Source organism: Pelodiscus sinensis, chromosome 16 (assembly GCF_049634645.1).
Source record: "Pelodiscus sinensis isolate JC-2024 chromosome 16, ASM4963464v1, whole genome shotgun sequence".
NCBI lineage: Eukaryota > Metazoa > Chordata > Testudines > Trionychidae > Pelodiscus > Pelodiscus sinensis.
Window position 1 is genome coordinate 38888319 of NC_134726.1, and position 565290 is coordinate 39453608.

Sequence of the window (565290 nt, forward strand, 5' to 3'; positions counted from 1 at the left end):
AGTTTTTAAAACTGGCTCCCCTTGTGGATCAACTCCCATGCTGCGCAGTGGCAGGGGGCTTCTTGGGAGTGGGGCATGGGGACTATCGAACAGTTGAATTCTTATTGATTAGTCATGAGATTAATCGACTATTCAATTAACCGATATTTAACATCCCAGGCCACAGCACACTGATCAGTTGCAGGCTATCAAGGGGACGCCTGGAATAAGCAGCAATGGCAGCTACAGCTCAGTGCTTCAGCTTGACATGTTTCCCTTTGGGAGGGCTGAGAGGAAAAAGGCAGTCTTAGGAATACCCTTCAAAAATCCACACTCCTGCCCAGCTACCCAGGACAAATCAAAGGTCTGCACTATGAAACCTTAGTATAGATAGATCATCAGGCAGCAACAATACTGACAGTATCAGCCCTTTAAATAAGTAAGTTTAGCCATTCAAATGGCACCTTGGTCTATTTTTATCCAAGCATTTTTGGATTTTACTTTCTATTTTTATTTACTAAAGCAAGTCAAGATGCCCCTAACTAGGATTTGTGCTTGGTTATTTTAGCAGGACATGGTAGAAATACCTACAGATTTAGTTATAAAACTCATTACTTCTCAAAGACATTCCTGCCCAAACTCCACAGTAGCGAGATGCAACAGTTCTTGACTGTTTTGTTACTCAGCTTGAAAGTAAAGAAAGGCAGAACAAAGCCCAGTGAAGAATCGCCAGTATGGGGTTGGGACACCTGAGGGATAGGTTATGAGGAAATTGGGAGCATAATCTTCAGGTTATTGTCTTAAAATCCATCCTCCTACTTGGCACCTAACGGCTTTTGTGGTGTAGAGTCTGTAAACACAGACAGACATCTCAGTGCAGACCGAATGGTGAGATGTTCACAGTTATTTCCCTTGTTTGTAGACCAGAGAGACCATATTCACTTTATTGAGAAACCAGTGCAAGGTTTGGGGCAACCTTTTTACTTTTGGGATTGACAACAGTACTTGACCTTTTGGAGAGCAGTAAGATATCCCAGAATCAGGAACAAACAGCTAAAGGAGAATGGTCAATCCAGCCAGTCTTTGTATTGCTGATTAGCCTAGGTAATTCCTTATTAATGGCACATTGTTTTAGAGTGCTTAACAGCCCACTGAAGTTTGACACGGTGGTAGTAATTACAACTGGTGCCACAAAGGTGTACAAAGTCATCCACAGATGTGCCCTTAGTGGCAGATCTAGCCAAGGAGAGGATTCACAGAGCCAGCCTTACCTTGCATTGTTCTACTTTATTTCCAGCCTCATCCATCTCTTCCTTAAGGGAATCTATTTTGGATGGATGCATTTGAAAGTTAGTCCCCGAGGTCTTGCAAGCTTGGCTGTATCTGTATAAGAGACACACAGTCAGCGCTTAATGCCTTACTTACAAAAACCAAAGTCTTTCAGGTCCCCTCTTCTTAACTGCTTACCTGTGGTAAGCAGACAATCTATTTACTGCTACAAGAAGTAGTTTCAAATCTAGGTCCCAATAAAATCCCCTCCTGTGTCATTTGTGTAAAACATGCTAGTGTCTTGTAGAAGACACACAGGGTGGCAAAGTCAATCTAACGCGTCACTCAATGATAGCATGGGTCCTGCAGCCACTCATCTCCAACATGGATGTGGCCTCTGCAAAGACCAACAGTCCTACCAAACACCCCAGGCAGTTCAGAGAAAGGAGTGTGATTTAATATCTGCAGGCCACATTTCCTTAATCAAGATGGCATTTATCCATAACAGGGTCAGTAAGCCAGGATGTACAGAGCTCTGACGTTTAAGTTGGGCAGTGTCCTGAGAAAAATCACTCGATAACATTACGAAAGCACTCCAACAGGGCAACAATTAAAATCCTATGGCCAACACGATAACGATGCCTAGTCCTCAATCTGGTATTCACAAGCAGATGGTGCCAAGTATACAACACTGAAAGGATTTTGTAAAAGTTCTAGTCACCTCCTGATCGAATTCATCTAACAAGCAGTATAAGCTTTGCTGCCCCAAGGAATGCTTCTCAATATCATGCAGCATAAGATTTTGACATTTGTTGGTCTCATTAAATTATTGAATTAAGTGAAGTAGACAAAAGGTGCACTCTTGTATTCACAGCTTCTCTACCTAAACCTGTGGCTCACAATACGAGAGATCTAAATTTGGCCCATATTAATATCAGAAAGCCCATGTATTCTCTTGTACCATTTAAACTTAATTGATTTTTTTCTGTAAATGTTAACATGCACACTACATCCCGTTAGAAGCAAATATCAGAGCGAGGTCAGGCACGGAGAAGAATTGAACATGTACTAAACAAACTGAATGGTGTTTGAAATACCTTCTTACCTAGCTCTTGCAGAATCCCAGTCCAAAACCAACTTTGCAAGCTGTTTCCTCTGCTTCTGAACATTGGGGATTTCTGTCTGAAACCACAGACATCTAATGTTTATATTTACTTTAGAACTGCGTCATGCAGTTATGTGTAACTGAAGTTTGTAACCCTTAAAATAACACAATCCTGCATTAAATACAAATAAAAGATTACCTTTTTAAAATAGAAGTGAAGACTGCGGCGTGCAGTTATGATTTTGCTCAGAAAATATCATGCAGTACGTGTTCTTAGAGCATGCTGAAGTGACTTACCTCTGTTAGCTGGTTTAGTGGCTCTAAAACGTCTTTTTCAATCTGTACCTCATGGTGAGAAAGCTCTACTGCCAGTTTATTCTCTGCATCACCACAAGTGTCCAGCATCTTCCTTTAAAAAATAAAAAATGACAGGAAAGCGTTGTGTTTAGTTTAGTCAAGTTCTTATGCACCTACAAAACAAACCCTTTGTCCAACTTCTAGCTATGTTGTGCTTCTGAAAATGCCAGGGATTCCTTTGCTGACCAAACTAGGGTAGCTGGCTCTATGCTATCTGCTCCTAGCTCTGACAGGGGCACATCGGGGTGAGCCCAGGCAGGCAGCAGGAATGGCTAGCACACTTTGTTCAGCCCCTCGGGAATCTCTATTACTATTGCAACTGAAATGTCTTCCGGATGCTTTAAGTTATTCTAGGGGATGAAGCAGCCCCAGGCTTGGGGGTGCAGAAAGGCTTCAGGGTCAATTCTCCATCCTACCACTTTCAGACCCTTCAGTGAATAGTTTGATTAGACTTCAGGTCCTGGTTCTGAATGTAGGTGTTTGATTTTCCCCTTTCCAATGTACATCCCTTTAATATCAAAAACTTAATACTGTAATATCAAGCAACAACATAGTTGACAGATTCAAAACCCAGACCATGATTTGGCCTTTGTTCTGAAAGATCAACCAGGATTACTTCAATATTATGACCTTTTCCTTAAGTTCCAGTCTCAGCCCTAAAATAAATTCCCAGGCTTTTAGGGAAGCCTCCATCCTCCTCATTAGAATACATTTCAAGTTTGAAGAAAATGTTGGTTCCTGGGAATCTGGAATTCATTGTTAGCTTACTGAGGTTAGCTTGTTTCAGAACTCTACAATCAGTGATTCATTGACAGACAGGGAGGGTGTATCTAATGGGATGCTACAGGGGTCAGTCTTGGGGCTGATACTATTTGATATTTTCCTTTAGGGGTTGGATAACAGTGGTGAATCTTATAAAGTCTGCAGAGGACACCAAGCTTGAAAAGGTTGCGTGCACTTTGGAGGACAGCATTAGAATTCAAAATGACCTTGATAAATTGGAGAACTGGTCTGAATTCAACAAGATGAAATGTGACAAGGACAAGTGAAAAGTATTTTCCTTCCTAAGCAAAGAAATCAAATGCAGATCTACAAAATGGGGAATGACTGGCTAGATAGTTGTATAGCTGTAAAGGATCTGGGTGTTAGAGAGGATCAGAAATTGAATACAAGTCACGTAAAGACAGCTGCAAAATAGACTATTATCTTGGCGTATATTAACAAGACTGTTGTAAGATATGGGAGGTAAACGTCTCACTATTTGGCACTGGTGCAGCCTCAGCTGGAAAACTGTATCCAATTCTGGGCACCAAACTTAGGAAAGATGTGGACCAATTGGAAAAAGTTCAGAGAACAACAAGGATGCTAGAAAGTTTAGAGCTCTTGACCCATGAGGAAAGGTTAAAAATAGGACATGCTTAGGCCTGAGAAAAGACAGCCAGGATAACAGACTTAATGTAGGTTATAGGCCGTTTTAAAGAGGATGGTGATCAATTGTCTTCTACATCCACTGAATGACAGGTTGTAATTGGCTTAATTTGCAGAAAGGGAGGCTTAGGTTGGATATTAAGGAAAGTGTTCTAACCAGGAAGGTAGTTAAGCTCTCAAACAGGCTTCAAAGAGGCATGTGATTAAGGAGACTGATGAAAGGTCTAGAAAACATGAGCTATCAGGGAAGACTGAAAGAATTGGGCTTGTTTAGTTTGGAAAGGAGAAGACTGAGAGGGGATGTGACAGCAGCTTTCAAATATCGAAAAGGGTGTTAACAAGGAGGAGGGAGAAAAATTGTTCTCCTTGGCCTCGGAGGACAGGACATGAAGCAATGGGCTGAAATTGCAGCAAGGGAGGTTTAGATTGGACATTAGGAAAAACTTCCTACCTGTCAGGGTGGTGAAACACTGGAATAAGTTGCCTGGGGAGGTTGTGGAGTCTCCATCCCTGGAGATATTCAAGAGTAGGTTGGACAGACACCTCTCAGGGATATCTGGTGCTTGGTCCTTCCGTGAGGACAAGGGACTGGACTCAATGACCTCTTGAGGCCCCTTCTAGTTCTAGGATTCCATGATGTGGACTCTCCAATAAACTTGTTTTTAAAAAAACCTCTAACGAACACCTGTCAGGGATGGTCTAAGTTTGTCTAGACTTGCCACTGTGCAAGGGGCTGTGCTAGCTGGCCTCTTGAGGTTCCTTTCAGACCCACATTTCTATGATTTTATGAAAAAAGCTGCCAATGTGTCTAGATCAATAAATTAACATCAACTTAAGGGCTGAAGACTATCAGCACAGTCCTGCAGATTGTCTAAACTGACGCAGCACTTAAACTGGATTAGCTCCTAACCATTACTTTAATGTAACTAAAGGTACAAGCATGTTAGCAGACACATTTTACAGAAGTTACTGCATGCAGAGCTAATCGTTGAGGGGTCACAGCTCCACAAAACGCCAGGCACTTACCCCAACAGAGTATCATCAGTGAGCTGGACAGATCCTTCTTGCATATTTTGGGCAAAAGCTGTTAGAGGAAGCTTTTTCTGTAGAAGAGAAGAGACTCAGCATTTAGTTTCCCTCCCTTAAGATACTCTTTGCAGTCTTTTTCCAAGGCATCTGTTTTAAAGTTTGCCCTTCCCTTTCCTACACTCTCCACGGAAGTATTTTTTGGCTATTTCATTTAGAGTTCCAGATCAGCTTAATGGCCTTTGAAATGAATTTAAAATTATATTTGCTACTCTTGTGGGTATGATAGGATAGTCGAGAGATTAACTCTCAAGCTAAACGGCCAATTTAAAAGCTGCACAGGAGAAAGTTGAATATAGTCGAGGTGCTAATGATCATGCATCATAATTTAGGAAGCAGTTAGAGTAGACATCTAGTTAGTGCAAGCTGTTTAGCCAGAGTAAGCTTGACTTTCAGAAGGCCAACCAACCAAGGCTGCTTTTCAACCCAGTTATAGTTTTTGACCATGAAACACTTGGTGTAGTGTGTCTCACAAGACTCACTTTTAGATTTTTCTATTGGAACTACATCTTCTCACCTGGTCTCTATTAACTATGATTACCTCAATGAAAACTGGCCATAGATTCTATTGTGTGTATAGAGATTACAACTTTGCTTGAGGTCTATACAGAGGTTTGAAAATCTGTTGGGAGGGTGTTCTCAAAGTCTGTGTATAAGAACCAGAGTTATTTGATTGGGGACCTTGTGCAAGGCCATCTCCAGATGTTTATAGGATAAATATTTAGCTTATTTTGTGGGAAGGTCTGACAGATTTTACTCAACAGAATTCTGTACGTGCTTTTAAGAGTTAGCGACTGAACTAGACTGAGCACCTGAAACTCCTAACAAAGCCAGCAGCAGCTGCCGAGGCTCAGCATACCTAAAAACCCTAAGTCAACCACATTCCCCAGCGCCAGGGAACAGAGGAGGTGCTCTGACAGTGCACAGTGGGGCTACTGAGGCTGGCTTGTGAAGGATATCAAAGCATTCCAATCAGTAGGAAATGTCAACAAATGGGATGACTCTGGACATGACAGCTGTTCAGTACATGGAAGGCTTTGCAGACCAGACTCAGTGCAGTCTGAAGTGCTTTGTACTTACATGTCTTTTATCAGCATCGGTGCCATACTGGCCCTGGAAACATGCTGTGAGCCTCTTCTGTGCAATATGGCACACAGATCTGACTGTGTCCAAACGTCTCTCAATCTAGCCATGGAAAAAGGAAAAAAACAGAAGTTATTTTCTTGGCCTCAGCACATCATCTTCCTCCTGTGCCACATTTAGTTCATGTTTGCGCATTTCTCAAGTGCGACAGCTTAAAGAAAACTCAGTTTAGCAGAAAGGCTGACAGGAAATTTAGTGTGAAGGGGACTTCAATGATTTCCATTGATGGTGGCACAAACTTTCCCTGATGTTGTTGTGACCTGCAGAACTCAAGAGGCTTGAGAACAGATGGGAAGGAGGTGGCAATGTTGTTTTCCCTCATACAGCAGCCAGAAGGGGTTCCCACTTTGACACCCATGATTTGGAGTTTGACATGAAAGACATGACCGCATGCATTATTTAGGGACAGTATCCCAGTGAGAATTCAATAGCCCTGCTCCTTCCCTACAGCTGTAGGCAAGTGGACTGGAGGACAACCAAGTGGGTGCAGTGCCACCTAAGTGTTGCCCTTGACCAGTGCTGCCCCCGCCTCCCCCCCCCCCCACCTTCATCATTGGTCTTTAGCTAGCAGGTTTGCCCTCTGGTTATCAAGCACGAAGGAAAATTCCAAGTCCATGCACTAGCACAGTGTTTCTCAACCTTTTTTTGCTCATGGCCCCCTTCTGAGCCTCATTTACCTCTGTAGCCCCCCACATAGCGGCTGTTAGTTGGAAAAGAAGGTCCATAATTTACCTACTGTTCTGTTTTTTCCATGTGGCCCCCTAGAGGTAGGGTGTGGCCTTTGGGGAGCCATATGGCCCACGGTTGAGAACCACTGCACTAGCAGATGGAGGCCAAGGTGATATGTGCATGGATGGGTGGAAAAGATAGATGAGGTCAAGAAGTGCTCAAGGGTTTTTGTGAGGGAAGAAAAAAAAATCAGAATGTTTTTAACATCTGCATGTAAGTTCTGCTTAGTGCATATGAACCCTTGTCTTCGCTACCTCAAATGTTAAATTGTCTTTGGCTATTTTAAGATTATTTCACTTCAAGAACCACTACAAACCAATAATGGAAATAGTTAAAGGATTCTTATCAAGAATACTCCCCCAAAAGTGAATGTGTTGGGGGTTGGGCTGCTTATGGTACTGTAAACTTGACGTACAGTGTCAAAGGAATGCAGTTTATCTGCATTTCAATGACTCACCAAGATTCAATGGAGGCCAGAATGGTTTCTATTTAAGAAACAATAGAAAACATAAGTTTCATCTGCAGAAGTAATCTCAACAGATTCACGTCTTCAGTTAAGCACCTAAAATGCTGCTAGTGCTGAAAAATTAACATTCAGGAAAATACAGTAAAACCTGTGCTATCTGGAACTTAAGCATCTGGAAAACTGTAGAAACCAGCAAATTTCTGACACAGGGAAAAGAAAGGGGGGGAGGAAACTGACCCCCCCACACACACGAGCGTGCAGCACATACATGAGGGAGGGGTGAAAGGCAGCCAGAAGCAAGCAGCAAGCATCTCAGCTCCCCCCATGGCTCCTGGCACCCCTGGCAGGCCAACCTCCCCCCAACCCCACCAGGCTGCCCCCAGCTTCCACCTCCCTTACCAGGCCACATCCTCCCTCCCCCCCACAGCTAATGGCCCCCCCAGTAAGCCACATTCCAGCCTCCACACAGCTCCTGTGGCCCCTGCCCCCATTTAACCAGAATTTTTAGGTTACCGGCATGCCCTAATCCTCGGGTGTGCTGGGATAACAGGTTTTACTGCAATACATTTTCTGACTATGTCTAAATATAGATATAGATTAACCTCTGTATAGGAAAGATTAAAGTTTGTTCTGCTTATATATTATGCCCTTAGGCAGACAGGAACTAGCTGTAAAGTTACACTGTATACCAATAATGGGCTTCCCCACAAATGGCAAATTGAGTGTCAAGCATTTCTGAACTTGCTGCCATTTCTCTTTTCTTCAATGTTGAGAACTGTCTATACCCAAAGTGCTGACAAAGCGCTCTCAGTAACGGATTTCCTTTCATGTTACCCCCCCCCCCCTTAAGGGAGTACATGAAAGCTTTCAACTGTTTGCTTGGCATCTATGGCCATTTAAACACAAAACTAAACCAGGTTGCTAACTAGAAAGATTCAGGTTTAGCTATGTAAATCTTGATAAAAGGAGACTTTTTACTTTTATCAACCAAGATGTAAACTGCCAGTGTAAAATTCCACACTGAAATTATGTACAGCTTTGCTTTTTATTTGCTGAACACTGACATTAAAAAACGGATTCTCCCCAAAAATGATTCCACCGCTCTTGAGACAGAGTATTCTGTACCCAAGGAGGACACTAGATGGCCTGGAATTCAATGTTTCCATAGCTTGTTTTCAAACTTCTGCTACATACTGTGTGCTAGAGTACTTTATTTTTACTGTGTTTCCTAAGATGAAGAAGCTTACTATACCAGATACATGCAACCCCAGTGGTGGAAGTGCTTGCTTTCTTGAAGTTCTAGGATGGTTCAGAGACTTCAATGTTATAAGAAGTCAAGGGTGGCTACTGAAGAATATTGCCACTTTTTTATTAATGGTCACTAAATCTTCAAAATAAATTGGCTACCTAAAAATCTGAGTTAATCATATCTTTGTTTAAAAAAAAAATCTAGCATGATTAGAAGCCATTAGCACAAAAAGAACAGGAAACAAAAGAATGAAGCTTTACTTGGTTCCGCAGAAGAATACAGAACTGAAGATGACTGTAGCAAGCACTCTGAATAACTCCTGCTCAGTTGCTAACAAGTGGCTCTGAGAGGCAAGGTAAAAATATTGTAAGTAAATAAATATAAAGGGGGAACAGATTTGGTAGGTCTTCCTAGTCTTTCTCCAGGTCAATAAAGCTACTGGAAGACTCAACTTTGCTGGTAACACGGACTATTACATGGCTTATATCTCTTCTAGATTACACAGATTAGAAAAGTAGCATTTTTTCATTTGAGGTTCAAACACGGATACATTTAACTTCATCTCGAGAGTAGAAGATATACAATAGGCTGGATATCACAGAGCTAAGTGTAGGACACATGCCCCTACAGACACATTAATCTTTCTAACGCCTTTCTAATATTTCTGCCATGGTAAACTGACCTAAGTCACATTATTCACATAGCTGGAGCAGTGTAACTGAAGCCAACACATCTTAGGTTAATTTACGGCAGCGTTTACATTGTGCTGCATCGACTTACCTTACTCTTCTCATTCTGGTGGTGAACTGGAGTTGAAAAGAGAGTGCTCTGCCATCAAATTAGCAGGTCTTCACCAGACCTGCTACAACAATCCACCCCTGCTGCATCCAGACAGCAGTGTCAATCTCCAGTAAGTATAAACAGGGCCTACTACTTTTGAAGGGCAGTCCTGACTTGACTTGGAAAGGCACTCAATTGAATCCAGGCATATTTGAACATGAATATGGCACTCAGCAAATCAGAGCAACTATTTCAAAATGGGCCAAAGCCAAACCATAACAAAGGTTAAAAGCCTGTTAATAAAATATTCACTACACTGCTTGCGCCTTTGGTCATCAGACAAGAGTTTTCCCCAAGAACAAGCAAACAAACGAGTAAAATCTTCCATCAGGGTGTAACCAGTCTGTACTGAGCCTGGGAAAACTGCGTGCAAAAAAATGTTGGCAACAAGTGAGATGGAGTTAGTCTTTATTTCACATTCATATTCTGCTTTCTAACTACGACAACAGATGAGTTCTGCAAGCTCTCATGGCATATTTTAGAGTCCTTAATATAGCTCCCCCCCCCCCCTTTTTTTTTTTTTTTAAGATTTACTTCAAATATTTTCTCAGTAATGTTGCCAAAAACTATTTGGTATTTCTGATGCAAAAAAAGTAAACCCCGTAGTCCAGGAGAAAGATGGACTATTGAAATAAGATAAATTGATAGATTACCTGAGGTAGCTGTACATACACCTCTAACATCAGCATTTCAATGTTTTAAATTGAAATTATTTTTCCCACTCTTGTAACTTCAACAGTTGAAGTGATTCTCAAATTTTGAAAAAGGAGCTTCTTTGCAGAGACCAAACATGGAAAATTTCAGCCTCAACTGCTAGTCTTTAGGAAAAGTAATCATATTACAAAGATGCTGACAACATGCAACCTAGTTATGCAAATAAGTTCAGATTGGTTTGGGGCTATTACTGTACCCAAATTCCCAAGCCATAGTGTGGGATTTAGCAATCGCATTGTTTGTTACAAACGTTTCTCACCCTACTTGCTGTGCGAAAGACCCACCCATATAGGAGAAACTGATTAAGGGCCATCAAATGAATGAATAAAAGTGAAAAGAAAACTTCCATTAATCAGTCAATTATAACAGTTATTGGTAATCTTTGTAAAAATAGCATCTAAAAATTCAAACCCTAGTACTATGTTTAAAGTAACTTAAAAAAAAAGATATGAAACTTTCAAAAACATTTCCATTACAACACAAAGCACACCAATGGATATCAGCAAGACAGTTAGGATAACACTGTGTAAAATGCAAAATATAAACCGAATGTGGGCTTATTCAGAATAAGCCTTAAAAGACCTTGCTAGAGACCTTCATCAGAATTGAAGGTATCTTTTGGATTTCTGTAAGCAGAAAGAGCATTTACTGTAGCTTTTCTGAAAGCCATATAAATTAACTCTTTCAGAAAGAAAATCAGAAGAACAAGGGGTCAGAAGAACAATGGTAATGATGACCCATTACCATTGGGTCATCGGCCTTGCCCAATGGTAATGCTCTCATAGCTAGAAAGTGCCTGAGAGAATCAACAAGAAAAACAATTACATTCTTAAAGATTTTTTTATACAGTAAACCAGTTAACGTAAAAGCTACAAATTCTTTGCTTCTAATCTAGATTTGCTTTTTTAGTGTACTTCAACTTTCAAATCCCCTTTTGTCTCATGAAGCTTGACAGTTTCTCTTCTCCTTCAGCTGTATCAGTTTGCCCAGTCTGAATCAACCTACCTAACTTCTGTCCCTATTATCTTGTTTCCACAAGCAGCGTTCTATAAAGTCAAAAGGCTTGCACATGAACTGAGTTACAATACCTGTAATAGATCGTCACTAAGGACTTCAGTTTTCTCAGCTCTGAAAGAAAAAAAATGTAAAATGTAAGTCTCGAGATTAGAATAATTTGCATGTAAAAAGATTTGAAGTCGGGGTAAAAAGTCTTGCAGTACGTTAACAGGAAAAATATTCAGAGCGAAGAATTCATCTCTTGAAAAAGCTCTCCCATTGTAAAAAATAATATCCTGTTACATGTTTATGGACACTGTTATGATACACAGCACACATGGTCAATGTGGCATCTATCATAATACGTGCAAGTTGCAGATCACATCTGAGGAACAATCTTTCACCACTTGTCTAACACCACAAATTAGTGAGGTTAACAAGGAAACCCTGACATTCCTAACATTGAGTGTCTAACCCATTAATTCACTGATTCATACTTGTTGTCCCTTAACTCAGAAGACAAATATAATTGCAAGTTTCTAAAAAAATGTTTATGCTCTTAATATTTAAGAAGCATCAATAGTAGCTATCATTTCTGTATTTTAGCTGCCTAAAACCAAGAGTAATTCCAATGCGAGAAACATGCAACAAACTGGAATCCATCAGTATGTAGTTAGAAGAGAAGAAAGAGCAAAACTAAGTTCCAAGGATAATTTTAAAGAGCACTTCTGCTCCAAAAAATGATTACAGAAAAGGCATCTTGGAGCTTCACTATTTAGCACTGGAGACTTCCAATCATAGCATGCTCTGTACCGTTTCTTCTTCCTTCCAAATTTAAGTCAAACTGCCATATAGATCAGTGGTCCACTTAGTCAAGAACCTTGTCTAACCAGCCAACCCATTAAAATACTTGTCTACATTAGGGTGTCAACATATGTTATGCTAATACCTTCCAAATTTCTAGTCTAGTCAAGACCACAGTGGCCACCACCAGGTGTTCAGATGAAGGTGTAAAAAATAGAGATGTAAAAATGTGTTTAAAAAGATAACCATAGAATGCTAAAAATCCTAGCAGTGACTTGGTTACATGCTGAAGGCTCTGCACTATAAAGCTTAAATAAACTTTACACTGCAAAGTCCACAGAGAAGTCTCCCCAGAGCAGGGGCTGGCGGCTGTGCTCACGGGGAGGAGGCTTTGCTGCGACTGCGAAGCCGTGCCAGCAAGCCGAGCCAGCCCCGCTCCCAGGAAGCCAGCATGGAACGTTTCTCATTACACTCCCAACTTCCTATGTCTGTTCTGGAGCACATCTGGCAACTAGTTGAACGTGCATTTTTCAGAAGAATTAGCTAGATGGCTAATTGCCAAGAACTTCCACTGGAGTGGGTTAGGGATGTGAAAAGTTATCTGGCAAGTATCACCCTTAACTGGGGATGCTTACTGGTTCCAGTTCACCGGCGTGGATTGGAACAGTTCCAGACCCCCACGGCCCACCGGTTGTCTGGAGAAGCCCAATTGTGGCAGGGGCAGGGAGCCCTCCTGCTCACCCTTCTTGAATCACGTAGCCAGTTACACATCACCATTTAACTGGTTAACAAATTAAATGGGATTTTACATCCCTAGAGTGGGTAGGATTCACAAATCTCTCTCAATCAGCTTTCTTCTCTCACTTTTTGTTCACTAAATTAGAGAATATATTTAGAATCCAAAACAATTTAATTGATCAGAGGCCATTTGGTAAGAGAATTCTCTTACTATAATTAGTAGGCCTTTTACATGGCTGCTGCATGGACCTTTATACAGCCATTCAAAGTATTGGGCTAAAATAATCTTCAAATGCACATTCATCCAAGTCCCTGTATGCACAGCAGAAGTCTGTTAAAGACAAAAAAGTGAACAACATAAGGCTCCGAACCTACTTCCACTGACGTCAGTTTAGACCTCTGACATTTTACTGGGAGCAGGAGTGAGTCCTTAAGCCAAGGCTGACTTTAAAAAAGCCAAATCAATGGATTTCAGAGACCTAGAATGATGCTTCCTACGTGAGCCATAAACAATTTATCCAACATCAGCTAAAACAGAAGCTGATATTGAGCAAATCAGATGTAGCAATCAAGAGAAAGAATGTACATGTAACAGACTGAGTTGCTGACTGTGGTAGCTTGGGCATTGCAATATTTATGCATAGTAGAATACTGGAAAATAAAACTGTAGAGTTATTAACTTAAATGAAGGGGAATATGCTAAATACAGCGGCTGTTCTTCCCTATAGTTAAACCATGAAGCAACTGTATGATCTTTATGATGAGGCTAAGCCTTCCTGTTACTTCCTAATACTGAGTAGTCACAAGTAAAGGGAACAGATGGCTGATCAGTCATTTGCAACCATGCTTCCTCTTATGGATAGTCTATCCCAATTCAGATTTTACATCTACCCAACATCATGGGATGTTCAGTACTTTTCTGGGGGGCAGAGGTTATCTGCTTAAGGAATTAGTGAAGATTTAATTTAAATATTCAAGTTCATTTCTTAACAGCAGCGAATCATGTAAGAGGAATGCTGCTGTAGAGTTGTATAAGCTTGTTAGAGATTTTATAGAAATTTATTCAGATGTATACATTTTTATAGATGAGCACATTTAATCTTTCAGCAATAAGTACCACTAAAGCCACAATGTTGGACACACAATGAGGAAAAGACACCTTCTCACCCAACATTTTGCGCCGAACTATTCTACACAACTTGTTAGCTACCAGCTTAGAAGCACCGCAAAAAAGGGTACATGGTTGAAAACAGGGTTGAATAAGAGGCATATCTGTGGATGACTTTGTACACTTTTTTGTGGCACCAGTTGTAATTACTACCACCATGTCAAACTTCAGTGGGCTGTTAAGCACTCCAAAACAATGTGCCATTAATAAGGAATACCTAGGCTAATCAGCAATACAAAGACTGGCTGGATTGACCATTCTCCTTTAGCTGTTTGTTCCTGATTCTGGGATATCTTACTGCTCTCCAAAAGGTCAAGTACTGTTGTCAATCCCAAAAGTAAAAAGGTTGCCCCAAACCTTGCACTGGTTTCTCAATAAAGTGAATATGGTCTTTCTGGTCTACAAACAAGGGAAATAACTGTGAACATCTCACCATTCGGTCTGCACTGAGATGTCTGATGTGTTTACAGACTCTACACCACAAAAGCCATTAGGTGCCAAGTAGGAGGATGGATTTTAAGACAATAACCTGAAGATTATGCTCCCAATTTCCTCATAACCTATCCCTCAGGTATCCCAACCCCATACTGGCGATTCTTCACTGGGCTTTGTTCTGCCTTTCTTTACTTTCAAGCTGAGTAACAAAACAGTCAAGAACTGTTGCATCTCGCTACTGTGGAGTTTGGGCAGGAATGTCTTTGAGAAGTAATGAGTTTTATAACTAAATCTGTAGGTATTTCTACCATGTCCTGCTAAAATAACCAAGCACAAATCCTAGTTAGGGGCATCTTGACATGGTTTAGTAAATAAAAATAGATGCCACAGTTTAGAAAGGTGTATGGACAATGAGCGAATTAGATGCAATGTATTTTTATTATCTGAATAATCTAATGCCACAGGGACAGATGTGTAGCAATATCAACAAAAACTCCCGAATGACTAAAACAAAGGACATGCAGTTGCTGTCTAGACAAGCATCTGTCGCTTTTCAGTTTCAAGCGCTTCCTCTAAAACGGATGGGACTACACGCATCTACAACATACAGTGCTATTTTAAGCACATGCAGAAGACCGACTTTAATTAGCGACATTTTAACAAAGAACTCTTCCAGCTAATATAACAACTCCCTCAACCCCATCTTTAGCCACTAAATTTTCCTTCTTCCACTATGAAACTAGCCAGGGAGGATCCTTTGCAGCCATGTACTTCCAGATAGTCCAGGACTTGTCTAGACAAGAATCTAAGATCTGACAGCACATTAGCTACCACATGAAAGCAATGTATTTTAGATGTCAGTGTTAGCCAAGCACTCAGTGGCTTTAAACATATGGTGAAATAGCTGAGGTTGAACAGCGGATGGCTTAAGGCTTTAAATCAAACACCCTCCCTAGAATATAGAAAACGCTTAGTGTAAATATTATGCAAATACAAAAGGCTGATTTTATTAAACAAGCAGGTCTGCAAAGTGTTAAAGGCAAGCCTCATTAAATTACAAGATGGATCCAAGCTAACCTGGCACTGCGCTTTGCTATAAAGCTTGGTGTTGTTCAAAGCACAACTAACTAGTGGTGTCAATTTGGACCTCAAATCCAAGTGTGTGTCAAGTATTCACCATCCTACACTGAATGGCTTTGCTAGTCAGAGCAAGTTCAATATAACATCTATTAACAGTTAAGATCCAGGTTTACAAGGACTGATACAATATTGATGGACTGCAATTATACACAAGATCATACTTTCTAAACCATTGTTTAGCAGCTCAAGGGAAGGTTTGAAGTATTATTGTGTGCTGCATTTTGAAAAGACCTAAAGTTTAAGACGTTAGTTACAAAAGCCACTTCATTTGATGTACCCTATGTGATGAGGTGGGTGTCCCGAAGTCTTTTGCTCCAGCACAGCTCTAAAACTATGGGAATAGGAGATGCATAGTAACACTTTGCAGAGATGTTTTCATAGGAAGGAATCAAGACATACCATACTAGATTATGGTTGTAGAAGCCCATTTAATCAGTCACCTGGTTAATTGCTTAAACAGGGGCAGGCAGGGGCCAGAGTGCATCCCCCACCCCCACCTCCACCTGCACCACGCTGGGATGCTCCAGCCAGGCAGGAGGGCCCACCACACTAGGCCGAGGGCCCACCCCTCCTCCCATCCCTGACCATGTCAGGTGGGCTGCTACTCCAGCCCAACCACCTGTTAACCATAACCAGGAAGGGTGATACTTGCTGATTAACCAGTTAACCATTCACATCCCTATTCTAGAGTGATTAGTGGTCTGTTGCTGTATGGCCAACACTTGGGTTTCTGAGAAAGATTTCAATTATATTCTACTTGGAAGACCTTCGTGGGAGTATTGAAGAACATTGTTTCCTCAGCGAGGCACTGTTACAAGCGAAAGGAAATGCCTTTTAAAAAACAAAACTTTATTACACACAAGTCTTCTTCTGCCCTACGTAACATTTTTGTTCCAAACACCTTTCCTGCACCATTAAAATTGAATAGGTGCAGTTACATGTATGTAATTAAATGCCCAACTCCATTTACAAATACAGTGTTTGTACACAAATCTAAAAATGGCCCCAGTGCTTCATATTAAAATTAAAGGCCTTGTAGTTTAGACATTTGTTCTTTTGGAAGAAAAGACTGCTTTGGAAAGCCAGGAACTGTTTTTATTTTGTGTCTGTAACAGTGCCCTAGGCCATAACTGAGTCTCTTATGTACTACCTCAGAAATAAGATAAAATTCCTTAAGGGTGCAAGCTAGTATTGCTCCAGAATACAGCAGATACCAGCAGTAGATGAAACCACCCTGCATTAATAAATGCATAGCCTACAATAACCCCACTGCATAGGGGTGTGGTACACGGAAACTGGCCTTTTCTGCCAGGAACTCTGCCACTAGTGAAGAAATAAATTAGATTCCACTACCAAAAGTAAGGCAGGCATGCTGACTAACTCTTAGATCGCTTAAGAAACAACAAATAGTCTACCAAGTGCTACCAGACTAACAAAACATGTGGTCCTCTGAAGAAGTGGGCTGTGCCCACAAAAGCTCTTGATCCCATCTCCATGTTTTGTTGGCCTATGAAGTGCTACCAGACCATTGGTTGTTTTTTAAGTTCATCCTGTACAGACTAACCCAGCTATACCATGGAGCTTCTTAGATCCCTGAAATGACAAAGTATCAATAGGACAATTAAGCAGGCTTCTACTAGAGTAGATGAACAATTGCAACTAAATCTTTCAAAGAGCATTCCCAGATGCTTGAAAAAAACATGCACAGACCAGGTAAAAACAGAGGAATGTAACCAAGGCCAAATGCTGCAGCTTCAAATACCAATTCCTCCAAAGTACCTGCTTGTTGTGACAAAGCTCTTCCTCAACCTTGCTGGGTCTCCTGCTCTCAGACTGCTTGCCTCAGAGGGTCATAGTAGCCCTCAGTTTAGACACTTTCTCTAGGATGCTAGCTTGCTGTTTGCTGAGCCGCTCTTACTGTTCTCCAGCATTGGGGAAAGACAGAGTGACCAAACTCTATACCGTGGTGGGCAATCATTTTTAATGGGGGGGCTACACCAAGATTTTGGTAAGTGGTCAAGGGCTGCACTTCTGTGAAGGGGCTGTAGGGTCTGGGACAGCAGGTGGGGTGTAGAAGGGAGTTTGGGTGAAGGAGAGGGTTATGATCCGGGTCAGGGACATGGGGTGCTGGGTCCAGGAGTGCTTATGGTGCAGAAGAGGATTCTGGCCTGGGGAGAGGTATAGGAGGGGGTGCAGGGTCTGGGAGGGAGTTGTGACTTGGGTGAAGGAGGGAAAAGGGGTGCAGAGGGTTTGGGTGAGGACATGGGGCAGGGGAATGAAGTGTGGGAAAGAATTCTGGCCTGGGGGAGGAGTGTCAGAGGGAGTGCAGGGTCTGGGAGGAAGTGGTGGCCTGGAGGAAGTGGAGAGAGAGGATACAGAGGATTTAGGTGCTGGCCTGGGGCACGAAGTTGGGATCGGGGGGGGGGGGGGGGCAGAGGCAGGCTCTGGCTGGGAGGCACTTACCCAGGCAGTAGCTGTGCAGGAACCTTGGCTGTGTGCACAGGGAGTGGGCAGGAGGATGGCGGCTTCATTCGCTGCCTCCGCCTTCAGCAAAACGTCTCCTCTCCTATTGACCGGAAACTGACCAATGGGAGCTTGGGGATTTTGCTCTGGGGCGAGGACATGGCACAAAACTCTCTCCTCCCTGCCCAATTTGCAGAGCAATTAGCATCCTGCTGTTTAAAGAAGGTGCAGCTGCTCAATAATACGGGTGCCATCGAGGCAGCTGCGGGCCAGATCCTGTGGCTTGGCAGGCCAGATCCAGTGTGCAAGCCACCTCTTGCCCACCCCTGCTCTGTAATCTCTGTTGCCCCCACAAGTGGTATGGGCAGGGCAGTCCCCTTTACCAGAACTAGTCCTCCTCTGGTGCTGAAATGGGGAGTTGGTGGGAGGACCTTGGGCCTACCCCCTACAGCAGGGATGGCCAACCCGCGGCTCACAAACCACATGCGGCTCTTCCTCCACGAAAGGGCAGCTCGCAAAGCCGCCCCTGTGTATTCCCCAAACAGCCCCTGGCTCCCCTGTGCTCACCGGCGCTGCCCCTAAGATAAACGCTGTGCTGATGCTACCTCCAGGGACAACAGAGGTAGTGCGGGCTTCCTGCGGGGGAGTTCTGCAGCTGCACACCAGGTCTCGGAAGTACACAGGCTGCTCCCTCTTCTCCCCTCCCGCCCCCCAACAGCCAGCACGGTACCTAAAACTCCAGTCCGTCACACGCTGTGGACTTTGTTCCCCTGCTGCCTTTTTGCACGCGGGGCAGGAGTAAGGGGAGGGTCCGGGACCATGCAGGCTCCAGTGTGTGCTACCCAAGCGTTTGTTGCTGGCGTGGTCTAGGACTCCCTCCCCACCCCCATGCAGGAAGGTATCAGGCGCGCGACAGACCAGCGTTTCAGGTACCGTGCTGCTGTTTGGGGGACGGGGGAGCAGCCCGTGCACTTCCTGGGCCTTGGTGCACAGCTACAGGATCCCCAGGTACTGGTCCCTGTCCCCTCCCCCTCACAAGTACCCTGCCCCGGCACCCACCGGCACCCTGTCCCCTGCCCCCACCAGCACAGTTGGGGCCACATTTGTGAGGTTTTGGGGGTTTTGGAGGGGTTTTTTTTTTTTTTTTGCATCTCACTTGTGGCACCAACGGACTTTTCTGTGGGTCACTGACCCCGACTCAAAACAGGTTCCCTGCCCCTCTCATAAATAAAGACAACGCTGAAACATTTTGTGTTTGAGATATTTTATTTTAAAATGAAGCCTGGCCAATTGGGGCCAAGCCCGCATCTGGCCACAGCATCATAACACTCCTGCACACCCCCCACCCCAGACATGAGCCTATCATACACTGGAACCCCCTGTCCTAAGCCTCTCATCCTCAAACTCCCGCACCAGTCTTCTGCCACAACACTTGTTCCATCCATACACTGCAAATCTGTGTCCTGAGCCCATCATGCACCCCAGCCCAAACTCCTGCACCCTCACAGCCACAAGCCTGCGGCTTGCTCAGCACCCCAACCCTCCCCCTGACCCCAACGCTCTCCAGCCTGGAGCGCCCTCTCTGAGTCAGCATCCTCTTCTCTACTTCCTCCTGCACCCAAATTCCCTCCCAGAGCTTACACCTCTCATCCCTTCCCAATACTTTTTTGGTGATGGTATGCCCCGGGATGGTGTACTGGCATGGCTTCCCCCCGACCCCTTACATGGCTCTTTGCACTCTATCCACCGCTATTTTGGCTCTTCATTTCTAACGGGTTGGCCACCCCTGCTCTACACTGGTTTCCAGTCTAGGGACCCTGCAATATCAGCTGCCTGTAATGTGTCCAGTATCAGCTATGTGGCAGCTGTGATCCCCTGAGCTGCTTCTCCTCCTGGTAACTGCGTGCATTTGCTTCTCCCAAACCTTCCAGAGCACCTTCTCTCCCCAGCACCTTATGTGCAGTGAGCTAAAGAAGGGGAGCCCTTTTTATCCAGATTGAACTAGTTCTTGATTGGCTTCAGGTGACCCGATTAGTCTGGCACCCTTGATTCTGGAAGTCACCTAATTGGCTCCAGGTGTTTTAATTAGCCTGATTGCCCTGACTGATGATAGGAAGTCCCCCCTAGTTCTAGATTAGCCCTTGTTAGTTTACAGAGTAAACTGGGACCTATTTTATCTAGGGCTAATCTATTTCCCTTCCACCACTCTCCCATAGCCATCTGGCCTGCCCCTGTTACTTTATATACATGTGGCCTTTCCTCTAGTCTCCTCACATTAAGATTAAAATGCCTAACCTGTAACCTTAGTTTAAGAGTTAAACTGAACGTAGACAAAACAGTTAAATACTGGGAGCGTAAAATGAAGTTTCTCTCCAAACTATGAGTAACTGAAAAAGCATGCCCTTTCTCCAGCCCCTCCTGTGTACTAGGAGGCCCAAAACATTCCAGAGCTATGACTGGCTCTGTTGTGTGAACTTCCGGTATACAGAACCTATTGGCATGTATCTCGGAAACACAATGGCTGCTGAAACCGAGGATATGCTCTGACACATTCTGTAACAAAGATAATGCTGACGTAAGAATAAAATTATTAGAATACTGTAACTGGAGAAAGTGGAAGCCCTGCATGCACCGAGATCCTTTTGGAATGTTACACTGCTTTCCACAACAGAAATGGTAGTTTCCTTGTTCATCTGTTCACATGGTTACGATATTAAATAGCTGATTAATTGACAACACTCCACTGAAGGAGTAGATTTGGACCTGTAGGAAAAGGAGGCTTCTGGAAACTGAAGGCAAAGTTGCAGGATACAGAACAAAGGGCACAATTTGTAGATAGGTGCTCTGAAGGAGTGCAAGAGTTCTCATTTTCTGAATCACCACTAAGGGTTCCACAATTACCTATATTTTCAATTATCTCAAGTAAATGAAGGTTTACATTAAATTTTAAAAAGCTGTTTTAGAAAGCCAAGAAAATCTGAACGTAATTATTTATCAAGTATTTTTGAACATCCATAATCTACCACTTTCAGCCGATATATCACAAACAAATGCAGAATTCCTAATGCTGGCACACAACATCTTGAAAGGCAATAAGGATTAACTACCACTGCTCTAATGTTAAATCTGGGAAATCGCCCAGTTTCTTCAAAACCAGCCAAAAGTATTATGATAAAATTAACCCCTGCATACGACAGAATTTTAATATTTCAAGTCACATAGTATGACATGCAGTCTCAATTGTCATGTTAATGTCTGAATAGTCATTTCTAAAGACAGCAATTAAATTGGATGTGTTTAAAGTGGAATATATAATTTCAGATTGTGAAGAGACATTACATATTTTGGTCCACAGTCAGGCCAATTACCCACATCTGTGCCAAGTCCACTAACCATATAAGAACGCAAGAATTTCTTATTGTAATAACGTAGTCAGCCCACTGAGGGGTGTGTGTGTGTTTCACCCTGAATGTTCGATGCTACTCTCCTCTGGTTGCGTGGGTTATGTAGTCATACCCATTGAGTTCCTCTTTCTGGAAAGACCTTTCAGCCCAATAAAGCTTGGACCAGACTAGGCAGCCATTCTACACTGGCGCTGGCCTGCTCTTCTCTTGTCTGGTTAGGCCAGTGGTCCCCATCGCGGTGCCCAGGGGTGCCATGGCACCCGCCAGGGTATTTATGTACACCCACCGAGTGACCAGGGCTGGCCCAAGCCATTCTTGCACCCTGGGCGCATGGTGCATGTGCGGCGCCACCCCCAGACGCACACAGGGCCGGATTAAGGTGGCGGGGGGGGCCTAGCTGGGCAGCTGCCCAGGGTGCCAACCCAAGGGGGGGGCGCCTGATGGCAGCTGTAAGGGGCACTGCGCGCCCGGCCGCGTGGCACCCCTTAGAGCTGCCATCAGGCGCCATGTGCCTAGGGCTGCGCGGCACCCCTTAGAGCTGCCATCAGGCGCCATGTGCCTAGGGCTGCGCAGCACCCCTTAGAGCTGCCATCAGGCGCCAGGGCCGGGGGCCGCCCCTTAGAGCTGCCATCAGGCGCCAGGGCCGGGGGCCGCCCCTTAGAGCTGCCATCAGGCGCCAGGGCCGGGGGCCGCCCCTTAGAGCTGCCATCAGGCGCCAGGGCCGGGGGCCGCCCCTTAGAGCTGCCATCAGGCGCCAGGGCCGGGGGCCGCCCCTTAGAGCTGCCATCAGGCGCCAGGGCCGGGGGCCGCCCCTTAGAGCTGCCATCAGGCGCCAGGGCCGGGGGCCGCCCCTTAGAGCTGCCATCAGGCGCCAGGGCCGGGGGCCGCCCCTTAGAGCTGCCATCAGGCGCCAGGGCCGGGGGCCGCCCCTTAGAGCTGCCATCAGGCGCCAGGGCCGGGGGCCGCCCCTTAGAGCTGCCATCAGGCGCCAGGGCCGGGGGCCGCCCCTTAGAGCTGCCATCAGGCGCCAGGGCCGGGGGCCGCCCCTTAGAGCTGCCATCAGGCGCCAGGGCCGGGGGCCGCCCCTTAGAGCTGCCATCAGGCGCCAGGGCCGGGGGCCGCCCCTTAGAGCTGCCATCAGGCGCCAGGGCCGGGGGCCGCCCCTTAGAGCTGCCATCAGGCGCCAGGGCCGGGGGCCGCCCCTTAGAGCTGCCATCAGGCGCCAGGGCCGGGGGCCGCCCCTTAGAGCTGCCATCAGGCGCCAGGGCCGGGGGCCGCCCCTTAGAGCTGCCATCAGGCGCCAGGGCTGGGGGCCGCCCCTTAGAGCTGCCATCAGGCGCCAGGGCCGGGGGCCGGCCCTTAGAGCTGCCATCAGGCGCCAGGGCTGGGGGCTGCCCCTTAGAGCTGCCATCAGGCGCCAGGGCTGGGGGCTGCCCCTTAGAGCTGCCATCAGGCGCCCGGCCGCGTGGCACCCCTTAGAGCTGCCATCAGGCGCCAGGGCCGGGGGCCGCCCCTTAGAGCTGCCATCAGGCGCCAGGGCTGGGGGCTGCCCCTTAGAGCTGCCATCAGGCGCCAGGGCCGGGGGCCGGCCCTTAGAGCTGCCATCAGGCGCCAGGGCCGGGGGCCGCCCCTTAGAGCTGCCATCAGGCGCCAGGGCTGGGGGCTGCCCCTTAGAGCTGCCATCAGGCGCCAGGGCCGGGGGCCGGCCCTTAGAGCTGCCATCAGGCGCCAGGGCTGGGGGCCGCCCCTTAGAGCTGCCATCAGGCGCCAGGGCTGGGGGCCGCCCCTTAGAGCTGCCATCAGGCGCCAGGGCCGGGGGCCGCCCCTTAGAGCTGCCATCAGGCGCCAGAGCTGGGGGCCGCCCCTTAGAGCTGCCATCAGGCGCCAGGGCCGGGGGCCGCCCCTTAGAGCTGCCATCAGGCGCCAGGGCCGGGGGCCGCCCCTTAGAGCTGCCATCAGGCGCCAGGGCCGGGGGCCGCCCCTTAGAGCTGCCATCAGGCGCCAGGGCCGGGGGCCGCCCCTTAGAGCTGCCATCAGGCGCCAGGGCCGGGGGCCGCCCCTTAGAGCTGCCATCAGGCGCCAGGGCCGGGGGCTGCCCCTTAGAGCTGCCATCAGGCGCCAGGGCTGGGGGCCGCCCCTTAGAGCTGCCATCAGGCGCCAGGGCTGGGGGCCGCCCCTTAGAGCTACCATCAGGCGCCGCACACCCAATTGCAGCTGTAAGGTGCGCAGTGCACTGGGGTGGGGCTGTGCATGCATCGCGCGCCCGCTACCCAGGGCGCAGGAAAGGCTCGAGCTGGCCTTGGCCGCGTGGCGTATGTGCAGCCCTGCCCCCAGGCACCCGGCAGCCCCAAAAGGTTGGGGACCACTGGATTAGGCGGTGGGGAAAGTGGCAGCTCATAGCTACACTTTCACTTTAAAACCACTCTGTCTTCTAATTTCAGAGAGCAGATCTGCTTCCTGTACAATAGCCTGGGGTCACTGATACTTTCTGAACAGTAGCTCTGCAGGAAGAACTCAAGAACCAGGAATTTTCATCTTTAATGTAGAAGAATTAATTAGCCACATCTGGAGAGCTGAAGGGCCTAGCTACATACCTTAGAAAACCAATGGAAAGGAGCCTCAGAGCTCAGGGTCAAGTGACTCAGGCTGACGCTTCAGGACTAAAAATAGCCGTGTAAAAGTTCCTGCTCTGACTGGAACACAGCTCTGACACTCGGGAAAGGGGCGTATCTCAGAGCCCAGGTAGGAATATCTACACTGCTATTTTTAGCCCTGTAGCGTGACCTCTCTTCAGTTGGGCAGAGCTCTGAGACTTGCTGCTGCAGGTTCTCCCTCTCTTCCTTCTTCAGCAATGTAGACATACCCTTAGCCTCAGTTTGGCAACATTCTGGAAGAGGCCATCGGTTTCAGAGAAATTCACAAGCCCCGTCCAGCGAGCAGCAATAACGATTCTGTGATCATGAATGGGCTAAAAAGTAGAGCTAAAAACAAGAAGCTTAACACCTTTTAAAAGCCAGTATGGAAGCAACAAGAGCAGTTCTAAAACAAAAAAAATGCTGTAAAAGAACTTGGACACACACTAGAGAACAAAACACTTAGCTCAAGTGTAAAACAAGTAACAAATCTTTACTCATACTGTATATGGAACCTTTGTTGTTGATGTAATAGAGGATGCCTACAGGAGTACAGGTTGGACCTCCCAGGTCCGGCACCCTCAGGACCTGAGAGGTCTTGGAGGAGGGATTTTGGACCAGGGAGGTCATTTCTGACCCCCTATGCCCAGCTCTCCTAGCCCGGCTCCACTCCTGGGCTGGCCTCCAACAGTGCTCCCAACCCCACCAGCCCTGCCAGCCTGCAGTCCCACCGCTCCCCTGAGCCAGCGTTCCCAACCCTGTCACCTGCCCCACCATTAGGGCTCATGGCCCCACTGCAGCAGACCGCTGCCCTGCCCTTTGGTGTTCTGGCCGCCCTACCCCCGGCTTAGCCGGACTCCTGTGGCAGAGTTCTCCATCCACTAACCTCCCTGCAACCAGCATGGCTGGGTTCCTGGCTCCCACAGGGCTCCTGCCTCTATCCCTCCACCAGGTCTCTTTGGTTCCAGCAACATCCGTGGTCCTGTCGGACCATGTATGTTGCCAGACCAGGGAGTCTTGGTTGAGAGAGGTTCAACCTGTAATTAACTTCATGATGAAGTGACAAGTCTGAGCTCTTCAACTGACAAGATTATACAAGAGGCAAAGTTCTCCACCTGAAACATTATTAATTTTTCCTGCCATTGCATTCCTTAACTAAAGGAAACCTATTGGTTTGCCACTCAAGAGTCCAGATGGGTAGCTTTTGGCAAGCTGACAGTTTAGAACACCTTCACATAGCTGTGTTACTAGTACATCCTGCTCACTTTCTGTAGTACAATAGGCAGGATTTGCTGCCAGGAAAAAATGGAAAATTAGCAGCTGTATTCAAAAACAAAGACAAAGCATTCAGAGTTAGAGTTTAGTTTCCCTTAAGAGTCTTGTTTTTCTAAAGCTAGCTAGAAATTCTCCACAAAACATAACTTGAGAAATTTCACATTTATTGATTTGTTTTCACCCATTTTACAATAAGATCCAAAGCATATTGGTGACTAGACTTTAGCTCTTTCACGCAAATGAAACTACATGTGGTAGTCTGAAGTGCCAAGTCTTGATGTGTCTGATAAGAGGAAGAAGGCACAAAGGGGAAAGAATGTTGTGCACCATCAATTCTCAGTTTCATACTTCTGACTGATCTTAGTGGAAATAGCGATAATGGGATATTTTCTAAAACTCGAATAAGCTGGCTACTTTAGATACTGTTAACTGTGCAGTTTATTATAGAAATAGCTATGACTTCGATCTGTAGAAAAACCTTTCATGTAAACTTTTAATATAAATTCACCATAAAGAAAATTGAACTTCCATTAGCCTTTAAGTGGCAGTGATAATAGGAGAGAGCAGATAAACACCAGGATTACCAGGAATAGGACGCATACAATTTGGTTTCTCCCTCTTCCCTTTCATCCATTCAGCTCTCAATTGTTTTTTAAATTGGTAGGTTATCCTAGATACTCCCAACAAAACAGAAAAGTTTTATTGTTGGAGTGATAACCCACCACTTCCCTTGCTGCTTTATGTCCTGCTAGTGTGAGCTGGAATAATATATGGTTAGCGTTCACAAGTTCTGAACGTATCTACTTCTACAGATAAACAGTTCAGGGCTTTGGAATTTGAGGTTTGCCTGTGGGCCTGATAATACAAAAAACATATGCTCTCCAAGAAGCAAGCAAACTTAGCTTTTCCTTAAGGGCCTACTCCTGATTCCACTGATTTTATGAGACTCTGCCTATTGATGTTAATGGGAGTGAGTACACAAGTGCTATAAAGTTTTATGAAGTGCATTTGTTGCTTTTAGTTCATCCTTTTAAGGAACAGGACTCTTCTATTTAAAGAGTCTTAAAACATCTTTAGGGGTAGCATAAAAGTATTTTTTACAATTTGTCCCTGCCTTTGGAATTATATATCAATCATTTTTTCAGAGCCATTTTAATGTAGAGGAATTATTTTAACCTTTTGGCATTCTGGATGTAGCAAGATCTGCTGCAGGACTTGCACTTTACTGGCACAGCATTTTCAACACAAGCCCAACCACCACAACACCATTCCGCTCACCACAGAAACCAAATTCACCTTCTTATTCAACTACTCTGCTCTCTGTAGTTTCAGATCTACTTTGATCTCAAAAGTAGCAGTGACTCTGTTTTACTCCTGTTGCACTGGAGTCCGTGCAGCTCAGAGACTCAACTGAGTCATGCAATTCTGTTCTGAGGGCAGAATCACTACATATGCAAGAGTCAGAAAGATACCAGCTTCACTTTCAGGACCCTTCGCTGAATCGGCAGGACTAACAGAGAAAGCCTTGCTCTCTTTTTACTCACTGAGTATTTTTGATCTGAAAGTGACTGACAGATGAACATGCCCTCCTCGCTGCTCTCCCCCGCCCATCTACAGATAATTTCTGGAGCAGAAACACAAAGTTGAGAAATCTGGAAGAGTATGTACTAGAGATGCAGATGGGTAACTGGTTAGCCTCATCCTTAATGAGTGAGGTCCTGGTTAATGGGTAGGAGCTGGAGCAACTCCCTGCCCTGCTCCAGCCCCACAGCGCCCATCTCAAGCAGGGGCTGGCTGGAGCCACCCCAGTCCGTGGTCGGCTCACCCAGTACCCTCCCCTCTGCTGCAGGTAACACACGGGCTCCCGCAGAGCAACAGCTGGCAACCCTTGCCATCCCTGCTCCCCAGCAGGCGGCTTTATTGCAGTAGGCCCGGCTAGTGGCCTGGCTCCTGGGGATGCTTTGCTGCAGACTCTGCAGTATAACTCTTATTTAAGTGTTATGCTGCAGAGCCTACAGCGTGTGTAACCACTCGGATTTTTAGTGGTAACATGGTTACACTGTTAAACAATTTTTACATCCCTAACGCACGCAGGGACAGTCCGTGTTGACAAAATAAGTAGAAATAGTTTCTTATGGCAAGTAATGTTGCTCATATGATCTTCCCAACTTCTCATTTGTGTCACTCTGCCATATTAACAAGTATACGTAACGAGAAACTGCTGAGAATCCCCTTTCTTCACTTGAGCTTATTTCATTTGTGAAAACAGCTTTACTTGCTCTTCTGCTCCGAAGGGAAAAAGCAGTATGCTTGGGGACTGACAGGGCAATGGGTGCTCAGCAACTCAAAGAACTAATTTTTGAACACCACTGGCTGCTTTACATAGAGTTGATTCCAACCTTCCTTCCCCCAGAGAGAGGACAGGCTGCAGATGACTTTTGGAGATGGCTGGGAGGAATGGCAAAGGGGGAAGATCTCCAAACAACAACTCTTCCTATCCTTCGTACTAAAAATCAGTGTAGACTGTTCTGCATTGTAGATTCTGTACAAGATACATTATGAACAAGACAATAGTATTTAATCCTGATCTGAGGAGACGTGTCTAATTACCCATTACATTTAGACAGCTAAAAACAAACATACAGGCTGTCCTCGCTACAAGTCCAAGATACATTCCAAAAAACTTGGACTTACAGCGAAACAACTTACAGCAGGGAATTCTCTTCCTCGGGCTGACTTCTATTTGCGCAAATTTGAGGGTTTGGGAGTTTTTTGCATGCGACTTAAGAGCAGGAAATGGGAGGACTTATAATGCATCAGTTCCTACAAGCGTCAACAACTTTAGCACATACTGGCGCTGGAGCACACAAAATCTGGTAGACTGGGCCCACCCTCCCCCCAGGCTCTGGTGTGTGAAGGGAATGTGGAGTGTCTCTCCTCAGTTGGGGGGGGCTACATCAGGGAGGGGTATTTTTTTTTGTTTGTTTTTGCTTCCCACATGTGCACGCCCCTCCCCCCCCCCATTTTTATGTGCATCAGCAGCCCCTGGCCCAAAAAAGGTTCCCCACCCTTGAGCTATAGTATATGCTCAGACTAGACTTAGGGGCAAACAAACACTACCTTATTTCCAAAATATGCTGCTTCAAATTAATGTTGCCTTTTTCCAGGAACACAATTCTAGCATGGGATTTCCTATACATGCATTCACCCCTATCCATGCCCACCTCTTGGTAAGACAGCACATGAACTTTTCAGGAATAGGATGAAATGTTTTCTTTCATGCTTATGAATGGAAAAAACTAAGGTAGCATCCTCATTAAGATTATATTTAATTCAGGGTCAGATCTTGGCTGAATTCTAATAATTCACTTTTGGAAGGTTTAACTTTCAATAAATAGGAAGCAGTGCTTCTCCTTCCATTTCTGAGGACAGCCCAATGAGGGGTGTTAAGAGACTAACCTTTCTGAGCAAATCATATTCTCCAACTCAGGAAAGAACTTGGGGGACAGATTACACTAGACTGTAAATTCCCCAAGGAACAGACGTTGTCCTCCTGTGAGACAAACTGAAAAATGAAACTGTAATTCTGAGGGGATACTACCACAATACAAACTACCAACTACAGAGTGTGTACAATAGAAGCTAACACTTCCAGAGAGTCCATTTCTCTTCCTCTTTTCCTTTGTAAAAAGTTTACACTGATTCAGAATAGATGAAGTACTATTTCCCAAATAATTTCAGCAATGATTAAAGCTTGGCGTATTCTGAAGTCCCAATGCAGCTATTTATTTTCAGTGTGTTCCTAGTCAGATCGATAGAAAGTTAACATCCACACATGCTGGTCCCGTGCCCAGGCAATGTAAGCCATACCACAAATACCAAACCATCCATGATTATATGCACCCAAATCACCACCATATATTTAGCAACCAAATACAAGGATGTGGCGTTGCACAAAGCAAAGGCGGCAAGTGACAATTGTGTGCTCAGTACCTACCACAAAAACCCTTCTCGTACAAAGCAAGGCAAACCAGTAGCTGGCAGATGCCAGTGATACAGCCCAAGAAGTGTAGCTAATCTTTAGGTCCCGAAAAGTCAGCATCACCTTGAGCAGTCTGCACTTACAGTGAATGAAAATTTATTGCACAAACTTTAAATTATTTCCATCTCTCTATTGGGAGCTTTGCATTCATCACCAAATGAAAGCCTCAAGTCAAACTTTAGAGGTTAGTAACAATAAATACTCTAATTCTGGAACAATATGGCATGAACTGACCCGAACAACTGTTCCTGCGGTAAGAACCAGTTTGGCTGACTGAACTTACAGTTCACAGCATCCAGTCATGGAGTCTGTTCTGGTACAGAGGTTTTTCCTCTTCCAGAAGGGATTTAATACCCAGTCCTTCAGGAAATTTGATGATCTGCTGGGTGCCATTTTTAAAAACACAAGAACTACAGCTGTAGAAGCTTATGAACAAGTTTGCTGATACAGGCCAGGTCTACACTAGGGGGCAAAGTCTAACTAAGGTACACAATTCCAGCTACGTGAAAAGCATAACTGAAGTGAACATACCTTAGTTCTACTTGCCACAGCATCCCCACTGCAGGTGGTGGTGGGGGGAGGGAGGGGGAGCGTGATGGGAAACTTTCCCATTGACTTCTCTTACTCCTTGTAACCTGGTGCAGTCCCAGAGCGGACGGGAGTGCAATCAGCAGTTGATTTGGCACATCCTTACTAGGCCACTAAAGCGACCCCCAGGAGATCAATCTCCAGGTAAGTTAAGATAAGGTCGCAGTCACAAACAAGTAGTTAAACTTCCATCATCTTCTTTCTCTTGCTCTACTGAGCTCTTCCAGTAAACTCTGCCCAAAGGTCTGGTCAGTTTTCTGATTTTAAGCTAAATGTTTATTTAGTTTTAACAAACATTGCATACTATGCCACTCAATTTTGACAAAATGAAGCTATTCTAATCAAAGGCATCCCAACAAATTCCACAAATAATCATCCTGGAAGAAAAGTGGATTGTTTCCTAACAGCCAGAGGGAAACCCAAGGCAGACTGTCCATATTAGCTGATCTGGAATGCCATAAACTAAACAAAGCCCTCTCCCAAGCAAGTCAAGAGACTTCGTTACTTACGAACAACTGCAGTACAGGCCCAATTCTACTCCAGCAACTTTGTAAGACACAATTTACTGCAATAAGGTCTTATAACATCACAACCCTCTTCACAAAATACATGTTGGTAGACATTTAAATACCGAACTATGGACATTCAGCTTAGTTTAAAATGATCTTTAAGCTACCACTGTGTGTTCAGGTACCACTGGAGCAGGGTAAGTGTGAAGACAGTGGCAGATTGTACATGTCAAATGTACTGCAAAACCTGTAGAATAAAGTGAGCATATAAAGACTGAACACTAACACTGAATTTTGGTGCTTGAACAACAACTTAAAAGCAAACCTCTTATGCATCACACAACTGGAGGTTTGTGGTTTAAATGTAGAATAAGTTCCTTGTTAGAGGAAATTACCACACAGACATTTCAGAGAGAAATTGTGTTTCTTGCCTCAAGTCTGAATCTGATTTCAATTTTAGATGTGAATAAATCAGAAGCAATTAGTAACTCTAAGCTTTTGCTGCATTTTCTGTTTTTATAACAACTGAGAAACTTGTCCATTGTCGAGCTGTACACTCATTGCAGCTATACTGTGCCTCATTGCAGCTATACTGTGCCTTGTTATGCAATTAAATAACTTGCTGGAATGTTTTAGCTAGAGGGTCTCTAGTGACCCACTTTCCTGTATTTTTCATCTCTCTTCCAACAAACAAAGTTAGAACTTTACAGTAAATGAGTGTGTATGATCCCCACTGACAGGAATGAAAATAGAAAGTTCTGTTCACTGGAGATACTAAGTGCTGAAAGGAGTAGGAATGCAAACAAGTAGTTGAGTATACCTAGGCTTATTAGTTAATCTTTTTGACTACTCAAATTTCTCCCCACCTTGTTGTCTCTGTATCAGACACCACTTCGCAGCAGCAGCCATTGTCCAGGGGGGGTCCTAGCTCCCCGCTGACAGAGGCTGCTGCCACCCCATGCTGCTGCCTCAGTATCAGAGGCAGCAGGCAGCCATTCTGGGAGGGGAGCTGTTTTTTAAACCCGTTCCCCTCGCAGACTGGCTCCCACTTGGCACCCTGTACTCTGAGGCAGCAGTGTGGGGGATGGCAGGGGACTGAGTGGGAGTGGATTGCACTGGCTGCCAGCCCTGCCCCCGGGGACTACAGAATAGTCGAGTAACTAATAGGAATGAATGCACCCTAGTAAGGAAGAATAAAAATGTCAAACATTTAACTCAAGATGGAGTCCAGCATTTTTTTTTAAAGCAGCACAATGGAACAGAACTGTGACATTACCTAAGTACATTAATTACTGACTTAACAGAATGAGACCGAAGTTCCCTCCACATGAGGCTGGAAGCTTTTAATTGTGGATAAGGGCCAGTTCCGTTGTTATATCATCTGGTGACCTGGGAGTTCCCTGACATTGCCACAAAAGAAAAGAGATTCCCTCAGACTTCTAAGTTTATTTTTTCCTGCCTTGGTTGCCAAGAAGTAGGTGGGCAGTGTACACTTGAACATGGTTTAAAGCTCCATGACAAGGGTTGATGCAGTTGCTAGACAACTATGTAGTGGAACAACATCTTAAATCTTGTTACACAATGAGATGTTGAAAACAGTAAGATATTTAGCACATGCAGCCATTAAAAGGTATGTTTAAAATACTGCTGTGCCATTGCTTAGTTTTAGATGCAGGCACACAATATTAATACCATATGCTTACAATAAAAAGGACAACCATATAAGTAGAATTCATAAGGCATGTTGAGTTAATTAAAAGCATTTAAGACTTTCTGGTGCATTGGCAAGATTGAAGTCTTGTATTTCAGTCACATGATCTTCCCAGAACTGAGAAACAAATATTTGAAGCAGAAAATGCACATCTGGCCACAGAGATGGACAGTTTACATAACTTTAAAAGGACCTTCTCCCCTCCCCCAATACATGAAATTTACAGATTCAAGCATTCAAGGTGACGTAACAGTTTTCCAAATAAGCCGATTTATAACATTAGATAGTAGAGGTAGACCTTCTGAAATGTCATCCAAATAGCACTGCAGTAGTATTTGATAGCTGAATCTAGAGCAGTGTTCCTTGAGGTGAGCTGCCAGCTCAGGAAAAGCTGCTAACGAGATGCTCTGCTTTGTTTATCTAAAGGCTCCATAGCGGAGCCTCACAACTCCTCTTGGCTGGAAATGGTGAACCAGAGACAATGGGAGCCATATGAGGCTCCATAGCTACAGAGCCTTTCAATAAAAAAGCAGAGCAGCTCTCCCAAAGCAGGCCTGCAGCGTCCTTTGAGGAACACTGATCTAGATGCTTAGTGTTCTAGAACAAAATCAGTGTTAAAAACAGCCTGCATAGAACTTGCAACAAGGCCAAGGGAAAAGAAGGCAGTTTGTAAAGAGAACCAGAACTGGGGATAGCAAAAACAGAGCAAAGCAAATCAAACAAGGAAAAATAGACAGAACGACAGGATTGAGAAAAATGGGCTAAAACCAGAAGTGATGCAGCAAACCGTCAAGGCTCAGGTGTTACAGGATCGTGTGTAACAGACAGATACTGTAGAGCAGTGTTCCCTCTAAGCCCTGCAGCAGCCCAGCTTCACAGGGGAATAATCAGCCCCGCCCAGTCAGTCAGCTCCCAGCAGGGAGCCCTGAGCCTCTGACTGGGTGGGGCTGATTATTCACCTGTGAAGCTATGTTAACTGCAGAGCTTAGCTGGGACATTGCTATAGAGACCGTACTTCTAGAATGGGGCGAGAGAGAGAGAGAAGATTTGGGGATCATAGTGGATAAGCAGCTGAACATGAGCTCCCCGTGTGATTCTGTGACCGAAGCGGCTAATGCAACCCTGGAATACATAAACAGCAACCTTGATTAGGCACAGAGGTTATTTTACCTGCACTTGGTACAGGGGCATCTGCTACCAGAATACTCTGTCCAGTTCTGGTGTCCATAATTCAAAGAAAACACTGATAACTGGAGATGGTTCAGAGAAAAGCCATGAGAATGATTAGAAAATATACCTTACAGCAGGGGTGGGCAATAATTTTTGACTGGGGCCATTTCAGAAATTTTTGAAGCAGCCCTGGGCCACCCCGGAACAGGCAGGGGCCAGGACACTTCCGTGCTTCCCCACCCAGACCCTGACTGGTCTGGGGGTAGGAGAGCATGTTAAGTCTTTGCACAACCTCTCCTCTCCCCCCCCCAAGAGAACTGTCAGCTGTTCTCAACAGCTGGCAGTTCCCTCTAGGCACCTGTGCCCCTGGTGGTGGGAGAGATTCCATGCACTCCCCCACCCTCAGACCAGTCAGGGCTTGGGGGCAAGAGAAGTGCAAAGTCTCCTCCTGCCCTCCAGCACATGGCACATATCACCTCAGGACAGGATGCAGAGATAAAATTTCTTGATACCTTAAAATGACTGCTTCTTTGGAGCAGCTGGTTCTGGAACCCACAAGGGGAGAGGCTATTCTTGATTTAGTCCTAAGTGGAGCACAAGATCTGGTTCAAGAGGTACTGGACCATTTGGAAATAGTTACCATAATATAATGCAATTTAACATCCCTGTGGTGGCAAAAACACCTCAGCAGCCCAGCACTGTGGTATTTAATTTCAGAAAGGGGAACTACACAGAAATGAGGAAGTTAAACAGAAATTAAAAGGTACTGTGACAAAAGTAAAATCTCTGCAAGCTGTATGGAAACTTTTCAAAGACACCACAATAGAGGCCCAACTTAAATATACAGTAATTTCTCATTTAACACGGTAGATGTGGTTCAGAAAATGATTGTAAGTGAAAACGTGTTACGCAGGGTCAATTTTCCCAATAAAAATAATGGAAAAGGTGGGGGTTGCGTTTCAAGCGGTGGGGAATGGGGAAACCCAGCCGCCGGCCTGCAAGCTGGGTCAGAGGAGAGGGAGCAAGGTGCCTGGCGAGAGGGAGTCTGAGGAATGGCGCGGCGAGCAGCGAACCCTCCACCACTTTGCAGAGAGATGGGGGAAGCCCCGCACAGCCGCCAGCGACCGGCCGGCTGGGGAAACGGTGTTGTTTCAGGGACAGTCGTGTTGTTCAAAAGACATTCCCCAAAAAATCGTGCTATCGCGAAAACGTGTTAAGCGGGCATATGCTCAGCGAATAATTACTGTATACCCCAAATTTCAAAACACGGTAAGAGAACCAAAAAAGAGCCACCGTGGCTTAATCACATAAAAGAAGCCATGAAAGATCAAAAGACATCTTTTAAAAAGTGAAAGTCAGATCCTAGTGAGGAAGATAGAAAGGACCATAAACTTTGTCAAATTAAGTGTAAAAATATTAATAAGAAAAGCTAAAAAGGAGTTTGAAGAATAGCTGGCCAAAAACTCAAAAAGTAAACTTTTTTTTAAAGTAAATCAGAAGCAGGAAGCTGGCTAAACAATCAGTGGGGCCCTTGGACGATCGAGATGCTAAAGGAGCACTCAAAGATGATAAAGTCATAGCGGGAAAGCTGAATGAATTCTTTGCTTCAGTCTTCACGGATGAGGATATTGAGGAGATTCCCAAACCTGAGCCATTGTTTTTAGGTGACAAATCTGAGGAATTGTCCCAGATTGAGGTGTCATTAGAGGAAGTTTTGGAACAAATTGATCAACTTAACAGTAAGAAGTTACCAGGACTAGACGCATTCACCCAAGAGTTCTGAAAGAACTCAAATGGGAAATGGCGGAACTATTAACTGTGGTTTGTAACCAGTCCTTTAAATCGGCTTTCATATCTAATGATTGGAAGATAGCTAACATGCTGCCAATATTTAAAAAAGGTTATAGAGGTGATCCTGGCAATTACAGACCGGTAAGTCTAACGTCAGTACGGGGCAAATTAGTTGAAACTATAGTAAATAATAAAATTGTCAGATATATGGATGAATATAATTTGTTGGGGAAAAGTCAACATTGTTGCTGTAAAGGAAAATCATGCCTTACTAATCTACTAGAGTTCTTGGAGGTGGTCAATAAACACGTGGACAAGGGGATCCAGTGGATATAGTATACTTAGATTTCTAGAAAGCCTTTGACAAGGTCCCTCACCAAAGGCTCTTAAGTACAGTAAATTGTCATGGGATAAGAGGGAAGATCCTTTTGTGGATTGATAACTGGTTAAAAGACAGGAAACAGAGTAGGAATAAATGCTAAATTTTCACAGTGGAGAGGGGTAACTAGAGGGGTACTCCAAGGATCTGTCCTGGGACCCATCATATTCAATTTATTTATAAATAATCTAGAAAAAGGGGTAAATAGTGAGAAGGCAAAATTTGAAGATGATACCAAACTGCTCAAGATAGTTAAGACCAAAGCAGACTGAAGAGCCTCAAAAAGATCTCACCAAACTAAGTGATTAGGCAACTAAATGGCAAATGAAATTTAATGTTGATAAATGTAAAGCAATACACATTGGAAAAAATAATCCCAACTAGATATACACAATATGATGGGGATTAATTTGGCTACAACTACTTAAGAGAAAGATCTTGGAGTCACTGTGGAGAGTTCTCTGAAAACATCTACTCCGAGTAAGTCTACACGTCATTCCTCTCAAGAGAGGAAGAGGAATGCAAATGCAGACACCTGAAATTGCAAATGAAGCAGGGATTTAAATATCCTGTGCTTCATTTGCATAATCATGTTATGGCACTATTTCGAAATAGCACTTTTGAGAGAAAAAATTGGGTTCTTTCGAGATAAAACCCTTCCCTCAAAATAACCCTTACTCCTCAAAAAATGAGTAAGGGTTATTGAGGGAAGGGTTTTATCTCCAAAGAACCCCATTTTTTCCTCTCGAAACAGAAATAGCGCCATAACGCGATTATGCAAATGAAGCGCAGGATATTTAAATCCCCACTTCATTTGCAATTTCGGATGTCTGCATGTGCATTCCTCTTTCTCTCTTGAAAGGAATGACGTGTAGACAGTCTCTGTGCAGTGGCAGTCAAAAAAGCAAATAGACTGTTAGGAGTCATTAAAAAAGGGATAGAGAATAAGACAGAGAATATCTTATTGCCTCTATATAAAACCATGGCAGGCCATTAGATTTACATACTCATTAAGAATACAAGTATTTCTGCCACTCAACCTAGCACTGAGAAGCTTCGACTGGAATTCCATGGCCAGTTCTGGGCATCACAATTTTGGAAAGATGTGGACCAAGTCTAGTCGCAACAAAAATGACTAAAGATCTAAAAACATGATCTATGAGGGAAATTTAACTAGATGTACAGATGTGGTCGCCACATCTCAAAAAAATATATATTGGCATTGGAAAAGGTTCAGGAAAGGGCAACAAAAATGATGAGGGGTTTGGAATAGGTCCTATATGAAGATAGATTAAAAAGACTTGGACTTTTTAGCTTAGAAAAGAGGAGACTAAGGGGGGAGGCTCAGGGGGTCTATAGAATCATGACTGGCATGGAAAAAGTGAATAAGGAAAAGTTATTTACTTATTCCCACAATATAAGAACTAGGAGTCACCAAATGAAATGAATAGGCAGAAGGTTTAAAACACATAAAAGGAAGTTTTTCTTCACTCAGTGCACAGTCAACCTGTGGAACTCCTTGCCAGAGGATGTGGACAAGGCTAGAACTTTACCAGGGTTCAAAAAAGAGCTAGATAGCTTCATGGAGGTTAGGTCCATCAATGGCTATTAGCTAGGATGGGTAGAAATGGTTTCCCTAGCCTCTGTTTCTCTGGAGTTAGGTGACAGGGGAGGGATCACATAAGGATTTCCTGTTGTGTTCCCTCCCTCTGGGGCACCTGGTATTGGCCACTGTTGGCAGACGGGACAGTGGGCTAGATGAATCTTTGGTCTGACCCATTATGGCCATTCTTATGTTCTTATGATCTAAAGCAGGGTTGGACAGCTTGAAGCTAGACAAATTGAGACTGGAAATAAAGTGTATATTTTCAGCTGTGAAACTATTCCAATAGCTAATTAATCCAGGATTGTGGTGGATTCTCCATCACTAACCATTTTTAAATCAAGTTTGGATGATTTTCTAAAAGATCTGCTCTAGAAATTATTTCGGGGTAGTTCTCTAGTTAGTGAGACACAGGAGGTCAAACTACAACAGTCCCTTCTGGCCTGGAAATCGCTGATGCCAAGGAAAGCCATTAGGAACTGAGCATTTAGTTAAAAGCTCAGTCTTTTCACTTTCAGTTGTCACACTGTGTAATGATTAAAAATTGGGCACAGCTTTCCGAAGAACTCTTAAACAGGTTCCCACCTAGGCTGTACTTTCCTGTGAAATAACTAACCTTCCATTTGGGACTGCTCATCTGAGAGCTGTGTTTTGCGTCACTGGACGCTCAAGTCTGTTTTTACGTTGCTTAGCTACAGTGTATACAGACACCACGTTAATGTGTCTAACATGCGGAGTTATGCTATTACCATTCTGGAGTGTGTCATGCACAATATGATGTTTTTGCTGGTCAAGCACGAATCTGGAAATTAACTCGATTACTAAGCATCTGAGAATGAATTATGGAGCTCTGAGTAAAAGTCTAACTTACAGTTAGTGGCCTCCTGCTACAGCTTGTGTTTTAACATTTTAGCATGCTTAGAAGTCAGCTGTCACATTGCAGAGCATTAGATTTAACTACATCAGACTTCTGTACTACAGTGTTCTTTTCACATGAGGAAACTGCATTAAAACCACTAGTTCTGTATGCCAGATCAGCTTATGGCTAGCTTTAAACCAGTTTATTAGAAATGTGATCGCAGTAGCACAGTGACTCATGTCTATTTCTGTTCAAGGCAAAAATTATAGAAGCTTCTTCCATGGTTTCAGTGTTACATAGTGTATTTTCTTCATCTGGAGCAACAGGATTACTTCAAAACAATTCAAATAGGGGAAAAAATTAAATGAATGTTATTAAGTAACTGTGTAACCGCTGAAACGGTCAGCAGTCCCATGGTTACACGTGGAGTGGCAGTCGGCTCCGATGCGCATGGGCTCAATGCTCCCTGTGTGTACAGGTTGAACCTCTCTCCTTTGGGACACTCTGGTCCAGCAACATCCATGGTCTGGGAGGACCACAGATGTTGCTAGACCAGAGAGCCCCAGCTGAAGAGGTTTAGAGTGGCTGGGGAACCCCAGGAACAGCTGAAGCTACCGTCCTGCATGCGGGACCAGGAAGCCCCAGGGGTGGGCTGACGGCAGCAAAGCCAGGCAGGTGGTGGTCAGCCCTCTGGCTTCTCTGGGGCAGCAGCCAGGAGGGGAGCCATGGGAGAGCCCAGATGCTTGACCTCCCCTAGTCCAGCAAATTCTCTTGTTCAGCGCCATTCCCATCCCGATGGTGCCAGACCCGGGATGTCCAACCTGTCCCAGCCCCTGCTTAAGTTTCTGGATGCAAACATTCAAATTGTTGGTATTGCTTCCTGTTTATACACTACCTTGGATTTTAAACGGATACAGTTAACCACATGCATTGCAACATAACAGTAGTATGTAAATGCAGCAAACAACTGATTATAGCGGTTTGTCCATTACAAACCTATTAACATAGCCAGGATTCAGGTTTCACCAATGATCTACCCCAATGGTCCCCAACCTTTTGGGGCTGCCGCACGCCCGGGGCCACCCATGCGCCACGCGCCCAGGGGCGAGGCCGGCCCCGATCACTCAGCAGGTGCACATAAATGCCCCAGCAGGCGCCATGGTGCCCGCGGGCACCGCATTGGGGACCAATGATCTACCCCTTCTTTGCTTTTGGACACTCAGTAATTAACTTTAAGTCTTACTTTCTATTTAAAAGTTTCTATAAAAAATGTCATGGGTTCCCTCGTAAGTGTTAAATACATTTGAACACCATATTTACACAAAAGTCTGAGCCAAGTCATTTTTGATGGATGAAACAGCTTACAACTTATGAGCAACATTTTCTGTCCTTCTGCAAAGGTCACTGACTTATTTCAAAATGGAATTGGTAACAGTGCATTACTTTATTTTTGTGGTTCTACTGGCCTTTGGATTCACTGTATTGCAGTCAATACAAACTGTTCTTGTCATTTTGCAATGTCAGTCACAAGAAAACAATTTACGCAAAGGAAAAAAGCCTCCACCTCACTTAAGTGGAGAATTTGTTACCTCACGCTACTAGGTTATTTAAGAAAGGCTACATTTCCTGTGGGATCAAAAAAGTATAAGATCCTTTGTGATATGTTTTTAAGAGAAATGAGCATTTCGTAAATTTAAGTAATTGAAGCCTTAGAAACAAATATTTAATGGCTATTTTACCCGAGTTGTTTGTTAAAATAATTCACTCTATAGAACAGGGTCAGACATTCGAAAATCTCTAGTCTTACTTGTACATGCTCTAAGACGTGGTGGCTTAGATCCGGGAATATTAGTACATGTGAAGTGTGTCCTTGCTTCCAAAGGTTTTGATCACTATAACAATGAAACAACCAGTTGGTAAGCACACTTTAAGACAATGAACTAGATACAGAGAGGAATGATTTACTGAAACCATTCAGTAAGCCATCACCACAAGATGTGGATAGCTTCATACTACAGTATAGATCAACTGTGGCTCACTATTTATTTGTATTAGATCCAAGTAACTCCTAGAGGCCCAATAGGTCAAAACTCCGCTATGTCATGTGCCAAATAGCTAGAGTTACATAGTACTTAAGAGAATGTGGTCCCAATCCCCAAATGGGATATCTAGAATCTACTGTGATATTCCTTGGCCACGGAGGGCTCAGTAACAGTGCTCTGCATTGCCATGTAGAAGAAATTCTATTACTTCCCTTTGATACTAGCAGAAGAGCAATTTAAAGGCCATGAAAACTAAATGTCACTTAATAACCGCTTGTCAATTGAGTGACTCATGTTTGCCTTCAACAGAATTTGCATAGCTCAGAGTTTGGCAGTCATGAATGGATTTAAGAGCATCTGTTCAAGAAAATGAAGTTTTTCAGGATATCAAAACGCCCCCTCCATCCGAACCCCCACCCTCACCACCTTCTACACAGAGGTCTAATTTCATGTCCATTCACTGAACAGCATCTGAGCCCCATTTGGCGACAGAACAGAATATACACAAAGTAAAGTTTACACACACATGCACACACACAAACTTACTGTAAACCCAGTATGTGATATACTGGTATCTAGAATAGAGTCAAGACCTCCCTGGTCTGGTACCCTCAAGACCTGAGCTGCCCTGAACCACCAAGTTGGTCAGCCAGCCAGGGCTATCTGATCAAGTAATACGGATCAGACTGATGCCAGCACCAGCCCTGGGGAAAATTAGTTGCGGCGGTGTAGTTGCTCCCAGGGCAGGTGAGGGACTTGAACCCACAGCCCCAGACTCCTGAGGCTGATACCTTAACCAATATGGCACCAGAGGATCCACCCCATCTCCCCACCTTCAGTGGCTGCCTTATCCTGCGTAACTTCAAAAGGGAGAGGGTAAGCAAAGGGGCAGCCACATCAAACATCGTATGAGCAGGGCCTGCATCATTAGCTGCGGGAGGGGTGTGGCAAAGGGTGGCAGCAGGAGTTGCCCACCCCCACTCACCATGGCAGCAGGAGCAGAAGTGACCAAGCAGCCTGCTCTGCCTCACCACCTAGCTCCTAGCTCCCTGCACTCAGCTTCACCCGGCAACAAACTGAACAACCAAGGCCTGGCTGCAATGAAGCAGAGTGCAGCAGCCTGGAAGAAGGTGGAACAGAGGGGACTTACCCCTACTGCTGCCCTGTGCCAGAGGGGGGTTGCCCTGCCCCTCCCGAAGGACAGCCCTGATTATGAATTTTCAAAATACAGTGGAAAATCCAATGGCTGACTAATTCAGTTATTTGCCTCCCTTGGCCAAATTACACTGAATCCTGAATCAATCAGTATTAGGGTGAATACTAAGTGTTCATGGGAGTTTTGAGGCTGTACATCAAGGAAGGAAATGCACTCCTAAATGCATTCAGGCTACTAGTGAATAGTCTAGCAGCCCGACTATCCAGTTTCTGCACAATATTTAAGTACAGAAATTAACTGCTTAACAAGTTTTATATCATTATTGTCAGATTTACCTGGTGTTGCTCAGGTCCTTAACTCAATTTTTTTTAAATAAAAAGGAAAAGTATACATGCTTTATTGAAATGACTGTATTTTCCAAAAAGTGTTATTATTGTTAAGTTAATTTTAGTATATTTTTAAAAACAGGAATTCCATCAAGTGTATGTGTTTGCCTCGTCCCTATAAATTTTTATCACTTGCTATATTTTAACAAAGAAAGGGCTAGAGTCAATTTGGTTTTCAATAACACTGTCTTTTAGTTTTCAGACCTTGGGCATTGATTTAGCTATGCCAAAACAGAACACTACTCCAACTTTCTCCATTTAATCTCTATACTGAGAAGCATTCCTATTCAAGGTTCATTCTGTTTTTCCTCACTCATCTTGGTTGAGTCTCTTTCAACATCCACTCGGTTTTTAGGACCGTAGGTGATTTGGTGATTGTCTTTTATTTTTGGTTTTATGAGAAGCAGACCCATTCTAAGCACATCCTCTTTTCCTGGCACAACCAAACCCTTACACTTCTTTAAGAAGATTTATATTGAATTTGATAGTCCTAGCTCTTACTATTTAGAAGGAGTTCTTGATCAAACAGACAAATTCTCTAAAATACATAGATGGATGAAAGATACTTTGTAACAAGCAATATTTAAGAGCAACACTAAATGCCAATTACAGCAGTAAAATGACAATGTATTCTTCACTGCGCCTTTTATTTTGACTGTCAAATAGCTTGGAGAACTGCTAGATATCACTTAGCATAATCATTTTTATCCAGGGTGTGGACTATTAAAAGACACATTAGAACACATTTGTTGAGTCAGACTGACGTCATGCATGCAGGATATTGAAAAAACACTCCACTTCTCTAGGAGAGCTTATACTAAGAGAACTCAGTGGGATGCAACTGCTGTTATCCCATCTCCCATAAGGAAGGTCTGTAGGTGGCTTGTGGCAAAATCTGGAAGGCCAAGTGATTCAGATTTGCAGTTTGTATTCTAAGAGCCCAGGACCATTATTTAATAGACAACATCTCTGCCAATGCTAAGATGCACATGCACCTGTCAATATGAAGTTTTAAGATTTACATCTGATAAGATCATTTTCCAGGTTAACTGGTCTGATTCTGACACCTCCCTATTTGAATCACTTCTGGATAAATTTATCCTAAGAGCACCAAGAGAATTCAGTGGCAATACAAATAAGTTTCTAGAATCAGGAAAGAAACCATAATGATGAGTAACATGCTACACATGAACTCTAGTAGACTTATTAACTGCAAACCTGTTTCTTAAACTAACCACATCCTTGTAATAAACTCCTTTGAAAATTGGTGTTAGTCAAGTGCACATTTCTATTTCTACTGCTTGAAAAAAACCTCACCGGCATTACTTTCTGAATATTATTTGTTGAGATAATTACAACTATAAAAACCAAATACTTATTTCAGACCCTGGTTAGAGAATCTATTGGTCTTAGACACAAGAACAATTAGTATTTCAATACTGAAGCAATAGAACACTTACAGTTATAGTTCTAACTTCCCTTCAGTTTCTACCTGGCAGAATCTATGTATGATCATGAGCAGTCAAGGATAAAGACACAAAGAATAGTCTTAGTCACTATTTTACCATCTCTTGACACTGAGGAAAGAGAATATAGCAGAGTATTGGGAATGAAGAATTTTAAGCGCTTTACATACAATTAAATTATGCTGGTCTATTCAGCTCTATAAAAGTGAAACTAACAGCATACATTTGTCATTGTGGGACATGCAGAATATATCAATTACTTATCTCAAAGGGTGGAGCCAATCAGCTATCCAAAACAAAGTATGTCAGGATGACAAAAATGGACAATAATTTTATATGCAAATTCCATAGCAGAAAAACTCATTGCCACATATAATGCCACCAACTAAAAGCTACACACTATCCTACAAGATTATGTATAACAAAATCAATCAAGCCATCACTTGTATCTTAAAAACCTTGCAAATAACTGAATAGGCAAAAATGAGATAGAGATAAGGAATTCTGTAAATTATTAATTCTAAAAGTTGAAAAATTCTATTATCTAATGACATACTGTCAGCTGTGACGGGCAGATACAGTATGCAGCTCCCCACATGAAAAACAAACAGATCCAATTCCCAACTGAGCTATGGCCAAAATGCAAACCTAAGCAAAAAGTCTTTTGGAAACAGCTTCATGCTCCTGGCATTGAGGCTTCAGATGAAAGAAGCATTACCTTAGTTACCTGCACATCAGCTGATTACTGCAAATTAAGTCTTCAACTGTACTATTTCTTGCACATTTTGTATTGCCATTTCACCCTTCCCTGTAGCAACACTGACAAAAATGCCAAATGATAATGTCCTGGGTAAACAAGGCAATTAAATCAATAAGATATAAAGCAGTCTAGAGGACATGGTATTTAAGTTTAATTCAGTTTCTTCAGAAGACTGTATGCAAATACAGTAACAAGCAAAATTGGTGGGTATATGTAGAATAAAAAGGTATTAAGGCATTAGCCAGGAATATTCCCAGCTACAATACTTGACTTAAATCCTCAGAGCAAAGCACACAAATTCCTCAGGTTTCAGCACGCCAGATCTCAGTGCATTCCAGATCAGACACTAGACCACATTCTCATCTTCCTATTAGAAAGATTAGCACAGGGAGGCAAATCATAACCAGCTGGCTCAGACTGATGTTCAATTTTTATACTGACATGGAATCCAAGTCAGAGACTGAAAGTTAAAGTTATTACACATTCAACATTCTAGTACAGCCAAGTTTTAAAAATAAGGGAAATGTTTAATGATGCACAGTTAAGTGATCGATCACAACCAAAGGGTGACTTATCGCATCTGCTTAGACACAATAAATTGACCTCAGGGCTCTTCCATGGACTTTCCAGGACAAGAAAAGTAGCCAGAGTCAACTGGAAAGCACCCCAACAACCTTACTGCCTGGTAGACGCCACAGTAAGTACATCGACTTCAGCAATACTATCTACATAACTGTGTAAGTTAGATCGACGGAGAGAGGGCAGAGGGTGTAACAGACTAGGCCTTAGCCAGTGAAACCCATTGCCACTCTAGGAAGGCCAAGAACTTAGGATTCAAAAACAGGATGGGCATTGATATAGTAACAAGAACATCCAGAGTAATGCTAATAAAGGTTAAAAATCATGGAAGGGATGCAATACTATTGCTTGAAATCATAAAACCTCTTCTGCTGAAGGGTGCTAAGATGATGCTTCCTGTACTTGCAAGTTATAATGGTCTAGTAAGGAGTTCAGGAGGAAGTTGCAAGTAAGTAACTGGCACTGTCTATCATCAGATAGTGAAACTAGGGAGTAGAATGGATAAAAATCAATTTACGTGGAAAAAATAAGTTTATTTAAATCAGTATTTTTAAATATTACATTTCTCATTTAAAAACAGTTGCAATTAAATCTCATAACAAACATGAGAAATGTTAGTCTTATAAAAATGAATTAATAGCTCTAGTCTGTCCAGTCTAACTACCAGCTTTTGCTTCTTGCAAGTTCTGGCCTTTGTTTCTCACACTAAACTCACACGTACAGAGACAGACAGACCAGACAGGACTGTTTGTTCTGTGGTGGAGCTGGCCAAGCAAGACAGAGGAGTTCATTAAGACACTATCTTAAAGACAGAGACAATATATAGGAAGGGACAGAAGCAGAGTAGAAAGAACAGTAGACTGAAAAGAAAGAGTGAAGACATTCAGTATACACACAGCTTCCTATATTTCCCCACATTTTTGCCACAGAAAATGCGGGACCCTTTCTGGAAATATTTTGAAGAAATGCCTTTCCTGGGTAAAAACGGAAAACATGTCAAGTGTAAGAAGTGCAAAAAGAAGATGTAGGGGCTAGTTGCAAGAAACAAAACATGATAAGGAAAACTACTTACTGAGAGAAAACGATGTGGATGAAGATGTAGATGTCTGAATAACCACGTGGACCAACTAGTTAGTAACTTATATAATTCACTTTATGTATAAGCAGGGCTCGACAGTTACTGTAATCTACTCGCCCATGGCGAGAAGATTACAAGCCAGCACAGCCGCACAGCGCGGTTTGTGCATGCGCAGCATACCGAACCACGCAGCTGGCAAGCGGAACTCGCTGCTGCTTGGCGAGCCCTGTATATAGGTATGATTTAGTAAGTAAATTCCCAAGCTGTCTGCTATGTTGAATGTTGCTAGAAAAAAAAGTTTAGCTTAGCTAATCTTTACAACTTGTTTAATTAGTTAACTAAGTTTAGAATCCATCACAGAAGAACACTGTATAAAAGCTACAGTAAGAGGAACCTAGAGTTGACAGTGGCCACTGAGAGACATTTTCTTATTTTATATTATACTGGGGGTTGTGCCCGCTGCTCGCTATGCTCCCCATCCCCTCGCCCCCAGGAGGCTTCCACTGCCAGACAGTCTGATGACATCATTATATTGCGCGTCAGGAAAAACTTTTTTAGATATAGAGATAATACGTGCCCCTTATTTTAGAACATCACAGCCACCGAACCTATCATGATGCATAGGGATGTGAAAGGTTAGGTAGTTACCCAGTGTCACCTTAAACAAGGAATGCTTACCGGTTCCAGTTAACCGATAACCCATGGTGGGGCTGGAGCAGTTCCCTGCTTGCCGCGGGTAAGAGGCTGCTCCAGCCCTGCATGGAGCCTGCCACAGATAAGGGATGCTCCCGCATCCAGACCAGCTTCTGTCGGTACAGAGTCCAGGTGCCCTGCAAGTGGGGGCAGCTCCGGCAGGGGGTGGGAACTGGGAGCCAGTGGGAGGCCCGGGCCCAGCACAGGGCTGGTACACCCGGGCTGGACAGGTCTCGAGCCCAGATCCCGCTTTAGTCAGTTAACTGGTTAAATGCTAGGTATTGATATTTTGTTTTACAAACTAATCCTGGCTCTTCAAATTCTGTCCATCTAATGCAGAGTTGTGTGTTTCCCGGACTGCATTACATGCAGTAAGTCGCCAGGTAAAAGAAAGCTCTACACCAGAGATAAATGGTTGTTAGAGTATCAAAAGGAAGTGGGGAACCTAACACCATCCCCCAGTGAAATCCAAAGGATAAATACTGCACAACATCTAAATAAGGGAAGCGAATGGTTTTGAAATCCTTTTTTTAATCCAACTCTCACCCTTAATTATTTTCTTTGAGCTCCACACAGGCAGGGCAAGGAGAAGAAGCTGCCCCCCCAGTTTGCAGCTGCTGGCTTCACCAAGTGGGAGAGCTGGCAGCGCAGCCCGCTTAATCAGTTAACCAGTTAACCTATGGTTTAACTGGTTAACTGATCAACTGGGATTTTACATCCCTAGTATAGATGTGCCAAAAGTTGTAGATAAAAACACGAGTTTCCAACACAAAGAAGGATGGTAGTTTTAGGCAAGGAATACATACCACCATGTTGACTGAAGTGAAGGCCTGTATCTTTCATACCCATGAAAAGGTCAATTGTCATAGCTATCTTTGAAGAAAAGACCATTAACCCTAACCAGGTAAAAGTAGACATTTTTCTTACAAGAACAGAGGATTCCACTGAAAAACAGAAGATTCTCAGATGCTCTGCAAGGTAAGGGGAAGTTGTACATACAAACCACCAAATGTTATTTTTAAGAGTGTAAGAACACCTGCAGAAGAGGAAGTTATTGCTATCCATCCTTTCTCATCTTTTCATCAGATGGCCTTTTTGTTGGGGTGTCAGCTGTCACCATTAAATGATGGCTTGAGGGAAAAAATTAACATTTTTAATATGTTTTTAAAGTTGTTTCCTATAGCATAGTGAGAAGGTGCAGTGTCAAGCCTCAATTTTTCTCATCTCAAATGCTGTAATTGTGAAGAAACATTCAAGTCATGTTTTTTTCCACACCAATTGATGCAATAATGTCTGACAGAGTGCACAAAGAGCCTGAAAAATAGCTTTATGGTGTGAATTGAATTGCTTGATTAATTTCAAAAGGCATCAACTCAAATCTAGTTTAAATATCAGCAGTGTAACTTAATTCACAGCTGTCCAAAAAAAGCAAGTTTTATATTATGAAGAATTTGAATATCTACTTCTATCTACTCTACTGGATAACCATTCATTTTGGATTCAGAAGTGGATGGATTTGGGAGGAACCAACACATTTTACCCCTCCCCCAATCCAGAATTAACCCAGAGGGATACTCAAGATTCAAAGAAAAACCAAGCCAGGGGAGCTGATAGGCATTCCAACATGATGGGTGGGGGGTGGAAGTGTTTCCACTTCACCATATTCTGTATCGTTATTACAAACTTGAGTATGCAAACATTTAACATCGGTGCTGAATGTCATTCCTTTAAGTAAATGTAATTTAAATCAAGAACTGTGATACAAGGCTATTATTATCACTGCACGTTGGAGTTAATGGAGTGTGATTGGTTTCATTTCCCTAGAAGGGAGCTGAAGTGGGCAACATGCTTCAGAAGTCTTGAATGCATACTGCAAGCCACACAAATGACTTTCCCTATTACTGGAAGGTAGGGATGTTAAAATGCATTTCTTTGTACAAATGTGTAGCCACTGAAATGTTCAGTGGACACACACTTGCACGCTGTGGGGAGGCAGAGGCAGGAGCCAGTGCTTGCAGGGAGCTGGCTTTAAAGCCAGCTCCTGATGAGCATGGACTCCGGTCTTCCTCCCCACCTCCGCTGCCTCTGAATCAGAGGCAGGTAGGGAGGAGGGCAATCAGCTGGGCAATCAAAGCCAGCTCTCCCTTCCCCCACCCCTGCCTGATCCCCTCACTCTCTGCACTGCTGCCTATCCAGATGGGGGAGGGGGAAGCAGATGGCAGGCTCCCTCTGAGCACTGGCTCCCTCCTGCCCCCCTGTGCTGCTGCCTCTGTGGGAGGGGGCGGGGGAGAGAGAGAGGAGGCCTCGCAGAGCCAGACCCCCTCACCCTCCACACTGCTGCCTCTCTAGAAGCAGCTGCTGTAGGTGGGGAGGTAAGCTCCACAGAACACCGACAGACACCACCTCCTGTCTCCCCCTTGCTGCCTCTGATACAGAGGCAGCAAGAGAGGAGATACATGTAGTCCTTATGATTAAAGGATAAACCCAGGCTTATCAGTTAATCGTGTCTATGACTACACTCTAACATCCCTACTGGACAGGGCAACTACATAACAGCACACTGATCTCACATGCTATGCTAAACGTGGTATAAAGGCAATGTCTATTATTGAAGTATGTTCAGACATAGCAAAAAAGTGAGTTCTTGCTTCCACCTAATGACTGATAATATCATTGGGGTATGAATGGGTAACTGGTTACCTGGTAATCATCACCATTACTGCGTGATGCTTACTGGCTAACAGTCAACCGGCGTTTAGGAGCAACCACCCACCTATAGCCTGCCACAGTTGGAGGCCTGCTCCAGCCCCATCGTGCCGCAGGCCGTGAGTCAGCAGCCCCATGGTTGGGAGTAGGGATGTTAGTGAGTAGTTGACTGGCATATCATCAACTACTCACTTCCCCCACCCCTTGCTGCCTCTATGAGAGGTAGCACGGGGGAGGGAGAAAAACAGGAGCCGGTGTTGGAGGGAGCTGGCTTAAAAAGCCAGTTCCTCCAGCAATGGCCCCATGGTGCCGCCTGCCCTCCCCCCACTGCCTGTATCAGAGGCAGCGGTGGGTGTGGGGCATGAGGTATAGGCAAGGCTGGGCCTCCCTGCGGACAAAGGCTGCTGCCATCAAGCAGTCCCTGTTTGCAGTGGCCTGGGCTGGCTGCACGCAAGGGCTGCTCCGGCAGCTGCCACTGTCTGTGGCCCTCTGTGGCTGCCCCGAAGGGGCTATTGCCGGAGCAGCCTCTCTTTGTAGCATACAGGGGCTGCTGCAGAGAGAGCCGGGACTGAGCAGTCCTGGCTCACACTGGTCCAGGATGCTGCACCTCTGCATTTTAGATGTTTAATTTTAAACAGCCCGGCTGCTCTTACTACATTTCAAGTACAGAGCTGCAGCAGAGGTGACTCCTGGAGCCAGCACGAGCCAGGACTGTTCAGTCCCAGCTAGAGCGAGCTCCTGGAGCTACTCCTGCTGCAGCTCTGCAGAGCCGTCCTATTGACTAACTGTGTAGTCAACACAATTTGTATCGATTGCACGATTAGTTAGATAACCCAGTTTAACATCCCTAATTGGGGGCTGCTCCAGCATCCCGCTTAATGGATTAACCAGTTAAACCTAACAACCGTTTAAACAGGACTGTACATCCTTAACTGGCATACAGATTCTGCAGAAATAAGCAGCTGTTCTCTTGGTTATTTTCAGTCATTCCTTTTAAATATGGACTTAAAGAGCAATAACCATGAGTTTTAAGTAAACAAAAGTTTTCCCTGGACATTACCTTGCAACTCCCTAAATTGCTAAATCAGCAAAACATGCATGTTTATATTTGGCCAGCATACCAGTGCTAAACACACCACTTAGTCAACTCCAAGACTATGGCTCAGATATAATCTAAACCTGAACTGTAGTTTATTCAGTCTGGTCTCAAGATCTCTGGTTAAAAGGTATATAACCACAATGGACAACCACCAAGGTGCACTCTCCAAAGTCTGAAGTAAGTTTTCCTTCTCAATGTCCACTCTTCCATTTAATTCTTTATACCATTTGCAAAGTAAGTGGCTTAATGCTCTTTGGAAAGAGTCCATGCTTGCAATCCTGCACTCACAAGAAACTTACAATAGGACAAGCCAGTATGAATGAGCAAAAAACTGATAATGAAATGTTTCCATTTAAAGAGTATAAAGAATTATGATAAAGAGAATTAAAAGTTAAGAAATATCTTGATCACCTCTGGGTTTCATGACATGTTAATTTTCATAACTTTCATTTAGTTTCTCATAGGAAAAGTTGAAAGTTATTCTGTACATTTGTTTACATTTTAATGAAGCCAGTGACTCCACTATTCCAGGCCCAGAGTATTAGCACAGCAACCGGCTGCCTGGCAGAGGAATGTGCTTGATAATCATGCTTATATGGTTACCACTCCCTGAGAATACCAGCAATGAAACAACTTTGATAGCTACAGTGTCCGCCGGACTCTAGCAATAAAGGCATATTTCTTCTGCACTAGTCAAAGATCACCTTCAAGGTGAAACTTCTATTGTACACATTGCTACATATAGTTAGGATTTCATGCACTCTTGCTATTCATTTTTTTCAGCTGCATATGGCATTTCTTAGCTGTAAATACTTCCATACATGTTCCAAGAAGCTCCACTTAAGATCAAACTCATAGTTCTAGGGCAGCGGTTCTCAAAGTGCGGTCCTCAGCTCAAGCTCAATCTCTCCCCCCACTTTCCCCACACAGTGGGGAGCCCACGCTGCCGCTGAAGCCTCACGGTTGCCATGGTGGTGGGGAAGTGAAGAAAGCAAGCTCACTACCCCAACCCTTTGTGCGGGCTGTGGAGCTACAAGTAGAGGAACGTCACCACACCTTCCTCCATGGGAAAGTCCCACCCACTGCTGGGCGTCCGCCTCACCTAGGCCCTGCCCATCTCGCGGTCACCACGGTAATAGTGGCACACCCCTCGGTTGCTCCCGCGGGGCTGGCAGTAGGCTGGACTGCACAGGGCACAGCTATGCCATGCCCAGTGGCGGTGGGAGGAGGCGGTGCTGGGGCTGAGAAGCCCACACTTGGGGGACGCAGGTGGGGACTTGGGGCCCTTTAGGGCTTTGCACTTGCAAGGACTTGGTCTGGGGGGAGGGGCTGAGCCGCCTTAATGCCTGCCCCCCAAAGGCATCACTGACCAAAACCCCCCTGGGACCTCACCCCCAGCAGGGCTTGAAACCCTGGTGTCACCCACCTTCCCACCCCCGCCACACTGCACCATGCACAGCCTCCCCGCCCCCCATTTCCCTGACATCCCCTTGACCCCGGCCCTTTTCCAAGGGGCACCCTGCCCCCCCATCTCGCTGAACCGCCTCAGCCACTCTACCCCCACCCAGGTTTATCCTCAGACACTCCCTGTCCCCATTTCCCTGCCCTGGCCAAACACCCTACCCCAAACCACCTATTGCACTCACCCTCCTGGCCAGACACCCTACCCCCAGCCTGCTCCTGCACCCTACCTCCCACCCAGACCTCGCAACCTGTCCCCCTTCTCATACTCTTCCTGCATTCCCAGCCTTATCCCACTCACTATCAGTCCTGACCCTCACACTGTACTCCTCATTTCTATCACCACCCCTGAGCCTAAGGGGATCCATAAAATCCACTAACTCTGGAACCCCAGAAAAGTAAATCTGGCCTACAGAAAGCCCTGAACCTCAGTCCTCCCTGTCCCTTCCCTTCGCCCTAGGGGGCTGGAGCATTAGAGGAGTGAAGTGTCTCAGTTGGGGACCACATCAGTGACAGTTGGAGGTTTTTGGAGCAGTTATTTTGCTTCTCACTTGTGTGGTCCCCAACTGATTTTTCTGTGGGTCAGCGGCCCGACAAAAAACATTCCCTATACCCGCCATAAAAAGGAAACATTGAAACCTTGTGTGTTGAACATTATCAAACTTCATTTTAAATAAAGTTAAAATATTAAACTAACATGAGGAAGTTAAAATGCTTCATTTGTTGAATAATTGAAATTAAACCATTCTCCCCAGCTGCAGCACTAGTGAAATGGCTCAGGCATAATTATGAAACTGACGGTGAGTTTCCATTAGCAATGGATGGTCTGCGGAAAGGCTTACGTTGAGCGAGGCGGTCCATGGGCCAAAAGCTTTGAGAACCACTGTTCTAGGGATGTGGCTGGTTCACTGGCCACCTGCAACACTGTGGGCGAGGGCACTCCTGTCCAGCCAGCCTCTTGTGGGAGAGGAGGCAGCTCCAGCCTGGCCAGAGCAACTTCCCTCCCACCCAAGCGGTTAACTGGTTAAAGATAACATGTAACTGATTTTACATGCCTACATTTTTCTATTAACTGTACAAACACTAGATATGATGTCTACCCCCAAAGAGCAAATACCTTAAGATGAGATGTAAGATGAAGATTGGGGCAGGAAAGCAAGAGCATGGAAGGGGTTTGAAATAATTTATTAAAACAAAATCTTGAGATAAGTACCAGCTATCACTGTCTCCCCCTCAAGCCATCATTAGTTGACATTTCTTATTTGTTTCATGTAGAAGTGGATTGCCAAGAGAGCACACATCTCTTACAGGTTACTGAGAGTGCAAACAAAAGTTGAACCTTATTCCAGACCAAACTTTTAGCTCCAAACCCCCCCCACAATTCAAACAAGACATAATTTACTCTAAACACTACAAATATATTTTAGAAGAACCCTAAATCACATTTCAGTATGTACAGATGACACCAAATTATGCTTAAGTACATGAATATTGCTTTACAATAAGCAGCAACTAGGCCCAAGACCTTCCAAAAGATCTGAGACAACAAAACAAAACTCTAAAGCTATGTCTACACTGACGGGTTGTTACGCCAAAAGTATGCAAATGAGGCTAAGTATGGAATATCGCTGAGCCTCATTTGTATACCCAATGAACCGCCATTTTGCGGAAGAGGCTCTTACGCTAGAAGGAGCTGTCTACACTGCCCCTTCTTGCGCAAGAAAAACCCTCTTGCACAATGCCCCTATGCTGATTATTTTCAGGAATAATGGCATTGCACAAGAGGGTTTTTCTTGTGCAAGAAGGGGCAGCGTAGACAGCTCCTTCTAGAGCAAGAGCCTCTTCCGCAAAATGGCGGCTCATTAGGTATGCAAATGAGGCTTGGTGATATTCCACGCTTAGCCTCATGTGCATACTTTAGGTGCAACAACCCGCCAGTGTAGACATAGCCTAAGTTAGTGGCACTTTGGTTGCTACAAAGGCCTGACTTCTCTGCCAAAGACTACCCCTTATTTATGCAATCTGAGTTTTGCTGAAAAATATCAATCTTAGAATTACTACAGAGAGATTATAAATAAAATTTAGCAAAATTATAGGAAATGGAAGTGAGAAAGTTAAAATATGAACAGGAAGTGTACAATGCAAATCATTTTGTAGGAACTTTGTGTAGCCCAACTTACAAATCAAAGAACTGTACTGCCACAGTTACAGCCAATCCAAGTGGTAAAACAGTCCTTGCCTTTTTGCATCAGTATAACATACCTTCAACAGATTAAAAGTTTTTGCTTTCTTGTTCAAATTATATTACTGAAAAGCAATATATTGATAGGCCAAACACATATGAGAAGCAACATTTTACACAAGTTTTAAACTCACAACACACTAGAGATGTCAACATTTAATTACATGAAGGAAATATTTGATCTTCTGCACATTTTTCTGCTTTGGCTAACAAATATAAACAATCGCACAAATCCCTGAAGTGACACTCTATATGTGAAAGTCCTCGATAACATGATACAGAGTAACATAAATATCAGGATTTTTACATGCCTAATTTCATGAAGTAGCATTTCCAAAGCCACTTTCTGTATTGACATAGGAGGATAATGGTAGACAGATTGACTCTCTCTAGTCCAGCAACATCCATGGTCCAGCATGATTTTAGTTAGCTGGGTGGCCATTTATCACAGCTTTGGCCAAGTTTCCTAAAGTAAGTCTCAAAGTTTTTTACAGCCCCCAAACTTGGCGTTCGGTACTGTTCTTTAGCTCTAATTTACCCCTAAACGTCTTCTAAGACCCTATCAAGCAGTGGAAGGGTCGGTAATGCTGCCGGACTATACTGGCCTCCCATGGTTCAGCAAATCCTCTGGCTCAGCACTGGTCAGATCCCGAGGATCTCCAGACTAGAGAGAGTCAATCTTTATTGATTTGGAAAGCAGCAGATAAAAGTCTTAAGTGGTGGCCAGAAGAAACGAAGTTCCTGAAGTTACTAGAGTAGTGCAACCTCACAAAACACTGTCCTTACAAGGAAACAGACACAGCCTGTCCATGAAGTGGAGGGGAGCTGTCTGGTGTAGTTGCTTTGTGGATCTGTCCTCTTCCATACATTTCACCAGGCCAAGTTCTAACAGCCGCCCCCCCCCCTCACCTCGCGGGGCAGGGGGCGGACCCCGCCAGCCCCCCCCTCACCTCGCGGGGCGGGGGGCGGACCCCGCCAGCCCCCCCCCTCACCTCGCGGGGCGGGGGGCGGACCCCGCCAGCCCCCCCCCTCACCTCGCGGGGCGGGGGGCGGACCCCGCCAGCCCCCCCCCTCACCTCGCGGGGCGGGGGGCGGACCCCGCCAGCCCCCCCCCCCTCACCTCGCGGGGCAGGGGGCGGACCCCGCCAGCCCCCCCCCCCCTCACCTCGCGGGGCAGGGGGCGGACCCCGCCAGCCCCCCCCCCCTCACCTCGCGGGGCAGGGGGCGGACCCCGCCAGCCCCCCCCCCCTCACCTCGCGGGGCAGGGGGCGGACCCCGCCAGCCCCCCCCCCCCTCACCTCGCGGGGCAGGGGGCGGACCCCGCCAGCCCCCCCCCTCACCTCACGGGGCAGGGGGCGGACCCCGCCAGCCCCCCCCCTCACCTCACGGGGCAGGGGGCGGACCCCGCCAGCCCCCCCCCTCACCTCGCGGGGCAGGGGGCGGACCCCCCCGCGGCTCGTACCTGCCCACGGTCTGGTTGGCCAGCAGCCGCATGCGGTTGAACTGCTTCTTCATGGCGGCGGCTCCGGTCTCCGCCTCCGGGGGACCCGCTGCGGCCGCGCCCGGCGCCTCCCTGCTCCAGCGGCAGCGCGAGCCCGGAGCGCCGCGCTCAGCTCGCACCCCAGCCGGCCTCCCCCCCCGCCGGAAGTCACCGCCACTTCCGGCTCCGCCTTCCCCGGCTGGCGCGGGTCACGTGGGTGCTCGCGTCACGGGAGAGGCTCGCTTGCGGCGAGTGGGGGGGGGGGGACAACAACATCCGGGCTCTGAGACGCGGAACTGGCGGGAGGTCACGTGGTGGGGTCTGCGGGCTGGGCAGTGATGGGGGAGGGGCGCAGCTAACGCCACGTGCCCCAGAGGGAATCCTCACGTGACCCCTCCCCTGTGGCCTAGTCCCAGCCCCTGACAGACGGGGGGGGGGGGGGGCCACTCCCCCCCCCGCCATGGGGCCTGCCCCCAGGAATGGCTCCAGCTCCCCTTCCTGGGAGGGGTCAGTGGGGCGCTCTGTGGTCCCCAGGCTGGGCCCCGGGGCGCTGGGGCGGGAGCGTCCCGCGGATGCAGCCGCCTCGTGTCGCCGAGCGTCCGTCTGCGGCGCCTGGTGCGGGGCGGTTGCCGCGTCGTTCGTCCGGTGCTCCGGGGCCGGAGGTCGCCCACGGGAATGTTTGGATTGGCCTGGTGGTCCGTGGACTGAAACGAGTCGAGAACCACGGGATTAGCCGCTGTGGGAAGGCAGGGCCCTGGGACAGCAATGTTCCCTCCCGACTCCCTCCTTTCATGTGCGGAATACATTTTATGTGCACTGAGGCACGTGTGCATGTGCACAACCCATGAAGCCGGCGTGGGTGCTCTGCTAATCAGCTGGACAGCATTTGAATCCTCGGTGGCCTCCCAACCGCTCAGCTTACAGGGAACACTGGGCAAGATGGACCTTTATTCTGATCCAGAATAGCCATTCTTATGTTCTTCATAACAAGGGCATTGTTTGCTGCTTTTTGCAGCAATCACAAAAAAATAATGGACATTCCATGTACTAAGGGACTGTTGGCAAGGTTAAGTAGTAGCTTTTAGCAGGGTGCAGTAATGCTTATGGCAGAAAGTGATTGTGTCCTATGCCTAGGTAGAATTCAGTGAGGCCAAACGTGATTACTCATCTCTGTTGGAGTTTGCCCAGGACACTAGGGCTCAAGATCTGCCAGAAGTACAATCTTTATTATACTTTAAACAAGTATTTACCAGCTTATTTTACCCCCTAATTTTGCACCACTCTCTTCAGTATTTGCTTTAACAAACCAAATGCATTCGCTTTAGTACTGACTCAGAGGGAAGCCTGCGAGCTACTATGAAACATCAATATCACAACTTACTGCATAGTGGGTTCCTTTCCTGTGTCATCTTTTGGTAAGAATCTGTATTAAAAAATAGAAAAGTAAATAGAAATCTGTTGTAATAACCTGCTTTTACAGCAGTATTCCTCTATGGCTCTCAAAAACATTTCAGGTGTTCAACAGACATTGATGAAATCCTATGAAGCAAGTGAATATCTCCACTTTACAGATCAGGGCAGACAGCAAGACCCACAACCAGAAATATACCCATAAATACTGCTTGTTCTCCAAGCCATCCTGTCGTTTAGCCACAAAACCAGTGTTCTCTTAGGTGACATTAGTATTATTATTAGTGTTATAGTAGTGTTTAGAGGCACCACCTGAGACCAGGGCACCATTCTACTGGTTATTTTAGTAAGAGAGTCCCTGAAGGGTTTAGAAAATCTAACAAAGAAACACAAAAGCGAGTGCCCTGTCCACTAGGCCACTCCAGATCTCATCCCACCTCCCTACCTTCAGGACATCCCTTATCCTGCCTTCCTAATATCACTGTCTGCTCCATCCCTGGGAAAACTGGTGTCAGGGTGGGGGGGGACCTCAAAGAGAAAGAGTGGGAAGTGGGTTGCTCAAGGTTACCCTGCAGGTCAGGAGCAATACTGGAGTGAACCTAGTCTCCTGATTCCCATCCTAGTGTCTTATTTACTTTTGCTTCCCAAATATAAAGTGAATTGTGAACAGGTAGGTAGTTTTTTTTAAATTTAGGGTGTGTCTAGACTACATGGCTCCCTTGACGGAGCCGTGTAGATGAGCTTGCTAGACATAGCAAAATGAAGCGAGGCATAAAGGATCTGACGAGGCATAAAGGATCTGACGACAAAGGGTTCTGGGGTCGGCTGATACCCGTCTAGACTACCGTGCTGTGCCGACAATCAGCTGATCGGCACAGCATGGCAGCCATTTTGATGTAAATGAAGCAGCGATTATTTAAATTGCTGCTTCATTTTGCTATGTCTAGTAAACTCATCTACATGGTTCCATCGACGGAGCCATGTAGTCTAGACACACCCTTAGAGACTGCATTATCCCCCTGCAGGAAACAAAGAAATCCCAGTGATGTGCAATGCAGATAGATTCCCAGCACAGTCACTCGTAATCAGTGGAAACTACTTGTGTACTGTGTGAGAACCATGCCGTAAAAAGGATTCTGGAACATAAAAGCTTTAGTGGGATCAGCTCTGGAATGTATCCGGCCATGCTGATGACTAAAAGTTTGCAAAATTGAAAACAATTTGAGAAAACTGATTTTTCCTCTCTTGTGAGCTGGCTTCTGGAGGATGAAGCTGGTCAGTCCTATTTATTAAACATTATTATTTAATTTGTATATTGTGGTAGTGTCTGTAGGCCTTCCAGGTCACACTCCCCTGTGCGAGATATGCTACAGACATATTGAAAAGGATAGATATTGCTCCAAAGAGTATTCAGTCTGAAAGACCCACAAGTTACTGTGTCTATGCTGCAGCATGCTGGTAACCTCAGCCTGCAGGGACAGGACTTTCCTGCTGGTGGTTTCCCTGAAGCAGGGGTCGGCAATCTTTTCATGCCAAAGTGCCAAACTACATCAACATTCAGAACAAGTGGTCAAAGAGCCGTATAAAAATGCCAATTTGCATGACTGAAAATATACAACTTAATAATACTAATTATTTACATGATGATTAATAATAGCATAAAAGAAACATTGTACTCAAGGACTTTATTTAATGGGACTTCTGCTGCTGCATCTTTTCACGCATTTCTTTGAAGTTTATGTCATAACAGGTCAAATTCAGCTTCTTGCACACATTCAGACTGTCTTCTGTCAATATTGAACAGAAATTACTTTTGATGTGATTCAAACTAGAGAAAGTATGCTCACACATATAAGTGGAGCCAAGCATTGAAAGTAAGGCCAAGCTGACATTCTGCATGGTGTAGTATGTGACAGGAAGTTATTTCCAAGTATGTAGAATCAGATCATCATTGTGCTCCAATTTCTTTGTGTCAGCTCATTTTTGTCAATTCTGCACGTTGTTGAGCAAGGCATTCTAAATCACAATTCAGCTTGGTGATTTTTTTCCACCCAGATATCCAATTCCTCAGAATCTGCTATTTTCATTTCCAAATCTCTGATTGAGATGCCTGAAATGACTATCAAATCTAGTTCTTCAACAGACACTTTATATGGACAACTCATAAACTTAAACAGAGCACTGTGTTTGCAAAAGTCAACAAAACAAGTCTTGAATGCCATCAGGAGCTCAGAACAAAGCTGGCAAGCTGCTGCAAATCAAGGCTGTGATTTGGATTCTTTCTCTCATACGAATCACAAAACATTCATAATCTTTCAAAATGTGCCAATCTGCCCGTCTCGATATCTTTGATGAAGACAGTCAATTTTGACTCATATCCAAACACTAGCTATTGCAGAGTCATGATTGTATTTCCTTGCCCTTCTAGTTTAAAGTTCAACTCATTCAAATTACTGGTAACGTTGACGAGATAATAAAACCTGAGCAACCAGTCACTGTCTGAAAGCTCAGTGTGTTTGACACCCTTCATATCCAAAAATGACTTAATCTCCTTAATGCAGGTGGCAAAATGAGACAAAACTTTGCATTAATGATTAACCAGTGAGCATTGTGCATTAATAGATTGGGGTATTTGGAATCTATTTCCTTGAGCAGTGACTGAATTTGACAGTCATTCAGGGCTTGGGCAAGAATCCAATTGACAATGCAAATGACCAGTCCCATTACATTTCCGAGTTCAATTCCACAAGATTGCACACAAAGTGCCTCTTGCTGCACAATACAATGAAAGTTCTAAAGTGGGCGATTCAGATGTTCTGACAAAAGAGTAAGGAATCTCCTGTATTTGCTGACCATGCGAAGTGCACCGGCTGTACACGCAGACACAAGCTTATCCAATTGTATTTCTTTCTCGTTTATAATGTTCATCACTGGTAATATTGGTAATATCTCAATAATTTCTTTGTACACAGAATTTCCATTAATATATCATCCCAAAATACACAACCAATTAACATCACATCTATTGATGGTCTTGTCCAAAGCAAATGAAAAATAAGTTGCTGTATTGAAATTTTGCATTTGTTCCTTGTTGATTTGATGGGCCAATTTCACAGCTCTGTCATTAACTGGTTTTATTGATAATGGCACATCTTGAATTCTCTGTAAGATTTTGTCCTTGTTGTGAAACTCATGAAATAATTCATGACCAATTTTTAGCATGCATCTCTTCACATGATCCCCGTCAGTGAAAAGCTTTCTCTCTTGAATAATGTTGTATGAGCCGGCAAAACTTGTGGAGTTTAAGCTCTCATCTTTTTTTGATCCTGCCAGCAGGCTATTTTATCCAATGTTCATTTTTCGCTGCAATTCCCTGCAGGCTTTTTTTCCTGCATCACTGTCATCTTAGTTGTATTTTGTAGCTAATGTTGCATATTTTGTCATGAGATTTTTTTGGGGGTGGGGGGGTTGACACAGTGTGGAGACCCAGACCTATCCACAAACACATAGGCTGTGTCTAGACTGGCAAGTTTTTCCAAAAAATCATCTGCTTTTGCGGAAAAACTTGCCAGCTGTCTACACTGGCCGCTTGAATTTCCGCAAGAACACTGACGATCTCATGTAAGATTGTCTGTGTTCTTGCGGAAATACTATGCTGCTCCTGTTCGGGCAAAAGCCCTCTTTGCGCAAGAGGGCCAGTGTAGACAATGTGGTATTGTTTTGTGCAAAAAAGCCCCGATCACGAAAATGGCAATCGGGGCTTTCTTGCGCAAAACCGTGTCTAGATTGGCACGGACGCTTTTCCGCAAAAAGTGCTTTTGCGGAAAAGCGTCCATGCCAATCTAGACGCTCTTTTCCACAAATGCTTTTAACGGAAAAACTTTTCCATTAAAAGCATTTACAGAAAATCATGCCAGTCTAGATGTAGCCATAGATATCGTCAGGGGTGGCCCGTGAGCCTAGGCAAACTAGGCAGTTGCCTAGGATGCCGCCGGCCGAGGCGCCCGATGATGATGTCACGGGGTGCCGCATGATTACGTCACGGCCATTGACGGCCTTGCAGGTGGGGGCGCCAATCGCGCCTTCCACCTGGGGTGCCAGCTGCCGCAGCCGGCCTCAGGCCACTCCTGGATATCGTCCTCTCCTTTTGAAAATGTCGGTAATTGTCATCTTTCTTTCTCTTCGCCATTTTTGCTGATAATGGAAAGAGTTCTTGACCAATCAAAGAAAAAGGGAAGATGCACGACCCTCCCAATGAGAGGAGAGGATGGATGGTTGTTAATATGAACAGTTACAGGTGAAACAGACCAAAAACCATCTTGACATGAGTAATGATGCATTTTTTAACATTTTGAATTACATTTTCATTCTGATTTTAAAAGTTGTGTGTATTTAGGGAATGACAACAGAGCCACATTTGGTTCCCTACTGATCCATATTGGGCTCTAGAGCCATAGGCTGCAGCCCCCTGCCCTAAGGAGCCCTTCCCCATCCTGGGTCCAAGGAGAGGAGGGAGCAGCAGCAGGCATGGGAGGGGCTGAGTGGGGGGACTACAACTCCCAAAACCCCCTGCGGGCGCGCTGACCTTTAATGGGCGGGTTTAGTTAGAATCCCCATATTCCTGTTGGACCCCATTTGAGTTGGCAGAGCAGCGGGCCAATCGCAGCTCTCTTCGTCACGGGGCTGCGAGCCCCTGGCCAATGAGAGGCGAGACGGCCCAACGGGCAGGCGGGACTCGTCGGTGGAGGCGGAAGTGTGCGAGCCCCTAAGCAGCTCCCAGCTCCATGCCCCGCGCTGGGCCGCCCCGCCATGGCGAGCGCCGCCCGCGACTCCCTCCCCTTCGCCGGCTCCGAGCAGGCGGACGACGCGGTGAGGGGCACCTGCGAGGACGCGTCCATCTGTAAACGGTACCGGGGGGGGCGGGGGAGGGGGAACTGAGGGACTGGGGGGGGCTGTGCCCTCGGGGGGGCGGGGGAGGGGGAACTGAGGGACGGGGGGGGGGGGCTGCGCCCTCGGGGGGGCGGGGGAGGGGGAACTGAGGGACTGGGGGGGGGGGCTGCGCCCTCGGGGGGGCGGGGGAGGGGGAACTGAGGGACTGGGGGGGGGCTGCGCCCTCGGGGGGGCGGGGGAGGGGGAACTGAGGGACTGGGGGGGGGCTGCGCCCTCGGGGGGGCGGGGGAGGGGGAACTGGGGGGGCTGCGCCCTCGGGGGGGCGGGGGAGGGGGAACTGAGGGACTGGGGGGGGCTGCGCCCTCGGTGGGGCGGGGGAGGGGGAACTGAGGGACTGGGGGGGGCTGCGCCCTCGGGGGGGCGGGGGAGGGGGAACTGAGGGACTGGGGGGGGCTGCGCCCTCGGGGGGGCGGGGGAGGGGGAACTGAGGGACTGGGGGGCTGCGCCCTCGGGGGGGCGGGGGAGGGGGAACTGAGGGGCTGTGCCCTCGGAGGAGGTGGGGGAGGGGGAACTGAGGGACTGGGGGGCGGCGCCCTGGGGGGGGCGGGGGAGGGGGAACCGAGGGACTGGGGGGCGGCGCCCTGGGGGGTGGCGGGGGAGGGGGAACTGAGGGACTGGGGGGCTGCGCCCTCGGGGGGGCGGGGGAGGGGGAACTGAGGGGCTGTGCCCTCGGAGGAGGTGGGGGAGGGGGAACTGAGGGACTGGGGGGCGGCGCCCTGGGGGGGGCGGGGGAGGGGGAACTGAGGGACTGGGGGGGCTGCGCCCTCGGGGGGGCGGGGGAGGGGGAACTGAGGGACTGGGGGGGGCTGTGCCCTCGGGGGGGCGGGGGAGGGGGAACTGAGGGACTGGGGGGGGCTGCGCCCTCGGTGGGGCGGGGGAGGGGGAACTGAGGGACTGGGGGGGGCTGCGCCCTCGGGGGGGCGGGGGAGGGGGAACTGAGGGACTGGGGGGCTGTGCGCTCAGCAGGGGGTGATGAGTGACTAGGGGGGCTGCGCTATCGGGAGGGGCGGGGGTGCTGAGGTACGGGGGTGGGGCGAGGCGTGGGGGTAGGTAGCTAGGCGGGGAAGGCAGCGCAGCGGAGGGCCCTTGGAAGATGGGAGAGGTGCATCTGCAATCTACATGCGAGGAGCGAGCAGATCTAGTATTGTGCGAAAGTAGGGCTGTGGGTGATTGAGGGTTGGAGGGGTGGGTTCAGGCTGTGTATATGTTTATTTATGTATAGGTATAACGTATAAAAGTGTATTGGGGTGTATAGTGCTGCCACAACACATCTGCTGGTTGTCAAGGTCGCTAACTGCTGGTTGTATAGAGGTGTAGACAGTTCTGGGTTTTTTAATATCGGGAAAGTGCTTAAAAAAGTTGTTGAATATTGCTTTAAGGAGTATTTTTATCACTAAACTTTTCCACTCTTAATTATGTGGTTTAAAGGTTCAGTGTTTCATATAGAGAGAGTGTTGTTAAATAGTGAACTAGATTTTTTTAGCACTTGTCCCACAGTTAAAAAATATAACCCTGTACAATCATCAGGTAATGTAAAACCATGAGTCCTTGTAGCAGTACTTGAAAAAATGTAGCTCACATACATAAGGAGGAAACTTTTCTTCCCAGGTAAATGCCATCAATGTTGACAGCAGCCTTCCCCCCCCTCATTCTGTCTTTTTAAATGTGAACTGAACATAAACACATGCAGAATTGTTTTCCTGATTCTGCAGACTGCACACTTCTGCTGCTGCTACTCATGCTGTGCCTAAAGTCTGAATGCTTTTCATTGTTGCTGTTGGGAGCCTAGTTGTCAGCAATGAAAGTGATTTGTACTGGCTTAGTTTCACTTCATTTAAGGAAAATATAAACAATAGAAATAGCAGCAACTGTAACTATTAACTGGGAGGAAGATTTAAAAAATGGGGAAGAGTAGAATAGTGAGTGAGGATGAGGGATGTGAATGGATAACGGGTGATGCTTACCCGTGGGCAGAGAGCTGCTCCAGCCCCAGAATGACTGGGAGCAGAAGCTGGCCTCTCCTGCATTTGGGGCTGCCGGCCTCCCTACATGGGATCCCATTTAATCCATTAACTAGTTGAACCTAAGGTTTAACCGGTCAATTGATTAACTGGGATTTTACATTCCTAGAGAGGTAACTGAGTGTAGAGAATGTAAGGTGAGGAAAGAGAGGGTAGGTGGTGAAACAAGAGAAGGAAAAGAAATTAACCAAGATCTATTTAGGAAAGAAGAGGAATAGAAGGAGTGAGTCCAGAAATGTTGTTTTTTAAAGTAAAATGGGTGTTACAGGGAACTGAACTTGAATACCTCTTGAGGTTCCTTCTGGTTCTAGTATTCTATTATTATGAACGGGGTTAAACATCCCTTCATTTGTGGATTAGGGATGTCAACCTGTAGTCAACCACACAATTAACCAATAACCCTGGGCTTATCTGTTAATGCTATTGACTAAAAGCGCTGCCCTCTGTTACAGAGGCAGCAAGCGGGGAGGAGGGAGCTGAAATGTGTGGGGAGCTGGCTTCCACAGAGGCCCCCTCTGGTGCCTCCCACAGAGGCAGCAGTGTGGGGTGGGGGACTGGTGGGAGCCAGGTTAAGTTGCCAGCTCTGCTTAGCTGCCTACTCTTCCCCTCCCCCTTTGTTTCACTCAAAGTTAGTAGTGGGGAGGGGCAGGAGGTACCAGCTCTGGAGCTGCCTGCTCCCCTTCCCTCTGCTGCTGCCTCTGATTGAGAGGCAGGTGGGAGCTGATACATGTGGAAAGAGGCTTTTAAGCCTGCTTCCTGCGCATATAGACTCCTGTGGAGCTGCCTGCCCCCTGCACGGCTGCGCCTCTGTTGGGGGAGGGGGAGCAGGCGGGAGCCAGTGCTGTTGGAGAGCTGGCATTTAAGCCAGTTCCCCTTAAGCCCTGGCTCTCACCTGCCCCCCACCCCGTAACTGTGTAACCGCAAAAATTTCCAGTATTTACACATACACCCAAATACCTAATAGTTAACATCCCTGTTGTGGACCCCTAAAAAACTTATTCCAATTAAGATGCAGACCCCTTTGGAAATCTTAGACCCATGGTGTCCAATCCGTTCTGAAGCAGTAGCCAGTATAGTGAACTAGCCACACTTAACAGCCAAATAGCCACATTGTTCAAGCCAACAACCGGCCAAATAGCCACATGTTGCTAGTGTGTTGGACACCGCTGTCCTTGACACACTCTGCAGACTAGAGATGTAAACCAGTAACCGTGTAACCATTAAAAATCCAGTCGGTCACATGGTTACCGTTTTACCTGGGGATGTACGGGTAGGCGCTAGGGAGGGAAGGATGGTGGAGGGGTGCCCCCGCAGCCACTCCTGGGATGTCCCTTGTTGGCCCAACTCCCAAGGTGCCAGCTGCCCTGTGGGCTCTCTGCAGCTGGCAGACTCCTGAAGCGTGCCAGTTGCCAGCCCCACACGCCAGGATCTTGCCAGCTACAGAGCCTGTAGCACAGGGCATCTGACATCCTGGGGGCGGGGCTAGCACCTCAGAAGTGGGGCTAGCAGAGCCCGCAGCATGGGACAGCAGCTAGCTTGCCAGGAGCTGGGGCGCGCCGGGAGCTTGCTGGCTGTGAAGCATACAGCGCAGAGCAGCTGGTGCCACAGGAGGGGTATAGTGCAGCTGGTAACAGAAATGGATAAGCATCATCAGTTAACTGATTACACTCTGGTATCCCTACTACAGATACCTCACAAATTGAAAACCACTATTCTAAACAATTAAGTAGAAAGTTCATTGATAGGACTTATGTAGTGCCCTGCATGGAAGTGCCAGGCAGAGTTGCACACTTTTCATTTTACTTAGTACACTTATTTCTTTGTTAGGTTTTGGACAGACTTTTAAAGATCTGCTCTTAAGCAACATTCTGATTCTGTAGAGATTATAGATAATTGTGAAGAGGTGGGAACGAGGGTATTACTTTTACTAGGGCTCAGGTAGCTCTTCGAGGCTCCAGTTTGGTGTAAGTGCATATAAGCCACATACCTATTAGAGCTTCGGTTGATGTGTGGCATTAAAAGCCATGTGATGTTCAGTCCTTGGAATCGAACACAGACAATGTAGCTGCTCTGTCTGTGAGGCTTCAAGTAAGAAAACTTTGCACTGAAATTCTTCAAATTATTTTGCAGGTGGTACCTGAACTTTGCTAAATCTCTCTGTGAAATTCTTCAAACGCATGGGGAGAAATACATTTAAAATATTACAAAAGTAACAGCTATTTCTTTCTAGTTAGAATTACTTTATGTAATCGGTGTTAATTTGAACAGTCTCAGGTGGTCAGTGGCATTTTAAGACTCCTTCCTCCCAGCATACCTCTTTGGAAGACCATCCTAAGACAGCTTTTTAGCTTGTTTGTCTAGGTAGTCTTCAGCAGTAAATCCTGATGGCTCTATTTGCTAATTCTCTTTTTCTCCTCCTCCCCCACCCCCAATGCCTTTGTCAGATTTGCTGTAACTATTGGCTACTGGAAGGACCCTTACATCCAATATTTTGTGAGACAGGCAAAAGAGAGGAAAGCACCTGAAATTAACAGAGGCAAGTTAACATGTGAATTTAAACAAAGACAATACAAACGCACTCGGAACATATGATGTTCTTGAAGAATAGTGGCTAAAGCTTCCATATCATGGATATTATCGAATGTACGTGGGAAGCATGTAGTAGGTTGATATGAGCTCTCCCCAGCGTAGTGGTTGGATTGCACACTGGACCCTCACCCTTGGAATGTCGTTCTTCCCTTAGTATTGTAAACTGATTTCCTATGTGTTCTGCTTACCTTGTAATGTACTGCACAAAGCAACCAAAGAGCAGGGCTGTGATGCATGACCTTAAGGCACAGGGAAGTACTACTCGCCAGGTGAGACTAATAAAAGCAGATGTATAGTTTGTATAGAATTAATCTGCCAAGATGACTCCGTTTGAACTTTTTGAACTGAAATTTCCAGTTCCTCAGGTGACGAGCTCTAAAACCCCATAAAATATACATATCCCATATGGGAGCAGCTAAAGAATATTAGTTGTCTGGGGTTTTTAAGCACTTTTTTTTCCCTGCAGGATACTACGCTCGTGTGCACGGAGTGGGTCAGCTACTTAAAACTTTTTTAAAGAAGACAGAATGCAACTGTCAAATCATAAATCTTGGTGCTGGTATGGATACCATGTTCTGGAGATTAAAGGTGATATCTCAGAATAATGATACTAGCAAAAAGAAGGGATTACACATGTCTGAAACTCTCCTGTTTTCTTGTTTTTAAAAAAAAGGAAATTATTGACCATCAGTCTGTGTTGTAGGAATGCATGGCACAAAGGTGACCTCTAGTGGCCATTTGGAAATGTCTTTAGTTCTTAGCTCATATTTAAACTATAAGGAACAATTTCCTTGCCTATATATAAGGATATAAATCCAGAATCAAGTGCAACCTTTGTACTTGGCTGACACCCTCTCTGTGTCCTAAATACTACTTTGAATTATTTTTTAAAAGCTTCTAAATGCCAACAGTTATGGTGTTACACTCTGTATAAAAGCATATTCTAGGCCTTCCTCGTTTTTCTGAGAGTTAACTGTGTATAGTAATTTGCAGGATCAGGTTCTATCAATGTACAGGCAGTCCCCGGGTTACGTACAAGATAGGGACTGTAGGTTTGTTCTTAAGTTGAATCTGTATGTAAGTCGGAACTGGCGTCCAGATTCATCCGCTGCTGAAACTGATCAGAGGCTGATTGCAGGAAACCGGGGGCAGAGCAACTGTGCCTCGGGCTTACTGTAGTCAGCCGCTGGTCAGTTTCAGCAGCGGCTGACTTGGGGATGCCTGGGGCAGAGCAGCTGGGGTGCTGCCGGGTTGGTCCAGTAGCGCCGAGGAGCGGCGCTGTGGGACCAACCCAGCAGCGCCCCAGCTGCTCTACCCCAGGCGTCGTGGGCAGAAAAGCCTGGTCTGCTTGGGGGGAGGGGGCACTAGCTGCGCCCTCCCGCCCCCCCCCCCCCCCCAGCAGACCAGGGAGACGCGGAGCAAAGCCTCCAAGGACGCCCGCAGCGCGACAGCCCAGGCGCGCCACGGCTGTCCCGCTGCGGGCGACCTCCGAGGCTTTGCTCCCCGTCTCCCTGGTCTGACCAGCAGACCGAGGAGACGGGGAGCAGCTTTTCTCGCCCCGGAGAACGCGGGCGGCGGGACCGCGGCTCATCTGGGCGTCCCGCCGCTCCCGTCCTCCAGGGCGAGAAAAGCCCCGTTCGTAACTGCGGATCCGACATAAGTCGCATTGACGCAGGGACAGTGCACGTTTGCCCATATTCTTGTTTTGTGCCTAAACTTGGGTCTGGGGGGACTCTCCACTTCATGCAGATAGGGGACTATGGAGCCCTAACCCTCTCTGAGATTGCCATTGTGAGTGCAAGTTGTGGGTTGCACACGTAAAAGTCCACTAACACGTGACTAAAACTAACCCTTTGAGTGGATTTTTAACAGCTGCAGCAGGTTGGCTACGTGGTAGGCACATATTTGTGAGCAGTTGACTAATACAAGCACTTTGTGGCATCTCTCTTCAGTGTTCCCGTTTGCTTCCTTTTGGGGTATAAACTGAGTGATGCGTGAAAGCCATGGGTGACGTTTTCTGTTGTGTACTGTGCGTGGCAATTCGATTTCCAAGATGTTGGTTGCCAGACCTTACTGTTTGTTCAGATGACTTGAATATCCTACGAGTTTGTTTCTTTGCTATTGAGCATGTGTATTGTTTGTTAATTTGTAGTTCATTTAATTAAAAACAATAACACACAAACCCAGAGCATTAAGGGATGAAGAACTGAAAATGTGAAACACAACTTTTCAGGGGAAAACTAGATTGAGTCCCCCACTCTCTCTGCGGGAAGCGTGACCATCCCCTAAGGTTGGGATCTCATTCTGATTTTTTTCAGGATGAAAATCTTCTCCCTAAAAAATATTTTGAAGTGGATTTTCCGATGATAGTTGCAAGAAAAATATATACCATCAAGTAAGTGTGTGCGCGTTGCTTCATGTTTAGCTGTACCAAGCTGATCACAAACCGCATGTACTAAATCCCATTGTGGTGGCGTGTCGGGGTTCCCCCGCCTCCTGCACCCCCATAGTGGCATGAGCAGATCCCACCAGCCAGTAGAATAGAGGGAGTTCATTGCTTCTCCAGAATATAGCACAGCATAGATGTAATCTGGTTACAGGGCAAGCCTAAGATGCCTCAGCTCCCCCCTTGAGATGGGGGAGACTGGGCCCTTAAATCCCAGTCCCTTCCCTAGGCTGTCTCCTCCATGATTCCAGACAGAAATTACAACCCTCTTCCAGCCCTGCCCCCCAGCCAGGGGCTGGACCTCGCCCTCCTTCCTTTGTCTCCCTCCCTGGGAGCCAACTGGTCGGACAGGTTGGGAGCCCCTTGCATAATGACTCATCCCCTGCCCTGCTGGGCCGTGTTACAAATAGCCACCAGTAGGTGTCACCCACAGCCCACTGCCCAGCATAGCCACCAACAAGGTACCAATACTACATCACACCCATATCTCTTGGCTCTCCAGCAAAGCTGTATAGTTCAGAACAGCAAAAGTTTTATTTTTTCTTGCGACCTAGTTGAAAAAAATGGTTTGCCTGGTGACCCAACATAATTATATCTTTTGATTAGTGTGTGGGCTCCAGGATCAGGCCAGGAATGAGAGGTTTGGGGTGCAGGAGGTGGCTCCAGGCTCCTTACGACTAACACCTGGAAGAGTTTAGAGAGGGTTTTTTCAGTTCATTTTTTGTATTTAGTCAGTGTTTCACATGTAGCATATAGTTGCTTTGCTTCCTTGTTGAAGATTCCTATGAACAACAGAAGGGACAGGAAAATGTGATTACAAGGCGCTTTTCTGCTTTTAAAACCTATAGAAATGAATAGGAAAATTCATGGCCCATGTGGTGTCTGAAACACGTTGAAATTCTTTGTTAAACCGATTAAATTTACAGTTGTGTTCTTTTTGGGGGAAAAGGGGGGGCCTAAAATAGAACTGAAAAAAGAAAATCTACTCCCTCCACTTTCTTTGTCTTCACATAATCTATTTAAACTAAGTGCTCGAAGATAAGGTTCTCTTTTATTATAAAGAGTGGTTTTCAAAATGGGGTATACATACACCTGAGGTTATGCAAAGAAAATCCTGTGATGGTGAATAATGTGTTTTCTTTAGTAAGACTTGGATATCTAATCATAGTCAAAACATACCTATTTTGGATGGGGTTATGTGGTATGCAGCCTAAAAAAACCTTGAAAACGTATAAAGGATAACAGTTTTGGTGCCGTAAAAATAAGAGCTACTGTCGTGTGATCTGTTACTACCAAAACTTAGTTATATATGCAAATTATACTTTAGGTTACCTAGTGACTATTACAAACTAGTGAGGGTTCTACAGTATACAGAAACTCCCAGAGCAAATCAGGCCTTACATCCGACTGAAGAAAGTTATCTCTAATGATGCTAAGCTCTGTGTTCTTTCCCCAAAAACTCGTAGGCCATATCTATACTTATGACCTGGAGATCAATCTTCTGGCGTTTGATTTAGCAGATGTAGTTAAGACCCACCAAATTAAATACAGAGGGCACCTTTGGTCAGTGCCAGTACTCCTTGCAGTTGTGAGGAGTAAGGGAAGCTGATGGGTGAATCTACCTCCCACTGTGAAATGACACCAAGCTTGGCTTAAGGTACATCGACTTCAGCTACGTTATTTACGTAGCTGGAGTTGCATACCTTAAACTGACCTTCTGGGTTGAGTGTAGACCTGGCCTTAGAAGGAGATAGAAAATCCTCAGACTTCCATGCTGAGGCTGGCTACCATGGGAGAATGATTTTGATGTAGAAAGAGCAACTATGATTAGTAAATTGAAGCTCGTTGGGAATTTAGAGAGGGTACATGGATTTGTCAAGAAATGACAAGACTTGTTCCAAAGCTCAAGAGTGCCTAGAGCTCAGTATGTTCTTTTTCTTCGTGAAGCTTGCAGTTTCTTGTATACCCGTTAATTATAGAACTAATCTTTAGTAAATACATTGAGCAGTAAGTCGAACTGCATGCGTGTGTTTCCAGAAGAGGGCAGAGATGCTTTTTGACAGCATGTAAACCAGTTAACTGCTTGCTGACACTTTTTTTCCCCTCTCCCATAGATCAAAACCTCCCTTGTCAAAACCAATTATGGAGTCCCATTCTGGGGAGTCTTTTCTAATAGGTGAGTCATCTTAAAAAGTAAACCAGTAATGCACTGTCTTTTTTTAATCTCTAATCTGTTCACTTCAGCATGTGGGCAGGGTTTTAATGTTTTAAACATTGTGTGAAGGGAGGGAGGAGAGAAGGAAGGCTAGTTGTGTTTAAAAATGTCGTCTTTACGAGAGGTCTTGGCATTCTCAGTATTTTTTCTTTACATTGTAATTATTGATTATGCTTTCTTCTGATTCTTGAAAAGGGAAGAATATAGGGGATCACACACAAAGTAGCGAGTATCAGAAATCTACTGGGTGTTCTCTAGTGTTCCCTTTGATCTTTTCCGTTCATGTGCGGATTGTTCTCATCTATGTGCAGAATAAATGTTATGCACATCATGGCATAGACGAATGTGCACCACCAGTAGAAACTAAAAACATAGCTGTGGGAGTTCTGCTAATTGACTGAGCAGCATTTGGATTTGTCCTGAGCAGCCGCACAGCGTAAAGGAAGCAGTGGTGTTATTCCTATCTCTCTTGTTAATTCCACAAGTCTTTTATCTATATCTACCATCTGAACTGCAAACTGTTTGCATAGTCCGTTCTCAGATGATAGAGCCCATCAGTACTTTCTGCAGCTTATGGGTAAAGCCTGACTTCTGATGTCCCATTCCCAAGAGACTACTTCCCACCTTCATCAAAAGACTGTAGCTAGTAAGCCCATGTGCCAAAATTGGTTGTACAGTGGTTTAGGTAACTTTGAAGTGGTGGACTGTATTACCTGTCTGTCAGAAAGCATACTCTGGCTTGGCTGTGTCTCTAGTGGTTCTTGCATCGTAGTAGATTGCACAGTTCAAAACTCTACTTTGCTTTTGAGTCGTCAGGGCTCTGAATGAGCACTACTCATGGCAGTGACAGCTGGGGACTTGGCCCAAAGCTAACTAGGTCAAAATAGGTCCATGGAAGTCTCACTGCAGGGGGCTCTCCTGCATATAGCACCATCAGATGATGAAAATAATCCTATTGACTTTGTTAGTAACAACCATGTTCATTAAGTGTTTGTGGGCCTGTATCCTGGAAAATATACTATGGTTAGCAATGTCTGCTGCCAGCTCCAAAAGCAGGTGAGCGGCCTCCCAGAGATCCCTTTAACTTGAATTCAAGAGGATGTTGATAAAGAGGGTTCAGAGAGGAACCAGGAGAATACAGGCAGTCCCCGAGTTACGTGGATCCGACTTATGTCGGATCCCTACATACGAACGGGGCTTTTCTCGCCCCGGAGGACGCGGGCGGCGGGACTGCCCAGATGCGCCGCGGTCCTGCCGCCCACGTCCTCCACGGCGAGAAAAGCCGCTCCGTGTCTCTCTGGTCTGCTGGGGGGGGGGGGGGGCGGCGCAGCTAGTGCGCATCCCCCCCCCTCCAGGAGACCAGGCTTTTCTCGCCGACGCCTGGGGTAGAGCAGCTGGGGCGCTGCCGGGTTGGTCCCGCAGCGCTGCTCCTCGGCGCTACTGGACCAACCAGGCAGCACCCCAGCTGCTCTGCCCCAGGCGTCCAGATTCAGCTGCTGTTGAAACTGATCAGCGGCTGATTGCAGGAAGCCCAGGGCAGAGCAGCTCTGCCTCGAGCTTCCTGTAGTCAGCCGCTGGTCAGTTTCAACAGTGGCTGAATCTGGACGCCCGTTCCAACTTACATACAAATTCAACTTAAGAACAAACCTACAGTCCCTATCTTGTACGTAACCCGGGGACTGCCTGTAATTAACAGACTTGGAAAACAAACTGTGCATCAATGGGCTCCTTAAGTCAAGCGGGTTTATTTTAACAAAGAGAAGGTTAAGAGTGAACTTAGTCTGTTAGCATCAAACTTCCGGTCATTGTGTAGGTAAAGGGCTGTTCATTCTAGCAAGTTAACTATAACAAGATCCAATAGTGGGAAGGTGAAGCTAGACTAATTCACATCGGATATAAAATGTGTATTTTTGCCAGTAAGGATAATTAACCATTGGAACAATTTCTCAAGGGTTGCGAGGGAGTCTCAGGTTCCAAGGGTTAGGAATTTTTAAATCAAGACCAGGTGTCTTTCTGAAATATTTGCTCTAGTTCAGGTAGGATTTTCATGAATTCTTCCCCATGGCCTATGTGAGACTGGATGATGAGAGTGGTCCTGTCTGGTTTTCTGATCTGTTAATCTGAATTTGAGCACATAATTTTGAAAGAAGTGATAGGAATGGGGAATGTTTGATGTGCTGAAATGGTCTTATTCTTAATTATCCAACATTTTGTACATTGTTTGAGTGGCAGGTTGTTTAGTTGTGAATTCTGCTCTTGAGAGGTGAAAACCTAGTGCCTCCTATCATGAAGGTGACAAGCTGTTTCTTGTTCTTCTTGCTAGGAGATGACTGTGGCAAAAGGAAAACATCCAAATTATTGGTTCTTTTTAACCCAGGGCCCAGAATGACTCCTTGTGAGAGGGACAGTTTTTTGTTGGTACGGAAACCCATCCCAATTAGAGTGTAACAAGGAGAAATTTTGCATGATAAGCCATTCCAAAAAGACAATCAATACTTGTTATCATGGTATCAAAGTGCTTTAGATATGCACTCGTAAAAGTTAATTGCATGCATGAGGTAACAAAGAGCGTATTGTAAGCAAGATCTGTTATGACACTACTGAATGACACTAAAATCATTTCTCTATGATCACCAGATAACAGCAGATAGCCTGTACGGTACATGCTGAATCTCCATTTATTTTTCCAAAGCAATTTTAAGTTCAAACTCTTTTAAATGTTGTATTGTCAATGCTTTAGAGTGGAGATTGGTTTTCTTCTGTGTTGGGACAGCTCTAGCAAACTGATATCCTGATTCAAAAGTCAAACTGACAGAGCAGCCCCTTCTGGGGGATTGGGATTCTTACTGTGATCTTCACGTTAACTTTTGTGGTATTAACTTCTCCTGGATAACTGTCTTCCTCATAGGTCAACTCAGTGCTGTTGCCCCTTGTACGTAAATCACTCCTGAGAGATGTGCTTTGGCGTTTGCTACTTCAGTCAATGAACTGTCCTCTGGCCTGACTCTTGTCCTGGCTTCTCTTTCCATTTCACAAGCATTAAATGTCTCTAGTTTGTTCTTAGGACAAGTGCCAGAAGATGAATTTTTTTTGGTTCCAAGCCAGTATACTTTTGCCATGTCTTTCATGGAAAGCAATGACATCAGGGGTGCAATTTGAGAATAGATGTCTGAGGGAAGAGCTCGGCAGCTTGTTCAATTGCACAGCTATTTGGAGCCACGGTGTCGATGCTTTGTTCAGTTGAATGCATTTAGTTGGAGATATCTAAGTCCTGGATCAACATGGCAGCTTTGTTAAAGTAATGTTAGGAGGATTGTTCTCCACCTTCCACTACTTGGCCAATGTCAACTAGAACTTTCTTGAAGCACTGTCTTACCATGCTGCTTGTGTTGACCATGCTCTTTAACTAGCTGGTTCCCCATCTAGACTTGTTCCAAATGTGTTCATTATCAAATGCAGAGGTCTTCAGATGTTGAATCCCTGCTCTCCAATCTGCTATATCTTTCCTGTGACTGTATCAAGAGAACTGGGTTACTTTTCATTCTTAAAGTGGATAATACAAAGTGAACACAAGGTTTTGGACAAAATTCTTCCAGTCTTAGTCTTGTTACACTTTTTTCCCCCGGGGGTGGGGCTCTTTCTTGATCCCCTGAGATGTTTGCGCTTTAGGTGCATGGATTCACAAAACATTGTGATGTAGTAAGTACTGCTCTCCATGCTTAATTCTCTATCCCCGCGCCCACTTTTGTGGTTTTAGACTGTTTTCCCCCCTCCATCTGACAGGAGTAAGCACCTGTCTGTCTATCCACTGTGGCTGTCAAGGAGAGCGCTGCATTTGTTCATCTTTCAGTAAACTGAGAGGCTAAAGTGTTTGTTTTGTTTGCATAAGTGATTATGCAGAATTCAAGCCTCAGTACATCATCCCATATGTAAATATAGTGAGGGAAACTGAGTAGAAGAAATCTACTTTCAGGGTAAGGATACATATTGCAAAGGCCTGCATTATTTAATATGCTTGGACCTCTGTAATCTGAGTGTCCCTAATTCAGGGTCACCCGTGGTTCGGACCCAGGCAAGGGGAGGAGGAAGTGGCTCTGTGTGCTGCTGCTCCCCCCTTCCCCCGAGCTGGGGGGGACGGTAGTGCTACACAGTGCTTCTCTGGAGGCTTTTCTCTGGCCGCTCCCATAGTGGCGGGAGTGCAGAGCCACGTGTGCCCTGGGAGCAGGGCAACAGATAAGTGCTCCATGCCCAGATCCTCACCCATTCTCCCAGACCCAGCACTCTCTCACCCCCAGCCCGCTCCTGCTTGCTCCCTCCCGGACCCCCCCCCCCCAGTATGTATTGCTGTCTGTTACCTGTGAAATAGCAATTCAGTGCTTTGAAAAACTATTTTATTTTCACTGGAAAAGCATAAACACCCATGGCCCGGAAAATTCCATAATTGGCATAAGCTGTTTCCCATGGTTGCCGGTTTAAAGCGATTCAGGTGTACAGACACCTCTGAAGCTTTCCTATGGTCGGATATGTGCATCTTCCCCAGACTGCAGAACTGAAAGACAACTGTTTCAGTTGTTTGAAAATCAATACATGTCCTTTCTTAAAAAAGGTGTGTGGGGAGGAGATAATGAAGACAAATAGCAAGTGCTCTGTTGTGGACCAGGATGGGTGAGGGCCCAAAGCTGGTTGCATATGTCTACCAGTGAAAAAACCTAAACTTGAAATAAACCCTTTATTCTTGTGGTTGGTGACATCTTCACTTTAAACCCAGCTGCTTCATCTCTTAGTTGCCTACTACTGCCTCTTTCTGCAGTTTTGGTTGCTAGCCTAAGATATTAAGAGCCATGTGCTTAGCTGTCTGTCCCAGTCTTTCTATTGTGGAGTATAGCAGGATAAAATTTATGCATCTGTTTCATGCTCTCCCTTTTTGAAAATCACCAGTGATATATAACTTGCTTCAGACAAGAAACACACAGAGGTAACCTTCAGGCCCTGCTGCTTGCTGTGAGCCAAAGCCCTGCTTCACCGAGAGCTGCTTTGGTAAAGGGAACTGTGGCAAAAGGCATTGAAACCTGAGGCCATACGAGTGAACTGCCGAGCTTTGAATGGATGACTTTCGTATTGCTAGGACCAGGTATAACTGTAGGGCAAGACCCATCTTTTCCTATGTCTTGGTGCAACGCTTAGCACTCGGGCCCTGTTATGTTGGGCATTGCACAAGGGCATTGGAACAGATGTCTCTTGCCTTGGAGAGTTAAAACCTTTTAAAGAAATATTCATCTTTTAAAATGCCAAAAGCCAATTTTGCCAGTGCTTTTAATGAACACCTATAAACCCAACCAATTAATAGTACCACAAAAGTAGTCCGGTATATGATGGATAGGAGAGCAAGAAACAGCAGCACCGACATTTCTAAGGGTACGTCTAGACTACCGCGTTTTGTCGACAGAAGTTTTGTCGACAGTATCTGTCGACAAAACTTCTGTCGACAAAGAGCGTCCAGACACATTGAGTTCTGTCGACAAAGCAAGCTGCTTTGTCGACAGAACCCTGTAGTCTAGACGCAACCCTACAGGCAATAACACCTTCTGTCGACAGAGTTCTGTCGACAGAAGGTGTTATGCCTCGTAAAATGAGGTTTACCAGCGTCGACAAAACTGCTGAGTTCTGTCGACGTTATGTCGACAGAACTCAGCGGTAGTGTAGACGCTGGTATAGTTTTGTCGACAAAAGTCCACTTTTGTCGACAAAACTCAGTAGTCTAGACACACCCTAGGTCTATTAAATGCTTTGGAAGAATCTTTCCTCTGTAGAGCTGGTGAAACCCAGCATCTATTAGAGTGAAAATCGTAATGAAAATATCTTGAGTAACATTGTATCCACGCTGCTCCCTCTTGGAAAGCCTCCAAAGAAAGTGTTAGGCTAATCCAGCAGGGAAGGAATGCCTGACTGTTGCGAAACCCTTCTGGGAAAGGTAACCAACTCATGTGTGAGATGTTGGAATGCTGCTCCCATAGTCAAGCTGCCATTGTGATTAAAAGAAATCCTGAAGGCCATGATAGAACAGTGTTTTCGTTTGCAGATGAGACAAGTAGCATGTTCCCATAAAAAGAGGAAGATCCTTTTTGCAGCAGTGGCAAGAGGCAAACAAAAAAGCAGCTCTTCACTGGTGTTGAATGAAGCAGAACACGGAAGCTAAAACACCTGTCTTCAAAGTTCCTTGCTCCGAACTGTAGAGGAAATATTGTGGCATGTCTACAGATATAGTCCTGTGACATGCTGTGTCTATTTAAAGGGCACATACTCTCTGCATGAGAAACGCCCGAGACGCAGCCTTGAGAGAGATCAGACCCAAAAAGAGGGGGCAACTGTTTCCTCTTAGCCAAGTGAGGAGTTAAAAGGGATACCACAAAGTAAAACATTAAGCACCTTGACGCTCTGAAGGAGAATGTCATGGTCAATCCATGGGGCCAAGAGTCACAGTCAATTGCTGCATCACTGAAAGGGGTCACTTGAGGTGGATGGTTGGGTCGGCACTGGGACTGTGCAGCCAGCCTGACTGATCAAAGCTGGGGCTGGAACAGGGAGTATTTCACTTTCTCAAGCACCTGTTGGGCAAGGCCATCTTGCTGGACTGCCATGTAGGAGATCAGCCCGCGGTCACGGCTCCCTGGCCCAGCGTAGCCGGAGAAAGCGCTCAAGCAGCACTCCCATGCTGGTGGAAGGTGCCTTCTTTGCCAGACTTTAGGGGAACTGTGAGCTCTTCTTCCCAAGGGGAAGGCGGTTGTGTTGAGACCCTCAGAGGAGCGCTGCACTTGGTAAGAGCACAAGCAGTGGAAATTGCTTGCACTAAAGAAAACTGGAACCAACTTCACTTGCCTAAACTTTCTGTTCACCAGGATGCTGTTAGCTTTTTCCTTTTGTGCTGCCCTGGAGTGTTATGCTGAAGTGTCAGAGAGGTAGCTGTGTTGGTCTGTTTCAGCATAAGAAATGAGGAGTCCTGTTGCACTGGAAAGACTCCTAACACATTGATTTGGACATACGCTTTTGTGGGCTGGAGCCCATTTTGTCAGATTCATAGATGTGGAAAATATCTCAAACCGGCTGTCCAGTAGCTGTGGAATCAGGGGGCATATGGCCCATTCACAACCTTCTTATCAACTTCTGAGAGTGGGCCACATGCCCCCTGATTGAATTAGCCATGTTCTCACTGGTCCTTCCCGTACTACTGTAACACTCCTGGCTCTTCGCACGTGTGTGTATCTCTGCCAAACTGTCGTTTTCACTTTGTGCAACAGGCAAAATGGTCATCAGCCCATGAGAACTTAGGCCCAAATCAAGGTTCGTCTTTCAGGTGTTTATACTGAAGTGTGTTCATAGCTGTGTTGTTTTCCTGGTATGAATTGTACGTGTGGAGCTCTCTAAATGCAGTGTTAAGTAATATAACAACATTGCTGTGTGGTGGCAAAGTGCGGTTCTCGTGTGTGGTACTTCCCACATCTATCCATAGCCTAGCTTTGACTTGTACACAAGATAGCCCTTTTGCCTTGCCTTGGTTAAGTTTCCAGTATATAATTATAGAAGGATGCCAACCCATCCATTTAAAAGGGTTTAAGCTTGGGATTTTTTTTGTGTATACCTTCACTATTAGTTTTTAGTAAAACCTAGCTAATTCTTCCTAAATTTTACATGCACATTGACATTTCTACCAAAGGTAGAATTTTTGAAGGAAAATCCTACAGGGAATTTTAGAGAAATGGTGGTTTTTAAGCTTTTTGCTTGCTTTTCAGAGCCTTTTCCTAATGCTCTTTTGTCTACTCACACTTTTCAGAACACATTCACTTTAAAACCTTGTTTCTCCAAGATTCCTTAACAAGTAGAAGTGCCATTTACAAACTTTGTGGGCGTGCATGTAAGAATTATGGTGATATTTAAAGGTGCGATTGCTTGAGAATGTGTGATATGAGAAGTGCATTGGTTGGCATGCTGTATGTACATGCTGTATGTACATGCACTGTGGCCTTCGTTGGCATGCTTGGCTTATGTGCTGAGAGTCAAGGGGTGAAAGAGCAAGAGGAGGTGGAAGGAAACCACACGAGGGAGCAGGTGCATCTTGTTTTAGATGGAGCAGAAGGAAAACAAATGGCATTGAGTTTTGGAAATGGAATGGAATCAATTTCATGTGGTGCCAGGAGTCTTTCTCAGGGAGGAATAGAGCCCATTTGAACACAGCTTGTTAAGGCTGTAGAGGTTCCTGTTGCTGAAGAATTCTTAAACATATGTGCAAACAAATGTAAGGAAATTCATAGGCAAAAATCCCTTTTTGAACCTAGAATTAAAGATGGAAAAACATTTATCTTCTGCCAAATTATCCCTACAAAAGCTTTTTGTGTTTTTTTATAAAAAGCTACAAAAGTGAGCCCGGAAACAGCCAGTTTAGGGTTCTGTCATCTTTCCCTCAATTCCCTCCCAGAAAGTTTCTTCAAACTTATTTTAGAGTATTTGTGTGAAGTTTGGGGGGGAGGGGAAGAGGGGTCACCCAAACAGCATCACTCTGAGAACGAGCAGATACTAAGATCTCTTATTCATCACATAGGTTTATTCAGAGCAGGGTGTTAATATTTTTGTGAGATGAGAGAGAATGCCACCTCAGCATTATCTAAGGGCAGAATTCATGTTTGTGATGTTAACTGAGCACTTGAATACTTTCTTGTATTCAGCCTGGGAGTTCATAACATGGAATTGTAACACAAAATTCCCAAGCTATCAAAAGTGAGGATTTTTTTCAGAATTGTAACATATATTTTTTTAAAGGGGTGTTTGTGATGGGAGTGGGGGTCATTTTCTGTAATAAGTGAAGGTTGAATTTTCATCGCTGAAGCATTCCCACTCCTATTTTGTGGAGGGGAGTAAGGAAGTGCAGTTGTCTCTGCTTCTAGATTAGACACCTAGATACGGTGCCCATCACTACATCCTCTCAAATTTTGTTTTTTGTATTACAGCTAAGCACAAACTTAATATATTAATATATTCAAGTTGATGAAGTGTGAAACAGAAGTTGCATTTAACCTAGTTGCTAATTAAATCATGTATTTTGGTATCTCCTCTAAATAAACAACGAGAAGTCTTGTGGCACTTTATAGACTAACAGATTTATTGGAACATAAGCTTTCGTGGGCAAAGACCTACTTCGTCAGATGCATGTAGTGGAAATTCCAGAAGCAGGTATAAATATACAGGCATATGAAAAGAGTACCAATCAAGAGTAAGGCTAGAGATAACGAGGTCAATTCAATCAGGGAGGATGAGGCCCACTTCTAGCACCTGATGTGGAGGTATGAACACCAAGGCTATGTCTAGACTGCAAGCCTCTTTCGAAAGAGGCTCTTTCGAAAGCATCTTTCGAAAGAGAGCGTCTAGACTGCACGGAGAAATTTCGAAAAAGCGGCTTGCTTTTTCGAAAGAAAGCATCCAGTGAGTCTGGATGCTCTCTTTCGAAGAAGCCCTATTTACGTTGAAAAACGCCTTCTTTCGAAAGAGGAACTTTCGAAAGAAGGCGTTCTTCCTTGTAAATTGAGGTTTACCGCCATAGAAAGAAAAGCCGCATTCTTTCGAATTAATTTCGAAAGAACGCGGCTTGAGTCTGGACGCAGGGGAAGTTTTTTCGGGAAAAGGCTACTTTTCCCGAAAAAACCCCTGAGTCTGGACACAGCCCAAGAGAGGAGAAACTGCTTTTGTAGTTGGCTAGCTATTCAGTCTTTGTTTAATCCTAAAATAATAGTATCAAACTGTGAACAGAACAGTTTAACTTAGTATGCCTTCCCTGCTTTTTGCTAGACCATCTGGAATTCTGCTTGGATCACTTGGCCTGTGAACACCACTTTTGTAGGCCTGGTGAAATAACTAAAATAAATGGGTAAAGGAAAGAGCTGCTATTACAGAATATATGTGCATTAAAAATTGACTCAAAATAGTGAATTGTTTACTCTGCCCACCTTGAACCATTCGGTGTTGGTTCAAACTCTGTTGGAAATAGAGCTGTTTTATGTTGCTGGTGACTGGTTGGAGTGTTGGTCTCTTGAAAGTTAGTCAGGTTTTATGCCAGTTGCAGTCTCTGAAGTACTTATTGAACTTAATACATTGCTTTTCAATTACTACTTATTCTGAAATGGCAAATCCCATTCTTTCTGTCTCTTCTTTGCTTGACTACACTATCTCTTTACCTTGTTTTTGACACCTGGCTTCCTATTGGCATTCATGAATTATTTTTGTCTGCAGCGGTTTTACTGCCTTCCATATGGAACCAAGCCAAAGCTAGTGATAGCTGTTGCAGAGGTATATAGACCGAATGCTGCAAGGCCATCTGAATCTCACTTGGGGTTTTTCCATTATTTACTTACTTTACTGCTTGTGCTCAGAGGGAAATGAACGTGCCATTCTGGCCTAGCAGTTTTACAGAATAATCACAGTTCTTGAGTTAAAAGTAGGGCATAAGCCAGGTGCTTATCTCTGAAGCCCTTCAAAACACAACTCCCCCGCCCTCAGCAGTTTTCAAGTGTCTTGTCCCATTCAGACAGAACACATGGTTTGAAGTCCTTCATATGGTGACTAGACCGTGTGTCTGGCTCGTTGTGGGATTTCTTTTTGCTACTGGTTGCGAACGATAATGCTAATACTTGTTTCCTTATACTGTTAGCCTAATGCCAGAATAAAGGGACATCAGTGTGTCTTTGGACTATGGACTACGAGGGCTTTATCTTTGTTTTGCTCAAAAGCAATTTACGGAGAGCTCAGCAGTCCTTGTATCTTTATGAAGCATCTCTGCCCTTGCAGATACCACCTCCTTTCATTCACTTAATGATTATGTTAGTGTTCAAAGATTAACATAATTCCTAGATAAAATGGTTGAAGCTGGGGATGGATCTCTTGGTACTTGCCTGTTCTGGTCACTGCCTCTGGTACAGCTGCCATTGGCCACTGTTGAAAGATGGACTTTTGGTTTGACCCAATGTGCTCTTGTGGCCTGTGATGAATGGTCGTGGGGAGGGTACTTCCCTTTATGGACATCCCCCCCGCTATTCACTTAACTGAATTACCTGTCAGGGTTAAGAGAGCCAGGGAACAAGGCATGGAATATCCAGCAGCGTTTCATCCCTAGAGAAGGATTAAATGTTGGAGCAACAGAGATATGAGTAGAACAGGGAACGTTTAGCTGGACACGATCAGGTTATTTTCTTTGTTTTTGGGTTGTTGGACTTCCCCGTAACTACCTTGTCTTGTGCTGTAACTCGAAACTGAATCCCAGGGAAGCAGTTCTCTGTGTGTGAATCTTTTTTCAGTTTCTCTGTAACACCTAGTCAGCCGAGTATGTTCCAACAAGTACGTTTTCTTTGTTAATAAAAATTTACCTTTTTAAGACCATGATCTGATTCCTGTGTTCTAGAGGGCAGGAGGTTCTCTCTTCGTGTGCCTAAAACTGCAAGATCAACTATTAAGAAAAAATAGTTTGTTCAAGGTCTCTCCAGAGGGTGGGTCAAAAAGCTTGAGGGTACCCCATAGGGAGGAACTTCCAAATGTGCCTTCCTGGGTTCTCAAAAGGGTTTTTGGATTGAGGTGGTGGCCACAGTATCACTCCAATGCTAGGAAATCTGTGTCTTTGGGGAGTTTTTAAACAGAAGCCTTTAATGCAGGGGTGGGGAACCTACGCCCTGGGGGCTGGATGTTGCTCCCAGCTTGCCTGAATCTGGCCCCTGTGGTTCAGGGCTCCCTCCCCCTACATCGGAGAGCCTGTGTCAATGCTCCAACCCCCATGCTGTCCCCCAGTGGGGCTGGAGCACACAGAAACTACTAGCCTGGGCCCTTCCCAGGCTCTGGTGTACAAGGGGAATGGGGGAGTGTCCTTCTCAGTCAAGGGCCATGTCAGTGAGTAGGGTTGCCAGATGGTCTCCCGAAAAACACCGGACACCTGGCAACCCTATCAGTGAGGGTTTGTTTGGTCTTTGCTTTTCACTTGTGTGCATCCCCTGACTGTGTGTTTTTGTGGGTCAGCAGCCCCCAACCCAAGAGGTTCCCCATCCCTGCTTTAATGGGAAGGTATTTAAAAGTCTCTTGCAGGGCCCCTGCCTTTTGCACTTGAAATGCCAGAGTGGGGAACAGCCTTGATATGGCCTAAAACCAGAAGCATGCAGAACTCCTGGCCTCTGCCCACCATCCACTAATGTGCTAATCCTTATTACTTCATTGTGGCTGTTCTCTTCCTAGCTCAGTGGAATTTTAATTATTTATGAGTAAATAAATTGTACCGGGAAATATTAGGTTTTTGCAAAATAAATCAAACTGTCGACCACAGATTTATTTTTCTTTGGAGCAGCCTGCTATCCTTATTGCTGCGTGTGGCTTTTCCTTCTCTTCTCCCCACCCAGAACACATGGCAACCATCCCAGTCATCTACCTGCATTATGGTTAGAGCCCTAACAAATTCATACTCCATTTTGGTCAATTTCACGGTCACAAAACTAATGGCTTTTTAAAATAAGTTTTCTGATTCCAGATATTTAAATCTGAAATTTCAGTGTTGTAACTTTCAGTCCTGACCCAAAGGAGGGCAAGGTAATTGTAGGGAGTTGCGGTATTGCCGCCTTGACTTCTGTGCTGCTGCTGGTGGGATGCTGCGTTCAAAGCTGGGCTCCTGGCCAGCGGCCGCCACTCTCTGGTCACCCAGCTCGGAAGGCAGCACAAAAGTAAGGGTGGCATTACGGAAGTCTCCCCACAATAACCTTGTGACCCCCCTCTTTCTCATGACCCACTTTTGAATTTGAACCCCCAGTTTGAGAAACACAAGCCTCCCCCCTCTCTTCCCCCCTCCCCCCGAAATCTTATATATAATAGAGTAGAACCCACAAACCCAAATTTTACAGGGGAGGCCAGATTTCATGGTGTGATACTTTTTCATGGCTGTGAATTTGGTAGGGCCCTGATTATAGTGTTGGAAAAAGCAAGAGGCTCCATTTGATGAACAGTCTGGTAGTAATGCAGTGCAGTCTGTAGATATCACTAATCCTGCATATACAGTATTCAGATGCCACACAGAGCTTTTAATATTCCACTGTTTTATTTCTCTTTAATATACAGCAGGTCAAACTTTGGAGCCCAAGTTGATCACGTCGTCCTTTGTTAAAAATACTCCCCTAATTACTGCATCCCTTTCTCTTATCAAGAACTGAACAGTTGATCTTAAATTTCCAGATGCTCACAGCCTCGATTCCAACCGATATTCTATACTTGCAGCAGATCTTCGAGACACAGCAGAGCTGGAGAAAAAACTGAAGACATTTAACATGGACACACAGTAAGATAATCTGTTTCAAAGGTTTGTGGTAATGTAGTGGTGAGAATCAAATCTGTTTTGGGAGTACAGGAACTGCCTCCAGTTTTTATTATGCCATTTCCATGGTAACCTTGTTCTGAATCCTTTGAGCAGAAGGAATTCGGGCAGATACTGTCTAGCTTCACTGAGCAGGCTGCTGTTGCAGTCACTGCCTGCATAGTTCCAAATCCTAAGACGGGTAATTCCTCATCTGTAAGAGTCACACTTTTCCTACATGAGAGCATCAATCCTCTTAAAAGAAAATCCACTACCCTCTTTATGCCTGCTCTGTAAGTATGTGTGTAGTGTGTTTATAATACCCGGGATTATAAATAGCACTTGATTAAAGTAAGAATATTGACACCTTGTCCAAATGTTGCCATTCTGAATTGGCGTTTTTTAGCAGCTGGGTCACGGCATTTCAACTTACGTTTTGTGAATGATGAGTGACTAGATCAGGGGTTCCCAACCTTTTTCGGTCCCCGTACCCCCTTGGCTTTTAGTAAACCTTCCCATTCCCCCTATTCAATATGAAAGGAAATACATTCTAGACTCTAGGATCCACAACTTTTTTCACTAACATGACTACTTTTGGAATATTTCAATTAGGATAATTTAGTTATTTACCAAATATTCCCCAGACCCCCTTGACAAGCTTCTCGTACCCCCTGGAGGTACGCGTACCCCAGGTTGGGAACCCCTGGACTAGATCATTGTATCTAATGAGAGTGTTTGTCTGTTCAAGATCTCCTAAACAGTAAGAGCTAGGACCACCAAATTTGGTAGGCAGCTTCCTCTTATAAAAACTTGAAGCAAGGTCAGGGCTTGATTGTGCCTGGAAAGGGATTGCGCTCATAAAACCATAGAAAAAGGACAATCACTAAGCAGGTGAAAGGGCCTGCCCCCTGCTTTCCCCCCAATTCATATGAGAACTTTGCTGGCTGTTCCCCTACATAAGGGAGCCAGAAGAAAGTGCACATTTTTCTGTATTTCTCATGCTGGATGGGGAGGCACAGGGGCATCAAACCTGGACCTGCCCCAGCTGAGGGAGATGCATCTCTCCCCTGGCTCTGTCTGCTGGACCTGTGGAGAGGCACTTCTCACCTGGTCCCAACCTACTGTGGTGAGAGGGGGCTGGGGTAGTTCCTTCTTCCTGGGGCAGCCTGCATCCCGAACCCCTCATCCCCAGCCTCACCCCAGAGCAATGATTCCAATGAAGCATGGACATTTTCATTTTATTTTTTTTTTAAAACCAAAACTTGAGTTAAGGATCCGAGCAACGCCGGGTAAAATCAGTGCTAAGGGGGGTGATCCTAGGAGCCAACTGCTTTGTAGAATAAAAACTCTAACATCCCCACAACTACGCTTCCAGGGTTTTACTCTTGTGGCTTGTTTGCTGTGCCTCTTTTTGGAAACAGATTGACCTCACAGACTTTATTTTTTCCTGAGGTGGGTAATGGCAGAATCTGTCAAGAACTCTTGTTCTGGATATAGAATTTGGATTTTGTTGCTCATAAACTGTGCACTTAGATTTCCATACGTGAGCCCAGAGAGTTTTGATGGATGCCGTTTCCAAAGTGGTAAATGTTCTTCTCAAATCTGAGAGCGAAACGTGGCATAGCTAGCAGGGAAAAGCGTATGCGGTAGTCAGGGTGTATTCAGCTGTCATTTAAATTTTTGTGCTTTCATCTTAAAAGCACTGTCCCTGCCTATCCTTATGGAATTCATTTTATTTCTAGTGATAATTAGATCTACATCAAACTTCTTGCTTGTAGGTATAATTACTCATGTGAATAGATATTTGCATTTTTCAGGGTGGATGGGGGGGGGGGAAGAGAAGCAATAGCTACATCATAGCTAGCAAAAAGTGGTCTGGTTCTAGCAAGGCCGTTCTGCTGGTTCTTGTCTCTACTTGGCTGTCCTTAAAATGTTCCCCTCTTAACTAGTAAGTGGAGAGAGATGCGTTCAGTGTGTGAAAGGAGTAGAGCCAGAAGCATATGCTCCTCAGAAACAGAAAAGTTTCCAACTCCTGTACAAGTAACCTTGCATTGCTAGAATCATCTGGAGAGGATGGAGACCCACTACTGGTCTTTGTGTGGTAAAATGTTTCCATTTTCTCCGTCAATGCTTGGTTCAGTGACATAGCACTTGTCTGTTACTGGCCATTCTTGATTAGTGCACAGTAGAAACAGTTTAATGGTTTCTTTTTCCTTTAAAATCAATTTTTTTTTAAAGATTGCCTACGCTCCTGATCGCAGAGTGTGTGCTGGTTTATATGACCCCTCCGCAGTCTGCAAGTCTTCTGAAGTGGGCAGCAAACACTTTCCAGGCTGCGATGTTTATTAACTATGAGCAGGTAAAAGGAAAACGTAGCTTTTCACTGGTGCATTATTTGCGTAGCACTCACTGACAGCTGGGAGAATGTTGCCTGTGCGATGACAACAGATCACAACTTTGTAAACTTTCCAACGAGAACTCTGCAAGTTCTAGATTTACCTGCTTTCTGGATTAGCATCCTAGAAACGTAGGTAGGGCTGGAAGGGATCTCGTGGTCTGTCTCCTCCATCCCCCTGCATGAAGCATGAATATGTGTACTAAACCATTCCTGACAGGCGTTGGTCTAGCTTGATCTTCAATACATCTCATCAGGGCTGTTGGTGGGCGGGGAAGTAGGGGAAGAGGCAGGACAACCCCCAGGAGAACCCACCTTACCTTCCCCGTGTCCCTTATCCCACCTTCCACTTGCGGGATCCCGCTCCATCCTGGGGGCAGCCTGGGTGTTGGCTGTCCCGCCACTTCCGGGGGGGAAGGGGGGGTGGGTCTTGAGGCCACTGCCCTTCCCTCCCCAGGCGAATGCCCTATTCCCTAGTCCACAAGACCCCCCCCCCCCCCCCTTACCTTCAAGGCATCCCTTATCCTGCCTACCTCTGGGGTAGCCTGAGTGTTGGCTGTCCTGCCGCTCCCTGCGGGGTTGGGATTTGAACCCACCATAGTCTCTGAAATGAAACAACTGAGACTTTTAAAATCTGGATTAACCACGTTTTCCTAAGATGCTGGGTTACAGATGCCATGATTCAATGCAATAGCACCGGGCGGTATTACTTATGTTTTTATTACATTTTATAGTCCTCGTTCCTTTGGCACCTTTGATAACCGAGCAAACGTTGCTTCAGCCCTCTGGGAGCCTTTTTGTGCCAGGTGAAAAGCTGCCTTTGGGGATCTGGGCAGCTGAGGGGATTGGTAATGAACCTTCCACCTCGCAGGTTATTGATCTGAGTTGGAATGAAGCTGGGAGCAAGCCGCAGCTGTGGCGCTGTTAGTTTTCATTGGTCTGAACAGTACTGGCAGGCCTCCCGTCCCGCTGTTAATGCTCCGTTACTCACAGAAGAGAAAACACCATCCCCGCACACATGAAACTGGTCCCCTTGTTGGCAGTCGTGGGGAAAGATTTGAGGGAGAGCACACGTGAAAAGCTGGCCCGGCACGTGCTGTGACTCTTCTGGGGCTCATAGAAGGGTTTTGGCTCATCTGAGGGATTAGTTTCCACTGTCGCTAATTCCCCTTTCAAAGAGGAAAAATGCCGCCCGGTGTGTTCTCTCCTTTCCGAGGTGAACATGGCTGATCGATTCGGGCAGATCATGATTGAGAACTTGCAGAGAAGGCAGTGCAGCCTGGCTGGAGTGGAAGCTTGCAAATCCTTAGACTCTCAGGTGAGTCCATCCCACTCAGAGCAGCGAGCCCGGCTGGTAGGAAGCCACCGATCTCATGGCAAGCGTCAGCTTCTCCAGACACGGCAGTTCTAAGACTCAGACCAGTGAAGAGCAGCTCTGTCTCTCGTAGAATCATACACTCCCAGGGCCGGCAGAGACCTCAGGTGGTCGAGTCCAACCCCCTGCCCAAAGCAGGACCAACCCAACTCAATCAGCCCAGCCAGGGCTTGGTCAAGCCTGAACTTAAACACCTCTAGGAATGGAGATTCCACCCCCTCCCTCGGGAACCATCCCAGTGCTTCCCCACCCGGCTAGGGAAATCATTTTTCCTAATATCCAACCTAGGCCTCCCCCACTGTATAACCTGCCTCTGCCCATGGAAACCCTTTATCCCGTGGCATCGTCATAATTAAGAATTACTCCCTCTATTTCATGGGCACCATTCGTCCCCTCTTGTATCCAGCTCGTGAAAAGGTGACTTTTTTGAGAAAAGCAAATATCTTTCCTAATAAGCCTAGAATTGGGGAAATCTTAACTTCTATTATCAGAGAGGATTTTTTCATCCTGTCCTCAAGCCGATAGCAGGCCTAGCGAATGCTGCGAGGGAGACTAGGAACTTGCCTTGCCTTCATTTCCCTTTGAGTTCTCAGCGCGCTCTGCTTCCCCTTCGTTTTACAGCGGGAGCGGTTGCTGTTAAATGGCTGGGAAACTGCCAATGCCTTCGATATGATGAAAGTCTACAGCTGCTTGCCCCAGGCTGATGTCAGAAGGTACTGCTGGCTGCTTGCTCGTAAGCAGAACTTGTCCTGGAAAACGTTTCCACACTAGCTCCTCTCAGTCGCTTGTCTGGTGTGTCTAGTACATAGGCCACCTGCCGAAGTCTGTCTTGCAAGTGGGAGCTGCCCAGAGCAGCGTGGGGGATCTGCGGTCGCTCTGGGCATGACCACTGAGGGTTCTGCTGCTCCAGTGGGTGCCAGCTTTGGAGGAGCTGAGAGAGTTCTGGGCATGGAGAGCTGTGGGAATGCGAAGTGCCGGTCTGGGCGTTCCTCACGAGTGCCCAAGACCTGCAGCGAGAGGGGAGCTGTAAGTGTGGCGGGCGAGAGACTCCCACAAGGGAGTAAGAACCCTCCTGACCCAGGCCTGTGACCCAGGCCTGTTGTGCAAGCAGGGGTATGTGGTCTGCTGCTTCCCTCTCTGGAGCATGTATGGGGGGGGGGGGGGGGGGCTGACAGACTTGCCAGGCGCTGGGCAAGGTGGGGGGACAGCTCCATGCTGCTTGAAGGGGCAGGGCTTGGGGTGGAAGGGGCGGGGCTGAGAGAAGCCCGTCCTTGGAGCTTCCCTGACTGCGTTGTGCTGCCCCCGCCCCTCCCAGGCCTCCCCACCTCCCCAGCCAGCCCTGGAGCACCCAGCGCTCTGGTGGCGATTTAAAAGGCCCTGCGATAGCATTAGCAGAGGTGGCCAGGAGCCCCAGGCCCTTTGGGGCAACTGCCCCTTTTCCGCACGCAGCTCCTGCCCTCCCCCTGTCGGCGGGCCTGGGGAACGGTCAGCCTCTCTTCTGCTCCCCTCCTGCTGCGCAAGGAGAGGGCGGGTACTGCGGGTGTGAGCCGACAGCACCGTGCTGCCCCTCGTGAGCAGACCTTGCAGTGTGGAGGGGAGTGTCTGGGTCACAGGGGGTTGATGCAGCTTCCGCACTTTGCCTTGCTTGGGGCCAGGTCTAAGGGCAGAGTCTAGCCCACAGCGTGGAAACCGAGGGTGTCTTATGTCCTGGATTAGCTCCCAACTGTAGGTAAAAGGTAGCTGCCCTCTGGAACAGATGGATCTGTTCTTCAGTTGACGCAAACGGGTATATGGTGTTGCTGCTGGCTGGTAAACATCTGCCATTGCTCCCTCCCCCCCCCAATGCTTTTGCATTAGTGAGTGGCAACATCATGAATTTTATAGATGTGGTTTTCTAAAGTACATTTTCGTCGGCGCTTGCCTGCCCGAAGTGGGCCATTGCCACTTGCTAGTGTTGGATTATTCATGAAATAAGCTTTCCGGGCACGTGGCCATCTCCACAATCGTAGGTATCCATTTAAGTCCTTAATATGAAAAATAAGAATGAGACCGATAAGTTTTTAAATCGGTAACTTGCTAAATGTCTAATCGGAATTGTAGACCATTTAGAAGTCTGTCATCAGCTGCAGTTTCAGCTGGCCAACCAGATTATGAAAATAAACATTCACAGATGGAAGCTTCCCAAACCCTGAGATGGTAAATTGTATGCAGCCCAAGTCAGGGTGACCAGGTTGGGTTTTCTCAGTCTGTTACTGAAATGTCAAATATTTCTTCCTTGTTTCTAACCTGGTAAAAAGCATTGATGACTGTCCAGTTCCTTTTGTCTGTCTCCAGAGCCAGTTCTCTGACCTTCAGGGATGAGTCTAATGCCTTTTATTTCTAGAGCATCTTTTATCCGGCATGGCTTGTCAATGTTTACTGACATGGTGTGTATTTAGGAATCACTTACCCATCATTGACATGCACCCACCCCTGGCCTTGTCCACAGCAGCAGCACTCAAACGCTTTTTAAGAGTAGAAAATAAAGACCAAAATATCAACAGAAGCCATGAGGATAGTCATTTAGAGAGGAAGAAAGTCATTGGCTGGGAAGCTGTTTGGAGCATGGAACATCTTTGTTCTGTGTGTACAGTGACAAGTAGGGATGTAGAAGTGTGACCATTTACACAGTTAACTCCGCGTTTCTCAAACTGTGGGTCCCGACCTCCCGGGGGGTCGCGAGCAACTTAGAGGGGGCATAACGTAGCTCAAAGTTTGCGAACCCCTGGGTTGACTGATAAACGTCAGATTATCGGGTTTGTTACGGTTACACATCGGCTCCCCGGAATCTGGCTGTTGCCCCATGCTGTGCGGTCTGCAGTGTAAAGGTTATACTACAGAGCCCGCAGCACAACCAGCTCCCCGGGAGCTTATAAGCTGGCTCCCAGCTGCACTGCGGGCTCTGCGGTGCATGTCACCGCTAGGATGTTTAGTGGTTACACGGTTACGTCTTTACACCCCTTGTGACTAGCACAGCAAGTTCTTGGCACCGTGGTAACATCAGTAGTTCGCTTTGTCTCATCCATAGGATCAGGAGTATGGCCGCTCACTTGCTCACACAGGAAGGTGGTTATTGGGGGTCAGGATGGCGTTGGGAAAACTTCCACTGCGAAGCCCCCCTTTTCTGGAAAGGGGTAGTGAGCGAGTACTGTGGCTTTGATGGAGGACAGTCTGAAGTGATACCTGATGAATGATTCTAGGGTATAGGCTCCTTTCATCAGCCTGTGGTGTTGCATCCCCACAAACCTGATGAGATTGTGTGTAATTGAGCAAAAGAGATGAATCAAGAATATTTACTGTTCTGTAAAGATGCATGGGTTAGCAGGGATACCCTGAATCCCAGCATTGAGAAGTGAGGGGGCAGGAAAAGAGAAGTAAATAGCAGATCCCACATCTGCATACAGATCGGTAGTTATTGCACAACTTTGGACCTCCAGAAACCTTTCCTTTAAAGAATGAAATCCGGCATCCCGGCCTGTTTGGTGCACTGGCATCTCCATTTATGTGCACGTTCATATACTGGAAAGAACACGTGTGCTGCAGGAGACTGCTCCCTTCTGTGGAACAAAGAGGCGTGTTACAAAATGCGCAAGGGGGATGCAGTTTTAAATCATGATTTCTGTTTTCCCTGCAGAATAGAGGGACTCGAATTCCTCGACGAAAAGGAACTCCTTGAGCAACTCATGCAACATTACTGCATCTGCTGGGCTACGAAAGATCGCTGTAACCTGGGTAATGTGCCCGTAAGACTGAGGGTGTCTGTTGAGAGCTTAGGAGGCAAGGCAGATGTCCCTGCCTACAGTAGATGCATCACATTAGTCTCCAGTAGCAGGACCTGGGGCAGCTTCTCTACCCTTGTACGGCAGCAGGCACTACCTGGCGGTGACTAGACAAGTGCCTCTAGCTCTACAGCCTCCAAGGATTTGCACTAGGACTGTCCATGTGTAGTCGATTACATGATTAACCGAAAAGCGGGACTTGCTAGTTATTCCTGTCGACTATACGCGCGTATCACCCCACCTCCCTTGTATCAGAGGCAGCAAGAGCGGGGAGGGAGGCAGGAACAGGCTTTTAAGCAGAAGCAACAGGAGGAGTGAGGGGAGGCGGGACAGGCGGGAGCTGGTACATGTGGAAAGCGGCTTTCAACCTGGCTCTCCAGGAGCACCAGCTCCCGCCTCCCCCCCCGGCCCTCCTCATGTAAAAGTGCAACCACTAAAATTTCTTGCACTTACACGTTTATCCAAATACCCGCTAGTTAACATCCCTAGTTTGTACAGGCGCTCAGCCTGCTCCACCAGGAAGTTTTATCCAAGAATATTGGGATCAGGATTTTTAAAATCAGAAACATTAAATAATTTTTATGGCAGTGGCCGGGTTGTGATGGTGTCGGGACTAATAAACTGAGTTCCAAAGTCCTGCGCACTTCGAGTGCTGCCTAGATTAATAAACAGTCTGGTTTTATAGCAACTTCACAGCTCTGAAATGTTATCTCTCCCCATTAGCTTGGTCTTTGCTCCTTCCGTGCTGCCTCCCTTCCATCTCTGTCCTGAGGGTCTAGTTTTGGTGCCTTTAAAGGGAAGAGGGCAGGGGGAAATCTTTAAAAGTTCCATCCTTAATCTAACTCTTCAAATCTGTCTCCTGGTCTTACACCTCAAGCAGTTTTCCAGTCTGTCTCTTCTGCCCTGGAATCTGCCATGATTTCTCTCTTCTGTAGCATCATGGATTGTTGGTGCATATTTAAAAAACCAAGCCACCTAATTACCAGGTCTGGGTGGCTGGGTGTGTCTCTTCAGCCGGCGCACTTTTTGGAGGGGTTAGGAGTAAAGCGGAGAACTCTTGATGTGGAAAATTGCTCCTGTGTTGAAGCCAACACTTTTTGATGGAACGTATCAAAGAGAGAGGAAGGCCAATAGCCCCATGGCTAGGGCACTTGCCTGAAAAGTAGGAAATCTTGTTCTACGTCCTTGCTCTGTCAGGTGACTAGCCTAGCCACTGGGTTCTTGGCTAGTCTGGGCTGGGCATGTGTCTCCCCAACTTTGTACAAAAACTTTCCAAAGGTCTCTGGGTTGTCTTGGTGCAGAGTGGGACATTTTTAAAAACTTGGGGTGTGTGTGTGTGTTTTTAAACAAAATGGGGTAAATGGATTTCTACTTGGAACTTCTCTACTGCAGAATTTCATAGGCTGCTTGATAGTTTGACTCCCCAAAAGCTTCTCTAGCTGCCTGCCCCAAGGAAAAAATGGCAGGGAATCCGTTACTCCTAAGAATCTTAGATGCAACAAAGATTCTAAAGTGATCTTCATGTGCACTCTTCATTATCAGCTGTTAGGGGGAGAAACCTCCTCCAGAGAGTTTCCCTCCTGTCCCAGCCAAAGGGGGGTGTGGAGTAGATTATCTGGCGGCTGAAGCTGCAGCGTAGTAGCTGCTGGCTTACACTGTCTGCTAAGCAGGCCCTGGTGTGTACGGTGCAGGGATGGCTGGTCCCCCACCGATCACAGGGCTCTGGGAAGTGATGACCATGTAGAATTGTATCTCAGCACAGAAAGTTCCCTGCAGCACTGGCTAGTGTTTATCTCTCTGCTCTGCAGCACTCTGATAACTTAAAGCGATAGGCTGCCTTGAGTTCACCGAGTCTGTTGCTATCCGCAGGAGCTGTAGGTGCAGGGACTGAATGGTACAAAGTATCTGAGAGGCTGCAAAGGGACATGGGGTATTTCTAAGCCTAATCTAAATGTGCCAGATCTTTGTTCTACCTGATTGTAAGGCCTTGAGCATTGCGACATCCGCGCATTCCTGTGGCAGTGCCACAGGGCGATAGCTCCATCAGTGGCTCTTAGCCAGGGTGGGCAGGGATGGGTCCGAAGCCTTGTCAGAGGCTGGGAGTGGGTGACAGGGAGGGTTCGCTTGATTCCCTGTTCTGCTAACTCCCTTGGGGCACCTGGCACAGGCCAGTATCCACAGACGGGACACCAAGCTAGATGGCTTTAAACCCTTCCAACATTTGCAGACTTACCCTGTGGCTCTTTCTTAGCCAGGCTACTGGTTTCTTTTAATCTTTCCTCCCCAATCAATCCCTCTCATCCTATAAATGTGGCTTTTCCTGGGCTGCTTCTCTGTTTTGTTAATGAGCGGGGCTGTGCTAGGAACTATCTGGAGGGACAGCAGAAACTTTCCGCTTTGTTCCATTGCTGCCCACTGTCTCCCTTGCTACGTCTCTCGCTTTTCATATTGCGTGGCCCTTGCAGTGCCAGACTGGAGGGAGTACCTTGTTATGGTGTCTGGGGAGTAACCTTGCTGCCCCGACAGCTTATTCAGGACGCTAGTTCCAAACCTGCCTTTCCTGTTCTAATAGCAGCAGAGGGTTTGACTCCAGTCTCCTTTCATTTTTCTTTTCACATAGGTCTTTCAAGCATCACGTTTTAAAGTGTTCGATTCAAAGATGCCGTGGGGACAGCCACCAAAATTGCCACCTCCCGCTGGAGGGGGAGCTCACCCAACGGATGGGACTCTGCATGCGAGGGCTTCTCGTGGCGATGCCGGTGAAAAGCGAGTGACCAGTGCAGTGTTGCTGATGCTGTCCCTTTCCTGTTGGCTTGTGATTCGTTTCCTAAACCTCTGCTGCCTCTGAGCAATCGTTCCGCCGTGAGGCTCCTTTCCCTTTTCAGGGACTTGGTGTGTGACTGTTCTGGATGTCAAGAACTCCTGTTTGAAACACCCACTCCCTTTGTTTAAAGGGGAGAACGCTGTGTCCTTGATCGTTTTACTCATCCCCTGTGTCTCGCCGGGTGTCCGTGAAGTGCGTTTGTGACGGAAAGATGTGTAAGCTGTGCAGTGGGCTGCGTCAGTGGATCTTGCATTGCATTCACAGCTGATCATGGGGGAGGTTTTTTTTTTTTTTCTTCTCGGAAGGTTTATTTATTTTTGTGGACAGGCACCCTCCGGGCCTTCTGCAGGTTCAGACGGCAGCTAAGTGGCTGCCATTTCACTTGGTTTCTCACTGACTTTTGCTCAGCTGAGTCCAGGAAAACTGGCTGTGTTCAGCGGGATGTTGAAAGGAGAAAGGCCTTGCTTTGTAGTCCTGCAGCGATGGCAAAAGAGAGATGGATTCGAAGCCCTAGAATTCCAGCTGCATCTTCACAGCAACCGTGACCTTCTACCCCCTCAACCCTTCCCCCTCCCCCAAATGCCACCTGAAATTGAGTCTTGCAACTTGCCTTCAAGGTGAATAAATGTCTAGTAATTATAACCTGTCTAATGTCGTTTCCTAACGGGGCTGTGTAATATTTAGAGACGTTGACTTTCTTCGCACCAGACACTTCGGAGTTACCGCTAATAATGGGTCCAAATGTATGCGCCTGTCCGAATACCATTCGCTACTTTTTCCTAGTGTGTAATACTTGGCTACAGAATAGTTGCCCCGCCCCTTTAGAATCTTGCACTTAATTACGTGACGTGAGGGATCAAATTGCAGTTCAGGGAAATAGTCGCCCCACGCTTCCCCTCACTTGTATTTCTCGCCCTGCCAGCAGAATTGTGCTACAGGCATTCATGACTGCAGTGGTGTCTGCATCAAGTTGTTTCCCTTAATCGCAAGGTACAGATTGAACCTCTCTGATCCGGCTCCCTCGGGACCTGTCCGGTGGTCAGGAATGTATCAGCATTGCCAACACCTCCCCGGCTTGCTGGCCTCTTAGGAGACATTTTGGGGTCAGTTAGAGCCAAAAAACAGCCCAGAACCCCGAGAGCCAGGAGTGGGGGCTGGAAACAAACTTTATGGGACTGTGGGAAACTTGGCCATGCCCCTGCGAAGTGGCCATCTAGCTAACTCTCATCGTGCCGGACCATGGATGTTGCTGGCTCCGAGCGCCAGACTACAGAGGTTCAGCTTGTATAAATGTCGTGCTGTGTTGAGGGTTGTTCACTGACTGTCTGTAAAGAGTGTTAACGTGACAGTCGCTTCCCCGAAAGGAAAAAGCGGAGACTGAGGGTCCCCTGCATGCCCAAGCGGCGCTTGCATCTGTTTGCTACCTAGATCCTTATCCTCATGGCATGCTTACCCCTGCACCTTTCACGTGCCAGGGCTCAGGTGTGCCTGTCTTCCCTTAACAAGTGCGAGCAAGCTGCGTCTGGATTGCCGTGCCTTCCTCTGTGTGCAGGGGGCTGGAAAGGAGGCTTTTGCCTTGGTTCTGCCATCTTGTGCAGCAGGACTACAGCCGACGAGCGGCCTCCCTTCTCGACAGCTTGCCTGCTGGCTTGCGAGCCCCTTCGGCTCCCTGCCTCCGGTAAGCAGTTCAGTCACCAAGTGCAACAGGCTGCAGCCTCTGTGCGTCTATCACTCCCCATTGCATTCTTCCTCCCGTCCCATTCCCCCACCTCCATTATGCAGCTGCTGGCTTGCACCCTCACTTGAGCACAGGGCTGGATTTGGCACAGATGAATCATGTAGAAGTTGCACCCACTCGACACATAGGCCTCTAGAAGAGCTCTGGGTGGCTCGAAAGCTCGTCTGCCTCCCCAGCACAAGCTAGTCCAATGGGAGAGATTCCCCCCGCCCCTCCTCTCACTTCTGATTGCGGCAGATGGCACTGTCTGCGGATGAGGAGTTGGCCAGTCTGTCTGTCGTCTTGATTGTGTAGCACCCAGGGCAAGCGCTGCGTCAACACCCCAGAGCCCCATGTCTACAGAGCAGGGGTGCCCCGGGCACCAGCAGGGCAAGCTTTCATGATGCTCCTCCCTTCAATATACTTGAGCCCTGGTGTGGTGGGATTCTCGCATAGAAATAAGACAGTTCAGTCACTGATCTGCTCACTTCCTCGTGTGTCAGGCTGCCAGCAGGGGGGCTAGTTACAATAAAATAGGGTGAAGCCTTAAGGGTCAACTTCCAAGAGGCCCTGTCCAGCTCCTTTTAGAGGCCACCAAACAGCTGCCCGTCACTGCTGGCTCTATTTAAGGTCTTGTTGTTTCTGCCCTGTTCTGTAGATCAGCCAGTACCATTTTCTCTCTGATTTGGGCCGCAGCTTGCTGAAGCGTGAGAGTAATAACCCTAAAGCACCTACACAAACAGCACTGTCCAAAATCCCGCTAATTAGCTCCGAGCCGGCAGCATTCCTAACTCCTCTTGTCCTGGATCCTGGCTCAGCTCCCAGTGCTCTTACTAGCACTGCAATGGAGCTTAGAGGCCTCGCACTGGATCGGAGCCTGGTGCACTAGGTGCTGTACAAACAGATTTACAATCTGCAACAAGTTAAAATGCGACAGGTCCCTGCAGCCAACGCCTGGGAGGAGGGGAAAGCGTGCCGAGAGCATGTGGCTGCGCAGACTCGCTCTGAGCCTCGCTTGATGATTACAAGCCTGCCGGTGCACAGCCTAGAAGAGGTTTATGGCATCGGCAATCCTCCAGTCTCATCGTGCCCCGTGCTGGAAAAGATGGCCGCCAGTGCCAAATTCTGCACCAGCCCGAGGGTGGGGAAAGGTGGGGGAGGTGGTTGCTTGAAACGTGCAACTGTCCAGCAGCCTGTGAAGCCCCATCTTACAGAGTCTTGGGGAAGCCTCCGGTATCCAGCCCAGTTTGGCAAAGAGCCCCAAGCTCTCACCATACTTCTGGGGCCTTGAATCTAGTTTACCAAAGCTGAATGGCTAGAGGTTGCACCGAGTGTGCCTGTCCCTCTCCACTCCTACACACACGCACACACGCTCTCCTTGGTTACTTCCTCATGGTCTGGCTCTTCCTATGTCTCACAAGATCTTCCCTTTTGGCAGTGATCTCCGCTTGATGGGGGAGGCAGGTAATTTAGGGGGTGTTTCTCCCTGTCAGCTCTTCCTATTCCTTTATCTCTCGAGTAATCCGCTCGCTTGGATTGAAGAATGCCACAGAAGCAGCAAACCTGCTCTAGCCAGAAGGATGAGAGCTGAAAAAATGCCTTACTAGTTGGTTTATTAGATGGTCTAATGCAGTGGTTCTTAACCTGAGGTGCACACCCCCTGGGGAGGCGAGATGCCCTTTCTGGGGGTGTGAGACGTGCCAGATTTTTATGATCTATCTTAGGTTTAAAGAACTGACCTACTTCAACGTTTTTTAATAAGGGGTGCGAGAACATATGTGGAGAACCAAAGGGGTGCAGGCTGCAGTAAGGTTAAGAACCACTGGTCTAAAGGAATCCATGAAAGTTCCCCCTTTTGCACATCGTCCAGCTTGCAAACATTTGTGTGGCGCAAGGTGAAAAACAGCTGAAATAGAGAGCCGCGGGGCGGGGGGGGACGGAGTTTGCTGTTGGCAGTGCAAGCGTTCCTCTAGCTTGCAGTTCGAGGCCCTCGTGGTAATGAAGCTTGAAAATAGGTCAAATTTGCTGTAGGGTTACACTGGCGATCCAAGGAGCATGTCTGGCATAGGCACCTTTAAGGGTGTTTATAGGCAGGAAAATGTGATGAAGGGGGCAGTCTGGCTGTCCTGGTGACACTGGTCCGTTTGACTAATGCAGTCTGGTCTCGGCCGGCTCTCCCTTTTGTCCCCTTTTCTTAGGGAGACGTGGGCTTAGCACGGGGCGTGGTCTCTCTCCTGCATGACCCCCAAACTCCTGAGCCTGCTTGTGGGGCAAACATCTCAAATCTCTACCCAAAGCCCACTCCTTGCTCAGGACTCGAGAATCCAGTTCGGGCCCACGGCTGACACGTGAAGGGTTGGGGGAGTAATTAACATGGCATCTGAGTTGGAAGAGGTTACATCCTTCACCTGTGGCACCAGCATAACCCTCCACGCCTGCCCCTTCATAGCCCTCCACGCCTGTCAGGTCGTGTCTCAGGCGCCTGTCACTCCGGGCGGGATGCTGGTGGCTGTTTTCATGTGTACGGCGCACACCCCTGGCGCTACAGGAAGGATCATGTGAGCAACAGAGAGTGGGCGCAAGGCCAAATTGATGGTGCCTGTAACTCAGCCCAGCTCCCCTGACTTCGTGAAGCTGCACTTGTTTATGCCGGCTCTTGGAGTCCCTCCTGCAAGCTGCAAATTGCTTTTCCTAGTAATGGGGGCAGGGGAGAGGAGTCGCTATTGGTTTATAGGACGGTTTATTTAAATGTCTGACAAGAAGTAACTAGTGGAATGGCTGGATGAGAGGAGGGGGAGAGTAGCCATCGGCCTCCACTGCCCTCCAGGACCTTCCATTCAAGGGGACGCTAGTGCTAGGAAATCATCCGTTAATTCCTCCGGGGACTGTCCGCCAGTGTTTTATCAGGGAGCTGCAGCAGCTTAGCGCCGCTCTCGCTGTTGCGCTGGTAACTTGCACTTTTAATCCCTTTCATGTACAGCCACTCAGTCCCTAGGCTGCTGGGAGACGAGACCCATATTTACCAGGCTCTGAAAATACACTTTGCTGTGTTTCTTTATCAAAATACAGGACTATGTAGCACTTTAAAGACTAACAAGATGGTTTATTAGATGATGAGCTTTCGTGGGCCAGACCCACTTCCTCAGATCTGATCTGAGGCAGTGGGTCTGGCCCACGAAAGCTCATCATCTAATAAACCATCTTGTTAGTCTTTAAAGTGCTACATAGTCCTGTATTTTGTTTCAGCTGCACCAGACTAACATGGCTACATTTCTATCACTTTTCTTTATCAAGACATCCAAAGTCGTATCCTTCCTGGCTGGCTGTGCATGAGAGGAGTGGTCTGGTACCTTCCCTCTGCTCGGAAAGCTGTGGCCGATAGCTGTGCATCGCAGAGCTGAGATGGAAGTGGCGTTCTTTCCCCTGGTTTCCTGTGAGTTCCCCAACAACCAAATTAATCTGCAATTTCTCTGGTGGCAGCAACCCACTTGTAGCCACATGTTTTGTCGGTGACATGGCCTGTGTCCACAGAAACTCTTCTGAAAACTTCCATCTTGCTTTGAGCAGTGTGGTATTGCCTTAAAGCAAGACAGATAAGATCTTTAAGTGTTCGTAGGCTAATCAAACCTATGTAGGCCCATCTGTTTCTGCGAGTTCTCATTACATATCTGTAACCTTTGGATTACAAGCTGGTAAAACCAAATAATTTTGACAACTGAACAAGAAGATAGTTGCATCAAATGAGTTACCTTTGCAGTGTCTGTGGTTATTGCTTGTTAAATCATTAACTGTTGTGCTAGCAACATGTGCTGGCTGAATTGAGAAGCGGGTTGGTGTTTTTTGTTGGATGTGTGAGAAGCAGTTGTGTGTGGTGTCTGGACTGTCTTTATAGGGAAGGTTTTACTTTCCAAACCCCCCAACAAAGTAAGATTAAGCACAAAAACCCTTCCACGGAATAGCATTAACCTGCCTGATTAAAACGCTTTTGTCCATTTGGCTCCAAGCAAGGCACTTCTGAAAATGCCCCTAGGTTCCATTGCATCTTCAGATGCCTTTAGAAAAATCCAACGTTTGGGGGTACATGTAGTTTAACATTCACGGTGCTGATTTAGTGCTGTTGGTATCTCTTCGGGGCAGTGGTCTCTTGTTGGTTTGCAGAACAATCTCTGGAGGCCGGAGGCTTTGTCTACATTGTGCAGCTTACAGCCACACTGTGAAAAGTTTCTCAGCATAGCCACTGTTTCTTGGGTGTTCTGCTGACAAAAAACTTCCACCCCCAACGAATCCCTGGCCCTAACAGTGGAGTTGCAACTGCTGTGTCTAATTCCACAAATAGTATTAAAGGTTGAATGGAATTGTACACAGATTTGGCCTACCCGGTCGCCCCCAAGGTGTGATTACAAATCTAGAACAAATGTATTGGGGCTATTGATTATTACGTGGATTGATCATCTCCAAGGAATGCCAAGGGTACAGAAAGTGTGTGAGGAGTATCTGGGACTCAATCTCCTAGCCACGAGAGTTGGGGTGCTGCTAGAGGTGCCAAGGTATTGATTTCTTCTGGGTCTGTCAGATCCCCTGCCATCTCTCATTAGAGTGGCGCTGATAACCAGTGCTCTGGCTGCATTCCAGCCTCGCTAATTGCATTCTGCCTCCCCGTATTCATTCCCCTGCCATTTCTTCTCCATTTTCTATCCTGGATTTATGCTCCTGAGAGTCAATTGCATTTCGCGGTGGGTGAAGTAATCCGAATGCTTGTTTGTTGGGGGGGAGAGCAGCAGGGTTAATTTGTCAAAGTGTGGGCAGCCCTTTGAGATCCTCCGCTGAGAGATGCTAAAATAGGCGAAATAGAATTGTAGCAATGTGGGGACCTCAATAGGTCATCTCGTGGACCCCTGCACTGAGGCAGGGCTAAGTTATCTAGATCGTCCCTGACAGGTGTTTGTTTAACCTGTTTTTTAAAACCTCCAGTGATGGAGATTCCACAACTTCCCCAAGGCACTTTGTTCTATTGCTTTGCCTAATGTTTAACCTAAATCTCCCTTGTTGCAATATGAGCCATTACATCTTGTCCTGTCCTCGGTGAACAGGGAGAACAGTTTATCTTCCTCTGCTTTAGATCATCCTTTTATCTCCTTGAAGACTTGAATCACGTCCCCCCTCAGGCTTGTCTCCACTTACCGGGAGATCTGTGCTGTGGAGATCAATTTCCCGGGGCTCGATTTAGCAGGTCTAGCAGGCACCCACTAAATGGACCGCTGATAGCATCCTCATCAACTCGGTACTCCACTGGGTCGTGAGGAGTAAGGAAAGTCGACAGGAGCGTTTCTCCCGTTGACCTCCCACGGGGGAGATACCACGGAAACTCAACCTAAGGTACATCGACTGGCTACACTATTCACGTGGCTGGAATTGTGCATCTTAGGTCGACTTTCTCCCTTAGTGTAGACCTGGCCTCAGTCTTCTCTACTCCAGTCTTAACAGTCCAGTTTTTTCAATCTTTCTTACAGCTCCTCTCAGCTTTGTATCGTCTGCAAGCCTTATAAGTGTACGTTCTGTACCAGCTTCAGTACGGACCTTTGCTATCCACTCTGAGTATGGTCGCTGCTGTTTATTATATGCTTGGTTATGTCTCTTCTTTTTAGATGACCACTTGTCCCATGGGGAGAGCTTTGCTTCCTTCTGCCATCAAGGAGGGTTTTTTGCATGTTTTACTTTTGGAAAATAAAATGTGTGTTTCTAGCTGGAATGGACCATGCGCAGCCTGCCTGCTCCGCATCTGAACAGAAGAGCAGGTAACTCGCCAGTCAGGAAAACCGTGCACTCGCTGGCTGCAGAGTCACTCAAAAGGCTGCTCAAGCTGTTGCCTTGGGAAATAAATGTGCCATTTCGGTGTATTAGACTAGCAGCAGGTGCATTTACACTTCCTTAGACTGGAATTATAAGGGCTCCCAATCTGCCTGCTTCAGGGCCTACAGAAATCAGCGGAAAAAGCTTTGTAATGGTGCTGAAGTGGTGGCTGAAGTACAGATATCAAGCCATGTAATCTGTGCGCCTGCTGCTGCGATGGTATTATCTACCTATTGCCCCTGTGAATGGCTGCTTCCTCTGCAATGTTAGGCACTGGCTCCCAATGAATCTGGCCCCGCTGTGCAGTGGTCCGTGGAGAATCTCACCACGTGGATCCCTTGTGCTTTCGTGGTAGCCGAGGACGGGAGGTTGGCGTAAACGGCCCCATGGTCTCCCCCTCTTATGGCAATTGCCGAATTCTTACGTTTCTAGGCCGGTAGAATGGAGGCCTCCCAGCCCCATCAGTGAAACTGACCAGGCTCCACCTCCAGCGTGGATCGGAGCAAACTCCAGGGCAGCTGCCAGGATGAATATCCCATTGAATTAAGAAAAAAAGTAAACGAAACAAAACTGTCACCCACGCCCATGGCCGGTGGGGAAAGCAAAGGCGCCTCCGCCCTCGTGCAGAACCACCTGCTGTCGAACCTGGGCGGAGAGACTTCACCAGAGGAACAAGCCAAGAGATGGCTGAACCTGGTCATGGATCCAATTCCCTGATGTTCCTTACTCTGTCCATGATCCCGGGTAGTGATGGGCTAAACTGTGCCCGGCTCTCCAGCGTCTCCGCTCGTTTGAACCCGAGGCCTGTTCCTTCACTTTCTGTCTTCTTGAAGTAAGATTTTCGTGGGCTGGGAAGTGCTCCTGGAAGATCATCGCTGGCATCTTCAACGCCCGTGTCACCGAGCGAGATCGTTCCTACCAAGAGTGTTTGATGTCTGCGCAACTGCTGAGCGAGTAACGTGCAATGAATCGGGACGCCCACGTCAGAGCTTCCCGATCCACTGCGTGGTACTCCCTCAGTGGCAGAAGTTCTGTGTGACCCAAATCAGCTCTGGAATAAGCCGGTGCCACTCCCAGAAGCATTACTGGGTGGGAGGTACACAGAGATGGGCCCAGCGGACAGGGAGCATTTGAAGGGGAGCCAGAGGGTTTTGCTGTGGCTGCTGAGCATTGGACGAAGTCTGCCGCCAGGCGCTTGCTCCTGGAATCTTGCACGTCGGGCTGGTGCCCGGGAGCTGCTGTCCTATAGGGATCCTCTGTCTAGAAGAGCATGTCTTTTAAATGAGCCGTGGCAGGTGTGGGGCTGCCGACCGCCTGTGTCCCTGATCAGGGGACTTTTGTATCTTCTCCTCGCTGGGGCTCAGTGGCCCATTTCACGGCGTGACCGTGATGACCTGCTTTTGTAAAGCCCTGAGAGAGGCATGGGCCTGGAAATGGCTGTTCAGCCTGGCTCGGCCCCTAAACTCTTCTCATGCGGCTTGAGTCCTGCTCTGTGCCTCAGTTTCCCTTTCCCTCTCTTTATCTGTCTAGGGCCACGTTTGTAAAGGTCTTGGGAGCAGGGCGCCTCATGGGGATTTTAGCTGTTGGGAATTTGTGTAAACATGTAACTGCTTGAAAGGGTAGTGGTTACAAGTTTGCACAGACGGGGGGCGGGGGAGAGGGGGCCGGGGGGGAGCTGGTTTTAAATCGGCTCCCCCTGTAGTAGCTGGAGAGGCCACAGGAAGCTCAGTGGAGCTGGCCTACTTTTAAAACAGCTCCCCGTGTGTGCCTGCTCCCAGCTACCCTCTCCCCTCTCCCGGCTCTGGGGAAGGCAGGCAGCAAGGGGGGCGGTGGTGCTGTGGAGAGCTGGCTGAAAACACCTTTACAAATCTGCCCCCTTGGCTTCTCTTTGGGGCGTAAGGTCTTCAGCACAAGCACTGGCTGCCGGCCGCGCACAGAGCCTAGCGCCGGGCGGCAACGTGCAGCCGCGGAGCCCCATGCGGCTGCTTCACTGCCCCCCCCCCCCCCCCCCCCCCCGCCACGCGAGAGCCCTGGTGCCAAAGTGGGGTTGCCGCTACGTAGCCAGCCAGGCCCTGGGGGGAGGAGTGGCGGGGGGTCTCTGCCAAGCACTGTCCCAGCATCCCCCATTGGCCGGGAACTGGGAGCTGTGGGGGTGGTGCCACCGGAGCAGGCGCCGTGCAAACACAGGTGCCCTAAGGGGTCTTGGATATCCGGGAGCGGTGTGGGGTGCGCCAGGGCAGGTACAGAGGCTGCCTTAGCCCTGCTATCCTGCCAACCGAGAGCTACGCAGGTAGGAGGCTGCACGCCAATCCCCAGCCTCTCCTGAATCCAGCACCCCATATCCCAGCCCCCTCCCAGAGCCAGCGCCCCAGCCCTGAACCCCCTCTGAGAGCCTGCACCCCAAGCCCCAGTCCTGAACCCCCTCTGAGAGCCTGCACCCCAAGCCCCAGTCCTGAACCCCCTCCCAGAGCCTGCACCCCAAGCCCCAGTCCTGAACCCCCTCCGAGAGCCTGCACCCCAAGCCCGTCCTGAACCCCCTCCCAGAGCCTGCACCCCAAGCCCCAGTCCTGAACCCCCTCCGAGAGCCTGCACCCCAAGCCCCAGTCCTGAACCCCCTCTGAGAGCCTGCACCCCAAGCCCCAGTCCTGAACCCCCTCCAAGAGCCTGCACCCCAAGCCCGTCCTGAACCCCCTCCCAGAGCCTGCACCCCAAGCCCCAGTCCTGAACCCCCTCCGAGAGCCTGCACCCCAAGCCCCAGTCCTGAACCCCCTCTGAGAGCCTGCACCCCAAGCCCGTCCTGAACCCCCTCCCAGAGCCTGCACCCCAAGCCCCAGTCCTGAACCCCCTCTGAGAGCCTGCACCCCAAGCCCCAGTCCTGAACCCCCTCCCAGAGCCTGCACCCCAAGCCCCAGTCCTGAACCCCCTCTGAGAGCCTGCACCCCAAGCCCCAGTCCTGAACCCCCTCCCAGAGCCTGCACCCCAAGCCCCAGTCCTGAACCCCCTCCGAGAGCCTGCACCCCAAGCCCCAGCCCTGACCCCCCTCCCAGAGCCAGCGCCCCATGCCCCCTCCTGCACCCCCAGCCTGTCCCGCCCCCCTGGACCCTGCTGTGTCTGTGCACAGGCGCAGGTCCTGTGATCTGGCTCTCGAAATATTTGGGTCACAGACCAAACCAGCGAGCTGGCCCTTTGAAAGGTCACAGACTCCTGCTCTAGCCAGGTGCAGCGCTGCTCTGAGCTCAGCCGGGGCTGTTGGCCATTCCCCGAATGCCACCACTGCCGCCTCTCCACCCCACAGCTGGCCTGCCCAGACGGGGCCGAGCGGCGGCCGGGAGCACGTCCATTCCTTGCTGCTTTCCTGTTTTTCTGGGGCAGCCAGGCCCTGGGCCTCGGGGGTGGACGGGACCCTACGCTACTGAGCCACTTTGGTGGGTGGCTGCTAACTCGGCGCTTCCCCACGGCTACAAGAGACTCCTCTCCAGCACCGGCTTGTGGGCTGGCGCTTTGCTCCCGCTCCGGCGCTTAGCCGTGGGAGTGTCTGTCTGGGACAGGCAACCAGAAAGAGGGGTAGGCCGCAGCAGCCGGCATCCCCCTGGGGTTCCACCTGCGGCCCCATCTGCCTCCCCCCCCCCATGCCTCTTGTGCACTGGGGCAAAGCCCCGCACCACCACCTCCTCCCCCTCCCTCCCAGCACTTTGGGAGCAATTCGATTCAACAGCTCCATGTCTGACTGGCGGTCAGTCCCAAGCAGAGAGCCCTAAGGGGGGTGTTAGGGCCGGTTTTGTTCAACGTCTTTATTCATGACCTGGCTGAGGGGATGGGTTGCTCCCTCAGCGTGTTGGCGGATGACTCTAAGCGAGGGGGAGAGGTCGATACGCTGGGGGGCAGGGAGAGGGGCCAGAGTGACCTGGACAGATTAGAGGATGGGGCCAAAAGAAACCAGATGAGGTTCAACAAGGACAAGTGCAGAGTCCTGCCCTTGGGAGGGAAGAATCCCAAGTGTTGGTACAGGCTGGGGACCGACTGGGTAAGTAGCAGTTCAGCAGAAAAGGCCCCGGGGGTTACAGTGGATGAGAAGCTGGATCTGAGTCAATAGGGCGCCTGGTAGCCAAGATGGCTAATGGCAGATTAGGGGGCATTGGCAGAGGCTGGTCTCAGTGGGGGCAGGTGGCAGCACAAGCAGCAATGGGCTCACATTGCAGCGGGGGAGGTCTAGGTGGGATATTAGGAAAATCGATTTCCCGAGGCGGGTGGGGAAGCGCTGGGCTGGGTTCCCGGGGGGGGGGGGGGTGGAATCTCCATCCCTAGGGGTGTTTAAGTCCCGGTTTAACAACATCCTGGCTGGGCTGATTGAGTTGGGTTGGTCCTGCCTTGGGCAGGGGGCCGGACCTGATGCCTCTTGACATCTCTGCCGGCCCTGGGATTCTAGGATCCACACGCTCTGAAAGGGCCGGGTGGGGAGGCGTAGGAGACGCAGGCTGCGGTGCCCCAGCGGGGGAGCTACGTGTGGGAGCGGGCTGCCCGAGGGTCTCTAGCGCATTCACTCTTCCCCACACGAGGAGGGTAAGTCTCTAGAAAGCCAAGGATGCTGGGGGCTGTTGCTGCCTTTGCAGCGTGGCTGGTTGGTGGCCGGAAGCCACGGCTGCCGTGGGACAGATTCTGGGAGTCTGTCTTCTCGCGCACCGGCCGTGCACGTTGTAGCTCACGTGCTCTGCCACCCTGCTGCGCTGGCTGGTCTTTACGGTGCCACCCGCCTCATTGTTCTCCCGTGGAGCCCGGCAGGCCAGAGCCGACGGGGGGCTGAGCTGTTTTCTCTCTCCCCTTCCCTGCTCCGTTTCCAGTAGTCACCCTGAAAACGAAATCGTGTTCGGATTCCAGTAAGCGGCCAAGCGAGGCCCCTGGGAAGGTCTCGGCCCCAGGACGGCTGCTGCATTGGGGCGGTTTATAAGATGAGGACGGTGGGGGGGGGGTTTCTGGTGGAAACGGTTTGACTTGGCCGGTGCAGGGCCCTGCTGCAGGGCGGGGCCCTGGGGATGAGCTGGCTGAGGTGGGTCAGAAAGCTCCTTTCCGAGCACGGGGGCTGGGTTCTTTCGGGGGCCACCGTGCTGGCCCTGGCGGGGCTGCAGCCTGAGGCCGCCCGCTCGGACACGGGCAAATGGAAATTTCCTTCCCGTCCCCAAAGCCTTAGGAAAACATCGTAAATCCCCTGGGATGTTCTGCCGGCAGTTCAGAGATACGACGCCCATAAACCAGGCGCTTGCATGACCCGCTGCCAGCGGAGCCCCTTACGAGGAGGGGCAGTGCCAAGGCGCTCCCGTTTCGGGGGGAGGGGTCCAGGCCCTGGCTCCAGGCAGAGGCCGCCCCCTCTCAGCGCAAGGGCTGGTGTGAGCCGCAGCCCCCCAGTAGCACCCAGAGCCTCTGCCAGGGGGGCAGGCCCCGATGTTCCTGCTTCCCGCGGGGGCTGTCTCTGTCCCCCCGCCTTGCCTGGGGACCCGAGCAGCAAGAAGCAGGAGCCGGCCCTCTGCGTCGCCCCTGGGCGGGAGGGCAGTGCGGCTGCGGCTAGAGGAGGGAGGGCGAACAGGGCCCTGGCTGGGCCTGTGGAGACCCGGCTCAGATGAGCCCTGTGTAGGCAGGTCACTTGGTCTACCGTGCGCACCAGCTCCCTGGCTGCAGGAGCAGGAGCAGGGTCCCCGCCCTCCCGGGGGGCTGGAGGCTAAAATCTGTGGAGGGTGGGGCGGTGCGGTGGGGACGTACAAGGAGCCTGTTTCTCGGGCAGGATTCGGCCTCGGCCCCCCCAGGGGGAGGTGGAGCGGCCCCCCAGCTGAAGAGGGCTTTCCGCGATTCCCGGCTGGCGTGGTGGCCGGCTCCTAGTGAAGACCTGCCTGCCTGCCGCCTCGTCCCCCTGCCACCAGGGCACTGCCAGGCCAATTGCCGTGGTCCCCTCCGCCAGCCAGGGAGCTACCCCAACCTCCGCCTCACCACTAGCTCCCTTCAGGCGCTTCGGCGGGACCCTCGCTGACACCCCCTATATTCTGGCTTCCTTCCTCTCGCCACACGATGCAGCTGCCTCTGGGGCGGCAAGAGCCGTCCGAGCGGCCGCCGCGCGTTTCTGGGCCGAACCCTTTTCCTCTTGGAAAAACGTCTCCGGAGGCAGGAGGGCGGGCGGCTTCGGCTTTTGTGGCCGGGCGGTTCCGCTCCCTGCGCGCGGGCGGTAATAAGTAACTCGCGAGGCTCCTCGCTTTGTGTGGGACTCGCTGGGGGGCTCGGTGAACCGGGGAGCCTGCCGAACACGCCAGCTGGTTTTCACTTTGATCTGGCGCGCCGGGCGGTTCTGTGGCCCCACCTGGTGATTTATCTATCGCTTTGCTAGCAGCTGCTTCAGCTGGGGGCCCCGCTGCGGGCGCGGCGCTGCCCTAGCCCTGGGAGAGCGGGACCGAGCGCTGTCTGCTTCGTGCCAACAGCTCTTCCCGTGGGCACAACGCAAGGCCTGGCAGAGGGCATGGAAAGCAGCGTGGGTGTGAGCAGCGTTCCCTGTAGGCCGTGCGCGATGCGGATGCCACCTGGCTGCTGAGCAAAACGCCCGCAGCGAAGTTTTGTTTCTCCCGGGGGTGGCACATTCACACCTGCCTCGGGCCACGGGAAAAATTTATTCTGCAGGTGGATGGAAAAAAGTCTTCACGTGGATGAAGAGGAGAAGGGGCAACATTGGCGCGAGGCCCGGCCGGGCTGTGATCCTCTGTTCCCAGGGTTTCCACGGAGCTGCGAGCGCAAGCCCTCGTTGCATGGGAAAATCCTTGCGTCCAGCCCCCAGCGGTGTGCACTTCCCATTGCGCCCGCTGGACTGGGGCTGAGCAAAGCACGAAGAAAGGGGAAAGGGAGGACGACTGGCCCGGGGCTCAGAGCGGGAGCTGTTTCTGGCTCTGCCACTGACTGCCTATGTAGTCCTGGTCATGTCACTTACTCTCTTTGCCTCGCTGACCCTGTCTGCGGCATACCCTCTTACTAACTCCCTCTGTCTTGTCTAATTGGGTTATAAGCCCTGCAAGACAGAGCACCTAGCACAGCAGGGCCCTGCCTGTATCTCCCCGTACCCTGGGTAGCTGCTGGGGGGACCTGTGGCGCTCCTGCCATCTAACAGCCGGGGGGAGGACAGACGCTCAGCTGGCATGGGGACCAAGAGGGAGAGGAGAGAGCGGGAGGTGCCATTCATTCCCTCCTCAACCCACTGCCTCCTCTGGTGAGAGGGAGAGGCCCCCAGCCAACGCCCCCCCCAATCCAGCCAAAGGAAGGAGAGATCCACAGAGATCCTGGTGTGGGACAATGTGGGTTTTGGGGGGTAATAGGGCATGGAAGGGCACCCAGAGCCCATGGGATGGGGGGAGAATGGGGGACTCTGGTGGGGGGAGGAGGGAGAAAGGGGGACGCAAACAGCTGCTGGGGTGTGGCAGAAAGTGCCTGGAGCAGAGGAAGGAAGCCCCTTGGGGGGGTGTTCAGATCGCCCGTGGGGCTTGCGGCCCCTCCGAACGGAGAACAGCGCCTCCAACAGGCGCCGGGCCGTGCAGGGGGCTTCTCTCTCCCTCCCCGTGGAGCAGCCCCCGCGCCAAGGTCGAGGGCGCTTTGCTTGAGGTGACCCGAGTACCCCCTGGGCTCCCTGCCGCGCGTTTCGGGGGCGAGAGGCTCTTTCCCTTCTCCCCGGCCGGCCGTGCTGTGCCCCCCGCGGGCGCACGGGCCCTGGGAGCGGGAGCCAGCGCAGGTGTGCGAAAGGCACGTTCCGCCCCGCGCGTCAGCCCCATTGTCCCGCCAAGCGGCGCTGACGCGGGTTGTACTCTGCACTTCACACGGAGGGACGCGGCTCCTCCAGCTTGGCAGAAAAACGCAGCAAATCCTTGAACCATAGAACGGGTGAGATAAGTGGCTTTCCTACTCCCGGGAGCCGCAGGGCCCGCCCCGCGGATTTTATGGCATTTTTTTTAACAATGTAAATCCATTCCAACTTTTTTTTTTTTTTTTTTTGCAAAGCCTCCCAGATGCCGTGTCTCCGTGCAGGTCAAGCAGGGAAGCGTTCCAATATTTCCATGCGCTAGATAAGCTATTCCTCAAGGTGCGGTGTGATCACTGCGGCCCGGGTCCTGCAGGCGTCAGGTCGCTGCGGCTCCCAGAACAGAGCACTCGCAGTAAGTACCTCAGTGCAGCGAAGGCATTTGAACCCCCTCCCCGAATTTCTGCCTTCCAGCCCCTTTTCGCTGGCATGGAGCAGAGGTCCCTGCTGGCACCTCGCCCGTGTCTCTTCCCTCTGGGAGGCACTAATGGGTAATGGGAAGAGCACGCGCCTGGCTTTGGGAGCGGGCTGTCCCTGGAGGAGGGAAGCGCAGCGTTAGTGGCGGGATGGCTCTGAATTGCGCGCGCTGCCGGGTGGTGTCAGTTGCGTGGTGCATCCAGCCAAGCTCTGCCTGTTCCCCTCGCAGCCCCCTCATGTCAGACCTGGAGTTCGGCCGCATGTCCATCAAGGAGGTGGAAATGGAGGGGAAGTACAAGCCGCCGCAGCCCCACTGGTACGAGCTGTATGTCCAGCCCTGCGTGGCCGAGCTCCTCGGCTCGGCGCTGTTCATCTTCATCGGGTGCGCCTCGGTGATCGAGAACGTGGACGGCACCGGGAGGCTGCAGCCCGCCCTGGCGCACGGCTTGGCACTCGGGCTCATCATCGCCATTCTGGGGAACATCAGGTGAGAGAGCGGGGGGACTCGGCAGCGGGGGACTCCGGCAGCCGCCGAGCAGGTTGCAGGGATCTGCAACGGGTGGGTGTCCGAAAGCCACAGGTGCCTGGCCCCGGTGGGAACGCACGCCACGGCCGCTCTGCTGCTATGGGGGAGCTGGAGCGAGGCTGCTCTCTGGGTTCCTCCTGCCGCGTTTGCATTTGGGGCCGGTCGACAGATTTGCGGCGTGCTTGCGCTGAAGTCTTTGCAATCCAGAGAGGTAATGGGACAGATTTTGAAAGGCATGGAAGTGCCCAGCTGGGGCCAAATATTTAAAGCGCAGGGAAGGGAAACTGAGGCACAGCATGGGGACCAATTTGCCTGAGTGGCATAGTCAGGTCTCCTGATTCCCAGCCCAGGGCCTCTCTTGGAGTGTTGCAAAGAGAGGTGATTGTTGTCATCCCTGTTTAAAATCGGGAGTGGAGCCCCAACGAGATGGGGAGACAAATCTCTGGACGGCGACTCTAAAGCAGACCGTGGGGAGTTCCACAGCTGTTCTCTCTCAGCCAGCCCAGATCAGACACGCTCAGCAGACCAGCCAGAAGGATCTGCCCCCTTCATGGCCTGTCTTGCACACTCAGCCTGTGCTCGGAGGCTCACACATGGTCGGCAGGAGTCCTAGACAGGGGAGGGGCAGGTGGAAATAAAGTCTGCACGTCCCGGTGGACTTGGCTGTTCTGCTGATGATGCGTGAGCTGGAACAGAATCCAGCTCCCACTCTCTCGGCTGCTGGGGCTCAGCAAGGCTAACGGGAGAGAGATGGGGCTTGTTTGGGGCAGAGGCAGGGGGTGCTCGGAGTCCACAAGGGACAGGTCTATTGAGCAAGGAGGTCCCGTTTTTTTACCATCACTGTCGGAGCCACTTTAAGTCTTCCTAGCTGGGCCACGGACTTTCTGTGGGAAGCAACAGAATCTGCATCCTCTGACTCCTGGTTCCTTGCTCTCACCTCTCGGGGTGCCACCTCCCAGCCTCCAAACACGACTTTCTGTGGCTCAGTTTCATGTGCTCGCCCTGCCCCTGCCTCACTTAAAGGCCCCGGGCCAGCTCAGAGTCTCTCCCTGGATTGTAACAGAGCAAAGCCCAGTGGTGCCAGGGGCTTTCCCAGTGCGCTGGCGAGGACGGAGACGTCACACAGATGAGCGATCAGCTCTGGGGAGGAACGAGCAGCTGGAGGGGAGGGAGCCCAGATCTGCTTTTGGGTCACTCTTCTCCAGGGGTCCCAAGCAACGGCAGGGAGACACGGACCAGCGCCGCCGTCTCGGAAGAGGATGCTCTGCAAACGCTCCCCCGGGAGCTCGTTAGGGGCTGACGAAGCCGGGAGTTTGTGGGCGAAGCAGTGGACATCTGCAGTCTCCCAGCGCTGGAATGAGGCGCGGGTCGTTCCGTGAATGGTGCCGCGAGAGCAGCGTTCTGAACTCGCTTGGGGTTAGACGTGCAGTCCCCGGAGGGGCCAAAGAAGCTTCAAAACCAAGTTTTTGACTTTTGACGGACTGCCTGTTGCTCAGAGTTCTCCGTGCGTCGGTTGCTGTGCGCACAGCGTGTATGTAGACACGTGGCGAGACTCCCGGCCCCATTCGCCTTTGCTGACAATGCACCTACTATAAAGAGGAAACACAGCAACGATGCTCACGTTTCGTGCCTCGCGCTAGATGGGACGCGGCACTTGGGTGGCGAAATGAACGCTCCTTTGATCCACTGAGACGCACACGAGGTGGGTCCCCGATGAACCACAGGGCTGGCTGGGATGCTAAATGGCAGGAGTAGACTGGCTGCGGGTCTCCGTTTGCGACCTAAGCGGAAAGCCTCTCGCCCCTCTTGCAGAGACAGGGCGTAAGTCGCTCCCTGGATCATTGTAAGTAAAGACGGGCAAGTCCTGTTAAGTCACCACCTCCCTCCTTGGCCGGGCAAGGTTGGGCCTTCCAGGGTATCCTCTGGTGCGTCGTTCTGCCGTAGGGCCCCCCACCCTGCAGCCTAATGGACCTCACTGGTTGGCATGGCTGAATTTCATCCACCTCTCTTAACTGGCCCCTCTTACAGTTGCTGGTGAATTCACCACGTACTGTGTGAGTCAGTCATAGGCTACAAATACAAACCTCGCCCCTCGCCTCGTGGACAGGGCGCTGGACAAGCCCTTTGAGTTCTAGTCCCGCCTCAGCCAATGGTCTGCTGGGAGAACTTGGGTAAGGCCAGTACCCACTCCTTGCCTCAGTTTCCCCATCTGTAAAATAGGGCAAATGATCCTGATTCCCGTGGTAAAGTGCTTTGAGCTCCACTGATGGGACGCATTAGAGAAGAACTAGATGCTACGGTTGTGATTAGGTCCAGGATTGGGCCCCATCATTTGCATAGGTCAGCCCCACACTGAGACTACCGCTGGAATTGGCACATTGCCACGGTGCAAAGCGTTGGAATTTCCCCGTGAACTGAATGCGTTCTATGCTGGTTCGGTCAATTAAACCCTAGCAACTCCGTCACGTCTTTCATTAAAGCCGAATAATCAGAAATAATCACAATTCCTAAACCCTCTTGCTCATTAGCTTTGAGTTCAAGTTCTTATCGGGATTTATTGGTTATGAAGCTAGTTGACGAAGGAGCGTTCCTCCCCACCCCCCTCCCGTAATCTGTTCTCATTAAAAAGTATTTGCATTTGCCTTTCACTGGTGCTTCTAGAGACCAGAGACTTTAGGTCCTAATCCTGCATGTGGGATCCATGCGTGTGGGCCTGCTAGTTCATTCCAGGATGCGCAGTCTTGAGCATGGGGCCGTATCCGCGCCGAGCCCATTGCAGGATGTGGGCCAGAGAGCCGGGGGCTTTGCCTGGGAGCATCTCTCGGGCGTCGCCTCCGTGGGACAGGCACGGAGCGTTTCGCTGGGCGCCACGCCCGACCGGCCAGGGCGTCTGCCCTCTTCCTGCTTCGCACCAGAGAGAAACGCTTCCAAAGGGGGGGGGAGAGCAAACGAGGCCCCATCTTAGCAGCAGCCGCCGACATAGGAAGCCTTGTGAGCCCCGGTGGGGCTGGGCTTCTGCTTGGGGCACCACGGAGGAGAGTGAGGTTTGGATCTCGGCCGGAGCGAGTGCCAGCGAGGACTCAGGGCTGCGGGGCCTGTGCAGAATCCTTGCTCCTGCTGGGCCGTTCTTCCGGCTGGTGCTGCCAGGAGAGAGCAGCAAAGTAGCAGGCAGGGGGATCCGTCTGTAGGCCACGGTCTTGCACAGCCTGGGGCCAGGGGTTGGAGTTCCAGGGGGGTCTTTCCCGGCTCTGATTCTCTGGGGCGGGGCGTCGAGGGGATCGCCACTTCTGGCTCCGTATGGAATCCCACCCCCTTGCTGCGACGCCTGAGAGCCCCCAGGCCAGCGCGGCTGGGGGGCAATCGGGGTCTGTCTGAGACACAAATCGACTCTCGTCCCCCCGCCCCCCTCGTGCCAGTAACACTTTGTGCTACCAGCGCATGACCCACCCCTAACCTGGCTGCCCCCTTTCCCTCTACCCTTCACTGGTGGGAGTCTTGGGGCTCTCTCTCTGTTAGGGTTACCAGATGGTTTAACAAAAAATACCAAACACCTCCCTCCCACCACAAAAAAAGGGGGGGGGAATTATGTTGGGGGGGGGAAAGAGGGAGACCAAAGTTTTTTTTAAAAAAAGGGGGGTGCTGCACCTTTAAATGACCCTGCACTCCTCTCTCCCCCACCCCTACCAGATGCGGCAGGGGGAAATTGTCCCCACCAGGCTTCCGTCCGAGGGAAACAGGAGATACCAGACGTTTCACATGTCGATATTTTCTGGGTTTTTTTTACCGAACAGGGGACCCGAATACCGAACTGTCCGGGCGAAAACCAGACACCTGGCAACCCTGCTCTTAGGGAGCTCGGGGGCGCAGGGATGGGCCTTTTCGGTTGGGAAAGGGCCCTGCACGTGCGGGGCAGGCTCAGCAAAGCCCCAGCACTAATGACAATTACCAGCCGTTGCCTTGTTCAGTTCTCTGGTTGTGGGATTTGTGCCCGGGCATCCAATACCCCCCCTCCCCCAGGTGGAGGGAAGCTGCTTTGGGCCCAGCTCCCCGAGTTCCTTGAGCACCTCCCTGAACATCAGTTGCTCTCCGGACGGGTCCTCGCACGGCGGCTTACAGCTAGCTGAGCCTCCATTGCTTCCTGGTGCCTGCAGTGTGTTTCTCTCCGGGCTGCTGGCTGCTGAGCACTTGGGCGACCGCCCAGGAGAGATTCACGTGCCGCCCAGCTGGTTAGCAAAGTGCCCACAGCCGGCAGCGTGTGTTTCTACTGGTGGTGCACATCCACACATGCCTCGGTGCACAGAACAAAAATTATTCTGCACGTGGATGGACAAAAATGAGAGGGAACACTGCTGCTGGCCTAGGCGCCCCGAGGGGGTGGGGTTATCTCTGCGAAACCCCCACGAAGAGAGAGGGGATCATGGTCCCCTTCAAGTGCTTGGCCCACAACGGAGATTACTGAGTCTGCTCGCACCACCAGTCGTTGGCTCGGGCTCAGGGAGTGGAAGCTCCCAGACCCAGGCCCTGCCGTGGGCTCAGTCCTACGGGGCGGCTTGCGCTGAGCAAGTCCCTCGGTCAGAAGGGCGAATACGGGGAAAGACAGCCTGCTGCCAGGCTCGGCCTGGGGGTAGCACGCGGCCGCTTCGGGCCGCCCGGCTGGAAGGGGTGTCCTGGCCTGGGGCCTTCGGGATGCCACTGGCTCCACGCCTGCATCCTCAGCCCCTCCCCGCAGGAACCCGCGGGCTGCGTCCTGGGGTGGTTGCTCCCCTGGGGGGAGGCAGCGGCCCCTCCGCGCAGAGAGGCCGGGAGGCGCGAGGCCGGGCGCTCCTGGCAAACGCTCCCCGTTCCTGGCGCTGCAAAGGGAACCGGGCTGCTGTGATACCAGAGCCTGGGGCAGGCACGTGGGGGGCCGCGCCGGCCGTTTCCTTGGTGCTGAGACCGTTCTGGCCGTCCAGCGCGGCGGCGGGGAGGGCCCTGCTGGTCGGAGTTGCGGGGGCCCTGTGCCGTGCTGCCCGCCGGCTCTCCGCAGCTCCAGGGCCAGGGCGGTTGGGGGCGCTACCCTGGGGTGGGGAGGGGGGAAGGGCCAGCTGCCACGTTGCAGGGAGGAATGGGACTCGTGGCAGCGGCTGCCCCAGCCGAGCCGCCTAACGCCTCTCTCCTCTTGATTCCAGCGGCGGCCATTTTAACCCAGCCGTCTCCTTGGCGGCCTGCCTGGTCGGTGGGCTGCACATGGTGATGCTCATCCCGTACTGGCTCTCCCAGCTGTGCGGCGGGCTGATCGGGGCCGGCCTGGCCAAGGTATGGGCATCAGGTCTCTCTCTCTTGCTAAAGGGTTGATTTCCTGGGGTGCTGGGCTCCCCTCCGGGCAGAGCTGAGGTCCGGGAGGGGGCAGGTCATAGTGCGGGGTGCGCTGTGTCACAGTCCATCCTGCGCCGGGAGCCAGAACCCGGCAGCCGAGGGAGCAGGTGGGAAAGGCGGGGGAGAGGGTGGTCTCCGAGCCTCGTTACTTCCGGAAGTGCCATTGTGCCGCGAGGCTGAATGGGCACGGCGAGGTGCAGCCGCTCCCGGACGGATGCAGAGTCCGGCTGGCATGTGCAGCTGTGGCTCCCGATCCTCCGCGCCCGGCTCAGCGTACGGCACTCGGCATGCCGCTGCCCCACCCCTCGCTGCGGAGGTTTGCCTGGGACACGCCCGTTACCCAGGGCGCTGGGAATCTGCATGAACCAACATTCGGGGCAGCCGTTCTGCAAGGGCTGGATTGTTATTTGGTTCAATGCAGACGAAGGCAAATTGCTCCATCTCCACCTCCGCCCTTTGCAACGACCTTTCCCGGTCTATATCGCCCCGCCGCAGCACTTGACAGCAATAGCACGGTGCCGGGGGCAGGCTGCAAGCAAGTAAGCTGATACCGGAGGTTAATTTCTTTACCGCTTTGCGAGGGGAGCTGGTGGTGGCTAATCCACTTGTAATTATCCGCTGGCGAAAAGCCTTCACTAATGAGTGAACATTCGCGGGAGACTCAGGTTGACTTTCAGAAAGAAAGTGATGAGATTAGCGCCTCCTGGCCCAGAGCTTCTGTCTGCTTACCCCAGCCTGGCTGGGACCCCAGAGCCACGGTATGGCCGTTGGGAGCCGTATCAATTCCTTGGCGCTCTCTTGCAGGTGATGACAGACAATGAGAGATACATAAATGCCACTGGAGCGGCTTTCACGAGCATCACTGATGACGAGCAAATCCCCTCCGCCCTGACGGGGGAGATTGTCATGACCATGTTCCTGGTCCTGGCCGTCTGCATGGGAGCCATCAACGAAAAGACCAGCAGCCCTCTGGCACCTTTCTGCATTGGTTTCACTGTCACCGCCGACATCCTGGCCGGGTGAGTCGGCAACAGCCTCTCCGTGTTCCCCGTCGCCGCCACCCCCCTTGGGGAAAGACAGCTGCCCGGCATGCCTGTTGTATGGCTGGGGCAATGAGCCTTGGGGCTGGATTTCGTTGTGGGGCTGGATGAGGTGGTGGGGCTGGATTTCGTTTCTAAAGCAGTGTCGACACGGGGCAGGTTTGGCGGCATAAGTTCTGTCGACAGGCAAACGTCGCCAAAAGGGAAAACTGATTTTTCTGCCGCCCATTGGCGACATTTCGTGGCCATATTGCGAGCACCCTATTGACAGAGCAAAGCATTGTGGGGAAGCATCCCACAGGGCAGTGCGGCGGGAAGGCAGAGCTGATCCCTGCGCTTCTTGGGATTCCCTCGTAGCTCTGTGAGATCTCCGTGCTAGGGAGTGTCAAAGCAGCACGGTCGTCTCTCCAGACCTCTCCCGGCAGCACCAGCCGCCCGCCTGCCGCTGGGTTCCTAGCCGGGCAGAACAGGAGCATCCCAATGATTTGCTCTTTGTTTGTTCCCCAAAGGGAGCAGCTCCCTCAGCTGTCAGATACTTCCCAGAGCTTTGAAAGGGGAGGGGCGCAGACCTGCTGGGCAGCAGAGATCACAGAACATTGAGCAGAGCCAGCAGGACAGGCACTGAGGGATACTGACGGAAGCCACTTCTCTCGACAGAGCAAACAGCAGGGTCCACACTGGCTCTTTGTCACCAATAAAGGGAGGGGAAAGGACAAAAGTCTCCCACAGGACTAGAAGTTTTTTCCCACCAAAACTGGGTGTTTTTCCCGACAAAAGTTGCATTGCTGTGTAAACGCGCGTGCTGTTTTGAAATGCGCCAGTGTAGACGTGCTCTGGCAGGCAGCGAGCAGTAATTGGAGTCGTCCCAACAGAAAGTCCAAGGACAAGTGGGCTGGGGAAACTAAACTTCCCTGTTAGAAGGGAGTAGGAGCAGGATGGGGGCACACTGGGATGGAAGCTTGCTCGGTTCTACCCCGTGCTGTGGAGGCTCCCTAGAAATGCAGAGGACTTTCGTTTCCAGTGTCTGATGTTCTACGGGGGAGACTCTCTGGGCTGTGTCATGCAGGAGGCCAGAGGGGAAGGCTCGTTGCGGCCCTTTCTGGCCTTTGTCTGAGTCACTCGGGCTGGTTTCACTCCGGTGTGATTTGTGGTGGGAGGAATGTTGGCCGCCCTGGGTCAGAGCCCAAAGACGGCGTCAGCAAAGGCCTGTCAGTGGGCGTCAGACCCGTCAGATGCTTGAAACCAGACCAAGTTTTTCAATCAAAGCTGTTGTGGGCGGATAAACAAGAAAGGCCCCTGGACAAGGGCTGTAATAAGAAGCGTTAAGGCCGGAGAACCAGGCTCACTTGAGTCATTTTTCACAGCACGTTCTGGCTGTTAGAAGAAACTGCCCGGCTTGGCCTCGGCGTGCACCGAGCTTTCAAGTGAGCGGCTGTTGACTTGCCGGTGTCGCTGGCATCAGATAACAAGAGCCGGGCTTACGAAGAGGCTGTTTATTTAAGGGAGGGCCCCCTCTAGTGGGGTTTCAAACTCTTATTTAAACACTGCCCACGCGTCCAGTGCCAATGTTTATCTGCAGCACGCTGGGACCGACACCCAGTAACGAGCCTTGAGCTGAAAGCCCCAGCTGCCAGCCAGCCCCCCGCTGAAACGGAAAGCCAGCGCTGTGATTTCCGTCCCGGGACGCATCTGGCTTCCCTAGACTGCCTGTGCGTGTTACCCACCCGATAAGGGGCTCCCGCGCTGGCAGCGAAGACGGGCGTCCGCGCGGGTAGGGTCGCCGCGAGATGAGTTTTGCAGGGGTCCCCAGAGTGGTGCGGATGACTCCAGGCCGCCATCCGCAGGGCATCGCTGGAGAGATGGTTCCTTTCTCGTAACCCTGTGGCCTAGGCGTTCTGCAGGGTGCGTTGTGCGACGGCTCCTTTGCTTTCTCTTCCAGAGGCGCTATATCTGGGGCGTGCATGAACCCTGCCAGAGCGTTTGGGCCCGCGTTGGTCGCCAACTACTGGGACTACCACTGGGTGTACTGGGTGGGGCCCATGGTAGCCAGCCTGCTAGCTGGTGTCTTGATACGGTAGGTGACGGGACACTGGCTAGGGTGGGAAGGGGCTGTGTAAGCAGAGGGAAAGCTCTGTGTGAAGAGGGCCTGGGGATTAGTGTGGATGAGAAGCTGGATCTGTAGCCAAGAAGGCTAATGGCACATTGAGGGGCATTAGGAGGAGCATTTCAGGTGGATCTAGGGAAGTGATTATTCCCTTTTATTTGGCACTGGTGAGGCCACCTCTGGATTACTGTGTCCAATTCTGGTGCCCCCATTACAGAAAGGACGTGGGCGCATTGGAGAGGGTCCAGCGGAGGGCGACCAAAATGCTGCGGGGGCTGGAGCATATGACCTATGAGGAGAGGCTGAGGGATTTGGGTTTGTTCAGTCTGCAGAAGAGAGGAGTGAGGGGGGATTTGAGAGCAGCCTTCAACTTCTGCAGGGGGGTTCCAAAGAGGCTGTTCTCAGTGGGGGCAAAACGAGGAGCAATGGGCTCAAGTTGCAGTGGGGGAGGTCTAGGTTGGAGAGTAGGAAAAACAATTTCCCTAGGCGGGTGGGGAAGCGCTGGGATGGTTCCCTAGGGAGGGGTGGAGTCTCCATTCCTAGGGGTGTTCACGTTCTGGCTTGACCAAGCCCTGGCTGGGCTGATTGAGTTGGGTTGGTCCTGCTCTGGGCAGGGGGCTGGACTCGGTGCCTCCTGAGGTCTCTGCCGGCCCTGGGAGTCTCTGATTCAACGTGTCCTGTGGAGGTCTGGGGCCTCTCCTGGCCAGTTGGTTGATCCCCAACCCAGGTGTGGGGGAACGACCAGTGACCCACGGTAGCGGCTCCAGAGGCCCTTCCTAATCCCCTCTGCCTCCCAGCCCCCGCCCCTCGGGCCTGCACTAGAAACAGGGACTCCTGAGTCTCCGGCGAGCCTGGCTTGCCGGGGGCATCGACTGGTTGACGTCCCTCCCCGGGTGACGCCGGGTTTACTCCTGTGCCTCTGACCTTCTGATTCGTGGGAGCAGATTCCCTCCGGCAAAGTTCCCTCATCAAAACGAATCAGCCAGAAAAGCTTCAGCCGCATCCTAGCCAGCCGCGGGGGCGCTGCGCCCTCTGCCAATCCCCACGTGCTGTGTGGGGCGCCCCCCGGCAACGGCAGCCCCTTCGCTGGTTAGCGCCCACGCCCCAGTGAGACAGGGGGTCTAAAATCCTCTGCATGCACCTGGAGTCCCCGTGGCAAGACGGATTCTAGAGGTTTAGACAGGTGGGGAACCGAAGGCCCAGGGGCCGGAGGCGGCCCTCGGCTTGCCTGGATCCAGCCCCTGAGGCTCAGGGATCCCCCCCATGCTGGCCCCCACCGTTATTCTCCCGTGGGGCTGGTTGGGGGTGGGTTTTTTTTCCCCACCCTCTGGCCCATTGGTCTGTCTTCCCCTCCTGCAAGGCGGTAGCCGACGTGGTTTGGGACGGGCGGGTCGTGGTTTCTTTGCCCCATGCAGCCCTGCACTGGTCCCCCTGCTGCAGACACTCATCTCGCTCTGTGTTGCCCCTGCAGACTCTTGATTGGCGACCGGAAAATCCGCCTGCTCCTGAAGTGAGGCGTGGGAGGGGACTGCCTGCTGGACACGCTTGCGGATCGGAGACTGGCTCTGCTTGGCCCTGGGGGAGAAACTCTGCTTCACCGCACGCCCACGCCTCCTGCTCGCTCTGGCCGCGGGGCGCTGCTCCGGGCTCCGAGCCTGCCCGTTGGTTTCCCCCGCGAGCTGGTCTTGGCCGGATGAGCCCACCTGAAGCTGTAGCTCCTGTGAAACTAACACCTGCTGCGCTGAGATGAAAGGACAGGCAGGGGCGGGCTGCTGTGAGCACGGGCCTTGTGTGTCTGCCCTGGGGCTGCGCCTCTTGTCACGGTCCTGATGGGAGCCAGATGCCAGAGCCGCTGTCCCGGGGGTTCCCATCCCGCCCGGAGAGGCGCTGAAACGGGCAGGAAGGGCTGGCGAGCAGTGAAGCAGCCGGGCTGGTTCTCACCTCGGGGTGCCAATGCGCTTGCTGTGCCAGCCACCAGGGGAAATTCGCTTCTGTTACTTTACTGCTCTGGAGAGAGGAGCACCCGTCCCTGTGTGCTTCCGGCCCCAGCGCGTTCCCGGCCCAGTGCACCCGGTGCTGCTGGGGGAAGCGCACTCCTGCTGGGTCCCAGGGCCCCATCCCGTGCGCTGGATCTCTCGCCGTCTCCCCTGCTCCCCGGGGCTGGCTGACGTCTCCGCCGGTTGCCAGACGCCGTGGTGCGGAGCCTGCCCTAAGCCTAATAAGGTGAATAAAAGCCGCGTTGCACAGAAATGCCTGTGGAATGTGCGTCATAAGTCACCAGCGCCGACGCTGATTGATTTCTGAATTCTTGAGAAAAAAACAAAACAGAAAAAAACGTCCAAACAGCTGGGCCAGAATGTAAATTCACACAAGCGTGGCCAGGCACTTCCCAGCACCGGCCCTGCCCCCTGCCCCACCGGGCGGCTGAGTGAGGTCACGGCCCCACAGGATGCCCCGGCCCTGCGCCCTGCCCCACCGGGCGGCTGCCCGCGTTCTCCACCTCACTTCACAAGCACTTTGTCTCCTGTTTCCGACTCTCTCTCTTTTTTTTCCAGCCTCCCCAGGCCATCTCCTCCTCCTCGGCCCTCTGCAAAGCCCCGCGGCGCTAAAGCCTGCGGCTCTTTCCCCAGAACGGTCAGTTCCTTTCCCAGCACGTTGCTCTCCCTGCGCCTGCAGCCAGCTCTGGCCTGATCTCCCCTCTGCCCCGTGGTCCTGGCGGGATTGTGCAGGACTCGCCCCTCGCCCTAGCTCCCCGGTGGGCGCAGCGACGGGCCAGCAGAGGACAAAAGCAGAACCCACTGCAGGAGGAGCACGTGTCTGTGCACTCAGGGCCCTTGGCTGGCCTTGGCTGACGTCTCCTCACGAAGAGCGTTTGCTTCGGTTTACAGACCGTTCTGGTGGTTGTCACTGTAAATACACAGAACAGTTTGCAGGAGCTGGGTAGCAGGTCACAAGCTGCCTCTGCCAGAGGCCTCTTCACTGAATGAAGCCAGGGACGAGGAGACGGCAAAGAAGAAGGTGCGAAGGCTTAGCCAGGGCGGCAGGGAAAAGGCGCTTTCATGCAGGAAAGCCTGAATTCTCCCCCTCCCCCCCAGCCACGCTTGCGTCCTGCTGGGTTTGCGTGGTTTGCAGAGCCGTGCACAGAGATTTAAATCAGAACTGTGCACTAAGTGGGGACTTTCCGCGTGAGGCAAGAGAGTGTCGTCTGCAGCTCCAAGAACACCCGGTTCTCACTTATCTAGGCCTTGTGTCTGCAAACAGCCCTCCTGTCGATTCTGGGTACTCAGGAAGTCTCGTCACTTCTCTGTGCGGGCCACCCTCCGGCACGGAGATTGGTTAGAGTTAAACAGCCCCGCTAGCGACGTGCCCTGTGTGATCGCACATAGTGGGAGGTGGAGCTGGCAGGGCCACCTAGACTTAAAGCTGCTTGATGCATCCCGTTACCAGACCCCGTTGTCAGTTGCTTATAACTTTGCCAGACCTGAATGGTGTGAAAATTCCCACGTTGGGCGCCTGTCGCGGGCTGCCAAACTCGGGAACTGTCATGGCTCCTTCCCCACTCTAGCACGATAAATGCAGAAGTGGGGGCCAGAAAAAGTACCCCAAAACCTTATCTACTAGGCTTTGGTATAAAACTCCCCCCCAAAGTCTTAACAACCTAGATTTTGGGAATAAAACACCACTGCTGCCACCCAAACATTAATAAAGCAACCGGGGAGAGACTACTTGGGAAATCTCACCCTAAAATACAAACCAGGACACACAAATTAACCAATACCAGGTTGTTAAAAAGAAAAGAGAAAGAACTTTTATTATCACCACAGTATTCCTGTTGCAAGCATAATGACTAGATGGAACAGTAGCAAAATAATATACTTGTGGAGGAGAAATTTACCATGGGCCAGGAATTTAGTTACAAAGGAGAGCAAAAGCCATTTTTAAATGCACAGACCAGATCCTATTTCCCAAACCATAAAACAATAAAACCTAACAGATTTGTCTAAACTGTATCCTACTTACAGACTGTGAAGCGTATTTCCTTAGAGGGAGACAACCTGTCCCTTCAATAGCTGGAGAGAGAAAAACTACTCCCAGAAACAAAGGAGGGAAAAACCCCAAAATTCCTTTGTCCCAGTTTGAAATTCCTACCTACATTTCTATTGGCTGCCTGCCACCTGGTCTAGGTAAAGGACATAGTTAACCCCTTAGTCTTCAGGAAGCCTCATGATCATGACAGGAACGTTTGAGCAGAAAGGGGCCTGCTGTTTCGGAGAAGAAGGGGTGTGTGTGGGGGGTGTGTGTGGGGGGTTTTCCAATGTTCACTGCTTGCTGCCGTTGAACCCAGCAGTTCTAGCACCCGTGGGCTTCGGAGCAAGGGCTTCAGCTTGGCCAAGTCACAAGTCTTTGATAATTTTCAGTTTCCACGTGACTGATGAGAGTCTGGAGGCCTCCCGCGGCACTGAGCGCGCTCCCTCCTCTCCCGGCTTCTGGGAGAACTGACCAGCACCCATCCCCTCCCCGCAGCGCCTGCTCCGGCTGCGTGCCCGTGAGCACAGGAGTTAAGAGCAGAGCTGGGCTGCCTCTCCCCTGTGCCTAGGCAGCCTGGAACAGGAACACGCCTGACTCGGGTGCACCGTGGGAGCCAGCCGTGTGGCCGAGGGAGAGGGGATGAGGAGTCCAGGGTGGGGAGGTTCCTGGGGTAAGGAACAGGGCTGTTCCTATCCATGCTGGTGCCCTGTGCAGACCCATACTGGCCCCTCTCCCCCAGGGGAGGCTGAAACTGTGGGGGAAAGAGGCTGCAACTCTCCTGGACCGGACACCGTTCACTGCAGTGCCGTCCGGCCCGGGAGAGTTGGGAAAGTGGGCAGGGCCAGGAGGGAGGTGCAGGCCGGAGGGATCGGGAGGAGCAGCGGGCGGCTGGCAGCTGGCTGGAGAGAAGCAGCATTTTTAAGGGGAAAGCCCCACTTCTCTCCAGCCACCCCTGCTCTGCCCGAGCCCTGTGGCCCATGGGGGCCGCTTGCTGCCTGCCGCGTGTGGGCTAGGGGCAGGCGACTGGGGATGGCTGGAGCCCCTATGCAACATGCGGTTGCCTAGGGCACCGTGATATGGGGGGCAATGGGGTACCCATCTCTGCTGCGTGTTTTGCCTATGGGCAGGGATGGCCCAGGTAAGGAATGTTGGGGGGGGGGGGGCAGAATGTGCATGTGTGGGGGGGGGCGGCAGAGACTCAGATGGGGACACTGCAAGGGGACTGGCTCGGCGAGGTGACTGGGCCTGGGGTGAGGAGCCTGGAGGAGACCAGGCTGGCTTGGTGAAAGGACTGGGATCAGTACAAAGCCCTGAGGAAGAAGGGACAAGGTGTGTGGGGGGGGAGGGGAGGGACAGGACGAGGAGAGGGACAGACTTACTGGAATGGGGAAGGCGGCATCAGATTTGGCGGGAACAGGAGTGGAAAGGGTGTGACCACTAGGACACACTTCCCTCCAGAACCCGGAATGGAACCTACCGACGAATTGTCTTTGTGACTCACATCCCGCTTGGTGGCTGGTCACAGATAGAATCCTAGACCACTACAACCAGCCCGGCCCTCGAGAGGTCGAGTCCAGGCCCCGGCCCTCACGGCAGGACCCAGCACCGTCTAGCCCATCCCTGCCAGGTGTGTGTCCAACCTGCTCTTCAGTATCTCCAGGGATGGAGATTCCACAACCCCCCAGGCAATTTATCCCAGTGTTTCACCCCCTGACAGGCAGGAAGTTTGTCCTAATGTCCAACCTCAACGTCCCTGGCTGCAGTGTAAGCCCCTTGCTTCGGGTCCTGTCCTCAGCAGTCCCAGAGCAGGGCAGGCGGCCGGCAGTGACACACTGTAAGTGGCAGGGGCTGTGCGTGGTGCAGCCCCGGCTCCAGCCCCGCTCCGGACCCCAGTGAGCAGCGCTGTGATCACACGGTGGAGTTTGTGGGTCAGTATTTCTACTGGAACGTGCGCAGCACCCGGAGTTAAAGGGCCATTATCGAGTTTGCCAAGACAGGCCCTGGGAGGCTAGTAAAGCCCAGACATGAGGCTGCCTGCGCAGGTGCCTTCAGCTCCCTTGTGCCTACGCAAGGCAGGACAGGCTAATCACACGATCCCATGCGAGGGGCCTGCCTCTTTCCGTACCCAGACAGGCCCTGCTGCGGGGGACTCCCCACGTCGTACCCGCGCGGGGCTCTGTGTCGCTCCTGCAATGAACATCTCCGGCACGGCCCTGGAACGGGCGGGTCCTCTGGGCCTGGAGAGACGAGCTGAAATGGCGTCTTGCTTGAGCTCGCCAGCCGGGAACGCCGTGTCCAGCCTCAGGCGGACGCCCGGAGGAAAGGGGGCTGCAGGCTGCCTTCCGGGCCCTGCTGCGGTGCTTCTGAGGGGGCTCCGGGCAGGCAGGCAAATCCCGCTAAAAGGGCAGGAACCCTGCCTAGCCCGTGGGCGCGGTTCCAAGCGGCGGCAGCCCCCTTCGCCAGGCGCGATGACAGCTGCTCCCTTCGGCGGGGAGAGGAAGAGCCGCCGGCCAATGAACACACACGGCGCTAGGAGATGGCGAGGACTGTTGCCATAGCAACACTTAAAAAGGACTAAACTCAATCGCAGAGCAAAGCAGCCCGTTGCTACCTGGGAGAGGCCTTGGGCGGCGCGGGAAGGCGAACCGGGACCCCGCGGCATTAGAGGAACAGTGAAACGTGGGCGGAAAATCGGTGGGGCTCCCGCATCTCATGCTCCACTCCTGCAAGCACTTGCAGCCGCCCTGACAGCGCCCTCCTCCGCAGGCCAAGCCCCCGCCTCCAGCTGCGTCGGCCGCCAGCGCCCCCACCAGCCCGGGCCCCGTGTCCTCTTTCCGTGGAAGGGCACCGTTTTCATGGCGGGAGGCACAGTGCCACCCGCCAGCGGCTGCCTGCCTAGAGACCCCGTGGGGGGGAGGCGAAAGGGCGGGGGGAGAGGTGCTGCATTTCACGTCTGCTGCCACGGCACATTCAGGAAGCTGCTACCTCAGGCAAAAGCGAAGGAGGCAGGAATTTGGAGGCCCCCCCACTCCCCCGTGCCTGCGCTCTTGCCGGGCGGCCTCCCTGCTTTGTTACTGCTGCTGCCCCTCGATTTTCTTCGAATGTGTCGGGTTGACTTTCTAGCATGTTGATTGTCCAGCTGCATTAACATGCGTTAATGAGCCATGCGCATTAAATCTCAGTGAACGTCCCAACACCCGAGGGGCCGGAAAGACCGAAGATCCATAAACCTCCTCCCCCCAGGCCATGCCCTCGGGCGTGGACAGAGGCTCTCGCTGCGTGTGTCTCCGTGCATGGAGTGGGGAGAAGGGCTCCAAGCAACGGCCTGGCAGAGGGGATGGACGTGAACTAAGGGAGTTCAGGAGGCAGACAGGAAGCGGGTGGCGGGACGGGGATGGAATCTCTCCAGCTGGGCCGTGGCCGAGGGGCAGGCCGAGGGCGCTGCTGGCCTGCCAGGTTTTGACCAGTGTAAACGCCCACTAGGGGGAGTTTGGCCGTGTCGATACGAGTACTCGCTGTGGGGCCAGCTGGGCTGTGACTCTGCGCTGCCCCCTAGTGGCTCGTGTGGACCCTGCAGCGGGGCACTGAATGAAAGGTGGCACGTTGTAGGGCTCCGGGGGCCCAGCTCCATCCGTGTCGGGGCCCTGGGAGCCCGGCTTCACCGGCTCCGTTCCCTGGCCCCGCCTGCCGGCTCCCATACATCTCCCGGAAACATTCATGAGAGACCTGCCCTGCGCCCTGCCTCCTGCCCCACGCGGCTCTGCTGGGAGGGGTTCCCCCTTTCTGGGCTATAGGGTGCAGGCACATGATGCTCCACCCTCCTCCCTGCCCCCCAGGTAACTCCCAGTGCAGTTCTTCCTGCCTGGGCTGGAGTGAGAATGGGGGGACAGGAGAGTTGGGGGCACTAATTCCAGCCCCTCGCCCCCTACACTCCTCATCCACACCCTAGAGCCTGCACCCAGCTCTCTGCCCCAGCCTTGAGCTCCTCCCACACCCCAAAGCCCTCACCCAGCCCCACCCCAGAGCCAGAGCCCTCCCGCAACTGCCTTACAAGGCAAGTGTGTGTATGGGGGGGAATTAGGGCCTATTTAATCTGCAGCAGAGAAGAGTGGGGGGGGGGGGATTTGAGATCAGTCTTCAACTATCTGAAGGGGGGTTCCCAAGAGGCTGGCGAGAGTCTGGTCTCAGTGGAGGCAGAACGAGGAGCAATGGGCTCATGTTGCAGTGGGGGATTGTCTAGGTTGGAGATTAGGAAAATCGATTTCCGTAGGCGGGTGGGGAAGCGCTGGGCTGGGTTCCCTAGGGAGGGGGTGGAATCTCCATCCCTAGAGGTGTTCACGTCCTGGCTTGACAGAGCCCTGGCTGGGCTGATGGAGTCGGCATCGGTCCTGCTCTGGGCAGGGGGTTGCTCCTGAGGTCTCTGCCGGCCCTGAGATTCTGAGACTGGGACCCACTTAGGGCACCTCTAAAAATGACTCAACCCTGCCACCTCTGCACTAGAGATCTGCTGGCAACCGGGCCCTCCCCAGCCCTCCAGGTGGGCTTCTGCAGTGGCTCCCTGAGACACTCACCATTCATGTTTTTCACACTGTGTCCTGATACAAGCACAGGGCTTGTCTGGCCAGCCCCAGCCGCCTGCATTCTGAGGAGGAAATAGAAGGTCGGGTCTGATGGCTCTTAGAGGCAGGAGTGAGTTTCTCTCGCTCCCTGCACTTACTGGCGGCTGAGACATTTTTCTCCCAGCAAATCAATTTACATAATGGCGTCTTCATGCACAGGGAGACTCGTTTGCATTTCGTCCCTCGCCTTTTGCTCCAGAGACGTTCCTTTCTGTCCTTCCCCTTTCCCCAGGCCCACGGTCGGCCATGCCTACGCCGGCGGCACGTCCGCAGGCCGGAAAGACTGGCTCGACTTTAGCTCTGCCACGCTACTGGTTCTCCTCGAGCCGGCTCTTGGGTGGATATTGACGCAGATCCTGATGCGGAGGGGAACGTGGAAGGGACCAGGCAACCCTTGAATCAGCGCCACGGGCCAAGCTGATAATAACCAACTTGTCTGTTCCCGATGTCTCTGTTTATACGCCGAAGCGGCATGTTCATGCAGGGTTTCTTCTGGCTTTGGCTGGATTAGATGAGGCAGGCCCCTGGTCCCAGACCCGGCCTGGCCTTGGAGCCCAGACGCTAGCAGCCCTAGGGAACAGCATCCTCTGCCGAGGTGTTCCAGGGCACCCCTTCCTGGCACGCCAGCAGTGCACAGCCGAAGCGTCCGGCTTCGCTCGGGTCCCCTGTTCTGCCGTGATGGGGTTTGCACAGTCCCGTTGCCGCTTGACAGCACTGGGATTTCACCCCAGGAAGGGGGACGCCCCAGGGTTCAGTGCAGAAGGCCTCCGGTGTGAAAGCCACCAGCTGAGGAATTCAGTAGCTGGGAAAGGGGGCTTGGGAAGTTTTTTTTATAATACTCACCCCAACCTGGCCCAGTTTTAGAGTGCCTTCTCTAGCTCCATTCTCTGGTCAGCAAACAGGGCAGAGATCCTCAGTGGTGTTAATGGGTCTGTAATGGGGATAGGCCCTAGGGCCGTGGTCACCAACCAGGAGATCGCAATCTATCGGTAGATCTTAGGGGTCCAAGAGTAGCTCTTGAGCCATCTCTGAACTGTGCGCCTGTGCAGTACATTTACATTAGATTTCCTCATGTAATGTAGGCGGGGCTTCAAGGAAGGGGCGGGGCAGTAGATCTTCGCCTGTTCTGAGACTTAAAAAGTGATCTTGGGTGTAAAAAGCTTGGAGACCACTAAGGACACAAGGCCATAGAGAAGTCCTCCAGGTGGCTAGAATGGCTAGGAGGAAACCAGCCAATCAGGGGCCAGGAGGGACTATATAAGAAGCTGCAGGTGAGGCGGCAGCTCAGTGGCGGCCCAGACCTGGAAAGGAGAAGGTCTGGGTTGGCTGGCAGAACCAGGGAAGCGTCCAGCGGAGAGTTGTTGGGAGACTGATGAATTTGAAGGTAAAGCCCTGAGCTAAGGGCAAAGCAGTTGCCTCCAGGAGGGGAAGCCCTGGGGGTCCGGAGTGAGGCAACAGACTGAGGGAACCGCACTGCACTGAGATGCTCTGCGGAGGGCACCGGGATGGGCCGCTGTTAGGGGTGTGCCCCGGAAGGGGTCTGCGATTGCACAGAGTGTGACTCGGCTGCGGGCGGAGTAGCGGGAGCAGTACGGGGCTCCCGGCTGAGGGGCCGGCACGCTGAGTTGCTGGGTAGGAGCCAGAGGAACGGTGACTACGGTTTCGGCTTTGTAGCGATGCCTGAGCCGGGCGTGTAGCTGGTGCTCGCCCGGGGCGATGCTGAATCTCCTCGCTGGCAGGCGGCGGGCCCGGGGAGAGGATACACAGGAAGGGACGTAAGCGCTTGGTGACATGGCGGTGCCGGCTGTGGTCCTGCCGCCTCAGTCGTCCTTTTATTGATGTGGCACTTGCCAAGCAAATTTGCCGCAGCCAAGTGCGGGGCCCTCAGGGCACTGTCTGCTGGAGCCGAAGGGCAGGCGTCGGTGATGAGCAACCGTGTCTGGCGTTGGCTGCGGCCGCATGTGGGATCCTCTCGTGGGCCCAGGGGCCGTGGCCCCCTCGACGTCAGTTCAGAAGGGCCCGTTAGCAGCACGGCCGAGCAGAGCTAGACACAGGCCGGTGGGGGCCCCGAGGAGAGTCCTGACCCCAGTTGCAGACTGTTCTTCATGCCAATCTGGGCTGGTCCCTGTACGTTCAGTGCACGCTCCCTGGGAGGTGCTTGGGGTGGGAGCCACGGAAGCACAGAGGGTCCCTGGAGGAGGTGCGGGAGCTCCCTGTGGATTCCGGGCAGGGTTTTGCGGATGAAAGAGGTGAGCCCGTTTCGGTGTCTGTTCAGGTAACGACGCTGCTTCTGGGGCAGGGCCGAGCGCGCTGGACCACGTCGTTCCACAGTCCCCTCCTGGTGGCTCCCCCCTTGCAGCCCTTGGAGGACTGGCCGGGAAAGCTCCCAGATGGCCGCCGGGCTGGATGGCAAAGAACTGAAACGAAGGATCCAGCAGCTTACCCGCTTGCCACCAGCCAGTCCATACAGCGGTCAGTGGCTCTGTCGGGTACCACCTGCAATGCTGGGAACAAGCCACGTCGGCTCCTCGTCCCGGCAGGGACCGTGGCTGGAAGGAGCAATGCCTCCTGTCGGCTGGGCTCCGTCTGCCCGTCCCTGCGGCGTCCACCTCCAGCCTTCTCTCCTGCCCTCAGCCCCTAGCGGTGAGGTCGGAACCCGGCGGGACGCACCACGGGGCTCTGTGCCGCATCAGCAGCTCTTGGGCGGTTCGTTCCTAGCCAGGGATGCTCCTCGGAGCTGCAGGGCAGAGGGGGACTGCGCGGGCTCCCAAAGCGACCAGGCTCTGCGAGGGACCGGCGCAGCCGCGACATTCGGTCTGGACGAGGCCCTCGCAGCCCTGCTAGCCTTGCGCCGTCCCTGCGGCTCTGCCCAGGGGAATTCTGGCGGGGCAGGGCAGTCCGGCTAATGCTGCCCTGAATGCCTAGCTCAGCCTGGTCCTGCCAGGCCTCGTCGCATGTCTAGTCCCTCCACTGGCCGCTGCAGGGACGGATTGGAAAGAGCCAGGGCAGGGGAAGGGGGATGCTGTGAAAATGGGCAAAGGAGGCGGAGAGTAACCCTCTTACTTGAGGGGCAGGGCGGGTCCCAAAGAGGCGGAGCCAAAAAATGAGGCCAGATGGACAGAATCCTAGAACATTAGAATGGGGAGGGATCTCGAGAGGTCATTGGGTCCAGTCCCCGGCTCTCACGGCGGGACCAAGCCCCAGCTAGACCATCCCTGGCAGGTGTCTGTCTAACCTGCTCTTCCATATCTCCAGGGATGGAGACTCCACAACCCCCCTGGGCAATTTATTCCAGTGTTTCACCCCCTGACAGGTGGGAAGTTTTTCCTAATGTCCAACCTCAACCTCCCTGGCTGCAGTTTAAGCCCATTGCTTCTCGTCCTGGTCTCAGAGGCCAAGGAGAACAATTTTTCTCCCTCCTTCTTGTAACACCCTTTTAGATACCTGAAAACCGCTCTCATGTCCTCTGTCTTCTCCTTTCCAAACTAAATAAGACCAATTATTTCAGTCTGCCCTCAGCTCATGTTCTCTAGAACTTTAATCATTTTTGCTGCTTTTCTCTGGACTTTCTCCAGTTTCTCCATCTTTCCTGAAATGCGGTGCCCAGAACTGGACACAAGCCTCCAACCGAGGGCTAATCAGCGCAGAGGTGAGCGGAAAAATGACATCTCGTGTCTTGCTCACACACTCCTGTAATACAGGGGCATGCGTAGTCAGGTTGTATCTGAAACTCCTCCCACACCTCCCTGGGGATGAAAGACACTGTTGGCTCCCTGTGCCTGCCCCTCTCTCCCTTCCCTGCCCTCCTGGAACTCCTGCCTCCGAATCCACAGTCTCACCCGTCTTGGTAAGGATGCTGTGCTCCACCCGCTTATAAAATGTCCGGTAGAGTGTCCAGTAGAGCCCCACGAGCTGTCTCCATGCTCATCAAAAACTGCAATGAGCAGGGGGCGAGTGCCTATGTGCACACATCACTGCCACTTAGTGGCTAGTAGTTGGTGTTACCCAACTGTGTGTCACAAGACCTGTACTGGTTTTGAGTAAAGGGGAGTCCATCCTTTTAGTCCTGCTGTTACGGTGAAGCTTCCGGTGGCCAGAGCTGGCAGCCCTGGGAGGCCTGGGAAGAGCTAGATGGCTGTGGACTTGCCGTTAAAGTCAAAGCTCCATCTCTAGCACCCAGCATCAGAAGGGTGCCGCAAGGCACCTTCGCTGCTGTGCTCAGGCAGGAGTGTGGCTATTCTTGTGCACTGCAAGGGCAGGCTCGCGGGCTCTGTGCTCGCCCCCCCTGCGCACTGGCCCAATGGCACCCACCGGCGGAGCACAGCGGCGGGCGTGGGAAATGCGAACTCACTGCAGGTGGTGAGCAGGTGGCAGGGGGAATCTACCGGATCCATCCCAAAGTGTAACTTGCAGCGGCTACAGAGGAGGGACTGTAGCAACTCGGGCGTGTTGTCCCTGGGTGGGGTTCCTGGGGACAGTGGAGGAGGGGGCAGAGCTCAAGTCTCCGAATACATGGTATGCTTCCAGAGGGGTGTCTGCCATGGTTTCTATGTATTTCCAACACACCAGCCCCTAGAGTAGCAACACTTCCTCCTTACACAGCCCGAATTATGCCTGAACTGTTATCCCTGTTGTAGATGTGGGGAAACTGAGGCCAGGCGAGGCTAAGCGACATGCCCAAGTCCACGCAGGAAACCTGTTGCGGAGTCTGATTTCACACCTTGTGTCAAGAATCCTGACTCCCGGTCAATGTTCCCTCTAATCTTCTCCATCCATGTGCAGAATAAATTGTATATGCGCCAAGGTATGCGCGAATGTGCACCACCGGCTGAAATGAACATCCTGGCTGTGGGCGCTCTGATAATCAGCGGGGCGGCATTACAATCTCTCCTGAGTGGCCGCCCAAGCACCTGGCTTACAGGGAACGCTGGCCCCAGTCCGATACCTGCACCACAAGCCCCTCTCCTCCCCTCCCAGTCTCCTGGGGCATCCTACTGCACGGCTAACGGCTGGCAGACAGAGGGTGGCTCTTACCACGATGCGAATCGCTGCTGTAGAGGAAGCAAACAGCACAGATGTGCGGGGCTTAATGAGTCGGTTAATTTGCCTGCCCGTCTTCCTCCTGGGCTGCAGCAACCTGCCTGGAAACCAGATTTCACAGCTGGCTGGTCTGTGTTCTGCCGTTGCTACAGGAGAGCCGCACAGCCCTGCTCCCCGCCGGCACTGGGCCGTGTCCCCCAGAGGAGGGAATCGAGGCGCTAGGGAGGTGCGGCACTTTGCAGGGGGCCGGAGGGGCAGGCGTTGCACGGAGCGGCCTGCGGCGGCTGGAAGCACTGGCGGGAGGCAGGCTCCGCCCTCCTGGGCGGCGGGTGATCGTAGGGCTGGGGGAACAACCTCCCAGCCCCGCCTCTTCCAGCTCAGGCCCCGCCCCCTGCAAGAGCCACGCTCCCCTGACAGTAGGGGCAAGTTTCCTATTCCACTCGTGGGCCTCCCTGGCCCCGGAGCCCGCTGAAGCCCAGAGCAGTCTGGGAGCCAGGCTGAAGCAGGGGTCAGCGTGGGGGCGGGACCACACCTGTCAGTCTGGGAAGGCGATGCCTTCCCCTGCCTCCGATACCCGCCGCCCCGACCTCCCTCTCGGAGTCTGGCTGCCCGATTCCAGCCTGGCAGGGCAGCGAGCTGGCTTCGCGGCCTCAAGCGCGGTGCACGAATTCTGTCAACGCTGAAAGACTGGACGAGTCCAGCTCCTGAGCGGGGTGGGCCAGGGGCATAGACCCCCCCACCCAGCGCTGCCGACCTGCTGCCAATTGACAGCACTTTCCTGCGTCTCCCGGCTCTCTGCGGGCCAGGACTCAGCCGCAGCAGAGATGGCGTCTGGCCCCGCGAGCCGGGCAGCCAGCGGCGCTCCTCCAGGCAGCCCGCCGGGGTGACTCGGGGTGCCCTGCCGGGGCATTTTCAGTTGCAGGGGACACAGCGCTGGGGGCCTGGCCGGCCTCCGGCACCCTTCCCGTCCCACCATGCCCGTCTGGCCTCTCTGGTCAGCGTTTGAACTCTCCTGCCCTGCTGTCCGGTGCCAAACCCGCCCTGGGTTCTTTTTGAAATGGGAAAGCCCCTGCTTGCTCAGCGTGTTCCGGGGGCCTCTCCCCAGCCGGCCACGCCTGCTCCACGCCCCACGAGATCCCGGCTGGGAGCTGTGCCCCGGGGCTGGACCTCACCCACGCTTGGGAGAGGAGGCCACGCAGGCCCGGCCGCTCTCCAGCCGTGGGGATTCCGGTCTCTACGGGCACGTCTGGAGGCGCAGGAGCGACAGGGACCGTGCAGGGTGACAGGAAGAAGCTGCAACACGCCCAGCACAAGGCGCGGGAAGCAAACTGCTGCGCCCATGACCCGCAGGTACGCCAAAGAGCTGGGAGAGATCCTGGGAGGTGACCTAGCTCCCCTCCGAGTCGCCCCGGGGTACCTCGGGCTCCATCCGACTGGACCGACACCGGAGGAGGAAGTCCTGGACAAATGGATGTCTCTGGGAAAAAATCGAGGGGACCCCGGTCAGAAGCCGAGGGCTGGATCCCCAGAGCCTGTGGCAGGACGTGGGCTGGCTGCACCGTACGTCCCCCGTAGGAGAGGTAGAAGGAAAGTGCCGTTTCCAGCAGCGGGGCTGCGAGGCCGGATTTGTTGCGGTGCTCGTCCAGGGCTTCGAGATCCTCCGGGGGATGCCCCAGGCAAGGCGGCTGCCACGCAAGCGCGAGGTGGGGCAAGAAGCAGCGGCTCCCCCTGAGTCTTGCCCTGCGGCAGGGGTCCCTTCTGGGTTAGCCGGGCCTGGCTGTCGAAGGGGCCCAGGGTCGTGGGGCTCCGTCCAGGTCTTTAGTTCTTATTTCAACCCCCCAAACCAGGAAGGTCGCCAGCCCTGCTGGCCCCAGTGCGGCCTGAGTCTGCAGGCAGCCGGCCACGGTCGCACCGAGAGGGGTGTCCCAGGTATGGGGCAGGGGCTGCTAGGACCCCTGGGTGGGGCTGTGCTCGGTGCCCCAGGTGGCCTTGAACCAGCCCGGCCCCTCCGCCGCCTTGGCCTGGTTCATCCGTCTTTCAGAGGAGCCTCTTGTAAGAGCATCGCAGCCCGGCAGGAGACGGCGTCGTCACCACCCCGTGGGAGCAGACTTCTGGCCTTTGTAGCCGTGGGGCTGCTTTTTGATCCCTGCCCTCTCCGGGCCTGGCTTTTTGCAAGGTTCACCGCCTATTCGCCAAGCAAGCGGGAGAGAGAAGCCGCCCTCCAGAGGCCTGGCTTTGCCGAGGTGCTGCCAGACAGGCCCTTCCCCCGAAGAGTTTACAGCTCATATAGAGGAGACTGAAAAGGTTGGGAGAAAGGGATAATATTTCCTATCTCGCCGAGTGGGAAAGGAACGAGTGGGCTTGCTGAAGATCTGTGAGTAAAGCCTGGATATTATAGCCCCAGGTTCTGGCATCATCGTTACTGAGTCTGATCAAAATAGGAGTCGTGGCTTTCATTTAAAAAAAAAAAAAAGTGAAACAATCCAGAGCTGAAGCTAGAGCCTCCATTAGAAAACAGTTGAGAAGGCAACCAGAATGATTAAGGGCTTAGAAAAACTCTTGTGAAAGGACTGGGATTGTTTCCTTAGAAGGCAGATGAATACGATGGGACCTGATCCACGTCTATAGAATTGTCTAAAGAAGATAGATGGGGAGCGTCTGTCTTCCCTGCCTCGTAATACAAGCACAAGGAAACCCGCAACTCAATTTAAAACGAACATTGAGAAGAAGAAAAATCCACATGCTGCATAATTAGACAGTGGAACTCATTGCCACAGTAAACTGCTGTGGCCAAAACTCAGCAAGATTTGAAATGCTGCCTGGACCATGCACTGAGTCTCAGCACGATGTCAGTTTTACCCTCTGTGATATTTACCAGCTTTGCCCTGGCTTCAGTGTTCTGTGTAGCTATCTTAACACAGGCTTTTCCTTCCTCCGAAGCACACTTGCCACCTGCTTCTTTAGCCCTTCCACTTTCCCTACTGCAAGCGCTGACAAGGAAGGGACCCACAACCTCTGTTTCAGGCTCACCACCCAGAGAGGTTCTGTATTTTTGAACAGCATCCCTCCCCAAAGACTCACATTAAAATACCATCCTTGTGCACAGGCAGACCAAGAAGATGCCAAGTGTCCGGGGAAATGATGGATGACAGCTTTGTGAAACAAGCCAAGCCTTGCCCCCCTCCCTCTCAGAAGCATCTGGGAATCCTCACTTTGCTACTTTGTTAAGATTTCCCTTCCCAATCTGGGGCTGGAAAAAAATCCCAGCCTTAAAAAGAAAGGGCGGTTTACCAGGGGTTTGTTTAGTTCATTTTGTCCTCCAAGCCTCAGGGCTGAAGTCCACCAAGTCCGTGTGGCTGATTCTGCTAGCACCAGAGCCAGGAGAGAAATCCTGCTCTCTTTGCTTCTCCCCATCCTTCGAGAAGGCCGCTCTCAGCCTGCAGGATCTGCCTCCTAACGACCCTGGTGCCCAGCCTGTGGGTCAAATTATAACCCATGGGCACAGCTCCTACCCTGTCCCCATCCCTCATTCATTTCTACAGCCCCAAGGGGAGCTGCACGGGGAATGCTCGTGAAACAGGAGCGGCTGCCGGCTGCCTGCTGTCTTTGTCTGGAATTTCCTCCCCCAATGTTCGCAAGGTCTCCGTGCTGTTCTCTTTCTCTTGTGCACGCCCGCGTGTGAACATCACTTGCAAAGCAGCCTCCCCACCCCCAGTCACGAGCCACCGAAACAAAGGCAGCCGACGTGGCTGCGGCCTGCGCAAGCGGATGCCCAAGTCCATTTGCTAGTCTAGGAGCCCCAGGGCGCGGCGCCGTTTTGATCGGACAGCCTGGTTTCTGCTTGCGTCCATGTTGAATTTTGCATGCAGGGAATGAGCCGCTCCCACTCATAGGCACCGGGTCTGCGAGGCAGGGGGAGGCTTTGCCTTCCCAGATCTGGCTCCGCCCCCAGAACACCTGCTGTAGGCGCACTGGGGGCGGAGCTTTGCTGCCCCTGAGCGCTTGCCCTCCCCCTGCTCTGGGCCGGAGAGGCAGGAAGCAGTGTGGTGGCGTGTGGGGCGCGGCTCAGTGCACCCTGAGCTGACCGTGTTTGAAAGCTGCCTTCCTGGGATGTGATCTGCACAGCAGAGCCCAGGCGCTGGGTGGGGCGGTGGCGTCTGGGTAATCATGGGTTAGGGTTGCCAGATGGTTTCAACAAAAATCCCGGACACGCTTGACCTTCCCTCACAATCTGCAGTGCATCTGAGTTAGAGAATACCCCACATGGATACTTTCTCAATGGGTTTCCCGAACAGAAAGCTCCAAGACTAGACGGCCGGTTCAAAACCGGACACCTGGCAGCCCTACCGCCGGTGACCGTATTTCCCAAGGGACAATGGGACAGAGGGCCGGGCTAGCCTGGGCTCTGCTCCCTGCCTCCTCTGCATGTGCCGCAACCCAGCATCATGTGACTGCAGTGCGGGGCTGAGGGTGGAGCTCTGGGGTGGAGGAGGGGGCTCCGGCTTCAGGGGGCCAGGCTGGGGCAGGAGGGGCTCCCAGTCAGTGGTGCAGTGGGGGCAGAGGGGTGGGGGCTAAGGCAGTTTCCTGCCTCTCCTGGCACCACAGGCCATGCTGGGCCCAGCAGCCGGTAGCAGGTTCCCAGCTGACCGGAGGGCGGAGCTAGTGCTCGGGGCGGTGCATAGAGCCCTGTGTACTCCCCTCCCCCACATCCTGCTGCCGGCTGCTTCTGGGGGGCAGCGCAGCCTGCAGGGCCAGGACAGGCAGGGAGCTGCCTTACCTCCCCCCCTGCTCACCTGATCCCCCTGCACCGAGCCCCAAGCTGGGACGTTCCACCGCCCCGTGCTGGGGTGCGACCCCTCATTTGAACCCCGCTGGCTTAGACGCCTGCCAGTTCAGCCTCCAGCGGGAGCAGGCTGGGGCCGGTGGAGGTCTCTGGCAGCGTGCGGCTCGCGGGGGGTTGTCAGCCTTTTCCTGCTGCTGCTGTTTCGAAATGCAAAACCATCTTTAAAACAATGGTCAACGCCGCTTCCCTGCGAGCCAACACGGCTGGGTTCGGAAGACGACCTCCTGGCTAGCCCGGGCTCCCCCTCCTCCTCCCCCTCCCCCTGCGTTTTGTTTCCTTCTGATAAGAGGGAGGCTAATGCCAGGGCCACTTTCTGCGGGGGCTTCCTGGGCGTGGCGAGGGGGCCGCCGCCGTCTGCGGAGACTGGGCAGGCGGGTTCACAGTGTCCTGAAGAGGTGGCGCTGTGCTGCTAGCAGCCGCCCCCTCACCAAGTGAGCCGCTTGGGTTCCTGTGGAGGTCTCTGGGCCTGGCTGGTTTGGAGAGCAAACCCCCTTCTCGGCCCATTTTTGTAGGGGCTCAAACAGCCAGACGCCCTGCCAGGAAAATGACGCAGGTCTACACGAGGGAGGTTAAGCAGCGGTTACTTAGGGAACCGTGTAACGGTTAAAAATCTTCGTGGTTACATGGTGACACGCTGCAGGCTCTGCAGTACAAAGCTTATACTATAGGGCCCGCAGTGCAGCCGGCTCCCTGGCAATGGTGCCAACCCCTGTGCATGCTGGGAACTGGCTGCTGGCTCCACTCCCCAGGAGCCCACAACACAGGGTGGCAGCTGGCTCCCTGGGAGCCGGTGTGTGCTGGGAGCCGGCTTTTAAACCAGCTCCCAGACCTGCTCCCAAGAGCCAGCGGTGCAGGGTGGCAGCTGGCTCCCTGGGAACCGGTGCGTGCTGGGAGCCGGCTTTTAAACCAGCTCCCAGACCTGCTCCCAAGAGCCAGCGGTGCAGGGTGGCAGCTGGCTCCCTGGGAACCGGTGCGTGCTGGGAGCCGGCTTTTAAACCAGCTCCCAGACCTGCTCCCAAGAGCCAGCGGTGCAGGGTGGCAGCTGGCTCCCTGGGAACCGGTGCGTGCTGGGAGCCGGCTTTTAAACCAGCTCCCAGACCTGCTCCCAAGAGCCAGCGGTGCAGGGTGGCAGCCAACTCCCCAGGAGCCGGGCCAGGAGCCAGCGGGTAACCGTTACGGCAACCGATAAGCTCATGCTTACGGGTGAACCGTTTAAGTAATTACACTCTTACATCCCTAGTCTACGCTACTCGGCTGTACAAGCTGAAAGTTTGTTGTTTGTACCATCCATCACTACCCCCTGCGACGCGCCAGCCCCGGCCGTTCAGGAAGGCTCTTGTGAACCACACAAACCCAGTAGAAAATAGGGGCAGGCGGACTGGATCAGACCCAGTTTCCAGCTGAATCAGGGTCTGGTCTCTGACAGGCACCAGCACTGAAGCTGCTCCCGGCTAGTGCTGACATTGGTCATCGCACCTGGGGTGTGTCTAGACTACAGGCTTTTGTCGACAAAACGATACCTGCGTCTACACTACCGTCGCCTTCTGTTGACAGTAAGTCGACAGAACGCGGCAGTTTTGTCGACAGCGGTAAATCTCATTTTACGAGGACTAGCGCCTTCTCTCGCAGAAAGGCGCTATTGCATGCAAACTGTGCTTTTTGGACAGAGCGTCTAGACTGTCTTTCGAAAAAGCGTTTTGCTTGGTCGACAATACCGGTCGTGGTCCAGACGCTCCTTTTCGACAGAGGCTTTGTCGACAGTAAAGCGTCTGTCGAGAAAGGCGTGCAGCCTAGACGTAGCCCTAGCATCCAGCCCAGCTCACCGTGAGTCCGGCTGGTCGGGGGAGATCTCCTGCCGGGGTCCGGCAGCGTCTCCCCGCCCTCGACTGGGGAAGTGGGGGTGTCGCTTAAGCATAACATTGGCCACAGGGGGCTGCTCTGCGTTTGCCCCTTTTCACAGGGGCTGTGCTCCGGCCTGGGGGTGGGGAGGGGCAAAGATGGTCTGGTGATTCAAAAGGACCCAGGACTCCCAGTCGCTGCAGCCCCCCAGATCCTTTAAATTGCCCCCAGAACGCTGCGTGGCATGCTCCAGGGGGTGTTGAGGGTGGGCTGCCCCAGCCCCTCCCCCCTGAGGCCCCGCCCCTTCTGGAAGCATGGCGCCACCTTGCCCCCCCCGCCCTGCCGTGCCTGCTGGTTCGCAGGTAGAGCCCTGCAAACCCGTGGGTATCCTCATTGGCGGAGGGGGCTGTGGGGCGCTCGCCTTGGCGGCTACGGATGCGGGTGCCCTTCTTATCTCTAGACCCCTGCCCGTGTGGGGCTCGCCGCTCGCTCTCCGCAGGTATCCACACCCGCCGCTCCTTCTGGCGGCTGCTAATTTTGGAGCTGCCCGGGGCTCTATTTGCAGGGACCTGCGGCGCTGAGTCCTTTGACAGCCGGGAGCCTGAGCGCTGACCAGCTGCTCTGACACGAAAATAGAAGAGCAAATTGCAAAGCGGAGACCAGAGGCTCCAGGCCGAGCTGGGTCCGTTTGTTTGCAGGGAGAAGCCTAATGACTAGCGGGAGCAAAATGCTCCCTCCTCTCCAAGGTGAAATTCACCTTGTGCAGAAGGTCTAGAGACAGCACTTTAATCCCGTCCGGGTGCTGGCCGGCTCCAGAGGGAGGAATTCTCCTCCCCCCCCCCTTGCTGAGAGCTGTGGAAAATGATCCAATCTTCTCTGCTTTCTCTGCGTCTCTGGTTACTCTCTGGCCCTCTGGAACCCAGGGCTAGGGGAGCTGGGGGTGGAGGGAGCAAACCTTCCCTGGGCGGGAAACTGCCTTGCATGCAGCTTGAGGAAAAACTGGCCTTGGCTGATAGAGCGAGGACTTTCCGGTGCAGAGCAGCCTCTGTTTTGCTTTCTGTGAAATGGGCGGGACTCTCCTTCCCGACGCGTCAGGGCTTCGAGGAGGCTTCCGTTGTTCTCAGCGTGGGGCCTGCAGGGCCCTGGATTCCAGCAGAGTTATCAGCACAGTGCAGCTGGCGCGGGTGGAAGCTGGAATCCTTCCTCCCCTCCAGCAGCAGCCAGCCCTGCCGCAGGGTGGGAAAACCGGCGGCTGCTCGAGCCGCTCTGCGCCCTGGAGGCAGGAAAACAAGGGAAGGGCCTTCCCGGCTCCAGGCGCAGATGCCTGGGATGGAGCGTGGCAGATCCTCCTGCATCTTGGGGCACGGCGGCCGGAGAACCCTTCCAGTGCCCCGCCATGAATCTCTGGTCCCCGGCCAAGAGCCGCCTGCAGACTGGCCGGCCCAAGGGCCTGATTCTTCAGCAGCCGGCTCCCTTCTGGTTAAGAAGATGGCAGCCGTGGCTGAAACCAGAACGGATCTGACCTAAATCCGGAGGGGAACGAGCCCGCCCCCAATTCGCTTTCCAGAGTTTCCAGCCCTTCCGAGGCTCATTTGCCTTGTGTACCCCAAGACAAACAGGACTTCTCCCCCGCCCCCAGCCCTGACTCCTGCGCCCCCCACACCTCTGTCCTGAGCCCCCCACACACCACCCCCTGCCCTGCGTCTCTGGCGTCTCCCACACCCAACCCCCTGCCCTGAGTCCCCTACACCCAGCCCCCTGCCCTGTGTCTTTGGCGTCTCCCACACCCAACCCCCTGCCCTGAGTCCCCTACACCCAGCCCCCTGCCCTGCGTCTCTGGTGTCTCCCACACACCCGCCGCCCTGATGCCAGTGCCCACACCCAACCCCCCCGCCCTGAGCTTTCCAAACTCCCACCCCCTGCCCTGACACCCCCCACACACACCTTCAGCCCCCTGCCCTGAGCCCCCCACACCCAACCCCCTGCCCTGCGTCTCTGGTGTCTCCCACACACCCGCCGCCCTGATGCCAGTGCCCACACCCAACCCCCCCGCCCTGAGCTTTCCAAACTCCCACCCCCTGCCCTGACACCCCCCACACACACCTTCAGCCCCCTGCCCTGAGCCCCCCACACCCCACCCCCTGCCCTGCGTCTCTGGTGTCTCCCACACCCAACCCCCTGCCCTGATCCCCTTACATCCAGCCCCCTGCCCTGTGTCTTTGGCGTCTCCCACACCCAACCCCCTGCCCTGAGTCCCCTACACCCAGCCCCCTGCCCTGTGTCTTTGGCGTCTCCCACACCCAACCCCCTGCCCTGAGTCCCCTACACCCAGCCCCCTGCCCTGCGTCTCTGGTGTCTCCCACACACCCGCCGCCCTGATGCCAGTGCCCACACCCAACCCCCCCGCCCTGAGCTTTCCAAACTCCCACCCCCTGCCCTGACACCTCCCCCACACACCCTCAGCCCCCTGCCCTGAGCCCCCCACACCCAACCCCCTGCCCTGCGTCTCTGGTGTCTCCCACACACCTGCCGCCCTGATGCCAGTGCCCACACCCAACCCCCCCGCCCTGAGCTTTCCAAACTCCCACCCCCTGCCCTGACACCCCCCACACAGACCTTCAGCCCCCTGCCCTGAGCCCCCCACACCCCACCCCCTGCCCTGCGTCTCTGGTGTCTCCCACACCCAACCCCCTGCCCTGATCCCCTTACATCCAGCCCCCTGCCCTGTGTCTTTGGCGTCTCCCACACCCAACCCCCTGCCCTGAGTCCCCTACACCCAGCCCCCTGCCCTGCGTCTCTGGTGTCTCCCACACACCCGCCGCCCTGATGCCAGTGCCCACACCCAACCCCCCCGCCCTGAGCTTTCCAAACTCCCACCCCCTGCCCTGACACCTCCCCCACACACCCTCAGCCCCCTGCCCTGAGCCCCCCACACCCAACCCCCTGCCCTGCATCTCTGGCGTCTCCCACACACCCGCCACCCTGACGCCAGTGCCCACACCCAACCCCCCCGCCCTGAGCTTTCCAAACTCCCACCCCCTGCCCTGACACCCCCCACACACACCTTCAGCCCCCTGCCCTGAGCCCCCCACACCCAACCCCCTGCCCTGCATCTCTGGCGTCTCCCACACACCCGCCACCCTGACGCCAGTGCCCACACCCAACCCCCCACCCTGAGATTCCCAAACTCCCACTCTCTGCCCTGACACCCCCCCCACACACACACCCTCAGCCCTCTATCCTATGTCTCCCCACACCCGCTCCACTGGGAACAAAGCTGCATTCATAACAAAATCAGGGTTCTTGCTTTAACGACAAATATTTTCCATCCGCCGTATGTGACAGGAGAGCTCCTCTTCCGTTTTCAGCTTTTACGTCTCGTCTGGCGGAATCCGTCCATGGATGCTCTGAGGTGATGTAACAGGATTGTCACCGCCCGCCCCTCCCTGTGACTACTTGCCCTCCCCGGTGTGTGTGTGTGTGGAGGGGGGGGGGGGAGTTTGTGAGAGGCCAGCACCTGTAAGTTCCTTTCACCTCTGCCTAACTCGCCAAGCTCTTGGGCTCAGCCCCGGTGCGCGTGCACGTTTAAAAAAAATTCCCTCCGCCCTTTGCATGTGAAGGTTCACCTGGGACCAGGAGCAGAAATTCCTACCGCAAAGCCCCTCTGAGCTGGCCACATCTGGGGTAGAGCTGAAACAGCTGGGATGCTGCTTCCTCTCTGGTTTTGTTTCGGGGACGTGTCCGCCTGCTCTCCTGAAAAGCCAGAGGCTCTGAGCCTTGGGGAGCTTTTTAGGTGCTTTTATTAAATTGACCTTTCAGAAGTTCTTCCAACATTTCTACTCGGGGTCAGCGCCTCCGCCCTTGGAAAGCGTTTCAGGGGCCTAAGGCTCCTACGTAATTGTCCTTCCCTGGCCCCGAAGGCAGGACCAGAGGCAGCTGAGTAAATATGGGGTGAGAGGATGGGGCGGGAGGAAAGGCAGGCATGGAACGCAAGTCGATAAATACCATTCCTTCGTCTTTCTCCAGCAGAGCATCAACCCAGCAGGGTACGACTGCAAATTACCAGCCGTGGACAGTGCATGGCAGCAGCAGAGTGAGACGTGTAGATGGACAAGAAGCGATGGGCTTAAACTGCAGCAAGGGAGGTTGAGGTTGGACATTAGGAAAAAGTTCCTGCCTGTCAGGGGGTGAAACACTGGAATAAATTGCCTGGGGAGGTTGTGGAATCTCCATTCTTGGAGATATTGAAGAGCAGGTTGGACACACACTTGTTGGGGATGATCTAGATGGTGCTTGGATCTGCTGTGGGGGCGGGGGGCTGGACTCAATGACCCCTTGAGGTCCCTTCCAGTTCTCGTGATCTAGGATTCGGTGCAGAACTCTGGTTAAGAACGCTGGAAGAAGTAACGGTGGAAAACTTCTCATTCATTGGCAAAGGTGGTTTGAACTCTGCCTCGCTTACAACGGGGTCTCTCCCCCGCGGGGGTTCGGTCCCAGAGCCTGCTTTGCCCCGGGGGTCGCTTTGTAACAGGGCCAGGCGTGGGAAATACCAACTCGGCAGCGAAAAGCAACGGCGGGCAAGCTGGCTTTCCACCCGCGGAACCCGAGGGCTGCTCTCCCCTGGGAAGCGGCCGCGTTCCAGCGAGGGCTGGCAAAGTGGTGAAAAGCAACCAGAAGATACGCTGAAGCTGAAGGTCAGTCTTACCTCGGTTCCGGGAAAAATCATGGAAGGGATCCTTAAGGAATCCATATTGAGGCACTTGGATGAGAGGAAAGTGATTAGGAACAGTCAGCATGGATTCACAAAGGGCAAGTCGTGCCTGACCAATCTGATTAGCTTCTATGATGAGGTAACTGGCTCAGTGGACATGGGAAAGTCAGTGGATGTTATATACCTTGACTTTAGCAAGGCTTTTGATACGGTCTCCCACAATATTCTTGCCAGCAAGTTAAGGGATTGTGGATTGGATAAATGGACGGTAAGATGGATAGAAAGATGGCTAGAAGGCCGGGCCCAGCGGGTAGTGATCAATGGCTCGATGTCAGGATGGCGGTCGATTTCTAGCGGAGTGCCCCAAGGTTCGGTTCTAGGACCGGTTTTGTTCAATATCTTTATTAATGATCTGGATGAGGGGATGGATTGCACCCTCAGCAAGTTTGCGGATGACACTAAGCTGGGGGGAGAGGTAGATACGCTTAAGGGCAGAGATAGGGTCCAGAGTGACTTAGACAAATTGGAGGATTGGGCCACAAGAAATCTGATGAGGTTCAACAAGGACAAGTGTAGAGTCCTGCACTTGGGACGGAAGAATCCCAAACATTGTTACAGGCTGGGGACCGACCGGTTAAGTAGTAGTTCTGCAGAAAAGGACCTGGGGGTTACAGTGGATGAGAAGCTGGAGATGAGTCAACAGGGCACCTTGTAGCCAAGAAGGCTAATGGCATATTAGGGTGCATTAAGAGGAGTATTGCCAGCAGATCCAGAGAATTGATTATTCCCCTTTATTCGGCTTTGGTGAGGCTGCATCTGGAGTATTGTGTCCAGTTCTGGGCCCCCCACTACAGAAAGGATGTGGGCGCATTGGAGAGGGTCCAGCGGAGGGCGACCAATATGATTAGGGGGCTGGAGCACATGACCTATGAGGAGAGGCTGAGGGACTTGGGTCTGTTTAGTCTGCAGGAGCGAAGAGTGAGGGGGGATTTGAGAGCAGCCTTCAACTTCCTGAAGGGAGGTTCCAAAGAGGCTGGAGAGAGGCTGTTCTCAGTGGTGACAGATGGCAGAACAAGGAGCAATGGGCTCAAGTTGTGGTGGGAGAGGTCCAGGTTGGATATTAGGAAAAACTATTTCACTAGTGGGTGGTGAAGCGCTGGGATGATTCCCTAGGGAAGTAGTGGAGTCTCCATCCCTAGAGGTGTTTAAGTCTCGGCTTGAAAAAGCCCTGGCCAGGTTGATTTAGTGGGATTGGTCCTGCCTAGAGCAGGGGGCTGGACTTGATGACCTTCTGGGGTCTCTTCCAGTTCTATGATTCTATGAAGCTGTGGAGGGCAGGGTGACCGCCTGCCCACAGGGAGCTGGGCCCCCCCGTTCTGGTTTGACTCCACTGCTATAAACAGCAATGCTTTCCTGGATGTGAGCCCCATGCTACTGCGAGGCGCGTTTACCAGCGAGGGCAAGCCAGGCTTGGCAGAGACTGGCAGAGCATCGCTCGTCCCCGAGGCCTCACCTGGCCCCTCCAAGGAGCACTGCACGGGCTGTGCGTACGCCAGTGTCCCCCGCGCATCGTCTCGGGGTGCACGATCCAAAACCAGGGAGCTTCCAGGAGGCACCCGCCACGCCCGGCCTCGTGCCCCGGTACATACCCTCTTCCACACGCTCTCACTCCGGCTCCCTGGAAGCCATCGTGGAAGAGCGCTGGAACCAAGATTTGTTCCACTGTGGCGGGGGGGCTGCCTCACTCTGGCTCGATTAAACCCAGCCCTGGGGAGGGCTGAGCTGTGGGGCCTGCAGCTGGGGCAGAGGCAGTCCGTGCGGGCCCGGCTGGGGCTGTAGAAATAAGGGCTCCTGGAGGGGAGAACAGACGCTCTTGCTCAAGCTGGGGAGCAGGAGGGACCTGGCTGCCTGAGAAGCTGCCTGAGACAGAGCCGGGCTGGGGAAAGGCAGGTGGAGCTGGGGGGCTCTGGCTGCAGGGCTTGAGGCAAGGCCGGAGGGCAGCGGGGCAGGAGAAGGCAGCGGGACCACCCCCCTTGCCAGTGATGGGTGGCCGTGTCTGGCTGCAGTGTGCCCTGAGGGCAGGGGCTGGATGGCGGCTGGCACGCGTGGGTGAGGTAGGGGGTTGGGGGTTCCTTGGGCGAGGAGGCCCCCAGAGGGCAGGGGCGGGACTAGGAGCAAAGGGCACCGCGGCCAGAGAGGGACCCGGGGCTGACCCAACAGAAGGCCTGCACCAGAGACTGCACCAGCCGCCAGCAGAGGGCGCTCTGAGGCAGGCACTCCGCTTCCCCGAGTGACCAGCAGGAGGCGCTGTGGTGAGGACTTCGATTCAGGACACCCCCGCAATGTCCCTGTTTGGCTGCACTTTGAGTCCCTGAGCGGCTCTAGCACCCGGGAGGCAAAGCTCCCTCCAAACCCGAGCAGCATGTGGCCCCCACCTTCTTCCAGCCAGGTTCTTGGCCTCGCCCCCGGTCTTCTCTGTGACCCGGGGCGGGGAAGGTGCCACTGAACGAATGCCCCCGGGGGCTCTCTGCAGAGGGGCGTTCCCTCCCGTGGTCCCCTCCCCATTGCTCGGGGGCTCCAGCGGGTCCCCGGGGCTCCGTGTGGCCCTGAGGTACCTCGAAGGGCTTGCGGCTGCTTCTCCAGGGAGGTTCCTTTCACGGGCCCAGGGCTGTGCCCTGCAGCCGCCTCGCCCTCTGGGTTGGTGTGGCGCGGCTCCAGTCGCTCTGCTTGGAGACTTCGACGGCCTCCTGGCTCCCCACGGCAAGATGGTTCCCGACTTGCCCCTCGCCGTTTCTTCTCGTAAATTCCAGCCCCCGCCCACCCGGATCGCTTGCCATCACGTGGGTGTGAGGCTGCGTCCTGGTCAGCTCGTGCGCCTTGTGAGGGAGGCGCCAGGGCTGCTTGGTGGACCACTCCCTGCACAGCTGGGACGCGCTAATCATCCTGCACAGCCCCACAGAGCCGCTGCTGGCACCCCGCCCTGCTCCTCCCGGTGCCCCATACACCAGTGCAAGCAGGGCGTGCCATTGTAACCGTCTCCAGGCGGGTTTGAACCTGGGCTCTCCGAAGCGGAGTATAGGAGCCTCTACCCTCTGAGCTAAAAGCCAGCTGCCTCCCAGACCATGCTGTAGAGGTCTCTTGGTCTTAACTGTTGCTGTGGTCTAGGTACCACTTGCATTGCTCAATAACTGCACTAGGGCTATGTCTACACTGGTGGCTTCTTGTGCAAGAACATCTTGCACAAGGGTTCTTGTGCAAGAAGTCTTGTGCAAGAAAACGTCCACACTGCCACGTGCAAGATGTGCCCATGGCAGTGTGGACACTCTCTTGCACAAGAAAGCTCTGATGGCCATTTTAGCCATAGGGCTTTCTTGCACAAGAAATCCCTGCTGAGCATCCACACTGCCCTCTTGTGCAAGAGCTCCTGCACAAGAGGGCTTACACCTGTCAAAAAAGAGCGTCGCTCTTGCGCAAGGAGCCCCTCTTACCACGCCGGACTGTAAATGTCCTTGCGCAAGTGCGGGCGGGCACTGTGGACGCTCTGCGGATTCTTGTGCAAGAACGGCTGTACTTGTGCAAGAAGCTGCGAGTGTAGACAGCCTAGGTGTGTGGGTTACACCATGACAGAGGCTGATGCCGTGTTGAAGGGCCAGGGCACTAGGGGCAGCGCAGGGGAGACCCAGCCCTCTGATGTCCATGTTTCATTTTGTGGCTAGTTCCAGGGCTTGTTTCCCTCAGATCGGGAGACTTCCCAGGGGTTTGTGTCTGCCCAGAGGCCAAAGTTCTGGTTAAACGCAAAGGGCACCGGTCGGGGAGGGTGTCGCAGAAGCCAGGACCCACTTAGTGATGGGCAAGGACCAGCAGGGAAAGTAACTTGCATTTCTTACTGGTCCTGCCCTCTTGCAACCCAGGTCCCTGCCGGCTCTTTACATAGCTCCCTGCTGGCTTTTGCCACAGCTCCGAGCTTTCACCTCTGGTAAGGACAAAAGGGCAAGCGAGGGCCTTGAACAACTCCCGCTTCCTAACCGGCTGGGAAGGCTGAAGGCACCCCTGGGTAACAGGCGCAGGCTAACGAACAACCAACCCCGTCCGATGGCTTTTCTCCCCCCACGTGGAGCAAGGAGCAGAGCTGGCCCCAAGGGCCTGAAACTCAAGCAGCCTGTGGGCCCGCCGGGTTTTTTTTTTTTTTTTTTTGTATTTGACTTTTCTCCAGAGAGAAGCCAGGAGAAAGGGCGGCTGCTGGCTGCGAGGTGGGGGATGGGGCTTTTCGAGAGGGCCAGGGGCTCGCGCCAGGCTGGTGGTTAACGGGTATTGGCGCAGTGCCTGGGACGGGTAGGTCTGAGAGGGGGAGAAGAAGGCTTGTCTGTGTGAAACGGAGAGAGCAGCAGCCATCTTGCTGCGAGTGGAACGTCTCCGTTGTCTGACTCGATTCATGAGGCGGTGCACCAGGCGCGCGTGTCTGTTGGCAGACGGCCCCCCCTCGCCCCCCCGACACTCCGTTTCAGCCAGCGTGGTGGCTCCAGCGAAGCCCTTCCCCCGGCGCCGCGGTGAACCCGCCACGTTCACGACAGCCGTGCTCCCCGGGGCCTCCTGCAGGAAGTGGTTACAGTTGCCTGAGCGTGGTTGGTGAGGTGGCGCCTCTCCTGGAAGCCAAGCCGTCCCGGCTCCTTCACAGCCCAAAGCAAACAAGCCCATCGCTGTTGGGTCACAGCGTGGCGGGCGGCGGAGCCGTCCCGGCAGCCCCGCAGGGGCCTGTGCGCATGGCCCGCCGCCAGGGGACGGCTCCAAACCGGCCACACGAGGGACACGCGGAGAGTCCAACTGAAGCCCTGCAGCGATTGTACTGCCGCCACGGGGGTTATGGCCAGGCCGGATTTGGCCCTGTCTGCGTCTCACGCCCATTGCCGACGGTTCTGTTCCGATGACCCCACGCCTGCCCCAGACCGTCGGCTTGACGAAGACGGGTCCTTAATCCTCCCTGGGAATCGGGTGCCACTTTCCATGTGAACCCGGGGACGGGCAAGGCCTCTGCTTCCTGCACAAAGCCTCCTGCGGCAGCTAGACGTTTGCCCGGCATTACGCGCCCTCGCCCCCCTGCAGGTATCTTGGACGTCTGTGCGTGAAGCCTCAGCGCTGCTCTAACCCGCCGGGGCTCTGCTCCCTGATCGCGCTGTGGGCAGCCCAGGCCGAGTGGTCCTTGCTTAATCCGGGCCTCTGATCCCCTCCTTCCGCTGCGCTCGCCTTTGCTTTCCCGGGGCCCGGCCTGCGTCGGCACTGCAGAACCGAGGCTGGCGTAGGCGGCCATGTTCCGCCTCCTCTGGTTGGCTGGATTTCACAGACTAGAACCCTCAACCTGAGACTTCATTCAGTCAACAGAAGATTGGGCCAAAGCCTCAGGTACAACCGGAGCTCTACCTGGGGCAGCTGAGCCCAGGGGGAAGAGACCTGGGGGGGTACGGTCCGTCCCACTCCTGAGCCCCAGACCCCATTTAATCCACAGTCTGGTATTGCAGCACGGCTCCCTTTGCCCTTGAGGGGACTTGGACTTTTGTCCCTCGGCAACAAAGGGGGTTGGGGGAGATGGGGAAGCAGACCTCCCCAGCCTGGCTCCCAGGCTACTTGGGGGAGGGAGCCCAAACATCCCGTCAGAGCCCCTCACTTTCCCCGCTGGCTCTGGCAACGGCAACGCCGACAGTTCTCCGGTTGTCGGATCCTCTCCTCATCTGGTCTAGTCACCATCTCACTCCAACCTCCTTCCTCCCCCTTCCCTCCGCAGGGGAGGTTCTTGGAAAGACCCAGTGGCTGCCTGAAGTGACATCAACTGGCCCTTAATTAATTTAGAGCAGCCCTGTCTTGGCTGTTCTCACTCCGCCCATGCTACATCCGGGTCAGCTGCTTCTGGCTGCCCTGAAATAGGTCCCGGCTAATTAGGAGAGGGGTTTCTGCTTTTTACAGCTGCCTTTCTCCCCTTCTAAGCTAGCCCTCTAGCCTGACCCTGTCACACCTGGGTAGCTGTAAACCACCTTTGAGTTCCCTGATCCTCCAAGGCTGTTGGGGATTGATTTATCCCCCCCACCTCCATGTAATTTAGAGCAGTTTCAGGGCTGCAGTAAACCCTGCTGCTAACATAGCATGCTCTCACCATATCCTTTCCTGGAAGAGCCAGGGAAAGGTGAAGGAAAAATCGCCACATTGATTCTATGAAAAGCAGGGATTTCACCTCCTTTTCATCTGTCCCACTGGAACCTGCAGCACCCTTTTAAATCTAGAGTGACTGAGTTGAAACCCACAGTCTAGGCCTAAATTCTCCCTTAATCTGAGCATAGGCTTAGTCTCATGTGTCTCAAACACAGGTGTTATGAACTCAGATAGATCACAGCTGTTTATTTCCAGAGATTTTTTCCCCCTAGTTTTTGCCAACTTAAATGTTTGCCTGAGAAGAAAAATAATAAAACCCAAATCCTCAGATACTAATTATTAGTTATGCAAAATGTAGTGACTCTAGAAGTCCAGATTCAGAAATGTAAAGCTCAACCCGGCAATTAAACTTTGCGTGTAACTCTGCTTTAAAAATATTTCCAATGTGCTCTCCTCTCTCTGTGTTGTTCATGGGGGAAACGCCTTTTCCATTTGTTTCTGAGTGAGGTGGGGGGAAAGAAATTGACAAATGATTGGCATTTTCCCATTATAGTCCTGTCCTTCCAAGGCAAAGTATAATCTACTGGATACAGGGGAAAGTCTCCTCTCACATCCACACGCCGCCTCTTAAAGTCTGCCTCTTCAAATGCCAGAACTCCCAGCGATAGGAGAGGTGAAAATTAGCAGGGAGTCACCGTCAAGACAGTAAGCAAAGATTTTGCACCACTAACACACTAGAAAACAAAAGCAAATTCAACCATATTCTTTGTCTAAATTGTTCCAGTTCTGTTGTAACTACAGACGTGACCGTCACCACAACACTTTTAATCAGCTTATGAGGAGGCAGATATTAAGATAGTACCATAGTTTTCCTGACCCTGTACAGCTGACACAGAATCATGTGTGTGCCTGCACACACGCACATACCCTCTCTCTTTCTCTCGGCGATCACAGCTGTGTTAAGCGTCGAGGCCATTAATATTCTGAGCAGCCAGTGGGCGGCTCTGAGTTTTATCAGTAGGAGCAGGAACACTTATACTCCAGATTCGATCCCCAGCTCTGCTGTTAACCGGGGCTGACTCTGGAGAAAATCGCTTCATCTCTCTGTGACTCAGTTTCAATCTGTAAAATGGGGGTAAATCTTTTCTTGCTATATATTTTTCTGCTATATCGACCCCCTTTTTTCCTCCCCGCCAGCTCATCTGAGGAAGTGGGTTTTGCCCACGACAGCTCCTGGTGCCACTGGCCCCTTGCTGTTTTTAAAGTTAGATTAACACAGCTCCCTTCTGAGGCACTAGGAGGTGGGACACTCAATGAAAGTTTCATAAAATGCTTCCCTCCCCTTTTCTTTTGACCCCCTCCCTCGGCCTTTTCAAGTCCAACATACAATATTGGCTGTTCCAGAGATTTGCACTGTGTCACCTCCTCTTGGTCGGCTGGCCTGGTGCCATCCTGGTGCACACTGTGTCCTGCACACGCTTGTAGCACGAGGCAGCCTGGTGACACAGCGATGACATGGATAACCGTTAGGGGCGATTAGCCTGGCTCCACCTTTCTCCCTCCATGCCCCCCCCCAACAGATGTGGGGGCAGGAGAAAACCACACGACCTCAGGGGTGGAATGAAATGCTGGGCAAGAAGCAGCCCGGGGTCTGGATCCGACCCGCATCGCACCGACAGCTCTCTGCGGGTGGCACCTGGCCACTGTCTATTAATAGCCTGCTGCTCGTGCCACTGAATTTCCAGCTGGTGGCTCGGGCAGCAGGATTCTATTGAAATGGCTCCTGGTCCTGGCGCTACCCTGAGCTGTGAGTCCTTTCAATTGCTTCAGCCACCCAGGGCGGCTGCCAGGTAACGTGGTGGTGGGGCCAGGAGCCACGAGTCCTCTGCTGTGTTTTTAATTCAAAGCCTCTGGCCCCAGACAGCTCTGAGGGAAAGCTAGTTCCCAGGCTCCGCCCCTTCTGCCCAAGCCCCGCCCTTCCACCCAGGCCCCGCCCCTTCCGGGGAGAGGGTGTGTGGAACCGGCCTGTGACTATGTACCAGAATTCATTAAATGGCCCCTGTGTGAAAATTATTGCCCACCCCTGGCCTAAATTGATTACTACTCATAAGCCAGGGGATCCATCTTCAGCCGGGGGCTGTGACCTCCTGCCGCTGCAAGAGAGTCTTTGCTGGGGCTTCTCTTCCACGGTTGGAGGCCCTCTCGTGGCCCTTGCATGTAGCCGTGCAGTGTGCGCCGCAATTTAATTACCGCTCCCAATTTACGGGTTTGCTGCCTCACTGGGAAAATTAAAACAAATACGTCAGCCAAACGATCGACATTGTGCAGAGACGTGCAGGGCTGATAAGGAAACGTGTTTGCTCATAATGACAGAATAAGTGGCAGCCGATCACTGACAGCTCTTTGCGTTCTCGGCTGCTATTCTTGGGGCCTGGATCGCAAAGCACCCCTTAAATCTCCAGGGGGTCTAATTGTCCTGGGCACAGTCCTCGTTGACCGTGGGCACAGACACCCAGATGACGAGGGGAGCGTCTAGTGCCCAGGGGCAGCAGGCTCCGGGAGAACTCACCGGACTCCGTTCTTAGGAGCACAGTGCTGTACAAAAGGAGGTTTGGGAATTGAGGCGGAGCTCCGACAGTCCTGGGGCATCACAACCTACATATCTCTGTGTGTGTGTGTGTGTGTGTGTGTGTGTGCGTGTGTGTGTGCGCGCGCGCGCTGTATTATCTGTCTGTCTGTCTGCCTGTATGGCACCTGTCATTGCGGGAACGGAATACTTCAGGGGTTTCAAACTTTTTTTCTCATGACCCAGTGGAAGACAATTGCTGGTGCCGTGATCCAGCAGAATGTGACTGGCATGTGGGCTCCGGGGTTGGGCTGAAGATGAGTTTTGGGGTGCCCCCGGGGGCTCCAGACTGGGGGGGGGGCAGGGCTGGGGCAGGAGGGACTTCCCTTGAGCAGTGCCCAGGCAGCGGTGCAGCAGGGCGGCTAAGGCAGCTTCCTGCCTCTCCAGGCCCCGTGGACCATGCTGGCCCCAGAAGCAGCCGGCAGCCGGTTCCCAGCCAATGGGAGTGCGGCGCTAGTGCTGGTGGCAGGGGCAGTGCCCAGAGCCCTGTGTATTCCCCTCACCCAGGATCCAGGCCTGCTGCCGGCTGCTTCTGGAGGGCAGCGCAGCCTGTGGTGCCAGGACAGGCAGGGAGTTGCCTTAGCCCCCCCACTGCTCACCTGATCCCCTGGCACCAAGCCCCAGCGCCCGACATCCCACCTCCCAGTGCTGGGCCGCGCCCATTGTGTGAATCCCGCTGGAGCGCATAGCATGGTCACAAATCCTGGCAACGCTGGGATCAGGTGATCAAACCACGGCGCTCCTTTGGCAAGGAACGCCCCTAGGCCTCAAGCGATTGAAAACGGGGCCGCTTACGTCTGCAGCATCAGGCCGCACATGGTGGGGGGGGGGGTTGGTACTCGCGGGTCTGTGCAAGTGGGAGTTAGCACAGCCTTGAGGGCTGAGAAGTGAGACGTTTCTCTCCATCATCTGAAGAGTCTCCTCCACGTCCAGCCTAGTTGTTGTATGAGGCCCCAGCCCAGTGACAGTAACTGAAATGTAAAGGCCTGGATGGAAAATCATAGCCCCTCCGGTCCGTGGATTTCTCCCCTGAAATCAGCATGCTGTCTGGGCGAAAGGCAGGGTGATGCCGAATATTACAGCGGCACAATAGGTAGCTCACAGGATGGACTTTTCTGCTGGTCTGCAGTCCCTAATATATGGACTGCCTGTGATCCATCCCCATGGGGAGAAGGGTTATGTAGAGTTTAAGGGGCACCTAGGTCAGACCTCTCCCCTGGGGTTGAATTACAGCGTTGTCGGGGCTGTAACAGGGTGGTCTGGCCTAGTGCTCAGAGCCAGGCGCAGAGTTAGGGTCGAGGCCTGAAGTCATGCCGAGGGGCAAAGCCCGAGTAAGAATCCAAAGAAGGCAGGTGGCGTCAGAAGCCAAACCCGGGCGAAAGGCAGGGTTGGGGTGAGGAAGCAGCCACAGGGATGGAGTCGGGGGTAACACGGCAGTGACTTGGACTCAGGGAGTCGGGGCATCACCAGGCCTAGCCATTAGTTGCTCAGAGAAAGGATGGGACGGGGAGGAAGCTTTATACCCAGGAGTGTCCAATCAGCAGTCTGCTGCTAGTCAGCTGACACTGCTGAGTCAGGGGTGTGGCCTCCAGCACGGGAGGGTCTTAGCTGGCGGTCCCGTCTCTGGGCAGTGCTCTGGTGGGGGAAGTTCATTAGTTGGCCTGTACTGAGGCCTGACAGCGGAGTGGTAGCGACGGGGCTGACGAGTCCCCACGGGTGTGTGTCCAAGCACCTCCAGGGCGTGGCAAACGGCACGTTTCCTCCCCCCGCGAGGCGCGTGACTTTGACGCGCTGTAAGTGGTCTTGGAAGGGGAGCCCGAAGGGGGCACAACGGGGAGTTCCCGGGGGAACCCAGCTCCATTCCTCATTCCTAACACGGGGCTGCGTCTGGCTTGCTTCCGGGCGTCGCCGCAAGCCTTGTATACGGCCAGACCGCGCCACTGTAAGTTACACCGGCTGCCCCCCGAGTGGCAGTCAGCCCTCGCAGCACCCCACGCCCTGCGGCCTCGGGTTTCTGCAGGCCAATTAGGGGTTTGTGTTTAGCCCGTTTCTTCCCCTTCCCTCTCTGTTCTTCGTTTTGAAGTACGTCTGTTGCTATGGAAATGGTGATGTCACGTGGAGGGGCGGAGCTTAATGAGATTCATGAGTACGGTTGAAAGGGGGTTTCTGTCCTGGACTGAAATGTGTGGCCCAGTTTGGGGAGTAAACCCAGCAGGATCTACGAAGGGTCATGTTCCAACCTCAGTGGGGCTCCTTACAGAGTGCGGTGCTACTCAGGCTACATCTCCACTGCAGGCTTTTTGCGCAAGAAGCTTTTGTTGGAAGAGATCTTCCGCAAACACTCCAGCTACGTCTACACTGGCATGATTTTCCGGAAATGCTTTTACCGGAAACGTTTCCATTAAAAGCATTTTCGGAAAAGAGCATCTAGATTGGCACGGACTCGTTTCTGCAAAAGCACTTTTTGCAGAAAAGCGTCCGTGCCAATCTAGACGCACTTTTGCGCAAAACAGTACAGTGCTGTCTACACTGGCCCGCTTGCACAAATGGTTTGCACCAGAGGGCTTTTGCCCGAACGGGAGCAGCACAGTATTTCCGCAAATCACTGACAATCTTACGTGAGATCGTCAGTGTTCTTGCGGAAATTCAAGCAGCCAGAGTAGACAGCTGGCAAGTTTTTCCACAAAAGCAGATGATTTTGCGGAAAAACTTGCCAGTCTAGACACAGCCTCCTTGCGCAAGAGCGCATCCACACCTCAAAGCGCATCGGGAAAAGCGATGTGCTTTTGCGCAAGATAGCGTCCAGACTGCATGGACTCTCTCTCGAAAGTAAGCACTGATTAGTATGCACAGAATGGTCACCAGGGCACCTGTGCTTTTCCCTCTTTCCTCTTTTTAAGCAAAAGCACCTTCTTCCCCATCCACACCCACCTTTTTGTGAAAGAACTCTTGCACAAAAGGGTGTTCCTCCTCATAGAAAGAAGAATACCAATTGTGCAAACCCCCCTCTGTTCTTTCGATTCTCTTGCACAAAAACATGCTTGAGGTGTGGACATGCTGCGAGTTTTTGTGGAAAATTGGCTGTTTTTCTGCAAAAACTCTGTAGTGTAGGCACAGCCTCAGTGTAAAGGTATCGGAAGTAGGGCCTTATAGAATGGAGGGTAAGTCCACACTGCAAGATTGCAGCTTGCCTGGTTAGACCCACACCAGCTAGGTTAAAGCTAGTCTGGACATGGATGAAAATAACCATGCAGGTAGGATGGTTCAGACCAGCGTTCCCTGTAAGCTGAGTGCTTGGCCGGTCACCCAGGAGAGATTCAAATGCCACCCAGCTGATTAGCAGAGTGCCCACAGCACTCAGGGCCAGTGGCATGTTTTGATGGGTGGTGCACATCTGCATGTGCTGTGGTGCACATAACAAAATTTATTCTGCACGTGGATGGAAAAAAATTAGAGGGAACATTGGCTCAGACCCTAGCATGGGGTAAGAATGTGAGTCTGATAGATAGCTATGTCGATAGATTAGATTAGATAGAGATATATTCAAATGCGTCTTTCTTCGACTTTAAAAATGTCCTGGCACAACTGCATTTCTGCTTTGCACACACAATTGCGCCACCATTGCATGTGCAAATCACGTATTTCATAGGCAAATGGCCATTTTGAGTCACAACTGCCAAGTCTGCATATGTAACGTCTCAGTTTTTGGTATGTACACACAGTAATTGCGCCTGCAAATTAATACATGGTTGCATTTTTGACAGGCAAGCTCTGAGTCAATATGCTTTCATGTTAGACTTTAATACTGGTCTTTTTCATTTCCCAAATGTGATATTAATTACAGCATGTGTCAATAACCTTTATTATTTGATCACTGACCTGGAGCGTTTGTACTATAGTGGAAAATAAAATAGGCTGATTTGCTAATTTACAGGCTGGATTATTTGAATGATCAGTGCATAAATAATACAGCTTGCTTTCACTCTATTAGCTGATGTGCGTCAGCAATGGGTTGTGTGGTAGATTTCCAGCAGCAGTTGATGAAGCATCCGGATTTAGTTAGGTACAGACACCTGCGGCTCATCCACCAGGTTCGAAGATTCCACGTTGCCTCGAAAAGAGCAGGAAAACACACGCCGGTGGCATAGTACTGTTGTAATTATGTGTTTTAAATGGGCGCCTCCGTGGCGCTTGTATGAACGGAGCTGGAAGCACCAAGACATGTACTTCTGACTAATGAAAGCTGTGTTCATTCCGGGGCTGGCTCCGTGGCATGGCAAAGGACAGCGGCTGTTAGACGGGTCCTCTGGAGGTACATGAAGTTGCCCTGTGGCCTTCCAAAGGGTGTGGGGTTGAAGTGAGAGGGGAAGACCACGGAAGGGTCGGGCAGACCAATGGTTTTGGGGGAACCACTGAAGGAGAGGGCGGCTCAGAGAACTGGTAGTGGAGTGTGGACCTTTTTCTGTCTAGGGCAGGGGTGGGCAATCATTTTTACAAAGGGGCCACTTTGTACATTTCAGAAGTGGCCCTGGGCTGCCCGGGCAGGGCGGGGCCTCAGGCAGAAGGGGCGGGGCCAGCAGACTTCTCCTGTTTCCCTGCCCACAGACCCTGATTGATCTGGGGGGTGGGGGAGCAGGTGAAGTGTTTGTCTCCCCCTTCTCTCCCCTCCTCTCCCCCGCCCACTGCCTAGAGAGACTTGCCAGCTGTTTTAAAACAGCTGGGGGTTCCCTCCAGGTGCTGCCATGGGAGGAGACCAATCAGGGCCCGGGGGAGAGGGGAGTGCACCAAGTCCCTCGGCCCCTGCCGCTGCCCTGCCAGGGGTGTGTGGAGGCTAGAGAGACCCGCCAGCTGTTTTAAAATCGTTCCTCCTGATGCGACGCTCCCGAGAGGAGACTGGCCCGGGGGCAGGGGAGTGGCAGGGCGGCCAGCTTGGCAGACTGGATCCAGCCCCTGGAGGCCCCTTTTCCCACCCCTGGTCTAGAGGCAACTGGTGTGACTATGGAACGTTATTGACCCCTGGGGTCTATCCCACAGCCTCTGAGCCTGGACGAAATGAGCTGATCAGGCACAGCCGAGTTCCCAGAGGCAGGGTGTCCACAAAGTTAGAGACTCCCTGGCTGGAGTTTGGAGCTGGCAGCAGCTGCTTTGCAGCCGGTCTCCCCTCTGGCAGGCGAATCTCTGACACACCCTCTCCTGCTGGGCTTCGTGGTTGCCTTTCAGCTGTCCTTGGTTGGGGCATGCCGGTGCTGCAGTGCAGGAAGGCTGGTCCATGCTCGGGCACGTGGCTGCTCCTCCGAGAGGCCTGCCAGGAGCTGGGGGGCCAGAGAGAACGGCCTGTCCCCTCGTCATGGCGGCGGGTGCAACCTGCCGAAGTCTGGTAGCCACTGACCTCCAGGTGACTGCGGATCCCAGGCTGAGAGCGGCGGGAGGCCGGGCCCACACACGACTCGTGCGCGTCGGGCCGTGTGCCCCGTTACGGAGCGGGGAGGCGTCCTTAGAACGACGGGTTTGACGGCCAGGCCAGCGCCGTTTGACGGACGGGCTGATGGCTCTCCGCGAGCAGAGGCCGCCGACCCGCGGGTGCGCTCAGCCGTTCGGATGATTAAATAGCCCGGCTCGTTAAACATTAAAGAGAAAGGGACATTTGCAGCGCACACAGCAGGAATTGCAGAGGCTCTGCCGCTCTCACAATCAGAGTCTTGGTTTCCCACCCCCCTCTCTCCACAACGCTAGCTGCCTCCAGGCCAAGACACAGGCTTCCTGGGAGGTTGATTGGGTTGGATTTTACCTGTGTCCCAGGGAGCGTCAATTTCTTGACCTGTTATTTACTCTTGCAAAGGTGATTGTAACCGGCAAGAGCAGCTCCTCGGTGCAGGCAGGGGTGGCTGGTGCATCTTGTGCTCTCGCTAGCACCTGCACCGAGAGGAGAGGGGGAGCGTTCAGTGTTGCTAGCTCAGAATCGGATGCTCCTTTCCCTTATCCCAATGGCACTGTGGTCCTCCCTCCTCTATCCGCTCTTCCCAGGGGCTCAGGCAGCACAGAATCAGGCCGGCTTTCCCACCGCCCCGCTGACTGCTCCAGGCACCGATTGGCTCCTGGTCTGCAGCGCCCATGCGGCGTGATCTCTCTCGCTGGGAGAGGATTTTGCTGGCCCGGTGCCACCCTCAGGATGAAAGGGAGTGAGCTGCGGAGTCCCTCTGCAATGATGCCCCTTTGTCGCTGAGTAACAGCTCGTTAGGGTCGCCAAGCCTTTCCCAGGCATGAATTAACTCAGTTTCATAACAGGCCTCTGGGACCAATGCGTCTCATTAGATCCATCTGGGAAGGGGGAGGGGTGGGTCTATCAGGCCTTTTCTGCCCCCTACTGGAGGTATCAGCACCTTGAGGCCAAAGCCGCCCAGCTGATTTGCAGTGCACCCACAGTGCCTGCAGCTGGCAGCTTGTGTTTTTACTGGCGGTGCACGTATCTCGGTGCACAGAACAAAATTTATTCCACGATGAAAAATTAGTGGGAGCATTGTCTGACACCTGCCCCGAGTAGGATGGGTTACTGACAAGACTTAGCCCTCTGCAGGCCCAGAGAGGTAGGAGGAGACACTGAGCAATCAGGAACTCTTAGGCTTGTGTGATTGCTTCTTCCCATGGCCAGGTTGGGTGAGACCAGAGGAGACGAGGAACACGGACTCCAAGCTAGCCAAGAGTCCCCGGGCCCTCCAGCACTGCAGCTATTCACGTGCCTTTGAGGGGTTGTTTGCTTATTTAAAGGCGCAGCCAACTGAATTCTGAGTTTCTTTTCTTTGCCTCTTTGGAGACTGACACTGAGTGCGTGGGACAGGCTGCCCAGCTCAAAGGAAGAGACCAAAACTTTTGGACTCAGACAGGGAGCACCTACAACACCAGGGTTGGCCTGCTTTTGGGAGAGGCGGAGCTACAGAGGAGGTGTTTCTGCCCTGTTGCGACAGCTGTCCGTCCCACGACGCTGACGTTGATGAGGAAATTCAGCAGCACCTGGAGTGCACCGGGGCACCTTTGGGATCCTTGAGAAAACACGTCTGTGGCGATCGTGCCGCTGCAACTAGAACCAAGCTGAAACAGTGGTCTCAGCCTCCACAGGAAGGTAGCCCAGGTATAGCGTGGTAGTGACCGAGGAGAGGTATTAATAGGCTCCACGCGTAGCCACGTCCTGGGCCTGGAGGAAGGTTGGGCGTGAGGTGAGAGTGTTTTGACTCTGGGCTGTGGGAGTCAAGTGAGACGAAGCTAAATCCACGTGCCTACCAGTGAGTTAAGCGCTTGTCTTGTGTTCAGTACATGCCGCCCCACCTCCCCCAGCTCCCAAAGCTTACATGTCCATTTCCTCTTGGCATGGGAGTGGGCAGCTCTGCAGACGTCTCCCCGAGAGATGACAATAGGGCCATTTGGGTAGGTTGAGCGATGGCTGTTGGCTGCCCTGTAGATGGAAAATAACACAAGATAGAAACAGGAAAATGCAGGCAGCACCTCACCAGGGGATGTCCACACCTTGTCCCAAAATTGTCCTTCCCTCGGGGCACGGGCAGAGACACTGGGAAGACCAGATGTCCTTGGAATTGAGCCATAGGGCAGGAGAAGGCGCAAAGCAGGACGACGCCGCCTTCAAGGACACAAACCAAGCTGGGGCATGTTTCCCTCTGCAAAAGGCCCCCTGCTTTGCCACGGAGTGTCGGTGTGTTGTGGTTGCACGCTCACCGCTTGTCTTTGCCCATCGTTGGTAACTGAGCCAGGATCCCCCAGGTCTGGGCATGTGAGACATTGCTCGGCTATTTTGCTGTGCGATGCAATGTGCTCTGAAGATGAAACGTCGCGGGAGGCGAGGGAAATTTGCCGAGGGGCTGCCGTGTGTGAAAACCCACCCCTTCCCGCACAAGGGGGGATTGGAAAGAGAAATGAAATTCTCTGGGACGTGGCAATCGCAGACAGTCCATGCCAAGCTGTTTGCAATCATGGGCGTGGCAGGTACCGCAGACTGGATGAAAGATGGAGGAACTTGAGATCTGGGCAGGAGGAAGGAGAATTTGCATCAGTGCACGAACACCATCTTCACTCCAGAAAGGAGATTGGTCTACACTTGTCTGACGTGTGAATGGGGCTGTCTCTAGACACCAGCTTGGACTGGCCCCATTGGGGTGGGTGATGTACAGGTGCACAGGGAGAGGCGAATGAGGAAACAAAGCCCCTCTGGTTCGTCGGTGTTCGTTTTTGTTGTGTGTACTCTTTAAAACGAGCGTTGTCATGGGGGCCACGGAAGGCAGCATTTGGAGGCATTTCTCCAGAGGGCTAAAGAGAGGGTGATCAACTGGCATGATGCAAATGGCACTGGTGTAGCCAGAACTACGGTGCTACCCGACTAGGGTAGAAAGAGACTCCGGGCCCACCCAGACGTAGCCCCGATTTTAAAATATTGCACAGTGTACGGGGCAAGAGGGAGCAAAAGTTCCAAGGTGTACTAGAGAAATAGCTGAGTTCAGTATGCACGCCAGGATGGAAATTTGTGTCTTGTTGAAGCTGAGGGCAAAACTCCCATTGGCCGTCCTGTACCCACTGAAAGTAATCTGCTAGTTATGTCCCTGTAACGGAGCTAGGCCTGAAGGCCAAAAGGGCCATAGAGAGGTCCTCCAGGTGGCTAGAGTGGCTAGGAAGAAACCAGCCAATTAGAGGCCAGGATGGACTACATAAGATGCTGCAGGGCTACAGGCAGCTCAGTTGTGGCATAGGTGTGGAAGGGAGAAGGTCAGGGCTGGCAGGTAGACCCAAAGACAACTCAGTGTGGGGGGCTGTGTAGGACGTTGTCTCCAGGAAGAGAAGCCCTGGAGGCACCTCTCTCTCTCTCTCTCTCTCTCTCTCTCTCACACCAAGTGGGGAACTAGCCTGAGAGGATGGACTGAACTGGGAGACTACAGGGGCACTGGGACGGCCCCAGTAAAGTATCTGCCCTGGAAGGGGTTTGTGACTGCGCTCGAGGCTGTGGCACTCGGCCAGAGGGCTGAGCAGCTGCCAGGTTTTTGACAGACCAAGAGAGACCTGCTCGGCCAGTCGGGGGCGCTCATGTGAGGTGAGTGATACCCCACGGCAGCCTCGCTTCAGCCCCCCCTTAAATGAACCGCGCTGGGGTGAATCCCCTCTGAACTCCGCCTCCCCAGCCCTGGCCCGAGGGTGGCAGACACAGATGCTTGTGAAAGGAGAGACGTCGGTGCTTGGTGAAAATGGTGCCCTGGGCGAACTCCCCCTTCATCCCAACCCCTGCACTTTCCTCCCACCTGCGCCCCCACCCCCAGCATGTCCTGCCCCCTGCCCAGCAACACCCAGGCCCAGTTGCCCCTCACCCTCTGGCATGCGCCCAGTTTGCCCGGCCCTGGCTCAGTGAAGGCAGGGCACAGCCTGTGCCTACGCGAGCAGAAGGGCGAGGAAAGCAGTAGCCACGCCTCTGTCTCCTCCATCTGACAGTCTTGGGCATTTACTACAGCCTTCCAATAGGGTCAATGGCATGCACTGACATCAGGGGACATGACAAGGGCCTTCCTCTCTCAGTGGCATGACCCTCCCTTCAGAGCTTTGTATCCGATTGAAGCCTTCCAGACTCAGCAGTGGCTTTCTGGGCTCTTTCCAGAGCTTACGTGCCTTAGCTGTCTGTAACCCAGTGGGATTTTCAAAGGCCATGCGCCGGCTGGATTTGCCGTGCGGGGCCATCACTTCTGCTTGAGCAGAGTGGGTGTGTGATGCCGCCAGCCTGACTTAAGGCAGGTCCCTGTGCTGTAGGAAAAGGAGCGTGGATCTTAACTTGGGGAGCTGCTAACTGAGGCTAGCTAGCCGTGAAGACGCGGCCACTTGGCTTTTAACCTGGTTCGCAGCTTCAGCTTAACCTCCAGGCTCCTCCGCAGGCCGGAACCACCTGCCTTTCCAACCTGAGCTAAAAGCCTTCGCTGCAATCTCACCCACGTTAAGAGCACATCTTCCCCTGTGGCATCCCTCGACACCCACCCTGAGCTGACACCACGAGGGGCCGGGCAGTGGGGAACCAGTCCCTGGTTGGGTGGCTGCGAAGATGCACCATTGTGTATCGTTAAGTGATACAAGGTGACAGCAATTCATTGACCACAGTGTTGGTGAAACAAGCAGCAGAAACTTGGGGGTTTGATCATGAACTTGGTTTAATCCTCAACACCAGGAGCTGGTTTGATGTTACGGGCCATTTTGGGTACGTGAACCAGAATGAACGGGTTCCTCCTGAAACCCCAGCAGGTTTATAAACTACTGACATGGCCTCACTGTCGCTGTGCCGTACCGAACCTTGTCAGTGCTTTGTACGCCCCTGCTTTTGTCTTTCATTTCAGTCCTGATTGGCGTTGATCATACGGATTTCTTAGCTGGTTTGAGCCTGTGGCCTCTTTGCTGGAAGGTGGGGAGCATGGACATGTCGGATACTTCCTAGTCTGATATATTCACCTGTCCCATGTTAGCCCTGAGGAGAGATGGCAGGAACAGCAGTGGGCCTGCCGACACCTGATTCTTCGCTCAGAAATCCCAGCCAAAGCAGCCCTGAGTCCAGACTTTTAGCCAGAAAGCTGCTGCCTTCTTTGACCCTGATCCACTCTGTCTCCAACTCTCCTCTCCTCCTGTGTCCTGCCAGTGCTCAGCTGTATGCCTCAGTTTTCCTATCTGTAAAATGGAGAGAATGCTGCTTTGTAAAGTGCTCAGAGAGCTAAGAAGAAGCAATGTGCTAGAAGAACCATCCCACGTCGCCAGCTACCAGGCCTCAGGGAGCGATGACTACTTTGTATCTTCAAGTAACACAAGGGGAAAGCAACGTAACGATCAAACTCCCAACATTGTGATCAATAAGTTGCTTTCCCCTTGTGTTACTTGAAGATACAAAATAGTCATCGCTCCCTGAGGCCTGGTCAGAGGTGTAACGGGGGTTTATGTGCCCAAAGGCAAAATTTGCACTCCCCTCCCCCCCCACCACCACCACTGTGCAGCAGGGGCCCCAAACCTAGCACATGGCTGAGCCCGGCCCTGGGAGGAGTGGGGAGGAGCTTGTACTGGGTCTTCCTCTGCCCCCTACAGTTTGGGGCTGGGCCCCTACATGCACTAACCCACCGGCAGAGATGGAGGAGGGTTGAGCTGGGGGCGGAGAGGGGGCTCCAGCTGCCGGTGGTGGGCGGAGGAGGAGCAGGCGAGCCGAGGGATGACGGGGAATAGAGAGAGACTAAATTGGTGCCCCCTTAGCATGATGCCCCGGGGGTAACTGCCCCCCCTCGCTACGCCACTGGGCCTGGTGGCTGGCAATATTGGGTGTGATGGCTCTTCTAGAATAGTTTTCTTCTTAGTTCTCTGAACACTTTACAATTGTAGCCTTCTCTCCATTTTACAGATAGGAAAACTGAGGCATAGAGAGGAGAACTGACAGTCCAATGGCAGATCTGGGACTAGGCCAGAACTCTGAGTTTTAGTCTCATGCCCTAGCCACTAGGCCACAGTGTCCCTAAGGAGCACATCACACAAGCTAAGAGCGATGTACCTTGGAGCTGGCTTCTCCATGAATTTCCACTTGGTCAAAACAAGAGTGTTTAAACCACCTCATATTCTTTGGAAACATACATGTGCTGCTAGAGCCAGGCATGGTGAGATCCTTTGGCCAGGCCCTCAGTTTCTATAGAGAGCTTCAGATCTGTTGCCTCCAGAGGAAGAAGCCATAATGTGGGCTTATGGCAGCCATGGGCAACCTAGGTTAGTGAGTGGGCCGCATGAGCGGCCTCCTGCATCTTTGTGGGCCGTAAGATTGGCGTAACTAAGACAGGCTCCCAGGACAAGGTCTTGTGCAGCTAGAGTTTGCGGGGGTACCAGCTGAACTGGAGCAGCACTGTGGCTGGATGCAGAGGGAGCGGCCAGCTCTCACAATGCAGTGTGCACTCAGCACGCACCTCACTTCACGCACCCTGGCTTTGTGCCTGTGACTTTTGGAATACAAGTAGGAAGAAAAAGGACGTGGCCAAAACCCAGCAGCCCTGGGCGTGGGCAACAATGCCCAAAATGTCTCGTGGGCCGCAAGGAGAGCCCCCCTGGCCTGCAGGTCGCCACACTGGCTTACGGCCTGCGACTAGGTAACGCTCAGGAGAAAACCCGCCCTCCCAATAGGTGTGCATTAAACCCGGGGATTGTGACTGGAAATCAGCATTTTCTACTGCCGCGGGGGGAATGAATCCCCCTCCCCCTTTGGCATATGAATTGTGGGGCTCAGCTGGAACCTTCTGGGCCCCCATTTTAAACTAGAACAGTTCCCCTTTGGCCACCCCCCATCCTGCCTCGCTGCACCCGCCCACAGCAGAGCTGGGGGAGAGACCAGCACCGGGGGCGTGGGGGTCAGCGCAGAGCCATTGTATCACATCAGCGAGGGCGGCCCTCTGCCCTGCCTGTGTTCTCCTGGGCGCGTCTCTGCGAGGTAATGGAGACCTGGGGGCCCTGTTTCTTCAGCGGCTGAAACCGCTTCAAGCCACCGTTACCCCTGGATTGCTCCATTGCTATTGCCTGGGGCGTTTCCCCTCCCTGCTGGGCTGCCCTCTGCTCACACCTCTGAATAACCTGGTTTTACAGGGTCACCGCTACGGTGGAGCTGCGGCCCGGGATACAGATGGGAGCAATATTTGATCAGCCTTCCAAGTCGCCCCCCCCCCCCCCCCCCCGTCTCCACCCCGGCGGAGCCTGTGATTCCAGTGTCTGAACTGCGGAGTCAAAACAAGGGGGTTTAAAACGGGAGTTAAAAGGGAATGGGAAACGACTGCGTTTCTCCTCTAAAATGGGGCTGGAGCTGCTCCATCCTCGGGGCATGGCCTCGGTTTGCCTCTGACTTTCTTCCATTGCAGCTTGGCCCCCATGCCCACCTTGCACTGGACTACACCCCTGCAGGTGCATGGCCTTCTGGGTATCCATCCCACAGTCCTCTGGGCCCGGAAGCAGTTGCTTTTGGGAGCCGAGGAGAACGGCGGGGGAGAGTCATTCTGCTCCCCAAATTCCCGGCCACGCACACCCCTTCCTAAGTCTCATCTCCAAAGGGAGGCCAGAGGGTCTAATCATAACTTGCTCCCGGCACTGCAAGGGGCATTTCAGTGGGGACGTTTTCAGCGGCGCTGGGGGGACAGGTGGATCTGTAATCGTGGCAGTGGGGTGGCGGAGGGGTCCAATCGGCAGCTAGCGATGAGATCTGGAGACCGAGACTAGCAGCTCCTTGAGCGGGTGCTGCGGTGGCGGGGCCGGAGGCCGGCAGCGTGTCAGGAGGAGGTTTGCTAGTTTGCTGCTGACTCCATAATCACAATCTTGTGCGATGCACTAATCGTGAGCTTTGGACTCCGCAGCAGTTGCTGCATAACTGGGCCAGTGGCCACTGAGATGCGGGCCACGGGGGTGGAGAAGGCCTGTGTGTTGGCTGGCCTCCGAGCTCAACGCAGGTCTGAGTGTACTGGCGTTGGGCTTACCCATGCTCCTGGGGGACCACTTGTGTGCGTGGACCAAAGCAGGGTGTTCGGTGCATAGGAACATAAGACTGGCCATACCGGGTCAGACCAAAGGTCCATCTAGCCCAGTAGCCTGTCTGCTGACAGTGGCCAGCACCAGGTGCCCTGGAGGGGGTGGACCGAAGACAATGATCAAGCAATTTGTCTCGTGCCATCCATCTCCAGCATCTGACAAACAGAGGTGAGGGACACCATTCCTACCCCCTGGCTAATAGCCTTTTATGAACCTAACCTCCATGAATGTATCTAGCTTCTTTTTAAACTCTGTTATAGTTCTAGCCTTCACAGCCTCCTCTGGCAAGGAGTTCCACAGGTTGACTATGCTCTGTGTGAAGAAGAACTTTCGCTTATTAGTTTTAAATCTGCTACCCATTAATTTCATTTGGTGTCCTCTAGTCCTTCTATTCACCCTCTCCACACCACTCATGATTTTATAGACCTCTATCATATCCCCCCTCAGTCTCCTCTTTTCCAAACTGAAAAGTCCCAGTCGCTTTAGCCTCTCCTCATATGGGACCCTTTCTAAACCCCTAATCATTTTAGTTGCCCTTTTCCAAACCCTTTCCAAGGCCAAAATATCTTTTCTGAGGTGAGGAGACCACACCTGTACACAGTACTCAAGCTGTGGGTGTACCAGAGTTTTATACAGGGGCAGTAAGATATTTGGTGTCTTATTTTCTATCCCTTTCTTAATTCCTAATTTCTTAATAATTCCTAGGAAATGGTGGCTAGTGTGCCAAGTATAGCTGCAGCCACCGAGTGCAAGGAGAAGAGGACTTGTGCCGCTGTTGGTCTCTGTATATTTGACGGGTGCCAGCAATGCCGCTCTGCCATGGGCATTGGGCAAAGCAGACTGTCTCTATGCAAAAGCATAAGTGGACACATCAGGCACGGCAAGTGGGGAAAAACCCCTTCCTTTTGTTTGTTTTAAACCTGCTGCTTATTCATTTCATTTGGTGACCCCTAGTTCTGATATTGTGGGAACAAGTAAATAACTTTTCCTTATTCACTTTTTCCACACCAGTCATGATTTTATAGACCTCTAGCCTATCCCCTCTCAGTCTCCTCTTTTCTATGCTGAGAAGTCTCCGTCTTTTTAATCTCTTCATATGGGACCCGTTCCGAACCCCTCATCATTTTTGTTGCCCCTTTTCTGAACCTTTTCCAATGCCAACATATCTTTTTTGAGATGAGGTGACCACATGTGTCCACAGTATTCAAGATGGGGACGTACCATTTCGAAATAACAGGGTTGGTAGTGTGGACGCTCTGCTTATTGTTTTGAAATAAGGGGGGCTATTTTGAAATAACTCCCTAGCGTACACCAGGTCTTAGTCTTTAAAGTGCCACCGGAATCCTTGTTGTTTTTTGCTGCAACAGAATAACACGGCAGCCCCTCTGACACCTGTCTATTGGTTGTTGCTCTGATCCTATTCTACCCAAGGCTTGCTTGGGAAGGTTTAAGTTACTCAAAACAACATCCTCAAATGAAAAAGCGTGTGTATTCTCAAGCCTCTTCCAGTCAGAAGCAGTCTGGGCACACCATGTGCATGAACAAATAAAAGGCAAGTGACTATGGTCCCCGTGCCATGACCCAGGGTGGCGACGTGCAAGACGCATAATGCACGACCGTTACCTGCCGGAACACTTCTTTTCCCAGGAAGGCTAGCAAATTGCAAGAAGCATTCTCCTGTCCCTTCAGGTGCTCTCAGCTAACACAATGCCTGCAATTCCAATCTCTTGTCAGGCTATGTCCACACTGCGGGGGTTTTCCGGGATACCTCTGGTCTCCTGGAAAACCCCCGCCGTGTCCAGGAATGCGTTTGCTCTTCCGTAAAAAAAAGCGGAAGTGCAAATGTGCTCTTTCGGAAGCCCTGTCTTCCTTATTCCACGAGGAAGAAGGGCTCTTCCGAAAGAGGGGGATTTTCCAACATTTGGCCCGGTGTAGACAGGCCAATTTTCGGAAAAGCATCTTCCAAAAAAAATTGGAAAAAGCTGCAGAAAATGCGGAGCGTGTTTTGCGGAGCTTTTTCCGAGAGAAGACTGTAGTGTAGCCCTTGCTTCAGAAACAAACCTTTCCTGGCACCTCTGTAATTTCTTAAACCCACTGTACTTTCTTAAAGCCACATTCAAAAATCTACCCACGTAGGAAAGGAAACAAATAACCCACGCACTGCCCAGCAGCGATAGACAATTGCCGTTTGCATGTACAATTCGCCCCTTTCTCTTGGCCTCCTTGCTGCAGGGTGATACCTTCCCCTCTCAAGACAGACATTGTGTCTCAGCTTTGAAACAATATTTCACATACTACAACTTAACCACTGTTGGGCGGCCGAGTGGCTTTCTACAGTGCATGCTTTTTGGGGCCTTCATGATGTGCATGTGTAACACTGGAACCGAACCTGGGACTTCTAGAGCTTTGTGCATGAGCCTCTGCTGCATGAGCGAGAAGCCAACTGGCTCTCAGCACAGGCTGTAGCACAACTTCATTGTCTTTCTCAGTAAGTGGTCTCAGGGTACGTCTATACTACATGCCTCTGTTGGCAGAGGCATGTAGATTTGTTTATTCAGCAAAGGTAAATGAAGCCGCGATTTAAATGATCGCGGCTTCATTTACATTTACATGGCTGCCGCGCTGAGCCGACAAACAGCTGATCAGCTGTTTGTCGGCTCGCCGCTAGTCTGGACGCTCCCCTGTCGACATCAAAGCCCTTTGTCGGCAGCCCCGTTATTCCTCGTGGAATGAGGTTTACCGGGGCTGCCGACAAAGGGCTTTGATGTCGACAGGGGAGCGTCCAGACTAGCGGCGAGCCGACAAACAGCTGATCAGCTGTTTGTCGGCTCAGCGCGGCAGCCATGTAAATGTAAATGAAGCCGCGATCATTTAAAGCGCGGCTTCATTTACCTTTGCCTACAACCCTAATCTACATGCCTCTGCCAACAGAGGCATGTAGTGTAGACACAGCCTCAGTGTCGCTAGCTGGGAGATGGCCCCGCCCCCCAGCAGGCATGTGGGTGACAGCTCACACTCATTTCCTACTCCCCGTCATTCCAGGTTGTGACTTTAGGCCTGGTTCTGCTCTCATGCATCTGGGTGTAAGTAGGCCCCAAACCCCATGAAGTCGGCGCAGTCACACCAGTGTGGGACTGGCTAAAGGGAGAGGAAACCCGACCCGTTATGTCGTGCAAGCAGAATGAAATGCCTTTCTGGAGACAGGGCTATAGAGCCGATACAAGGCGTTGGGTGCAGCAGAGCATCAGTTCCGGGGTGCTGATCCTCATGATCCCTTTTGTCGTTCCAGCCCAGGAATCTATTAATTCTTTTTCTGGCAGCTCACCTCCCATCTTTCGCCTGGTCCCTCCTTTGTGACTCAGGCCCCTTCATAATCAGAGCTGGGCCTAACACCAGTTTCTTCACCTGGCTTCTGAACAAGATCCAGTTCTTTCATTTCCGCCGCGCTGGCCCCTCACCATGTGCTGTGGGAAGAAGAACTCCCTTCCTAAGGATGTGAATCATATCTCCGACTGAGCCTTCTCCTAATCCCTGCTGTCTCACAGGTCTGCACACTGCTGCTTGGAGTTGTTTTCCCACTAATAAAAGAAAGTTCTTCACACAGCGTGTAGTCAACCTGTGGAACTCCTTGCCAGAGGAGGCTGTGAAGGCTAGGACTATAACAGAGTTTAAAGAGAAGCTAGATAATTTCATGGAGGTTAGGTCCATAAAAGGCTATTAGCCAGGGGATAGGAATGGTGTCCCTCACTTCTGTTTGTCAAAAGCTGGAGATGGATGGCACCAGACAAATTGCTTGATCATTGTCTTTGGTCCACCCTCTCTGGGGCACCTGGTGCTGGCTGCTGTCGGCAGACAGGCTACTGGGCTAGATGGACCTTTGGTCTGACCCAGTACGGCCGTTTGTATGTTCTTATATTCACCCTCCAGCAATTGCAGGGGGGCAGCAGGGCCCAGGAGTGAGTTTGATGCTCGGTCCGCGAAGCAAGGGCAGTAAATCCCACGTGCCTCAGTTTCCCCATCTGTACAATGGGGATAGCACTTGCTTCCAAGGAGCGTTGTGAGCATGAAGTGCATATTCGTTGTGGAATCCTTGGAGAAGAGAGGCGCTATAATGCAGCAAGAGCAAAATGTCTGAAACATTATTTTGTGTTGCCTATTTGCTTGTGCGGTATCTTGCTGTTCTTTGCCTGCCAGAAATAGCGGTGTTGCTCAGAGGAATTTTCGGTTCAGAATTTTGTCTGCAATTCTCCGGGAATGGGAAAGACCTGGGCTGATTCCCTGGGTTACAAGGAGCAAAGGTAGTGCTGCTTCACAGCTTGCTTTCAGAACTCCGGTGGGAACCATTCTTGTATTCATAAATATACGGAGAAGTTTTGGCTGACATTTTCACAGCTGCCTTAAGCAATGCGGATACCCAATTCTCATTAAAATGAATGTACCCTTCAAAATCCAGGTAATGCTATTGGATTATATGTGTGTGTGTTCTTTTTTTCCCTTTTTTCTCTTTTTTTCCCAAATCAATCTCCTAAGTAAAAGAACTGGACCTGGTATTGGCACCTCTCTATATGCCATAATTTTGAATGCTGGAGTCTGAATGCTAACATGATTATTAACACTTAAATTGGGAAATTAAAAAAAGCCAGTCTCTGTGGTTCCGCTGCAGTGTGAGCTGACATGCAATTACTATGTAGCTATTATTCTGCAAATGGGTAAATCAATTACAAAGGACAACAAAAAAGAAGCAGGTAAAGTATACAGCCTGTGCAAACACCACGGAGCAGAATTCAATCTAGTTGTGCTAAATGTAGCATACGCTCAGGGTAATTCGCCATTTTCTTTAGCAGAAGTACATAAGCTGGGACTCAAAATGACCCATTATGCTTAGGGGTGTTGTTATTATTCCTCCTTGCTGTGAGTGCTTAAAGAGTTATTTCTAAATATTTTGTGAAAAGTGCCAAGTAAAGTTTCTTTAATCACCACAGTGAACTCAGAGCCTCACACTGAGAATTCAGGGCACCCTGCAGCATATGCTAGGAGTTCTGGTTAGCAAGAACATCACTTGCTGAACCACTGCGGCTGTTTTCTGCAGCACCTTCTGCTTTCTCTTTGGTTCATCTTAATTTATGACCAAAGACTAAGTGCAAGGTGGTATGGCTGCAACCGATGTTTCCTCATATTTTTCCAGCTTTTGTGCAGAATACATTTTATTATGTGCACTGAGGCATATGTGGATGTGCACCACCCAACTAAGAAAAACATGCTGCTGGCTATAGGTGCTTTGCTAATCAGCTGGACAGCATCTGAATCACTTTTGGGTGGCTGCCCAAGTGCACAGCTGACAGAACATTGGCAACAGCCATTTAATAGTCCTTCTTCAAAGTAAGATCCCTTGCCAAATTGTTTTAAAATCAGGAGACATCAGGTGTCAGCAAAGTCTGTGTGTTCCCAGACAGAACTTGTCAGCAGAGTTGTCTCTACATAGGGTATATCTGATGAAGTGTGGCTTTCTGCAAAATTATTTATTATAGTTTATAAGTATTAATGTTCCTGAAAATGGGTGCAGTTCTACCCAGCGCCCAGTACATAGGAAGGGACGCATCTGTGGATGTGGGAGCTATTGAGGGTCAGTGCTTTTGTTGCATGGAAGGAAGATATTGCAGCATTTCCAGGATGTTAGGTTTATCTTGTTCTCACATGATGGATTTCTTAAACAACAAAATTACCCTTTAATGTTAATAGAAATGCTCCCATATTCAAATTCCCACAAATTCAAATAAAGCAATTTTGTGTGTGGATTTAGACCTTGCCCTGCATTATTTTCAATCCCAACATTGCACTAGTGTACTGGTGCATGAGAATCTGAAAGTAACACTGACTGGACACTAAAGTGAAATTGATAAATCTGTCCAGGCTCAGGGACGTGCAACAGCTAATAAAAAATATGCCCAGCAAATGAGATTTTAACAATTCTTTCACTTTACATATTTGGTTTTTTTTGTAAATTAGGCAGAAGAATTGTTTAAATTCTGTGATTTCCTCTGAACTAATTGGCTCTAGATTCCTTCCCCTTCCCTACTAATAAACGGGACATGCGAGAACAACTTAAGCATCTCTTCCTGAGCATTATGGCATCAGACTTCATTCCTTCCCTCCGAGCGGACTCCTGCAGAACTCTGGGTAATGCAAAGAGGCAGCAATGTGCCCACAGATCCAGCTGTAGGTTTGGGGCTTAAATTTCCCCCTCTCTGGTCCCCTCCCGACCTCAGGCTGGGACACCCCCATGGTGCAGTTCAGTTGCCGGAGATCAAACTAGACCATGATGGTCTCCTCTGTCCTTGAACACTATGAAATCTCAGGGAACGTCCAATGGGGGGGAAAAATCACTTCTAATGAAGTAAAATGTACTTTGGATATTTTCTGTACAAGTCCCTTAATGGTTTGAAGAAGGGCTTCTCTATCACATGATTTATTTGATTATGCAGTCAGTCCTAGTTTGTTTCCATGCCTGATTATTACTGTGGTGGTTGTGGAGATGAGGTAGGTTGTGTTTTCTTGCCCTCCTGGAGTATTTATATCTATGGAGTGCACAATTGTTTGCTGTGTGTCATTTCAGGAAAGGTAAATAAAAAGGACACTTAATTCTAGATCTGTCATGCTTAGTAGATACTGGAAAGAGATGCCTTAGGGATGTGGGGCTTTTTGCAAGGAAGGGAAGGAGGAAATGAGAATTGTTAATAACTCTGGTAATTGTTTTCCTTTTTTTTTAAGATTCCCCCTCCCTATCTTGATGAGGGATCTAGTTCTAATGCTCTCATTTTTTCTTTCATCCTTGTGTCCCTAGGCAGCCGTATTCTTCTACCAGCCTGTGACTCGAAGCAGCGTTCTCTCCTGGCGCCGGGGGCTTCTGAGGGGATGTTTTGTCTCTGCACTAGGACCCTCCTTCCCAAATTATGTCACCCCCTGGAATGTGGCCCTCCAGGCTGGCTCATCCTACCAGCCTGTGTCAGCCATGAGCTTGGCCACTGGTGTCAGGATTGGGATCCTGTTACACAAATAGTGGAGTTGGTGGGCAGAGGTAAGGGCCACACAGAGGATCTGAGGACATGGTATGCAAATGAAGGGTGGAGATTTTTGGTGGGGGCTACCGATATAAATGGAGAGAGGAGTGGGTGGGACTTGCAGCCTTGGAGGGGGTGTTGTGATAGCAGGACTGGATGGTGGTGGTGGGGAGGAGGGCTGTGAAATAGGCAAAGAAGAGGTCCCGTTTGGGTGCCAGAGCTCAGGAAAAAAGGGGAGGATAGGCGGGGTGTGTGGCAGGTATATGCCAGTAAGTTTGGGGTTTTTTTTTTTATGGAAATCAGAACCTTGTGGATCAGTTTGCCGATCAAATCAAGGTGGAAGAGATGCCCGTCAGGAGGTGGGCAGGATTATGCAAATCAGGGCTCCGGTGGGCGGGGCTGGGAGCACTGCAGCTTTGTCGCCGAGGACCAAACTATGCAAATAAACGGGAGGGGGGCGGGTTTGGGGTTTGTCTATTGGAATGAGTGGAGTGGGAGGGGCTGGCAGCCTTGCAGACGGGGCTGGGGCACGTCGTGGAAGTGAGGGGGGAGTCGGTGGGCGGAGCTAGGAGCTGCTGGTGCAGGGGGAGCGGCCATATAATTAAAGATCCGGGGCGGGGCTCACCCTGGGGAGGAGGGGGCGGGCTCTATGCAGATGAGTGGGCGGGGCGGGCAGAGTCTCTCGCGCTCCGTTCCCAGCTGCAGCCAGAGGTGCCTGGCGGCTGCATCCGGCTCGCGCGCAGCATCTGCACCAGCTGCGGCTCGGGCTCCGCTAGCGGGCGCAGGATGGCGGAGCCGCCGGCCGCCCCCAGCGAGGAGGGCGAGGAGGGCCCGGTTCGCTTCGCCCGAAAGGGGGCCCTGAGGCAGAAGAACGTGCACGAGGTGAAGAACCACAAGTTCACGGCCCGGTTCTTCAAGCAGCCCACCTTCTGCAGCCACTGCACCGACTTCATCTGGTGAGTCCCCCCCCCCCGGGATCCCCCAGCCCCCCTCCTGCAGCCACTGCACCGACTTCATCTGGTGAGTCCCCCCCCAGCCCCCCTCCTGCAGCCACTGCACCGACTTCATCTGGTGAGTCCCCCCCCCCCCGGGATCCCCCAGCCCCCCTCCTGCAGCCACTGCACCGACTTCATCTGGTGAGTCCCCCCCCCCCCGGGATCCCCCAGCCCCCCTCCTGCAGCCACTGCACCGACTTCATCTGGTGAGTCCCCCCCCCGGGATCCCCCAGCCCCCCTCCTGCAGCCACTGCACCGACTTCATCTGGTGAGTCCCCCCCCGGATCCCCCAGCCCCCCCCTGCAGCCACTGCACCGACTTCATCTGGTGAGTCCCCCCCCGGATCCCCCAGCCCCCCCCTGCAGCCACTGCACCGACTTCATCTGGTGAGTCCCCCCCCCCCCCGGGATCCCCCAGCCCCCCTCCTGCAGCCACTGCACCGACTTCATCTGGTGAGTCCCCCCCCGGATCCCCCAGCCCCCCTCCTGCAGCCACTGCACCGACTTCATCTGGTGAGTCCCCCCCAGCCCCCCTCCTGCAGCCACTGCACCGACTTCATCTGGTGAGTCCCCCCCCAGCCCCCCTCCTGCAGCCACTGCACCGACTTCATCTGGTGAGTCCCCCCCCAGCCCACCTTCTGCAGCCACTGCACCGACTTCATCTGGTGAGTCCCCCCCCGGATCCCCCAGCCCCCCTCCTGCAGCCACTGCACCGACTTCATCTGGTGAGTCCCCCCCCGGATCCCCCAGCCCCCCTCCTGCAGCCACTGCACCGACTTCATCTGGTGAGTCCCCCCCCCCCGGGATCCCCCAGCCCCCCTCCTGCAGCCACTGCACCGACTTCATCTGGTGAGTCCCCCCCAGCCTCCCTCCTGCAGCCACTGCACCGACTTCATCTGGTGAGTCCCCCCCCAGCCCCCCCCGCAGCCACTGCACCGACTTCATCTGGTGAGTCCCCCCCCCCCCCCCGGGATCCCCCAGCCCCCCTCCTGCAGCCACTGCACCGACTTCATCTGGTGAGTCCCCCCCCCGGATCCCCCAGCCCCCCTCCTGCAGCCACTGCACCGACTTCATCTGGTGAGTCCCCCCCCCGGATCCCCCAGCCCCCCCCTGCAGCCACTGCACCGACTTCATCTGGTGAGTCCCCCCCCCGGATCCCCCAGCCCCCCCCTGCAGCCACTGCACCGACTTCATCTGGTGAGTCCCCCCCCGGATCCCCCAGCCCCCCTCCTGCAGTCACTGCACCGACTTCATCTGGTGAGTCCCCCCCCGGATCCCCCAGCCCCCCTCCTGCAGTCACTGCACCGACTTCAGCTGATGAGTCCCCCCAGCCCCCCTCCAGCCCCCCTCCTGCAGCCACTGCACCGACTTCATCTGGTGAGTCCCCCAGCCCCCCTCCAGCCCCCCTCCTACAGCCACTGCACCGACTTCATCTGGTGAGTCCCCCCCCGGATCCCCCAGCCCCCCCCTGCAGCCACTGCACCGACTTCATCTGGTGAGTCCCCCCCCCCCCCGGATCCCCCAGCCCCCCCCTGCAGCCACTGCACCGACTTCATCTGGTGAGTCCCCCCCCCCCCCGGATCCCCCAGCCCCCCTCCTGCAGCCACTGCACCGACTTCATCTGGTGAGTCCCCCCCCTAGCCCCACAGAACCCCCCCCCCGCCCACCTTTTGAAGCCATTGCACCAACTTCATCGGGTGAGTGCCCCCTGGGTCCCCCCAAACCCTCCTCAGCCCATCTTCTGCAGCCACTGCACCGACTTCATCTGGTGAGTGCCCCCTAGCACCCCCCAGACTCCCCTCTGACCACCCTCTGCACCGACCTCATCTGGTGAATGCCTCCTAGCACCCCCCGGCCCGTGCACCACATCGGGGAGCTCTCCAGCATATACCCCCTGGCCTGTGTACCCCCTGGTCCCATGCATGCTGCACAGGGGACCCTCTGCATGCATTTCTAGGAACCCTATCAGCCGTGTCTCCCATGGAGTGCTCCCTGTATCTCTTGGCATACACTGCCATCCCCTCTCTGCCTTGCTTCCTGGGGGGGGACCCCGGCCGCCCCCCCTCTAGCTAGGTATCCCATGGGAGAACACTTTTACGCCCTGCAGGCATTGCCAGGCGCCCTGTGGCTTATCTGCTCTCCTAGGGATCTGTCTGTGTGACTCGGTGCCCCTTTTGCAGCCGTATGAACGCTGCGTATTCCCCCGCTACCCCTGCCTCCCAGGGGCAACCTCCTGTGTGCACCCCAGGCATGCCCGGCTCCCTGGCACATTCACTCTGCACCTCCCTGGACCCTCTCAGGGCAGGTGGGAGCCAGATTTCACCTGGCTCTCACTTGGGAGCCCCCCATGCCTCTGCTACCGACTGGTAAATCCACCCCTGCCGCTGGGGAGCAAATGGTTAAGCAAGAGCCTCCCTCTGCTCCCAGGCCACCCGCCTTCATTCCTGGTGCACCCAGCCTCCCCTCTGGCAGGGCACAGACCCCACAGAAGGTTGCTTGTGCAGCATTGAGCCAGCTGCTGGGCACTTTCTTGCCTGCATCCCCACGGGTGCCTTTGAATGTCCCCGTGGGCAGCTGCTGGCGGGGACAGGTTGCCAGCTGCTGTCATGCTGTTTCACCTCCCTAGATGTGAGCAGCTCTCCCCGGGGAGAAGGGCGGGGGCGAGAGCGTGGGCTGGTGCACCGGGAGGCTCATTGTGTGTCTCTTTCCCTTTGCAGGGGGTTTGGGAAGCAAGGATTCCAGTGTCAAGGTAGGGTGCTTCCCTTGCACTGCATTTCAGCCTGTGTGTGGGGGGGGTGGGGGTGGGCGTGGGCGGAGTCCCCTCCCATGCATGCCTAAGTGGCGGGGGTGGGTCCCTGCCATGCTCAGTAGCGGGTGCTGCCAATCTCCGGCCCTCCGTATAGATGATCATTGAGGTTCTCATATATGGCTGGGAAAAGGCAGCTCAGGTTTTTATTGGGCTGATGGGAAGCCCGAGTGGCTCCCAGCTCACCCAGGGCTTCCCTTCCTGGGGCGGGGGCAGGAGCGTCTTGGCCCAGGCCTGGAGAAACAAAACCAAGAGCCCCCTTGGGTGAAGAGGCTTGAAAGTACTGGCAGATACTGACGAAAGCCAGGAAGTGTGGGCGGATGGTGTGACTGGAGGGGAAGTGCAGTGACAGTGTCAGCTCAAACCCGCTGCTTCCCTGCTCGGTTATTCCTGTCTCTTGGGGGCGGAGTGGGGGGCACAGTTGTTCCTTTTTGTGAACAACGTTCATTGATGACTTAATGAGCGGTGACTTTCCCCAGCATGCCACGGTGACTCTCGTGCAGCTGTGTCTGTATTCAGAGAGGGAGGAGGCCACGCTGCCGCAGCGAGGGGCGGGTGCGACCTGCGCCTCCATCCAGTGCAACCGTATTGACTGAAGGCTGAGCCCTCCCTAGGAATGTGCACGTGGGGGCAGCGTGGCACTAGGTGGCTAATGGTAGCCCTGGCAGTGGACTGACAGCTGCTGTGTGTCATCAGTAGCTTATTACAGCTTGAACCTCTCTAGTCCAGCACCCTCGGACCTGACCGGTGCCGAACCAGAGAATTTGCCTCTGGGAGGTCAATATGGTCTAGCAGCATTGCCAACCCTTCCACTGCTTGCTGGGCTCTCAGAAGACATTTTGGGGTCAATTAGAGCTAAAGAACAGCCCAGAACCCTGAGAGCCAGGACTGGGGACTGGAAACAAACTTTATGGGAAGGCAGGAAACTTGGCCACACCCATGATAAGGGGACCCCCGGCTCACTGACATCATGCCGGACCACGGAGGTTGCCGGCCCAGAGTTCCGGACTAGAGAGGTTCAACCTGTATTGTGTTATGCCTAGTGCAGGATGCAGAGAGCTTAGCCTGAGTATATGATATCCTGGTGGATGCCTTTCTCCTCCTTCCCCCAACCCTCTCAACAGGTGTGTCTCTCTGCAGACAGGTGGCTGGTCATGCTGAATATGTATTGGGTAAAGGAACAGCTTTGTTCTTGCCTCACATGTAAATAGCCACTTGAGGAATATTACTATTGAAAGGGGTGTGGGTTGCGGATTGATGGCGGAGTCAGGCATCCAGTCGAAGCGTATGCAGAAGCTTCAGCGTTGCCGTTGCAATGAACTAACCTAGTCATTTCCCGCCCCCCCAATATCGAAGGGATTGGTCAGCGCTTTTAAACTGAGCGCTAGTCGTGTGTCATTTTGTGAAAATCAAATGAGGTTCAAGGAAAACATTGGCGATAGGTAAACGCGCTTTTTATGTACCTAACCTACTATGCAAACGTGTCTCTCGTAGGCTGTCTGGTTCAGGGATTATTGTTTTAATTGTACTGCCCTGAAAAACTTGAAGGGCGGAGTTAAACTACATAGAAAATAAGGCTTTATAACCAAAAACAAAACAAAAAACCCCTTAACTGCATAATCAGAACTCTTCGTGTATTGATAATGCTGGTGACTCTGTTTTCAGGGATGTATGACGTGTTCTTATTGCATGAAATCCATTTAACTGCTGATCACTAAATATAAAATCAGGGTGTCACTTTGTTTTTCATCCTTTGGCAGGGAATACTTCAGTGTATTTAAGTAACATACGTACCCACGCCCACTGTAAGTAGGCATTGGCTGAGGCGGCTTGATTCAGGTCTGCATCAAGCTGGAGTTATTTTTGAGTTTGTCAGGGCTGAGGGTTTTTTTTTTAAATTTGTAATGGCACTGAAATCTTGCTGTCATGAAATCGTATCCCCCAAAGAGCTATTGTCACTGGTGGCTTTCTCCCAAGATCAGCCATTTTGCATGAGACGGATGGCTCTGTGGAGTGAAATCTCACAAGAACAGCTAGTCTTGGCAGACTTCACCCACCGAGCTCCAGCCGACTTTGGAAGTGGCACAGATGCAAAACTTGAGGCGTGAGCTCGCTATCTCGAGATCTGAATCTAATCTGACACCTGCCTTTCCACCACCTCTAGAAGCCAGGGGATGACAGAGGAGAGGTTTTATTATGGCCTGTTTCTGGAATGTAACAAAGGTTCCAAAACACCGTGGTGAGGCCAGTTCTATTGCCCAGATATACTCGATGGGATTCCCAGATGTGAGGGGCCGGGAGTGATCACAGAAGTCCCCTGGGCACTGTTCCATAATGTGGTGATCATGCCACTGATGCCTGCTTTCTTGCTCTCTGGGCTCCCCACCTCCCTGTCCTGTTGGATCAGAGCCTCTGGTCTCCCCCGGCCAAAGCCCAGAGTCTGGGTTTTACACCGAGAAAGCTCATAGGTTTGCTCCCTTTATCAATGAAAGAGAGAGATGCATAGGGGTTGCTCTTCCTCTTTCCCCCAGGTAACAATTATTTACACTGGGCCTGATAATGAACAGAAGTGTTTTTATGAAGTATAATAAGCCGGATTTAAGTGGCTGCCAGTGAAAACAGACAGATCAAAGTAAGTTACTAAATTAAAATGACGAGAACACACCTAGCTAATTTTAATCCGCTAAGAAATGTGTTGCCTGCACAGTCTTACTTTGAACAGCTGTTCTTGTTTCAGGTAAAAGCTTCAGATCAGAATAAAACATCTTTTACTCTGACTTGGGTCTCCAGCTCTTCAGAGTTCTTTTGTGCCCTCCTAGGGTGTGCCAGGCAGTTTCAAAAAGCCAGATGAAGATACAGGGCTAATTGCTTCCCCGTGCTTAAATAGACTTTCCTTCAGAGTGGGAACCTGTTGTTTGGCCTCCACCCCTTCCCATGGAAGAACACTAGGCTCGAAATGGATCCCAGTATCAGGTGACATGGTTACATGTCTTTCTAGGATCAGCCACCTTCTGGGCTTACAGGACAAACAAGGCTGTTTCCAGATGCTTGAGTCGATCACCAAGCCGTTAGGGCAGTAGGAATGGCTCTCGTTAGCATATTTCAAACGATCAGCAGGTCCCCACTTTATATGTCTGACTTCACTTCCAAGAATGATACATGCACAAACATAGGAGCCACATATCCAGCAGCTTGTAACGGTAACATCCATAGGTCACGGGGCCTGTTTTGCAGAGAGCATCGTTGAGTTATGCATATTCATGTCCCTAAGCCAATTTTCATAGGGCATGGTGGGGGGAGGGCCACTCACAGCAAAGTTCTGGAGATCCCTGAGTCCGACAGGCTTCCCCCCGCTGCAGAACACTTGCCACGTGCATGGAGGGTCTGTCTGGCTTAAACTAGGAAAAGCAGAGACACAGAGCGCTCCTGCTACAGGCTGGGCCGCATCTCGTGCCGGTTTTTCTCTGCTTGCCAGCATGGCCTAGCCCAGGCCAACCAGTGATCTGTAGCTTTTGCTCTGAGGCTTTGTACGTGGGGTATCTGCCCCTCCGCACCCCTGGCATGTGTGATACCGGGCAGTGAAATCAAATGTACCCCTTTTCCTCTGGGGAGCATGGGGTTTAGGTTCCTCTACCGACTTTGTTTTGCCGCACTACACCCCTGCCCATGCCCCGGTGGCGTGCCAGTGTCAAACGCTAATAGAAAAGAAATCGCTGGACCCATCGGATGCCAGTGCAGGACGTCTCGTGCTTTGCTGCGTCCTGCCTGTGCAGCTCTGCCGCTGCCGAACGCACGCCTCTCTTGGCGCCATGGGGAGCTGTTGAGCAAACCTGTCGCGGAGCACTTGCCCCATGGTGTGAGCTGTGTGGTGGTCACCGGGGTTCAGTTGGTCTGCAGCGTGGGGGCAGCAAACAGGCCATGTAAAGACTGCCTCAGGCTTGGGAGCGTGCCGCGGCTGACCTGCCGGTGTGGCAAACGACCCCTCTCCCCGGAGTTTCTGCGGCGCACTTGCAGCTGGGAGTCTGGGGCAATTGATTCGGGCTGAGGCTGCAGGGCTAAAGGCAGCGTGACGCTTCTGTTCAGGCTGCAGCCAGGGGGGCAAGGGGGAGCCTGGCATTTCGGAGTGGCCCAGGAGCTGCGTGGGAATTGCCATGGCAGTCATGGGGCTCTGAGGGTTGGTAGGGAGAGGACAACCCAGCATCGTGCTCTGGGCAGTGTTAAGGGCTGACTGCCCTTGGCTCCGCCCCTTCCATACTTGGCCCCGCCCCTTCCATGGGCGTGGAGCCATCCCCCCCACACCTAGCTCCTGTGGCCCTGGTGGCTGTCAGCCTCGCTGCCCTGTCCTCTAACATCTGGCAAAGGGCTCATGCGCCAACCCAAGTGGGAACATTTGCACTGCTCTTTCTAGCTCCACGAGCCCCGGGTGGTTGACGTGAGCTCTGAGATTTGGTGCCAGGGGTTTTTCTTCCCTGTGTCGATGTGCGACTGCATCACTTAGGGAACAAGTGCCATCGACTCAGAAGGGTTTAGCCTCCTGCGTCACCCCAGTCATTCCTGACAATCCCACCCCCTCTGTAAAGGTACGCGCGGGAAGACCTTGTTTGGCATTCCCGTAGCCCCGAGCAGCTCCCGACCGGTCCCAGGCTTCCCTTGGCAGGGTGCAGCATAGACACAAGAGGCGCTGCTGTCCCCAGATAGCTTCCCAACCATCACAAGCTAAAATCCCAGAGAACTTTGTGTCCCTTGGCCAAGTGCTTTGAGATCTGTGGATGCAAAATAGTCTCAGAGCTTGCAGAGTTAAACGTAATGATTTCCCTGCTGTAATTTAATAAAAGTGATACTAATCTTTATAAGAGCCAAACCCCCTCATGCTATGCAGGCAGGAAGTTTAAAGAGAGGCAATCAATATGGAGTATTTTGAGGTTAGAGACTGAAGGCCTAGAATTAACTGCTGCTTTTAGACCACGGAGAGTCCATGAAAACTCCAGAAAGAGTTCTCATTTCTTCCATGGCTGTAAGAAACAACTGTGACTCCTAGGTCTAGAATCATAGGGGCCAGTCCCTCCCCGCCCCCCTCTGGCCAGTATTAGATATTTATCATTCCTACCTTGTTACCTGTCAATGAAGTGCTACATTTTCTATCCTCTTGTTTCTGGAGGCTAGGATGTTGCCTGACAGGTGTTTTTTTGGGCAGGTTCTTGCATTTACTAAGTGCTTTATGTCTAAGTGGCAGGACCTATCTGTAACTCAGGTCTTGTGAGAGGCCTTTCCTACTCTAAAATTATTCCATGATGTCTCATTTTAGCATCAAACCAACTTGGACTCTCTAAAGAGCTTTAACTTCATGAAGCACCCCCTGCAATAGCTGAAGGGCGGTGTATGTCTCTCGTAGCCTGTCGGGGTACTGAAATCTCTCGTATCTCATTAGTGGCTGTCCATGGGGGTTCACTGTGCTAGGGGCCTGGAGCAGATGACCTGGTCCCCAAGAGTTGGCTTTCTTAGACAAGACACACCCAGGGCTGGAGGGTTTATACCCGTCTTACCAATGGTGAGCTGAGACCTGGAGGGAGTCTACGACTTGTCCACCGTGAAAGAATCGAGGCAGATTCAGTAGTTGAACCTAGATCTCTTGGGTCTTAGTCCAGGGTCTAACCACAAGCCCATTCTGTCCATCAGCCTCACTGCTTAAAAGCTAAAATGAGGAGCACTTGGTACTTTATTCTGCCTTGGCCATACGAAGTTGCACGTTCTATTGCTGTGTCTAGGCACTTTGCTTTGGAAATCGATCTTGTCTTCAATAAAATGAAATGCTTGTTTCTATGGAAGTGTCATACAGCTGATGGAATCCGTCCTTTGTCACTTACGACTTCATTATTGCATAGGCCTGCCGGTCGGGATCTTGGTCCTCTGGGCCCTTAGGAACAGCTTGCCTTATGTCAAATGTCTATGCTATAATGAGTTTCCACTTAGTTCTGTTTCCTTTCTCATAGGTCTAGGTGCCTTACAGTAAACTGCTATTGAGGTTTTGAGACTCTCCATTTACTTGATACAAATTCAGTTCCAGGTTAATATTTCCCAACTATTTTTATTCCATTGTTTAGGAAACTTGGCTGAAGTAGATGCCTTTCACATTTCTAAACTGCCTCCTCCTGCCTGTACCTGCTTAAATAGGCTTTCATTGTGCCTTGCTTTCTTCTAGGACATCTACAAGCATTAGCTTATTAATTGCTGTGACTCGTCCTGTATTAAGTTTGGGGAGACTGACTAGTAGTAATTTGAATGTCTAAGAGATCATTAATTCCACACTAATTGCGGATCTTTTTCTTGGGTGTCTTAAACTTACTGGGTAACTTCCCCTTTTAGATGACAGAAGAATATATATTCCTTTAGCCAGCAGGAGTCTTGCATTCATGCTGCATCCAAGAAAAGAACATGGCCCATCGATACAGAGGAGCTAAGAATAAAGTTGAGAAATGGAAATATTGGAAAAATGTAGCCCTCTCTTGGGGACTCTGGATGTGTTTGGAGCTGCCAGAACGTGGCCAAAGTTCAGCGTGCGCTGGTTGTGTATGAGCAAAGAGACGATACAGATGGATATTTTGAGGCTGTCTTAATCTGTCGTTACTGAAATGTAGGAAAGCTTTAATCTGGCCTAGATTGTGACTTTTTTAGCACTTTGTGTTCCCGTTGCTTCCGACAGAGCTGTAATGTGCCTTTCTTTCCATGCCATGGCGATGGTGTAGGACGGGCTTGGAGGGGGGTGGAAAGGATCTTGTCACTGGTTTATTGATCCAGTGAGACCATCGGGAAGGGCCTTTCATTTGTGTTGAGTGGTTCGCGGCGTTGCCTTCAGGGATTCCTAACGGAATGGTCTGAAAGAGGTCACGTTAAGTGCATGGGGGTAGGCGCTCCCATATGCAAGTGGCTGAACCAAAAATTAAAAACAGGCGCCCGAAGTCAGGTGTATTTAGGCATCAGAGTTTAGGTTCCTATTTTTGGAAAGTTTTGGCCAGTGGTTTTTCTGGTAGGGCGGAGTTCTGCTAGTGAAACCGAGCTCCTCTTCTGACGGGGGCCGGCTCACATCACTCAGGGCAATGGTATCTGTGCCATGCAGAGTACGAGGCCCCGCCCCTTTGTTGGAGTTGCTAGGCCGTACCATAACATGCACGGAAACCCCGGTACAGTGAAAGCTTTGTTATCCGGCACTCGTGGGGAATTGGGGGTGGCCGGTGAATGGCATGTGCTGGATAACAAAGCTTATTTCTCTGTCTCCACCTCCTACTGGCAGCTCCGGCTCCCGGCTGCTCGCGGCAGGCTGAGGGGGAAGGAGGCACCGGCTGTTGAAGCCCCGGGACAGCTGGCTGGACAGGCGGGAGTCAGGTGCGCGCATTTAATGATGTGGTGGTATTGTGGCCAGGAGCAATGAGTGGCGGGTCACCAAGCTTTCACTGTGCTTCTATAGAGCTCGCTTGTAACACGGCTTCCCAGAAATTGCTGTCTTGCTACGGACGTTTCTCTTTCTGCCGAGAGTCAGATCTTCATCCCTTTTCAATTAAAAGAAACCTGGGGCTGGTTTGAAAGCCCTGGAGGACCAAACCTCTGTTTGTTCCCAGAACGCCAGTGGCCTGGGCAGTGGCGTCTGGTTTGCTCTGCATCTGTTTAGCTCACAAGTCTCAGATCTGGCGTGGAGAAATTGGAGAGGGTCCAGAGAAGAGCAACACAAACGATTAAAGGTCTAGAGGACATGACCTCTGAGGGGAGACTGAACATAACATCAGAACGGCCAGACTGGGTCAGACCAAGGGTCCATCCAGCCCCGTGTCCTGTCTGCTGACAGTGGCCAATGCCAGGTGCCCCAGGGGAGGGAACGCAACAGGGAATCCTCACGTGATCCCTCCCTTGTCGCCCATTTCCAGACAGACAGAGGCTAGGGACAGCATTCCTACCCATCCTGGCTCACAGCCGCAGATGGACCTAACCTCCATGAATCTATCGAGCTGTTTTTGAACCCTGTTAAAGGCCTGGCCTTCACCACGTTCTCTGGCAAGGGGTTCCAGAAAGAAAGAAAGAATTGAGCTTGCTTAGTTTGGAAAAAAGCAGACTGAGGGGGGCCATGAGAGCTGCTTTCAAGTACCTAAAAGGGGGTTACAAGGAGGAGGGAGAAACATTATTCTCCTTGATCTTTGATGGAAGGACAAGAAGCAGTGGGCTTAAATTGTAGCCATGGAGATTGAGGTTGGACATTAGGAAAAACTTCCTCACTGTCAAGGTGGTGAAACACTGGAATAAATCGCCGGGGGAGGTTGTGGAATCTCCATCACTGGGGATATTTCAGAGCAGGCTAGACCGACACCTGGCAGGGATGGGCTAGACGGTGCTGGGTCCTGCCGTGGGGGCAGGGGACTGGACTCGATGACCTCTCAAGGTCCTTTCCAGGTCTATTATTCTGTGAGTCTGACTCGGTTGGTGCCCATGGCCCATTCAATCCTTGGTACCTCTGCTGAGACTGCTCACAGAAGTTGCCAGTTGTGCTGGTAGCCTCTAGGAACTGGACTTGCCTAGCAGCTGGCTTGTTGCCAGCCAATATGGAGCCATGTTTCTGTTGCTGCTGACCCCGGCAAGAATCAAACCACTGACCTAGAGCTGAAGAGCCAGGCAGGGGGGCTCTTGTTCACTTGTGGAGGTTAAATAACTTGCTCCATTTATTGCTTGCAGCCTTTGACTGTACAGAGCAGTTTAGGAAAGAAGAATCTCGATTCTTCTAAAACCAACAAAGCGCCTTAGTTACTCATAGAAGTTTAGCTCTGAGGCGGCAATTTTATTTTTCGGTGATTTTCTGTGACTGTGTAATTAGGCTGTCTGAGGTGTGCTCACTGAGTGTTTCACCTAGGCCAAGTTTGGAAGCAAAATATTCACTCTTCTTACCATTCAGCTTTCTCCTTTTGGCTTCGTTTTCAAACTGAGCACTTGGTTCAAAACCGAAGAAGCCAGATCGGACACGGAAGAGCTTACCTTCTCAGCGAGTGTTTCTCTCTCGTTATCTGCCTTTTAAAACCCACCCTTTCCTTCCCCCCTCTCCTCCGCTGCCCTCCAAACGGAAGTGAAACCCATAGTGTGTTCTAAATTTGCAGATCATACCGGCGCTATAGTCTGCCTTGTTTCTGTCTCTCTTAACTCCACGTCGCTACTCAAAATGTGTCTTTATTGACTGCGAGCGAGAAATAAAGCAAAACAAACTCCAATCATACAGAGCTGTCTTGAAACCAGCAATTTAGTTGTAGGCTGGAGAAATGTTAGTGATCATAAAGACTAATTAAAAATGGTACGACAATTACTTTTGCCACACAAACGATGGTAATTATGTAATGCTGCAGACACTGAAAACATCATTTTGAAGACTGTTGGGATGCCTCTGTAGTGGAACAATTCTTAATAGGCTGGGATCTTGCAACAAGGAAGTCGGCTTGTGCAGAAAGGGGGCCAACTTTTTTTGCTGCTAGGGTGCAGTTGAGCAGGTAGAAATAGAAAGGGGAAGCTGGTCTAGTCCGCTGCCTGCTTCTCCAGATGGCGCTTAGTTTTTTTTTGCAGCATTTTGAATAAAAATATGGTTGACAGACCCAAAAGCAGAAGATAACCTTCTGAATTTAGGTCACAGAGCGAGGCCTTCTCCAAAGTCAGCTTTAGAACAGGCGACAAATGGGGGTTCTTTCTAATTCTCCCCTATTTTTGCCGTGGTTCTTGTGCTCCCTAATTGCCTTCGTGGTTCATTAGCATGTTTTGGGATGGGGAGGGAATTCTGGACCTTCAAGCGTCTGCAGATGCCTTGTCGAAATGCTCCTTTTGTTGCGGTATATATCACTTGGGTACATTAAGAGGCTGTGACTTAATTAGCACCTTTCATCTTACAAAGGCACAAAAATCCATTAAGTTCATCAAGGAAATCTATTTTTCCCCCCCTGTTGCAATTTAATGGTGATGGATTTTGCTTTCTACTCTCCTGAGAACAGATAGCTGTCACTTTAAAAAAATGATTTCAGCTGCAGTAATCGGGTATTCCTGCTGGAGCAGGGGGCGGTAATAGGACTGAGATAAGGTCCATTGAAAGCAACAGGAAAAACTCGCCTTGCTGTCCATGGGTAGTGGGTCGGGCATATCCTCTGTTTCTTTGTTTCTTGCTGCTCTGTCCCAGTAGGGATAATTTCCCATTCCCTGAACCGTCCCCGATTGCTGAGTATGACCACTAGTTTGGTGATTAAATTCTTCTACAGTTACGAATGCTGGCGGACGGATAATCGAATGTTTCATGTAGGCTCAAACCTTACGTCTCAACGTTTGGGATGTTGATGCCCTGGTTCTGTTTTCTCTGAGCTGTTCCGAAATGTACTTACTAAACAAGAAAAATACAAATGCCTTGAAATCAAAACTCTTCCTGGCCACAGGTCAGCTTTGATGACACGCTTCCTGCAATTGGGGTACTTCCTCAGGTGGAATGTCAAGAGGGACGTCTCTGGAGTCTGGTGTTCTGTGGACACACCTCCGAGACCATCCTTGCTCCAAATCGGTTGGAGTAGGGACTTGAGGTTGAGTGTCCCACATCCTAGTGCCGCCCCAAACCACCAGGCTGTTCTGTGGTGGGTCTGTTGCTTTCTCGGTGCTTTTTCAACCAGAAGGGGAAAATGTTGGAAACCTCAAATGTTAGTGGAACAATAAAAACGTGATCCTAGGAACAACTTTCGTGTGTCAGGCCTGGTATACACTAGGACCTTCATCTGAAATAACCCCCCAAGGTCGAATTGTCCACACTACCAAGCCCGTTATTCTGGAATAAAGGGTTGTGGAATTCGAACTCTGCAGTCCTGCTTTTCACAAGGAGTAACCCTATTCCCCAAATTGTCTGTTCAAAATAATGTTAGTGTGGATGCTCTGGTGTTGCTAATTTGAACTAGTTGGTCTCTAGGAGGCCTCCTGCAGCTCCCCAGTGTGCTTCCTGGGGCTCTGAGTCTGAGGTAGCACGTCTGCATGAACAGAGCCTGCCTCGGACTGCATTTGATTCATCCCCGTAGGGGGGACACAGAAGTTTGAATTTGTAAAATCGAGTGCCCAGAAGTCGAATGTAGTAAATTCGAAATAATCTCCTACTGTAAACATGGCGTCAGGGAACTGGTGCAGGGACATAGAGTAACATCTTGCTCACTTCCGGGGTCAGTTTGTCTCCAGCTTCTAGCTCGTCTGAAGGAAATGAGTTTTGCCCACAAAAGCTCCCAATACTAAATATCTATATTTGTTAGTCTCTACGGTGCCACAGGACTCCTCTTTTTTTTTTTTCACCCTTCCTGTTGAATAGGGAAAGCCAGAACCCTAGTCACCAGGTGTGTTGAAGTTAATACTTCTGAAAACAAGCATTTACACACACACAAAACGCTTGATTTTTAGACCAGTAGAGTGTTGTGTATCTTTGCAGAAACACAGTTTTGTATTAGCATTTAGTCTTCCAACTTACTGTGCCTGCCAGCAAATCGAGTAGCTATTATCTCAGGCCCGGATCTTGCAATCTGATCTGGGTGGGTGGATGTTTGCGCCTACCCTGGCTCTTGTCAAGGTCTGTGGGGCTCCACAGGGTACAAGGCAGGGGTGGGGAAACTTTGTTTGGGTCGAGGGCCACTGACCCATGGAAAAATCAGTCAGGGGCTGCACAAAGGTGAAAAGCAAAAAATACCCCCCCCAACTTCACTGATGTGGCCCCCAACTGAGAAACAAAGACACTTCCCTCGCACACCAGTGCCTAAGGGGGGCTTGAGCTGGTGGATTTTATGGACCTCCTTAGCAGGGGCGGACTGGCCCGGCGGGATACCGGGAATTTCCCGCTGGGCTGTCGTCTCCGCACGCCGTTGCCCTTCACGCCGAGCGGCTCCGCATCCACGGTGTATGTGGCACGCAGAGCCCGACCTGCCGCCTGTGCTGGAGATGATACAGGGGTGGGGCTTGAGGGGCACGCAGGGGTGATGTCATGGGGAGGGCCATTCTCAGCCCATTTCCCGGGCCTATTTTGAGTGCCAGTACGTTCCTGCGCCTTAGGCTCTGGGATGGGGCCAACATTGAGGGGCTCGGCGTGTGGGATGGGGCTGTTGGGAAGCGAGCTTGGGATGTGGGGCCTGGGCAGGAGGGAGGATGCAGAAGTGGGTTGGTGGGTCTTGTAGGGTACAGGAGCAGTGTGTGTGGGGGGGGGGGTCTGGGCAGGAGGGAGGATGCAGAAGTGGGTTGGTGGGTCTGGTAGGGTACAGGAGCAGTGTGTGTGTGTGTGTGTGGGGGGGGTCTGGGCAGGAGGGAGGATGCAGAAGTGGGTTGGTGGGTCTGGTAGGGTACAGGAGCAGTGTGTGTGTGGGGGGGTCTGGGCAGGAGGGAGGATGCAGAAGTGGGTTGGTGGGTCTGGTAGGGTACAGGAGCAGTGTGTATGTGTGTGTGGGGGGGGTCTGGGCAGGAGGGAGGGTGCAGAAGTGGGTTGGTGGGTCTTGTAGGGTACAGGAGCAGTGTGTGTGTGTGGGGGGGGGTCTGGGCAGGAGGGAGGGTGCAGAAGTGGGTTGGTGGGTCTTGTAGGGTACAGGAGCAGTGTGTGTGTGTGTGGGGGGGGTCTGGGCAGGAGGGAGGGTGCAGAAGTGGGTTGGTGGGTCTTGTAGGGTACAGGAGCAGTGTGTGTGTGTGGGGGGGGGGGTCTGGGCAGGAGGGAGGGTGCAGAAGTGGGTTGGTGGGTCTTGTAGGGTACAGGAGCAGTGTGTGTGTGTGGGGGGGGGTCTGGGCAGGAGGGAGGGTGCAGAAGTGGGTTGGTGGGTCTTGTAGGGTACAGGAGCAGTGTGTGTGTGTGTGTGTGGGGGGGGGTCTGGGCAGGAGGGAGGGTGCAGAAGTGGGTTGGTGGGTCTGGTAGGGTACAGGAGCAGTGTGTGTGTGTGTGGGGGGGGTCTGGGCAGGAGGGAGGGTGCAGAAGTGGGTTGGTGGGTCTTGTAGGGTACAGGAGCAGTGTGTGTGTGTGTGTGGGGGGGGTCTGGGCAGGAGGGAGGGTGCAGAAGTGGGTTGGTGGGTCTGGTAGGGTACAGGAGCAGTGTGTGTGTGTGGGGGGGGGTCTGGGCAGGAGGGAGGATGCACGAATGGACTGCGGGTGAGGGGTCTGCTCTGGGGGTAGGGTGCAGGAGCAAAGTGGGGGTGTGAGCAGGATGAAGGGGCGCAGGATTGGCGCGCCAACACCGATTCCCTGACGCTGGAGTGGGGAAGCCCCAAGCCTCGGGCTGGATCCAGGCAAGCCGGGGGCCACATCCGGTCCCCGGGCCTTTGGCTCCCTACCCCTGGTGTAAGGCTTGAGCTGTGTGGATCGGATGCCAGGAGTGGAGGCTGGGCCATATCCCTTCTTAAAGCCCGAACCAAGTTCTGTGGGGAGCCTTCATGGAAATGAGCGTTGGATGACGGGTGACTTGGAACCAGTCTTGCCTTCGCCCAGCCCGTCAGGGCAGCGTTGTTTTTTCTAACGTTTGGCCCAGATCAACTTTCACTGCCCCCTGCTTGTGAAATGCTCAGAACCTGCCTTCTCTGCAGCTTCACCCTTGACCCGGGGCCCTCCTCCGGTCCGTGCTCCCGGCGAGTGCCCTTACCTTTTAATTCTGCCCCTCCCTCTTGCCCCACAAGAGCTGGAGTGACATGCGGAGCATTTATTTAAGAAGTGCACAGTCGAAATTAAAATGTTACTAGGCCACCTCCTGTTCCTGCCTGCGGAGATGTGCCGTAGCGAGAAGGGACATTTTGCTAGTGGTGGGTGGGATGGGATTGTGCCAAAGATAAATGTTTGGGTGTATTTCTCTGCAAAAGCCAGCTGCGAGAAGAATGAAAATGTTGCACGGGAACATAAACACAGCTCGCGACCTGCCAAGGTCCCGACGTGGGCTCGGAGACGTGGGCCAGGGCTCCGGCGGGAGGGACAACACAATCGCAGCGGAGGCTGAGGGAAGCGCTGCGCAGCTAAAGCCTGCCACGCTGGAAGTCGGTGAAGTCGAGACGGTTTGAAAAAGGGGAATAACGAGCCTGAGGGGAGAGGGGGAACGTTAGGTCTTGTGTGCAGCGCGTTCCTCGTTGGTTCACAAAATGCAATGCCAGGCGGAGCTGGGATGGCTCATAGCACTGGCAGCAGTAAAATGTCAAGGCAAAAGTCTGAGGGAAGTCGTGTGAGTCCGTGGCTAAAAAAACGAGTGGTCCTGTGGCACCTAAGAGACTAACACAAATACCCGTGTCGTATCATGAGCTTTCGTGGGCACCACCCACTTCTTCTGGCCAAAATAGAACTTCTGAAGGCCACAAAGACTTTCTGTGGTGCCACCATCCCAGCAGACCTGGCCCCTGGCGTGTCTGGAGAGCTCAAGAGTGACTTTTCTATTGTGCCTGTAATAACCAAAGGGGAGGAAAGTCATTCTTCACGGATCCTCTTCCGTTCAGCATTGGCATCACGACCGACAAAGCTAGTGAGGTCGCTGATGGGCACATCTTGAGCCTGGAGGTTGCGCTCCCCCTGGGTGTGGCAGAAATCTCTCTTTGAGCGCCAAACCACTGGGCTCGCAAGAGCAGGAGCTAAGAGGGAGGAGCAGACTTGAGGTGTTGCTCTCTGGGATGGGAGCATCGCCTCTCTGGCTCTGGCATATCTGAGGGGGCTTGTGAGGAGAGCGCTCCTCTCGCTTCACCACAGTCGCAGCGGAGGAGGAGGAGGGGAATCTTGTGGGGGATGTTGTTGACCCAGGCCAGGGACATGCAGGTGAGCACCCCTCTGCTGTTAGAAGGGGACAGGGTGTCGTCTTCGCTGTAGCCTCTTGAGCCTTGTGCGGGGCCATGGAGACTGCTTGCTTAGCCCAGTGGAAGGAAGAGCAGGTCCTACCTCACCACCGATTCTCCACAAGGCACGCTGCCCTTAGCCGACATGGAGTCGGTCTCGGTGGCTTTCCAAGTCAGCAGTGGCTCTCTTCCCCAGGCAGACTGGCCAGGGGACAGAGCAGATGGGGGTCAAGCGGAGAAGGGTTAGGAGGCAGCGAAGTCAAACAAACTGAGGTAAATTAAACGTTCTCCAAAGAGTGACCCTGTGAGTGAATTTCCCTGCTCGCACCTCGCACGGTGCACCTCACGGTCCCTGGGATGTGCCTGTGCTGGCTTCCCGGTCTTGGGGAGGGCTTAGGGGTGAATGATCCCGGGGTGTGGAGACGCTCGGAGACAGAACACCCGGGTCTCCCCGGCCTTGGCACTGTGCTGGTTCCCCACAGATGCCCAAGGGCCTGAGTGAGACGACTCGCGGCGCTAGCGCCACACGTGTGCATGGCACTCTACAGTAGGCCAAACTGGGCCCTACAAATACTCCTTGCCCTGGAGATAAGGGCCTAAAGCAGGGGGGAGGGGAGGGGGAATAATTTTTGGTGGGAGCCACTCCCAAGATTTTGGGCTGCACTTTTCTGTGGCGGGGGCGGGGAGGGGTGCGGGGTCTGGGCACACGGGGTAAGGGACTGGGGTGCAGGAGACGGCGTGAGGTCTGAGGGAGTTTGGGTGAAGGAGGGGTTGTGACCTGACTGGGGGGCAGGCTCTGGGAGGGTGTTTGGGTGCAGGAGAGGATTCTGGCCTGGGGGAGGGGTGCAAGAGGGGGTAACAGGGAGGTATGATCTGGGGCAGGGGGGTGCAGAGGGTTTGGATGGACCTGGGGGAGGGAGTTGGGATGCAGGAGGGGGCGGGGTGTCAGAGGCAGGCTCTGGCTGGGAGGTACTTACCTAAGTGTCTCCTGGCCAGCAGGCTGCAGCCCTCCTCCCCCCTCCCCCCAAGGCAGGCTGGGCTCCCTGCCTGCTACAGCCCCAGCCCGCTTGAAACTGCAGGCTGCTCCCTCCACGTGGCTCTCCGCTTCGGGAGGGGGAAGAGTCTTGCACTGCCCCCACCTGCCCAGCCAATCTCTCAGCTCCTATTGGATGGTAGTTTCCAGCCAATAGGAACTGAGAAATTAGCTGGGATCAGTTCCTATTGGCTGGTTCTTTCCAGCCAACAGGAGCTGAGGATTGGGGTGGGGAGATCACATGAAGCCTCTGACTCCCTGCAAAGTGCATGGACTGAACTTTAAACTGCAACAGCTGCATGGCTGAGGGTCCCGGCAGGGTGGGCCTGATCTGGTGGCTTGGAGGGCCGGATCCAGCCCCTCGGCTGGTTTTTGCCCAGCCCTGCCCACGTTCAGCCAGTGGTTGCACAAATTCAACGCTCACCCCAGCCTGGGTCCCCAGAGAGCTTCACAAACTCTCTGTGGCTTTCTGTACCGTGCTCCTAGGAGCCAAACAGCCAAACATCCACGGGGCCCAGGTCTCTCACAATACAGGCAGCCTCCGCTCAGGGCGCTAAACTCAAACAAGAAGTGACTGGCAGGAATTGAGTAGAAGCAGCTGCCGTCCGCGTGCTGTGAAATATTTGTACCTACGCTTTTTGGGCCACATCCTCAAATTGTGTCGTTCTCCACCTTCGGCAAAGTCAGCTGTCATGGGATAAGAGGGAAGGTTCTCCCATGGATTGACAACTGGTTACAAGATAGGGAATAAATGGTCAGTTTTCAGACTGGAGAGAGGCAACTAGTGGTGTCCTGCAGCGGTCCATACTGGGGCCAGTCCTATTCAACATATTCATGATCTGGAGAAAGGGGTAAGCCAGCGGGTGGCAAAATTTGCAGATGATACTAAACTGCTCGAGATCGTTAAATCCAAAGCAGACTGTGAAGAGCTTCAAAAGAATCGCCCCAAACTAGGTGATTAAGGCAACAAAATGGCAGAAGAATTTTAATGTGAATAAAATACAAAGTAATGCACATTGGGAAACATCATCGCAACTATATGTATGAAATGATGGACTAAATTAGCGGTTGCCACTCGAGAGATGTCGGAGGCATTGTGGCCCGTTCTCTGAAAACATCCACTCAATGTGCAGTGACAGTCAAAAAAGCAAATAGAATGTTAGGATTCATTAAGAAAGGATAGTCTTGGTTTTATTCTCTAGCTCATTGCCCCTCTCTCTATCCATGGCATGCCCACATCTTGAATACTGCCTACAGATGTGGTCACCTCATCTCAGAAAAGATATGGTGGCATTGGAAAAAGTTCAAAAAAGGACAACAGAAATGATTAGGGATATGGAACAGCTTCCGTATGAGGACAGATTAATAAAATCAGGACTTTTCAGCTTGGAAAAGAGATGACTGATGCAGGATATGATAGAGAGCTATAAAATCATGACTGGTGTGGAATAAATGAATAAAGAAGAGCTATTTACTCCTTCCCATAAACCAAGAACGAGGGATCAGCAAATTAAATTAATCAGTAGCAGGTTTAAAACAAACAAAAGGAAGTACTTCTTCCCACAACACACAATGAACCTGCGGAACTCCTTGCCAGAGGATGTTGTGAAGACCAAGTCATTAACAGGGTTAAAAAAAGAGCTAGATAAATTCATGGAGGACAGGTGGATCAATGGCTATTAGCCAGGATGGGCGGGTTGTGTGTCCCTAGCCTCTGTTTGTGACATGATGGTTCCCTGTTCTGTTCCCCTCCTCTGGGACATCTGGCATTGGCCACTGTGGGAAGACAAGACACTAGGATGGATGGAGCATTGTTCTGACCCAGCGTGGCCGTTCTTATGTTCATCACTGACTTAAAATCCACAGAGCTACAACCAAGTCCGTGAGCTTCTGACCCTTCCTCTTTAATCCTTCTGGAGGCCATCTCCTTGGATTGTCTTTCTGTCCTCTGCTCTCCTCACTCATTGCCTGCTCTTCATGCTCAGCACCTGCCCTGGGCAGGATGGAACCCTGAAAGGCCCTTCCTTCCCCACACAACTTCTAATGCCCTAAGAGGCATATGTGGAATATCTTGAGGAGGAGACTATTTCCGCATGCACGTGTCCTATTAAAAGGCAGGCGTAGGGTGGGGTCACTCGGGCTGTGTCCTCACTGGAGAAGTTGGGCAACACAAGTGTTGTTGACAGGCAAAAGTTGCCAAAAGTGAAAACCGGTCAAACTGGTATTTCTGCCTCTCATGGCCACATTGCTAGCCCCCCTGGTGACAGAGCAAAGTATTGTGGGGGAGCATCCCACAGGGCAGTGCAGTGGGAAGGCAGAGCTGATCCCTGCATCTCTTGGGATCCCCTCCTAGCTCTGGGAGCTCTCTGTGCTAGGGAATGTCACAGCAGCCTCACCAGCCCTCCCCCGGCAGCAGCAGCTGGCCTGCTGGGTTCCTAGCTGGGCAGAACAGGAGCGCTCCAATTATTTGCTCTTTGTTTGTTCCCCAAATGGAGCAGCTCACTCAGCTGTCAGATATTTCCCAGAGCTTTGAAAGGGGCGGGGTGCATGCCTGCAGGGAAGCAGAGATCACCGAACACTGAGCAGAGCCATCAGAACAGGCATTGTGGGAAACTGGCGGAAGCCAGTTCTCTCAATAGAACCAATAGCAGAGTCCACGCTGGCTTTTTGCCGACAATAAAGGGAGGGGCAAAGACAAAAGTCTCTTGCAGGGGTGGAAGTGTTTTGTTGCCAAAACTGGGTGTTTTTCTCGACAAAAGTCAAATTGTGCTGTGAACGCTCTCACTGCTTTGCCGCCAAAAGGCAGGTGAAGGTCTTTGTTTTCCTTGGAGGTCCGTAGGAAACGACGGGGTGTCTGCCAGTGTAAAATGAGTAGCTGTTCAGGACTTGGCAGCTTTGGCTATTGGAACTTCCGAGGTGGTGGGATAGGCCCTTGTGAAGGGGAAGCAGGTGCACCCTTCTACGTGACTGTTCAACGCTAATTGTTCTTTTTCAACATCTTCATTGGTGAACCTGAGTGCAGGTGGCAACTGATTTCTTGGCTGGGGAAAGTGAGTTTACACTTTACACTTCTCTCTTGTTCAAACGCAGCCCTTGCAAACACTTGCTTTTAGGATGTGGAAGTTCTGATGTTCTGGGCATTCATGTGCTTGGGTCCTGTGCGGTACAAGCAATGCCTACTGCTTATAAGTGATCCACATTTTATAAAGCTAGGATTCCTTGTTGACTATTTGCTGGGATGGTAGGAAGTTACTTCCACCTGTCCTGCTGGGTTAAGTCAGCGGAGGTGTCCTGCAATGCCTTAGCTCTTTCGATTGCGTACCGGGGTGACCAGCTCGCTGCTTACATGGAAAATTTGTTCCATGAAACAATGGCTCGCGTCTGTGTTCGGTTTCGCTGTGCAAATTCAGCTGTCAGTGACCTTCTGCCTTGTGTCTGCTTGCTGCCTGTGACGGGCATTGTCTATTGGCTGCACGCTGAACTGCAGTCTATAAATCACTCCAGGACCATTCTTCCTGCAGCTCCTTCATCTGCAGTTTTTTAACTCTCTCCCTGCAAAAGACAATTGGACTTCGCCGTTAAGGATGCAGCTCTTCCGTGTATTGTAAGCCCGTTAGCGTCTGTCCAGCTCTCCCATGCTCCGTGCAGTACAGTCCCCTTTGCAGGTCTTTCTAAATCTATTGAAGGCTTCTCCCCTTCTTTTAAAAGGCGCCTCTGTTTCCAAATGTACAAGGTTGCAGTCAGCAAATCTCATATGAAAAGATGCTTCCTCCAGATTCTGCCTGATGCAGAGACTCTCCCGGAAGATGATTTGGAGTCAGTGTACTGAGTTACTATTACTACCGCAGGGCAAGTCTGCACCACCGGGAGGAACGACACTGCTGTGGTTGATTTTTCCAGGGTTTGATTTAGCAGGTCTAGTGAAGTCCTGCTAAATTGAACCCAGAGGACGCCCCCCCTCCCCGTTGATGTCAGTATTCCTGCTCCTCATGAGGAGTAAGAGAAGTCAACAGGCGCAAATGCTCTTGTCGACCTCCCACTGCGTGGACGGCATTTTAAGATACGTCGACTTCAGCTCTGCAATTAACGTAGCTGAGGTCAATCTTCTGCTCCAGTGTAGACCAGGCCTCAGAGTATTGAGTTACGGGAATCAAAGAGCGTAGGAGAATGGGAACTGGCCATAGTGCATGTTTACATATAGTCAGACACCTTGTGCATTGCAGCTGGTTGGCTCCATGTGATCATAGCTGAGTGTAGGCTATATTCATGTCTGCACGTGGAATTCTTGGCTTTGGAGGGATTCCGATGGACTTATTAGGCTGCCGTTATGGCCACAGCTGTCCCCATGGTGCTGAAAACTGATCTGGGAGAGTAAGGTAAGAGTTCCGCTCTCCACGGTGTGACCGCTGACAGGGCATGAACTCTGTTTCGAGAGTGTATTTCCTTGGCATCGAGAGGCGTGGATGAATTCCTCACACAGAAGCTAAATGGTATCGATTTGAGTGTTCTAGTGGGTTTGGCCTGTATTTTTCTCTGTTTAAATGCCCTGCTTTCATGTCTGGCTTCTCAGCCAAGTTTGTTTCTTGTCTGTTCGGCTGGCGGCATTTAGATGCAGGCTTCCTGTTTAGACTCCTGTTGCAGGCTATGCGAGCTGAAAGGCTGGAGGGATGTGGCAGCTAGTGGACTTCCTAGCCTACTGTGCATGAAAATACATCTTGCCAATTCAATCGGCTGTGTGCATTCAGATGCTGTCCCGAATACCCTGACCACCTTGAACTTCTAGACCATAGGTTCCCAAACTGGGGGGCGTGACCCCCTGAGTGGGGGCATGTAGAAATTCCAGGGGCGGGGGGGCGTGAAGCATCCTGGGCAGATTTCAAAATGGCCGTCTTAAAAGGGCAATGCCTGCTCTGCTCTTAAAAGGGCAACTTTTTTTTCTCAAGTTTTGCTGCTATTTTTTTTGGGGGGGGGAGGAGTGGGGCATGAGGGTTTCTCAAAAATCAAAAAGGTGTGATGCCAAAAAGTTTGGAAACCACTGTCCTAGACTAACGTGTGGGCCGGCCACACCTGGCCTTTCGGGCAGGTAGGTCTTGCTAGCAGAAAGCAGGATCTGAGAGGATTGAGGCTGCCTGGGTTCGTGGCTCAGACAGCGCATGCTCTTTTGCAACACTTGCTGCGAGGGGAATGACAAGATGTTGGAGTTACTGGTAAAGCCAAACCCGAGGAAGGGCAGGACAAGCTTGTGCTTCTGTACAGCTGGGGCATGTTCTGTCTGGGGCTGAGTGGGGTTGTGGTCAGCCTCTCGTTGGCGGGCAGGGTCTGGTGACAATTCCCATGCTGTTTTCACAGCCCGCGTGCCTGCCTTCTGAACTGGGCTGCTTGGGTTTAGTCAGTCCCCGGGTCGCCAAAAAGGCTCACGTGCTCAGAGTCCTGGCTCGAAAGTGAGTGAGGTGCAAACCCCTCCCCCCCCGGCCGAGCTGCAGGCCTCCTTTGGCCAAGGGTGCCGGTGGCGCGCTTGTCGGTCGGCGTTGTGTTTCAGCAGAGCCCGCCAGCGATAGCGGCCTCGCCACAGAGAACGACTCCCTGCCTCCGCGGGGGAGGTCTGAACAGTCTGCGATGCTGAGGTGGCTGATGCTCTGCCGCACGCGCCTTCGTGAATTCCGGGCCTAGCGGCGGAGGGCAGGCGTCTTCAAGCGGAGCAGAGCCCCCGTCCGGGCGTGCTCGAGTGGCTCACTAATGTTCTCCAGGGGCACACGCCCCTGCCGTCCAGAGCCAGCCTGGGCCTTGTTCCTGTCTGGAGTCAGAGCTCCCGGTTCGGCGCGCGTGGACTTTCATCCTGCTCTGGTGCTCGGTGCGAGTCGAGCTGGAGCCCCACGCCCTGCTGGGGAGCTCCCGGAGCTGTTGGGCTGCCGTGAGAGCTACAGCAGCTGTCCCAGGGTGGGGGAAATGCCGACCCATCCCTCCATCCCCGCTGCGTGTGGACCTTGAAGTCGCAGGATCCCCCACGGTGGCTGCCTTTGAGAAGCGCTGTCCCAGGGCATCGAACGCTCCTCCTTTGCTCCTGGGGCCCTTTTATCAATGCATTGCTGGGCAGACGTGATTCCGAGATCATCCCCTTTTCATTTGCTTGGCTTCATGATACTCCCACCTCAGCAAACCGGTCGTCCTGCTGCGGTCGTGAGACTCGTATGCCTGACGTGCGCCGCCTCTGGAGAAGGTGGCGGATTCATTTTAGCTTTCCCAGCCAGTGCGCTTTGGTTGATTTGCATTTGCCCAAGGAGAAGCATTCGCTCTTGCCACCTGAAAATCCCGCATGACTCAGTATTCACGCATGTCGTATAGGAGAGAAACATAGGAGTCTTGTCCAAACAATCAAAATAATAGCGCACACGTGCTCCCCTCAGTACCCGCTGAAAGAGCGAAATTGAGCGTTGCCTCCCTACATTAGAAACTGTCATCGCTTGGCAGTCAGGGTGATGGGCTCCCTGTAAAAGACGAACCATCTCCCGGATGCTTGCTGCTTTGCATCTAAGGCTGCGTCTATATTTCCTTGTGGATCGACAGTCGCGTGGCTGATTTTTCCGGTGTTCAATTTAGTGGGTCTAGTGAGGATGCACTAAATCGAATTCAGTGGGCACCCCATTGATGCTTGTACTCCTACTCCTCGTGAGGGGTCAGGAAGTCAATGGGAACATTTCTCCCACCAACCTCCCACTGTGGGGATGGTGTCAAAGTTCGAATTAAGCTGTCTTGACTCCAGCTATGAAATTAAGGTAGCTGGTGTTGAATATCTTAATTTGAACGTATTTTAAATTAGACCCTTCCTCTCTCAGCTGCCAGGAGTTACCATTGAACAGCACCTGACGAATGTTAGAACAAAAGACAGAACCATGTAGCACTTTAAAGACTAACAAGATGGTTTATTAGGTAGAGCGCCTTTATGTTTAATACGTCTAGGTCAATGTATTATGATTTCTTCCCATGTTCCTGCTTAGCCTAGAACAATCCTCTAGATTCCGTTGTAATTCCTGGTTGGCGCAATGAGCTGGAATGGCGTGGAGAGGCAGGGAGAAACCAGTCACGTTGTGGATCTGTAGCCGCTATGTTGTTATCCAGTTGAATAGCTTACGCTTAATTTGACACACCTGTTCCAACTTGTGCATGAGCTGCTCCTTCAGGAAAACCATTCTGAAGGGGGAGAATCTGGCATTTATTGAACAAAGAGCTTGAGATCAGGACAGCTGGCTAAAATTTTCCCGACAGGGGTTTTTAAAGAGAAAATAGCTTCTTTTTTTTTAATCAGAATTATTATTTAATTGAAATGCTCAGGGTTTTTTGGGGCGTATGTAAGAAATGGAGATTGGGTGGGAGAAATGGGGAATAAACGGATTTAAAACCCCCAAAATGTCTTTGGGGTTTTTCATCAAAATTTGGACTTCGATAGGAAATATTGACATTAGAATTGTTCAGATTCTCCATGGAAAACAGCAGAGTAAGTTTTGAACTGCTTTACAGCTCTGCATGCCCACTTTACATTCCCGAGTACCTGCATTCGTAGATGTGGGTGTGGATAGCTGCGGCTCATTTTCGCAGGTGCGGATGTGGATACAAACGTTGCATCTGTGCAGGGCTCCAGAGCTCCGTTTGAAATGGCCCGGCGACCCACTGTCGCTTTTAAATGCCAGCCTAAACAGCGCATTCTGGTCACGTCCCTCGTCTGCTCGTGTGTCTCTGGGATGGGAAGGCTCCTCAGGATGACAATCTCCGGGAAGTCCGGTTAGTTCTTAACCTGCATCTTGTCGCAGAAAAGTCCAACCCAACTCCACCTGCCACAGGGCTGGAGAGAGACGCTGCCTCGGGGCTTCCCCGGCAGTCAAACCTGTTTGGGCCTGTCGGAGTTTCTCTCCCAATGAGCTGCCTCGTTGGAAGTGCCGGAGACAATCCGCTGGGATTGGTAACCCTGCGTGTCCCCAGCAGCCCGGGGAGTGCTTGCCTTCCTGTAGGTGCTGGCTGTTGAAGTCTGGAACAAAATGGCTTTAGTTCCTCTGGCCAAACTTCAGTATGTCTGTCCTGCCCCCTTTCCCTGCCAGATGCGGGTTTCAGACACACACACTCACTCTCGCTCTCTCTCTGTAGCGGAAGCAGAACTCCGGTCAGACTCCGGTTCTACTGGAGCGGGTGAAACCCTGGCCCCGTTGGTGTGAATGGGCCATTGACTCAGTGAGGCCAGGATTAGCCCCATGCATCCTGGGACATGGGTCTGCCCGATTCCCTGTCCGCTCCGAGAACAGAGGCTGCCATGGAGAAAGAGTTGGTTCTGTTCGTGCTTCGCGTACCAGCGCTTCCCGTTCGGTGCCGAGGCCTGTACGCTGGCAGTGGGTACAGGGCAGGCGGGGGTGCGATGCTCCCTCTTGCATGCACCCCGGAGCTGGCATGGGTCTGGCAAGTTCACTAACAATCGCCCTGACATGGCGACAGCCGCCTAAGGGTGTACGGAGGGTTGTACTTGAGTGGCCAATGTGTGCCGCCTGCTCCCCACGCCGCAGTGGTTCCCCTGCTGTCTCGAGCCATGCTAGTTCCCAGATGTGTGGGTTGTAATTGCGCCTCCTCGCTGCCGTGTGGACACGGTTGCTATAGCCTGTCCCCAGGAGACTGGCGCCTCTGAGTGGTATTGCGGGAGGGGGCCAGGTTTATTTTGGAGGGATTTGCTTTCTGAATCTGTCGTGCATCCCTGCTTCCTGGCCTCACCCCCACTCCAGAAGGGCCCTGGCTGGAATGAGGAAGTTCAGAGTCACACAGAGAGCTACTGGAGCTGGTGGGGAACCTCTGATCCTCTGCAGTTTTTAAGCTTTGCCGGTTTTCTAGCCTCATTAACCGCACCCGCGGAGGCCATCAGCTCGGCAGGAGCAGGGCGAGAAATGCAAAGTTTATGCCATAACTCCCGCAGCGCTGATGAGCACCATCGCGGCGACTTTGCATTCAAGTAGCGAGTTTCTTATTTCAGGCTGACGAGAAGCAGCCAGAAACTGTATCTACACAGGGAAACACAATCATCAGTGCTGCCGGGTAGCATTTAATCTTGTCCTATAACCTGCCCTCTTGCAGCACTTGTGTGATGGGCAGGACTCATTTCATTCCACCTCAGTTTTTTGGCTGCAAAGAGCCTTTAATTAGCCTCCACTCAGTCGGGAGGCTGCTCAGTGTTGAGATGAGATGTTACTGGATTTTAAAAAAACCGTCAGGAAAGGTTGTCTTGCTGGGTGGAACTGTTCCGGCGATTAGCATTTGTGGGGTTATGAAACCCTTTCAGATATTTAAATATGTTTTATAAAAAGCACGTTTCTCAGCCGGGGGATTCAGAGACTTTCCCCTTCCCGAAAGCCCGTCTGTTCAGCTCTCTCTCTCACAACGCTGCAGAGCGTCAGGTTTTTTATTGGAGGTTCAGAGACTCCTAGAAGCATAGAGCTGGCAGAGGCCTCCGAAGGTCATCAAGTCCAGCCCCCTGCTCTAGGCAGGACCAATCCCAACTAAATCAACCCGGCCAGGGCTTTGTCAAGCCGAGACTTAAACACCTCTAGGGATGGAGACTCCACTACTTCCCTAGGGAACCCATTCCAGTGCTTCACCACCCGCTAGTGAAATAGTTTTTCCTAATACCCAACCTGGACCTCTCCCACCACAACTTGAGGCCATTGCTCCTTGTTCTGCCATCTGTCACTACTGAGAACAGCCTCTCTCCATCCTCTTTGGAACCTCCCTTCAGGAAGTTGAAGGCTGCTATCAAATCCCCCCTCACTCTTCGCTTCTGCAGACTAAACAGACCCAACTCCCTCAGCCTCTCCTCATAGGTCATGTGCTCCAGCCCCCTAATCATTTTGGTTGCCCTCCACTGGACCCTCTCCAATGCATCCGCATCCTTTTTGTAGTGGGGGGCCCAGAACTGGACACAGTACTCCAGATGTGTCCTCACCAGAGCCGAATAAAGAGGAATAATGACATCTCTGGATCTGCTGGCAATGCTCCTCTTAATGCAACCTAATATGCCATTAGCCTTCTTGGCTACAAGGGCGACTGTTGACTCATCTCCAGCTTCTCATCCACTGTAACCCCCAGGGCCTTTTCTGCAGAACTACTAGGTTTTGCTGCTCCAGTTCGGTTCTGGGGAAGAGAACACGCACTCCAGCCATGGACACGGTCCATCATCAAATGCTGCATGAGAAATAACTTCTCTTCCCAAGCTGGGAGTGGAACCAGGCCCTCAAATGGCAGGACGTTAAAAGTCGTTCTGTTAAACAACAGCTGCTCTAAGAAGTTGAATGTTTAATAAACACACTTCTCGCTATGGAGGGCTTCTGGCCGGTTGCAAGCCAGAAGATTCCTGTCTTCTCTGCAGTCTAGTTTTGCCGTTGCTCTGATCCTTGCAGATTTCAAACCTATTCTTTCAAACTCTCTCTTGTCCCCCGAAAACAAGAAGATCCCCGTTGGCTTTGCTGTACAAGCCAGCTGATGCGTTTGCCACCCCTCTGAAATCTCGTGCGGGGGGCGGGGTCAGGGGTTGCAGGCCTTGAATGAGTACGCTGATTTGTGCCAGGCCTATGAAAAAGTTAACTGACTCGCAGCAGTTGCCGGGTAACAACCGGAAGGCAATCCCGGAGGCTAGCCGTGGCTGTGCATTGTGACTTTTGCCCTGTGTGTCATTGCTGGGGCGGGTTGTCACTTCGTGCTCTGGGCGAGCAGCGTTGCTGTAGCAAAATGAGTGTGCGGTGTTTTCCCATGTTATTGAACCCATGTGTGAATGTTTGCCTAGAATCGTCCCTCTCCAAATCCAGTTGTTCTCCGTGTGCTCGTGGAGCTGAATTTGGTGTTTCATATAAGGAAAAATTTCTCTGTCTAACCTGCAAAAATGGGCTGATTTGCTTCAGGGACCTGCTCCAGATCAGCCCCATGTTGTTGGGATCAATGCAGGGATGGACGTCTCGGGCCTGTGTCCTGCGGCACGTCCGACGAGCTGATCCTAGTGGTCCTGTCCAACTTCCAAAAGCTGCTCCTGGAGAAGCCACGAAAACACTCTTCCTGAGGGGCAGTGGGTTGGCTCCGATCAGTCCCTGGCCTGCTGTGTGAGGGAGGCCTGCCCCTGTCGGCGAACGGGGCTAGCGAGAGTCTGGGCTCCGTTACCTTCCAGGGCAGCACAGTGGGTTATCAGGGTGGATTTGTTTTGGGAGTAGCTGGGCCTTCCAAAAGAAGGAAATGAGATTTGCCAGGGGGAACTCAAGGTAGAGAAACCAGGACCGAGGCGCTAGGGAATTCCCATTCTCCGGGAGGGGTCTGGGGGAGGCAGAGGAAAGGGATGGAATTAATCCCGGTGACGGGCCTTGGAAGCAGGTGGAGGCACAGAGGTGGCCGAGAGAGGTTGCTGTTCCCGTGGAGAATGGAGGAGCTAGCAGGCCCTCAGCAGAGGACAGAGAACCCCAGGAGAGGCTGTGTTAAGCACAGGCTGCAAAGGGCTTTGAGGCTAGGAAGAGGCCTGGGAAATAGCCGCGTGTCTGAAGGAGAAGGCCTAGCCTATGAACGTAAGGCCGCTGGGCAAAATCCAGAGCACAGGGCAGATCTGAGTTGTCTTGGATCCCTGAGGAATGGGCGTCCGCGCCCACCGTTCAGATGGTGGAGTCCAGGGTGGGCAGAAGCATCATTTGTGGGGGAACGTTTTGGGGCGTCGAGCTGTCTTGTGACCCTGGAAGGGGGTGGAGCTAAATTGTGACCCTAAAGAAGGGCTGAATCACGAGAGAGGTGGCCCACCGTGGGCCGCTTGGAGCAGCAGTCTGTGAGGGCACTAGAGAGAAGAGAGCATGCTCCCCCAAACCCAGCCCTGAGGGGGCACTTCACTGGTGAGTCTGCTCTTCACGCTCTGTTTTCCCCCTTCTCCCAGGCTTTTTCTGGTGTGAGCCTCTCTTAGTGTGAGAGCAAGTGGAGGCAAAGGGATGAACTGCCTTTACAGCTGAAAGGGTTAACTTTATAACCAGATTCCCCTTTCGCAAGTGAAAAAACAGACTTGGGGAGTGATCTTTATTTTTTACCTTTCCCCTTGGAGTAGGGTTGCCAGATACCTTCACAAAAAATCCTGACTAGGCAGGGGAAAAATTGGTCGCTGTGCCTTTAAATTACCACACTCCTCGCTCCCCCACCCTCGCAGACACCGCCGACCTTCAGTCCAAGAAAAACAGAAAATACTGGATTCTTTTTTTATTTACTGGACGGAAGGCCAAAATACTGAATTCTCCAGGCAAAAACCAGACACCTGGCAACCCTACCTTGGAGTTAAGTTGCTTTAACGTGGCTTGATTTAGCGGCTAGTAAAGTTACGCTAACTTCACCATCCTTGTTCGCGGCCCTCCGCTGCAGGCTGAGTTAGTGGCGCTTTATCTCTTCTGACTTGTGGGCAAACGACTTTCCCCCTTTCTGGAGAGTCCCATTCTGGAGGAGTTAGTCAGGGAAAATTGATTTCTCTAGCTTCAGTATTAGCTGAATTAGACCCAAAAGGCTCCATTCGACTGTTGAAAGACTAAGACTACCCATTGCAAAGAACAGACTGACTTTCATTCTAGCCATTCTGTAGCTTTTTCTATGCAAGTTTTAATTCCTGCTCTGGTAGCAGGGGACATGGCTAGTAATAAAAAGAGATTATGCGGAGGCTGACACAGATCTCTGCCTCTCTAATGTGTAGGTCTACAGCTTTAATTCTCGTGAAGGGACAGGCCATAAAAATCTCTCCTTTCCTTTTGGATGATCTATTTCAAAACATCCCTAAAAACTTGTTGGCTTTCAGATCAGTTTGAGGTGTTACCCAGGGCTTAACTGTATTACATAACTCTCTTTAATCTTCCATGTGCATGTACCAATAAAGATCTGTAACCAGGGCAACACTGAGATGGTGGGTGTCTGATAGATTGAACGGGCTCTGCTACCCAAAGTTGGAGCTAGGGAGAAAGGTGAAGAATTAAATAATTAAACCCCAAGAGTGCGTTGGCCTGCAGGAGATTTGCATCCCCAAGTATGTAACGACCAGCGATGGAGATAAAAGATCAGTGCAGAAACAAGGGCAGTTATTTCGAAGTAAGAAACCCTGAAAGAACTATTTTGAAATGAGCTTATTCCCTGAAGAAAGCAGGAGGACAGATTTTGAAAGAACCAGCCAACTATTTGGAAAGAATGGGCTTGGTTGTGTGGGTGCTTCATTTAGTATTTTGAAATAAGGGGGGTTATTTCACGGTACGGGGTGTTGCACGAGAGCCTACATGGCTAGGCAAGATGTGGCCCGGGGGCCAGATCCGGTCCATCTAATGCTTGGATCCAGCCCGCAGACGGCATCTGGCTGCTTTCTGTTTGTATCCTGCTGCCCGAGCCCCTGGATTTCCAGGCAGTGGTTCGGACAGCAGGATCCTATTGAAATGGTTCCTGGCTTCCGGTCATGGGGCTGGAGCCATGAGCCCTTTAAATGCCTGGCAGCCGCCCGGGTGTGCTGCAGCTAACGCAGTAGCAGTGGGGCTGGGAACTGCGAGTCCTTTGCTGTGTTTTTAATTCAAAATTTCTGGCCCCAGACAACTCTGGGGGAAAGCTAGTCCCCAGGCCCCGCCCCTTCCAGGGAGGGGGAGTGTGGAGCCAGCCGGTGATGACCCACCAAAATTCATCATGGCCCCTCTGTGAAAATGATTGCCCACCCCGGGCTATATGATCATTTCTGCTCTGGGACTGCATTGGGAGTCTCCAGGTTTCCATAGTAGCTGAACAGTTGAAGGTGGCTCCTAGAAAGGTAACTTTTTTTTTTCTGGATACAACCAAGCTGCTTTGTCACAGGATCCTCAAGTCCTGGCCAATCAAGCTGATCCCAGCAAAGGGGGCTGGATCCATGGGAGCCAGTGGCCTCCAATCCACGTGGGGTAGCCCGGATGGCTCTGCACCCGAAAGTGGGCGGGGCGTTTTGGTTTTGAACACCCCTGATGGTTCCAGGTGATGCACGAACAGGCCTGCCTGTAGGACGGAGCACCCTGGAGGCGAGCCTTTGAGAGGCACGCGGGGTACGTCCTGCGACGCTGCCAGACTAGGTGCCCAGCGCCTCATGCCTCAGTTTCTTAGTGTTGTTAAGAGGTATTGGAAGGGTCAACATGTGCTCAGACTCCATGAAGGCCTGGTGAATTGCACCATGCCCTGATCTCTCAAGCCGTAGTTTGGCTTGCCAGCTGTCTAATCCACCAGCCCAAGGGCCCTTGCTCTGCCCCATCCCACCCCTTCCGCAAGGCCCTGTGTCTTTTCTCCACATGCAGTCAGGGGCGCAGCAGGGCTTGGGAGGGAGTTTGCTGGCTGCTTTGGGGAGGGTGCACGGCCAGAATGGGGGTGAGCCTGCCTTAGCCCCACTGCACCGCCACCCAGGGGCCACCGGAGGTAAGCAGGGCCCAGCTGGAGCCCACATCCCAAACTCCTACCCCAGTGGTGAACCCGCTCCTGCGCCCCAAGCCCCTACCCTACCCAGAGCGTCCCTGCATCCAAACGCCCCCCCCAAGCCCTCCACCTAGAACCCCCCTCCTGCGCCCCAAGCCCCTACCCTACCCAGAGCATCCCTGCATCCAAACGCCCCCCCCCAGGCCCTCCACCTAGAACCCCCCTCCTGCGCCCCAAGCCCCTACCCTACCCAGAGCGTCCCTGCATCCAAACGCCCCCCCCAAGCCCTCCACCTAGAACCCCCCTCCTGCGCCCCAAGCCCCTACCCTACCCAGAGCGTCCCTGCGTCCAAACGCCCCCCCAAGCCCTCCACCTAGAACCCCCTCCTGCACCCCAACTGCCTGGCCCAGGCTCAGCTCAGTGCCCCTCACCTCTCTAAATCCCTTAACCCAAGACCAGAACCTGCCCCCAACCCTCTGCCCCAGCCTGGTGACAGTGAGTGAGGATGGGCAAGAGAAGGGGGATGGAGTGAGCAGGGGCGGGGCCTCGGGGAAGAGGAGGGAAGGAGGCGGGGCCAGGGGATTTATATTTGAGGTAGATCTTGAATTGCACTTAAAATCAAAAAGTGATCTCGTGCTTAAAAAGGTTGGAGAGCCCTGCTGTAAAGTAACCTCTCAGCCGGTGTGTCGGCCTCTGTGGCTGTGTAAATCGCTAGACAGGAGAGAGCTGCTGACTAGTGTAATGTGCTGCCCGCCAGCAAGGGGCCTTATGTGCTGGCCACCAGCAGAGGCCCATGGGCAGCAGACGGTCTAGAGGGGAATAGTGGAGGACGAAAGACTTAGTTACTCACTGCCGTTTCTTCCTCCCCCCGACCCCACTCCCGATGAGTCTCAGTGAATTCCGCCCACCTGCTGAGTTTGCAGCTCAAAGCAGAAGGGGGAAACCGAGGAAAAAACCTAGTAAGGAGGAACTGCATTTGTATGCTGCTTGGAATCTAGAGGACATGGTGTTCCTGGCATAAGCAAGAGATCCCCAGTGCTTAGCCTGGGTTAGCCCTAAAGAACACATCCATCTTGCTTATAGAAGCTTCTGGTTTTTGAAACACAAGACGGAATTATCACTGTAATTCCTTGTGTAAGGGCCATTTCGCACACAGGCCAGCCCAGCTGAGTGGCAAGACACACCGGAGTACCCCGGGGACTGTCTGTGATTTTATCACTCTCACAGCCTAACCACAAAGTCATTTTGTGTGGATTACACTTTTAGGAAAGTTCAAGAAATTAAATATATGCAATAGAATTTTTTATTCATGTGCTTGCAAAAAGCAAGTAAAAAAAAGGGTTTAAATCTGTAGGATTTCAACTTCAAATATGATTCATTGTATTGAATAATTACCATACAGAGGACATTTGAATCAGAAACTCAGTAAAGCTTCCATTACTCTTTCCGTAACTAATTTGAATGAGTTTGTGATTTGTAACTGTAAAGATGTTCTTTGCCCTAAAATGACAGTTGTATAGGCGAGTCGATTTTAATTTGGTTAGCAAATATTTTTTTATGAACTCTAATCATCATCGTCATGGCTTTTTTTTCCCTGATGAAAAATAAAAATGATTTAAACCTTTCACCTGGCATAGTCCGGTGCAAAAAGTAGTTCACTCAGCTGCATTAAGTGGCAGCATGGTTTATGCAATATTTGGTATCTGTAGGTAATCGGGAAGTAGGACTTCGTTTTGTACAAACAAATCCACATACAAACAAACTCTTCAAAATAGATACACGCGAAGGCCAGTCACACCACTTGTGTACAGAGCCAGGAAAAGGTTCCTAAACAGATGTCCAGGATCTCTGCTTAGACTTGATTTATGGAAATGGATCTAGTTGCCTGTGCAAAAGCAAAGAAATACTAATAGTAAGGCCTTGTTCCCATCTGCCCCTCTATTTTCCCTCACAGGGGCCTAGTTAACTGATCTATCTACTTGTGGTTCCTCTTTAATCCTTGAGTGCTCGGCTTGGCCTCTCGGGCGGGAGGAGACGGGCTGGGGGGGTTCCAGACCAGCCAAAGGCAAAGGCCCTTTCAAACAGGTCATTGCCGCGGTGTTCCGAGTTAGCGGCGTAGGCGAACGTTTTAAGCTCTTGGGCATGTTTTGTTTCCACCCCCGAGGATGGGACTCCTTTGATGGGTTCCAGCACATCTGGAAGCGAGTGGTACTTACGGGCCCCCCGGGCTTACATGATTTCAGTGCGACAGGCCTCATTACATTCAAGAGCAACGGGAAGATTAAAAATTAAACTGGGTAATAAAGGCCCTTTCTGCAGAGCGGTTAGACAGCTTTCCCAGAACACGCTGCCTAAGAACTCGCCCTTGTGTCTAACAGGGACTCCAGGTTAAGTGATGTTACAGCTTCTCTCCGAGGAGATGGATGTATAGAGGGAAGGCAACTTGGCAACATTTGGTTAAAATGTTGACTGATAATATTGATTATTTTAAAGCATTTTTCTGATCTTGATTGACTTCAAAAGTTCACCATTGTGGGAACTGGGGGCGGGGGTCTGACAGTCATTACGACTGACAGGACACACTGAGATTCGAAAGGTTAGATTTATAACTGGTAATGTACACATGGAATATTTTGACCTCTGTTGCTGACAGAATAAATATCCTCACATCGAAACCCAATAAGCTCTCAAGCCGCAGTTTTCTTATTTTGCCTAGCTGTAAATAAATGTTGATGATCACTGGAAATATTTTTTGTTGGCTTGGGGGTGTACAGTGAAATCCGTGTTTATTGACACTTACCGATAAAAATCTAATCTTTCTCTGTGTGTGAATGGGGGGGAAAAAGGGTGTTTTTGTTTGGAAAATGAACAATGGTTAAAAAAATCATAGGATCACACCTAATTACACCCCACTTTCTGCATAACAGTCTAGTTGGAGAGCGCTGCTTTTAGTGTTTGTATTGAAGTAACAGCTAGAGGCTTCTCATACTCAGTGCGCTACTAAGATCTTGTCTACACTGGCACATTTTGTGACCACAAACTGCCTTTTGCTCCTACCCCCCCCCCCGTGCTTGCAGATAGATGAGAGATTCTTCCCTTCAGATGAGATTTGTGAAGGCCGTGGAGAAAAGCCCTCAGTGAGCTGGCAGGAAAGTCACTCCTGTCTCTAGAGGAAAAGTGTCTACCGCCAAACGCACCATCTTGCCTGTGGCTTCTGACTGTCTGTCTAGCCCAAGGAGCAGTGAGCTGTAGCTGGCTGTTGTATAGTGCACCCCCGGGGGAACTCTTAGTGGCCTAGTGTTTGATTCTGGCTCCCCGGGGAAGGGTCCTAGTTCAGAGATGAGAGTGCTGCGCCTATGGAAAACCTGAGCGCTCGGCAGGGAGGGCTTTGCTTGCGGCATGCACCAGACCGGGTGCCTGTCAGGATGCTGGGGTGCTCCTCTTGGGCAGGCTGGGGACCCTTGGCAGGGAGAGGAGGGCCCAGTCTGAGAGCGACAGGACATGACCCCAGCGATTCAGCAGGCGCCATTTCAAATCGGCACACTTGTGGCACGGTACCATGACCTGTGGGGGGAGGGGTAGCTCAGTGGTTTGAGCATTGGCCTGCTAAACCCAGGGTTGTGAGTTTGATCCTTGAGGGGGCCGTGTAGGGATTTGGGGCAAATCTGTCAGGGATGGTGCTTGGTCCTGCTGTGAGGGCAGAGGACTGGACTCAATGATCTTGCAAGGTCCCTTCCAGTTTTATGAGATGGTATAATCACCCCTAATCTTTGCCACTTGCGTGGTGTATGCAGGGAAGGGAGCGGCATCTCGTTGTGGTATGGGGTAGACAAACCACCCCCCAGAGGTGTCAGGTCAGCACTCAATGGCAGTGTTGTGTGGGTTTTTTTTTCTTTTAATTCTTTTTTTCCTCTGCAAAGAAACAAACCCCCTTGAATCTATGGAATCGTCTGTCTCATTAAGAGGTGCGTTGTTTGGAGTGCGATGTTTTGTGTTTTGCACACTCTCAATGAAGCACTGGGGGGTGGTAAAAGGGAAATCCAGACGTTAGAGCTTTTGCAACAGTAAACTGCTGAATACCCTGCTGCGCAAGGCTCTGTTGTTTATCGAGCATGGAGGAAGAGAAATTCCCCTTCTCCTCAGCCCAGCCGGGTTGAGGAGCTGAGCCCAAGCTATCAGCCAAGATGTCCTCTGCCCTACCCCCCTGTGGTGATTTACCCCGTTAACGGATGCTCTGGGAGTCCGAAATGACACATCGGCTGTGGTGGGGAGGGTTGCATGACTGCTCTCGTGGCTTATCTTTGTGTCACTGTCCACGTAATTTTGCTGCGGGGAAGCCAAGGAATCTGCAGGAGCCATGAATTCTGTGCACGCCCAGTGGTACAGAATTCCCCCAGGAGTACGTGACTGAGCACTGTTGGTGTTTGGACCCGATTCAGGAAAGCACATATGTGCACGCTTAACTTGAAACATTTGCTTTTGGCCCAGTGATGTCAACGTGCCTCATAAAGCTAAGCACGTGCTTTCCTGAATCGGGGCCTAATCTCTGGGTGTTTTGGGCCACATACAGATGTATGCACAGAATCCTTGTCTCCCCCCCCCCCCCCCGGAGAACCTGGGACTCGAGTTACTCTGCAGCCACCTTTTGGAGGTTTGCTGCAGGAGGCCACAGTTCCAATTAAATTGCTACAGTGAGTTTCGGTCCTGTCCCAATTAGGTTTTATTTGCTTCCTTGGGCTCTATTGTATTCCACCTGCCTGGCCATTCTATGGAAAGTGGGCAGCTTAATTGAGAAGGCGGGTGGCCCAGCATTTCAAGTAACCCCTGTGGTGCTTCTATCAATAGAATCCACAGCTACAATCAGCTGTTTTTGTCCTTTAATAGAACAGGCTGGGCTTGTGCCTGGTGCAAACATCTGTGTTGCCCTCGTAGTCAGACCAGGATCCGTTCTTCGCTGCGCTCGTTCGATACCCTAACAATACCGTCACACCTACAGCCATGGGGCACGGCAGAGACTGAACGGCTTCCAACGACCCTCGTCTCTTCGGATGAAATGATTTAACCTCTTGGTTTTTGCATTTGGGGGACGTGGCTGCCCGTTCCCTGCCCAGCTGGAGAGAGTCCGCTCCGGGTTGGGAGACGTTGCAGAACGTACGTTTGGCGAATTCTTCGCGTGGGGGCTCTGTGCGAAGCCCGCCCGGCGGCCTCGCGGCCCGTTTGGATGAGCTGTGATGGGGAGGCTCGACAGCGGCCGTACGGGGTTGCTGAAACGTTGTAGCGAGGCTCAGCCATTTTGTAAAAGCCACGAGGAGCCCCGTGGCGCCTTGGAGACTTACAGATTAGGGCTCTCGGTTGTTTTCTGCAGATGCAGACTCGCACGGCAACCTCTCGGAGACGTCGCCCCTGCTCTGGGTGTTGGCGTTTTAAGGCAAACTCAACTCTGGCCGGGAGTCGCGGAGTTCTGGGCATGCAGGCCTCGCTTCCCAGCGCCTTTCCGTTAACCCGGCTCCTCCTCTTTGGCCCACTTGCTGCAACAGGCCCTGACCTAGCTTGTAGACTCCTGGGGTCTGTCTAGACTGCATCCCTCTGTCGGCAGAGGGATACAGATTGGGCAGGTCGACATCGCAAATGAAGCGGGGATTTAAATATCCCATGCCTAATTTGCATAAAAATGGCCGCCGTGTTTGCCGACTCAGCACTTTGTCCGCAAAAAGAGGTAGTGTAGAGGGGGATCTGTCGAGAAAATGGCGGCCACTTTGATGCAAATTAAACACGGGATATTTAAATCCCCGCTTCATTTGCCATGTCGACCTGCCTAATCTGCATCCCTCTCCCGACAGAGCGATGCAGTCTAGACAGACCCCGTGGGACGGGAGCTCTCACTCCGTTTGCACCTACTCCAGACCGTGATGGAGAGACTCCAGGTGCCAGCGGAGCATTGATGATGGGTACTGCTTTATCCCCATCAGACTGGCTTCCTGGGCAGCTTCGTGGACACTGAAAGGACATGACTGTCACTTTTCCCTGTAAGCAGAGTGCTTGTGTGCACCCAGCTAATTGGCAGAGCACCCACAGCTGGCAGCATGGGTTTCTCCTGGTGGTGCACATCGGCACATGCCTTGGTGCACACAACACAATTTATTCTGCACCAGGGTGAAAAAAAACCAGAGGGGACATTGGTGTGCGGGGGCAGAGCTCAAGACCTGCTGTCCATTATGTAATTACTTTGAGGTAACTAATCTGTCCCTGCTACGGAGCTGAGTCTAGCACTTTTTCCCCAAGGAGAACCTCTGGCGGGGAAGGTAGATCTGTCGGTTATCCAGGTAGGCGAAGAGAGCTACGGGAACCCCTCTCACTCCGAAGGGGCTGGGTCCCTTACATCGGAGTTCAAGGTGCTGCCGGGGGTTTGCCTGGAAACACTCTCCTCCCGGGACGGAGGGCACTTTACCTGCTGCCTAGAAACTGACAGTCTGGCCCCCTGCGTGTGGATAATGCATGAGCGGGTGGTTGACAGTCGCTCTATGGAGCTTGTTCAGAGCAGTGGCCTACGTGGTCCTCCTGTCTGTGGGTTGTCGTGGTCCCTTCTCCTTTTCTCCCTGCGCGTCCCCAGATCCCCCTCCCCCGGATACCAGCAACAGTTCCTTCCTAAGGACATGAATTGCATTCCAAAGATTGCTGCTTTTGCTGCTATCCCACTTCATGGCGCTGGGTCGACTGGCCGACCTGTTCAGCACAGTATTGCTGGCCTGGGGCACACATCTGAGAAACGTGCACGAGCGGTGACTCCAAACGGACGTCACCAGCAAACGCATCCACCGCCTCATGCTGCAGCCCTCTCCCTGCGGTCTGATGGTGTCTCTGCCGTAGCCTGTGAAGTTCCTCTGTTGCTTTCACTTCTCAATACCAGCTTCCCCTGCTCTCCGGCTGTGTCTCTGCCCGGGGCGGTGCATTAGGGAACATCCGTGTTCTGTTTCAAAGCTGTCCCCTCGTGCCTCCGGGCTGGGCTCTTCCTTCCTGGCGATGGGGTGAAGGGAGGTTTGAAAGAAAGCCCCAAACTTTTGAGGTTTGCCCCTCACTTCCTCATTGAAAAGGAAGTGAAAGTGGCTTCACTCTTCTTTCTGACCAGGTTTTGCATAGAGGGCCGTCTTCGGGATGGGGGGACGGAGCTTGGCCTTATGAAAAGAAAATAGTCTCGTTTTTCTCTCTCTCCTGGTTCCAGGCAATACTTTAAAGCGGCCTCTTTACAGAAAGCACGGTGTTTAGCGGCTCAGGCATGCTGCTAGCTTCTGATGAGCGTCCAGATGGAACTAGTGAGGCTTAAAAAAGCGAGTGGTCCTATAGCACCTTAGAGACTAACAAAAATGTGTAGCTGGTATCATGAGTTTGGGTGGGCACAGCCCACTTCGTCAGATGGGTGGAGCAAGAGGCACAGAGAGGTACAGAAATCCCAAACTTTAAAGCAGGAAGAGAGGGGAGAAAGGGAGGAGAAGCGGGGAGGGGGGGGGGGGGGGGTGTCGGACCCCTGTCAGTTACAGTGCCTGTGCTAAATGAGGCTAATTGAGTGGGTTGTAAGCATCTGATACTTTGATGTCATTTGGATGCTGACTAGAACGGCCCATCCAGTTCATGTCTTTGTTCAGGCCCTGTGGGAAGGTGTCAGATTTGCATCTGAAGGCCAGTTCCGGGTTTCTCTCTCTAGTTGGTTCCTGAAATGACTTTGCCAAAGACTGGCCACTTTGAAATCCATTGCTGAGGGCCCAGGCAGGTTAAAATGCTGCCCAACCGGTTCCCATGTCTGGTGTCTGATCGGTGCCCATGTGTCCGTTGGCGCAGAGACTGTCCGGTGTGGCCGATATCCCTGGCAGAGGGGTGTTGCTGGCACTTGCTGGCATAGATCCTATTGGAGGCCATGCAGTGGTACGCGCCCATGATGTGGTTCTGTCTTGCGCTGGTGTCGCTTTTGTAGCTGTGTGGACAGGGTTGACACCAGAGTGTATTGCAGGGGGGCTCTTGGGGGAGTGTGTTTGAGGTGTGGGGCGCGGTTGCTAGTGAGATACGTAGTTTGTGGACGTGCTCTTCCATGTGCTGCTGCTTTTGCAGGCTCCAGCCCGGCAGCCGCACTTGGCCTGAGGGTCTCTGCCCTTGACAACAGGCTGCCAACGATTGGCAGAATTCGGTTTGTGTTTGGACCTTGCGACTCTTCTCTCAAGCTTAGGAATGCAGATTCGAGAGCCCCCTCTCTGGTCCCAGCTCCTGTTTTCTGGTGCTGCAGTAGGTTGGGTCTCCACACTCCTCCTCGGTGGCAGGAGAGGGGGCCCGCTCCTCTCTAAGGAACTGTGGTCTAGTGGTTAAATGACTGGACCCAGACTCAGGACGTTTCGCTTGGCTCTGTCGGACTCCATGCCTCCTCGTGGGCAAGTCGCTTCCTCGGCAAAAGGGGGATGATCAGTTGGGTCTGCTTAGACTAACTTCATTAGGGCAGGGAGTGTCGTTTACATCTGGCCTGGACAGATTCGGGTGCCAGGGGGCCGCTATCCTGGGTTGAGCCCCTTAAGGGCTACTGTAATGCAAACCACGGAATGACGGCACTCCGCTTGGATTTTAAGCTCTCGTGGTTGTGGGAAAACACCAGAGTTGTTGACTCGAGTCCCACAACTTGAACTCGAGTCTGACTTAAGTCGCCGAGGTGACTCGACTTGAGACTCGACTCGGGTTCGTTGTTTGTGACTTGAGACTCGCTAATTTTGTTAAATCGTCTCGGTAAAAAAATTGTCCGAAAATGCCGATATTGATGGCTTGTACAAAAGTGACTTGACATTTTTGAAATTAAGACTTGAGACTCGACTTGGGGCTTGACTCGAAAGGGACTTAGGGACTCGAGACTCGACTTGAGACTTGAACTGTAGTGACTTGAGACTCGACAATGATGACTTGAAGACAACACTGGGAAACACGTTCCAAATATGATCCCTAAAGTCTCAAGCCGGAAGGGGGGAATTCCCGCCTGCTCCGTTTGTGTTGTTGGAGCCTGACTCAGGCTTTTGCATGTTTGCAATTGGCAACACGGGTTGAACCTCTCTACACGGGTTGACCCTCCTATGGGAGGTCAATGTTGTCTAGCAGCATCACCGACACTTCCCCTGATGCTGGACTCTTAGACGACATTTTGGGGTCAATCAGAGCCAAAGAACAGCCCAGAACTCTGAGCGCCAGGATTGGGGGCTGGAAACACTTTATGGGACTGTGGGAAACTTGGCCACACCCATGATAAGTGGACATCTGGCTAACTCAAATGTCGCTGGACCACGGATGTTGCCAGGCCAGAGTGTGCCAGACTAGAGAGGTTCCACCTGCACTCATTTTCAAAAGTAAGTTCTCCCCTGTTTTGTGCTGTGAATACTACAGAGATTTAGTACTCTTGATACCTGGGTAACTTACTGGCTGTGTCTTGACTGGCCGCTTGAATTTCCGCAAGAACACTGACGATCTCATGTAAGAAATCAGTGCTTCTTGCGGAAATACTACTCTGCTCCCGTTCGGGCAAAAGTCCTTTTGCGCAAAAGGGCCAGCTGAGATTTGTTTTCCGCAAAAAAGCCCCGATCGCGAAAATGGCTATCGGGGCTTTTTTGCGCAAAAGCGCGTCTAGATTGGCCATGGACGCTTTTCCGCAAAAAGTGCTTTTGTGGAAAAGCGTCCGTGCCAATCTAGACGCTCTTTTCCGCAAATGCTTTTAACGGAAAACTTTTCCGTTAAAAGCATTTGCCAAAAATCATGCCAGTCTAGACGTACCACTATGTTTTCTAGAACCGGTCTCTTTGGCCATGGCGCGTTTGCCAGTTTGCGCCGTGCTCTTTGAGTTCAGTGTAATGATGCGTTTGGTTCCCGACAGACCCTCGGAACTGGAAGGGCTTTTTGCAAAGGGCAGGGTGAAGGTGAGCTTTATAAAAGCAAGGCGGTGAGGAGCGGAGACGCAGCCTACAGCACGTACGTTCTGTGAAACCTTGGAAGCGATTGTCCCTTTCAAGGGCAACTTGCTTCTGAACTGCATGGCTCTTGTCGGCTTGTTCCAAGCCTGGGGAGAGAAAGCAGGGTTTGATGTGTAGGTTATCGGCATGGCTTTTTGGGGGTGCTCTGTATGGCAGTCGGGTATCAAGTGCCTGTTCGCTGCCAGGCTGGTGTGGATACAGCTGCTACGTTTCATTCTGCTGTAACGTGGTACTGTGCGGGCGCCACAGTGTGTCCTAAGGAACCTGGTCCCGTGCAGTGTGTTGTGATGTGTAACTCTGTCCTTTGTACGCTGCCCAGCAATGTGAGCCATAGGACGCGCAGTGTAAAGTACCCCCCTTTCTGCAAGGCACTTGTGCCTTCCTGTCTTGTGCATGGAGGTCACAGTCCAGGTAGCTAGTTATGGGAGCGCGCAGGTCTTGAAGGGCCACTGCCGTTATTCTTTCTTAGCTCAGTCAACCTGTGGAACTCCTTGCCAGAGGATGTGGTGCAGGCCAGGACTTGAACAAGGTTCAAAAAAGAACTAGGTACATTCATAGAGGTTAGGTCCATCAATGGTTATTAGCCAGGATGGGCAGGAATGGTGTCCCTAGTCTGTTTGTCAGGGGCTGGGAATGGGTGACGGGAGGGATCACGTGAGGATTCCCTGTTCTGTTCCCTCCCTCTGGAGCACCTGGCCTTGGCCACTGTGGGCCGACAGGACACTGGGGGCATGGCCCTTTGGTCTGACCCCATCTTGCCATTCTGATGTCCTGAAGCCCCTAGTCTTTCCCTAACCCATCACTGCCTGGCCTGCAACGGAGCCACTTTCATGCCCCAGACTGCTTGGATTAGGGCACTTGCTCCAACTCCAGTGGCTCCGATCCAGAGGCGTCCAGGCCGAGCTGTGAGCCAGCGGCCGTGCCCTGTCTCCATGCCGGTCGGGGGGTGTAAGATTGTGGAGCCCTGTTGAGGATCTCGTGACGTTAGCGAAGCTCCAGTTCTAAGTGGTGCGTTTTTGGGGGGACTCCGGTGCCTGGGTGCTCCCATTCGCTAGACCCGTGGGGGACTGTGGAGTCCCAGCGTCAGCCTCGTTCACTTGCGCGCAGGGCAACGCGTTCGGAAGCCGCCCGCCGGGGGGTGTTTTGAAGAAGACCAAAGAAACGCTGCTGAATCCGTCCGTGTTGCAGGGATTCCCCTCCCCCCCTTGTGTCTTCAGACCTTTTGCCCAGCAGCGTTTTTGGTCCTGTGGGACTCGTTGGATGGAACCGTGGAAAAGCCATTTCCTGGCAATATCTGCCACTCTCCCTGTCCTGTCCCATCTCGCTCGCGCCAGCTGCGAGTGCTTCCGCTCATCCATGCTTCGTCCCCGGCGGGCAGCAGGGCATCGAATGAGCCGGAACGTCCCAGAGCAGAAACACGACCCTTCAACTAGATGCTGTGTTCCCCCCGGCACTGGCGCTCCCTGAAAGACTCCCTGGGCAAGCCCCCTCATTTCCTGCCGTTTGGTGCAATTGCTCTGTTCCCGAAGCCCGTCGCTGTTCCATTCCAGGTGGCATCGATCCCGTCGGCCGCGCGTGAAAGGAGGCGATTGCTGTGGATGTTCGTGTTCTCGCTGCTTCGCCCAGGTCTTTGACGTCATGTAGGGGGTGATGGAGCTTGCCTTCCACAAGGCAGTCTCTCCCCCGGGGGTGACCCTTGGGAGGAGCTCCCAGCCTTCATTAGGAAAGCGTTTCGTTCTTATTCTCTGCACCAGTTCTAAGCGCGGAACTCCTCTTTTATCTAGGCCAGTGTTTCTTAAACTTTTTAAGATCGAGGAACACCAAAGAAAAATATTTTTAATGAGGAACACCAAGGATTTTTTGTTGAGGGGAAAAAGGTGGGGGAGGGCCGGGAAAAGTTATTGAGGGGAAAAAAAAAAAGAAAAGAAAAAAGTCGCCTGCCCCTTTAAGGGTGGCCATTTTGAACTCGGTGGTTCTCCGCAGCGCACCTCCGACTGCCTCAGAGGGGGAAGCATCTTTCTCCTTTTCACTGAGGCGCTTCACTTGTGTGTGGGCCCCCAACTAATTTTTCTGTGGGGCAGCGGTCCCCGACCCAAAACAGATTCCCTACACCTGGTCTAGCAGCTAGGACACTGGGCCACTCATGTTCAATTCCTTGCAATGCTACAGACTCCCTGTGTGATCTTGGGGGGGGGGGTACACCGGGCCTCAGTTTCCCATCTATGCTGCGGGATAGCGGTGCTTTCTTGCCTCTGGCGTGCTGAGCGTAGAACTGCCATGCCACCCATGAGGGGGCAGATACTCAAGCCATGTAATGGCTAGAGGGGGCCCTACATTTGATGCTTGCTTGCTTTATGTGCTGCGTGTGAACAAGTCACTGATGTATTCAGTACAGGACAGGCTAGTCCTTCCCCCTTCCCAAATCCTGCTTCCTCGACCATTTCTGCCCAGCAGGCTTTGTTTCTGCAGCGATTCTCAACTCGGCAAGACTGCAGCCAAATTGCCCTGCGGCTCTATTTCAGCCCCGCTTAGGAGATACTCGGGGGATGTGGTTCCTCACTGTCCGAACCCTGCTTTTATTAGTGAGGTCTGGCCCCCCCAGTGTGCACAACACCCGCAGTGCTGTAGCCGTGCATGGCCGTCGTGTTTCTGGATTAGCGGCTGCCTCCCGCCTATGCCAACGGATTGCTTTGAGACCCGCAGCCGGGAATATTTTGGCGCACGCCGCAGGTCGGAGCGCATGTCTTGCACTCGGAAACGCAGCCCTCGTTGCACGCCTGGCCTGCGGTTAACTTCTCTGCTGACTCACTTCCAGGGCCAATTGCTTGAGCACGTGACTCCTATCAAAGGGCCGAGCTGGAGAAGCCAGAGGCGTGAGATTACTAAGTTGGCTCGGTAACGCTGACTTCTGGGGAGCAGCTGTTTTCAAGTGTAGAGTCATGTGTGGCCTGGGCTTCCCCCCAGCCTGCGGTGAGGAATGGAGGCAGGTTTGAAGTCGGGCGGCGTGGAGCACTTGTGTAGGGGCGATGCACTTCAGACAAGCCCCGACCCGAGAGCCCCCGGCATGAGCGGCTGCAATCCAAGATAGCAGAGGCTGCCTAAACCTGCCCCCAGCTCTAGCTCGGGGGCAACTAGAGTGGGTCTCTTCCCCCACCCCATGCTCCTAGAAGCTTCTTAAATTTGTTAGCTGCCTGCAAGGCAAACCCATGTTGGAGGCTTGGTGCTGTAAGTCCCCGGGGAACTGAATTTTTGAGCTTCTGGACTGTCCTACGTAGGAGCTGCCCAATGGAGCAACCCTCCAATCCAAGCTTGTGTCTTGGACAGGGGTGTAATTGTGTAGTCGATTAACCGATAAGCAAAAGCTCATAGGTTAGTGCTATAGACTGCATGCAACCTCCCACCAGGACATTTTTAGCAGACGGGCCAGCAGCCCGGCTCAGTCCTGGCTTGTGCCGGGTCCGGGTCCGGGTCCGGGACCTACCCCTGCTGCGGCTCTGCATTTAAAGTGTATGATGACCCCGGCTGTTTCGTGGGGCACAAGAGCGGCTTGGGAAGAGGTGGAGAAGGCTCTCCGCGGAGTCTCCAAAGAGGAGGCTGGATATGAACCTCATGTCCAGCAAAATGGGAAGCCAGAGGAGGAGCTGGGAAGGGGGAGGGCAGGAGACCAGCTTGTAGGAGTCAGGCCCCCACTCCCGGGGCCAATCTCTGCAGTTCCCATTGTCCGGAGCGGGGCCTGGAAGGAGTCTCCAGCTGTTTTCAGCAGCCTGGGGCTGCGGCAGGAGGGCCGGGAGCCTGCCTCGGGGTCCTGCAGGGCTGCTGGTTGGGAGCCGCCTAAGATAAGAGCCTCCCAGCCGGAGCCTGCCTCTGGCACCTGCCTCCTGCTCCCCCCAACTCCCTGCCCCGTGTCACCACCCAAACCCTCTGCACTCCTCCTCCCCTGCCCCACCTCATAACTCCCTCCGAGAACCTGCACCCCCCTCCTACACTCCTCCCCAAAATCCACTGCTGCACCCCAAGCTCCCGGCGCAGGTCACAACCCCTCCTTCACCCAAGCTCCCTCTCAGACCGTCCCTTGCACCTCAGTCCCCTACCCTGAGCTCCCTTCTGCACCCAGCCCTGTCCCCGACCCCGCACCCCCTCCATAGAAACGTGTGGCCCTTCACCACTTTCCAAAATCTCGGGGTGGCCCCCCCCATAAAAATGATTGCCCCCTCCTGCCCTAGAACACGGGGTAGGGAGCCGTCCTGCCCTCGGCCCGGGGAGGGTGGCACTGGGCTTGCTGTGGCTACCTTGGCCCGCGGAAGGAACGCTGAGGAAATGCCACACGTGTCGCCGAGAGCGCTCATGACACACCCGTGCGGCTGGGAGCGTGGCTCCAACCGGCCTTTTCGCTTTCTGGGCGGCGTGTACCTCGGGCTGCTCGGCCGGAGCCGGCGGCTCGGATTCTCGGGGTGCCAGTGGCTGTAGCTCCGCCGCCGCTCCCTGTTGGCCTCAGTGGAGCTTTGCCAGGCGAGGGCGTGGTGCTCTGTCTGAGACTGGCTCGTGGGGCACAGAGATGGCGTGGTAACTCCTTCCCTCCCCCCCACGGACCATCAGCAGGGCTTGTGCCTGGCGCCCTTAGCCGCACGGCGTGGCACGCCGGTCCCTGGGCCTCCACGGCGGTGCCAAAGGGCTGATCTCTAGTGCCCTGTAAATCTGCAGGTGTCGGCTTAATACCCTCGGTGCTCACAGCTCGTTGGTGTGGGCATCAATTTTGTAGCCGTGCGGGACGCTACTAGTATCTAGTAAGGCCAGCCGCCGGCCTGGGCCAAAGCACACAGGCGCCGTTAGGCGGATGGGGCCGCAGAGGGGGATTTGGAGTTGGGACCACGCCCTTCGCCTCCCATCCCCCCCCGCCAGGATTCTGTGACCCCAGAAATGACTTTTGTGACCCCCATGCTGGTCTGTGTAGAAGTCACACGGGGACAGCAAATCTTTGTGTTGGTCTTCAGCACTGCCCAGGCCGGCGTCATGAACTTCTCCAACCTGCTGGAACCACCTGTTTTAAGCTCGTTCGGAGTTTGTCTCCCTCTTGCTTTCGTTGCCCAACATTCTCGTGGGCAAAGGTGTAGGGTAAAAGTTAGGCCTGGTCTACGTGGGCAGAGAAAATCGATGTAAGATATGCGATTCCAGCTATGACGTTTGCGTCGCTGGAGTCAGTGTACCTTACATCGATTTTTTTTTTTCAGGGGTGGCCCCGTAGTGGGAGGTCAGTGGGAGAAACTCTCCCATCGACTTCCCTTACTCCTTGTGAGGAGTACTGTGGTCAATGGGGGCGCCCTCTGCATTCGATTTAGCGGGTCTTTACTAGACCTGCTAAATGGAACCCGGAGGATCAAGTGCCAGAGCCGAGCCTCAATCCTCAGGAAAATGGAGACGTAGCCTTAGTGAATGTACTGTTCTTTCCTCTCAGTGTGAATGCTTCAGCTGATGGGATTCAGAGCCTCATTTTTCAAATGTTAATGCTCCAGTTGGTTTCAGGGTGTTTTTTTCAGAGGATTCCAAGCAATCACACCATAATGTACGTTAATGGCCTGTCAGTGTGTTCTAATTTTTAAATCTCAAATGTCTAGTTAAACTCGTGTCACGAATTCCTCTGTGGCTTCCCAGCCTCTTGAGTGAATAAATGGATTTAAAAAAAACCTTGCAAGCTAGGAGTGGAGGCGGAGAAGAACACTTTCTCCTGGTCAGAAACACGCAGTGCCAGTGTCTGTTCTCGGTCCCTACCTGGGTGAAATGGGGAGGCTAAAGGTGTTATAAGAGGAGTGCGAGGCCTTTTTCTACCTGCTGGGACAGGTTCCCGTGCTCTGTATGCTGAAATTGCATGTCTGTATTTAGGAACGATGGAATCAGCCCCAATATCCAGCTAGTTCAGTATCCTGTCTGATCCTGGCCAGCACCAGCTGCATCAGAGGAAGGTGTAACTACTCTGTGGTAAGCAGAGCTGGGGTAATCTGTGAGAACAACCCTGAAAGCTGAGGCTGAGTAGCCCTACCAACAGCCTTATCGCTAATTGATAACTGTCCAAGCCCTTACTGAATCTTCCTGATCGGTTTTCCCTCTTGTTGTCCAGTGGCAATGAGTTCCACTGTCCCAGTTCCCTGGCAATCAAGGCCATTTCATGGAACTTGCCTTGCTTGCCCATGGGAGGTGAGGATGGGTGCTTAGGTGATACATTTGAGGACCTAACTGTTGAAAAACAAGGCGGAGAGACCCCATCACAAGAGCAGAGCCCATGGTTGGCATAGATGTGGAGGAGGAAGGTGGAAAATATATAGGATCCTCCTGTCCAATTTAACCTAGCTGTCAGTTAGGGGTACCTTTTCCTCGGGCAGAAACAACATTACAGCCACCCGAAGGCAAGCAAAGTGAGCCCAAAAGAAAGAGGCACTAATCTTTGGGGAGGGGGGGGCCATCTGACAGCGGGCTGGTACCCCCGTAGTGCTGGGGAGAGAGAACCTCTGTGAAGACGTGGTAATGGAGTCCGAGAGAACCCAGGGGAGGAGGAGCCTCGTTCAGTGGTCCGTGTAGTAATAGGACGACTTGAGCCAAGGGAAGACTTGGAGAGACAGGATGGTTCTGTGGTGAAAGCGCTGGACTGGGATATGGGAGAGTCGTTCGGTTTGCAGTGCCACCACGCTCCCATATGTGGCTTTTAGCTCTGGCCACATCTTCACTCTGCGGAAGATTGCCGTTGCTGCGATCGATCTTCCGGAGTTTGATTTAGTGAGTCTAGTTGAGACTCGCTAAATCAGACTCAGAGGGCTCTCCTAGCCGTATCTGGAGTAAGGGAAGCTGACAGGAGTGTTTTCTCCTGTGGGCCTTCCACTGTCGGACACCGCCAAGCTCAGCTGAAGAGAAGCCGCCTCCAGATACGTATTCTATGTAGCTGGAGTTGCGTACCTTAAGCCGAGCTGCCGGGGCCTCGTGTAGCCGTGGCCCTTGTGTGCTTCAGTTCTCCCCATCTCTAAAACGTCAATCCTATTGCTTTGTCTGCTTGGAGTTGGGTTTGTTTAGTCTGCAGAAGGGAAGAGTGAGGGGGGATTTGAGAGCAGCCTGCAACTCCCTGCAGGGGGGTTCCGAAGAGGCTGGCGAGAGGCTGGTCTCAGGGATGGCAGGTGGCAGAACGAGGCGCAATGGGCTCAAGTTGCAGTGGTGGGGTTTCTAGGTTGGAGATTAGGAAAATCGATTTCCCTAGGCGGGTGGGGAAGCGCTGGGCTGGGTTCCCTAGGGAGGGGGTGGAATCTCCATCCCTAGAGGTTTTGAAGTCTCAGCTTGACAAAGCCCTGGCTGGGCTGATTGACTTGGGGTTGGTCCTGCCTTGGGCAGGGGGCCGGACTTGATGACCCCTGAGGTCTCTTCCAGCTCTAGGATCTGGGACGTGGCATGCCCAGTTTTTAGCCCCGTGGGGCGCCTGGTTGCTGCTTGTTGGTACCATACCCCTGTGGGAGCCAAGGTGATCAGGAAACGCTTCCCTGCCCAAAGGCCGACTGGACTGTGTCACAGGCTGGCAAAGGAAGTCATGGAGATGCCGTCGCTTGGAGCTGTAACACAACGAGCAGGGACAGAGCTCTGTGATCAGTTTCTTTTCATTGCTAACTCGTGTGCTTCTATCCAGGGTAACTCTCCGAACACAGCGGGGAGTCCTAAGAACATCAGAGAAGTTCACCTAGCCCAGTGCCCTGTCTGCCAGCTGTGGCCAAGGCCAGGTGCCCCAGAGGGAGGGAACAGAGCAGGGAATCCTCAAGTCACCCATTCCCAGCATCTGGCAAACAGAGGTTAGGGACACCATTCCTACCCATCCTGCTAATAAATATTGATGTCCCTAACCTCCATGAATTTATCTAGCTCTTTTTTGAACCCTGTTAAAGTCCTGGCCTTCATCCTCCAGCAAGGAGTTCCACAGGTTAACTGCATGCCGTGTGAAGAAAAACTTCCTTTTGTTTGTTTTAAACCTGCTATCTATTCATTTCACTTGGGGTGTGTCTAGACTACATGCCTCCGTCGACGGAGGCATGTAGATTAGCCAGATCGGCAGAGGGAAATGAAGCCGCGATTAAAATAATCGCGGCTTCATTTAAATTTAAATGGCTGCCCCGCTCTGCCGATCAGCTGTTTGTCGGCAGATCGGGGCAGTCTGGACGCGAGCGCCGACAAAGAAGCCTTTCTTGATCAGCACAGGTATGCCTCGTGAAACCAGGTTTACCTGTGCCGATCAAGAAAGGCTTCTTTGTCGGCGCGGCGCGTCCAGACTGCCCCGATCTGCCGACAAACAGCTGATCGGCAGAGCGGGGCAGCCATTTAAATTTAAATGAAGCCGCGATTATTTTAATCGCGGCTTCATTTCCCTCTGCCGATCTGGCTAATCTACATGCCTCCATCGACGGAGGCATGTAGTTTAGACGTACCCTTGGTGACCCCCGGTTCTTATGTTATGGGAACACGTAAATAACTTTTCCTTGTTCACTTTTTCCACGCCAGTCATGATTGTATAAACCGCTATCCTATCCCCCCTTAGTCGCCTCTTTTCTAAGCTGAAAAGTCCCCGTCTTTTTTCATCTCTCTTCACATGGGACCCGTTCCAAACCCCTCTTCTGAGCCTGACTAGAGCGAATAGGGGCTGGGAATGCAAGTGTCACTTTTGACTTCTGGAAGAAATGCACTGACTGTTGGCTTGTTTTCGGGGCCTATCCCACTTGGGCGGTACAGTTGCTGTCAGGTAGAGGCTATAAACCCCCCTCCCCCTGCACCCCAGGAAGTGAAGAAGTGAAGTGAATTTGTATTTCTCTTTTGACACTAATGGACCAATTTAAGGCAATTTCCAAGAGAAATGAAGCCTCTGGTTTAAATCGGGAAGCTTCCGAGCACAGCCCATCCCACCGTGAGTGGGAGCTGGGAACGCAGAGAGCCGGGTGGGCTCCGGGCGGGGGGGAGGAGTGGGAGAGAGCCAAAGTTGCCGCTCGGAGCAATTGCTCAGCGTTTGAAGTGGTGGAAGGCGGCTGCGAGGGAGCGGGCTTTGGGAAACAGGCTCAAACGGCGCCTCCTAATTAATCTCTCTCTTCAGTGTGCTGATTGGCAAAGCACTCCCTGGAGCTGCCATCCCTGGGGGAGCTTTCTCCATCCCTCCAGCTGTTACGACTTTATCAACCGCTCCCTTCCTGAGGCCTCGTTCACGCCAGGTCTTTGCTCCTCGGATGGCCAGTTTCCATCCGGCGGATTGGGGCAGCCCCGCTCTCCAGCCAGCTCGGAGCCTGTCTCCGGCCCTGGCCAGCACCAGCTGCGTCCGAGGCAGCTGTAACTACAGGGGTTGAACCTCCTTAGTCCGGCCTGACCGGTGCCAAACCAGAGAATCTTCCAGACTATGGGAGGTCAGTTTTGTCTGGCAGCATCACCAACCTTTCCCTTGCCTGCTGGGCACCTAGGAATAAATGAGAGGGAAAGAGCAGCACAGAACACGGCGCGCCAGAACTGGTGGCTGGAAACACACTTGCCAGGACTGCAGGAAACGTGGCCACGCGCCTGCTAAGTGGACATCCGGCGAACTCCAGTCGTGCCGGACCATGGATGTTTCTGGACCAGAGAGTTCTGGACTAGAGACTGAACCTGTACTCCATAGCAAGCAGATCTGGGGCAGTTCTGGGGCCTGGCACGTCTCAACAGCCTTCGGGGGGGGTCTGGAGAGGTCTCCTCTGACCAGCTCCAAGAGGAAAGCTGGGTGGGTTTGGCGATAGGAGCGATTCCCCAGACGCCCTTCGCTTGCTGCGTGACTCTAGTCGCTAGACACTGAGGCCAGAGCCTTGGGAACTGACCGCTGAGCTTCTTTCACGAGCCCTGAGGCCTTGTAACGCACCCCCGGACTGCAGAGGGCCTTAACGAGGGGCTGTCCAGGGATGCGAATGCTCTTGCTCCAGGCAGGAGACTCTGCAAGAAGCCACAACTTCTGTGGGGTTGGACACGCCTTGCAGTAGTACTACAGGGGTGCGACTGGAGGCTGAGGTAATTGCCCCCCCTTTTTTTGAAGATGAAGCAGCAGTTAAAATGTGGCTCCCCCCCTCCCGCCACACCACCCCTTGCGAGCACTGAGTTAGCTGAGACTCACAGGGTTTCTTTGTGGTTTCTTCTTACGTGAGCTTGGGAGTCAGAAGCTGACTCGTGAAACAAAACTTCCGTGGCTGAGCGAGGCTGCGTGTCTGACGGTTGCTTTGTCTTCGAATCAGCCAGAACCAGACCCTGTCGTCCCATTTCTCAGTTGCTGTGGCTTCTTCCTCCAGCCGCAGGTCCGTCTGGCCTAGTCGGCCGGGAGTATCTCAAAGGCTTCATTGGGGGCTCGGTGTCCAGCGCCGGAGGGGCTGCGGGACTTGACCTCTTCTGAATGAGATGCAAATGGATGGTCTCCACCGCATCGCGATCCTGTGACGTGATGCAAGAGTGAGGTGTCCGCTCTGTGTCCCGGATACAATTCCAGGTGGATAAGTCCCCCCTCCGCAGCGCAGGGAAATCTGTCCCTCGCCCCCACGTTGTGTTCACCGGGACTTTGAGTTTTGAGGTAAACAAACCAAAATGCATGTCCTTGTCTGCCTTCGCCCGTCCAAAATGCATTTCGTCAAGGAGCTGCTGCTGTTGAAAACCAACGTCCTCCGTGGGTCTGGGTGAGCTTGAAACGATGACGCGTTAGAACCTAAAGAGAGGCTTTCAAACAAGCAGGGATTCGTTCGCAACCCGCGCGTTACTGTACCCTTGGGAACGACTCTTACCCCTCTCGAGTTTTCTGCCGTCCACCGGAAAAAAAAAGTCTCCTGGACTGAAGGCTGGTTTAAAACTCCCCCCTCGGTGTCCTTCTCCCGCCTTCTCGCTATGGTGGTCTCTGTGACTGTCAATTTGCAACACTTCAAATGCTCACTGAGTCTGTAGGAGGCCAGGGTGGCGGTCCCTGCAGGTTTTGTGGCATGGGCAGACTCTGGGTTAATTTCTCTCTTCCTGTCTCTTGCTGTACCATGCCCAGCTTGCCATCTCTGTTAGGTGACTCTTCCCAGGGCATTAGCAAAAACCTCTGTGCAGAACACCACGGCCATCTCCACGGTGCGAGGAACGGTGGGGTGGGAGACCGCTGTCATTGGTGGGGTTCCAAAATAGCCATTCTTCTACCAAGGAATTTTACTAACTAATTCCAGAGAGAGGCTGCAGAACTGGAATTCACCCCCCGATTTGACACCCTTACCCTGGGCTTGAACAGAGACATGAACTGGTTGGCGCATTACAAAGCCAATTTCTCCTGCCTTCAATACCTGCATTTCCACATGAAGAGCTATGTATGGGACCCATCCGGCCCCTTAATTAGCCCCGGTTCCACGGGTCCTACAATTGGCAGGTACTTCGCTGTTCTATGGATCTTAGTTTCTGTTATTTCCACTCCAACTCATCTGAGGAAGTTCGTTTTGCCCACAACAACTGGTGTTTCTATACATTTTGGTTAGTTTCTAAGGTGCCACAGGACCACTGGTTCTTTTTAAAGTTACAAACTAACACGGCTCGTCTTCCGAGACGGGTGGGTCGGATGCCACCGTGCATCCAGAGGGCAATGGATTTCTTTTCCACACAGGTAACTCCCGATGCATTGATGTTATGAATATGGTGGTGTCCTTCAAACTGTGTATGGAACTGGGACACACCTTCCGTTTAGATCAGCCCAGGAGGCCTCTAAATCCCATAGATGGCATGAGATTTTTTCAAAGCTTAGTGTCTTCAGACCAGGTTGAACTGCTCCGTATTTTAGTCTCCTTGTGGTGGGGGGGCCCACAGCTACCTGGGGCCAAGGGCAATTCTGCCTTTTACCCCATCAGCTATGAAGGCACTGTCAGGTTGGAGGTATGACTTTAGGAGTTATTTTACTGCACCTTCCCGTGCCGGTTGACTTTATATTTGGAAGGTTTTCTTCATCACCACTACAGCTGGAAGCTTCGTCTTTATAATGTATGGATGTACAGGTTGAACCTCTCTAGTCCAGAACTCTCTGGTCTGGAAACCTCCATTATCCGGAATGCTTTTAGTTCGCTGGAGGTCCACTTATCATGGGTGTGGCCAAGTTTCCCGTGATCCCATAAAGTTTGTTTCCAGTCCTGGCGCTCAGGGGTCTGGGCTGTTCTTTAGCTCTAATCGACCCCTACATGTCTTCTCAGAGCCCAGCCAGCAGGGGACATGTTGGTGATGCTGCCAGAGAATGTTGACCTCCCGTGGTCCAGAAAACTCTCTTGTTCGGAACCGGTCTTGTCCGGAGGGTGCCGGACTAGGGAGGTTCAATCCGTAGTAATCAAACTACATGGAGAGACTTCAAATCTGTTGACAGTTATGGTTCAAAGAAGCCCCTGATCCTAGAAGGCAAGAGCATTTGGCACATCTCTTCTTACAAGCTGGTAAAATCTCGCTGATTCCTCCAGCTCCCTAGGGCTTGAATATCGAGTTATAACGCCCCCCCCCCCGTTACTTCCTGCCTGGTGAAGGGGACTTCCCCTAGCTGTGCTGTTCAGACCAAGTGCTGGTGGGTTTTCAGGGCAGTGTGCGATGTGACTACCCTGCTGCCGTAAAGTGCCAAGTGCACCAGCTCCCAGGACTGTGTTCAGGGCCGCCTTGAGGCCCAGGGCTGTATGTAAATGGGACTGTGCTGAGGCTGTGGGAAAGGTCTGGAGTTTCTCGCTGCAAGCGCAGTGGGGCTGGGGTGCCCATCATGCTCTGACTGATCCCCGTGTGCAGCAGCCCTGGACTGTGCTCCCTGGGAAAACGCGCCATCTGTCCCGGCCCAGGGCGCGTCTCTATCAAGTGAGGCAACCAATTGCCATCCTGAAACCCTGGAATCACAGACTGCTAGGGCTGGAGGGGACCTCGGGAGGTTGTCCAGTCCCCTGCCCTCACCACAGGACCATGCACCATCTAGATCGGGGGTGGGCAACAATTTTTAATGGGGGGGGCGCTCCAAGAATTTGGTAAGTGATCAAAGGGCCACAGTCGTCCATGATATTAATAGAGGAGGTGCAAGGCCTGGGAATGAGGTTGGGTGAAGGAGGGAGCATGGGGGAGGGGTTTGGGGTGCAGGCGGGGGTGAGCTCTAGGATGGTTGGGTGAAGGAGGGAGTGTGGGGGAGGGGTTTGGGGTGCAGGCAGGAGGGTGAGCTCTAGGATGGTTGGGTGAAGGAGGGAGCGTGGGGGAGGGTTTTGGGGTGCAGGCGGGGGGGTGAGCTCTAGGATGGTTGGGTGAAGGAGGGAGCGTGGGGGAGGGGTTTGGGGTGCAGGCGGGGGGGGTGAGCTCTAGGATGGTTGGGTGAAGGAGGGAGCGTGGGAGCGGGGAGCAGGAGAGGGTGTGGGTCTGGGGGCCAGTGCCTAATCCTCCCGCCATAGGGGCTCGTGGTGTGCAGAGCACACGTCTCCTGCAGCTGGCTGCTTTTCAGCAGCGTGTGGGGTGTGGAAGGCAGGGAGCCTGCCCAAGGCACACGCTGGGCTGCAGGATGGTGGGGGCCGTCCAGATCTGGCGGTTTGATGGGTCAGATCTGGTCCATTTTGCCTACCCCTGATCTAGAGCATCCCTGCCAGGTGTGTGTCCAACCTGCTCTTCAATATCTCCAGCGATGGAGACTCCACAACCCCCCTGGGCAATTTATTCCAGTGTTTCACCCCCCTGACAGGCAGGAAGTTTTTCCTAATGTCCAACCTAAACCTCCCTGGCTGCAGTTTAAGCCCATTGCTCCGTGTCCTGTCCTCAGAGGCCAAGGAGAATGATTTCTCTCTCAGTCGTACATAGCGACATGTGTTTTGCCTAGGATCTGACACAGCACCACTTTGACACCGTCCGTTCCCTTCGAAAAGTTACATAAAAGCTTGATGAATGTCATCTGCTGGTAAGTGGCAGGTTCGGCTATTTAACGTGACTGTTTGTCACATTGTTTCAAGGGCCTAAAATTAGATAGCCCCCTGTAACCTCTGCAGCACTGCTAGATCTGGGGCAGTCCCTCGCCTCGCTCTGAAAGTCACTGCAACCTTGTACGTAAAAGGGGAAGTGATTCTCCTACCGTGATGGGCAAAGTGGAGGAGAGTTTCTAGTCTTCAGGTATTCATAGGCACTTGAGTACTGTGTGTGTGTGTGTGTGTGTGTGTGTGTGTGTTTAAACGCTAACTTTGCTGAACAATGTTCTTTTTTTTCTTTCGAAGACCGAAAAGCAAGTGTCCGAGGATGAATCCAATATGCCATTGTAGGGCCAAATTCTGCGCTCTCTCGATGTAAATGGAATTCGGCCACGGTTGCAGTGATGTAGCTGAAAACCGCTGTACTAGAAACAACATTTTCTCAGATCCTAGGAGGGATCCCCCCCCTCGCCCCAGCCTGTCTTACTTCCCTTCCCTGGCTTTCGGACAGTTTGGGTTGCGATTTCTCTAAAACCGCTTTACGACTGAGCATTGCCGCCTGTGACGCTAGTGGTGGCAGATCAGCCGCTGCAACACGGTCTGGGGTGCCAGAACCCTACAGTGAGATGCAAAGCTCCGTCTGCTGACTTGCCCCATCAGCCAGTCAGCTCCAATCCAAGAGTTCGAAAAGCACGGCCGAGGGACACGTTTCCATGGAAGCATTTTTATGGCAAAGGACTTTTTAATGACATGATGGTCTTGTGCCCATAATTGCTTTATATCTGTCCCCCCAAAAAAGTTTTCCATGTTCACTGAAAGTTTTTGGGCTTTCCTGAATGTCTTTCAATGAAAACGAGAACTTCCTGCAAAAACCATTAAAACCGTTTTCCTACCCAGCTCTAAGAAGAGGTCTGAGGCAGCGGGACAGGAAAACAGGGCTCCCTCAAGCTGCAGCTCCTCAAACAGCTGACCTCAGGTGGAAGCGTAGGTTGCGGATTTTGTTAGGCGGGTTTAGCGTGGGGGGAGGAGGGTTGGTACTGCACCCTGTGTGAGAGGGGAAGGGCAATAGAACCAAACGAGTCCCCCGGCAGCTGCTCGCCGGCCTCAACGAAGTTCTGCTCCTGGCGCTGGCCTGCGCTGTTAGGCAAGGGGAGTAGGAAATGGATCGGCACTGGAAAAGGTTCAGAAAAGGGCGACCAAAATGAAGAGGGAGGGTTTTGGAACAGGTCCCATGCGAGGAGAGATTAAAGAGACTGGGACTTTTCAGCTTAGAGAAGAGAAGACTAAGGGGGGATAGGAGAGAGGTCTGTAAAATCATCAGAGGCGTGGAGAAAGTGAATAAGGAAAAGTTGTTTGTTTGTTCCCACAACACAAGAACTAGGGGTCACCAAACGAAATGAGTAGGTGGCAGGTTTAAAACAAACCAAAGGAAGTTTTTCTTCACGCAGCGCACAGTCAACCTGTGGAACTCCTTGCCAGAGGATGTGGTGAAGAGGAGGACTTTAATAGGGTCCAAAAAAGAACTAGATACATGCATGGAGGTTAGGTCCATCAATATTTATTAGCAGGCTGGGCAGGGATGGTGTCGCTAGCCTCAGTTTGTCACAGGCTGGGAATGGGCGACAGGGGAGGGATCACGTGAGGATTCCCTGTTCTGTTCCCTCCCTCTGGGGCACCTGGCACTGGCCACTGTGGGCAGACAGGACAGTGGGTGCATGGCCCTTTGGTCTGACCCCGTCTGGCCGTTCTGATGTGCTTATGAAATGGATTTTAATTGCTCTTTCCTGGTGCTTTGGTTTCCCCTCTGGAGAGACATCGGAGCCCTTTGTGGCAGAAGTGAGGGGCTGCCTGTATTGCCTCTCTCGAGGGGCAATAGCTTAGCTATTCACAGCTGGTTTAGCGTGCGTCCTCTCCTTTCTGATGCTCTTGCTGTCTTGTCCTGAAACTGCTCCTTCTCTGCCACGAATCAGATTCTTGTAGGAGAGGCCAGCCCTGCCTTCAGCCCTGTGTCCGTGTCTATCTGCTGGTCCGCACCAAACCTTGTCTAACGCACGAGTCGGGCTCCCCCACAGCCTCCTTCTCGCCGCGGCTTACCTTTGAGTGGCGCATTTCAAGCTAGGGATGGGCTTTGTACCTGGGCTAACGGTGTACTGTGCGGCCGGGGGGCTGGCCCGCCGCTCCAGGCAGTCAGCGGCGGGCACGGAGGGTGCCGATGGGCTAGCAGAGAGCAGGCGAAGGATTCAGCAGCTTGCAGTGGGGAACGGGGCTGCGTGGTGAACCCTGCCGAGTTGGCTGAGGAAGAAGGCGGTGGGCGGTGAGGTGGCCGGTGCACAAGTCGGGGTGCAGGGGGTAACGTGGAAGAAGTGGTGCAGATGAGACTTAAAATTGGAAAATGCAAGCTGCAAGTCGTGGGGAGCGGGGAGGAGGGGACGCCGCCTCCCCACACGCCCCCGTGCAGGTGAAACCTTGCCGTTCCTTTTTTTTGTGTTGGTGCAGGAAATTTCAAAAGCAGCTGTGACGCAGCCACAGTGCAAAACCAGACGCCTTCCCGGTGACCTTCCCAGTCAGCAGGGACCCCGTGCAACATTTTTGCCACAGGAACTAGGTGTTTTGGCCCCAAATCCCACTTTTTATCTGGAACGTTTGATGTGCAACCAGCTCCATAAGTGAGCATCCTGAAAGCCCCTCCCTCTCCGCCCCCCATGCCTGTGTGTGTGTGTGTGTGTGTGTGTCTGCTTCTAAAAGCAGCGTGGACTTGTTTTTGGTACGCTCCCAGAACCACTCTTCCTTCTGCCAGGGCCCATCAGAGGCTGCTAGACAAAGTCACTTTTGTGACACTTCTGCTTTTCCCCAGGGCCCTGTGCAGCGCGTTCTCCGGTGTGTCTGCGGGGTGGGGGATGAGCAATGCAGACGCTCTGTTCTACAGCTCCATGGCTTTTCTGCGTGCTGCTCGGAGGTGGCGTGGTGTCCTAGAGGGAAGCCAAAAAACACCGTCTGGTAGCATCCTTTGGTCTGGTGACAAGCCCTGCCTGCTGCCTCAGCTGTAGGTTGAGGACTCAGAGAAGCAGAGCTGAGTCCAGGAGGTCTGTTTGCAAACATTCCGTATTTAGCGGGTGCAATCAAGAAAGCAGAAGTATCGCCAGGCTGGGAGTTCATGGAGTCATTCTACCTAAGCAACACAGGCACCTTGAGAAGGTTGCTGTTTACTGGATGGGCCGGTGATGCGAATGTAACCGCTGCATAATGCAGCCCAAGTGGATTCCAGAAAGAATGGTTCAAGGAGGTGTAATGAATCTGTTTTACCGCTTTCTTTTCCCAGAGAAGTAGGCACTTGAGTGCATTAAGCAACGCGACGGTTGCATGGCTGTTCGAGACGGCGGGTTTAAAAAAAAGGACAAGCCATTTTTGTGTTCATTTACAAGCGGGCAGGGAAAAGTGGCATAAAAGAGAGCAGTCAGGTTTGAATTAGACTCTTCAAACCTGAGTTCCAAGAAGCCTCTGGTAATTCTGCTGCTCTTGAGTCCTGGTTCTACCTTCCCGGACTCCACAATGAACCTTTTCCAGCTTCATTAAAAATGTATTTTTTTCCCTCCTTCTCCTCCCTTGTTGCGGTGGGAAAGACCAGAATGAACAGGGGGAACAAGGAGACCTTGCACAAAGCAAACGGAAACAGACAGCTGTGTGTGACGGTGACAGTCCCCTTAGGTGTAATGACAGGTGATGGCATTTCATGCGGAAATGAGGTTTTCTTTACAGTGGTTTTTTTGTTGCTTTAAAGGTGCCCTTTTTTCCTTCCCTGCTTTTATTCTAAGGAAGAGACCTAAATGCAAAGGCTGTCTCTGGGGTTTCCGAGGATGGCCTGCGTTTGTCTTGTAGAAGAAACAATCGATGGAAACCATGCCAACGACAGCAATACAAACATGACTCAAAATTGTGTCCCTCGGCCGACAGGCTGCGGCATCCGACACCTTCGGTGGCTTAAAAGATAAATGAAGGCACTGCTCATAGATGTTCCTGCAGGACGCAGATTGTCTGCAAGGATTACACGGGCTAGGAAGCTGGAGGGATGGGTAGAGCTGCCTATCAAACCTCCATTAAAAATGCAAATGGACTCTTTCACCGGGACAGCGATGCATTAAAGAAGTAGGCCAGATCATAAACAGGAATCAAGTCGTATTGCCCAGCAGGGACGCAGCTCTGGAAAGCAAGCCAAGAAAGCTCTCTGCATCGCTCTGTGTCACTAAAATGAAACTCTTCCCCCTCCCCTCCTCCCCGCCTAGGAAGGCTGGCAGCCTTGGCAGCGTTCTAATTAAACACCGTAGCATGTAATTATATGGAACCGTTGCCCCAGACGAACAAACCCAATCCGTACCATGCCGACATTTTATTAACCAAGCAGAAGCTGAATGCGCTGGGCACTTATGGGTTTTTTTTTTTTTAAAAAGGTGCTAAAACAAAATTTACTTGAGCAGTAATTGTTAAAAACCAAGTCGAACTGATTTCTCCTCCCAGTAGAATATGCCTTCAGCTGCCTCACTTAAAGGGGGGACATTAGATACTGGATGATTCACACCCTTTATACGGACCATGAAGAAGTACTTGAGGTAACAGTGCTCAGTACCGATCCCCTGGGCATCTTGGCTTATTGCAGGATTTCTGGTTGAAGGGGAGAACTTTACCCAAAGTGCCCACTTTTGAATTGGTTGGTTTTTAAGTTTAGAACTGGGCTTGTTTAGTTTGGAAAAGAGCAGGCTGAGAGGGGACATGGGAGCAGCTTTCAAGTATCTAAAAGGGTGTTACAAGGAGGAGGGAGAAAACTTGTTCTCCTTGGCCTCTGAGGATAGGACAAGAAGCAATGGGCTTAAACTGAAGCAAGGGAGGTTTAGGTTGGACATTAGGAAAAGCCCCGCAGGGTTTCCTGTAAGCTGGGCGCTTGGGCGGCTGCCCTGGGGAGATTCAAATGCCACCCAGCTGACTGGCAGAGCACTCTCAGCCGGCAGCATTTGTTTCTACTGGTGGTGCACATCCGCACGTGGCTCGGTGCAGGTGACAAAATGTATTCTGCACCTGGATGGAAAAAATTAGAACGGGGGGGTCTCCCTCCCAGCCTGTGGGCCATCCCCCTGGCTGGAGCCATTGTGCAATCCCGTGTGTGTGTGTAGGGGTAGCCGGGGGAGCGTGACTGCTACTGCTGCAGTGTGCCAAGCCCCTCCCCCCCGTTGATCCCCAAAGGTGCTTCCCTTGGGCACAGGGTGCCATGGGAGGAGAGTGCGGGGCAATGGCAGGAAGGGGCGGGGTGCGGGGACAGTAACGCAGGCCTGCCCCCGCCGTGGATTGTGCAGTTGCTCTGGCCGGGGGTGGCCTGCGGGCTGGGCGTGTGAGATCCCTGAATTAGCAGGAACATGTGCCCTGGTCTCCTCCATGGACGTTAGGAACTGGCCGCCGTGTGTGTGTGTGTGTGTGTGTGTGTGCGCGTGCGCGCGCTCCAGGATCTAAATGGTGAAACTGATTCTTGGCCATGCCTTTATTAAGGAAACTGACAGGGCGAGTCATGCAAATGGCTTCATGGAGCAGCCCTGTCACGAAATTGGCAGGTTCCGCAGAACGCGTCTCAGTGAGACGTGGCTGGAATCGGAATGCGGCGTGGCGTCCCCGTTCTTCCGAGGAGAGGGGAGTGAGGTGTGGGCCCAGAGCGCGTGGCGGAGAACTGTGCACGTGGCTTTTCGGCCTGTGAAACGTCCTGTTCTGAGAACTCAAACGGAATCTCAGTCCTTGTTTCAGATGATTTCTCTTCCTGGCCCGCGCCAGTGACGTGTGTGCGCACGTGTGTGAGGGGGATCTTCGGAGATTGTTACTAAGAGCTAAACCCATCAAATGAAGATGGTCTAGTGGGAAACCCGATGGAACACTTGAGTGCGAGTGAAATGAGATGGAAGAGGATGAAAAGCAAACTGCTCCCCCCCGTCCATCTCTCCTATCCCAGTGCACGCCGCCGTTCTTCTGGTGGTACAAGGTTAAGCCCCTGGCTGGTTGCTGCAATGGATTAGTCTGAAGAGCACTCATCAGTTAAATACATTTATACATCTTTAAAGGGACGCTGATTAGTGATTGCAGCTGTTAGTTGCTGGGCTGGGTTTCTGCGCTTTCTCCTTCATGCTTCTGTTTGCGTTGTATGATCTGGCAGCAGTCTCGCGTCTGCGCCTGCAGGGAAAAGGATCCCTAGTAGGCAATTTCGTCCACCCGTGTGCGGAATAAATTTTTCCATGTGCACCAGAGCATGTGCAGATGTGCATCACCAGTAGAAACGCACGCTGCCAGCTCTGCTAATCAGCTGGGTGGCATTTGAATCTCTCCTGGGGGGTCGCCCAAGGGAACACGGCTAGTAGGGAAGCCATAGATACTCCCACAGATGCAAATTGCATACCCCTATGAGATCCTGGACCAAAGCTGTTTAAAAGAAGGGAAGACTTTTTTTGTCCACAAAGACTTGACTTCACATTCTCTCCTGTCTCTTCCTCCTTGTTTCATGGTTGGGACCAGAGGTGTTTAGATGCCTAACGCCCGTTGGAATCAGCGAAGATTTGGAGCCTAAGTACTGTTAACAGGCTGATTGGCACCGTAATTTTGTCCCCCCCCACCTTTTCCCAGAGCCTAACTTGGGTTGTGTTTGGATGCCTCTTTCTCTGCTTAAGCCCCCCCACCTGCCGCCGTTTCATCCGTGAACCAGTTAACCGAAATGTTTAACCGGGTAGCTGGTTTTCCGTCGCTAACGGTGCCTAGCTGTTGTGCAGCAGCGCTGGCCCCGCGGTGCTCAGGGACACGTCCCGGTGCGCTAGGGGCGGGGCGGGGCGTGACGGCTCTTCCACGGGAATCTTCGGAAGGACCCTGGGAAGCGGGGGTCTTGCAGGAGCACCTGGACCCCCACGGGCTGGCGGGCGGTTCTTCAGCCGCACCCACTGGCTGATCTGGCCAGTCTGCCCCCCGGGCCCCTTTCTCTCCTGGCGCCAGAGGGCAGCGCTGAGCCCGTCGGGGAGCATGTCGGCTCTGACGGGCCACAGTGGGGGTGGGTGGGCCGCTGGAGGGCAAGTCCTCGCCTGCCGGTCTGAAATCCTTGGGTCTGCAGCAGCCCCACAGCTGCCCTCTCCCAGGGTGCCAGGGGTCGCTGGCCCTTGTTCAGCCATTCCCAGCTGTTTGCTAGCGGCCCGTGTGCCGTCAAGGCTGCCTCCAGTGCATGGTGGTGCTGGAATCCCTGTGCCAGGGCATCATGGGCCTCTACCTCCTTTGTCTCCCTGTGCTTGTTCGTAAGCGTCAGGCGGTGGGGGACTCTACCCCGCCCCCCTTCGTTTGACAACCGCCGGAGGGAGTCAGCGAGCGTCAATGAAAAAGGAAACACCTGCTGCTCTCTAGATTTGTGTTCGATCAACCTGCTGTGCTGCGAGCAGTCGACAACAGGAAGCGGTGCACAAGAGAGGCCATCGCACGTTTTTCTTCCCCCGGGGGAAGGGGGACCAGGCATCTTCCTCAGCTGAGCCGGACTTGCAGGGCCGGCGCGGCCAGGGCCAGGGCCAGCGGTGGGATCACGAGGTGCCCTCCTCTCGTCCCGCCTGGCAGAAGGCCAGTAGATGGCCCAGTTGTCTCTTCCCTCTCTTCGTCTGCCAGGCCCGGTGCCCTGGGGTGGCTTTTATAGGCTGATTAAACTCAGAAGAACATGCTGGGTGACCGGGGTGATGAATCTCGACATGGAGGTGCCAGCACGTTCATGGGGGGGAGCGCGACCATTGCAAGCCACGGCTCTGAGAAACGCCTCTTCAGCAACGTGACAACCGCCCTTGGAGCAGGCTGGTGAAGAGGCAGGGCACAAGCTCCAAGCTGACTGCGAGTTCCAGCCTTGGGTGTAAATGGGCTTAAACTGCAGCCAGGAAGGTTGAGGTTGGACATTAGGAAAAAGTTCTTTCCTATCGGTGAAACACTGGGATAAGTTGCCTGGGAGGTTGTGGAATCTCCATCCCCGGAGAGATTTAAGGGCAGGTTGGACAGACACCGGCCAGGGATGGTCTAGACCGGGGGTGGCCAAAAGGCCCTTAGTGAGGCAGTTCCAGGCCCCGCCCCGGCACGTTGCTTCGGAGTGGGAGGAGGCACGTCTATTGACAGGGCTTGTGTGGTCCCCGCGGCCGCTAGACAAGGTGCGGGGAAGACGCCAGCCCTTGAAATAGAAGCGGTCGGAAGGGCTGGTGTCTTTTTCTCTCTAGCAGCGCGCTAGAGGCGCGGGGAGCTCCGAGCCCTTCCAGGTGCTTCTTGTTAAAGGGCTGGCGCCTTCCCTGCACCTGTCCCTGTTCAAAATAGAGCTGGATACATTCCTGGAGGCCAGGTCCATCAGAGGCGATGAGCCAGGCTGGGCAGGGATGGAGTCCCTGGTCTCTGTCTGTCAGACGCTGGGAATGGGCGACGGGAGGGATCCCGTGAGGAGTCCCTGCTCTGTTCCCTCCCTCTGGGGCACCTGGCCTTGGCCACCATCGGCAGACAGGCCCCCGGGCTGCATGGCCCTTTGGTCTGACCGAGTCTGGCCCTACGGCTACAACTGCTCAAATATTCCCGCACAACGTGGGATGTGGCTGTCCTAAGTTCCATTAATACAGGCAGAAACTCGCCCGCAGTCAACAAAACCTAAACCCAAACCACGTCCGTAAAATGTGAATTCCTGTTCTCTCCCACCTCGCTAGGGAGGTGGGCCAGAGCGAGTCCAGCTGCTTAGTGTCCATCTGAGACGCAGGGGCCTTGATGCGAGCTGGCATCCGGCCTGCCGGCCTCACACATGGTCCAGCTGATTCCTTCCCGACCCTCCACTAAGGCACTTTCCCACGGGGCAGATTGGCAGTGACCGGGGGAGGGTTTTGCCTTCCTCTGCAAGGCGTGGGTACCGTGTCTCTTGCTAGGTTCATCAGGGCATCGCTCGCTCTATTCCCCACTGACACGGGATCTCAGGACCTCATGCATCTCTGCCTGCAGCAGCCATTGGGTGAGTCCCCTGCAGGGGGTCTGATCCCGGTTCTGGGCTTGGCGCTGAAGGGGTGGGGTGGGGTTTGGTGGCCTGGGATATACAGGAGGCCAGATCATGGGGTCGCTTCTGGCCCTAAACTCTGCCTGTTCTCAAAGGGTCTAACTGGCCCCTTCCCATCCGTGACCTTCCTGTGGGCCTTGCCCCCACCTGCCAGGAAAACAACCTCGGATGCTTAGACGCCCGTCCGGCCCCCATGTTAAGCACCTGGAGTAAGACGAGGCTCCCCTCAGCTCTGGATGGGTCCTGCGTACAGCAGGTATGCTCGGTAGTGCCTGCCTTTGACCGCATCGCCGGCATGACCTGGTGCTTTTTTGGTGCCTTTGACATGAATGGACGCCGGAGAACATTCTGTTCCGGATCAGGGGTTACTCGGGGAAGCGTTGTGCTTCTGAGAGACCAGCAGAGAGCTGAGGGCAGACTGGAGAAATGCTCCGAATTCTGACCATGGGAAACCTGGAACCAGCCCCCCTTGTTCCCCCCTGGCACAGCAGCGCAATAATGTGAAACTTCCTCCTTCCGAGTGAGTTCAGCAGGGGCTGGCTAACCTCGTCACCTCCGAGTGCACTGACAGTTGCTCTTTCTTTTTCATGCAAGAAACCTCAAATATTTTTACAGCCAAGATCAAACGCCACCAAAATGCAGCACACCAAAAATAAACCACAAGCAGTAACAGGGAAGCCAGGAGTTCTTTGTAGCTATAAAAAATACCAAGTGACACATTTTTGGAGATTAGTCTCCTCTTAACATGTCTTGAAAGCCAAAAAGGACCCAGGAACACTTCTGATGCGCTCAGTCGTGCTGTTAGCCGGCTGCTTTGATCGATGGCCACTGCTGGCTGAGTGGCTCCCTGGCAGGGTGGGTCACTTACACTAACGAGGGTATGTGTGGTGAAGCCTGGTTTGCATACAGAAGGCTGCCCAGGCCTGGGGTATCTTTAGTAGCTGGAGGACGGGGTGAGGATGTCATGTTCCTTTGCTCAGGCTGACTTTATGAATGGTTCTGTCTTTGAGGTTTGTCTCCTCGTGTGTGTCTAGACTACAGGGTTTTATCGACAAAAGTGGACTTTTGTCAACAAAACTATCCCTGCATCTACGCTACCGCCGAGTTCTGTTGACATAACGTTGACAGAACTCGGCAGTTTTGTCGATGGCGGTAAACCTCATTCTACGAGGAATAACGCCGTTTGTCGACAGAATTCTGTCTCCAGAAGGCGGTATTGCATCTCCACTGTCCTTTGCGTCTACACTCCTGTGTCGACAAAGCGGCTTGCTCCATCAACAGAACTGGACGTTGTCTAGATGCTCTTTGTCGACAGAAGCTTTGTCGGCAGTATCTGTCGACAGAAGCCTGTCGTCTAGATGTACCCCTAGAGAAGGAGCTTAGTAGTTAATAGGCAGAAATGACCCTTTGATGTTTTATTCTCTGTAAGTACCTGGACGCCCATTGTGCTCGGGGCTGTCCAAACCTATAACCAAGACCATCCCTGCCCAAAGGAGCTAGGTCTGGAATACAAGGTGCCATGTCAGGCCTCGTGACAGCAGGACACACCAGGAAGCAGTGAGAGAGTCGACTGGTGGAAGGAGCCTTCTCAGGACCTAGGCGGGTGGGGCGTGAAAGCTACACGCGCAGCATGGCACATGCCGTGGGCGCTCAGCTGGCTGAGGTGAGTTCCGTGCCCGCTGTCGCCATTTGACTCTCGTGGCTCCTGAAGACCAAGGCGATTTGGGGAGACGGTGTGGACAGGGACTCTGAAGTTGCTCCAGAGCTGTTGTGGCACCGTGGCCTGGGTTTGGTGGCCTCTCCGTGGAAGATCCCCAAGTTCCTGCGTGGGTTTGGCCAGTCTGAAACTCAAACCCATCGCTCAGCCGAGCGGGGCGAATGTCCGTCTGAGTGCCGGGCGGTGTAGAGAGCAGGCCGAAGGAGACTGCTGGCTTGAGAGCCAGTCCCTGCTTACCGCCCAAGCCTGCCCTTCGCTTCGAGGAGCCCGGCAGGCAGAGGCCAGGGGCAGCAAACCGGCACGGCGGGCTTCTCTGGGTACTTTCATCGGAATTTCATTTCCTTTGACCTTCAGGGCCGAAATGCGGCTCCGTCTCCTCGCTGGACCGGCACAGCGCTCCAGAGAACTGAGACGCTGCCTTTCAGGATGCTCGTGTGCTCAGGGTCTAACCGGGTGCTACAGGGCGGAGAAGGAATTTCCACGCAGTCAGATCCACAGTAGGGTTGCCAGAGGGTTTCAGGAAAAAATACCCAACAACAAGAAACACACCAGGAAAAAGTTTGTTGAGCAAAAAAAAAGACCCGGCAACCACACCACCGTGGCCCCTTTAAAAACCGCGTGATGAGGCTTTTTGGCCCTACCAGGCTGCCGGTGGCCACCCACCATCTTGCCTCCCTGCACCGGGCCTTGTGCACTAGCGTTGCCAGGCTGCCTCCATAGTGAGCCAGACAGCCTGGGATTTTTCCCTCCTGGCCAGGAAAAAATCAGAAAGTACCGGACATTTCAGGACGTTTCAGGTGTTCGGTATTTTCTGAATTTTTTACCAGACAAGAGGAGAAAATCCCGGACTGTCCGGGTCAACGCCGGACACCTGGCAACCCTAATCCATACTGAGTTTACCAGGGGTTCCAGGTTTGGAGCCAGCTCCCTTTGCTTTGGCCTCCGGTGGGTGCTTCATGTCACTGGTTTTAACACAGGCCCAGCGCCCTCGCGAGCGCCTCTCGGCGTCTGGGTGAGCGTACGGGTGCGCTGAGCACAGATCCGTCATCCTAGTGGCGTGGCGCTGTTACCGCGATGGGGGCTAACTGCAGCGAGGAAGAGAGGCCAGCAGGTTGGCTACTTCAGCCACGTGCTTCACACAGCCTGCCCGGGGACCGATTCCTGGGGATGTGGCCCATCCTTTACCTAGTGGCACCTTCTCCAAATCGAGCTCGTGTTGCCCTCGGTGAAACCCTAATTTGCATCGTCTTGAAAAGGCATTTCCACCGAACACGTTGGATCCATAGGAGAAGGCCCAGGGCTCTGTATCGCGGGGCAGACGTTCCCGGTTGGCGATTAGGCCTTGAATTTTGCAGCTGGTTCCACGCCGTGTGCCTCCTGATGAGGGTGTGCAAATGGGGAGGGGTCAGACAACAGGAGGTCACTCCCTGTCACCGAAACGTTCATCCTGAAAAGGATCGGGATATTTCCCTATTGCTTTTCGAACGGCCAGCACTGTGGGTGGGGGTCTGGAGTCCTGGGTGCTGTTTCCTGTCCTTGGGCAAGCCACTTCCTTGCCTCAGTTTCCCCACTGCCAAAAGTAAAATAATGACAGTGGCCTCGTTTGCAAAGTGCGTTGGGATCAGGGGGGAAGAGCACTAGGCGAGAGTTAGGGACTCTTATTGTCACGGCTCCAGGCATGAACCGTGGCACAAATCCCTTGGAGATCAAGGCCTGTAGGAAAGGCACAAAAAAACCCAGAGCCCCTCGACCCTGTGCTCACAATGGGATGCCTGCTCCGCTGCCAGCTAATGGCTGATCCTAATTACAGATCCTAGGAAACGGCTGCTTTTGAATCCCACCTGGGAAAGCCGCCCGGAAGGTTACTTCTGGCTGTTGCAGGCAAATCTTCACCTTGCTGGGGGTTTCAAATACTGTCAGGCCGGGGGGGCAAAGCCAGGGTGCAGGGAGGCTCGGAGGGGCAACGCTCTGCAATTTGTCTTTTCCGAATCCGCCAGCGGCGTGTCCAGTCGCACACGAGCCAACCCAAAAAGAAGCGGCGGGAATGGAATGACAGTGGGGCGGCGGCGCGGGGGGTAACCAAGTGTTTTCCTTGTCGGGAACTGAAAAGCCAACACCTGTTCATTGCTGTGAGCTCTGGATGGCAGTCTAAGGCCTTCCCCCGCCCCCGCCCCGCCGCTTTGGGGGCTCTGCCGGGCAAGGCTCTGTACCGCTGCCTAGCCAGACTCCGCGCCTTCCCTAAGGAGTTCACAGCTGAAACCAAGACCTGCTGCAAGCAGGGCGTGTAGAGTTGCCGTACATGGTTACACAGTTGCGCCGTGTGTGTAACTTGCAACTTCGGCATCATTTACAGATAGCTGAAAGTCTCCCCCCCCCCAACTAGAATCCCCTGTAGTCTCCTCATATTTTCTTTCACCTCCTCCAAAAAGTGCCAGGGAGGGCTGGCTGTTTGGCATACGTTATTTATCATCCCTCTCTCTGGAGAGCAGGGCTCTCCAACCTTTTCAAGCAGGAGATCACTTTTGGAATTTAAGTGCAATCCAGGAAACACCTCAAACCCAAATACCCTGCCCCACCTCCTTCCCACCCCTTCTCCCAGGCCCCGCCCCTGCTCACGCCATCCTCCCTTCCCCATCCTCACACACTTTTATCCGGCTGGGGCAGGAATTTGGAGTGCCGGAGGGGCTCAGGACGGGGGCCGGGGTTTGGAATGCTGGCTCCAGCTGGGCACCGCTTACCACAGGTGACTTCTGAGTGGTAGTGGAGGGGTCCAAGGCAGGGGGCTCACCCTGGCCCTGCACTACCCCCAAAAGCAGCCAGCAAACTCTCCATCCCTGCCCCCCTCTGCTCAGGGTAGAGGGAGGGGCACCCTGAGATCAGTGTCCCTCTTTCCTGTGCACAGCAAGCAGTGGGGGACAGAACGGCGATGCTGAGAGGGGCAACTGACGTGCCGGTACTAGATAGTCTCCCGGCCAAACCTCTCAGGATCTACTGGTTGGTGACCTCTGCTGTAGAGGCTATGCCCCACCCCCATGAGGCTGACCAGAAATGCAGCATTCTCATACTTTGTGACACAGAAGTGTGTTTGCCCAAATTTGATAGCCTTAATCCGGGTCTGCGGTGGCAGAGCAAACCAATGCAAGATACACAACTCCAGCTACGTAAACGGCGTAGCTGGAGTCGACATACCTTGCACCGATTTTGCTGGGGCAGCCCCCCAGCAGGAGGTCAATGGGAGAAACGTTCCTGTCGTAATTTCGTACTCCTCGTGACAGCGAGGAGTACTGGCGCTGATGGGGGGCACCCTCAAAGTTTGATTTAGTGGGTCCTTACTAGACCCGCTAAATCAAACCCTGGAGGATGGATCATTGGAGCGTTGATCCTCCAGCGGGTGGCGACGTGGCCTTAACCCCATGCTGACTGGCATGGAAGCGCACTTCTTGGATCACTAGTTTTCTTGGAAATTTGAAGATGCAGAAGTGTAAAAGAGGCCAGGATGACAATCAAGGTGAAAATGATTTGTACCTGGATACCTCGCTCTTTCATTTTCAACCTGTTCTTTGTGCAGGGTGGCGCCTCCAGAGACGCCTTTTTATATTTTTACCTGTTCTCAGGAGGTCAACCCAGAGGTAATTTGACATCGTAATTGAAACCTGATCACTTGAGTTAAAAGTAGACCTGCAAAGGTTTTAATGATCTTCTTTATGTGCCCCGTGGGGCTTCCTTCTTTTCTCCAAGCCTCCTTTCAGTCTATTAGGTTTTAATTGAACCATCTGTAACTTAACACATTGTGACAGTGAGACCGAGAAATGAGCAAATGGGTTAGTTGTGTAACTTCTGCTGGGAAGGTGCAGTGTATTCTAGATGACAACAGGACTTGGCGTTCAATTAGCCATCTCAGGTGGCAGGTTTTCCAGTGCCCTGCAATGTCTGCCTGGGAGAGCCAGAAGTAATTTACAACCCCCTCTGATTAAACCAGTCCTTAAGAACCCTAATACAATAGAGAGTGTTTTATTTTCAAGGCCTTGCTAGTGACAGGGAGAGACAGGGTCTGAGTTCTAGGTGGAGTGTGTGTGTGTGTGTGTGTGGGGGGGGGGGGGGTGTTTGAGCTACCTAAAGCAAATACATTTACAAGTTCCTGGCCTGCGGTGATATTTGGCCCCTTTTGGTAGTCCTGGAAAATAATCTCTGATGCTTTGGCCTATGGGAGAGTAGCCCAGGGTGCTGTCCAGCTGCCTGATAGAAATTGGGGCTGACTAGGAGCCCTCGCAGCCTGGACGGAGGGTTGGGCGAGCGCTGCCGACTGAAGAAGCATGTTTGGTTTCCTTTCGTTGACGAGGCGGCTCGTTCAGATCGAGGCAGGGGAGCGTCTGTGCTGGGGATCGGCACAGCCTTTCCATCCACAGGCCTGTCAGTCCTGCACGTCCCGCTGCCTCCACGCTCAGTTCAACTTCAGAAGAAACCTCAATCTTTTGCCGTTTTCAGAAAACATCCCCCGCGGTGTCTAACGTGAGCGGCTGAAAGTGCGGTCTCCCTGGCAGCGGGTCATTTTGTCACTCTCATCCTATGCCCCTGAGTCCCTCTGGCACTTAAAATACGAGGAATAGGAACCAGATTAGGATGGGGTTGGATTTGGAGACTTCTCTGCACCTGATGACCTCACTTAAATACTTGCACAGGGTACCACCTTCTCTCCCGAGACAGGTTTAAAGGGACACAGTCAATTGGTCTGAAAAATTACCTTCTGCTGTTTCAATTACAGCCGCCTTAGGCACTTGTAAGAGCCTCGAGGAAAAGCTGCTTCCTTTTCAGTGTGTTTAGGGTCCCTGAGACACTCGTGTGTGACCAGTTTCCTTGGCTTCCCCAGTCTTCCAAGCCATCTGGGGAGAAGTGACCTCTTGGGGGCAGGAAGGGGGGGAAGAGATGGTTGTAAAGCTCAGAGATTGGCAGGGCAGGTTCAGTGCTAGAAACGCCTCTAAACGGCCCGTGTGAAATTGACCGGGGTCCGCGTTGCTTTTCACCGGTGTCTCTTGTGAATGGCTCCGTAAGTTTCCTTTCGGTGTTTACACTTGGGATGTAGCCAGAGGATGCTCTTTTATGTCCTAGCACTAATTCAGGTCCGTAGCAGAGCTTGATTCCTTCTCCCTGAGTCCGAAAGGGAGCCTGCTGCCGTTCCAGGAGTGACTTACCCTCTGGAGCACTGAATGCAGAGACGGCGTAAAGCAGGCCGGAGCCGTTCCAATACTCGGCGCAGTGAGCTGTGTGTGTCTCTGCAGACCCGGCCCCAGTGGCTCACTGTGCTTTTTTAACTAATACATTTTCTAGTGTTACATAATTTACACTCCTCCCATTCCCCCCTGCAAGGGCTCGGCTGAAAACCAGATTTCTTGCCATCTAGGTACATCTGGCCCTGGGCCCAATTCACTCTTGTTGGTTCCGAAAGTGGGGAACTGCTCCCTTCCCGGGGCCAGTGGGGTCTCTGGCACCCCAATGAGCACTCACATCCAGCCCAAGGGAACTAAGAACGGCCACACGGGGTCCAGCCCAGTGTCCTGCCTGCCCACAGTGGCCAGATGCCCCAGGGAGAATGAACAGAACAGAGACTCAAGTGGTCCCTCCCCTGTGGCCCATTCCCAGCTTCTGACAAACAGAGACCAGGGACTCCATCTCTGCCCAGCCTGGCTAATATGTACTGATGGACCTAACCTCCATGAATGTATCTAGTTCTTTTTTGGACCCTGTTGAAGTCCTGGCCTTCACCACATCCTGTGGCAAGGAGTTCCACAGGTTGACTCTGCACTTTGTGAAGGAAAAACTTCCTTTTGTTAGTTTAAAAGCTGCTACCTATTCATGCCCTAGGCTACCCTGGCGAGGGACAAAGGAGCAGGAATTCCAGTGGTAAAGGCTGCTGAGGGCACTCCGTGATGAGGGCCTGCCATCTTCTCTGGCCCAGACACTTCTGAGAGGAAGCAAGAGCTGGATCGTTGCTGGAGCGGAAGTTCGAGCCGCTTGCAAGGACTGAGCAGTGTCCCGGACCAGGCGGTTCCAAGGGGAGTTTGGTGTGTACCTCTGCAGCACACTGGGGATGGAGTTCTGACCACCCCCCCCCCCCCCCCCCCCCGTCTCTGAGTTCTAATGCTGTTCTCCTTCCCTTCCCCTCCCACACACCTTATACTTCTATGAATGATTGATGGCCCTGCTCCCGCTGGCGGTGTTCATTGTCATGCAGAATACATTGTCAACCCCTTACTACATTTAAAAGCTGCAGGCTATTTTTTGAATGTTTTGTTCACATGTTCTCAAACCCTGGCAATCTGATGCATAATTATTTTGCACAGAAATATTCCCCCTGTTTCAGAAAGTGAATATTCAGAGGAGCTGAAGGGTGAACTGCTGGAGCACAAGACAACTTTTGCCCTTCACTGACTGCATAGGATCCCCCTCCCCCGTACACACGTGGATGTGTGTAGGTGTATCTTGGTCATAAAACTTGTACAATAATATGGGAGCGGTGGGATGAAGAGTTGCTGTGCACTGGGGGAAGAGTTAAGGTGAACTTTTTTTTCCAGCTTTAACGCCAGTGCTGGTTGAAAAACGGCAGAAGAGTTTTCCATCAGAAATGTGGTTTCGCTGCAATTGAAACGTTTCCTTGGAATGATCAGCCGTAGATGGGGGAGAAGTTGGAAATGATCTGTTTTTTGACTCCCTTGTTTCAATGTCAAAACATTTCAAGAACATCAAAATGACGGTTTTGAATATAAATTGTATCGTGTTTTAGGTACATAATATCAAAATAACATGTTTGGCGTTATCCAAATTATGCGCTTCTGAATCAGTATTTTTATGAGCTTCCGATCCAGGGGAAACTTCAGCTTTTGCCTCCCGATGCGAGAGGAGAAAACCATAAAAATGTCAGAATGTCTCGGGGCGTAGAAATTGTGTTCTCCAACCAGCCTCGTCTAACGTTGCTCTCACTCCTTCTGAATGTCTGTCTCTATAACTTAATATTGCATTAGCATTACAAAGCATTGGGGGTGTGTGTGAATAGTTAATGAGCGTTTGGGGGTTTTTTGCACTAGTTACACGGCTGATGCATCAATGCATGAAGGAGGTACCAAGTAACCAGGTCTTTGCTGAGTTTGTCCCAGTGCAACTAGAAATGTATCCCAGGTTGGGCAGGCGTTTGCTGGAGGTAGAACTTGTGCAGACACAAGGTATCTGACGTGTTAGGGAACAGGGGAGTTATGAGTCTCCAAAGCCCCTTGAAGAAGCAATGGGTGGGAAGGCTATTGTGCCGTGTGGCCTTTGCTCTCGGTGAATAGCTGCACGGCTTGGACGTAGGCTAGTGCTGGGTCCCAGCAGGTCTTTCGAATGCCCTGTAATGCTATACGGAACCGTTCCGCTTTCTGCCGTCACCGAGAGTGAAACAATACTTAATTTAAACTCTTTAAAGTAATGCTATACGCCTGGCCGTGGTGGGGCGGGAGCGGGCATCCTTCCCTCTAGAAAACTAGCCCTGAAAGCCGACGGTTGTGCAGCTTCCTTGTAACCCTGTCAGCATCGAGCAAGCGAGGGTTTCTCCTCAGGCATGGGGAACAGACCAGTCTCTCTCTGTCGCCGGGACGGCAGCGAGAGGGGCGGGGGCGCTTGGGACAACGAGCTCGGGACCCCGCGCTCTCAGAAAGCTGTTAACGCGCCGGAGGGAGCTCGGAGCAGCGCGACAGAAATGAACTGGCTGAGGAGGGGAGGTTAGGAGAGTGGAATCTGCCCGGCGGTGGCTAAGCAGCGCTGAAGCGGGTGCTCGCGACGCGGCCTCCCGTTATTAGACGCCAGGGAAAGGCATTATCAAGGAGGCATTCAGGCTACGTCTAAGCTACACCCCTCTCTTGGCAGAGGGATGTAAATTAGACGTATCGAAAGTGCAAAGGAAGCTGGGATTTAAATATCCTGCACTACATTTGCATAATGGCGGCCGCCGCTTTTTTTTCCGAAACGGGGCTTTTTGAAAAAAACCCGGCAGTTTAGACGGGGCATACGGGACTGGGAGTACAGGATCTTTCGAAATGGGGAATTTCTGCCAAAAATGCCCCGTCTAAACTGCTGATTTCTTCCGAAAAGCCCCGTTTCGGGGAAAAAAGCGGTGGCCACCGTTATGCAAATGAAGCACGGGATATTTAAATCCCGGCTTCATTTGCCCTTTCAATATGTCTAATTGACATCCCTCTGCCAACAGAGGGGTGTAGTTTAGACACAGCCTCAGGGAGCAGCTAGGAGGGAAGGGAGGAAATTTAGAAAAATAAACTTTGTAGGTTGTATGTTGCGGAGGAGGGGGGAGGGGCTGAGTGGGGGCGTGGCCTTAGCCTCTCTGTGCCTCGGGTCCCATGTGGCAACAGCACTGCCCTGCTTTACAGGAGGGAGATGAGGAGGCTAAATACACTAACGGCTGCGACGTGCCCAGATATTACAGTAACAGGGACCCAGGGGCGGATGAGAGTGCCGCAGGGCCCAGGGCAGCACCGCGGGGGCCTGGGCAGCGAAATTTTGCGGGGCCCCGTCTTTGACACGGCGCATGCGCAGGGCCTCAGGAAGCGCGGGGCCCGGGGCAGCCGCCCCGCTCGCCCTGCCCTAAATCCGCCGCTGCAGGGGCCACTTAGGTACCTGAGAGTTCTTGAGGGTCTGGGTCCTGTCTTCAGTGTGTGGAGGAGAATCACGTGTCTTCTCCTTGCCATACCTATCAGAACAGCTGAAGCATCTAAACATCGGGTCTCCCTCTTCCAGACTGATAGTCGCCTGGAAACTCTTCTTTTGACCGGTCCTGTGACGGCTCTGACTCATTTGTGTCCAAGTCTCCATGTACAACGTGGCCATGTGTGGGTCCGACTGCACCAGGCCTTGCCTAAGGATATCCCGTCTGGGGGGGGTCTCCTTCTCCTGAGCTGAGCTGTCCACCACAGAGCTCATTCATGTGCTGGGCGAAGGGCACCATTCCCTGTTGAGCCTGGGTGTCCTATCCTCCGCGAGTGCCCTCAAGCTTGAGTCCCTGCTCAACAGCACGACTGAGGCCAGATCTACACTTCCCCTGAGAGAAACATTCTGGAGATCGATCTTGCAGAGTTTGATTTAGCAGGTCTAGTAAGGACCTGCTAAATCAATGACTGCTGGTGTCCCCATTGATCCTTGAACTCCATAGGATTGTGAGGAGTAAGGGAAGTTGACAAGCGACCTCCCACAAGGAGGATGCCACAGAAATTCAACTTTCTGGCATGGTGTAGACCTGGCCTTGGACACAACTGTGCTGGCTTTTGGCTTGAATACCTCCACATGGTGTGACTCAGACGAATACCCTAATAATGTCCAGGATCCCTGCATTGGCCAGACGGCGTTAGTCAAACGTGCTGGTGAAGTAATTGCTGGTAACGCTTGAGCGCACGGAGTATTCCGTGTGCATGGAGCCTGGATGTGGCTGAATTATTCAGTTTATAAAAGTGAAAGCTCCATTCACGCTTGAGACGTATGGGATCATGGTGAAGTACTTGAAATTCTGCGCTGTGTTCCTCCGAGCTAGGGCGAGTCTCACTGGTGTCAAATTAACATCTTTCCACCTCTTTAAATATAGCTTGCTGTCTTGGCTCCTGAAATAGCACAGCTCGCTGGTCCCACCTGCTCCCCTGTGTCTTTGCTGTAGGAGTGGAACACAAACTCCTTGAGAATGGTCGGCTTGCTTCAAAAAGCTGCCTTTGCCCATTGGCTGTTCAGAGAGTTAAAAAGCTCTGCTTCCAAGTGACCATGCAAGGTCAAATTTACCGTTACTCCTCGTGAGAGCAGGAGTACCGAAATTGACTTTACCAGCTCTTAAAGTTGATGGAACGGGCTTGGTGGTGTGGACTCCATGGCCAGGTCTATGCTAGATCCGGAAGGTCGGGTTAAGGTACCAACTCCAGCTATGTAAAATATGTAGCTGGAGTCAACTTACCTTAAGCTGAGCTTGGCGCCGTCTTCACAGTGGGATGCCGATGGGAGCAAAAGCTCCTGTTGGCTTCCCTTACTCCTTGCGACGGCTGGGAGTACGGGTGCCAACCGGAGCCACTCTCAGCATTCCATTTAGTGGGTCTTAACTAGACCTGCTAAATCGAACACCAGAAGATCAATCTCCAGTGGGGCAAGTGGACACGTGGCCCTTATTTAGAAATTCGATCTAGTGTGTCTAAGTTCGACCTACTCTCCCAGTGTAGCCCAGGCCACTTAAGATCAGGAGAGAAGGTGGATGGTAGTGAGGGGTCTGCAGGGGGGTGGCCCAACATCTCAGCTAATTGGAGCAAAGAGGAGTGCTGCAAATGGCTGTGAGCTGGCAGAGCAGAAGGGTTTCTACAGACAGGGGAAGGTTTCAGTCTTCCCTCCGTGGCTTTTTAGGGTATGTGCACGCAACCAGCATCCCCCTTTCTTCGGCGTTTAATCTTCTGCCACGTCCTTCTCACTTGAAATGCTAAGCCTTTCTCTTGACACCGCGGAGGTGAAAGCGCCTTCAGGCGAGGGGAAGAGCGGCAGACTCCGGGGGCAGGGTGCGACGGGGAGAGTGAGACAGAGTCTGACTTTGGGAAACTGACAAATGTTAAAAAGAGCCACGCGATTAGGCGGCTCTTGCAGACCCGGGGATGCAAACACTCCGGGGTGAACTACTGAAAGTCGGCGGGGGATCGCTTGGGAGGGCCGTGGCGCACGTTTGCGGGAGAGTGAGTCCATCAACACGGAACAAACTGCTCTGAGAAGGTCATGACTTGGCCTTGTGTATTCGTGGTGCTGTGAGCGTCTTCGTGTGATGCTCTTCCTCCCCAGCGTCACTTCCGTCAGACTGTTTACTTTCTGGCTGTAGCATGAGAGGTGCAAAACCAGCAACGAAGCGAAGGGCCTGAGCCTGAAATGAGCGTCGCTTTGAAGGTGGGAGAAGAGTCCAGACTCAGCTTGGGGAGGTGTTGGGTCCTGGGAGCCAGATTAGCACCATAACAAGGACAACTTTAGGTACAGCAGTTTTGCTTCAAAATCAATAGCATACAGCTCCTGTATTTCTCCACCATGCTGCGTTTTGAGGGAGACATACAGGCAGGGCAAGGAGATAAGGGGAGTATGTTATGTGGCAATGGATTTTTCCTCCTTTTAAAATAAATTTAAACAAAACCCCTGTGTGCCTTCCACGGAGCAGCACAGAAAACAGACTCTTATCTGCCTAAACCAACATCTGATGCTGCAGCAAAATCAACGGGTGTCAATGGAGCTCTGTGAATTGAATTATTGCTGCCAGAGCCCTGCAGGGGAAGCACATAAATATTTTTGTAGGACCTATTGAATTCAGCTGAGGAAACAACATTCTAACAAGTGTCAGAGGGGACTCCGGGCGCGTCGGTTTCAGCCCCTGAAAGACTGGCACGTTTACGAGGGCATTGGCTTTCCTTGCTGGGAGCTCATTTGCATCTTGCCTCTGAGGAGGTGCGTGGCGGCCCTGGTACCCGGATAAACGTGTGGGTCTTTCAGGTGGCCCCGGATCCCTGGTTGGTTTAATCCCTTGTGAGAATTTGAGTCCTTTTAGCCAGAGCCGGGGGTTCGACCCACAGAGCTGCTGCCAGTAAATTCTGAGGTTGCCTCTGTCCTAGTTGTTAAAAGAACGGCGAAGGGTTGGGAGGAATCTGAGACGTCCCTTCCTACGCAATGGCCCCTGGCTCCCACCTCAAAGATTCTCACGCCCAGCTGGTTTTGTGTGCGACGGGCATGGGAACGGGTAACCGGTTAACCTTAGGGGGGATGGTTTACCGGCTCCCTGGGGTGGAGGGCTGCTCCAGCCTCGTGAGTTTGGTGGCTGGGGCCAGGAGCAGGCAGGCAGCTCCCGCCCCAGTGAGGCTGGAGGGGGAGCCGGCAGAGCCAGCGTGTGACCCTAGTGTGGGCGCTGGAGACCGGCATCCAGCAAAGCCGGACCTAGCTCCACCAGAGTGTGGGAGCCGAGAGCAGGCCACGGCTGGAGCCATGAGTCCCTGTTAATGTTTAACCCGGGGTGGGGAACTTCAGGCTCTGAATCCGGCCCCTGGGTTGCCTAGATCTAGCACCCGAGGCTCAGGGCTGCCCCCCCCCCCCGCATTGGGGGGCTTGCATTGATGCTCCAGGCCCCCACTGCTGGGCTGCAGTACACAAAATCTACAAGGCTGGTGTGCAAGGGGAATGTGCGGAGTGTCTGCTTCTCACTCGTATGTGCTCCCCCCGACTGGTTTTTCTGTGGCTCAGCAGCCCCCGACCCAAAGAAGGTTCCCGCCCCTGGTTTAACTGGTTAACCGGGTTTTCCATCCCTTCTCAGACCTGCCAGGCGGGATGGGCAGCGCCAGGTGTGTGCCGGAGTATTGCGCAGTGCCACTGGTTCTCCAGCGGGGCCTCGTCTAGAGCGATCCACCTACTCGTTAACCCAGCCCAGCTCGCCGGCCTGGCGCCAGTCCCGAAACCCAAAGTTACTCCCTGCCCAGCCCGATCTTTCTCCCTTTTTATTTCTCCCCATCCTGGTACCTTTTATTCATTCCTCCAGTCTCGCTGCTTGAATTGGCCTTTGGCATTTTATGGCCGGGAGACCATCGCTGATTACATGGGAGTGGCAAAACCAGCGCTAAGGTGTCTCGTTGTCCATGAAATTAACTAGGTTTTCAGAGGAAACCCCCTGCACCTGCCTGGCTTCTCCCTATGCCACGCTGCTCGAAGGGCCGTGTCAAACAATTCATCTGCTGCCACAGGAGGAGCGCAGGGTCCAAATGTCGGTGACATCGTCTTGAAAACTTGTGACTAGCCCAGCGAAGGACATGAAGAGAGGGCGCGGGGCTTTCAGCTAAGACCCTGAGAGCGGCCAGACGGGGTCAGACCAAAGATCCATTTAGCCCAGTGTCCTGTCTGCCCACAGTGGCCAGGGCCAGGTGCCCCAGAGGGAGGGAACAGACCAGGGAATCCTCACGTGATCCCGCCCGTCATAGAATCCCAGGGCCGGCAGAACCCTCAGGAGGCATCGAGTCCAGCCCCTGCCCAAAGCAGGACCGACCCCAACTCCATCCTCCCAGCCAGGGCTCTGTGAAGCCGGGACTTAAACACCTCTAGGCTGCGTCTACACTCGCGGCTTCTTGGGCCAGAAATATGCAAACGAGGCTGTGTGGAATATCGCCAAGCCTCATTTGCATACCTAATGAGCCACCATTTTTGCAGAAGAGGCTCGCTGTCTACCCTGCCCCTTCTTGCGCAAGAAAACCCCTCTTCTGCAATGCCGTTATTCCCGAAAATAATGGGCGTAGCGGCCTTGCGCAAGAGGGCTTTTGCTGCGCGAGAAGGGGCCGTCTGGCGCAAGAGCCTCTTCTGCAAAAATGACAGCTCATTAGGTATGCAAATGAGGCGTGTCGATATTCCACGCTTAGCCTCATTTGCATATTTCTGGCGCAAGAAGCCGCGAGTGTAGACATAGCCCTAGGGATCAAGATTCCACCCCCCCCCCCCAGGGAACCCATCCCAGAGCTTCCCCACCCGCCTAGGGAAATCGTTTTTCCTGATCTCCAACCTAGACCTCCCCCCCTGCAACTTGAGCCCATTGCTCCTCGTTCTGCCCCCACTGAGAACAGCCTCTCGCCAGCCTCTCTGGACCCCCCCTGCAGGGAGTTGCAGGCTGCTCTCAAATCCCCCCTCACGCTTCTCTTCTGCAGACTAAACAAACCCAACTCCCTCAGCCTCTCCTTGTAGGTCATGTGCTCCAGCCTCCTCAGCATTTTGGTTGCCCCCATTCCCAGCCCCTGGCACACAGTCTAGGGACACCGTTCCCACCCGTGCTGGCTAATGGCCACCGATGGACCTGTCCTCCAGGGGTGTCTAGCTCCTTTTTGACCCGTGTTGGCGTCCTGGCCTTCGCAGCCGCCTCCGGCGAATGGCTGGGGACAGGGAGAGTCCGAGGGGACTCGGTGGAGCTGCCCGTCCGTTTGCGAGGGGCCCAGTGCAAACCGAGCCGCGCCTCTGTGGTGTCCTCTCCCGGCGTACCAGCGCGGGCGTCAGGCAGGGCAGGCGAAGAGGACGCGCTGGGGATGGAGTCGGCGGCGCTGCCGTCGCTTGCAGCTTTCAGACAGCGGGCAGGGCTTGCTCTCCCGGGCAGTGAGCGGGCACAGGGCTGGATTTTTAAGGGGGGGCCGATGACTTCCTGCCGGCTAAGGGGATTTGTCCGGGCGAGGGGCCAGGCGACGCTCGCCCCGCAGGCGCCAAGTGGCAGTGCCCGGGGAAGGATTCTTGTCGAGGCGCAGCGCATCGTAGGGTCGGGCTCCCCGGTAGTTCTGCTGCGCTGGGCGTCGGACGGTTCTGTGGGCAGCGTACAGGAGGGCCGGGATACTGGTTGTGAGTAATCGAAGTGCGTCTCCAGGCTCTTCTGCCTCCACCCCCGTAGTGCCGCCTCCGTCTCTGCGGCTGCGTATGCGGGGGCGGCCTGCCCGCGAGGCGGCCCACGTCGGAGGCTCTGCGTGCTCTGCACAGCAAGGGCAGCCTGTGCTGGTTCGCGAGTGGAGAAACCGAGGCCCGGAGTGGCTCTCCTGGGGCACGCGGAAAGTGTGGTCCGACCGCTCCTGCTGGCCCAAGCCCTGCCTGGGAGCGCTCTCGCCCCCCGCTACTACCCACTGGAGCAGCCCCAGAGCGAGTGCAGTCATGGGGGGGCCCCCTCCCACGCCCCCAAATGCTCCGTGGCCAGCACCCAGTAGCAGGGAGGTGGCCCGGGATCTGCTCCCTGAGGCTCCCGCAGGGGTCTGCCGTGGGATGAATGCCAGAGGCGCTTGGCTTCCGGCCTGGACGGGTGTTTCCGCTTCCGAAGGGAAGAGCGCGCACTGGTAGCTAACGCTCCTGAGCTTGGCGCTGGGTTTTCGCTAGTTGTAGTGCAGTGGGGAGAGATTTCCCGAGGAAGCATAAATCCCCCCCCAGCAGCTCCCCTAGTAGGGTTGCCAGGTGTCTGGTTTTCGCCTGGACTGTCCGTTACTCGGGTCTCCCGGCCGATTAAAAAAACCAGAAAATACCGGACATGTGAAATGTCTGTTATTTCCCGTTTCCCTCGGATGGAAGCCCGGCAGGGACAATTTTCCCCTTCTGCGTCAGGCGGGGGAGTGAGGAATGCAGGGATATTTAAAGGCACAGCGCCCCCCTTTTTTTAACAACTTTGGTCTCCCCTCCCCCCTTTTTTTTCTCAACAGAATTTTTTCCCAGTGGTTTTTTTTGGGGGGGGGGGGGGGAAGGTGTTTGGTATGTTTTGTTAAACCATCTGGCAACTCTGTGCCCCAGTGCCTGTGTCCATGGTAACCTCAGGAGCAAATGGGTTTGCTATTTTAAAAAAAATGCGCTCCCAAATATCAGTCCGACCCACCTGGAACCTTGCGTTTCAGAACCTCTCCTGGGAGGAAATCAACGAGGAGTCCCAGGGCACGACAGGCTAACTCCTGTAGCAGGGTGTTGGAGCGTACGCTTTCGTGAGCTCCAATTAGGGATATGTCAGTATACCGGGTGTAACAGTGCATGCAAGGCTTCCTCCCACATTGCTGCCTCTGATACAGAGGCAGCAGTGCGGGGGTGGGGGAGGTGGGAGCTGGCTTTTAAGCACATGCCGGTTTTCACCTGCCTCCCCACGCCGCTGCCTCTGATAGAGAGGCGGGAGGGGGGGCATTGCTTGCAGGAAACGGGCTTAAAAGCTAGCTCTCTGCTAACACTGGCTTCTTCCCCCCTCTCCCCGCAGGTAATGGTGTAACTGCTGAAAATTTCCAAATTTCCAAAATGACCCTCTTTTTCCCCATCCTGAGCTTGACTATCTTGGGAAATGTGTTAGTCTTGAAAGTGCCACCGGACTCCTTGCTGCTTCTGCTGAAACAGACTCATGCGGCGGCTACTTTTCCTGGGAGGCTACGTTTTGATTTCCCTGGGGGTGCCCCTTTCCTCGGGGAGGCTGCCAAATTGCTCGTGCTGCTGAAGGGGAAGGGTGTCTTGGGGGATTTTCCCCCGCGCGGGAGCCTTTGGAGAGTAGAAACATTTTGGAAGAAAAGCTTAGGAAAAATCCCAGGTTCCTGGTGTTTTTGGGCATGTTGCCCAAACTCTCTGCTTTCAGAAGAGCATCTGAACTGAGACAATGCCTGCATCTGGTGGGGGAATTCCTTTGTGTTGGTTTACACTGTGCAACTGAGAGAACAAATATTGGGAGCCAGCACTAAGGGGTGTGGGGGGGGGCGGTGAGGATGGATGTCCCATTTGCTGTGTATAAATCTGGATTAGGTTTGCGGTAAACTGAGGTGCTGCCTTGCAGAGCTCCTGCCCTATGTCTTTGAGGGGCAGGGTGCTGGCTGCCGCACCATGCTGGCCAGGCAGGAGCAGTATGCTTGGAACAAGATCTAACCGCGGCCTCTTGCCGAGGGTTGCCACGCGCCAACAGCCGTCCAGCAGGAATGGGTTGCGCCCGCCCTGCTGCGCTTGCCGTCTCTGCCAGCCACCCAGCAAGAACCCTAAAGGAGTCACGACAACACTCGCCCGATCAGGCCCGTTTCATGCAGCGGCACCGTCTTCTCCCAAGGTGGCCCCTCACGGGAAGCGTTGATGTGACTGATTTCTGGCCAGACACGCAGGATGTGTCGAAGCTGCCTGACCTTCCGACAGTCCTTCAGGGGAGGCCGGGGGGAACGGGCTTACCTTGCTTCCAAAAGACCCTGCAGAAGAATTTCCTTCCACCCCCGTTGGTTAGGGTCATGGCAGAGGGATGGGCCAGCTGTGCTGGGAGCCATGAAGCTGTGAAGATCACAAAGGAAGCCACAGTGCATATTGCTGAGGGGTTGTGTGACACACACACCGCCTGGGGGTGCGTCGCGGGGCCGCCTAGTGGCACCAAAGCCACTTAGAGAATCGTGAGTCTGCTCTCCAGTGTTAGCACCCAGGCAGCTGCCTTGGAGCTCATGCACTAGACGTCCGTGGTCCAAGATGACCAGGGTCTGGCGGTGTTCTGTCTGCAGGGTGCCCCGCCAGCCTAGAACCTCGGCATCTGCAGGGTGCCCCGCCAGCCTAGAACCTCGGCATCTGCAGGGTGCCCCGCCAGCCTAGAACCTCGGCATCTGCAGGGTGCCTTGCCAGCCTAGAACCTCGGCATCTGCAGGGTGCCTTGCCAGCCTAGAACCTCGGCATCTGCAGGGTGCCCCGCCAGCCTAGAACCTCGGCATCTGCAGGGTGCCCCGCCAGCCTAGAACCTCCGCATCTGCAGGGTGCCCCGCCAGCCTAGAACCTCCGCATCTGCAGGGTGCCTTGCCAGCCTAGAACCTCCGCATCTGCAGGGTGCCCCGCCAGCCTAGAACCTCGGCATCTGCAGGGTGACCCGCCAGCCTAGAACCTCGGCATCTGCAGGGTGCCCCACCAGCCTAAAACCTCGGCATCTGCAGGGTGCCCCACCAGCCTAGAACCTCGGCATCTGCAGGGTGCCCCACCAGCCTAGAACCTCGGCATCTGCAGGGTGCCCCGCCAGCCTAGAACCTCCGCATCTGCAGGGTGCCCCGCCAGCCTAGAACCTCGGCATCTGCAGGGTGCCCCGCCAGCCTAGAACCTCGGCATCTGCAGGGTGCCCCGCCAGCCTAGAACCTCGGCATCTGCAGGGTGCCCCGCCAGCCTAGAACCTCTGCATCTGCAGGGTGCCCCGCCAGCCTAGAACCTCCGCATCGGCAGGGTGCCCTACCAGCCTAGAACCTCAGGTTGGACCCCATATCAACTAACAACTTCTAGTTAGTTGGCTCTAGCGCGTCCTACAAGATCCACGGTGACATCTGCCGAGACCTGGGAGAGGTGCGCGAGTCTGTTCAAAACCGGATCTCACCCGCCCTGCACCTATGCCGGGTGTAGCTGGATTTAGCTCATCAGTCCTAAAAGAACGTTAATCTTTTGTACTCTGAGCCACAAAATAATCTCCCAGAATCAGCATCGTCGCCGTTCCCACGCTGCTCGGTCTGGGGGCAAATGGCTCTTTTGGTTGCCAGGACAGTGTCTTTTCTGGAACGGAGCTTAAACGTTTCCTGCTTCATCTGTCCGTGGTCTGTGTCTCTGCTGAGGGTAATTGTTCTAATTCACTTAGTCCAGAGGAGACCTGGTGGCTGTGGAGAAGCAGAGTCTGTTTGGAGGACGCAGCGTCTGACCTGGAGGAAGGAAATCGATGCTCTGCCGCTGCCTTGTGCAATGAGCACGAGCTGTGTCGCGAACGTGGGCATTTGGCTTTGACTCTGAAAGGGCTCCCGTGGCCCTGGGTTCTCTCGCCGGGGCGGGGCAGCGCGTCGCTGCAGACAGATGCGATTAAGCCCAGGGCCTGTCTCTAGGCTTGGAAGATACAGTGCGTGTTGTGTTCCTTAGGGGTATTGTTGCACGTTAGTGGACGCCTGTGCTCGGGCTGGTGCCCAGTCTGGCATGCTGAATGCAGAAGGTGGGGAGGCCCGAAACCTTGCCCCTCCAGGCGCTGGTTACAAAAACTTCCCCCCAGAACAGGGGCGTAGCAAGGGGGAACGGGGACGGGCACCACACTCGTCCCCCTCTGCTCCCCCGTCATCCCTCGGCTCGCCTGCTCCTCCTCCGCCCGCCACTGGCTGGAGCCGCCCCCAGCCCAACCCCTCCATCTCCGCCGGCGGGTTAGTGCGTGCAGGGGCCTGGCCTCAAACTGAAAGGGGCGGGGGACGATGCGGTACAAGCTCCTCCCGCCCCCAGGGTCGGGCTCAGCCGGGCACCAAGTTCGGGTCCCCGCCGCCAGATGCAAATTTAGCCTTTGCCCCCACGTGCATAACACCCTTGATCACAATACACAGATTTTGGGGACTTCACTGCCACCAGCAAGTGCTTTTTGATCCCTAAAAAACCCAGGGGTGAACACTTGAAACCACCCCGGGTACCCCGAGCTCTTTTGCCCAATAGAGCTTGAAAAAGAAAAGAGAAAAAACAAGCTGCAGTCTCTGGTAGCTGACCCCTCTGTCCAAGGCCTGCGGACACCCACAGCCAGACCCTCCAGGACACAGGAATCCACCCCTTACCTTAATACAAGCGATTTGCAGTGTTGTTTTCAAGTCGTCATCATCAAATCCAAGTTGAGTCTCGAGTCCCTAAAGTCACTTTCGGTCAAGTCCCAAGTCGAGTCTCAAGTCTTAATTTAAAAACCGTCAAGTCACTTTTGTACAAGCCGTCACTATCGGCCTTTTTGGACAATTTTTTCACCAAGTCAATTTAACAAAATTAGCAAGTCTCAAGTTGAGTCTCGAGTCACAAACAATGAACCCGTGTTGAGTCTTGAGTCACGACACCTCGGCGACTTAAGTCGGACTCGAGTTCAAGTCGTGGGACTCGAGTCAACTACTCTGGTGATTTGTATTACAAAACAAGAGATGAACTTGATAAAGCAGCCTTGGTTGCTAGATGCTACAGAGCAACTAAGGAAAACAAATTAAAAACCAGAGAAGAGTCTCGGCACAACGCTTAGATGGCAGTAAAGGGGGAGGGGAGACAGATTCACACGAAGGAATTCAAACCAAGCTACAAAAGAAAGAAAAATGACCCTGAAAATGACTGGACCCATTTCCCTGGTCGTCACTTCTTATGTTCTCTTGGTTCACTCCGCTCCCAGGCCCTGAATTCCGGGGTGGGGGTGGGAAGCGGGTTGGGGGGGGAAGAGGGCATGGCTGTCCTGCATCATTCTGTGCATCTCGACTCCTGGTTTAACTGTCCCCACAAAGAAAGCAGGCAGGGAACCTGTATCCAATTCAAATGTCAACCCTCTCCTGGCCACCTTTGCTAGGTACCTGAGTTAACCCCTTAGTCACTGGGGGCTGGTCAGTCCTCTGCCTGTTCACGACAGCCTGTCACCATCTGACTCCTCCCCTCATCTGGCTAACTCTTTACAGCAGGGTTTCTTCAACGTTTTAAGACCGTGGAACACCAAACAATCTTCTTTTGTATGCAGAACTCCGGGGGAAAGTTGTTGAGCCAAAAAAAAAAAAGGGCGGGGGTGGGGGGTTGTGGCCCCTTTAATTGCCACATGTGTTGTCCCAATCGAGCTTCCGCCTCCACTGGGGGAACGAGGGGGAGTTAAGAGGCCTCCGACTGTCTCGAGGCACACGGTTTAAGAAACATTGCTTTCCAAGCTTCCAGGAAAGCAGCGTCTGCGTGTCTGTGGGCGCTGGCCCTCGCTAATGCCGTGTGTTGATGGATGATGGCAGGCTGAGCGGACCCTCCCAGCAAAGTCCCGCCTCGCTGGCTACACTACTGGCCTTTCCGACTTCCTAAAATTCGTCCTCCTGGAACACGTTGTCGTGTGTTCCTTGGCCGCCCAGCCCGGGAGTTGCTTGGGAAACTGCTCCTCCGCTTTCTTGGGAATTGTTACGGGCTCGTCTTAGGCTGAGGGGCTTGGGAGGGAGTTTACTGCTTTCCACGCTTGCCGCCTTCCCTAGCACCAGAGTGACACAGGCTTGCACAACCCGGGGGCCTTGCTGCTGCTGCATGAGGACCTTCTGCTGGGGAGCAGGACCTTGGCCCATGTGCTTTCTGGGCTAAAACCTTCGCTCTAGGGAAGCGGTCGGATGGATTACCGTGTTCTTGCTGTGTGTGAATAAACTGGCTGTGTGTGTGTGTGTGTGTGTGTGTTTCGTGAGTTTCATCTCAGTTCCATCTCCTTCTTGGCCTGCAGGCTTTTCCTGGAGCTGCTCATCTAACTCCTCATGGATGAAGCCCCCAGTGTTGCTTGTCTGTGGCTACCTGATGCTGGCCCTGCAGCTGGCCAGGAAGGATCAGTGGAATGGGGGTTAGGGGGCGGGGCTTGGCTCCAGGGGTGGGGCCTTGGGCAGAAGGGGCGGGGCTAAGGCTTGCCTTCCCCAGCTGGGCCTTCACCCATCACCCCTGGGGGCTCCCTTTCCTGCCCAGCTGACCTGGCCAGGCTTGGTCCTGTTGGGAGTGGGTACCAGCCCGCTGTCCGTCCTGAGCACATGGTGGTTCCTGCGCGTGATCCCCAAGCCCGCAGCTGGGCTGAAGTTGCCTCCAGTCCTCAGGAGCGACTTGAGCTGCTGGCTTGGGCCAAGGGGGCGTGGCTCCCGGCTTTCCGGAGCCTCCAGTGAGTCTCAGTCCACTGATATTCGGTCAGGGCCAGACAATGCAGCGGCTCAGATACACCTCCCGTGGCAGGCGCTGAGCTTGGCGGGCAGCCCGTTCAGTGCCAGGGATTGCCAGTCTGTAGTGTGGCCACCTGAGCCAGGGCCACCTGAGCCAGAGCCCCCTGGCCCCCTCTGCAAGGCAGGCTCTGCGTTCAGAAACCGCGCCTGACACGCTGCTGGGCTCCAGGGTTAGCGCGATGGCCCTGCTACAGGGAAAGGCTCTTCCCTCCCGCCTCTCAGTACTGCACATGTGCAGGGCGGTGGCTTTTATCTTCTCACAAAGCCAGATGGAGAGGCCGGGGTGCGGGCTGGTACGGAAAACGGCCAATTTCCGAAACACGATTTCTTAAAGCCCCTTGGGGAAGGGCGAGTGAGTGGGAGACGGCGTTTGCTGCCCCGAACGGCGGGATTCAAGATAACCGATGTTCCTTGAACGGGGATTCCAGACCAGCAAACATCCCTGCCTTGAGCAGCGGCAAGCGACAAGGAAACGTTCAGTGCGTGTTTGGTGTGGATTGTACAAACGGCTCCCGAGCTGTGCCGCTTCTCTCTGGGATTTGATGACTTATTCGCCATAGAAGAGCTGCAAATTAACGGCCTCATTAGAGGCCTGGGGAAGCCATTTCCTGAGCTGCAATTTCTAACCTGTCAAAGAAGCAACCTGACAGCGCCGAAGGGTAATGAAATTAACACACTGGCGCCACGGCTGTGCCTCCCAGTGGCACCAGCTCATCAGTAAAGATGGTGAGTTGCCGGGTTGGGCTTTGCGCTTGCGAAATGCTGGTGCCGAAAGCCAGCCCTTGGATTTTACCCGGCACAGTGGAGACTGAGTAATTCCTGTCCGGTGTAAAGCTCTGGGTGAAGCCAGAGGGAAGAGCTGCTGATTCTCCGTCCTCCCGGCAGGGCGCAGCTGTGTAAGAATTCTGGCACAACTTGCAAAGGCATTAGCACCTGCATAACTTGCGGGGTGCGAGTAATCCCGCTCAGCAGAGCGGACTGGTCACCTAACGAGTCCCATTTAACAAGCAGGCCTGCCCGTCGACCGGTGCAGGTTTGGACCAAAGGGCTTTGGAAGGCAATGGAAAGCTTCCCATTTGCTGACTTTGGGTCGGGCGCTAGATAGGACGATGAGGGTTGGTAGGTCTTTTTCCCAATGGATTTCCATTCCTGCAGCCGGTGTTAGGGAGGCAACACTCGCTGTTCCCGTTGGAGAGCCTTGTACCGCCGCGTGCGACGCAGACGACGTCTCTGTTTCTCTGCACTGGGCTTCATGGAGCTGTGACATGCGCCGTGTGGAAGGCGCTGCGATTCCTTTTCTGCCCTTGCTCATGTGCCCTGCGGGGTTCCCGGACAGGCCAGGAGGGTGAGCGGTGCATGTGTATTTAATGACTTGCTTGCTGTGTAAACGCTGGGAGCAGGCTGACACGCCACCCTTGGGAGGCCTTGAACATCGGCGCAGACGGTGGCTCCCTCGTTTCTCGTGTCACTTGAAGAGGGTGTTTCGACCCGGCTGCCGGACGTGCAGGAGGAACTTAAAGCAAAGACATGGTGCTTTCCTGCGTGGCTTCCCAGGAGTAAGGGGCACAGGCCAAGGTGAGCCCCAGGTTTGCGTGCCTCAGTTTCCCTTCTGCTCGGTTCGGCTGGCTCCAGCCCGTCACAGTCTTTGCCCCGTAACCATCATTCTGCCTTCCGTCCATGTTTCTATTCCTCTTGTGCGCTTTTCCCCAGGAAGCTGGCCCCTTTGTCTCCCCCCCTCGCCCAGCCGTGTCATAGTGTACGTTTGTAGAGGCCTTCTCTGTCCTGTATTTCCAAGGAAATGTCACCAAACCTTACATGTCGGGTTTCCATTCTTCACGTGGTTTGAACCCGGTTTCTGTCCTCCATTGTATCTGGCGTGTTCTGATGCTGCCGCTGGTGTTCCGCCATGGTTGGGGGGTCCGAAATGGGTTCCGGCAAACCTCTGTTGGCCCGGGGGAGTGGCGTGTCTCAGAAGATCGGCTTGCGAGGAGGAACGGCTTTGGACTGGCCTGGCTTGACCATTTGTTTTCATTTGTTCTTCGAAGACGGGCATAAAAGCGGGTAGTGATCAATGGCTCGATGTCAGGATGGCGGTCGGTTTCTAGCGGAGTGCCCCAAGGTTCGGTTCTAGGACCGGTTTTGTTCAATATCTTTATTAATGACCTGGAGGAGAGGATGGATTGCACCCTCAGCAAGTTTGCGGATGACACTAAGCTGGGGGGAGAGGTAGATACGCTTGAGGGCAGAGATAGGGTCCAGAATGACTTAGACAAATTGGAGGATTGGGCCACAAGAAATTTGATGAGGTTCAACAAGGACAAGTGCAGAGTCCTGCCCTTGGGACGGAAGAATCCCAAGTATTGGTACAGGCTGGGGACCAACCGGTTAAGTAGTAGTTCTGCAGAAAAGGACCTGGGGGTTACAGTGGATGAGAAGCTGGAGATGAGTCAACAGGCGCCCTTGTAGCCAAGAAGGCTAATGGCATATTAGGCTGCATTAAGAGGAGCATTGCCAGCAGACCCAGAGATGTCATTAGTCCCCTTTATTCGGCTTTGGTGAGGCCGCATCTGGAGTATTGTGTCCAGTTCTGGGCCCCCCACTACAAAAAGGATGTGGACACATTGGAGAGGGTCCAGCGGAGGGCGACCAAAATGATTAGTGGGCTGGAGCATATGACCTATGAGGAGAGGCTGAGGGAGTTGGGTCTGTTTAGTCTGCAGAAGAGAAGAGTGAGGGGGGGATTTGAGAGCAGCCTTCAACTTCCTGAAGGGAGGTTCCAAAGAGGATGGAGAGAGGCTGTTCTCAGTAGTGACAGGTGGCAGAACAAGGAGCAATGGCCTCAAGTTGTGGTGGGAGAGGTCCAGGTTGGATATTAGGAAAAACTATTTCCCTAGGAGGGTGGTGAAGCACTGGGATGGTTCCCTAGGGAAGTAGTGGAGTCTCCATCCCTAGAGGTGTTTAAGTCTCGGCTTGACAAAGCCCTGGCCGGGTTGATTTAGTGGGATTGGTCCTGCCTAGAGCAGGGGGCTGGACTTGACCTTCTGAGGTCTCTTCCAGCTCTATGATTCTATGATAAAAGGGACCGTCCTAAAGGATGCACTCAACTAGTGAACTTGCCTTCTCTTTCTTAAACTAAAGAAGCCTTTCACTATCGGTGGTAAATAAGCCAATGGAGGGATGTTAGGAGTTACTGTAGAGAAATTTTCCTGGGTGTCTGGCTGGTGAGTCTTGCCCACATGCTCAGGGTTTAGCTGATCGCCATATTTGGGGTCGGGAAGGAATTTTCCTCCAGGGTAGATTGGCAGAGGCCCTGGAGGTTTTTCTCCTTCCTCTGTAGCATGGGGCATGGGTCACTGCTGGAGGATTCTCTGCATCTTGGGGTCTTTAAACCATCCTTTGAGGACTTCAATATCTGAGATCTAGGTGAGAGGATTATTCTAGGAGGGGTGGGTGAGATTCTGTGGCCTGCACTGTGCAGGGGGTCAGACTAGATGATCATAATGGTCCCTTCTGACCTTAAAGTCTGAGTCTAAGCCCAGTTCCTTCAGCCTTCCCTCCTAGCTCATGTTCTCTAGACCTTGCCTCCTCTACGTTGCTCTTCTCTGCACCTTCTCCGATTTCTCCCCATCCTTCTTCAAATGTGGGGCCCAGAACTGGACACAAGACTCCAGCTGGGGCCTAATCGGTGCAGAGTAGAGTGGAGGGATGTCTGCTCGCATATCGCTCACCATGCTCCCGTTCACGCCGCCCAGACTCGTGTTGGCTTTTTTTGCCACAGTGTCACACGGCTGACTCCTATTGTCACAGGGAAACTTGCATTCAAGTGCAGAGGTGGCTTTTTTTTTTTTAAACTTGCCTTCATATTTGGGCAGCCGGCTGGGGAGGAAAGCAATCCAGCGAAGGGCCACTCAGTCCAGTGACCGTGTCACTTGTGATGGTCCCAGCACAAATTAATGAAACCACCCTGGGATTTGCTTTTCATCATGCGACATCCTGAGGCTGCCTGCCCTTGAGGGGGTGTGTCTAAACTACATGGCTCCGTCGACGGAGCCCTGTAGATCTGTTTGTTCGGCAAAGGGAAATGAAGCGGCGATTTAAATAATCGCGGCTTCTGTGACCCGCCAACCAATCGCAGTCCCGGGGGTGCCGGTTCAGATGCATCGTTCGAGATGGGCGTGGGCACTGCCTTTGGAAGAACTTGCCGTAGGCACGTGAGTGTCTCCTCTGGCTTTGTGTGACCAGGGCCCAGAACAATCCTAGAACTCTGGGACTGGAAGGGCCCTCGAGAGCCCTCGACTCCAGTCCCCCAGCTCCCGGCAGGACCAAGCACCATCTAGTCCAGGGGTTCCCAACCTGGGGTACACGTACCCCAAGGGGTACGAGCAGCTTGGCAAGGGGGTCCGGGGAATATTTGGTAAATAACTAGATTATCCTCATTGAAATATTCCAAACGTAGTCGTGTGAGGGAAAAACGTTGTGGATCCTAGAGTCTAGAATGTATTTCCTTTCATATTGAATAGGGGGTACGGGAAGCTTTACTAAAAGCCAAGGGGGTACGAGGACCAAAAAAGGTTGGGAACCCCGATCTAGCCCATCCCTGGCCGGTGTGTGTCCAACCTGCTCTGAAATCTCTCCAGGGATGGAGATTCCACAACCTCCCAGGCAACTTATCCCAGCGTTTCACCCCCTGACAGGCAGGAAGTTTTCCTCACGTCCGACCTCAACCTCCCTGGCTGCAGCTTAAGAGCTTGCCACTGACTCCAACCTTAGCGACTTTGCCCTTAGCTCCCGGGGAGAAGCCTGGGAATTCAGGGCTCACTGTCCTTGGTTGCATCCCTGCTGGCAGCTATTAGTGCAGGTTGAAGATTCGGCCCTGGGGAGGCCACATCTGGAGTGTTGCATCCAGTTCTGGGCCCCCCATTACAGAAAGGACGTGGGCACATTGGAGAGGGGCCAGCGGAGGGCGACCAAAATGCTGCGGGGGCTGGAGCACATGGCCTATGAGGAGAGGCTGAGGGACTTGGGCTTGTTTAGTCTGCAGCAGAGAAGAGTGAGGGGGGATTTGAGAGCAGCCTGCAACTCCCTGCAGGGGGGGTCCAGAGAGGCTGGCGAGAAGCTGTTCTCAGTGGGGGCAGAACAAGGAGCAATGGGCTCAAGTTGCAGGGGGAGGTCTAGGTTGGAGACCAGGAAAATCGATTTCCCGAGGCGGGTGGGGAAGTGCTGGGCTGGGTTCCCGAGGGAGGGGGAATCTCCATCCCTGGAGGTGTCTAAGTCCCGGCTGGACAAAGCCCTGGCTGGGCTGATTGAGTTGGGTCGGTCCTGCCTTGGGCAGGGGGTGGACTCGGTGCCTCCTGAGGTCTCTGCCAGCCCTGGGAGTCGAGGATTCACAGCCCTCTGTGCCACGCGTCTCATAGAGCCCCCTGCAGAGCCTGGGCCTCTCCTCTCAGTCTGCAGCAGCTGGGGGTTGTACCTCCCCGGACCCTGGATTGTCCGCCCCGGGGGGGGGGAGGGGGGAGTTTAGTGCTCATTCTACTCAGCCGAGAAGCCCGGGTCACAGTCCTCCCTTGACGCTCGCCCTGAGCGCCGCTGCGCCAATCGGAAACGTGCGTGAGCAGCCTCCACGGAGCCTCGAATGAAAACGCGGCTCTGAAGAAAGGCGAGACGACTGCAGCCTGGCAGCCGAAGGCGGCTGCGTCGCTGTGCCTGCCGGAGTCCTAGTAGGGGCCTGCTCGTGTTGCTCAGGCAGGAGAGGGCTTGCGTCTCAAAGCGCCTTCTGTGTCCATGGGGGGCCCAGACGCACAAGCCGCGCCCCTCCTGCGAGCGCCCACTCCTCAACGTGCCATCTGCGCCGGAGCCAAGCGCGCGGAGGCCGTGGCGGGGCTGCCCCGTGTCCCCAGGCGCATTGGCTGGTAACAGTACAGCCACACACTCCCAAGCCTGCTGTTTTCCAGCCCTCCCTCCATCCCGCCGCCTTGTTTGCCGTAGTAAATTAAACTCTGCCCTTAACGCCTTGTGATATCTCGGTTTCTTTTCCTTTGTGATCTGCCCGTGTTAGCACCTTGGGTCTCTGACTCAGCATCCCTGTAAGTCTCTGTTTCTCTTCCAGCCATGCCGGTGTGAATGGTTAGTAAGAGGGGAGTAAAGATCCGTTATCTTCAGTCAGCCAGCGTAAAGGTTGGAGCTGTACAGAAAACCTTAGGCTGTGACTACAGTTCAGTTAGTATTGCCTAAATCAAAGCAGCGTTCAGCACGTTGGCCAGGGCACTTTCGGTTAACTGCCTAGATGCAGCCCAGATCCAGCACCCCATATAAGTATAAAATCATGACGGGTGGGGAGAAAGTGAATAAGGAAAAGTTCTTTACTTGTTCTCATAACACAAGAACTAGGGGTCACCAAATGAAATGAATAGGTGGCAGGTCTATAACAAACCAAAGGAAGTTTTTCTTCACACAGCGCACAGTCAACCTGTGGAACTCCTTGCCAGAGGATGTGGTGAAGGCTAGGGTGTTAACAGTTCAAAAAAGAACTAGATAAATTCATGAAGGCGTGGTCCGTCAGTGGCTGTTAGCCAGGCTGAGCAGGGAGGGTGTCCTAGCCTCTGTTTGTCACAGGCTGGGAATGGGCGACAGGGGAGGGATCACGTGAGGATTCCCTGTTCTGTTCCCTCCCTCTGCGGCACCTGGCCTTGGCCACTGTGGGCAGACAGGACACTGGGCTGCATGGCCCTTTGGTCTGCCCCAGTCTGGCTGTCCTGATGTCCTTATGTCCTTATGCTATTTGCCTTCGCCTTTGAAGCTAAATCTCCATTATATTGTCCAACCCTCTTGCCTATCTACCGATGCTCTTTCTGTGCTGCGCATTCCCCTGGGCAGAGGTGGAAGTTGGAGCATGGCAGGACGGTTTATACCCGAGGTAACTCCAGAGACTCCAGCATCAATGATGCCAAAGTGAATTGGATGTAGCCTACCCAGGCGCTTCGGGATGCTCGTCCATGAAGTAGTTCTGAGAGGTGACCTCCGTTGATACCACGCGGCAGGTTGTTCTCAAGTTCCACCGCGTCTCATTGAAACACGACCTACCGTGGGAGTTGTGGGCGGCTTTTCGGGGAGACGTAACCGCCAAGGGCTGTTCCTTCTGACCGATGAGCGGGAGTGCAATTTTTGCGAGGCTTCCTTAATGAGCTAATTAGCCTGTCTCACACAGGCAGGAAACGAAGTGTAACGAGCCAGCACATTTCAGTGCCCCGGTGGAAAAGCCCTTCACTCCTGATGTAGCGAGGTGCAAGTCTTTGATTTACCTTTTGATTGACATGTTCACTGCGTTCTCTTTGCAGTTTGCTGCTTCGTCGTGCACAAGCGGTGCCATGAATTTGTTACTTTCACCTGCCCGGGTGCTGATAAGGGTCCTGCTTCTGATGTAAGTAAATTCAGCGGCCGATCTCCTGGGGGGAGGAGGGGGGGAGGTTACAATGTCAAGTCGCTGGTGAGCCAGCTTGCCTGTCAACATTTCAACCTCTGCTTGAAACTGGTAATTGTGCAGGCCAAGCCCGAAGATCTCCCCTCTGCAGCGATTCCCCTTGTCTCTGGCATGTGCAACAATGCTTTGGAGATGACCCCCCTCTCTCCCCCATCTTTGGCTGGGATTGGTTTAGCCCGGGAAGCAGGAACTGTGAATTTTGCCTCCGTGACGGTCGGGTGAGCCATCGGTGTATGTTGGAGGGTTTATTATAGAGACTTCCGGATTGGCAACCTCTCGAGCAAAAACCACCCGAGTGTCCCCAAAGAAGTGTTGAGGCTTGAGCAGCGGAGTCCAACCTGAGCTCTCCCCCCAGCTCCGCTCCCAGCTGCCTCTGGGACCTTGACTCCATCACAGCCTCAGTTTCTCCATTTGTCAAAGGTTCATATTTAATCGCGCTCCTGCCTTGGCTGACTTGTTCCTGGGGGGGCACGTCTAGACTTGCTTTCACTTTCGAAAGAAGATCTGCACATTGGGCACAAATTTGCATATCTTTTTCTGATCACTTTTTCGAAAGAGGTTCTTTCGAAAAGGAAAGTAGTCTAGACACGGTTCTTTTGAGAACAAAGCCCTTTTTCAAAAGAACCATGTAAACCTCATTTTTTTAGGAAGACCATTTCTTTTGAAGAGGGTTTTTTTTTCTTGAAAGAACCGCGTCTAGACGACTTTCTTTTTTGAAAGAGCCTCTTTCAAAAAAGCGATCGGAAGAAGTTATGCAAATTCAGCACGAATTTGCATATCTTCTTTCGAAAGTGAAAGCAAGTCTAGACGTGCCGTGGGTAGGCTTGCCAGATGCTTTTACCAAAAATCCCAAACATGGGGGAAAAAACAACTGGGAGATGGGAGACCAAACTTGGTTGAGACCCCAAAAAAAAAAAAAAAGGTCGCTGTACCTTTAAGAATCCCCGTGCTCCTCGCTTCCCCACGCCAAATGCAGCAGGGGAAGAATGTCCCTGCCAGCCTTCTGGCCAAGAGGGACAGAAAATACTGGGACATTTTACATATCCAGTATTTTCTGGGTTTTTTTAACCGGACGGGGCAGAAAAAATGGACTGTCCGGGAGAAAACCAGACACCTGGCAACCCTAGCGCTTGCTGAAATAACTGGTCCTTTTATCTTTTGTCACATGGATGAAATAACAACGAGGGAGGAGACTGATTTTTAAAACTACCAGTTGGTTGTTAATTGATAGGGTTTTCTCTGAATAATCTACTGGTCGCTACCCTTCTTCAGCATCATGTATCAGAGGGGGGAGCTGTGTTAGTCTGTAACTTTAAAAACAGCAAGTGGTCCTGTGGCACCTTAGAGACTCATAAAACTACGTAGGAGCTTTAGTGGGTAAAAGCCACTTCATCAGATGAGCTGGAGTGGAAATAACAGAATCCAAGACTCGTGTGTGTGTGTGTGTGTGTGTATGTTCGTATATAGATATATAGCAGCAGAAGTACCTGTCAATTGTAGGACCTGTATTAATTAAGTGGGCTGGATGTGTCCTCTTTATCATGTTAATCATCATGCTACAGTCCAGTCTGTCTTACAAATGCTCGCCCTGTCCACGGCACCCCTATTTGATGAGAATTAACCTTTAATACCATTTAGATTCTCTTGGTCATGAATAGACAAAATCATCCCAGATTATTTTAACTTCATGAATATTAGCAGCAAAACAAATAAACAAAAAACAGAAAAAAACCCAACTTGTTTTTTCAAGAATCTCAATCACAGTATTAGCTCTCAGATTTAATTAAATGTATGCATCTATTTGTCAAGCCCTCTTCTGCCTGGAGAAGAAAACGTTTGAATCAATTTCACACTCCCCTTTTGCTTTACGCGGTCAGCCTTGCACCAAATCCTTGAGCATTCCCAGGAAGCAATGACATGAAATTAACAAGGCAACGATATCACATATAATTACTGACTGAACTACATCCGGGCAAGCACGATGCTGCACTGGGATGGTGCACGAGTCTGCCGCGTTTAAAGTCAGCCGTTCTGAAAAGCCGGAGTGCTGGGTGAATCCCGACTTCCATATTGTTCTTGTTCAGTCCTGGTGTGTCCAAGGAAGACAGGCCGGGCAGGGCACAGCCAGGCACGGTGCCATCATGTTAGATCCCCTGCAATGATTTTACCTTCTGGCCTGTCTGGAAGGTTTAACCTTTTTACCGTGGAAGTTGATTAATTTCAGCAACTGCTACAGGAAACTAGGCTGCACCAGGATGCTAGTTAAAAATAGAAACTGTGGTGGCTACAGTGTAACCAAATGGGGTGGCTAACCGTGTGTTCGGCTGCCGCTATAATCGTAGGTCACGTGCACGGATTTATAAAGGGCATCGTTCTGCATCGTGTCCTGGGGCTTTTCCAGTGAAGGGCTCTGTCTCTGCTTCTAACAGAGCCGTGTGCCCAGAGCACCTAGGTGGGTTACAGTCGGGCGTGGTAGTGACAGGTGGCATGCTGCTTTCTAGCTGTTCAGCTCCCCTGCTGTTTAATCGGAGAGAAAAAAACCGTGCCGGGGGTGGGGCTGGCAGCCAGTGTGCTCCGGCCTCACTTTCGGGGAGCCCCTTGCCACGCTGGGCTGCTGTCTCTGTATCAGAAGCAGCAGCGCGGGGTACCAGGCGGGAGCTGGTCTGCGAGGGGAGACAGTTTAAAAACCAGCTCCCCTCGCGGACCGGCTGCCCATCACCCCACACTGCTGCCTCTGACACAGAGGCAGCAGCGTGGGGTGGCAGCAGGGGTGGGGGGGAGGGCTTAGCTCCCAGACCCGGTGCGAGACAGAACTGAGCCGGGCTGCTGGCCAGCCTGCTAAAAATGTCCTGGCAAGGAAGGCGGGGGAGGGAAATGCATGTAGGTGAGATGCATGTAGGTGAATTACTCGGTTAATGCACGACACTGGCACATCCCTAGCTGGGAGAGGAGGCGGGTCTCTCAGCTTTATCAGGTTTCTGGAAACAACAGGATGAAATTCAATCATGGCAAATGCAAAGCACTTCACTTTGGAAGGAAAACCCAACTACACAGCTACGCAGTGGGGAGTGGCAGGCTAGGAGGTAGCACTGCTGTGTCACACATGGGAATGAGGCAGCCGGGTAAAGCAGCTGCGAAAAAAGTTCCAGTCGTTCCGGGGTGTATTCCTAGGAAGGTCGCGTGTATAAAGCAGGTGGTGAAAGTCCTGCCCTACTCTGCACTGTGGAGGCCTCAGCGGAGGATTGTCCAGGGTTGGGTGCCGCACTTTGCGGGAGAGGCACACAGATCGGAGAGAGTCCAGAGAAGAGCAACAAATAGTAGAGGAGGTTTGAAAAATGGGACCAGTGAGGGAAGGTTAAAGAACGGGGCATGTTCCGTCTTGAGAACAGAAGACTGAAGGGGGATGTTAAGGGCTTTCGCAAGGAAGATTGTGATCGAGTGTTCCCCACCGAGAAAACTCCAAGACAAGCCATCCTGGGCCTAATTGCCAGCAAGGGAGATTTAGGTTGGAAAGCAGGAAAACTTGCAAGGTAGTTAAGCTATGGAGCAGGCTTCTAAGCGAAGGAGGAGGTTAAGAGCAGGTTAGACAAACACCTGTCAGGGTTGGAGCAGGTTTACTTGGTCTGGCCTCAGCAGGACTTGGTGACCTCGCCAGACCCCTTCCAGTCCTACATGAATATGTTCTGATGCTCATCCAAAGGAGTTCATATCTCTTTGGCTTTTTGTAATACTTTGATATTGGCCTGCGCGCACAGTCGGACAAGCCCTAACCGTGCACAAAGCAATGTCATAGTTGTGCGCTTACTTTACATCTCGAATTGGGTTGCGTGGGAATAAAAGCCTCCTCTTTCCATTTCAGAACAGTGTCATAACACTTGTATTTAGTTTCCACCATTCGAATGATCCAGTGAATCATATTCATGATCGCTTCACAGAAGGACGACAAAAAGACACGTGTCTAAGAAGACACATGAGATCTTTGTTAGAGATGGAAAAGACTTCTGGCTAATGGAGCGGTGGACCTTGTCAGGCTTTCTCATCAAAATGTTGCTCATCAGAAAGGCGCTGTTGGTCAAAATCTGAACATTGAGAAAAATGTATCAACTTTGACTGCAGGTTGAATGTGTCTAAGAACATAAGAACGGCCGTACTGGGTCAGACCAAAAGTCCATCTAGCCCAGTAGCCTGTCTGCCGACAGTGGCCAGTGCCAGGTGCCCCGGAGGGGGTGGACTGAAGACAATGATCAAACGATTTGTCTCATGCTATCCATCTCCAGCCTCTGACAAACAGAGGCCAGGGACACCCTGGCTAATTGCCTTTTATGGACCTAACCTCCATGAATTTATCTAGCTTCTCTTTAAACTCTGTTATACTTCTAGCCTTCACAGCCTCCTCTGGCAAGGAGTTCCACAGGTTGACTAGTCCGACACTCTCTGGTCCGGCAACATCTGTGGTCCGCAATGGCGTTAGTGAGCCAGAGATCCACTTTATCATGGGGGTGGCCAAGTTTCCGATGGTCTCATGAAGTTTGTTTCCAGCCACCAGACCTGGCTCTCAGGGTTCTGTGCTGTTATTTAGCTCTAATTGACCCCAAAATATCTTCTAAGAGCCCACAAGCAGTGGAAGTGTCAGTGATGCTGCTAGACAATATTGACCTCCCATGGTTCAGCAAATTCTCTGGTTTGGCACCGGCAGGTCCCGCGGGTGCCAGACGAGAAAAGTTCAACCTGTATTTCATATTAAAACTCCCAAGAACCACTTTCCAATAACGTCAAAAGTCCTGTTCTGACATTTTGGAATGGCACGTTTTCAAATACACTCTTGAAATAGAATTCATTGTTTTTCTGTGGAACACCCGTAAAACCAAAATGTTAAAAAGTCAGACCGAAGGGGGTGGGCTGACCTGAAATACAATTCTTTCAGGACTTCGCTTCCTGCGACGTTTCCAAATGTTGTTTTAATTCCACGCAAAGTGTGAAAATGTGAAAACAAGTCAAATCACAGAATTTCCTGTGAAATAGAAAGTCCCGTTCCCGCTCCGGCCTCCCTAACCCTGTCTCCTCTGCCACTGCAGGTGTGTCCAGCCTGGCTTTCTTGGTCTGCTCACCAGGGACACTTTTCCTTCTGCCTGCGGAATTTTCTCCCCGCTGTCTGGAAGTGACCTTCAACTCCCTGAAGTTAACTAAACTCTTACTTTTGTTTAACTTCATCCCCTTCCTTTCAACTCTTCTCCTCTTTGATATGGAGGCCGTTCAGATCCCTGCCTATTAACACGGGACTCGGGGAAGGAGAACTAGCGTGAGCGTGGGCAGTCGCCGATAACGTGTGTATTAAAATGATATTTGACATTTTTGCCCAGCATGAAAGTGACTCCTAATGGAATTCAGTCATCCGAGCAGCCTCACACAAACCTGCTCAGTTTCCTTTTAATTTTAGATTTAAGCAATGGGCAGATGAAATTGACCAGATATCTGCCACCAGCTTTTCTGTTCGTCTGCCTGCCTGATCCCATGGGCAGGGGAAGGCACCCGGTCACCAGCTAAATGCTTTGCCGTTGCATATCCAGTGCATCTCTAGCCAAAGCGGCGAGGAGTCCTGTGGCACCTTATAGACTAACCGAAGTGTAGGAGCATAAGCTTTCGTGGGCAAAGACCCACTTCGTCAGATGCATGTAGTGGAAATTTCCAGAGGCAGGAATAAATATGCAGGCCAGGATCAGGCTGGAGATGACCAGGTGGATCCAATCAAGGAGGATGGGGCTCACTTCTAGCAGCTGATCTGGAGGTGTGAATTCCAAGAGAGCAGAAGCTGCTTTTGTAGTTAGCGAGCCATTCACAGACTTTGTTTAATCCAGAGTTGATTGTGTCAAACTTGAAGATGAACTGTAGCTCAGCAGTTTCTCTTTGAAGTCTGGTCCTGAAGTTTTTTTGCTGCAGGATGGCTACTTTTAGATCTGCAATTGTGTGTCCAGGGAGACTGAAGTGTTCCCCTACAGGTTTTTGTATGTTGCCATTCCTAATATCAGATTTGTGTCCATTGATTCTTTTACGTAGGGACTGTCCAGTTTGGCCGATGTATATAGCAGTGGGGCATTGTTGGCACATGATGGCATATATTACGTTGGTAGATGTGCAGGAGAACGTACCAGTGACAGTATGGCTGATCTGGTTAGGTCCTGTGATGGTGTTGCTGGTGTATATATGTGGGCACTTTCTAGCCAAGTGTAAATTTTTCCGTCTTCTGATCTCCTTGCGCTCGGTCAACCCAGAAGGCACCGGGAGGCACAGGGCCTATGTATTCTAACTCCCTGGCAGCCCCAACTGAGCAGGAGTCCTGTAAACAGGGAGAGTTTTACATATAAAATTAACTTTCAATGTACCTAGAGCAAAATCTTCAAAGGATTTTTGCCCATCTCGCGTGCGGAGAAGCAGCTTCTTTTCCGTACAGAAAAGGACTTTACATGCACAGTATGGTACAGGTTGGACTCTCTAGTTCGGCACCCTCAGGGCCTGACCGGTGCCGAGCCAGAGAATTTGCTGGACCACAGGAGGTCAATATTGTCTAGCAGAATTAGCAACACGTGCATTGTTTACTGGGATCTTAGGGTGCATCTACACAGCAAGGTTTAACTGGAAATAAGCAACGCAAACTGAGCTATGTCAATGGCGTAGCTTATTTCGAACTAGCTTATTATCGGAGTGTCTACACAGCACTTATTTCAAAATAGAGCACTCTTCCTCCGCCTTCTCTTGCTCCTCATACGATGAGGGTTACAGGAGTCGGAGTAAGAAGTCCTCCACTTTGACACCATTTCGATATTATTTCGAAATCACTGCCTGCTGTGTGGACGTGGACTATGTTATTTTGAAATCATGTTGCTGTGTAGACATACCGTTAGAAGGCATTTCGGCGTCAATCAGAGCTAAAGAACAGCCCAGAACCCTGAGAGCTAGGACCGGCGGCTGTCAGCAAGCTTTATGGGACCGCGGGAAACTTGGCCACCCCCATGATAAGTGGATGTCCGGCTCACTAACATCATGCTGGACCATGCACGTTTGTAGGTTGCATCCCAGTAGGTAACGGCTGTCCCAGCTCGGATGCCAAGGACATCAATGCAATAGCTGCCGTATACAAATCAGTCAACATTTAGCACTTAATGGACCTTTACTTTTAAGCAGAAAGTGTTGCCGGACTAGAGAGGTTCAACCCATCTGCGGTGGGACAGCCGTTACCTACTGGGATGCAACCGACAAAAACATCTGTTGTGTAGCTCTTATCCTAAGGGGCTGTTGGCTAATTCCAACACCCGGAGTTGTTTGGAGCAGTCATATAGACAATGACCATATGCTTTTAAAAGAATTTGGAAATAAAGGCAAAATATTTGCCTCAAAATAACCTAGGAGGAAAACGTTGCAATCTGTGGCTTTTGTTGTTGGGATTTGATTTGAGAACAACAAGGCAATTTGAGCTTCCAGTCCCACGCTGCAAATCAAAATGGAGTTGCCCAACAAAGGGCCGCGATGGGGGAGGACGAGGCGTGAGAAGAACAGACGTAGGGTGCGCTGCCAAAGCGTGCGATTGTGTGGTTGGTAGGGTTTGCTGTTCTGGCAACCAGCAACTTGGCGCTGCTGACAGACAACAGCTGAGTCTTTGTGATCTCTGGAAGAGGAGCGAAGGTGGTAGAGCCCTTCTGTCGGGAGGCAGAAATCAGTGAACGTAGCCAGAGATGAATGGAAGGATTTGGAAGGGGGCGGTGAGGTTTGGCAATGGGAGAGCTGTGACTGCGTCAGGCCGGCTCCTGCTCATGAGCAAGGCCAAGGTGCATAATGTTCCCGCTGACGTTTTCCATGCATGTGCAGAATAAATTTTCTGTGCACCAAGATGTGCAGATGTGCACCACCAGAGAAGCACATACCGTTCACTGTGGGTGCTCTGCTAATCAGTTGGGCGGCACCCGAATCTCTCCTGGGAACCCTGCCATGAGCTGACCTATATGCACCAGGGAAGAGGGAGAAAGCAAACAGTGGAGAGCTCCTGGTTCCCACCTAGACACTGGGCATGGGCTGGGCCTTGGCTGCCTCTCCCCAGCCGGTGCCGCGGAGCCAGGGTGCAAGTTGACCAAGCGGTAGCAGGGAAAAGGTTCATGCAGCTTCCCTCTCCACCGGCCCTACCCGAGGCCCACCCTGCAGCGAAGGGGAAGGAGCAGTCCGGTCGGCCGAGTGACCGCCCGGTTTGGTCTGAGGCAGCCTGGCGACAGGCCTCTTTACTCGGGGCTGGTACCAAGGTGCCAGTTTTCCCATGGGACGGCCCCTTGCTGTCGAAGTAGCCCCGTTGCTTTCATTTCGGGAGAGCTAGAGAGGGCTTGGGTGGAGGGGAAGCCGATACAGGCCCGGTCTGCTCTGAGGTGGAAGGGGGAGGTGTGGACACTGCGCGTGTGGAGAGCCTGGCCCTCCCCGGTAGGGGCGGGCAGCAGAATCGGCACAGCTAGCCGGTGAGGAAGAGGGAGGAAAAAGCGGCGTTTAAAGAGTCGCTCCAGGTTCTCCTGCAATTCCCGTCTGTCCCGACCTTGCCCGTCCTCCCCGCTCTTCTCCAGCCCCTCTCTCGCTTCCTCAGGGGCGTCTTGCTGCAGCGGCCCTTTGGCAAGTCGAAGCCGGGGGACTAGATGGTTCCCCGAGGTGCTTTCCTCACATTTGCCGAGGGAGGAGTCGGAGCAGCCGATTGCCGGCTGGCCGTGGCCTGTGTTTCCGCGCGTCGGGACGAAAACAAAACGGCTACATTTCGAGAGCCGCTGCTTCGGGCCAGGGTGACGGTGGCGAACGTTGCCCAAGTCTTCGGCTGCCTCCCCGACGGGGCCGTCCTATCGGGATCGCTGCCCCAGAGAGCGAAGTGGGCACATCGTCACGGAGAAGCCGGCCCGGCCAGCACGAAGTGCTATTTCCGGCGTTATTTCTGCAAAGGAAGAGCTGACGACGTCCGCGCGGGCTCTTCCAAAGGAAGTGACACTTCTCCTTTTGCAGCTGAGTTTTGTCCCGCGTGGAGCAGCCGTCGAGCAGGCTGCGCTGTCTGGTGTGTGCGTCCTGCCAGCTGGCACGGGGGGATGGGGAAGACACAGGGGGCAAACTTTCTGTTCCTTGTGCAGCCGGGAACCACGCTGCTGTGACAGCAGTTTCATTTTGAAGGAGACGGGAGGTGGAGAAATCCTTCCGCAGCTGGAAACATCCCAGACTGGCCAGGAATCGGAGGAGGGCACCGGGTTCGTTTTGAGCCAGGGAAAAGCGAAAGATTTCCTCTTCCCTAACGATGTTGCCGATGGGCCTGGCATCGGTCTAGTGCAACCGACGATTGTCAGACAATAAGGGCTCCGTTGTACAGGTTGCACCTCTCTAAACCCGGACTCTCTGGTCCAGCAACATCCGTGGGCCAGCAGGACCATAGATGTTCCAGGATCAGCGTCCTGGCATGCGGTGGTTGGGAGGGGGGTCTGGTGCGAGATGAGGGGAGGGGCAGGGAGCCCGGCGCACGGCTCAGCTGGTCTTGGGAGCAGGGACAGGGTGAGTGGCTTGTGGCCCCAGTTTCCCCCCAGCCCTGGAGGGTGAGCCATGTGCAGACCATCTGGCCCTGGAGCATGGCCCCAGTATGGGGGGCTGAAGCCCAGCCAGCCCTAGGAGACTGGGGGTGCCGTGGTGAATGAAGGAGGGCGTGGGGGGCGGAGTGTAGGCGGGGCCAGCTGGGCAGTGTGGGAAGGCATTGCCTTCCCTCGCCTCTTATACCTGCCACCCTTGATAATCTGGGATGGAAAATCCCCATGACCCTGTGTGACGTAGTGGGGGTACTTGCTGGGCTGTGGTGACCCCTGCTGTCTGGAGCAAGACCCAGCAGGGAAAACCTCACTAGGCAGAGGTAATGCCAAACTTGTTGAACCAGTGGCCAGACACCCCCCATGGAGAGGAACAAAGGAAGGTGGATGCTGCCCTGGCTGGGGGGCAGGGCTGGAAGTTAGGGAGTTGGTTGCTGGCTGTCGGAGGGCATGGAGGAGAGCCTAGGGGAAGGGGCTGGAGTTTAGGGGCCCAGTCTCCCCCATCTCAAGGGGGCCTGAGGCATCCTAGCCCAGTTCCTATAACCAGATTACATCTGTGCTGCGCTGTGCTGTGCTGGAGGAGCAATAAACCACCCTCAATTCCACTGGCTGGTGCAGTCTGTTTGTGCCATTTCAGGGTGCAGGAGACGGGGAACCCCCAACGCGCCGTCACACCCTGCGGAGATCGGTCCTGGCTTGAATTGCGTTCTCTGTCAAAAATGTGGCCTTATACCCAGCCGGAATGGATGTAGCTTAAACTTCCTGCGTTGGATCCTGTAAGATCCGTTTCTGCTAGACTTAGGAGCCCATAAATCAATATTTGTTCTCCAGGTCGGTACTTGCGGTGTGGGCTCCGCTCACCCCTGAAACGTCCCTCTGGCGAGCTAAAGGGCTGAGCGCCTTGAGCTGGTCGCGGGAAGGCAGGGTTCCGAACCCTTTAATCCGTCTTGTGGCTTTTCTCGGAACCCTCCTCAAATGCTCCATCCGGGCGGCGGGTATCACAGGAAGGGGGAGGCGTGGCCTTCCCAAACCCCGCCCAGACTCCACCCCCAGGGCGCCTGCTGTAGGCAGATGGGGGCAGAGTGTTGCTGTCTCCGAGCGTCCGTGCTCCGCGGTCGGGGAAGCTGGGGCCGCACACCGTCCTCCCTCCCCATGGAGTGCCGGGAGGAGGGGGTGGTCCTTGGCTCCCGTGGGGGGCGGAGCCTGGAGCAGAAGGGGCAGGGTTGGGGCTGGTGGTTTGCCCCAACCCACCATCCTTCTGGAACAGAGCGGGACACCATATTCCAGCAGTGCCGAATACAGAGGCAACGTAAACTTACTCCTCCTCGAGGTTCCCAGGCTCCCGTTAGCTCCTTTGGCTACAGCAGCACATTGGAAGGCCACGTTCAGCTGCTTATCCACCACGGCCCCCCAATCTTTTCAGAGTCACTCGCTGCAGCACCCCTCCTCTTCCTGCTGGGACACGCAACGTACTTGGTTTGCTGCAGCAAAGCCAAACAAAAGCCTAAAACCTTTTGCTGCACCTGAGCCCAGATTTAGGGAACAAACAACATTGACAAGCAATTAAAATGGGTTGAAATGCCGTAACAAAACGACTAGCTCAGCAAAACACGTCGCCTTTTCCTTTGTGTACGATGCAGCTGGGAAGAATAAGTAGGTTAATTCTCCGGGAATTTGAATCTCGTCCCCTTTTCCATCAAGTTGTAGCTGCTTCTGCTTGTCTGAACCTCGTCTTTCTTCTTCCCAGCCTATCCAAAGCTAGCGTCCTTCTCCCACTCTCTTGCCTGCTGCCTTTTGCGATAATGGCAGCATGTTCCAGCGCCAAATGTTCTTTCTCTCCACTCAAACCCTTTCTTAAAACACGTTTTTTTCCTGATGCAGTTCAATTGTAGTGCCCCCCGAAGAGAGTCTGCACGTCCGTTTGTTTTTCTATCTAACGGGTGCGTGCGCACATTTCTTTGGGAGATTGGTGTGTGAGATTCTTATATTAATGGATCTGCACTAGGATGACTGTTGAACTGTATTTTCCGCTGGCTTTTAGATCTGCTGGAGGCTCGTGGGGGCCAAGAATTGTTTCCTCTGTGGCGCATGCAGGTCTGAGCAGAGACGGACTGAGAACAAACAGCAGAAGCCATGCCGATGAAAACAGCCCTCGGTTTAACCATTAGTCGACAGTGGTGGTGTGTTTTGTGTCCCAAATGCTTTTTGCATGTGGTTGGCCCGCTGCATTTTCATATTCGGTAGCAAACTCTGCCCGCGGTTTTGGATCTAGTGACAAATCTTAATCCTAAGAAGATTTCTCCGAAATCGGAAAGAGTTTGTTGGGATAAGAGCATGGAGGCCAGATGGGAGCATATGTAACCCAACGGAGTGACCAGCGCCGGAGAAGTGGGGAGGGCTTTAGAAGATGCTGCCTCTACCTAGGGATGTGAGTGGTTAACTGGTATACTGGTTAACTGATAAGTATCACCCTTACTAGGTGACCCAGTTAACCAGTGACCTAGCTGGGTTGAACAGATCCCTGCCTGCCCCCATCTGAGTGGTTAACCAGTTAACTGATTAAACATCCCTACCTCTAACAATACAGCGACATGTGCGTGCGAGTGTGTGTACGTGCGTGCGAGTGCACAAGTGTGTGTGTGTGTGTGTGTGTGTACTGTGTCGTGTTGCTTAGACCATATAGCTTACAACTGTGGTTCTCAGTGGCAAAGGTGACAGTGCCACATTGAATCCGTGAGGGTTTGTGTCTCTTTCCCGGTGTACGTTATGTGGGGTTTGGTGAAATGAGTAGAACACGTCCTTATATTTAGGATCCCAGTACCGAAGACCTTACAGATCGTCTCCTGCTGCGTGGTGCCCCCACGTGGTTCTACGCACGATGCTCTTGCAAACGGGTTCTCCGGGGACCATGTGTGTCACAGAGGCTCGTGCGAGGCTGGTAGCAGAGCTGGGTGCCAGAGAGATGCGTGATTTATGGCGAGTCCGCCCTTTAGAGGAGGAGGGGCCTCGTTTCCAGCACAGTACGTGATGCTGTCTTTCCGTTGACGCTAGGAAAACTTTTAGACGTGAATTTTTGCTTCTCTTGGTTCTGAACTCCCCGACCCTTCTGAATGGAAGAGGCAGTCCATTTTCTTGACGGATTTATGTATGGGTGTGGAGGGGGGTGGAAGTCGGCAGGAGGGCTCCTCTAGGGATATTTTACTATGCTGGCGGTTTGTATATCGTGGCTGCATGCAGAAGAGCAGACGCTGAACGCTCCCATCAGCGGTTCCTTCATGCTGTTACCAGCACTGGACGGAGGGATGTTGTGATGGTGGAGAGGGTCAGTATTTACCAGGGCAAGGTTCTTAAAAAGGCCTTTTTTGGGTCAGATCCCTCTGTCGTGGATCCCCTTCACCCCGGGACTTAACTCAGAGCTAACGAGGTCGGTGGGTTTGCTCTTAGAACCTGCTGCATCTCTCTGGGAAAGCAGCATTTTGGTAGTTACAGCTTCCGGGGAGGGGTGGTGGAGTTGTGTGTGTTTGTGGTTGACTCTCCCTGGCAGTTTTATACAGTAGCTCTAAACATGCATAAAACGCCTGACGAGTCGGCAGTGCACTACAGCCGAACAGTAACAAAACATTCATGAAGATTTGATCAAGATATTTGCAAACAGACCAGACCTAGAGCAAACTATTTCCTCTGGGCATGCTCCAGATCACAGAACTATAGGGCTGGACGAAACCTCGAGGGGCAATCTAGTCCAGTCTCCTGTATTCCTGGCAGGACCAAGCACCATCTAGACCATCCCTGACAGGTGTCTGTCTGATCTGCTCTTAAATATCTCCAGTGATGGAGATTCCACAACCCCCCTAGGCAATTTATTCCAATTTGTAACCACTCTGCCAGCTAGGAATTTTTCTCTAATTCTAACCTAAACCTCCCTTGTTGCAATTTAATCCCATTGCTGCTTCTCCTATCCTCAAGGTTAAGGAGAATAACTTTTCTCCCTCCTCCTTGTAACAACCATTGATGTATGGACTTGAAAACTGCTGTCATGTCCCCTCCTTCTTCTCTTTTCCAGACTAAACAACCCCATTTTTTTCAATGTTCCTTTATAGCTCATGTTTTCTAGACCTTTGATCATTTTTGCTGCTCTTCTCTGGATCTTCTCCAGTCTGTCCACCTCTTTCCTGAAATGTGGCACCCAGACTTGGACACTGGAGGCCTAATCAGTGCAGAGTGGAGTGGAAAAATTGTATCTTGTGTACAAAACTCTTGTTAATGCATCCCAGAATCACGTTTGCTTTTTTTTGCAAGTGTCGCACTATTGGCTCGTATTTAGCATGTGGTCCACTATGACCCCTAGATCCCTTTCTGTAGTGCTCCTCCTTCTCCCATGTTGCATGTGCATCTCTGATTGTTCCTTCCAAAGGGGAGTACTTTACGTTTGTCCTTATTGAATTTCATCCTGTTTCTTTCAGACCAGTTCTCCAGTTTGTCCGGATCGTTCTGAGTCGTAGCCCTCTCCTCCAAAGCGGTGCCACCCCTCCCAGCTAGTACTGTCTGCAAACTTTGCTAGGCTCTTTGTCAGAGAGGGTCTGACAAAGAACCCTCTAAATCATGATTCTTTTAATGCCCTGCACCAATAAGGTGTCCTAGCCAATTACTACTTTAGCCAATAACTCATTTGAGACCGTTCCTCCTAATTTTCAATTTTAATTCACGTATGTTTGACAACCTCCTTTCTCCCCGAGATCTTTCCTCTTTATCCCTTCCCCTCCTTCCCGCTGCTCAGCACCTGGCTCACATACACTTTACTTTTAAGAGAACACTGATACGTGGGGTAGGAAGGGTCTTGCTGGCTCCTTTAGAAGACAAATTCTTTCTTTTTTTTTTTTTTGGTCTTATTTAAAACCATCTGCACTCACCCGGATGAGTCAGATGCCGTCTTTTTTAGAAACTTTCTCTTTTCTTGTTAATTATTTTTTGAGCCAGACAGCCGATCCTCCTCCATTGCTTCTAGCCTTGTAACTCGTTAGTTTCAAAGCCTTCCTTCAACTCAGGGTTTTTCTTTACAACACACATTTACTTGCCGAAACTGAAGCAAACTCTTTAATTTCATATTTATTCTACAGCTCGTGGGAGACTCACAGAGCCCCATCTGCTGTGTTAACAAAGAGGAGGTGAAGGGGCGACTTGATTACAGGGTTAAGTGTCTCCATGGGGAACAAATATTGAATAATGGGCTCTTCAGTCTATTGGAGGACGGTCTAATATGATCCAGTGGTTGGAAGTTGAAGCTAGACAAGCACAGACTGGAAATTAGGTGACATGTTTGACACTGGGGATGATGAACCTTGGGGCCAGTTTGCCAAGGGTTAGAATGGATTCTCCGCCACTGACAACTTTTAAATCAAAGGAGTAAACCAAGATTGGATTTTTTTCCCCCTAAAATATCTGCTGTGGGATTGTTGGAGGGAGGAACTTGAGGGCCGGTGCGGTACAGCAACGAGATGACCACAAAGGTCCCTTCAGCCTCCAATCTGTGCTGAGGTTTGAAATCTGGGTCTGACCAGGGATTTTGCCAGCCCCTGGGAAATGCGGCCGGTGGATGGGGATGCAGTCTGGGGCTGGTGGGGAGTGTCGATTTTTCGCTCAATTGTCTCCTTAAAGAAATGCAGGTGCGGGAAAGACAGCGTGCCGGAAGGCATCAATGAGTCCATGGGTGGGCAGCTATTCCGGTACCGAGATCACATGGGACGGGTTGAACCTCTCTAGTCTGGCACCCTCCGGACCTGACTGGTGCCGAACCAGAGAATTTGCTGGACCATGGGAGGTCAATATGGTCTAGCAGCATGATCAACCCTTCCACTGCTTGCTGGACTCTGAGAAGACATTTTGGGGTCAATTAGAGCCAAACAACAGCCCAGAACCCTGAGAGCCAGGACTGGGGACTGGAAACAAACCTTATGGGACCGTGGGAAACTTGGCCGCCCCCATGCTAAGTGGCCCTCCGGCTAAGTAAAATCATGCCGGACCATGGATGTTGCCGGATTAGAGAGGTCCAACCTGTAGTGCGTTTTCAGGCCTCTTCCCAGGTGGCCTCTCTAGTACACATTGGACTTACTTTCAGCTAGCCCTTCATTCTTCATGTAATGAAGTAGAGTAACAGAGGCACAAGTCTTGATTTTTAAATCCTTTCCATGCATCTAACCAGAGATGGAAAGTGCACCCCTCCCATGTTGCGGGACGCGGGGCTGTTACGCTTCAAAGTCCTTCTGACATTTACTTTTTAAACGCTCTGCATGCGAGCGGCGTTAACTCTTCAAACGGCAGCGTGCCACACGATCCACCCAAAGAACTGGGGGATCGTTTCAAAGGAAACCTCTGCCGCCCTTTGCCGCGTTCCGCAAATTGGAACGTGCTGAAGATTAAAATCTCTCAGCCGGTCGACACGCGCTGGAACGGCACTTGCTTCCTCCACGCCAATTACGAGGGGAGGCAGACGGCTGGGAAAGGCCAGCGAGGATGCCTGCTGCGAGGGGTGAAGCGCTGGAAGCTCAGGGCGAACCTGCTTTAATAATAGAAGAAGCAGCAGAGAAATGTCAGTGTCTTTTAATATGTAATTTTGTGTTACTATAACCCGGGGGTGAAATCTGCAGACTACCTTAGACTCCTACTTTCCAGTGTTTCTGGTGAGTCTTGGGCGCATCTGGAAACCTGACCTAGATCGGGGCTGGGCAAGATGCAGCCCGGAGGCCGGATCCGGCCCACCTAACACTTGGATCCGGCCCGCGGACAGCATCTGGCTGCTTTCTGTTTCTGTCCTGCTGCCTGTGCCACCGGATTTCCAGGCAGTGGCTCAGGGAGCAGGCTCCTATTCAAACGGCTCACGGCTCCTGGTCATGGCGCTACCCCGGCAGACGTCGGAGCCGCGAGCCCTTTCAATAGCCGCAGCAACCCTGGGTGGTTGCCAGGCAACGTGGTGCCGGGAGCCCTTTGCTCTGTGTTTAATTCAGAGCCTCCGGCCCCAGATCACCCTGGTGGGAGGTGAGTCCCTAGCCCCGCCCCTTCTATCCCAAACTCCGCCCCTTCTGGGTGGAGCCAGCCCACGACAAAATACCAACGTTCATTCGGCGGTCCCCTTGTGACCACGATTACCGGTGCCTACCCTAGGTGATCTCCAAGAATCAGAAAGTCGGAGGTTGGCGACTTGACACGTTGTGAGGAAGGTTCCGTTTTGGCACCGTGCCAATGCTAGTGCTGCCGCCAGTCTCTGCCGCGGGCTGAGAGGTCCATGGCAGGGGCGTTCTGGGGACGGAGCGAACGCAAAGGCGCCGGCGTTGCACGGAGCGGTACGGAACAGCCTGCGCTCTGGGGAACTAGCTCATGGGTCCCGAGACCCGGGCTCTAGCGCGCTGTGGGGGTTGTGTGGGGGGGAGGTGGGGACGGGGATTCCTTGCCCGGTGGGGTGCCGCAGGAAATCCACGCGTCCTTGTCGTGTGCATCTGTGAAAAGCCTGCGGGGCGAGGAGCAGGCTGCAGGGATGATGACAGCCGGTCCCTTTTTACCTGGCTAGCCGGACGGCTGTCGTTACACCGTTAGGAGCTTGTGCTCCGGTTCTCTGCTTCCCACCCCAGCTTGCTGCTTGGCTGCGTAGGGCTTCAGTTAACGTAATAAATCAGGCACTCTCCTTAATGCCCCCTTCCCTGTTGCCCCGGTGGCATGGCGGCCTCCCCCCTTTCTTGCAGGGTGCCCAGCCAAACCACCCACGGCGGTGTCAATGCTTTGGAGGGGGCATTAAATACAGTGGAGGAGAGCCTCGCCCCAAAGACGGGCCATTTTCATCCCACAGTGCAACCACGGGGGTTCTGGGGTAGGGGCGGGGCTGTGAGCTGGGGCGAGCCCCGCCCCCTCGCGATCACGTTGCCACGGGCCGAGTTGCATGGAATCTAGCTGGGGAAGCCTCTCGCTCATCCCAGAACCCGGCAGCGTAAGGCCGGAGGAGGATCCCGCTTTCCGGACGCCCGCGTCTCGCCCTCCGACGAGGAGGAAGGTTCCCAGTGTGTGCACAGGCGCGCCCGTCCTGGAGCAGCGCTGCCCCGTTGGAGATGCGCTGCCAGACGCCCTGTCCTCGGGGTGAGTCCTGACCAGGAGGTTGATCAGAATAAAGGAGCGGGGTGGCAAAGAGCTGCCACTCGCGTTTGCTGGCTGAGCAGGGCTCGTGACCTTGCCGGGAGCGTCGCGGAACAGCCAGCGCCTCTTGTCGGTGTCTGTGGAGCCTGCAGCCTCCACCAAAGGAGCTGGGGTTCTGCAAGCCAGGCCTGCCCCTCGGCCAGGGAAAAGGGGACTCGGCGTTCCTCTTCCAAGCGGACGGCCCCGGGGCAGGATTCAGATATCTGCAGGGTTCGTTGGTGGCTGAAGCCCATGGCAACACTCCCCTGGGCTGCAGTAGTGCGGGCGTGGGGCCTAGCTTGTGGTAACCAGCCATGCCGGCGTCCTCGTGTGTCGCTGTCGAGAGGAACCCGGGCTGACGTGGTGGCTCGGGGGAGGGGGATGGTCGCTACGGAAGAGACAATATCTAGCTGGGGGCCATGTCGACGGGGGCCTTGGTTGGGTGTGGCTGGTTCTGCTGGACCTTCCCGGGACGCGGTTGTGGCGCTATGCCTGCCTAGGGCCCGTGAGCTGTGAGGATGCTCCCCTCTCCTCCCCTGCATCCACACAGGTGTAACCGTCACTGGGCGGATTCGAACCTGGGACCTCTGGAGCTTAGTACAGGAGCCTCTACCCTCTGAGCTAAAAGCCAGCCGCTTCTCCCGCCCACGCTGTAGAGCTCTCTTGTTCTCCTCTGTTGCTGTGGCCTAGGTGCCACTGGATGGTATAGTGAACCACCCTAGATGTGTGGGTTACACAGCCCCCTCCTCAGCCCCCTCCCGGGTGACTGGAGCATCAGAGCCACAGTGGGGCGCCTGCCAGAGGCATGCTCAGCATTGTGAGGCCCCAGTCTTGCTGTCCTGCTCCGGCAGGCCGGCCTTCATGCCTGGGCAGAGCTCCGCATTGCCAGCTCCACGTGCTCCAAACGTCGGGAGACGAGCCCTTGGAACCGAGAGAGGCGTGGAAGTGGTTGACACGTGGGGTTCGCCTTTGACCTTCCTGGTGTGTGAGCCAGCCCGGTGCCCTGCTGCCGTCTCCCCCCGCTTTCCTCTGCGATGCGGAGTCCGGACGGGGGAGCAATGAAATCCAAGGTTCTGATGAACTACCAGGACTCCAGGAGCTGGGTCTTTATGGAGAACATCAACTACAGCAAGACCCCCCACCTGGCAGCTGGGAACAAGCAGCGCCCCAATGACTGAGTGAGTCTCCATGCAGGCCTAGGGCTCGGTCCAGGAAAATACGACCGGTTGCACTTCTCTGGTCCAGCGTCCCCAGGACCTGACCTGTCCCAAAGGAGGGAGTTTGCTGGACCAGGGGAGGTCAGCCCCTCTGTGGGTGGACTCCAGGCTCTCCTGGGGTCTGTCAGCAGATGGCCAGGCCTCGCTACCCCCGGCCGCTGGGCTCCTGGCTTCACAACCAGACCCGGGGCCGCCGGGACTCCGTAGCCAGCTGTTCCCTGCCGGAGCTCTCTGGTCCCGGGGCGCCCTGCTCCAGCAACATCTGTGGTCCGGACCAGAGGGGTTCCACCTGGACCCCCCTTCAGTGCGGGTCAGCTCAGATCTGTGGTGAGTTCCTCCCCTCAGCGTGAGCAGGCTCCGCCGCTCGCCAGAGGCCTCTTATTGTACTTACAGACGCCGCGTGAAGCTCAATTTTTTTATTAGCTGCAGCGGCTCATTTTTTAATTTACAGTATTTACCCTCCGGAGCGGCTGGCGGGAGCTGCTTTCCGCCGGCGGCTGCTTCCGAAAGAGGGTTTTTTACAGTCTGTTTGACCATGCTAAAAACGTCCCTTATGTCAATAGCTGCCGTAGGCGTGAGCCTGGCCCCGCGGGTCAGCGGCACGGCTTCTCCGCCCCGGCCGATGAAAAGCGCACGCCGCAGCGTTAATTACTGCCCGCAGCAGGCCTTGGCTGAGAGCCCCGCGCCTGCCCTTTGTTCCCGAAGCCCTTCCAGAGGTTGGCAGGAATTGAAACGGGATCAAAAGATGAGGCCTCGCTTCCATGCTGCCACTGGCAACATGGAAACCAGCGGCATGGGGACGAGGCTTCCCGTGGGTGAGGGTCACGGTCCGTGCAACAGATGAGCAGTTATCCTCCTATTGCCGCTGACTCCGGCGACGTCTCCTGCCGTTCCGCAAATGGCTTTGCGGGCAGTGGGCTGGAATGCTACAGGCTGCCGGGCCGGGCTCTGAATCCAGTCCCGGCTCGGAGGCATTTCGCAGGGGAGGGAGCCTTCTGCGTGTTTGGCCCACGGCTCTGACTGCTTCCTCCAGGACTTGGGGATGGGCCCGTCTGGTGTGTGTCCTGGGGGTCTCTTTGATGGGTCCGTCCACTTGTGTTTCCGGGGCGAGCTCTGGTGAGGAAGCTATGGCACTGCGAGCGCTGTGCTGTCAGGAAGCTTTTCCTCAGCCCAAATATTCTTTGTGAAAATTCTTCCCCTGCACTTCTAGCGATTAGAGCTTGCCCTTTCTCAAGCCGTTCCCCCTCGGCGCCTGGGTTCATAGGATCCTAGAATCCCAGGGCAGGCGGAGACCTCAGGAGCCATGGAGTCCAGCCTGGGCCCAAAGCAGGACCAACCCAACTCAATCAGCCCAGCCCCGGTTCCTTATCCGCCCCCTCTGGAATCGCTGCTCAGTTCGCGGTGGCCTCACTGTTCAGTGCAAGGACCCGATAGGTCCTTGTTGTTTAAAATGAGGGATGTAAAAAGTTACCCAGTTAAATGTTACGTGTAACCGGTTAACCTGGCATCCTGCGGGCGGGCGGCTTGCTCCATCCTGGCTGGGTTAGAGTGCTCCTGCTCCCCACATCGTGGTGGGTCCCCCCAGCCTGCTGGGTGGGGGCTGTTCCTTCTGGGCTGCCGGTTAACTAGTTACCCCGGTAAGCATGATGCTTACTGGGTCACGGGTTAACCCTTTACATCCCTATTTCAAATGATGGTTTTTCCTCTCGTGTTTCTTTGGTTGCCTGATAACGGAAACGTACCGTGGGCCAAACCAGAATTCTCGTGTTGGTTTTGCATCTGAGAGCGGGGGCCTGGAGCTTTTCAGGGTGCCCTGCTGGCATTCCCTTACTCGTGTCTTCGGTTTCCTTGTGTGTATTGAGGAAGGACTAGCTTTTCCCTACAGACCTGAGCGAGGAGAGCAAGAGGCCGTTTGGTGGGCCCGATAAAAAGCGCCAGACTGAGACCAGAGTAACTCAGTAAATCTGGCTCAGACGGTAGCTACTCTGGATTCCCCCCCAGATGTCTGAGATTAGAAGCTGGCTCGCGAGCGGTGTTAAAAGGCTCCTGTGCTCCGAAAGATTCAGTCTTGCGCGGTATTTCGGGAGCTATTGCATTGACGACACGCAGAATCGAACCTAGGACCTCTGGAACTTAGTGCATGCGCCTCTACTGCAGGGGTTCCCAACCTGGGGTACGCATACTCCCAGGGGGTACGAGCAGCTTGGCAAGGGGGTCCGGGGAATATTTGGTAAATAACTAGATTATCCTCATTGAAATATTCCAAAAGTAGTCGTGTGAGTGAAAAAACGTGTGGATTCTAGAGTCTAGAATGTATTTCCTTTCATACTGAAGAGGAGGTGCAGGAAGGTTTACTAAAAGCCAAACTGCACGTGGTTCCTGCCCCGGCCCGGTATGTTGCTCCTGGTCACGCTACTCATGGATGTTTCAAGGCTTTTTTCCTGCCAGCGTCCCTCTGAGCCTGAAGGCTGGCGTGCTCCCGGGTGGCGCCGTGGGTCTCCTCTAACTGCCTGGCATTGTCACTTCCCATGTGGCTGCTCATCCCTCCCCCGCATTGCTCCCATCCCCACCTTTAGCAAAGAAGTTTGTCACCGTGAAATGCACGGCGCAGCTTCCAGCCGCAGGCCACGCATGGCTCACTCCTGCTTGCACAGGGCCGGATTCGTGGCAGCCCTCGAGCTAAAGCATCCACGACCCACCTGCCGTCATGCTAGAAGCCTCTGCAGCGTCAGCCCCCCGGGGCGCACAGCTCTGGCCTACTGAAAAGAGCCGCTTTGCCTTTAAAGGCACCTCCCCTTCTTTTGGATTACTCTTCCTGTTGCCATGGCATCTTGGTGCCATTTGCATAACGAGGCCAAGAAAATGCTTCTGAAAGCTGGCGACAACACAGGGCTGCCTGGTCCAGCCTCCTCCAAAGGGACCCCACCAGGGATAAGCAGCCAGGAGACCGCTTGGCCCAGGGATTCCCACGCCCACTGCTGCAGCGGAGGGAGGGGGCCCTAGAAGATTTAGAGCTGTGATGAATTACCAAGAAGTTTGCGCAGCACCTCTAAGGGGCCTGGCAGCCCAAGCAGAGCGGCTGAATACGTCCTCAGTTTGCCCTGCGTGAAGGGGGCTAGAAAACCCAGGTGGCGCGGAGAAGAACCAAATAAAGTAGGTCATGGTGGAGGTGACTGATACGGACCTGACCATATGTCGCCTTTCATCCTTGTGTGGAATACATTTTGTTATATGCACTGAGGCATGTGTGGATGTGCACCACCAGGAGAAACCCATGCTGCCGGTGCAGGTTGGGAGCCTGGGGCTAGGACCGGGAATTAGAAGCAGGAGACAAAGCTGAGTCAGAAACCAGGTATTGGAGCCAGGAGGCCAAGTGAGGTCAGGAATCGGGGATCGGAAGCAGCAGAGGAAGCCGGATTCGTAGCAGCAGCTAGCTGGGGGTGCAACTAGAGGTGGATCCAGGGTGTTCCCTGAGTCCCCTGCAGGCTTAAAGGGAACGTTTGGGCCCATCCACAGCTAGGGCTCCCAGCTGATTTCAACAAAAATACCAGACGCACTTGACATTCCATCACAATCGACATCACGTCGTAGTTAGAAAATCCCCGACCGTTCTATTTTCTCCGTGTGTTTCCCGCACAGAAAGCTCAAACACTGGACTGTCTGGTTCAAACCACAGATGTTAGGGATGCTGGCGGAGGGGGGGGGGCTGCTGCACCCCCAGTTTGAAGTGGTTTCCTTCCTAGCCAGGGTTTAGCTTGGTTCCGTGGCTCCCAGCACCCCGCCCCACGCACATATTGTACCAGGACCATGGGCGGTGGGTGAACGTCGGGCTGGGGGAGACAAACCCCCGCCCTGCCCCTTCTGCCCAAGGCCCCACCTCCAGGGAAGCCACCCCCACCCCTTTTGAAGGGGCAAGCCTCCAGCCCCCCCACAGGAACCTGGGGAGGGAGCAGTGCTGCAGCATCAGTGTGGCTGATGCCTGGGTGGCGAGTGGCGCACGGCCCGAACCTTCCCGGCTCCAGAGCATGGGCAGGGAGGAAGACATGTGACCCCAGCCTCCCAGGCCCTGGAGCACGGGGAAGGCGGGTGCTCGGGGCAGCAAGACTCCGCCCACAGTTCACCTACAGCAGGTGTTCCAGGGGCGGAGTGTGGGCGGGGCCAGGCTGGTGCCTTGCAGACAATGACGCACAAGGGCCGGAACTGAGGGCGTGCGGGCGCCGCAGGAGGCAAGTGACCCCCCAGGAGATGTCGGGGGCTGGAGAGGGAAACGGGCACTAACCAACCTTCAGCCGAACAAGTCCTAGGAAAGTCGGTGTGTGGGGTTTCTCCTTCTCCCTGCGGGAACAACCCCCGGAGGGGAGAGAACTAGCCTGTGACTTAGATGATGAAGCTTTGGGAAAAGCACAGCAATCCTTGCCTATCCGTTTAACATCCGTGACAGGCCGGCATGGCTCACTGCCTCCCCTCTGCCCCCGGCTGCTGAGGAGACAAGGAGCACAACGGTACAGACATACGAATTTACGATGGCTGGCATCAGACCAAATCAGGCGAATGCGAGTGCCAGCCGCTGGGGGCAGAGGCGTGGTGACAAGGTGAGGACCCACCAGACGCTCATTGCAACCCAAAACCCAGCCCGCAAGAGGGCAACCTCTTCTCCCCCATGGCAAGGGGCGCTCGTTTCCTGCCGCAGCCGCTGTGCCAGCGAGCCCATCCGCGATAAGCGGGACTGCCTTTCCTTTCTCAGAAGATGTAGAAACAGCGCGGGAGTGGGCAGGGGTTTGAAGCCAGGAACACCACCCGGGCAGTTGCAGCTTGTGGTTTGAAATGTCACGTGCTAGTCAAGAGACGCTGTTTCCTTGCGTTGCCAGAGCCGGGGTCATTCAGCGGCAGAAATACGGCAAATCCTCCATTTCTGACTCTCTTCCAGACCCTGTTTGTTTCCTCTGCCCGGGGACTTAGAGCTTTAATGGGGGAGTGGGATTGGATCCTGCCAGAAGGTTGATGGGGGGGGGGGGGCGGATTACAATTTTCCCCCTCCATTTCCTGGAGCAAGTGAAAATCAGACGTGCATAGGCCATCCTGGGAAACAAGGGGAGAGATTCAGCAAAGCCGGGTGTTGCGAGATGCAGGTGACACACAGGTCGACGTATGAGCAATATCTGACCAATTCCTTATCCTGGGGCTGGGCCAGAGCTCCGATGGCTTCAGCTCGTGGAAGAGCAGCTGCTTGGAGGGGAACCGAAGCAAGTTGGGGATGATGCGGGTAGCAGATGAAACACCCTCGGCTAGTCAGTTCAGGAGACGCCTGGATTTCTCCCCCGCACTGAGCTCTCACATGGCAGAGGTTTGCTGCCTTCTCTAGTTGGCTGGGAGACTCTGACCCATCCTGGTGGCAGATGAACTGGCCTTGGATCTCCATGCCCCGTCATCGGCCATCTGGCAGTGGAATGTGCCCGGGCGTGAAGTGGCCCGTGCGCTGCTCCAGCCTGCTCTCGCCAACGCAACCCCGAGCACCGGGGCCGGGGAAGTTGCCGTTTTTCAATCACCACCCTCCCTACAACATGGTCCTTGGGCAGCAGAAGAGAGACAGGCCTGTGGGTGACAGCCCCCTCACTTCACACATGGCTGAAAGGCACACGGCTGTCCTGGTAGGGTTGCCAGGTGTCCGGTATTGACCCGGCCAGTCCGGTATTTTCGCCTCCTGGCTGGTAAAAAAATTCAGAAAATACCGAATACCTAAAATGTCGAGTACTTTCTGAATTTTTCCTGGCCAGGAGGCGAAAATCCCGGCTGTTTGGCTCAATATGGAGACAGCCTGGGAACCCTAGTGCTTACCAGGTTCCGCAAGGGACGTGTCCGGCCCTGCGCAGGGAGGCAAGATGGTGGGCGGCCGCTGGCAGCCTGTTAGGCCCAAAAAGCCTCCCCACGTGTTCTTTAAAGGGGCCACACTTTTTTTTTTTTTCGGTATTTTTTCAGAAGCCGTCTGGCAACCCTATATCCTGGTGCCAGAGCTCCTATACCAATAAATGACGTGTCCTGTGGGCTGCAGCGGCCGCCCCTAGAAACCACCTCCTGGAGCATGGCAGAGACCTCGGCACAGGCCGGCAGTGTGGCGGGGAATCCGAGCGGGGCTGGGGGCTGCTCTCCCTTCTCTCGCCCTGCCTGAGAGGGGGAGCCCCACATAGCACTGGCGGGTGGGCTTCCCTGGGGAAGCAGCTCTGTCTGTGCGGGGTGCCGCAGTGCCCGTGCCAGGCAGGGGCGGGTGCAGGCTGCCTGAGTACAAAGGAGGTGGCGTTCCTCCTGCCCCCACCTAGATACTGTCCCTGTCCAGCTCCCGCCAGGGATTCTGTCCCCGCAGGGAAGCCGCCGTTCGGGGATTTGGGAGGCGCCTGGGTGGGCCTAGGCAGCCCCCGCTGAGGGGCAGCATGTGCCCGGGGCGCTCTGTGGGTGAGGGGTGCAGTACGTACCCGCGGGGTCCCGGCCTTGGCCTGCGTTCCTCAGGGGAACTCACAGGGCGTTTTAGCGTTCTCAAGTGCCTTGTCTCTCAGAGACGTTCTGTGCTCCTCTGGCTGTCGCAGGCTCTGCCTAACCCCGCACGGCGAGTGGCCGAGGGGTAGACGTCGTCAAGCAACCCTGTCAATCAGCTCGGCAAGGGCTCGCTCTCCAGCACGCGCACCCCAGCGGGGGCTGAGTGCTCGGGGGCAAGCTGGAGGAGGGGCTAGCGCAGCTCTCAGCTGCAGGCCCGAGGGGCGTGTGCGCCTTGCGCGGAGAGTGCGGGGGCGGGATCTCTCCCTGGAGTGGGCCTGTAAGTGGCCATTGTGCGGTGCTGCTCTGGCTCTTTCAGTGCAGCGTGCACAGCGCGTGTCCTGCTGCTCCTCCGGCTGTTCTCTTCCAGCAAGTCTCTCGGAAATAACGTCTGCAAGGCTCCTGCTCTCCCTGCGGTGTGTTAATGACAATGTACGAGCCTCCAGACGGCGTCACACCAACGGCCCATCCAGCCCAGTGTCCTGTCTGCCGACAGTGGCCAATGCCAGATGCCCCAGAAGGAGGGAACAGAGCAGGGATTCATTAAGTGATCTCACTCCGTCATCCATTCCCAGCTTCCGACAGAAGCTAGGGACACCATCCCTGCCCATTCCTGGCTAATAGCCATTGATGAACCTGTCCTCCGTGAATGTATCTAGTTCTTTTTTGAACCCTGTTAAAGTCCTGGCCTTCACCACATCCTCTGGCAAGGAGTTCCACAGGTTAACAGGGTGTTGCATGAAGAAAAATTTCCTTTTGTTTGTTTTAAACTTGCAATCTATTGATTTCATTTGGTGACCCCTAGTTCTGATGTTATGGGAGCAAATAAATAACTTTTCCTTATTCACTTCTTCCATACCAGTCATGATTTTATAGACCTCTGTCATATCCCCCTTGGTCTCCTCTTTTCTAAGATAAAAAGTCACAGTCTTTTTAATCTCTCTTCTTATGGGACCCGTTCCAAACCCCTCGTCATTTTTGTTGACCTTTTCTGAACCTTTTCCAATGCTAAGATCTCTTTTTTGAGACGGGCGACCACATCTGTCCACAGGATTCAAGATGTGGGCGTACCAGGGTTTTACAGAGGGAATCTGTTATTCTGTCTTATTCTCTGTCCCTTTTTGAATGACTCCCAACATTCTATTTGCTTTTTTGACGGCCGCTGCGCACGGAGTGGATGTTTTCAGACAACTGCTTTCTGTCCTGACCACGGACAGTGAAGAGCGAGATCTGCGGCTTCTCGGGAACCGAACACCCCCACACCACCGCCGGCGCTCGATAAGTAATAGATTCCAGGTTCTTTGCTTGGAGAACTCACTCCCGTGATTGCCAGCCGTCTCCGTTCCGTCGCTCAGATGGACATGCGGCTTCTCGGCCCCGACCCCTCGCCCTGATGCTGACAAGTGTTGGTCCCTGCATGGTGCACACACAGGTATATAGGAACTGGAATGACCCAGAAATAGAGCCCCTTTTGGGGCAGGCCAAAGCTGATTACAGTGATTATTTTGAGCTTTTGCACAAATAGAGCTGAGATTAGGAAAATCAAATACGGGTCACTTGTAAGGACTTCGTGCAGGGGAAAGTTGGAGCTGACTAAATCCATAAGCTTCTTTACACAGTAAATGGATTTTTCAGGGTATTTTTTCTCTCCTCCATATTTTTGAGGGCCGTGGCTTGTGTTTACCCATTCATAGTCCTAGATTTATGGCCTGAAGGGACCGTCTAGTCTGCCCGGTACAACGTGTACCACATAATGTCACCTAGTTACTCCTCGATTGAGCCCAGTTACTTGGATTCGACCAAAGCTCGGCATCCCAAGAGGCTGCCTTTGCTGTTTCGTGGCCTACTTTCTCTTACGCCATCCAGCCGCTCTGCTGTGAATTCGGAGTGGAAGGCGCGTGGTGTTTTCCTGTTGGCCGAGTTGTGCTGTAGGTACAGCATGGCTGGGGCAGGGGCAGAGGAGGCGTGTGAGAGAGACGGGAGCTGCCAGCTGGATTTTTTTGGTTTAATTTTCCCATCGCTAAGCTTTCACAAACATGTAAGTTTCCCCTTTCCCCTCTTTTGTGCTAAAATCCGGGTTTGACGTTCTCTCTGAAATCTTATTGCCTCTCCTGGCATGCGGCAGGGTTGCTTCATGAACGAGCTTCCTTGGTGGCAGGAGGTTAATTGCTGCTAACCCTCGTCCTCCCAGCCTTGCTTTTATCTAGACGACGAGCCTGGCTATTAAAAGGAAACGTCTCTTGTTATGCGTCTAAAAACGGTTTTCTTCGGCTAATGTCAGAGACCTGCAATCGGATTTGCCCAAGCAGGCACCCAATAGCTTGCACTGAAGCCGGCTGAATTACATGTCGTTCGGTTCTTGCCCGTCTCTGCGACGTCACTGGAGTTGTCTGGGATATCGGGGAAGGAAACTGGGACCAGCGTGATCAGTGCAACGGAAAGATTAACTGGCAGAAAGCAGAGAACATTACGTTAAGGCGCTCGGGCCGTGTTGACAGCCCCGCTTGGCTGAGGCAGGTTCTTGACTCCAGGCGTTTCTCTTGGGCGGTTATTGGAAGTGGCACTTAACAGTAACGGGGCGTCTCTTAGAGGCCGGGTGCTTTGCCCATCCGTTAGAAACAGGCCAGGTCAGGAGGTAGAGCCAAGGGCAGCTCCACACCCAGCCAGCAAACAATGAACCAATAATTCAGTCAGCCCCGTCTCTCCAGGAATGCTGCCCTTGCCCCTGAAATCCAGGAAACAGGGCTTGGAACAGGTCCCTGAGTGTTAACAGCGTCTGGGCTGTTTCAGAGCAGAGCAGGGGGTGGGTCCCAGCCTGGAGGACCCCTCCTGGGTGTAGTAGTCAGGTATCACCGGTGACACATCTCCGGCTCAGCTGGTGGTGATGACTGTTTGGCTGTGTGTGTGTGCGGGCTGTCCTGTGGGCGGTGTTGATTTTGTGCAAGCGTCAACACGGCAGACTCCAAGAGAGCCCCAAAGACCCTAAAATCAGAGAAGGATCGAAGGCGCCGGCCAGGTTTTCCGTCAAACGAAGTACAGCAACGGTCGTCAGTAGACTGTACGGGACTGTACGATGGACGTGACTCAGTGGGAGGCCCCGCTGCCCCCTCAGCCGGGCAAAGACAGCCCCTCCACGACTCCGCTTTATAGGCAGGAACGAAGACCTGTTGCACCTCGCTCCTGACGTCGTCAGGTTCCCACCCTCTGACGGTACCTAGACACCACCCTGCGCCTGGTGGGTGGGTAGGACATCTCCATCCCGAGCTGTCGTTATCGACCCTGTCCTGACCCCGTGGGGGCGTGGCCCTTTGTAACGAGGGGGTGTTACCATCCGTCTGCAATGGGTCTGTGCCCAGGGCCAATTAGCGCTTCACAGCCGCCACCTGGTCCCCGTTGCTGTCCTGCCCCCGGGCCTAGGGCCAGTGAGTGTGTCACACTCTCAGCCCTGTTCCCGCCAGCTCCCGTGAGCCGGGCCTGCCTCTTGCCCACCGCTTAGCCAGGTGCTAGCCACTGTTAGCCAGGCCTCAGGCCTTGCACCCGGCCTGTGCTACGTGGGCTTCTGTTTACCCCACTGGGGACCCCGGCAGAGAGCTCCCCCCGGAGCCCTGCTGGGAGCATTGGGGATGGCTGCCCAGAATCAACCGGGCTCAGTGCAGCCCTGAGCAGGGCAGAGGGGGGTGCGCGTGCTGCCCCCAGACCCGGAGTTGTCCAGCCAGGCTGAGGTACCTGCAGCCACTGGGGCAGACGGCACAGAGGGCCTGTGTGTCATCCCTGCTGGCACTCCCACCAGGCCCTCTTCCCCTGGTGGTCACACGGCCGCCACGCGTCCAGGCCCTGCTCACTGGCCATGGGCTGGGTCCCCCCTCGAGATCTCACCGAGCCACCCTGGCATAGCGGTGCCTCAGTTTCCCTATGTGAGCTCGTTTGGGGTCGAGGGAGGCCAGTACGACCAGCCCGGTCCTTTTGCTGCTCAGCTCCATGCTAAGCCAGTAAGCAAAAGATGCTGGGAGCAGCATATAAAGTCTTGAGCAGCGTGGAGAAGACGGGGGAGAACACCCTGGAAATCGAAGCGGAGCAGCTGGCTTTCTCCAAGGGGAAACCAGCGCACGATACGGTTTCTTGTGGGATCGCGGAGTCCGGGGTTGGGGAGGGGGGGGAGACACGCAGCCATGCCAGGAAGGCAACTGCTGACCTTTTAGTGGGGGTTGCCAGTTGTAGATCCGGTGCCCCCCCATCTCCCCTGGAGGGAAGCAGAGAAATACTTCCCAGCAAAGTGAGACAAGCAGGGAGGAGAGGCCATGAGCAGGGTTCCCTGTAAGCTGGGCGCTTGGGCAGCCATCCAGGAGAGAGCCACATGCCGCCCATCTCTCTAGCAGAGCGCCCCCAGCCGGCAGCCTGTGTTTCTGTGGGTGGTGCCCATCGGCACTTGCCTCGGTGCACAGAACACAAGTTATTGCGCACATGGGTGTTAGACATGAGAGGGGACATTGGCCATGAGTTGCATCTCGGCGAGGTGCAGCAAAGCCCCCAGCTCTGGCAGCGAGGCTCCGGGAGCAGTGACGCGGAGCCCGGTCCCAGCCGATGGAAAGGGGGGCGTGGCGGAGGGCGGGGGGTGGGGGGCAGGCTGCCAGCTGAGGAGGGTTGACACTGGTGCTCGGCAGGATACTCGCCATGGTAGCAACGGGGGTGGGGCTGGCTGCATCCAGAGATGCAGAGACTTGGCTGGGCTCCCCTCCGGGAGTCTCTGCTAAGTTCCCAGCCAAGGGTGCTGGGGGCGCTAGGCGGGGGAAGGAACTGGCCAGCCTGGCCCCCCCATGCTCCGCCTCCTGTAGGCACACTGGGGACAGAGGGTTGCTGCCCCCGAGCGTCCACCCTCCCCGTGCGCTGGGCTGGGGAAGCTGGGGCCATGTGCCTGCCTGCCCTCCCCGTGCTGGGAGGGGGGTGTTGCAGTGCGCTGCCCCGCCTCCCTGTGGTGCGTGGGGGAGGCGGGGCCTTGACCGAAGGGGCGGGGCTGGGGGTTTGCTTCCCTCTGTGCTATCTTCACCTCCCACCCATGTTTCCAGCAGTGGAACATGCTCCCTCTCCCCCCTCCTGCACCGTGGTGCCTCGGTGCAGGGACAATGCCTAGCAGGGTTGGCCACGGAGCCTGGTTTGGATCCCTGGATTTGGAGGGGCGCACTGAGCTCTGGCTCTCAATCGGGGGGGGGGGGGGGAGGGGGAGCGCTCTCGCGCTTACCGTGCTAATACTAAGAGTTCACAAAGGGCTAGTGAGTGACACGTCTCCAGGACGGATTGCCGCTAAATAAAACTTACCAAGTGGGCTGGTTAATCAAGCGTCAATTACCCAGGAGGAGGCTGCAGAAAACCCGCCCTTTGTGCCGCCAGCGCTTGCTTTTTGTTTGCCAGTTGCTCTTGTTCTGTTCTTTGTTCTTGTTGACCTCAGGCCTCCTGCGGTGGGAGCCCAGGTAGGGAAGGGGGGGCCGGAGGCAGGGAGAACACAAGGCCCAGCCACAATTGGCTTGCACCGGGGTCCTCGCCCAAACGTGGGCACAGACCGACAATGGGCAGCGTGATGTGTAACGACTCAAGCCGTGGGAAGAATTCCAGCAACTCATTTTCCTGTTGCCGTGGCAAATTTCTGCCTTTCGTTGACAACAAAACATTTTGGGGGGATTTTGCAGCGAAAGTCCGACAGAGCCAGGACAAATCTCCCTGCTACCTCATCCACCTGGCTCCTGGGCATTTCAAATGCAGGTTCCCCTGACCTGGGTACCGCATGCACTGTGGGTTTGGGGATCCCGCCAGGGGACTGCTCCGGGGTCTGGGCTCCGTTCCCCGGTGGGCGAGAATCTCACCCGTTTGGTTCTCACGCCAAATTGGAACAAAACCAAACTTGGAATTGTCAGAAACGTGTGTGAAATGCGATTGCGAGTGCGACTCGTGATTTACCTTAGAGACGTCCACGTCTCCTGATTGGGGGGCCGTGAGCCACGCGAGTGCTGCTCCTGCCCCATTCCTGCCCCACCCGCTCAGAGCCTCCACCCTCATGATTTTGGCCTCCCTGGTCACAATTTGTGCCTTATTTCTAGCTGGATTTTGTCTGGCCTTAGCTTCCATAAGAACATCAGAACGGCCAGACTGGGTCAGACCAAGGGTCCATCCAGCCCAGTGTCCTGTCTGCCCACAGTGGCCAAGGCCAGATGCCCCAGAGGGAGGGAACACAACAGGTAATCCTCACGTGATCCCTCCCCTGTCACCCTTTTCCAGTGAAACAGAGGCTAGGGACACCATTCCTACCCAGCCTGGCGAATAGCCATTGATGGACCTAACCTCCAGGAATCTATCTAGCTTTTTTTTGAACCCTGGTAAAGTTCTAGCCTTCACCACATCCTCTGGCAAGGAGTTCCACAGGTTGACTGTGTGCTGAGTGAGGAAAACCTTCTTTGTGTGTGTTTTAAACCTTCTGCCTATTCATTTCATTGGATGACCCCTAGTTCTTATATTGTGGGAACAAGTAAATAACTTTTCCTTAGTCACTTTTTCCACATCACCCATTGGTTGGAGTTCTGCCCATCTCTGCTTGATAGAAGAGCTCCTCCAGCCCCAGAATTGGAGTCCAGAGTGGATGAGAATATCAGTCTGTCTGTCTGTCTTTGTGCGGTTACTGGCTGTTGGGGAAAGTGGGTACAAACCTCCAGTTGCTAGAAGGAATCAGGCTGCGTCTTCGTTTAAGTTACGTGACTCCCAAGAGGAGACGGGCGGCTCGTTGGCATCAGCACCTACGGATGCTTATTGCTTGATTGTGACATGGACAGAGATCTTGAATCTCTTTCTCCATCTTGCTCCTAATAATTCACTCGGCCTAGCGGGTGCCGTGTACGAACCTGCAGCCGAGAGGACGGGCGTTGTGCTGGCTGTCTGCACGGGGGTGAGTTGCACCCTCCTGGCTCCCAGACTAAGATCTCAGATGTCAAATAACACACGTCGCTGCTTTTAATGAACTGTTACCGGGTTGTTATGGATCAATGTGGGGGGGGGGGGTGGAGGCGGTCTTGAAGCCCCTGTCTCTGCCGAGCCAGGTGGCCCATGAAATGCTGGGCTGGGGGCTACAGGCGGATGTTTGGAAGTCCATGCACTACCTGGCTTTCTCCTTTCTTTCCCTTCTAGGATCCCAGGAGCAAGCACAAATTTAAAATCCACACCTACTCCAGTCCCACCTTCTGTGACCACTGTGGCTCATTGCTGTACGGACTCATCCACCAGGGGATGAAATGTGACAGTAAGTGCAGCTCTGTGTCCGGCCACGCCTGCGATAGAGGGGCAGGGCCGGTCCCGGTGATCCGGGGCACACGCCAGGGATGAACGGCGAAGGGCCACACTTGTGCTGCCTTCCGTGGGGCTGGGAATCCGTGGCCTGTGTCCGCTCCCAGTGGGACCGCGGCGTAGCCGGGAGAAATGCTGGTTGCCGTAGACGCGAGGTGTGCCGGGTGCGCCGGGATGCTGGCCGGGCTCTTTCCTGACCTTCGGGGGCCGCTCTTGCCGCTGAGAGCTCGGGCTCATCGACACACAAAGGGCAGAGCAGACGGGAGGCTACACCTCAGGGTCTCTCCCCCTCCCCCTGACTTTCAGAATGGGAGGTGACCTCTGACACGGGGCGGGGGAGCTTTTCCCTGTCCTGGTCAAAGCAAAGATCCAGGAGGGGCAGGCCCAAAACTCCCGCCCTGGCCCCGAGAGTCAGGCTTACGGTGTCACCCGGCTCCCACCCAGTGGCCCTGCCTCGCTGCGGGATGGGAAGGGGGGCATCGCCTCGGGCTCTGGAAGGGAGAGAAATGACCGAGCTCTCTTGCCTCCTCCAGCCTTTGAACTGGACCAGCGGCGAGAGAGAATTTCCCTTCCTCGTCCCCTTTCCCCGCTGCTGAGGGGGGCTGGTGTGCGGGCCCCACGGCGCAGCCTCCCCGGAGCGGGGTGGTTCAGGGGCATTGTGAAGTGCGGGGGAGGGGCTTTTGGGGCGAGGCCGTGGGTTCGAATCCCTCCCGGTGTGGAGTGACCAGAGGCTTGTCGTGAGAGAAGCTGGGAGGCTTTTAGAATTCCCTGGGGGTGGGGTGGGGGGGTCTCTGTCCCCCAGGGCACTAATCAGCCCCCTTGTCTGCCTCCAAAGAGACTGAACTGCCCCGACCCTGAGGCATGTGCCGGCCGCTGGCAGGGCCAACGTGAGGCCCTGTGGGGCTCTGTGCTTTGTGTGGGTGCCGGGGAAGCGAGAGGGAAACCCGGGATAACGCCAAATCCTCGCAGCCGAGACCGGCTCCTTCATAGGCTGCCCTTTGGCGCCATCTTGTGGCGGTCCCAGGGTGGCAACAAAATGCGCTCTGCGTTACGCCAAGCCGAGGAGGAGTCCGCTGGCACCTTAAGGACCAAGGCCAGGTCTACACTAAAGGGGAAGGTCGAATCAAGATAGGCAACTCCAGCTGCGTTAATTCTGCAGCTAGTCGACATACCTTGTTTTGAGTTTCCCCGCTGTTCCCGCAGCAAGAGGCCAACAGGAGCAAACGCTCCCATCAACTTCCCTTTCTCCTCGGAGAAGCAGGAGTACCGGCCGCCAGCGGGGGGTGCTCTCTGAGTTTGACTTAGCAGGTCTTAACTAGACTCGCAAAATCAAACTCCAGAAGATCAATTGCAGCAGCGCCAATTTTCCGTTTAATGAAGACATGGACTAACAGATTTGTTTGGACATAAGCTTTCGTGGGTAAAAAACACTTCATCAGATGCAGCTGACAAAGTGGTTTTTACTTACAAAAACCGATGCCCAAATAAATCGGTTTGTCTTTAAGGTTCCCCAGGACTCCTCCTTGTTTTTGCAGATGCAGACTCACACGGCTACCCCTATACATTAAATTAATGGAGGTTGCCTATCTCCTAGAATTGGACGGGACCTTGAAAGGTCATTGAGTCCAGTCCCCTGCCTTCACAGCAGGACCAAGTACCATCCCTGACAATTTTTGCCCTAAATGGCCTTCTCAAGGATTGAATTCATAACCCTGGTTTAAGCAGGCCAGTGCTCAAACCACTGGGCTATCCCTACCCCTCTGTGCCCTGTTTTTATGATGTTTGCCACTTCCATGCCCCCCTTCTGGAGCGCATTTTCTCTGCGCTCCTGTGGATGTTCAGGTGCAGTTGTTGGAAGTTGTCAGAGAGGAATGACAGGAGAGCGTTTCATTGCTCGGATGCTAATTAAGTAAATGGCACGTCTGTTACGATGGGGAAATGCCGTAACTAATCGAACTGCTGATGAATACTGACAATCTGCTCTAGCGGGAAACCCGTCCAGCCGCTGGGGGATTGCACACTCCCATGGTTCTGATGTGCCAGTTTCCCTATAAATACAGAAACCTGCTGACAGGTGCAGGCACGGCTAAGCAATTCCCCCTTCTAGATGTCACCAGGTAGAAGTCATTTTTTTATACACGTTCCACACACCTGCACCACCTCTCTGCCTTCCTGCTGTTCGTGTGTAATGTTGCAAGATGGGCATTGTGGGGGAAGAAGCCGATCAGCTGATCGAAGTCCCACCACGGTGATTAAAGCCAGCAGAAAAGCATGACGATGTTTCTGGCCCCGATCCTGAGGACAGATCCCTGTGCACATGCTGAAGCTACCTGGTGGGGCACCACCCAAAGGTCTCTGTGCCGAACCGGAGCCTGGCTCTGTAGCGGGTTCCCCCACAATCAGCTTTCGGCCCTGGGAGGCGGCCGTGGGGAGTGTGATCTCGCAGTCTCCTCGCTGGGGGGTAAATGTTGCTCTTTCCTGCTCTGCAGCCTGCATGATGAACGTCCACAAGCGCTGCGTGATGAACGTCCCGAGCCTGTGCGGAACGGACCACACCGAGCGCCGGGGCCGGATACACATCAAGGCGGATATCGACAAAGAGGTTCTCACCGTTGTAGGTAGGTGCCTGGCTGAGGATGCGGACGCTGTCAGCCCCTTTGTAACTTGCTGCTCTGGAAGCTTGGCCTGCACATCTTCTGGGCGCGTGCTTTTTAAGGGGGGAAGGTGCTGGAGCGGCTCATGCCCATGCTAGTGCCCCTTGGGGAGCTGGGGAGACGCGCCCTCTCGATTCTCTGGTGAGCATTCGGCCTTTTCTTCCTGAGCCAGCGTCTTTAATAAACAATAATCAACTCCCAGCCTTCCCCCATCCGCTGGTCCTGCTGCTGGCTCTCAGACTTAGGCCACGGGCCGGGGGTGGTGGGTATACTAGGCAGGGGAAACCGTCCGCCTGGCCCCGCCCACACCCCACCCAAGCTCCGCCTACTGTAGGCATACTGGGGGCGGAGTGTTCTGTCCGCGAGTGCCTGCTCTCCCCATGGTGCTGGGGGCAGGAAGGCTGTGGCCATGTGTTGCTACACCTCCCCGTGGTGCTATGAGGAGGGGCGGGGGGGCCTGGCTCCTGTGGGAGGGGTGGGGCCTGGGCAGAAGGGGCAGGGCTGCGGGTTCCCTCCCCCCCCCCCCACCCCTACTTTCACCCCCCACTCATGCCACGTAGGCCTCTAAGCATTAACACAAAGCAAATAAGTCTGCTAGTCCACCGGCTGCTTCCCAGGGCCAGCGGCAGCCTGCCAGGACAATCCGGTAACCTGGGTGGGTGCCAGATCTTCAAAGCCGTGCAGGTGCATTGTGGTCTGGCTCCGGGATCCACAGAGGGCCATGTATGTTCACAGAGCGGTTCCCAAAGACAGCGGGGAAAATACAGGTAGAAAACGTGAAGCACCATCGCCCCCTTGCGGTGCCGTGAACACAGGACACGTGCAAAGGCAGCCAGCGTGGGAGAGAAGAAAGGCATCTGGGCTTCAGACTGGGTTGTGTTCTGCCGCCAGTGAGCACCTGGGAAAACATTGGCTGAGTCTCCGATTCTCATCACAGAAGGCACCCAAATGTGTGTAAGGGCTCCTAAGTCCTCTGTGTCTGGTAGCTGTGGGAGAGAGACTAAGCGAGGGGAGAGGTCGATACGCTGGGGGGCAGGGAGAGGGTCCAGAGTGACCTGGACACATTGGAGGATTGGGCCAAAAGAAACCGGATGAGGTTCAACAAGAACAAGTGAGAGTCCTGCCCTTGGGATGGAAGAATCCCAAACATTGGTACAGGCTGGGGACCGATTGGCTAAGCAGCAGCTTGACAGAAAAGGCCCTGGGGGTTCCAGTGGATGAGAAGCTGGATCTGAGTCAATAGGGCGCCTTTGTAGCCAAGAAGGCTAATGGCATATTAGGTGCATTAAGAGGAGCATTGCCAGCAGATCCAGAGAAGTGATTATTCCCCTTTATTCGGCTCTGGTGAGGCCACGTCTGGAGTATTGTGTCCAGTTCTGACCCCCTCCCACTACAGAAAGGATGTGGACACATTGGAGAGGGTCCAGCGGGGGGCGACCAAAATGCTGCGGGGGCTGGAGCACATGACCTATGAGGAGAGGCTGAGGGAGTTGGATCTGTTTAGTCTGCAGAAGCGAAGAGTGAGGGGGGATTTGAGAGCAGCCTGCAACTCCCGGCAGGGGGTTCCAAGGAGGCTGGAGAGAGGCTGGTCTCAGTGGGGATGGATGGCAGAACAAGGAGCAATGGGCTCAATTTGCATGGGGGAGGTCTAGGTGAATCCTGCCCGTCAGGCTCCCCGGGCAGAAATCCAGTGGACTGGTCCCTGCCGTGCGGATCTGCCTTCCGGGCGTTTGTGCTGCTCAGAAACGTTGGGTCCATGGTCGGGCGGGAACCCCCAGCACGGGGGGCTGGATTTGAAATGGATGGGGCTGGCTCTGGGGGCGCTCGTCCCATTGTTCCAGAGAATGGGGCCCTTTGTTTCTTGCTGGAGCCTTCGCACTGACTCCAGCTGGTGGGAGTCGTCTCTGTGCTGGGAGACTGAGATCACACAGGTCTGAAAAGACAAACTCTCTGCAGTGGAGAGAACCTCTCTCCTGCCTCCTGCACCCCAGTCCTGCCCTCCTTTCCCCACCCCCACACTTCCAGTTACCAGCATCTGTCATCAGAACAGCCAGACGGGGTCAGACCAAAGGGCCATCCCGCCCACCGTGCCGTCTGCTGACAGTGGCCAACGCCAGGTGCCCCAGAGGGAGGGAACAGAGCAGGGAATCATCAAGTGATCACTGTCACCCATTTCCAGCCTCTGACAAACAGAGGCTGGGGACACCATTCCTACCCATCCTGGCTAAAAGCCATTGATGGACCTAACCTCCATCAATGTATCTTGTTCTTTTTTGAACCCTGTTAAAGTCCTGGTCTTTAAACATCCTCTGGCAAGGAGTTCCACAGATTGGCTGTGTGAAGAAAAACTTCCTTTTGCTTGTTTTAAACCTGCTACCTATCCCTAATTCTTATGTTATGGGAACAAGTAAATAACTTTTCCTTATTCACTTTTTCCACACCAGTGATGATTTTATAAAGCTCTATCATAGCCCCCCTCAGTCTCCTCTTTTCTAAGATGGAAAGTCCCTGTCTTTTTAATCTCTCTTCATATGGGACCCGTTCCAAAGCCCTTATCGTTTTTGTTGCCCTTTTCTGAACCTTTTCCAGTGCCAAGAGATCTCTCTTGAGAAGAGGCGATCACATGTGTACGCAGTATTCAAGATGTGGGTTTGACGGGGATTTATACAAAGGCCGTAAGAGATTCTCTGTCTCATTCTCTATCCCCTTTTTAATGACTCCTAACAGTCTGTTTGCTTTTTGGACTGCCTCTGCGCCTGGAGGGGTTGTTTTCAGAGCTGTGCGCGGAGAGTTTTCTAAGACATTCAGGGAGCCCTGTTTGGGAAGCTTCCGGTGACTACTGAGTCTTGCTGTTTGTAAGTAAGAGGGCGTTACAACGAAGCAATTAGAAATCCCCCGTGTTCTAGAGTGTATGGAGGGGCACAGAAAAGCAGCCCTCTTTCCCCCGGTGGATATGCCTAAATAATGAGGTGGGAATTTTGACAGTGAATGGGAGCGGATGGGCGCCTCCTATGGAATAAAATGGGAAAGGGCCCTAGGAATGATTCATGGTTGGGGAAACCTGCCTTCAAGTGAGAAACTTCGGAAGCTCACTCCATTGACTTGTCCAAGAGGAGGCAGAGAGATGTCTGGGTGATGGTCCCCCGGTACCGCCAGGGAGAGTATTTCTGGCAGCAGTGGGTTCTTTAATCTACCGAGGTCACAACAGGATCTGGTGGGTGGACGCTGAAGCTGGAGAATTCAGATGGCGTGTTTCTAACCGGGAGCATAATGACCCATGGGAAGAATTTGGCTAGGGGTGGGGGGGACGTTTTGCCACTTGTCGCCTTTAAATCCAGGCCAGGGGCTTTCTCGAGGATCTGCTGTAGCTCCGCTCGAAGAGGCGGCTTTGAATCACAGGCTGAGTTCTCCAACCTGCATTGTACAGCAGGTCGAGCCGTGGTCCCATGAGTAAAGACTTGAATTCACCATGTCCCATTGCGTTTGAAGATGTTCAGGGTTATTGATTTATTCTTTTTTAGGACATCCCAGGTAGGTTTTGGGGGGCGGGTGCTTTTCAGTGAAACTGTAACGATTCAGGGAAAACTTTCGAAAAAATCTAGGAGGAAAAAGTCTCCTCCGTGCGGCTACTCCAGAGCCTTGGGATGCAGGGGATATACATTCCTCGATTTTACACTGGGGCGGGCTAGAAGAAAGAGAAATCTGTGGCCCTGTGCTCAGGGAAGCCTTTGATCCCCACCGTTCCGGAAGTCTGTCCAAGGCTTCGGGGGACCCACCTCCGGCTCTTGCAGCCCTTTCAGCTGGTGCTGAGGAGACAGTCAATGGCATTTCTTTCAAACTGGTTGGAAAGAGGGTTTTATTTATAGCCCTTTCTGGAGGTACCAGCAGAAACCTCTCCTCGGCTGGCTCTGTTCTCTGGCGCTGCCACGTAGCCAGCGAAGGAGAGGAGCCCGTGGAGAGGGGTGGGGATTTCTGCCTGTCCTGCCGGCGCCTGACCTCCTGCCTTTGATGCAAGGGATTTTTGAACTTTTGGGGCTGTACTCGAGCCTTTCAGACCCCAGGCCATGCCTGAATGGGCCTGCATGAGGCGGGGGGACCCGAGCTGGCGGAGCGAGCGCTGCCGTGTGCAGAAGCTGGGGGGCGCGCTGTAATTTTCCCCACTATCGCCTGTGCTGGGCCCGCTCCCTAGCAGTGTCTGACCCTCCCCCGTGGCTGTTTGCTCAGGGCTTGGAAAGCCGCAGCGTGTCGCTGTTCCCGACAGAGCCTCGCCGGAACCTGAGGGACACGGCTACAGCCAAGGAGCGCCTGGCCCTCCGAGACCGCGACTGGGCTTTGGAGGCTGGGCGGGCTGAATTGGGGGCAGAGAGGTACGTAGAGGAGGCTTTCCAGGACACTGGAGAACTGTCCCTCCTCCAGTCAGACAGTCTCTGTGCTGATGAGGAGGAACTTCCATATCCTAGGGTGTGTCTAGACTACAGGGTTTTGTCTACAAAATGATACCAGCGTCTACACTGCCGCTGAGTCCTGTCGACATAACGTCGATAGAACTCGGCAGTTTTGTCGACGGCTGTAAACCTCTTTCTCTGAGAAATAACGCCGTTTGTGGACAGAGTTCTGTCGACAGAGGGTGTTATTGCGTCTACACTGTGCTTGGTATCTACACTGTCATGTCGACAAAGTGGCTTGTTTTATCGACAGAACTGGATGTCGTCTAGACGTTCTTTGTCAACAGAAGCTTTGTCAACAGTATCTGTCGACAAAACCTCTGTCGACAAAGCCTGTAGTCTAGACGCAACCCTAATGACTTAACCAACCAACCAATGGAGGTGGTAAGTGTTCTCCTCAGTCTCTTGTAACTTGAACAGTCTATTCACTGTCTTTTTTCTCCTCCCTCCTCTCCTCTTCCCTTATTTATACTTGGGTCAGGACTTCCAGTACTCCAGTCATCAGAAGAAGTGGGTTGTGCCCACGAAACCTCATGATCCCATCTCCATGTTTTGTTAGTCTCTAAGTGCTACTAGACTATTCGTTGTTGTTGAAGTTTTTCAGGGAAGGAGAACAGAGGGAAATGATCCCGCAGTTGGGACCCTCCTTCCGGATGATGTTATGGTATCTTCTCACACTGAGGATACCTCTCCGGGCGAGGGAACGCCAGGCATTAGGAAAAGGCAGGTGTTCGTAATGGGGGATTCGATCATTAGAAACATAGACAGCTGGGTTTGCGATGACCGGGAGAACAGTGTGGTGACTTTCCTGCCCGGTGTGAAGGTTGCGGATCTCTTGAGACATCTAGATAGACTTATGCGTCGTGCTGGGGAGGAGCGGGTGGTCATGGTACATGTAGGTACCACTGACACAGAGAAGGAGAAGAGAGAGGTCCTGGAGGCTAAATTTAGGCTTCTCGAAAAGAGATTGAGATCCAGGACCTTGTATGTTAGAAGGGACCATTGAGTGTAACCCCCTGCCGGCTTTGAGCCATCTAAACCAGGCAAGACCGGCTGTTCTCTGGCCTCCTTTTGAAAGCCTCCCACGAAGGACCTTCTGGGGCGTCTTCTCCGCTCTCTGACTGGTCTCCCAGTTAGGAAGTGTCTCCTGAGATTTCATCTAAATCCACCTTGTCTTAGTGTGAGCCCGTTGTCTGTGGTCCTGCCCTCCTTCCTGCTAGACGTGACCGGCTGGGAGGCAGCTCCAGGCTGCGGAGCAGCCAAGTAAGCACGTTTTGCCAGGAAGGCAAGTCCGCACCATTGAACAAGTCTCCTGAAAAATCTGCCAGCCCGCTGGGCCCAACGGTGCTCCCCTGAGAACCTTGCTAGCTGTCTGCCTCTGTTCCCCGATCCCCAGGCTTCCTGGACCCTATTTTTCAGAGGCCAGAGCCTTGGGCTCCTTTAGAATGTCCCATGGGAATGATTTCTGTGTCACACAACTGAATGTTTTCAGAGGAACGGGTTTTATTTCCTCCAAAACCTTGCTGTGTCCAGCACGAAACTGGAAGTTTCGCTGTGGTTGTCTCCACCCAGAATTGAACTGGAAATCCGTTCCCATAAAAAGTGCTGTGTGTCTGACTCTTTCCTCTTGATTTGACTTGATTTCCCCCCCAAAAACGCAACGTTTTTCACCAGAAGGGATTTCCATCTTCTGCTCCCATTGGGAGTGTTCCCTCGGTCTGGCACCCCAGGCCCAAATGTGTGTGCGGCGGCGCGAGTTGAACATCCCAGATGCTTAGGCTTGCCAGATAGTTTCACAAAAAATACCGAACACGGTGGGGAAAAAATTGATTGAGGAGGGAAAAAAAGAGCCAAAAGTTGTTGAGCAAAAAACGAAAACCTGCACCAAAAAAAAAAAAAAGAGTCACGGCTCCTTTAAGTCCCCTCCACACTTCCCCCACCAAATGCAGCAGGTGGTCTTCCGTCTGAGAAAAATAGGAAATACCGGATATTTTACATGTCCGGTATTTTCTGTTTTTTTTACCGGACACATGCCACAAATGCCAGGCTGCCCGGTCCAACAGTGGACACCTGGCAGCCCTACGAGATGGTCCCCACTGTGGGGTGAACATTTGTGATCAAGACGGGCGTGGCCTCAGCACACTTATCGGTGCAGCGTGGGCCTATGGGCAGGCGGGGTGGTAAATTGCATGTTGCCCACTAGGTGGCAGTGCAGCCCTGCCGATAGCCTGTAACGTCTGTCATCATGGGCAGCATTAGGTGCCGGTTTCATCCGAGCTCTGCGGGGAGCAGCCAAGCGGCTCTTGTCGCCACCCGGAGCTGCCCCACCCTGCCATGATGGACGTGCCCAAGGCACGGGGAGCAGCTGGTGCCTGTAGAGAACGGGCAGAGCTGGCATGGCTGAGTTCGGGGAGCCGTGCGACTGGGAAACTGAGGCATGAGCCAGGGTGGGCACAGCTGCTCGTGGCTGTGATAAGAGTTGAGGAACGCTGCTGCTAAGCCCCCCTCCCCAGGCCTCTTCCCCTCCCGCTGGGCTCCCTCCTTTGCCCAGGGCTTGGGAGAGCCCCCTTTTTGGGCCTGGCTTTGCGGCTCCATCTGGGCAGAGCAGCCGCTGAATCCCCCTAAGCCGCACGGCCACGCAGCTTCTCGGGGCTGCCGCGGGGAAGGGAGGCCTCTCCCCACGCCCCGAAGCTGTTGCAGCTGTCTGTGGGGAGCCCTCCCTGCTGGCCCCAGCACGCCGCTGCCGGGGGACAGGGGCCCCAGCAGGGATGGAAGTGTCGTGGGAGCAGGAGAGTGGCGGTGAACTGTGCAGCGCCCCTTCTTGGGGGGAGCACTTCCATCGCCAGCAGCATGGGCTGGGGTCGAGCGCTGCCCCTCCAGTGTAGTCAGCAGCCATTGAATTGCCAGTAGCTCTATCCGCTTGGGGGCCAGACAGAGCCCCTGCCGCCCTGTACGGCACCCGAGGGAGCTATTGCAGGCTGCTCAGGCGAGGCAGGGGGCTGGCAGAGTTGCTGGGCCCCGGGCCAGGTTGGGTAGTGTCTCTGTGCTCCCAGAAGGGGCGGGGCTTCGACAGAAGGGGCAGGGCTTCGGCAGAAGGGGTGGGGCTAGAGCTAGTCTCTCCAGCAAGTCTGCAGAGTGCCTACCCGGGCTCCGGTGGCAATTTAAAGGGCCGGGGGCTGCAGCGGTGGTGGCTGGTAGCCCCAGATCTGAATTGCTAGTCACTGGGGCAGTTGCCCCCTTTGGTGGAGGTCCTGTTGGTGGGCCTCAGGGCAGGGCACCGAGGGCTGTTGAATCATTGCCATATTTCCACTGCTTGTTTTTCCTGCGGATCTAACTGCTCCCAGCAAATCTGACCCCAGCTTTTGCCTGCTCCCGTGATGTTGTGCAATTCCCCAAGGACTGAGGCTTGGGTAGCTCTTTATACATGTTAGAACCAGTGGGAAAAATTAGTTCTTCATTAGAAAAATGGCTCTGCCCCAGATCTAAGTATTCATGAAACCTCTTTGTTTTGGGAGTGTTCCTCTGAACGTGTGGGCTATGCCTACACTGGCAGCTACTTGTGCAAAAACTGTTTTGCGGAAGAGTTCTTGTGCAAAACGTCTTCCACAAGAGCGTGTCTACACTGGCATGTGCTTTTGCGCAAGAATGTCTATGGCAGTGTGGACGTGCTCTTGTGCAAGAAAGCTCTGATGGCCATTTTAGCCATAGGGGTTTCTTGCACAAGAAATTCATGTTGCCTGTCTACACTGCCTTCTTTTGGAAGAATAGTGATAGAAATGTAGCCGTGTTAGTCTTCTTTTGGAAGAGCTCTTGTGCAAAAGGGCTTATTCCTCATGGGGAGAGGAATAACTCTTCCGGAAGAAGCCCTGTTTTCCAACGCTGTACGGTAAATTTCCTTGCGCAAGAACGCGCATGCAGTGTAGACACCCGGTAAGTTTTTGCACAAGAACAGGTTTTCTTGCGCAAAAGTCCTGCAGTGTAGACGTAGACGTGTTGTTCCTGAAAAGCCATTGGTTTTTTATCGGTGTCTGTTCTCCAGGATGCCGAGTATTTTGATTTTTTTTTTTAAATTGCAAACAATTTTGGAAACCCAAGAGCCGGGCCGGTTTCACAGTCTGTCCACGAGAAGCGCTGTGGATGGATTTCTGACCTTTCTCCTTGTAGTCTGCTCTGCAGTGCTATGTGCTATTGGAACCAGGGGGCTGTGCTGTTGTGTCTCAAATCCCAGATTCCAGCCAAACTCTCCCGCCCCCCGAATGCACGTGCTAGGAACCTGGCGCGGTGGGATCGGGCCTGCTTTCTGGATGTTCGCACCACACAGAGAAGAGAGCAATGTGTTCTTTGTTCATGCTGCCGCAGTACAGGAGAGGAGCCACGGTGGGGAATACCTGCCTACCATGTTAGGCCGGGTAACCCCGGAAGGGCTCCGTCGCTACCATTTCTGGCGCGGTGCTAGGCTGGCCGTCTGGGTCGGGAGGCTGCCCCTCTGCTCCCGTTGTACCTACAGCCGCGAGCAGTTGGCGCGTGGGCTGTCGCCAGCACGGCAGCTCTTGAGCGAGCGAAACTCGAGCCCTTTGCTGCCAGCAGGACTTGACGGCGCTTATTCAGCATTTACACTTGTCACCGTAAGCAGAGCCGCAGCAGCAACCCGCGGAGCTGCCTCTCCTATGCAGTCGCCCCAGCAGGGCGAGTCTTTGCGTTTGTTCTGCTCATCGGTGGAGCTGGGGCTCTGTTACCGCTCCCCTTGTGCTGTAGTCTCGATGTAATTGGATAATGGGCATGCCCAGGCGTGGGGCGCTATCGAGTCTGGTTCGCTCTGGCGCCTGCTACGGCGTAGGCGGCTAGGAGGACAATGGTTTTCTGGAGTTCCCAGTGTACGCTCGCTCTTCACTGTGCTGCTTTCTCTAATAATACAGCCCCCTGCATGCACCAATGGCCCCATCCTGACGCTGCTGCTCGATGAATCTCCCCAGTTCTCAGGAATGATTCGGGGCAGCGGGTGGGGAGAGACTGGGAAGTCCAGGACCAGGGAAGCCCTTGAAGCGGCAGCCGGAGGGAAGCTCCAAAGCGTCGAGGGGTTTTGACGACCTGCTTCCGTCCGGCGCTGAGCTTTCTGCTCCTGCCGCTCACGAAGGCTCAGGGCAGCGGCCGACCCTTTGGACGCGGTGATGCTGCTGTGAGTTGTCTGGGGGTCGATCGGGCCCCAGAAGGGGATGAGGGAGAAGGGTCCCGAAAGGCAGCCTGGGCGTAAAGCAGGCCCCCAAGGAGCGGGGCGTCCGTCGGCTGAGCAGTGACCTGTTCCATGCGTTTGGTGCCCAGTAGAGCTGTGAGACAGGGCGTTTGCCCTGTGCTGGCCCTTTAAGGGCAAAACCCCAGCCCTGAGCAAGGGCGGGGAGCGAAGCCCCAGCTGAGGCAGCTCTGCTAATGAGGGCCAAGCTGGGGGGTGTCTAAACTCCTGGAGGCAGGGCCGGCCTGTGCCCTTTTGGTGCCCTGGGCCAGGGCACGTGGCGCTGCCTCCGGGCGCACAGCACATGCACGGGCCCGCTTGTGGGGCACGGGCCTGGCCCCCCCCAGGACGCAAGGCGCATGCGCTGCCCAGCCCGGCCCGGCTAGTGCTGCTGGTGCGCACCGGGCCGTGCAGGGCCCCGCGGCCGTGGGGGAAGGGCGCTGCCGGTTGGCATCGCGGGGCCAGCGCAGTGGGAGCTGGGCGCGCGGCGCCTGATGGCAGCTGTAAGGGACACCGTGCACCCCTTACAGCTGCCGTCAGGTGCCCCCCATCGGTTGGCGCCCTGGGCAGCTGCCCGGCTCGCCCATGCCTCCGTCCGGCCCTGCCTGGAGGGAGGGGAGAACTGACGGCTGCTCTGGACAGAGAGCAGGAGGGACCTGGCTGCCAGGGAAGCTGGAGGTAGAGCAGAGCTGTGGGAGGCTCCGGCCAAGCAGCCAGGTCTGAAGCGGCCAGGGCTGTAAAGAGGCAGCCGTGGTGGGCAGGGGCAGCAGGTCCACACCCCTTTGCCCGTGACGAGTGGCCATTCCAGACGGCAGTGTGCCCTGAGGCAGGGGCTAGATGGAGACTGGTCGTGGGCCACTGAGGGGGGTCCGGGGGGACTGAGTGTTCCCCGGGGGGAGAACAGGGGGCCCTGGGGAGGGGAGGACCCTGGAGTGCAAGCAGGATAAACACCCCCAGAAGGGGGCTCAGACACTGGCATGGGCCCTCCGGGGGCCGTGTCCTGAAGAGGGCGCCGTGGTCAAGGAGAACACGGGGAGACACCAGCGAGAGGGAGGCGTCCCGCGAGTCAACAGCGAATTCCCAGAGCCACCAGCTGGAGGCGCCATGGGGGCGGGGCGGCCCCCTGACAAGCTGGTTGCAAGTTTTCCAGTGGAAACCGGAAATGTGCAGCTTCTGCTTTTCCAAAGTTTCCAGTGGAATGTGGGAGATTAAATCAAGCTGCTTGACGGGGGGTGATTGACGGGGGATGATTGGCGGGGGATGATTGGTGGGGGTGATTGGCGGGGGGTGATTGGCGGGGGTGCTTGGCGGGGGGTGATTGGTGGGGGATGATTGGCGGGGGGTGATTGACGGGGGATGATTGGCGGGGGATGATTGGCGGGGGTGCTTGGCGGGGGGTGATTTCCTTTCCTCTTTGTTGTGTCGCTGGAATATGAAAACAAACCCAAATGGCCCCGTTTCGATGAGGCTGCTTTGCTCTTTCTTCTGACGTTTTGACTTTTCTTTCTGATTGGCAATGAAAACACATTTTAAAATGTCAGACTTTCCTGCCCTACAGAAGTTCTGATTTCTGGTCTGCTCTAGTTCTTAGCTCCGTTGGGGGCGTTATTAATGGCTTCTCTTTCAGCTAGTGTTAGCGTCACTCGTAGCTAAGAAACGCCCCCCCCCCCAATTTCCAAGTGTAATGTTGCTTCTGCTTTTTCAGTGTCCGTTGTGGTGGTGGCATTTCAGCAGCGGCTAGAGCTGCAGCACAGATCAGACCCGTTGTGTTAAGCACAGCCAGACTGGGTCAGACCAAAGGCCCATCTAGCCTGGTGTCCTGCCTGCCCACAGTGGCCAAGGCCAGGTGCCCCAGAGGGAATGAACAGAACAGGGAATCCTCACGTGATCCCTCCCCTGTCGCCCATTCCCAGCTTCTGGCAAGCGGAGGTTAGGGATAGTCGGAGCATGGGCGTAGGTACTATACATGTATGTAGCACAGGTTGAACCTCTCTAGTCCAGCACCCTCAGGACCGTACTGGTGCCAAACCAGAGAATTTGCCGGACCATGGAGGTCAAAATTTTCTAGCAGCATCACCAACCCATCCACTGCTTGCTGGGCTGTTAGAAGACATTCGGGGTTAATTAGACTCAGAGAACAGCCCAGAACCCTGAGCACCAGGACTGGGAGCTGGAAACAAATGTTAAGGGAAACTTGGCCACCTCCGGCTCACTGACATCATGCCGGACCACAGATGTTGGTAGAGCCCCATTGCAGTAAGAGGTGTGAATACTTGAGTCTGTGGGTGGCGGGGCAAGAGGATGGGAAGCGAGGTCATTGGCTTGCCTTGAAGCCCATTAGTACTTCGCAGCTTCTGCTTTTCGAAGACAGCGAGTTGCACCCCGCGTGGAACTGGCTTTCCGGGAGAGAGCTATTAATGTGCAGCTATTAATGTGCGGCCCTATGCCGCTAACTTAGTTGCAATGGGATTTGCCTGCTGTTCGTGACGGTGTGGTCTCCAATTCCCTTGGAGAGGGCTTTCTCCCCAGGGGTTGTTCACAAGTGGGGAAGGTCTAGGTTGGAGATTAGGAAAAGCTGTTTCCCATGGCGGGTGGGGAAGCGCTGGGATGGGTTCCCTAGGGAGGGGGTGGAGTCTCCATCCCTAGAAGTGTTTAAGGCCCGGCTGGACAAAGCCCTGGCTGGGTTGATTGAGTTGGGCTGGTCCTGCTTTGGGCGGGGGCTGGACTTGGTGCCTCCTGAGGTCTCTGCCGGCCCTGGGGTTCTCTGATTCTATGGCAAGGCTGTGCTGGAGACGGGGTGATCTGCCCGGAGCGGTGGCAGCCCCCGAGAATGAAGTTGGCACCGATGTACGTGGGCTTGGAACGAAGAAGCCAGTTTTGCTGTGTGTAATCTGGGGAGTGTGGCACAGAGCGGGAACCAACAGGGCCTCTGGGTACCTTGTCCGACAAGTCTTAGTATCCACCCCCCTTTTGGGTAAACCCACATAAAACTTCCATTGGTAAACTGGCCAGATAGGCAACGTGTGTAGGGCTTGGATCCGGGCTTCCCCGTCTGCTGGGTGGGGCTTCGGAGCTTGGCAGGGTCTAACGTCCTCGCCAGGCCCGGCCTTTGGGCAAGGCAAACGAGGTGGTTGCCTAGGGCCCCGGCTGCCCAGCTCCCGGCCTCGCCCACCCGGCTGCTCACTTGCGGCCGTGCGGCTCAGCCATGCTGCCTTGGGCCCCGCACACGCTTTGGCCGGGCCTGATTCTCACTGTGTGGTGGTTGGGCTAGAACATGCGACGGAGGTGCACGGTGCGGTGCGCTGAGCCGAGGCCCATGCTCGCACTCTGCTTTAGTGGTGCCAGAGCTCCTTTGGCCTGGGGTCCTTGTGGCCAGCCCCTGGGGATTCCCTCCCCGCCTTGGAAAGCCCTGGGTGCCCCTGGCCAGTGAGGCAGGAACAAAGCCAGTCGTTCAAAGCTGACCCTAGGCCGGGGCCAGGAAAATTGGAGGCTTTGCAAGTGTTGTGGGTTTTTTGTTTTCTTGTTGCGGCAGGGGGTTGTTTTGAGGTTTTTGAATTTTTGTGATGGTGGCAAGAACGTAAGAAAGTAAGAATGGCCATTTTGGGTCCGACCAAAGGCTCGTCCAGCCCAGCATCCTGTCGGCCCACAGTGGCCAATGCCAGGTGCCCCAGAGGGAGTGAACAGAAACTGGTAATCATCAAGTGATGCCAGCCCCGTACTCCATTTCCAGTCCCTGACAGAGGCTAGGGACACCATTCCTACCCATCCTGGCTAATAAGTATTGATGGACTTAACCTCCTTGAATCTATCTAGCTCTTTTTTGAACCCTGTTAATGTCCTTCACCACATCCTCTGGCAAGGAGTTCCACAGGTTGACTGTGCGCTGCATGAAGAAAAACTTCCTATTGATTTCATTTGGTGACTCCTGGTTCTTATGTTATGGGAACAAGTAAATAACTTTTCCTTATTCGCTTTCTGCACGCCAGTCATGATTTTATAGACCTCGATCATATCTCCCTTTAGTCTCCTCTATTCTAAGGTGAAAAGTCTCAGTCTTTTAATCGCTCTTCATATGGCACCGATTCCACACTGCTAATAATTTTTGTTGTCCTTTTCTGAACCTTTTCCAATGCCAAGAGATCTTTCTTGAGATCTGGCGACCACATCTGTACGCAATATTGAAGATGTGGGCGTCCCATGGATTTAGTCAGAGGCAGCAAGATATTCTCTGTCTTATTCTTTATCCCTTTTTTAATGATTCTCAACATTCTATTTGCTTTTACAACGGCCACTGCACATTGAGTGGATGTTTTCAGAGAACTAGCCACAATGACTCCAAGATCTCTCTTGAGTGGATACAGCTAGGTTATATTGTATGCATAGTTGGGATTATTTTTTCCAATGTGCATCACTTTACATTGATCAGCATTAAAATTAATTTGCCATTGTGTTGTCTAATCACCTAGTTCTGTGAGATCCATTTGAAGCTCTTCACAGTTTGCTTTATTCTTAACGATCTTGAGCAGTTTAGTACCATCCGCAAATTTTGCCACCTCACTGTTTACCCCTTTCTCCAGATGATTTATAAATAAGTTGAATAGGATGGGTCCCAGGACAGCCCTTTGGAGTATCCCACTAGTTACCTCTCTCCACTCTGAAAACTTACCATTTAGTCTGATCCTTTGTTTCCTGTCTTTTAACCAGTTCTCAATCCATGAGAGGACCTGCCCTTTTATCCCAACTTACTTTACTTAAGAGCCTTTGATGAGGGACCTTGTGGAAATCTAAGTACACTATATCCTATGAATCCCCCTTATCCACATGTTTGTTGACCCCCTCAAAGAACGCTAGTAGATTAGTAAGGCAGGATTTCCCTTTGCAGAAACCATGTTGACTTTTCCCCAACAATTTATGTTCATCCATGTGTCTGACAATTCTGTTCTTAACTATAGTTCCAACTAATTTGCCTAGTACTGTTGTTAGACCTACCGGTTTGTAATTGCCAGGATCACCTCTAGAGCCCTTTTCAAATATTGGTGTCACGTTAGCTACCGTCCAGTCATGAGATAATTTTAAGGCTAGGTTACAAGCGACAGTAAATAGTTCTGTGGTTTCCCATGTGAGTTCTTTCAGAACTCTTGGGTGAATGCCATCTGGGACTTGTTACTGTTACGTTTATCAATGGATCTGACCCGCCTAACACAGCGCTTCTCAACCAGTGGTACAAGTATCCTCAGGGGTACGTCAACACAACTGAAATTTAGAGAACTTCAAACAAAAATTAAGTTTTACAGAACTTTATTATTTTTGTACTTTTTACACCCAAAAATTTCATCGGCCACCTGGCTACGATTAAGTTGTTTAAACAAATGTGTTGCAATGGCAGAAAAAAATTGTGTCTGAAAACTGTAGGCACGGGGGGTACTTATAATGTTTTTTTTTAAGGGGTACCTTATTAAGAAAGGTTGAGAAACACTGGCCTAACAGACTGCACCTGGCCGCTTTCTACTTCTATCCTGCTGTCATCGAATTTCTAGGCAGTGGCTCAGGCAGCAGGATCTTATTTAAATGGCTCCCGCTGCCCAGTCGCGGTGCTTCCCTGGCAGGGTCTGGTGCCGCAAGCCCTTTAAATATCCACAGCAACCTCAGGCGGTTGCCAGGCAACACAGTAGCAGTGGGGCCGGGAGCCCTTGGCTGTGTTTTTACGGCAAAACCTCTGGCCCCAGCCAACTCTAGGGAGAGGCTAGCCCCTTGCCCCGCCCCTTCTGCCCCAGTAGGATTGCCGATACTTTCACAAAAAGTACTGGCCATGGCAGGGGAAAAAATTGGTTGAGCAAAAAAAAAAGATCAAAGTTGTTGAGAAAAAAAAAACGCACAAAAAAGAGTCACTGTGCCTTTAAATTCCCCACACTCCCCCCGCCACCGCCAGACGCAGCAGAGGAGGAATGTCCCAAGCGGCCTTCTGTCCGAGAAAAACAGAAAATCCCGGACATTTTCTGGGTTTTTTTACCGGATAGAGGCCACAAATAACCAGAACCGGCCCAAGCTACAGGCTGACCCATTGTAGGAGGCGCCGCACGGGGCTGCCAGGCCAGGTGGGGGCGGGGCCGCGCATGTGCCGGGCTCTCCGGGGGCGGGGCCACGCATGCGCCGTGCGCCCAGGGGTGGGGGGCGCCGCGTGCGCCTGGGGCGGGATTGCGCATGCGTCGCACTCCCGGGGCCTGGGGCGCACGAATGGCTCGGGCTGGCCCTGAAAATAATGGACTGTCTGGGCCAATACTGGACACCTGGCAACCCTAGCCCTGCCCCTTCTTCCCCTAGCTCCGCCCCTTCCGCCCCAGGCCACACCCCTTCCAGGGAGGAGGTGGAGTCTGCCGATGACCAGTGCCAACATTCATTAAGTGCCCCTCCCCCCGAGAAAATTATTGCCTCCCGCTGCCCTAGGCCCCCTGTTCGGACCGGACACCCTTCCATACTGCTTCACGGCTGGGTAGACACTGCCCTGGCTGCTGAGGTCTGCGGCTCCCTCCCAACCGCGCATGGTTTCTCCCCGAACTCGCCACATCTCCCTGCCTTGGCATTGGATTCTCGGCTGTGCGGCGGGGGTGCAGCTCACGAGGGACCGCTCTGAACCCGGTCTCCTGGCTTCCGTCCCCAGCGCCGGTTTCTCTGGGGCCAGGAACTGGCTCCTGACAGACGTATGTTCCTAGTCGGCTGCTTTGAGCCTCTTCCCCGGGCTGAGAGACCCCCCCTGGGGCTGGTCCCCAGTGAGTATGGTGGAGGTGTGTAAGACACACTTGAGAAGTGGGGTGGGAGGCTGTGGGTGACAGGGCTGGCTTGTCCCTGCTGCCACAGGCAGACCTGGCTAACGCAGCGCTAGGCCAAGTGGCTGGCCACCTGCCCTTCTGGGGGTGACTTTGAGAGTGGCAGCAACCCGCTGCATCCTCCTGAAGGTATTTTCTTTCGCTGTCTCCTTGGAGCCGGCGCGTGCTGTGGGGACGCAGCCCTTGCTATTTACCGAGTTGATGAAGTAGAACATTGACCACAACTGGAACCAATTATGCCGTGATTAGATAAACGAGCTGGAAGCGCATTAATTAATAACCACCCGCCCAAGAAAATGCAACCTTAATGAGTCCTGTGCTCCCCCTCTATTGTGTGGAAATGTAGTCTTCTGCAGCATATTAACTCAATGTTTCCTGCACTGGGGTGTTAATCGGATGCTGTAGACGTGCTGGGCGGCAGCCATTTGGGGTGCGCCTGCATGGAGGGGCGCCTGCGGCAGTGAATGTCGGAGCCCGGGTCAACCCTGTGGATGCTCAGGCCCTGGCTGGCACCTGGGTTGTGAAATCTGGCAAGGCAGGAGGGTCGCGGGGCCCTGAGCCGCAGGTTTAGCTCCACGCAGCCTGAGCCAAATTGGTCAGCCCAGGCTCTGAGACGCGCTGCCCATGCTCTGTGCATGTCCTATTTGGGGTGGGAACAGGGGCCCATGCAGGAGATCAGCCTCTAAGCATTCCCCCACCCCCCACCCAAATCCTGTCCAGGGAGGCTTGTGAAGCAGCATCATGTGTTTCATGCTCAGCAGGTCAGTGGGCAGGAAAGTCCTGCTGAGTCGGGGCCAGAGTCTGCGAGGCCTGGGCAGCTCTGGCCAGGGAGTAGTTACAAGCCTCCCAAGCCGGGGAGCTGACATAACATCAGAGCGGCCACACTGGGTCAGAGCAATGGTCTCTGACACCTTTCCTGCCATGCCTGCCATGCCTGGCTAACAGTCATTGATGGACCTGTCTTCCATGAACGTATCTAGTTCTTTTTTAACCCTGTTAAAGTGCTAACCTTCACAACATCCTCTGGCAAGGAGTTCCACAGGTTGACTATGCGCTGGGTGAAGAAATGCTGCCTTTTGTTGGTTTTAAATCTGCTGCCTGTTCATTTCATTGGGTGAGCCCTCCTTCCTGTCTTATGGGAACGAGAAAATGGCTTTGCGTCTCCTTCTGCATCTGGATTTCCATGGACGTGCCAGCTCTTGTGTGTTTGTCTAAGGGGAAGAGCCCTTCGGATTCCAGCTGGGAGACAGTGGCCTGGCCCAGGACAGATGGAGATGGACCAAGAACCGGGCAGCTTACATTGCCGCTCCCACCGACCTTCGCCTCCTGTCATGCGGGTTTCTCAAAAAGTGATTTTCCTTTTCGGCCGTTTTTTTTACCGGAGACGCAAGCGTTTGAAATCCGGGCCTGCTCCGGAGCCTTCTCTGCCACGGCCGCTGGCTGAGTAATTAAAAGATACCGGCTGAATAATTCATAGGGAAACGATTGCAAATTTTGCAGAATAAATTATTCACGTGCCCTTCGACCACCTCTACCTGCCCTGGCTCTGCGCGAGCGAACTGGGAACGTCTCTCCCCTTCCCGGGGCTACGGAGCGGGGCGCCGAGGTCAGGACTCTGTTTAACCCTGTGCCTCCCTGTCCCAGGGCAGAGCCTAACTGCCGAGAGCGCGCCCGCCCCCCCAGCTCCTGCTGCCATGCCACGCGCCTCACCCCGGGGTAGGTTTGGGCGTGGTTCCTCTGCAGAGCAAAGATGCATGGCAGCATGGGGTGGGGGAATGTGCCAAGTCATTTGCTGCTTAAAACAGCTGGCAGTTCCCTCCCCCAGCCAGGGGTGCGGCGCCTAGAGGAAGCCAACAGCCCTTTTGAACAGCGAATGACTTCGCACACACCCCCACCCACAGACCCTGATCGGCCTGGGGACGGGGAAAGCGTGTGAACTCTCCTCCCACCCACCAGGGTCACACGGCATCTAGAGAGAACCGCCCCTTTCCCCCAAGGCCCCGCCCATTCTGCACGAGGTCCCGCCCCTTCTGGGGCTGAGCCAGCCCATGACTACAATTTGTGAAGTGGTCCCCCTGCAGAAATGGTTGCCCACCCCAGTGTAAGGAATACAGGGCCAGCGGGGGACGCTCGTCAGCCTGGCAGGGTGTTTGCTCGCTGGGCGTCCCGAGTTCAGTGCTGATTCTCTCTGCTGCAGCAGGGCTACGTATGGCTGTAGACTGAGTGACGGGAGGGTGTGTCGGGAGCCCTCGTTCCAGAGCCATCCAGGAGCACACACTCGCGTCCCGCGGTGGTCCAGCAGGTGCCGACTGAACCGTAGCAGCGCTGTGATTGGCTGCAGAGGGAGCGCCCGGCTCTCCGTCAGCGTCGGGTGCGATCTACACGCACCTCCCTCCACAGAGCCTGGCTTTTGTGTATGTCACTGGAGTAACACCAGTAGGACCAAAACTACGCGGGTGAACACCAGCGGAATCTGATCATTCTGTGCACGAGCAGCAGTAAACAAAATGTCTCCCGGGCCACACGTGGAACCCCCATGGGCCACACGTGTACTTTGGGCCACAGTTTGCCCACCCCTGCTGTAGAGAAACCTCCTAAGTATGGCCCTAATGCCCTGGCTGGGAATGATTCGCTGTGGAAGGGTTTTTGCCTCGAGGCACGTAGCTGTCACAATTTGCAAGAGAGAAATAGTTTGTAATGGAATTTAATAATCTAAGCGGTGCTATAAATTTCCAGCACAAAGTACGTTGCTTCTCTGCAAATGCTACTCCAGTCCTGGTGGGATTGTATAGTGTGTCTTGCTAGGGGTGTGTGTGTGAGAGATATTCTTAAGAACGCTTTTCTCTTTAGTTCAATCACTGATTTCTGCTTGAAGTAGAAAGTTACTTAAGGTCAAAGGAGGAGCATTATGCAAAGGATTTTTTTTTATCATTTCATTTCAGCTAATAACATTTCTAGCTGTGCACACTGAAGTAATGACATTGGGGTAATCAAATCTTGAGCTTCCGGGCATACGCTGATTGACTGTAAGGGTCAGGCGTTGTATTTGCCTCTCCTGTAAAGCATTGTGCAGCGGCCCCGAGAAATGCAGCAGGGGTTTTGACTTGCCTGCCTGCGGAGGGTGTTGTGGTGGCTGGCGCTGGATGCCGGACTGGGAGCAGCATTGGTCTGGTCCCCTGGGGCGTGTCTGTTTTTTTCTTCCCGTGGCTGGAAGGCACGTGGGGAGCGTGGCTGGCGGGTGAAAGGAGGGGGGACGTTACCAGTGCCGGATACGCAAGTGAGCTCGTCACGACAGGTGTTAGCGGGGCTACTGTGCCAGCGCAGACACCACACAATAGGCGAAGCAACCCAGGGACATGGGGGTCTCCCTTGTGTTTTGGTGCATCTCCTCTTTACGGGTGGTGGGAAGCGCTCTCCCCAGTCATTACCCCATTGCCGAATGCAGCGGCGGCTTAGTAATACACCTCTGAGCTGGGGCAAGAGGCTGCAGCACGCCAGGAGTCTGGGATGAGGATGGGAGGCAGCGGGAGCGAATGCAGCCAGGACCCCATAGGCACTCAGGTTTGCTTGGTCTGGGAGGGCACTTTGGGGGCTGAGTGGGCGTCCCTTGCTCCTGTGGGTTGCACAGACGGAACCAGCCAGGGTAGGGCTGTCCTGGACCAAGTGAAGGGATAGAATACTGGCGCAGAGCGGAAGGAGGAAATTCGAGTGGGGAGCATTTCCATAAACACGTGGCCAGAGCCTGATTTGACCTCGGGAGGTAACATCCTGTTTTATCAGTGAGTCAGCTACACGTTAGGTCGACCCAGCATTTAACCGGTTAACTGACTCCATGGATCCCGGGCGGGAGATGTCTGTGGGGCTCTTAGCCCTGCCTCTGGCAGGCTGTGGGCAGGGGGCTGTTCCTGGGCATGGGTTAACCATTACCCAGGAAGCATCACCAGGTAAGGACCATGCTTCACGGGTAACTGATTACCCGTTCGCATCCCTAGTTTGACCCCATGATTTAAATCAGCGCTGGGCCACGTGACTGGCCTTCCTTCATCTCCGTGGGCCAGAAGATTGAAATTGGGCATGTGCCCTGTGCCCAATGAACACTATTGACCCCTTGCTGAGTGTTTCAGAACAAGTTCCAGAAATGCTTAATCATTCATTAACGGAACTGCCATCGACTTCCAGCAGTAAGTTACCTTACACCCTAGTCACATGAAATTACCAGCAAACGTAACACAAAAAGGAACAGCTGCTCAGGTCCGCTGGCGTCGCAGCCCAGATACTCCCCCGGGATCGGGCAGCATTGCTCACTTGCGCGAGCGTCCCTCGAGTTTGCGGGCGGTGTGGATTGAACCGGAGCAGCGCTATGAAGGGACACAGAGGGAGCACACGGCTCTCACGGTCAGCGCTGTGTGCAGTCAGCACACACCTCCCTTCACGGGCCCTGGCTTTTACGTGCGTGTCACTGCAGTAACACCAGTAAGAAAAATCCTACACGGACAGAAACCAGTGGTATTTGGCAATCGAAGGCTTTGGCAGCGCTGAACAAAATGCCTCATGGGCCACACTGAGAACCCGGCTGGGCCCACGGATTTAAATGGTTGTAAATATTACAGCACAACACCGTGCTACTAATGCCCGCACCAAATAACCCTTCCCCTAGCCTTCTCGTGTGACCCCGTCTAGTCAGGGAAGGAAGCCGGCCTGGACAACTAAATCGACCTGGAAGCCCCCAGTTCAGCAAAGTACATGGCTACATTTGTTTTGCTGGAAACGTTTGTCCTTCCCGAAATATACGTTCTCTGGCTGGGACTGCATTGCACAGAGCACAGCTTGCTTTTGCCACCAAGTCCTGATCACAGGGGCTATCGTATTTGGGGCATCTCTCACTCAGAATTGTGACAAGTATTTGTTGGAAAAAATGTTATAGACCAGTGGGTCCCTCACTCTTCGGCATCACGCCCCCCTTTTTGATTTTTGAGAAACCCGCACACCCCCCCTCCCAAAAAAATAGTGGCAAAACTTGGGGTGGGAATGAAGGGGGGGGTGTCAGGATCGCCTCATGCCCCCCCTGGAATTTCTTCACACCCCCCAGTTTGGGAACCTATGTTATAGATCATGGCTGAATTATCTAATGGTAGAGTAATAGGTCAAAACCAAGGGCAGAGGGTGTGTGTGTGTGTGTGTGTGTGTGTGTGTGTGTGTGTGTGTGTGTGTGTGTGTGTGTGTGTGTGTGTGTGTGTGTGTGTGTGTGTGTGTGTGTGTGTGTGTGTGTGTGTGGGAGCGAATACAAGTGATCAAATTAACTGAGAAATTAATAACTGAGGAAAGGCACCAGGCTAAGGGAAGCCTCAGAGAAGAGATTCTTAGCTCTATGGGATTGGACAGTGCCACTTTTTTACTTGGCTTTTAATACAAAACACTTTCATTTTAGGAACCAGCATTTAGCAAATAGTTGGGTTTTTACGAATACGATAAAGCTTGCTTTCTTTAGACTTGTCTTTATTAGTCAGGTAATGGCTTGTTGGGACCTAGTTTTGGATTTTTCTTTTTTTTAAAATACATTTTGTGTTTCATTATTCAAGAATGTGGTTATAACAATAGGTTTTTTCCCCATCAAAAAAGCACATCACAATGATGAGAAAATATGTATTCTTCTCCCCAGATACGGGTGGGGTGGCGGAGAGGGAAAATCATTCTGGCTGTATTGGGGCCAAGCCTTTTTATGGCCCTTGGAAATTAAACTCATTACTTAGACTTCACATAGCAGATTTCCAGTACTCAAGCCATTTTCATGGGGTTGGTACAAAGCCTCCTCCAGAAGATTTTGACAGAGAGTCCAAATTAAGCCACGGAATAGCTACTGTGTATCTTCGGAGGCACAGAGCTCGTATTAGTATTGGCTTAACAAAATGATTCATTTACTTAATGGCGTATGAAAGGAAATGTCTGAATGAGCATTGTCAAATAAATACAGTCTCGCTGTTTGTGTGCCTTGGTGAGCTGTTCTTGAGGGAATATGGCCCTGCAATTAATAACTGCCCACCGTATTAAATCCCGACCCAGGTCTGTATTGCTACAGACCCCCTACGTGTCCATGTGGATTATGTGCCCACAGTATTCAGACGGAGCCTCACCAGGTCAGTGTAAACGGACACAGACCATGCTCGGTTCCTTTCAGCTCTCCGGAGCCACCGTACACGCCACTTGAAAGGGGTGGACTCTGGCATGGCCCCCCGTGTCCCTGGGATGCTGGCAGTAGTTTGGAGAAGAACTTTTGCAATGATGTAACAGTCCTGAGCCACAAAGCTTCTTTAGAGTGCGCTTTGGGGCTCGATTGACGGGCTGTTACTGGCAGCATGGTGGAGAGATTGCCCCGCAAGGACTGGTGCCCGTCTCTGGAGAAGTTATTCTGTTCGTGGTTAAGTCCATGCATGGACACCCTTGTTCCAGAATGAGGTTGGGTGTTAAAGACTAGTCGATTCCCCCCCCCTTGTTGCCTCTATCAGAGGCAGCAAAGGGCGGGGGGGGGGGGGGAAGAGAGGGTACTTGAAAGCAGCAGCGCTGCACAGCTGATCCAAGGATCAGCTGTGCAGGACTGCGCACAAGGAGCCCGGCGTCAGCTGACTCCCCAGCTGATCCTGGGCTCCAGCGCGGCATTTCCATGGAACCCGGGATCAGCTGGGGAGTCCCCATTGACCCCGGCTCTGCGTGGCATTTCAAATATGCAGTGCAGCATGGAGTCTGGGGCCAGTGGGGGACTCTGAGTCCCCAGCTAACCCCGGGCTCCACGCTGCGCTGCCTCTTTGAAATGTACAAGAGCCCCCTCTGGGGACTCGTGTGCATTTCAAAGCTGGCACTTGCACGCAGCCCGGAGTCAGCAGGACTTCCCGCTGGCCCCAGGCTGCACACGGAGTTCCACATTCCTTCCCGTGGGGGCTCTTGGAATTTCCATTGACTAGTCGATAGGCATTTCCGCATTCCTCCTTGGAAATGTACATCGACTAATCAATTAACAGCCTTAGAATGAGGGTGCCTTATTCCAAATTGGTTTAATCCTCATTGGAAGTGGATTAAGCTAAGGATACGTCTACACTAGACGCTTGAGTTGATGGGCGATGGGTTGATGTACAGCCACTGCATTGGGGACAGAGTCACAGCAGGGGTGCCTGCCCCTTGGGTTGGTGACGTGCATCCTGGGCAGGAGCACTTCCACTGACCTAAGCTGGCAGGATGGGGAGCCGAGAGCCTGGTCTCAGTGCTCCACTGGCAGTCCCCAGAGCTGCCAGGCTCCTGACGGGCTGCCTGCCCACCTCCACTCCCTGTTCCCAGGCAGGAGAGGGGTACAGCCACCGTGGCTTCTTGCTCCAGCTCTCAGCCAGGAGTGGGATTCAACTGCCCCGCATGAAATTGACGAGACAACCAGCGTAAGGGACGCGGTGCCCTACAGAGTCTACACAGCCCTAACTAGAGATGTCAAATCCTGTTTGTTTAATTAACTGATTCAAACGGGGTAGGCAGGCGGCCCCTCTGCACGGGTTAAGAATCAGCATCTTTGCGGGACGAGGGGGGGGGGATCGGAAGCGGCAGCAGTGGGAAGGGGAAGGGCTGCCAACTCCCAGCCTACCCATGTGGGCTGGACAGCCCTCCGCCCGCCATGGGCTGCTCCCGGTTAACCATTACCCAGTAATTAACACCCATTAAGGGTGATTCTTCTTGGTTACCCACTCACATCCCTACCCCTAACTGCACCGATCTCAGCCCACACCTCTCTCAAAGGTAGGGTTATTTTGTCAGTGTAGTAGGTCTCTTCCATTAGCAGGAGCCAGCCTATCACGTCTACACAGACATCGTTAGCTCGACCTAAGCTGTCTTACACTGACCTAACGGTGCAGTGTAGACCAGGCCTCATTCAGAGTATGTCCTTATTCTGCAAGGGCGCGTCTACACTGCAACACTATTTGGAAATAACTAGCGCTATTCCGCTAGCGCTATTAGTCTGCATCTACACAGGCAGTTATTTCAAAATAGTGTCAAAATACTGTCAAGCTGGAGGACTTCTTACTCTGACTCCTGTAACCCTCATTGGTCGGAGGAAGAGGGCTCTATTTCGAAATAAGAGCTGTGTAGACGCTCCCTATTTCGAAAGAAGCTCCACAATTGACGTAGCTCAATTTGCGTAGCTCATTTCGAGTTAAGCCCTGCAGTGTAGACCCACCCCAATAAGAGCATCAGCATGGGGACTTGCTCAGGAATAGCCAATCTGCTTTGCGTTCACTTTAATGTGGATTCATTTGTGTGTGTAGACAAGTCCGTAGCCGGCTTCCTTACGCAAGGGATGGGATGGTGCGTTCGCAAGGGCAGAATTTGACTTGTATGTTTCTTATCCCTTTCCCGTTCCATTCCCCAAATCCGCCCAAAAGAAGCCATTGGAATAATACTGTCGAATTCTCAGGTGTTGAAATACCAGACTGTCTGATAGCTACAGGTTAAAAAACAAAAAACAAAACACACAAAGCCACACAAAAAAAAATCCGGCTGGATTTTGGAAAATATTTCAGTGCCAGTGTCCATCTGGTTCCCTGTGGGGGCGCTGGCTGGGTTTAAGGGGAACAGGCATGTCTGAATTTGTATTAAAGCATTTTTCTTTGATCATTTGTTCAATTAGCATTTAGCATCTATGCTAATGGAAGGCAACATGGCGAGAGAGAACGGGAAGTGGCATCCTAATGCTCCTGTATGAAGGGAAATGGCGCAGGCATTCCTCTGTCTACCTGCCCTTGCCCTAGGGAAGGTGAGGTTGGCCATCTGATCTCTAACCCATGCCGAGCGCTCTTTCTGCACAGGCTCATCTCCAGCGGTGATCAGGAGTTGCTGCAGATGGATCACATCTGGGAGCATCTTTTTTGCAGATGCTGGATTTGGGTGTTTTCTGAACTAGTAGCTGGAAGACTGTCTTTACAGTCACAGGAAGCTCCCTTCCCTTAATCAGAGAAATCATCATTAGTCTGCAGAAGAGAAAAGTGAGGGAGGATTTGATCACAGCCTTCAACTCCCTCCAGGGAGGTTCCAAAGAGGATGGAGAGAGGCTGTTCTCAGTGGGGGCAGAACGGGGAGCAATGGTCTGCCGTTGCAGGGGGGGAGGTCTAGGTTGGAGATTAGGAAAAACGATTTCCCTAGGGGGGTTGGGAAGCACTGGGCTGGGTTCCTGAGGGAGGAGTTGGCACCTCCATCCCTCGGGGTGTTAAGTCCTGGCCTGACAAAGCCCTGGCTGGGATGATTGATTTGGGGTTGGTCCTGCTTTGGGCAGGGGGCTGGACTTGATGACTCCTGAGGGCTCTTCCAGCCCTAGATCCATATTCTGCATCCATGGGAAAACAAAGCGGTTGTCTTGGCCAGCACCTGCCAAGAGATACTACACTGTAATATCTTGAATGCCCACCACGTTTCTTTCCACCTCTTCGGAAATACCTATGCAGAACCAAACAGTGCGGTGCAAACATTATTGGTGAGTGTTGAATGGCACCTACTCAACTTTGGTCTTTGACATGAGCACTTGTAACAAGGTGACACTCACCTCCCCCAAGCACCGCTGTCTGGCCAAGTGGGTATGCCTGCACTCCCTTAGTCCGTCAGCTGACAGCCTCTTTGGCAGCTCAGCCCTCCAGCTGGTCACACACGTGTGTGAATCACTCAAAACCCCTTCCGAGGTTCACCTTTACCAGGGGCCCATCTTGGTGCCCTCTGTATAATCTCTCGGTCTGTTTCTCCACTCTGGATTAGACTGGTGCCTCTAGCGCAGGGCTACTCAACTTTGGAAGCTCCGGGGGCCACAGTAATACTTACAGCACATGCCGAGGGCCGCAACTTAAGCATGGTTGCATAGACATGCAAATATATATGCAAAGATATGCAAATAGCTTCTTTCACACTGACTGGCATGAATACAAAGATTAAGGCAAGACTCCACAACACGCAGGCCTCATATAAGACAGTCTGTTCATATTAATAAAATACAGTATTTACCCGACTTCCATCCATATCACAGAGCTTTTAATGATCAATGACAATCCAGGAATTTAACTGCTAAAATTCATCTCAGCATTAATGGCTATTAGCCAGGATGGGTAAGGAATGGTGTCCCTAGCTTCTGTTTGTCAGAGGGTGGAGATCGCTTGATCATTACCTGTTCGGTTCACTCCCTTTGGGGCACCTGGCGTTGGCCACTGTGGGCAGACAGGACACTGGGCTAGATGGACCTTTGGTCTGACCCAGTCTGGCTGTTCTGATGACCATTATAGCGACTACTTTTTTGTTTTGGCTTCCACCCACAGGCCATGTGTTGAGCCCCACGTAAACCGGGCCGCATGTTGAGTAGTTGTGCTCTAGAGCTTCCCCTCCTGAAGACAGCTCCTTGCAGGTTATTCAGGGCTTTACCTCAGTTCATGAGTCCCTCCATAGGCCACAATCTTTAACCAGCTCTCCCCTCAGAGCTGTCCGTGGTGCTGCTCCCTCAGCCGGCCAGTCATCCTGGTCTTCTCTCCTTGAGGTCTGCACTGCAACTGATTACTACGATGCTTTGCAGCCCCTTTTGTAGGCCTTCCTGGCCCCTGATTGGCCAGCTCCTCCATAGATGCTCTAGCCTGCCTGGAGGACTTCTCTATGGCTCCTCTTCTGTAGGAGGCTATAGCAAGACCACAAGGCTCCAGCAGGGGGCTCTGGGGCCTACTCCATTGTGTCACAGCCCTGTTGGCCTATAATCCTGCAGTAAAAAGGAACAACTTGAATTCTGGCCCTCTGTAGGTGCATGCCCACTATATAGTTTTCTTATCTGGCTGTCCATAATGGAGACCGTCCTCTCCCCCTCTCTGTCAAAGGTGCGGGAAGGCTCCTTGATTTGCATGGCTTGGTCATCTTCTGACTTTGATGAATATTTGGTGCTATGGAATCAATGCTGCTGCTCAGGTATCCGTGATTGGATTGCAGGCTGGTCCCTCACAGCTTTGCCTTTCAGTATCTCGCCGGCTGCCGTTGAAGGTGTCATGTTTGATGAATGAGCTCGTTTATAAATGGAGATTTGATTTTTGGCTATGAGTTGGAGTCCACAGAGCCGGAAATTGGGCTGTGCTTCAGGAGGACAACGCTAGATTGCAGAGCTGGAAGCAGTAATCCCCTTTGAAAAACAAACCGGCTCCCAGGCCTGCACTAAGAAGGCTTTGCAGGAGACTAGCGAGGCATATTTTAAAATGACTCGTGTCGGTACAAGTAATCCCGAATGCTTTGCATTAGCGTACAACAGAGCAAGTAGAATCCTGGGGGAAATCCTGGTGCCGCGTAAATGCATGGCCAGGATTTCACACATTGCTTTTTCTTTCCCCCCATCTGGATTTCTGGGGCCCGTCTCCTTTGATTCCATAATAGGCAGATCAGATGATCATGCTGCACAAGAACCTAAAAGGGTGGTACAGTAAAACTCCAATAGTCCGGCATCCAATAGTCCGGCACTCCTGATAGTCCGGCATCAAAATGGCAAGAGCCTAGTGAGTGAGCTTTGGCAAAAAATGAGTCACAAGGTAACAGTGGCAGCAGCTGAACTGAGCAAAAAGGGTAAAAAAGGCTTAAAAAAACTAAAACATTACAGTATACTGTATACAGTATGTACAATAAAAAGGGTTAAGATCACTTTATATACAGTATATAATGTATACAGTATATATATATATAAAACCAGTTTACAGTACCTCCTGATAGTCCGGCATATTTGATAATCCGGCACCACCTAGGTCCCATAGGTTCCGGATTATCGGAAGCCTGCTGTACAAGGAGGAAGGAGGAAAAATTGTTCTACTTGGCCTCTGAGGATCGGACAAGAAGCAATGGGCTTACATTGCCGCAAGAGAGGGAGGTTGAGGTTGGACATTAGGAAAAACTTCCTACCTGTCAGGGTGGTTAAACACTGGGATAAGTTGCCGGGGGGTGTGGGGGTGTGGAATCTCCATCGCTGGAGATATTGAAGAGCAGGTTAGACAGACATCTCTCAGGGATGGTCTACTCTAGATGGTGCTTGGTCCTGCCATGTGGACAGGGGGCTGGATTTGCTGACCTCTCGAGGTCCCTTCCTGTTCTAGGATTCTGAGTGTCTATGGCTTATGGTGTGGCTGGGCGCTTGTTAGACAGCTGGAGGAGAGAGAGATCCCTGACCTTCCTTCGCAACCCATCGTCCCCGGCAGGAAACGAAGCAATGCACCATTCCGGCTCTGACATGTCGACTAGCAGCGTGGCTGCCTCATCATGATGGCTTAGCCCCTGCGCCCAGGATGCCGTGGGAGTCGCGTCTGACTTTCCAAGTTCACCCTTTCACTGGCATCCCCTGCGGTCCACGTTAGCCCCTGATGGAGCCTCTTGCTGAGGTTGTGTCCAGGGGTTGCAGTATGTCGGAAGGGGAGGTGTGCTTCCGCTTGGTGGGTAGCTGCCGTCTCCTCCATATCTGTGACTCCTTGTGATCAGTGTGCAAGCCATAGGCACCGAGACCACCGACGGGCCGGGTGGCCGCCACTCCGCAGCCTTAGCGAAGGGCCAGTGTGTCTCCTCTGGAATACCTCCTCCTTGGCCCTGCAGCCAGAGCGCATGTGCGATCGTGCTTGGAATGCTCTGGCAGCTCTTCCGCATTGAGTGATCTAATCTGTTTCCCCAGACTCATTTTATTCTCTCATGCTGCAATCCAATTAGAAGCACTGGAGATCCCTCGCACACCTCCCCTCCCCCTCCTGCGTTATCTCCCCTGATGAATTCGTTTGGAATTCAGTTAGAATGATCTGTAGCCCAGGCTCGCCGCGCACCGGGGCTGGGACGGCGGGAGGCGATAGTTATCTAGGCGCTCCAGGAAATTGGCTGGTTCCAGAGATTATGTAACCTCGCTTTGTTCTGCGGCAGGTTCCCTGCACAGCCCCCCAGGAAGGCGAGAGGCCTGGTCTCGTTGCAGAGCTTAGAAACGACGTCCCTGCAGGCTGATTCCCGCGGCTGCCCTTAGCAAAATGACCTTGAGTGTTTGGTTGACAAAGAAGGTCAAAGGAAATGGGCCCTTTCAACCCTCCCTGTGTGTGTGGAACGCAGCTGCTCTCCCAGCGTACGCAGGGAGTAGACGGGTTACAGTTACGAAGGCAACTCAACGCCACCACCATGGAAACCTTTGCGGCCGCTTCCTCCCAGAACGTAGCGATTCATCGTGTTTCCCTCCAGCTCTCCTCTCCTCTGGCCCAAGGAGAGGGCCCCGCCCCCCTTTTGATGATCTGGCTCCCTTTGCAGCATGACTCAGTGTAATTATCCTTCAAAAACAACCAACAGTCTGGTAGCACTTTAAAGACGAACAAAATATATAGCTGGGATGATGAGCTTTCCTGGGCACAGCCCACTTCTTCAGATGACTGGAGTGTGGGAAATCCAGAACCAAGAATAAATAAGGGAAGGGGGAGGGGAGGAAAAACTTGGAGGGAGGCGGGAAGAGGACATTGGGTAGATACGTTTCAAAGGGATAGCCGAGCCAGTCTGTAACAGGAAAAACTTAAAAAACAACTAATAGTCTCTTAGCATCTTAAAGACTAAATAGTTACAAGAGGCTGATAAGAACCATTAGTTTGCAGTAGGAAAGGAAGAGTATTACACCAGATTCTACACGGACATCAAGAACCATTGGCATCTTCATTGGTTGGTTGGTAGATAATGTGCGAGCCGTCTGATATCGCGATTTAGACCATAGCATGAGAGTTAAATGTGAGAATGACGTGGAGTTCCAATCCTTCTCTGGGTATTTGGCTTGTGGAATTGGTCAGAAACGAAACAGCAACTCGGAGATCCCTGAATGAGTGTCCAGGCAGGTTAAAGTGTTCCCCAACAGGTTTCTGTGTGTTGCCTTTTCGGAGATCTGGTCTGTGTCCATTAATTCTTTCCCGACGGGACTGTCCAATGTATATTGCAGTGGGGCATGGCTGGCATTTGAGCATTTGTAATTATCCCGCAACTGAATGCAGCTGACCCTCGAGTGACTCCGCAGAAGAGCCCTGCATTAGAATTTGCCACTCTGATTAAACTTCCCTGATGTCTAATTTACCCTAGCAGCAGTCATCATCTTGCTAGTCTCCTGATCCTTCTTAGATAGTAGGGGCATTTGCTGCCCATGCGCTAATCTATATCCCGAACCTGTTTCCTGGTCCTCTTGTTCTTCAAGGGAAATCTGAAATTCAAGTAAATGCTGTTCTCTTCTAAACTCCCCTGACTCTCGTTTCTCTGTGGTGTTTTACTGTTTGCAAGGTGTGGTTTTTCGTGACCTATTCCCAACACTAACATGTTCCCAGTGACTGAAGGGCCAGCTTTCTGCAGTGGTGTAGACCCGCAAGATGCTCGAAGGCAGTGGGTGGTAGCTACAAATGGACCTAAACAGATTCGGCGACAAACTCCCTCTGAAGTCAATGGGAACGGGTCTGTGTTTTGTAGAGTTCACTAACTGAGTAATTGTATCTGTAGGTGTCTAATTGCCTTTACACATCTAGCCCTAATTAGTTGAGGAGCGTGTGTGCCATCGATTGTTTTAAATGGGACGGGTGTTCATAAATCACATGCACTCTTGAAAATCTCTCCCTAACTATTTGTTTTTATTTAGACTGTTGGCAGGGAATCCTCGTATTGTGTCTGAATGTCAGACCCCAGGCTTGTACTTAAGTCCATCACGTTCTCGGGAAGCGGCCTGGGCCCTTGTCTCACACCAACTCATTGATGTACCAGGGAATTCATAGACCCGGTGGGCTAACTTTCCGGGGTTCCATGTCCTGCTTCCTATTGGCCACATGGTCTTGACTCTGATTGGCTGGTGACCATATATACATTGCCTGCTTCCTGTCTGGCCCTGCCTTCTGGTTGCTACTTAGACCATACTCGACTGCCTTGCTGCCTCACCTGAGCCTACCAGCAGCCTTGCTCTGCCTTCCCCTTGGCTTGCGTCTCCTGGCAGCTGGCCCACTTGTGTGAACTGTGACCACTGACCTGCACTGCCCTTCAACCTGCCGGACTCCTGGGTGTTGCTATTTAAGCAAAACAATAATAAAATGAAATCCTTCCTCTGAAAGGTGACGTAGAGTTGGCATGTGGGACTCATTGCCACATGAAGTCATTGAGGCTAAGGATTTAGCAAAATTCCGGTGTGGATTATATATTGATGTGGATGGCAAGAATAGCCACAGCTAGCTAATAGTTATTGCTAATGAAAGTTCTGAAAAGGGAAGTTAAACCTGGTGCTTCAGGACTTTAGCCAATCTCTAACGATTCGAAAGCTGGATAAGGCTTAATGTAGGTGGCAGATTATTCCATATCAGCTGCTGCATGCTTCTTCTACCTGAAGCTTGCAGCATTCAGGACAAGATGCTGGACTACACGGACCACTGTTGTGATCTGGGCTGTTCTTAACCAGACAAGGGAAGAGAGGGAGATTGCAGATGTTCATTGCAGGTGTATTTGCTTTGTATTAGCAATTCCTATTTTGATAAATGTCTCTCTTAGCGCCATTTTGGTGAGTGTTTCAATGCCATGTCAGTCATGTATGCAATGTCATAAGCATAATGCAACAGAAATATTTTTACGGAAGCTGAGCAGGGTTGCAGATATTTTTGTATTTTCCACATTGCATTTACTCTTTTATTTTTTTTCCCTAGTAAGAGATGCTAAAAATCTAGTTCCTATGGACCCTAATGGCTTGTCAGACCCTTATGTGAAACTTAAACTAATCCCCGACCCGAAAAGCGAAAGCAAACAGAAGACCAAAACTATAAAGTGCTCTCTGAACCCTGAGTGGAATGAGACTTTTAAATTGTGAGTAACACCTATTTAATATTGAAAAGTAGCCGCTCTCGTCTCCAGGATGATTGCAAATGTGTTTTGCTGTGCGTTAATCCTCTGAAATATTCAGCTGATTCAATGGCAAATAACTTTTTTTTCCCCCCTGTCATCACAAATGTCTCGGAAATGCTTTAACTTCTGCTCCGTGCCCGGATCAAAGTCTTGCATTTCCATGAAAGAACTTTACATTCGCCGCATGAAATGTGCGCTATCAGCAAATGAAACATTAAAGGGACGCATTGTCCCCGAAGACCATCACTTCATTTCATATTCATGTATTTATTGAATGCACGCGCGGAGCATGTGGAATTCTGGAGATAACTCCCACTACAGACATTTTGCTTCTTCCCTTCCTTTCTTGCAGTCAGCTGAAAGAGTCAGACAAAGACAGAAGGTTGTCGGTGGAGATTTGGGACTGGGATCTGACCAGCAGAAATGATTTTATGGGGTCTTTGTCATTTGGAATTTCTGAGCTGCAGAAAGCGGGCGTCGACGGATGGTAAGACTCCATTTGTCCTAAAGCCACAGAGCTCTGCACGCAGCAACGTCACCTGGTACCCGGGAGGAACGGTCTGGCTAACTTGTCATTCGGGGGGGGGGGGGGGGGCGGGATTTACCAGACTGCTCACACATCTTGAAGGGGGAGTCAGCTAAAGTCCCCCGTGCGCCTCTCTCATTGTTGGCCACAATTTGCATCCACGATTAAGTGAAGGGGGAAATTCCCACCACTTTTTCCGTCCTGTTCACTGGGTTACTTACATTGTATCCCCTTCGTTCTAAGGGTTTTTTTTTATTGACCACTCTTGTTGTGTTTCACATTTGGGCTCTGGCGGGTTGTGAGCTCTGAGGGTTTCTCAGTTGTATAGATGCGGCAGCCAAACTTAGTGACGGCCCAAGCTGCCTACGACAGTCTTCGGAAGTTTGAGATCCTGCTTGCACCTGGCAGGGCCCGGGGCATCAGCCTGGCGGGAGGTGTCTGCTGGGGTCCAGGGCATCCACAAAAGTGCGGCCCTTGACCACTTACCAAAATCTTGCAGTGCCCCACCCAATGAAAACTATTACCCACCCCTGGGCTAACACCTCAAGGTGTTAAGAAGGCTTAATGGCTTCTTTCGTTCAGTTTTTGTTAAGAAGATGGATGGTGACAGGTTGCCTAACATAGTGAATGCTAGTGGAAATGGGGTACGGTTAGAAGTTAAAACAAAAGAACAAGTTAAAAATTACTTAGAGAAGTTAGATGTCTGCAAGTCACCAGACCCTGATGAAATGCATCCCAGGATACTCAAGGAACTGGTAGAGGAAGTATCCGAGCCTTCAGCTCTAATCTTTGAAAAGTCATGGAATTCGGGAGAGATTCCAGAAGACTGGAAAAGGGAAAATCTAGTGTCCATCTGTAAAAAGGGAAATAAGAACAACCCAGGGAACTACAGAGCAGTCAGTTTCACTTCTGTGCCAGGGAAGATAATGGAGCAAGTAATTAAGGAATCCATCTGCAAACATCTGGAAGATAATAAGGTGACAGGTAACAGCCAGCATGGATTTGTAAAGAACAAATCATGTCAAACCAATCGGATAGCTTTCTTTGATAGGATACCAAGCCTTGTGGCTAAGGGAGAAGCAGTGGTTGTGGTATACCTAGACTTTAGCAAGGCATTTGACATGGTCTCACATGACCTTCTTCTCCCAGGGGCAGCTCTGGCTCCATGTGACCGAGTGCTGTGGTGTCCTGAGTGTGGGCACTCAAAGACAGGACTGCTTTGCTGTCCCTCATTGAGGTAGACAAGCAAGTGGGGAACCCTGAGAACTGTCTGTCCGGGGTGGGGGTAGGGTCCCTTTAAGCACGGAGCTCAGTTAGCTTCAGGCGGCAGCCCCACACAGTAAGTCCTAACCTGATGCCCTGCCGGCACTGGTTCTGGCCAGCCTTAACTTTGGTTCAGGGTCCACTCAGTGTGGACGCGCTATTTCGAAATAGCAAAACGGTATTTCAAAATAGTTTTGTGTGTAGATGCATTAATTTGAATTAGCTTACTTTGAATTAAATATTTCGAATTAAGTTAACCCGAATTAATGCTGTACTGTAGACATACCCTCAGAGAGTAGTTATTAATGGTTCACAGTCATGCTGGAAGGGCATAACAAGTGAAGTTCCACAGGGGTCTGTTTTGGGACCGGTTCTGTTCAATATCTTCATCAACGATTTGGGTGATGGCATAGAGAGTATGCTTATTAAGTTTGCAGATGATACCAAGCTAGGAAGGGTTGCAAGTGCTTTGGAGGACAGGATCATAATTCAAAAGGATCTGGACAAACTAGAGAAAGGGTGTGAGGTAAATAGGATGAAGTTTAATAAGGACAAATGCAAAGTGCTCCTCTTAGGAAGGAACAATCCGTTTCACACACACAGAATGGGAAGCGACTGTCTAGGAAGGAGTACGCCAGAAAGGGATGGTGGAATCATAGTGGATCACAAGCTAAATCTGTGTCAACAATGTGACACTGTTGGAAAAAAAGGAAATGTGATTCTGGGCTGCATTAACAGGAGTGACTTCTCGTGTCTTGCTCACAACATTCTTCCGCTCTACTCCGTGCTGATTGGAGTATTGTGTCTAGTTCTGACCCAACCTTTCTTGACACAAGTCAAGAAAGATGTGGAGAAATTGGAGAAGGTCCAGAGAAGAGCAACAAGAATGATGAAAGGTCTAGAGAACATGAGCTAGACTGAAGACTGAAAGAATTGGGCTTGTTTAGTTTAGAAGAGAGAAGACTGAGAGGGGACATGATAGTGGTTTTCAAGTACCTAAAAGGGTGTTACAAGGAAGAGGGAGAAAACTTGTTCTCCTTGGCCTCTGAGGACAGGACAAGAAGCAATGGGCTGAAATTGTAGCAAGGGAGGTTTAGGTTGGACATTTGGAAAAACTTCCTCCCTGTCAGGGGGGTGAAACACTGGGATAAGTTGCCTAGGGAGGTTGTGGAATCTCCATCCCTGGAGATATTTCAGAGCAGGTTGGACAGACACCTGCCAGGGATGATCTAGATGGTGCTTGGTCCTGCCGTGAGTGCAGGGGACTGGACTTGATGACCTCTCGAGAGCCCTTCCAGTTCTACTCTCTGATCTATGACCTGGGGACTGTAGGGAGGGGATTCTGAGGTGCATGGGGGGCATGACTCAAGCTGTTGGGGGTGGAGCAAACCTTTAAAATGTGCCCCCCCACCCCCGTCTCAGCAGGCACCAATCATCTCTGGCAGAAGCCCCTAACCCCACCGCCCTGCCGCAGGGCAGAAGCCCCAAGCCCCAGTCCCGTGTAGTAGATGGAGAATGGGTGGAGATGTGGGAGACTCCAGGAGCCGTTCTTTCACTGTGAAAGAGACACATGTGACTCACGAAGCACAATTTGGCCTCCCTTGGCAAGGCCCATATCAAAATGAGCCGGCGCGGAATTCACAGTCTCAAATTCCAGCATGTGTCCCAGTTAGCACCCAGGTTTCAAAACAGCAGCTGTGTTGGGTTGCCAGGGAGCAATGGGAGTGTGATCTGGGGTGATTTTCACCGTCGCCTCTCAGCTTTGCTTACCCAGCACGGAGCCGCTGTGTGGATCCCAAAGCACGCGGGCCACGGAGAGCCAGCGCGGCCGCTAGTCCAGAGAGAGTAGAGAAGAATTATGACGGCGGCTGCAGCCCGTGGCCCAGCAGAAACGATGATTAGAGGTTTCCTTCGACAAAATGAGAACTCCTGCCCAAAGCGTGTCATTATTGTCACTTGTAACCGTACGAAAGATGAACACGCTGGGTTCGTACAAATCGTGGGGTCTGTTCATTTCCCTGTTATCTCCCCCACCAGGTTTCATGCCGTTTTAATTTCCTTTTGTAGTCTCTGAGGCGTGAGAGATCTGTTACCTTACCTTGTGAAAGAGAGTCATTTCCACTGCTATTGTGCGTGTCTTGGAAGCCAAAAGCCACGCGGGAGCGCTTATTAAAGGAGGCAAAGAGCTCCTCTGGATCCTCCCCTTTTTCCTTGAAGAAACTGCCGTGTGGCTAGACAGAGGGAATCATAGAATTCTAGAACTGGAAGGGACCTCGAGAGGTCATCGAGTCCAGTCCCCTGCCGTCATGGCAGGGCCAAATACTGTCTAGACCATCCCTGATAGACATTTATCTAACCTGCTCTTAAATCTCTCCACAGATGGGGATTCCACAACCTCCCTGGGCAACTTATTCCAGTGTCTGACCACCCTGACAGTTAGGAAGTTTTTCCTAATGTCCAACCTAAACCTCCCTTGCTGCAGTTTAAGCCCATTACTCCTTGTCCTATCCTCAGAGGCCAAGATGAACAAGTTTTCTCCCTCCTCCTTATGACACCCTTTTAGATACCTGAAAACAGCTCTCATGTCCCCCCCTCAATCTTCTCTTTTCTAAACTAAACAAACCCAATTCCTTCAGCCGTCTCTCATAGCTCATGTTCTCTAGACCTTTAATCATTCTCATTGCTCTTCTATGGACCCTCTCCAATTTTTCCACATCTTTCTTGAAATGTGGTGCCCAGAACTGGACACAATACTCCAATTGAGGTCTAACCAGTGCAGAGTAGAGCGGAAGAATGACTTCTCGTGTGTTGCTCACAACACACCTGTTAATACATCCCAGAATCATGTTTGCTTTCTTTGCAACAGCATCACACTGCTGACTCATTTTTAACTTGTGGTCCATTATAACCCCTAGATCCCTTTCTGCCGTACTGCTTCCCAGACCGTCGCTTCCCATTCTGTATGTGTGAAATTGATAGTTCCTTCCTAAGTGGATGGGTTATATTTCTGATTTAACTCGGAATGGTTAGAGACGGAAGGGTTAGAAAGCAGGAGAATTGACATGTGGTCTACAACTTTAAAAATCGAGTAGTCTGTCTCGTGAGCTTTCGTGGGCCAAACCCACTTCCTCTGCCCACGGAAGCTCATGCGATATAACTGTGTATTGGTTAGCCTCTAAGGCGCTACCGGACTACTCATTTTTGTAAAGGTTCAGACTAACACAGCGCCCCCTCTGAGCTGTCCTACAACTGTCATCTGTTCTTTCCAACTGGGGGGGCATGCCAGAAAAATACGCCTGGACATGCTTCTTAATCCCCTGTCTTGTCCACGATCCCACTTGATGTCTGCAGAAGGGCAGAGAGAGTGTCAAGAATCCTGGTAAATATTAAGCAGATCCCTGCCCTGGTTAAGGCTGAGGAGTGGGACACCCCCTTTTCCACCTTGGGAATCTGGGTTTCTGGAGAAAGATTCTGTCGGCTTGAACGGGGCATCCAGAGCAGCTCCCGGAAATGCCAGCCCCAGCCCCACCCCGCTCCGTGCTGCTCCGTGTTGGGTAACGCACCTCGCTCGCGGCGCGCCTGGCTGTTCAGCGGAGCAGCCAGCTGCATTAGTCCCTGCGCCTGGCAGGTGTTTCTGCTCATGAATCAGTCGTCCCAACTCCCCGCCTCTCGCTCGGGGCCAGGCGAGCATCAGCGATGTTAAAAGCTTCCTCGTGCAACTGGGGAAGCGCAGGGGTAGGGGCTGCATGCAAAGATGAGAACAGGAGCTAGGGGTCCCATCCCATGAAGCCCTGGTCAGGCCCCCAGGGCCTCACTCCCTTCCCATGTGCCGGAAGTGAGACCGGGTCTCTCTCCTGCAAGGAAACTACAGGTCAGATCCCTCCAGGGTGGAGTCCCCCGCAGCATAGTGTGTGCTGGGAGCGGGCCATGGCCCCGTCTAGTGCCAGAGAACGCACGAGACATCGCTTCCCACTGTTAAAAATCACGTAGCTGGAGATTGAAGTCATTTTCCTTGCCGGCGCATGTGGCTCGAGAGAAGGCGCTGCTGCATGTTTCATAGCTACGCAGCGGCAGCGCATGGAGGAGGAGGGGTCCTTCCCTGTATTATGCAAATGCCACTTCGTTCCTTCACTATAGACGCAAACCTCCCCACGGAGCATCCAGCTGGCTGCTGGGGAGATGCCCGGGCTCGCTAAAACCCCTCCAGTCTGAATGACAGCTCCGTGATCTCTCTTCTTGCTGGTTAAGCTCCCTCCCGCTACCACCCCAGTTTTGTGAAAATGTTTGCTTTCCCCTTGCTGGCTGGGGCTGTGTGAACGTCGTGGGGGCGCGGTCTGCTCTATAACCCAGTGTGGTATGGGGGGGCCTTGCTGGTTGCTGGGCTTGGGCAGTGCGTGACTCCACTGGTGGCTATTTGTAGCACGGCCCAGCAGGACTGTGGATGAGTCACTAGGCAAGGGGCTCCCGACCTGTCCGACAGGTCGCCTCCCAGGGAGACAAAGGCAGGAAGGCGGAGACCAACCCCTGTCTGGTGGGCAGGTCTGGAAGAGAGTCAGTTTCTGTCAGGGAAGCAGGGGAGAAGGGGCTAGGAAGGGGGGCTGGGATTGTAGGGCCCAGACACCCCCCCATCTAAAGGGGGGGCCCCTGAGGCCTCCTAGCCCCAGCTCCTGTAACCAGATTCCATCTGTGCTGTGCTGGATCCTGGAGAAGCAATAAACTCCCTCTGTTCTACCGGCTGAGGGAGTCTGTTCGTGCCACTACGGGGGTGCAGGAGGCGGGGGAACCCCGACGTGCTGCCACACTGTTCTCAGAGGCGGTGGAAGCTGGCTTTGAGTGGGGCGCCGAGCAGTGTTCCCTGAAAGCTGGGCACTTCTGCAGCCTCTCAGGAGAGAGTCCAGCACCACCCAGCTGATTAGCAGAGCGCCCACAGTGAGGGTTTTTTTTCTACTTGTGGTGCACATTCACACATGTGTCAGTGCGCACTCAATTTATTCCGCACACGGATGGAGAAGTTGTTAGGGAGCGTTGGTGCAGAGGAAACGGCGGGTTTCGGGGGGTAATGGGCATGCGGAGCTACTGACACTTGAGTGGGTGGGTAGCTGGCTTCAGGCTGGGGAGGCAGGTCTCAGCCATTTGCATCCCTCACCATCTGCATCCCATTTGCATCCCTGCACCCAGCCCTGGCCTGGTCACTTCCCAGCCCGACTTCAGAGGCTTCAGCATGTGCTCGGGCGCCTCTGGGTCCTGCATTGCCTGCAGGCCGCTTGCAGGGAGCACAGGTTCCCAGACTATGCAGCAGAACAACACGCCGGAGCACACCCACCGGCAGGCCCTCCATATCCCTCTGCAGCAGCGCTAGCATCCGGCCTCCCGGGTTGCTACGGCGACAGGCCGCTGGCCTGGTCCTGCCCCCGCCCCCCGGAGGAGATAGGGACAGCAGTGCCAGCATTGGGGTCATTGGGGTTGGGGGACTTTCCTGCGGGTGCCACCCCAGGGTTCAGTGCCGGGGTTGGCAGGGTTCAGCGCCCGTTGAAGTCAGTGGAAAGATTAACGAGCCGCCCTGTGGCACCGTCCGATGTGTCTGGGCACCCGCATGCGAGGGGACGTGGAATGGGAAGATTGACTTCAGTGGACTTTGAGCGGGGCCCTCGGTTAGACCTGGCTCCAGTGGCTCTGGGTGTCTCTACCGCTGGGCAAGCCCTCCCCCCATGAAGGGGCCCTGTTGAAGAGCACGGTGCTGTTGTCTGTGTGCATGGAGGGAGTGGGGGGCAGCCAAGCCTCAGAGGATGCCAGCTTGGGTTAGAGAGAACACTGCCGGCCTGCGTGGTGGGCCGGGGGCACCGCTGGGTAGCCGCGGATGGGGGCAGTGTAAGTATAAAGTGCTGGGCTCTTTCCAACCACGGGGATCATCGTAGGCGTGAGCCCGGAGCAGGACCGTTGTGTTACCAGCCACGCCAGAAAGGGGCTGGATCGTGCTGTCTTGGATGGCTCAGGCCCAGCGAGTCCTGCCGCTTGGCGGGAGCTGAGACTCGCCGGCCCTTACGGTCCCGGTGAACTCTGGCTCCAGGCGTCTGTGCTTAGTGTCCGCGGCTCAGGCCTGCCTTCCTGAATGTGCTGTTCTTGCTCCGTCCACCTAGGTTCAAACTGCTGAGCCAAGAGGAGGGGGAGTACTTCAACGTCCCCGTGCCGCCGGAGGGAGAAGAAGGAAATGAGGAACTGCGGCAGAAATTTGAGGTGATTCGAGTTTTCTCCGATACCCTCAGAGCCAGCGCTGGGTGGGCCTCCTGGAGCCCTGTGGCGAAACAGCATTTCCTGCCTGCCTCGCGTTAGCGAGGAGGGAGGGAGGGAATATCAGTGAGAGCTCCGCTTCAGACCCAGGCTGTGCCCCGTCCCCCTTCCTGTCTGTGTAGCCATGGGGTGGGGCCTTGTTTGCTCGTGGGGGCAGCCCGCCTGCGTCCCTCGCACCCAGAGCCGTGCACGCGGCTTGTGGGGGGAAGTGATTTCTTCTGCATTTAATTACAACTCACTTCAGAGACTTGAAGCTGTTTTTTTGCGGGGGGCCAGGGGTGGCGGCATCCCCGTCTAGGGGGTGGCCTGAGCTCCTGGACCCGGCGTAAACCTGAACTGAGCTGGCTGCCTGCCCGCCCAGCTCCTAATACATTTGAAATGCCAAGCCGCAGCAGGGGTAGGTCCCAGACCCATCACAAGCAATGACAGAGCTGTGCTGCTGGCCAGCCTGCTAAAAAATGTACTGGGGGAATGTGTGTAATGTATAGTATTAACCGATAAGCTTTTGCTTATCGACTACACTTTTACATCCCTAGTGCCACTAGATTGGACCATGCACCGCACCAGCAGGCATGTGGGTGACACATGTACAACATCCCAGCCTCGAGTTAGTGAGACTGAGGCCTGATCTTTAGAGCCCTGCAAATCCGCGGATATCTGCTTTACATCCCCGGGGATCCACCTCCACTGCCAGGGCTGCAGATAACTGCAGCTCATTTTTTGCAGGTGTGGATGTGGATACCAATTTTGCCTCCGCGCAGGACTCAACAGATCGTTGCGGGTGTAGATCGCCCAAGCCCCTGGTGATCGCCCCCTTTCCGACAGCTGAGTGGTACGCTGCAGCGAGCCCTTGGCTCAATTTTGCTTCAGCCGTGAGTGATGGCTGTGGAGCTGTGCTGGTACGCCCGCCTTTTCTCCATCAGAGCACGCAGCCCGTCTGAATTTTAACTAGGCACCGAGGACACTCAATACGGTTTTTACTCGACAACCTTTAATTAAATTCTGCAAGTTGCTTCAAAGAGAGCTTCCGATCGCTATTGTTTGGCCCAGGAGTGCTAATGTTTGTCTTCACAAGAGCACTTAGCCTCTGTGGGTATTAAGGGTTGTCATTAGTAAAGCATACTGTGAATCCCATTTGATCTGAACAGAACCACTTAGACCCTGCAGACTCGGGGACGCTGTGCGTGTCGACCCCCCTTCGTGTGTTGCAAATAGCCGTTCAGATTTGTGGAGCCAACTGCAGTGGATTATTTCACAAATGAGATGGGAAGGCTGCAGAAGATATAGATCCAGTGTGTAGCGTGGGCATGGTGTTGTACTGGAGGGCATCAGCTATACATTCCCCACTGGGGACTGATGGGAGTTATTTCTCATTCATTGCACACGTTAGCCCCGTCGCTTCCCTAGAATATTGTAATTTAAACTGAAAAGACAGCCGCGCGGGTGTCTGGTTTTAACTTTTTCTGGGGGCACCATGGGTTGGTCACCCATTGGAGAAGCTAGCTGTGCGGCTGAGATACAGGCGCAGGTTCTTTATGCTAACAGTGTCATTTGCAGTTCATCTAGAAAAGCATTTCAGCAAAGTAAAGTTTTGGATAGCTTTGGTGTGTAGTAGTTTGTGCGCTGCTGACCGTTCAATTCAGAGCCACAGATCTACAGGTTACAGGAGGCATGAAGCTGTGTGCCAATCAAGTTGTGTGTTTTGGTTTGGTTTTAATTGTTGGCAGCTTCTCTGTGTCTTACACACATCGCTTTATAATAAACTCGGCTTTATCGTTTCGTTCTCAACTTCTGAGGTTAGATCTGTGTAAGGATTTGGGATTCGACAATTTTTATGGTTGCCAGAATGTATATACGTGTAGCAGGAAAAGGAAATCCCAGAATCAAAGGACTGGAAAGGACCTCAAGAGGTCATCAAGTCCAGTCTCCTGCCCTCAGGGCAGGACCAAATCGTTACATGCTTTCTTTTCATTTAAGAAAGACAAAGGTCATGCCCTTTGATGGCCGAACACACACTTGATGTCAGAACAATGGAAGTGTTGTTTGAAATCGCAATTTTGCTCTGAGTTTTGTTAGTCTCTTTTATCTGTAGTCTGTGTGGACAGCTTCATTACCTAGAGTAATTTATAAACTAAGACATTGATATAATTGTGTTGGAGACCTAACTCAGAGAGGAATCCTTAAATTAATCTGCACCCGTTCCGTTTCCTATTTTGGGAATCTCCTGTATATGATGCAACATATTTAGGATAGGGAACTCTTTCATCTTTGAGAGGATGAGGTTCCTGTGAATTGACACTTGTTAGAAATTGATCCTTAATGGGCATGTTGTATGAAATTGTTAACTGACAGAAAATGCAGACAGAATTCTTGTCAGAGCGACAGGTCCCTCTCCGCAAGCTAATGAGTCACCCTTTAATACTGGAGCTAGCACTTCCCTTCCCTCTTGCTTGGGGTGCAGAACAGTTGCTCGAGCCTGCACCATGACGCAGTCTCGCATGTTAAGATCTGGAACTAAATTAATTGGGCAGTAGACTGATTGGCAAGGCCAAGCGGCAGTGCAGGTTGCATTGGTTGTGGTGCCTTTGTACAAAATGTGCAGGCCAAGTGCAGTGGAAAACGGCCTAATGCGTCTGGCGGGAAGAGCCGGAAGGGAGGAAAGTCCCTCTTCGGAGAGAGGCCCCGGAGACGTATCAGAGAATCCTAGAATCCCAGGGCTGGCAGAGACCTCAGGCGGTCGAGTCCAACCCCCTGCCCAAAGCAGGACCAACCTCAGCTCAATCATCTCAGCCAGGGCTTAGTCAAGCCGGGATTTAAACACCTCTAGGGATGGAGACTCCACCTCCTCCCTCGGGAACCCAGCCCAGCGCTTCCCCACCCGCCTCGGGAAATCGTTTTTCCTAATATCCAACCTAGACCTCCCCCACTGCAACTTGAGCCCATTGCGCCTCATTCTGCCACCTGCCCCCACTGAGAACAGCCTCTCTCCAGCCTCTCTCCAGTCTCCGTGGAACCTCCCTTCAGGGCGTTGAAGGCTGCAATCAAATCCCCCCTCACTCCTCTCTGCTGGACCCTGGCGTGACACGCTGACTTGGCAGCATCCGGACTCTCTTCTGCAGCATTTGTTCCTTCACTGGGCCTTGCCAGTTCTTAGTCCCATCCAAAAGCTTCTTTGCAGCGTTGTGGGCGGGGGCATGTTCCCGTCCCTGGATGCGAACACACCCTGCGCATTGGTGACTGTGTGGGGCAAAAGAAGGGGGAAGAAAACCTGATCATTCCGCAAGATCCCTGTGTCCTCCCAGCTGCTCCGTTAGTGCTGCGGGACCGGGCGCCGCTTGCTGTGCTGCTCCCAACTCAGACTTGTGCTCAGCACCTCCCAGAGGAGACGGGCTTTCCGCTGAATCGCCGCTCACGTGCTGCCTAACCTCCCTCGAAGGTCCCCGCGGTTCCTGGAGCTGGAACGTGCACCAGGAGCCTTGCCCCATGGGTGACTTAGTCTGGCTTAGCCAGGCTTCCTGATGGGGGCGGGGAGGGAGAAGAGGAAGGGGGCGATTGCCCAGGGGACTGGGCGATTTAAAACAGTCCGGGGGCCCCAGTCACGGCCATGATCACAGCAACCGGGAACTTGGCCTGGCCCTTTTAAATTGCATGCCCACTCCAGCAGCCCGGGGACCTCCTTGTTAGTTGGTTTCTGGGCAGGTTACAGGCCTAGGTGCGTGGGCGGGGGCTGGAGTCCACATCCCCCTCCCGGCTCCATTCCTTCCACCTGCAGCCTCCCCCCATGGCCAGAGCCGTGAGAAACCCCCTGCCCCTCCCTTGACTGGAGCCACAAGCCCCACCCCCAGAAGCATCCAGCGCCCCCCTCTTGCAGAGAAGCCCCAGGCCAGCCGCAGCTGCCCCTCTCCTCCTTGCTCTGAGCAGTGTGTGGGGCTTGGCTGTAGCTGGATGCGGAGGTGGTGCAGTTGGATAGCTCGCAGGTCCCGACCCCCTCTCCAGGCTGCGGCGTTTCAGCATGCGGGCAGGGTGATCCGCCGGCTGGCAACAGAAGAAAAACGCGTGTAGGCAGATCGGGCTTGTACGAGGTTGGATCTGGCCCATGGGGGGCCCTTGTATTCGGGTGATTCTAGAGCCATATGGAATCCCGGGAGACTTTCCAATCTTTCCTGAACACAATGGACGTTTGCTATGGCAAGTTGATCGGATTCATCGATTCTTAAAAAGTCTAAGAGCAATTTCTGCAGGACTCCTGTGCCAAAAGTGGGGGAGGTCTAGGTTGGAGATTAGGAAAAACGATTTCCCGAGGCGGGTGGGGAAGCGCTGGGATGGGTTCCCCAGGGAGGGGGTGGAATCTCCATCCCTAGAGGTGTTTAAGTCCCAGCATGACACAGCCCTGGCGGGGCTGATTGAGTTGGGTCCTTCCTGGTTTGGGCAGGGGGCTGGACTCGGTGCCTCCTGAGGTCTCTGCCAACTGTAGGATTCTGTGAAAGGTCATGGTGGGAATAGAGAAAAGCAAACTGCCGCTGGTTCCCTGGATGTGTTACAAGCAGGTTTCCTGATCGTCTGAATTTTCTTTTTGTCTCTACCTGGGAGGCGGATTTTCTAGAAGAAAACCAACGTTTCCAGCGGAAGAAGCAAAGCACGATGTTAAAGGATATTTTGTAATGTATCGAATGGTGAAATGTCAAACCCAGCTGTGAGCTCGGAGCCTATTGATTTCGGTCAGGTCTCTGATGTAATATAAAAACCAGAGGCGTGGTCATGCCGGGCAGCGACCCAGCCCTTTTCTGGCTACTTGCCTCGTGGTGTTTTCTTTGACCGTACTTGGCTCTGACCTGCTGTCTCCTCCTCTTTCGGATTTTACGTGGCATCGGTGTGAGAGGTATTGTCCTGCTTGGAATGCAAGCCGCACCGGCTCGGTGGGTTCACCTCTCCAGCCCCCAGGCTTATGGGTGTCTGGCCTCATACCAGGGACACTTGCGCTGAAGCCAGTTTCTGATTGGTGGCTGTTACAAATGGATACGTGCTAGCCTCGTTACGTTAAGCGTCCTGGGACACAGAACTGATCTGTTTGGACACAGAAGAAACTCGAAAACTATCAAATCTTAGCTCTGGAAACTTACAAAAAAATAGTTCTAGGGAGGTTGTGGAATCTCCATCACAGGAGATAGCTAAGAGCAGCTTAAACGAACACGTCAGGGATGATCTCGGTGGGGCTGGGTCCTGCCGGGAGGACTCGATGAGCTGTCGAGGTCCCTTTCAGCTCCATCACTCTGTCCTTGCTGGTCCGGCACCCTCAGGACCTGAGTGGTCCCGGACCACAGAGTTTGCCGGATCAGGGGAGGTCAAGGCTCCCCCTCCGGCCCTGTCGCCGGTCCCGCTGCCCCCACCCCTGCCGGGGCCAGACTCCTCACCGCCAGTGGTGCCAGTCCAGCTGCTCTCCCGGCTTCCAGCCTGTTGCCTCCAGCCCGCCTGGGGCTCCACTTCCCGCTGCGTTGGTCCTGGTGGGGCTGCACTCCTGCCCCTGTTGGCTGGAGCTGAGCTCCTCTGTGCCGGTCCCATTGCTTTCAGCCCGGGCGGGGCTGCGCTTCCTGCTGTGCCCACCCAGCTGGGGCTGTGCTCCCCTCCATGCCAGCCTCGCTGCCACCAGGACTGCACTCCCACTGCCAGCTCAGCCCTCAGCCTGGCTAGATAGGCTTTCTGGACCAGCAATATCTGGTCCTGCTGGGCCATGGGTGTTGCTGGACCAGAGAGTCCTGGATTGTCGAGGTTTAACCTGTACTGTGGATTGGGGAAGGGAGGGGAGGCGCAGCTGCAACTGATGTGGGGATCCTCTGGGCAGGTGGGGGACGAGAGAGTCCCGCAACACACGAGACCTGCTCCGAAGCCAGTGCAGTCTGTGGGCGTCTTTCTGCTGTATTTCCCGTGGGTATATAAGAGCTTCCTAGGGGAGAATCGTTAATTTTGTGGCTGGCAATGCCCCCAGGGTTCTCCAGAATGGGAGCTGACTTGGTCTCCTCCTTGTTTCTCATCCTCGTCGGAGCCTCCTGGAGGTTATGACCTATGAGGAGAGGCTGAGGGACTTGGGTCTGTTTAGTCTGCAGAAGCGAAGAGTGAGGGGGGATTTGAGAGCAGCCTGCAACTTCCTGAAGGGAGGTTCCAAAGAGGCTGGAGAGAGGCTGTTCTCAGTAGTGACAGATGGCAGAACAAGGAGCAATGGGCTCAAGTTGTGGTGGGAGAGGTCCAGGTTGGATATTAGGAAAAACTATTTTACTGGGAGGGTGGTGAAGCACTGGGATGGTTCCCTAGGGAAGTAGTGGAGTCTCCATCCCTAGAGGTGTTGAAGTCTCGGCTTGACAAAGCCCTGGCCGGGTTGATTTAGTTGGGATTGGTCCTGCCTGGAGCAGGGGGCTGGACTTGACCTTCTGAGGTCTCTTCCAGCTCTATGGTTCTATGATTCTATGAGGTGTGTGACACCTGGAGAGCTGTAATTTCTCCTGCCCTTGGGCGTGAAATGAAACGGCTGCTCGAGTGGACCTCGGTCTAAATGACACAGCTGTTGTCCGTGGCCTTGTTATTTCTCTGCTTGGATGTGCCGTGTCTCATCATGCTCCTACATGTAACTTGCCTGCACAGCCACGAGGAAAAGAACGCAGCTTTCCTTGGCGCTGGTTGACTACCGTGCTGCAGATGAGTAACACTGTCCTACACGTCAGACCTAGCGTAATTAACGATCTTCCTCCTGCTCTTGGATTTGTTGACGGTTCAATGGGATCACATTAACGTTCAGTCCTGGATGTGTCGAGCATATAGATCAGAAATAAATCGGAAGAATCTCATTTCAGTGTGCGAGTCCATGAGGACCTCCTGTCTTTCTTCCATGCATCCTTACAAGGTAGATTTGCTAGGGACCGAAAATGTGATTTCAGACCGAAATCGCTAACTCGCCCGTCTGTTCCGCAAGAGCCTTCCTAGGGTGTCCGGAAAGGTCACAGGAATGCTCCGTGCCGCTAATTGTCATGCAGCTGGCAAGAGGCCTGTCATTGCATTTAAAATGATAAGGGATAAAAAGAATCCACCAATCGATTTGCATTAGGGCTGCTTGATCCTGCCTCTTTCTGGGCAGCACAAATCAATAAGACAAAGTTTCAGGCTTATGGTTTGCGATGCTGTGGAAAGCATTGCCTATGCAGAGCAACACGGAGCGCTGCACACTAGGGAAGACATGTTAAAATGCTCGTCAACATGCCTTTTTTCAGCAACCTATAGCCCCTCTGTCCTGCTTAGCAGACAGAGTTCTTACTTGCTGATCACCACGTGCCTTTCTATGGGCTTCCTCCAGACTCACTCCAGCTGTAAGTATCCCTTAATAAAGAGTTCTGAAACAGGCCTGGAGAGAAGCTTGCATTGCATGCTTTGCCAATTTTCCTTATCGCTTGCCAGCCACTTCCTGGGACACCTTGATTGATGGGAACATCAGCTGGCACGAGGTAGTGTCGGGTACAGTAAATTAACGATGACAGATTGGATTGGATGATGATGGTTAAGGGCTTTTTTATTTGTGTGACAACATTTGCAGTGATTTAGTTATAAACCAGAGAGAGAACATGAGCATCAAGAGGGCATTAAAAATACGTTAAAGGACTTTTCAGACTCGCTCCGACATGGGAACATGAGCACAATGAGAGAGAAAGCCAAGTCACCTCGAGGAGTGGTCATCTGTGGTCTGTGGTCTATTATTGCAGGCTCTTGCTTGGAAGGGCTTTCTCCCATCTGGTTTTGCTAAACACTGGGGCTATGTCTAGACTATGTAGAATTTTCAAAAGAGGACATGCAAATTCCGATCTCACTCTCAAAAGAGGATCTTTCGAAAGTGAAAGTAGTCTGGGTGTGGGGGTTTTTTGGGGAAAAAAACCCGTTTTTGAAAAAAACACTCTTCCTTAAAAAGGAGGTTTTTTTCGAAAAAGGGTTTTTTTCCCGGAAAAAACCTCGTCCAGACTACTTTCACTTTCGAAAGATCCTCTTTCGAAAGTGAGATCAGAAGAAGATATGCAAATTCTGCGGGAATTTGCATATCCTATTTCAAAAAAAAACCCCAGTAAGTTTAGATGTGCCCTAAGCCTGGTCTTTCAGGAAAGTCATCCTGTATGTATAACCGCATTATCCGCTGTCCAAAAAGTGATGTGGCACCACAAATTCAGTATACACACTAGATGAAATGGGATGGGGGGGTCCTGCAAGCTTCAGTTATTAGCAATGTTGGTGTGGCCAGCAGCGAAAGAAAAGGCCTGCCACTCTCACCATTAAGGAGATAGTTGGGCGACGCGTTGTATTGATTTTCTAATAATACTTGAGACCATTAAAACAGAGCAAATTAAACCCCTTTGATTTGCTTTTTACTCTTTATGTTGTTGGCTTGTTCATTGCATTCTCCTCAGCCGTGAAAATCACAAGGGAATACAGGTATTGTTTAAACGATGTTAAAACATCTTTTTGGCTGTGTCTAGACTGGCAAGTTTTTCCAGAAAATCAGCCGCTTTTCTGGAAAAACTTGCCAGCTGTCTACACTGGCCGCTTGAATTTCCAGAAAAGCACTGACGATCTCATGTAAGATTGTCAGTGCTTTTCCGGAAATACTCCTATGCTGCTCCCGTTCGGGCAAAAGTCTTTTTCTGAAAGACTTTGCGCAAAAGGGCCAGTGTAGACAGCATAGTACTGTTTTCCGCAAAAAAGCCCCGATCGTGAAAATGGCCATCGGGGCTTTTTTGCGGAAAAGCATCCTGCCAATCTAGACGCGCTTTTCTGAAAATGCTTTTAACGGAAAAGTTTTCCATGAAAAGCATTTTCGGAAAATCATGCCAGTGTAGACGTAGCCTTCATGTTTTTTAAATGCCGTGGAATCTTCACAACTGGTCTAAATTGTGTAACCGCTTCTGTTCACAGATCTTACCGTGGCGTCAAGGTTGACTTGGCAAGAATGCCTTTTAGGACTGCCCCCTGCTAGTTGGACAAGTTTTCCCCTAATCTGAATATGCCCCTTTATTGTGCCTATTTTTTAACCTCTATTCAAATGGCTGTGGAATGCGATCTGGGAAGAACGTTTCCAGGCAAAAGTATGCAACCCAGGGCTGGTGTGAGCTTGTTTAATTGTACAAATATGAAACCTTTTACACCAAATTCAGTGCCCAAAACAATAGTCCTCCGGTCCCCAGGGTGCGTGATTAAGGATCTTATGTCAAGAAGTGCTGAGGCTAAAGTGAAACACGCATCCCTAATTGTGCACCCTCACGTGCATGGGTTGTGATCGTATGGACGTCAGAGCTGCCGTAGGGTTTGCCATTGCAGATCAGAGCAGGTCTAACTAGCTGAATGTCTGACGGGTCCAATGCCAGATGCTTCAGAGGAAGGGCGCTGATGGAGTAACTTGACGGTGGAGAAAGTTTATGCCCATTCCTCATGGCAGGAGGGTCCGCCCTAGGCATGCCTGCCCTTCCCCCAAACGTTCCACTGGTTCTTTCACCGGTTCCGCTCTGACCAGTGCTAGCAGTGGTGAGAGGCAAGCATGAGTGTAGACCTTTGATTTCAGCTTCAACACCAGCACGGGACGGGAGGAGGCAGGTGGACCAGAGCACCAGAAACCTGCTCTCTGCTGGGCTTGCCTGGATTTTATTCACCGTCATGTGTCTAGTTCTGACTAATAAAAAAATGTGATGGGTGGGGGCAGATTTTCACGTCAGCCAGAGAACTCTGGGCATGTTAGAAAGTCTAAAAAGTCCTTATGAAAATAGCACTTTCCCTGAGGTTGATTCTGTGTGTTTTTTAAGACTGTGTGTGACGGGTGGATTAGGCCCACACCCCGAAGCTGCAGGCTGGAGGCGTTGCTGCAACCCACTCCGGGGAGAAGAGCAGAAAAGAGGTCCTCCTGGCAGACTAGAGTGGCTGCTTTTCCGGCAGCCAATCAGGACCTAGCAAGCTGATATAAAAGAAGCTGCAGGGCCAGGGCCTGGCAGTTCCTCACTGGAGCGCAACCCAGCCAGACCTAGGAATTGACGGGGAAGGACAGCGGCACCTTGGGCAGCTCCGGGTGTGAGCTGGACTTCAGAGCTGATTGCAACCCAGGCCCAGCAGCTGAGTACCAGCCAGGATAGACTACGAATAAGTAGCAGAATCCGGGACAGGGTGTGGGGCGAACTTGACCGTCAGCGAGAGGGCCGGACAGAGCAGCTTCCTGGGGAAGTGGCCCAGGGGGCAAGGTAGCAGTGGACAGCAGAGATACTTAGCAGGCAACTGCTGCTTACAGGGTCCCTGGGCCGGGACCCAGAGGAGTGGTCAGGCCTGGGTCCCCCCTAGTCCTCCAACAGCTCCAAAAAGGGGGGTACGAAGAAGCCTGGTCCCAAGCAGCCAACCAGGAGAGCCATTAGGGACACCGAGCCAGTTGGGTGGAGAAGTTGGGGACACGCCCTCGGCTCCAAAGGGGCGCTAGTGAGAGGGTGAACCCCTTTGCACTATGGGATTACTGATTTTCACACCCGCGTCCTAGGCGCCATTCCGTTTGCGGCCAATCTTAGCCCGAACCCCTCCCATTGACTTCAACCTAGTCCCGAGCGCTCCTCCCGCATTGCAGCTGCAACGAGGCACCGATGGCGTCCGACGTTTGCGACGTTTTCTTTCCTTTCCGGCACGCGGCCTTCTGTCCGGCACTGGTAGGGGCTGCCGGTGACCTTGAGTGGGGAATTTTCCAGCAGGGAGAGCCTTACAAGAACCAATTAGCACCGGCAAGGTCTCGGTGATTACTCGTGAGCCTCCTATCTGGAGGAGCGGCGCGCGGCACTCCAATTGAACTGCGGGGATGGGGCTAATGGAATTTCATGCTAGACTGAGCCTTGGGCATGCTCTGCAGCGTGGCGCATTGCTAAAAATTAAAATGGAATAAATTGGGAGATGGCTCTGACTGATTCTGGTTCAGTACGTTCGACAGCGCTGGAGCCAGGAGGAGGCACCGAGCCAGCGATGAGCAGCGGGGCTTAAAAATGTCCTTTGCAGGGCTTCTTAATAAGCAGCTGGGATCCGACCGGCCTGCGTGATGGCGGGGGGGAGGGTCTGTTCTAGGAAGGTAGTGCGGTCTCCTGCACACGGCTGGAGAGAGGCGCCCGGGTCTCGTCCAGCTCAGATGTGACTCAAGGCTGAGCTGGCTACACGTTTGTATTGAACAGCCCTTTGCCCATCAGGGCCGGTGCACACGGCTTGCCTTTGTCAAAGAAGCAGATCAGCTAAGCCCATGTGGTTTGGTTTTTTTATTCCCTAGTAGGCTATGTCTACACTCCAGGGTTTTTGCGCAAAAACGGGCGGAGCGTCCACACCTCAAGCGTGTTTTTGCAGAAAAAAAATAAATTGACAGGAGAGAGGGCTTTTGCCGGTAGAGTGATTCCTTTCCCCACGAGGAAAAACTCCTTCTTGCGCTACAGCTCTTGCGCAAAAAGGCAGGTGTGGACGCTGCGCAGGGCTTCTTGCGCAAAAAGAGCCTATCCGAAAAAGTACAGATGCTTTTCAAAGAATGGCCATCAGAGCTTTCTTGCACAGGAGTGTCCATGCAGTGTGCTTTTGAGGTCTGGACGCGCTTTTGCACAAGAAATTTTTGCGGAAGATCTCTTCTACAAAAAGCTTTTTTGCACAAAAACCCTGCAGTGTAGACAAAGCCTAGATGTTCGCAAATGTCTGGTGTTATTACTGGGCATTTCCTCGTGCGTCTGAGGGCAAGAACAGACCTAGGATGTTTGGTTCTCCCCACCCCCACCCCCACCCCGGCGTGCTTGGAGATGAATTGTCGAGAGGCCCAGTTCTAAGGGAAGGCCTGTCCGGGGGGAATGGTGGAACAAAGGCATTTTAAGAGAGACGGAAGAAGCGGAACATCTGCCCTGTAGTGTCCCTGGGGGAGAGATCGAGGTGGAATGTTTCTCATTAAGTTTCGGGCACCTTCCCCAGTCGAGTTCGATTTCCCCGTGTCCCGAAGGCTGCAGGAGAGGAGGGAGGTGGCTAGGAGCTACCTGGGAGCTCACAGCGGAAGGATGCCTTCCAAAGAGATTGGTTTGAAACCAGTGCGTGCCTAGAAATAATCCCTGTGACGTACATTCGCCCGTGAAAATCGGTCTGCCTCGCCGTTTCACTTGATTTCTCCCTCTCCCCCCTCTTCTCCTTCCAGAGAGCCAGGATCGGGCCGGGCGCCAAGGCGGCCGAGGAGCGGACGATGAACGCCATTTCTAAATTTGACAACAACGGGAACCGAGACCGGATGAAGCTGTCGGATTTTAATTTCCTCATGGTGCTGGGGAAAGGCAGCTTTGGCAAGGTGCGGTGGGAGGCGGCCCACGGCTTCGTCCAGCCGGGAATGACGGCGGGGAGCGCTGGACACGCCTGCGCTCCCTTCTCGCTGGATGGCAGGCCTCGGGAGGGGGGTTGGCAGCCGCACGGAGCTCGGGGAGCACAGCTCGTGGCAAGGCTCTGCAGTCAGATCGCCAGGGCGGAGGAGAACGGGCCTGGCCAAAACCTGCCGAATCAGCAGGGATTCTTCTCCCTCTCTTGTGCCGCGCTGGGTGGAACCGGCCCCTTGGAAACGTCGGCTCCTGCCTTTGAAGGGGACCGTGCCCAAACCAGCAAAGTACTTCTTGCTCCCTCGGGGTGACAGTCACGTCAGGTCCTGTCCAATCATCCCCCCCCAAGCGGGGCCGTAGGGCCGGGTTTGCGATAGGACTGTACCTGTAAGAAATGGTTAGTATGGGGCGGAGGGGGGGCTCAGGGCAGGGTGTTGGGCTGTGTGAGAGTGGGGAGTGGCTCAGAGCGGGGGTGGGGATGTGGGGGTGTAGGAAAGTCAGGGTTGGGGGTTTGAGGAGGGGCTCAGAGCAAAGGGTTGGGGATGCAGGAATCCAAGTAGACTGTTCCTCCACCTCCGTATAAACCTCTTGGCTGAGGCTGGGATCAAACCGGTGTCCTGCAGGATTCACCCGGTATTTCCCCTCCTGTTCTCACCCTAATGGGGAAGGGCTCTGTCCGGGCTAGCGCAGCTCGCTGGGAGCCCTGAGCTCTGCTCCTGCTTGGGCACCGACTCGCCCTCAAAGGCGCCACAGCCTCTGCTGTGCTATCTGGAGATGGAAGTGCTCCGCAGAGTAACTCATGTTGGGAGGGGGGGTTACCGCGTCGCTCTCCCTCCACCCTTCGACCCCCTCAAACCCTCCAGCGCGACGCAAAGCCCTGGTCTGCCCCAGGGAGTTCTTTCGAAATAGCAAGCGGGCATCCCCACGCTCACTCCCGTTATTTCAACTAAGGGGCCGGTGAGTTCGAAATCGGCGCTCCTGTTTTCCGCGGGGAAGAAGCTTAGTTGGAAGTAGCAGTGGCGTGTCCCACGGCCGCTGCCGTTTCTAAATAACGACTCCCCAGAGTCACTCGAGGTCATTACTCCCCAGCGCCGCCTGGGGCTAAAGGCGAGGAAGCGTGTCCACGTTCCCGGAGCCTGCCTCGGTCTCCTTTTGAGGCTCCCCTGTAGCGGGGACGGGCTAGTTCGGTTTTGTGACTCTGGGAGTTATTGAATCGATATTGGTTATTTTGAGAGAATTTGCTAGTGTAGACGTGTCCCAAATGACAGCTCTGGAGTTGGGTGTTCTGGGCAGTACGGCTAATAGCAGCGAAGATGCATGCAGGGTTGTGCTGCTGCTTTGGCTTTAAACAGCCCCCCCTATAACAAGCTCTGGGCCCCCCAGCAATGAATTAGTGCCTGCCCAGCGGTATGAAATAATCGCCTGCAGATTAACGCGGACAGTCAATCCGTCGAAATCTCTCCCACACCCTGGAACAGTGGAACACGTCTCCACCTGTCCCGTGGACCCCGTCCACTCGATACGAAATGCAGACACCGAACTGCGCTCCGCCAGCTGGGCCATCTAAAAAACGCCTTCTCTTGCCTGGTCGGAGACCCAAGCAAACGGCAGTTCCGAACAACAGCCCTAGAACCTTGCCAATGAAAACTAGCCGCTGCGTTGGCCCACCCCCTGCCCAAAAGTCAGCGCTTCGTCTCCTGCGCTGGCATCTGGGAATTTGGGAGGGTTTTCTTCCTCCTCTTCTCTTTATTTTGAGAAACGTTCGCAAGCCCCTCCGTTGGAATGGTGGCTTATGTAAAGGAATGCGACAGCAACTGTGCCTAGGAACAGACTGTTATAAATATGCTAATTAGAGCTTGTTAAAACAGAACATTGGGCTGTGCAATTAGCTCCTGCCCGGCTCTCGGGGCTCCTGCGATTCCCCGGGGGGGGGGGGGGGGCGTTTCCCTGCTAGTCTCCTCTCATCCCTCCTTCCCCTTTGTTCCTCTGCCACCCAGGCCTCCTGCTGCACGCGTCTCTGCCCGAGGAGATGCGTGGAAACTGCTGCAGAGGCTCCAAGGCCTTTACGGGGCTGGTGAAGAGAGAGTCGTTTCCTATTATGTATTTTCCACTGGGATGGAGCCGTTGGACAGTCCAGAATTAACCCTGGAGATCATGACAGCCAACCCGTCCCGGCTGCTTGCTAGCCAGTGAGGTGGGCATGTTGGCAGGGACGGACGGGGGCCAAGTCGACACTGGCACGTTCCTGAGCTGCAAATCGGCCCCGGCGCCATATCTTTCATGGTGTCCATGCTGGCTGGGCGTGTGTGCGCTCTGGACACAGCGCTGGGGGCTGGTGTGGCCTGGCTGGCCTCCGGCACCCTTCCCACCATGCCCGTCTGGCCTCTCTGGTCAGCGTTTGAACTCTTCTGCCCTGCTGTCCAGTGCCCAACCCGCAAACCCGCCCCGGGTTCTTTCTGAAATGGGAAAGTCCCCTGCTTGCTCGGCGCCGCACGGGGTGTTCCGGGGGCCTCTCTCCAGCCGGCCACGCCTGCTCCACGCCCCACGAGATCCCAGCTGGGAGCCGTGCCATGGGGCTGGACCTCAGCCACGCTTGGGGAGAGGAGGCCGCTGTCCAGCCGTTGGAATTCCAATCTCTACGTCTCGAGATGGGTCCAAGGTGGCATCAGCACAAAACAATCATTTTCCCCACAATGGGCCCTCGTTTCCTGAGCGACGTCCAGGCTCCATCGCTTGTTCCCCGGAGCTGCCCGGGGCGCGTGTCGCGATGGCCGAGCTCTGCGGTGCAGATCTGAGAAACACATCCCGTCCTGGCCATGTGCCGCCCGTCCACCCATCCTTTGTAGCCGTCCCCGTAGCCTCCGCCCACGGCCTGGAACGGCCGCTCACGCTTTCTAGCTCCATCTTTCACAGTGCAGGGTCAACCTCCGATCCAGCCTTGGTTTTTAAAACAGCCGGTCGGAGCTGTTTGAGTTTCTTTGAACTTCTTCTAGTGAATCCTTGTCTGGCTAATAAGCCTGGTAGCTCCTTGGGACCCGGCGCCAGCCGCTACTGCTTAGTATTCTGCTCACTCGCAGGCTGTGCCTGGCAGGCATCTGGAAAGCCTAGATATTGGCCTCGGTGGAGTTTAACAAACCTGTTCTCGCCTCATCCCGCCTTGGACGGCCTCCAGCTGTGAGGCTGGAACCCTCCCAAGCCCATCCAGTATATTACAGGAATAAATCAAGTTAAATATCAGCCTCCCGTGTGCCAGCAAGGGAGCTGCAGTCCCTCTTCCCGAGAGCGCCTGCCGGGGCGGAGCCATTGCAGAGACTGGCGCGAGGCTCTGCATGGAACAGGTCTCCGCTGGTTTTGTTACTCGCGGGGAGCCTCCCATTTCGTGGAGAGGGGGCTTGGTCTCCACTTTAACGGGACCCCGGCTGAAATGGGCTTAGCAAGAACTTCAGGCCACCCACAGGCAGCGGGTATCATAGGCAGGGGGAGGCGTTACCTTCGCAAACCGCCAGCCTGCCCCGCCCACAGAGCGCCTGCTGTTGGCATACTGGGGGCGGAGTGTTGCTGCCCCCAGCACCCACCCTCCTTATGCTCCGGGGCCGGGGAGACTAGGGCTGCGTGCTGCCCACCCTCCCCGTGGTGCTGGGGGGCAGCTGGTGCTGTGTGCTGCCCCATCTCCCCATAGTGCTGAGGGCAGGGCCTGGGCAGAAGGGCTGGGGCTGGGGGCTTGCTCCCCCACTCCTACCTTCACCCACTGCCCAGGAGGGCACCCCTCGCTAAATCCAGGCATCTTGGCCCATTCCTGGGCTGGGCCCAGACCCACGCGCTCCCCCCAGGCTGTGCTGGTACCCAGGACCAGGGCAGACCCAAGCAGCTACCCATTCTAGCATGTCTCCTTGAGCTTGGGCCAGTGGCGGGGAGATGGGACCCATAATTCCCTGGGCCCATTTTCCACTGGCCGGTGTCATGTTGGCAAAGGCCTGCTCCGGTCTCCCCAAACTATGGGGAGCTAAAGGTAAACTGAGGCAGCTCGTTCGTATTTTGCAGCTCCCCAGCCTGTCACCCTCGGGAGCAGGAGTTTTATGCTCCTCTGAGTGTTTGGCTGCTGCCGCTTGGTGGGCTGGCAGGACCCCGGCTGGACGAGCTGGGCCGACTTACTCTTCTGCAGGTCTGGGGTTGATTGCTTCCCTGGCGTGGGGCGGGGCCTTCGTTTCGAATCCATCGCCCTGTGGTGCACCGGCCGCAGGCTGCTCGCCGGCGGCGGTTTTTCATCTTGGAACTGAGTCACGGCAGTGCCGGGAGACACGCAGCTGCTGGGTGGGGCGGGTCACGGAAGCGGGGAGCTAGATCCGTGTTAAGAGCAGGCCGCCGTACAATGGCACTGGGGACAATCGGATAAACCGCCGCAGGGGTTTCCGCTCCGGTGGCTGTAGGGCTTGAGTTGCTGTGGGTGCCGCTAGCGCGACGCAGGCGAGTGTAGCTACATCTGCAGGCTCCTCCATGGGCTGATTTCCCCAGGCCTTTCGCCAGCAGTCGGGAGAGGACCTTCCCAGACCCTCTGTGCAATGTGGCCGGCCTGAATCCAGAGTGGCTCCACTGACCGAAGGGGAATAAATCCACATTTGCGCTTGGGTGACCCCACGTGCCCGTCAGCCCGGATGTCCCCCCCAAGCCTCCTAGCATCCGCGCCGTGTGCGCCCCCTGATTTCTCAGGCAGCGGCAGAGGAGAAACTCGGCTCCTCTCCCCAGTGAGGTGGCGCTGCCTGGCTCGTGGTCTCGGTGCCGGCTCCCCAAGAGACACTCCGCCGCTTTCCGCCTGGGCACGCCATTGGAGAGCCACGGACTCCACTAGCCACAGCCCAAGTTAACTCCGGGGCAGCTTCTTCCCATGGAGTTGTGTGCGCCGGGAACCTGTCGCCTCTCGGCCCATCGCAGACACACAACACTGAGGTGGCCACCGCTGGGCCCTCCAGCTTGCGGAGAGAGGGATGCCGGCAGCGTCGGTCCCCTCTCCATCGGCGGGGGGTTCATCCTTGGGGCCAGGCTAAGCAGAGGCTGAATCCACCATCCTGAGCCCTGCGCTCCCGTGGCGTTTTATCTTGAAATGCAATCAGGGTTGGTGTTTGTCGCTCGGGGATAACGTCCTCGTGTGTGCATCCCTCGGTGAGCGCTCTTCCCCACAGAGGCGAACACGCTTTCCCGCAGGCTTCCAGGCACAGAATGGTTTGAAAAAAGCAGCCAGACACTCTCCCAGCTTGGTAACGCCCCAGGAGTCCTCTGCTTGCTGCTGGGGCCACGCCAGGAGTCCCGTCGCGGCCTGACCGCTGAGACGCCAGGTGTGGAGATGGCCTTTCACAAAGGGGTGGCCTGACCCTTCCTGGTGGGAACCGCGCGGGTTAGTGCTCGCTGGCTTCCAGATAATCTCTCCTCTTCAGCTGGCTTTCGGGAGCCCAAGCCCAGATGAATGAGAACTCCACTCTGTCGATGAAAACCCAGTGGGGGTGCCTTGTAAGCCTGACGTGACAACAGGAAAACGTTCAGGGGAAACGTCACCGATCGGTGAAAACTGTTCCTTGGGCGGGGTGGACTTGTCGCGCGGGCACCGGATGAAGCGGTAACGCGATCGTGACGGCGCGCTGCTGTCGCCCTGGCCGCGGTCAGAGCACTTCCCGTTCAGTCCCCAGCTGGTAGAACGGTCCCAGTCGTGTAGATGGGGAGCCTGAGACGCAGAGGGGGAGAAGGCTTGTGGAAGTCCTGCAGCCAGCTGGCAGGACAGCTCTGCCTGAAGGCACCGAGGTTGCGGCTTATGGCACCTTGCTAAGGTGGTCTTGGGCCAACAGCTTCTGCTTCATTAAGAAGACAAGCTCAGCTCCTCACCCTGTGAAGCGATGGCCGCCTGGCGTGCCGAGCAGCAGTGTCTGCCTGAGTTTGCCAAGAGCCCTGAACTTGGCCTGTGCCCAGACAGTGGTAACACCCTAACCATTCCCTCTGCCTCCTGTTGGACACCTGACGCCACTCGGGAGCAGGCTGTCAAGGGAAAGTCCCTCTGAGGCTGCCAAGCAATGGCTGTAAAGATACTAGAGGCTGAATTGGTCTTTCCGCTACAAGCCACTGGGTGCAGGACAGTCACAAAATCCCAGGGCTGGCAGAGACCTCAGGAGTCATCGAGTCCAGCCCGCTGCCCAAGGCAGGACCAACCCAACTCAATCATCCCAGCCAGGATGTTGTCAAACCAGGACTTAAACACCTCTAGGGATGGAGATTCCAACTGCCCCCCCCCCAGGGAACCCATCCCAGCGCTTCCCCACCCGCCTAAGGAAATCATTTTTCCTAATCTCCAACCTAGACCTCCCCCTGCAATGTGAGCCCATTGCTCCTCGTTCTGCCCCCACTGAGACCAGCCTCTCTCCATCCTCTCTGGAACCCCCCTGCAGGGAGTTGCAGGCTGCTCTCAAATCCCCCCTCGCTCTTCGCTTCTGCAGACTAAACAAGCCCAAGTCCCTCAGCCTCTCCTCATAGGTCATGTGCTCCAGTCTCCGGACACTTCCCTGAACCCTCTCCAATGTGTCCACACCCTTTCTGTAGCATTGTCCCTCGTAAGAAAGGGCACCTGCTGGTTGTCTTCTCCATGTTCTTGGCCTCCTGGCCCAATGAGTGCCTGTCTCCGTACACCCCTGACTGTCCGGCTGCTGAGGGTATTTGAACTTCAGTGTGAAAACTGGGGTCTCACGGCCACACACGCGCTGTCTGGCCAAGCACTGAGGTTCGTCCTTAGTTGGAAGCGCAGACCTGTTGATGTGACGCCGGCTGATGAGGTGGGACCAGCGCTGGGTCCGGCCAGGTGCCTGCAGCCATTGCTCGGTCAGGAGACCGAACCGTGGTCATCTGGTCAGAGCATGCAACACTGCGGTTCATGTCCCAGCTGGGGTGAAGCCGTCTGCCCCCGTGCCACGCTTCCCCTATTAGCCTGCCCCGTGGGGAGCAGTGGGGCGCTGGATGGACCAGCCAGGTGGTGGAGTTACAGTAGCTAATCGGAGTAATCAGGATCGGCCTCCCCAGCCACGATTCTCATTTTAATGGGCAAATATTTGCCAAACCGCTTGACCGATGCTCCGTTGTCAGGGTTTTATCCATTAATCCTAGACGCCCAGTCTGCTCTGTTAGGCTTATTTGCATTGAAAACGGCGCACCAATGGAAATAGTCTGGATTTATGCCGCTGTCACGCAGCAGAATTCGACCCCGTGGATCCTCCTTAACCCCACCGTCAAACAAAGATATTGCCACTGGGTTTCATCTGCTTCCTGGGACTCTCCCTCGTGGGGCACCAGCCCTGCTTCCCCTTGGAGAACACTTGCTCTGAGTCCATGCCTGAGCCCCTTAAAGAGCACTGACTTGCTGTGGCTAGCCCAGAACCAGACACTCACCGGGTACCGGTCGCCGGCTCCAGAGAGACAATACCCGCCGGCCCCTTGGCTCAGCCGAGGAGTCGCACTGGAATATATTGTCCTGAGAGGAATGTAGAGTAAAGCCAAGCGCAAGCTTATTAGTAAAGAATAGGGATTCAAGTGATGCTAAGGGAGGCCAATAGGAACAGAAAATGGTTCTAACTAAAACGCAAGGCTGCCTGCTAAACGCAACAGGCTAAAACTGCCTCGGACAAGGGTTGCTCACCAAAAGCCTCCTCTGGGCCCTCCAGCCCGGATAAATCTTTTGTGACTGTTAAAAAGTGCTGCTCTTTTCTAGCTCCTGCAGGGTTTGTGTTCCCTCTTTTTATAATCCGATACATCTATGAAATATATCTTAGGAAATGCACCCCTAGAAAATGTTCATCTCCCTCCCTGTCTGTCTGTTCTTCAGGACACACACCTCATGCTGTTCTCCTCCTGCTGCTGTTAATTTGCTCTGCTTGCTGACTCAATATGCAAATGTAATCCCCAGTGTTTGTGGCAAACCCTGCTCTGTTTACTTGTGAGGATGGGGTAGACAGCTTTATCTTTATCAACCTTGCCTGGTTTAAACATATTTTCAGGATACACATGCAGCTTCTTAATTGTTATTCATACAGCCATCATGCAAGGATCATGATGATCAGCATGTTATGAGTTTTCATTTGATACCTTACACCGTATTTCTTGTAGATAAATCCCATGGCAGCAATGCGTTAGGTGTGGTGAGTTGCTTAGGCCAAGTAGGAAGTGCTGTGATAGATAATGGACCCTCTGCTGGTGCATTGTGGTTCTCTTATGGTCAATCTTCTATCGCCCAAACATCAGTATTTTTGCTGGAATTCCGTTTTCTTGCCTTTCAAAAATCCACGAGGTGCTGCCTCACCATTTTTTTGCAACTCTGCGATGGTACTAAATTATTTCTGTTCCACTCTATGGCTGTTCATTTCCCCTAATTTATTTTCAAAACATCCTAGCGTATGTTCTCAGTGTGACTAAGGATTTTAATAGTCTCTTTTAAATGTAAAGTAATTCCGTTCCACTGCAGATTTGAATTTAACACAACGAGAAGGAGAGAAAATGGGAAGCAAAATGTGGCTGCTGTTGAGCGGTGTTTGTTTCGGAAGCAGTCCCATGCCAAATTGAAGCAATGTATTTTAATAATCGGTGGGGTGTCGGCTGGATTTTCAGGAGGCCTCGATTGGGTTGATTTGATTAATGAGACAAAAATCACACTAGCAGGAGACTGCGGCCTTGTTTATTATAATAAATAAATCTGCAGATTGACACAACGGGCTTTAAAATATTAGGTGAGCAAATTAGGCTGCATGAAGCAAAGCAGTTGCTGAGTGATGGGTCGGCTGAATAATTGTGTTTGCAGTTTACCCTGGGGATATGAAGAGCGCCGTCTTTCATTCATTGACAAGCAAAGTGGAAGAACATTGAGGAGAGTTGCGTAACTTTTTACTGCTGTGGTATTTGATGGGGACTGAATCAGAGCTCGTCCACTTGGGCTGCTTCCGTTCCGAGAGCCCCAAATATGGATGGGCACTGAAAGAAGCAGCCTTAGTCTTGCGGTTAAGTCCTGGACCGAGACTTGGATTTTTTCCTGACCTGGGTAAAGCACGTGGGGCCAGATGTTTAATGATACAGCTAGAACCTCTCTAGTCTGGCACTCTCTGGACCAGCATCATCCATGGTGCGGCACGATTGTAGTGAGCCGGATTCCCACTTGTCATGGGTGTGGCCACGTTTCTTGCAATCCCAAAAAGTTTACAGCCCCCAGTCCTGTCTCTCCATGTTCGGTGCTGTTATTTAGCTCTAATTTACCCCCAAATTTACCCCCAAATAGCCCAGCAAGCAGTGGAAGTGTAGGCAATGCTACGAGACAGTATTGACCTCCTGTGGTCTGGAAAATTCTCTGGTTCGGAACAGGTTGGGTCCCAACGGTGCCGGACTAGAGAGATTCAACCAGTGTTAGGCGCTTAAAGAAATGGCTTGATGCCTATTTGTATCTTTTGGGTGCAGAAATACCTTTGCAAATCTGACCCCTCGTGTCTCTGCACCCCAATTCCCCATTTGTGACACGAGGATTGAAGTACTCAACTACCTCGGTGGCTTTTTGGGAGGGGCGCTGTCCTGGAAGCCCCAGTAAAACAAAGGGCCCTCCAGGGGCTCGCCTGACTGCAGCAATGACAAGGTGGAAACGAGGGGTGCACGCGCCGTGTGAACCGTTCTCCCTTCCCCCCACAGGTCATGCTCTCGGAAAGGAAAGGCACGGACGAGCTCTACGCGGTGAAGATCCTGAAGAAGGACGTCGTTATTCAGGATGACGACGTGGAGTGCACGATGGTGGAGAAGCGGGTGCTGGCGCTAGCTGGGAAGCCCCCGTTCCTAACACAGCTTCACTCCTGCTTTCAGACAATGGTACGTGGCCGACCCTTCCCTTGCCACCTGCCTTGGGCAACGTGGCCCTCCGTGGAGCCGGGGGGACGTGGAGGTTTGTATCCGAAGCGCAAGTGAGGGGGGTGAGTTCCGGCCTGGAACGGCTGGGGGTGGCGGGAAGGAGGTGGCAGTCACTTCAGGTGGGAGGGGACACTAGAGACCAACCCCAGAGATACCTCGACCTCTCCAGAATCCAAGGAGTAGCCCTGCCCCTGCCCCCACCACGTTCTCTGCAGGCCCCCGGGACAGGGTCCAGAGAAGAGCAAAAGAAACGATTCAAGGTCTAGAAAACGAGCTGTGAGGGGAGACTGAAAGAACTGGGCTTGTTGAGTTTGGAAAGGAGAGGAGCGAGAGGGGACATGAGAGTGATTTTCAGGTGCCACAAAGAGAAGGTAGAAAAATTGTTCCCCTTGGCCTCCGAGGACAGGACAAGAAGCAAGGGGCTTAAACTGCAGCCAGGGAGGTTTAGGTTGGTGTGACGTAGTGGGGGTGCCTTGCTAGGGCTGTGGCGACCTCTGCTGTCTGTGACAGGAGTCATTATGCAAAGGGGGCTCCAAACCTGTCTGACCAGCTACCCCCCATGGGGAGGAACAAAGGAAGGTGGATGCCGCCCCTGGCTGGGGCATATGGGTGGTGCCACTGGGTGCACGGCGCATGGGTGCTGCTGGCTCTTGGGCGTGTGACACAGGCGCCGGCTCTGGGCATGCAGCGTATGGGCTGGAGGAGAGTTAGTTAGTTTTTCTGTCTGGGAGCATGGAGGAAGCAGCCTCAGCAACAGGCTGGGGGGTTTAGAAGCCGAGACCCCCCCCCCCATCTCAAGGGGGGCTGAGGCATCCTAGGCCTGCCCTGTAACCTGGTGACATCTGTGCTGTGCTGTATTCTGGAGGGCAATAAACTCCCTCTGTTCTACCGGCTGGTGGAGTCTGTTCGTGCCCTTTCAGGGGTGCAGGAGGCGGGGGACCCCAACGCGCCGTCACAGTTGGACATTAAGAAAAACTTCCTATCGGTCAGGGTGGTGAGACACTGGGATAAGTTGCCTAGGGAGGTTGTGGAATCTCCATCCCTGGAGATATTTCAGAGCAGGTTGGACGGACACCTGTCAGGGATGGGCTAGATCAGTGATCCTCAACGCAGCGCCCGCGGGTGCCATGGCGCCCACCGGGCCATTTCTGTGTGCCCACTGAGTGATCCGGGCTGGCCCCGCCCCCAGGCGCGTGGCGCATGGGCAGCGCCAGCCCCGGGTGTGCAGCACATGATCAGTGCCGGACCCGGGCGCATGGCGGTTAGGCGGCCCCACCCCTGGGTGCACGGCGTAAGGTCTGTGCTGGCTTCGGGTGTGCGGCGTATGGGCAGTGGTGGCCCCGCCCCCAAGGGCACGGGACATGGGCTGTTCCGGCCCCGGGTGCGTGGCACATGGGCAGCCTCACCCCTGGGCATGCAGCACAGTTTCGGCGCCAGCCCCGGGAGTGTGGCACATGGGTGGTGCCAGCTCTGGGCACACAGCGTATGGGTGGCCCCGCCCCCAGGCGCGTGCATGGCCCCGCCCCGGCCGCATGTGTGGCCCCGCCCCCAGATGCCTGGCGTGTGAGCAACCCCACCCCTGGCGCTTGGTAGCTCCAAAAGATTGGGGACAACTGATCTAGATGGTGTTTGTCCTGCCCTGGGGGCAGGGAGCTGGACCCCATGACCTCTCGAGTTCTAGTGTTCTAGGAGTCTCTGAATATCGAGACACTGCCGGGTGATTTGGAGCACGATAGACATGCCTGTAAATAAATAGAGTAACTGAATGTGGGGCCAGATTTTCAGCCCCTGGATCTAGACTGCGCTCTCTGCACCACCCGTGACTCATGGTAGCACTCGGTAGGTGCACACCCCCGGGCCTCCCCCAAAATCTCAATTGCTAAATGGGGTGCCCCCACATGCTCCTTCCTATTCTCCTGGGTGCCCCTTCCAACCTACGCTCTGAGTGCACAGATAACTGCCTAGAGAAGGGCTCAGCTGTTTTCCCCTTGCCAGCTTCAAAACTTCCATGCAGAGATGGCTGCCGCCACCCAATATATGTACTCCGGGGTACGTGTTCAAACAAGGAGCAAGCAGGCAGCCTGGCAAATTTAGCAGCCACCTACCTCTTGGTCGAATTAGACCTCGTCCTTCAGCCTTTGGGAAAGACCCTGGTCTAGGACGGACGTTCCAGGCCAGGTAGCAACACACCCCTGTTGTCTGTGTTTGCAACTTGGAATGAAGAAGCTGAGCAGATGGTGAAACCTAATAAAAATCTGGACATTTCAGATTGAAATAGGCATTCTATTAACGTGTGTAAACAGTAAGTGTGGGGGGGAAGGGGAGCTTTTTTAAAGCCATCTCTGGCCGGCGGTTGAGCAACTTGAAAACGAAAAGGCCCAGGCACTTGTCAGCAGGAGCAAGGAACAGTAATGGGTACAGGCCTTTCGCCGGACGACCGTGACGTCCGGGAGGATTACGCTCCAGTGTCATCCCAGCAATTGGATTTGCCGAACACATTCAGTGTATGTAGAGCGTGTGGCCCAGCTTTGCACAACAGTCATCAAACTGCGGCAGGGAAAGCGCCTTCAAACAGCATCTTTGTGGCATGTGAAGTGAGTCCCGCGGGATTATTTCAAGGAGCGCTACAGCAGCTAAACAGGAATCCTGTTTGTAATGTAACGGAAACGCGTAGCCGAGTGGATTATCAAACGCAGGCACGAGCGCTCTCCCAGCCTGCGCGGGGAGTTCAGCTGACTCACTCTCAGATCCACCCCTGAAAGGAGGAGAGAATTACTGTGCAGGCATCACAAGGGGAAGAATTGCCAAATTTTGCACCATCAGCTACAAGCTGGTGGGTGTGAGTGTAGCATCTTTATACAGCAGTCCTAGAGCCTGGCTGCTACTGCCCACAAAGTGTAGAGGCCTCTCTTGGTCCATGTGAGCCAGGGTGGAGAGGTCCACTACCGGGATACAGGCTGAACCTCTCTAGTCCAGAATACTGGTCCAGCAACCTCTGTGGTCTGGCATGATGTCAGTGAGCCAGAGGTCACTTATCATGGGGGTGGCCAAGTTTCCTGCAGGCCCATAAAGTTTGTTTCCAGCCCCCAGTCCTGGCTCTGTGCTGTTATTTGGCTCTAATTGACCCCTAAGGGTGTGTCTAGACTACAGGGTTTTTTCAAAAAAAGTGGCCTTTTTTTGAAAAACCTTCCCGTGTCTAGATTGCTAAAGTAAATGGAAAGAACGCGGCAGTTTTTTTGACTGTGGAAAACCTCGTTTTACGAGGAAGAACGCCTTTTTTTGAGAGTGCTCTTTCGAAAAGCGCTATGTAATGGAAATGGCTTTTTCGGAAGTACTGGTTGTAGTCTAGACGCTCTTTTTCGAAAGAGGCGTGCAGTCTAGACACGGCCTAAATGTCTTCTCAGAGCCCAGCAAGCAGGGGAAGTGTTGGTCATGTTGCTAGACAGTATTGATCTCCCGTGGTCTGGCAAATTCTCTGGTTTGGCCCCGGTCAGGTGCCTGGACTAGAGAGGTTCAACCTGTAGTGAGCAGTAAGAACAGGGATCGTTCTGGCTTTACCTCCACGTTGCAGTGCGGAGCGAGGCAGAAGAAACGGTCAATAAAACCAGCAGGACCCCAACAATTGCACTGTTCCTGCCTCAGCCGCTGGGGGGGGGGGGACATGCCTGGTTTAGCAGGCTCCTCGAGACGTCTCGGCAGGCAACGAGCGGACGTCCGTGGCAGAGGCTGGCTCTCCGTGAGCTCAGTGAGTCTCCTGTCCCGGCACCGTCCTGGCTCTGCTCTCCCAGACTGCGCATGGGACTTGCTTTTGCTCGGCGAAGGTGCAGCTGTCTGTGCCAGCTGGCATGTAGGGTAACGCCCGCGTAAAGCACAAACATGCTGGTTTTCTAAGAATGACGGAGGCGCACGGCCTGGTTTCTAGCCCTGGCCGGGCTGTCCTGAGTAGGCACCTTGGTCATGCTCTTCCCCGCCGAGGCTGAGGACTTTTGGGGAGCCGCGCTGAACACTTACCTTGTGTTTCTTACACCACAGTTGTTTCACAAGGGGGCCGTGCTGGCAATGGGGCTGTCCCTGCGGCACATGCGTGGAGGGGCGTGTGCTGACCTTCCGGACCTCAGCCAGGTCTATACACATTTTAAACCCCTGCCGGGTCGTGTTTCATGTCACCGGCCAGGCCCACAGTTATCCTGTTTCCTTAGCCTCCAGGTGGCCCGTGTGCCACGGGGAGTTTAAGCGCAGAGGGCGTGTTCCCTGCTTACGGTTGGCACTGAATGGAGCCAGTAGGAGAGGGTAAGATGGGGGCGGTGAGGTCTACACAGCTTCCTGTTGGCTCAGCTGAGAGGCCGGCTGTTTCTGGGCCAGGCCTGGGCTGGGAATCTCGGCTGAGGTGCTGCTGCGCTCCCAGAGTCGTGTTCGCAGGGCGGCGGCTGGTGCCAATTCCCGCCGGGCGGCTGCTCCCCAGCATGGCCGGGAACGTTGTATTTCAAGTGAGGACTTAGCAGGCAGGCGGGGTGGGGACCCAGGCAAGCCAGTCCCAGATGGGGGCGGTACTGAGCAGGCATGTGGGAGGACAGAGGTTCGGCTGCCTTCGCCGCGGGGCCGTTGGCTGTTCCGGGGCTGGTCGCTCACTTGCCTTTTGCAATATTTTTGCAAGGGCCGATGTTTCTTCCAAGGCGAACAAACCCAAACTACAAACCCCCCGCTGTTCCGATGGCTGGGTTCTCCCCTTGCACTCCTCCCTGTAATCCTTGTTCTTTCCCTCCCCAGTAATGGGACTGGAGTGTGGGCGCCGGGCTGGGGCTGAGGAGGAGAGGTTTGGGGTGCAGGAGGGGGCTCTGGCTTGGGGGGGGGGTCAGGGCTGCAGCAGGAGAGGTTGACCCTGAGTGGGGGGGCTAAGGCAGCTTCCTGCCTCTCCTGGCCCCGCAGACCATGCTGTGCAACCATGGGAGTGCAGAGCTAGTGCTGGGGTAGGGGGCAGAGCCCTGTGCGCTTCCCCCCTGCCCCGTTGCGGGCTGCTTCTGGGGCGCAGCACAGTCTGTGATGCCAGGACAGGCAAGGACCCTTGCCTTAGACCCCCCCCCCTCCACTGCTCACCTGATCCCCCTGGAGCCCCGAGTCCCGGGGCCCGACAGTCCACAGCCCAGGGCTGGGGTGCACCCCGTCGAGTGAAGCCCGCAGCTCTGTGTAATAGAGCTGGGTAGAAGAGCCCCCCCTTAATCTTCACCCCCACTGACTTCCCAGCACGCCCAGCGCTGCTGCAGTTCTCAATTGTCACCTTTTTCTTTTTTTTAGGATCGCCTGTATTTTGTGATGGAATACGTGAACGGAGGGGACTTAATGTACCAGATTCAGCAGGTTGGCAGGTTTAAGGAGCCCCACGCCGTGTAAGTCCAGCAGCTGGGGCCCGTTGGGGGGCGGTGCTTCATGGGGCTGTGGCGGGTATCTGTGGGTTCAGCGCTGGCAGGTGTTGAGGTCGGAGACATGGGGCGGGGGTGCAGGATGCAAAGAGGAAACGTTCTCGAGCCAGCCTGACGGTCAGAAGCCGTTTCCCAGGGCTTGTTTTTTGCCTCGCGGCCTGAAAAAGCACCAGGGAGTGCTTGTCAATTTCTCTCCAATTAACCGTTGCGCGAGGCTGCAGACAGGATGCCTGGCCATCTCCCCGAGGTTTGCACACCAGCTGCAGACATGCTGCCGGGCCCAGGCCTCGCCTTGATCCTGGCCCACAAGCCAGAGAGCTGCCGAGCGTCTCACGGCGCCAGTCGATTTCCCACGTGCGTCCGAGGCCAGCCCACCTGCAGTTCTGTGCTGGAATCCCTCCATCTGTGGAACCTCCCAGCTGGAGGCTCCGTTCCGGAAGCTCGTGTCTACTGAGAGGATTTGGCTTTAAGCTGTGGCACAAGGTGTCCCTGGCACGGCGCTGCATCCCACTCCTGTCTCTGCCTTTCCGTCGCTGCTCCCAGGAGGCCCGGGGGGGAGCTGGCGTGCCGTCTGCGGTCGGCGTGCACCTCGCCCGCCTGCTGCTCCCGCCAGAGGCGCTCCAGCCGGGGTCTGGTCCCACCTGTCGGTGGTTTCTGGCTGGGATCCCGCGAGGAGGAGCAGCACAGTGTGGCTTCCCACCGGCAACCTGGGTCAGGGCTCTCCACAGTGGGTTGCTGTAGTTCAGGGGTGGGCGAGATACGGCCCGCGGGCTGGATCCGGCCTGCCAAGCCATTTGATCCAACCTGTAGCCGTCGCCCTGTCCCTGGGTCAGTCGAGACCCGGGGGCGGGGGAGTGCGCCAAGTCATTCACTCTTCAAAGCACAGCACCTAGAGGGAGCCACCAGCCATATTGAACAGCGAATGACTTCGTGTGCTCCCCTGGCCCCGATTGGCCCTGGGGGCGGGGGAGCGCTTGAAGTCTCCTTTCTCCACCAGCGGCACACAGCCCTTAGCGGGAACCACCCCTTCCTCCGGAGGCCCCGCCCCTTCCTCTGGAGGCCCCGCCTCTTCCCTGGAGCCCCACCCCTTCCTCCTGAGGCCCCGCCCTTTCTGGGAGTAGAGCCAGCCCACTACCCGCAATTCGTGAAGTGGCCCTCCTGAAAAAATTATTGCCAGCCCTGCTGTAGTTACTAGGGATGTGACGGTTTAACCGGTTAATGGGTGGGGCTTACAGGTTAAGGTTAACCGGGGGGCCTGAGCAGCCCCTGGCTGGAGTGGCCTCCCGCTCGCCCCTCTTTAACTGGTTACACAGTATGCTAAACGGTTAGCCAGTGAAATGGGATTTAACATCTCTAGTGGCACGTCAGTCACAGGCCTGAGTCTCCGAAGTGCGGCGTGTGCAGCAATCCCTCTTGGCTCCAGGGGGAGGCGCACTTTTGGGACGCAGCCCCTCTTACGTGCCTGCTTTTCTGTGGGCTCCGAGGCCTCACTTTCAGCCCCTGGCTCTAGCACATACCCTATAAAACCTCCTTGTAGGTAATTCGAGCTAGGTAGGCAAATGAGGCGACTGGATTGCAAATGAAGCCTGGAATTTAAATATCCTGGGCTTTATTTGCATGTTCCCGTCCGGTCTCCATTTTGAAATTTCACTAGCCCGAACTCACTGGCGCGCAGCTACACGTGACAGTAAAACATTAATTCGAACTACATCCTTAGTTAGTCCTTAGTTAATACTTCCATAAGGACTTAGTTCGAATTAATGTTTCACTGCCATGTGTAGCCGCGCGGCAGTGAATTCGGGCTAGTGAAATTTCAAAATGGCGACCGGACGGGAACATGCAAATAAAGCCCAGGATATTTAAATCCCGGGCTTCATTTGCAATCCAGTCGCCTCATTTGCCTACCTAGCTGGAATTAACGAGCTAGTGTAGACATACCCGTAGCGAGTCCTCCCTGCCTCACGTTTCAGCAGCCTGTCCCGCCCTGGCGCCACGTTTCCATCCAGACACGTGCCCGGGGCTTCTCTCTGGCTCGCCCGCAGGGCAGCACCCGGGATCCTTTGTTTGAGGTGAAGATGCTGCCTGGGCAGGCCTGCCCCTCGTCTGGGGCCACCATTGGATTCTTCCCCTTTGAACCCACTGGCGAGGCCACAGTCCTTCCTGGGAGTCAGCAGGGAAGCTGTTTTGTCAAGTGGCACAAGCCTTTCCTTTAGGGCGGGTTGTTGCCATGGGCCGGCTTGAGAGACCCTCCGCTTTGGGACGCTGGTAAAAGGTGCCGGGCCTGGAAGACTGTCGATTCAGCAGGGCGCAGGCGGCAGGAACGGGAGCTTCCCCTCGCCCCGCCAAGCAAAGGCGCCTCAAACCCTGCCCTGCAGGGCTGTCCCCGGACACACAAGAGGAACGTTCAGTCTTTGGCCGCGTCACTGTCTGCCGGCCAGGTGCTGATCGGGGCTTTGGCACCCGCGGATTGTAATTTAGTCCATGGATCGGATAAACGGACGGTAAGACGGATAGAAAGCTGGCTAGACTGTCGGGCCCCGCGGGGAGTGATCAACGGCGCCATGTCAGCTTGGCGGTCAGTGTCTAGCGCAGTGCCCCAAGGATCGGTTCTAGGGCCGGTTTTGTTCAACAGCTTTATTCGTGACCTGGCTGAGGGGATGGGTTGCACCCTCAGCAAGTTGGCGGATGACACTAAGCTGGGGGGAGAGGTAGATACGCTGGGGGGCAGGGACAGGGTCCAGAGTGACCTGGACAGATTAGAGGATTGGGCCACAAGAAACTGGATGAAGTTCAACAAGGACAAGTGCAGAGTCCTGCCCTTGGGAGGGAAGAATCCCAAGCATTGGTACCGGCTGGGGACCGACTGGGTAAGCAGCAGTTCAGCAGAAAAGGCCCTGGGGGTTACAGTGGACGAGAAGCTGGAGATGAGTCAACAGGGCACCTTGTAGCCAAGAAGGCTAATGGCAGATTAGGTGCATTAGCAGGAGCATTGGCAGCAGATCCAGAGAAGTGATTATTCCCCTTTATTCAGCTCTGGTGAAGCCACATCTGGAGTATTGTGTCCAGTTCTGGGCCCCCCACTACAGAAAGGATGCGGACGCATTGGAGAGGGTCCAGCGGAGGGCGACCAAAATGCTGCGGGCGCTGGAGCACATGGCCTGCGAGGAGAGGCTGAGGGAGTTGGGTTTGTTTAGTCTGCAGAAGGGAAGAGTGAGGGGGGATTTGGGAGCAGCCTTCAACTCCATGCAGGGGGGTTCCCAAGAGGCTGGAGAGAGGCTGTTCTCAGTGGGGGCAGAACAAGGAGCAATGGTTTCAAGTTGCAGGGGGGGAGGTCTAGGTTGAATATTAGGAAAAGCTGTTTCCCTAGGCGGGTGGGGAAGTGCTGGGCTGGGTTCCCTAGGGAGGAGGTGGAATCTCCATCCCTAGAGGTGTTTAAGTCCCAGTGTGACGGAGCCTGGCTGGGCTGATTGAGTTGGGGCTGGTCCTGCTTTGGGCAGGGGGCTGGACTCAACGACTCCTGAGGTCTCTTCCGGCTCTAGGATTCTCCGATTCTAGCAGCTGGGCTGAGGATAACAAATCGTTTCACAGGGCCCCCCAAAAGCGCTTTTCCTTCACCAGCCTCTGTAGACAGCGGCTGGGTTTAAAGCAGCATCGTTTCCGAGGGCAGCTGCAAACCTCACACGCAATCCCCTGAGCACCGAATCTTCCTTCCCACATTACCGCCGGTTCCTCTATCTTCTTGGCCTCCCCATGCTGCCGTGGAACGTCGTGTGTCATGGTCAATCACCCCCCAGTAGCAAACTGCCATAGATCTGGCCTCTTTTTTTTTTAAATGGGGATCTGTGTAATCCCAAGTGACAGTCCCACACTTGCCCACAGCAGCCTGATCGTGTTATTCCCCCCGCTCTGGCCGAGGGAAGCGACGTCGCTTTTGCGGGATACTTGTCCAGTGGTTTTCCAGCCTTTATCTTTCGGTGCCGGCTGCCCTGTGTGTTTCATTCGGTGTAATTAGATTTCAAAGCTTTTCATTTTAATTTATCTGCTTTAATTATCAGCGTATTCCTGTTCAAATTTTCATTTCAGATTCTACGCAGCTGAAATTGCCATCGGTCTCTTCTTCCTACAAAGCAAAGGCATCATTTATCGGTAGGTGAGCAGATCCTCCCTTACTAAAGAACGGGTGCAAAAGTACGAGCCTATTCCTTACAGTGACTGGGCTTTGTGCTACAGGTTCAAGGAATCTTTTTTTTGTCAGCTAAGTGACATAGTACTCAGCCGCTGTCCCTGCGGGTGCAGCCCACTCCACTGACTTGCAGGGCTGATTGGCAGCTGTCCATTCATACCCCCCCTAAATAGAACCAGAGGCCTGTTACTGTTAGTGCGGTAGAAGCCTGTAATTGTCCTTTACTCCACTTTTGTAAGGAAGAGCGTGCAGAAAACAAACGTTTTGGTATCAGAGGCAGCAGTACTGGGGGGAGGCGGGAGTCAGTATGCACAGGGAGCCGACTGCTGCCCCCTGTGGAACCACATAACCGCTGAAAACATCAGCGGTCACACGGTTACTTATTTAAACCCATTTTAACATCCCTAGTACCATCTACCTTTTGGTTACGTGTCAACGCCAAATGCAATTGAGGTGCACAGACGTGAAAGATGAAAAACGACCTATTAAGTCGATCTCCCTGCTAGGGCAAGGTTGTACATATAGTATATTTCCCATTGCCTTGTCCAGCCTGATATTCCTGTGGAATAAAACATTTAGAGCATTGGGCTCTGATGCTCCTGGATTTCATTCTGTTGGCTGGCTTGACCACCGCCTTTTCACGTGACCCTTTTGTGTAACCGTTTGTTTACTGTCCTGCTGCAGAGACCTCAAGCTGGACAACGTGATGCTGGATAGCGAAGGGCACATCAAGATTGCAGACTTCGGCATGTGCAAGGAGAACATCTGGGACGGGGCGACCACCAAGACCTTTTGCGGCACTCCCGACTACATCGCCCCCGAGGTGAGAGGACGTGACGCGCAGCCGACGCGCCGCGGCAACGGGCTTGCAACGATAAACATCGCTTATGGGAACGTGTGCACCATAAAACACCTTTTGCTTCTGGGACCAGTGGGGAGAGGCAGAGAAAACACAGTAGCTTTGGTGGCTTTTATCGCTCAGCAGAAGTACCGACTAATTTTTGTCGTAACCCTCTGACAAGAATTGCCAGTCGACAGCGTTTCCTGTGTGTCTGAGTCTGGGGGTAGCGCACGTTTTTGAAGCCAGACCTAAGGGAGATCCCTTTAGAGCCAGGCGAAGAATGCACGCAAAGCAACATGGGCAGTAGAGAGCATGGGGAGTTCTCCATGGAATGACTTTGCAACAGAAAAGGTAGTTTCTACCAACTTGAAATTTTGGGCGGAAAAATTTTAATTTTGCCAAAAAATAAAATTGATTTTTTTTTTGCCATTTCAAAAATCAAAATACAAGATTTCCTTTGGGGTTGGTTTGGCCTGGATTGAAATATTTCACTTTTTGTAGCTGACCCAAAATGATTGCTTTCAAATAACGTCATTAAAACAGAAATGACACTTTCTTATCGGGACACATTGCCTTAGTGGAGTTGTAGTTCTGTCCCTCTTCTCTCCAAAAGGTGTATATATGGTTGTGACAATTTTCTTCCACTATTTGATCTGAGGAAGTGGGTCAGGCCCACGAAAGCTCGTCACCTAATAAACCATCTTAGTCTTTAAAGTGCACCACAGTCCTGTTTTTTGTTTCAGCTCCACTAGGACTACCTCTCCCATAAGGCAGTGTGCTGGTTTCATTCTGCCCAAGATGTGTGGTGCATCCTGGGAGTCACGTGACCCTGGAAATGTCATGTGGCCGGGAGCCAGGGGAGAAGGTGAAAAGTCTTGTGCTCCCAAACTACGACTCCCACAAGGCAGTGCACCCAACGTAAGAAAATACAGCTCCATGTTGAAACGACTCACGACAACGCAGTTTTGTGTCCTTTCCGGAGGCTGAAATGAAACATTTTGACTTGGGGAAGGTCTGTGTTTTGTTTCACAAACTTTTCAACACTTTTCCAAGTCAACATTTTTTCTTTAGAATTTCCTGCACCAGGAAAGTTTCAGCTTCCTGTCTCACGGCGGGATGAACGCCACTGCCGCAATGTCGGGCATTCTCCGTTTTGCTTAGCTCCCGTCGCTGTAGCTGCCAGGGTCAAAGTGGCAGGCGGGTGAGGGAAGCCCCCCCCCTTGCTGCAAAACCCCCCATGGCCCTGCTCACAAACCGCCAGGCAGGAGGAAGATTCTCTTCTGCTTCCGCCAAACACCTGGCTCCAAATCAATCTTCTTCCTAGCCGCAGAGGGCTGATGCCTGCTCCACTTCCCTGCAGCATGGCTGGGTTTCCGTGCCTGCTGGCCAGCCGGCCTGGCCGCTCCCCCTCTGGCGAGGCCCCGCTGGAGGCTGCGGGTCTCGAGGCCCAACAGACGCCAGAGCCTGCTGACTAAGCCAAGTTCTGCTGCCCTCCCCGGGGTTCTGGCTTGGGCATCAGGACACGGGGTGCAGGCTCTGCCCTTTCTCTGGCAGCCCCCGTTTGTTTCCCCCACTCTGTCCCAGTGGAATGGGGTGTCTAGTGGAGTCCCCCTTGCTGCTGGAGATATGGGCATTGACCCGCCTAGGAATGTGGTCTCTGCCCCTCTCTCCAGCACCCCATGAGCCCTTCTCCCCACATCCAGGCTCCCTGGCTGGGGCAGCCGGGTTCCTCTCCTCCATCTTCCCTGCCTTAGGCGCATTCTCCTGCTGGGCCTTGTCTCCGGGTCTTCCTCCTCTCCCAGGACCACCCCGCGTAGGGACCCGCCTCTGCCCCGATTCCCGAGCGGCGCCGCCGCTGCGTGAGCGAGAGACCTCCTGTTCCCACGCCCCGATCTTCCACGGAGGGGACCCCGTCCCCATCATCTCAGCTCCTGCCCGTTGGTTCCCGGCCGAGAGCCAGTAGCAGGGCTGGGTTCCTGTCTCCCGAATGCCCCCTGACCAGGAAGGCAGGTGCCCCTTGGTTGACTCCCGCTGTTCTTCAGGGAGCCTGATGCAGGCATCTGTAGGGAAACTCAGTCGGCCCCCAAGGCCGGGCCCTTGTCGGGAGGCTGGCGAGGTCTCTGTCCTTTCGCGGCGTTGGCTCAGCTGCAGACGATGGAAGCCAAGAGACTTCGGCCTGCACAAGGGCCAGCAGACAAGGTGTGACGTCTGCAGCAATCCCTGCTCCGTTCGCTCTGGGGCCAGGCTCTTCTAGGCCCCCTTCTTATGGGGCTGCACTGACCAGCCTCTGGGACGGGGCATTCACAAGCTGCCAATCTTTGCGTCTATCCCCATGGCCTTGGGCAGCCGATTACATTGTCTCTGTCTCCAGCCAGCTGATGTTACTTTGCCGCCACGTCTCTGGGCGAGCGCTTCCTTCGCCCGGCTCCTTTCGTTCCGTCGGCAATGCCTCCCTGAGTACGCGCACAAAGGCCCAGGCCTCGTGGCCAGTCCCTTCCAGCTGGGGCATCCACGTGCTGTGTTTTCCTAGCCGGGGGTGATGCTCTTTCTGCCCCCCCCCCCGAGTCTTCGGAGCCAAACTCTACTCAAAGGTCTGTGCCCCTCTTAGATCGTGGCTTGGACACAGCTCCACCTGTCACCCTCTCCTGGGAATTTTCACTGGAGCTTGTGGCAGAAGCATCCATTTCTGAAATCTCTAAGGTGGCCACCCTGGTCCCTTCTTCATCTTCGTGTGCCCTGACCTGTTGGAAAGAGAAGACAACCCCCGCCCTCTCTCACCAGAGCGGGGGAGAAGCACCACTCCATGGTCGCTGCAGCCGGGATGGGGTGCATGTCCCCAGGCTGGGGGGCAGCCAGACGGACAGACCGACTCTCTGCAATGTATAGCCGATAGCTGTCCCTTTCTCCGCGGCATCTGATCGCGGGAGTCCTCCCGCACCGAAAGGAAGGAAGAACCGTCCCTGACTCGACGCGCCATGCGCCCGATTTGAAGCACACGGCTCGTTTGTTTGTAGTCAGGCATGCGTGTAAGGATTTAGCGGAATCCAGGCTCCTGTGACATTCGGGACAAGATCTCAGCCCTCCGCGTTCGATGTCACGGACTGTCACTGCTTTTGCAGGTTTCAGATGGGCTCCAAAGAGGTCGTTCGATGAGGCCTGTGATTGACAGGCTGAAAAGACGTGATTGTCCTGCTGGGGCAGTAGTGGGCTATGGTAAGAGGCCAGAATTAGACTTTGTGTAGCAGACCAGAGAGGATTGTTGGTCTAACCCTGCCCCGGAGCCGGGTCCTTTCCAGACTGTCGGAAGAGAAAAGCTCCTGTTAGAACCTGCTCCCTTTCGTGGCTGGAAGCCAATGCAAGTGGCTCTTTGCACATGGCAGATTGACAGAGTCATCTGAAACCCAACCAGTTTCCTTTGCTTCTGCAGGGAAATTGTTCTCCGAGGGAGGGGGAGATTTCTGTTTAAGTAGGAGAGAAATGGGGCTCTGTGGGGCCCGGATGTCTGCCAGCGAGGATCAGATTCCAGGATTGGGGCCTCGGCTGAAGGTGGGGAGGTGGAAATCAACAGAAAAACCGCTTAGAGTTGAACAGAATCACCGTGTGTATTTTTCACTGTCATTAGCATGTGATTTGCATTCGTATTTGAATATACGAATCTATTCAGAATAGAATTCTGTAATTAGGATGAATAAATTGTGTAATTGTTCTGCGTTAAGTAACAGATGGCGCAGCCTCAGGCCTGTCAAACGCTGAACGCTGCCACGAGGCCCGGCAGCAGCCACGCACGCACATCAACTAGGTCTTGCAAGAGCCCTTTGGAGCCCACATCGGCTCTCTGCCGAGGCCGGATCCTTTGATTCCGGTGGCCAACCCTGGCTACAGTTCCGTGTGCACGGTTGCGCTCCGGCTGCCTTCCTGCTTCCTCTCTGATCCTTTGCAGATGCGGCTAGAGTGACCTCCTCGCTTGAAAATGGGGAAATAAAATGCCAGACACGTGCCCACGCCCACATGGGCCCGTATGCACCGTCATCGTCGGCCATGGCCGGGCGAGGTGACGCAGCAGCTGTGCACAGTGCGGACGTTCCTCGTCTGCCCGGCACTCGCAGGAGGGCTGATCACTGGAGGAATTTCTTTCCGAGAGGTAGCTGGGAAATCCAAACACAGCTGAGCTGGGAACATCCCAGTGCTGCAGTGGGGTGTGAGCTTTTTCAGTCATCAAGCTACCGTGGGTTTATAAGCCATGTGGAGGTGTCTAAAAGTTTCCCTTCAGCAAGCGAGGCGCTTTGCTCATCCCGGACTCCGTCTGACGCTGAGCCAGCAAAACTCTGGCAGTGTGCGCTTACGTGTAAGTGCACGCGCAACCCCGTTGTCTGCGGGAACCTGGACCCCTAGTCAAGACACTGCAAAGTCACATAAACAGTCTGGAAACAAGCCTGAAGTCTGCTCGCAATGATGCAGATTGTTCGTGCTCAGAATGCTGAGCCCCTCTCCTTCCTGGAAATAATCTCTGGTCCGCTCCGGTGGCAAGGATGCTTCGCGGCAAAGTGTCTGCATGCTTCAAGCAGGACCGACGGTGCAGTTGTAACTGCCGGTGGTTTCACAGACCGTGAAGTGGAGAAGACTTATTTAGGGAACGTGGGACATTCCCACGGGCTGGGCCTTTTTTTTCTCTGCTGAGCAACGTCTTTGGGAGAAGAATTGTACCTGGACCCGTGCGATGCGCCGGAACGATTTTGGAGCGTTCAGTTGATTACGCTAGGAGAGTTTCTCTGTGCTGGACAGTTCTCCAGTCGGGTTCAGTGGTTCTCTGCCCTGTCTGATGGCTGTTCGTGGACATAGGAGGAATGAAACCAAGCCATGTGCAAAGCTGGCAAACGATCTTGCCAGTTTCCCAGCATGGTGGTGCAGACTGGTATTTCACAGCCACAAATTTTCCCAAAAAGTGCCGTGCAAAAATGTGAAATTTCACGGTTTGAGGCAAGCAGTTGCCCCTGGTTCCAGTCAAATTTTGACTCTTGACATTTCAAAAACACAATGGCTTTCTGTTGACAATTTTCTGGGAGTTTGAGCTATTTTCGTCAAATAACAAGGCAGTCTAATCGCATCAAATGTTGAGATTTTTAATTACTAAAGCCCTTTGAAAGGCACACCTCTACAGAGGGTCACATTCTATACTGACACACCAGTGCAACTGAAGAGAGATCAGTATAATTAATCCAGTTTTACATCGGGGTGAGAGAGACGAATTTGGCCCAACTTTTCTAATTAAAACAACTATATACTGCTGGATTGGGGAGGAGGGTGCCGAGGGTCCTGTGCAGTTGTGAGCGAATCTGATCACATTATTGTTCTTTCTTCTCGTGCATTGATTTTTCAGCCAATATCTTGATTTACCTGGCTTCTTAGAGTTGATGCTCGTAACAGACTGTATTATAGACGCCACATGCTAGGTATGTTTTTTAAATATGTGCCACTTGAAAAATCCGAGTGAATGTTCTGGTTTTCCTGACGTCCTACCATGTGGACAAGGACCTGACTTTCCAACGTTCTGAACCTCGGCCGCTCTGTGCTATTTCAGCAGCGGCTGTGAGCGCTCCTCGCGTCTGAAAAATCCAACCACAAATACATATGCCTCTGCTTTGGCCCTGGCCTGGGGCTCGGAATTGCTTTGCATTGTCGTAATCCCGCTGTTTTGGTTGTTTTTAGATAATTGCTTATCAGCCCTATGGGAAGTCCGTGGATTGGTGGGCATTTGGAGTTCTGCTCTACGAGATGCTAGCTGGCCAGGTAATTGCATTTTAATTGGTTCCCATGGGATTGTGTGAGTTCCATCGGGAGCAGCTGTCGAGGCGCAGACGTGGGGAGCAGTGGGCGGGGCGGGGTTCCAGTCGGGGTCACAGGCCGGGGGAGGGGTGGCACATCTGGAAGAGATCCACCATGAAGCAGCCAGAGAAATGAAAGGGCCGGACGGCGACGGGCTGCCTAGCGGAAGATCAGAGGCCCGGCCGTTACGCCCAAGGCAAGGAGGCTGCCCCTTAACCGGTCTCCTTTCTGCCCCACAGGCGCCCTTCGAAGGGGAAGATGAAGACGAGCTTTTCCAGTCCATTATGGAGCACAACGTCGCCTACCCCAAGTCCATGTCCAAGGAGGCCGTGGCGATTTGCAAAGGGGTAAGGGGCAGAGCTTGCTTGCTGGGTGGGGCAGCGCGGGGGGGTTAGGGGCTCTGTGCAGAATTACACGTGCAGCCGCCTGCCTCATTCAGGGGGGTCACATTGCGGGACCACCCGCAGAGGTGGCTAATCCTAGTGATCGGCGAGAACTTGTGTTACTGCGGTGGGGCAGAGTCTGGGGCGACTGGACGCCAGGCAGGAGTGTCTGGGGGAATTTCCTTGGCCTCTTTCGTACAGGAAGTTGGACCAGACGAGCCCTGGGGCCTGTTCTGGCCTTTAAAATCTCCGAGTAAGTGCATGCACCAAGCGGCTGCAAAAGGGCCATTCTGCTTGCTTGCCCCTCAGGTGGGGGTTTTGCAGCTCACAGGTGCTGCCTCCATTCGTGTTCCGGGGCTGGAGCACCCACAGGGGAAAATTAGTGGGTGCCAAACACCCACCGGCAGCCAAGCGCCTCTTCCCCCCGGCCTCTCGTGCATGGGTGGCCCTGCTCATCAGTTCCTCCTCCGCTGCCTCAGCGCTTCCGGAGTGCCATGAACAGCTGACTCGGGGCATTCAGGAAGCTCCAGGAAGGCGGGAGAGAAGGGGGATGAGGTGTGCTCCAGGGAGGAGGAGGGTGGGGATGAAGCAGGGACAGGGCATGGGATAAGGGGGGCGGGTCTGGGGCTGACCAGGGACAGGAAGGGGGGGCAGAGGCCTGGGGGAAGCAGGGCTCGAGCAGCCCCCAGCTAGAGGGGAAGTCGGTGCCTGTGTTGCACACTGCTGGAGATTTGCACCGTCTGCTCAGTGAGCGTTCTGCGCTGGAGCGGCGTTCCTTCCGACCCCAGAAGCGCCAGGGCTCGAGCCTTTCCCTAGCGCTGAGGGCATGAGCGCTAGGTATGACACGGCCACGAGGCAGCCCCCTCGGGAAGGCCGGCAGCGGGAGTCCAGCCGCACACGGCTCCGGATGGAAGCGCCGGTGAGCGAGTGCCCGCCCCGTGCAGGAGGGGGAGCGCGCCTCAGAGCGCCGCTTTCCTCTTCCCTCCCCGGCTGCATCGCTTCTCCCACGCCGACTTCCTGCACGATCCTCGGAGGAGCCCTGGCACCTCCTTGGGAAAAGGCAGATTCCTCAGGCCGCTGCATTGGATGGATGAGGCGAAGCAGCGCCGTGCGGTGGGGGACCCGTTCCTACAGCACCTCTCTGATGTGGGGGTGCTGCAGGCTCGCCTCTTCCACGCAAGGGCCTCTTCGGGACTTCATACCTGTCTCAACGTGTCTTAACTACCTGCCGCCTTGTTTGTTCCACACCCTTGTGCTGCTGCTGTCACAGCAACGCTGGTGTGAGGACGCCTGGGGTCTAGATTCAGCACCCGGGTGTGGGGGGGTTTGCAGGATCTAGGCTTCATTTTACCGTAACAAATGCGCTTTTTAAAATGAGCCTCAGTATGAAGCAGTGAACTGAGAGCCAGCCCGGCAAAGACTCAAGCGCATGCCTCGCTTGAATTGGCCCTAAGCAATAAAAGAACATCAGAACGGCCACGCTGAGTCAAACCAAAGTCCAGTGTCCTGTCTGCTGACAGTGGCCAAGGCCAGGTGCCCCAGAGGGAGGGAACACAACACAGAATCACCAAGTGATCCCTCCCCTGTCACCCATTTCCAGCCTCTGACAAACAGACACCATCCCTGCCCCTCCTGGCTAATAGGTATTGATGGATCTAACCTCTATGAATTTTTCTAGCTCTTTTTTGAAACCTTTTCAAGTCTTCCTCTTCACAGCATCTTCTGGCAAGGAGTTCCACAGGTTGTCTGTGCACTGCATGAAGAAAAACTTCCTTTTGTTTGTTTTAAATCTGCTACCTGTTGATTTCATTTGGTGACCCCTAGTTCTTCTGTTATGGGAACAAGTAAATAACTTTTCCTTAATTACTTTTTCCACACCAGTCATGATTTTATAGACCTCTAGCATATCCCCTCTTTTCTAAGCTGAAAAGTCCCCGTCTTTTTAATCTCTCTTCACATGGGACCTGTTCCAAACCCCTCATTTTTGTTGCCCTTTCCTGAACCTTTTCCAACACCAATATATCTTTTTTGACATCTGTACGCAGTATTCAAGATGTGGGCGTCTCATGGTTTTATATAAAGGCCATAAGCTATTTTCTGTGTTATTCACTAACCCTCTTTAAATGACTCCTAACATTCTATTTGCTTTTGTGACGGCCGCTGCACACTGAGTGGATGTTTTCAGAGAACTATCCACAATGACTCCAAGATCTCTCTCTCAAGTAGTTGTAGCTAAATTAGCCTCCATCATATTGTACGTATAGTTGGGATTATTTTTTCCAATGTGCATCACTTTACATTGATCAATGTGAAATGTCTTTGCCATTTTGTTGCCCAATCACTTAGTTTGTTGAGAGTCTTGAGATGGAAGTTTTATTCAGGTTTGACCCATTCTTCGGTCAGCCAAAACGCAGCTGGAACCCAGACCATGAGAGCTGAGTGTCGAGCGGATTTTTTAAAACTCGGTTGTTATTTTAAAAAATGTCAAATGTCTGTCACGGGGACGTTGGCATGTGCACTGGCTGGCGGATAACAACACAACTTGCAGGTGCATTGCTGCGACAGCCTTGCATAGCCTGCTTTCCCGTTGCTGCAGGACTCGTAGCATGGGTGACAAATAGGCGGGCGGGCAGCTCTTTGGAGGGGAAAAGTTGAAGCGTTCAAGGGTTTAAATGGGTCACAGGGAGGCGGTTGTTTTCCAGGTCACTTGGCAGTCAGTTTCAGTACAAAGCAGCAGTAAAGTCTCCGTGTTAATTTAGAAGCCATCGTATTAATCTGAGTGGGAGTTAATTGTGCCAACTTTCGGGGGGGCGGGTGGATTGGAGGCTACCTCTCCACATCTACCATAAACGAAGTGAGGAAGATGGTTTCTAGTGTTATGCTAAACATCGTTGTCCCCGCCGTGCCCCAGGGCATGACACTGGCAGTGCTTAGAGACGGGAGCCGTGATAAATCAAGCTGTCTGCTTTGTTTTCGGTCGCATCCGTCAAACCCTGAATGCTGTAAATCGACAAGAAGAGACCATGATTGAAACAGCTGCTGGATAGAGCCGTTGCGGCTTTTCTCACTTCTGGCAAATCGGAGGTTGCATGAAAGGGAATTTAGCTCTGTCTGTGCGTCCTGGTTTCCTTTGGAAATTCTCCTCTTTTTGTCCCAAGTATGTTGTGTAGACAACACGGTGGTGGTTCAATCTATATATTTTTCTGAACGAAAAAGATGCAGGAGTGGACATGGCATTTTGCTTGCTTGCCCTCCACATCCTGCCCCCCACAACCTGACTGCAATTTTAAGAAGCCCAGTAAGCAAAAAAAGACACAGAGGTAGGGATCTTCAAGTGCAGGAGAATCTAAGTCTTGTTTGTGGTGGTAAGTCATGCATTTTGCAGGAAAAAGTTTTGTGAGCTAAGTTCAATTCAGTGAAATTCAATTCAATGAAAACAGCAACCAGGAAAAGCTCTGCCTGTCAACACGAAAGGTTTTGTGTGTCTCAGGCAGGTTTTCCAGGAAAAATTGAAGGGCGATTTTGTTGCCCTACACAATTTTATTCCTATGTTCTGGCGCCCATCATTATTGAGTGTGGTTTTAAATCTTGCATTGGACAGCCTGGAGATGGGCAGTGATTTGGCACAGAGGGCCGTGTATCTGCACAGGCAAAATGGTAAATGTTCCCCAAAGATGCACTCACTAGGAAGCAAATGGGATACTTACCGGAATCTGCATTTTTCACTCCGCATTAAATGCTACATACTAGAACAAATGCCATAATGCTTTCCTCAATTAGGGCATGTCTACACGAGGGAACGCTTTCAAAATTACTTAAATTGACTTAACAACTCTCGATTTAACAAAATCGGAATAGCATGTCCTCATTACGGGGAAGCCTTGAAATTAGTCCGAGGCAGGCTCTGTTAATGTAGACGCGCCGCCTCAATGTAGAGCCCTGCTACTGGGGAGTAATTACTTTGAATGACCTTGAGGAGTCGTTATTTCGAAATAACAGCAGTGAAGCGTCCACACGACGGCGATTTCGAAATAACTATTTTGAAATTAGCGTTATTTCTCGGGGAAAGCGGGAGGACAGATTTTGAAATAAGCGGCCCGTTATTTCGAAATAACAGGCTTGGTCGTGTGGACGCTCCACTTACAAATTCGACCTACGGGTGGGTTATTTTGAAATGAAGCCCTAGTGTAGACCAGGCCGTTGGAGTATCCGCTCTGTCTGGTGGGGGTGTTTGGGGAGGAGAAATCCGAGTTGTTTTGCAGCGGGAGGGGGGATGCAGATGTAGTAATTACCGGTTTTATTGTGCATAGCTTTCTTTGTGCCGTCCATTCATGAGAAATGCTGGTTCAGCTGCCAAAAGCAGGCGCTCACGTTGCACAAGCTCCGGAAATTAGGCTGGTGTCCGAATGACTCCCCGGCATGTGACAGCTAAAGTACTGTCCCATCTCTTCGTGAGGGGCACTTTCTTGTTTGTGACCTAACTGGGTTTCCTAACGCCTGTGAGTACCAGGTCCTCCCTCAATCTCTGTGGATAGCAGAGACAGGCAGTGCCGGGGCTGTCTCCATCACGGCGACGGGGATTTGGAAAGGCCATTTTCAACCGCTGAGATGCCGGGGAAGGAAAAGATCAGAGAGCAGGTTGTTTTAGGCCAGTTCAGTGGTGTGACTGACACGCCCCATGCCCCCTGGGATCTAGTGGTGACACAAGTGTCGAAGGAGCAGCCGGAGCTGATGTTTCCAGCAAATTCTTTATTTTTCTTAATTGAAAAGCAGAGAACTTTTAAAATTTTGTTTGGGGGTTAATAATCTCAGGGTTAAGTGGCCAATGGGCAGACGGCTTGGTAGGATGTGCCATCAGGGAGATGTGCAGAGCCATGCCAGAACCTGCCCTGCCAGTTTACCTTCGCGGCACCCTTTATCCCACCTCTCCCAGCGGGAGAAGGGGGGGACTTGAACCCCCCCCCTTTGCTCGCTCCAGATGAATGCCTTATCCCCTAAGCCATGCCAGCCCACCTTATCCACTATGCCACTGGGGGAGCCCCCCAACCTCCCTACATTCTGGGCCCCCCTTATCAGTCCTATGTCCCAAGGGTACCTGGTCCATCCATCACCGGTACATCCATCACCAAGCTTGTGGTGGCTGTCCTGGGAGGAGGCGGGGCTTGAGCCCTCGACCTCTGGCTCCATCGGCACCATATGCAGAATAGCCAGCTGAGTCAGGCACCCAAAAATTTGGGGCACTGCTGGGCCTTAATGTCCACCGACCCTTCCTGTCCTGGTTCTGAGGCTCTGCTTCCTCCAGGGAGGAGCGAGTTCCCTTACAAGCGAAGAAGCCGGCCAGAGCTCTTAGCAGATGCTGACCCTGCAAAAGAGCCATGCGAGTGGTAACGAAGCCGTTTCTGGGCATTTGCCAACCCCAGGTCCATACTGTCTGTTTCTGACTTTCCAGTCTGCGGGACCTTCTTTGTGTTAAAACTATTCCATGAGTGTGTTGCTGAAGATTATAAAATCACATCTCTAAAAAATCACACACGCAGCTCCTGGCTGCCTTCGGGCACAGTGTGCTAGCCCCACGTAGGGCCCCCTACGTCCTAAGGCCGGCCCTGGGGACGTGTGCGCGCCATGCTCTGGTGATTGGCTGAATGCCGCGGCACACCATAGCAGTGACATGTCTAATACAGGTTGGATCTCCCTAGTCCAGCACCCTTGGGACCTGATTGGCTGAACCAGGTGAAGTCAGTGCACCAGGATCTCCACTTTTCCAGCTGGCCACCCCGCTGCTGCATGAGGCTCTGCTCTCCCCCTCCCCCACGGCTCTGCCTGCACCCTGGGCTCTGCTTTTGCCCTACGGCACTGCTGCTGCCATGGGGCGGGGAGGGCTCAGCGCACTGTCCGGCCGCCCCACTTCCATGAGCGGCTCTCCCCAGTGCCCCCGCTAACTTTAGAGAGGCTCAGAGATCTGTTGGGGGCATTTCCACCTCCTGTGGCAGAATAATCTGCTTTAAAGAAAGCCCCTGGAGATGTAGCTGCATCTCCACGGGACAGTCCCATTGTAACTCGAGAAGTTACGCCCCAGATCTGGCACACGGGTAAGGACTTTGCTGCACTAGAATCTGAATCAATGGAAGCTGATCACATATTCAAGATGAGAAATTCTGGTTTTCCTGCACTACGCTACATAGCTGCTGTTTGACTTACCGTGTTAGTGTATATAACCCACACTCGTGTATAACCCGCAGTTTTTCTTTGCTGTGTAAAAAAAAAACACGTAGATTATCCGTGGACGTGTATAACCCGTGGGTTCTATAGGCTAATTCACGGTAATTGCACATACCGGGGGGAACGGAAAGCGCAGTGCATGCAAGCTGGCCGGCCTGCGGGAAGGGAGCCGCACTTGCACCCAGGCCCTGCGCAGCCGCAGCCAGGTGCAACCCACCCTCCTCCGGGCAGGGGAATGGAGAGTGCAGCGCAGGCAAGCTGGCCGGCCTGCAGGAGGGGAGCCCTCCCTGCAGCGGATCGGCGCTCACCCAATTCTAATGGGTAAAAATAAACTTGTATACCGTGCGGACATGTATACCCTGCGGGGGGCGAGGGGGGTGTTTGTAAAAACGTGTATAACCCGCCGGTTATATACGCTCATTTATGGTAACTCTTGAAATGTAGTATTGGCGTTGAACATGGGCTGGGCTCATGCAGGCCTCTTCGTACAGTGTTGTGTTGTCTTCCCGGCATTAGTGTAGAACTTGTTCCTATGTGATACAAACAATGGCAAACGAGTCCCTTCTGCAAGCAGGGAGAATCAATCTGTAGGCTTCATGGGCTTCTGTCGAACCATAGCAGATGGTGCCTTCATGCTCACGCGAATACAAGCACAAAGATTTCGTTTCTGGGGGCACGTGCCAGCGATACAGGAGAATAGCTGCACCACGGTATTGGCCCTGCAGTGCAGCCGTGCAGACAGGTACCTCGAGTAGAAAATGAATCTGTTGTAATTGATTACTGAGGGGGAGCTGTGCAGAATGCGGTGTGGATTTGTGTTAACGCTGGGAAATTGTGGGGTTTAACAGTGAAACGTATGAGTGTGGATGTTTGTGTGTGTGTGTGTGTGTTTTGAAACAACCATCACAAAAGAAACCAGCAGCTAAACTAAGATTCTGGCCAGTAAAACCTATTTAAAGTTGGATATATGTTCTGCTGCATATGAGACGCTGACAGTCAAACAGCTGTAGGTGCAATGTCCATCTCTGCAATAATCGAACGTCTCTCTTAACACAAAGATCTGTCTGGAAGGAACACCCGTGTCCCAAGCTACAGAAACTTGAGCCCCATCAACTGTTTTGCTGATGTTCATGCATTGGGGAACGCTAGCTGGAGTTGTAGTACCCGGCATTCGGTCTAATACTTGCTGTGGAAACAAATCCGCTATCCCTCTGTCATGTATCGGCCACACCGGACAGTCTCTGCGCCAAAGGATAAATGGACACAAATCAGACACCAGACATGGGAATACACACAGATGTGGAGGGGAACCAGTTCACCTGCCCAGGCGCTCAAAAAGGCATTTCACTAACCCATTCCCAAGAGAGACTGCAGATCCGGAGTTCCTCTTGGGCTACGTCTACACTGGCATGATTTGCCGGAAATGCTTTTAACGGAAAAGTTTTCCGTTAAAAGCATTTTCGGAAAAGCGCGTCTAGATTGGCCAGGGACGCTTGTCCGCAAAAACACTTTTTGCGGAAAAGCGTCCCTGGCCAATCTAGACGCGCTTTTCCGCAAAAAAGCCCCGATCGCCATTTTCGCGATTGGGGCTTTTTTGCGGAAAACAAATCTCTGCTGTCTACACTGGCCCTTTTGCGCAAAAGTTTTTCGGAAAAAGACTTTTGCCCAAACGGGAGCAGCACAGTATTTCCGCAAGAACACTGACAATCTTACATGAGATCGTCAGTGCTTTTGTGGAAATTCAAGCGGCCAGTGTAGACAGCTGGCAAGTTTTTCCAGAAAAGCAGATGATTTTGCGGAAAAACTTGCCAGTCTAGACACAGGCTTGGAGTTTGACACCATTATCCTGCACTTGAATAAAGACATTATGGGGGTTGATGCATTACAAAGCCATTTTCTCCTGCCTTTAACATCCTCATTTTCACATCAAAAGCTATGAATGGGACCCATCCAGCCCACTTAATTAGCCTCATTAACATGGGTCCTACAATTGACAGGCACTTCTCCTGCTATAGATAGCTCTTGGTTTCTGTTATTTCCACTCCAGTTCATCTGATGAAGTGGGTTTTGCCCACGAATGCTCAGGATTATATATGTATTTTTAGACTCTAAGGTGCCTGTGATGGAGTAGACTAGGCCCAGTGCCCCCTGCTGGAGGCTAGAGGCCTTGCCGCACCCCGCCCCAGGGAGAAGAGCAGAAAATAGGTCCTCCAAGCAGACTAGAGTGGCTGCTTCTCCAGCAGCCAATCAGGGCCCAGAAGGCTGGTATAAAAGAAGCTGCAGGGCCAGGGCCTGGCAGTTCCTCACTGGAGTGTGACCCAGCCAGGTCTAGCGACTGACTGGGACGACAGCAGCACCTGGGACAGCTCCGAGTGTAGCTGAACTTCAGACCTGGTTGAGACCCAGGTCCAGTGGCAGAAGACCAGCCACAACCCACTACAGCACTTCACCGAACCCTGGCCGTGGTGTGCTGAGAGGCTGGTCTCAAAGCCCCGAAAGAGAGGGCTGGACGGAGCAGCCAAGGGAGCAGCAGACAGCAGAGACAGCTAGTAGGCAACTGCTACTTACAGGGTCCCTGGCCAGGACCCAGAGGAGTGGGTGGGCCTGGGTCCTCCCTAACCCCCCAGCAGCTACAGCAAGGGGGTAAGAAGGCGGGTCCCAAGCAACCGACCAGAAAGCCATCTGGCAGCCAGCCGGGGCGGAGACGCGCCGCCGGCCACATGGGTGGGCAACGAGAGGGTGACCCCTTCACAGTGCCACAGACCCACTTGTTTGTAAAGTTCCAGACTAACAACCCCCTCCCCCCCCCCGAGCCTACTCATATCAGTTATTAGCTAGAACTACAGGAGAGCCAGTCAGTGAAGTGGAAAATCCCAGCCCCCTGTAAATGGTAAATTTGCTTGTGTGGGGAGCGCACGGGGCCTTGGTGTGAGAGGAAGGCGACGGGGGGCTCCGGTGACTGCTGCGTGGCAGGAGTGATGTTGAAAGGCGAGCAAGGTTGCCAGACAAACCCAGGGAGGTGTGGAGCCAGGAGATTTTTGTCCAATCTGAACGAGAAGCAGACTCCCTCGGTTCCTCGGCAGGGTGCCGCGTTGCTGCCATCCTGCCTCCACAGCATCTGATCCAACTCCGTGGGCGCCGCGTAGGCTTGCAGGTCTTCAGGGGAGCCACGTGGCTGAAACGTGGCTCGTTGCTAATTCAGTATTTCAAGTGACTCATCCCGCTGGGCATTTGCGCTGCTGAATTGTACGTGTGGGAGTCCGGGTGCTAGATGTTTCGATCTCATCGTGGACATTAACGTCTGCATGGCCTCTCCCGATTCAGTTACGCTTCTCTGCTTTCCTTTTGGGTCTGTGAAAAGGAGACGTTTAAGATGGCTACAGTCCATCCCTCCTCGCGCCTTCCTCTTGGAACCAGATAGCTGTCGAATTCTAAGTCTTGGAGCCGTGTCTCTGGTCCCATGCCAAGGAGCGACTTTCTGGCGTAGACTGGTCATCTCTGCCCTGGGCGTGGCTTACCTGGCGGGGGGTGCTATGTAGCGTCGCACGTTCTCGTTCTCCCTCGTGGCCATAGCCCGATCCAGAATGACTGCTGTCCGGTTTGGGCGGCACCTGCTGCATGTCACTTCAGCCCAGCCGCCCCAGCCCAGCCCTCCTGGGATGAGCGCAGCCCCTCGCCCGTGGACTTCGACAGGCTCTGAGTGTACAGGCCAGGGCCCTGGGAAGCTAAGCTGGGGTCCCGTCCGTGTGGATCCCCCTCTTGGTTCTGCTAGTGCCCACCTGCCAATGTTCCCTCGGTTTTTTCCCACCCGTGTGCAGAATAAGTGTTGTGTGTGTGCACCAAGGCATGTACGGAAGTGCACCACCTGCAGAAGCACATGCTGCCGGCTGTGGGCGCGCTGCTAACCGGCCGGGTGGCATTTGAATGTGTATGGGGTAGCCGCCCAAGCGCTCAGCTTCCAGGGAACACTGGCACTTCCCCAGCAGAGCACTGCTTGCCCCTGCGTCGCCGAGGGCGCTCCCAGGGAGCAGGATGCCGTGAGGGGGGATGGAGCCTGGAGGGGGCGGGGGCCTAAGGCCCTGTGTGCTGTGTACGGAGCTTCCTTTTCCTGACGCCGGGGCTGTCCGGGGAGAGCCGAGCCGTGCGGGGGGAGGGCTTGGCGGGGCGATGGGGCAGGGGCACGAGGCCGCCATATTTCATGCTTAGGGCTTTCCACAAGGCCTCACTCGCTCTGTCCCTGAGGGGCAGCAGCCCAGCCCTGTGGACGGCAAAGCGGGGTGCCCGGGGGAGCGTTGCCGGGCCCGGACGTGGGGCTCTCTGTGAGGAGGGCGATGGCTCCACTCCAGGTTGCAGGGCCGCAGCGTAGCGCTGGCCTCAGCCGACTCGTGCGCCCCGACGGGGGAAGGGGAGTTGTTTGGCCGTTTGGCTCCCTGGCAACGACGGTCTCTTCTTTTGCTCTCTCTCAGCTAATGACCAAGCACCCGGGGAAACGCCTGGGCTGCGGCCCGGAGGGGGAGCGGGATATCAAGGAGCACGCCTTCTTCCGCTACATCGACTGGGAGAAGCTTGAGCGCAAAGAGGTCCAGCCGCCGTTCAAGCCCAAGGCGGTAAGTGTGGCCGGCCGGCCGCGCGGGCGGGGCTCTCTCCCTCCCGCTCCGACACGCGCTTTCTCGCACACGCAGGCACACGTGCAGCGGCTCCGGCCCTCGGCCGCCCGCGGACGGAGCCCGCCTCTCCGGTATATTTAGGCGCTCCCCCGCCCAGAGAGCTGGCACACGGCCAGCAGCCCTCCGGAGGGAAGCAGCCCACTTCCTCGCGAGGCCCCTCAGCCTGCCTGCAGCACAGAGGCGGACGCCCGTGTGCTTTGGCTCTGACTGCCTTGCCGTCCCTCTCCCCGCGGTGCTGCCCGGGTCCCTCCCTGTGCCGGGGGAAAGGTCTCTGTCTAAACGGCACTTTCACCTCCCGTTCAGCAGCCAGCCCCGCCCCGGGGAAGCCCAGCAAGTCTGTAGCCTGAATTGTGTCGGCACATTAGCAGAAAGCCAAAGGGGAATCTGAGCTTCTCCCGCTGGGTCTGCGAGTGTTCACAGTGGACTGGGCTGGCTGGGGGTGTGGGTGTTAAATATCGGTCCATTGAATAGTCGAGTAACCTCACGAATTCTAATCGGTTAGTCGACTGTTCTGTAGTCCCCGGGGGTCTATTCTATAGTCCCCAGTGTGCTCCGGCCTCACTCCCCAGGAGCCCCCCCGTCACCCGCGCTGCTGCCTCTGTATCAGGGCAGCAGCGCGGGGCACCAGGTGGGAGCTGGTCCACGAGGGGAGCCGGTTTAAAAACCAGCTCCCCTCGTGGACCAGCTGCCTGTCGCCCCATGCTGCTGCCTCTGTATCAGAGACAGCACTGCGGGGTGGCAGCAGCCCCTGCCTGGGGGAGGAGGTCTAGGATCCCAGACCTGGCATAAGCCAGGACTGAGCCGAGCTGCCCGCCTGGCTCCTAACACACTTTAAAAGCCGAGGCGCAGCAGGGGTAGGTCCCGGAACTGAGCTAGGCTGCTGGCCAGCCTGCTGAAGAACGTACTGTCGGGGAAGGGGGGTATGCATGTAGTCTATAGCATTAACCTAGGAGCTTTTCCTTATCGGTTAATCGGCTACACGATTACATCCCGAGCTCCAGGTGCTTCCCTGGGGGCAACATGCGGCGTAGACAGCTCCTTTGTGGGGTGTGAGCTCTGAGAGGTGGGGCGGAGGTGGGCGTGCTCGTGGCCTGCAGACGGTTTAGCGATGGTGGGTAAGAGGAGCCTCTCTCGGCTAGCCCGGGGCTGGCTTTGTGCGGCACGGCGGGCAGCCAGGAAGGTGGGATAGCTTCTCGCCAGTGTAGCACTCTGAGTGAGGTACGCGAGTGAGAAATCGGAGGAGGGAGGAGACAGTTTGACTCCTAGATCCGATAGTTAGAGCAGTACCCTAGCTCTCGGGGGACCTGCCGTGGTGTTCCTGTAGGGCCCTGGGCACAGCTCAGTCTCTCTGTTTCCCACCGTACAAGGGGGCCGACAGCAAGGCCCTGCCTGAGAAGAGCTGCGAGAATAAAACCGTCAGGATTTCGGGAGGGACTTGACTACAGTGCTGAGGGCCCCTCAGTGACGGTATCAGAGACGGACGAATCTCCCTGCCCCTCTGTCCCTTTCGGCAGTGACCGCCGACACTCACTGAGCCTAGGCCCTCGGTGTGGTGCCGAGAACCTAGCCGCAGAACAGCCCGGTGACCTGCCGTCTCCAGCTTGGTCCTTTCGGTGCTCGCTTCTCTCCCTGTGTGTGTGTCCGTGTGCCCTGCTCCTCACTCATCTGTCATTCCGGGGTCAGATACCAGCCCTCAGTATGGCCCTATTGGCTCAGAGCTCAAGCTGGTTTGCAGGCCTGGGGATTTGCTTAGTCACCTCATGTTGAGCCAGCAGGAAGCCAGCGTTCCTTCTCACCCTTTCCATCCATGTGCGGAATAATGTGCGCGTGCACCAAGGCATGTGCAAACGTGCACCACCAGCAGAAACGAAAGCTAGCGGTGGGCGCACAGCTGGGTGGAATTGGGACCTCTCCTGAGCGGCCGCCCCCGCGCCCGGCTTACGGGGAACCCTGCAGAAAGCGCCACTTGCTCGCTAGCCCGCCCCCTGCATCACGGCAGAAGTGATTCCATCCTCCCTGGCCAGCTCCGGACACGTGGGCATCTGGCTCTGGCGCGCGCCCGCAAAGGAGGGGCCCAGACTCCTTGGGCCATCCCCGTTTCAAAGGCTTTCCCCACGGTTGGCCCCGTTTTCCTCCCTGCCGCCGAGGGCCGTGTTGATCATTGTCCCCAGGGATGGAGCATCGGGACTCTCTGCTCTGGGAGGAACTCCCCCCGGTATCTGTGCACTGCCCTCCTAGCTCTCCCCCTGCCCCGGCCCGTGCCCTCTCCTCCGAGGTCCTGCTCTCCGGACTGCTGCCTATTCCTGCTCGTTGCACTGTCCCTGCCCCCGTTCTCGGCACAGCTGCCTCCTCCGGGGCCTGTTTCTTGAACTGAAATGCCCAGACTGGCTTTCCCCAGACTTCCTCCTAGAACTGGCTCCCTCGGAGGAGAGCAAAGGCAGCATGCCCACGCCTGGGACCCTGCACTCAGATAGCAAAGGCAGCTCACGTACGGGGGGACCGTTCACCTAGCTAGATGGTGCCGAGCATAAGGTCCCTATAGCATCACAGAACACTAGGACTGGAAGGGACCTCAAGAGGCATCGAGTCCAGTCCCCGGCCCTCACAGCAGGACCCAGCACCCTCTAGACCATCCCTGGCAGGTGTGTGTCCAACCTGCTCTTCAGTATCTCCAGGGATGGGGATTCCACAACCCCCCTGGGCAATTTATTCCAGTGTTTCTCCCCCCTGACAGGTAGGAAGTTTTCCTCACGTCCGACCTAAACCTCCCTTGCTGCAGTTTAAGCCCATTGCTGCTTGTTCTGTCCTCAGAGGCCAAGGGGAACAATTTTTCTCCCTCCTCGTGACACCCTGTTAGGTACTTGAAAACTGCTCTCCTGTCCCCTCTCAATCTGCTCTTTTCTAAACAAAACAATCCCAGTTCTTTCCGTCTTCCCTCACGGGCCATGTTCTCTAGGCCTTTCATCATTCTTGTTGCTCTTCTCTGGACCCTGTCGGTAGCCTGAGTAACAAATGGTGCACGTCTCCTGGAAGACTCTTGAGCGTTCTGGGTCTTTGCTAGAGAAGACTGGTGCTTAACTAGCCTCGTCCCCTTGAAAGCCCCTTGCCTGACTGTTCTGAAATGGAGACGTTGGCCCTCAGGTGGGCCAAGGTAGCACCTCCTCGGCTTGTCTGGCTCTGGACCCTCGTCGCTCCCTGGGTCTGCAGTGTCCATTTCAGGACACCGCCTGCCACTCCGTGCTCTCCCATTCCGGGGCGTCAGCCCCCCTCAATCCTGGCATAGCCCCTTGCCTCAGGTGCAAGCGTCAGCCTGTAATGGCCACGCTCCGTGGTGGCAAGGGGCAGGACAAGAGGCGGGACCCAGGCCCTCTCACTACTCTGAGTCCCGACCCAGGGACCCCCTGGTCCTGCCCTTCTTCTGCCCCTTTGACTGCTCCCAGTCCTGGGGCCACTTCTCCGTGACCCTTGCACCTTCGCAGCCCTTGTCTCAGGCCACAGCCTGGGAGGCATCTGGCTGGAGCGTCTCTCTGGCTCCCCATAGCCTGCCCGGCACTTCTTTCTCTAAGGTGCCGGGGACCCGGCTCCTTCTCCCTGGCCAGGGAAGGTGAGAATGAGCTCCCTCAGCCCTGCAGCCTTTTTATAGGGCCCAGCCTGGCCCTGATTGGCTGACAGCTCCTCACTCCGATAGGTTCATTTTGTGCAGGCTTCCTCTGCCCGGCTTTAACCCTCGCCCTGCTGGGTTAGGACACAGCAGTGGTTCCTGGGAGATGGGGTTCTGGTCCCGGCTCTGCCAGAAGCCCTGCCGCTTGTATAGTCTGCAGAAGGGAAGAGCGAGGGGGGATTTGAGAGCAGCCTGCAACTCCCTGAAGGGGGGGTCCAGAGAGGCTGAAGAGAGGCTGGTCTCAGTGGGGCAGAACGAGGAGCAATGGGCTCAGGTTGCAGCGGGGAGGTCTAGGTTGGAGATGAGGACAAACGATTTCCCTAGGCGGGTGGGGAAGCGCTGGGCTGGGTTCCCTAGGGAGCGGGGGGAATCTCCATCCCTGGAAGCTTTTAAGTCCTGGCTTGACCAAGCCTGGCTGGGATGATGGCGTTGGGTCGGCCTGCTTTGGGCAGGGGCTGGACTCGACGACTCCTGAGGTCTCTGCCAGCTCTGATCCCATGACCTGCGCTGACTCCGGAAACATCCCGGGAGCTGGGCACATTTCCCGGAGCTCCCTCCCGCTGCGGGTTCGCCGTTCCCGTCTCACGACCGTGCGAGCGCTGAAGCGCATAACTCACAGGCTCACCAGGGGCCTAACCTCCCCCTCTTCTGCACAGACAAAATAACCCCTGGCTGCCCCTCCCCCCAGCTCCGTCACCGCTCTGCACTGTCCCTGGGGCTGAAATGGGTCCCCTGGGGTGTCCAGGACCCTCCCCTTCTCCCCCACAGCCTTGCTTTCTGCCCCTCTCTTTAAAACCACGGGGGTAGAGTCCTCCCTTTGCCCGGTGTCTCCCTTCCCCCCACCCCACCGTCAGCCTCATCAGATGTTCAGAACGCCCCTGCCCGCTGATTCGGTTGCATGATTCCTATGCCCGGGTGAGCTGTTTTCCTGGGTCTGGCTGCCTGCTTTGTCCAAGGGGGCTTCCATTTGAGTAGAAGACGATCAACGTTTAACAACCCTCCCTTCCTGGCCTTGAGTCACCCCCTCCTTGGGGGGTGCCCCTAGGTGCAGGGGGAAAGACAGCAGGGAAGGCAGAATCAAAATGGAGTTGGGCATTTGCTCGAGAGGCAAACAGCGAGCTCATCATCTCAAGCTGGAATTGACACGTTGTACAGATTCCCCAAATCATCCCAGCTGCTGACTCATTTGGGGCGGTTTGTAAAGCCAGACCCTGATTTGCATGCGCAGGACAGGAGAGATTTCCGTGAATTGTGCTAATGTTCGACAATGAGAAGGCGGGCGGGGCCGCGAACGTGAGGCGAGGCGGGGGCCGGCCATTTTAACGTGTGTCCGGAAGCGGCAGCATCTAGCGCAGCGCCCCTTGCGCCCGTTTGGCAACGATCCATTGTTCCTGACATGTGGAGCTGCTGCTTTTCACCCTTTGTGCTCATTTGCTAACCAGACCTGTTTCTTCCTCTCTTGTGCCGTTTCCAGCTCCTTCCTGAGCCAGCGGTCCCGTGGCTGCCTCGGCTACGGGTTGTGTCTTTGGTTTGTTTGAATGCAAAAAGTTTTATTCTGTCAACCCCCCCTCTCACTGTGTTTGTTTTAAAAGTGTTGGCAATGTGTCCTGCTGTCGATGTGTTGTTTCTTGAAAATTCCCTTTGAGCGTGGACCTTGCAATGGAGAACGGTGAGCTATTGCCGGCTGGGCCTCATCTTCCCAGCTTGCCCGAGGAAATCTTTTACCATTTGATACGAAAGGGAGATTAGCATTAAGGTGGGTTCAGTAGATTTTTGGATTAGTGGGGATTAAGATAACCTCCTGATGGTTTACATTTCAACCGCCACGCATCTGTGCTGAAAAATGCATATTCGTTTCATGCCATCTGCCCAAAGGAAATCAAAGGAAAGGTACATTTTTTTAAAAAACAAATTGTTGTCTGCTTATCAAAATGCCCATTCGTAGTCACAGGGCTGCAGCAAATCTGGGTTTATACGACTTAAAATACCCTTGGGGAAGGAAGAGTTTGTGATCACTTTGAAAAGTTCACCTGCCATCTAGGGGCTTTAATAGCCGTGTTTTGGGGCATGTGGAGCAAGGTGCAGGCAGCCACAGCTTGTGCGAACGGGGTCTTGTTCACGGCCTCAGAAATCTTTCCAGTTTGCCACTGGCCAGTCGACGCCACGGCTGTCAAACCCCGCTGTGTCTGTAGGGCTATGTGCGGGCACGCGCCCAGAGAGCTAGTCTGCCTGCGCCGTTTGGCCATGTTCCAACCCGGATGTAACCAGCTGCTTGCAATTCGGTGGCCAGCCCAGAGCAGGGGCAATTGAGTTCAGCCTCTCGTTGGCCAGGTTAGATGGTTGGGGGCTTTGCCCGACCATGGTAAAATGGGTGTGCTGTCCACGAGGCCATCGGCTAAGACAAGTGCGACTTAAGGAGCTAACGGGAGCAGGCTGGCACGGGGCTGGGTCGGGTCAGGTCCTCACCTGCTGCCTTTCAGCTCCGGGGGCATCTTTACCACACTGGAGGGTTGTCTCTCTCAAATGATTCGGGGGCTGGAGCATTTGACCTACAAGGAGAGGCTGAGGGATCTGGGCTTGTTCAGTCTGCAGAAGCGAAGAGTGAGGGGGGATTTGGGAGCAGCCTTCAGCTCCCTGCAGGGGGGCTCCGAAGAGGCTGGTGAGAGGCTGTTCTCAGTGGTGAGGGATGGCAGAACGAGGAGCAATGGGCTCACGTTGCGGGGGGGTGGGTCTAGGTTGGAGATTAGGAAAAGCGATTTCCCTAGGCGGGTGGGGAAGCGCTGGGATGGGTTCCCTAGGGAGGGGGTGGAATCTCCATCCCCAGGGGGTTTTGACAGAGCCCTGGCTGGGCTGATGGAGTCGGGGTCGGTCCTGCTTTGGGCAGGGGGCTGGACTCGGTGCCTCCTGAGGTCTCTGCCAATCTTCTGCTTCTATGATTCTCCCGAGCTCTTTCTGGGATCTACCCTCACTAACCTCGTCTGCATAAAACCCAAGAGCTCCTGGCAGTGTCTTCCCAGTTCTGCAGCAGCTCCGCACACACCGGGGCTGGATCCTAGCGAAGCTTTTGTTTGCTCTGCCCACGTCTGGCTGCCCGCAATGGCTGTGCTTCACTGCATGGAAAATTCTGTCATTTGAAAATGGACACAAGCGGCCGGTTAATTGTTCAGCCTGACTTGGGTCTGTTCTGTCCTTGGTGCTGAAAATACCTTCTCGAGCGCTTGCAGTCCGGTCTGCTTGCTGCTTGATTAACCTTTATCACAGTGACTGTAACGAGAGATGGGGGGGCAACTTGTCTTTGATATGCCGAAAGTCAGCCGTTCTGACAAAGGGCTGTGCTTCATAGCTCTCAGGTTTGGTCTCTGCATACCAATTCCCTGCCTGGCGGCACTTACCCTGGGCAGGGTGTTTACACTCGCGTGCTGTCTCTCATTGAGATAATGATTGTTTTGGGTGTCTAATTACTCCTTTACTTTCCATAAAGCCTGGTGATTTAAAAAATCTTCTCGTTCTGCAAGCGTAGAAATGAAATGGCAGACGTGCTGACAGCAAGTCAGTGAGGTTGTTGGGTTTTTAAAAAAAATCTTAATATAATAATTATCTAATTGCATAAATGAGGCCTTATTGGAGTCACTTTGAGTTAATGACTACTGAACTATTATGGACAGGCCCAGGGTGTTACGAAATCAGTCGGTTAATATGAGTCATTTTTGTCGCGGTGGCGAGGTGAGGCCAGGAGCCGTTTCCTAGTCAGAAAAGGTTTAGCGGGCCGGTCGTACATAGGCAAGCACAGGGACATGTGCAGTGTGACCGTATGTGCCCACTCAACAGTGCAGTACGGCTCAGGCACGTGGAGAACGGTTTTCTAGCTGTAATCCCCAGCTAGTCAATGTTTACAATTATTTCCCCCTAACAGAATGGACAGGCAGGAAACCTATAGTGAGGGGAAACGATGAGCTCTTCTACGTCCGTCTCAAAATCATTGTCTGATTTTGTTGTAATTATTTCGGGGATAGAAACGAGTTAGCAGCTCAGATTCAGCAAAACATTTCAGGAAGTGCCTAAGGGCCAGTGAAGTCCATGAGACTTAAGCACATGCCTAAAATTAAGGATACGCTATGCCAGATGGGAACCTCTATGATTAACCAGTGTTTTTACATACCGAAAATATTTACTCGGTCAGTAGAGAATCCTAGAATCATAGAATACTAGGACTGGAAGGGACCTCGAGAGGTCATCAAGTCCAGTCCCCTGCCCTCATGGCAGGACCAAATACTGTCTAGACCATCCCTGTTAGACATTTCTCTAACCTACTCTGAAATATCTCCACAGATGGAGATTCCACAACCTCCCTGGGCCATTTATTCCAGGGTACGTCTGTACTTGCCCCCTACTTCGAAGTAGGGAGGCAAATGAAGGCGACCGAAGTTGCAAATCAAGCACGGGATTTAAATATCCCACACTTGATTCGCATAGTCGCGTCCGTTCGCCATGTTGGAAATTGACTAGCCCGAATTAACTTGCCACGTGTACGGTAATGAGGAGTACAGTTAATTCAAAGTACGGGATTTTCCCTCGGAGTACTGCGTCTACATGCGGCGAGTTAATTCGGGCTTGTCAATTTCCAACATGGCGACCGGACGCGACTATGCTAATCAAGCGCAGGATATTTAAATCCCGCACTTGATTTGCAACTTCAGTCGCCTTCATTTGCCTCCCTACTTTGACGTAGAGGGCAAGTGTAGACATACCCCCAGTGTTTGACCACCCTGACAGTTAGGAACTTTTTCCTAATGTCCAGCCTAAACCTCCCTTGCTGCAGTTGAAGCCCATTGCTTCTTGTTCTATCCTCAGAGGCCAAGATGAACAAGTTTTCTCCCTCCTCCTTCTGACACCCTTTTAGATCCCTGAAAACGGCTCTCGTGTCCCCCCTCAATCTTCTCTTTTCTAAACTAAACAAACCCAGTTCCTTCAGCCTTCCCTCATAGCTCATGTTCTCTAGACCTTTAATCATTCTTGTTGCTCTTCTCTGGACCCTCTCCAATTTCTGCAGAAGTGTCCCCAGTAGATCCCTCGATCTAGATCTGGAGGGAGAGGAGTTATCTAAGACTCATTTTCAAAGTGACTTAGGAATCTTAGGGTATGTCTACACTACCACCCTAGTTCAAACTAGGAGGGTAATGTAGGCAACTGGAGTTGCAAATGAAGCCCGGGATTTGAATTTCCCGGGCTTCATTTGCATATTGCCGGGCGCCGCCATTTTTAAATGTCCACTACTGCGGACTAGGGTGGTAGTGCGGACTAGGGTAGTTCGAACTAGGGTGGTAGTGTAGACATGCCCTTTGTTCTGACTTGGGCTCCTCATGGTCACTTATTCTAAGGTCCGTATACACCCCTCCATTAATATCTTCTGAGCCTGAGTCACTTTTGCAAATGAAATTTTGGCTACCAAGTCACTTAAGTCTTCAAGGCTTTTGAAAACATTCCCCTCTCCAGCATTTGCCCCAGGTTGGAAAGGGCACGTTTCAATCTTCTCTCCTGCAAAAATCCCAACTTAAATGGGGCGCTGGCCATTAGCAATTTGTAACAAACGCCTCTTCGGGGTAGGCTGAGAGCTGTGTGGTTTGTGTGCTTGCTAGGGGCCCTTTAGGAAAGAGCACCCCTGCTTCTCCCCCCCAACACCCTGCAGGGCCCCTCTTTGAAGGCCAGGCAGGAGAGAGGAAAGTCCACTCTGGGGAGTAAAGGGTTAGCAGCGCCCGGGGGGGGTCTCTGTAATTCTCCATGACTGTCTCTGCTTCTCCTGACTGTGAAAAGGGGACGAGGCATGGGATCTGTTGCATCCAAACACTTCTCTGTCCCTGCATCGTTTCCACCCCCCCCCCCCAATGCTTCGTATAATTTTTAGAAGTGAAGGAGACAGCACCATCCATACGGCATCTTGGCAGCCCTCGCCGCTGTCTCGTTCCCAAGCTGCTCACTTTCCTGCTCGGTGCAGAGCAGCCCTGGGCACGTGCCAGAGAACAGAGCACCATGGCTCTCGCACACCCCCTCGTCCTGCTGCGTGGCCCCACGGAGCTAGGGAGGTGCTAGGTCCGGCCGGTGGGAGCGTTTGCAGAACCGGGGCCAGCTGAGGACTCCTCCTCTCTTGGCGCTTCGTGTGTGCCGAGCAGGGGGCGGGTGCTTTGCCGTCTCCTGACGACGGGTGCGCCGAGGGGTCTGACGCAGAAGCAGCTGTTGGAGCGGGACTCGGCGCCGAGCCAGAACGCACCTGCCTGTTTGTTTTCAGGAGGCGCGGAGGTGATGGAATCGGGCAGGCTGTCGGGAAGCGAGGCGTCCCAGAGCCGCTGCAGGGGGGGAACCCTTGCAAGCTCTGGTCCCTTCTCCCAGCACTGTGAAACAGCACTTTCAGTGTCAGCTCCCCCCGGCCCCCTCCCGAGCAAGTCCCTGCCCAAGGGGGCAAATCTGCCGCTGCTGTTGTAAGAGATCCCTGCTCCATTAAAATCAACAATGTGATCCCCAGCCAGCTGCCCAGAAGTCCCTGCCTGCGGCCGGCCTCGCAGAGCTGGAGCAGCCCCCCGGTGGGGTGTGGGCAGGGGGCTGCTCCAGCCCCTACTGGTTAACCAGACCTGGGGTGAACCGGTTACGTCCCTAGTCAGAGCTAAATACAAGCTTGAACAGATCGCGTCGCAGAAGTAGTTGGTGCATATTCTCAGGGTTCGTTCAGGGCCATTAACACCCCTGTTGCTAGAGGAGAAGAAGGGGGGGCTAGTGGGGTGCAGTTTGCCATCCCGCACCGTCAATCCAGTGTCTTTATCAAGACTGATTGGGGGGTGGGGCTAGCGATGTTATGAATGAAAGCGCCTTGGTTCACCTTCCAGAAGCATTGGGCAGGCTTCCTTTGCAGGTGAGAGCTGTTCGGCTACGTCTACACCGTAGCGTTGTCAGAGTCACTGACGTTGTTCCGAAATGACAACGTCTGCGTCTACGCTACGAGCAGCTATTTCAACACAATGTCTTCTCACTCCAACTCCCTTAACCCTCCCGGTAGGAGGAGGAAGGGGAGTTGGGGGAAGGGAGCTTTGGCTCAGACATCCTGCTGTGTCGACGCAGTCAGACGCAGAGCGATCGCTTTGTGCAAAGTGGGCCTTCGAGGCCATTTGGTCATGAGCTGTAACCGCATCGGAGACCAAAATATCGGGGAGAGATAGAGGGGGCTGTCCAAAGCACCACCTGAGCCTGGGACTTCAGGGATAGGGGAATATGTTTGTCCTAAAAATGAAAATAGCCGTAGTCAGCTTGATGGTTTTTTCATTGCATTTCAGGGATCAATGGGAAAACAGTTTTATGTCGTTGCTGTCTCTATTGGAAATCAAGCTAGCAATTGGTAAAAGAAAAGGGCTATCTTCTAAACTGGCAGTTTCATTTCTGCAGCTGTAAAAAAAAAGCTATTCTGCAGTGGTGATAAATACTAGACAGGCTACTTTGAGGGTTTGTGTAAAATAGCTTCCTACTTTCTCAGTTCAGGATGGAGTTTGTGCTCGCTGCATGTTCCTTTCTCGGGAATGTCTTTCTCTTCTTAACGAGCAGCTGTTACAGCCGAGAGCAATGTGAATCCTTCTCCAGTGGAGTACGGCTGTCTCGTTCCTCAACAGAGAAACCTGTTAAAGTGTTACTTGTCAGTCTGTTTGGAAAGGAATTGGCCTGTGCTCATTACCATGCACAGCTGCCTGCTGTATTAATTAGCGAAATGGCAGGAGATGGTGCATCAGGGGGCTAAGGTAGCTGGGGCTGGGATTGCTGGCTTGCTCATAAGCGCCTCTGTAACCTTTAAAGAAAGAAGGCGCAATTGTCACATCTCATTCATACAAGCGTGAAAGTTGCATTAGGATCCATGGAGAACACGGACCCTGAAGGCACAATTCTGTTATATGACTTTGACCTATTGGCCAGGAAACTTCCTTACATTTTTACAAACCACGGGAACAAAGTCACCTATTCAGAAACGTGGAACACAAAGTCTTAGTGTCTACACAGCTTTTCAGATAGAGGGGTCTTTAGAGAGCGACTAGTATTACAGCAGGGTTGCTGAGACGGGTTCGATGAAATACACGCATCAAACACAAAACTTTGTTTTCCCATAGAACTTTTCATCCCAGGGTCTGAGAGAACTCCACAAATGTTAATTATTTTCAAACCTTGTCCAGTTAATCCTAAAGTAACCGATACTATGTGTTTAAAAGAACATGCGGCATATCTGAGAGTAGGACAAGACGCAGTGGGTTCAAATTGTGCAAGGGAGGTTTAGGTTGGACATTTGGAAAAACTTCCTGCCTGTCAGGGTGGTGAAACACTGGAATAAGTTGCCTGGGGGGGGTTGTGGAGTCTCCATCCCTGGAGATATTCAAGAGCAGGCTAGACAGACACCTGGCAGGGATGGGCTAGATGAGGTCTGGTCCTGCCGTGGGGGCAAGGGACTGGACTTGATGACTTCTCAAGATCCTGTCCAGTTCTAGGATTCTATCGCTTCGAAGCAATTCAGGTCCAGTGCCCTCAGATGTTTCACCTGCGCTACCTAGCATCTCTCCACCGAGAACGTGTGATGCTAATGGGTAGTGACAGCTGTATTTTCCAAGCACTGCAAAACTTCCAATATTGAGAGTGGATGGCATGTGCAGGCAAGTGGCTTATTGGCAGGTCGCTCTCATTATGCTGTGTGTTCCGAGCTTTTTTAGTGACTTTCCTGATGCTTTGTTCCATCTTGTTGCTAAGGAGGAAAGCTAGTGACAATATGGCCTAACAAAGCCCAGGTCTCAGCTTTCCAAGGCAGGAGCCTCCAGGCGTTGGGTGGCTGGCAGCTTGGTGTTGGTGACTTGATTTTCCATTTGTGATGTTAATCTGATGGCTGTCAGGCAGCCAGCTTTCAGAATGGAAGCGTTTTCTCTGCTGGCACCAGCGTGTCTGCCATCTAACACATCTTTTGTAAGAGTGCAGACCTGATGTTCCACAGCATGGCTTGGGATAGCTACCAGCTCCTGCCAGAGACACGGGAAGTCTGGATGGCTGTGGTTTATATGTTGGGGGATTGTCAGATCAGCATGAGACAATCTCTGGACAGCTGTGGCCTCTCCAGCGGCATCAGAGAGGCTGTGTGTCCGCGGGTTTTCTTCTGCTCCCTGGTTCGTTTGCACACGCAGCATCCTCCCACAGCCGCCTACAGTGCCTCTACAGCTAAGGTCCCACTCCAGCCGTGGCTGCAACCTTCTCTCTTTCCGGGAAGAGTCGGAGTGTGGCTGCTTGTGTAAAACAGCTGAGTCTTAGCAGAGATGACGGGGGCCAGCAGTCGTATGGACCCAGTCGGGGAGATGGTTTAACTGGGGAGGGAGGCCGAGAGGGCAGAACAAACAGGAGGTCCACTAGCCACAAAAGAAGCCACGTCTCCTGCAGACGGACTCCCCCTCCTGGCTGCTCTCAGCTCTGTCTTCCCGAAGGCGCGTTGTGGGAGCTGGGGAAGAGGTTTCTCTCTGCCGAGCGGCGTGTTGGGAAGGAAGCACGTGAGGCCCTCGGATAGGAGGCCAGGAGTTGTGCGGGGATGGGGGACGGGGCTCTGGTGGGTCCTCCATCCCTTGGAGCCGCTCATGGAATCACAGCAGATTTCTCCCCCCCCCCCCCCCTCGTGCTGAGCTGCCTCCTCTCCCTCCCCCACACGGCTCCTGGGGTCGCTCCGGGGAGTCAGTGAAACAGGCAGGATTCGCACCAGTGCCTGCCTGGCTCCCAGCCCCACGCCGGCCCCGCGGAGCCTTTCACCCGAGGGGCGGGCTCCCGCCCGTGTCCAGGCGCTGCTTGTTCTCAAGGAGGCGCCTCGCTACCCAGGCTGGGGGGTTGCTCTGCTTGCCAGGTGACGCTCCTAGAGCAGGCCTGACACGCGGCGAGAAGCTACCCTGTGGGTTCGCCAGGCCACGCTCACTAAGAGACACCCGCGTGCAGCACCGGGCCGTTCCCAGACCTCGGAGCATGGGGGGGCACAAGGACCGTTTGCAGCCTGGGTGCTGTTACCCCAGGGGTCGCTGTGCACCCTGTGCTGACGCAGGGCTTAGCTTTGCGGGGAGACTGTCTGCCCTGGGCAGCCTTTGGCACGTGTGGGGGGGCACTGGGTGTCCAGCAGGGGCGCTGGGGGGGCCTGTACATCTCTCCAGGGGCACCAGGGCCTTGTCTGCACTAGCAGACAGGAGCGGTTCCCTGCCGCAGCGGAGGGGGTGCTGCTTAAGCATGGACGAGTAGCAACATCTAAGCTGTTGGTTCGTGGCCAAACCTTCTAGTTCCCGGGCGGCGGAGGGGACGGCTGAGCAGGCCCTGCCGTGCCGGTTGGTAGACGCCAGTGCTCTTTGGTAGCAGCTGCCTGGTGCTTAGCCGCACAGTTCAAACAGACCCAGTATTGCTGCGTGCGAGTAGGGACAGTAACTGCACTTCATCTCATCCTGCTCCAGCAATCACTCGCCAGGCCGATGGCTGGTCGGTCTCTGGCTCCTCCCACACCGCAGCTTTGCAATGACCAAAGCTCATGAGTATTTTGCATCTTTTCCTTTCTCTCATTTTCCTCATTGAAATAATCCGCCCTGCCAGCTGGGGGATGGGAGGGGATTGCTGCCGACCCCATCCGGTTTGTTTTGTTTTCTCCACCCACCACGAGTTCTTTTTTTCCCTCTCATAGTGCGGACGGAATGCTGAAAACTTCGACCGATTTTTCACCCGCCATCCACCCGTCTTAACTCCACCTGACCAGGAAGTCATCAGGAATATTGACCAATCAGAATTCGAAGGATTTTCCTTTGTTAACTCTGAATTTTTAAAACCTGAAGTCAAGAGCTAAGTAGCTGTGTAGATCTCATTCCTGCATCTATATCACCCAGTCCTGGGAGCTGTCGTGGTGACATTCTTCATTGCAAAAGTTGCATTCATGGTTTTTCTTTTGTAATGATACTAGAGTGACCAGGTTTCAAAGCCGGAAGTGTCTTCACAGAAGGTGGGACCACTCTGAATGACAGATGCGGTGTGAAAAGTATTGCAATTTCGTTAGGTTTGAATCCAATTTAATCATAGTTAATGGCATCCGGGCATTGGCCAACAGATCATGAAATGGTGTCTAAGAACACACCAGTCACAGCCCACGACAATTGGGAGAAATCGACGTGTGTGCCTAGCTTTCCTGTTCCTTCACTTATCTTGCCCTTCAATGTAAGCACGTGAAAGTAGCTGCTGTCATTTCAGTCTGCCAGTGGCAAAGAAAGTGGTTTTTACTGAAACTTTACCTGGGGATTAAGCGTGGAACACTGAACTTTGCAGGCTTCTAATTAATCTTTAGCCCCACCCCTAACCTCTAAGCAAATAAAACAACAAGTGGTCCTGTAGCACCTTAAAGACTAACAAAAATATCGGCACAGTATCATGAGCATTCATGGGCACGACCCACTTCCTATTAGCAGACCCGGCCAAAGCCCAAGGCAGCTCGCTTCCCAGTCGGGGCAGAGAGTGAGCGGCCGAGTAGGCGAGGCCGGGCCTGCCTGTTAGTTTGTCCAAAGATTGGACGTGGGTCCTCTCGTCTCACGTGAGACCCTAAGTCCTTGTTTATTTAAATACATTGCAAAACCTCTTGCCTTTAAAAAAAAAAATTTCATCAAACACAGCGCTCCCTGCTAGCAGTAATAAATTACTGGGGAAACCAAATCCATTGCTCACGCAGATTTCTCCTGATTGTGCAGTTTCTTAGTAACTTCTTTTTATTAAAAGAAAGCGTGTCAGCCAGGAATCAAATGAAAGTTAGAAAAGAATCCTTGTAAATGCTTTCAAATCTATGGTCACCCTAGTAAACTCCATACATGACATGGTTTTCCATTATTTCATATCAAACCTTTTGTTTGTTCGTTTGTTTGTTCGGGGTTTTATTTTCAAATGCCAAAATGATGAACTCAGTTTGTTACATGCGCTTTGAATGTGTCAAAAATGATATTAATGGAAATGAGCTGATATTGAAAGTCGAGCCGTATTGTGAACTCTGATGAAGCCTGTAAAGGATTTTGTTTTCACTAATATTCCTACCTTAACTAATGTTGCTGGATATTTAAATAGTCTGACGTTTGTGTTCCTAGCATCCAAAACAGAGAAGGAAAAAAAAAAGCTTTGGGAAAGATGAGCTCCCTTCCTTTGTAGTGCTCTGCCAGATGTCTGTGGGCTGTCCCCTTGAACCAAGCTGCTTGGAGCTGTAATGTGCCAATCTTTTTCCAATACTGATTATAAAATAAAAAATAAGAATTCCTATGTCAAAGCAACCAACCCTGCATTTTTTTGTGAATGGTGACTTGCCTCACGGTTCTGCACTCGGATTGCCAGGGACAGGGAAGCGAGGCTCAGTCGGGACGGAGTAGCATTGGGAGTCAGACAGCTGCAGACACGTCGTCGCTGGGTGCGGACGGGGTTTGAGTCTCACCCGCACGACTCCTGGGTTTCCAGGTTGGCTCTAAGGCGAGAGGAGGTAGTAGCCCACATCACAATACCGTCTCCTCCGCTTTGGCTCCGCCCACGGTGCTGCCCCTGGGGTGTGGCCATAGGCCCAAGCTAAATTACCCCTTTCGCTCCCGCATGTGTCCCTCGAGGCATGAAGCTGTCATCTGACAACCGTCAGCAGCCTCACCAGTCTGCGGTCTGTATAGAACCATGCCTGTTCTCCCACCCTCATCAGAACGGCCACGCTGGGTCAGCCCAAAGTTCCATCCAGTCCCGTGTCCTGTCAGCTGACAGTGGCCAAGGCCAGGTGCGCCAGAGGGAGTGAACAGAAAAGGGAACCATCCAGTGATTCTTCTCCTGTCGCCCATTTCCAGCCTCTGACCAACAGAGGCGAGGGACACCCTCCCTGCTCAGCCTGGCTAATTGCCATTAAGGGATCTCTCCTGCATGAATTTATCTCTTTTTTGAACCCTGTTACTGTCTCGGCCTTCACAACATCCTCTGGCAAGGAGTTCCACAGGTGTGCTGTGTGAGGAAATACTTCCTTTGGTTTGTTTTAAACCTATTCATTTCTTCTGGTGACCCCTAGCTCTTGTGTCAGGAGGAATGAGATCCAAGATCTCAACCGCTGATTGAGGAGAGGGCTTCCTTGTTCTGAAATCCAAGTCAAATTCCATCCTTTCTCTAGCGAGAGCTCAGGGAACCCCGTCCTCCTTGGCACCCTCCAGGTTGGCAGTGTCAGGAACTCCGGTTTTTGGTTCACTCTTTCACTGACTTGAACAGTAAGCAGTGATTATAGAAGAAGGCTTTGAAGCTTCCAGAACATTTTAAGCGACGCTATCTCCATCAGACAGTGCATGGTGAGCCGGTGACTCATTACTGCCTGTGTTCACTCCTGAGGAGCCGTTGTTCAAAGCCGTCGGTCGGCTTTCAGCTAAAGAGAGATCACAGGCGCCTGCTAATCTCGTTCTCCCAAATGCAGGCCGAATTCTTTTGCTTGCTCTGGAATGCCGCCGCCGCTGCTGCTGCGTTATTATCGGCGCGTTGGAACTCTGTGGGATTAAGCCGGGGGTGCCAAATGAAGTACTAATGCAGCAGGGGCTTCCTGCCAGCCCCCACGTCTGTTCCATCCCACCTCACGGAGCACGCTGCTCCGTGTGGAACGCTGCCAGGATGTCGGAAAGGGGCCCGGGCAGGCGCGGCTGCAGAAGGAATTGCCACCACCCCTCCAGCGGTAAGGGCGATGCAGCGGAGGGAGCGGTTTCCTTGTAGGAAGAAGGTGCCCACGTCTGACGAGACTTCTGTGCAAGACCGTGTGTGTCACGTGCCAGCGGGCGGCCGAGCGTTCGAGACATTCCCGTTGGAATACGCACGGGAGACTAAACAGGCGCCTCCGCCCCCGGAACTGAACATGAGGCGGCCAGCTCCCTCTTGGCCCAGAGTCACCGACATGCACCGTCAGAAATGCCAGCCCCCCCCACCTGGCACACGTCTCCCGAGGGTCAGCCCCACTTCTTGTGCCCTGGCCGGCCAAGCTCTGTGCATCCCAAAGAACGGGGCTCCCCGGCCTTCCCTTAGCCAGGCGATTCCACAGCCTTCTGCACCCCACTGCCAGGAAGCTTTTCCTAAGGCTGCCTCAGTTTCCCTTTCCTTAATTCATTCCAGTGCCCACTTACAGCTTGCTCCACAAACCAGGAATCTTCCAGAGCAGAGGCCTAACTAGCGCATGGGTGCACACCCCGCTCCGTGTACACCCCCCCATATGCATACACTTGTGCGTGCACACCCTTGCGTGAGCAGGCCTGCACGTACACACCCCTCGAGCGAGAAGTTCAAGGCGAGAAGACACGCGTTCTATTTTTGCTTGTCGCTTTGCTGCTCTCACCGTCTGGGGGTTCTCTTAGCGAATTTCTCTCGCAAGCCCCCGGGGTGAAGGGGAGGCAGCTGCCAAACATCACAGGAGGCGAGACCCGCACAAGAGAGCGCCCTCTTGCTCCCGCGGCGTCTCCATGGCACGGCCGGGTCTCTGCTCTCAAGCAGCCAGCGCTCCTTAGGCAGGTGCCGCGGAGTCGTTCTGCGCAGGCCCTGGTTTTCCTTTCCCGCCCTCCCTCCCCCTGGGCCGTTAGCGAACCCCATCTCTTGGCGGAGAGGCCGGTTTCCTGGGAGGGCCCCATGGCTTCTGGACCCGTCCATCAAGTCAGCTCCTCCCAGCTCTCCCCTCTTGGGGTCTGTCTACACTACCCCCTTAGTTCGAACTAGGGGGGTAATGTAGTCATACGGAGTTGCAAATGAAGCCCGGGATTTGAATTTCCCAGGCTTCATTTGCATGAAGCCGGCCGGCGCCATTTTTAAATGCCGGCTAGGTCGGACCCCGTGCCGCGCGGCTACACGCGGCACGGAGTAGCTAGTTCGGATTAGGCTTCCTATTCTGAACTAGCTGTACGCCTCGTGGAACGAGGTGAGGTGGGGGGGGACACGTTCACCCAGCCCCCCACTTCTCTCAGCTGACCAAAGGCAAACGTGGGCGGTCCAGACTTCTGGAGGGGGAACGGGGAGGGGCAGAGTGTCTGGTCACTCGAAGGGTGCAGGACGCGTTGGAGCATCTGCTCGCCTGGGGCGGGGACAGACACGCGGTCGCCGTCTTCTCCGTTCGAGCCCTGACCTCTTGCCCCTCTTCAGCTGCCCCCGCCCCCGGCCTCTCTTGTGCCCGGCCACGTTCATCCCTCGTGTCCCTCCCCTCCTCTGTTCTCACTCCCCTCCCCCCCGCCGCCCCACGACTTTGTGTGGGCAGAGGCTGCCCTCTCCCCTTCAAGCGTCTCCTCCTAAGCTGGCTGCCCCCCCGTCGCCGGCATCGCTGGCACTTCCCATCCCAGGAGAAAGCCGCCTTCCCGGTAAGCGCTGGCTGGACGCGCCGGCGACGATGCGAGGTCAAGGAGCCGGCTGAGCTCAGGCACAGGGCAGCCTAGGCACAGGGCAGACTGTGTGGACCCAGGCCCAGGCATTTCCCATAAACTCCCCCCCCCCCCCACCACTCTGACTGGAAAGCTGGCCTGGGGCCGGCTCACGGGCCCCTGGGGAGCGGGATTGTGATGTGGTGCTCCTGTCCTGCCTGGGGCGGCTGCTTGCTGGGCGGGCTTGGCGGAGGGCGGCTGTGGGGTTCACACGCTGGCCTGGGGCTTCCTTTTGGCTTGCAGTAGGCTGCTGCCCCATCCCCCGCGCGGCCTGTGCGCCCGGCAGAACCAGCCCGCGGACGCAATCAAAAGCCTTCCTGGTACTTCATCAGTAAAGACAATATGAAGGCGAGTGGCCGGGGGAGGGGAATCCCCCCGGTCGGCACAGCCTGGCCAGTGCGTTTTCATCCAGGGAGGTTTCCGCCCCGAAGGGATGAGGCTTCTCCGGGTGCGACTGAGGGGCTGCGTCCCGCGCCGTGGAGTCGCAGCCCCGAAGGAGCGATGGGCCCTCTGTGGCCTGAGCGGCCAGGAGAATTTAACCAGAGCTGCCAAAAAGGCCACGAGCCAGGAGAGCGGGCGGGTCCCGACCTGAGGAACCTGCCGAGGCAGGGAGACCCAGTTGGAAGGGGTTCAGCGCAGTCTGCACGACACCTGGTCCCGCCCCGAGCCCTCCGGTGGCCAACTGAGCCGGCGTGGCCGAGCATAGCACGGGAGGGAGTGCAGGGTCTGTCTCTCTCCAGCCCAGTCCCCGCTAGGCATCTCCAGGGCTCCTGCCACCCCAGACCTTCCTAGCGTGGCTCCCTGTGTGCCCATGGGCTTCCCACGTCCCCCTCTGCCGGGCCGGCTGTACGGGAGCGTGCAGCCACGCTGTGCTGAGGTTGGCGGTAGCTCAGGGTCAGGCTGAAGGGGAGGGCGTGCCCACTGGGCAACCCAGGCCAGGGTGTCCTGGGACAGCGGGAAAGCCCAGCCTGAAGTACGATGGACTCAATAGTATCTAGTCCTCGCTGGGCCTTAGACGCCTTCCAGCCCCCGGGCGCGCCCTGGGACGAATGACCCCCCCCATTCCCTTACTCCCGTATTTTGATACTGATGCAAAGTGCGATGTAAGAGCTAAACCTGATCACTCCATGGCGTGGAAGGAGCTGTGGCAGGTACCCGTCTGCATCCCGTTTTCAGTCTCATAAGGTTCCTCCGCCTTGGATCAACACTGTTAGTCAGACCGCAGCTTCGGCTGCCATTAGCCACCACCCGAGTCCCCCTCTGGCTGTGTCTTTACTGATGAGGTATTTCAGGAGCCTATATTGCGTTTATTGATTGCTCTGTTGCGTTTTCACTGCCTACACCAGCTACGCTTTTTAAATGCAGTACATCTAAGATGTACCTGAGTTTACACAGGTACGAGCCATTCCATAATGAGTATAAACACCGCATATATGTTTTTGTTTGATGAACTGGGTCTTACATGCCAATAGAATGCCAGCCTACCTGAGACTGTATAGATCTATGTACATATATATTTGCTTTGGCCTATAGGTTTGTGATCATCTGGATTTGGAAAAGGTTGCCTGTGTGTCGTTTTATTTTTCTGCCAGGTTTTTGGTCCCACTGTATATTTTGTACGTGACCCTGGAGAAAATCGCATACTCCTCTCAAATTAAATAGCTGAAACAGTGGGGAAGTCAAGAAGACGTAGCGGCTCATCTGAAAATGTCAGACTGTTAACAGAAAAAAAAAGGGGGGGTGGGACTTATCCATCACCAAACTTTGATGGCTGATCAGGTTTTTGTGTGTGCCGAAATCATAGGAAATGGTTTACTTCCAATATTGTGGCTTGTTGCTTTCTCCAGGGCTCTCTTTCTGTAGAGAACAAATCGGTGTTTCCAGTAAAAACTGTGTATGCTGAGAAACAGTTGAGTTTTCTTTAAAGCTGCCAGGTTGGTGGGTGAAGGGAGACTTTTCCATTTGTGAATGCCACGTCCTTCCTGTACCATACTGTGCGGATACCCTGTCACTGTGCAACTTTGGGATATTTTACAGTGAGTGAGATAGCGGCTTTCCTCTTTTGCACACTGCACCCACCCTGATTTATGTGTATAAAGGCTGCTTCTGAGTATTTGAAAGTAGTGTACCTATTCTAATGTGTCATTCCAGAAAAGAAATCAGAATATATGTGTACGTACCATGTACAAATCCAAAAGAATGGGCAGCGTCGGCAGCTGTGAACACGCATATGGTATCACAGGCCTCCACCATGCTGGGATTTCTCTTGGATTTTTTCTCCCTTTTACTCGTGTTTAATTTTGTGCTTTCCGTTTGACAGAAAGATAAACGCGACACTTCCAACTTCGACAAAGAGTTCACCCGGCAGCCGGTAGAACTCACGCCTACTGACAAACTCTTCATCATGAACTTGGATCAAAATGAGTTTACTGGATTCTCCTACACTAATCCAGAGTTTGTCATTAATGTTTAGACAAGGTGCCAACGTCGCCTCCTGTGCTCGCAATCCACACCGTCCGATCGCCTTGTAAATATCGACACTAGTCTTCCGGGATTTACGGTGCATACATGCAGACATCCCCTCATTCGAAATGTGGAGATAACTTGTCTTAGGAGGCCTTGATATGTGTGTGTCACTAGCTAGCCTGGTTCCTCCACTTGGAAATATTTAGTTTGTGAGGTAACAGCAAGAGGTAATACTTCTAGACGCTACCAATAATGGTAACCAGTAGGATTTTTAAACAGGTCTGAATGTTGTCTCTCAATACCAAATTGCTTCAGTCTTTATAATTTTTGAAATCAGATACTGAGATGCTGGTAAACTTCTAGTTATTCAAAAAATTGTTTTCTTGGAATGCCAAGCATGGTTGTTGATATTTTAAACTGTTGTGCTGCGGCTTGCGATGACTGTGACAATGTCTTAGATGCACCTTTTGTTCCAGACTTGAAACCCTGAAACCTGATCGGTGTGAAGACGTCAGCGTAGAGACATATTTCTATTTTTAAATGCATTGTATATATAGTCCAACGGGTTCGGCGAAGCGGTCTTCCTCTTTAGCCTACTGTAAAAGTGTGCATCCCAATACAACAGTCATTTCTGTGTCTTATTCCTCAGGCATACCGCTGCAAAATGAATTTCATTCCCGCTCTAGTAAATCGGAACAAGTCCTTTTTCTAAGTAAAAGGTGGGGATTTTTTTAAAACATCTGGACCAGTTTGCAGTTTTGATATACTCTGACAACACTCTTATAAATCTTTCTCTTGTTTTTTCACAGACACTCTTGCAAGTTAACAGCTCTGTGAAGGATATTAATAAACACACACATTTGCAAGCTCAGTTTACAGTTTTGCAACCCAAAACACGCCCGTTAAGAGGGCATTATTGAGGGCTATTTCTAAAGGTAACTTTTTTATACTGTACACCCTTTGCTATTATCAAGTTACGTACTCTAATTCATCTTCCAAACGCCCTGGTTAGCTTAGTTTTATTCCAAAATTCTGGTTCAAAATTCAACCCAGGACCATATATTATATCGTTAGAAATTCTACATTTTACAAGAATATTCCAGCTGATATTTTTAATAAACAGTTTCAGCTTGCATGTAGCACGGTGCCACACGGAAGACCAAAGCCAGCCACGGTCCACTGCTTGTCTTTCGGCTGGCTAGCTATTCTAACTCTTTATTTGGGCACAAACACGGGAATTTAATGTGCGTATATTGGGAAACACTGGCTCGTACTCCTCTCTCTGTATGCAAGTTGGGTTGGTTTCCAATAATTTGTTTGTTTTTAAACAGGACCGATTTTAATGTAAATACATATGAATTCATGAATATCGTGAAAGGTAGAGGAGGGACGCTTACGAGTGCTGTGGAACCCTCCAGAGAAAATAGTGGTTTGTTGGCCTTTTATAAACCTCAAACTTTACCTTTGGAATGTTTTTCTAAACAAGGATTTAAGGGGGTGAAAGCTGCTCACCACTGATACCAGTTGGCTGCAGCGTACCCGTGGGCCACGAAAAGTGTCCAACCAAACCTAGGTTACTCTGTTCCATTCCATACCTGCTGCTGCTTTGGAGCAGAGCGCATTCCTGATCTCCGCGAGCGTGCAGCGGTCTGTATCCAAGGAAGCAACATTTAAAAAAAAAATTAAAACTGCAAATTGTGCCAGATGAGTTAGGAGGTACACGGGGAACTTGGCATCATGCCACGACCAGGGAAGGTTTGGTTTGAATGTATGAGAGAAGCCTCATCACCCCAGCATAGTTTTCAGAAGACGCCTCCGTTTCTTCTGCAGGTCACAGCTGACTTTTGAAGCCAGGGTGTTACTGCAACTGTCAAGTCTCTTGCTACAGAGTTAGCATTACGTGAATGGTGAATATTCTTTGCTTTGTTTCACATGTCTCTCTATTGCATTATAAAAATGTAATACCCTGCCCTGACCTAGTCAATAGTGGAATATCGCGGTTTACCTTACGACAAGAACCAGACCAGGGTAACTTTACTGTCACCGGCTTTTTTATGCACAGCCTAGAGAAGAGCCTTCTGGTTTAGATATTTCTGTTCGTTTGAGTGACAATTCGGCATGGAGTAAAATTGGCTTAAATGCTAAAAAAACACAGTCACCTCCTACCAGACCCCCTGCCCTTCTACAGACCCCCTGCCCTTCTACCAGACCCCCTGCCCTTCTACAGACCCCCTGCTCTTCTACAGACCCCCGGCCCTTCTACCAGACCCCCTGCTCTTCTACAGACCCCCTGCCCTTCTACCAGACCCCCTGCTCTTCTACAGACCCCCTGCCCTTCTACCAGACCCCCTGCCCTTCTACAGACCCCCTGCCCTTCTACCAGACCCCCTGCTCTTCTACAGACCCCCTGCTCTTCTACCAGACCCCCTGCTCTTCTACAGACCCCTTGCCCTGCAGACAGCTTAGCTGTGCTCAGGGATTGCAGGCATGCGTACAGCTGTGCCCCTGTATCCGTGTCTGCAAGACTCCCAGTTTGGGTCCCTTAAGACAAGGCCTGGTCCGGTCCAGTCAAGGCGTAAAGCCACCATCCACTGTGGCCTTTGTGTTTGCTCTGCCTCTCCTGCCGCTTCCCACCTATTGGGTCAAGGTTTGTTTTCTGGACAGCTGGGCAATGGGAAAACCTGCCCAGCCCCGGCACGGAGAGGAGGAAGGACGCTGGCCCGGAAGGACTGAGGGACAGGCCTCGATGTGGTGGATCACAGCTAGCTGCCTTGAGCTTTCTGGAGGAAGGGCGAAGGAAGCACGTTGGGAAGAGCTTCTCCTGGAGGGTTCAGCCCAGCCTGTCGGCTCTCGCGGGGGCTGGTGTCGGCAAAGCACTTTGTAAAAGCGGCGGCTGGACGTGCCACACCCCCGCGCACGTCAGGGGCGTTCAGAGAGCCGGGGGGAGAGAGAAGAGGCTCTCACCTGATGCTCCCACAGACAAACGGAGCAGAGGCCCACGACACCCTGAGACCAAAGGGAGACTCCCACGCTGCAGGCCCCTCAGGCAGTGGGAGAATTCGCCTGGGGAATTTGCTACAGCAAAGGAAGAGCCGCTTGTGCCTCCGCTGCAGGGCTGCCGCAGCGCGTCTGGGCCACGCCCGCCTTTCTAGTGCAGGCCCCAGTCTGGGCCCCGGGGTTGGATTTCACACGTCAGACTGGCAGAGGCAGGGCTCAAACAGAGTCGCCCCGGCGCTCAGAGGGCCCGATTCTGGCCTCACACTGGATTTACACCAGTGTACCTGGTGGGTTCGCGTCAAATCCCATTTACTTGGCTCACCGGTTGAATGTGTTGTGTGACCGCTTAGCTGACGACATATAGTGTGTCGTCTTCACACAGCACGTAGTCAACCTGTGGAACTCCTCGCCAGAGGAGGCTGTGAAGGCTAGAACTATAACAGAGTTTAAAGAGAAGCTAGATAATTTCCTGGAGGTTAGGTCCATAAAAGGCTATTAGCCAGGGGATAAAATGGTGTCCTTGGCCTCTGTTTGTCAGAGGCTGGAGAGGGATGGCAGGAGACAAATCTCTTGATCATTGTCTTCGGTCCACCCTCTCTGGGGCACCTGGTGCTGGCCACTGTCGGCAGACAGGATACTGGGCTAGATGGACCTTTGGTCTGACCCAGTACGGCCGTTCTTATGTTCTTATGGTGACGGGGCAGGGAAGGGCGGGCAGAGCTAGACGGGTCTAAAGCTGGCAGCCAGGCTGAGCCGACGGCGGTGTGAGCTGCGACCGTGTTCAAAGGCTGATTCCGTGCGGGAGGTGAGCGTGCGCAGTGCCCACAGCCCTGAATGTCGCAGGCCCGGGCACGTCTAGGGCACTCGCCTGCTTTCTCTGGGCGCGCCTTATGCTGGTCTACGGCCCCTGGGTCAGCATCGCCGTAATGGGCACAGAGCTGTCCCAGAACGGAGCCCGGGGCAGTCAAGCGAGGTTTTAGGTTGGGAGACAGCTGCAGAAAATTGCCTGGCCTCGTGTAGCGGCCCCCCCAGGAGAAATGGGTCTGTAGCCCCCCTGCTTTTCCCTAGCCCCCAGGGCGCACTGCGATTCCATTGTCACTGTTGGTTGTTTCGTCGGAGAAGCAAGAACAGGGCCCCCTTGTGCTTGGAGCTGTACGACCCCAGAGCGCTCACCCTGCGGATAATCGCCACGGGAGGCAGAACCGAGGCACAGAGCAGCAACGTGCCTAAGGCCCGGGAAGGGGGGAGGAGACCTCAGCTCCCTGGTGTCTAGCTCAGGGCCCTGGCTACTCGGCCTCCGGTCTCGGCAGCCGAACTCTGAGACGTCATTCGGAGGAGCTACAGTCGGAACGCCGAGGCATTCGGCTCGGCTCATGGGCTCGCCCATCGCTGGGGGGCTGAATGTGCCCGGGCCAGCGCTCACGCGACCCTTCGCACCACCTCCGTGCAGCAGAGAGAGCTGGCGTGAGGTTAGCCAGCGGCAAAGGAGCCTTGCGTCCAAGTCTGGGGCCCCGTTGCAGAAAGGACGTGGGCGCATTGGAGAGGGGCCAGCGGAGGGCGACCAAAATGCTGCGGGGGCTGGAGCACATGGCCTACGAGGAGAGGCTGAGGGATTTGGGCTTGTTCAGTCTGCAGATGAGAAGAGCGAGGGGGGATTTGAGAGCAGCCTGCAACTCCCTGCAGGGGGGTTCCAGAGAGGCTGGCGAGAGGCTGGTCTCAGTGGAGGCAGGTGGCAGAACAAGGAGCAATGGGCTCAGGTTGCAGTGGGGGAGGTCTAGGTGGGATATTAGGAAAATCGATTTCCCTAGGCGGGTGGGGAAGCGCTGGGCTGGGTTCCCGAGGGAGGGGGTGGAATCTCCATCCCTAGGGGTGTTTAAGTCCCGGCTGGACAAAGCCCTGGCTGGGCTGATGGAGTCGGGTTGGTCCTGCCTTGGGTAGGGGCTGGACTCGGTGCCTCCTGAGGTCTCTGCCGGCCCTGGGGTTCAATGAAAGGGCCACGACCACCCATTTAATTCAGGGGTGGGCAAAAGGGCCTCCGTGGGCTGGATCCGGCTCGCAGACGCCCTGCCGCTCCCCCACCCCCAGGCCCCTGGCTGGGAGGAGACATCCCACACTCCCCTGTCCCCAGGCCAATCCGTGCCTGGAGGTGGGGGAGCGTGCAAAGTTTCCTCCACTCGGGCCTGTCCACCGGGCAGGAGAAGACCTGATTGGCTTGGGGACAGGGGAGTGTGGGAAGTCTCCTCCCAGCCAGGGGCCTGGGCACCTACGGGGAAAGGGGGGGCAGGTGGACAAAGGCACTCCCCCACCCCCCAGACCAATCATGGTCAGGAAGTAGGGAACCCAGAAGTACCCCAGCCCCGCCCCTTCTACTCGAGGCCCCACCCCTTCTGGTGCGGCCTGGGGCCACTTCCGAAATGTTTGAAGTGGCCCCCGGCAAAACCCCTGATTGAATTCCTGCTAGAAATCCGAGAGAGTCCCCTTCCCAGTGAGACGGCCCAGTGAAATTGGCGACTGATCGCAGCTTGCTGGGGTGAGCTAAGCAGCCAAACCGACCCAGAGGACCCGGCGCGGGGAGTGGAGCTGTGTTGCAGCCAGGTGCAGCTTTTGCAAAGTGCTTTGCCTCGCCAGATCCAATGCCTGCCAGGCCGGAGTCTCCGCTGCCGGTTTGCAGCATCCTTGGCACCTGTGCAAATCGGATGTAAATGCTGCCAGAGCAGAAATGGTGCTGCCCACCGCACCTGGGCGCCCTTGCGTACATCCCGCCCGGGGCGGAGAAGACCTGGGCACCGTGTGAGGGCCTTCATCTGCAGCGGTCCCGGGATCCTTCCTTTGCTTCGGAGCTCAGCCTCGTAGTGCCACCCATTTAATCCCAATTGGGGTTTTTTTTAAGTTACACCAGGGCACTGGGTGTCGGGGTAGCACATTTGGTTTACATGACACCTGTTCCTAACCCACTGAAGCGAATTGATGAGAAGCCGTTTGTAAACCGGAATAAAAGCATCCCTGTAGCCTTTTGCACGGGTTTAGCTACATCACATTTAAATTGCACCTTTAATTGAACTCAGGCGACCGTGTGTGCCCCCAGATTCGTAGCAGGTGTGAGAGCTAACGGGCTGTTGGCAGGAACTAGTCTGTGACAGGCATGCAGAAGCCAGGGACCCCTGTGCCAATGGGACCCAGTGCCAGTGTGATCGTGGCCTTTCCCGTAGGATAGATCCTGGGCAAATGACCATGCTTATGTTGGTCAAGCATCTAGAATTCCCTCCAACAAACAAATGCTTCAGCTTTTCTTGTGCTTGGTGGGAGAAGCTTCATGCATGGAAATGCCCCAGAGTCCACGCTGGTTTGGTTTAGACTCTTGTTCCCAGCGGCAATTTAAAATCACTTGTGGGGGAGGGGGGAGGTATTTTAATTTCACCTGCAAGTATTTGACAAGTTTTCTACACCGTGTAATACCTGCTGTGTGCTTGTCAGAGGATCCTCCTGAATACCCACTTTTAGATGGACATGTCATCTTTATCCTATTGGCTGCATGTACGAAACAAACAAATAAAATCTGTCATTTTAAAGAAACCCATGTGGCTTGGTTTGCTTTGCTGTTGGAGGACGTGTCGGGGGCGGGTTATTTTGCAGGAATTTGTGGAAAAGCGGCCGCTGTGTCACGGGGCGGATGCTCGTTGGACAGGAGGGTGAGGTGACTGTCCTGTCGAGAGCTAACTCCCGTGAATCAGAGCGGAGTCTCGCTGCACAGGTAACATTGGCCTGATCTAGGCCATTTCTGTAAAGAATACGTGTCCGGGTTATTGGGTTTCTAACAAACAGCCTCTTGCGCAGACACCAGCGGCCCCTCAGCCACTAGGTAGGTGGAAGTAAGAGGTTGGCCGGGGCTTGGCTGGGGGGGAGGTGGTGAAAGGGCATGGTCTCGGGGAAGGGGTGTGGCTTCGGGCAGAAGGGGTGGAGCTTCAGCTTCCTTTCCCAGCTGGGCCTCCCCCCCCCCCCCCGCCCATGATGATGATTCTTTCTAGCAGGCGGCTGATGTCGGACGTGGAGTCAGGGAGTTTTTCCAACCCCATTTTTGTGCGTTAGCGAAGGGGCGGGGCTGGTGATGTTCATGCCAGCCTGTCTTCTAGTCTCCTGTGCCTCAGCTGGCTGAAACACAACATGCTGCAACCGAAGCCTCTTTTTCAACCCTGTAACGTACGAACAAGACCACTCTTTAAACGGAAATTGTGCAAAGAACGTTAATGAGCTAATCCCCCGACATCTTCAACTTCAGTGCGCTCCTTGGGTCGCCCAGACATTTCTCTTTTATGAACAGTTAGCCTGGTTCACCCTGGGCCACGATAGATAGCCAACGGGCTATCGATAGATAGTTGTCACTGTTGCTATATGTATGACCACAGCACCAGCAACCCTATTGTGGTGGATGCGGGACAAACCTCTTACACAAATACATCCCCGCATTTGGGAAGTGCTACCCCACAAAGAAGGGAAGTGAGGATGTGGTGGAATGGGGACTACCTGAGCTACTTAATTCTCCTCTGTTGCTTTAAAAATCAGCTATGTCCCCAGGTTGGAAGTCTGAGCTTGCAGAAGTGCCTGTTGGATGGGGCTGTGTAGACAAGGATCATGGGTTGTGACTAGAGCTAATTCCAGTTGAGTTAAATAAGAGCTAAAGAGGCCCCAGGTGTTTATTCCTGGGCTTGCAGCCCTGCATGGGGGTTTCCTGAGGATAAAGGATAGGCGAGGTGCATAGATGCTGCGGTGAACCTAAGGGGATGTCTAGTAGGCGAGGTGCGCAGATGCTGCGGTGAACCTAAGGGGATGTCTAGTAGGCGAGGTGCGCAGATGCTGCGGTGAACCTATGGGGGTGTCTAGTAGGCGAGGTGCGCAGATGCTGCGGTGAACCTAAGGGGGTGTCTAGTAGGCGAGGTGCACAGATGCTGCGGTGAACCTAAGGGGGTGTCTAGTAGGCGAGGTGCGCAGATGCTGCGGTGAACCTCTGGGGGTGTCTAGTAGGTTAGGTGCACAGATGCTGCGGTGAACCTAAGGGGATGTCTAGTAGGCGAGGTGCGCAGATGCTGCGGTGAACCTCTGGGGGTGTCTAGTAGGTTAGGTGCACAGATGCTGCGGTGAACCTAAGGGGATGTCTAGTAGGCGAGGTGCGCAGATGCTGCGGTGAACCTAAGGGGATGTCTAGTAGGCGAGGTGCACAGATGCTGCGGTGAACCTCTGGGGGTGTCTAGTAGGCGAGGTGCGCAGATGCTGCGGTGAACCTCTGGGGGTGTCTAGTAGGTGAGGTGTGCAGATGCTGCGGTGAACCTATGGGGGTGTCTAGTAGGTTAGGTGCACAGATGCTGCGGTGAACCTAAGGGGATGTCTAGTAGGCGAGGTGCACAGATGCTGCGGTGAACCTCTGGGGATGTCTAGTAGGCGAGGTGCACAGATGCTGCGGTGAACCTATGGGGATGTCTAGTAGGCGAGGTGCACAGATGCTGCGGTGAACCTAAGGGGGTGTCTAGTAGGCGAGGTGCGCAGATGCTGCGGTGAACCTAAGGGGGTGTCTAGTAGGCGAGGTGCGCAGATGCTGCGGTGAACCTCTGGGGGTGTCTAGTAGGCGAGGTGCACAGATGCTGCGGTGAACCTATGGGGGTGTCTAGTAGGCGAGGTGCACAGATGCTGCGGTGAACCTAAGGGGGTGTCTAGTAGGCGAGGTGCGCAGATGCTGCGGTGAACCTATGGGGGTGTCTAGTAGGCAAGGTGCGCAGATGCTGCGGTGAACCTCTGGGGGTGTCTAGTAGGCGAGGTGCGCAGATGCTGCGGTGAACCTCTGGGGGTGTCTAGTAGGCGAGGTGCGCAGATGCTGCGGTGAACCTCTGGGGGTGTCTAGTAGGCGAGGTGCGCAGATGCTGCGGTGAACCTCTGGGGGTGTCTAGTAGGCGAGGTGCACAGATGCTGCGGTGAACCTATGGGGGTGTCTAGTAGGCGAGGTGCGCAGATGCTGCGGTGAACCTATGGAGGTGTCTAGTAGGCGAGGTGCGCAGATGCTGCGGTGAACCTCTCGGGGTGTCTAGTAGGCGAGGTGCACAGATGCTGCGGTGAGATCTCCAGTGGCCATGTGACACCTCTCTGAACGGGGGTGGGAGGGAGAGGCTGGGGGCCAAGGCGGAGGTTGGGCCCAGGCCTGGACTGCGCAGGTGGGCCGTGGGCCGCAGGGCTATAAATAGCCACATGGACATTCCCTCACAGGTGGGAGCCTGGGACTGGAACCTGGTGTGGGGAGCGGGGCGGGTAGCCCAGGTCAGAGACCCTCCCCCTCGCTGGGTTTCTGAGCCCGGAGCCCCGCCCGGGTGGGAATGACTGAGCAGCCCTGCAGCCAAGCCCCACGCCGCACGGTCAGTGGCCCTGGGCTGTGATTCGTGGCACCAGGGGGTTCCCTCGGCAGCAGGGACGTAGCCATGGATACGGAGCCACGCCGCCTGGCTGGCTAGACGCACTGCTGGCCTCCTGCTGGTGCAACCTGAGCCCGACACCCGACATCAGCCTCCCGCAACCCCCGGCTGAGACCTGCACAGACACCTCTGTCTCCCACCCCGTCTCGAGAAGTGTCGGGTGGCCCCTGGATTGCGGGGGGCCAGCCGGAGTGAGGCAAACGCTCTGTCTCCCGCTTGGCCTATCCAGCAGAGGCTGAAGGAAGCCCCATTGGCACGGGGGTCTCTCTGGGTCCCCAGTATCTGGCCCTGCACTTTCCTATGCTCAGGAGAGGCAGTCACACTTGTCCTCCTTCCTGCAGACCCCTGACTCGGGGCCACCCCCAGGGAGCCGCTGGAGGACAAGCCACGGGGAAGGCCACGTTCCCGGAGCTCCCCAGGAAGGCTGCAGGCCCCACTGTGCTTGTAGGGCACGTGAGTAGCCAGGCAGGGTCACGCAGGGGCACCCGTGCTCGTCCCATGGCCCTGCTGGGCTCCACGGCCCTGTGGTGGCTTCATTGAACCACGAGCTGGGAGAAGGGTGTGGCTTAGAGCAGCCATGAAGTGTGGTGTGCCAGGCCAGGCCCAGTGCCTGCTACGGGCTGGGAAGCATCCCCTTTTAAGGACGATCACCCAGGGGCAGCCCCCCCACCCACAGCCCAGCTCTGTGGGGCTGCTGCCTTCCAACCTGCAGGTGCTGGGAGCCAGTGGCCTCATGGGGCAGCAGTGGCAGCAGGGGAGGGGTGGGCCGGCCTGCTTCCCTCACACTCTCTGGGGAGCCACCTCCCCCACATGTGAATATGGAACCCCTGACGGGTTCAGCAGTTGCACATTTACACAAATGCCCACATTTCACCATCCCGCGCCTCCGCTGGAGGCCTGTGCCCAGGTCTGGGCCCCACAGTTCAGGTAAGATGTGGAGAAACTGGAGAGGGCCCAGAGAAGAGCAGCAAGAACGATGAAAGGTCTAGAGCAGAGTTTCTGAAACTTTTCAAGACTAAGGAAGACTAAACAATAATTTTTTTTGAAGGGGAACACCAAGGATTTTTTGTTGAGGAAAAAAAAAAAGGTCAGGGAGGGGGAAGGATTGGGGGGGGGAAATTATTGAGAAAAAAAGGTTGCCTGTCCCTTTAAGCGCGGCCATTTTTAATTTGGTTGTTCTCTGCGGCACACCTCCAACTGCATCGTGGCACACCGGGGTGCCACGGAACACAGTTTAAGAAACACTGGTCTAGAGAACATGGCCTCTGAGGGAAGGCTGAAGGAATTGGGCTTGTTTAGTTGGTAAAAGAGCAGACTGAGAGGGGATGTGACAGCAGCTTCAAGTACCTAAAAGGGTGTCACATGGAGGAGGGCGAAAAATTGTTCCCCTTGGCCTCTGAGGACAGGACAAGGAGCAATGGGCTGAAACTGCAGCCAGGGAGGTTGAGGTGGGACGTGAGGAAAACTTCCTGCCTGTCAGGGGGGTGAAACACTGGAATAAGTTGCCTGGGGAGGTTGTGGAATCTCCATCTCTGGAGAGATTTAAGAGCAGGTTGGACACACACCTGCCAGGGATGGGCTAGATGGTGCTGGACCTGCCGTGGGGGCCGGGGACTGGACTTGATGCCTCTTGAGGGCCCTTCAGTCCGAGTGCTCTGTGATTAGATCTAGCCCCCCCCAACTCAGCTCAGAGCCCCTTGTGCCCCGTGCTGCTCAGACGCGGAGCAGAGACAAGCCCCGGCTCACGGTGCAGCCAGCAGCAGCGCGGAGAAGCCAAAGCAGCGTTATTGACAGGTGGAGTCTCAGGCATCACGCGCCTTTCCCAAGCTCCCCCAAAGAGTCGGTGGCAGAGCTGGGGCCTGACGGGATCTCGGCCTAGCGCACGAGGCACACGGCCAGCCGCCCTGTCCGTCCAGGAGCGCGGGGCCACGGGAGGGGGAGGGGGAGGGGAAGGGGGGGCGTGCATCCCCCCGCACAGGCTGTAGCCTATAAAGTGCATTTCCCGCCAGTTCCGGGCAAATCCCTTTCCCTAACCCATGGGCCCCAAAGCCTCCTGGGCGCCATTCTGCCCACAAACAGGCCCCCGGCGGGGCAAGGGGCTTATTCTGCCCTTTGGCACAGGGGGCCGTGGCCGGGCCGTGGCAGAGCAGCTCTGCTTTCCAGCGTGGGGCCGAGCCGCTTTTCAAGCCGGTCTCCAGCGGCATGCAGACCCTGGCCGAAGGTGCGGCTGCGGCTGCCGGCAGGGCCCAGCATGTGACGGCGCCATCAGGGCTCCAGGACGGACGACATTCCACCCACTTCCGCCCTCGGCCCGTCCTCTGAGCAGCGGTGACGCCCGCCCCTCTCTGTGGGGCTGAATTAGCACTAATTATCCAGCAGTGAGCATGCCCATAGGCCATGCATTTAATACCCAATGTGCCTCTGGCAGGACTTGCAACCTCTCTTGGGATAGAACTTTTTCCACACCTTGTGTAGGCTAAAATGTTGCTCCAAGCCTGAGAGCGCTCTCTCTCTCTCTCTCTCTCTCTCTCTTTGCCCCAGGCCTTATTATTGTCATTGCTTTTTAAATTGAAGTGTCTAATTACAGTTGCTAAGCTAGCTCCAGGCTTTGCGAGTGTGCCGCCGTTCTCCGGGTTTTGCCGTTGCTCCGATTCAGACTGCTCTGCTGAGAACTAGCCGTGGCTCGGATTAAATCACTCGGTTGTAGCTCTTCGGAAAGGTTTTCGCCTTAGCCCATCAACCAGCCCGCCTCTGATACGTCCATGTTTTGCATTCCCAAAACCACAGTGCTCCGCCAGTGTAGCCAGACATCCTATAAAACATTCCGCATTGTCCACCTGGGGCTTGATTTCTCTAGTGGAAACCACATTTCTCCGAAATATGAGGGATGCGTCTCACAGACCCTGAACTCTTTGACAGTAATCTTTGTGACTGTCTTCAGTAAAGTCAAAGGCTTCAAAGATATTTTCTGCTTGCTTGCCCGGAGCATCAATTAAAGAAGATATGAGGATCTCTCCAGTTTCTTTGTGGCACTTTCTAGCAAAGCGGTTCACAAGCCGTCCTTCCTGAAGGTTTGTCAAAAGTGAAGTTCTCTGGAGCACTGAAGAATGACATATTGATGAGATCCTGCCATGTGTGTTGCTTTGTTCCTTCTGTCTGGAACTCTGGTTGCGGTTTTCCTTCTTTTTGGTTCTTAACTTACTCCTGACACCATGTCATGTACTTCTACAGCCTACAGGCTTTCCCAGCCCCTGGGCAAGGTGGGGGGTAGCTCTGTGCTCCCAGACAGGGCGGGGCCTAGGCAGACAGCCCACAGCGCTGCCGGGAGCATGCCACATCGTGGCCTGGACCCTTTTGAATCACTGAGACCTAGAGCCACCGCCCCCTTTGCCCCTTCTGGCTGGTGGGCCTGTCTGTACCAGGTGGAGCCTGGCTACAGAGCTTGTTTGTACATGTCAGATACGTTCACCAGAAGATCCTTCAAGCATGACCGAGGTCGGTTTAAAAATCGGGTATTTTACACATGGGGCCATCTACTGGCCAGATGAAGCTTATCTACTCACTCTCTTTTTTCTTTCTCTCCTCCATTTTTTTCCTTCTCCACCCTACCCCCTCCCTCCTTCCCTTATTTATTCTTGGATCTGGACTTCCAACACTCCAGTCATCTGAAGAGGTGGGCTGTGCCCACAAAAGCGCACGATCCCAGCGACATGCTCGTAGTCTCTAAGGTGCTACTAGACTATTGTTTGCTGTTTAAGTTTCTCTTGTTACAGACTCGTCTCCCCCTCGGAAGCGTGATGACACCGACCAGCCTTCGGTTACCCTGGCTAAGAACCTACCTTGTCCAAAGTTGAGTCTCGTGGTGTTTTCTAGCAGCTCTCACTTCAGGCTGAGCCTGTCCGGGCTCTCGGACCAGCCTTTGCATCTTGCCACTGGAGGAATCTCTAGGTGGTTCTGTTCTTTGTGGCAGCGTGCCCTGGAGAGCGGGGGTTGTGGGGGGCCTCTGCCTTCGGCTTTGGGATCGACAACCTGCTGCCTCGGAGCTCATCAGAGACATCTGCCTGTTTCCCTTGGGCTTCTGTGCCTCGGTTGGTCAGGTTTAGCACTGTGGATCCCGCAGCTGATGGCTTCCCCTTTCTTCTCAACGCTGGAGCCGCACTGCCGGGAAGACATGAATTGAACTTGGTGCTGACTCGGCCATTGGCATCCGTGGATTACGGGTGGCCACAATGAAGTGGCGGGCGGGTGGTGGCAGAGAACGTGACTCTTTGGTCCGGGGTGGCAAACCAACTTCCCAGGAAAACATTTCGTCTGTGGCCACTGCCACCTTGGGTGACCGATCAGATTTTGTTACTTTGCCGGTGACTATAAAACCAGTGAGGCGTAAGGGGAGGAATTTAGTTTGAGGACAATTCCTCTCCGGCTTCCACCACACAAAAACACTCCCTCCCCCGCCGGCCGGGCTGCTGCAGTGCTGGGCCGTGTCTCTGGGAGATGCAGCAGAGACGAGGAAGGGCAAAGATGAATCTGCCATTGTCCCCTCGGGGGTCCGGGCTGCCGGAGCGGAAAGCTGCTCTGTTAGAGCCTGACGCGGGCTGGAAAATCCTGTGGAATTAGTTAAACGTTGTGTTTAACCGGTTAAGCCGGATCCTGTGGGCGGGGGCTGGGCCTCGCTGGAGCAGCCCCCTGCCCGGCTGTGGGCCTGGCTGAGCTGGAGCGCGGCTGGTGGTTAACTGTTCGCACCCTAGGCCTGACTGCAGTATTTTGCTAGGACCCTACCTCTCGTCTAGGGCAGGCTCTTGCCCTAGATCCATTGCCTGTGAGACAAACTCCAGCCCTCTGGAAGATGCTTCGTAGCTTTCACAACCAGGGGTCCTGTGGCCCCTTGCGGACGCACCGATGTATCTGGCATGTGTGGCTCAAACACCACTTTGTTGCACACCCGGCGTGCCGCTGATGCAGCGGGTTTTACCCATGAAAGCTGGTGCCCAAATAAATCTGTTCGTCTTGAAGATGCCACGGCACTCGTCAATGTTGCAGATACCGACTAACACAGCGCCCGCCCTCTTCCCCTCCCCCCGAGACGTGTTCTTAGCTTTAGCCAGTTTGGCTTCTGCAAATAAAATGTTTGGTCTTCTGACACTTTTCTTAATTACGGGAACTAACGACAAAGCCTTGGTGACGAGCGATTTAGCTTTTGAATAGCGCGTTTAATTAATTCTGAAGTTCGATCCTCCCTCGGGGTCACCCCAAAACCTGATTAAGGAGTCTGCAGCCATAGCGAAACGTCGTGGGCTGGGGAATCAAAACCCCCGCAGCCTGACAGGTAAAATTCTCCCCAGCTCTGAGCTGCCTGAAAGGCGGCGTGTGAAGGATTGGCAAAGCCAGGTGCCATCCGTCAAAGCCGGGCGGAAGAACACGGCCTCGTTAACGCTGGGAAGAGTGACCGACCGCCGCTTTGCTTCCATCTCTGACCTTCAGGAGCCGTCTCCCCGAGGCGCCTCTCATGCATTTCATTTGCATGACAATCCTGTTTGCCTCATTATTCCTTATCCGCTCCTTCATCAGCGCCTCAAAAGCCGATCAATTACAGCGTGGCGGGCTGGAGCAGCACCAGCCTTTGGATGGTCGCTCAGTCAGCTCCTCGTGGGCTCGGGACATCTCCCTTCTCCTGCCATGAATTGGCCCTTCGTTGCTTCTGGGGCAGCAACGCCCTCCTTGCGATCTCGCCGCCTCTCACTGGAGGGTGGATGGGCTCCTGGAGAAGCCCATCCGGAATGAGCTGTTGCTACCTTGGTGTTCCCATCTGTAAAATGGGCACAATCGCTACCTCGCCAGCCTGCTGGCAGAGTGAATTCATTGCTGCTCAGGCAGGAGGCAGGACAGAAAGGGTTCCTGTTCCCCTCTATCCCTGGTCTGAGCTCTGACAACTGTTAACAGAGGTTAGATCCCCGCAGGCCTGAGCCAAAGTGCAGGGAAGTCAACGGAGAGACTACAGCCCCCTCCTTACAGAACGGGATAGAATCCAAGATACCCACGTCTCACTATTCTTCTATCAGATTTTGCCCTGGGCTCGACTTGGGGGGTCCCAGAAGGGGCGGGGCCTCAGGTGAAGCCACGGACAAGTGTGTGTCTCACCCCCCTCTAAGGCTGGTCCACATCCAGAATGACAGTGCTCTACCACCAGCATCGACTCCAGTCCCGCTAATGCAGAAGTTTGTGCCGGGGATCTATGGGTTCTACCCCGACTGACGAGGGACCTGAGGGACTTTCTGGTTTTCCAGTTTGTTGTCTAAAACCCTGGGAAATTACACTCCCTCGTACAAGTTAAAATGACATGATTACAGTTGCAAAGGCAATCACTCAAGAGTTAGGACACATCAGAGTTAAGGTTGCCCATGTAACCTTAATTCACCCCCTTACACATATACGTTAGGGCACAGTCTTTAATTATAGGGTAACATATTGTCTTTTCCACGGGTCTTTGGCTCATTTAGTGCATGGGATGGACCTGAATAAGGCTTGTAGAGGAAGGGCAGCTGTTAGCTGTAGGCCCCCTGCCTTATATGTTGAAGCAATGGGAAAGCATGTGGGGTCTGCCGAAAGAGAAGTGATGGTCTCATGGTGAAGGCAGTAGAATGCTGCCCTGTACTGGGATCTATCCCGGCCTCTGCCACAGTTACTATGTGACCCTGGGTGATTCACTTAGCCTAAACTTTTTCGTGGAGGGTCACTAACTGCACAGGCCTCGTTTACTCCATGCCCAGCGTGGGACCTGGCACTCCCAGCTGCAACCAACGTCGGTGGGCATTGTGCTGTGACCATGGCCCTTGCTATAGAATGTAGAGTGCTCTGAAAAACCAGCTCCTACGGGCTTCGGATTGGCCCCCCAAATTAGCGGATGCTTTTGACCTTCATCTCTCTGGGCATCAGCTGCAAAGTGGGACTAAGCCTCTGTCTCCCCTTCCAGAGGGGCTGGGAAGATACCTTAATGAATAGGTGTGCCATGCTGGGATACCGCAGCACTGAGCCCAGGAGGAAATGAATAATTCTGGCTTCAGAGAGGGGGTTCAAGGTTGTGCAGCAAGAAGGCCTAGGGCCAGCCACTGAATGAGGAGGAGACAACAAACCCATCAATAGCTGCTCGCCGCGCACGGAGTTAAGCCTCTGGAAACAGCAGTTTGTGATCATGTCATTAAAGTTGGGACCATATTCAGGGGCACCGACATCCTCACTGGGCAAGGTGGGAGAGGGCCAGTTCCTTCCTCCTGGAAGGGGCGGGGCATCAGGCAGAAGGGGCGGGGCCAGGGACAGCCAACGCTCAGCACCACCTGGACCGCAGCATGTGCCCCCCCATCCTCAGTGCTGCCTAGAATGTGCCGTGCGGTGCTCTGGTAGCGATTGAATGGGCCCTGGGGGAGTTACTCCCTTTGCCCCTCCCCCATCAGCGAGCATACGCCCAAGGGTCCAAATTAAGGTTGCACCGGCATCCTTAATTCTGGCATTTCCCTAACTGTTATGTGCTTGATTTTGCAACCTTGATGACATCCTTTGAACGTTTGTATGTGCATGGGACACACACACACTTGCACGCATGTGCATCTGTATCTCACAACCACCGTGTCCGCTGCATGGAAGCAGCCTTCACCAGGTAAATCACTGGGTGTCCTTATCTCACACGCACAGCCCTCAAACAGCGCTTCGTTTTACTGCTAGAGAGGCTAGATGGTGGGTTTTAAAGGTTGCATGAGTCATAATCTCAGGCAACCAGCTGCACAACCCCCCCCCCCCCCATGTTGGAGAGATCTGAGCAGCAGAGATGAGCGAGCTTTGTAACGAAGGGCAAGTAAACAAGCAAGCGCTGTATGACATTTCTCAGTGTCAGGCCCATGTGTGGGAACTCGGCTTTGGTTTGGGGCTGAGGTGCCATTTGGGGGAGATGTTAAACTGAGACACTCCTAGGACCTGGTGGAGTAGCTGCTGGTAGATGCTCTCTCTGAGCTGAGTGTGCCAGAAACATGGACTTGTGGACAAGGCACTAACCTGGCACTCGGGAGAGTTGGAGTCAGTGCCGGGCTCTGCCACAGATGGCCTAATTGACCTTGGGCAAGTTACCTGCTCAATGTGTGGCTCACTCCTCTCGTCTTGCTAGTTTAATCCAAAAATTGAAACGTTAGGAAAATGTGTTCTCAGACCCGTCTAGACCTCACAGTGCCAGTAATGTTAAAATGCAATTAGAAAATGAGCTTCAGAATGAAGGGGAAATGCAAAGAGAAGCACAAGGGAATGCAGGCCTTTCCTACAGCAATAGGCAAATGCCTTCTTAGCCGAAAGTGGATGGTCCCATGTCAGGCTCTTATGAAGCACATAGGACTTGTCACCCAACATCCATCTAGCCCAATGTCCTGTTTCGTGCAGTGCCCAGAGCCACAAGGAGTCCTGTGGCACCTTATAGACTAACAGACGTATTGGAGCATGAACTGTCGTGGGCAAAGACCCACTTCTCAGACGCATGCCCAGAGCCAGTTGCTTCGGAGGCAGGAGCAAGAATAGGTTTTGATACAGAGCGTTGGGGTCCAGTTTTGTTCAACATCTTCATTGATGACCTGGAGATGGGGATGGGTTGCACCCTCAGTATGTTTGCAGATGACACTAAGCTAGGGGGAGAGGTCGATACACTGGAGGGCAGGGACAGGATCCAGAGTGACCTGGACAGATTAGAGAACTGGGCCAAAAGAAATCTGATGAGGTTCAAACAAGGACAAGTGCAGAGTCCTGCCCTAGGGAGGGAAGAATCCCAAGCATTGTTACAGGCTGGGGACCGACTGGGTAAGTAGCAGTTCTGCAGAAAAGGCCCCGGGGGTTACAGTGGGTGAGAAGCTGGATCTGAGTCAATAGGGCGCCTGGTAGCCAAGAAGGCTAACGGCATATTAGGGGGCATTAGGAGGAGCATGGCCAGCAGATCTAGGGGAGTGATTATTCCCCTTTATTTGGCATGGAGAAGCCACATCTGGAATACTGCATCCAGTTTTGGACCATCCCCTACAGAAAGGATGTGGACAAATTTGGGAGAGTCCAGCAAAGGGCATAAAAATGCTGCGGGGGCTGGAGCACATGACCTATGAGGAGAGGCTGAGGGATTTGGGTTTGTTCAGTCTGCAGAAGAGAAGAGTGAGGGGGGATTTGAGAGCAGCCTGCAACTCCCTGCAGGGGGGGTCCAAAGAGGCTGGCGAGAGGCTGTTCTCAGTGGGGGCAGAACGAGGAGCAATGGGCTCAAGTTGCAGTGGGGGAGGTCTAGGTTGGAGATTAGGAAAAACTTTCCTAAAGAGGGTGGTTAAGCCCTGGGCTGGGTTCCCTGGGGAGGGGGGAGTCTCCATCCCTGGAGGTGTGTAAGTCCCGGCTGGACAAAGCCCTGGCTGGGCTGATGGAGTCGGGGTCGGTCCTGGTTCTAGCGAAGGGCCGGAACTAGATGACTCCTGAGGTCTCTTCCAACCTCACTCTTCTATGATTCTGAGCTACCATGGATACTGCATCGGGCAAGGGTGGAATAAGCATCCCTCCACGGTAGGTCCCCTCCTAGCCTTGATATTCAGACCCCTTTCGAACATCGCGGTGATTCACACACACCCTGTTCCCCCGGCCTCTCAGGACGCCCTCGTGCCCCTCACCGCCACCTCCTGGCTGCAGGGCGCAGAGAAAGAGGACCCCGCCGCCTCCAGTGAGCATGCCCCACTGCGACTGCAGAAAGAGGAGGGGTGCAGCCTGCCACCCTCCCCTAGCGCCAATCAGCCGACCGGTGAACCCCCTAGAAAGCGAGGGGGTGGCAGGCTGCTCCAAGGCACCCAGGCAGGTGGGTGAGGGGTGGATGCAAAGGAAGGCAAAAGGCCTGGTCCCTCCCTGGTCCCTTGCCCTGAGACCACAGGGAGGAGGCCGTGTCCTGCTGGCTCGGGCAGGCAAGCCCAGCAGCTGCGGCTGTTGGAAGCCGGTAGGACAGGCGCGTGGGACAGTCGGCTGCGGACGCTCTGCCCGGCTGCGGGTCACACCCTCCCCTGGTGAATCTGGTCTCCTGGACGCCCCCAGGGCCTTTCCAACTCTCCCCCTTCCCTTGCTGAGCACCCAAGTCTCCCTGTGGAAACTGGTTCCCAGCAAAGAGGCCCTGGGGCCTGACCAGCTCCGTATCCCGCTGCCCTGGAGCATCGACCCCACAGCGGGTGAGCTGCGTGACTTCGGGCAGGACGGGGAGGCGGCTGCTGGAGAGCACAGGCAAGGATGGCCCTGGGGCAGCGCGCTGAGGTCTGGGCTGGGTTCCCGGGGGTGCAAGGACAGGGAGAATGTGGTTCCGAAGTGGGTGGGAAGTGACGCAACGCCTGGGCCGGGGCCCGGACTACAGGAGGGGGCTGGAAGGGAGGAGCATGAACCCCGCTGTACAAAGGTCTCTGGCCCCCGGGGCAAGGGGCAGGGCCTGGCCTAGAACTGGCAGGAACTTTCCAGAGCCAGTCTAGATAACGGGCCAGTGGGGACACCTGGCACTAATTAGGAGCCCAGGGAGCCAGGCTAATCAGGCCACCTGAGGCCAATCAAGAACCAGCGGAGGCTGGGTTACAAGGGCTCTTTGTCTGTCGGCTCAGCCGTGTCCGAGGAGGGGGAGCCGAAGGTCTGAGTCCCAGTAGAGTCCAGCTGGGAGCGAAGGGGCAGGACAGGCCCCTTGGGGCCCAGAGGGAAGGTACCTGGGAGGCCTTGTTTGGGGAAGGAGCCAGGGGAAAAGCTGCCTGATGGGGCGTAGAACAAACTCCAACTGCTGCCGCTGCCTTGGAATGCCTGGGCCAGAACCTGGAGTCGTGGCTGGGCCTGGGTTTCCCCCCCCCCCCCCCAGCACTAGAGGGGCTGCCCCCATGTTCAGGACTAGCCTGGGGTGAGGACGGCTCCGGCGGCTGAGCCCTGCCTCTAGGACAGAGAAAGGGGCCGCACGGTGGGCCGCAGCGAGGCTGACCCCATCCGCCAGCAGGGCTGGGCCCAGGCAGAGCCGCACAATGGGGTTAGCTTCACGTCGGCTTCATTTCCCAGGGTAACCCAGGGATGGAGGGGCAGGTGCCCCCCAGGGTGTCCGGGCAGCCGGGGGTCAGGCCACTCACCCGGTGCCGGGGGTGGGAGTAGCTGCGGGTGATGTGGCCGAGATTCAATCGCCAGCCCGTGGCCTCGCAGGGGATGCGCGTGTACGATACGGGGACACGAATGGCACTTGGGCGCGAGGCCTGTCCTGGGGGGAGCTCAGGGCCTGTTACCAGCCACGGCCTTCGCTGCCCTGCCCTCCTGGCCTGTAGGGTCCTGCGCCATAGAAATGCTTTACACCCACAGCCCAGCTATGCCCCTGCGATGCAAGGGCCTGGCTCTTCATCCTGCAGAGAGGGGGTGCAGGGAGTGGGCCTGTCTCCAGGTGTGTGTCAAACGCACCCACACGTGTCGGGAAGTGTCTGGGTGCCTGTAGCTAATGGCCAGTTTACTGCTGATGCCAAAGGGCACCCCCATTTCTGTTGACAGTGACTGGAATTGTACAGCCAGGAACCCCAGAAAGATCGACTTGGGGTGGGGTGTTTGTGTTTGGGTGGGGGTGTTGGGGAGTGGGGTGGGGGAGTTGGGTTGTGGTGTTTGGGAGGGGGGTTGGGGGGTTGTTTGGGTGGGGTGTTGGGGTTGGGGTGGGGTGTGGGGTTGGGGGGTTGGGGTTGGTGTGGGGTTGTAAGCGGTGCAGAGCGTTGGCGTTTTGAATCAACGCCTCCCCTGCCCTTACATAAATCCTGGTTTTTTTTTTTAACTTTCTCCCCCTTCCCCCCCCCAATTTCCTTGACTGCGAATGTAACATCTGGAGCACCAGTGAAGAAGCGTAACCCCGTCGCTGCGCCCCAGCCCCAGCCCCAGTCCGTCTGGTCGCGGTGCTGCCAATGGAGCCATCGCAACGTAGCAACACAACACCGAGCAAGTCCCGCCAAGTCCCCCCCTCGGGAGAAGCAGTGTCCAGGGTTGATTCTGGGGCTCTTGTGCCCAGGGCTGGCGGGACACCCCGGCTGGGGCGCTCCTGGCTCTCCACCAGTCCCGCCTCGCCTGGGCCAAGTCCTGCCGGGGCGGGGCGGGGCAGGGGCCGGGCCCTTGCCGGGGGCAGACTCTCCTGATGGAGAGGGGGAGCAGCGGGTCCCACTGGGAGCGGAGCGAGCAGCGCTGCCCCGGGAGCCCGGCCCGGCTCTGCCCCCGGCCGGGGCGGGGCGTTGCGCGGGCTGGCGGGGGGCGCCGGGTCCCTGCCCGCACAGCCAAGGCGGTTCCAGCAGCCGGAGCTGTGTGTGCGGGGGGAGGGGGCGGGCTCGGGGCCAGCCCGGCGCTTGTCCCTGGGGTCCCGGGGGGTGGGGCAGTAGCCGGACCCGCGCCGCGTCCGCCAGCCGCTCCCGGGGCAGCCCCTTGAAGGGCGCCGGGCCGCTCCTTGGCTCCCGCCCCTGCATCAGCCAAACTCGACGGGTTGGTTGGCGGGCGGGAGCCGGGCGGAGCGGTCCCAGGGGCAGGAGGCTGGCGAGCCCCTGGTGTCGGGGAGAAGCGGGTCCCCCAGAACTCCCAGGCCAAGCTCCGCGGGGCTCAGGGGAAGGGGGGGAAGGCGGTTGGCTGTCGATCCAGGACCCCTCACTTATCTCCAGCACCGTGCGCCCCTCACCCGGGACTTGTGCCTCCAGCACCCGGGGCCCCGCACCAGGAGGTGTCCCTGCAGCACCGTGCGCCCCTCACCCGGGACTTGTCTCCCTCCAGCGCCCCGGGCCCCGCACCAGGAGGTGTCCCTGCAGCACCGTGCGCCCCTCACCCGGGACTTGTGCCTCCAGCACCCGGGGCCCCGCACCAGGAGGTGTCCCTGCAGCACCGTGCGCCCCTCACCCGGGACTTGTCTCCCTCCAGCGCCCCGGGCCCCGCACCAGGAGGTGTCCCTGCAGCACCGTGCGCCCCTCACCCGGGACTTGTGCCTCCAGCGCCCCGGGCCCCGCACCAGGAGGTGTCCCTGCAGCACCGTGCGCCCCTCACCCGGGACTTGTCTCCCTCCAGCCCCCCGCCCCCGCGCTGTCCCTCCAGCACGCCCTGGGGTGGGGGCGGCCGCCGTCCCTCGGAGCCGTGCGCGCCTTCCCCAGGGCGCTGGCTGCCTCTCCCCGCCCCCGCGCCGGCGGTGGGTGGGCCGGGCCGCTCCCGGCGGGGCTGGAGCCGGTCGGTGTGAGCGCTGCGCCTCCTTTCCCCGCCGCCCGAGCGGAGCTATTTGTGCAGCGCCCCCCCCCCCCCCCGGCTGCCTCTGCCTGGATCGCGCCGCGCCGCCGCCACCGCAGCCAGCTCCGCCGAGCCAGGGGAGGGAAGCGGCTGCGCCCGGCCGGGCTCCGCGCCCGGGGCCAGCGATGCGCGCCCGGAGCCCGGCGGCGGCTCAGCCCCCTGGGCCCGCGGCGCGGGGCGGGCAGCGCGGAGCCGGAGCGGCCCCTCGCTCCCCCTAGGGCAGGGGCAGCCCCGAGCCCCCGCGCGGCTCCCTGCCCGGCCGGCGGCGCCGGAGGATGAAGCAGCATGAGGATGTGTGACCGCGGCAGCCAGATGCTGGTCACCACCGTGGGCGCCTTCGCAGCCTTCAGCCTCATGACGATCGCGGTGGGCACCGACTACTGGCTCTACTCCCGCGGCGTGTGCCGCGCCAAGGCCACGAGCGACAACGAGACCAGCCGCAAGAACGAGGAGGTGATGACCCACTCGGGCCTGTGGCGGACCTGCTGCCTGGAAGGTGGGTCCCGCCCGCCCCGTCCCGCTCCCGGGGCATGGCCCCGCGCCTGCCCACACGCCCGGCGAGCCGTGCGCTAAAGCCGGGCCGAGCCGAGCCGAGCCGCCCCCCGCAGACGGGCCAGGTCCCCCCTGCTGCGAGCCCGCGTTTCCCTCTGGCTGCTGGGGGTCGCGTGAAACTTTCCGGCCTGGCCCCGGCTCGCCCTGGGGCGCTAATTAACCTGGGGGGGCTCTTCGCCCTGGCTGGGGGGGGGGCTAACACTTCCTGCCCGCAGAGCCAGCGGGAAGCTCGAGGGAACTCCAGGGGCAGCTTCTGTCTAGGGGCGTGGGGCTCCCGGCTGGGGGCTGGGGCGCTCTGGTAGCTGGGGGAAGTTGTGGGGCGCGTTTGGGGGGCCGTGCAGCGCTGCCCCTAGCACGGGGCCTGGCCCGGCCCTGTGGCCCCACTTCCTTCCTTCTGCCCCTCTCTCCACAGTGTGCTGGGCCTCCTGGAGCTCTCAGGCCCCCACCCTGCCCTGGTATGTTAGGGCTTCAGACCTCCCACGGGGAGCCTAGGGGCAGACCAGATCCTGCCCCCCCCCCCCCCCCCGTTTCAAGCCATGAATCTGAGGGCTGGGAGAGGCTCTGCCCGGGCCAGTCTACAAGTGGGGGGGGCACTTCTTGAATGCTGACCCCTCTGTCCAGATACCAGCCCCCCCTCGCCCTGACAGCGTGAGTGGGGTAAGGCAGGACACCCCCCAATTCAGGCCAGGCTGCATTTGAAATTCTAGGTGGCTCGACGCACCCCCCCCCCCCCTTGCCTGCCTTCCCACCGGGCTCCCCACCCCCTGCTGGCATCCAGGCTCCCCGGTCCCCAAGTGGCTGCGTGAGAACATCCCTCTGTGGGGGGCTTCTGCACCACCCCACAACCTCCCTGCCAGCAGCTGGGGCGGGGCTTTTCCCTGCATTCGCCATGGCTGCAAATGGTTCCATCGCCAACCAGCTGCCAGTTTTGCATCGGCCTGGTGCTGCACCCACCTAAGATGCCCCTTTTCAGGGGGCTTTCTACCCGAGCGAGCGAGGGAGAGAAAAGCACAAAGTGTGCGTTTGGCCTTAGCCCAGGTGCTAATTCCTGAGCACTGATGAGTGAAGGGTGCCAGGCTGGGAAGTAACTTGAAACACTCCGCAGCAGCTGCTTCCCTAGACGCGCAATACGCGTGTCCCCTGGCACCTAGACATGGATGGCCCTTTACAGCGCCGAGCCCTGCCCTATCCTGCGAGGCACCGTGTCATGAGAGTCTCTGGGATGTGGAAAGCTGCCTGGGGTCGGGAAGTCTGCAAGCCGTGCTGGCAGGTGACCAAAAAAGGTCTCTCTGTGTTCGGGGGCTGTGGGCACGCACATCAACATGTGTTCATCGGCATCAGCGGGTGCATTTCTGCCAATTTCCAGGGGCTTCGTCGCACGCCTCAGTTGCATAGAAACCAATCAGCGGGGACCAGCAAAGGGGGGAAGAGGCCGGTGTGTGAAAAGAATTAGGGAGGCCCCGGGAACTTCTGAAATTCTGTGTGTGTTATGTGAGTGTGTGTGAGCTTTTTTCAATGCCTGGTTTTGTGGGACCCCCGCTGTTGTGGCTCCCTGCGTTGGAACAAACCCAAAGGGAAGACAGGGTGAGGCTGGTCTTAGAAACCAATCTCCAGTGAGAAGAGCGCAGCTCACTCCCCAAAGACCGGAGATGAAATCTGGGATGACTGATCAGTGCCTGGCACTGCACTGATCACAGCTGGTTGCATTCCGGCCTCCCACCCTTCCTCTTGGCTCTTGAGGCCTGAGCCCCCCAACTAGCGGCTTGGCAGTGGGTTGCTGCACCTGGACTTGGGTTTCCATCCCCGGCAGTCTACGCATGACGGCTTGTGGGGCCTTTGCTTGTAGGGTCTCTGTCTGCTGCTGTGTTTGTGCAGCATCGACAACCAGGCCGCTTCTATGCTGTGAAGGGCCCTGCTGCCTTTGGCTGGTGTGGAGCCATAAGCTGGGCTGCAAGGGACCCGCCAGGGGTAACCCCTGTCAGTTCCAAACGCAGTGGAGTCGCGGGGGCCGCACGGCCCTCGGTGCTGCCGACACCCCCTGGATTTTTGCCTGAGAAATTAGATTGTGCTTTGCGCTCTGTGAACTGATCCGATGCGCGAAACGTCAAACGTGCCTCCAGCCAAGTGCAAGGGGCAGATCAACCGTCTCCGCTAGCGAGAAGGGGACATTTTGCTGAACTAAAGGAGCGCTGCATTTCCAATTCAATTCATTGGGTCCAGCTGTTAGGTTAGTCGCTTTGAAACCCACCCGCCTGTGCTGTGCAATCAGATGGCCTTAGATGCTTTTTAGGCACAGGAAGTCCTGGTTCTAAGGGAGTGCGCTCCTCAGTCATACCTGGAGGTAGACACGTTTATTGTCCTGGAGTGGAAATACTTGAAGTTTAAACGCTGACTGGGAATGAAAATGGCGAGTGTGAAGGGGCAGTGTGTGCAATTAACATTGACAGGTGCTCTCCACGCGGGAGGGAGACAAGCTGACCACTTCTCCCGCCTGGCTTTTTAATGTTTTGGCAAATTGTTACGTGTTCGATTTTTCTCTACTCTTAGCCGTTGGAGTGTTTGTGGCAGGTTATTAAAATGGACAAAGTCTGTGTTGTGGATACTGAATTTCGGATGCCTTTTAAATACATGTCAGCAGCTGTGTGGGAGCAACTCACACCACAAGCCCAGAGAGCCCCTGGGCAAAAGATGCCTAATCGTGAATGAACCAGCAAAGGACCTATGCAGAGACACCCGCACTGGAAAAATACAAATTAATGGTTGACTTGTTATCTCGCGTCTCGGCAGGAGTTTGCAGACTACCATGCTAACGTGGCCTTTGTTTTCGATTGCTGTGTTTGAATTGTAATGATCACTTGTAGAATATGTGACTATCTTATTAAGCTACCTTATTGTGTTTCTTGCTCAAGCTTGACAAATATATTTTGTTTCTGGGTGTCCTCTTTGGTGGTTCATGAAAAATAGTGTTTCCTCTTCTTTGACCTCATCTAGAAAGGAGAAAATGCAGAACTTTTATGGAGAAAGTCAAGGGAATAGTTGACTTGGGCTTTGGTAAAAGTAACAGCTGTTTGGTTTTTGTTTGATTTAATTTAACTCAGCAACATTAAATAGTGTTCCTAATTGTTCTCTTCCTTAAGCTGTGGTCTATCTGGAGGAACTCCACGTTATTGCGGAAGTGTGAACAAGGTGTGAGTGAGGCACCAATCTGGCCTGATTTGTTTGAATTGCCTAATTTTTAAGCTCTGTCTTGCCCCATTCATCTTTCTCAGGCATCCTCGTTGTGCCTAATCCCGAATACAGCTCTCTTCAGATGTAACCCTGAGGATCACCACCTTCTTTCTAGAGAGCCAAAATCGCTGCCCATCTTCTTGAAGTCAAGGTGGCTAAGGCCAGGCCTACACTAAAAGGGAATGTTGATGTACCTTGTTTCAAGTTTTCATGCCGTCCCCACAGCAGGAGGCTGACGGGAGCAAATGCTCCCGTTAGTTTCCATTCCCCCTCACGGAAGCAGGAGTACCGGCCACCAACAGGGGCTCCTTCTGAGCTCAATTTAGTGAGTCTTAACTAGACCTGCTAAATCAAACTCCGGAAGATTGATCGCGGCAGCATCAGTCTTCCATTTCGTGAGGACATGGCCCCAGTGACCTTTCTGTAGCTGACTTTGTGGTAGCACTTGTGCCAAAGGTCCCCACTTCGCTGTGTCTTATACTCACTGCGCTAGGAAGCTGAAGACATAGGCTGCTCATGGACTGAGGTTGTACATCTGGGTCAGTGTCTGCTCCTGGAAATAGCCATTGCCTCAATGGAAGACAAAAGCCTTCGTAAGGTACCCTGGTGGGTACGAATTGTTCCTGACCAATGAGGGTGGACGGCTGGGCCTTCTCGATGGCGGGGTGCCCCTTCTTCATTTGCTCCTCTGACACCACTGGGAACGCTCACGAATGGCCATCAAACTATCTCGCCCGCGGCGGTGTGGCAGTACCCTCCCGGCTCGGCCCTGAGTCCCACTGGCGGCTGGTTTTGCAGGCAGGTGGCCCCCCGGTGATTAATACTTTGTCATCAAGCCATGTGCAGCAGTCTAGTTCCAACGTCCTTCTGCTGCTGGTCCTCTCCCTGCCCTGACCCCTTTGAGCCTGGACTCAGCTAGCCGGTTCCTCTCTCCGCCCCCTGGGGCTTCCTTCCTGTCCCTCTTTGCCAGACTGGACCTGGCGGGCCATCTCGTGACCTCCTGCGGCCCACCGGCCTCACTAAAGGTAATTCGCTAACTATACCCATCAGCTTTCTTCAGAGGAACTAATTGGAGTCAGAGTGCAGGCCTACTTCTTAATTCCCTGCACTCCATCCTGGCACCCCACAAATGCATTGGGAGAGACGGAACCTGCTCCACACAGCTCACAGGCACAGAGAGGGAAAGGAACATGCCCAAGGGTATGCAACAGGTCAGTGGCAGAGGTGGGAATGAAACTTAAATTCCAGGGGTCCCAGTTCAGTAAAGACGCTGAGTAGTGCTGAGCCCTGCGGGATCCCACTAGAAAATGTCTCCATAGGGTGACGATAACTCACCGACAATTTTTTCCTCTCTGGTGTTTCATCCAAATTAATATGTGCTACATCAATGGTTGTATCGTGCGGATTTTTTTTACTAGGTCATGTGACACTGAGTCAAATATGTCACAGAAGTCTCAGTACATTATGTCAGCAACTTCCATTATCAGCCAAACTTGTAATCTCATCAAAAAGGTAGGAAGTTTGTTTGACGAGCCCTATTTTCCTGAGCCTGTGCTGCCGATTATGCTTCCGATCTTTAATTCTTTGGGGTTGGTGACCAATCTCTGGTTTCACCCCAATCAGCGTCCAGCTCACCAACTGAGAGTTACCCAGGGTATCCTGTTATTCCGCTTAAACACGGGCACCATGCTAAGCTTTTTCCCTGTCTTCTGGAAATTCCCCCTTGTTCCAACAGTTGCTAAAAATCCACTTTAACGATCAGACAGCTCCTCGGCCAGTTATTGTAATACTGGTCAGGGGAAGCTCTCCAGTCCTGCCTAGGCGAAAATGTTTTACTTTAATAGATGCCATTTAATAGCCTTCCTAAGTACGCGTGGAATAGAAAGCATTTCTTTCTCACCGTACGATACAAACACCTCATCCTGCTTCTTTCCAAATACAAACCAGAAATACTTATGGAACAGAGAATTCTGTTTCTGTACCGTGATTAACTGTTCTAACGTTCTTATCTTGTAATGAACCTGTAACTTTATTAGGACTTCATTTTCTCTGATATATTGAAAGGATTCCTTCTTTTGTCCTTAGCCCTACTGGTGATACATAACAACAATAATAATAATAATTAATAAATTTAGTGTCATTCATATGTTATCTGCAGTCCTAGCTGCTGATTTGTTTTGATCGCTATTCATCTCCCTATTTTTTCCTTTTTTATTACATTTTTTGGAATTGCTATTTTCACATCTTCTCTTAACGAGGATGCTTTCTTACCGAAAAGCCTTATTGTGTTGTTCTGGAATTGAGGGAAGTTTGGGGGGCATCTCGTACACCGTTCTTGAACAAACCCCAATTATCATTCACCTTTTTTGTGTTTAATTTGTTTCTCCCACTTGATTTGCTCATGACTGTTCTCTGCTTTGGAGGGTTGGTCCTTAAGCATGAAAGATCTCGGTTGCGGCTTTGGCTGTCTGCTGTTTGCAGATAGCAAACAAAACTAGCTTGCACCTCGGTGACTCTCCATTTGCCGTTCTCCATCAGCTCCAATGCTGAACTACTCTGAGCTGGTTGCGATGATGTCCGTGTTAGAAAGCTCTCTCTGACTGGAAGATTGACCCGGCCTGGCTCGGGTCCTTAACTCATACATTTTGTTTTTCCTCATTGCAGTCAGTGCGCAGGGGCGGAGCTGGGGAGGACGGGGTCCATAGGACACCCCAACCCCTCTCTCACCGCAGCAGCTTGGGGCCTGGTAAGAAACACCGGTCCATACAGCCAGGGGAGGGGTGCATGTCCCCGAGCTAGGGGACAAACAGACATAGACAGACAAACAGACTCTCTGAAACAATCGTTTTTTTTTTTACAAGGCAGCACGAGAGCTTACACTGAGAATCCTTGTGACACAAGTTTTCTTTCTATACATGATAGATAGACGGTTGAAGCGCTGCTTAGCCTGTTCCTTCATCCGGTTTGGTGTCTGGCCTAGTCTAGAACCTTAGTCCGAAATTAGCCCCCAACGTTGATTTTGTAAGTGATGCATCCACAACCCTATGATTCCGGAATAAGGGGTCGTGGAATACGAGCTCTGTAGTCCTGCTTTGCACGAGGACTAACGCTATTCCCCAGCTTGTCAGTCCAAAATAAAGTTAGTGTGGACACTCCCGGGCTGCTCATTTGAACTGCCAGGCCACACCCATGCCGGCTGCTCTGGGACCAGGGCTGGGGTATGCCCTGGGCGTGTGGCAGGTGGCTGCTGCAGCTGAAGCCAACTGTTCATGGCAGCTCTGGGGGGCCACACAGCAGCCAGCTTCAGATCCGGCAGCCGCTTGGGCTGCCAGCTGCCTGAGTGTTCTGCAAGAAGGGAAGGGGAGCGCAGGCTAGTGGTTAGAGCAGGGAGGGGCACCTGTGTTCTACCCCCCCACTCCAGCCAGACTCCTGCTGAGCAAGTCGGGGTGTGTGTGTGTGTGTGTGTGTGTGTGGGAGAGATCACCCTGGCCTGCAGAGTGAGTGTGTGTGTGTGTGTGTGTGTGTGTGTGTGTGTGTGTGTGTGCGCGCGCGCGCACATGAAGTTGGGTTCGACCAATTCTGATGCAAACTGCAAAGAAATGTGTGAAAAGATGCAGCAGCAGAAGTCCCATTAAACAACTGTGAGTACAATGTTTCATCTATGCTATTATTAATCATGTCAATTACCAATAATGTTGCGTTGTCTATTTTCAGTCATGCAACTGGGGTTAATGGCTTAAGAAAGGAAAGGATTCTTTGAACAGAATTGTTTTAGTCTTGTAGACATCTGCAAATTCTGATCTTAATTATTAAATGAATTTGCATAATGACTATGCAAATAAAATGTTACCGGTCCGCCAGAAGTTTGTGAATAGGTTTGCCAGTCCGTGGCTGGAAGTTCAAGGTTGGGAACCGCTGCTCCAGGCGGCAGGGAAGTAGCCGATCAGAGCGCAGCAGGTTCGGATAAAAGGAGCTGCAGGGCCCGAGCCAGCCTGTTCCTGGCGGGGGCCGCAGGGTGAGGAAGGGGGCCATGGCTCCGGCAGCTTGAGCCAGAACCCAAAGCTGAGCTCTGGCTCCATTTTGCTTGCTGCAAGCAGCGCGTGGGGCTCGACGCTGCGGCCCGACGGGGCGGCGTGGGAGGAACATGCTCAGTGGGAAGAAGCCCAGGGAAAATAGCTGCAGTTGACTGAAGCCAGGTGGGCCGGGTGTTCATGGGGTCCCCGGGGTGCGACCTAGCGTGGTGGGTGGAGCTGGCTTCTCCCTCCAGCCCCCAGGGGAAGTGGCCCAGCACAGGGCTGGAAGTTCAAGGGGTCAGGGCTGGGGCTGCCGATGCAGGTAGGGACAGACAGTTTGGTGGCGTCTTAGTTACCCCCGGAAGAGACGTGAGCTCTGTGAGACGACCTGCCTGGAGATGTGGGGCAGCGAGAGCCAGCGAAGCCAAAGGGGCCCCCGGAGAACCCCCTGAGAGCGCTGCCATACCAGCGCAGGGGAGGGCTGTCGCTCCGCCCCCGAGGGCCTGAGAACGGAGCCCAGCGACCGCCCCTGCCAATAGTCCTAGTTAGACCATATTGACTGGGAGACTCAGGCAGGGGGCTGAGCCCCTGGAGACATGTGTGGGCAGAGCAGCCGCCGACGGGGCCCCCGAGCAAAAGGGAAGTCTTGCAGTACCACAGCCAGCCAGCAGGAGGCACTCACTAGGGCTGACTCAGGGCCTTTGCCCCGGCCCCACCCCACGGGGCACTGCAGCAGGGGCAGCCTGGCTAGGCCGCTCCCAGCCCCTGGTCTCCAACACGCAGGAAGCGGGGAAGCCGCAGGGCAGCAGTGCAAGCCGTGGGAGTGCAGTCAAACAGCAGGAGGCACAGGCCTCGCTTTGGGAAAGCGACAGGTCCCGGCCGGCCAGACCACTGCCCTCCAGCCGGCCGTGCCCCTCTGTTTCCAGCCTGCTTTAACTGCCCCCCGGAGCTGAGAACCCGCCCTGCACTGCTGCAGCCATTCTCCGTCCTGTGCTGTCGCAGCGCCAGTGCCTGCCTTCCCGGGCTGCGCAAAGCAGCAGCTTCCGCACAGCCTGCGAGCGGTGCGGGCGGCGGGGAAGAGCAGTCCCTGCGGGGGAGGGAGGGGGGACGTGTGCGGTGAAGCTGCTCCGGCAGAGCGGCATCCGCGCTGTGTCGTCTGGCATTCCCCGAGCTGTGACTCTCCCCGCGCGGAGGAAGCCTGCATGTGACTCAGGCTTAGGTGGCACTTTCCCCAGGCAGGGCGCTGCTTCCATTGCCGCTGGGAGCAGTGAGGGGTGGGAGCGACGGCCGCCCGGTGCCCAGTGCGGGCTGGGGGCTGTGGGATGGAGCACCGGGCTTAAAGGGGCGATGCCTTGGGGAGGAGACAGGGAGCCTCCGGGCGTTGCTATGAGTGGGTCGATATTGTCCCCTGGGGGGTAAGGCACGAACTTCCCAGTGGTTAGACTGAGAGCGTCGGGGCAGTGGGAGTGAATGGTGGGAGCGCCGCCACCCTGCCTCAGGCATGGAACCAGGCACATCCCTGCACTTCGCCGTCCGGAAAACGGGGATAGTGGCGCCAGCCTCCTGGGCGGGTCACTGTGGATTTGACACGGGCTTTTGAAACCCGTCCAAAGTGACAACTCTCGGAGTCACCCAGCGATGGTGAGCTCAGGCAGAGATGGGATCACCCATGGGCAGTGGGCAAAGGCCCAGCTGGGGAAGGCAGCTGAAGCCACGCCCCTTCTGCCCCCAAGCCACACCCCTTCCCCAAGACTATGCCTCTTCCCCCTCCCACCACCAGCCAAGCAGCAGGGCCCTAGCCCCTCCCGGGCGGCTGGGCAGTGTAGGGAATGTTGGGAAGGCAATGCCTTCCCTTGCCTGCATCGCCAGCCATGCATGGAATCCCCCCACGCCCTCTGGACACGGTGCATTTCATACTGGCACAGCGGGGCCCCAGTCCCTTCCCCCGGAGCATCAAACACTTGCCAGTTACCCAGAGCGGTGTCAGTCCCAAAGCTGCCTTGAGGAGGCGAGGCCCCAATTCAGGCCGATTGAACTCTGAGTCCAGCAAACGCCTGGATCGAAACTTGCTGCTATTGGAACGCCACTGCTGGCCGGGGCTGACGCTCAGCCCCTGTGTCCTGCCCCGGGTGGGAAACTGTAACTTACAAAGGCACAAGAAACCAGCCTGAAATGGACCGCCCAGTTCTAGAGAGGCTGTGTGCGGGCGGCGTTCTCGGGCGCCCAGGGCACTAGGCCTGGAGTCAGGAGATCTGACGTCTATTCCAGCTCTCCCTGTGACCTTGGGGGAGTCGCTTTGCCTCTCTGCCGATCTGCCTCCTTCCTCCGGCTGTTCACATTGCAGCCTCTTCAGCACAGGGATGGTCTTGCTGCCTATATGTGCAGTGCCTATGTCGTAGAATTATATCTTCTTACGTTAGAGTCCTAGAACTTGAGTCAAGTCCTGCCCCCGGCCCTCCCGGCAGGACCCAGCACTGTCTGGACCACCCCGGACAGGTGTGTGTCTAACCCGCTCTTGCATATCTCCAGCGACGGAGATTCCACAACCCCCCTGGGCAATTTATCCCAGTGTTTCACCACCCTGACAGGTAGGAAGTTTTTCCTCATGTCCGACCTAAACCTCCCTTGCTGCAGTTTAAGCCCCTTGCTTCTTGTCCTGTCCTCAGAGGCCAAGGGGAACAAGTTTTCTCCCTCCTCCTTGTAACACCCTTTTAGATACTTGAAAACTGCTCTCGTGTCTCCTCAATAGAGCCCTGACCTTGTTAAAGGGGTCTCCAAGCTCCGGCAGTATTAATTAAATATGGGGAGACATAATTGGTTAAACCACTACAAACAACGAGTAACTATTAATGGAATTGTCAGTTTGAGGGAGGACTTGCGCAGGGGGCTACAGTCTACACTGCACACGTATTTCAAAATAGCGCGCCCACAGGGAAGCTTCAAAACGAGTCCAAGGCAGGCTCCCCTAATGTGGACGTGCTACCTTGAATTAGGGCACCGGGGAGAAATTAGTTTGAATGGCCCCGGGGAGGAGCTATTCGGAAGTAGCCGCAGGGGAGCCTCCACGCTACCGCGATTCCGAAATAGCGGTCTCAGAAGAGGCGTTATTCCTCGGGGAAGGCGGCTTACAGAAGTCGGAATAAGCCGTCCTTTGTTTGGAATTGAGTTCGGTGTAAAGGAATTGCTGTGTAGACGCTCGCGTTGTTGCTAACGACCGTCCATGGTTTGGACGTAGCTGTGCTGTGTAGACACACCCCTGTTGTTTAACATCTTTATTCAAGACCTGGATGGAGGCAGAGAGCAGACTCGTCCAGGGCAAAGGGACGTTGCCAGCACTTTGGTCCCTGGTCGACACTGGGACGTTATTTCAAAATCGCTACATTTGACATAACTCCCCCGATAACGATTTTGAAATAAGCGTATTCCCCCAGGAAAGCAGGAACACAGATTTCAAACTGACCAGCCTGCCCCTAGGGAAGAGAAAATAAACACACCAATATAGAGCGGGGATACCCGGCTGGGGCGGATCTGGGGCTTGGGCGGCTCTCAGGCTCAGCACGGGTCAGCAAGGCCGTGCGGCGGGAAAACACGCACATGCCGGTGTAGCTTGCAGCAGCAGAGACGTAGCCTGCAAGCCATGGCGTGCGACAGTGCCGCTCTGCCTGGTGCTGGGTGGACCTCAGCTGGTCCCGTTTCGTTCTCCGGGTGGAGAAACTGGAAAGGATCCAGAGACAAAGAGGATCAAAGGGGCGGGAGGCAGCTGCCCAAGAGACGGCTGAAGGGACAGGTGTGATTAGCACGCAGGGGGCATGAGAGGAGTCTGTAGAAAGGCGGCCCCAGCACAGGTGGAGAAAAGTTGTTCTGTTTGGCCACAGAGGGCAGGACGGGGGCCAGCAGGTTCAAACTCAAGCCCAGCAGATGTAGGAAAAACTCCCTACCCTTGGGATTCTTGGAGTGTGGTGCTCTCCGGCAGAACCCAGCGTGGACTCCAGTAGGAGTGGGCGAGGGAGGCTGTTGGGTTTGCCTCGGGGCCCTTTTGCAGTTGTAATGTGCGGCTCTTGCTGGTCAGTTGCTCCTGCAGACCACCTCTGGTCCTAGGCCAGCTGCGCAGACACAGGCGCATGCAGAATATATCTTGTACGTCAGACATTCCTAGATGTACGTTTTCAGAAGTGACTGACTAGTGCTTTGTGAGTGCCTGTCACCCATTTCCAAACAGAGGCTAGGCACACCATTCCTACCCATCCTGGCTAATAGCCATTGATGGACCTAACCTCCATGAATCTATCTAGCTCTCTTTTGAACCGTGTTAAAGTCCTGGCCTTCACTACATCCTCTGGCAAGGAGTTCCACAGGTTAACTGGGCACCGAATGAAGAAAAACTTCCTTTCATTTGTTTTAAACCTGCTTCCTATGAATTTCATTTGGTGACCCCTAGTTCTTACGTGGTGGGAATTAGTAAATAACTTTTCCTTGTTCACTTTTCCACACCAGTCATGATTTTATAGACCTCTATCCTACCCCTCCTTAGTCTCCTCTTTTCTAAGCTGAAAAGTCTCCGTCCTTTTAATCTCTCTTCATATGAGACCCCTTCCAAACCCCTCAGCATTTTTGTTGCCCTTTTCTGTACCTTTTCCGATGCCAAGAAATCTTTTTTGAGATGAGCCGGCCACATCTGTACGCAGTATTCCAGATGTGGGCGTGCCATGACGACCCTTTCCCTGGCTGATTCCCAGCTCTGCCATGCTGTAGTTAAATTCTATCAGCGCAAATAGCATGTGGGGTTTTCACAGATGCCTGCGTAGGCAAAGCACCTACCTCCAACTCCCTTCCGCCGCTTTGGCAACTCCAGCCTCAGCGGGTGGGAAAGCGACGAGGAATATGGAATGAAAACTCAGCTTCTTCTCCCACCCTCCCTCTGTCGTCCGTGCTACAATTACCCATGGACCTGAAAGGCATTTTCAGAGCCATCTAATAGCCGGGACATAGCATGCGTGCCCAAGGAGAGAGATTATCTCGTGGTTAAAGTACAGGCCCAGCAGCCAAGAGTTCTGATCCCGTTCCCCCGTCTCTGTTACCGACTCCCTTTGTGTTCCTGGGGAAGGAGTTGTAATAGGGTTGTAATAGAGCCATTTGCACTCTTTGAAACGATTTCTTAGACAAATGTCTTGAAGTTTTCTCAGACTACAATTAAGTTTTATCGTTGGCATTTAGGCAGCGTTTTTTTCAAAAGCATCCTTCAGAGAACTCACTGTGGTTTGCGGCGGCATGCTTCTTCCGGAAAGTTATTCGTATCTTTTCTTTTCTTTCCTCCGGGGTTAAATGTACAAATTGAATCCATCTATTTTGCCATTCCTTTTGTGAACTCCTCAAGCTCAGACTATAATGAACCGGGGCTCAACGTGAACCCAGACTTCAGGGAGAAAGTCAGGTCTCAACAGGCATTCAGAGAAATTCCTTTGATTAAGGAGATGCCTGCTGTGACCAAGAGTGACAGTGTCTGTTTGATTACTGGCGTCTTCTTTCTTTGCTCATGTGTATTGACAGAGCTCCACAATAGCCCAATAAATAGACGACATTTCAGAGTTTGTGCAAAGGAACACTATTGCATACCTCATTAGATCATTTAAAATTGATTATATAACAAAATAGTGTTAACATCCTTGATCGGGGGGCGAGACCTGATGATTCACATGCAAGTCTTTACAGTCTTATCTTCTAAGCTACGTGCTTAGGTAGATCGGCTCAAACCCTTTAAATTTAATATTTAAAAAAACATATAATCTGCAAGCCAGGCTGTGCTTCATTGTCAAGCACTTCCATGTCCTGATGAATATTTATATCCTTGGAAAACACAAAGTAGCCTGCTTGAAAGTATTAACCTCTTTTTGGCATTACTCAACGCAACCATCAGTGTCACTTGATGAGATGCCACGTCTGTTTGGGGTCAAATAGAATTTTGACTGTTGGCTTCACGTGCGCAACCTTGCTTGACACATGTGTGAAATGAACATAAAGGGATGATTCTCTGAAGTGAAATTAACCGGGGCCCGCCCGGCACACATCAAAAAGATTTCAGAGCCAAATCCATTTCTGTACTCGAATTACCATGTATTCTGTGATGACAAATGTCTGCAAAATGCAGCCAGAGGGGAGGGGGAAGGAACGTACCTTATCCCCCAGAGCAGAAACCGAAATCCGTATTGACACTAAGACAGAGATTTCCATAATGGGGCAAAAAGGCAAAGTTTTGTGTGTGTGCAATGCAGAGACTGTACACCAACGCCCGGTCCTGCTGCGCACACATTCTGCACAAACGTGCAGTTTAAAAAAGGGGTCTCCCTGTCCAAATCCATTGGCCCATCTCCATGGAAACCACTCTTGCCAACAATTATTTTTGTAGCCCTCCTTGGAGAGCTCAGAATCAGCTCTGCATCTGTGCTCAGTTGCCATGCTATGGAGTACTAGATGAGCCCTGGGGATATAGAGCTCCAAACCGCACAAGGCAAGAAAACACGGTGTTCATGTCTTGTCAAATAACAGCAGGATCGTAATGGTGCTGGGCCCCCACGTAGAGGCTTGAATATTCTCCAGCCAGGTTCCGTGTTTCCTTCTCTGTGGGTGCAGTTTGAGCTCTTGGCTGTCCCCTGGGAGCCATGAACTCTCTAGGCTCTGGTAACTCTGGTCACTTTCCCATGGACTCGCGAGGCTCTGGTAACTCTGGTCACTTTCCCATGGACTCGCGAGGCTCTGGTAACTCTGGTCACTTTCCCATGGACTCGCGAGGCTCTGGTAACTCTGGTCACTTTTCCCGTATTCCATTCTGCGCCTGCCCACTCGCTCGTGTTGACTGCTGGGGGTTGTCCTTTGCAGGAGCACAGGCAGGGCACCTCCCACTAGAGCATCTCTGTGGCTATGTCTACACTATGAGTTTTCTTGGCAAAAAATATGCTAATGAGGGAATCATTTGCATGAATCGCGATCTCAGTTGCCTATTTTCTGCTGATCTGTTTTTGCACTGGGGTTTTTACGCAAAAACAAGCAGGGCGGAAAAAGAGGGTTTTGCTCAAAAAGAAAACGTCCACACTGCTTATTTTTGCATGAAAACGGATTGGCAGAAAATATGCAAATGAGATTGTGATTCATGCAAATGAGTCCCTCATTAGCATATTTTTTGCTGAGAAAATTCGTAGTGTAGACGTACCCTGCCTGTGGAGCTGACTTTCCCAAGGTCCCCACCAGAGGCCAACGCGGATGTGCGTTAGGGCACAGGATGGAACTTGCGCTTTTACACAGAACTTTAACATAGGGGCTGTGCCTTGTGCTCGGGCGGATAATGAGCCCTGCTTTCATCAAATCATCTGTAAATGCAGCTTGACATTTTGGATGGGTTTGTCTGCAATTGACTGGGAGACTCCCAGATGCTACCGCTAAGCACAGCCCACATTAATAACCATAGCGGTGATTCCAAGTTCTGTATCTTGTCCTGCATATAGCCTACAGCGCTGACTGAGTCATCCAATCTCTAGCAAAGACAGAGGGAAGTCAGACCCTATTCTGCTCTGGATTTGATGGCTGCCATGTGAGTGGATTTCACTTTCTCACCATGTTTCACTGCAGACGGCCTAATAAGTGAAACTAATTGGCCATTGTGCTATTATAATTTCAGTCCCAGGGCCACGGAACAGCGCTAGAATTTTAAAGGTTCAGACAGGTGAATTGCAGCTGTCGGTTCTTCTGTTTGAACTTTTCCAGTAGTTTGTGGTGTGGTGGTTGTTCTGTGTCTGCACCGCAACTAATTCCCATCCTCAGAGGCACCTCGCCTGTAGCTGTTCCATGGCTGGCATTTCCAAATAAGGACCAATAGAATGATCGCATGAGTGTGGCATATTCTTCCCACTTACAACATGGTTCCTTTAGTCTGTTTGCCTCTCTCTGTCTTGCAAACGTCACCCCGTCACCCTGGGTGAGTTTGATGGGTTTGAAAAATATACGTATTTTTGTTATCACAATGGTAAAGGACAGGCAAACAGACAACATTCTCGGGTCCTATTTCTTTTCTCCCTGCCACCTTTGTATTTAGGCATCAAATATAAAATGAAGAGTCTGCAGAGGATGGTCATTCCTAATCAGCCATTGCTGCTCAATGATACTGAGTAAATGTTTTTACTGAGCGGAGAAAACACACCTCAAGCAGTTACAGTGATGTCGGAAAAGCCCATACGAACAAATTCAAGGTGGGCCATATCCGTCTTACTGCAATGGATATTTTACACTGGGTTTATGCTCAAAGAAGAAGAACCACAGTTTTTGCGCAAAAACTTGCCAGCTGTCTACACTGGCCGCTTGACTTTGCACAAGAGCACTGACTTTGTAATGTACAAAATCAGTGCTTCTTGAGCAAATACTTTCTCGCTCCCGCTCGGGAAAAAGCCCTTTTGCGCAAGAATACTTGCGCAAGAGGGCCAGTGTAGACAGGGCAGAACTGTTTTGCGCAAAAAAGCCCTGATGGCTAAAATGGCGATCGGGGCTTTCTTGCGCAAAATCGCATCTAGACAGGCCACGGATGCTTTTGCGCAAAAGCACTTTTTGCGCAAAAGCATCTGTGCCAATCTAGATGCGCTTTTGCGGAAATACTTTTAACGGAAAAGTTATTTCTGCAAAATCATGCCAATCTAGACGTAGCCGTCATGTTTTGGCAGGCAGAAGAAGCCCAGCATAGAGTCCGAAACTCTCCATCATATAGTAATAGCATTAGTTGGCAAGGCCAGGTTGTTTTAAAAGAGTAGCCATGTTACCTAACGTAATGGCCCTGTGATGGGGTGTGTACATCCTGCATTGGGCCAAGAGGGCTTAATACCCCATGGGTGGAGGAAGTCCCGCCCACCAGCCACACTGAGCATGCTCGAAGGGCTGGAGCAGTGTAAGAGGGAGCAGCTTAGCTCAGTGTGGGCTGGACACCGCAGCCAGAGACCCGGGAGACAGCCTTGAGTTGCCAGTGCTGGAAGAGCCTCCGGGAGAGGCTGTTGCTGCGGAACCAGAGGACCTGGAGACCAGGTGAAGTGTCTCTGCGTTGGACGTGCCCCAGGGAGGGGTGGGAGAGGTATCTCCCACCTGAGTGAGCTCGGTGTGTTGTGGTTGGATTCCCCGCCCAGTGAGGGGTAGAGCACTCTGCCGCTAACAGGGCCCTGGGTCCGGGCCCCCATGGAGTAGGGTGGGTCCAGGCCCCCCTACCAGGGCTATTGCCCCATACTACTGACTCTAGCCATCAGACTGTGTTGCCTGGTACCCCTGGCCTGTGTTATGGACACTTCTTGACTCTAGCCATTAGGCTGTGCTGCCCTATACCCCTGGTCTGTGTTATGGACACTTCTTGACTCTAGCCATTAGGCTGTGCTGCCCTAAACCCTAGAGCTGTGTTATAAGCGGTGGCCTTTGGGCTGCACGATCTCAGGACGTGGCGTGCCCCTAACCATCCCATTTTGCTCATGGGCAGGTTGGTGACCTTTCGAAGTTGTTCTTATTTAGTGCAAAAGACTAGGAGGTGCGCCAGAAATGTCACGTTGTTCCAGACCTGCAAGCAGAGAAGAGCAAAGTGGGGGAAGAGGTACCGTACCTTCCATGCTGCTGTAGTTCCCGGGAATGCCACACAGCGTGAGGCTGTCGGCGGGTAGGCATCCCTTGTGACTGTTCCCCTTGGCAAGAGGATAACAACAGGTTTTGCATCTGAGGGTGACGTGTCTGTGGCTCCCAAACACTCGTCGTTTACATTTCTCTGGGGGGATGGGCGCTTGGCGTGTCATTCTACTTTTACTACCTATTTGCGGCTTTGAATTGCAATGGAGAAAGGAAACCCTGACTAGCCAAAGGGCTTGCTGTCAAGTGGCTACCGTCACTTACGTTGGTCAGATCACCTCTTCAAAACGATTGTGCTGCTCCTAATCCTCCAGGAATAACTCCTCATCGGTACATGGGATAAAGGCTTTGCCACTTGCTGGCTGGACCCGTTCCCATCTCAGGCTGTGTCTACGCTGTGGAGGTTTGGTGACGAAAGAGCTGTCAACAGGCAAAAGTCGCCAACAGTGAAAACCAGTTGTGACGTAGTAGGGGTACCTGGCTGGTTTCTATGCTGCTGGCTCTGGGGTAACCCCCACTGGCTGCCGTGGGTACCACGACCCAGCAAAACAGGATGAGTCACTATGCAAACCAGTATGGCCAGACACCCCCCATGGAGAGGAACAAAGGAAGGTGGATGATGCCCTGGCTGGGGGGCAGGGCTGGAAGAGAGTGAGTTAGTTGCGGGCTGGGAGCATGGAGGAGACAGCCTAGGGAAAGGGGCTGGAGTTTAGGGGCCCAGTCTCCCCCATCTCAAGGGGGCCTGAGGCATCCTAGCCCAGCTCTGTGACCAGATTCCATCTGTGCTGTGCTGTATCCTGGAGAGGCAATAAACTTCCTCTATTCCACCGGCTAGTGCAGTCTGTTTGTGCCATTTCGGGGTGCAGGAGACGAGGGACCCCCAACGCGCCGTCACACCAGTCAAAACCGTTTTTTCTGCCTCTCGTTGTCGACATTTCCTGGCCATGTTGTTAGCTGCCCTGTTGACAGAGCAAAGCATTATGGATAAGCATCCCCCAGGGCTGTGTTGCGGGAAGGTAGAGCTGACCCCTGTGCTTCTTGGGATCCTCTGAGTTCTCCCACAGCCTCCTCAGCTGCTGGGAGCAGCATCATGAGTAGCTCTGGGAGCTCTCCATGCTGCAGAGTCAAAGCACCACAGCAGCCTCTAGTCTGCCCCCTGCAGCCGTAGCCTGCCTGCCGCTGGGTTCCTAGCCAGGCAGAACAGGAGCAGTCCAATGATTTGCTCTTAGTTCCCCAAAGGGAGCAGCTCCCTCAGTTGTCTCATACTCCCCGGAGCTTTGAAATGGGGGTTGGGCTCATGCCTGCAGGGCAGCAGAGATCACAGAACACTGCGCAGAGCCATCAGGGCAGGCACAATGGGATACTGGCGGAAGCCAGTTCTCTTGACAGAACAAACAGCAGAGTCCACGCTGGCTCTTCGTCGGCAATAAAAGGAGGGGCAAAGACAGAAGTCTTGCAGGGGTGGAAGATTTTTGTCACCAAAATGGGGTGTTTTTCCCAAAAAATTGCATCTCACTTTTTTGTCAACAAAAGGCAGGTTTGGGGGACAAAACATGCCAGTGTAGACAAGGCCACTGGGACACTTCTTTGGTCTGTTACGGCTGCTGCATTGAGCAGCCAAGTGTCTCTCTTTACAAGCAGAGCACCTCTTGCAGGGACATGGCTGGCAATTGCTACAATCTTCCCAGTGTCGACCAGTCCCCGCAGTGAGTTAAACAGGGCTCCTGTGACGCTCCTAGGCTGATGGGCCAGTTTGCTCTTATTGTGACTTGGGGAGCTCCCTCTTGCGCCAGTTCCTTCCCTCTTGGTGGCCTGTCCGGCGACCTCACCTTTGGCTCTCCATCGGTACCTGGGATGGCAGGTGGCTGATTTGTACATTAGGGTATGTCTACACTACCCCGCTAGTTTGAACTAGAGGGGTAATGTATGCATACCGAACTTGCTAATGAAGCCTGGGATTTGAATTTCCCGGGCTTCATTAGCATAAAGCCGGCGCCGCCATTTTTAAAAGCCGGCTAGTGCGAACCCCGTGCCGCGCGGCTACACGCGGCACGGGCTAGATAGTTCGAACTATCTGTACGCCTCGTGGTTCCATCACTGGAGAGGCTAAGGGAGAAACAGTCAAAGCCGGGTCCGTGTTGTGGGCTGTCGCAGCTGTTCCAAACCTCAGAAAAGCCCAGCGTTACCGTACGGGGCGATCCGCGCGATAAACATCACAAAGTTGCTTTAAACACTGGAAAAACAAGGAGTCCGGTGGCACCTTAATGGCTTAACAGATTTATTTGGACCTCGGCTTTTGTGGGTCAAAAACACTTTGTCCGACGCGGCAAAGTACCTCTGAGCTTTATGAAACACCGAGTCAATATCACCCCCCTCCAGTACAGCTGGAGTCCACCCTATTGCCATAAAACCGGGAGTGCGTGAAGGCACCACAACTCGGTTTGACTTGCGACCGTCTGTCTCAGACCACCAGTTAGCGGCTCAAAACTGCAAATAACTGGACAGCAAAGGAGCGTCTGGCTGGTTTTGCCATTGTCCTCACCCCTTGACTCCCCAAAGCAGCCTGCAGATAGTTCAACCCAGACAGCTTCTCTGTGCGTGGCTGGGATTACAAAGCCGTGATTGTCTTTAAAAGGGCCAATCGGCCGATGGGCGAATCCCAGAAAGGTAGGACCGGAAGGGACCTCATCGAGTCCAGTCTCCTGCCCCGAGGAAGGGCTACGTGTCACCTGGACCGATCTCTAACCTGTGCTTAAAAAGCTCCAGTGATGGAGATTCCACCACCTCCCCACGGTCGTCCGTCCCCATCTTTACCTGCCTTTGCAGCTAGGAGGTGTTTAAATGTCCTTTCTTGCAATTTACGCCAACTAATTTTTTCTATCCTCGCTGGATAAGGAGAACAATTTCTCACCCTCCTCTCTATACCGGCCGCCAACGGGGGAGGGCAGCGATTCAAAAGGGCCAAAGGCCCCGCCCCTTCTGGCAGTGTGGACCCGCCCCCATCCTGCCCCGGGCCCGCGGAGGCTGTGGGCTCCCCTGTCTCCACAACGGTGGGTTTGTGCGGGAAGCCTGCGCCCAAGTCCACCCCCAGACTGAGCCGTCCGTCCACACGGGCGTCCCCGGGGCCGGTCCTCGCCTTTGCTGCTCCGCTTGGGACGCGCTGCGCTGTGTCCACACGGGGCCGGGCGTGACTCCGCTTGCGGCCTTGGCCGCTGCCAGCTTGCGTCTGGGGCAGCTCGATCCCAGCGAGACCCCCCCCTCCGCCGGGCCTGTCCCGCCGGGCTTGAGTACAAGGGGGGCGGGGGCATTTCGGGAGCATAACCCTGGGGCGGGCGCCTGGCTGGTCCCCGGGAGGGACTCAGAGCCGGTGTCGCCCCCCGAGGGGCGTTCTGCTGCTGAGCGTTTGGGGCCAACTTCGGGTCGCTCGGAGGCAGCTGTGTGCCTGGGGGAGGGGTCAGCCCCATGCTGGGGGCAGCCCTGTTCCCCCAGCCCAGGAGGGGCTCACCTGAGGGGCCACGAGGGCCCGTCCTTAGGCATACGCAGCACGTGCAGCTGCACTGGGGGCCCGGTGGGTCGGGGTGCTCTGTGCTGTGTATGCCCAAGGCCACCCCTGCTGCAGGCAGCACCACCTCTGGCGGTCCCAGTCCCCCGCCCCCTGCTCCGCCCCCCAGCCCATGGGACCCAACCCCCCATCTCCCCCTGCTCCACCCCCCAGCCCATGGGACCCAACCCCCCATCTCCCCCTGCTCCGCCCCCCAGCCCATGGGACCCAACCCCCCATCTCCCCCTGCTCCGCCCCCCAGCCCATGGGACCCAACCCCCCATCTCCCCCTGCTCTGCCCCCAGCCCATGGGACCCAACCCCCCATCTCCCCCTGCTCCGCCCCCCAGCCCATGGGACCTGACCCCCCCAACTCCCCCTGCTCCGCCCCCCAGCCCATGGGACCCAACCCCCCATCTCCCCCTGCTCCGCCCCCCAGCCCATGGGACCTGACCCCCCCCCCATCTCCCCTTGCTCCGCCCCCCAGCCCATGGGACCCAACCCCCCCATCTCCCCTTGCTCCGCCCCCCAGCCCATGGGACCCAAACCCCAGGCCCATCGCCTAGCCCCAGGCCCCCGCCCCCTGCTCTGCCCCCCAGCCCATGGGACCCGACCCCCCCATCTCCCCCTGCTCTGCCCCCCCCAGCCCATGGGACCCAACCCCCCCATCTCCCCCTGCTCCGCCCCCCAGCCCATGGGACCCGACCCCCCCATCTCCCCCTGCTCTGCCCCCCAGCCCATGGGACCCAACCTCCCATCTCCCCTTGCTCCGCCCCCCAGCCCATGGGACCCAAACCCCAGGCCCATCGCCTAGCCCCAGGCCCCTGCCCCCTGCTCTGCCCCCCAGCCCATGGGACCCAACCCCCCCATCTCCCCCTGCTCTGCCCCCCAGCCCATGGGACCCGACCCCCCCCATCTCCCCCTGCTCTGCCCCCCAGCCCATGGGACCCAAACCCCAGGCCCAGCGCCTAGCCCCAGTCCCCCGCCCCCTGCTCTGCCCCCCAGCCCATGGGACCCAAACCCCAGGCCTATCGCCTAGCCCCAGTCCCCCTCCCCCTGCTCTGCCCCCCAGCCCATGGGACCCAACCCTCCATCTCCCACTGCTTTGCCCCCCAGCCCATGGGACCCAACCCCCCATCTCCCCCTGCTCTGCCCCCCAGCCCATGGGACCCAAACCCCAGGCCCATCGCCTAGCCCCAGTCCCCCGCCCCCTGCTCTGCCCCCCAGCCCATGGGACCCAAACCCCAGGCCCATCGCCTAGCCCCAGTCCCCCTCCCCCTGCTCCGCCTCCCAGCCCCGTCGGAACCAGTCCCCCGATCGTCCCACTCCCTGCTTCACCCCTCAGCCCCATCAGATCCAATCCCCTGGTCCCTGGTCTCCTCTCCCCCATCCTCTGCCCTTCCCACCTCTCCCTCCCACTCCACCTGCCAGCCCGCTGCTCCAATCAGCATCTGCCAACTCCCCCACCAGCCTCCCTCCTCTCCTCCTCCTCCCCTGCAGGAGATGGAGGGGCAGGTGCTGGGCTGGCAGGGCAGCTCTGGGTGCAGGTCTGGCTGGGGACCTAGCCCTGGGCAGGGCGGTGGCCAGGCGTGGCAATAGGCACCTCTCCCTGGCCTCCCTCGTGCCAGGCCGGCGTTAGGCCTTTGGACGTCCTGGTGCCTCAGGCCCCGCTGCTGCGCTCCGCCCGCAGGCCTCCAGAGCAGACCCGGAGCCGTTCCGGACCCAGTCCGGTGGCCGGGGACGCTGACGGCACCACAGCCACCGGGCTCAAACACAGGGACTCTGGGATAAGAATGGCTGAGGGGCAATCGGCACCCAGCCAGAACGTGTCCGTCCGTCCGTCCGTCCGAGCGTCTCCCTCCCCAGTGGCTGCCTGCCCGAGCGGCGCCGCTCCGTGGGGGTTGGTCTCAAAGCCGCAGGGCGAGGGGCGCGCTAGCTCTGAGCGACCTGGGGGCACCTGATGCGGTGAGAGCCCCCGGAAGGGCACTCGCTGGGGCAGGGAAAACACGGCGGCGGCGCACCAAGACGGCGCCAGGCTGGCCAGACCCTTGACTCCGGGCCAGGGCGCCGAGCGCCGAGGCAGAAGGGGCGCAGGGGACGGGTTCCTCGCGGCGGCAGCAGAGGCCTCGGGCCGTGCCCCTCGGAGCCAGCTGGGAGAACGACGGCTCCCTCCCAGAGCCATTCGGCGCCAGTGTCCTGTTCCGGACGCTCAGCGTCTCCCCCGCTAACGTGCCCGCTGGGCCCCTGGCCCAGAGCACAGCGGCTGGGTGTGGGGGGAGCGCGCTCTGGAAAACCCGACAGCCCCGAGGTTCTCAAGTGTTTGGGCCCACAGCCCACCTGGCTCAATGCAGAACTTTCCACCAATCAGGAGCGGGCTGGAGGTGGGGGCCTGGGAGGGAAGGGGGGTGCAGGAGCAGGCTGGAGGTGGGGGTCTGGGAGGGAAGGGGGGTGCAGGACCGGGCTGGAGGTGGGGGCCTGGGAGGGAAGGGGGTGCAGGAGCGGGCTGGAGGTGGGGGTCTGGGAGGGAAGGGGGGTGCAGGAGCGGGCTGGAGGTGGGGGCCTGGGAGGGAAGGGGGGTGCAGGAGCGGGCTGGAGGTGGGGGCCTGGGAGGGAAGGGGGGGTGCAGGAGCGGGCTGGAGGTGGGGGCCTGGGAGGGAGGGGGTGCAGGAGCAGCAGCGTGCAGAGTCACTTCCTTCCCCTGCAAGCCGGGTCTGGCCCATAAGGCTCGGGCCCCACCCCACAGCAGTGAGCCCTGAGCGTGCGGCCCACCTGTACGATGGAGCACCCTTCAAGAACCGCTGTTATGGCATGTCCCAGGGGAAACTAACAGGGTTCTATAGACGTTACCTTAAAACAACAGCAAGGGGTTTGGTGGCTAATGAATTTCGCAGGACATAAGCAGATGCTCTAATTCGTTTGTAAGGCTTTAAGGTGCCCCCGGACTCACTTTTGCTGGCGCAGGCTAACGCAGCGATCCCTTTAAAATCTCAAAACTGACGACTTTAACAGATAATGAGCCTCTTTCTTAGCTTGGGGGGCGGCGAATGCACCCTTTAGAATAGCTATTATTCTCCATTTGATCCAAGAAAATGGACCCAAATAAACCCTACAAAGAGATTCTAATTTTCTTTTACATTACATAGGATTTTTGCCCATCAGGGATTGTTCTTAAATCAATTTTCTAGCTGAAATTAACTGGGGCTTGCCAGGGATAGACAGCAGTTGGTGAGCAATGATACGGCGGTTTCCTTCGATGGCCGTTCGCTCAGACTTGCCGTGCTATCGTTTATTTCGCTACAGGTTGCTAATGTGACATTTTTTTAAAATGCCATTTGTGGGCTGATTCAGTAGAACATCTCTCCATGTTACGACCATTTGGGAGACATTCTTGAGTCAGTAAACACATTTGGGGGCATGGCAAGAGGGTTCCTTCAAAAATGCTAGACCCAAAATACACCAGTGAAATATGTCAATAATCAGACCACAATCAGGCCACCAAACCAGGGTTGTTTCAAGGGGGCAGAATGTAATCAGTCTTTCAAGTAATATAGTGGGGCTCTGCTTTGCCCCTCTTTATGCAGTTATAAGCATCATCAAAGTGAGAGTATGGGATTTAGAAGGTATGGAGTCAATTCTCTGCTCTGCCACAGGCTTCCTGTGTGATCTTGGGCATGTCACTTATGCTGAGTTTTTCAGAAGTGGCTAATGATTTTGGTTGCCCAGCTGAAAACACCTTTAAAAGGAGCTGATGTTTAGCGGGTAGGGGCTTGACACTGTGTGCTTTTAGGGTGCTTCCACCCCAAAATCACTAGTCACTTTTGGAAGTTTTGGCATTAGTCTCTCGGGGCCTAAAGAGGGGATAACCTCACTGCCCTGCCTCCCCGGGGGGCTGGGAGGATCCATACATTAGAGGGGGGCGTTCAGATACGTGCCTAACATAGATAAGAGCCCTGGACAGGCTGGGCTTCTGATCTGTGGAATGACACATCCCTCTGAAGAAAGAAGCATTACATCATTCTGGCTTGCGAGTTTTCAATATGAATTTTTGGCCCTGAAGCTGCAGTTCCCAACCAGCGTCTCAGTGAAGGCCCAGTGCGTTACACGCCAAATTCCCCGCAATAAACAGGCTTTGAGAGCGACACTTTCTTTGGGCACGCAAACTGTAAACATCAACTAGTTATGCTGCTAAGGAGATGTGACGAGTAAAAAAAAGGCCGGCGTTTGAGTGACAGCCTCGTGTTTGACCTCTAAATGCTTAGCGTCCGATGCACGGCGCAGATGAAATTAAAAAGCAGCCGACTAGTGTTTGCGCTGGGGAAAAGTGCTGCCGAATCTCCTCCCCGAGAAAACCCGCTTTCCAGATTGACTGCGCGGTCGTAAGAACGATTGCTGAGCTGTGAATAGGAGACGTGCCCCCCCGACGGGGCCTGTCAAAGGCACAGCGCTGACAGTGCTCGAAGCACCTTTCCCGCTTGCCTCGCCGAGATGCCAGCCAACGTGTTTGTGTGCACAGATCCTTATTGCCGGGAGCACTGACCTTTCGGAGCGCCTGCCGCCGCGAGCGTTGGGATTCCAAGCGCCTTTTGGCAACCGCTTAGCCCGGCGAGCGCGCCGGCAGCGGGATCACCATGGCGACGGGCAGACATTTAGCCGTGCGATTCCATGTGGGGCGGCGGCTTTGAGAGCCCATGTCCCGGGGCTGCGCACGGAATGCAATTCGGCGTGCGAAGAAGGGCAGCGATCCCGTAGGCCTGGGCAGCGGCCTCTGCGTGCTGTTTAAGAATAGAATCGATATCTAACGCAACACGGCGCCGCTTTGGAACTTGCGATGCGTCGGTGACAGAGTCGGGCCAGAGGGCTACGGGGAAATATATTAGCCCCAGATCGAATAGGTCCCTGTTCCCAGGGCAAACGAGCAAGGGCCAACCCAGAAGCAGCCGGAACCTGCTAGAATCACTCAGGGCAATCAGGCCAATGGAAGCCTCTGGAGCCAATGAGGCAGTTTCCAGAAAGCCAATCAGACTTCTCAGAACCCCTGGGGCCAATGAGGAGCCAGTGATTGGTTAAAAAGGGCTCCACTTCTATTGGCTCGGCATGTGCGAGGAGTCTGAGGAGAGACGGAGCTGTGGAGAATCTGGGAGGACCAAGCACAAGCAGGTCCCAGGAGGAAGAACCCGTAAGGAAGGTGCGTGGGAAGGCTGTGGGGAAGTGGCCCAGAGATTCGTTGTTGCCTCGCAGCTGATCCCAGCGACATTGCCAACAGCTGCTCTCACAGGGTCCCTGGGCTGGCACCTGGAGAGGGCAGCCCCGGGTTTCCCTCCACCCCCCAAACTCTCCATGCCAGGGCTAGAAAGACTGGCCTTGCAGCAAGGGTTTGTCCTGCCCTGTGCCACTTGGAGGGGCCACAGAGACTATGGAGTTTGGTTTCCTGCATTTCCCCATGCTGGCCAAGGAGAGTAACTCAACAGATCGGTGTCTAAATTGGGGGCTACTGCGAGCCTCAAGGCAAGTCATCCGCCGGAAACCCTAGGACCCACCAAGGTAGAGGAGGAGCTTTGTCATGTGGGGATACACAATCCCTGGTGCAGGTCAGGGAGGTCTTTTTGTAACCAGCTAGTTCATAATGTCCCCCCTGAAAATCTTCGGTACGGGTCTAAACACTAGCCTCCACTGCGCAGCCGACGCTGGCGGCTAAAACTAGGTTCGATCCCTCTGTGTCTTCCTTATCCAGACACACACATTCCATCGGTAAGAAAGTTCAAAGAACACTAAGATTCCAGGCAATGCATTTTGCGGGGGGGAAATAACAAAGTGAGCGTGGATCGTTATGTTCAACCCTAGCCCTGCCACGTTTGTGTGTGGATGGGGCATGCTTGGCCATGCTACACTCGAGGGCTAGCTGCAAATAACCCCAAACAATTCACTACTTTTACAGCTCGCGACCCAAGGTCTATTTTTGTCACTCTTTTCAACCTACACTGCGATAGATTCATTGATTCTGGGGCCAGAACGGGTCAGCGTGTTCATTTGTCTGAGCTAGAGCAGGGTTTTTAAAATCTCATCTTGATTGTAAAATTTCGGGGGATGGAGAAACCACAACTGCCCTTGGTAAGTTGCTGTAGTGGTTAATTACTCCCTGTTAAAAATGTGCACCTTATTTGTAGTCCGAATGCATCTGCCTTTGGATTCCAGCAGCTGGATCTTGTGATGCTTTTGCCCGCTGGATTGAAGTGCCCTTTGGTATGGATATTCTTGTGCCCTTTGGTATGGATATTCTTGTCCCTTTGCAAGCCGTACAGGCTTTGATCAAGTTGCTCCATACGTCACTTTCATTCTAAGCTAAATAGATCCTCAAGCTCCTTGAGTCTAGTGTTCTAAGGGAGGTTTCTTCCGGTCCTTTCATCATTCTGGTGGCTCTTCTTTGAACTCTCCAGTTTGTCAACATCCTGCTTGAAACTGTGGACAGCAGAACCGAATGAGCGATTCCAGTAGCGATCACACCAGAGCCCAACCCAGCGGGAATACGACCTCTGCATTCCTACTTGAGATTCCTTTATGCATCCAAGGATTGTGCTCCTGTCACGTTGCTGAATTGGAGGGAAGCAGCCAGATCGCTGCTGCACCCCTAGGTGGGGGTGTTGGCCCCAGAAATTGGTGTGGGGGGAGCCATGTGGGGTGTTGAATGGGAGATTGTTGTTTGTTGATCTTATGTACGCTATTTATGTGAGTGTATAATGTCTGTGTGTGTAGGTAGAAATCTGTAATCTGTGTGGAAGCTGAATATTTCTGTGAATGTGGTTAAGCATGGCTATGGACAGGCTGAGTAGCAAAGCCCTGTGGAACAATGGCTCTCAATAGGCTATGGACACACCCAAAGAATGGGATTTGTCCCCTGAGGGCAGCCAGCAGGAGATATAGAGATTGGCCTCTGACCAGGTGACTTGCTGCATACAAGAAGAGGCCAGGAAGGAGTATAAAGAGGCCATGTGGTCGAGGCCATTTTGTTCTCAGCTCAGCACTTCATCCCAGAGGCAGCACTGCAGGGATTGAAGAGCCCGGAAGACCTGTGGACCCATCCTGATCGTAGGATGTGCAATAAGGACTTTTAACCAGCAGCTGCAACATCTCTGCTAGAGCCTGCATCGAGGACTGGGAGATTCGGTGCATGTAACGTACTGTACTTTAATAACCTTACTCTCAGGCTTTTCTTTCTTGTAATAATAAACCTTTAGATATAGATTCTAAAGGATTGGCCCAGCGTGATTTGTGGGTAAGGTCCAGAGGGTAAATTGACCAGGGATCTGTGGCTGGTTTCTTGGAACCGGACAGAACTTGTTCGGGGTAGGTGGGATTGGGTGCTAGGACCCCCCACCTGTGTATAGGCCCGGGGCCATCTGGGGCACGGATATTGCTGGGGTGTCAGAGGGGTTTTGCTCGGGAGGCTTCAGGCAGGCAGCTGAAGTGCTCTGTGAGACTGGTTTGTGGCCTGTGTGGAGAGGTCGCCAGTCAGGGGGACTGTAAAGAGCCCCGGATTTGAGCAACTCGCCCTGAGCGGACGCCCTTAGCTGTGCCCAGACACGGCCTGGTCCGTCACAGCTCCCCCGTGTTCATCCTGCCTGCCTACCGATCTTTTCCAGAGTCCCTAATTCCCAGGGTAGAATCCCCCATCCTGGAAGCATGACCTACATTCGATGTTCCCAAATCTCGGACTTTACATTTGACCAGAGTAAAACTCCCCTTGTTTGCTTGACTCGCGATGACCAAGGGATCCACATCGCTCTGTCTCAGTGACCTGTCCTCTTCACTAGCTAATCTCCCTCAAACTTTGGGTCGCCTGCACCATTTTTGAATGATTTTTTGTTTTCTTCCGGGTCATTTTAAATAGCGTAGGACCAAGAACCAACCCTTCTCCCCCCCCCCCCCCCAGAGAAACATCTGCTCAGAAAGGATCCTGCCTTTACAATGATATATTTAACCAGTTGTAACATGTGCGCTGATGAATTTATATCGTTCCAGTTTATTCATCAAAATGTCATGCAAAAAACCAATCTGTTGCTTTGATAGGATCTATTTTCCATTAACCTGTTAGGATTGTCATAAATTATAGCACCCTCCTTTAGTTCTTTCTTAGCTGAGTCCTGTCTAAGCCATTCCATTATTTATCCTGGGCCTGGTGTCAGGCTGACAAGTGGAGAATTACCTACGTCATCCCAGGCACCTTTGGAAAATGTTGGTCCATTTGCTTTCTTCCATCCTCTGGAACTTCCCCAGCGTTCCGGGAGGTGTGAAAAATCAGTGTCAAAAGAGGGAACTACAGAGCTCTCTGGACGGGTAAACACTCAGATGTGGGTGATCCATACCTGCTGCTTTTCAAATGTCTGGCTGTGCTTGCTCACACGCTCCTTAATTAACGTTGGACGGGAAAGCATTTCATCCCCATCTGATCTGAATACACCTGGCTAGTTCCCAAACAGGGAACAGAAATATTTACCGAGAACGTCGGCCTTCTTTGCATTATTATTGACAAGCCTGGCATTTCTGCCACAGAAATGGACCGATAGCATTGCTGAGCGAGGCTTTGGATGCAAATAGGCTTTTAAAACCACCTTCTTGTCTATAACTCTGCTGGACACAGAGTTTTCACCACTTTGCTTCCCATGCCGTGGTTTTTTTTTTTTTTTTTTTACAATGCTTAAGTTTGGATTTATATTCATTACTGTCAACATCTCCTTCCTTCCGTCTGTTATACATCGTGCTAGATGCGGTTATTTCATGGCTGTTTGCATTTCCCCTTTGAGCCAGGTTGCTTTTTAACCAGCGTGGCCCTTCCTAAGTGGTAGGGTTGTGGCTTTTGATACCAATGAGTGAAACGTTCTTAACCGGTTCCCAGTGATCTTTCCAATTTGCCTGTTAAAATCCCTTTTCCCCACCAATTTGGTTCTCTTCAGCTTTGTGAAACTGACCTGTTTGAAGCACCAAATAGAGAGATTACCGGTCCACCCAGAACACATTTAGTCAAGTCGTGATGCCTTGCACCGAAGCATCCGGTAATTTAGTTCTGTGCAAAAATTCCTCTTTTTACGTGTGAAGGCGTGGGCTAATATAGAATTCTCCCGTGCTGGATGCAAGATTTTTTGTGACAGGGAATTGTTGCCTATGTTTTGAGAAATTCCAAGGACTTTATGGTTATGTTGACACTGCAGCACTATTTTGGGATACCACAAGTATCCCGAAATAGCTATTCTGCGTCTAGTGAAGCAGCCCATTACTTTGAAATAGCTTATTTCAAAATACCCCTTAACTCTTGTGGAACGAGGGCTACCGGGACGTCGGAATAAGCTGCCCGTTATTTTGAAATCTATTTCAAAATTACCTCAAAATAAGCTATGCAATTTGTGTAGCCTGTTCCTTAGTGTGATTGGTGGGTCAGTAACAGACACCAACTAATCTCCCGCCCCGCGCACACACTTGTGCATTTGCTGTTTGGACACTGAGCCATAAACATCCAAGCTCCTTTTGCTTCCAGGTCGACAGCGACTCGGACACAAGGGCACATTTTACAGAAAACCGACCAATAGTCTTGCAGCACTTCAGAGACTAACAGAACATGGCGATGGGATCATGAGCTTTGATGGGCACAGCCCACTTCTTCAGATGACTGGAGTTATTAAAGGTCCAGTTTCTAAATAAATAGGGGATGGGGGGGGAGAAGGAAAAAAAGGGGAAAGAAATAGTCAATACGAGTGTCCATGCTACATGACGCTGACAGAGAAGGGGCAAATTGCTCTTTCGTACCCATGGTTGGGTTTTTTTATGTCAGTAGGGTGAAGCCGGCCATCCAGCCAATGTCTTTATTCATGCCTCTGTGATAGGAATCAAACCTGCAAACGAAGTTAAGTTCCGTTTTCCGCAGAGAGCCCCGCCTCCTTCCCTTTGGCCCAGCTGGGCCTTCCTCAGCAGGCTGCAAGCCTGGCTGTCAGCATTCCTTCTCGCCAGGTTTCAGCAAGAGGCACTGGCCTGGATCGATGCTCCTAAATGAATCATTCCCACGCCTCTTGGTTACGACCCGGGCTCCTAGCACTGGCATATCCACGACTAGAGAAAAGAATCCCCTCCCCTCCCCTCCCCTCCCCTTCCCTTCCCTTCGCCTCTTCTGCTGGCTTGGTTAATGTTGCTCCCAGCCTTGTGATTTTATGCTAATCAAGGGCTCACTGGTTCCCTCCTCTCACTTTCTCCTTTTGTTATTGAATTAGTCTAGTGCCCCCGCCTCCCTAGCCAATGGAAGTTCCCAGCCAATGGGAGTGCGGCGCTAGTGCTGGGGGCAGGAGCAGGGGGCAGAGCCCTGTTTGCTCCCCCCCACCTAGGAGCCAGGCCTGCTGCTGGGGCGCAGCACAGCCTGTGGTTCCAGGACAGGCAGGGAGCTGCCTTAGCCCCCCCCCCCACTGCTCACCTGACCCCCCTGCAGCACCGAGTCCCAGCGCCCGACACTCTCCCCCCCCCCCCCCCCCAGTGCTGGGCCACGTCGTGTGAATCCCGCTGCCTGAAGCCGACCTTGCGGGTCTAGTGTAGACCTGGCCTGACTGGAGAATGCGAATACGCGGGAAGTCTGACCGAAGGGAGGGGCCGCTCAGACGTCGCCGAAGGCCCAGTTTGGCTGTAGCTTGGAGAAAGGGCCAGCTGCTGTGTGTGTTCAGCCGGGCAGGGCACGCAAGTCACCTCTGTGTCCCCTAGACAGACAGCAGGGCCTCAGAGGGGCGCTCAGAGTCAGGAACTGTCTGCCGCCGGCCACAGGAGCTGGGGAAAGTCGCATTTTGCACATCTTGGCCTGGCCGTTGCACGGCGGTCACGAGGCACTGAAAACTGATCCTCTGAAAGGAGCATTGCCTCTCGCCAGGGAATCCAACCTGAGCCTGCTCTTCCCCTGCGCCCCGAGTTACAATGGAAAAGGGAAACGGTCCCTCACCCAGCTTCTAGTACGTCCCCGTCGCAGCGCCTGGCCGGTCCGCTTGGGGACACCACTCGGCAAGGGCGTCTCCTCTTCTCCTTCCCCGTGGGGGCAAGCTAGCAGGGTTGGGCTCCAGTAGCAGGCCAGGCGTGGGTGGGAATCGGGTACAGCAGCTGCCCACATGGTGCCTGGGGGCTCTTTGCTTTCTGGAGCCACCAGCGCCGGCAACATCGCTGAGCCCCGTCAGACACGCACACGGCCCGTGCATGCCTAGCAAACGTTTCCGAAGTGCGCTCGATGTGGAAATGTGGCGCCGTGCAGACAGCGCCCAAGGAAAGCAGGAGTTGTTATTTCGAAATACCCAGCCCTGTATGTCGAACTAACGGGCGCGGTTGTGTGGACCCTCCGCGTGTTCTTTCGAAATAACTCCCTCGTGTAGAGAAGGGCGCTCAGGTCTGCCATGCTGGGCACCCCGAACAGAGGGAGTGTTGACCCCGCTTTCTCCATGGAGTCTGCATTCCCTCCTCAGGGCTACGCCCAGTCCTGCTCCTAACCAGATGTACCTGATTGCTGCCTCGCTACTGTGTTTCCAAAGTCCACAGCCGCCAAATCGCCCATCAGCCCGCCGTTCCAAGGGAAAACGGGCAGGATTTCTTCCTTGAGCATGTCCGAGAGATACAGGTTTGACCGGGAGATATTAGCTATTGATTTGGCTGCCCCATAAATAAGACATTTTCTTACCCACTACGGCCAAGTCTATTCAACGGGTTTTGTTCTCTTCTCCCTAGCGCCAGTTTTACATTGGCTCGGCGCCAGTAATGCCTCGTCCTCAGCGGGATGAGAGAAGGGAATCGGGGCTGACCGCAGCCATTTCTTCGCTTAGAAATCGGAGCCAACAGCACTTGGGCAGGTCCTGCTCTCACACTTACTGGTGTACACCGGGGAAACGCCTGTGATGTCCAGGGGATTATTTTGGGGGAGTGGGTGTGTGAAGGAAGCATCAGACCTTTGGGGTTCTGGGGGCCTTCTGACTTCACCCGTGTTGAGCATCATTCCCCCTAATCTTTTCCATCCATATGCGGAATAAATATTTTCGGTGCACCGAGGCATGTGTGGATGTGCACCACTACGAGCAATACAAAACCGACTTGTGGGCACTCTGCTAATCAGCTGGGTGGCATTGGAATTTCTCCCGAGTGGCTTACAGGGGAGTCCCATCCTGTTTGTATGTTACCAAGACAGTACGCGTCAATTACCTTTGTGCTCACTGCACAGGGACTAGGTGTCAATCCGGAGTGAGTCCAGTCAGTCAGGAGAGCCATGTCCATTTACACCAGTTGACATTTTCTTCTAGGAATAACGGGGCCAGCCTGAATTTTCAAATCCTTGCCGTCTCATGGCCGGTACTCGTGCATTGACCGTGGGTCTACAATGGGGAGCGATGGGCGGAGAAGGGTTTGGGGCCGGTGATTCAAACCAACCCCAGTGAGTGTGGCTGTGCGAAAGCTCCCCCTGGAACTCTGGGCAGCTGTTCTAACCTCTCTCCCATGGGTGGCCTTGGGGTGAAGGTTTTGGTGTTTGGTCCTCAGTGGTGCAACTCCCGGGCTGATCTGAGCTAGTCCCTCTCTGTGCCTCAGTGTCCAACTGAAATGAATGCTCGTCCCCACACCCCACTCTTTGTTTTGTGTAGTTAGAGTGCAAGTCCTTGGAGGGAGAGCCAGTCTCTTCCCATGTCTGTACAGGACACGGGTTTATCCTGAGTTTGACTGGCACTCACGCTGGTCCAAGACTACCAAATTCTGAGCATTGGATGAAAACGTCCCTCAAATTTTTATTTGGAAAAAAAAATCCTTTTCAACTCAAATGTTTGGGGGTTTCAACCAACGATGAAGCTTATTCAACTGTTTTGAGGCTTGCAACAGTTCTTTGACATTTCAAAAATATCAGTAAAAAAACCTTCAGCGAAATCCCACGTACTTTTTACTCCACCGCCCCCATCAGCTGGAGTCGGGACTGACAAGTGCTTACAGGCAGCATAGGGAGTGAGGCCTCCAGGGAAAGCTGCCAGACATGTTCCATTATAAGACCATGTTTACAGTTGCTTGAATTTTGTGAAACTTAAATCTTCCAGGCTAAGACTTTCCTTGCCAGCTGTCGGCCTCAGGCCAAATTTTTCTGGAAAGTTTCAGTTAAGAGGATTCAGACAGTTCTGTGAACAAGATTTAAGAAAAAGATGTTGGTTTGCACATGTCAAAAAGACACTGGGAATTGATTCAGCAAGCTGTTGCAGCCCCTTTAGAGAAGAGGCTTGAAATTTGGCCAGGGGTCACAGTGATGTCCAGCATGTGCCTTTTGCAATCCTCTGACACGATGCCTGAATTTTGCCAAGTTACAGACATGTGACTAAAATCTCATTTTACTCAGGCTTAGTAGAACCATACTAGGCTGTGTCGACACTGGGATGGTTTGGGGACGAAAGAGCTGTCGACGGGCAAAAGTCGCCAAAAGTGAAAACCGGTCAAACCGTTTTTTCTGCCTCCCATTGTCGACTTTTCAAGGCCGCATTGCTATCCCCCCTGTCGACAGATGAAGCAAAGCATTGTGGGAAGACAGAGCTGATCCCTGCACTTCTTGGGATTCCTTCGTAGCTCTGTGAGGTCTCTGTGCTAGGGGATGTCAAAGCAGCACGGTGTCTCTCCAGCCCACCCCTTGCAGCTGCAGTCTGCCTGCTGCTGGGTTCCTAACCAGCAGGACAGGAGCAGTCCAATGATTTGCTCGTTTGTTCCCCAAAGGGAGCAGCTCACTCAGCTGTCAGATGCTTCCCAGAGCTTTGAAAGGGGAGGGGCACATGCCTGCAGGGCAGCAGAGACCACAAAATACTGAGCAGAGCCATCAGGGCAGGGATACTGGCAGAATCCAGTTCTCTCTACAGCACAAACAGCAGAGTCCACACTGGCCCTTTGTCGACAATAAAGGGCAGAGCAAAGACAAAAGTCTCTGGCAGTGGTGGAAGTTTTTTGTTGCCAAAACTGGGTGTTTTTCCCAATGCTCTTGCCAGTGTCAGCAAGGTCTTACTGTTTGACAGGTAAATTCTCTGCTGATTGTCTGCACCAAGCATGCTCCAGCATGGCGGGGAGAGATGCAGGGTGATGTAGCAAGGATGGGAGTGGGGCGAGGGAATAGGGACAAGGGAGGGGAGAGGGACAGGAGATGGGGATTGGGGGGTGGGCATAGCGGAGAAGAGGAGGAATTGTAAGGGGCTAAGACAGGAGCAGGAGGAAAAGGCCCAGCCCCTCCTGGCAATTGGAACAGGTGCGCACTTTCTAACTTCTGCAGCCAGTGAGAGCAGGGTCCTACAGGCAGCAGCCTCTCTCTGTACCAGCCCTGAGGGCTCCTGTAGAAAGACGCACCCAGAACCATCCGTGTCTCTTGGAAGAGGATTTTGGCACCGAAGTAAAGGACTAAACTCTCCCAACGCTGTATCCCTCCGGGGGGGGGGGGGGGAGGAGGGGACGATTCATTCACTGGCGTTCTGCCCAACAGTGAGTCGCGCCCTGCACGGCGCTGACCATCCCTAACGAAGATCTGGAGGTGGGGCCATATGGCGGTAACGTGCATTTAACTTTAAGTTAATGATCTCCACGCAGGCAAACAAATGAGAATTAAAAAAAAAATTGCTAGCAATATATAATTTACTGTTAATTTTAAGAGAGTTCACTCACTGATCCCTCTCTCATCATTTAATGTTGGAAATATAAGTTCCTGTTTGTGGGTTGTTTAAAGCTACAACACAACGTGGGCGCCACAGAAATGCTGACTCACGGCTCTTCTTGGCCTTGATGCCAAAGCGCTGCAAAGGGGCAGTCTTGCCTTTGATTTCAGCGGCTTCCAGAGGAGATCCCCAGTCACCGTAGAGATAACGTGACACTTCCAACATGCCCTGGCCCACCCTCTGGGGCTGGGTGTCGTGTGTCTAGCCTGGTGCTTTCCAGAAAGAGGCTTTCAGAGGCGGATTGTGTGGTAGTTGTGATAGGGCGGGGAAGCACTGGGCTGGGTTCCCTAGGGAGGGGGTGGAGTCTCCATCCCTAGAGGTGTTTAAGTCCTGGCTTGACCAAGCCCTGGCTGGGCTGATTGAGTTGGGGTTGGTCCTGCGGTCTCTGCCAGCTCTAGGATTCTATGACTGTAAGTTCTCCTCATCCTCTGTATTTTCATTTGACTTCAGAGTGTATTAAGAAATAATTGCAGCTGGAACGCAGATGGGGGTGAGGAGCGGCACGTTTTAGCCACGCCCTCTCGTAGCAGCTTTGCATTGGGGCCCCACATCTCATCTCTCAGCGCCTGGTCCTTACGCACTGGGATCAGACGCCAGCTCCTTCTATGACGAGCTCTCACCTGTTCCAGGGCCCCCTTCCTCCCTGGCATTGAAGTCGGTGGCGCTAAGTTGGCCCAAATCCCTTTTGCGTGGTGGCTGTCCCTCACGTTGAAGCTTGACAGGTTCTCGTCCCAAGATCAGCCCCAGGATTCGTCAAGGCCGGTGGCTTCTGCGGGTTCCGCCGTGTGCTTTGCCTGGGGGTTACAGATGCGTGAGCCCAAAGCAAAACCATGACGGCAAGGCACTGGAACAACCACAGGGTAAGCCAGGCAAGTTCAGTGCGACGGGTCCCCCTCGCCTTTAGCTCACTGTAGAGCCAAAGAGCAGGGACCTCACTGAGCTGTACTCATTGCACCGTTGTTAGCATGCAGACCAGGTGCTCCGTGCACAGACATCGATGGCATTCTCTAAAGAGAACGAGGGACGTCCAGTCTAAAAAACTGCCGTAAGGTGGATGCAAAACTGGTTGAAAGATCGTTCTAGAGTATGTAGCGAGTAGAGTAGTCTAGATCTCGCAAGTTAGCTGTTGAGGGGGAGGGCGCATTAGGCCTCACTTGGAGTCTTGTGTCCAGTTCTGGACCCCACATTCCAAGAAAGATGTGCAGCGATCAAAGAAGGGCCAGAGAAGAACAACAAGAATGATGAAAGGTCTAGAGAACAGGAGGTAGGAGGGAAGACTGAAAGAACTGGGCTTGCTTAGTTAAGAAAAGAGCAGACTGAGAGGGGACATGAGAGCAGTTTTCAGGGGATCTAAAAGGGTGTCACAAAGAGAAGGTAGAAAAATTGTTCCCCTTGGCCTCTGAGGACAGGACAAGAAGCAATGGGCTTAAACTGCAGCCAGGGAGGTTGAGGTTGGCCATTAGGAAAAACTTCCCACCTGTCAGGGGGGTGAAACACTGGAATAAATTGCCCAGGGAGGTTGTGGAATCTCCATCCCTGGAGATACTGAAGAGCAGGTTGGACAGACACCTGCCAGGGATGGTCTAGATGGTGCTGGGTCCTGCCGTGGGGGTAGGGGACTGGACTCGATGACCTCTCGAGGTCCTTGCTAGATCTAGGATTCTCTCTCTGCAGGGGTAGTTTTGGGTCCAGTACTAGTCAATATATTCACTAATGACTTGGATAATGGTGGGGCACGTAGTCCTGTGTAAATTACAGATGACACCAAGCTGGGAGGGGTTGCAAGCATGTGGAGGGGGAGGGGGATTTCCAAACAATCTTGACAAGATAGAGAATTGGCCGGAATTCAGAACATGAAAGTCATTAAAGACACAGAGGAAGGCCCAAGCAAACACACCACGGCAAAAATGCGAAATCGCTGTCTCGGTGGCCGTCCTGCTAAGCAGGGCCCGGGGGGTTATAGTGGGTCACAAACTGAATATGAGCCAACAGTTTGATGCAGCAGCAAAAAAAGGCTCCTCTCAGTCCAGGGTGCCGTAAGAGGAGTGTCATATGTAAGACACAAGGGCTACGTCTAGACTGGCATGATTTTCCGCAAATGCTTTTAACGGAAAAGTTTTTCCGTTAAAAGCATCTGCGGAAAAGAGCATCTAGAGTGACACGGACGCTTTTCCACAAAAGCACTTTTTGCAGAAAAGCATTCGTGCCAATCTAGACGCGCTTTTGCACAAGAAAGCCCCGATTGCCATTTTCGCCATCGGGGCTTTTTTGCGCAAAACAATACCGTGTTGTCTACACTGGCCCTCTTGTGCAAAAGCATTTGTGCAAGAGGGATTTTGCCCGAACGGGAGCAGCACAGCATTTCCGCAAGAACACTGACAATCTTACATGAGATCGGCAATGTTCTTGCGAAAATTCAAGCAGCCAGTGTAAACAGCTGGCAAGTTTTTCTGCAAAAGCAGCTGCTTTTGCGGAAAAACTTGCCAGTCTAGATGCAGCCCAGAAGTAATTGTCCTGCTGTAATTGGCCGTGGTGAGGTCCCATCCAATTCCCGGCACCACGATTTAGAAAAGAAGTCGACACGAGAGAAAGAGTCCAGAGGACAGCGACGACAGTGATGGACAGCCTGACCCATGAGGAAAGATGAAAAGAACCGGGACTATTTAGTCTCGAGAAGAAAACAGTGAGACGGTGACTGGACAGTCTTTCACTACATTAAGGGCAGCTAGAAAGAGCCCAGTAAGCAATTTCCCTCCCTGTATGCTCAAGGCAGGGCAAGGAGTTAGGGGCCATAAGACTGCAGCAAGAGATGCTTAGGTTAGATGTTAGGAAACCCTTTCTAACCAGAAGGACAATTAAGCTCTGGAACAGGCTTCGGTCAAAGCTGTTCCCCACTCTGGCACTCCGAGTGCAGAAGGTGGGAGCCTGCAAGAGTCCTTAAAGAAACCTTGCCTTTAAAGGCTTCTGTTTTAAAAACTCCCCAAGGTCACAGATTCCTTGATATTGGGAGGCAACTGCCACCAAGTAAAAAGAAAAAAATCCTTTCTTCTTGAACCCAGGAAGAAATCACTCGGGAATGTCTTCCAGAGAGGTTCCCCGAGCTCTTTTACCGCAAGAGAGCTTGAAAAAAAAGAAAAGAAAACAAACTGCAGTCTCTGGTAGCTGATCTCTCAGTCTCAGGCAGGCACACACCGACCCCCTGTTACCTTCCAGGACACTAGAATCAAACCACCGCCTTCAACAGGGGATTGTATTAACAAAACAGAAAGATCTCCTTGGTAAAGCAGACTTGGTTGCTAGGTGTTACAGAGCAACTGAGAAAAGAACAGATTAAAACCCAGAGAAATGGTATCTCTGGGATACCGCTTAAAGTTACAGCATGCGGGAGGGGGGACGGACAGCACATGGATTTAGCACACAGGAGATTAATCAAACAACAAAACAAAGAAAATAACCTGATTACATCTAAATAACATTCCCTATCTACTTACATATCCGTGTCCTCAAGGTTCAGTCCAGTTTTAGGCCTGGGTATTTCTTTTCCGGGCATGAGTATCCCTATGGCTCAATTTCTCTTCTGCCCCCCACCCCCAGCTCCTAGTTTAAAACCTTTCACTTCAAATCTCAACACTTTTTCCCCATTGGTTCTCTGGCTCGCTGCCAACACTTCCTAGCAATCTGGGTGTGAGCCTTTAGTTCCTGCATGCGGGATGTTTAGAAAAGGACGGCACCTCTCCCATCCATCACAACTTCCAGAGGAGACTGAAATCCGCATCATTGCAGGTTTTTAAGAACAGGTTGGACAAAACCTGTCAGGGATGGTCTAGGTTTACTGGGTCCTGCCAGCGCATAGGGACCTGGACTTGTTGACAGCTCAAGGTCCCTTCTGGCCTTGCATTTCTATGGTTCTATGCCAGCTTTCATTGTACCAAACACTGGGCTGAGCTTTCTTATCACCCAAGTTCCCTGTAAGCTGGGCACTTGGGTGGCCACCTAAGAGAAATTCAAATGCCACCCAGCTGATTAGCACAGCGCCCACAGCCGGCAGCATGTTTTTCTCCTAGTGGTGCACATCCACATATGCCTCAGTGCACAGCACAAAATTTATTCCATACACCGATAGAAAAAAAAATTGAGGGAACATTGCTTATCACCCTAAATAAATACCTATGAAAACCCCATTTGCAAGAACAATTCACCACCCTTTCCTGTTCAATTCAACAGACACAGAGAAAAAATTGGATGGGGGGGGGCAGAACCCTTTCATAGAAAGCAGCACCAATTTATTAGCTGATCCCTTTTAGAATGAAAGCCGTAAGACTAATGCCTGGCGCAGGCGTCCTGGAACCTACCCATCATTGTCAAACTCTTTTTCGGCCTCCTTATTACTCAGAGTTGTTTTTTGCTTTTCTAAACTACCTTGTGTAGGTTGTAATTATCCCACGGATTCCAGAATGGGGGGACGATGAGTCACTGTCGAAATGCAGATTTGTTTCAGACGTGCGCAGGGAGCAAAGCGTTTCCCTGACACACTCGGCGAAGCAGCGCTGGCACCCTAGAATTTAGCAACGGCCTTGGTGTAGCTTAGCTCTGGCTCTCCTGCGGGGGGGAGGGGCGTGTGTCTTCCCATCACTGAGCTGCACGACCAGGAGAGTTTCCCTGCTGTCTTGTCCACACTTTCCATGGTTGGCTCCAGTCCTGAATGGCCCGGACCAGTCCCCTCTCTGCAACGGGCATCTGGCTTCTCCCCATGGCGGGGAAGGGCAGTCGCCCTTGAGCCAGAAAGGCAGGGAGGAGTCTGCCTGACTAGGGACAGCGAGACAGTGTCAGCAAACGGGACCCGACTGACGGAGCGAGTGATGTAACCCCCATGCGGGGGATGGGGCAGGAGCTTTGGGGGAGCTCTTCTGTAGGCTCCCAGGGCTTCTAGTTCACGGCCTCTCGTAACCCCCCTTCCTCTACTCAGGCGCTGTAGCTTCTGGCTGTTTCTCCACAGGCAGCAGGTGAAGGCGCATCTGGGGAAGGCAAGCCCAGCCCCACCCCCTTCTGTCTGAGGCCCCGCCCTTAGTGCCAAGCCCCGCCCACTCCCTTGCCTACACTACCCATGTGTTTCCCTCTCCTTGGCTGGGAAGGGGGCTGTGACGCAGGGACTGGAGCACTCTGTGACGGGTACAGCAAACCTGCTCTCACTCGGTTTTGGAAAACATCGTCTGAGTGCCCTCTGGGGAAAACGCTTCCCCCCGCCCTCCCGGAGCAAGGTGCATCAACAGCGTAGCCCCCGCGGAAATCCTCATGCCTGCTCTGCAGAGAGGCGCTTTCAGCCGGCCTTGTGAGTGCGCTGGCATCATGCGCTGGCGAGCTGCGCCCTCTCCCGCGTGCAGCTTGCCCTGTGCACGTCCACGGGCTGCCAGACGCCTTGCCACGCACTGACCGCGGCAGCTTCCGGAGGAAGTGAGCAAAGCTGCGTGTGAAGGCACGCCGAGCCGTGATGATGCGGCCCAGCATCGGCTTGTCTGCCGTAGCAAGTTTGGTCTGATTGGCTCTGCCCCTCGGGCTGGGGTGTACGCTCCTGGCTAGGGAAGCTGCAGCCCCCCCACTGCCCCTCTGCTCTGTGCCACGGCGGAAGGCACGATTGGCGGGAGTTGATCCTGCAGGCCCCCTGCACAAATCCGGTTTCTAGGGCTTGGGCCAAAAGCTGCAGGTGAGCAAAAGTTTACGGCAGACACTCAAGCCTCCTTCTGCCACTTGGCTTTGCCTTCATCCCCACTAGCCCTCGGCCTCAGTGCGATCTGCTGCTGCTTTCTGGCTGAGGCTGCCCCCTTCGCTCCAGTGCCCCCTGTCCCCCCGCGCCTTTGCCCAGAGGGGGCTGCATCACCAAAAGGGCATGTGCTGGTGTCTTGATTAGGTGGCACTGTATGGTCCCCAAAAAAACAAAACTCAGTGCAAAAGTGTGTGAGAGAGAGAAAATAGTACAAAAGTGTGTGTGTGTGTGAGATAGAGCAATTATGTGCAAAAGTATGTGTGAGAGAAAAATTCAGTACAAAAGTGTGTGTGAGAAAAAATCAGTGCAAAAGTGTGTCTGTGTGTGTGTGTGTGTGTCAAACCGTTTAGACTCAAAACTGAATCATTGCACAGAGATGCCCATATGGGAGAGTGGGGAGAGAGAGAGAGAGACCGTGAGCCCGTGCCAATGACTTGAACGGTGCCTTAGCCACACTGGTGTCACCGGGAGTAAGGTCCCTGTGAATGGCGCTGGTCTGGACCCACTGCTCCGCGTCCACGTTGACCATGCGTGTGCATGGGAAGCGAAAGGAGGAGCGCGAGCGCAGCGCGTAACAGATAGTAACAGGGAGGCTTTGTCTTTTCAAACGCTCTCACATGGCTCGTCTTATTTTAGCTGCTCCCCAGTGTAATTTATGCAAGCAGCTGCATATGGAAAGAGGCAGCGAGCAATGCGCTGAAGCATGCAGACAAAGCCATTTCCATCGCTAGGACAGGTGCTGCCCTGTGTCCATGAGCTTCCCTGGGCTATGAGGAAGACTGAGCCATCACAATTCAAGCCACGTCCTGCTCCTTCCCCGAGGCCTGGGCGTGCTCTGTTTTCCGTGGCTCTAGCAGCTGCTCTGGCTTGCTTGCTCATGGCCGTGGGCTGGGGGCACTTGCCACTCAGCCTCGCTTGGTTTTTGCCTCATGGGTGGTGGGTGTAAGAGGCAGGGGAAGGCATTGCCTTCCCAAACTGCTTGGCTGGCCCCGCCCACACTCCAAGCCCTGCCCCCTTCAGCTCTGCACTGAAAACCCTCCCAAGGCTAAAGAGGCTGGGGGGGGGGGGGTGCTCTGGGAGGGCCAGGGCTGCATGCCTTCCTTGTGCTCGGGGGGAATACCCCTACAGTTGGAGGGGTGACGGGAGGGTCTCAGGGGGCAGGGGCTTGTCTCCCCCAGGCCTAGGTGCTAGGAGCTGGTCTGGCTCGCGGGAACGCCGGGCAGGGAGCTCAGACTCTGCCTTTCGGGCTAGAAAGAGGAGCCGCAGGGAGCCACGTTGCTTCCCATCTCGGGATAATTGGTATCGCTAACTCGGCAGGGGCTGGCCAGGCGAGCCCACGTCTCCCGCATGTGCAGGGGCAGGGCCGGCTTCTGCTCCGCCCAAAGGGCCCTCGTGGAAGCTGAGGGGAAGCACTGGGGGACGTGAGAGGAGGTTCCAACCCAGTGTCAGTGCGGAAGAGCAATGCAGGTAGGACAGCACGAGGCATGCCGCTTTGTGCTCTGCTCCAGCGGGGTTTTGTAGGGGCTGGCAGGCCCGGCTGGTTCACGGCTGCTTGGTGTCGCTCTGTCCGTGTTTATGTATTTTACTATTTCCCCCAAACCGCTCTGTCCAGACGCTCAAACACGGTGCTCGTGTACCAGGTACCAGAGGAAGGCTACAAAGATGCAGCTAATCCCCGAGTATCCAAATCCCGCCAAACCAGTTTGACTCCAAATGCCCCTGGGTCTCCCGGTAACATGGATCTTAGACAGGGAAAGCGATAATCGTTGTCTTTCTGGCTTTCTGTCTCCCCAGGCAGGATGCAGGGGAGGCGCGGGAGAGAAAGAAAAGATCCAATAACCCAACAGTTTGGCATTTAAGCGTCTATTTGCAGACACGGGAACAGATTCCATTCCGAGTTTATTTTCAAGCAACTAAAATGAAGGTTGCAATGTCTCCTTCTTGTTGAGCAGCGGAGGCAAGAAACCCTGGATGTTCTCCTAGTTGTAAACTAAGGGCCTCGCAGAGACCAGAGAGGACTGGGGCTTGGAAGAATGGGTTCTATTCCCAGTTGGTCTGCGGGGTGACCTCAGATGGTTCCCTTCACCTCTGTGCCTCAGTTTCCCCATCTCTACAATGGGGACGATGCGCCTGATCTCCTTTGTAACATGCTTTGCGATCTCCTGATGAAAAGAGCTGAGCATAACTATTGCTGTCCTGCACTCGCCCCAGTTTGGCATGGTGCGCAGGGACCTCAGGTCTCAAATTCAGGCCTTCCTGGAAGGTTTTTCCTCCGTGCTAAGTCTTTGTACCAGCATGCGGGAGGAGAGTGATTTTCTCGTGTAGGGAAGATCTTACCCTCCTCGTTCCACGCCCGGTTCACGGCTTTGCGCTAAAAAACAGGACCAGCAACATGGCGGCTCCCAATGCTAAAAAAATCAAGAATCCAGGGTCCTGAAAACCATGAACTCAGGAAGTTTATCTTTAAATTGCACCCCTACAGGTCTCTTTATTGGTCTTCTGACCTTTGACCCCCCCCATAGGGTTTATATTTTCAAGCTTATCTATCTCCACCGCCAGAGCTACAAATGTACGTTGGTCTGTTAGGACACAGATATTCGGGCCTGCCTGTAAAGGCCTATGCTTTCCTCCTCTCTCTATTGTTCACCTGAATGGTCTCGATCTAGGTCTTTGTTTCTGTTTCCTGTATAATTAATTTTGTTGGGTGTAAACTAGTGAAGGCGGTGGGTCATAACTGGTTAGAGAATCGTGTTACACTAAGCCTGCGTCTAGACTGGCAAGTTTTTCCGCAAAAGCAGCTGCGTCTAGACTGGCCGCTTGAATTTCCGCAAGAACACTGCCGATCTCATGTAAGGTTGTCAGTGTTCTTGCGGAAATGCTACGCTGCTCCTGTTGGGGCAAAAGCCCTCTTGTGCAAATGCTTTTGCGCAAGACGGCCAGTGTAGACAACACGGTATTGTTTTGTGCAAAAAAGCCCCGATCGCGAAAATGGTGATCAGGGCTTACTTGCGCAAAACCGCGTCTAGATTGGCACAGACGCTTTTTCGCAAAAAGTGCTTTCCGTGCCAATCTGGACGCTCTTTTCCGCAAATGCTTTTAACGGAAAAACTTTTCCGTTAAAAGCATTTGCAGAAAACTATGCCTGTCTAGTCGTAGCCAACGGGTTGGTTAGTTAACTTTCAGGGTTGGAGAAGGCGTAGCTGAGAATGGTACTACCTATATTAGGGACACACATGAAGGGGGGAAACAAGAGGAAAAGGAAAGGAAGTTGAAGTCGTGTTTGCTGGCAGCAAACCCCAATAAACATCACGTTGTCTCTCTCTCCTGATGTCGGGATTGCTGTTCGCTGGCCATGTGAGACCAAGGAGTGGGAGGGGGAAGGAATAAACCCTCTAACCTGGTTAATGAAAAAAGTTTATTTTATGCTCATTTGGAACCCATAGGGCCTTGACTGACTTCCTCTTGTTTCCCTACCCGGGCCCTCGCTTAAGCAGGCTCCGACGTCACCACAGAGGTGGGCCCAGCAGAAGCTGCCAGAAGGGAAAAGTGGGGATTCCGGGGTGTAGACATAGCTCCAGAATCTAGGGCAGTATGAAGCCCAGTAAATATCACCAGCCTTGAGATAAAATTGTATAACCGCTAGCAACCCACTACTCACCTGCCCGTCTCTGAGGCTGTGTGTAGATTACAAAGTTATAGTGGGAAAAGATACGCAAATTGCGAAGTTCAATTTGTGTATCTTTTTCCACTTTTCTTCCAAAGGAGGCTTTTCTGACAATTGGCCTGTCTACACAGGGCCAAATGTTGGGAAACCCCTCTTTCGGAACATCCCTTCTTCCTCGTGGAACTAGGGTTACAGGGATGCCGAAAAAACACGTCTGCTTTTCTGAATTTTTTTGGAAAACAGACACGTTCCTTGGATGTGGCAGAGCTTTTCCCGGATACCTCTGGTATCCCGGAAAAACTCTGCAATCTAGATGTACCCGGAGCTGAACACAATGCGAGGGCAGTCCTCCAACAACGATCGTTGCGAACCGACTGAAACAACCCCAGCCAAAGCCTGACCAAGCAAACCACGGCACTGCAACACCCAGTGCTCCTGGAGAGCCTGAACCACACATGACAGCAGGAGGGTAGCGTTTAATGCACAACTGGGAATTGTACACACGCCATAGGATTCGGGCAGGGAATTGCAAATTGCATGGCACGCGTGCTCCCATCTGAATGAAAAGCCCCGCTCCTCGCCGGCACGCCTCACTGGCGCAAGAACATCTGTAGCAATCGGGTGAGTTTACTCTGCCGCCTCTGCTACCCAGAGGCTCCAGCTGATGTGCGCAGCGGTTGGAAGCGAGAGTCCCACAGGGAGGCTGCTGGGCCTGTCTCGCTCAGTGTCTCCGCCTATTTGATAGCAGGGACGGGCTTGCTGCTTTCCTAACCTGGGTCAGGGATCTCAGGGGCCGGCCATGGACTGGGCATCAAGAAACACCGCTCTTGCACACAAAGGACCCGGGGAGCACCGGAGTACAGCAGGTGATTGTTAATATATAAGGCCTCGTCCAATGCCCATGGAAGTCAATAGAAAGTATTCTTTGGGATTTCCCTGGATGTCAGTGGACCTTGCATGAGGCTGTTGGGGGCTGCGAAAGATGCTGGACGCTGAGGGTGCCTTTGGAGCCTGGAACCCTCCCCATTTCCCCAGAACCAACACAGCACAGACAGCGCAAGCTGCACATATTCCCCGCCGGAGGACCCGGCAGGACCCAGCGGCCCGGATGTCAAAGGAACCTGACTCTGAACAACTGGCTTTGATGGTATCTTAAGAACATCAGGGCGGTTGTACCGGGTCAGACCAAAGGCCCATCCAACCCAGTGTCCGTCGGCCAACAGTGGCCAAGGCCAGGTGCCCCAGAGGGAGTGAAGAGAAACAGGGAATCATCAAGTGATCCCTCTCCTGTGGCCCATTCCCAGCCTCTGACAAACAGAGGCCAGGACCCCATCCCTGCCCAGCCTGGCTAATCGCCATTGATGGACCTGTCCTCCAGGAATGTATCTAGTTCTTTTTGGAAAGTCCTGGTCTTCACCACATCCTCTGGCGAGGAGTTCCACAGGTTGACTGTGCGCTGCATGAAGAACGACTTCCTTTGGTTTGTTTTAAACCTGCTGCCTATTAAAACCTGCCACCTTGAGCGGAGAATCCCCACTCCAGTCACCAAGGACTACAGCTCATGTCTGAAAATCTTCGTCAAGGGCTCCGCCACACAGGGCAAGAGGGCAGCTGAGTCTCCAGCGCCTTAGCCTCTCCGCTGAACTCGCCAGCCGGTTATGATGCTGACAACAGAGTGAAATAACGTGAGCTGCTCTCATCCCCTTTACCGCTTGCCGACAGGTTCCTTTCCCAGCCCTCTGCTCGGTGTTCCAGCCAGCTCCTCCTCACCCATGCACAGCTAATAGCCACTTGCAAGGTGGCCAAGCGGAGCCGGAACGCAGAGCAGGACCAAGGGCAGGCGCTGCTGTGTGGGGAGCAGATACCCTGCCTCCGATTTAATGCGAACTGATGGGAGAACATAACGCCACGGTGCACGGCCCAGCGCTGCAGGGACGGCGCCGCATTCCCAGGCTATCCGGCATGACGGGGGAGCAGCGGAACCGGGATGAACACTCAGCTGGAGATGGGAGGAGCCATCGGTGAACTCTCTGTGCCCCCCGGTTTGTAAATGTCACACCAGCAACTTTAGGCCGTTTTCTTCGTACGGCTGAATTGATGGCATTTCAGAGGCCGGGGCTTTCCAGGGGATTCCTCCTGCGGCAGGCAGAGCCCAGGTCTGCAAAGCACTGCAAAATATTTCCTAGTGCCTGGGTAGCTAGCACGCTCGCCCCCACCTCTCGACACCCGGGTCACGGTTGTACGGAGGCAAAGAAAAGCACCATGGAAAGTCATTGGACTCCGCAAGTGACTTGTGCAACGCCCACCAACGCTCCTGCTAGTCTCTTCCATCCACGTGCAGACGTTTTTCCAATTCATGTGTGGAATAAATTTTATGTGCCCCGACGCATGTGCTGATGTGTACCACCAGCACTCTGCTGATCAGCTGGGCCTCATTGGACTCTCTCCTGAGTGGCCTTTCTGGCACCCACCTACTCTGGGCAAAGAAGGGAGGGGTCTGTCCAAACTACCCGTCTGCCTCCGGTCTCACGGGTGTCACTCGGCTCTTGTGCACTACGGTGGGGCAGTTGTGGAGCTAGAATTTGTAGCCCCTTGCTCCCAAGTACCGGTCCCTTGTCCTAGGGGAGCCTCAGGAGAGTCACCCTTAGTGCTTTCCAGACAGATGCCCTGACTCACAGGTGAGCAGTTCTGACTGCACCCAGTAGAGGGCAGTGTGTGCACACGCACACAGACACACCCGTGTGCATGCACACACGCACACAGAAACACCCGTGTGCACGCGCACACACGCACACGCACACACGCACACCTGTTCACGTCACTATGCCCATGCCTATTTGTGTAGCACGTGCAGCGTCACCTGAAGGAAGCTGGCTGCCGGCCCTTGGCCCAGGATTGCATGTGGGTGTTACATTTGTCATAGTGAATGCCCTCTCCTGCAGTGTGCCCTGCCACGGGTGCTAGCAATGGAGATGTTCCTTGTTGCGGAAGAAACGCAGGGCCCCCGAAGTACACGTGTGGCCAGTACCCAGCCCTGGGGAGGGGTAAGGCTGCTCCGGATCAGGTGCGTTCTTGTATGATTGTCCATTTCTCCAAGCTCTGTGGTTCACTTTGGAGCCTCCCCCCTTTCTCCAGCGGTGCCCCAGGCCCCCAAAGGGGCTTGTGATGTTGCCGAGGGTGTTACTGCCGCGTCAAGTTCGGCAGCTCGTGCCAAGCCCTGATCAGCTGTCTCTTCCCCGGGATAGGGGCCTTGTTAGCCTGTCTGACACCAGAGGAGGAAAACGCCAGGTGTCCCCCTTTGATTGTCTGACAGAGGCTCCAAAGCCCCCGTGGGCGCAAGCCGGTCGCGGCATCGCCTTCAGATTCGGCCTCGCTGGGCACAGGCTGGGCCAGCTGTGGCCACAGGTCCACCGTGGGCGGGAGAATGGACCCGGATCCCCGCGGGCGGGAGGATGGACCCGGATCCCCACGGGCGGGAGGATGGATCCGGATTCCCTGCGGGCGGGAGGATGGACCCGGATTCCTAAGCCTCGTGTCCATGGTGATCCAGCAGAAAACGCCCGCTGGTCGTGCCGGAGAGCCATGGCAGTGGTTGTGGGAGAGTGACGAGCGCCGGCCCCAAGCCAGACTCTCCCAGGCCCCCTGGCCTCCTGCCTTCCCGGCACACGACACTACTCGCAGCCTCAGGGGAGAGTAGGGGCCCCGACCCGGAGGCCGAGGGGAGCTGCAGGAGCGGAGAGGCTTTCTCTGGAGAGCAAGGAGGCCCGTGGGCCCTCGCCCATTTGTCAGTCAGCCCCCAGGGAGCCCGCGGCAGCAGCCAGTGGGTGATGGGCTCCTTCTCACCATCTGCAGCTGGCTGGCAGCGGGAGCCTGCATCGCTGGGCCCAGGAGCTGCCACGGATGCTGCCGGGGGAGGAGTCCGTGGGTTCTGCTGAGTCACGGAGCCCAGCTGCAGAGTGAGCGCCGCCGGGACAGGAGCCCGTGCCAGAGAGCCCCGCTGGCGGCCCATTCACATGGGCACTTACAGGGCAGACAGCCCGAGGGCGGCGCCGCTATCCGCACCCCCGGAGGCTTGGGAGAGCGAGACAAGTGGAGCCCTGCCCCGCCCAGGTACGGGGGAGCTGGGAGTGGCTGTGTGGGGAGAGAGGATCCAGAGTGTGGGCTGAGCAGCCCTGGCAGAGGAATGCTCCTTCGGGGGACGGTTCAGGCTGCTGCTTCTGTGCTCCACACCCGGCAGCCGTGTCTGCTGAATAGACAGGGGCTACACCTGACAGACTGTGACGCGCCAAATCGCTTTGCTGGGAGCCCGCTCGGCCAGCGTGGCCCCGGACACCATGTCGCTCGTGCCAAGAAAGGCCGGGGAGGAGGCCTGCTGCGGCAGCAGAGGAAAGCCCTCGTGTTCTCTGGAGTGCGTCGCACACCGGTGTGCCGGTCCGGAGCAGGCCGCTGCCATTGCCAGAGGGCTGGCCAGGCCCGGGTGGTGCGCCGTGATAAGCCAAGTTACCTAATCAAAATTCACAGGAAGGCGGTGAGAAAATTGCGGCGATCCAACACGGGGACAGCTGAGCAGAGATGAATAATGGCGGGAGGCGTCGGCCTTCGCTCGGTCCCTCCCGGCCCGGGGATGAAATCAACGCAGCGCGACGGGACTCAGCTGGGAGCAGCACAGTGGCGGCTCCGACGCCTGTGCCATGTGTGGGAATGACAAGCCCCAGAATGGCAGGCAGGGGGCATCCCTGGCATCCCTGGTTCCCCAGCCTGGAGCATGGGCCCATGCGGTGACGCTCTGATCTACCCCAGGGAGGGGGGCAGTGCCTCATGGGGTGAGGCCAAGTCTGACCTCACAGCCTCACACATGGCCAGTCATTTGGCTGTTGCATGTGGGACCTGACTGTCAGAGGGACTGTGCTCTGGCAGCTCCCTTGGGGCCCACTGAGATCCCTCCACGGCCGCATCCCCCACACCCTGTGGCCACTTGTCCTATGCAGCCACCCAGGAGAGATTCCAGTGCTGCTCAGCTAATCAGCAGCGAGCCCACAACTGGCTGTGTTTCTACTAGTGGTGCACATCTGCACAGGCCTCGGTGCACAGAACAATATTTATTCTGCACATAAATAAAAACAATGCGAGAGAATGCTGCCAGGGGCCCATGTTAACTAGAGATGAAGTCAAGCTGCAACATTTGGATCCAGAGCTACATCTCAGCCACTGCCAGGGTCAAGGATGATGAGAACTGGAGGGAGCTCAGGGACGTGGGTTTGGGGTTTGAAACGCCCAAGCTTTGTGGTGTTAATTCTGGACTCCCTGCGGGGTCTGTGGCCAGGCATTGCAAAGCGGCTGTGATACATCCCCACGCGGGCGCAGTGTCCCGAAGTGACAGTGAATGGAGATGGGCGCCGAGCAATGGCTGAGCTGACGAGAGTCTTTCAGGCCTTTACTGCAGTGCACTGGTCTCCCCTGAGTCCCGGGTGCACAGGAATTGTCACCCCAACCCCGCGATCCAGCCTTGATCGTGGCCAGGACTAGCTGCATCAGGAAGAAGGGGTGTGAAACCCTGCGGTGGGGAGTTTGGGAATAGACTACATGCAGCAGACGCTCCTGCCTCCTTCCCAGTGCCTCAATGGTCAGTTTAGGCCCCGAAAGAGACTGGTCTGTTGCCCTTGTTTATCCCCCCTTCAAGGTAGGTGAAAACCCTAAAATCACAGGGTAACTGCTTTGCACTATGGTGGTGCTGGTGCCACTGGGGAGCAGCAAAGGAAACTCAGTGGAGAACTGTGTAGCAGTGTAAAGAGGCACACTGTGAGGGGAAGCAGTGTGCAGTGCGAGGAGATTCAGTGTTCATTGTGAGGGGAAGCAGTGCGCAGTGTGAGGGGATGGAGTGTGCAGTGTGAGGGGAAGCAGTGTTCACTGTGAGGAGAAGCAGTGTGCAGTGCGAGATTCAGAGTTCACTGTGAGGAGAAGCAGTGTGCAGTGTGGGTGAAGCAGTGCGCAGTGTGAGGGGATGGAGTGTGCAGTGTGAGGGGAACCAGTGTGCAGTGCAAGGAGATTCAGTGTTCATTGTGAGGGGAAGCAGTGTGCAGTGTGGGTGAAGCAGTGCGCAGTGTGAGGGGATGGAGTGTGCAGTGTGAGGGGAAGCAGTGTTCACTGTGAGGAGAAGCAGTGTGCAGTGCGAGATTCAGTCTTCACTGTGAGGAGAAGCAGTGTGCAGTGTGGGTGAAGCAGTGCGCAGTGTGAGGGGATGGAGTGTGCAGTGTGAGGGGAACCAGTGTGCAGTGCAAGGAGATTCAGTGTTCACTGTGAGGGGAAGCAGTGTGCAGTGTGAGTGGATGCAGTGTGCAGTGCAAGGGGATTCAGTGTTCATTGTGAGGGAAGGCAGTGTGAGTGGATGCAGTGTGCAGTGTGAGTGGATGCAGTGTGAGGGGAAGCAGTGTTCAGTGCAAGGCAATTCAGTGTTCATTGTGAGGGGAAGCAGTGTGTAGTGTGAGGGTAAACAGTGCCCAGTATGAGGATTAGTCTGAAAGGATGGGAGAGGGCCAAGCTGCTGTCAATCTTATTTGATGTTAGTTTTTCAATCCTACAGAAATTCCGGGAGATGCCTTAAATCCTACAGGTCCAAAAGATGTGGGAGTGTTTCTCCATCCAGAGAAAGTCACTTACAACTGGGGCGTGTTCTCGGCACCTGCTTTGCTGAGTTAGGTGCGGAACTCCCTGCTGCAGGTTTAGCTCCAGTGGGCCAAATATAAAATGGACGCTTTCTACAGTTGCCCCACCTGGGGTAAAGGCTGGGAAGCCTCTGGCATGAGCTGATTCCCTCGGGAACACGTCCTCAGTATTATGGGGGCTTGGCACCTTCCCCTGGGTCCCTGCTCATTGTCAGCGACGCGCAACGGGACTCGGGGGTCTCACCAGTGGCTGGAGAGGTGGGTGGAGAGCTCTCTGTCCTGGACCGAAGGAGTGGGGGCGGGGGCAGGGTTGAATTTGTAGCACCGATTTATTTTCTCCCAAGTGTTGTTTGGGCTGTGGACTTAAATCCCCACTCAGAAAGCAGAGGGACCGGTGAAGCGGCTCCAACAGCCGGGTGACCCGCCCGGCCTGGCGCTCCACATGTGCCTCGCTGCCGATGGGTGAGGCCGCCTGTCCTCGGGCGGCCCGCGGGCGTCCGAAACGGCCTGGATTGCTGGAGCAGCCAGAGACGCGTTGGCCCCAGGCTTCCCTGCTAGAGGCCAAAGGAGCAGGAAGGGCCGAGCTGCTCCGACCCCGGCCGCTCTGGGTGGGGAAATGCCCGTCCGGGGGACAGGACTGCCCCGGGCCCGGGGGGAGCAGGCCAGGGCTGGGCGCCGGGGGCCGGCCCGTTCCCTCCAGACGAAACGCTCTTTGTGGCGGGTGCTCAAACACGGGGCCTTTTTTCCTCGGGTGTCATGTGACATCACGGTTGCTGCGGTAACGGTCTTGGGTTAATGAATAGCGTGGCGGAAAAAAAAATCCTAGAGAAATGTCAGCGCATAAAATAGATGCGGCGTGGGGTGGGGGTGGGCTGGGCGGGGGGGCGGGCCGCCCAGGGGCGCGCTGTCTGTCCGTCTGTCTGTCTCTCGCCCTCCCTCCGCTCCTTCCCCGGGCTGGCCCTTCCTCACCCCTTCCCTGCCTCCCCTCCCTGCTCTCACGCCCCGTTCCTCGCCTCTGAGCTCGCCCTTCCTCCTGCGGGGACACAGACCCCTCCAGCGCCTCAGCCCTCGGCCAGCAGCTGCAGGTGGGCATGAGTCTCCCGCTGGCTCCTAGCAGCCCCACGCTGACTCCGGCTCCGGCACTTGGCTCTTTCGTCCGAACCAAGCAGGACGCCAGCTCTCCACCCAGAGCCCCCCGTGGTGGGGATGGCAGCAGGGCGTGTCCGGAGCCTGCTTGTCCTCCGTAGTCTCACCAGCCCAGAAACGGCCGCTGACTCCGTGTCCACGTGCCAGTGCAAAGTAACGCACGGTGGGAAATGTGAGCCCAGTTAGACATGTACAACAAGGGGCCCTAAATGAGCTGTTCCCGCTCCAGCGAGAGATCTGGGAGGCAGCGCGGCGAGTCCTCTGCAAACATCCACTGTGCAGCTGCTGTCAAACAAGCCAACAGAACGTGGGGAATCGTTAAGAGAGGGGTAGCGAATAAGCCAGGGAATATCATATCGCCGTGCTACAAAGCCGTGGTACGCCCACATCTCGAATACTGTGTGCACACGCGGTCGCCTCCTGTCAGAAAAGAGGTATTGAAATTGGAAAAGGTTCCGAAAAGGGCAACGAAAATGATTCGGGGTATGGAACGGCTTCCGTCTGAGGAGAAATTAATAAGACTGGGACTTTCCGGCTTGGAAAAGAAACGACTAAACAGGGAGATAATGAGCGAGGGCTAAAAAGTCAGGGCTGGTGCGGGGAAAGTGAATAAGGAAGTTTGTTATTTACACCTTCACATGACACAAGAACTAGGGGACACCAAATGAAATGAACAGGCAGCAGGTTTATAACAAATAGGACATTTTTCTTGACTCAGCGCATAGTCAACCTGTGGAACTCCTTGCCAGAGGATGTTGTGAAGGCAAAGACTATAACAAGGGTCAAAAATTCATGGAGGTTAGATCCATCAATGGCTATTAGCCAGGATGGGCAGAGAGGGTGTCCGTGGCCTCTGTTTGTCAGGGGCTGGGAATGCGCAACAAGGGAGGGATCCGGCCTCACTCCCGAGAAGCCCCCAGCCACTGTAGCAGAGGCAGCAGTGCGGAGTGCCAGGTGGGAGCTGGTCAGTGAGGGCAGCCACTTTAAAAACCATCTCCTCTTGAGGACCGGCTGCCTGTCACCCTGCGCTGCTGCCTCTGATAAAGGGGCAGCAGCGCGGGGTGACAGCAGCCCCCGTCCAGGTGGGATCTGAGCTCCTGGACCTGGCGCAAGCTGGAGCTGAGCCAGGCTGCCTGCCCATCTGGCTCCCAATACACTTTAAATGCAGAGCTGGAGCAGGGGTAGGTTCCAGACCGGATGTGAGCCAGGACCGAGCCAGGCTGTTGGCCACTCTGCTAAAAAATTAACTGGCAAGAGGAAGGGGGGAAATGCGTGGAGTCTATAGCATTAACCTATAAGCTTTTGCTAATCGGTGAATCGGTTAACCGACTGCACTATTAGATCCTTAGTTCAGGACAGACAGGAAAACTTTCCTGCCTGTCAGGGGGGTGAAACACTGGGATAAGTTGCCTGGGGGGTTGTGGAATCTCCATCACTGGAGACATTGAAGAGCAGGTTGGACACACACCTATCGGGGATGATCTAGACGGTGCTTGGTCCTACCGGGAGGGGGGGGCAGGGGACTGGACTCGAGGTCCCTTCCAGTTCTAATCATCTACGACTCTGCGATTCTATGAAAGCCATGTGGGTAACCCTCTCTCCCTCCACCCTTCCCTCCCCGCACCCCGATCCTGTGTCCTTTGGCCAGTCACTGAGTAGGCTCCCCTCGCTGGTTTAGACCGACAAAGAGCCCTTCCGCAGAGATGCGGCCCCGAGGAACGGAGCATTCGCACATGCACACTGGATCGAGCGCTGAGGGTTTTTTCTTTCTAATCAGATAATGAGCGCCGGCCCCGTGACCCTGCCCAGGAGTTTATCACAGATGGAGATGTTCAGTGCTAGAGTGAGTCAGTGCCTTTGGAAAATAATCTTGTAACGTTCCACACACTGGGCACCGCACGCTCCACTAATAGGCACTTTCCAGCCATTAAAAGGCACGAAGGGCAGCTCTGTATTGAACAGACTGGAGCTCAGACTTCTTGTCACTTTCAGACACCCAGGAAGCTGAGTGGGCTTGCAGGAGCCGTCAGGAAGGTGACAAATTGATTTCGAAGTGCAGCCAGTGTAGTGTTTAGACTCGTGTGATGCAGAAGCCGTCTTCCTTAATCAGCAGCGAAGAATCCGGCTCTTTTGGTGTGAGCCCTGTAGGACCCGCTGGCGGGTGAACGATCCTCCCACTTTGCACATGGCCCGTGTGTTTCGCAGTGTGTTTCGCAGTGTGTGGTGGGGGCAGGCTGTGCACTGCGTATGTGTGGAACGAATTCCAATTTCCCTGAATTTATTCGTGATTTGACAATATTTGCATTTTTGACAATCTGGATTGAATTTGGCTGCTTGAAATGTGAGTTCTGCTGTGGGAAAGCAATTTCTAGCTAGTCCCGCGGCATCTTTTCTCCTCTCGGCTTGGACGCGCACATGCCACACTGAGGCTCAGCAAACACGTGCGTGTATGGCCACAGCATGGGCTCTCTGTGAGCAGTCAGGCCGGCACACCGTAATGGTGCACCACAACGTTTCCTCTAAATTTTTCCATCCATGTGCGGGATGCATTTTGTTCTGTGCGCTGAGGCATGTGCACCACCAGTAGAAACACTTGGTGCAGCTGTGGGTAGCTGTGGAAGCTTTGCCTGTCAGCTGGGTGGTGCCCAAGTGCTCAGCTTACAGGCACCACTGGTGCAGCGTGCCCCACGGCGCACGTCCCATGGGCCGCACGCACAGGGACAGCCAACGCGGTCAGGGCATGCACAGCACAGTCCTGGTAACATTAATGGTTATACCGGGTCAGACCAATGGTCCAGCTAGCCTGGTACCCCGTCTTCTGCTAGTGGCCATCCAGGTTCTTCTGTGAGAATGAGCAGAACAGAGCAACGGTGGCGCGATCCATCCCATTGCGCTATCCCAGCATCTGCCAGCCAGAGCTATAGGGACACCTGAAGCACAGGGTTGCATCCCTGACCATTGTGATTACTAGCCATTGAGGGGCAAGTCCTCCATGAACTCAGCTAGTTCTGGTTTGAACCCAGTTATCCTTTGGCAAAGAGTTCCACAGGTTGCTGGTGCCCTATGTCAGGAAGCACGTCCGTGTGTTGGTGTTAAACCTGCTGCCTGGTGATTTCAGGGGGCACACTCAGGTTCTTGTGTTATGCGGAGGGGAAATAACAGCATCCTTGTCACCAGACGTGCTTTTCTAGCCTTCTGTCACAGGCCCTCTTGCCAGCAGAACGGTCCCAGTCTTTTTATCGCCTCTTGCTTGGCAACTGTTCCAGCCCCCAGATCACTCCCGGTGCGCGTCTCAAGGCTCTTTCCTGTTCTACTACCTAGCTGGAGAAGGGGGTTCCTTGTCTGGCCGTGGGGAGGGGGACCCGGCCTCCGCCGGCAACGTTCTATTAACGTCCAGTCACCCCTTACTGTAAGCCCCCTTTGAAATGGACACATTGACACGCATCACGGGAGCATTACTGGTATCCTGAATGTCGCATCTGGCCATAGCAATCAGCGAGCCCTCTAGTCCCCCCTCCATCTCTGTGTGGAATAAATTATGTGCACTAAGGCACGTGCAGATGTGCACCACCAAGAGAAACACATGCTGCCAGCAGTGGGCGCTCTGCCAATCAGCTGGGCAGCACCAGCCTCTCTCCTGGGCAGGCACCCAGGTGCTCTGCCTATAGGGCCCACGGCCAGCAATCCTCGCTTGCTGATTTCCTGCCACACGCTGGGTAGATTCCCAGCCTGTAAATACTCTTTGATGTCACTGGCATGTGGCAGGAGCCCTGGGGAACACAGGCAGAGCCGTCCCGTCCACAGGCTGGCCCAGGGCACCCCCGGCTCTGAGCCAAGGGCTGTACAGGCAGTTTCGTGGAAGCCAGACGGAGCCCAATGAGCCCCCAGCTCAGAGGCTTTGCTGCCTCGGCAGCCATGGGCGGGATGAGACCGTGGGAGCGCTGCGCTCCGTGCTGCTGTTCTACCCTCCCGCCACCGAGCTGCTGCGAGAACAGCCTTCCCTTTCCCGCGAGGGGCGAGGGAGACGCACGCACGCCCGTTACCAAAGGCCCTGGCAGACGGTAGCCCTGGGAGAAACCTCCCCTGGAGGAGCAGCTGCGTGTAGGGGGCTCGTTTGGCCGGGCGTGAGGGCTGTTTGGACTGGGGGGGGGGGGGGGGGAGAGGACGGGCTGTGTTTGCGCTGGAGGCCTGCAGGGATGGGTGTATTGGAAGGGACCTACCGTAAAACAAACGACTGCCCGGCACACGGCCATTGCTCCCCCGGGGGGGGGGGGCTGCTTTTTCAGGTTGCTGCCCGGGTCCCTGCAGTTACTGGCTGATTTTTATGATTATTTATTATTGATCCCGGAGTGGGGCCTCTGGTGAGCGAGCGCCCCGTTGCGCAAGGTGCTGTACAGACACCACATGGTGAGCGCTAGGCCCTGCCCTGGAGAGTTTAGAGTAGAAATAGACCAGGGGCAAAGAGGAAACAGAAACCCAGCGAGCGGGAGTGACTTTCCCAGGGCCACTCAGCAAACCAGTGGCAGAGCCAAAAGTAGAATCCAGTGCTCTTGCCACCCCGGACAGCACCCCGGACAACCCTGCCTCTGGATAGACACAGCATGGGCTAGAGGTCAGCGCAGGAACTCCCGTGTTCTAACAGTGCCTCTGGCACTGACTCATCCTGTGCCTCAGTTTCCCCCCTCTGTAATGACGGTGCCCTGCAGGACAGGTATTGTGACAATGCCTGTGTCATGTCTGCCGTGTGCTTTGGAGACACGTGCTACGTTTTCTTACTGTTGCAACCAGTCACCTGGATGCAGCTTCTCTGAACCGTGGGGGCTGCCGGGCCTCTCCCGACAGGGTATCACGAGCCAAGCAGTGAGCAAATATTGCCTGCATGCCCAGGGTCAGGAGGGTCGGCATGACGGGCAGGTTCCCGCTGCACAGCGGGAGCAGGCGCTGCGGTCGTCCAGGCCGACAAACCAAGCGATGCTGCTAGGTGTAGCCGGGACCTCGCGTGCCTTTCCCTTCTCGCACGTCCGCCGCGCATGGCGCGGTCTGTCGCTTGGCTGACGGCTCCTTCCCAGCCGTCCCCACAAACAGCTACAGAACACCTCTCCCCAACGCTGGCCAGCACCACATCTGGGCCGCTGCTGCCTTCACACGACACGAAGCACACGGGGCCCCGTGAAATAGCACGTGAGCTGTCTTTGGCCTTTCCCACGTGTGGCATGGCCGTCGCTGCAGTGGCAGAGGAGAGGGAGCAGGGGGGAGGCAGGAGTAGCACCCTGTCCTGACCACGCTGCCCAGCAGAGAGGGACAATGACCCCCCGCGATTTCCCCCACCCGAGCGAGGCGCGGCGAGGCGGCCTGCTGCTGCACAGAGGCGGATGCGGCTGCACACACGAGGCAGGGCGTCGATCGCGGGTCTTTCCAGCGGACACGGACCCACATAGTTACAGCTGTGCAGGGCTCTACCCATGAGGCCAGCTTTTCCCACGGATTCTCTCGTCCCACACCTGGCCAGGCGGCTGTCCTGCTGCCGGTGCCGTTCCCAGCCGCTCTCCCAGGAGGCAGCCCCGTGCAGGGGCAGTCGCCGGGCCTTTTGATCGGTTCACGTTTGTGGGAATTGCTCTGCACCCAAACACACCTGCATGCCAGGTGAGGCATCGGCACAGGCCTCCTTTCAGTCACGCCGGGGGCCGTGGATCTCTGGCAGACAGATACTCACATGCGAGCCCTTCGTCGGGGGGCAGGGGAGGGGGGCTGGCCTCCCCCGGCCTTATACCCACCACCCCAGCTCCAGCACTCTGCCTGCCTGTCTGTCCATTGCAGGGCAGCAGCGAGACACGGAGCCCTGGGGTGGGGTGGAGGGGTGGCCCGTTTGCTGTGGGGCTTGGGGCTGGGCGGTCGGTGTCTTTGCGGGGGTACTTAGCACAGCAGACCTGGGCCAGGAAGGAGCTAGCACCGCCTGCCCTGGATCGGATGGGCACCGCCCCAGGGCGGACGGGTGGGTAACCGAGGGGCTCGTCACTAGGGCTGTGAAGGTGTGACCGTGTACGCGGTTAACCAATGCGCCTGGGCTTAGCAGTTTACGGTCAGGGTTACACGCAGGCTCCCGGTACATCCCATACGCACTGGCTCCCGGGAAGCCGTCCCCACCCCCCCACCACGCTGCTGCCTTTGTAGCAGAGGCTGCAGCATGGGCGGCGCAGCGCCGGTGCATGCGGAGCGCCAGCTTAACAGCGCTTACACGATTCCGTCCGTACACGCCCTCTCACAGCCCTACCGGCACTCGGGGGCTTTCCAGGCCAAGGGGTGTGAACGGCCTGGGAGGGTTTTAGCTACGGGCACCGGGAATTGCAGGGCAGTTCCGCCCCGCCCGAGCGAAGGGCAGGGAGCCAGCCGTGGCCAGCCCCGCTGGGTTGGACGGGAACGGAGGAGAGCGAAGGCGTGTTCCTCGGCTGCGGGCGTGCACCGGGCGGCAGGGGTGGCACCGCCTGGCTGCGGGGACGAGTGTGTCACGTCGCACGAGGCGGCGTGCGAAGGTAGCCGGAATGAACTGCTGAGTACTACCAGGGCTGAGGACAGACCCCGGTGCGGCACGGCCGGCCAGCCAGAGGGCAAGCGGCCCAGCTTGGAGCCAGTCCACAGGCCGGCTGAATCCCTTAGGGCAACCGAAGGCCCAGGGGTCGGATGTGGCCCCCGAGGGTCAAGACGTCCTTCCCCCAGCATTGGGGGCCCGGTGTTGGCACTCCAGCCCTGTGCTCCCTCTCCCACCGACCCCCTACCGCTAACTCTTGGGCAGACCCCTCACCCCAGCCTGCACCCACCTGCAGCCAGACCTCGCACCCCCACGTCGCTCCTGCCACAACCCCCCCACCCTCACTTTGCTCCTGCACCCCACCGCCCACCCAAGCCCCCCACCCCTGCACCCTACCACCATCCCAAGCCTCCCAACCCACTTCTGCCCCCTCCCTCCCGCCCAGACCCTACCCCCTAAGCCTGCATCTCCGCAGCCCCCTCCCACACACTGAACCCCTCATTTTTAGCCTCACCCCAGAGCCTGGGAGGGGGGGGCCTCAGAAAATCTACTAGCCTGGCCCCTCCGGGAAGTGGTGCGCGAGGGGGCGTGGGGAGGGGCTTTCTCCCTCTGTCGGGGGCCGCACCAGTGAGGGGTTGGGGTGTTTTTTTAACATATTTTTGCTGCTTAGCTCTGTGCGGCCCCAGGCTGGTTTTTCAGCAGGGCAGCAGCCCCCGGCCCCACCAGGGTCCCACCCCAGCTGTCGGGGCGCGGTGAAGGAAGCAGAGGCCCTGCCGCTCACACAAAAGGAGCCCCCCCCATTTCCGGAGCGGCTGCCAATATACCCGGGGAGCGGGGTTGTGAGCCATTGAACCAAATTGCAAATTTTGCTTCAGATGGAAACCACTTCAAGTCGGGGAGCGGGGGGGGGGGGGGCAGAACCCTGGTTCCAGTGTGTCCCAGCATGCTTTGCAGAACCCCGAAAGGAGCGCTACCGGCCAGGGCGCAGGGCCAGCCAGGCAGGGGGCACACGAGAGCGCGGTACCGACGCGTGCAGAGGGGCAATGACGGAACGTGACCCTTTCCACTGATCGCCCTCCACCCCCTGGGCCAGGGGCCTGGGATTCCCGCCAACGGGCCCCCGGCCCCAGGGAGACCACTGGGGCGCCACAGCCCGAGAGGGGCCCGGTGCATGGTTGGCTGCGCACCCGACCAGGACCAAGGCTTCCAGGGCAGCCCAGAGACACGGCTGTTGCGGCGCAGCAGGGCTGTGCTCCTTGGGGGACAATCACGACCCCGAGCGTCCCAGGAATGTCCAGGAGCCACTGTGGCCTAGTGGTTAGCGCAGCAAGGCAACAGCCCCACATGGTCCTGAAAAGCCGCATCTTGGGCCCTGCCCCCCACGCAGGCCCTGCGGGGAAGGGGGGCGTTTTAAAGGCAAATCCTCAGAGACAGGCCACGGAGGCAGGTCCGGAGTCATGCCCAGGGCAGCCTTGCTGCTGGTGTTAGACCCGACGGAGGCCTGCCCAGCGGTGACCGCGTGCAGCCCGGAGGCGGCTTTATGGCCCTCCAACGCGCCATCTCTGCTCATCTCCAGGGTGGGGCTGGAGAGCGCTTGAGCCCGCCCACTGACGCCCCCCGGCTTTGTGTTTCCCTAGGAACGTTCCGAGGAGTGTGCAAAAAAATCGACCATTTCCCGGAGGATGCGGATTACGAACAAGACACGGCCGAGTACCTCCTACGTAAGTCTGCCCCCCGCCGACTAGCCTGGCCCACGCCCAGCCTGCACGCGCCCCTCGGGGGAGAGCGCGAACTCACGGAACATGAACGGCATCGCGCTCCCAAGGGGTGACACTCCTGGGAGCGTGGCCGTGCCTTTCCTTTCCACCCAGCGATGCCCCCTTTGTGAGGCCCGGAGCAGGCTAGGAGCTGAGCTTTCTGCTGCCTGAGCCACCCCCCGCCCTCGTGCCCTTTGGCGGCAGATCAGTAAGGGCCTGCGAGGTTTCCTGGCCTCCCCCCCAGTGGAGACTGCACCTCGTTTGGCAGTGCAGGTTACACCTCTAAAACCCATGGCAACACTCGTGGCCTGTCTGGACAGGGTCAGAGGCTGGGCGGACAGTGAGAAGTGCAGCCGCGGCGGCAGTGGGCCAGCACGGTGGAGAACACAGCCCTGGTCAGCGCAACCCTGGCAGGGCTGGGGGCAGCCAGGAGGGGAGCCTTGACCTCCCAATGTCTGGCAGACTCTCTGGTTCAGGGCCGCTCAGGAATCATTCTACAGCTGATGAGCATCTTTAAACATCTCTCCTGTGGCCCTCCCAGGTCTATCCGGGACTCCCGCCCAGGGTTCCCTCTAAGCTGCGTGGCAGCACGGCCCCGCAGCTGCTTAACAAGCCCCAGCCAGCCAGGCAGCACCGTGCGCGGAGCTCTGAGCCCCTGGCTGGGCGGGGCTCATTAAGCAGCTGCGGGCGGATCCCACTCCTGGAAGATGCCTGGTATCCTCCGCTGCAGCCTCAGGAGCAAGGCCCTGGCCGTGGTGCAGCGAGAGGGCTTCTTTCTGGCAGCGTTTCCTCGCCGTTGGGCCCGGCGTTGCTGCAGCCGGCTCGGGACGTTGTTGGCATTCCGGGAGCCGAGGCGCTGAAGCCTCCGGCAGCTCTTCTGCCAACAGCAGTCGATGGCGAGGAGGCGGAATGAAAACAGACCTGGCAGCCCTCCCAGGCAAGGCAGAGCCCTGCAGCTAGCCAGGGGCGCCGGGTAATCACTGCAGCCGGAAAGCCAGCAAACGAAGGGGTGTTTATACGAAAGGGGCCTAACAGTGGAGGTGGGAGGCCCTTTTGCACCACCACAAACGTGTGTGCAAATACACACAGCAACACACACGTGCAAGTGGAGACCCGTGCGTTACAAACTCACAGCTGTGCACCCACACGTGCAGACGTGGTATCCATGTGCACCAAACACCCATGCACAAGCATGCACGATAGCCCGTCTATACACACCTGCAGTGCAAGCCCATGCATGAGAGCACGCACACCACTTGAACACACACACACACTGCAAGAGGTTACTTTACCAATTCCGTGTCTAAATACAAAGGAAATCAGCAGGCACGGGTGTCGCACTCTCAGGTATTAGCACCTCGGTGGAGCCTTTCTCCTGGCCTCCAAGGAGCACAGGGGGACAGGGAAGAGCTGAAACCACGCCCGCCCCCTCTGCACAGCTGGCAACGTGCGCCGAGAGCAAGCCCGTGCCCTGAGCCAGTTGGGGAGCTGGGAAGGGGATTTTTCTCCATGTCTCAGTAATTTTCGGGAGCCCCTTAGTCTAGCAGGTTGCGCCTCACTGCTGCCCGGCGCTGAAATGGGCCAACCCTATGTACCAGGACTGCCCAGGCAGCGGGCCTCTACCTCCCCTGCCAGGCCTCCCGTCCCTCGCAGGCTGCTCCCAAGGCACGGCTCTGTAGCGCTCCCAGGAACGCCGTCAGTTCTGCTCAGGGGCTCGGCGGGGGAAGAGTTTAGTGGCAGAGGAACCCCACTGCAGCAGCTTCAGCGAGCCTGGACACTCGGACTGTTCTTTTACCAATTTGCTTCTCCTTTCCCTCCCCATCCCCCCTTCCTCTGCTATTTCTGTGGAACCCCACAAACTCCAGGCCGCTGAAGAAGTGGGTTGTGCCCACGAGAGCTCATGAGCCCAGCGCCGTGGTCCGTTGGTCTCTAAGGCTACGTCTACACTGCAAGGGTTTTGCGCAAAAACCTGCGGAGCATCCACCCCTCAAATGCGCTTTTGCACAAGTAAATCGGCAGAAGAGAGGGCTTTTGCTGGTATAGGTAATGCTCCTTCTATGCGGCACAACTCCCTTTTGCGCTACAGCGATTGCACAAAAAGGCAAGTGTGGACGCTCCAGAGGGGTTTCTTGTGCAGGGGGTTTCCCTAGTGGAAAAAGCAGAGGTGCTTTCACAGAATGGCCATCCGAGCTTTCTTGCACAAGCGCATCCATGCAGTGTGGACGCTCTCTTGCACAACAGCACATTGCTTTTGCGATGCGCTTTGAGGTGTGGACGTGCTCTTGCGCGAGCAGCCTGCAGTGGAGACGTTGCCTACGGTACTGCGGGACCATTCGTTGTTTTTAAGAGGCGTTTCAGGGTGGCGGGTTAGCGGTTAACTTGTGTTCTCCCGTGTGTGTGGTTTTTAAAAAAAACTCTTAAAAAAAACCCAGAACTGCATTTTCATGGGGCAGCTCTGTATTCCCCAGGTTTATTTTAACAGCTCTAATGGGAAGAAGAAACCCTCAAACCTGAGCATGGTCCATTAAATGCCTTTGCTTGAGCACCAGATTGGAGCTGGGTGAATTAATTCACGTTGGCCCTTTTGGCGGCTTGACCCAAAAGACCAGCTCTCGGGAGCTGTCTCGGCTGAACGGCTCCACAGCGGCTCCTGAAGCGGCTGGGCTGACGAGGTATTCTGCAGGAGAATTAAAGAGGGGCAAGGGCTTTTTTTCCTAGAAAGCCCCATCAGCTGGAGTCATGTGATTATACCAGCATCTCAGCCTTCCGTTTAACATACAACGGTACATTTCCAGCCCCGCTGGTGATGGGGCGAAAGCTGGAAACCGAGCCCCCTCAAGGCGCAAAGCCCAGGAGGCAAAGAGAAAGAACCCGGCTGTGTTCGCTTTCAGATCTCCTGGGCTTTAAGGCACCTTCACGACTTGCGGGGCCTGTCTCGCCAAGCTGGTTGGCGCTGCTGGCTCATGGACCCTGAAGTGGGGCCCAGGGACCTATCTGCCAAGCTAGCCCCAGGGCGGAATGGAACTGGGGAGGGCGGGCCAGGGAGGGGCTTTTGCAGGAGCTGGCGAAGGAGCAGACGGGGCTTGTCACCGAGGGCAGAATCCGGCCCGTTCCGTGGGAATGACCTTCGGCCCTGATCCTGCAGCTCTAGGCAGCACTGGGCTTCCGTAGTATTAGCAGCCTCGTGAGACACCGGAGGGCTCGCACACGAGTAACGCTCCGGCCATGCGACCCGCACAGAGCTCACCAGCAGGGAACAGGCCTTGCAGAGGGAACGCTCCTTTGGGGTCAGCCCCGGCCCCACCCGCTCACGGCAAAGGCAGGGTGTCCCGAGACGGGGTGCCCTGGAGGAAAGGGACCCTCCTTTGCCCTGCACCCCCTTCCTGGCAGAAGTGAGAGCGGCTTCTAGGCTGCTCTAACTCACACCAGCAGCATCAAGGAGTCAGAACCAGCTCAGGGCCCCCCCCAGCACCCCAACCTTCGCTGTCCTGAGCGCGTGGAGAGAGCCCGAGGAGAGCGCCACGCAGGACGGAAGGTTTGGGGAAGCTGGCCGAGGGGGAAACAAGGGGGCCGCTGTAGCCTTGAGCAGGGAAGGCTGAGGGGGCACCCGGGAGCTGACCTCAAAGGGTTGGTCTGAAGAACACGGGGCCCAGTGCTCTCCATGCCAGCTGACGAAATGGGCTCCGTCTGCAGCAAGGGCACCTGAGGGGAGATAGGAGGACAGGCGCCAGGAGGGTAGCTCCGTCCAGGGGAGGCGGGACCCATCGCTGGGGGTCTCGGGGCACGTTGTCTGGCCCAGAGGGCTGAGGGTGCTAGGTCCTGCCTCAGCAGGCGAGGTGGGCCCAGGCGAGCTCTCGAGTCCCGCCCAGAGCGCGGTTTCTCTGATCTTAGGGTGCGTGCCATTCATTTTTAAGGGGAGCAGGATCAGCGCCTCTGGCCTGACCCAGACGCCAGGCTCCCCGGGACGTAGCCCTTCCATCGCCAGCCTGGGATGCGCCCCGGAGCTGCCGGCGCATTTTCACCGGACCCTTGTCCTCTCCCCTGGCTAGGTGCCGTGAGGGCGTCCAGCATCTTCCCCATCCTGAGCGTGGCCTTGCTGTTCTTCGGGGGCCTGTGCGTGGCCGCCAGCGAGTTCTACAAGAGCAAACACAATGTGATCCTCAGCGCCGGGATCTTCTTTGTCTCGGCAGGTAAGCGCCCGCCCAAGGCACAACGGCTCAGGCACGTGGCGAGACGCCGCCCCCCCTCCACCCGCTAGGCCTAAGAGCTGGGGGTTGCAAACGAGCCGAGGGAGCGAGGAGCAGACCGAGGGGGCGGGAGTGGGGGGTTAACAGGTTGCGGGACAGAGGTGGGGTTCGGTTAAGGCCTCTAATCCAGAGATACAATTCCGGTGGCGTTCCCAGCTGGCCCCGGGCCGGGCCATTACTGGAGGGCACGGACCGAGGCCTTGGGTAGGAGTGGGCCGTAGGGAGGGATCGGAAGGAGGTGGAGAGCGCTGCTTGACGCGTCTGTCCGGGCAGGGGAGTCCACGGAGACTGAACTCCCCTCCGGCCCAGAGGGAGACCCCGGGAGGCCAGGGCGTGCCAGGCTAGGGGTTCCCGTCTGGCTCGGTGCGCTCAGACCTCAGCAAATCTCTGGCCCTTCGTCCCCCAGGCAGGGACACACTAGTATCACCCCGCCCCTCCGGCTGAGACTGGGGTGCCTCTGCCCCGGCAAGGGGAGCGTGGCCTGTCGGCCGAGGCAGCTGACGGGTTGGTTTTGTAGGGAGGTTGCCACCAAGGCACATGCAGCGACGTCGGCTCATTCCCGGCCCTGGCTGGATCTGAACCGCTGGATTCGGAGCCGCTGGTGGGGCCTCAGAAACTGAACCGGGCTCCGTAGCAAATAGCCTGTAGCGGCCGAGGGCCGGGGGAGATCGGCTCCCGGGGCTGGGTTTGGAACCCGTCCCTCGGGCGCGAGGCGCGCTTGCTCCCCTGCAGGGCTCGGGGACTCTTCGCGAGAGGGGCCCTGCCTCTTTCCGGCTGGTTGGTACCACATGGGCCACGTTTGCACAGCTCTTAGCATCCCTCTCCCTGGGTCCGTCTACGCTGCAAAGAGGCACCCCCGTCACCACGCCCCAGGGTCCAGACCGATGGACTCGGGCCCATGCCGTGGGGCTAAAACTAACCATGCAACGTCCCTGCGTGGGAACCCGCGCGCCCATCTCGGAGGGGACCCAGGGCTCCGGCTGGCCGTGCACGCTGCTAGTTTGACTCCCGCCGCTCACGCTTGGCGAACGAGGCGCCGAGACTCAGCGCCCCGGAGCTCAGCACCAATCAGGCCGGTTTCCAGAAGGGGGGCTGGGCTGTGGGTCACCCCGGGCCTGGCTGGGAGCGGAGCCCTTTTGAACCAGCCGTGAAAGCCGAGCGCTGGGGAATGTGGGCATGAGGCCGGGGTGGGGCGAGGAGTTGCAGTTTCTGGAGGAAAACGGGGCTCTTTTGACGAGCGGGGCCCTGGGGTTCACTCTTTTCCGGGTGTAATGGTTCCTGACGGGTTAGCAGATCATTTTCTGACAGTATCTCATCCTCTCACGGGGACGTTTAGGGGCTTTTCTCTCCCCCTCAAGAGACAAATCAGTCTCCTTCCTTTGGCTGCCAGGAGCACGACACATAGACCGGAAACCAGCAGTCAGAACGTAGGCATGAAGTAAATCCGAATGCCAATTGGCCCTGGGTCTGACAGCACCACGCCTGCTCCGCTGCGGAGGCAGAAACCCGCTCGGCTCCCCCGGGAAGCCGCCAGGCAGAACTCGCGAGCGCTGCACCTGCACGCGGTGCCGAAAAGTCCCTCACTCCGAGCGCCGCTGGTGCCGTTATCGGTGTCCCCGCAGGGCCCTGCCTGGCGTGGGCCTGTGGAGTGGCCCGTCTCCATGGCGACCTGGAGGGCAGCACGCGTGGCAGATGGGCTAGTCCTCCCCTGTCCCAGTTTATGGCCAGGGGTTCAAGGCAGGTCCGCTCTCAGGCAGCCAGTCCCAGCCACCGCATGTGTATCCCTGGCTGTACTGCGCGTGTCGCTCAAACTAGAGCGTCTGTCCGCCCACACTGGGACACGCCCAGGCCGCAGTGTGGACATGCCCCGTGGCTGGCTCCTCTGATGGCAAACAAGCAAGACGTCCTAGAGGGGACTCCCAGAAGCTTCCCAGGGGGTCTTGCATCACCTCAGAGAGGCAGCCCCGAGGGAGAGACCTGGCCTTAGGCCACGTCTACGCTCCACAGAAGGTGGACGCTGCCGCGGTCGATCTTCCGGAGTTCGACTTAGCAGGTCTAGTGAAGAGCCGCTAATCTGAACTGCGAGGGCTCCCCCGTTGGCGCCGGCAGTCCTGCTCCTCACAAGGAGTAAGGGAAGCCAATGGGAGCGCTTGCTCCTGTGTAGACAGCGCAAAAACGCGATTTAGGATACGAAGCTGGGTTTGCGTCTCTTAAGTCAGCTTTCCCCTTTAGTGTAGGCCAGGCCTGAGGGTCTTACCCAGACTCAAGAAATCCTGACGTTCAAAAAAAACCAAACACCCCGCCACCAGTGCCAGGCCTCTGGATTCAGGACAGGCCGGAGCCTGAATGCCAGAGACCAGAGATAACCATGTGGAGAGCAGGGGGCTCCTAATCCCCTCCCTGCTCGGTGTTTGCCCACGTTGTGAAACACTCCAGCCCCAGTGGACCCGGCCCTCCCTAGAAGGCGGAACGAACGTGGCTGTCACTCCGGACTGCCTGGTGTCGGGCCCAGGGTGACAAGTCCATTTTGTGACAAGGTTTGAGGTTTCCAGACACGTTTTTGCTCCACCTCAAACGTTTTCACAAAATTGTGGTGAGACCGCCATTTCCAGAGCGTAATGGCCTGGCTGTGGAGGCGTCTCGCTCGCCGTCTCGTCAAGTGACCAGGGAGCCGGCGGCTCAGAAACCTCCCGCTGAAGTTTGTCAAAGCTGATCTGTCGCCACCACGCGCTTTGGCTTTCGCGGAAATACACCAAGACAAAACAGCTCTGAGTCTCTTCCCTGCTCTGGTTTGAGAGGTTCTCTTAGCCCACCACTTGTACAGCTTGAAAAGGGAGCCCCTCCTTCCCTCTCTCTCTCTCTCTCCCTCTCAGGTCTCAGTAACATAATTGGGATTATAGTCTACATCTCGGCAAACGCTGGGGACCCGGGGCAGAGTGACTCCAAGAAGAGCTACTCCTATGGCTGGTCCTTCTACTTCGGCGCCTTGTCCTTCATCATCGCCGAGATGGTGGGCGTGATCGCCGTGCACATATACATTGAGAAGCACCGCCAGATCCGTGCCAAGTCCCACTCCGACCTGCTGAAGAAGTCGGCCTTCTCTCGCCTCCCCACCTACCGGTACCGGTTCCGCAGGCGATCCAGCTCCCGCTCCACAGAGCCCCGGTCCCGGGACCTGTCCCCGGTCAGCAAAGGGTTCGGCACCATCCCCTCCACCGACATCTCCATGTTCACCCTCTCCAGGGATCCGTCCAAGGTGACCATGGGGACGCTGCTCAACTCGGAGCGGGATCACACTTTTTTACAGATCCATAACTCCATCCCCAAAGAGTTCAAGGAGTCGTTGCACAACAACCCAGCCAACAGACGAACCACGCCGGTCTGAGCCGGCTCTCCGCAGGACGCCCTCGGGCGCTGAGCCAGCCAGGGGAGTAGGGAGGGGCGTTTTGTCTGGCTGCATGACATGGTCCTTGTGATGGTGTTACCAGTGAAGCTCCGTTTTTAAAGAACAAACCCAAGTGGCTCCTTGCCTCACCCCACCCCTTAAATGCCACTTGCCAGGCCATTGTGTTCATGGTTGAACTGTGTTTGAATCCCAGAATCCCGTTTCTGTGGCAGGACAGGGACCTCGGGTTGTTGTGTCTCCCGGGGTCGAAGGCCCTTGCGGACTGGCAGGGTGGTTTCCAGCTGCCTCTGGGACAGTGACATCTCAGCCACCTGTGTTCATGTTGATCATAACAGCCACCGTGTTACCTTCGCTCTCTGTCCCAACGACAACGCTGGAGACAGCCTCGTGCGTGAGAACCATTCATCCGGTAGTTACATTTCTGCGAAATTGCCTAGAAGTTCCGGGTACGAAGCACTGAACTGGCTAACATCGCGAGCCCGTGCGCCGTTTTAAACATTTGGCCTTCTCGTAAGGCAGGGCTTCTTTCTGGCATTTCGTGCATGCATTCAATCGCTTGGAGTCCAGTTTCGTCATGGTGGGTTGGAAGGCACGGCCTTGGGAGAACGGTCGGGGGCTTAGGATGAGCTGTTCAGTGGGGAGACGTGGGGGCAGAGCGCAGTCCATCCCCATCGGGTAAATGGACTCAGACGCAGATTCCCTCCAGAACGGCGGCAACCAGACAACGTTTGATGACCCGCTAGTGTTACACAGCGAGAAATAGCTCCCTAAAATGAACACACGCACGCACAAGTGAACGTGTGGGCACAAGGGAGGGAGGGGTGGCCTCAGCTGAGTTTAGCAGAAACTGGGTTTGAACCGGAGCCTCTGGGGGGGGTGTGGGTCACTGGTGTATGAGTCTGTAATGAAGAATGTCTCAACCTGACTGGGAGATTAAAGAGAAAAACAACAATAAAGAAAAGTCCAGTCCAGCTAATCCGTTACTTGGCTCCGAGGGCAGCGCTCTCGCACGTTGCTGTGAACAGCTGGGAAACGTGTCCCACAAAGCACTCTGCACTAGCACCTCAGACGTTCCCACCCGCCTTCCGAGACGGCGCAGCAGAGAAAGCAAAGGAACGCATGCCACACATCTGGGGCCCCCCATTACAGAAAGGATGGGCACGCACTGGAGAGAGTCCAGCGGGGGGCGACCAAAGTGATTAGGGGCTGGAGCGCATGACCTGCGAGGAGAGGCTGAGGGATTCGGGTCTGTTTAGTCTGCAGAAGAGAAGAGTGAGGGGGGATTTGAGAGCAGCCTGCAACTCCCTGCAGGGGGGGTCCAGAGAGGATGGAGAGAGGCTGGTCTCAGTGGGGGCAGATGGCAGAACGAGGCGCAATGGGCTCAAGTTGCAGTGGGGGAGGTCTAAAGGTTGGAGATTAGGAAAATCGATTTCCCTAGGTGGGTGGGGAAGCGCTGGGCTGGGTTCCCTAGGGAGGGGGTGGAATCTCCATCCCTAGAGGTGTTTAAGTCCCGGCTTGACAAGTCCTGGCTGGGCTGATTGAGTTGGGGCTGGTCCTGCCTTGGGCAGGGGGCTGGACTCGGTGACTCCTGAGGGCTCTGCCCGCCCTAGTCGGCTTTACCATCCTAGGATCCTCAGCTCTCCCAAGCTGAGTGAGGGGCTAAGCCCGCAGCAGCACATGGTGGTGGTGAGCCGGGGGCTTTCTGACCAGAGCCCAGCTCTGCCGCTGCAGCCCTGTCGGGAAGGCGTGAAGCACTGCGCCCTGGAGTATTCCACTGACTAAGCCTTCTCCGGGTCGTTCTGCGCATTTGTTCCCAGCGCCTCTCAGTGGCTGAAGCAGCCCCGTACAAGAAATAGATCCACTCCCCTAGCACGGCTGCGTCCCTGCCACCGTGAGTGCTGGGGTTCTCGGTACTCACTCGAACTCTGAGCTCTCTCTCTAGGCCCCCCTGTGATCTCCGGCAGCTCCATCCTACAAAGCCACTCACCCCTGTGTGAGGCGCTGCCGCATTTCATGGCTAAAGGGAACGGTGGGAGGCACCTGTAAGGCCTTTGGCGCGGAAGCACACCGCAGTTTGATCAAACCACCAGAAAGATCAATAATGAACATGGGGCCCCGATTAAAAGCTGCTCACTGGTTGGTCTCAAAGCGTCGTCGTGAGCGGGGCGTCGTCACAGCGTGCGGGTCTCCAGCGGGATCCTGGAGGGCCCTGTTCTTGGCTCTAGGCTGTTTAACACATTTATCGGTGAGCTGGCAGGAAACATTCAATCCTCACTGATAACGTTGGCAGGTGGTGCAAAGCTGGGCGGAGGGGTCACTGAGACCTGCAAACCACGTGCGTGGTTTACAGTGTAAACACATACATCCAGGAGCAGGGAATGCAGCCACACTGGCAGGATGGGGAACTCGATCCTAGGGAGCAGGGACTCTGAAAAAGGGTGGCATGGAGATCACAGTCGGCGCAATATAACTTCCCCTCTGTGTTCCCCATAAGCTGAGCTCTTGGGCAGCCATCCAGGAGAGATTCAAATGCCGCCCAGCTGATTAGCAGAGCCCCACAGCCGGCAGCCTGTGTTTCTACCGGTGGTGCACATCTTCACAAGCCCCAGTGCACATAAAATTTATTCTGCACGTGAATGGAAACAATTAGAGGGAACATTGCTCCCCAGGCAATGCTGTGCCCAAAAGAGCTAATACGATCCTGGGAGGCATCAACAGGGAACTTTGAATAGGAGTCGAAGAGTTGTTTTAACCTCTCTATTTAACCCTGGGTGACCGGCGCTGGAAAATCGCATCCCTTTCTGAGGTTTACAATTGAAGAGTAGGTTGCTCTTAAAAAGGGGAGTGTTCGGGGAAGAGCCAGGAGAACGGGCTCAGGAAGCCTGCCACAGGAGACTCAAGGGCTCAGTCGGTTTTACTTTAAAGCGAAGGTTCAGGGGCGACTTAAATAGAAGCACCCGCATGGCGGGGGGGGGGGTATATTTAGTTATGGGCTTCCATGTACCGGAGAACGGCCTAACACGAGCCAGGTCCTGAGGCTCTACTGCCGCTGTGGCCAACCAAGCCCCACCCCTCTGTCTCAGGGGCCAGCCACAGGGTGCATGGGCCACGCTTGGTGGCCAAGTGTGATGTAACGTGGGGGGAGGGGGGCGGACCCAGGCCCGTCCACTACTCTGGGTCCCAACTCAGTGAGCCTCCAGCAGCAGCCTTGTCCTGCCCCCTCTGCTCCCTTCACTGCCTCTTGCCCCCTGAGCCACCGCCCCTGGCACGCCTGCACCCTCCTGGCCCTTGTTGTGAGGCCACAGCCCAGCAGGGGTCAGGCGGGAGCCTCCCTCGCTAGCCCCCTGAGCCGAGCCGAGCTGAGCCTGGCCAAGGTGCTCCCCTGGGAACCACACCCTGCCCCTTCCCTGGTCAGAGCCTAACTAGCTCTTTCTGCTGGGCAGCTCCTTATATAGAGGACTGCCCCAGCAAGCTACACCCTGATTGGCTCATTGAAAGCCTCTCCCTCATTGGCCAGGGCTCTACACAGGCTCCCTCCTGCCTGCATTCACCCCTTCCAGCCAGTGTGGGGCAGTTGCCCCACCACAGGAATTTATTTGCCCTTGGAAATTAGCCCTACGGGCTTGGCACTCCAGCTGCATCCAAACCATCTCCAGCAAGCAGGCATCTTCCAGGGCCAGGTGACGCAGCCCCAGGGCCATGCAGGCTGCGGCTCCTGCACGGGAGAGTTGAAATGTGCACGGAGACGCCCCCATCAGCATCTTACTAGGGCCAAGCCAAGCACACGCCGAGCAGGGCTTGTGCAGAGCGGACACCACCTGCCCCACCAGCCCAGGTGTACACAGCAGTGGAGACAGCCCCGGGTTAGGGGCTGCAGTACTCCCCCAGCCTGAGCCCTCCCGGGATGCTCCCTGCGCAGCGCTCTGCTCGCCCAAACGCTGCCACCCACGTCTGCACTGCTAGTCTCAGCAGTACAACGTCCTGCCGCCGGAGCCTCTCCCTGCCGCAGGGAAAGGGCCTTCCCCTGCCCCGCGTAGCTTTAAACAGCTGGTGTTTGCACTGTGCTCTGCGCTGCACACAGAGCCGGGGGCTCCCAAACTGTAACGGTCAAAGCACTCCAGCCCCTGGCGAGACAGAGAAGGATGATCACACCTACCATCCACTAAGGCACAGAGAGGGTAAGTGACATGCCCAGGGTGACTCAGCAATGCAGTGGCGCAGCCAGGCAGGGAACCCTAGCTGCCAGTCCCACTGGAATCCCTGCTGTGGAGACGCCAGAAAGCAGCAACCAAACAGCAACAGTTCGGGGATCTGTTTAGACCAGGAGTCTCCCCAGCCCAGACCTGCAGCCCCTTGTGCTGAATGCGTGTCCCCTGCCCCACCTGCCCCAAACTTGGGGCATTTAGCCAGGACACAGGTAATGCACATCCTGCCCCATCTGCCCACCCCAGAAAGATGCGTGGGGGGAATGACCCAGTCACTTGGAACCCAACGTGGCCAAGTGTGGGGTCGGAAGTCCCAGCACACCCCGGCTCTTGCTGTTCTGCCCCGTCGAGATCCCCCTGGCTCGTTGGATCCCTTGCAGCTGAAGACATGGTGCCCAGGCTCAGTCCCTCGCACGGGGAAGCAATGCCAGGATTTTCTGATGGCGAGCTCAGCCACTGAGCATTGCCCATTTACTTGTGTGGGACAGGTCTGATCACCATGGTGCATGTTTCCAGACAATCAGAGACTAGAGACACCATTCCTACCCATCCTGGCTAATAGCCAGGGCTCGACAAATTAGTCAATCTACTCGCCTATGGCGAATAGATTTTAAGCCGGCACAGCACCGTAGCGCAATCAGCGTATGTGCAGTGCGGTCTACGCATGCGCAGCGCGCTAAACCGCGCAGCTGGCGAGCAGAGCTCGCCGCCGCTTAGCAAGCCCTGCTAATAGCCATTGATAGATCTAACCTCCATGAATCTATCTACCTCTTTTCTGAACCCTCTTAAAATCATAGTCTTCACAACATCTTCTGGCAAGGAGTTCCACAGGTTGACTGTGTGCTGAATGAAGAAAAACTTCCTTTTGTTTGTTTTAAACCTGCTGCCTATTCGTTTCATTTGGTGGCCCCTCGTTCTTGTATAGTGGAAACAAGTAAATAACTTTTCCTTATTCACTTTTTCCATATCAGTCATGATTTTATAGACCTCTAGCCTATCCCCCCTTGGTCTCCTCTTTTCTAAGATGAAAAGACCCAGTCTCTTTAATCGCTCTGCATATGGGACCTGTTCCAAACCCCTCATCATTTTCCTTTTGCTAACAGCGTGCACATGAACGCATGCTGCCCCGAGAGCCTGGCCCTAGGAGTGCACACGCTGCGGCCTTACCCAGCCTGAACCACGCCAAAGCAGAACTAGAACAGACCTGGCCTGCTCTCGCAGGGTATGTCTACACTACCCCGCTAGTTCGAACTAGCGGGGTAATGTACGCATACCGCACTTGCAAATGAAGCCCGGGATTTGAATTTCATGAGGAGTAATGGTAGTTCGAACTAGGAAGCCTAGTTCGAACTACCTAGTTCATGCCGCGTGTAGCCACGCAGCCCTGGGTTCGAACCAGCCGGGATTTAAAAATGGCAGCGCCCGGCTTATGCAAATGAAGCCCGGGAAATTCAAATCCCAGGCTTCATTTGCAAGTGCGGTATGCCTACATTACCCTCCTAGTTCGAATTAGGAGGGTAGTGTAGACATACCCTCTGTTTGGTGAGATCTTTTTGGAGTCCCTCACAGTCTGCTTCTGTCTTGACTATCCTAAACAGTTTTGTATCATCTGCAAACTTTACTGCCTCACTGCTTACCCCTTTCTCCAGATCATTCATTATGCAGAGCACAACTCTCCCTTGGCGCAGAGTCCAGCCTGTTGGAATCTGGTGCCAGTGTTCGCTCTAGTCCATGTGCAGAATAACATTTTTACGTGCACCGAGGCATGTGTGAATGTGCACCACCACTAGAAACACAGACCCTTGCTAGGGGCTCTGTGCTAAGCCGCTGCTAATTTGAATCTCTTTGGAGCAGCCGCCCAGGGAATGCTGGGTGTGTGGCTATGTTCAGGGCACACTGCTTAGCATCTCATTTTTAGCTCTGCATACAGAAGCATCCCTCGAAGAGCTATTCAAACAATCGAACGCGAGGGAAGTTTTTACAATAAAAGATCATGATTACAAGTGGATGTAGACTCTAAAGATTTTTTTTTTGTCTTCATTAAGGTTTATTTGCTACCATTGCAATGATTTTTTGTGTGTAAGAAGAACTATTCAGATGCTAATTAAGCCTCTTAATTGCAGTAGTGGCTGATTGCATGTATTAAAAACAGTTGAGGAAGTGGAACAATTAGATCTGGTGGAAATATTTAAAAAACAAAGGAGGGAGAAGACTTGCAGGGAAAAAAGACACAGAAGAAAGAAGCATCTTAATTTACCTGCCATGTAAAGTCAGTCTGTGGACAGAGGCATCATACGACTTCTTCCATTGGGTGGTCGGCTGTGTAACATCTAAGGAAATCTGCTATTGTTTCTGTCTTTCAATTGACACAGGCACAAATCTTAGGTCTGCGCACCCTGGCCAAATATTGAAAATTCCATCCTTATCAATAATAAATCCACAAGTGTGAGAAAGGAAAGTCGTCTCGCTTAAATAGAAGCGGCTTGGGAAAACCTTTCCTTCCGCCCTTCAGCCGTACTGGGGGTGGGTTTGTGACAAAGGGCTTTCCACAGGACAAGGTTGGCCTGGAGGAAGCTGGTTATACAGTGGCTGAAGTCAAGAGTGGGGATAGAGACCCTAGTGCTAGACTCAACGGGCCTTCGTGTGGGGCAGGTACACCATGGGCACGGTCATGGGCTCTTAGCCATGGAGCGGTTACACTAATCGCAGCAGGAGACTGCTGATGCGGTTGACACACTTGGCCCATGTAAGGTGGCGGGACGGGGCGAAAGGATCTCGTACGGGGACGGCACTCACCTCTTGTGAACGCCCCGAGCGTGTTGAGCCTGCACTCCTGGTTGGAAGCCGCCTTTGGCGACTCAGCCCTCTGGCCGTGTCACACACCCCGTGTGCACTCAAACCAAGCCTTCCGGGGGACACTTTAATAGGGCCCTTTCTCGGTGCCTTCTGTGGCGTCTCCGAGTTCAGTCTGTTCCCCACTCTGGACAAGAGCGGTGCTCCCAGGGCTTCCCCTCCTGGAGGCAGCGTCCTCACCCTTCCCTCAGGGCTGCGTCTCAACGTCCCAACATAGCGCATCAGTCTCCAATGCGATCTCCCCTCAGAGCCATCTGCGGTGCCGCCGCGCTCTCTGTCAGACAGTCTCCCGCTCTGCCCAGCTTGAGGGTTCCAGAGGCACTGAACTGCCCGAAGTCTTGCAGCTCCTTTTATAGGGCCTTCCTGGCCCCTGATTGGCTGCTTCTGCAGCCTCTCTAGCTGGCTCAGAGGACTTCTCTATTGCCTTTTGGGGTGGGATGTGGCAGGACCACAAGGCCTCCATTGGGGGGCCTCAGGCCCTGGTCCACTCCATCACAGATCTCTGACAAAAAACGTAACCATGCCCCAAACCTATTCCAGAAACTCAAACTGGGAACTACTGGATAGCTTCATGTGCACTGTGACAGGTTGGATCACAGAAATCCCCTTAGGGTTGTCCACCAGTGTGGGGCTCAAGCCACTGACACCCACCTTCTTGCTCTCTGGGGCTCCCCACCACCCTGTCCTGCTAGGCCAAAAGCTCTGGTCTCCCCCAGCTAAGACGTAGACTTGGGGTTGCCTCCCCCAAATGCCTGTAGAGCAACACAGACAGTGAACCAGCTCAGTTCTGAGAGGGCTCAGCTAAAATGGCTAAGCTCCCAGGACACCAACCCCCCAAAGGAACCGAAACCCCAGACAAATCCATCTTACTCTGTAGAAAAGCTTTACGCTGCATCTAGTCCATAAGGTCAGCCCTCTTTAGCAATAGAAGAGAGAGATGCACACTGGTTGCTTCTCCCCTCCCCCGCCAGGTAACATTTATTTACATTGGGCTCGATACTAAACAAAAGTGTTTTTATGAAGTATAAAAAGTGGGATTTAAGTGATTGCAAGTGAAAACAGACAGATCAAAGTAAGTTACTAAGCCAAAATAAGCAATTGTGTCCAATTCTGGGGCCCCCACTACAGAGAGGATGTGGACACATGGGAGAGGGTCCAGCGGAGGGCAACCAAAATGCTGAGGGAACTGGAGCGCATGACCTATGAGGAGAGGCTGAGGGATTTGGGTTTGTTAAGTCTGCAGAAGAGAAGAGTGAGGGGGGATTTGAGAGCAGCCTGAAGGGGGTTCCAGAGAGGCTGGAGAGAGGCTGTTCTCAGTGGTGGCAGAACAAGGAGCAATGGTCTCAAGTTGCAGGGGGGGGAGGTCTAGGTTGGATATTAGGAAAAACGATTTCCCTAGCCGGGTGGGGAAGCGCTGGGATGGTTCCCTAGGGAGGGGGTGGAATCTCCATCCCTAGAGGTGTTTAAGTCCTGGCTGGGATGATTGAGCTGGGATTGGTCCGGTTTGGGGCAGGGGGCCGGATTCAATGACTCCTGAGGTCTCTTCCAGCCCTAGGATCCTATGAAAAATGCCAATTAAGCCTAATACACTAAGATAAATTGTTTCAAAGAGTATTCCTCACCCCTCTATCCCTGTTTCAGGTAAAATGCTTCAAGGCAGAGTTGATTTTCCCCCTCTTTGTGGCCTGGGTCTACAGCTCTCTAGAGCCTTTAGAGTTCTTTGTTTTCAGGTTTCTTCCTGTGTATCCGCTATGGGCAGGGAGGCAATTTCAAAAGCCAGTTGAAGACTAAAACCTGGCTGCTTTCGATCCCTAAATAGACCTTTCCCCAGAGCAAGAGCCCTTTGTTTAATCTCCCCGACCCCGTGGAAAAATACCAGATTCAAGATGGAGTCCAGGACCAGGTGTCATGGTCACATGTCTTTCTAGGGCCAACCAGAGTTTGGGCTTACAGGAAAAACAAAACCAATCACACATCGTTACCTTGTGCACAGAGCCATTATGTTTCTGGAGCGTCAGTAAGGGCCCTCGTTAGCACAATTACAATTATAAACAGACCTGAGCATGGTGCCTGCACAGAGACAGAGTGTGCGCATCCAGCAGGCTGTCACTTTGAAAACCTCCCATCGCATGATGCATTTTACCTAACGCGTCTTCGCACTGATGCGTCCTCACAAGCCGAGTTTCATAACATGGGTGGGGGGAAGGGCATGACACATGGTCTCTGGCACAAAGGGTTGCACGAGATGCCACGCATGAGCACAAACTGAAATGGGAGGCTGCCCCGGGGAAGAGCAATCAGACCGGGCTGCTCTGCCCGTTCGCTTTGGGCATGAGCGGGTGGCTCCCAGGCAGCTGGTCCTGCAGCGGGCGGAGTCCCGGGACTCAGATGCTGCTCTGCTTTCTATGAAGTAGGGATGTGAGCGTGTAACTGGTTAACCAGTAGCCTCACCCTTAACGGTGACATTAACTGGCAGGGCTGGTGCAGTCCCTGCCTACAGTGAGGGGGGCCGCTCCAGCCAAGCGGTGGGTGGTGGGGCCACCGCCCTGCCCTGTAATTGGTTAACCGGTTAACAAATTAAACAGGATTTTACATCCTTAATACGAAGGCCCAGCTCACCACAGGCCACGCAAGACTCCCTTTCAGCCAAGTAACCATCTGCGAGACGCCTGGGGGTACTGGGAGCCCGAGAGCCCCACCCTGCTCGAACCTAGCTCTCTGCACAGAAGAGGCCCCTGTCACGCGCTGGGAGCCATGCAGCACACGCACAGAACTTCAGCACACGAGAAGTCGCTGTTACCTCGGCTCGCAAGAGGGGAATGTAAAACAGGTAAACGTCGAGCTAAATTACGACCCTACCCACAAATCCAGCCCAGCTCCCCAGATATTCCAACAAAACTGCCTAGCCTGCAAGATCCAAAAACCCGCCTCTGCTCACTGACAGGATCAATGCACTTAGAGAACCTCTTTTAAGTAAATCATTAGAGACTTCTGATCATAGAAACTTTGATACTCTGCAAGTTGAAAGCCACCCTGAACCCTTCATTCAATATTCACTCCTGCTTTCGTCTGGTTGCTTTCAAAGGCGACAGACCCTGTTACAGGTTTAGCTGTTCAGAATTCTAATATGCGGATGGAATTCTCATTCCAGCTGCTCTTCCTTAAAGTTAACACCAACCACCCAGCAGATCACCATAACTTTCGTATCTTCTTCCTCGTGCATTTGACCAAACAAATGAAAGCTGCAAACGCCTCTTTCCCTCCATAATTTCTCTACGTATTTTGCATTTAAAGCAAGGAGACATTTCATCACTACATTTCTGAAAAGAAAGTAGAGCTCTGAGTAATTCGCTGGGTATTTCAGATAAGACAACCAGGCTCCTCACTCAGGAGAAGGAGCAAAAGACAGGACTATGCAGCACTTTAAAGACTAACAAGATGGTTTATTAGGTGATGAGCTTTCGTGGGCCAGACCCACTTCCTCAGATCAAATTGTGGAAGAAAAGTGGCATGACCATATATACGAAAGGATACAATCCAAAAAAGTGAACGCATATAAAATTGACAAATCAGATTTTAGAACAGGGTGCGGGTGAGGAGGGGAGGTTAGTGTCCAGGAGAGAGAGAGAGTTGCGATGCTGTATATTCGTAGTCAAAATCTACATTTTAAAGGATCCTCTTTTAATGGACCACAAGGCCTAGCTACCACGTAAGCCCCACCACTGTTTGCAGGGCTGAACTGGGAGCTTGGCCTACTATTGGCCCTCTGCAGAGGGATGAATTTTCCCAGTGGCACATTTAAATTATAGCTGTTGATTTGCATTGCAGTAGCTGCTAGGAGCATCAGCCTTAGACCTGGACCTCATGGTGCCCGGTCCTGTGCAAACACCCCATAAAAATTGTCCCTCTCCCAAAGAGCTTAGTATCTTAGTAAGCCGCCTCAGTTTTCCTCTCTAAGCAGGGGGATTTTTTATTGTTTTGCTTGGGGAGTTTGCTTGCTTGTGAGGTTGATTTTTAAATGAACCCAAATCAAATTAAATACGTATAAAAGAGCTACTGTATCAGAATATGTCCATGCTCCATCTAGCCTTCCGTCTAACCAATGACACAAAATGCAGAGGAAGGTGTAACTCATCAGTGGCATGCAAGATTGAAACCTAAATTAGTGATACTTTACAATGGGCATAGCAATTTCTTCCTGACCTTCGCTAAGGCTCAGCTGGTGCCCTGAAGCATGGGAGTTAATTCTCTTTACATTTTCATCAGTAACTCCGGAGGCCATTCTTTTTTTAACACAGCTGCCTAATCCTTTTTTAAAAGCAGTAAGCTATTTGCTTCAATAATAAAGTTGGATAACCAGTCTATAAGCTCAATATTTTGTACATGCAACGTTTGAAATAACTGTTTATGCGAATCGTTTCTGTTAATATTTCTGTTAAAATCCATTAAAAATACACATCTCCTTAAAGCTACCAATATTCAAATTAAGGGTCCCTAGAAATTAAATCTGAATTATGCACAACCATAAAATACTTGGAGTTTTTCCCTCCAGCACTTCAGGATAAACTATCGCTATTAGTGATTTGCAAACATCATTTTACAGAAGCTGGCTTTTAGTACAGCTGGGTTCATGTTCTCTCTGACTGATAGCTTAGACTAGAGAGTAGCATGTTTGCATCACTTTATTTAAGTGCAGATTCATAACTCCACATTCTCAGAACAAGATTTATCAAACACGTTAAAGGATTTTCTGTAATAGTGTAACAGACTCCTTTGCTTGGGTCCCAAGGTGCTTTATCATGAACTCAACCAAAGAAGCCAACTTTAAAGGGATCCCCTAGATCTGTTTCCGTCACCTGGGTAAGCACATGTATACATGCGTACCATGTCAGGAACACAAACAGATTGCAAAGTCCTCCAGTTTTACAGTGTCTGCTCTTGCACCTTCCTGGTTTTTTTCCGCGCATGCTTCAATTTTTACCTTTTCCACAAGCAAACGTAGTTACCCCTGGAATTGGTTCCAACACATTCCTGATCTTCCGTCCATGTTTATTATCCTTTGTCTGAAGAAGAGTTGTTGGAAGTTCCTGGCTACAGCGGTTCTAACTAAAAAGTCAGCCCTCTGTGATGGGGTGGACAAGGCCCTAACCCAGAAAGAGAAGTCTTCCAGAAAGCTACAGTGGCCAGAAAAAACTGGCCAATCAGAGGCCAGGGAGGCCTACAAAAGGCATTGCAAAGCTCAGCAGCAGTTCAGTTGCAGTGGAGTCTTGAAGGAGAGAAGACCAGAGAAGAGCAACAGAAGTGATGAAAGGCCTAGAGAACATGAGCTACGAGAGAAGACTGAAAGAATTGGGCTTGTTTAGTTTAGAAAAGAGAAGACTGAGAGGGGACATGACAGCAGTTTTCAGGTCTCTAAATGAGTGTCACAAGAAGGGAGAAAAATTGTTCCCCTTGGCCTCTGAGGACAGGACAAGACGCAATGGGCTTAAACTGCAGCCAGGGAGGTTGAGGTTGGACATTTGAAAAAACTTCCTGCCTGTCAGGGTGGTTAGACCCTGGAATAAGTTGCCCAGGGAGGTTGTGGAATCTCCATCCCTGGAGATATTTCAGAGCAGGTTGGACAGACACCGGCCAGGGATGGTCTAGACGGTGCTGGGTCCTGCCGTGAGGGCCGGGGACTGGACTCAATGACTCTCGAGGTCCCTGCCCGTCCTGTGACTCTGTGACCGTTGGCAGTGGCGTCTGACTTGTGTGCAGCTCGGGCTGAGCGCGTGGGACTGCGGCCGGGGAACGAAGAGCCGCCCTGCTGAGTGCCAGGCACCGTCAGCTGGAGCAGCAGCAATTCTCCCAGCATCCCCAGGAACAGGTGTCGGGGAGGGGGGTTCATCAGTCACTGCCTGTGGGCTGGTGTTCGTTTAAAACACCCAACTGCGAGTGGAGACAGATAACCCCTCCCCCTCTGTTTACAGCCAAAGAGGCATTTCTCCGGGCCCCTTGGTCTCGGAGCCCCCTCTTCCCAGGGACTCTTCCCGACACACCGTTCTGCGCCGACACAGACTAGATGCCACCGATCAGTGAGGAGACAACGCGACGGTCCCATCCAGGGGAGCCAGGGCCCCCCCACGGAGCTCAGACACCACCCCCACCTCCGCCCGGCTCTCCCCTCGGAGAAGGGGACAGCTGGCTCCGCGAGGCCTGCTGGGAAGGGGTGGCCAGGATAAGAGACAGTGTCTGTCACCCAGCTGGGGCGGGGCGCTCACCCGGGCATGGGGCTAGGCCCAGGCCTGAGCTGGTGCAGTGTCCTGCAGAGAGGGAGCAGGGGAAGTAGACCGGAGGGAGGGGGTCTTGCCTGAAGCCACTGAAGAAGGTCTAGGAGACCTACAAGGAGTGCCTCTCCCAGGACCAGGGCTCTGGCCCCAGACCAGCAGGATTTCAAAATAGCCACGTGGACATTCCCCCTGGAGCGGCCATCCAGGCTCTGGGACCCCCCTTCCATGGGCTTCAAAGCCAGGCCGGCATCTGGGGAGACTCAGAGAATCACAGAGCACTGGGGCCACCTCTAGACTGCACCCTTCTGTTGGCAGAGGGATGCAAATCAAGCACGTCAAAATGCTAATGAAGCAGGGATTTAATATCCCGTGCTTCATTAGCATAAACATGGCCGCCGCTTTTTTTTTTTAAACGGAGCTTTTTCGAAAAAAAAACGGCAGTCTAGACGCGGATTCGTCGAAAATAAACCCTGTATGCCTCAAAAAATGAGGTTTACGGCTCCGCGTCTAGACGGCCGCCGCTTTTTTTTGAAACGGAGCTTTTTGGAAAAAACCCGGCTGTCTAGATGCGGATTTGTAAACCTCATTTTTTGAGGCATACAGGGTTTATTTTTGACAAATCCGCATCTAGACTGCCGGTTTTTTTCAAAAAAAGCTCCGTTTCGAAAAAGCGGCAGCCATTTTTATGCTAATGAAGCGTGGGATATTTAAATCCCTGCTTCATTAGCAATTTTGACGTTCCTAAACTGTCAGAGACGTGTAGTCTAGACACAGCCTAGAACGGGAAGGGACCTCAAGAAGCATCGAGTGCAGTTTGACCCAGCACCACCCCTGACAGATGCCTGCCCCACCTGCTGTTAAATATCTCCAGTGATGGAGATTCCACAAACCCCCCCCCCCCCCCCCGCAATTGATTCCAGGGTTTAACCCCCCTGACAGGCAGGAACTTTTTCCTAATGTCCAACCTAAACCTCCCTTGCTGCAGTTTAAGCCCATTGCTTCTTGTTCTATCCTCACAGGCCAAGAGAACAATTTTTCTCCCTCCTCTTTGTGACAGCCTTTAGATACCTGAAAACTGCTCTCATGTCCCCTCTCAGTCCTCTCTTTTCTTAACTAAACAAGCCCAGTTCTTTCAGTTTTCCCTCACAGCTCATGTTCTCTAGACCTTTCATCATTCTTGTTGCTCTTGTCTGGATCTTCTCCAATTTCTCCACATCTTTCTTGAAATGTGGTGCCCAGAACTGGACACAAGACTCCAGTTGAGGCCTAACCAGGGCACAGTAGAGCGGAAGAATGACTTCTCGTGTCTTGCTCGCAACACTCCTATTAATGCCTCCCAGAAGCATGTTTGCTTGTTTTCCAACAGTGTCTCACTGTTGGCTCATATTTAGCTTGTGGTCCACTATGATTCCACAATCCCTTTCTGGCGTACTCCTTCCTAGACAGTCGCTTCCCATTCTGTGTGTGTGAAACGGATTGTTCCTCCCTAAGTGGAGCACTTTGCATTTGTCCTTATTCAACTTCATCCTGTTTACCTCAGACCATTTCTCCAGTTTGTCCAGATCATTTTGAATTATGACCCTGTCCTCCAAAGCAGTTGCAACCCCTCCCAGCTTGGAATCATCTGCAAACTTAATAAGCACATTCACTATGCCATCATCTAGAAATCATTGATGAAGCTTTTGAACAGAACCGGTCCCAAAACAGACCCCTGCAGAAGCAGCTACCCATATGTTAGACCCATATGTCCGTTGGGCCAGGCTCCTAGACTCGTTGCCATGGGGTGGGGGGTGTTTGCGAGGTAAATGTCACTTAACTGAATTGTCCAAGGTCACAAAGAGAGGAGGGAATCCAAAGTCCTGTGCTGGGTCCTAACCACTGGACCGTTCTTCCCCCATGGTGGCCCTGCAGCTGAACCTCTCTGACACGTGGTCTATGGTTTTACTGACGATGTTAGAGTTAAGCCAGGATATAAATCCACACGAATGGCTGGATGCAAGGGTTGAGATCGAACCCAGAGAGTTTTCGCTTAGGCAGCCAACCGAGTTTATAGATCGGTACACATCTCTCCGTCATGCACACCGAGCGCGTGACTCTTCCACACGCCTCCTTTTCGTCTCTCTCCACACTCACTTCATGCGGTTCGGAGCGTATATTTATGGCTCTAATTGACTCCGCAAGAGGCAAGAGTAACAGCTTGTAGCCATGGTATCACGTGGAGCTGATGGGAAAATAGCCTATTTTCACAAAACCTGGTGATATTGACATTTGGGTTGCGAAACAGTCAAAACGGACCCATTTTACATTTGCCAACCTTTGGGCAGATTTTACAATTGCTTTCAAAATGTGTACCGACACCCTGGGTTTTTTCAGCCACCGTTTCAATTTGTGCAAAAACAAATGTTTTGGACAACGTTGCCTTTTTTCCTCCATGCATAAGGTCATGTTTGAAAAGAGGTGCTTTTTCCCCCCAAAAAAGGCATTTTTGTCACAAACGTTCACCTCGCTTTAGCGTGAGGAGGTCCTGGCTTTGGTGTCCAATCTTCCACTCCTGCCATACATTCCGGGTGGGCTGTGAGGGTTGTATTCCTAGATCTCACTGTTGTGTTGCCGTTGGGTGACAGCATTCCAGCGCTGGGAGGGACGTGGTGGCGGGGACCATGTGCGAGTTGGTGGATTGAAGGTGCTCCCAAAGGGCTGTGCGGAGGGGGAGGCGTAGGATGTGCAGGTCTCGGGTGTGTCAGGGTGTACGGCGCATGGGGGAGGGGGCAGCCACAGGGTTCGTGGGCTGCAGGTGAAATCCCGGGCCACAGGTAGCCCACTAGTGGGCTACACCAACATGCGACGGTGGCGCAGCTGTTGCAGCATGTGAAGAGTAGACAGACCCTGGGCAAATACCGTTCCTTTTTGAGACAGACGAGAGGGTGGTTTTAAACCTCCCCGCAAGGCGACAAGCATGAAGGGTGAGAGAGGAGAGCAGCGGAAATGGCTGAGGCAAATCAAGACAAAACAAAGGCGCCAGCCGGGGAGAAGAGATTAAGGAGCGAGAACGACATTTCATCTCTTTACTGGCCAACAACCGAAATAAACTCCCAGGGCAAAGGTCACTAACGAGTCTGCTGCTCCAATCTGTCGCCCGGCTGCCTAGAATAATAAGTGGCGCGCGGAGCTGCTGTCGCTGGGTCGGGCCCAGGATATTAGCAGCGGCAGGGGGAAAGATGTCTCTCCCCAGGAGAAGTTGATCTAGTAAAGGAGGCTGCCTTGTCTACCTGGTCTCTAGAATACCGGAAGGGTGAATGGGCCGCCACATGCGGAGGAGGGTTCAAACGCGAGGAAGAAACGAAGGGGACGCGCATACTTCCTGTGGCGGAGGAAGGCGCGTGCTAGGAACAAGGCGCGAACGGTGGCTGAGAACTCACAGCCAGTCCCAGGGACCTCTGGGAGAGGTGACTTTACTGAAGTGAAAGTGGCGTTCAACGCGCTCGCAGCGGAAGACAAAGAGCAGCTGTTGGCGAGACGCCTAAACCACGTCTCAATAGGAGAGAGGTTGTGAATCGCCCGAGCAGAAGGGCTGGGATGGAGGAAGCGACTGTCTCCAGGAAAACGGGGGCATGGAAAATAGCTTCAGAAAGCAGGAGTGGGAACAAGAGCTTTCAGACCAATGGATAAGAGCCGAACGTAGTCTCGGCTGCCCTGCGGTCATTCTCTTTCTGCCAGACCCCTAAAAGGAGGAGCCGAGGCCTGGAAACCAAGGCTATGGGACGTGGAAATTAACTGGGAAGCCACACAGTGAAAAACACCCTCACAAGTGGGGCTCGGGAGAAAGGACAAGAACTGAACGGGGCATGGGGACTGTTCCCCTCTGGATGAAACAGATATGGATAAAGGGAATAAGGAAAAGTGATTTACTTGTTCCCATTAACACAAGAAGGGGGGTCACCAAATGAAATGAATAGGTAGCAGGTGTAAAACAAACAAAAGGAAGTTTTTCTTCACACAGCGCACAGTCAACCTGTGGAACTCCTTGCCAGTGGATGTTGTTAAAGACCAGGATTTTAACAGGGTTCCAAAAAGAACTAGATACATTCATGGAGGTTAGGTCCATCAATGGCTATTAGCCCAGATGGGCAGGGATGGTGTCCCTCTCCTCTGTTTGCCAGAGGCTGGGAATGGGCGACAGGGCGGGATCGCTTGATTCCCTGTTGTGATCCCTCCCTCTGGGGCACCTGGCATTGGCCACTGTGGGCCGACAGGACACTGGGCTGACCCAGTCTGGCTGGGCTTGGGTTCTTATGTTAAACATGCCGGCAGAGGGGCCAGTTGGGACGAGGTGAAAAGCAGTGTGAGGCAGGCAGCTCTCCCCAGCATGAATTCATTACTGAACACTAGAACCGGAAGGCTCTGGGTTCCGGGGCAGAGCGGCAGGGCCCTGGTATCTCTCGCACAGAAACCGTCACCATGCAGGGAACGGGGGAAGCTGCCAACTCATGTGCCGAGCGCCAGCGAACCCTACTCACGGAGTCTGTTCCAAACCATCAATCTGTGGGCGAGGTGAGAACGAGGAGTTTGCTCCAATGCCCAGTGAAGCTAGCGGGAGCTTTCCCATCGACATGAGCAGGCATTGGGCCAGCCCCCAGGGTAGGATGAGCCTTTGGGAGACGGCACAGCAAGCTGGAAAAGGACCTTGGCACCCTTGGGTGACTCTTGTTCACCTGGACTGACCAGGAACGTAGGCCCTTCCCAAGGATAGAGCAACATGGAAGTGGTGCAGCAAATGTCAAAAAGACTACGGCACACAGAAGCGAGAGACCAATTGGACAACGAAAATAAACTGCCAGGCTTCCATAGTTAGCTAAGAGCAGAGCTTGGACACCCTGTGGCCCAGCAGGGTTCTAGGTGTGGCCCGCGAGATATTTTGTTTACCGTTGCTCACGTGCGAGGATTCTACTGGTTTCTTTGTGTCGGTTTTTTCCCCTACCGGTGTACTAACGTAACACACCGGTAAAGCCAGGGCATGTGACAGGCGGTGCCTGCTGGTTGCGCACAACATTGCCGGTGAGATCTGTGTGCTCCCTCTGCGTCCCATCACAGTGCTGCTCCAGTTCAATCCACACCACCCGCACATTCCAGGTACTCAAGCGCAGCGAGCACACTGCCTTATCCTGGGGACTGTCTTGGTTACAACAATCCCGCAGCCCACTGGGATGAAGGAGGGCCTCCCACATGGCCCACTCACTAGCCTCGTTTGCCCATCGCTGGCTTAGATGGTCCCTTATCTTGTACCATATAAGGCCACCTAAGGGTTCCACCATCTGTCTAGTGCAACTCTTCATGCACCATTGTAGTCTGTTTCCATGACAGCAACATCTTTCTCTGTGATTCTCTTATATGCCATCGGTTTTCTGTCTTCCACCAGGTGATGGCTACTCAAGGGCTTGTCTAGCCCGACGTTTTCTTGGAATTAGTACAATCTGTCTAAACCGCTTCAGCCTTCTCTCTCCACTCTCTGGCTCTAGTCTGTTGGCCAGGGTAGCACTCAGGCTGCAAGTGTAAACATTCCCAATTTCGGAATAGTGCTGCAAATGTAGGCATTCGGAATTGCAAATCAAGCCTGGGATTTAAATATCCCGTACTTGATCTGCATCTTCCCGGCCAGCCGCCATTTTATTCCTCCTGCAATGAGGTTTAACAGGTAGTTTGAAATAGGGCTTTATTTCAAACGCCCATTTCACTGCCGCGTGTAGACGCGGGCAGTTGTTCCAGACTTGTAAATTTCAAAAATGGCGCCTGGCCAGGAAGATGCAGATCAAGCGCGGGATAGTTAAATCCTGGCCTTGATTTTCAATTCTGAATGCCTACATTTGCAGCCCTGTTCCGAAATAGGCTGCAAGTGTAGACATACCCTCTGGTACCTCCAAATAGCATCCTGTAACGTCCATATTCATCACTCGCATACGGGCGTGATGTTTCATACCAAGTATGTCATGTTAGATGCCATAGGAAAGGTCATGGGGCTGGTGAAACCCCGGGTCTGACAATATGTCAGTCGTTGGCGTGTGTGACTTTATGAGATTTCACTGTACGACTGTTACGGAAATGCGTTGTACGTTTTGGAGTCATCCATTGCCAGGGCTGCAGTGAAAACCAAAGAGATGAGCCACACCCACGTGAGCAGCGGGGCTTGTAAACTGGGGATTTACTCAGCGACGCAGCCCACAATGGGGGTTGCTCAGCTCGGTCACTCGGCAAAGCCACCACGTACGTCCAGGCTCGTGTTAAAGGCCGGACAGTGGCATTGTGCTTTTTCCTTCCTCCTCCGCCCCTGGAAGACAAGAACACTGAACTGAGGAGACCGGGCCCGAGGCTGAAGGAGATGCCCATGTATTAAGAACTGTGACCTACCTGCACTATCCAATGGGAGGAGGGGAAACTGCTTGATCCAAAGGCGGCTTAGTCTAACAAGGTGTAAAATGTAGATTGCGAGCTTACCTCTTATTCTCTTTGATGGTTGTTTCTGACGCTTCTTGCGCCCACCACGTATTAGCGTCAGGAAGACAGACTTTAAATCGTGATTAGATTTTACTTAAAGCCGTGTCTTTTGCATGAAGTGCTTGGGAAACTCCGTTCGGGTTAGAGGATAGAGTGTGTCCTCTCCGCAGCGAGGGAAGGGCTAACCGGGCAATACATCGATACTGACCAGGGTGAGGTGGTATACGCCGGGGAACGCAAGGGCTTGGGAGACTGGCTGGTGCCTTCCTCTGTGTGATTCCTGGGTGGCTCAGAGGCATTCATGCCACGTAGCTGTGTGTGGGGCTCCACGTGCCGTGCCGTGGAGTGAGAACAGCGCCGGAGGAGTTTGCCGCTTGCCACGAGCGCAGCACTGGGAGACACAGCCCTGGCTGGGCAGGGAAGGGGACGCAGCAGTACCCAGTTCCAGGCAGCACCCTTCACAGCCAGTTTTGTAACATTGGTTACTTTAGCCCACTAGCACAGTGGGCACCGACCGCCAGTCCGTGGACTGGTGCCAGGCTGCGAACTGCTGGCTGCCAGGCCACGCTAGGGAAATTAATGACTTGTCGACTATTCGATAAGCAACTGCTCATCGGATAGTCAGTCGACTAGTCAATCCCCCTCCCCCCCCCCACACACACACACGCCCCCTTGCTGCCTTTATCAGATAGAGGCAGCAAAGGCGGGGGAAGAGGGAATACTGATCCCAAGCTCCAGTGCGGCATTTCTGCCGAACCCGGACTCAGCTGGACAGTCCCCCGCTGACCCCCGGCTCCACGCGCTGCACAGCCGAGCCCAGGATCAGCTACGTGGTGCTGCGCACACGGAGCCCTGACTCCCCAGCTGATCCCGGGTTCCACGGAAATGCCGCACTGCAGCCCGGGAGCAGCGTGGCATTTCAAAGCGGCAACGTCGTGGGGACTCTGAGTCCTCCGCTGATCCCAGGCTCCACGCTGCGCTGCCACTTTGAAATGCACAAGAGCCTCCTCTGGGGACTCTTCTGCATTTCAAAGCAGGCACCTGCATGCAGCCCAGAGTCAGCGGGAAGTCCTGCTGGCCCTGGGCTGCACGTGGAGTTCCACATTCCTCCTTTGAAATGTACAAGAGTCCCGGCCCATCCTTAGGCCATGCCCAGGGCAGCGCCACAGAAGGCTCTGAGCCCACCCCCTCCTTCAGCTTGTTTTTCCTGCCCTGTTAAAATCCTGGTCTTCACAACCTCCTCTGGCAGGGAGTTCCACAGGTTGACTGTGTGCTGCATGATGAAAAACTTCCTTGTGTGTTTTAAACCTGCTGCCTATTCATTTCATTGGGGGACTCCTTGCTCTCCCTGGTCCAAGCATCTCCCCGCCCTTTACAAATGCGCAGAAACAAACCCAGGAGAGAGAGACGACCCGGGCGTCATTCTGTAGCAAGAGGAAGAGGAGCTGAAATCCAGACCTCGTCGCAGCAGGCAGATGGCCGCGGCGAGGCTGGCGCCGCGAGGGCAGACAGAATAGGATTTGGAAACTCTAGTGTGGGCCTGCTTTCCTCGGCAGCAGCCCGTCCTTAAAACTCTCCTGCTGCCTTCGTTTCGCAGAGGCTGTAACGAGGCTGCCATGCCCGTTGGGGGGACCAGGGGTGACTTGTGTGCAAATGGGAAACAGACTCGCCTGTGATTTAGAGTGTTTATTGCCTTGTGTAATGTCTTTCCTCCCGAGCCTACGGCTCCTCTCTGCAGAGAGGCGATCGATACCCCGCTACTCGGGGAGCTGGCAATATTTCTGAGCGAGGTGCAAATCAATAGGCATTTCTTAACAAGTTTTAATGTAAATACCCAGAAGCACGGAGCCTGCGCGTGCACTGACCTTTCCAGCCAGGCGCGCGCACAAAGTCCTGAAGCAGCAATGAGCCTATTATTTTATCCCCTCCCCCAAGCCTTGGCAAACAAGCTGCCAGCTAAGAATGATCCCCCGGCTCATCATGCCTCTGCCGACGCAGTTCTGGAAATGAGCCCCCTCGTGTCCAGCCGACCAGCCAGGGACTCCAATCTCTGTGACCACTCATCGTCACGCCGTGCCACGTGGAAACAGCAGCTCCAAACCACAGTGACAGGAGACGTTTGCGGGAGCGTGCTACAAGAGGACAGACCCTCTTTCCCTTCGCTGAGCCCCGTCATCCACCCGTCGAGCCCACGATGCAACGTGACTGCTCTAGTCACACACGGATTGGAGGAGACGACAGGATCCAGGGATCTAGGCTTCTAAACGTAGCCAGCCAGTGGCGTTGTGCAAATGTAGATCGCCGTGGGATCATCGTAGATGGTGCAAAAGGCTGGCAACTCTTCAGCCTCATGCAATTATTTTCATTGGCACCAAAAAGACTTAAAAATTCAATTTAGTCCTTGCCCTTGGAAGGACCTCGGTGGGCTGGAATGAAAGCCTCACCTCTCGTTCTGTTATTAATGCAAGAGCGACTGCTGGGGGCAGAGCCGATCCTGTCAATGTCAAATATAATAGTGGCTGTTGCCATTGGTTACTTGCATCTCATCATGTAGAACAGGGAAACTTGGGTAGGCAGGGTGGCACACACATAACCACATACATCCCATGCATCCATTCATGCCCAGCCAGATCCAGAGACGGCCCATGCAGCCGGCACGCACCAGGTTAAAACCATGGGACGGATCCTTCATTATCTACTGTTGCCGTGCCTGGCTGTTGCTTCGGTCATTTTTTAAATTTACCTTGAGTGCTGACACTATGGACAGGAAATCCCCGACTTGGAAGTGCTAAAAGCCCTCCTTCGAGGGGCTTCTGGAATTGCATCTTTTTCGTGGCCCCACTGATAAAACCCTAAGTGACAAGGAATTGACTGCCATCCTGCAAAAGTCTGAACACATGAGAAGGGAGGGGGAGAGACAGATTAAATGTCAGATGCATCAACACAGCCGTGCCAGAAAGGAACAATTTTCCTTTTGACTTAACAAGCTTTATTTTCCAGTCTCAAATCTAGGTGTGTATCAATAAAAACATTAAACACTCAAACCACGTCTCAGAGGGGTATCCATGTTAGGACTGCTCCCCACTCTGGCACTCCAAATGCAGAAGGTGGGGGGTCCCCAAGAGACATTAAATATCTTGCCTCTATAGGCTTCTGCTTAAAACTCTCCAAGGTCACAAATTCCCTGGCCTTGGGAGGTAGCTGCCATCACCCAAGCAAGGGGGAAAAAAACCCTTTCTTGAACTCTGGAAGAAAGCACTTGGGAACTTCTTCCAGAAGGGTACCCCTAAGCTCTTTCACCGCAAGAGAGCTTGAAAACTCCCCTGCAATCTCTGATAGCTGACCTCTCAATCTTAGGCAGGCACACACAGACCTCCCCTTCCAGGACACACGAATCAAATCATCACCTTAAAAAAGGTGATTTTATTAACAAAACAAAAAGATCTCCTTGGTAAAGCAGACTTGGTTGCTAGGTGCTTTAAAGCCACTGAGAAAAGGACAAATTAAAAACAGAGAGAATTCCATCCTTGGGTATAGCTTAAAGTTACAGAGTATGGGATGTGGGGGCACACCAACTCAGCACAGAGAAGTTTAACCAAACAACAAAACAAAGAAAATAACCTGATTGCTTCTAAATAGACATTCCCTGTCTACTCACATACCTGATAGAAATGTAGCCGTGTTAGTCTGGTGTAGCTGAAACAAAATACAGGACTATGTAGCACTTTAAAGACTAACAAGATGGTTTATTAGGTGATGAGCTTTCGTGGGCCTGTGCTTCAGAGTCCAGTTCATTTCTATGTCCGGTATTTTTCGTAGGTTTGGTAGTCATGCCTACTTCAATTCATCTTGCTCCCCCAGCTCCTGGCTTAAACTCAGACAAAGGAAAACAGCAGGCAGGTATCCCGTCCCATTCAAATCTCAACACTTTCTTCTTATTGGTTCTCCTGGCTCCCTGCCAACACTTTCTAGCTACTTGGGTTTAATCCATTGGTTACTGAATGCAGGAATGTTCAGAAAAGTCCAGCACTCCTCCTAGCCATCAGTCGGTATCTGCAAAAACAACAAGGAGTCCTGTGGCAACTTAGGGTACGTCTACATTTGCTCCCTATTTCGGACGAGGGATGCAAATGCAGTGTACTGAAATAGTTAATGAAGCAGGGGTTTAAATATCCAGCATGCTAGTTCAAATCACAGCTGATTTGAACCAGGAAGTGTGCGCCAGGATGCGTTAGTAACGTTAGTTCGAACCAAGGGCTTTGGTTCGAACTAACGCATCCCGGCGTGCACTTCCTGGTTCGAATCGGCTGAGATTCAAACTAGCATGCCGGGCGAGATATTGCTAATGAAGCGTGGGATATTTAAATCCTCGCTTCATTAGCTATTTCGGTACACTACATTTGCATCCCTAGTCCGAAGTAGGTAGCAAATACAGACGTACCCTTAGAGACTAACTGATTTATTAGGACATAAGCTTTTGTTAGTAAAGCCCACTTCATCAGATGAACTGGAGTGGAAGTTACAGAGGTAGGGGTGTCTATAAGGAAGAAGTTGATGGTGTTAATGAAGCTAACCGAGTCAGGGTGGAGGTGGGTCGTTTACAGCATTTGGTCTGGAGATGTGACTATCTAGAGAGGGGAAATTGCCTTTGTAATGCATTAACCAGTTGAGATCCTTATTCAATCCCAAGTTGAATGTGTTGAATTTTGCAAATGAATTATAGACACTCAAACCACATTTTTCTATCACAGAAATTCCCTCCCCGCCCCCCCCCCCCCCCCCAACCTCCCAGTAACTCTTCAAGATTGTCAGTAGTTTGGATGCATTTTTCCCCCACGTGAACACCTTTTGATTTTTTGTATGTTGTTGTTTGGACATTTTATATTAGAAATCATTCATGAGAGACTAGGAGAATGCTAGTAATTTACACGCATATGTATTGCTTACTTGACAGATAGTAATGGCTTCTCTGGAGCATTACTCTATGTCATCTAAATCCATACTCTGAGATGTTTGACAGGGCAGCTTTTCATTCACTAGATTGGATCCGAAGGACTCCAAAGATGCTTTCTATGGTGAGCTCTTAAGGGTCCTTAAATCCATGGATTGTCATAGTCTCTAAATCCACTTGTTAAAGTTCATTCCAAAATCTCACTGGGGACCATTCTTACCGGCTTGTAAAACAACACTTCTGTCTTAAGTGAGACACTCGGGTTGTCTGCAGTAGCCTCCTTCCTCTGGCAGCTGAAAGCATCGCCTAGATGCATAATGGATACCATCGCCTAGATGATAATGGACACCATCGCCTAGATGATAATGGCATTGCTGATATGAAAGATTGTTTGAATATCAGGAGAGTCTTAGGGTCAACTCTGCAACTAAATTGAACCCGCAAAATCTGGGCCATCACTTTGTGCACACACAGAATTTGCAGCTGTCCTGCCAATGAGCATTTTCATGTGCACGAGGGGGCGGCCCGGGGTCAGTGGTGCCTGCGTATTTAATTGGGGCCGGTTAGAAGTTTGGGGGTGTTGGGACGGGGTTCCCAATGGGGAGAAGCAGGAATGGCGAGGAAATCATGATGAGCAATGAAATATTCATCATCGCTGCTGCTCTGTTTCCTCCTCCCCGATCAGCCTGAAGAACCTGAGGGGCTGCTGTCCAGCGCCAGTGCCTATGCACCAGCCAGAAAGCCCCCAGCAGAGACCTCTGCAGTTCCCCAGTTGACCCCTCTGCTGCCACAGCCCTGATCCCTCCCCCCACCTCCTCTGGACCCCCCACTCCATTCTGCCCCCCCATTCTTCCCCTCCTTCCCAGCACCTCCTGCCTGCTCCTGAACAGCTGATTGGGAGGACAGGAGGGCTGGGGGAGGGGGAGGAGTTGGTCCATGGAGCTGCTGTGGGGTGCTGAGCACCTACTCTTTTTTTCTGCAATGCAAAGGGCAGATCACAGCATCACAGAACCACAGATCTGGGAGGGACCTGGAGAGGCCTCGAGTCCAGTCCCCTGCCCCCATGGCAGGATCCAGCACCAGCTAGACCATCCCTGCCTGGTGTGTGTCCAACCTGCTCTTCAATATCTCCAGAGATGGAGATTCCACAACCCCCCAGGTAACTTATCCCAGTGTTTCACCCCCCCTGGCAGGTAGGAAGTTTTTCCTAATGTCCAACCTCAACCTCCCTTGCTGCAGTTTAAGCCCCTTGCTCCTTGTCCTGTCCTCAGAGGCCAAGGGGAACAATTTTTATCCCTCCTCCTTGTGACACCTTTTTACATACTTGAAAACCGTTGTCACGACCCCTCTTTCGCACACAGGCCCAATTCTGTCAGTCTTCCCTCATGGCTCATGTTCTCTCGACCTTTCATCATTTTTGTTGCTCTTCTCTGGACCCTCTCCAATTTCTCCACCTCCTTCCCGACATGCGGTGCCCAGAACTGGACACAACATTCTAGCAGAGCGGCAGGCTGACTCCTCGCGTGAGGGAGAGAAGACAAAGGGAAGGAAGTGTCGGGAGGAGCACTGGGCCCACGTCCCGGGAACGCAAGGGTCTGCGCTAGGCCGGATTTGCACCATGGGGCAATTGGTTTGGTCCAGTCCGGAGTCAGGCCACACTGGTGATGTCACCAAACGTGCAGGGTCTTGGGGGCAGAAATTCAGAGGGGCGGTGGTGGGGAAGGGGGAGTTAACGGGCAACTTTCTGCCCGGGACCGAAGTATCCAAGGATACCAGCCTAATACAAATGCAGTTATTGACTGGGGGTGGCGGAAGGATGGGGGTGGAGTTATTTTGAATACAGATTATGCAAGTCCCATAGTGTGGCTCCCAGCTCACGAGGACCCAATTAATTAGCGATTGGATGCCATGGCGAGAGCTCTGTATTCGTAACGGCGTCCCCCTCCTACACATGGATGTTCTCCCATCTCCATTTCTGTCTCTACCCCTTTACCTGCTCTGTGGCCTCTTTCACTAGGAAACTTTCTCCCTGTTCTGTTTCCTTAGTTACTCTCACTCCTTCTAGCCTCATCAGTATGCGAAGGCTTGTCACGACACCGACTCTTCCGCGCTATTCTAGATACAGGCAACGACAACAGATTTCTCCGTACACAGCGGGATGCAAATGGTCCGGTCATAGTGGAGCCCAGAATTTCCTGGCGCTGGGAGGTGGCCCTGTGCTGTACCCCCTCGGGGGAGTTGTGTGGGTACTGTCAGGTCTTTTCGCTGCCAGTGGCCATAAGCTCTTTTAAAAGAGCTTAGTGCTTTCATGCTGTCAGGGGTGCTGATTGTAAGGCTGTAATGCACAGCTCCCGCTCGAATGCTGCAGCGCCTCGTGGGGCCGGGGTGGTGGGGAGAAAGGCCCCTTCCTGCCCATTTTGGTGCTCGTCCGGACATGCCTGCGGGCGTGTGGTTACACCCCCCGGCTGTAAGCCACCGACGCGCCGCCAAAGTGACACCGGAGTTGCCTAGACAAATCCTAGCCCGAGAATGAGTTCCACAACCCTGGATTGAACCCCGGGTGCCCGGCCTGTCACGCGCTGAACGGCGAGGGGGGGGTCTAGGCCCTAGCAAATGCACCAACGCACACGTACAAAGGATGAGCCCGACTGGGATCAGCCTGGCCCGGGGGGGGCAAGATTTTCCACGAGTCTTTCACCAGCGGGGCTTGTTTCCACGCCCCACCCGCCCAGCTCAGCCCTGCAGCTGGGCCAGGGAACAGGCAAAGCAAACGGCAACCCCCAAGCTGCAGCGGCTCTCACTGAGCTAACTAGAGACCCGCCCGGGAAACCTCTTTTCCTCCTCCCCTTCGCGGGGTGTGGGGCCACTCACGCTGCAGCGCCTCCTGCTGGTCACATGGGGAACTGGCGCCGCCTTCTGGTCCGTGTCTCGCCCATTGGCGCTCTGTTCCCTGGCTCTAGACCCACATCGCTACCTTGGCCCACAGCATCCGCTCCAGGACACTGCCCTCTGGCAGAGCCCACCGCCCCTTTCTGCCGCCTCCTGGGGGTATCGGCCATCCTCAGGCCTGGTACCCACCTCCGTGGCTGACAGCAGCCCCACAGCCTAGGTCTAGCCCCTCCCCTCAGGGGCTAAGAACCGGAGCACCCCAGTCCCCGAGCCCTTCGGAAGCGTTCCCTTGTCTCCAGCCCCTTCCCCTCTACACACCCACAGCAACACCAGCCCCAGAGGACCAACGCTGACACCGACACCAAAGGACCAGCTCCCAGAGGGCAGCACAGCACAGAGCTAGGTTGATGGTGAAAAGAATCCCAAGTTTTATTACCCAAGGTTAAGATTAAAGGGACAGTGGATAAGGATCATGCACCCAGGACCCAGCCACCCAAAAGAGATTCAAATGTTGCCCCCCTGATTAGCGGAGCACCGATAGCTGATCGCCGCCACAAGCCTGTGTTTCTACGAGTGGTGCACATCCACACATGCCTCGGGGCACAGAACAAAATTTATTCTGCACATGGGCAGGGGGGAAGAGAGGGACCATTGCAAGTGCGCTGTCTGCAATTCCGCCTGACTGAAAAAACAAGGAATAGTTCTGCAGCACCTCGCTCTGCCTTGCCCCTCGGAGCTGTCTCACCAGACTCGCAGCACGTTTAGACAAACTGGCGCTAAAAGGGCCTGATCCCTGGCTGCATCGACACCTAGACTAGAAGCGCTGCAGGGCAGGGATCAGGCCCTGGGAACGAGGGCGCTGCAGGGGGTTGATGATGTCGAAGGCCAGGGGCCAGGCCTAATTTTACCACCACCAGCATCTCGCTGCAGCAGCTGCTTCCTCCAGCCTCAGGCTGCAAGCAAGGAGCAGGCAGAGGGTGCGGGGCTGGCGGTGTGGCTGGTGCCCAGAACCCAGCCGTTATGGGGGAAGGCACTTGCACACTCCAAAGGCAGCAAACTGAGCAAGAGTGTCAGTTGTCACTGCCCTGCCCAGCACAGCCACTAGGCAATTCATGCTAATGGTATCCCCTGAATTCAGACACTTGGCTCCAAAAATCCCAGGGGTCTTCAAACTGTGCTAAAGGAGAATCTCCTGTGGCTGGGTACAGTCTGGGGGCTATGACACACAGTCAAGCGGTTCCGATTGCATCCTGTAGAGGGCCACATTAGCCCACATGTTACAGGGCAGCAGACAGCCAAGAAGTGCTTCCGTGGTTCTGGGGAAACGCTCCCTGACGGTGGGTACATCGTGTCCTGATGCTCAGCGCACAGCTCTTGGGACACAGCAGGGGCCTGGTGGCAGGGGAAGCCAGATTTAAGGGCACTTTGTGATGGAGGGAAGATCTATATTAAATAGCAGCCCCGCCCTGGTCACCGGTCACGCACTCGGAGGAGCTCAGAACACCCTCTCAGTGCCCCAGCTTTTATTGAATATGGGCCACGTGAATTTTTTCTCTCTAGATTTTTAATAAAAAGGCCTCACAGAAGACTAAGTGTATTACATCACCGCTGTTTCCTTTGCCAGTCGAACTTGCAACCTCACCAAAAAAGGTACCAGCACAGTCTGACAGGATCTATTTCCCAAAAACCCATGTTGATTGGCATTCATTACATTCCCCTCTTTTAATACTTTACTAATTGTGCCCCGTGGCAGCCACTCCAGTCTCCGCTCTGATGCTAGAATGACAGGCCCATAGTTACCCTGTTTACCCTTCTTAAACACTGGCACAGCAATAGCTCTCTTCCAGTCTTCTGGGACAGTCCCAAGTACTGCAACATTCACGGGCCAAAGATATCCTCGGCCAGCTCTTTTACAACTCTTGGATGCAAGTTCTCTGCATTACAGTACTCCTTCCATGCTGCTCATATCACTGGAGGAGATCACATGCTAGGACTTCATATTTTCCCCAGATATTCTTCACTTCTGATTTACATTCATTCCCATCCGCTTCACCTTCCTTTCGTTTGTTTATACACAATGTTTTACAACTGCCGTCACCTCTCCTCCCAGCCTGGTGGATTTTTTTACACAATGGTGGCCTCCTTCCTCAGTTGTGCCTTTTCGGACACCTAGGCTATGTTTACACTCGCGGCTTCTTGAGCTAGTAATATGCAAATGAGGCTAAGCGTGGAATATTATCGAGCCTCATTTGCATACCTAATGAGCCACCATTTTTTTCAGAAGAGGCTTTTGCGCAAAAAGGAGCATCTACACTGCCCCTTCTTGTGCAAGAAAAACCCTCTCGTGCAACGCTGTTCTTCCTGAAAAGTAATAGGTGTGACGGCATTGTGCAAGAGGGTTTTTCTCGCGCAAGAAGGGGCAGCGTAGACACTCCTTTTTGCACAAGAGCCTCTTCTGAAAAAAATGGTGGCTCATTAGGTATGCAAATGAGGCTCAGCGATATTCCACGCTTCGCCTCATTTGCATATTACTCGTGCAAGAAGCCGCGAGTGTAGACACAGCCCTAGTGACGTGTCCCTCAACCATGCCCAACGAGCCCTTCCGTTCTTCTGATTCTATTCACCGCTGAGCCTCGGGCGCCACCTACGCTGAGATCCGAGGCCTGAGCTCTCCAGGGGCGGACGTGGGGCCCTGGGCTTCGGGAGCAGCCTCCTGCGCTGCGTCCGCACGGCACGGGCACTTTCTGGGTGGGCACCAGGTCTCAGAGCTCTAAGCACAGCCCTGCCCGGGCCCCTCTGCCTGGCAACCCTAATGAGCAGCCTCCGCCAATCTGGAGCCAGCCCCTGTGCACAGGGGAGCAGACTGCAGAGCAAGATTCCCCAGGACAGGCCTGGAGACCCAGGGTCGCTCCCCCACTCACCCGGCCTGCCCTCGGGAGAGCCCCTGGTGGCTTCAGCCCTGCGGACGGTTCCTTGCGGAGTGGAGGGAACTGCAGAGCATCGCCCACCCCCATAGAACAACTCCAGCCTCTCCCGAACACGGCTCCCTCCCAGCTCCCCCAGCGGGGCCCCGCAGACTTTGGGCACGCGGCGGAGCAGGCCCTGCGCAGGGCAGGCTCATAGGGCCTGGTGCCCAAGGCCAAGGCAGAAAGTCCTGCATGCGATGGGGAACCCGATCCTGCCCCACTAGCAAGCTGCTGCACGGCCACCAGGTCGCTCCTGCGCCGCGTGGAACTAACCATTCATCAGCGCCACTAGGCACGTGCGTAACCCCGGCCACGTGAAACACCCCCTTCGCCCACCACACTCTGCTCACGTGCTACCCGCCCACTGCACACGGCCCGGGCTGGTGAGAGGAACGATCCGCCCCCAAGCGACAGCCCAGCCCTGTCCGACCACACAGAACAATGCTTGGCTGGGCTCCAGCACATCTCCCAGGGCCTGACCAAACAGGGCAGAGCCCTTCTTCCCATTGCCTAGCTGGGCCCAATGAGGGTCCGGGAGGGGAAACCACTGGACCAATAGGATTGCCAGATGGTTTAACCAAAAATACCAAACACCATCCCCTCCCCCGCAAGAAAAAAATACCGGGGGAAAAAATTCTGTTGAGAAAAAAAAAGGGGGGAGACCCAGTTTGGTAAAAAAATTCAGAAAATACCAGACACCTAAAATGTCCAGTGTTTTCTGGGTTTTTTCCCCTGCCAGGAGGCGAAAATACTGGACACCTGGCAACCTACGACACTCCGCAACTGGGCCCACCCCCCGGACTCCCTGCTCACCTGTGCTCAACCTCTCCCTCTCCCAATCCCTATTCTGACTCCGCACGCACTTAAAGGGGCCATGCGGTTTTAATTTGTTTTCTTTTTTGCTTAACTCTCGGGTCCTTTTTTTTTTGCTTTGGTCTCCCCCTTTTTTTCTCCCCTGAACAGAATTTTTTCCCTGATGGTTTTTTTTTGGGGGGCGGGGGGAGAGTGTTTTGGTTAAATCATCTGGCAACCCTACCTGTCCTGTGGCCACCCACTAGGCCGCCACCAGCACCCTAGGGGTTTCCATGAAACCTTTAAAAGAATAAATTCCAGGAGACAGCTTCAGACCCCTCAGCCTCACCTGCAGCCTTCAGCGCAGCTGCCTTGGGCTAGTCCCTGGCCGCCAGGCCATGAAACTGACTGGAGACAAAGAACGAAACTGACTCATGCACTCTGCCCCTGCAGGAGGGGATACATGCCAAGGACACTAGTGAGAAACTAGCTTTGAAAACGGCCGGGAGTGTCAGCGAGGCTGGGAACGCAGCATCCCGGGCTGGGGACCAACTGAGCCACAGGCTCTGGCAGCACAAGGCAGCTGCAGGCCCCATGTGGCTAGCGGATTACGCTGGGGTTTTGGTGCATCTTTCAGCAGATCAAGGTGGGGACACAAAGCCCGTTGCTCCTCCAGTCACAACCAGTGATACCACCCGGCTCCTTCCAAACCAAACTCACCAGCGTCCTGCCGGGGTCAGATCCGGCTGCGTTGCAGGTCCCCTCTGCTCAGCGTCCCACACAGGGCTCCGGCTGATCACCCTCTGCATCTGCCCTCTGCCCCCTTCGTTCTCAGCAAACATCTGCTCCTGCCCTCACTTTCCCCTTTTATAGGCTCCATCTGGGCCTCTGGCTGGCTGACGTGCTCCAGCTGATGGCTGTTCCTATCCCTGAGTCAAGGCCAGGTGCCCCAGAGGGAGTGAACAGAACAGGGAGTCGTCAAGTGATCCCTCCCCGCCCATTCCCAGCCTCTGGCAAACAGAGGCCAGGCACACCCTCCCTGGCTAACAGCCATTGATGGACCTAACCTCCATGAATGTCAGCAGGAGGAATTGCAGCTTTAGGGGCTAAAGAAACAAGCTGCTACCGCATGCACAAAAAGACAACTCGCGCTCAGCTAAGGCTGTAGAGGAGACTGCTCGCTCCCTTATCAGCAGGCTCAGTGCCTCTGGGTTAGAAATGTATCTAGAGCTTTTTTTTAGCCCTGTTATAATCTTGGTCTTCACAACTTCCTCTGGCAAGGAGTTCCACAGGTTGACTGTGCACTGTATGAAGAAAAACTTCCTTCTGTTTGCTTTAAACCTGCTTGTGACGGACCGGGCTGTGTCTGGGCACAGCTGAGGGTGTCTGCTCAGGGTGAATTGCTCAAATCCGGGGCTTCTTACAGCCCCCTGACTGGTGACCTTTCCAAACCGGTCACAAACCAGTCCCACCGAGCGCTTCAGCAGCCTGCCTGAAGCCTCCCGAGCAAAACCCCTCCGACACCCCAGCAATATCCGTGCCCCAGATGGCCCCGGGCCTCATACACAGGTGGGGGGTCCTAACACCCAATCCCGCTTACCCCGAACAAGTCCTGACGGTTCCAAGAAACCAGCCACAGATCCCTGGTCAATTTACCCTCTGGATCTTACCCACAAATCACGCTGGGCCAATCCTTTAGAATCTATATCTAAAGGTTTATTATCACAAGAAAGAAAAGCATGAGAGTAAGGTTATTAAAGTACAGTACGTTACATGCATCGAATCTCCCAGTCCTCGACGCAGGCTCTAGCAGAGATGTTATAGCTGCTGGTTTAAAAGTCCTTGTTGCACATCCTTGCATCAGGATGGGTTCACAGGTCTTCCGGGCTCTTCGATCCCTGCAATGCTGCCTCTGGGATGAAGTGCTGAGCTGAGAACAAAATGGCATCGACCACATGGCCTCTTTATACATCCTTCCTGGCCTCTTCTTGTATGCAGCAGGTCACCAGGTCAGAGGCCAATCTCTGTGTTTCCTGCTCGCTGCTCTCAGGTGACAGCCCCCATTCTTTGGGTGTGTCTTTGGCCCATCAAGTGCCATTGTCCTACAGGGCCTGGCTAATCAGCCTGTCCATAGCAATGCTTAACCACATTCAGAGAAATATTCAGCTTCCACACAGATTACAGATTCCTACCTACACACACAGACATTATACACTCACATAAATAGCGTACATAAGATCAGCAAACAATAAGCTCCCATTCAATACCCCACATGGCTCCCTTTTATACCAATTTCTGGGGCCAACACCCCCACCTAGGGGTGCAGCAGCGATCTGGCTGCTTCCCTCCAATTCGGTAATGTGACACTGCTACCTATTCATTTCATTGGGTGACCTGTAGTTCTTGTGTTATGGGAAGGAGTACAGAGCTCTTCTTTATTCACTTTTTCCACACCAGTCGTGATTCTATTGACTCCTATCATACCCCCCTTAGTCGTCTCTTTTCCAAGGCAAAAGTCCCAGTCATATTAATCTCGCCCCATATGACAGCCGTTCCAAACCCCTCGTCATTTCTGTTGCCCTGTTCTGAACTTTTTCAGTAGCATTGAGCAATCTGGATCCCTCGGGAAGCTGGACCCATACGAACTAAACAGGTGTTCACAGAGCCTAATGCAAGGTCCTGCCTCAGCCCCAAAGCCCGCAGGCCCCACTCCCAGAACGGGAAGCTGCACCCAGACCAGTGGGGACTGGTAAACCTCGTTGCAGGAGGAATAACAGCTCATTCGAATTAAGGGCTTTACTTCCAACTCCCGTTTCACTGCCGCATGTAGACACGGGCAGTTACTCCGGGCTAGTCAATTTCCAAAATGGTGACCGCCCGGGAACATGCTAATGAAGCGCAGGATATTTAAATCCAGCGCTTCATTTGCAATTTCGGTCGCCCTCATTAGCCTCCCTAGTTCGAACTAGGGGGCTAGTGTAGACATCCCCCTAGAAAGGCTGGCCACGGTTAGGACACCAGCCTTGCAAGGAAGGGGTGGGCGTGGCAGTGACATCACAAAGGCGTGCTGCAGGACCTCAGCCCATTGGGGGACAGTTGTAGGTCGGTGGTGACCTCACAGAGAGACTCTGACACCAGCCAATCAGGACAGAGGTGCAAGGCAGCGGCAACCTCAGAGACTCCGGCGGCTCTGCAGCAGCCAGGTCTCTCCTGGGGCACGGAGAGAGAATGAGTCAGTGGACGTGGGCATGAGGAGGAGCCTCGTCGGAGTTTCCCCCCTTCCCTGCTGCTGATTTTGTCTTCCCTGTTTAGAAGGTAAGAGCCTCAAAGAGGTTTGGCCCTGTTCAGTCTGACCCACCTGGCGCCAGCTGAATTCTAGGGTGAAGGTGGTTTGATTTCCTACCCAGGACTTTGTCCTGTAGAATTACTGGGGGCCTTGGGGGTTTGTCCTTTTAGGTTTCCCCATTCCTCCTTCCCTCCCTTTCTCTTCTTCTCTTGCTTCTTTTCCCCTTTCGCCCTGCCTCCACCAAGGAGAGAGAGAGGGAGGGAGTGTCAGGGGAGGGGCTGTCACTGTGGGAGGCCCTTACAAAGAGGTGGGGCTGGACGAGTGTTTGCAGACTGATCCCTCCACTGGTGACCTGGACCATCCTTCTGGATTTCTGCTGAGACCCCTCCGCCTCGCAGCTCTCAGAGTCTCGATGCCGATTGGCCGCTCAGGGGGCTATGGACGGGCCCTTTTGTTCTCTTTAAGACCCAACCAGGAAGTCCCAAACCGTCGTGTGTTGGGTTGATCGTGCTGCTTCTCTGCAGTGTTAGTCTCTGCAGAGTTCCTGAGTCTCTCGCACGTGCCAGGTCTGCTCACGCCCTTGCACAGTGACCGGGAGCATTGTTGGGCTGTAGCGCATTCGGGAGCACTGTATTCCAATCCGCCTGTGTGTCCCGAGGGGCGGGCTGGGGGCAGGACACCAGCTGTGCAGGGGAGGGGTGGGCGTGGCAGTGACATCATAAAGGCCTGTTGCAGATCCTCAGCCCATTGGGGGACACTGGTAGGGGTGGCAGTGACATCACAAAGGCCTGTTGCAGAACCTCAGCTCATTGGGGGACACTGGTGGGGGTGGCAGTGACATCACAAAGGCCTGTTGCAGGACCTCAGCCCATTGGGGGACACTGGTGGGGGTGGTAGTGACATCACAAAGGCCTGTTGCAGGACCTCAGCCCATTGGGGGACACTGGTGGGGGTGGCAGTGACATCACAAAGGCCTGTTGCAGGACCTCAACCCATTGGGGGACACTGGTGGGGGTGGCAGTGACATCACAAAGGCCTGTTGCAGGACCTCAGCCCATTGGGGGACACTGGTGGGGAGGCGGTGACCTCACAGAGAGACCCTGACATCAGCCAAGCTGGACAGAGGTGCAAGGTGGGGCAACCTCAGAGAACCCCCCCTTCTGGCTTTGTGGGCGCCCCTCCCAGAGAGGCAGGGCTGGAATTGCTCGGAGACTCTGGGGGTGACCTGGGCCGTCCTTTGGGACATCTGCCGAGACGTCTCAGCCTCCCACCTCGTCGAGTCTCGATGCTGATTGGCTGAGCGGGGGGCGAATCGCAGGGAGAAGTTTTCCCAGTTTCCCCGCTGGGTCCCCCGTCTCCCCTTCCTTTGCAGGCTCTGCACAAGGCCTTGTCTGACCCCAGGCAGGCCCTGCTGGGGAACCCGCAGGCAGAATCCCCCACACAGGCAGGATGCAGTACAGCTTGGCGGTGAGTGTGGGCAGGAGGGGCCGGGGCTGGAAACCCATTTCCCAGACTTTGCTCCTAGCCTGCGCCCCAGGGGCCAGCCTCACAGCCCCTCCCTTCTTCTGGCCAAAGATCAAAGCCATGGAGGGCCCAGGGGCCTGTCTCCATCCCATGAGCTGTCTGTCCGTGGGTCAGGAGTCCAGGACGGACGGGCCCAGACCAGGCGCTGAGCAGCGTCGCAGGCTGGAGAGACGGACACATCGCGACAGAGGGCAGTGCCCCCACCAGCAGCCGCACAGAAGGGAGGGTGGCCCCCAACGGCCCTGTCACTCGGCCTTCTGCGCCACGGCTGGCAGCGGCTCTGCCTGTCAAGCTGGGCTGCCCAGAAAGGCAACGTCCTCCCCAGCCGAGGCGGGGAAAGACGGCTGGCCTGGCGGGGCGTTGCCTCCCTTCCTTCTGCGCCACGGCTGCTGGCATCCCTGAATCCCAAACAGAGCGGCAGCCTCTGGCCAGGCACCAGGCTCGGAAGGCAGCACGGCCAGCAGCAGGGCATGGCAAGGGGGGCAGGACGTGGCATTGCTCCTGCGCCTCGCTGGCGGCAGCTCTGCCAGTCGGGGCAGCTGGAAAGGCAGCACCACCAGCAGCCGTGGGGAAGGAAGGGAGGCCTGGTGTGAGATTTGCTTCCCCTCCACTGCTGGCGGCGGCCCTGCCTTCTAAGGGGGCGGCTGGGAACCGGGGGCAACTGGTCAGGCCCCCAGCCTGGATGGCATCCCAACCGCCAGCAGCAGGGCAGAAGGGAGGGAGCCCGGTCCGGCATTGCCCCTTCCCTCTGCGCCGCTGCTGGCAGCGGCTCTAATATCTGAGCTGGGCAGCAAGAGAGTGCGGGCGCCAAATGCACAAGGCCGTCTGCCCCCAGCAACAGCACAGAAGATCTGCAACGGCCCCCCTTCCTTCTGCTGCCACTCCAGCCGCCCAGCTCAGAAGGCCAGGAGAAATCATGGACCTTTCTTCCAGTCTCCAACGTCTGCCTGGACAGAGACCTGAGGACTAGAGAAGAGGTCAGGGCGACCCTCTGAGCGACCCGCCTGCACTGACCCCCTTTTGGGTGGGACCCCCCGTGTGAGCAACGCTGCTCTAGGGGATTCCTCTCCAACCCCGAGGGTCAACATGGCCAGTTCTTGGCAGACCCTTTCCCTCCACTTCCACGGACGTGGTTGTCAGTTCTCAGGGAAGGTTTTCATAGTTCAAGTCTGTCTGGATGGAGTCTGAAGGACCAAAGAGGCCAGGTCCAGGAAAACCCAGATGCACGGGCTGTCTCTCAAACATCAGCACCCCTTGCGTAAGTGGCTATGCACTTCTTTGCGCAAAGAAACCGGTTTCTTACCCAGGAACAAAAATAGCGTGTCTACCTGCCGTGTGTATCAGCCAGAATGTATACCGCCGGCTGCTAACACTGTCGTCTCCTGCCGCCTGCTGTCTGAGTTCCCTGGAATAGCCAACATGAAACTTAGCCTCCGAGAGATGCTAGGTGAATGCAAAATTCTCTGTCCTGGGAACACGGCCAACCTCAGGTGAACCAAAATCAGGAGCCAAATTAAAAAATCATGGAACTGGCTTAAAATAATGAGATTAAGGGGAAATAAACAAATAATTCATTCTGGGTCTTTCCTTTCTGAGTCTTGAGGACACACTCGGGCCGTGTTTTCAGCCGTTTCTCTGCAAACCTGAGGGCTTGAACCACGTATTCCATGAAAGCCGAGGGTGCGTCTACACTCCCGAGCCGATGCTGACAGAGCTGCGCCAGCAGAGCCCCCCAGATTCGATGCAGCCCACACACAGAGGAGTTTTTCTGTTGGCATAACACCAGCTCCCCAAAAAGAGCCCCCTTGGACTCCCAGCTTGGGCAGTCATGCCTGGCAGTCAGAGCAGTACAGTCAGAGATGGGTCAGGAGTCCCAGAGCAAGCCAAAAGGCAGGTCTCATTGACTCAAACGTAGGGCAGAAGGGACCATCATGAACATCTGGTCTGACGTCCCGCAGGCCACCGAACCTCCCCCCGCCCCCCGTCCTAGAGCCACCAACGCCGGCTGACTGACTGACGACCTCAAATCCCGATTCAACTGTGTCACGTGATGGAGAATCCACCATTTACACTAATTAAAGCCAGCCAGGGACCCGGGCCCCTTGCTGCAGAGGGAGGCAGCGTTTCCCACCCATCCCCCCCGGTCTCTGCACATCTGACCCACTGAAAATTCCTTCCCAACCTCAAACATGGGGCAGGCAGGCCAGGAGTGTTGTGGCGAAACCCACCCGCCAAGCCCCCGGGGGAGAAGTCTTGGGGGTAACTCAGGGCGAGGGGGGCCTGTTCCCCTCTGCTGAGCGCAAGGCACTTGGCGACAGGACTCGTCCTGCGGTGCGCCCCATGGCAGTCCAGCAGCACTGCGCGGGACGAGCGCCCTCGGAACAGCCCCTGGGAAAAAGCAAAAGTGCCGATTTCAAAAGTGCTGGAGTCTGTTTATTCACCTTCTCTTCTGTGCGGTTTGCACGGGGAGAAGTGACTCGCACGCCCGCCTGACCCCCTCCCACAGGCCGGGGGGGACTGACCGACTGGACCCAACCTTCCCCGCCCAGTGCTCTCTGCCCTCCAGGCCTGGCTGGGCCGCCGGGATGGACCCACCTCTCCCAGTTCCTGGTGCCGCGTCTTCCCAGGACAAAACGGGGGCACTCAGGGTTACAGGCTCCCCCTCCCAGAGCGTGGCCAGCAGCAGCCTGTCCGGGGAAAGGCTCGGAGCTGCTCCCAGCCGCAGGGATGGCCTGGCCTCAGTGCTGGAGGGAAGGAGAGAAAAGGCCCCTGGTAGCTGGAGGGGGCTGAGGGGAGTCAGAAGGTCCCTGGTGTCTGGGGGGGCTGGAGGAGGAGACAGAAGGCCCCTGGCAGCTGTGGAGAGGGGAAAAGACCCCACCGTCTGGGGGGAAGATACAGCCTCACCAGATGGGACTCCGCCCTGAGCCCCTCCTCTCCCCCGACTCTCATTCTCACCCCCGCATGCCTCCAGCCTCCTCCCCCCCACCCCTGCAACCGCAAGACCCTGCCCTGACTTCTGCACCCCTCACACTGCCAGCCCCCTGCCTTGAAGAACTGGGCAATGCCGGTTAAGAGCCACACCAGAATTGTTGAGCAAAAAAAAAAAAAAAAAGATGCTGCCCCTTTAAAAGCCACGAGTTGGGCTTTTTGGCCACAGGCTCCCACAGGCCGCCAGCATCTTGCCCCTGTTTTAGAGAGTTTGTTTGATGAAGAACTCCTCCTAAACGGTAAGAGCCAGGATCACCAAACTCGGTCTATAGCTTTCTTGGATCATAACGTAAGGGTTTGGTTATGCCAGGAAAACAGGATGTGCCTGGAATGGGATTTGCTTCCATCAAGCCAAAGAGAAAAAAGACAGAATCACCCGAGCAAGTACAGTCCTCAAACTGTCAGAACTGAGGGCATGCTGAGAGAGACTGAACCAAGATGAGCCAGAAAAATAGGAGGAGCCTGGAAGAGGATTGCTCCTTAAAGAACAGAGATGGAGCACAGCATTTTGGAGTCGTGCTCTGGTTTGGCACTGCCGGGCAATGCCGGGTAAGTCTGCTGGTTACTAATAAGAGGCGCATTCAGCACCCTTTTTTTCAATTTTTCCTGTCTGCTACAGCAGGACACAGGTCAGGTAACGTCTGCACCCTGCTGCTTTCGCTTCATGCCCTTGGTGTCGATTCACAATCGTCGGCTGGGCGATGCTTCCAGGGCACCTTACACCCCCCTCATTTGTGCGCGTCTCGTTGCATCTGCAAAACCAGCCCAGGGCGACCAACTCCCGCGGATGCCAAATAACCGGGGCAGGCTGCCGGATCCTTCCTCCTGCTCCACCACTGAAATCCGCGGAGATTCCCCCTGCCTGCCACCAGACAGGACGTTCACACACAGCTCTTTCCCGGCTTTATTTTTTATTTTTTGTAGTACCTTTCAGCTGTGCACACTGCCTTGTTTTGACTCACGGCGGCGAGATGCCGCAAATCATGTTTTTTTAACCTGCAGCCCAGTAAGTTTTGTGAGACCTACTGAAAGCAACCAGCAAAGAAGCCAGACACAGGCACGCCTCCCAGGCGCCCGCAGAGTGCTCGAAGGAAGAACCTTTAGGATGACAAAAGGTGACGACTCCTGTAAGTTTCATAATTGCATTGACCTTACGTTCCACCGGGCATTCAAGCAGCCACTAGGAAACTAATGACTGAGTTTCTGGATCTGTCGTATGACAGCATCTCGTAAAGGGGGAGCGGGAGGGGCGTTCTCAGCGCCTAGAAGCAATGTGACGGCAGAAGCGGAGGTTGAAAGGGGAATTTCGTTCGCTGTCACTAATAAAGCTGCCATCAGGGATCCCAGGGCAAACAGCCGCCCTGAGAGACCAAGCTGTTGCTAAGGCCTTGAGCCTCAGGAATGAGCGTATTAAGGCTGTTTGGGAAAGTCACAACAGCGGACGGTCAAACCGGCAACAACCAGGACAAAGTAAGCCAGAAGATTCGAAACTAGCTCCACGCATCAGGGCTTGGCCGTGCAAGCCTTACACGGCTGCACGTGCCCCGGAGTAGCCTCCCAGCGTGAGCCCTCGTGCCGGCGTGAGTGAGGAAGGTTTGCACAGGCCAGCCCTGGGAATTCAGTCGGCCACCGCAAAGGGTTAACGGCCCTGCCGCCTATTGGCTCCCAGCGCGGCAGCAGGTTTGACAAGTCGTTAACTCGAGCAACTCCCGTCAGACGCTTGGCTCGCACGTCAGCTGTCTGGGGGGAGACGTCTGCGCGAGTGGCAGCGTTTCTGTTCGCTGGGAATAAATTAACGGGCGGGGGGAAGGTGTTTGGGCTGGTTTGTTTGTTTTGGTTTGGGGGTTTTGTACGTGCCACACGCCGCCCGGCCTCCCCTCGATGCTACACGGAGAGGAGGCGAGACAGAGTCCTATTGGGCACTGTACTGTGGCGCCACTCCCCGCCACGGCGCCTCCTGCTGGTCACGCTGGGAATCGTCTCCCCAGCGCCCTCTTCTAGTCGGAGTCGTGCCTGCTGTTCCCTGTTTTCTGTTAATGACCCCGCCCCCTTGCTGTAGGACCCACGTCCCTCCCAGACCATGGCGGTGCCCCCTCACTCTGAGGTCCTCCCCCTCAGAGAACCTCCATATTGCCTCAGTGTCCCTCCTGCCAGTCGTCATCTAGCCCCTTACCTCGGGCAAACTGCAGTCGGACATGGCTGCTCGTCACAGGAAGGGGGTGGGGACCAGCTGCCTTTGCCTGCCCTGGTTGCCTCCCTGCAGCCCTAGTGCCCCTCAGGCCCCATCACTGGCCCTCAGCCTGGGACAGCTCAGGCCGGCGCTCCCCTGGCTCACCCCTGCACTGCTCTGTCCTGGAGACCTCAGCTAGCAGGCAGCGAGGCCCTACCCCCGCCACAGCTGGAGGAGCAGTGAGCTCAGCTAGGCCAGCCATCTCTTTTATACAGCCCTCCTGGGCTCTGATTGGCTGCCACAAGGCCTCTCGTGATTGGCCCCTGGCTACAGCCCTTTCCCAGGGTTCTTTTAACCCTTTTTATGCTTGGAGCGGAGTGACTGTCCTGCTACAGCAGGGGTGGGGAACCTCTGGCCCCGGGGCCGGATGGGGCCCCCAGCTTGCCTGGATCTGGCCCCTGGGGCTCAGGGCTCCTGCACACACGCATAGGGGAGCCTGTGTTGTCACTCCAGCCCCCTGGCACCCCACTGCGGGGCAGGAGCACACAGAATCTACTAGCCTACCCCCCCCCCCCCCCCCCGGCTCTGGTGTGAGAGAGGAAAGTGGGGAGCGTGTTTCTCCTCAGTCAGGGGCCACATCAGTGAGGGGTTGGGGTTTTTCATTTTGCTTCTCACGTGTGCAGCCCCCGACTGATTTTTCTGGGGGTCAGCGGCCCCCGACCCAAAAACGGTTCCCCAGGCCTGTGCTGCTGGCGTCTGGCCAGAATCTCCCCCATTCTTCTCTTTGCCATGCCTGGGTGTTCGCCCTTGGGTGACACTCAGCCTGCTGAGCGCCAGGGCTGTGCAGGAACTGCCCTTTCGGCAGGTTCCAAGGCCGGCCATGGGGCTTTGAATTTCAGGTTCAAAGCCCACACGCCCACGTCTGCCTCCGAAACGGGGCACCTTTGATACGGAAGCACAGAAGGCCCCGTTCCCAGCCAACCTCCTCAACTCGAGCCCCGCGGTTGGAGGGTCAGTCCGTGGGGCAAACGCACTTTTATCGCCGGGCGGTGCTTGAAAATAAAGAAACACCTGGAAAACGGGCTCGGATGCAGGGGGACTGACCAGCTGGCTTGGTCTACACAAGCTGCCCAGGGCTGATGGGAAAGGAGCGGCAGAAGGGGGTGGGGCCAGGGTGCTGTCCCTAGCTCTGCAAGGATGGGGAACACTCATCCCATAAGAAGACATGAGAATGCTCCGTCTGCAGCCCTGGCTGGGGGTTGCGCAGCCGAAACAGCAGGGTCCCTTTTTTTTTCTTTGCTGCAAACAATGACAAGCAGAACAATCGATTCTGCGGCTCTTGTTAGGGAAACAGCCGCATTTCCCTTCCGTCCTGTGTGTCACCAGGCCACCAGATCTACCCTCTTGGGGGCTGCTCCCCGGGGACCCTCTGCCCCCCCCCTGCTCAGCGGGCCCTTGATCTCGTCCTGGCTGGGCTTTCGAAGGTCCTGGCCCATAGCGCCTCCGTTTCTAAAGAGCTGCTCGAGAAGGTGGCCGGAGAGGTGTACGCTGGAGGGCCGGGAGTCCGCCTGGCAAGAGGCCAGTCCTCCAGATAGCCACCGCTACAGGCGCTGTGTGTGAGCTGCTGACTAAGGTGCGGCTGCACTGTGTGCGTGCACTGCCCCGGCACAAAGGTGTGACTCTGTGTGTGTGTGTGTGTGTGTGTGCGCGCGTGCGCATACTGCCCCTGCACACAGGTGTGACTGTGTGTGTGTAGGGATAACATACATGTGTGCATACTGCCCCTGCACACAGGTGTGACTGTGTGTGTGTGCATACTGCCCCTGCACACAGGTGTGACTGTGTGTGTGTGCATACTGCCCCTGCACACAGGTGTGACTGTGTGTGTGTGCATACTGCCCCTGCACACAGGTGTGACTGTGTGTGTGTGCATACTGCCCCAGCACACAGGTGTGACTGTGTGTGTGCATACTGCCCCTGCACACAGGTGTGACTGTGTGTGTGTGCATACTGCCCCTGCACACAGGTGTGACTGTGTGTGTGTGCATACTGCCCCTGCACACAGGTGTGACTGTGTGTGTGTGCATACTGCCCCTGCACACAGGTGTGACTGTGTGTGTGTGCATACTGCCCCTGCACACAGGTGTGACTGTGTGTGTGTGCATGCACACACATTGCCCCTGCACACTGGTGTGACTGTGTGTGTGTGTACGTGTGTGTGTGTGCATACTGCCCCAGCACACAGGTGTGACTGTGTGTGTGTGTGTGTGTGTGTGCATGCATGTGTGCACACACATTGCCCCTGCATATGGGTATGACCGTGGCTACGTCTAGACTACAGGCTTTTGTCGACAGAGGCTTTTGGCGAATGCAGCGGTAGTGTAGACGCGGCGGTAGTGTTGACACTTTTGTCAACAAAACCCTGTAGTTTAGACACACCCTGCGTGCGTGCGTGCGTGTGTGCGTGCGTGCGTGTGTGCGTGTGCGTGTGTGCGTGCGTGCGTGTGTGCGTGTGCGTGTGTGTGTGTTCTGCATGGCCTTTGATGCTAGCTAAGCTATGCCAATTTTGTTGGAGTTTCCGTAATCCACCAGCAGGTCGGAGGCCCTTTGGCCGGCCTGCCGGGGGAAGCAGGGAAGCGGGGCGTGCCACAGCTGAATTCCAGCGGCGGCGAGAGTCAGCGAGCGGGATCCAGCAACCCGCTCGCTTTTCCAAGAGCAACCAGAATGTCTGCTGGGTGTGAGCCTGGCGCGCCCTGAGCCGCTCACAGCCGGGCTTGAGAGGAGACCTGAGTGAGGGAAGAGATCAAAACCGCCCCCCTGCTTGGACAGCGCCGGCGAGAAAGAACATAAGAGAATAACAAACATCAGAACGGCCACACTGATCCCAGGGGCCTGTCTGCCCACAGTGGCCAAGGCCAGGTGCCCCAGAGGGAGTGAACAGACCAGGGAATCATCCAGTGATCCCTCCCGTCGCCCATTCCCAGCCTCTGACAAACAGAGGTGAGGGACACCCTCCCCTTCCCTTTCTGGCTCATAGCCATTGATGGACCTAACCTCCATGAATCTATCTCGTTCTTTTTTGAACCTTGGTAAAGTTCTAGCCTTCACAGCATCCTCTGGCAAGGAGTTCCACAGGTTGACTATGCGCTATGTTTGTTTTAAACCTGCTGCCTATTCATTTCATTTGGTGACCCCTAGTTCTTATGTGATGGGAACAAGTAAATCACTTTTCCTTATTCACTTTCTCCATGATTGTGCAGACCGCTATCACATCTCCCCTTAGTCTCCTCTTTTCTAAGCTGAAAAGTCCCCGTCTTTCCAATCTCGCGTCGTATGGCGTCGTTCCAAAGCCCTGCTCGTTTTTGTTGCCATTTACAAAGCGCCTTCGAACTGAGACGGACTCGCCTCTTCCCTTGGACCCCAGAGGAGGTGGGCCCATCTCGGCGGAGGGGCAAGCCGTGGTGTGGAGGGGCTGTGTGTAAATAACGTGACTTTAAAGCAGCACGGGACAACAAACCAGCCAGAATTGAAAGGCTAGACCGCCCCTTAGCAAACACCAAGATTTCACGTCTCAGCTCAGCCTGCCTGTGCGTCCAGGGCCGGATTAAGGGGGGGCTAGCTGGGCAGCTGCCTGGGGTGCCAACCTATGGGGGGTGCCTGATGGCAGCTGTAAGGGGCACACAGCGCCCCTGATAGCTGCCATCAGGCGCCGCACGCCGGCTCCTGGATTGCAGGCTGCAGCAGCTCCCAGCGGCCACCCTGCAGCGGCCACCCGGGGCAGGGGCTGCATTAACCCCCGCAGCGCCGGCCAGCAGCGCCCTTCCTCTCGCAGCCGCGGGGATCTGCATGGCCAGGCTCGACTCGCCCCAGGCGGCCCCGGGCTGCGCGCCAGTGGCGGTAGCTGGGCTGGGCTGGGCCGGGCACATGCGTCTTGCCGCCAGCTCTGCGCACTCTCCCCGACATGCCGGCGTGGGGGCGGGGCCATGCATGCACCCTCCCCCATGTGCCGGCGTGGGGGCAGGGCCATGCATGCACCCTCCCCCATGTGTCGGCGTGGGGGCGGGGCCGTGCATGCGCCCTCCCCCATGTGCCGGCGTGGGGGCGGGGCCGTGCATGCACCCTCCCCCATGTGCCGGCGTGGGGGCGGGGCCGTGCATGCGCCCTCCCCCATAGAATCATAGAACCATAGGACTGGAAGGGACCTCGAGAGGTCATCGAGTCCAGCCCCCCGCCCTCAAGGCAGGACCAAGCTCCGTCTACACCATCCCTGACAGATGTCTATCTAACCTGTTCTTAAATATCTCCAGAGAGGGAGATTCCACCACCTCCCTTGGCAATTTATTTCAATATTTGACCACCCTGACAGTTAGGAACTTTTTCCTAATGTCCAGCCTAAACCTCCCCTGCTGCACTTTAAGCCCATTACTCCTTGTCCTGTCCTCAGAAACCAAGAGGAACACATTTTCTCCTTCCTCCTTGTGACACCCTTTTAGATATTTGAAAACCGCTATCATGTCCCCCCTTAATCTTCTTTTTTCCAAACTAAACAAGCCCAGTTCATGAAGCCTGGCTTCATAGGTCATGTTCTCTAGACCTTTAATCATTCTTGTCGCTCTTCTCTGTACCCTTTCTAATTTCTCCACATCTTTCTTGAAATGTGGCGCCCAGAACTGGACACAGTACTCCAGCTGAGGCCTAACTAGCGCAGAGTAGAGCGGCAGAATGACTTCATGAGTTTTGCTTACAACACACCTGTTGATACAACCTAGAATCATATTTGCTTTTTTTGCAACAGCATCACACTGTTGACTCATATTCAACTTGTGGTCCACTATGACCCCTAGATCCCTTTCTGCCATGCTCCTTCCTAGACAGTCGCTTCCCATCTTGTATGTATGGAACTGATTGTTCCTTCCTAAGTGGAGCACTTTGCATTTCTCTTTATTAAACCTCGTCCTGTTTACCTCTGACCATTTCTCTAACTTGCTAAGGTCATTTTGAATTATGTCCCTATCCTCCAAAGAAGTTGCAACCCCACCCAGTTTGGTATCATCTGCAAACTTAATAAGCGTACTCTCTATCCCAATATCTACATCATTGATGAAGATATTGAACAGTACGGGGTCCCAAAACAGACCCTTGAGGAACTCCACTTGTTATCCCTTTCCAGCAGGATTTAGAACCGTTAACAACAACTCTCTGACTACGGTTATCCAGCCAATTATGCACCCACCTTATCGTGGCCCTATCTAAGTTATATTTGCCTAGTTTATCAATAAGAATATCATGCGAGACCGTATCAAATGCCTTACTAAAGTCTAGGTATACCACATCCACCGCTTCTTCCTTAGCCACAAGGCTCGTTATCTTATCAAAGAAAGCTATCAGATTAGTTTGGCATGACTTGTTCTTCACAAACCCATGCTGGCTATTCCCTATCACTTTATTACCTTCCAAGTGTTTGCATATGATTTCCTTAATTACCTGCTCCATTATCTTCCCTGGGACAGATGTTAAACTGACCGGTCTGTAGTTTCCTGGGTTGTTCTTATTCCCCTTTTTATAGATGGGCACAATATTTGCCCTTTTCCAGTCTTCTGGAATCTCCCCTGTCTGCCATGATTTTTCAAAGATCATAGCTAAAGGCTCAGATACCTCCTCTATCAGCTCCTTGAGTATCCTGGGATGCATTTCATCAGGACCTGGTGACTTGCTGACATCTAACTTTCCTAAGTGATTTTTGACTTGTTCGTTGTGTATCCTATCTTCTAAACTTACCCTCTCTCTGCTTGTATTCACTACGTTAGGCACACCTCCAGACTTCTCGGTGAAGACCGAAACAAAGAAGCGATTGAGCATCTCCGCCATTTCCAAGTTCCCTGTTACTGCTTCTCCCTCCTCACTGAGCAGTGGGCCTACCCTGTCCTTGGTCTTCCTCTTGTGCCGGCGTAGAGGCAGGGCCGTGCATGCGCCCTCCCCCATGTGCCGGTGTGGGGGCGGCGTAGAGGCAGGGCCATGTGCATGCCATGGCCATGTGCCGGTGCGGGGGCGGGGCTGCGCATGTGCCCTCCCCCAACCTAGGGCGCAATTAACCTGTCTGCTCAGGGTGCCAGAATGGCTCGGTTCAGCCCTACGTGCGTCCTGTTCTCTTCCCGGACGTGAAGGGGACGACGGGGCTGCCTGGTATGCTACCAGACACACCCTGCTGGGCCTTTCGCCCACTCCCCCAAGTGGTACCCATCTCTCGCGAGCACAATGAATTGTGGGAGGAAATGACGTCATGGAGACTGGGCCAGGTCCCCATCTGGCGTCAGTCGGCGAGGTTCACAGAGCGTCGGTTGCATGCCGAATTTGCCCCTCGACAATTGAATCAATGCAGAGTGTAGCTGAAAGCGCAGGAATTCTCGGAGTGGATTAGCTTCCAGTCAGCTCTTTTCCCTCAAATTTCCCTTCCATGATTGAACAGGACGGGCCGCCAATGCTCCCTCTCCCTAACCTACCGACACACAGTTCACTCTTGTTTTCGTTTTCTCCGAGCGCTCGTTACAGATCGAAAGTTTCCATGTTCTTTAATAACACTCAGGGCCACTGGAAAACTGCAATGAGAAGCATTAAGAAGCAACTTGGTGAGTTTATTTTGATGAAATACAATAATTATCGTGCTTAGCAGCTGCTGCTATTTAAAATAAGAAAAAACGGGCCGTGCATTGAAAATGTTTTGTAAACCATGTGCACCAACAATCTGTTCCAACGAAACCAGCCATTAGGAAAACCGTATAATGGCAGGAGCTCATTACCGAAAGTTAAATTGCAAATCATATTTTGTTTCAAATGAGCTCGATGAATGCATAATTTGCCTCAAAGAAATCGTTTTTTCGTTTTGATCCGGCTGCCAAGAGCTGGAATTCTCGGGCTGCAGCTGCTGGTACAGACTGATTGTCCATTTCAAACTACAGGAAGTTTCAGTTTCAAAGGAGGAATTTGTTGGGGGGGAGGGGGAGACCGAACTATGAATGTGCAAAATAAAACCCAAACCCACACGCCACCTCCCTCTCCCAGCGCAATCTGCTGCAAAGGCTCCCAACGGTTGCTAAAGCAAACCCCAGAGCTTGATGCATTTTGCATTTAGGGTTTCACAGCAAATACGCTGGAGCAGAACCGCGCAGTAAATGGGGTGGGGGCCGGGATTCTGCTCCGGAATTCCGCCTCTGGTGGAATACGCACAAGTCAGACCTGCCCTGACCACGGTGAGGGCCAGCTCCCAGACTAGGCCTCTCCTCTGGATCCTCTCCCTGTTCCACAAATATCTCCCCGGAGCCGTCTTGCTCCCTAGGGGTGTTAGCACTTGCTTGGCCTAACCCAGCAGGCAGCTCCATTCCGCATGCCCAGGGTCGGCCGGCTTAGGGCAAACACCCAAAGCCAAGAGTCACCCCAGCACAAGGCAAAACGCTCGGGGCCTTGGTTTCCCGCCGATCCGCTGGATCCCTGGTTCTGGTTTCTGAGAGGTGCCCGGCAGCCCCCGCCGCTCCGATTTCACTGGGAATTGTGGGGGCTCCGCACCTCTGGAAATTCAGCTGAATGTGAACCCCCTCGTTAAATACACCCCCAGGCCAGACACTCCAGTGTGAAATCCATTTTAAGCACTCGCTTAACTCTCACTGACTTCTATGGAACTTAGACACTCGCTTCAAGTTCAGCGCCCATTCAGGGGGTTTGCTGGGCCAGGGTCTAGGTCCGTGGGGTGTGACGTAGTGGGGGGTACCTTGCTGGTTGCTATGCTGGGCGGTGGGCTGTGGGTGACCCCCACTGGCTGCTGTCTGTAGCACGGCCCAGCAGGGCAGGGGATGAGTCATTATGCAAAGAGGATCTCTCAACCTGTCTGACCAGCTACCCCTCAGGGAGAGAAACAAAGGAAGGTGGATGCCGCCCCTGGCTGGGGGCAGGGCTGGAAGAGAGTTTTAGTTTCTGTCTGGGAGCATGGAGGAGACAGCCTAGGGGAAGGGGCTGGAATTTAGGGGCCCAGTCTCCCCCATCTCAAGGGGGGGCTGAGGCATCCTAGCCCCAGTTCCTGTAACCAGATTACATCTGTGCTGCGCTGTATCCTGGAGGAGCAATAAACTCCCTCTATTCTACTGGCTGGTGGAGTCTGTTCATGCCACTACGGGGGTGCAAGAGGCGGGGAACCCCGACACGCCATCACACGGGGTCTAACACACTAGCCACATGTGGCTATTTGGCCGGCTGCGCGCGGCTAGTTGGCTCACAAAATTATTTACATTTACAGACTGATGTGGCTACTTGGTTCTAGAAGTAGCCACTGACCTATAGTGGCGACAGCTTCAGAACCAGCTGGACACCACGGGGCTTGGTGTCTCCAGCCAACCACCCAAAAGCAGAAGCCACTTTGAAAGTGTTGGTCTTGACTCCTCTCTGCCATGGTGTGTCCGCCTGTAAAAACAGGACCCATACTAACAATTCCTATCCAAAAACTATAGATAGCAGCAGAATTGTGCTTAGTTGCTAAGGTGCTGCAGGACCGTTTGTTGTTTTTAAAGTTTTGTTAGTTGCAGATTAATACGGCTCCCCCACTGAGACCTTTGAACAATTAGAGGTCGACCCTCTCTAATCCAGAACTCCCTGGTCCAGAAACATCCGTCGTCCGGCATGATGTCAGTGAGCCAGAGGTCCACTTTTTATGGGGGTGGCTAAGTTTCCCGCGGTCCCATAAAGTTTCTTTCCAGCCCCCAGTCCTGGCTCTCAGGGTTCTGGGCTGTTATTTGGCTCTAATTTACCCCGAAATGTCTTTTAACAGCCCAGCAAGCAGGGGAAGGGTTGGTAATAGGGATGTAATAGTGGAGTCGATTAACTGATTAACCGATTAAGCAAAAGCGCATAGGCTAATGCTATCGACTACATGCATTTCCCCCTCCCCACCCCCCGCCCCGCCCCTTGCCAGGATATTTTTTAGCAGGCTGGCCAGTAGACCATCTCAGTCCTGGCTTGCACTGGGTCTGGGACCTACCTCCACTGCGGCTCTGCATTTAAAGCGTATTACAAGCCAGGCCAGCAGGCAGCTCGGCTCAGTTCTGGCTCATGCTAGGTCCTGGAGATCAGACCCCTCCTCCCCAGACAGGGGCTGCCCGTGGACTGTAGAATAGTCAACTAATGGATAAGAATTCATGAGGTTTATCGACTATTCAATTAACCGATATTTAACATTCCTAGCTGGTGATGCTGCTACACAAGATTACCCTCCCATGGACTGGAAAATTCTTTGGTTCGGCACCGGGCAGGTCCCGAGGGTGCCGGACTAGAGCGGATCAACCTGTACTGTCCTACTCCCTAGGCTGTGGGGGGCTGAATTCATGGGGGTCTGGAAAGCAGCGAGGTCCTTGCACAGAAGCGGGTGCGGAGGAAGTATGCCGTTTCAGGTGAGTTTAATCCCGGCAAGTCCTTAGCCCAGGGGCAATGCGGGTCCCAGCTGAGCAGCACTAGAATCGTTACATGTTGAACCCCAGGGGGGTCAAACGCTCTCATGCTGGCCCCCTAGACCAGCCTCTCGCTGCGCCCCACGGCGCCCGTTGAGCACGTGGCTGATTATTCCAGCACGTTCGCTTCACCGCTTCTGAGCCAGAGGGTGTTAGCACCATGTTCCAGCCTAAAAATATTCGTCTTCGGCACCGCGGAACAACTTCTTTCGGGTTTATAAATTAACTTTTAATCACTGCCTTTGTCCTAGCAACTCGGAGCAGCCTCTGTGTTGTTAACAAGCACAAAATAAATGTCATTGCCGTTATTTTTAGTTTCGCCCACTTGCTCCAGTTAAGAATAATCCTAAGCTCGTCTGTAGCATTTTGCAAACCCTCCCTACGCCCCCTCGGAGGCAAGTAAGTATGGTTGCCCCTAGGCTACACCTGGGGAAACTGCGGCAGGGATGTTCGGTGACATGCACAAGGCTGCCTAAGGAGTCAGTGGCAGGGCCATGATCAGAACTCAAGTGATGCTCAGAGCACCTCCTCGCCTAGCCAGCAAAAATTTCCCAGTTTCTGGGTTTTTCCAGCACCAGCCCCAAATTCAGTGGAATCTGTAGCTACGGGAACATCACGTGGGAAAGACGAGCAGACGTTCGTGGCGGGTCAGCGGGAGCCGTCTCACACCAAGCGCATGTGCGAGTCTCTGTGCACGGAAGAGACACCCAAAACAGTCTCACGTGGAGCAGCCACACCCCAGCCACGCGTGGAGCCAGCTCAGCTCTGGGTCGCGCTGCGCCGCACCTCCGCCTGCAGGCAGCGCCACACGTCCCTTGGACGTGAGCATCCCCTCTGCTGCATGCCGGGAATGAGCCACCGAACGTGCTCCCTCTGGCGCCAGCGCCGCGTGCAGCTCCAGCAAGAGTCCTTCAGCGCCAGGGTCCTTTTCCAGTTCAAGAACGAGGAGCAAAGAAACCAGACAGGCCTCCTCGGCAACAAAAACGAGCAGGGCTTTGGAACGACGCCATACAACACGAGATTGGAAAGACGGGGACTTTTCAGCTTAGAAAAGAGGAGACTAAGGGGAGATGTGATAGCGGTCTATACAATCATGGAGAAAGTGAATAAGGAAAAGTGATTTATTTGTTCCCATCACATAAGAACTAGGGGTCATCAAATGAAATGAACAGGCAGCAGTTTTAAAACAAACAAAAGGAAGTTTTTCTTCACTCAGCGCACAGTCAACCTGTGGAACTCCTCGCCAGAGGATGTGCTGAAGGCCCGGACTTTAAAAGGGTTCAAAAAAGAACCAGATAGATTCATGGAGGTTAGGTCCATCAATGGCTATGAGCCAGAAAGGGAAGGGGAGGGTGTCCCTCACCTCTGTTTGTCAGAGGCTGGGAATGGGCGACGGGAGGGATCACTGGATGATTCCCTGGTCTGTTCACTCCCTGTGGGGCACCTGGCCTTGGCCACTGTGGGCAGACAGGCCCCTGGGATCAGTGTGGCCGTTCTGATGTTTGTTATTCTCTTATGTTCTTTCTCGCCGGCGCTGTCCAAGCAGGGGGGCGGTTTTGATCTCTTCCCTCACTCAGGTCTCCTCTCAAGCCCGGCTGTGAGCGGCTCAGGGCGCGCCAGGCTCACACCCAGCAGGTTGCTCTTGGAAAAGCGAGCAGGTTGCTGGATCCCGCTCGCTGACTCTCGCCGCCGCTGGAATTCAGCTGTGGCACGCCCCGCTTCCCTGCTTCCCCCGGCAGGCCGGCCAAAGGGGAGGGGACCGAGTTTTCTTTCCTCTCGCCCAGTGTAAACCTACCCCCTGCTCCGGATTGACACCCCACGTAGGGCCAAGGAGAGTCAGGCCTTGAAGCACTGGGCGCAGTGTTGCTCATCTCCCGGGGTCGGTGGGGGGATGGTCCCACAGCGCACGGCACCCGGGGCGCAGGGCAGCAGGTGGGAAAGATGCTGCGTCGTGGCACCGATGCAAATCCCTCCTCCAGGGCGAGCTCCAAGCGGAACGGCCGGCTCAGTCGTCTCCACCTGGCTCCCGCGGGATGGCTGCGATTCCCTGCCCGCCCCGTGGGAACGTCGGGACCCGTGGGATGAGTAGAGACCTGCGTGGCCCGGAAATGGCCCTGTCACGCCCTCAGAGCGGCGGGAACCTGAAAAGCGAGACGTGGGCAGTGGGAACGTTGCTGCCGCTAGGCCCCATAAAACAGGAGCGCCCGCCCGCTGGAAGCCAGCTGAGCGACCCAGCTCCCCAGGGACGGGACGGACGCTTTGCAGCGCTGCCCCAGGTATCGCCACTGAGACCTGCGAGCCAGTCCACGGAGCAGCCGCGTGCCAAGGGGACGGAAAAGGCGACGGACGTGCTAGGACCTTAGACCCAACACGGACGCCACCGGCCCTCGTCCCTTGGCAGGGCCCTGGCGCGTCACAGGGATTCTTTCATCTCGCTCCCCGGTCTCGGGCCCATTGGCGGTGACGTGTGGCCGGCTAATTCCTCAGCTCTGGTGCTCCTCAGTCCCCAGCAGCTGGACCTGGACACCCCACTCGCTCCCCTTCACACGCTGACCCTGGTAATGGCCTGGGGGGGGGGGCAGCTGCCCCACACTGGCCAGAAGGGCTGAGTGCAGGCTGGAGGGAGCCTGCGCTGAGCCACGGCCAATGAGGGAGATGCTTTTAAGTAGCCAATCAGGATGTTGCTTGCTGGGGCAGCCCTGTATAAAAGGAGCTGCCCGGCAGAAAGGAGCCTTTGGGTCCTGATGAGGGAGGAGGCAGGACCTGCTGAGCGAAGGAGAAGGCGCCTTGGGCAGAGCTGAGCTGGGCAGGCTCAGGGGGCTAGCGAGGGAGGCTCCCGCCTGACCCCTGCCGGGCTGTGGCCTCAAGACAAGGGCCAGGAGGGTGCAGGCGTGCCAGGGGCAGCGGCCCAGGGAGCAAGAGGCAGTGAAGGGAGCAGAGGGGGCAGGACAAGGCTGCTGCCGGAGGGTCACTGGGTTGGGACCCAGAGTAGTGGACGGGCCGGGGTCCCTCCCTGGCACCTCCCCTGGCACCAGGGCATGGCCCATACGCACTGTGCCCCCCGGAGACAGAGGGGCGGGGCTTGGAGGCCACAGCGGCAGTAGAGGCTCAGGACCGCCGATACCCCGCCGGGGGCGAGAGCACGGGGGAGGGCGCTGCCGGGGGGCAGTGTCCCAAAGAGGACGCCGGGGTCCAGCAGCGACGCGGCTCTGGAATAAGAGCGTGGAGCACGGCCCGGGGCAGACACCAGCCAGAAGGAGGCGCCCTGCTGGCGAAAGGACTAGTTCCCTGCAGCGACCCACAGGAGGCGCCGTGGCACGGCCCCCTCTCGCCCGTGGGCACACGCCGGACCCGTTGCATTCCAGCTGCAGCGCTTGGCCTGCGTTCCGGCCCCTGGCCAGGCGGCTGGGTTTGGAGCCGGCTCCGTGTCAGCCCCGGCGAGTCCAGGGTCCATCACGGGAGATGCTCGAAGCTCAGAGTTGTCTGGCCCAGCGGGACCGGCACTGGGGGGGAGACGGAGCAGAACGTGGCTGCACTAGCCAGGCCGTGCCCAATCCCGCGCGGCTGGCCTGGTCGCTTTCTGCAGCCTTTCCCATGTGCTGCAGGTCGGTGGCCCATGAGACGCGGGAAGGGAGCAAGCCCGGTGCCTGGTGGCAAGGCGGAGGGGGCTGCGCCATGATCGCTGCCTCCATTTCTCAGGGGCAGCTGGCACCTTGGGCCAGACACAGCGCGAACCCCTCGCTGCTCAAACGCAGCTGCCTTCCCCCTCGAGCCAGGCGCAGGGACACTCCCACTGCCAAAATCACGGTATCAAACCAGACCCGTTTTCCTGCCTCTAGCCGAGGGGACGCCTCCCTCCCCAGCCTGCGCGGCTGCCCCGTGGGCCTGGTTTTGCAAGACACACGCTCGTGTTGGACAGCCCTGCCCTGGCACAGCTGGAGCGTTCTCCGGGCTCATCTGATCTCCAGGCACGGAGGGATTAAGGCCCCGCTCTGGCAGCCTGAGCCAGGCACCCCGGAGACCTGCCCTACAACAGGCAGCACATGAATCACCGCGTGTTAACAGCGTGTCAGTCTGCAGAACGGCCTGCCCTGCCAGCCCGTAGCATGGGAGGACAGGCAGAGGCCAGGACAGGCGCAGGCGGGGCAGAGACGGGGGCGGGCACAGGCGGGGCAGAGACTGGGAGGGGGAGCAGGCGGGGCAGAGTAG

General features: G+C 53.6%; 5 protein-coding genes and 2 long non-coding RNA genes across 21 annotated transcripts in view; 4 read left to right on the forward strand and 3 right to left on the reverse strand.

The window, feature by feature from the left end:
- ARHGAP17 (Rho GTPase activating protein 17) overlaps positions 1–55404 on the reverse strand; it is an 83737-nt gene extending 28333 nt beyond the window's left edge. For 4 of the 11 annotated variants that reach the window (XR_012896219.1, XM_075899872.1, XM_075899878.1 and 1 more), the window contains exons 1-7: positions 55204–55403; positions 11454–11493; positions 6305–6409; positions 5165–5241; positions 2651–2762; positions 2354–2430; positions 1251–1362 (exon numbers count right to left, since the gene is read on the reverse strand). Coding sequence is in view for 9 of the 11 variants with exons in the window: in XM_075899872.1 (XP_075755987.1) it covers positions 1251–1362; positions 2354–2430; positions 2651–2762; positions 5165–5241; positions 6305–6409; positions 11454–11493; positions 55204–55256 (576 nt within the window). In the remaining 2 variants the exon portion in view is untranslated. Of the gene's footprint in view, positions 1–1250; positions 1363–2353; positions 2431–2650; positions 2763–5164; positions 5242–6304; positions 6410–9591; positions 10247–10304; positions 11494–39880; positions 40513–55203 lie in introns of those variants that run through there. The other 7 variants (XR_012896218.1, XM_075899877.1, XM_075899873.1 and 4 more) reach the window with 5 other exon arrangements.
- Positions 55405–61356: 5952 nt separating this feature from the next.
- Positions 61357–95266, forward strand: LCMT1 (leucine carboxyl methyltransferase 1). 4 transcript variants are annotated; one of them, XM_075899909.1, is made up of 11 exons: positions 61357–61538; positions 66047–66138; positions 66658–66779; positions 68510–68586; positions 70752–70813; positions 84137–84197; positions 86451–86571; positions 87824–87925; positions 88604–88695; positions 91656–91753; positions 94421–95266. In XM_075899909.1, exons 1-11 carry the CDS (start codon positions 61441–61443, stop codon positions 94441–94443), a joined length of 948 nt encoding a protein of 315 aa, XP_075756024.1. In that variant the 5' UTR covers positions 61357–61440; the 3' UTR covers positions 94444–95266. The 4 variants fall into 4 exon arrangements, with proteins under 4 accessions (XP_075756024.1, XP_075756023.1, XP_075756026.1 ...); XM_075899908.1 differs by having other exon boundaries at positions 61359–61538; positions 84095–84197; XM_075899911.1 differs by having other exon boundaries at positions 61359–61500; positions 84095–84197.
- A 14580-nt stretch (positions 95267–109846) lies between these two features.
- On the forward strand, positions 109847–122220 carry AQP8 (aquaporin 8). The gene is made up of 7 exons (XM_075899912.1): positions 109847–110090; positions 110208–110362; positions 110654–110911; positions 116119–116245; positions 117110–117324; positions 119285–119419; positions 120921–122220. The coding sequence occupies exons 3-7, from the start codon at positions 110661–110663 to the stop codon at positions 120961–120963; spliced, it is 771 nt and encodes a 256-aa protein (XP_075756027.1). The 5' UTR covers positions 109847–110090; positions 110208–110362; positions 110654–110660; the 3' UTR covers positions 120964–122220.
- A 52366-nt stretch (positions 122221–174586) lies between these two features.
- Positions 174587–420895, forward strand: PRKCB (protein kinase C beta). 2 transcript variants are annotated; one of them, XM_075899914.1, is made up of 17 exons: positions 174587–174865; positions 177621–177652; positions 271186–271268; positions 303973–304084; positions 306618–306746; positions 338974–339130; positions 339522–339656; positions 347096–347192; positions 359443–359589; positions 369305–369478; positions 374810–374901; positions 379018–379080; positions 379802–379940; positions 385665–385745; positions 386021–386128; positions 396850–396990; positions 418478–420895. In XM_075899914.1, the coding sequence occupies exons 1-17, from the start codon at positions 174696–174698 to the stop codon at positions 418628–418630; spliced, it is 2013 nt and encodes a 670-aa protein (XP_075756029.1). In that variant the 5' UTR covers positions 174587–174695; the 3' UTR covers positions 418631–420895. The 2 variants fall into 2 exon arrangements, with proteins under 2 accessions (XP_075756029.1, XP_075756028.1); XM_075899913.1 differs by lacking the exon at positions 418478–420895 and adding an exon at positions 411417–413031 and having other exon boundaries at positions 174591–174865.
- Positions 420896–441450: 20555 nt separating this feature from the next.
- Positions 441451–511305, forward strand: CACNG3 (calcium voltage-gated channel auxiliary subunit gamma 3). The gene is made up of 4 exons (XM_075899915.1): positions 441451–441852; positions 502439–502522; positions 506608–506748; positions 509679–511305. The coding sequence occupies exons 1-4, from the start codon at positions 441642–441644 to the stop codon at positions 510188–510190; spliced, it is 948 nt and encodes a 315-aa protein (XP_075756030.1). The 5' UTR covers positions 441451–441641; the 3' UTR covers positions 510191–511305.
- Positions 511306–531649: 20344 nt separating this feature from the next.
- Positions 531650–542560, reverse strand: LOC142818555 (uncharacterized). The gene is made up of 3 exons (XR_012896066.1): positions 542346–542560; positions 532771–532916; positions 531650–532521 (listed from the first exon to the last, which is right to left on the reverse strand). It is a non-coding gene; the product is annotated as an uncharacterized LOC142818555 (long non-coding RNA).
- LOC142818554 (uncharacterized) lies at positions 533699–538583 on the reverse strand. The gene is made up of 3 exons (XR_012896065.1): positions 536303–538583; positions 535199–535284; positions 533699–534080 (listed from the first exon to the last, which is right to left on the reverse strand). It is a non-coding gene; the product is annotated as an uncharacterized LOC142818554 (long non-coding RNA).
- Positions 542561–565290: the final 22730 nt, after the last annotated feature.

Bases quoted from the DNA above. Each gene is read 5' to 3' on its own strand.
- AQP8 (XM_075899912.1), top strand. From the start codon at position 110,661: ATGTCAGACCTGGAGTTCGGCCGCATGTCCATCAAGGAGGTGGAAATG. The intron at 110,912-116,118 runs GTGAGAGAGCGG...TCTTGATTCCAG, and splicing joins GCCATTCTGGGGAACATCAG to CGGCGGCCATTTTAACCCAG. The intron at 116,246-117,109 runs GTATGGGCATCA...GCTCTCTTGCAG, and splicing joins TCGGGGCCGGCCTGGCCAAG to GTGATGACAGACAATGAGAG.
- LCMT1 (XM_075899908.1), top strand. From the start codon at position 61,441: ATGGCGAGCGCCGCCCGCGACTCCCTCCCCTTCGCCGGCTCCGAGCAG. The intron at 66,139-66,657 runs GCAAGTTAACAT...TTTTCCCTGCAG, and splicing joins AGCACCTGAAATTAACAGAG to GATACTACGCTCGTGTGCAC. The intron at 91,754-94,420 runs GTAATGTGCCCG...CTTTTCACATAG, and splicing joins GAAAGATCGCTGTAACCTGG to GTCTTTCAAGCATCACGTTT.
- CACNG3 (XM_075899915.1), top strand. From the start codon at position 441,642: ATGAGGATGTGTGACCGCGGCAGCCAGATGCTGGTCACCACCGTGGGC. The intron at 441,853-502,438 runs GTGGGTCCCGCC...GTGTTTCCCTAG, and splicing joins GCGGACCTGCTGCCTGGAAG to GAACGTTCCGAGGAGTGTGC. The intron at 502,523-506,607 runs GTAAGTCTGCCC...TCCCCTGGCTAG, and splicing joins CACGGCCGAGTACCTCCTAC to GTGCCGTGAGGGCGTCCAGC.
- PRKCB (XM_075899913.1), top strand. From the start codon at position 174,696: ATGGCGGAGCCGCCGGCCGCCCCCAGCGAGGAGGGCGAGGAGGGCCCG. The intron at 347,193-359,442 runs GTGATTCGAGTT...TTCTCCTTCCAG, and splicing joins AACTGCGGCAGAAATTTGAG to AGAGCCAGGATCGGGCCGGG. The intron at 386,129-396,849 runs GTAAGGGGCAGA...GCTCTCTCTCAG, and splicing joins CCGTGGCGATTTGCAAAGGG to CTAATGACCAAGCACCCGGG.